This window comes from Carcharodon carcharias, chromosome 22, assembly GCF_017639515.1.
Source record: "Carcharodon carcharias isolate sCarCar2 chromosome 22, sCarCar2.pri, whole genome shotgun sequence".
In the NCBI taxonomy this organism is placed as follows: domain Eukaryota; kingdom Metazoa; phylum Chordata; class Chondrichthyes; order Lamniformes; family Lamnidae; genus Carcharodon; species Carcharodon carcharias.
This window is the reverse complement of record NC_054488.1, coordinates 24,270,703-24,837,883: the sequence shown is the minus strand read 5'-3', so window position 1 is coordinate 24,837,883 and position 567,181 is coordinate 24,270,703. Positions and strand designations below refer to the sequence as shown.

Genomic DNA, 567,181 nt, shown 5'->3' with positions numbered 1-567,181 from the left:
CATCATCTTATTTCAGAATACAAAAAAAGTTTCCCGTGGGATTTGGTTTATGCAACAATTAACATCAACTACGGTCATAACATAGTTCAGCACATAATGGGGACTGAACCGGAGATTTTCTGCCTTAAACAGCAGTTGTCAGCCTGCTCAGTGGGTATCACTCACCTTTGAAGGTCAGAAAGTCATGAGTTGAAGTCCGGAGCCTTGAGCACATGACAATGTCGTACAAAGGAAGTGCTGAACTGTTGGAGATGCTGTTTTTTGGGTGAGACATTGAGACAGGTAACGTCTTTCCTCCCTTGAATGCAAAAGATCCCATGGCACTATTTCGAAGAAAAGTAGGGGGCTTTTTTCCCCCCCAAACATACTAGTCAATATTTATCCCTTAACCAACACTGTTAAAACAAATTATCCACATCATTTATCTTCTTGTTGGGGGAGCTGTGTGAAAATTGGCTGCGATCTTTCCTACATCACAACGACCACACTTACAAAACTGCTTCATTGTTGTTACAGGTGCTATATAAATACAACATTTCTTTGTGTTTACTTCTCAGTCATAAAATTTGTGCTATGATCGTGATTGTCTATATTCATGGCCATGATCGGTTACAAGGGCACGTAACCCTATTCATCCCGAGCTCTGTACTGGCAGGGACACACATATCCATTAACTCTAACACATCTGCAAGTATTTGGTGAACGGGAGTCTCCAACAGCTAAGTATACTCACTTATTGCCCAGGTTCATGGAAGCCAATACCTAAGGAAAAGAAAGACCTTATATTTATATAACACTTTTTACTGAACATAGGATGTCCAAGAGCACTTTACAGCCATGAAATTATTCTTGAAATGCAGACAATGTTGCAATGTAGGAAACATGGCAGTCAATTTACACACAAACAGCAACAAGATAATGAACAGGTAATCTGTTTTAGTGATTGCTAGTTGAGGGATAAGTATTGGCCAGGACACTGGGTAGAGTTCCTCTGCTCTTCTTCCAATAATCACTTGGAACTTTTTACGTCCAGCTGACAGGGTAGATGTTTAGCATCTCATCCAAAAGATGGCATTTCTGACAGCGAAGTCCCTCAGTATTAGATAGGCTCAGGTACAACTCAGAGACCCTATAACCTGAGGTGAGAGAAGAGGTTTTTTTTAAAAAAAAGTCATGTTTGGCATTCTTCCTCCAACTGAAGGCCTCTGATGGGACCCAGGAGTGCCAGACACTAGGATGTATTCAAACAGTTCTCAGTCACACCTTAAAATTAGAGATCAGAAGTCATGTTAAAGCACGACTGGCTTCAAAATGACTTACTTACCTTCCCGCGTCCGTGACAGTAGTGCATCGCCTCCTGGAAGAGTCATGGGCCCTGGGTAAGGGGGAGGAGCCATATAGTTCATTGTACCCTCTGTGGGAGGGTATCCAGGATAAAATCCAACTAAGAAGAAAAATATATAAGTAATTTGGCATAAGACACAGACCTCAGGATTGCTCTCAGCTAGAGTACCAATAGAGGGAACTGGCCTCAGTGCTCCTGGGGCTACGGGTTACTACACCTGACCACCAGCTTGTGTGTGTATCAAATGACAGCAAGATCATGATCTGTCGTTATGACCACCTCACCCCACCCCTCCCCACCTGGGTTTAAGAACATAAGAACTAGAAGCAGGAGAAGGCAATTCAGCCCCTCGAGCCTGCCCCGCCATTCAATATGATCATGGCTGATCTCATAATACTGTGGTGTTCTACAATTCTGCTCACAAGATGACTGACTGGTTCATGAGGGGATTCAGCTTCTGGCAAACTGTAAGCCAACAAGGAAAAAAGAGATGGTGGGGGGGAAAATCAACAGAGACTAAGAATTTTCACTCCAATGGATACTTTACCCCAAAACTCCATGCTGAGTGCTAGTAGGCTATTAAAGTGTAATGTGCAAGCTCAAATTCATATTCAATGTCTGCACACAAGCCGAAGAGGAGTTAATTAGTACCAAGGGGAATCTGTGCTAATTTCCACCCTCCCTAGTTCAGGGGAGTGGAGGCCAGCTGTACTCATTGACCATATTAAAGCACGTGAGATACCAAGGATGGGGGAAAACTGTGCCACTAATAATGGAAGGCAACCCATTTCCAGATGCAACAGAACTCCCAATAAACTCTGTCTCAGGGATAGCAGGGCTTTGGTTGAGGGAGGAGGGGGAAAGGAGGTGTTCTGTCTCAGGCCCAGCCACTTGGCTAGTATTAATTTGATGGAGGTTGGCTGCTGTCGGACATCTTCCAGAAATAAAGGATTAGTAATCAAATTTCCTTGTATTTTTCCACAATATACAGGCTAGTAGAGGGTTGCCACAGTGGTAATCCTGGCATATCTTTTGCTCCAAATGTCCGAATCTCATCTATAAGAACTGCTTATGCAAAGAAATAAGTGCCAGTAATGACATCAGCCATGAGAGATTAAAGTATAACTTTAGTGGCTAGTACATTAACCACATTATAGTATAGAAAGGATATTTAGGAAGCTAAGTTTTTAATAAAATAATTCCTCTAAGGGGTCAAAGTACAGATTGGTCAGGAAATCTCGTTCGAGGGAAGTTATCTATTGAATAAACAATTAAAAAAGTGTTCATGTAAATAGATTGTTTTCAAAAGGGTTCAGGAATACAAAAGTCAAGATCTAATCTATGGCATATACCTGGAGGCAGGCAAAAGGCGGTATTATATAGAGTAGTATGATTTTCAATAGTTACTTGGAAAGCTCCACAGATAGAAAAAACAAAATCCACTCCGTGTACAGTTAGATTGATCACCTATGCTGTTTATGAAGACTGTTTCATATACTCCACTATCAAGTGCCTTGTGCAGCATAGCAAGATAGAAGGAACTTCAAAGGAAGTGGGAGAACCTGACATGGAGCGAGCAGAGACCCTCTGGCTAAAACGGGTAGATCATCAGTAAAATATTATCTGCCTAAAGAAGGAAGGCAAACTCACCTGGAGGTGGGGGTGGGTAAGCAAAGATTGCGGACATTGGTGCATTGTATGCTGGTGCTCCCATGGGTGGTGCTATTCCACACACACTGTTTGGCATGCAGGCGTAGCTGAATGCTCCAGCTGGGATTTCACCCCTAGAGGCTGAGGGAGAATAACAAGAGTTTAGTAAACATCTGATGTTCCAATTATATTCAAAAATCAACCTTCAGTCTAATGTGCGAGGTGATCAAACAGACATGTTAAAACAGGGAATCCTGTCCAGACCCCACAGCCACTTTCAACGCTTCAACAATAGAACATAGTGAAATGGCACAGCTACCATTTATCTGACCACAAGACAGTCACTTGGTGTTATATAGTGGCAGACCTGTACCCAGCAGTATTTTACCCAATGCCATATACAGTATCAGGCCTATACCCACCAAGACCATACTCCAATGTTGAGATCGTGAGTTACTCCATACTTCATTGACTGGGAGGCAGTAGAGCCCACTAGCCAAATGTTGGGTAAAATGAAATTAGGCAAGATTACTGTTGTCTAACCAGACATGGGGCCAGTTGGTCTTCAGAAGAGACATTAAACTCAGTTCAGCAAACCTGACCACATCACCCAAAGGGGATGTCAGTTACTGTCCTTGGCCCTCAGCACATGAACAGTTATTGGCACTGGACAGAGCAGAACATCCAGATCTATCATTAACTATGAACTAAAAGTTATAAATCCCTCTTTTTCCAGTACCCGCTCTCTATTGGACCATTAATTGACTTTGGACTCAAACTGTCCTGTACCAAATGTTTCCAAGGGATAATACTCAAGATGAACAAACTTGCATTTATAGAGCAACTTTTACAACCCCAAGGCGTATGAACATACAAAATAGAAGTGGGCCATTCAGTCCCTTGGGACTACTCCACCATTCAATAAGATCAAGGCTGATCGGTTTGTGTTTCGAATTCCACATTTCCATCTACCCCTGATAACCTTTGATTCCCCTGCCAAACAAGAATCTACCTCCGCCTTAAAAATAGTCAATGACTCTGCCTTCACCACCTTCAGAGGCAGAGAATTCCAGAGCCACAGAACCTTCAGAAAATATTTCTCCTCATCTGTCCTAAAAGGGCAACCCCTAATTTTAAAACAGTGCCCCCTAGTTCTGGACTCACCCACAAGAGGAAACATCCTTTCTAGGTCCTTGTCAAGACCATTCAGAATTTTATATACTTCAAGTCATCTCTGACTCTTCTAAACTCCATTGGAAACAAGTCCAGTCTGTCTAACCTTTCCTCGTAAGACAACTCACTCACTTCAGTTATCAATCTGGTAAACCTCCTTTGAACCACCTCCAATGCATTTACATCCTTCCTTAAATAAGGAGATCAAAACTGCACACAATATTCAAGATGTGGTTTCACCAATGCCCTGTATAACTGAAGCATAACATCCTTGCTTTTATGTTCAATTCCTCTTGTGATAAAGGATAGCATTTCATTAGCCTTCTTGATTACTTGTACCTGCATACTAACTTTTTGTGACTCATACACTAAGAACAGCTAGATCCCTCTGCACCTCAGAATTCTGCAGTCGTTCTCTGCTTAAGTAATACTTGGCTTTTTTAATTTCTTCCTGCCAAAGTGACAACTTCACATTTTCCCACATTATACTCCATCTTCCAGATTTTTGTCTGCTCATTCAACCTATCTATATCTGTGTCCAATCTCATTATGCCCTCTTCACAACCTACCTTCCTACCTATCTTTGTGTCATCAGCAAAGTTAGCTACCAACACTTCACTGTCCTCTAAGTCATTGTTACAAATTGTAAAAAGTTGAGGCCTCAGCACAGACCCCTGCAGGACTCCACTTGTCACATCCTGCCAATCAGAAAAAGACCCATTTATGCATACACTGTTTTCTGCCAGCCAATCTTCTATCCACGCTAATATGTTACCTCCTACACCATAAACTTTTATTTTCCATAATAGTCTTTGTATCACCGTATCAAATGCCTTCTGGAAATCCAAGTACAGTACATCTACAGGCTTTATCCACAGTACATGTTACTCCTTTAACGAACTCCAATAAATTGGTTAAACCCGATTTCACTTTCACAAAACCATGCAATTTTTCCAAGGGTAATCCTTTGATTACCTTGAGCTTTTCTAAGTACCCAGCTATAGCGTCCTTAATGATTGATTCTAACACCTTTCCTATGAAAGGCGTCAAGCTAGCAGGCCTATAGTTTCCTGTTTTGTGCCTTCCTCCCTTCTTGAATAGAGGGGTTATATTTCCTACTTTCCAGTCAGGAAGAACCTTTCCAGAAACTAGCGAATTTTGGAAAATTAACACCAACACATCTACTTCCTCATTAGCCACCTCTTTTAAGACCCTAGGATGAAGGCCATCAGGACCCAGAGATTTGTCAGCCCGCAGCTCCATCACTGCTCAGTACCACATTTTCCCCAACATTGATACCAGTGCCCCATGAACCAGTACCCACTTCTCCCACATCAGTCTTTGAGCCACACTTTCATTTCCCTAACATTATTTGCACTATGCCAATTTGCACATAATGGGGATTGAATGAGGTTCTGCTTCTTAATTTGGTGTCTACTGACTATACAGAAGCTCTTTCCTTGTCCTGCCAATGTTGTTGGTACCTACATGTACCACGACAAATGGATCCTCCCCCTTCTACTGTAAGCTCCTCTCCAGCCCTGAACAAATGTCCTGAACCTTGATAAAAGCAAAATACTGCAGATGCTGGAAATTTGAAACAAGAACAGAAAATGCTGGAAAAACTCAGCAGGTCTAACAGCATTTGTGGAGAGAAAAAACAAACAGAATTAACATTTCTAGTCTGTATGACTCTTCTTCAGAGCTAAAGAGAACTAAAATGTGATGAAAATTAAAGAAGTAAAACGTGATGAGACTTTCTTGTCACTTGCCATTTCAACACTCCAATCTACTCTCATGCCCACAAGTCTGTCCTTGGCCTGCTGCAATGTTCCAGTGAAGTCCAATACAAACTGGAGGAACAGCACCTCATCTTCCAATTAGGCATTTTACAGCCTTCCGGACTTAACATTGAGTTCAACAACTTCAGACCATGAACTCTCTCCTCCATCCTCAGCCTCTTTACCAAATATCCATCTTCATTTTTAAATTTTTATCCACTTATTTTTATTCATTGTTTTATCCCCACCTTTTATCCTATTTTCAATTTTTTTCCCACCACTGTCCCCTCCCCCCACCCCACCCCCACAAGGGCCATCTGTCACTTGTTCATATTGTTCTTTCCAGAATGCTCACCCTTGACCTGCTTTTATCACATACTGCTTTCTGACCTTAACGCCACCATCATCATCTCCTTTAGCCAGTATCATCATTAACACGCCTTTGTCCTTTTGTTCACGACACCTCTGGCAATCTCTCTTTTGCTTCCACCTATAACTGGCCTTCTATCCAGCTTCACCTGCTCCACCACCCTTAAACAATATAAATTTCATCACATTTTACTTCTCCTTAGCTCTGGCGGTCATACGAACTCGAAATGTTAACTGTTTTTCTCTCCACAGATGCTGTTAGACCTGCTGAGTTTTTCCAGCATTTTCTGTTCCCGAACTTTGATACTGGCCAGGCAACACAGCTGTATGGAATCTCAGTCTTTGCTGTAGAGAACAGTGTCACTCCCCCTCACTACATTCCTTGCTACCACTGCACTCTTTATTGCACCCCCTGCTTGAATAGCTTCATGGTGCCAGGGCCAGTCTGCAGTAATGCAGGAAACACACCAGCCATTTTGTTTAAGCAAACAATGATATGACAAGTGGCCAGATAATCTGCTTTTAGTGATGTTAGTTGACTGATAAATATTGCCCAAGGATCTAGTGGTTACACCCCTGCTCTGTCTTGAAATAGTATCACAATATCCTTTATAGCTACTCAAGGGGGGCAGACAGAGCCTCTGTTAATGTCTCATTTGAAAGACAGCACCTCTGACTGTGCAGCACTCCTTCAGTAATGTGCTAGAGTGTCGGCCTGAATTATATGCTGAGGTTTGTGGAGTTGGGCTTTAAGCCATGACCTCCTGACTTGGAGGCAAGAGAGCTACCCAATGAGCTACAACTGACACTGCGAGTAGATTTGTAAAGGGTAGTCCATCCTCATGGTTTGTCTCACAGAGCATCTGGACTGACAACTCTCCCAGCAGGAACCAGAATCCCGGCAAGAGTTAGCAGCTTCAGAGAAAAAAAAGGGGGCAGAATATAAAAAGAGGAAAAGCATAACGTGACTGCAGCCAGGACTGCCACGAGGGACAGAGCTGAAACCTGCAGGGTGAGTGAGTGAAGACCTACCCTGTGACGCCATCCGTAACATCAGTTGTCCAAATTCAATGGCTCCTCCACTGGTGAAGGCAAGTTTAAATGTTGCAGAACCTTCCCATCCTCCTGTGGAAGAGAAAGAGGGTCAGAATGCGGTGCAAAACCAGTAAGTCTTTCCATCAGGCTAAGTTCTAAGTCTTTATGATTGTTTACTCCCATCCAACCCCAAAAAAGTAGTAAATTAAGGGGCAGGAAACAAACCTGGCTTTGTCATCAAACCTGCTGACAAGGGTGGTGTTGTTGTTGTCTGGTGCACTGACCTCTACCTTGCAGAGGCTGAGTGTCAACTCGCAGACACTTGCTCCTACCTCCCCCTGAACCATGACCCCACCACTAAACATCAAGCCATTGTTTCCAGGACTGTTACTGACCTCATCTCCTCTGGAGATCTTCCTTCCACAGCTTCCAACCTCAGTCTCCCAACCTCGGACAGCCCGCTTCTACCTCCTATCCAAAATCCACAAACAGGACTGTCCTGGCAGACTGATTTTGTCAGCCTGTTCCTGCCCCACAGAACTCATTTCTTGCTATCTTGACTCCATTCTCTCCCCCCCTTGTCCAGTCTCTTCCCACCTACATCCACGATTCCTCTGACACCCTACATCATATCAACAATTTCCAGTTCCCTGGCACCAACCACCTCCTCTTCACCATGTAATCCCTCTACACCTCCATCCCCTACCAGGATGGTCTGAGGGCTCTCCGCTTCTTCCTCGAATAGAGGCCCGAACAATCCCCATCCACCACTACTCTTCTCCGTCTGGCTGAACTTGTTCTCGCACTGAACAATTTCTCCTTAATCTCATCTCACTTCCTCCAAATAAAAGGTGTGGCTATGGGTACCGGCATGGGCCTCAGTTATGCTTGTCTCTTTATGGGGTATGTGGAACATTCCTTGTTCCAGTCCTACTCCGGCCCACTCCCACAACTCTTTCTCCGGTATATCGATGACTGCTTCGGTGCTGCTTCATGCTCTTATCTGGACCTGGAAAAATTTATTAATTTTACTTCCAAAATCCACCCTCCATCATTTTCACGTGGTCCATCACTGACACTTCCCATCCCTTCCTTGACCTCTCTGTCTCCATTTCTGGTGATAGACTGTCCACCAATATTCATTACAAGCCTATCGACTCCCACAGCTACCTTGACTACAGTTCCTCACACCCCGCTTCCTGTAAGGACTCCATCACATTCTCTCAGTTCCTTCGCCTCCGTTGCATCTGTTCTGATGATGCCACTTTCCAAAACAGTTCCTCTGACATGTCTTCCTTCACCAAGGTTTTTAACCCACAGTGGTTGACAGGGCCCTCAACCGTGACAGGCCCATCTCCTGCGCATCCGCCATCACATCTTCCTCTCCCTCCCAGAACCATGATAGGGTCCCCCTTGTCCTCACTTATCACCCCACCAGCCTCCGCATTCAAAGGATCATCCTCCGCCATTTCCACCAACTCCAGCATGATGCCACCACCAAACACATCTTCCCTTCACCCCCCACCGGCGGCATTCCGCAGGGATCGTTCCCTCCGGGACACCCTGGTCCACTCCTCTATCATCCCCTACACCTCAACCCCATCCCACGGCACTTCCCTTGCAACCGCAGAAGGTGCAGCACCTGCCCCTTTACCCCTCCTCACCGTCCAAGGGCCAAAACACTCTTTTCAAGTGAAGCAGCATTTCACTTGCACGTCCCTCAATTTAGTCTACTGCATTCACTGCTCCCAACGCAGTTTCCTCTATATTGGAGAGACCACACACAGACTGGGTGACCGCTTTGCAGAACACATTTGGTCTGTCCGCAAGCATGACTCAGACTTCCCTGTCGCTTGCCATTTCAACACTCCATCCTGCTCTCATGCCCACATGTCCGTCCTTGGCCTGCTGCAATGTTCAAGTGAAGCTCAACACAAACTGGAAGAACAGCACCTCATCTTCCGACTAGGATTCCGGACTGAATATTGAAGTTCAACAACTTTAGGTCATGAACTCTCTCCTCCATCCCCACCCACTTTCCGATCCCCCGTTCTCCAATAATTTATATATATTTTTCTTTTCCCACCTATTTCCATTATTTTTAAATGTATTTCCATCCATTGTTTTATCTCTACCTTTTAGCCTATTTCAATCCCTTCCCCCCACCCCACCCCCACTAGGGCTATCTGTACCTTGCTCTTCCTGCTTTCTACCCTTAATGTCACCTATTAGCACATTTCTTAACTAATATCACCATCATCAACACCTCTTTGTCCTTTTATCTATGACATCTTGTGGCAACCTCCACCTATCACTGGCCCTCTATCCAGCTCTACTTGTCCACAAACCCACCACCCCCCCACCCCCCCCCCCCACCCCACCTCAAATGAGCTTATATTTCACCTCTTTTCTATTTTTCCTTAGTTCTGTTGAAGAGTCATACGGACTCGAAACGTTAACTGTATTCCTCTCCGCAGATGTGTCAGACCTGCTGAGTTTTTCCAGGTATTTTTGTTTTTGGTCTGCCATTATCTCAGATCTCCTCACCATATTGCCTGACCATATCACTCACTCCAATCCTGTCCCACACCCACACCTACATCCTATCACCATATCCTCACCCCACTCACTCTCCTAGCGTAACTAAAGCCAACCCACCTACCCTCTCAACAACAACTTCTCTCCTGTCCAACTGACCTGGACTCCATCTGATCAACATCTCTCCCTGCTAATTTACCCAGGATTACCTAGCCTAATGAAAATGCTCCAACCCTCCCACGCCCAGGCTCCACTAGGATTTGAAACCTTCAACACAGGGAACAATCAATTTTGGCAAGTCCTGTCAATGTGCTCTGCTTCTTTTCTCCACTATTAACTTTCTACTTAAAATACTTCCCTACACTGTCCCCTCACCAACAACAAACATAAGGAACTTTAACAAAAACAAAAATACCTGGAAAAACTCAGCAGGTCTGACAGCATCTATGGAGAGGAATAGAGTTAACTTTTCGAGTTGTATGACTCTTCACCAGAACTAAGGAAAAATAGAAGAGGTGAAGTATAAGCTGGTTTAAGGGGGGAGGGGGTGTGGGATAAGTAGAGCTGGATAGAGGGCCAATAATTAGGTGGAGATTGCCAAAAGATGTCATAGACAAAAGGACAAAGAGGTGTTGACGGTGGTGATATTAACTAAGAAATGTGCTAATGGTGACATTAAGGGTAGAAAGCAGGACAAGCAAGGTACAAAAAACCTCAGTGGGGGTGGAGTTGGGGGAAAGGATCGAAATAGGCTAAAGGGTAGATATAAAACAATGGATGGAAATACATTTAAAAATAATGGAAATAGGTGGGAAAAGATAGGTGGACCTCTATCCAGCTCTACCTGCACCCTCCCCCGCCCTCTCCTTTAAACCAGCTTATATTTAACCTCTTTTCTATTTTTCCTTAGTTCTGGTGAATAGTCATATGGACTCAAAACTCTATTCCTCTCCGCAGATGCTGTCAGACCTGCTGAGTTTTTCCAGGTATTTTTATTTTTGTTTCAGATTTCCCAGCAACCACAGTTTTTTGCTTTTATCGTAAGGAACTTGCAGACTTCTTTGTCATCAAGGGTGAGACCATCAGTTCATTTGCTTCTTGCCAATAAACCCCTCCCTGGCAATGCTTCCTTCTGCCCCAGATCAAAATTGCCAACTTTCTTCAGTTTCTTTCCTATTTTAGACTGCAATTCCTGTGGAAGCTTCAGGATACTTCATGGGCTTGATTTTACACACGCTTGTGGGCAGGTTTAAGGCAGGAAGGGTACATAAATCCAGCAGGCAGTCTGCCCTTTGCCCCCACAATTTTATCAGCAACATGGTGGTGTTTGGCAACCAGCCCACAAGTGGGCCAATTAAGACCCGTAAGTGGCTTCTTGCACAGGCTGTCAACAGGCTGTGGGGAATGGTTGGTCCCTCCTCAGTGTGCCCCCCTAAAAGGTGTTACAGCCCCCAGGTTCCCCTCCCCCATGGCCTCAAACTTCGACCTCAACCCCTCTTTCTAGGGCCTGCCAGCTTCGCACCTGGCAAGGCCACCCAAACACTCCACCCGGCAACGTGATAAGTTGCCCAGGTATGCCCTGTACACAAAACACAGGACACATCCAACCTGGCCAATTACTGCCCTATCAGTCTACTCTCGATCATCAGTACAGATGAAGGAGTCATCAAGAGTGCTATCAAGCAGCATTTGCTTAGCAATAACCTGCTCACTGACGCGGAGTTTGGGTTTCACCAGGGTCGCTCAGCTTCTGACCTCATTACAGCCTTGGTTCAAACACTGACAAAAGAGCTGAACTCCCAAGGCGAGGCGAGAGTGACTGCCCTTGACATCAAGGCAGCATTTGACCGAGCGTGGCATCAAGGAGCCCTGATGTCAATAGGAATTAGGGGAAAACTCCCCGCTGGTTGGAGTCATACCTAACACAAAGGAAGATGGTTGTGGTTGCTGGAGGTCAATCATCTCAGTTCCAGGACATCGATGCAGGAGTTCCTCAAGGTAGTGTCCTAGGCCCAACCATCTTCAGCTGTTTCATCAATGACCTTCCTTTCATCATAAGGTCAGAAGTGGGGATGTTTGCTGATGATTGCACAATATTCAGCACCATTCGCGACTCCTCAGATACTGAAGCAGTCCATGTCCAAATGCAGCAAGACCTGGACAATATCCAGGCTTGGGCTGACAAGTGGCAAGTAACATTCCCGCCACACGAGTGCCAGGCAATGACCATCTCCAACAAAAGAGAATCTAACCATCACCCCTTATTCAATGGCATTACCATTGCTGAATCCCCCACCATCAACATCCTGAGGGTTACCATTGACCAGAAACTGAACTGGACTAACCATACAAATACTATGGCTACAAGAGCAGGTCAGAAGCTAGGAATCCTGCAGTAAGTAACTCACCTCCTGACTCCCAAAGACTGTCCACAATCTACAAGGTACAAGTCAGGAATGTGATGAATACTCTCCACTTGCCTGGATGAGTACAGCTCCAAAAATATTCAAGGAGCTTAACACCATCCAGGACAAAACATGATTGCCATGCCTTCCACAGACATTCACTCCCTCCACCACTAACAAACAGCAGCAGCAGTGTATAGCATCTACAAGATGCATTGCAGAAACTCAACAAGTCTCCTTAAACAGTACCTTCCATACTCACAACCACTACCATCTAGGAGGACAAGGGCAGCAGATATATGGGAACACCACTACCTAGAAGTTCCCCTCCAAGCCACTCAACATCCTGACTTAGAACTACATCGCCATTCCTTCAATTGTCACTAGGTCAAAATCCTGGAACTCCCTCCCTAACAGCACTGTGGGTGTGCCTACACCTCAGGGACTGCAATGGTTCAAGAAGGCAGCTCACTATCACTTTCTCAAGGGCAATTAGGGATGGGCAATAAATGCTATCCTAGCCAGCAACACCCACATTCCATAAATGAACCAAAAAATGCATTTACATGATCCGGCACAGCTCGTCTCCTCATTGCTTGAGTGTAGTACTAAGCAATGGCCACTGCTCAGTGGCATTGCTGGTGCTGGGCAGCTGCCAGCCTCTGATTGGCCAGCAGCTCTGACGTGGAATTTCCTGTCCCTGTTGGGCAACAGTCCTTTCTCCAGCCAATTAATGGCCAATCGACATTAAATAACTGCAGGGCAGCCATACCTCAACTGGGTAGGCTCCTGCTGACATTTCAGCTTGGGGTCAGGAGCCACAATGCCCTGTAAAATCCAGCCCCTTCAGTCCCTGAGGCCTATCTTTGCAGGAAGTGCCTCCAGCCACTCTTAAACTGAAGGCTTCTGAGCATGAGAGACAGCTGGATTCACTGCAAGACATATGGTGGCTGACTGTTTGCAAGTCACAGGTTTTAGCAAGTGGTCATCCCCACAAACAGAGATCAGAATAGAAAGTGGGCAGCCATAACAGTTGGAAGAGACAGGCAATACTGGAATCTCCAGCAGAAGCGTCACTCAAATCCATATTCAGAACTGAGTGTGGCTGAGTGCAATAGCTTCTTTTGATGGGGTGCAAACCCAAGTCTAGGACTATGAGGCAAAGGACTACATGGGTGGGTACAACAAAGTGTAGGAATGCAGTAGTAATTGGGAATTTGATAGTCAAGGGAACTTACAGGCAGTTCTACTACCACCTATATGAGACCCTTATGGGAAGTTGCCTCCCTGGTGCCAGGGTAAGCGATGGTGTAGAACATTGTCGGGGAAGAGGAAGAGCCAGATGTCATGAACCAACAACACAGGAAAGAAGAGGACTGAGGTCCTGCAATCAGAGTTTAAGGAGCTAGGGAGGAAGTTCAAAGCAGGACCTCAAAATATATAACCTCTTGATTACCTCTAGTGCCATGCGCTATGGAGACTAGAAATAGGAGGTTAATGCATGGAGAGAGAGAGACACAGTAGGGAAGGGAAGGTTTCAGATTTTTGCAGCACTGGGACACGTTCACCAAGAAGTATTATTTAAAAGTAGAAAAAAGGTGCATAGATGACTAGGGGAGACAATTAGAGTCTGAAATAATATAGAATCAGATGGGACCATGGAAAATATCAAGAGATCTAAGTTAGGTTTGGAGTGAGCATGTGTAAATGCACAAGTATGATTAATAAGGTTTTTGAGCTGCAGGAACAAACAGCTACGTGGGAATGTGGTGTAGTGGCTCAAAGAAGGGGAGATTAGATGGACAATATTTCAGGTACAAAGTGTTCAGGAAGGAAAAAAGGAGGGGTAGCAGTTTTGATTAACAGAAGTGTTACTGTGCTTGAGAGAATGCCCTTGAGAGAACAAAAACACAATCTATTTGCAGTTAAGAAAAAATAGAAGAAGCTAATCAAGTAATAGCCACCAAATAGTGCAAAAACAATGCAGAAGCAGACTGCAAGAAAATTGCTCATTCTCCCTTTTTCTAATATTAATTATGTTAAGGGCGGAGAAGGGGAGGAATTTCTGAAGAGATTGTGTAGAATTTTCTTGATCAAATTTCCTGCCAAATGAGGAAGGACAACGCATTATTGGATTAGCCCTGAGGAATGAAGTGGGTCGAGTAAGTCAAGAAAGTGACAGTCCAGGAGCATCTCGGGAATAGGTGATCATAGGTTTAGATTAGTCGTGGGGAAGTTGAAGCAATTTTAGAATAAAAATACTAACTGGAGAAGAGCTAATTTCAGTGAATTGAGTAGTGAGCTGGCCTAGGTAAATTGGTGTCAAAGGCTGGCAGGCAGAAATCACATGGAGCAATGAATGGCCTCTAAAGAGGAGGTTGTTTGGGGACAGTCTAAAGCCAGAGTTCTTTGGATGACAAGGTTAGAGAGTTGAATGAAGCAAGAAAAGGGAATGTTTGGCAAATTTCAGCTTCATAATACAAGGGAGAATCAGGCTGAATGTAAAAAGTACAGAGAAGTGAAAAAAGAAATAAGTAAGGGCAAAGAGAGAGTATGAGAATAGATTGTCAGCTAACAAAGTGGAATCCAAAGGTCTTCTGCAGACATTAACAATAAAAGAGTTGCCAGAGGATTGGCAGGGCTGATTAGGGACCAAAATGGAGATCTATCAGCGGAGGCAGAAAGCATGACTCACATACTGAGGACTTTGCATCAGTGTTTACGAAGGAAGACAACTTTGCCAAAGCTACAGTAAGTGAGGATGTTGTCAGCATATTGGATAGATAAAGCAGGGATACAAAAAAAATGGCTGGCAGGACTTAAAGTGGAGAAGTCACCCCATTCAGATGTGATGCATCCAAGTTGCTGAGGAAACAAAGATAAAAATTGCAGGGGTGTTGAATACATTCTTCCAATTCTACATCCTTAAAAGGGAGCTGTGCCAGAAGACTGGAGAATTGCAAATGTTACACCCTTGTTCAGGAAGTGTGTAAGGATAAACCCAGTAGTTTAGAATGATAAACTACAGGGCACTCAGTGGTGGGGAAGTTTTTAGAAGCAATAATCTGGGGAGAAAATTATTATTTGGACAAGCATGGACTAACAGAGAGCCAGCATGGATTTGTGGAGGGAAAATTTTGTTTGGCTAATTTGACAGACTTCTCTGATGAGAAAAAAGTGTAAAGATATAATTGTTTTAGGAGTTCAGAGAAGGTTCACTCGACTCATTCCTGGGATGAAAGGCTTATCTTAAGAAGAAAGGTTGAACAGGTTAGGCCTGTACCCATTGGAGTTTAGAAGAATGAGAGGTGATCTAAATTTAAACAAACAAGATCAAGAGGGGAATAGATTGGGTGGATGCCAGTAGCATATTTTCTCTTGTGGAGGAAACTAGATCTCAGGGACAGAGGTCTCCCTTTTCAAAAAAAAGATGAGAATTTCTTTTCTCTCAGAGGGTCATTGGCGTGCAGAACATTCTTCCCCAAAAGGTAGTGGATATTGGGTCTTTGACTTAGATGGGTTTTTGTTAAACAAGGGAGTCAAGGTTATGGGGTGCAGTCAGGAAAGTGGAGCTGAGACCACAACCTTATTTATGGTGGAGCAGGCTCAGGGGGCCAAATGGCCTACTCCTGCTTCTAAGTCCTACATAAGAGAAAGTGGATGATGGAAACGTTGATGATGTTGCGTATATGGTTTTCCAAATGGCTGATTAGAAAAATTGATGCCCATGGGATAAAAAGTTAACTTAACAGTATGGCTGCAAAATTGACCTAGAGATAGAAAACAGTTGTGAATGGTTGTTTTTTCCCCCAAACTGGAGGGAGGTATGTGGAGTTCTGCTGTTTTCAAGGGGAATAGAAAAAAGAGGAATACTGCTGTTTTTGATATCCATAAATGGCTTGGACTTGGGCGGTACAGGGCGCACTTTTGAAATTTACAGATGACATTAAACTTGGAAGTGCAATAAGCATTGAAGGTAGCAATAGACTTCAAAAGGGCAGAGGATGATGGAATGCGCAGGCACACGGCTGATGAAATTCAATGCAGTAAAATGTGAAGTGATACATTTTTGTAGGAAGAATGAGAAGAGACAATACAAGCTAAATGATACAATGCTAAAAGATGTGCAAGAAGGGAGGGACATGCTTTGAAGATGGCAGGGCAGGTTAGCAAAGCAGTTAATAAAGCATACAGGATTCTGGACTTTGTAAATAGAGGCAGAGGGTACAAATACCAGAAGGTGATGCTAAAGCTAAATAAAACATTAGTGCAGCCTCAGCTGAGGTACCTGTTTTCAATCCTGGGCACCAAACTTTAATAAGGATGTGAAGGCGCTGGTGAAGGCACAGAAGAGATTTACGAGAATGGTTCCAGGTATGAGGGATTGACGTTATGTGAAGAGGCTGGAGAAGCTGGGATTGTTCTCCTTAGTGAGGAGAAGGCCAAGATGAAATTTGTTAGGGGTCTTTAAAATTAAAGAAAGATTTAGATAGAATAAATAAAGAGAAACTGTTTCCAATGGTTGAAATGTCAATAGCCAGAGGGAGCAGATTTAATGGTAATTAGCAAAGAGAGGAAAACATGAGGGAAAATACTTTATCCAGTGAATGGTTAGGATTTGGGAAGCACTGCCTGATAGGATGGTAGATACAAATTCAATCGCAGCTTGCAACAGGGAATTGGATAAATACTTGAAGGAGAAAAATTTTCAGGTATATGAAGAAAGAGAGGGGGAGTGGGACTAAATTAATTATTCTTCAAAAGAGACTCAATGGGGCAAAAAGCCTCCTCCTGTGCTGTATTTTTCTATGATTTTATCTCCCCTTAGGTTCTCTGAGCTCATCTTGTCCAGTAGATACACTTCCTGCCTGCTGGACACCAACCCCATTAAACTGCTGACAACCCAACTTCCCTTCCAAGTCGCCATGCTAAGTGACATGAGAACTGGTACCCTTTTCTTAGGACCCATCTCCTTTTCAAAACCACCATCACACAGCACCTTCCCACCTTCAAAAATGCTCTCAAATATACTGTCCCCCTTCTAATTCCCTGACCACCTCTTCTTCAACTCCATGTTTGAATCCCTCCAGCCATGTTTATTCCCCTGCCACAGCACCAGTACAGCCCTGACCAGGATTAAAAAAATGACATCCTCTAACAATGCTGTACTAATCCCCCTCATTCTTCTCGACCTTTCTGCAGTCTTCACCACAGTGGACCACAACATCTTTCTCCAACGTTTCTTCTCCCTTATCGAGGTAAGTGGAACTATCTGAAACTTGTTGTGTTCTTATTTGTCCAGTCATAGCAACAGAATCTCCTACATGGCTTCTCATCACACTATTACCTCCAAGTTTCCCAAGAATCTATCCTCCTCTTCCTTACCTTCATGTTCGCCCGTGGTAACATCATCTAAAGATAGGCAGTCAGGTTCCACATACATATTAATGATATCCAGCTCTCTCTCTCCACCAACTCTGCTGACTTCTCCATTGCCTCTATGTTGTCAGCTTGTTGGTCTAACATTGGAGGAGGTGCAATTACTTCCAGTTAACCCAAGACGAAATCCAATGAACGGTCAGTTGCTAACCCAGTGCAGGATCCAGTGCGAGGCAGTGCATTAATCTAGCTTTGGATTTAGTGAAACCAGTATGCTAATAGAGTGTAGAATCCAGTGTGCTAATCCATTACTGGATCGAGCAATAGTACAACACATTAACCCAGAATTGAACCTCATTATCACTCATTCCTGCCTCCACTTGTTGCATATAAAAGAGTTGAAGAATTTTAGTTTCTCTCATAATACACACAGGAGAACCACTGGAATGTCCTCTTTACTCCCACATACCATTTGGCTCAGCATTGATGGTTCCTTTGATGTAATTTGCCCCAAGCACTGGTTGTTTGATCTCACAGCCCTTCATCAGGTAAAATGGCATTGTGAAGGATTTCAGCGCCTCTCTGTTATCTTTTGCCACAAATACTACCTGCAAAGCACAGAAACAGGACAGCAATGTGGCACTGGATATAACAAGCACAAACAAATACATCCATTACCTGTACAGGCCTGTCACTACTGGGGGCAGGGTTACTGTTTCACGGTTATGTTTGTCACAATTGGGGTCACTCTACAACAATAGGGTACATACACTGGTGGGCACAGTCTAACATTGTGTAGAGTATTGGCGGGTCCAGACCTATCACTGCATATAACTGGTGTACAGTTCTGGTGGGCAACATACCCTATAATTTTTTTTTTAGTCATGCATGGGTGGCATTTAAGAATGCAGGCCTTTTGTTTTATTTTTGTTTGGCCACACAGGCATGGTAACTTAAGACTTATGTGTAGCCTGCACAGAAATTTAGGACTGCTGCGCAGTTTAGAGGGAACATTACACCCAGGTACAGGTCTGTCACTGAATACAGCATATCGTGCTGTTAAGCAGCCAGTTTCAAAGCAAGAGGAGACCATCATGCCATTAATCTTGGCTGGAGCTGAACCCTGGTACATGAAGTGAAAGATTTTTTTCTATTCTAATAGGTGATGACAGCTGGTGATGTACATGAAAATAAAAAGCCTATGTGTTTATTAAATGTAGGAATGAACACAAGCTTCTGTTCAGCAGTTCTCAGGTGTGGAAGGTGCAATGCTACTTACTTGGTATGGCATCAGGTAAACAGTTCCTTTTCTTGAGCCTTTGAAAGCCTCCAGCATGTTGTCCACATCACTGAATGACAGCTCTACATGGTCAAAAAACATCAGCAAGCTGCAAGCACAGGAAACAACAGTGTAATGTCACATTCAAATAGGGGCACCTGCCTCTTACAATGCCTTGTGACCCAGCAGATTCCACCTTTCCACCCTGGGTGGAATTGTCGTTAGTGAGGTTTAGGGGATAGTTGCACATGCGCATCTCCACTATCTCATTCAGGCTTAAAGCCTAGACAGTAAATGTCAGTGGGCTGTTCAACAGAAAGGCCTGATGTCCACACATGCACTTCGTGATGGTGGTTATTGGAGAACAACCAGGAAGGATTGAGGGAGCATTGATATTAAATGAGAGATTTGGGGCAGAGAGAACATGTCAAAAACGAAGTATAGGTTAGAAAGGTGGCTAAAGGAAAGGGATATGAGAAAATGGCCTGGTATATCCCCTACTCTACTAATACCATCAATCAGGGGCATCATGCAGTTCAATTAACAGTGCAAGAGGACATGCCAGGAACAGCACCAGGTATACCTAAAAATGAGGTGTCAAATTGGTGAAGCCAATACACAGGACTACTTGCATGCCAAACAGCTGAAGCAGTATGTAATAGACAAAGCTAAGCAATCCCACACCCAATGCATCAGATCTAAGCTCTGCAGTCCTGCTACATGCAGTTACGAATCGTGGTGGACAATTAAACTACTAACAATAGGAGGCAGCTCCACAAATACCACATGCACTGCCTTGCGTGTGCCACTTGTGAACTGAGAGAGATTCCACTCCCTCCCTCAAAGTTGGATTTATTATTGAGTAATTATTGAGATATGATCAGTTATTGCTAGATTTATTACTAGTTATTGTGAGTATTATCAGCCATTGTAACAGTCTATTATTGACAGCTATTCTGGGAGGAATATTACCAGCTGTTTCTATGATTAATGCCAGAGGTATTACAAATCAGTTATCACTGAGAATGTTAACAACTATTGCAGAGTATCATCACTTATTGCCACTATTTCCATTATTGTTCAATAAAATATTTTTTATATTGGTATTAAACTTATCATTAATTGCTTAGTGCTTTGTTAATTAGTGGGAACATTCCCAATAATCTACTGCTATGTTCAAAGCATATCATTTGAATTTTAATTACTAAATTCACAATTTGCAGCTTTGTGTTGTTTAATTTGAAATTTGGATCATTCCACTTTTTTGATAAAATAATATTTGCTTTCTACTTCCAGCTGATTTGCTGATTCCCTCTCTCCCAGGAGCTGTAAAACAAACTGAGACGTCTTCATTTATAAGTTTTGAGAAAAATAAAGATCTGAAGCAGTCCACCTTAAATAATGAGAAATAATTAATTGGTAAAGTGTTCTTCACATTTTAGCATAGACTTTGGAATCAAAAACGCATTTTCTAAACTTGTGGACAACATCAATTGAGGTGGATTATCAACACTGATAAGGACTGCAATAAATTGCAATATGACATTCAAACTTGCAGAATGGGCAAATGAATCTCAATATAAGTGTGAGGCATTATAATTTTGGTAATAAAAACAAGGAGGTCACATATTATTTAGAAAATAAAATCTAAATGGGGTAGAGGAGCAAACGGATCTAGGAGTACAGACACACAATCACTATAAGTTGTGACAGAGGTTAATAAAGCCATAACAAGAGGTAATATATTAGCAGGGATTAAGGATTGGTTAATGACAGAAAACAGAGAAGGAACAAACAGGTCATTTTCAGGTTGGAAGGATGCAACTAGTTGGGTACCACAAGGATCAGTGCTTGGAGTCTGCTATTTACAATGTTTATCAGTGCCTTAGGTTGAGGGTTCTCAGTGTAATGCATCCATGTTTGTTGCAACATGGGAAAGCAAGATGTGTGGAAGATGCAAAGAGGCTGCAAAAAGATATAGACAAGTTAAAATGAGTGAACAAGAATATGGCAGATGGAATGTAATGGAGAAATATGAAACATGAAGTTATCCACTTTGCAGCATGTACCAAATGATAATGTTACTATTTACGTATTAGGTGCAATTAATATAATAAACAGAAAAAAGATGGCTTGTAACAACAGTAAAGTCCTTAATATATTAGAGAACCAAACTGCATTAGAAAGCACAGGGGAGGTCTAAAAAACAAAGAGGAAACAAGAGAATAGATTAACAGGAACCAAAAATATTTTATAAACATTTAAACAGTAGAAGAGCAGTTAAAGTAGGGTGGGGCTGATTAAGAACCAAACAGGCTCTTCTTGTGGAGGCAGAGGGCATGGCTGAAACATTGAATGAGTTCTTTGCAGCTGTCTTCACTAAAGAGGATGCTGCCAATGTAGTAGTAAAAGAGGCAGTAACAATATTAGGTAGGTTAAAAATAAAGAGGTGGGCCTAGATTCTTAGATCACCTGGGAAAGGAGATTGCTCATTGTTCACCTCACTGACAGCTGCCCAGAAAGTTTTGCAGAGATTTTGAGAAGAGACATGCTCAAAACAAGACATCTGTGAGCAAGGTAAGCAACAGCAAGGCTCCTCAACCAGATTAAAGGATCCTCAACAAATCACGCAGAGTTTAAACTAGGAAGAATATGAATTAGATTTAAATCATTCAAAAAGTTAAATAATGATCAGAAAAGACAGATGGCATGAAGAAATGGCAATATAAAGAGATTAGGAGGGGGAGCAGATAGAAAAAGTAAAAAATTTAAATCTTTAAAGTCTCCAACAAAAATTAATTTCTGGGGGAAAGTGACGTCACACTTAAATAGATGCAATTTCAGGGCAGGAGGAGTTGTTTGGTATGCCATTAAAAAATTCACTTAGTCTTCAGTGAAACAGCTCAACCTTCTAATGACACCTTTATTGTGGAGCTAGTAGCAGTATCCCAAATTCACACCATCAGTGAGGACTGATATAGCACACCCCTGTGGGTGACTGTATCTCTTGCAAGAACTTCTGATTTCCACATTTAAATGTGTATATATCAATTTACTCCATAATAATGACGAGCACCATTAGTCTCACTGTTATTTTAAAACAAAATCCAGGACAAGTTACTGAAAAAATTGGCAGTACTTGGGTTAGGTTAGCTACCTAGTCTCGATGGGATGCATCCCAAGTTGCTGAGGGAAATAAAGGTGGAAATTGTGAAGGCTCTGGCTACAATCTTTCAATCCTCTTTAGATATGGAAGTGGTGTAACAGGACTGGCACTCAAATTCACATACCACATTACTCATTTGTGTGATAGGCAGGACGTCTTTTTGGCTTGATGGCAGCATCCTGCATATCATGCAAACTCACGTACGGGCCTAAGGCCATCACTTTCAAGCCTGAAATGTGCCCAGCCTACCTCAAGTTACCCTGGAAGGGCAAGGTATCTCAAAAATTTGAGCAACAGGTGAAGCTAGCTGTTCCACATTGCTACTTTGCAGTAGAAACACAAGCAGTATTCGCCACTATCAGGATTCTGCCGTCAAGCCAAAAGATGTTCTGCCTATCATACAAATGAGTAATGTGATATATGATTTTGATGGCAGTGCGAAGCTAGGTATGTAGGCCATATGTCCAAAAACTGGTGGATCATATCAAACAGCATGTGCCTTCCGCTGTTCGCAATGGGAAAGATAGAGACCATATACCGAGCAAGCCTGTGCTTGCAAACTCAAAGCAGTGTCCAACATTAGATGTGATTCCACGATTGCTCAACATTTGCTAAATAATTTTCAGTGTGCTAAGAATTATGTTGACAACCAATTTAGAATTGTCAGTCAGGCTCATTGTGTGGCACATCTGCATGTACTGGAAGCTACATATATTAATACACAGGGCCCTGTTCTTTGCAGACAGAAAGAACATGTACACGCATTGCACCAGCTTCAGCTAAACAAGTGATAGCCATTCACTGACTCATTCCTCAGGGCAATGCCTTGACCAATCAGGGTCAAGCTGCCTGGTTTAAATTTCAAACAATGCTTGGCAGTTAACTGTCAGTCACCATCACTGGTGCATTCCCCATGGCAACACCTCTACCAATCAGCACCCGTCTCACATCTGTATAAATTATTTTTTTTTTCTTATATTGGTATTCTGGCGACGTGTCCTGATGAATGCAAGATGATCAGCTTCGACATGTCTCCTTTTTCAGTAAGAACCTAGGCTTAAGTATACGAGGGCAAAGAGGAGGATGGTGACATATTTTAGGACAAAGCAGGCAAACGTTTGAAATGGGCAGATACATCGCCTATGGATTTTAATGCAGAGAAGTGTGAAGTGACATATTTTGGTACAAAAAAAAATCAGGAGATGCAGGAACAGAGGGGCCCGGAGTGCACACAAATCTTGAAGGTGGCAAAACCAAGTTGAGATAGCTGAGGTGATGGCATAGTGATATTGTCGCTGGACTAGTAATCCGGAAACACAGGTAATGCTCTGGGGATCAGGGTTCGAATCCCAGGTTGAATTTGAATTCAATAAAAATCTGGAAACTATGAAATTATTGTTGTAAAAACCTAATCTGTTTACCTGGTCTGGCCTACAGCAACGTAGTTGACTCTTTTTTTTTTAAAAGAAATGCCCTCGCAAGCCAAAATGCAATGGTTCAAGAAGGCAGCTCACCACCATCTTCTCAAGAGCAACTAGGGATGGGCAATAAATGCTGGCCCAGCCAGTGAAGCCCAGATCCTGTCAATGAATGAATAATAAATAAAAAGCAGATGGAGTCTTTGGCTGCCTTTATAAATAGAGGCACGGAGTGCTAAAGCGTTGAAGTTACTAAATCTTTATAAATCACTAGTTAGGCCTCAGCAGGAATATCATAATGAATTCTGGGGTGTCAATGTCTCAGAAAGGGTGCAGGGCATATTTACTAGAATGGTACCAGAGATGAGCGACTTCAGTAAAGGAAGAGAGACTGCAGAAGCTGGGATTGCTCTCCTTAGAGCAGAGAAAGCCAAGAGATTTGCTAGAGGTGCTCAAAAAGAAAATCTTGCATTTATATAGCACCTTTCATGACCTCAGGACATCCCAAAACACTTCACAAACATTGAAATACTGTTGAAATGTTAGTCACTGTTGCATTAAGGAAAAACAGCAGCTAATTTGGACACAACAAGCTCCCACAAATAGCAATGTACGAACATATGAATTAGGAGGAGTAGGCCATGCTCTGCCATTCAATAAATCATGGCTGATCTGATTGTAGCCTCGACTCCACATTCCCACCTACCTCTAATAACCTTTCACCCCCTTAATCAAGAATCTATCTAGTTTTGCTTAAAAATATTCAAAGACTGTTTCCACTGCCTTTTGAAGAGTTCCAAAAACTCATACCCTCATCTCTATCTTAAATGAGCAACCCCTTATTTTTAAAGTGACCCCTAGTTCTAGATTCTCCCATAAGAGGAAACATCCTCTCCATATCCACCCTGTCAAGAACTCTTAAGGATCTTAAAGGTTTCAATCAAATCACCTCTTACTCTTTGATAATAACCAGATAATCTGTACTTAGGGGTATTGATTGAGGGTAAATATTGGCCAGCACACCAGGTAGAACACCTTTTTTTTCAAACTGATATCATATGATCTTTTACATCCTCCTGAAAGAGCAGGACATCTATCCAAATCTCTCCAAAAGACAGCACCTCGGACAGTGCAGCACTCTCTCATTACTACACTGGAGCCTCAGCATGGATTTTGTGCTCAAGGCTCTGGAATGGGACTTGAACTCACAACCCTCTAACTCAGAGGCAAGAATGATACCAGCTGAGCCACAACTGACACTTAATAATGATGGGTTAGAACAACAAGGAGGCCATTCAACCCATCATGTCCTATGCTGGTCATGAAATCTCCTTAGCCTAATCCCCGCTTCCTGCACTAGGTCTGTAGCCTTCAAGACACACCTCTTCACGTAGACGTCCAAGTACTTCTTAAAACATGGCAAAAATTTCTGCCTCAACCACCCTTTCAGACAGTGAGTTCCAAGTCCCTATCATCCTCTGGGTGATTAAATGTTTCCACATCTCCCCTCCAATCCTTCTACCAACTACTTTAAAAAGTATAGATGATAGTTTTTGACCCCTCTAAGGTAAATAGATCATCCCTATTTACTCTAGGCCCTTTATAATTTTATATACCACAATTAAGTCATCCCTCAATATCCTTGGAACAGAGGATAACAGCCCCAGCCTACCCAAACTTTCATCATAGCCAAATTTTCCAGTACTAATAACATCTTCATAAATCTCCTCTGCACTCACTCCATTGCAAACACATCCTACCCGCAATGTGGTGACCAGAACTGTACGCGTTATTCAAGCTTTGATCGAAATAGTGTTGCATACAGTTCTAGCATCACCTCCCTTCTCTTATATTCGAATAAGAAGGCATATGGCAGCCTTCAACCACATCAACCCATCCTGTTACCTTCAGGGATTTGTGGACACACACTCCAAGGTCACTCTGTTCCTCCTAACTACTCCATATTCTCCTGTTTATTCTAGAGAAACTGTTTCCACTGCCAAGAGAACCAGAGGACACAGACCTAGGTTAGCCAACAATTGTTTTTGATTCAATAGTAACTTTCAAAAGGGGATTGAATAAATACTTGAAGAAAATTGCAAACGATGGGAAAGGAGTTGGGGGAGTGAACTAGCTGGCCTTTTTCAAAGAGCTGGCAAGGGCATGATGGGCCAAATGGCCTCCTTCTGTACTGCATTTCTACATTATAATTGGCAAATACAATAGTATTAATAAATATAATTGATAAAAACACAATTAATATGTGGAGTAATATAACCAATCTAATTAATAAATATTAATAAATCCCCAGCCAGGCCCAGTTGAGTGTCCGCAGCCTGAACCTGGCTCCCCTCTCCCCACAAGCCCCCGGTTACCTCTGGTTACCGGGCTCCCCCGGCCTGTTGATCGCCATCTCCCCACCGGACTGATAGAGAGAAGCGTCTGGAAAAGGATCGACAGCGACTGATGCTGCCCCGCCCCTTTTAAAGGGACAGACACCCGTCATCCACTGGTCCAGCTTCTTAAAGGGACATTCACTACCCCAGCTCACTAACACAGAAATATCCTTGGCCCACACCTCAAAAGGGCAATGACTGCTCAATGGCCTCAATTGAACTACAACCCCTGGATGAGGATGCTGCAAGTCCATAAAATGTCTGAGGGGTCAACACAAAGTTTTTACTTCCAGCATAATCATCAAGAGCTAAAATGCTGAGACAAAATCAAAATAGTGCAGATGCAGGAAATCTGAAATAAAAACATAAAAGGTCAGGCAGCATCAGTGGAGAAAGAAACGGGGTTAACATTTCAATGCTGATCTGGCGTCAGAACCTTTCTGAACATCTCCAGCACATTCTGCTTTTAGTTAAAAAAAACTTACCTGTTTTATATTATGTGCTTACTAAAAGGAGATATTGGTGATAGCAAAAGGAACACTTTCCAGTTCAGCTATACAGTGCCCTCATCAAACACTCCTGGGACCATGAGGCACAGCAACTGTTTACAGGATAAAGCTCCCTCTGTACCACCTCATGAAGTCCCCATTGAACACCCTGCTCAGCTCTGTCCAAAACGCATCAGCGAGACATTATCCCTGCTCCCACAAAAGTCATCATGGGGCCTTTCTGATTATTATTACCAATTTGATACCATGGTCTAAGAACCTGAAAGAATTGAAGTGTGGCCACCAAAAACATTCACTACAAACAAACAAACAAAAGTACAGTACAGGAACAGGCCCTTCGGCCCTCCAAGCCTGCGCAATCATATTGCCCGTCAACTAAAACATTTTGCACTTCCGGAGTCTGTATCCCTCTATTCCCATCCTATTCGTGTATTTGTCAAGCTGCCTCTTAAACACCACTATCATACCTGCTTCCACCACCTCCTCTGGCAGCGAATTCTAGACACTCACTACCCTCTGCGTAAAAAACTTGCCCCGCACATCTCCTCTATAGTTTTCTCCTCTCACCTTAAATCTATGTCCCCTAGTAATTGACTCTCCCACCCTGGGAAAAAGCTTCTATCTACTCTGTCCATGACATTCATAATTTTGTAAACTTCTATCAAGTCGCCCCTCAATCTCTGTCGCTCTAGTGAGAACAATCCAAGTTTCTCCAACCTCTCCTCATAGCTAATAACCTCCAGACCAGGCAGCATCTTGGTAAACCTCCTCTGCACCCTCTCCAACGCCTCCATATCGTTCTGGTAATGTGGCGACCAGAATTGCACGCAATATTCCAAGTGTGGCCTAACCAAGGTTCTATACAGCTGCAGCATGACTTCCCAGCTTTTATACTCAATATCCCTGCCGATGAAGGCAAGCATGCCGTATGCCTTCCTGACTACCTTATCTACCTGCATTGCCACTTTCCGTGACCTGTGGACCTGTACACCCAGATCCCTCTGCCCGTCAATGCACTTAAGGGTTCTGCCATTTACTGTACAATTCCTGCCTGTATTAGACCTTCCAAAATGCATTACCTTGCATTTGTCTGGATTAAACTCCATCTGCCATTTCTCCGCCCAAGTCTCCAAATGATCTATATCCCATTGTATCCTCTGACTATCTGCAACTCCTCCAACCTTAGTGTCATCTGCAAACTTACTAATTAGCCCAGTTACATTTTCCTCCAAATCAATTATGTATACTACAAACAGCAAAGGTCCCAGCACTGATCCCTGCGGAACTCCACTAGTCACAGCTCTCCATTCAGAAAAGCACCCTTCCACTACTACCCTCTGTCTTCTATGACTAAGCCAATTCTATATCCATCTTGCCTGCTCACCTCTGATTCCGTGCGAATTTACCTTCTGTACCAGTCTGCCATGAGGGACCTTGTCAAAGGCCTTACTGAAATCCATGTAGATAACATCCACTGCCCTTCCATCGTCAATCATCTTTGTCACTTCCTTGAAAAACTTGATCAAGTTAATGAGACATAACCTCCCCTTCACAAAACCATGCTGCCTCTCACTAATACGCCCATTTGCTTCCAAATGGTAGTAAATCCTGTCACAAAGAATCTTCTCCAATAATTTCCCTCCCACTAACATAAGGCTCACCAGCCTGTAATTTCCTGGATTATCCCTGCTACCCTTCTTAAACAATGGAACAACATTGACCATTCTCCAGTCCTCTGGGACCTCACCCGTAGCCAGTGAGGATACAAAGGTTTCTGTCAAGGCCCCAGCAATCTCCTCCCTTGCCTCCCTCAGTACTCTGGGGTAGATCCCATCTGGCCCTGGGGACTTATCCACCTTAATATTCTTCAAGATGCCTAACACCTCCTAGAATCTATAAAATGCCTACCTAGGTGCTTCAATCTTGCAGCAGCTCTCTTTACAGGATGACCCAAGGCTGCAAGAATTTCAGAACTGGGAACCACACACCCTTCTGCCCTCGATGTTTTATGTTTTATTTATTCTTGGGTGTCACTGACAAGGCCAGCAATTATTGCCCATCATTAGTTGTCCTGAGAAGTTACCATACTGCTTAATACAACTGATTGGTTTTCTATGCCAGTTCAGAGTCAACCTTTTTAGTGTGGAGACTAAGTCACATAAAGTTCGGAGCAGGTAAGAATGGTAGGCTACCTTCCCTGAAGGATATTACTGAATCAGTTTAGTTTTTTTTATGACTAAGGCTTCATGACCACTTTTACTGCCAACTCATTTAAACCTAAGTGCTAATTCTCAAACTGCCATGGTGAAATCTGAACTCACATTCAGTGGAAAACTAGCCCAAGCCACTGGATTACTAGTATATTTTCCAGGGACACGATAATTTGCCCTTCATTGAAAGGGAAAATTTCTCAGTCTTTTTGGTTCCTTCCTAGCACAGGCTGGTTTGGTGAAGTGGGAGCTAACTGAACACTTCCTGAAATTTTGTAGCAAGAAAACTGGAGAACGATTTGGATTTGAAGCACCATTTATACTTCATCCTTGTCAAGAGAATGTCTGAACAAGGGGTAAAACAGCTTTATATGATTGGACTAGTTATTAATGGGAAAACCTTTTCACATGTTCATACAAAGCCTTCCCCAGTACCTCAGCTGGCTGAACGGAAAATCAAACCATAAGCTCCCAAGTTCAATCTACAGCTTCTCCAAAGTGAGCTGATCTCCATTACGGTAATGATAGAAATATTTACAAATGGTCCATAACTGTCGGCGAGACAGGGGCATAAAATAAATAAGCCAGGAATTCCACTCTCAATCATTGGAAAAGTGATGAGTCAGATCTTCCTGTTAAGGTCCCCTTGGTCAAACAGCCTGTCGGCAACCATTGTCTGTCTAACAGAGGAACAGTGCCCAGTTAGTTGAAGAACAAAACAGAAAAACTTGCAAGACAAAATGGCCAAAGGCAAACAAACATTTCCAGACATTTACAGGTTTGGCAATCAGAGCTGAACTTATTTTTTTAATCTGTGGCTGCACAGAACAGCACCTTTACTGCAACAAATATTAATCCCAAATCAACGATCCCAAATCGCAACAAAAAGAGGTGGAAGGTTAAAAAACACACATTGGCCAGAATTTTTAGGATGGTGGGGTTTCCCTTCCATCTGAAGAGTCAGGGGATAACACATCCCCGCCGATACTGCCTGCCCTGCAGCCATTTAACACTCCAACAAGCGTTAATTAGCTGGAAGCAGGACTTCCGCCCCTCACTCAGGGGGAAGTGGCCAGAACTGGGGCTACAAGTCCCCAGAGTCTAAGTCCCGGGAGTCCAGGATCATGTAAACGTTCCTCCCCTGCCACCCCCCACCTCTCCATCCTGCCCAAAGCCTGTGCAGGGTTACTTTCTTCAGGCTTCCCCCGCTGCTCCAGAATTCCTCCTGCTAACCTAAAAATTGAGACTGGGCTCAAGGGCCTCAACTGGGGCAAGGGCAGGCCAACCTATCCCAATGTAAAATTTCGAAAAGGTCATTGTGGGAGTAGCCCATTGGGAAGGCTATCCTAAAAATTTTACGGCCAGCCCCGTCTACAAACCCACCAGCAGAGGAACGTAAAATCTGCCCATTGTACTAGTCCCTGCCAAGATGGAGACTGACATTCTGACACAGCCATCTTTGAAAGGCTGACTCACTGACATCAGATGGGTGTGTAATCATGATTTATTCGGTTATACACCAAATATTGCATTGTATCTCTATCATTCCAGTAATTTGGCTTTTTATGCATAAGCAGAGGAAAATTTATATTTATAAGCACCTTTTGCAAATTCAGGATGTCCAAAAGTGCTTTATAGCCAATTAAATACTTCTGAAATGTTGGGACTGTTGTAATGTAGGAAACATGGTAGTCAATTTGCACACATGCTCCCTCAAACAGTAACTAGATAAAGACAAGATAACACTTTTAAAATGATGGCAGCTGGTCCTCAGTGACAGAACACTGAGTAATTTCCCCTTTTGTAATATTTTGCTTCATTTAGGTTGCGTGAAGAAGTTGCCAATTGCACAGCTCCTAATAAGGCACCATTAGAAGGATATCACAGAGGGAGCACTGCACTCAGCACTGAACTTTGTTTTATTTTACAAGAGACAATTACATTTGTAGAGAGCACATGCTGCAGCAGGGGACAGTTTCACCTCACTGATGGGCTTTTGTGACTGGAAGGAAAACTCCTTGTTCAGTTTGGTTTCAGGGAAAGCATTGTTCAGATCCTCAAAGGTCATCTGGTCAAATGGGACCATGTTTTTGAATTTCACCAGCTGGAAAACAATGAGCAGAACAATGAGTAAACATACATGTTACAGCACACTAGTAAACAGGTGGTACAGATCTGCTTTCTTGGAATCTACACCCACTTTCTCCCTCAACCACGTATAACCTCCTTGTCGACCCTGGCAAATGCAAACTCGTATCCTTTTGTTCCGTAATCCTGGGCTCTGAGCTGTGTTCTCGTCATGCTTCTAACTATTATATACATCAGGTGGCGTCAGAAATGGGATCAGGATTGAAACATAGATACATACAGCACAGGAAGCCCATCCTGTCCATGCTGGTTGAAAAAATGATATCCAGCCTAAAGCCATTTTTCAATTCTTTGTGGCCGGTCCTGTAGGTTATGGCACCTGAAGTGCATATTGAGTATTTAAGTGTGATGAGGGTTTCTGCCTCTCCCACCCTTTCTGGTATTGATTTCTAGACCTCCACCACCCTTTAGGTGAAAACATTTCACATCAACTCCCCTCTAACCCTTCTACCAATTATTTCAAATCTATGCCCCTGGTTATTAACCTCTCGGCTAAAGGAAATACGACTTCCTATCCACTCTATCTTGGCGCCTCATAAATGTTATACCTCCCAATTAAATCTCCCCTCAGACTCCTCTGTTCCAAAGAGAACTTTCCTCATAGCTAAAATTCTACATTCCTGGCATTATCCTTGTTAATCTCCTTTGTACCTTCTCTAGCACAATCATATCCTTCCTGTAATATAGTGACCAGAACTGTGCACAGTACTCCAGCCGCAGTCTACTTAGTGCTTTATACAATTCTAGCATAATTCCTTACTCTTAATATTCTAGGTCATGGCTAATAAAGAAATGTATCCCATATACTGCCTTACCTATTTGTTCTGCTACCAGGGAGCGGTGGAGGAGCACTTCAAGATTTAGCTACCCTGTTCCCATTGGTGGAACCCCCCCCCCCCCCCCACTCCTTACGTTTCCACTCCCCCTCTGCCCTATCCACCTCACTGGTTGCCAGGGCCTGCCAGGCTGGCCCCAGCGAAACCCTGGATTCACCTTGTTCCAGGCTCCTCTTCTTCGAGCAACTCAATAAAGTACTAGCAGTGGCCTCTGCTCCTGGTAACAGTGCTGGGACAAGAGATTTGCCAACTATTTGATGGCCAGCAGCTCACAGAGGTGGGACTTCCTCTCTGATGGGGGCAGAAGTCTTGTCTCAAGGTAATTAAAGGCCTGACAGCCATTAAATGACTGCGGAGCAAGCTGACCAAGTACAAGCGGGTTCACCTCCTACTTTTACAGCAGGGGGATAGGGATCCTGTCCCTGCAAAAAATTCAGCCCCCTGTAACCAAGGGTGAACTGTCATTCCTGTCCTCCTTTAAGACATGTTGCAGTAATGGGGAAATGATGGTGTATTGGTAATATCACTAACCTAGTAATCTAGAGACCCAAGCTAATGCTCTGGGGAGTTGGGTTCAAATCCCACCATGGCAGCTGATGGAATTTAAATTTTATTAATAGGAAAGTCTGGAATTTTAAAAAAAGCTAATCTCAATAATAGTAACTATGAAACCGTTACCAATTGTTGGGAAAAACCCATCTGGTTCACTTATACCCTTTAGGGAAGAAAATCTGCCATCCTTACCTGGCCTGACCTACATGTGACCCCAGACCCACAGCAATGGGGTTGACTGTTAAATGTCCACTGAAATGGCCCAGCAAGTCACTCAGCCAAGGGCAATGAGGGATGGACAACAAATGTTGGCCTTAGCAGTGACACCCACATCCCATGAAAGAAAAAAAAAGCTATGATTTCATTCTTCCAAGTGTCTATCTGTACCCTCAGCTCAACTTCATATTCACTAGGCTCCTTCCATTGAAGTATATACCATTAATCATGGAACAACTCTTTTGTTGTCTATTTTTAACCATCATTTCCTCAATCTTCCATACTCCACTCCAGTATTCACAACTGAATACATGTTTAAGAATGAGATGCACTCAGGGACCCCCGCTACCTGCCTGGTCTTGCTTGTCTGACAGTCATCCATTCTCTCTATGACTGCACACCTTTAAGCTGTGGGTGACCATCTCTAGAAACCAACTACCCACATAGCTCTCAGCTTGAGCTCCTCTGGCTGATAGTTCCTGCACGTTTTCCCAGGACACAAGAAGTATCCCAGGGTTCCCACATGGAACAGGATGTGCATTCCACAAGACTGAGGTGCATTCCCAAGTCTCTATTTATTAGACTAACGAAACTTAACCGAAGTAAGCTGAAGAATTATTTTAAAAAGCTCACATGCTACTCATTAATCAACACCTTCTCTTGTGCTGACATCACTTTAGCTCTTTTTAATCTTACTAGCTGATGCTCACGCCCCCTGCAGGCTCGCTAATTGAGGCCTACTCCCAGGATCTTGCTTTTAACCCTTTCTGGCTGCTCTGTTCTGCCCCCAGTGCAGGTCAATGTTCCTTATCTCCAGGATCTCTGATTGGATTTGGCTGTGACTGTTACACAATTGTCCATTTAAACCTGGTTAAGTTCTCCTAGGGTGTCAGTGGCAAAGCCAGCACGTAATGGTGCCCTAAAGGCCAGAAGGGCAAAGATTTGATTTATGGGACATGCTGGATTGGCAGATCTCAGGAGGTAGAAATTTGCTTTCACAACCCAGGTCTAGGTAAGGGAGGCAAAATTACGCCATCCAGTGACCCCTGCTGGAAAATATACAAGTAACTGCCAAATGAGGACAATGTCAGATGCTGCTGTAAAGCTCCCACAATTTAGTAGTCAACTAGCACTCACTGAACAATGGCCACTCCCATAATTGTTAGCCAGCAACCTGTGCTGGTGGAACCTGCACCCCAGTTAAGGTGAGCAGCTAAGGGACTTATGCCTGAAGGACCCATAAGTACACACTCAATTGCATTACCTCCTTTTAATATTTGGAAATCCACTCCTTAGTGTTATACTGTCAGACTGTGCCCACTAGTATTGTACCTCAGTGTTACAGAGTGACAGACCTGTACCTAACTGTAATGTACTACAGTTATACAGTGACAGGCTTATACCCACCAGTACTATGCCCCTGTGTTATGCAGCAATAGACCTATACCCACCAGTACTATACCACTATGTTTTGCAGTGACAAAGTCCCCACCAGTACTGTGCCCCCAATGATGAGACCTTGAGTTATTCCATATTTCATTTTGATTGGGAGACACTAGGGGTCATTGGCCAAATGTTAGAGTAAAAACGAATTCAAAAGGTTCCATTACTGAAGGTCAATGTGAAATGAACCCTGAGCTGGTAATAAGCCAATCCTGAGGGTCCGCGAAATGGGCCACATCCAATATTCGGCCAAACCTGGACCAGTTGGTCGCAGACCAATATCGCACAACTGAAATATAAGAAGAAACATAGGAATGGGAGGCAGCCATTTAACTCCAGTCAACAAATTCGATCGCACTGCTGAAAGAAACCAGTTAATAACCTCAGCCCTCAGCACATGAATAGTTATGGGTAGCGGACAGATCAGGAACTCCAGATTCATCAGTTACCATGAACCAAAAGTTACAAATCCCTCCTTTTCCAGTACCCACTCTTTGTGATGGACCAATGATTGACTTTGGACCCAAACATTTTCTAGTGTTGCTTACCAAGTGATCCCAGGGGACAATGCTCTCAAGAAGAAGCTTAGATTTATACGGCAGCTTCCACGACCCCAGGATGTCTCAATACACTTTAAAGTCAATTAATGTAGTCACTTGTAGGAAAAACAGCAGCTACTTTGCCTACAGTCAGGTCCAACAAACAGCGATATGATAAATGACTGAATATCTTATTTTTAGTGATGTTGGTTGAGTGATAAATGTTGGCCAGAATGAAGAGGAGAACTTTTTCGAAATAGTGCCATAGGGTTACTTACAGCCATTTCAGGGGGCAGACAGTGCATCAGTTTAACAGCTCACCTGCAAGATGGAACCTCTGACAGCACACTACTCTCTCAGTGCTGCATTGGAGTGTCAGCCTGAATTATGTGCAAAGGTCTATGGAGTTGGACTTGGAGGCAAGAGAGCTATCCAATGAGTCGCGACTGACACTATAAGTGGAAGTGTAAAGGGTAGGGTAGTCCATCCTCATGGTTTGCCTCATTTAGCATCTGGATAGACAACTTTCCCAACAGCAACCAGAACCCCAGCAAGAATCAGCAGCTTTGAGAAATAGGGGTACAAAGAATAAAGGAGAAAAAAAAAGCATGGAGAGTGAGTGGGGTCAGGACTGTGGGGCCATGAGAGACAGAGCTGAAGCCTACAGGGCGAGTGAGTGAAGCCACACCTTGTGACACCGACCGTAACATCAGCTGTCCAAATTCAATGGCTCCTCCAATGGTGAAAGTAAGTCTAAATTTTGCAGAACCTTCCCATCCTCCTGTGGAAGAAAAAGAGGGTTAGAATGAAGTGGAAAAACAGGAATTCTTCAAAGCCACTCTGATTCCCTCAGTCTAAGTTCTAAGCCTTTAAGAATATTTACACCCTTAAAAAGGAAGCAAATTTAAGAGCAGGAAAGGCCCAATAAACTTGGCAATATTTCAGAGGTCTTCTCACCACATCTCTCATTTCCACCTACTCACCCTCCCACCATATCCCTCACCCACCCTCCAAATCCCTCACTCCTCAATCTCATTTAGCCACCTTCTCAGCTTATCCCTCACTCCCAGTTACACTCTCCCATATCCTTCATCTCCACCCTACCAGCGTATCCCAAATCCCCCTCTTACCCACCCTCTCATCAGTTCCTTCTATCCTGTTCAAATGCCTGGATACCACTGACACTATCTGGTCAATGTCTCCTTCTGCTAATTTATCCCTAATAGCCCAGTCTGATGAAAAGGCTCCACGAGATTATTCACCACAGGGACCAATCCTTTCAATATGATTACAAGCTACAATTTTAGCCTCGGAAAATAGCTTGGGCTGAATTTTCAGGCCCTCTGATGTCAGGAAATGGAGGTGGGGGAGACTGAAAATACTGGCGCTGGTGGAGACAACATTCCTGGCACCAACCATTTTGGGGGAGGCGGGAAGGCTGTCTGCCCCCACAAAGCTGGTAGGCAATTAGCCTCTTTAAGAGCCTTGATAAAGGTGCATTTAGGAGGCCAACTGGTATTTTCAAGTCAACCTCCAGTTTCTCCAATGCAACTGGGGGCAGATCAACTGCCTGTAAGCAGGTGCCATGAACAGGCCAAGGGCTAGAGCTCCTGGCAGGTCTACAGGTGGGGGCACACCCAAAGGTTGCCCTGTAGAGGGGCTCCCTACACTGCCACAGTGGTGGCCTGACTGCTTTTTGTCTTCTTTTCATTAAATCTTTTTTTAAAAATTCACTGAGAGGATGCTCTCATGTTGAGACACCCTCTCAGTTATTTACCTTGTACTGTAGCCAGGTGCGCCTCTGAAGCAGAAAGACCTTCGATTGGCCCTCAAATTTCAAGAGCCCACCCACTACCCTTAGTAGTCTTCATGCCAATCGCTACCCATGTGAAAATCTTAACTTTAAATCGTTTCCTGTCCAGAAGGGAGTTCTGACCCAAGAATAACCCTGGCTCTTTTTTCCTGCCTCCGTCCCCAGAAAATCTATGATCCCACCCTAGTCATTCCCCTGGTATGGCTCCATCTTCAATCCCCTAAGTCCAAGAGGTGTACAGAGGATAATGAGGCCAAGTAGCACTTGGGGAGGTCTGGCAGGTGGCTAAACCACTGGCCCATAATGTTAATTGTATATTAATTATACTTAATTGTATGCTGGTGGTGAGCATTAACTAGACATTCACTTTAGCCCCCCCTTTAAAGACAGGTAAAAATTGTGGCTGTGAATTAGGAGGTGTATATTTGTAATGTGGAACTCTCTAAATAAATAGAAAAGCGACTAAAGATTGGTTGTCCTTCACCAACTGGCTTTCTGGAATGGCTGGTTTGTCAACTGGCTGGAGTACATCAAGAGCTATCTGGCCTCATCCTCCTCATCAACTCTGCTTACAATACCTGCAGATAAAAGAAAACCCTCTGCTTCTTTTCTCCACTATTAATCATCTATTTAAACCACTCCCCTACAAGGTCCCCTGACCTTCAACATCATGAACATGAAGAACTTGTGGATTTATTTGTCAGTGAGGATGGTGGGCCATCAGTTCAGCTGTTTTCTGCCAGGCTTCCTCACAAGGCTTCCCTTTAACCCAGACACAAACTGCCAACTTTCTGCCTTTTTTTCGTCCCATCTTAAGTTGCAGGGTCAGGTGCACCTTTGACCTGCAATTCCTGCACCTGTGGGAACTTCAGGACAGTTCATATTTCCCAGAGGCCCAACTTTGCAGGAAATGCCTCCAGCTGCTCAAACTCATGCTGAGGGCTTCTAAGCTCAAGGGGCAGCTGGATTCACTGCAGGATATATGGTGGTTGACTATTTCCTGAATCACAGGTTTCAGGAAATGATCATGCCAGACTGATTTCAGATTAGAAAGTGGGTGGTCATCTGTAAGGCTTGGAAGAAGTAGGAATTGCAGGAATCCCTTGAGAGTGTAGCATTTTCAAATTAATATTCAACATTAAATACCATTGAGGGTGATGACACCTTGAAGGAGCCTGGCACCACGAGACAGAGAACTGCACAGGGTGTACTACAAAGTGTCAGAATGCAGCACTAATTGGGGATTTGATAATCAGGTGGAGGCGGAAGCAGTTCTGCTACCATTAGCATGGGTACCATGTGATATGTTGCCTCTCTGTGCCAGGGTAAGCAACACCATGCAGAGGGTGCAGAACATTCTGCAGGGGAAAGATGAAAAGTCAGAAGTCATGAACCATGTCAGAACCAACAACAGGAAGGAAGAGGGTTGAGTTTAAGAAGGAAATGAAAAAGCAGGACTTCAAAGTTCCTCACCCAATAAAGCAACTCTGATCAGCTGTTGATCATCACTCACTTCTGCCTCTATTTGTGGTAACACACGCAGGAGGACCACTGGGACATTCTTTTTACTCCCACATACCATTTGGCTCAGCATCAATGGTTCCTTTGATGTAGCTTGCCCTAAGCTTTGGCTATTTGATCTTACGCCCCTTCATCAGGAAAAATGGCATTACGAAGGATTTCAGTGCCTTTCTGCTATCTTTTGATACAAAGACTACCTGCAAAGCACAGGAACGGGAGAGGATTATGGCATAGAATATGAGAAACAAATGCATCCAGTTACATATGTACATTTCTATCGCTGCTGGGGGCAGGGTTACTTTAACACAGTATGTGTGTTAATCCTGGGGGTAACCAAGGGCTATAGTACAGGTGGGTATAGGTTCGTCATTGTATAACACTGGGGTACAGAACTGGTGGGTACAGGTAGGGGAACCATAAAAATAATGACATTTACTGAATAACACCCAAATGAAGAAATTGCCAACAAGATTCCACTTTTTGTAGCTTTTACTTTAACATGAACCAGAACCAACACAAATTACACATGAATTAACAGGCAAATGACGCTTAAAGTAAAACTTCACTTTAATTAATCAATACAACAAAAGATACATTTTACGCCACTACAAGCATTCACATCACTCCCCACAAAAATGTGGCACTACAGTTCCACAATATGCAGTTGTTTATTCACACAGGGTAGGTCAGGAGTCCTATCCGACAACTTTCACCCTCGTGTTTCATGGGTACAATTATCATCAGCAAGGCACACTTCTCTAAACCCTCTCTCTCTCAGGTTACGACAGTCCTAATGGTGTAGCATTCCAGAGTTCCCTCTCAATAACACCCCAGTTCAAAGTTTGGCAGCTTCTTGGAAAAAAACCCAGCTCTTTAGCATCTCTGAGCCATTCCATGTTTTAGACCTTAGCGAGCTTGCACAGTACCTCAGAAAGCTTCTGTCTCCGTTTCTGTCAAATAGAAAAGCTGACCTCTTCCTGTGTATGATTCACTTCTCCTAATTCTCTGTGTTCCTCTTTCTGTCTCCTTTCTCTTTGTATCTGCATCTGGGCCATTACCCTCTAGCTCCTCTGCTTATAGCTCTCCTAAGTGACTGGCCAGATAGCATCTGTATCTTAACTTTCTTCCCCTTGGTACTGCTTCCAGGTCAAGGGTTGCCAGGTTACACATGGACCAGTATTTCTTAATATCCAGGAAAATTACAAATTATCCTCTTGCAATTAATACAAACTCTTAATAGTTCTAATTCAAACATTCTTAAAAATAATTAGATTCCACAAACATTAAAAAAATTACAAATTTTCCTTTCTGTAATGTATCAGGGTCAAAGGTCATCAAACTGCAAAAATGTACAGAATGTCCCCACACCCCCCACCCCCCAACCAATTCTCGGGGTGAAAAACGTTATTGCTGAGGAATAAATTATCTAATATCAGAATCAAACACTCCCAAGTCAGGCACTGCTCAGGTTAGATACAGAATAACACTTTCATTTACAATTTATTCAAACATTCTCAGGGCACGTAAAGCATGGGTTAGTTAAAGAGTAAAGTTCCCTTTGCATTGTTCCATTAAACACTCACACTATAGAAGGTTTACTTTGCAGCTAATCCATGCTGTTAGAAGCCAGGAGAGTTTCATGCCATTAATCTAGTCTGGATCTGAACCCTGGTACATGGAGTGAAAGGTAAATTTCCATTCTAACTTTTATACTGATAAGTGGTGACTGCTGGGTGACGTATGTGAAAATAAGAAGCCTATATGTTTATTAAATGCAGGAACGAACATGAGCACTTTTCAGTATTTCTCAGATGTGGAAGGAGCAATGTTACTTACTTGGTATGGTATCAGGTAAACAGTTCCCTTCCTTGAGCCTTTGAAAGCCTCCAACGTGGCGTTCCCATGACTGAATGACAGCTCTACATGGTCGTAAAACATCAGCAAGCTGCGAGCACAGGAAACAGGGGTGCAATGTTACATCACACTCAAATAGGGGCACCTACCTCTTACACTGCCCTGTAACTGAGCGGATTCCCCCTGATCACCTTGAGTGGGATTGTCACTCATGAGGTTTAGAGGACAGCTTCACATGCACTTCTCCACTACCTCACTCAGGCCAACAGCCTAGATAGTGAAAGCCAGTGGGCTATTAGGTACCTGCTATCCATCCATGTACTTTCTGGCAGGAGTCACTGGAAAGCAACCAGGAATGATTGAAGGGGCAGAGATTTAAATATGATTTTTGGGGCAGAGAGTAGGAGAATCCTTCTTAAACAATGTTATGAAGCTGTGAACTATTATAGCACCCTGGCTGAGACCAGCACATACTTGAAAAAGTGCCTGGCACCTACTGGTGTGTATTACTCAATGTTACTCTGTGATGACTGTTGAGGGAATCTTGTGTTTTGATTTCTGACATATTTGCTGGTAATGAAGATTGAAGAAGCCTACCCCTTAGATATCTATCAGTGGCTGCAGATCAAAAGATACAGAGGTGGGATAGGGGGAGGAGCACAGGGAAACAGAGATAAAAACAAAAAACTGCAGATGCTGGAAATCCAAAACATCTTATTTCACCCCTTTCCTATTTTTACTTAGTTCTGTTGAAGGGTCATGAGGACTCGAAAAGTCAACTTGCTCTTCTCTGCCGATGCTGCCAGACCTGCTGAATTTTTCCAGGTATTTCTGTTTCTGTTTTTGACAGGGAAACAGATACTGTTTGAAATTGGGGTTATCATTTATCAAAGACTTAGCGAGACAACTATATATATATCAAGAGCGGAGAGTTCTACAGCAAATAACTCACCTCTTGACTCTCCAAAACCTGTCCACCGTCTACAAGGCACAAAACAGGGGCTTGATGGGATACTCTCCGCTTGCCTGGTTGAGTGAAGCTCCAAGAACACAACACCAACCAGGACAAAGCATCCTGCTTGATCAGCACCCCATCAACCATCTTAAGCATCCGCCACCAGGACACCATGACAGCAGTGAGTACTGTCTATAAGATGTTCTGCGGCAAATCATCAAGGCTCCTTCCACAGCACCTTCCAAACCCACGACTTCTACCACCTAGAAGAACAAGGGCAGCAGATGCATGGGAACACCACCACTTGTAAGTTCCCTTCCAAGTCACAAACCAACCCGACTTGGAAATATATCGCCGTTCCTTCATTGTCGCGGGATCAAATCATGGGACTCTCTCCCTAACAGCACTGTGGGTGTACTTACACCACATGCACTGCAGTGGTTGAAGGTGACTCACCACCACCTTCTCAACAGCAATTAGGAATGGGCCATAAATTCTGGTCTTGCCAGTGATGACCACATCCCAACTAGAAAAAATGTTGGGTGCGTCCATGCAAAAGCTAAGAGCTGGCAATATGCAGAGCAGGAAGGTTATGACATCAAATAGTTTTTAACTCCACACTCCAGTCTATGCTGAAAGCATGTGAAATGGCATGCGGGGCCTCCCAGCACCGTTATTTAAAGGGATCATGAACTACTTATAGGTTAGTTGCTCTTCTGGCTGTTGCAGTTTTTCTATACTTGGCAAAGTTTGAATTGTCTAGAGGAATGGTCCAGCTGGTACTGAAATTTCATGTATTTAAAAGCTTGTTTTGAAACAGGTTGCTTGCAGACATGGGTGCCTGGTTGGCCTTCCTCTAGGAATTCAGCATAACTGAATGAACGGAGAGACATACAGAGCAGGACAAGCCACTAAAAAAGGGAAGAGGAGGAGGAGAGAGCAAGGCTCTCAGTAGTGGGCCATATCCACAGAGGGTGTTTAAGGAGCAATTCTTTTACCTCAACTTCAGCATGGACCAATGCTCGAGACGGCTTCACGTCACAAAAGAAGTGATGACTGAAATTTGCCATCTGCTGCAGCCACAACTGCGACCTCAAAGCAGGGCAAGGGCAGCATTGACTGGGGATGTCAAGGTGACTGTGGCTCTTAACTTATATGTCTTGCTTCTTCCATGCTGCTGCTGGAGATATGGAATCAGAATGGTTACAATACAGGATGAGGCCATTCAGCTCAACATGTCCATACCGGCTCTGTGCATGAGCAACTTAGCTAGTCCCACTCCCCTTTCCTTCTCTTTTCTCATCACTCTGCAAATTTTCCATCTTTAGTTGCTTGTCAAATTTCCTCTTGAAAGCCACGAATGAATCTGCTACTTTCAGGCAATGCGTTCAAGATCCTAACCACTCAAGGAGCAAAGGGATTTGAGAGTACAGATACACAAATCACTAAGTTGTGACGGAAGTTAATAAGGCTGTAACAAAAGGGATTGGGGTAGTATATTAGCAGGGGTTGAGGATTGGTTAATGGATAGGAAACAGAGAAAGAATAAACAGACCATTTTCGGGGTGGGGTTAGTGACGCACCTGCTTGGGCCTCACCTATTCACAATTAATATACTGCACTATCCACAGTGCTGTCTTTTGATGAGACACTAAACTGAGGACATTCTCAGGTGGACGTAAAATATTCCACAGCACTATTTTGAAGAGGAGAATTATACCCACTGTTCTGACTAATACTTATCCCTCAATCAACATCACAAAAACAATTATCTAGTTATTATCACATTGCTGTTTGTCGGAACTTGCTATGTGCAAGTTGGTTGCTGCGTTTCCTAGAATACAACAGTGACTGCACTTTAAATGTACTTCATTGTCTGTGAAGCAGTTTGAGATGTCCAGTGGTCATGAAAAATGCTATATAAATGCAAGTCTTTCATTTTTGTTTCTGATTTAGATGATGACACCAAATATAAAATATCCAGGTTTGCTGCTAGGCGGGATAGTAAGCTGTGTGGAGGACACAGACGTTGCAAAAGAATATAGACAGGTTAAGCAAATGGGCAAATACATTAAGATGGAATACATTGAACAAATATGAAATATTAATTTATCCACTTTGGTTAGTAAAACAGAAATAAAATAAATATTTTTTTCAAACAGTGAGAGATTGGGAAACGTTGATATTCAGAGGGACCTGGGTGTCCTTGTACATGAATCACAGGGAGTTAACATACAGGTACCGCAAAGGACCAGGAAGACAAATGGTATGTTACAAAAGGGTTTGCATATTAGTATAAGTCGTACTGCAATTGTATTAGGCTTTGGTGAGAGCACAATTGGAATACTGTTTACAGTTGCAGTTTCTTTACCAAAGGGGGGATATATTTGTTTTAGAGAGTGTTCAACAAAGGTTTATGATACTGACTTCTGGGATGTGGCCATTGTTCTATCATGACCAAGTGAGTCGACTAAGTTTATATTCCCTAGAGTTTAGCAGAATGGAAAGGTGATCTCACTGTAACATATAACTTTCTTAAGGGGCTTGACAGGATAGATACTAGGAGGACAGTTCCCCTGGCTGAAGTGTTTAGAAATAGGGGCCATAATCTCAGAATAAAGGTCAGCTTTTTAGGACTGAGATGAGAGAAATTTATTCACTCATAGGGTTTTGAGCCTTCGGAATTTTCTACCAGAGAGAGGTGTGGATGCTCAGTTGTTAAGTATATCCATGTCAGAGACCACTAGATTTTTTTAGAATATAAGAAAATCAAGTGATATGAGGTTAGTGCAGGAAGGTGAAGGCAAGATGCAAGATCAGCCATGATCTAACTGAATGTCAGAGCAGGCTTGAACGGCTTAATGGTCTACCCACGTTTCTATTTATTTCTTATAAACCAAACACTTGGGTTTATTTCTAGAAGGATAGAATGGAAAAGTAGAGAAGTTATGCTAAACCTGTATTGAACTTGGTTAGAATACAGTTGGAATACTGTGACCAGCTTTTGTTCTCGTATTATAAAAAGCATACAAAATCATTGAAGAGGGTGCAAGAAAGATTTATTAGGATGATACTTTAAATGCAAACTTATATCCATCAGGAAAGGATGAACAGGTTGGATCTCTTTTTTCTTGAAATAAGAAGGATGAGTGGTGATCTAATAGAGGTCCTTGAAGTTGAGATATTTTGACAGGATAGACACAGTGTTTCCACTTATGGGGAAGGGCAAAACTAGGAATTACCAATAGAAGATAATCACCAAGAAATCAAATTGTGTAAAGATGTTTCTTCTGACTTCCCTAACATTGGTGAGAATGTGGAACTTCCTACCACTGGGAGTGGTTGAGGTGAATAGTGCAGATTCATTTAAAGAGAAGCAAGACAAACATTTGAGGGAGAAGAGAATAGAAAATTGTACTGATAAATAAGGAAGGATAAGAGGAGGCTAAGTGGAGCATAAAAGCCAGCATCAACTGATTGGGCAGAATGGCCTATTTCGGTGCTGCATATACCATGTAGTCATTATTAACAATATAATGAATATAAATAATGAATGTGAGTAAAATTCTGTAATTATAGATTGATATAATTAACAGAAAACGTAAGGTTCTCAATGCATTAGAGAACAAAACGGAATGTAGAAAATAGAGGAGGTCTTAAAAAAAAGGAATGAGAGGCTAAAAGAGTATAAGAATGGATTAATGTAAAAAGGTTAATGTAAAAGGGAACCCAAAAGTCTTTTATAAACATATAAATGGTAAAAATGTAGCTAAAGTAGGGTGGGCGTGATTAAGAACCAAAAAGGTTTTGTGGACAGAGGGTATGGTTGAGACACTAAATGAGGCATTGTTTTCACTAGCGAAGATGATGCTGCCAAAGTAGGAGGAAGCAGTAGTGATATTGGATTGAATAAAAATTAAAAGGAGAGTTTGGATTCATAGGCCACCGGGAAAGAAGATTGCTCACCTTGCTAACACTGCCCACGTTTTAGTGGGGTTTTGAGCAGAGACAAACTCTAATCCACAACAGGGCATTTGTGAGCAGGGCAAGCAACAGCAAGGCTGCTCAATCAATCAGATTGAAGAACCCTCACAAAGCCATGCAGAGTCTAAACTAGGAAGTATAAAGCCGGAACATAAATTAGATTTAAATCATGTACTAGAAGCAGAATAAAGATCAGGGAAGACAGATGTGATTGAGAGAAAGACAGAAAAGGTAAATATCATTTAAATCTTTTTTTAAAATCTTCAACAAATCTTCTGAAGGATTAGACTCCACACTTATAAAATTATATTTTGAGGGCTAGAGAGATTCTTTGTTACATCATTAAAAATTCACTCATTCCTGAATGCAACAGCCTTTTTAATTTCATCTTTAGGGGAAAACTGGCATTACCCAAGTTCACACCACTGCATGTCTTAAAATGCTGAGTCTATTAGTGAGGACTGATGAGCACACCCTGTGGCATCTCTTACAACAACAACTTCTAATTTCCACATTTAAATGTGAATGTGCTTCTGCCAGAGACTGCTGTCCAATTAACTCTTTAATAACAGTGAGCAATAAGCCCTCTACACTTTCTTTGTATTGGGCAGACTATTGGGTATGGAAGTAATAATTTAGTTCACTGATGACACAACTCGAAAACGTGGTAAACAGTTGGGGGGAAATGATAACAGGCATCAGGAGGACATAGCACAGAAGTGGCCAAAATGCAGTTTGCCAACCCATAGAGTGCAGCTCTTCCCCTGTGCTGCATAGCTGGCTAATAGCGCTTTGGAGGAGGTAACATCAAACTGAAGAGGAGCTTTAACACTTTGATTAAAAATCCCAGCTATTCCATTCACAACACAATACAGGCAGATTGAGATTGAAAGAAAGAGACACACTGTTAAACAGCGGATAGTACAACTTTTCCCAACTTATTTATATTTATTTAATGCAAAGCAAGTGAGCTGAATTGTGAAAGCAAACAAAGCCTTCATTTGAAGAAAATAGATAAAAGGGGAGACAGAAATAGATTTAGGATGAACATGAACATCTGGCCTCTGTAACCTGCCCTCAGGGTGAGCAGGAAAGAGTGAAGTGAAATGGATGGAAGGTTAAAAGTGAAGCAATGACAACAGAGCAAGGGGACATATCCTCAAAGCACTTGGAAGGGCTTTAAATTAATGTCCTGAGTCTGTGTAAAGGCTAAATGAGATATATGGTGGCCTTTTGAATTCAGTTTACTGAGGATCTGAGGGGTGGGGGGATTTGTCTCTGTCTCTCTATCCCTCTTTAGCCCGCTCTCTCTATTAATTAAAGACATGACAAATTAAAAACATGACAACTTGTTAAAAAGAAGCAAATGAGATAGGAATGGAGAGAACAAGAAAGAACAGGGGAGAGATAAGAACTGAGAGACAGGATACAAAGAGAGAGATAACAAGAAACACAGAGTGAGATATTACATAAAGGTGGACGCAACTGTGTCTCAAACTTTTAAGCCTCTAGTTTATAACTGATTTTTTTCTCTATTGAAATGTTATGAGGAGAATGCATAATTGAGAGCGTGTATCCTGAGCTCTTAATGTGCTACTCTGTTTAAGATGGGGGATGGGGGGGAAAGAGAGTGAGAAGGGAAAAGAGAGTGAGAGAGGGAGGGGGGGAAAGAGAGAGAGAGGGAGGGGGAAAGAGAGAGAGAGAGAGCGCGAGACGAACTGTGCTACAAGTGGAAGGTTCGCTGTTAATATTTAATGTACAAACAACACCAATCGTGGACTGAGCGGGTACGGGTGGCATGGGGGTGGGGAGGGTCAGTGGGCGGCAGTGAATGGGAGAGGGACAGAGGGGAGTCATCAATGTTTAAGGCAGTCTGTAGAATTTTTATAAGGAGCAGGGTCTGGTTGATTCTTGGAGGTAAAAGACCCGCAGGCAACTCTATCTCTATCTTCTCTCCATGTTTCTAGCTGTTTCTTCACATTTTCTGGACAGTTGGTTCACAAACATCCAGTTTGCATGATTACACTAAGTCAAAGTATAGCTCAGCATCTGTTCTCAGGGAGTTCTTGGATAGGGAGGTCTGTTCATGGGAGTAGGTATTTAGACAGCGGTCTGTTCATGGGGAGGGGAAATTAGACTTTGAGTACGAAATTAGATAGCTGGGGAGCAGGGGGGCTTTTACAGGCAAGGGAGGGGGATTAGAAGGGGTTTGTTCACAGGGAGTGAATGGTTGATACTTAAAATTTGGCCGGGTGTTTTGACCATATTGAAAATGGAAATTTTTCCTCTTGCTCCGCTGCCAGTCGCTTAACTTTTAACATTCCATCCATTCCACCTTACTCTTACCTGCTCACCCTGAGGGCAGATGACAGAGGCCAGATTGATAATTGGACCTTTTTGATTTTTCTATTTTTATTGCCCCTAACAATATCAAAGAAAGGAGGAACCCAATTTTTATTATAAAATTCCATTTTAAAATAAACACTTCTGGGTGCTTTCATTGCTGCTTGTTTCAAATTTAATGTCAAACAAAAAGATTCCAGATTCAGTTCCAAAGATTTTTTTTTTAAATCCATGGCAAAGAGAAGTTACCAGGGCACAAGGTATATTTTGAAATTCTCGAGTTTACAGGGCTCACTTCACCAACCATGTAACATTTGAGGATTGTGTAGCAAGTCCGAACAGAAATGACCAAAACAACATCCTTTGTTGCTAAATACACTTGTATCACAGACTCATGTGGCCCTATGTAGGACCAAAGGGGAACTATTAAAGAAATCTCACGATTTCCTATTCTCCTATTTACCAATTCGTTCCAACATTGTCGTGAGATTTCTTGTGTAGTTTCCCCAAGCGACTCTCAGTGGCCATTTTCTGAAGCCTGGAAGGTTAAGGAGGAAAAAAACTGTTAACCCCTTGTAAACTTCCTGAACGAAAATGACATTGTCAGAATCGTAAGAAACAAAATTATGAAGATGAAAACAGAAGTTTTAAGCCAGAATGGGAGGAAGATTTTACATTCACCGTTAAAGGTGGGAAACCTATATATCTTATCTGCAATGCTTCACTCACTCGCTATAAAGCCAGTAACTTGAAATGCCACTACGAAACAAATCACAAAACTTTTCAATTAACTATCCTCTAAAATCAGAATTACAGAAAAACAAGTTAACCATCTTAAAATCATCCCAAAATAGTCAGCAGACTTTCAATGTTCAATAAGGAAGCTGACACAACAACCAAAGCTAGCTTTGTTATGGCATGGAATTGTGCTCGTGCTAAACGCCCATACTCTAATGGAGAATTTGATAAGAAGAATATTGCTGAGGTTGTTGCAGTTTTAGATCCAAAGAACACAAAACTTCAGTGACTAATAACACAAATTCCAATTTCACACCATACTACGGAGAGGTGCATCTCCTAGATCAGTGCTGGTGTTGCAAGCAAGATGCAATTCATTAGCATTCAGCTTAGTTCTTGACAAATCCACAGATATACAAGACAACCCACAACTGGCGATATTTGTTTGTTATGTTTCCTCAGATGTATTTGTGAAAGAAGAAATGTTGGACTTAGTGGCGCTAAAAGAAACAACTCATGGTGTTGAAATAAGAGATACACTTGACAGAACGTTGAGAAATGCCAACGTATCACTGGATAAACTTGTCAGTGTTGCAACGGATGGAGCATCTTCAATGTTGGGGAAACATGTAGACCTAATGGCACTCTTGAAAAATGCTCCCAAATTTCCAGAGTTTCTCCCTATTCATTGCAGCATTTATCGTGAACATCTAGCAGCCAGATACTCCAAGTACGAAAATGTTGTGAAAACAGTCTTTGTCAATTTCATTCGCTCAAATGGGAAGACTCACTGACAGTTCAAAGATTTTACTGAAGAGCTGGATCTCAAAGACAAGTCTGACGATGTCTCTTTCTACTGCATTGTGAGGAGGTTGTCAACCAACAATATCTTGAATAGGTTTGTGGAACTGTTGGAGCCAATCATTGTTTTTGTTGAAGAAAAGACCCTATCCACAGCTGGAAGATAACGAATGGATGCAGGGTTTGATGTTTTTCACTGAAATTATGCAGCATCTACAAACACTCAACTTGACACTCCAGGTGAAGGATAAGGTTATTTCTGACCTTAGACAGTTTTCAGTTTCCAGAATAAAGTAAGGCTTCTGCAAAGAGATATACTTGTCAAGAAACTTAAACCACTTTCCCCATGTCAAAAGGAGGATAAACATGTTCCCTGATTTGAAGCAAAAGGTCACAAACTCGAAGAACATAGGGATAAATTACAAGGATTGTTTGATCATTTTCAAGCCAGGTTTGATGACTTGCAGAAGTTGAGATCCTGCTTCACCATTTTTTGTAAACCCATTCATGATTCAGTACAACATACTGCTGTGAATCGCTGTACTCCGTAAAATCGAAACACCTTGCAATCCTTGAAAATCAACACCTGACAGTGCTTCTTCATACAGCCTTGATAACACATCAGCCAGATTTTCAAAGACTTACAGTCAGGATGGAGACCTACAAGGCCTTACAACTAGGAGCAATTAGCCTGTGTAAAGTTTGTCCATGTCTTGCGGCTCTCGAATATGTGAACATTCTTGTGCGCTGCTCTTAAGTAAGTTTGCCCATCCCTGACACAAACTGATGAAACAGGCAGATGCATGGCAGGTGGATTTTAATGCAGAGAAGTGTGAAGAGATACAATTTGGTACGAAGAATCAGGAGAGGCGATACAAACTTGAAAGGGGAACAGAGAGGTCTGGGATGCACATACACAAATACTTGAAGGTGGAATAAAAATTGAGAAGGTTGCTAAGAGACTTATGGGATCTTTGGCTTTATAAACAGAGGCAGAGAGTACCAAGCAAGAAAGTTATACTAAATCTTTATAAAACACTAGTTAGGCCTCAGCTGGAGTCCTGTGATCAATTATGGGCACATCCCTTTTTAGGAAGGGAGTCATGGTCTTGGACAGAATATAATTAAGAGATTTACTAGAATTATACCAGGAATGAAGGTCTTCAGTTATGCAGAGAGACTGCAAAAGCTGGGACTGTTCTCCTTAGAGAATGTTAAGAGATTTGATCAAGGAATTAAAAAAGAAAATCTTTCATTCACAAAGCAACTTTCGCAACCTTTCCTACGTTAGCACAGTGATTACACTTCAAAAACTATTTTATTGACTTTAAAGAGCTATGAGATGTCTGGTGGTCATGAAGTGTGCTATATAAATGCAAATCTTTCTTTTTCCTTTCTCAGGGCATCCCAAAGTGCTTTACAACCAATGTGGGAATCACAGCAGCCAATTTACAGCCAGCAAACTCCCACAAACAGCAATGTGATAATGATAAGATAATATGCTTTTTAGTGATTTTGAATGAGGCTAAATATTAGCCAGGCTGCTGAGAAGTCACCCCCCTGATATTTTACGAACAAGTACCACAAGATCTTTTACAGCCACCTGAGAAAGCAGACTTGGTTTAACATCTCAACCAAAAGACAGCATCTCCAACAGAGCAGCACTGGTGTATCAGCCTCGATTTTTGTTCTGAAGTCTCTGGAGTGAGACTTGAACACACAACGTGCTAACTCAGAGATGAGAGTGATATCAAAGCTGACACTCAGTAATTATAGATGATAGTATAACTAAGGAGAAACTATTTCCACTGGCAGGCAGCTCAGTAGTCAGAGGACACAGGTGTAAGGTAATTAACAAAAAAGCTAAAGGTATCATGAGGAAAAGAGATTTTCTTTTCGACACAGCATGGTGATCTGGAATGTGGTGTCTGAGATGGTGGAGGAGGCAGATTCAATTGTGGCTTTCAAAAGGGAATTAGATAAACACTTGGAGGGAGAACATTGCAAGCGAATGGAAAAAGCACAGGGGAGTGGGGCTAACTGGACTCTTTAAAGAGCTGGCAGGGGTACTGTGGGCCGAACGGCCTCCTCTTATACTGTTATCATTCTATATTATAATTTATAAATACAGCTAGTATCATTCACATTAATAGATTAAACTAATACATGTAAGTATTATAATCAACATGATTAATAAATATTAGTAAATTCCCAGCCGGGCCCAGTTTCGTGTCTGCAGCCTGAGCCAAGCCTGAACCTGGCTCCCCTCTCCCCACAAGCCCCCGGTTACCTCTGGTTACCGGGCTCCCCACCGGATAGAGGGAAGCGTCTGGAAAAGGATCGACAGCGACTGATGCTGCCCCGCCCCTTTTAAAGGGACAGTCACCCTTCACCCGCTGGTCCAGCTTCCTAAAGGAACACTCACCACCTCGGCTCACTGAGACAACAGAGCATTGACTGCTCACATGGACCTCAGTAGGATCACAACCTCTGGATGAGGATGCTGCACGTGTATAAAATCTTTGAGGGGTCAAAACAAAGTTTTATACCTTCCAAGATCAGCATCAGGAGTTTAAATAGCTCAGCTGTTTTTACATATTGTGCTTTATCAATTAGTGATACAGTATTAGTGAAAACTTTCCAACCCAGTGTCCTCATCAAACACTCCTAGGGAGGTCTAGTGGCACAGTGATGGCATACCTGTCTCTGAACCAGAAAGTTTCAAGTTCCTCCCTTGGACTTGATGTCCAAAGAAGATGCATTTATAAAGCTGTCAAACAGGTTGAGTATCAACCAGCAAATTCTTCCAACATAGTCCAATGACAGGTAGTAAAGAGTGGGAAAGATTCTTGGTCAGCCATGTGGTGGAAAGGATGTTGGAGCTTCTACTATCACTATCCATAGATCCAGGTTATAACTGTATGTAAAAGTGCATTTTGCCACAGCAGCTTGAGCAAACAACTGACGACCAAATACCAGGAATGGGTCTGATGGTCACAGGGAGAGTTGGATACTGTGAATGTGGAGCACACTTGGTCAAACACACCTAGGGCAGATATAGCACAGTTTAGAGAGTAAAACTCCCTCATCACTGTCCCAATCGCACCAAGGACAGGCACTGGTTAGATATTGAGTAACATTTTCCTCCACACTGCTTCATCACGCACAAGGCAAGTACTGAACAGATTAGATACAAAGTAAAGCCCCCTCTACACTGCCCAAACACTCCCATCAGGTACAGCGTTTGTCAACATTTCCCCTACAATGTCACATTAAGGTGATAGTTCCAACCACAGAACATCCCATCTTCTCTCTGCTCCAACTACACCAGTGGGACATAATTCCTGACCCTATAACAGCCATACTGGGACCTTTCTAAGTATTACTGCCAATATACCATGGGCCAACAGCCAGCAAAATTGAAGCGTGGCCTCCAAACTCATCAGTAGAACTTATAACAGCCTACCCATGTTTCAAGTCTTGGGGCAGTTCCTTCTCCAGGCTGATCCAAGGCTGCAAGAATTTCAGTTCACTTTAAAGGGCAGAAGGGGGAACTACGCATACTACGTCCTTCCGCCCTCTCAACATTAGTTATGTTTTGGGAAGACAGTGGAATAATGGTAATGTCACTGGACTAGTAAACCAGAGTCCCAGGCTAATCCTCTGGGGCAGCTAGTGAAATTTAAATTCAATTAATAAATCTGGAATTGAAAGCTAGTCTCAGTAATGATGACCATGAAACTATCATTGTCATAAAAAGTTATCTGGTTCACTAATGTCCTTTAGGGTAGGAAATCTGCCATCCTTACCTAGTCTGGCCTACGTGCGGCTCCAGGCCCACAGCAATGTGGTTGACTCTTAACTGCCCTCTGAAAAGTCACACAGTTCAAGGGCAATTAAGGATGGGCAACAAATGTTGGCTTTTCCAACATCTAATTCCATTAAAGAACAAAGATGTTTGGGAAGTGGGCATTACTGGCACTGTCAGCACTTATTGCCAATCTCTAGCTGTCCCTAGAGGGCAGCATAGTGCTTTAAACAACTAGCTGGTTTCCTATACCCCTTCAGAGGTCAGTTAAGAATCAGTCACATTGATGAGGACACTGAACCAGTTGGGTTTTTAAAGCAATCCAACAGCTACATAGGCTGCATATGGACTCAAAAACGTTAACTGTTTCTCTCTCCACAGATGCTGCCAGACCTGAGTTTTTCCAGCATTTTCTGTTTTTATTTCAGATTTCCAGCTTTTAGCTCCATAATCACTTTTATTGACACCAGCTTTTAATTCCAGATATTTCAACCTGAATTCAGGATTTGAACTCATTCACTGGTTACTAACCTATATTACTGGACAGTACAATTTGCTCTTTTATTGAGTCAGAAAATTTCTCAGCCCTTTTGAGTTCCTTCCTAGCATGAGCTGGTTTGGTAAAGCGGGAGCTAACCAAACACTCCCCAGGATTTTGCAGCAAGGAAGCCAGTGAGTGATTTGGTCCTGGAGCATCATTTACACTTCATTCTAGTCAGAAGAATGCCTGAGGCAAAGGGGAAACAACCCTATATAATTAGATCATTTATAACAGGAGAAAAATTTTTTCAAATATTCATAAAAAACCTTCCCCAGTGCCTCAAGGGGCTGAAGCAACAGCAAGACAAACCATTAGATCCTAAGTTCAACCCCCATCTTCTGCAGAGTAAGGTAATCTCAGCCAAGGCAGTGATAGATATACCAATGGTCCCTCACATAGATGTGAGGGAAGGATTTTTTTTTAAATCAGGCAGTGATTCCACTCCACTGGAATAGATCATCAGCATCTACAGTCTAACAGAGGTAGCGTGAACTCTTGGTTGAGGAACAGGAGAGAAAAAAAACTTACTAAAAAATAAAATGGCCAACTGCAAACAAACATTTACATTTGGCAGGTGGTGCCAAAGATTTACATATGTGGCTGCACAGAACAGCTCCTTCACTGTAATAAATATCAACCCCTCGTCAAAGACCATCCCAGATTTCAACACAAAGAGATGCAAGAGTAAAATAGATATTGCAGCAGCCCCTGCTGGGGTGCAGACTGACAACCTAGTCACGTCTGAAGCACTTACCCCCACCGACATCAGCATGGGTGGGTCATCACAAGTATTGCACCGTATTTACGCCATTCCAGTAACTGGGTTTTCTTATCCACAACAAGAGGAATAATTCTATTTATATTACGCCTTCCACAGTTTCAGGATGGCCAAAAACGGTTTACAGTCAATTTATGCACATGCTCCCACAAACAGTAATTAGATAATGACCATTTAATCTGCCTTTATTTTTCAGTGATGTTGGTTGATCCCAGAACACAGAGTAGCAAAACTCAGAACTCTTTAGGTTGAAAGAGGGCCTGCCAGAGTACAAGGTACAAGCAGGAGAGAAAAGATGAAGCCAGAACATTATTTTAACTGAAACTGGATGAAAAAACTGATGTCAAATGGTAACAGATAGAAGGGGAATAAATCAACCAGGATGCCTGCTTCCATTGAGTGATTTCTGTAGTGATAATCAGGTGATCAACTGTGATGCCCCCATCACCAAATAGTTTGTTAACACCCTCTAGAATCTCACAGAATACCATCTGGATGAAATACTGGGGAACATACAGCCTCATGGATCTGTACTTTAGTATAGGTCAGCATCTTCAAGAGAGGATGAGAAGGAAAAAGTGAAGGAGATACACCTTCCCTTTATGCAATATTTTGTTTCATTTAGGTTGAATGGAGAAGTTGCCGGTTGTACAGCTCCTGGTAACACACCAAGGGACGGAGGTCAGAGGGAAGACTCATGCAAGACCGTTTTATTTTACAAGAGACAGTTACATTTGTAGAGAGCATAGGCTGGAGCAGGAGACAGTTACAGCTCACTGATGGGCTTGTGCGGCCAGAAGGGATACTTCTCCTTGTCCAGTTTGGTTTCAGGGAAAGCATCATTCAGATCCTCAATGGTCATCTGGTCAAATGGGACCATGCTTTTGAACTTGGCTAGCTGGAAAATGAGCAGAACAAATTAATAAATGTACATGTTACAGCACATTGGTAACCAGATGATATAGATCTGCCCTCCAGGAACTCACACCCATTTCTCCCACCCTAACCATTTAAAGCCACCTTGCAGACCCCACCGAATACACAGCCCCCTCCTCACTAGTACTGGGCTTTGAGCAGGTTCTTGTTGAGTCTACTTTTTACTCTTCCCAGGAGCATATATATTGGGTGGGGACAGGACTTGGTTGTGATGGTTACACACTTGTCCAGTGAAACCTGGTTAAGTTTTCCCAGGGAGTCAGTGGTAAAGCCAACATGTAATGGTGCCTTGACCAGAAGGAACCAAATTTCCCAATCACGGGGTGCTGAATTAACAGGATTCAGAAGGTAGAAATTTGCTTTCACAACCCAAGTCTAGATAAGGGAGGTAAAAGCATCCAGGGTTCATGGCATTTAGAGATTCCTGATGGGAAATACACATGTAACTGTCAAGTGATGACATGGTCAAATGCTGCAGTAAAGCCCCCAGACAGCAGGCTGGAACTCACTCATTGGCCACACCCATAATGTTAAAGAGAACAATTTGTGCCCAAGGGGTCCGTCTACAGGGCCCAGCTAGGGTCAGTGCCCACAGGACCAGCTGGTATCATATGCAGTTTTAATACCTCTTTCTCGTATTTGGAAATCCGCTCCTTTGAAGCCTGGGCGTAGGACTGAGCACTCTTGTCCTGTTGAATAAAAAGGAAACATTAATTGAATGTAGACGCATTGCATTCCAAGAGTCGATTTGACTGTACAACATGATAGACCTGTGTCAATTTCAAGAAAAAGGGCTTGTTACTCACAGCCTCTTGCTCCTGGGCATTGATCTTCTCCTTCTGTGTGTCAACAGGTTCTGGAATCTTCAACACTTCGTACTATTTGGGGGATGGAAAAAGGTGGAGAGAAGACAGAAATTATAAAATGCAAATATCAGTCACAATTCTTCCTGCAACCCACTCCCCATCCTATGAGAGGACCTGGATTACAATTACTCACTGCTCCACCGAGAAATCTGATACTGGTCTGTTTACTAAATTAGATACCAAGTAGTACTGTATGAAATTCTCAATCCTGTGAAATTCAGTGGACAAGCATTTAAACCACACAAAAGCAGGAATAAGCATAGACTCTAAAACACAGGAACAAGCCACTCAGCCCAACAGGTCCACATGCTGTTTATATTCTGCACAAACCTCCTCCTAACTTCCTTCATCTAATCCTTTCAACATACCCTTCTATTAATTTCTCTCTCATGCGTTTATCAAGCCCCTTCTCAATAAGTGCATTTGGATAGAGCAGTGGACCATTGGAGTGTGTTACTGGATGCTGTAGTGGGTACTGACACTCTCCAAGCCTTCAACAGGGAGCTGAGCAAGTTCCTCACTGGGCAGAGATCAGAACATATAGAAGGTGAGCGGATTAACAGTTTACAACTGCAGAGTCAGTGTTAACTGTTCAGGTTTTGAATGCCTGGGGGAATCAAAGAGGAATTTTCCAGATTTTTTTCCGACCATTTTTCAGGCCTAGGTTTTTATTTTTTTTTGTCTCTTCCAGATTACATGACTGCTGGGGTTGGGGGTTGGGTGGCAAGGTTGGGGTGTAGCAAAATTATTGTAGGTACGAGTGTGGGGTAATCTTGAACGACCAATGGGTCTTTACCTACATGTCATTTTGGTATGTTTGTAACATATTAGGAGACTACAGTTGGTTATCTGCAGCAAATATCTTGGTAACTGTCAATTAAGAATCACAACTGGGTAAATGCAGAGTCATTCACACCTCAAGGCAGCAGTTTCAATTTCCACTGGTGCAGAATTATCTGATCCCACCAGTGATAGACCGCCTCAGCTTCCAGGCTTGACAGGAGAAAACCCAGCTGGGGCGCCCATGTCTGATCATCATCCAGTAACTCTGGCTGGCCTGCAAGTATTTATGAACATCAGCAGAGTGTGGCTGTGATGCTCAATGTGGTCCAGGCTCAGGCGCAAGTGCCTGGTACCCATAGAACTGAACCTGTGCAAAGTACTCCTCCAATAAAGGCAAGTCTTTGCAGTTTTGTAATCACTGGGAGATGAGAGAATCCATCCGGAGAGGTGAGTTATCACCATTCAGTTACTGATTTGATTTGTACCTTCCTACAGAGACGGAGATACAAAACTCAACAAATCCCAGAGCAGACAATATTCCAGCACAGAAACAGGCTATTAGGCTGGTGTTTTTCTCCACGAGCTACCTAGTCTGATCCCAATATCTACCCCCCCCCTCCAAATTATGTCACATCCAGTCTAATCCCAGTCTCCTGCTTACTTTCCATTCCCTTTTATATCTCTGTCTAATGCTACTCACTCTCCATACCTTGTTAACATTATTCTTTTTTAAGCAACCAACTCCCTTTTAAAAGCATTCGAGTTGTTCAGGTTTAAAGAGAGCACACACAGCCATTCTTTGTGCTTTCCCTGCCTGTTTTGAATTCCCCACCCACCCAAACACATGTGGAGCTGTTCTGTCACCTTCTTTTCAAACTCATCCACCATACCAGCCTTCATAATCACTTTCCGGTAATAGCTCCAGTCAATGGCCGGAGGTTTCTCAGGAAGCGAAGTCAACCTGTGGGGAAACAGAAACAGCAAGCTGCAATCACTAACCAGGGTCCCCACACAGATACCCCTCTTACCCCATCTTTAGAGACCTGTCCACCAGGAGAGAATCTATTGCTTTTTGTGTGAATTTTATGCTCAAGGGATAACTAGCCTGAAACGTTAGCTCTGTGTCTCTTCCCAGATGCTGCCTAACCTACTATGGGTTGAGTATTTTCTATTCATATTTGAGCTTGGAATGGAGCACTTTCCATTTAGACACACTGTTAGGATTTAGCTCAGATACAGCAGGGGTTTGAAAAACAGTAAAGCGCCTTCTCGTTGTCTCATTGATCACCTGCCTTGCAAGAGTTTGAAGGGATAATGGAGGAGTTTTACTCAGTATCTAAAAAGGGCTGCACCTGTCCTTGGAGTAGACAATGAGCGGTGTAGAAAGCTTTGTTCAGTGTTTCCAGCAAAACAAGAGATCAGTATCAGTGTATTAATAAGAAATAAAAACTCAGCAGGTCTGGCAGCATCTGCGGAGGGAGAAACAGAGTTTACACTTCGAGTCCGTATAACTCTTCTTCAGGACCGAAGAGAGGTAGAAACGTGATGGATTTTATACTGTATAAGAGGGGGTGCAGCAGGTGGAACAAAATAGAAGGTCAGGTATAGGTGGGACCTCAGGAGAGAATTGACAAAGATTTCATGGACACAAGACAAAGGGAGTGTTAATGGTAGTGTTAAAGACTAAAGAAGGTACTGAGAGTGGCACAAAGGTAATATAGCAGAAGGTGTTAATTGCAAAACAAGGGTCAGCACTCTATGAAAGCAAAACATAAAAACAAGTGAAAGATGGCACTGTGGGTCAGGGGCAAATTGGATTTAAAAAAGGGGTCAAGTTGGAGGAGACAGCTCATAATCTGAAGTTGTTGAACTCTATGTTAAGTCCAGAAGGCTGTAGAGTGCCTAATCGGAAGATGGGATGCTGTTTCTCCAGTTTAGGTTGGGCTTTACTGGAACATCACAGCAGGCCAAGGTTAGACATGTGGGCACGAAAGCAAGGTGGTGAGTTGAAACAGCAAACGACAGGAAGGCCTGGGTCATGCTTTTGGACTGAGTGAAGGTGTTCCGCAAAGCGGTCACCCAATCTGTGTTTAGTCTCCCCAACGTAAAGGAGACCGCACTGGGAACAGCAAATACAGTAGACCAAATTGAAGGAGGTGCAAGTGAAGCGCTGCTTTGGGAATTACGATTGCATGGGAAGGGGTTGAGGAGTTGGGTGTGACGGAGGGGTGGACTAGGTGTTACGGAGGAAACGATCCCTACGGAATACTGATGGGACAGGGGACGAGGACAAGATGGTGGCATCATGCTGGAGTTAGCAGAAATGTCAGGAGATGGTCCTTTGAATGCAGAGACTGGGGGGATGAAAAGTGAGGACAAGCGGGACCCTATCATGGTTCTGGGAGGGAGAGGAATGGTTGAGAGCATAGGTACAGAAGATGGATCGAACCAGGTTGAGGGCCCTGTCAACCATGAAAAAATGTAAGACATGTCAGAAACATTTCTGGAAATTAGCATCATCAAACAGATGCGACGGAGGCAAAGGAACTGGGAGAAAGGGATGTAGTTCTTACAGGAAGCAGCATGTGAGCAGCTATGACAGTCAGTGGGCTTGTAATGAATATTGGTAGGCAGTCTATCAGCAGAAATGGAAACAGAGGTCAAGGAAGGGAAGGGAAAAGCACGGTTGGAGATGGGTCCCGTGAAGGTGAGAGAGGGGTGGAAATTGGAAGCAAAACCAATACATTTTTCCAGGTCCAGATGGGAGCATGAAGCTGCAGCGATACAGTCATCGATGTACCGGAAAAAGTTGTGGAAGGGGGCCTGAGTGAGACTGGAACAAAGGAACGTTCCACATACCCCAGAAAAAGACAGGCATAACTGGGGCCTATGAGGGTATCCATAGCCACACAAATTAAAGGAGAAATTGTCCATTGATAGAACAAGTTCAGCCAGGCAGAGGAGAGTGGTGGTGAATGGGGACTGTTTGGGCCTCTGTTCAAGGAAGAAGCGAAGAACCCTCAGGCCTTCCTGGCAGAGGATGGAGGTGTGGAGGGCCTGGTCATCCATAAGGAAAAGGTGGTGGTTCAGGCCAGGAAACTGGAAAATGTTGATATAATGTAGGACATCAGAGGAATCGCGAATGTAGGTGGGAAAAGACTGGAAAGGGGAAAGAGAATGGAATCAAGATGGGAAGAAATGAGTTCTGTAGGGCAGGAAGGATGTTGCTTTTATTTCAGTATTAGTAAGGTTTATTATCATTAGCAAAGTTAACGAATAATCAGAGAAATGGCAGGACTGCTCTGACCTCTAAGATGCACATCCTGCACTATGTGAGAACTCCAGGAAGCTTCCCATTCATGCAGGCAGTGTCGTCAGTTGCAGCAGCTTGAGCGCCGGATTTCGGAATTGGAGCAACTGGTGTCACTGTGGTGCATCAGTAAGGTTGAGAGCTTTAGGGGACAGGGTGAACAGCTTGCAGTCGTGGTCCACATTGGTGTGAGTGACATAGGCAGAAAGAGGGATGTGGTCCTGCGGTCAGAATTTAGAGAGCTAGGTAGAAAATTAGCAAGAGCTCAAAAGTAGTAATCGCCCAATTACTCCCAGTACCACACATGAGTATAAAAAGAGCAGGATAAAGCAGATGAATGCGTAGCTGGAAAGATGGTGCAGGAGGGAGGGCTTTAGATTCCTAGGACTTTGAAAACAGCTCAGGGGAAGATAGAACCTGTACAGGCTGGAGAGGTTGCACCTAACTAGAGCCAAGACTGAGTTCCTTGTGGGGTGTTTTTCTAAAGCTACTGTTAAACTAACTTGGCAAGGATGTGAAAACTAGGATGTAATATCAGAGATTATCAAGGTACACAGAATAATGGGAGAAACAGATAGCACTAGGATAAGGATTATTAAGTTAATAGGTGGGATCAGAGTGAGGGAGAACATATTAAAGTCTTAATCAGGGTTACTGTGCATGTATGTAAATGCATGGAGTGTGTAAATAAGATTGGCAAGTTACAAGGCACAGATTGCCACATGGAAATACGATGTTGTGGCTATAAAAGAGACCTGGCTCAAAGGGCAGGATTAGGTGTTAAATATTCCTGGGTGCAAGGTGATTCAAATATAGACTGGGATAGTAGTAGTGTCAAGAGCAGAGAGGGCCAAGTGCTCTTAGGGTATGTTCAGGAAAACTTTCTACAGCAGTAACTTTCCAGTCCAACAAGAAAGGAGGCACTGCTGACTTGGTTCTTGGGAATGAGGTTGGCCAGGTGGATCAAATGTCAGTAGGGGACCTTTAGGGGACGGCGATCATTGTATCATAAAGTTCAGGCTGACTATGGAAAAGGACAAACAACAGTCTAGAGTAAGAATAATTAACTGGAGGAAAGCCAACTTCAATGCAGTAAAAACAGGTCTGGGCCAAATAAATTGGAGTCAAAGGTTGGCAGGAATAATGGTAGCTGAACAATGGGTTACCTTCAAAGAGGAGAGAGGGAAAGGTATGGTAAACAAATCCAGAGCTCCCTTGATGATCAGAGAGACAGAAGTTAAGATAAAGAAGTGTGCTTGTGTCATGTCAGGTCCAAACTACAATCGAGAACTAAGCTGGATATAGAAGGTTCAGAGGGGAGATGATAAAGCAAATAAGAGAAGCAAAGAGGGAGTATGAAGAGGGGCTGGCAGCTAACATAAAAGGGAATCCCAAATCTTCTATGGGCACATAAATAGTAAAAGGTTAGTAGAAGGAGTAGGGCCAATTAGGGACCAAACGGGGATTTATACATTGAGGCAGAAGGCATAGCTGAGGTATTAAATGAATACTTTGCATCTGAGTTTACCAAGGAAGAAGATGCTACCCAGGCCATGGTGAAAGAGGAGCTTATTCAGACACTAGAAGGGTTTAAAATTGAGGTGGTGGTGGTATTGGATAGGCTGTCTGTACATAAACCGGCCAAGGCGCTTGGACCAGATAAGATGCATCTCACAATGCTGAGGAAAGTGGGAGTGGAATTTTCAGTCTTCCTTAGACTTGAGAGTGGTATCAAAAGACTGGGGAGTTGCAAATATTACACCCTTGTTCAAAAAAAGGGTGTAAAGATAAGCCTAGCAACTACAGGCCAGTCAGTTTAATTTCAGTGGTGGGAAAACTTTTAGAAACAATAATTCAGGACAAAATGAATAGTCACATAGACAAATGAAAATTAATTAAGGAAAGCCAAGATGGATTTCTCAAGGGAAAAATCAAGTTTAACTAACTTGCTTGAGTGTTTTGAGGAGGTAACAGAGAATGTTGATGAGGGCAATGCTATTGATGTGTACATGGACTTCCAAAGACATTTGATAGAGCCGCACAACAGGCTTCTGAGCAAAGTTAGAGCTCATGGAATAAAAGAGACATTAGCATGGATACGAAATTGGCTGAGTGAAAGGAAACAGGAAGCAGTGGCTAGTGGATGTTTTACAAGCTGGGAGAAGGTTTGTAGTGGAATCCTCCAGGGCCAGTGTTGGGACCCTTGCTTTCCCTGATATATAATGATCAAGACCTTTGTGTACAGTGCACAATTTCAAAATTTCCAGATGATACAAAACAAACCATTTTGGACTGTGAGGAAGAGAGTGTAGAACTTCAAAAGGACATGCACAAGTTGGTGGAATGGGAAGACAGGTGGCAAATGAAGTGTGAAGTGATTCATTTTGGCAGAAAGAACATGGAGAAACAATATAAGTGGTATAACTCAAAGGGGTGGAGGAGCAGTGGGACATGGATGTATGAAGGTGGCAGGATACGTTGAGGGCATGGTTAATAAAGCATACAGTATCCTAAGCTTTATTTATAGGGTCATAGAGTACAAGAGCAAGGGGTTATTTTGAATTTGTATAGGACACTAGTTTGTCCTCAGCTAGAGTATTGCATCCAGTTTTGGGCACCACACTTTAGGAAAGATGTGAAGGCATTGGAGAGAATGCAAAAAAGATTCACGAGAATGGTTCCAGAGATAAGGAATTATGAAGATAGACTGGAGAAGTTAGAACTGTTTTCCTTGGAGAAAACAAGGATGCAAAGAGATTTGATAGAGGTATTCAAAATTATGAAAGGCTGGACAGAGTAGAAAGAGAGAAACAGCTCCCACTTTTGAAAGGATCAAGAATGAGGAGGCACAGATTTAAAGTAATTGGCAAAAGAAACAAAAGCGATATGAGAAAAAACCTTTTCATGCAGAAACTGGTTAAGGTCTGGAATGCACCAGAGAGTATGATGAAGGCAGGTGCAACTGAAGCATTCAAAAGGGAATTAGAAGTTATCTGAAAAAAAAGTGTGTGCAGGGTTAAGGGGAGAAGGCAGCAGAATGGCACTAAGAGAAATGCTCATTTGGACAGCTAGTGCAGACATGATGGAGCGAATGGCCTCCTTTTATGCTGTAACAGTTCTCTGATCAATATATTCAAGTAGAAAATTCAGAAAAAACTTCCAATGAACAGTGAGAATGTAGAATTCACTACCAGAGAGTATAGTTGAGGCCAATACCATAAATACATTTAAGGGGAAGCTACATAAGCATAAGAGGGAGAAGGGAATAGAGGGCTGTGCTGATAAAGTTGATGAGGAAGGATAGGGAGAAGCTCAAGTGAAACATTAACACCAGTATGGACTGGCTGGGCTGAATGGTTTGTTTCCGTGCTATGTAGTCTACATATCCACCCTGTGCTGAAAATGCCCCGGGAGTGTTCGATGTTTGCGCTGGGTGCCTGAAATGGAAAATGTTCCAACCTCAACACTAATATTCTTCACTTTGATGAGCACAAGCAATGTTTGGGGAAAGTACAAAAGTATCTTTGTTGACAAAGATTTGGATGTGCCTGCTATGAATTTACATCAGACCACATTCTTGTATTGACAGTGTGCTTAGTAACTAAGTTCTTAGTATCTAGTTCTGTCGAAGGGTCATGAGGACTCGAAACGTCAACTCTTTTCTTCTCCGCCGATGCTGCCAGACCTGCTGAGTTTTTCCAGGTAATTCTGTTTTTGTTTTTGCTTAGTAACTAAGATTGGCGGGGGTGGGAGGATCAGAGACACTGACCTGCTAGATAGAGCATCACTTCGGGTTTTCAGTGCATTAAACATAGCTCTCTGGTTGGGTGGGATCCGCTCGCCAAACGCCAACCAGTCAACAGCTTTCATGGCAGCCCGCCGAGTGGACATCTTTGCAGTCTGGAAAAACAGATCAGAGAAACTGAGATCAGGAAAGTCAGAGCAACAGATCATAGTGTTGAAGGATCACCCACAATTGCACAAACACAAGCGCTGCTTTGCTAACAGCATGGCTTGCAGCTGCCTTTTGAGGTGACAGCATCTGGAGCATCGTCTGTTCAATTTCTTTGCCTCTCCCATGGACTTAATTGCGAAATTGCAATTATACAATTGGTGCACCAGAGCCAGCAATACTGGGAATGAGACCAACAACTGCAATGCAACTCACAAACATTTCAAAATATAGGCACCTGCATTCATCTTTAACATCTGTATCATTCTCAAATCACAGCTCACTCTTCTAATACCCTTACTTGAAAAGTAAAAAATTACAGGACTAAGGGGAAGAACAAGGGAGTGGAATAAATTAGATAGGCTACCAAAGAGCTGACATGGCTCCATGGGCTAAATGATTCTATGAATTGCTCAATCATAGCCCATCCTTTGATATCATAGCATGGTCTCTACTCCCCTACCCTGCAAGTTACTCCAAATAATCTTTGATATATAGTTAAGCCCTTCGATGACCTTTATTGATTCCCTTTATACTATCGATACTTTTAGATGAATATTTTAAAAATCACCATGGTACAAACTTCATTCCCTTTCCCATTGCCTTGGTTGTCCTTCATTTACCTCCCCACAGTCCTCCTCCCTACTAAACGTTGCGTTGCTTGCATGAGCACACCCAAGAGTCCCTGAACTCAGCATTTGGAAGCTTCACATTTTACAAAAAATATTCCGCTTTTCTATTCTTATGACCGAAATGAATAGCCTCACACTTCCCCACATTAAACTCCATCTATCACCTCGTTGCTCACTTACTTAACCTGTCTAAATCTCTTTGCACTTTCTACTTCCTTCAGTTTGTCAGCTTGTCAGTAAATTCGGATGCATTGCTCTGTCTCTTCATCTAAATCACAATACGTATTATAAATAGCTGAAGCTTTCCTCCTGCTCCCCCTTGACCCTATCCCTGGGCTAACAGATAGCCCCACTACCCCTTGACTCGGATTAATCTCTCCTTCTCCCTTTCCCCTTCCCCATTGACCCCCTCACCTGGCCCCACAGCGGCTCCTGAATCCACCAAGGGCAGCAAGATGGCGGTGCAGAAACGGAAATACATCAACCTCGACCCCGGAAACAGACCGCAAGTGCGGTGTTGACCCGGTATTTCCGGAAATGGCGGCCTAATGGCGGAGCTGCAAAACTCGGGCCCTCCGGGCGGTAACGGTGCCAGTGCTCCCGGGTCCGGCGACAAAACAGCCAACAAATGGGTTCGGCTGAACGTGGGCGGAACGTATTTTGTCAGCACTAAGCAAACCCTGTGTAGGGACCCTAAATCCTTCCTGTGCCGCCTGTGCCAGGAGGATCCGGACCTGGACTCGGATAAGGTAATGGTGGCCACCCGGTCTCCATGGTGACCAATTATTCCAATGTCTGTATGGTGATCAATCTTCCCTTCGGTGAGAAATTCCGTCTGAACAGGTGTCAGTTCGGATGGGAACCACCTAGGTACACCAAGTGGCTGCGAACCTGATGCAGTGGTAGGAAACAAGCTGTACCAATTCCTCTGGCATAATCCAGCCTGTTCCATCTGCCATCCAATAAACCCCCAACTCTGGTCACCTCGCCAACGACAATATGCTGTCCGTCAGCCACTTAAGCAGGTCGGGATTTTGTAGCTGCCACTCCTGATGGGAGAGAGCTCTGGCTGGAGGTGACCATGTTCCGGATCCTCCTCGGTTCCTGGTAAAAGACAGGCAATTCCTGCAAGGAGACATTGCTGTTCCCACTATGCACCCCTCCTACCCCAAACCAGGTTTACAAACGGGATCTGCGTGTCATTATTGAAAAAATACATAACCACTGCTCACACGCTACCATACTACATTCAAAACTTGGCTTTGGTTTGTGTGAGGTCTTTTCATGTTGTAGTTTCTGTATTTTGTTTTCTCTCCATGTTTTACAGGATGAAACTGGTGCCTATCTTATAGACAGAGACCCGAGTTACTTTGGCCCGATCCTTAACTATCTGCGACATGGCAAGCTGATCATTAACAAGGACTTGGCAGAGGAAGGTGAGAGCTGAAAACCCTAAAACATAACCCACCACACTGTCAGGGACTGGCATTAAAATATTGTCATGGGGGTTGACTGGGCATGGGAAATGAGAATAATCCAGATATTATTTTGTTTCCCAAGAATAGACTTTTCATTAAAAATTGTATCAGTACATTACATAACAGATCAAATTGGATATTACCGGAGGTGCAATATAGTTCAAGTTCTTTGCATACAGCATGTGGCATATAGAGGTGCCTCAAAACAATTGCAATTACGTATGATATTTACAATATCCATGACAAAGATATTACTATGGGGTTTTACATAGTTTCCAATCCCTCAGTATATAATAGCAGGTGGACCCAAGACAGTGTCCTTTCCCCATTGAACTTTGCGGCGGCAGCCCCAAGCTTTAGTGCATCCCTCAGCAAATAGTTCTGGACTTTGAAATTTGCTAGTTTGCAACAGTTGGTCATGCACAACCCTTTACAATAGAAGACCAAAAGATTTCAGACAGACCAAAGAGTGTCTTTCACTGAGTTGATGGTCCTCTAGCAGCAGTTGATGTTTATCTCGATGTGCATCCCTGAGAACAGCCCACAGAGCTGCTCAGGATAAACCTCAACATAAACCACTACATTCAAGGTGGAGGTGGGCGATGGTCTCTTCCCACTGCAGCTGCCTCAAGGGCAGCGTGCAGAGTGGTGAGATGCTGGGCGTGCAGGAAGGATCTGATGGGGAGGGCCTTTCTTATCACCAACCAAATTTGGTGCTTGTTTGAAAGCTGTGACGATGAGGCATTCTTACAAATGAGTTTTACTGCCTGCTCAGGGAACCATCTCCTTTTCATGCAGGGACTCGAGGACATTACATGCAGATAACTATCTGATGGACTTGTAGTGAAAGGCGCTTTTCTGCATAAACTTCTCCATGGGGGATAGGTGGTCCAACTGGCTGGAGTGTTCTGCGGCAATATATTCAGACCCATCCTTTGCAACACCAGGAACGGATAAAATCTCAGCAATAGTCTCCCTGTCTAGAGATTTGTATATTGTGGCCCTGTGGATACAGTCCATTTTCTATCTCCAGATGAAGTGGAAGACGGCTAGTATGATTGCCATGATGCCGGAGTTGGGTATGGGCTGGACTTGCTATATCCAGCAACACTGAGAGCGTCCTGCACCTTATAACCAAATTCCTATCTGGAGAGTGAGGCTCCACATGCCGAGTTTTTGTTTTTATCTTTGCTACATGCTCCTTCCCATTTTTGGTGCATGCCTGGCCCCTCCAAACCATATCCCAAGTACCTTCAGGTTGTCTGACCTGACAGTGAAGAGGATAAAGGATCGATTGGTCCAGCTGCCAAAGAGCATGACCTCGCTCTTGCCATAATTTACTTTGGCTCCTGAAGCCTGTCTGAACTGGTCACAGATGCTCATCAGTCTGCGCATCGACAGCGGATCTGAGCAAAAAACGATGATGTTGTCCATGTTCAGGGAGGCATTGACCTGTGTGCCTCCAGTGCCTGGGATTGTCACCCCTCTTATGACCACATTCTCCCTGATGGACTCAGAAAAAAGTTCGATACAGCACACTAACAAGCCCTCATTTCAGATGATTGGAATTCTTTCCGATTCCCGCCTGCTGATGTGAACATTTCAGGTGAATACTGTGTTAGACTTTGGCTCTGACATTGATTAGGACATTAGCCCTATGGTGGGCTTGCTTAATTTGGTAACAATTACTAAATTAGTACAATTAGAATCCTAGCCCAGCTGAATTTTTGGATCTTGCATTACTGTTTAGTGATTAAGAAAGTTCATTTATATATTGTCTTTCACAACCTAAGGACATCCCAAAGTACTTCATTGTAGAGAAATGTGACAGCTAGTTTGTGCACAGCAAGCTCCCACAAACAATAAGATAATGATCAAATAATTTAGTTTAGTGATTGTTGGTTATGAGATGAATATTGGTTGGGACTCGACCCACCTGAGGGGGTAGATGGGGCCTTGATTTAACATCCAAAAGACAGCACCGCAGATGGTGCAGCACTTTCTCAATACTATCCTGGAGTGTCAGCCTGGATTATGGGCCTTAAGTCTCTAAAGTGGAGCTTGAACCCATAATCTTCTGAAGCAGAGGAAAGAGTGTAAGTACTGAGCCACAGCTGATGCAGGATTTTGGTTTGTAGGATGCTGGAGCACATTCCAGCATCCTACAAACAGCAAATGGCCTGTAAATCTGGTGTAGGAGGAGGGAGGCATGTTGGACATTGAATGCATAACCTTAAATGTTAAGAGAAAAAGCAGATTATAATTAGTATGGGGCTGCCACACTGAAAATTGGTTGATTCAGTAGGCCAACGGGTTGCTTTTGATTCAATGATGCTGATACTGGATGCCTGAAATGAAAAGTGCTGCATCACCCAGCATGAACAATCTCATGTTGATCAACACTCAAAATATTTAGTAAGGTAGGATCTAGAGCAGTGAGTTGATTGTGAGGTTTGATTGATAAACCCAGTCCTGTAGGAGATTGGAATGCATCTTGAGGGGTTGTCAGTGAGGTCAAGACTTGATTGCAGAAGTAACAGAAAAAACATTTGCCCTAGAAATGTTATTCTAAATGTCATGGTCAGCTGTGCCTTAATGTGATATAAATTTAGCTGAAATATTTATCAAAATTGAAGAATCGTGTAAAAAAACCTCTATCCCAACACACATCAGTTGCTTATAACCAAGGCAAATGATCGATCTGGGGTGTCATTAGTGCCCATTGAAACCAGTAATATTTTGGATGTGTGGGACTTGATTTGGGTTTCTAAATCCCTAGTGTCAGTGGGGCTGACCATACGTTGCCTAGGCTGCTGCAGAGGATGATCTGAAACAGCTAAAATGACATTTGCATCAGATGTGGTACACAGGCACAGGTGAAGATTGCTGCTGCAGCAATCTGAAGTAAACATGGGGCTGAATTTTCATCTGGGTACAGAGACGTGTTTCATTCTGTGAATGACACACTTGGATTTCCTCCAAAAAAAATCAGATCTTTCTCTGCATTTCTGACCCCACGCCATTTTCCTCTGGCCTATTTGCAAGTTGGGAATGGCTAGTGTGCAAAATGCACTCCTGCCCCCGCTGAGATTGGGTTCTCCATTTTAAATGGGGCTCGAAAATCCGATTTTCTCCTGCATGCTATTTTTGTCTGGTGGTGCGGGGTTTTGGAAGATCATTAAAAACATGCCAGGTTTGAGAGTTTATGAAGAAAATGAAAAGCCTGCTGAGGTGTCAGGAACATTCTGAAAGGTAAGTGTGAAATGTTTGCACACTTTCGGATGTCACTAGATGCTGTATTGTAATATAGATGTGTGTTTAATGCAGTGACCCATCATGGGGATCTGTCTGACAAAGGTAAGCTGACCCTTACCTTGACCAGTATTTTGTAATTGTTCAGATGCATTACAGTACTTTTCCAAAGGAGAAAGTACCAAAATGTATTTAAAAATGTCCTCTGCTTTCAGCTTTTTGTACTCTGATTAATTGGACTGGCAGATCTGGCTGTCTTTTTTTAAACCCTGCTACTGAAGGTGGAAAAAATGGCCTGCACATGCTTCCCCTCCATTAATTGACAGGTACCGTCCTTTGAAATGGAAATAACTGTCTGTTCTGTCAGTGGAGCTGGAAGCTTGTGTTATGACAGTTGTTTCATTATGAATGCTTGGCTGGGTTTCAGTTTCAGCTCAGCAGGGGGGCTTATTGATCAAAGGACTATTTAAACTTTTATGAGCCTATATTAAAAGATTATGTATTTTTGTTTTCTTAACCTAACCTAATCAACACTCAAAGGATTACAACTTCCTTTTCCCTTGAGTTTTTTTGGACCAGTATCATTGATATTAAGTTTGAATTCAAGGTTTTCTTAGATTGTTAGAGGTTAATAGTTTTCCAGTAATTTAAAAATAATTCTCATTGCTATTACATGGCTCCTGAGAACTGGGCAAGTGACTATGGAGGATGCATGAGGGCCATAGAGTGGCATTGGGGGGGTGTAGAGGTGGCATTGGAGGGATAAACGATGTTAGGAGCTGGGCTGATGTGTTGAAGAACCTGGGCGGACCATCTAACTGGCCCACCTCCGCACCCACACTCTTCACACACTCAAATGTGGCTTTCAGAATGCCCAATGAACCTGACTCCTGTGTGAAAACCCCTCATAAAGTTACACGTGGGTTGGGTATGCATTTTGCAAGCTGTGAAAGTGAGCAGGTCAAATTTTCCCGAGCCCAGATGAAAAGTCGGCCTGTGAAGTCTGCCCAATACCTGAATTAGACAGCTGTGTCACTTAGTGTGAAAGCTGGTCAGTTATCCTGCTGATAAGACAAAGAAAGTTGAAGGCTGCACTTTGAGTATGCTAGATGGATTCCATCCACTCAAATAAAATTTATTGTACTCTTTTCCCTCATCCCCAAGCAAAACCTCGCCCAATAGTGAATTAGTCCACTTCCGACTGGTTGGTGAAGTAGTTCGACCTTAGGCGTGAGCCTAAGCATTTCAAAACTGGCATATAAGAATAGTCATGGTTCCACTGGAAACCACCACAGGCACAGAGTGAGATTGGTATTGTATCCAGAATGAAGTTGAATGTTGGGCCCGTGTGAGGTTGGGTATTGAGTATTTTTTGGACATTGGACATCTCTGCACTGTGCGTGCCATGGCAGAATTAGAGCTCGGGAAAACTGCCTTTTTGGTAGAATTTTATGCTTGAGGCAATGTTTGAACTGATGCCAAGTAGTTACTGAGCTTATGATCCTGTTGCTGGTGAAGTCAGGCCCTGGCTAAGTGTTATCTAATCTCTGCTCTATACTTCTAGGAGTGCTGGAGGAGGCGGAGTTTTATAACATTGCATTACTTGTTCGATTGGTCAAAGAACGCATTAGGGACCTGGAAAATAGGACCTCACAGGTGAGCGCTTGTCCGGCATTGACTGTTTGGTCATTTATTTCATCAAAAGCCAATTACTGAAAGCCTGGGTTTCTGACAACTCTCTGAAAACCAATCTGAGGTCAGTGGGATCAGAGAGAAAACTCACCATTGACTCTGGTCATACCAAGGACAAAGGAAGATGATTGTTGGAGGCCAACCATCTTAGTTCCAGGCCATCACTGTTACCTTTAGCTGCTTTCTTTTTACCATCCACACATAGCAACAAGGTGAATCATGGGGATGTTTGCTAATGATTGTACAGTGTTCAGTTTCATTCACAATTCTTCATGCCTACATGCAGCAAGACCTGAATAATATTCTAGCTTGGTGTGACGAGCAGCAACAACAACTTGTATTTATACAGCACCTTTAATGGAGTAATGTAGTAAAAAGTCCCGAGGTGCTTCAGAGAGTGTTATCAAACAAAATTTGACACTCAGCCCTATAATTAAGGCAGATGACCAAAAGCATTGACCAAAGGAGGAAAGAGAAGTAGCGGTTTAGTCCTTTTGTCTCTGACTGCCTTTTGCATTAATGAGAATTACAATGCTAGTGTATTTAACTGTGTGATGTCCTCTACAGGGTCCAGTTAAACACGTTTACCGTGTCCTGCAATGTCAGGAGGAGGAACTAACCCAGATGGTTTCTACAATGTCGGATGGTTGGAAATTTGAGCAGGTACCACCTTAATTATCAGTCATTGTTAACTAGGGATCTGCGGTATTGGCCGGGTAGCTGTTGAAACCATCAGCAAACTGCAACCACAGTTGCGACAGTACGTTAAGGGCAACCAAACTAATACTGGGAATTGGAATCATAGCAAATATTTAAACTGGGTGGAGCTGTTTGAGGCGTCAGGGTTCTAAGGGAAACAGCTTGACTTAAATAATGAAAATATGGAGATAAACCCTGACTAGTGGTCTCTGGCTTAAAACACAGAAGAGGGTGGATAGACAGAATGGAGTTGACAGATGGTGGGAATTATGTGCAACAGATTGTCCAGGAAGACAGTGGAGAGTGAACAATCAGCAAATTCAAATGGAAATGGGGTAGATTTTTTGGTGAAAAAGGCAGTTGGGGGTTATGTGAGGCAGAGTATAGCCTGGGTTTGTTTGAACGGTCAGTGAGGACTGCTCCTGTAGCTCCTACATCCCTGTGTTATGTAAGGTGGGAATTGGTTTTTATCCCTCTACATCCTGATATGTAGGATGGGAGTTGCCCAGGTCATTCTAGTCCCCTATAACCTGTGTTCATATAAACCCTTGAATAATGTTCTTCACTCAATTTATTGCTATGTGGATAGTATTGGGATGCATTTCTGCAATGTGATATTAACAGGCAGGTATGCTTATGAAAAATTCCTCCCAGCTATTTTAATTAAAGAGGATGTTTATTGGTATAGCAGATTTGGACACAAGTGCTCATCCACGCATAGCGACTACAGGGCGAATCATGCTGTGTGATATTAGCAGGTGAATAAATGCTGATATCATATAGTGTAATTTCACCAGTGTATTACAGTGTGTAGTTACAGATCCCATGGTGTATGGATGAGATCATTTATAGGCAGCATGTTGCTGAATGAGTGGCTTTGTGTTACACACCAGCTAGTTGGGAACTGCCAGTGGAATAAACTTTCCATCCACTGGAACCACAACTATTTTTATGTGCCAGTTTTGAAATGCTTTCTTTCGGATCTGTGCCCTCTGTGAAAGAGTTCCACTGGTCGCCGTGAGCAGGGAAACTGAATATGTTTCTGGTTTTCCTACAATAACCAGAAGATTCTTATCCTATTTTGTAGTGTGTAGGATCTTCACTTCTTGGTGGGATTTTTCTGGCATGTCTGCAACAAAATCATAGCTTCCCCATACCATCTGCTGTCACATTCGATGTGCGAGCAAGCAGTGTTTGTGAGCTACTTAGTTCGTACCATGGGTAAGCTTTAATGTTTCATCTGATGAGAGCACCGCTGACAGTGCAGCTCTCCCTCTACTGAAACGGGAGAGCTGGCCTGAATTTTGTGTTCAAGTCTCGAGGTCGCTATGTTTGGAGAGATCCTCCACTCAGATGGTTGCGGTATCTAATTACATTGTGGGAGAAAACTTCCATGCAGTGAAAGACTGTAATAAAAGTGTGCGTAATTGTACCTGGTGCCCCATTGTGCCAATTGCTGCTAATTTAAATTCTGTGTTGTCTCTCAGCTCATTAGCATTGGATCCTCCTATAACTATGGCAATGAAGATCAGGCTGAATTCCTTTGCGTTGTCTCCAGGGAACTGAATAACTCGACCAATGGAATTGTCATAGAGCCCAGTGAAAAAGCCAAGGTATCGCTCTGCCCTCCATTCACCTCTAATTCTCTCTCACCCGCTTGCTCTCGCCATCGCAAGACATGCCAACCTCATGCAGTCAAGTTGAGGCAGTTTGAGATATTCTTTGCGTTTTGTTGTTACTGGTTAGAATGTGGAACATACAAATGTGGAGATAGGTGGACCTCTGGAGAGAAGCGATCAGGGAATATTTTGACACAGTGGGGTTGAGATCTACCAAAACAGTTGGGTTTGTTTGACCTACCAACCTTTTCCTACTCCTAAAAAATTCTAATGAACTTGTCTCCTGATATTATTTTTGGAAACAGATTCTGCAAGAGCGAGGCTCGAGAATGTGACCTTACTGGATCGTAATTGCTATTTACATTCTGAACCTTGAAGAGGAATCTTCCACTTGCTGGGGGCACCAAACCTTTGCCATACTCTGACACTGGCCTCGATGCTTTCAGTTCACATGAGCCTCCTTGATCAGTGGGCTCATTTTACTGAAGAACTCAACCTCTCTGCCTTTCGCTTGAAGCCTATGAGAGGCTCACAGCTCTTCTCTCAAGAATTAAGTGTAAAAGCTGCCAAATCTCCCTGTGTTATGGTTTGTTGTTGTGTAATGTATATATATTCAACCAATGCATTTAATTGCCTTTAATGGACCTGCGATGTTGCTCATTCCTTGGTGACGAGGAAGCAGAGCCACGGTTGTTTTATTGAGTCTGCTTTGTGAGAATTCCTTTCTGTTCTTCCTATGGACCATTGTGTGCATGGATTTCACTCAGTGACTTTAAGGTGGGTTTTGAGGGGAGGGGAAGGATACAGTATTGTAATTATTGAGTAAACACTTAATTATGTGAAATTCCACAATTCTTGTTAATGTTTTTTTCTCTCTCTTGGGTCACTGTACTTTTGAGACAATGATGTGATGATTAAACCACTTAGTATTGCCACTGAAGTGTTATGCTGTATTTACAGAAATTTCAAACTGTGCCAGTTCAAAATGTGCAATACAGCCATACAAGTCCAGGTCTTGTACTTCCAAATTTGCATTTTGTTGGCGAGGTCATTTGGATCTCTATAATACAGATAAGTTACTGGGTTCAGTATTGCTGGGTACAGATTTGCCACTATGTAGCACTGGGTACAGTACTTTTGGGTACAACTATATTACCTGGATACAGTACTGGTGGGTATAGGTGTATCACTGTTACTGCTATAATACATTACTGCTGGGTACAGATCTATCACTGCAAAACACTGGGATGCAGTACTCATGGATACAGGCCTGTCACTGTATAACACTGGTTTACAGTACTGCTGGATACAGATCTGTGCCTGTGTAACATTGGGCTACAGTACTGCTTGGTACAGGTCAGTCACTGTATAAAAGCAAAACACTACAGATGCTGGAGATGTTCTGAAGTCATTTTGGACTTGAAACGTCAACTCTGTTTCTCTCTCTACAGATGCTGCCAGATCTGAGTTTTTCAAGCACTTTGTTTCTTTTTCAGTCACTGGTATAGGACTGCTGGGTACAAGTCTGTCACTTAATGACACCAGTGCCGAACTGGTGGTACAGGTCTATTACTGTACAATATCAATATAGTATTGCTGGGTACAGGTAAGTTACTGGGTTCAGTATTGCTGGGTACAGATTTGCCACTATGTAGCACTAGGTACAGTACTTTTGGTTACAACTGTATTACCTGGATACAGTACTGGTAGGTATAGGTCTATCACTGTATAACACAACCTTCTGCTGATTACCAGCTACCCCCCACCCCTTGACCAGCTGATTGGAAGAAGCACTGAGAGTAGTAAGGGCATAAAAAGTAATCAGGGTTGGGGGGGCTTTATTGTCCATCGCCAAGAGGGGCTCAGTAGCACGAGTACTGACCGAGCTGGCCGAGTCCTAGAGGACATAGCTGCTAGACTGGGTCTGCGGCAGATGATAAGGGAACCAACAAGAGGGAAAAACCTACTTGACCTCATTCACACCAATCTAACTGTCACAGCTGCATCTGTCCATGACAGCAGTGGTAGGAGTGACCTCTGCACAATTCTTCTGGAAACGAAGTCCCATCTTCACACTGAGGATACCCCCCAACATGTCATGTGCCACTACCACTCTCCACTTGCCTGGATAAGTGCAACTCCAACGACACTTAAAAAGCTTGACACCATCCAGGACAAAACAGCCCATTGATTGGCAGCCCATCCACACCACCTTAAACATTCACTCCTTCCACCACTGATGCACAGTGGCAGCAGTGTCTACCATCTACAAAATGCTCTGCACCAAAGTTCCTCTGACAGCACCTTCCAAACCCACAACCTCCATCACTTAGAAGGACAAGGGCAGCAGATGCATGGGAACACCACCACCTGTAAATTCCCTTCCAAGCCACATAGCATCCTGACTTGGAACTATATCGTTGTTACTTCATTGTTGCTGGGTCAAAATCCTGGAACTCCCTTATTAAGAGCACTGTGGGTTTACAGTCCCTACACTACATGGACTACAGCGGTTCAAGAAGGCAGCATACCACAGCCTTCTCAAGGGCAATTAAGGATGAGCAATAAATGCTGGCTGAGCCAGCAAAATCCTGGGTACAGCTCTGTCACTATAACACTGGGATACAGTACTGCTGGATACAGGTCTGTCACTGTATAACATAGGGACAGCACTGCTGGGTACCGATCCGTCACTATATAACATTGGGGGACAATACTGCTGGGTACAGGTCTGTCACTCTTGTTAAGATCCCAATTGATACTACTGGACAAGTCAGATCCCAGGGTGGAACCTGGCTTGATAGATGCTAAATTTTATTTTTTGTTTAGAAACATGGAGAGTGACTACTGAACAGAGTCACAGGAGTCAGCTGATGAACTTTTAACAAAAGAATAAAACATTTATTGAACAAAAGGTTAACTATATTACAATACTCCCTCACCCACAACTATACCTTTACAGATGTATACAAATTCATTAGGATAACACAAGTTGCAAAAGCTATCTTAAGCTCTAATGTTCACAGTAAGTACACAGCCCCTGTGAACCAAAATGAGATCTGTGGTCAGACACACCACACTAAAACCAACTAACAATAAGCCACCCCAAACAGCTGCTATGGATCTCTCATCAGCTCCCGCCAGATGCTTGACACACAATGAGTCAAACTTTTCACTGAACTCTGACTTTCACATGGGGGTTTCTAATCTCCATTCTCAAAGAACTCGCTTTGGAATCTTGTCCCAAACGATGCTTTCTCTCAGATGCCTTCCACAAGGGTCTACCTCCAGGGTTCTGATCTCTCCTTCCAATGTTCCTCTTTCCTGGATTGCCATGTGCAAACAAGCTTCACCTTCCACACACTCTTTCTCAGATACTCAGCTGTGTCAACAGACCACCACTGCTTCACGTGCCCATAGTAAAGAGTTATGGACCTTTGGCTGTCTCCTTGGATCTTCTGGCTTCTCGCGTGCCTATTTTACTTTAAATCTGCTTCCAGCAGCGCGCTCTTTCACTTGGAGCCTTCTCTGCTCCTTACTTTAAATTCACTGAACAGGATCTGTTTTTGATTCCTGTCCTTATTCCTTGACTTAGCTGTCATCTTGGGACCTTTTCCTGTCCCTGCCTGGCTCTTGAAACCTGCTTCTCTAGTTTGGGACTTGCTATTTGTCCCTTTTCATATCCTGCCTGTTCTGGCACCTTCTTCCAACCAAACCAAAACTGCTATTTTGTGTCTCTAGGCCCCCCCTGTTGCTAGGCAACAACATAGTTTTTCTGTAAAACCTTTCCCATCAAACCTTATTGGAATGCAGGTATACAACACCCCCCCCCCAAGAATTGCAGGCATCAGTTTAAAGTGAAACTAAAACTCAGATTCCCTTAAAACACAAATACAGCAATATAAATTAAACTTAAACCTATAGCTTATTCTTAACACCCACCAATACAAATACAACTTACTTAAACTATCTCTAGTTCCTAAAACTATAACACTGGAGGACAATATTGCTGGCTACAGAGCTGTCACTGTCTGACAATGGGATACAGTACTGGTGGATGCAGGTCTGTCACTGTATAACTCGGGTACAGTACCACTGGCTGCAGGTCTATCACTGTTTAACACTGGGGTGTGGGACTGGTGGGCAATGTTCCTGTAAGCTTCACGGCCGCACACCAAACCCAAAGTTTCTCGTGCAGGCTGACTACAAGTTGCCCCCTTCAAGTTACCACAAAGCTGCACAAAAAAATTGAAGGACCCATGCACTTGAAAAAATATTAGTGCATATGTTGTTCATGCAATCAGGTCTGTCAACTTATAGTATTGGGGTACAGTGTCATGCTGTCACTCTATTACACTTGGGCACAGAGATCTAACCATCTCCCCTTGACATTTAACAGCATTGTCATCGCTGAATCCCCCACCATCAATAGCCTGGAGATTATCATTGGCAAGAAACTAAACTGGATCAGCCATATAAATACTGTGGCTGCAACAGCAGGTCAGAGACTGGGAATTCTGCAGTAATTCACCTTCTGACTCTCAAAAGCTCATACACCATTCACAATGTACAAGTCAGGAGTGTGATAGAATGCTGTCTACTTGCATGGATGAGTGCAGCTCCAACAAAATTCAAGGAGTTCGACGCCATCCAGGACAAAGCAGCCCACATGATTGGCACCCCATCCACTACCTTCAACATTCATTCTCTCCACCACTGATACATCGTGCCAGAAGTGTGTACCATACACAAGATGCACCATGGCAATTTGCCAAGACTCCTTCGAAAGCACCTTCCAAACTTGCTACATCTACCACCTAGAAGAACAAGGGCAGCAGCCACATGGGAACACCACCACCTGCAAGTTCCCCTCCAAGTCACATAACATCCTGACTTGGAAATATTATCACCATTATTTCACGGTCTGTGTGTCAAAATTCCCTTCCTAACAGTGCTATGGGTGTACCTACACCATATGGACTGTAGCAGTTCAAGAAGGCAGCTCACCATCACATTCTCAAGGGCAATTAGGTATGGCCAATAAATGCTGGCCTTGAAGCACATCATTGACTGAAGACTGGACCTTGGGCTGTTCAGTGTGTTCTAGTGTTTGAGTTCTGTTTTAATCAGATAATTAAATGCCTCATTATTATTTGAAACCTTGACAGAATATGGAAGACTGGACCTTAGGCTGTTCAGTGTGCTCTAGTCTTTGAGTTGTTCTGTTTTTATCAGATAATTAAGTGCCTCATTCTTATTTGAAACCTTGACAGGATACAGAAGACGGGACCTTTGGCTGTTCAGTGTGCTCCAGTGTTTGAGTTGTTCTGTTTTCATCAGATAATTAAATGCCTCATTATTATTTGAAACCTCGACAGAATTTAGCCAAACACCATGGGAAAAGCCTTCCCCAACCTGTGGCTGAATCCACGTAAAGCTATGATAAGGTACAAACAATATACAACAGAAAGTGCACAAAAACTGGCTTCATCCTGGGGCATATTCCTTCCTGATCACTATCTTACTTGAAAAAGTGTTCGTATTTCGTTCTTCCTTCCCATCGTTTCAGATTGTGCTGAGCAGATTTCTCTCTCACTCAGTCCAAGCACAGTATGTAAATAAAAATTGGGCTAGGCACTAATGGGAACTGCCTGATTTTCCTCTGGTATCTCATCAGTGAGCATCAGCAGGTAATTTTTTGCCCACTCACAATACACATCCCTCTTCCAGTACTGACTCAGTATTAATTAACTGATGAAAAGGAATGGATAGAAACCAGGGAACTTTTGGCATGTGTCTTAGTGCTATTGAAAATGGTGCTTCTACCCAGTATGAGATGGCAGAACCTCTCTATTGTGTTCAAATAAGTAGATAAATCCTTTTTGCATTTAACAATCCAAGCCCGTGTCAACAAACAAATCATTTGATATCCAAAGTTTCTTTTAATTACATCACTTACATATATACATTTATAAAATTGTATAACTTTAATGTTGATGTGATCTTTAAAGGAGCATTTCAATCTCATTGTGTATTTTGGACCAATATTCTTCCTCTTTTTGGCTCATTTGCTCAGTCCAGGTGTCATGCTTGTACATCATCTCTTGGAATTGGGGCGCTGCCTATGGCTACTTCGGTGTGGAAGTCACTCCTCTTTCCCAAGCTCATCGGGGCGCTTTCTTCTCCTCCAGTTCCAGCAGTTGTTTTTCCCTGCGTTCCAAGATCACCTGCAATCTTTCATTGTATTTGTTCCGTTCTCTGGCACGAATATCTTCGATATCTGGGAAAAATCTGTGCCTGCTCAAAACATAAAACAATGGTAAAAACAGCAGGATGTGACATGTTATTTCAAAGATTTGTCCCTGGGAGATGCCTCATTGACCTGAGGACACGAAGGCACATGGTGTGTGATTCAAGTCACGTGTAGGCCCAGACTGCAGAGGAGCAGCTTCTATCCTTGACTCACATTTAAAAATACCAAACTGGCTTCAGTGCAAACAGCCCTTTTCATTTCTAGACTGAGCCCACAAATTACCAAGTTTAATGAAACATTACAAAAATTGCCATGATGAGATTTGAACTAACTTCCTTTGGTAATCATTAGTACCCAGCCATCATTATCTCTAACAAGTCACATTCAACAGCATTACTGTCAATGAATCCTCACCATCAATACCCTGGGAGGACACTATTGACTAGATGCTTAACTGGACCAGCCATATAAATGCAGTGGCAGAGTTTGGGAATTCTGTGATGAGTAACTCACCTCCAAACCTTGTCCACCAACAAGATGGCACAAGTCAGGAATGTGATGGAATACTCTCCGTGACAGAGTGTGGTTCGAACAACATTCAAGAAGCTCAACATCATCCAGGACAAAGCAGCCCACTTGATCAGCACCTGGGGTTGCCGACTGTGATTAAATGTATTCCTGGAGCTTCCACCACATGACTTGCCCCTACGCTCCAGTCATTATTCGGCCAACACATCCATCCTTGTGATGCGCTGCCTTCCTACGCCAGTTGGGAAGCAAAAAGACTCATTACTCAATTGGATGATGCTTGACTGTCAGCCAAACAGCTTTTTTTCCCCCATTTTGAATATTTTTATATCTGGTAAACAGACGTATTCAAAGAAAATTACAAAAAAACCCAATCTTTTTTATAGTCCTGATGATGTTTCTCCAGGATTTAGAAGTATTTAGATGAGCACTTGAAACGCCATAGCATACACAGCTGCAGGACAAGTGCTGGAAAATAGGATTAAATTGGATAGGTGCTTGGCGGACACGATGGGCCGGAGGACCTGTTTCTATGTTGTATAACTCTATGACTAGGATTGCACAGAGCTGTGTACTGGAGATTGGTCATCAATTCCAGGAGACTCCAGACCAATCCTGGAGAGTTGGCAACCCTAGTACCTCATCCACTAGCTTAAACATTCACTCCCTAGAATCATAGAAACTTACAGAATGGGCCAATTTTTGTATGATCTGCAAACTTTTTAATCATGATCCCTACATTAAAATCCAAATATGTAACTGATATATACCACAAAGAGCAAGGGTCCTGGCGCTGAACTCTGTGAAACTAAAGCTGAAAGCAGCCTCCATCACAAAAACACCAATCAAACATTCCATTTTCATTCCTATTTCTGAGCCAATTTTGGATCCAACTTTCCACTTTGCCTCAGATCCCTCTGGCTTTTATTTTTGTGATCAGTCTGCCACGAGGGGCCTTATCAAAAACCTTCTGGCAGTGGCCGCAATGTGTATCATCTACAAGATGCATTGCAGTAACTAACCATGGCTCCTTTGACAACACCTTCCAAACCCAGGACCTCTATTGCCTCAAAGGACAAAGGGCAGCAGATGCATGGAAACACCACCACCTGCAAATTCCCTCCAGGTCATTCGGAAATATATCACCGTTCCTTCGCTGTCACCAGGTCAAAATCCTGGAACTCCCTACCTAACAGCACTGTGGGTGTACCTACACCACAGGAACAGCAGCGATCAAGAAGGCAGCTCATCACCACCTTCTCAAGGGCAATTATGGATGGGCAATAAATGCTGCCCCAGCCAGCAATGCCCACTTCCCACGGATGAATCAAAAAAGCAAACCTTTCAATCAGGTCCTTTGACCAATTCTCCCCTGAAGGTTACAGGTCACAGTGGCCAACCTCAGCCCGGACGGTCGGGGCCAGCAGCGGGTCTCCCAGGCAACAGTCTCCATGGTAAATCCAACTCTCCATGGTAACTCCGGTCTCCATGGTAACCACCCATCATTTTGGATGGGCAAAGATGGCTGAAGGTCACCCGGTAACCCCGAGCTCGGTGTCCGCGCTCTGGGATGGAACTAAAGGTACAAAGTACTGTCTAACCTGTACAGAAACACCGCCACCATCCCCGCGCCGATCGCCCCGAACAGCAGCGGTTTCCCCCAGCGTTTACTGACTGACAACTGGCTCTGCTTCATGGCCGAGTCACACTTCCGGCCTTACCGGAAACGGCACTGCGCATGTGCAGCACCGAGCGGATTCATCAAAGACCAGCTCTGATTAAAATACTGCAGATAGAAAATTCTGGAAAAACTCAGCAGCGAGAAAGGGTTAATGCTCTTTCATCAGAACTAGGAAAAATTAAAAATTGCAAAATAATTTGAGCACGGAAGAGGCCATTCGGCCCCTCGTGTCTGTACTGGCCCTCTATTAGAGCAATTCACCGAGTAGTTCTCCCCTATAGTCCTGTAAATCTTTTCTCTTCAGATCACGATCTAATTCACTTTTGACAGCCACAACTGAATCTGCCTCCACCACACTCTCAATGCATTCCAGGTTTAATCCACTCGCTCAGTGAAAAAAGATTTTCCTATGTCGACATTTAACTTAAATTGGTGTCTCCTGGTTTGTGACTCTTCCACCAGGTCTACTCTGTACAAAACCCTTGTGATTTTGAATAACTCTATCAAATCTCCGATCAACCTTCTCCAAGGAGAACAGCCCCAGCTTCTTAAATATTTTTATGTAACTGGAGTTCCTCATCAATAGAACCGTTCTCATTAAACTTTCTGCACCCTCTCTAATGTCTTCACATCCTTTAGAAAGTGTGGTGCCCAGAACTGCACGTAATACTCCAATTGAGGCTGATCCAGTGTTTTATACAGGTTTTATCAGAACTTCCTTTCTTTGTGCTCTATGCCCCTATTTATAAGCCTTTGGTCCCATAAGATTTATTAGCCACTTCCTCAACCTGCCCTATACCTTCAATGATTTGTGCACATGTGCCCCAGGTTCCTCTACTCCTGCACCCTTTTTATTTTATATTGATTCTCCTGGTTCTTCGTACCAAAATTAATCATGTCACACTTCATTGCATTAAGTTTCATCTGCCACTTGTCCACCCCTTCCACCAGCCTATCTTTGTCCTCCTAAAGTTTATCAATCTCCTCCTCAGGGTCCACAATATTTCCAAGTTTTTTGTCATTTGCAAATATTGGAATTGTGTCCTGTACACCCAAGTCTAGGTCACTAACGTATATCAAAATAGCAGAGTTCCTGACACTGATGCCTAGGGAATCCGACTATATACCTTCCTCCAGTCCTAAAAGCAACCATTCACAATTACTCTCTATTTCCTGTCAGTCGGCCAACGTTGTACTCATGCTGGTACTGTCACTTTTATTTCATGGACTTTTATTTCACTGAAAAGCCTTTATCAGATGCCTTTTGAAAGCCTATGTATACCACATCAACCACATTACTTTCATCAACTGTTAACTCATCAAAGAACTCAAGCAAGTTGGTTTAACACAATTTGCCCTTAACAAATCCATGCTAGCTTTTCTGAATTAATCCATATTTGTCATACTGACTGTTAATCTTGTCCTGAATTAAAGTTTTTAAATGCTTTCCCACCACCAAAGTTAAACTGACTGGCCTGTAGATACTGGGTTTATCCTTACACCATTTTTTTGAACAAGAGTGTAACATCTGCAGTTCTCCAATCCTCTAGCATTATCCCTCTACCAAAGGAGGATTGGAAGATTATGGCCAGTGCCTTCACAATTTCCACCATTAATTCCCTTGGCATCCTCGGATACACCTCATCCAGTTCTGATGACTTATCAACTTTAAGTACAGCCAGCTTATCCAGTACAACCTCTTTATCAATTTTTAGCCCATCTAGTGTTTCACCTACCTCCTCTTTCACAATGACTTGAGCAGCATCCTTTTCCTTGATAAAGACAAATGCCAAAGTACTTATTTAGTACCTCAGTTTTGCCCCCTGCTTCCATGCATGAATTCCATTTTAGTCCCTAATCAGTCCCACTCCTTTTATTAACCTTTTACTATCCAGATGTCAATAGAGGACTTTAGGATTCTATTTGTTGCCAGTGTTTTCTCATTCTCTCTTTGCTTCTCTATTTTGTCACTGCCCCTCTGAACATTCTATATTCAGCCAGGTTTTCAATGGTATTATCCGCTGACATCTTTTTCTGCTTCATCTTACTCTCCATCTCCTTCAGCATCCAGGGAACTCTGGATTTGTTTGCCCTACCTTTCCCCCTCATGGGAATGTACCTTGACTGGACCCAAACTATCTTCTCTTTAAAGACAGACCATTGTTCCATATAGTTTTGCCTGCCAATCTTTGATTTCAATTTACCTGGGCTAGGTCTGTTCTCATGCTTTTGAAGTTGAGCCTCTTGATTGCCCTTTGTTCTTTTCCATAACCAACCAAAACTTAATGATAATATGATCACTGGGAAGGCAATGGCGTAGTGGTATTGTCACGGGACTAGTAATTCAGAGACCCAGGGTAATGTTCTAGGGACCTGCATTTGAATCCCGCCACGGCAGATGGTGGAATTTGAATTCAGTAAAAAGCCGGAATTAAAAGTCTAATGATGACCACGAAACCATTGTCAATTGTCATAAAAACTCATCTGGTTCACTAATGGCCTTTAGGCAAGGAAATCTGTTGTCCTTACCTGCTCTGGCCTACATGTGACCCCAGACCCACAGCAATGTGGTTGACTCTTAAATGCCCTCTGATCAAGGGCAATAAATGCTGGCCTAGCCACTGATGCCCACATTCCATGAATTATTTTTTTAAATGATCACTGTGCTCTAAATGTTCCCCTACTGAGACTTCGAACCAGTTGACTATCCTCAGAATCACAATGCCTGTTACCTCATTGGACTGGAAGCATACTGATGTAGAAAACTCTCCTGAACACATATTCCAACTCTACGCTTTACACAATTACGGTATTGTATATTAGGACAATTGACGATTGAGTATAACCACTCTATTATTCTTTCATCCCTCTGCAATTTCCTTGAAAGTTTGTTCCTCTATACTTTTCCTGCTAGTTGGTGGCCTATAGAATATACCCAGTGGTGTAATAGGTTTTAAGCAAGTGAAAACGGGAGGGTGGGAAGAAGAACAAAAGGAAAGTCCTATGAAAGGATGGAGGGTAGGAGATATTAAGTAACAAATGGATTCATGGTGCAAGGCCAAAGGGAGTAGCAATGGGACAAATAAAGAAACGAAAAAAATTTGTTTGGGGAGATGTGAATGGGAAAAGTAGGAACACCAACAGCTGCCATTCCAAAAAAAAGGGGCAGAGGTTATTTGAAATTGTTGAAGTCAATGCTGCGTATGGAAAGCTGTAAAGTGCCTCATTGAAAGATGAGTTCCTAATCCTTGAGCTTCCATTGAATTTTATTAGAACAGTGTAGGAGGCCAAGGACAGGGAGGTCAAAGGTGAAGAATTAAAATAACAGGTGACTGGAATCACAGGGACACCAAATTGGGAGGTATTATCAATACCAAGGAAGACTGTGACAAAATAGAAGAAGACATTAATAAATTTGCAGAATTGGTATGTAATTGGCAAATTAGTTTCAATATAGGTAAGTGTGTGATGGTGCAATTTGGTAGAGGAAGTAGGTCAGATATTCCTTGGAAAATAAGAGTTAGGTACAGATACACAAATCACTAAAAGGAATGGCACAGGTTAATAAGGTCATAAAAAAGCAAACAGAACGCTGGGGTTAATTTCTAGAGGGAGAGAATCAAAAAGCAGAGGAGTTGGTGCTAAAATTGTATCGAACCTTTGTTAGACAACACTTGGAGAATTGAGAACACTTCTGGTCTCCACATTATAAAAAGGACATTGAGGCACTTGAGAAAATGCAAAAAGTTCTACAAGAATGATACAAAAACTGAGAGCTTACAACAATCAGGAAATATTGAGCAGGTTCGGTTTTCTTCTCCAGAAAAAGAGGAAACTTGGGGGGTAAACTGATAAGAGGCCTTTAAAATTATGAAAAGGTTTAGTAGGGTAGATGCTCCCACTTGCAGGTGAGACCAGAACTAGGGTCCATGAATATAAAAAATTAGTCTTTCACAGGATGTGGGTATACCTGGCTAGTTAAAGAGCAAGAGTGCGAAATATTAGATACAATAAGAATGAGAGAGGAAGCACTGGAGGGACTGGAATTCTTGAAGGTGGATAAGTCACCAGGGCCAGATGGATTGTATCCCAGATTGTTAAAGGAAGCCAGGGAGGAAATAGTGGATGCTCTGAGGATCATTTTCCAATCCTCACTAGATACAGGTGAGGTACCAGAGGATTGGAGGTCTGCGAGCGTTGTACCAATATTTAAAAAAGGTGTGAGGGATAGACCAGAAATATATGGGCCAGTCAGTCTGGCTTTGGTGGTGGGAAAAGTATTGGAACCAATTCTGAGGGACAGGATAAACTGTTACTTAGAAGTTCAGCATGGTTTTGTTAGGGGAAGATTTTGTCTCACTAACATAATCTAATTTTTTGAGGAAGTAACAAGGAGGATTGATCAGAGTAGTGCAATGGATGCTATCTACATGGAATTTAGTAAGGCATTTGACAAGATTCCACATGGCGTTCTGGTCAGAAAAATTAGATCCCATGGGATACAGGGGAAGGTGACGAGTTGGATCCAAAATTGGCCCAGTGACAAGATACAAAGGGTAATGATTGATTGATGTTTTTGCGAGTGGAAAGCGGTTTCCAGTGACATTTTACAGGGCTCAGAATTGGGGCCCTTGCTGATGATTATTAATGATTTGGAATTAAATGTGGCTGGCATAATTGGGAAATTTGCAGATGACACAAAAATTGGCCGTGTAGTTGTTAGTGAAGAGGATAGCTGTTGTCTCCAGAATTATATCAATGGTTTAGTTGAGTGGGTGTAAAAGTGGGAAATGGAATTCAATCCAGAGAAGTGTGAGGTAATGCATTTGGGGAGGGCAAACAAAGCAAGGGAATACTCAATAAATGGGAGGATATTGAAAGAGGTTGAGGAAGTGAGAGACCTTGGAGGCATGTCCACAGGCTCCTGAAGGTGGCAGGGCAGGTGGATAAGGTGGTAAAGGAAGCATATGGAATGCTTTCCTTTACTGAACAAGGTATAGAATACAAAAGCAGGAATATAATGCTGGAATTGTATAAAACACTGGTTAGGCCACAGCTGGAATTTTGTTTACAGTTCTGGTCACCACATCACAGGAAAGACATATTTGCCCTAGAGAGAGTACAAAGGAGATCTACAAGAACGTTGCCAGTGCTTGAAAATTGCAGCTATGAGGAAAAATTGGATAAGCTAGGGTTGTTTTCCTTAAGACAGAGGAGGCTGACGGGCGACCTAATTGAGGTGTACAAGTTTATGAGGGGCCTAGATAAGGTAGACGGGAAAGCCTGTTTCCCCTAGCTGAGCGGTCAGTTACCAGGGCCAAATATTTAAGGTGATTGGTAGAAGGATTAGAGGGGTCATGAGAAAAAATCTTTTCAGCCAGAGGGTGGTGGGTATCTGGAATTCACTGCCTGAATTGGTGGTTGACGCTGAAACGCTCAACTCATTTAAAAGGTACCTGGATATGCACCTGAAGTGCTGTAACCTGCAAGGCTACGGACCAGGTGCTGGAAAGTGAGATTTAAAATGAGTGGCTGGCTTCTTTTTTCTCTTTTTATGGCTGGCACAGATACAATGAGCTGAATGGCCTTTTTCTGTGCCATAACTTTTCTACAATTCTATTTATTGCCAATACCTAATTGCCCTTGAGAAGGTGGTGGTGAGCCGCCTTCTTGAACTGATGCAGTCTATGTGGTGTAGGTACTGTACACCCATAGTGAAGTCAGGAAGGGAGTTCCAGGATTTTGGCCCAGTGACAGTGAAGGAACGGCAAAATAGTTCCAAATCAGGATGGTATGTGGCTTGGAGGGGAACTTACAGATGGTGGTGTTCCCATGCATCTCCTGCCCTTGTCCTTCTAGATGGTAGAGGGCGCAGGTTTGGAGGTTGCTGTTGAAGGAACCATGGTGAGTTTCTGCAGTGCATCTTGTAGATGCTATACACCTGTCTCTGTGCATCGGTGGTAGATGGAGCACCAATTGAGCAGGCTACTTTATTCTGGATGGTGTCGAGCATCTTGAGTGTTGCTGGAGCTGCACTCATCCAGACAAGCACATAGTTCTCCATCACATTCCTGACTTGTGCCTTGTAGATGGTGGACAGGCTTTGGGGAGTCAGGAGGTGAGTTACTCACCACAGAATTCCCAGTCTTTGACCTGCTCTTTTTGCCACAGTATCTATATAGCTAGTCCAGTTGAGTTTCTGGTCAATGGTAATCCCCAGGATGTTGATAACGGGGGATTGAGCAACGTAATGCCATTGAATGTCAAGGGGAGATAGTTAGATTTTCTCTTTAGTTGGAGATGGTCATTGCCTGGTACATGTGTGACGCGAATGTTACTTGCCACTTATCAGCCTAAGCCTGAATGTTGTGCAGGTCTTGCTGCATTTGGACATGGACTGCTCCAGTATCTGATGAGTCACGAATGGTGCTGAACATTGTGCAATCATCAACGAACATTGCCACTACTGACCTTGTGATGGAGGGAATGTCATTGATGAAGCAGTTAAAGATGGTTGGGCTAGGACACTACCCTGAGGAGCTCCTGCAGCGGTATCCCGGGACTGAGCTTCCAACAACAGCAACCATCTTCCTTTCTTTTAGGTATGACCCCAACTATTGAAGAGTTTTTCCGTGATTCCCATTGACTGCAGCTTTGCTAGGGCTCCTTGATGCCACACTCAGTCAAATGCTACCTTGATTTCAAGGGCAGTCACTCTCACCTCAATCCTTGAGTTCAGCTCTTTTGTCCATGTTTGGACCAAGTAATGAGGTCAGGAGTTGAGTGACCCTGGCAGAACACAAACCGAGTGTCAGTGAGCAGGTACAGCTGAGTAAATGTCCTGATGACACCTTCCATCATTTTGCTGATGACCGAGAGTAGACTGATTGGCTGGGTTGGATTTGTCCTGCTTTTTGTGGACAAGATATATCTGGGCAAATTTCCACATTGCCGGGTAGATGCCAGTGTTGTAGCTGTACTGGAAGAGCTTGGCTAGGGGGCGCTGCTAGTTCTAGAGCACAAATCTACAGTACTATTGCTGGAATAATGTCAGGGCTCATAGTCTTTGTGATACTGCAATACTGGATACTCAGTACCTTCATGGATATCTTTTGATGTCACGTAGAGTGGATCAGATTGGCTGAAGACTGGCATCTGTGATGCCTGGACTGCAGGAGGAGGCTGCGATAGATCATCTACTTGGCACTTCTAGCTGAAGGTGGTAGAAAATGCTTCAGGGAATAGGGAAATTCCTGAGAAATAGAAAATTCATAAGAAACCTCTTTACTCAGAGATTGATAAGAATGTGGAACTTGCTACCACACACAGTAGCTGAGGTGAATAGCATAGATGTATTTTGAGGGAAAGCTAGATAAGCACATTAGGGAGAAAGGAATAGGAGGATATGCTGATAGGGTGAGATGAAGTAGGGTGGGAGGAGGCTAAAATTGAGCATGACCACTGGCACAGACAGCAGGATAGACCAGTTGGGCCGTGTTACAAGTTCTGGTGCTTCACAGGGTTGTAATCAGACAAAAATCGAATTTGAGTGAGAGGGGAGACATCAGCACAGATCAAAGAGGTACATTTAATGAGAAAATGGAGGGATTTTGGGATAGAATTTCAGGGTTTAGGGCTAGGCAGCCACCTATGGTGGGACTAAGGAACTGGAGAATGGACAAGAGGTCAGTGTTGGAGGAACACAGTGATCCCAGTAGAAGTTAGAGAAATTGGGAGGGGCGAGTGCACGAAGTGTTTGAACAAAGGATGAGAAGTTTAGATCAGTGACAGGTGAAGTGGAGTGTGGCATGAGCCTATCTTATTCTCCTCTCTGCAAACAGCAGAATGAATAAATGCTCTTACCAAATCGAGACACAGGCTTCAAACAGCAAATTACTTTTATATTGCACCTTTAACATAATTAAACATCCCAAAAATGCTTCATAGACGTGTATCCAAAAGAAAAAAATGACTTAGTTTTCACAACTGTGCTCAAACACCCCGACGTGCAAAGGAGGAAGTCCATCAGGATACCAAAATGAAGTTGTTCAAAGTTGTTTTGACTTGTTAATTTTTGGAGCAGGCTGATTGAATCAGAGAAGGATCTGGGTGAGCTGCTAACCAAGAGCGATTGAAGTTATAGTGCTGACATTAAGCAATCTATGCTCATCAGTGCGGATGTCCTGTCCCAATGCAGTGAATGCACCGACCGCGTGGCCTAATGGATAAGGCGTCCGACTTCGGATCGGAAGATTGAGGGTTCGAGTCCCTTCGTGGTCGCATTTTACAAAAATATGTAATTGTTTCCTAACCTGGTAAATAATTGTCCTTTTAAATGTATTAATGCGGTGGCCGCTCTCCGGATTTCCCCAGTTGGGAATTTTAAAGGTATTTATTTAATTTCATTTAAAATTGACTAATTGCATTTTAAACTCGGAATGTCACAGCCCGAACCCGACGCACTTCAACTCCGGGTCGAGGTTCCACTCCCTCCCCTGCGGCAGAATGGCACCAGCCGCGCAACAAACACGGGAATTTAAGGCTTTAATTCGGTGAAAAGAGCCGAATTTTCTTCTCTTCTGTTTCCGATATTCAAACTGATCGATTGATATTCAGCATGTTAAAGGGTGTTGCCCCCGCGGCCCCAGGACTGAGACACAGAGGCTTCCTCCCCAGGACCGGAACACTGCGTTCCTCCTAGGACTGGAACACAGGGGCTTCCCTCCTAGGACTGTAACATCGTGTTCTCCCTCCCCCAGGTCTAGGGTACAGGAGATTACCCCAGGACCGGGACACTGCGTTCCTCCTAGGACTGGAACACAAGGGCTTCCCTCCCAGGACTGGAACATCGTGTTCTCCCTCCCCCAGGTCTAGGGTACAGGAGATTACCCCAGGACCGGGACACTGCGTTCCTCCTAGGACTGGAACACAGGGGCTTCCCTCCCAGGACTGGAACATCGTGTTCTCCCTCCCCCAGGTCTAGGGTACAGGAGATTACGCCAGGACCGGGACACTGCGTTCCTCCTAGGACTGGAACACAGGGGCTTCTCTCCCGGGACTGGAACATCGTGTTCTCCCTCCCCCAGCTCTAGGACACAAGGGATTCTGGAATATTCATGGTATGAATCCCAGAAGCACCAACTCGTGGCTAACAGGCCCACGGGCACCTGTAGCAATCGTCTAGTATAAATCTAGAGGGCAGGATATTCAGCTTGACCCTGTCCTCCTCACCTACCAGTTTCCAATCAAGCAATGCAAAGGTTCCGGACTGTTCAATTGTACTGGACCCTGATTTACCACATCTTCCCAAATTTGATCCCTTGCCCTCATTAGTTTAAAACCCTCTCTACTTCCCTAGTCGCAAGAACACCAGTCCCAGCCTGGTTCAGGTGTAGACCGTCCCAACGGTATAGATCCCACTTTCCCCAGTATTAGTGCTAGTGCCCCACGAACCAGAACCCACTTCTCCCACACCAGCCTTTGAGCCACACATTCATCTCTCGAATCTGATTTGTCCTATGCTAATTTGCATGTGGCTCAGGTAATAATCCAGAGACTATGACCTTTGAGGTTCTGCTAGGTGATGCCGAGGTCCTCATACTGACCGTGCAGAGTCTCCTTTGTCCTGCCACATCATTAGTAGCTACATGGACCACGATGACCGGGTCCTCGCCCTCCCATGCCAAGTGACTCGGTATTGTCTTCAGCAGTGCCAAGCACTTTCTCGAACACTGAATTTTTCCACTCAGGGTTAAGGCACAGGTTAATACTTAAAGAGGGAACTATGTGATTGAGAGTTTAAAGAGGTCAGTGCTTCACCAGAATTTCATTGATATTATACAAAAGCAGAACAAGATGGCTTACTGGAATTTTACAATAATTTTATTAATTTGTTTTGTACAAGATGACAGAGATGGAGAGTGCGCCGACCCCCCAGGGTTCACAGTTGTTGTTCCAAGACCATCTTTTCAGTCAAATCCCACTCGTCTGTCTCGTTTGATGGCAGATTGGATCCTCTTCTGCCGTAGCCGTTCCCGTTGCATGCTCTCCACCCTGGAATCAGTACAACTCATCAGTAAAAGCTCAGTATTTTCCCTTGAGACCTGCAACCCCCCCCCGCCACCAACCTCCTTCATCCAGCCAAGTTACGTCCCACAACCCTACTCACTCACCATTGAGGGCACTCAGCTCTTGGTGGGGATGGTTCCATGAACTAATTTTATGTGTTTAAACTGGACAGTGAGTCATAGAAGAACATTCAACCTCATCTTTCACCTGACATTCTGTCCAGCACTGGACAGCAGGAAGCTGATTAATACATCACCTCCCTCAATCCCTCCATCGGCACTGTGGCCAAAAGGCAACACAGTTCAAGGTCTGCAGTGTTAGTGCAAATTGTACCATCAAGGCACCTGGCACTCAGCTACCAATGGGCACAGAGTGGTGAGAAGGGGGAACCCAAAAAATCCTAATGAGTTTGCTTTCTGAGTTCATGTCTTTGAAATGGTAATTTTTTTGGCAAGAACTTGCATTTATATAGCACCTTTCATAACCTCAGGATGCTCCAAAGCACTTTCCAACCAACAAAATGTTTTTTGGAATGTAGGAAGCTGTTGTAATGCAGGCCACACAGCAACCAATTTGTGCATACCAAACTCCCACAAACAGTAATATGATAATGGCCAAATAATCTGTTCTAGCAATGTTGATTGAGACCTAAACATTGGGGAGAAATGCACTGCTCTTCTTCAAAATAGAGCCATGGGATCTTTTGCATTCACCTGAAAGGGCAGAAAAGACCTTTTTTTAATGTGTCCTCCAACGGTGTGACACTCCCTCAGTACTGGAGTGCCAGTTTGGATTTTGTGCCCTACTCCTAATTTGGAACTTGAACCCAGATCTTTTGCCTCAGAGATAAGTGATACCAACTGAGTCATAGATAACACTCGGAACATCACCACCAGAAGCATCATCCTCAAGAGGGCCGCAAGCAACTATTTGTTCCTCCTTTTTTTAAAACATCACCTCATTCTCCGATTCTCAGCCTCCTCTTTGGATGACTGCTTGGGTTTCTGACTCGCTGCTGCCACAATGTCCCGAATCTTCTGTAGACAATTAGCAAGGTTTCTCATCTGGTATCTGCTGGCCTCTGAAGTGACAATCAGCTGCCCAGCCCGATTGATTCTGTTCTGATGCTGATGGGAGAGGAGGAAAGTAAATTATGAGGCACTGAAAGCAAATCCTCAATGATACCACTTTAGGGAGCAAATTTCTCCCCTGATGGGGTACAGTCATAGAATGAGACCTGTGATGCCTGTGCCAGCTCTTTGAAAGAGTCATCCAATAAGTCTCACTCTTCCCCACTCTTTCTCCATAGCCCTGCATATTTTCCTTTAAGTATTTATCCAATTTCCTTTTGAAAGTTATCACTGAATCTGCTTCCACTGCCCTCTCAAACAGTGCATCCCAGATCATAACAAAAAGCTGCATTAAAAGATTCTCCTCCTCCTCCTCCCAGTGAAGCTAGAGCTTCCAAGCGATTAAAAAGCAACACAAAAATAAAGCCTCATGATAAATGTCAAGTTCATAATGCATGAGAAACCAAGCTGATCAGAAAGGAGTGCAGAAGAGAACTGAAAAAGAAAATAAGACTAGATCACTAGCTAGAATAAAAGGGAACTCAAAAGTATTTTATAAACACAAATAATAAACGAGTATTCAAAAGAAGGGTGGACCAGTTAGAACCAAAAATGATTCTTCTTGTGAAGGCAGTGGACATGGCTGAAGTCATAAATGAGAGTTTGCGTTAGCTTCACTAGAGAAGAGGATACTTTTAAGGAAGAGGCAGTAATGATATTGGATATGATAAAAAAATATATAAAGAGGAGGTACCTAAAAATAGAAAAGTTATTCAGTCCAGATGGGAAAATACAAGTGGAAATTGTGCAGACCCTGACCCCAATCTTCCAATTCTCAGATATGGAGGTGGTGACAGAGGACTGCAAATGTTACACAGCTGTTCAAAAAACAGGAGAGGAATAAATCTGCCAACCAGAGGTCAATCAGCTCAACATTGGTGGTGGGAAGACTTGTGAGACACAATAATCCAGGACAATACTAAGTAGAAAATTATGGGCTAATAAATGAGAGCTAGCACGGATTTGTTAAAGGCAAATAATGTTTGAATAACTTGATTGAGTTCTTTGATGAAGTGGTGGGGAGGATTGATGAAAATAGTGTAGCTGATTTATTTGTGAACCATCAAAAGGCATTTGATAAAGTATCACATAATAAACTTGTTAGCAAAATTAAAGCCCATTGAATTAAAGAGACAGTGGCAGCGTTAATACAAAATTGGCTAAAGGTAGAAAGTGGAGAGTAGTGGTGAACAGTTGTTTTTCAGACTGGAGGTATGTGTGCAGGGAGAAATGCACCCTCACAATCAATAACTTGAGGAGGAGGATGAAGGAAAGGGTGGGTGGGAGAGCGGCTAATGAACAAGAAAGTTATTTTCTGACCACTCTAACCATCTGCCGACCCGGAGCAGAATAGCTTACCTTGGCGGTGATTGCACTCCGCACATCCTCAGGAAGCCAGTCTGCAGTCGCCACGTGGAACCTCACCTCCGCTTTAGTGTTCACTGTTCCAACAAAACACAAGACATAACCAGGGGAGTATTAAACATTCAACTATACCCACTCCATCCAGATATACACTAAATGCCCATTAAACCCAGAAGCCCACTCAGGAGCACTGCCATGCCCTTCCCAGGGGCTATTCTTCAGGCGAGTGCTGGCAGGTTATATGTCAGGTAGGAGAGGGCACCTCATTTGAGCCTGGTTCAGTCCCGCTGCTGAAACAATACAGCAGGTTTCATCTGCTGGTGAGCTGACTCACAAAAGGACTCATTGCCCTGGGTGTAGAGAGAGGTGAAAATCAGCCAGGGTTCCAGCTCCTGATCACAATCCAGTGAAACCCCCCAACTCCTGGGGAGGAACCAGTCAGGTTATCAGATCAGAACAGGGTTGAACTCAACATGTTGCCACTTACGTTAAATAGGTGGTGGATCCCCTTGAGCTAGATTAACACAGTATTGAGGCATTGGGGTGAGGTATGGGTGAGTTGTACCCAGCAAGAGCAGGAAAATTTGAAGATATTCAGCAACCAGTTTCCTCACCCTTGTTGACGTTTTGACCCCCGGGGCCACTGCTCCGACAGTATGTCACCGTGAGACGATCTGAGAACCAAACAAAATACCAGCAGTCAGGGTCCATGCTGCAAACCAACAGTCACTGCTCACTGTAACATCTTAAATATAAACTGGGGACTGACACCCATAACCATGTCAGCGACTTCAAGCATCAAGGTGAAATGTGTTGAGCATTGTCAGACCAGCTCCCACTAAGCATGGGTGCAGGAGGTGAAAAATGTCACAGGTACAATGGTAGGCAGTGGGGTGGTAAGGGTGCTGTACTGGGGATAAGAATAAGGGACATCAACGGGGCTGTGTAGAGGTTGAGCGGGTGAGAGTGGATGTGTGCCTAAATCGGGAAATTAGGCCTGGGGTTGATCGTGATGCCCCTTAATGGTGAATAGTCTGCCTGTGCTCAGCGTTTGGATCCACACAATAGGACAAGTGCTTTAGGTGATATAGTGGAACCCCCTGAGAACACCCATCTGTCCCCAAGATCTCCCTGTCCCATGCGCCCCCCCCCCCCCCCACCTCAGGGCCTCTTATTCCCACCCCCTCCACCCCCTACCTGGGACAATCATTCCTCCCTGCCAGGACAATCATCCCTCCATCTCAGTCCCTCGCCAAGAAAGCCACCTCCCATCCCTTACCCAGGAATACCCATCCCTCTCACTCACCCTGGGAACCTCCTGTCCCTTTCTTCCCCCAGGGAAACCCTGCGCCTTGCCCCAGGAACCAACCCCCACTCCCAGGGAACTAGCGTGCCCCACCCCCTGTCCTGGGAACCAGCACCCCCTCTCATCCCGGGAACTCCCAGCCCCCTGCGTCCCTCGCCCTTGGGAACAGTCCACTCTTCCCCCCCACCTCCTGGGAACCCTAGTGTGTAGTAGCTTCGTCAGGAGAGGATGGGGAACAGATCCTGAAATGGGTGATATTCAGAGAGTTAATGTCACTTGCCAGATTTTGGGATAAAATCTCAGCCACATCACCCATGGCTCAGTTGGTAGCACACCAGTCTCTGAATCACAAAGGTTTGGGTTCAAATCCCACTCCAGGGCTGTTGGAAATGCTGTCTTTTGGATGAGACATTAAACCGATGACGGATGGAAAAGATTCCACGGTACTATTTCACAGAAGAGCAGGGAACTCCCCAGCATACCGACTAATATTTACCTCTTAATCAACATCACAAAATCAGATTATCAGGTCACTATCACATTGTAGTTTGTGGGAGTTTGCTGGGTGCAAATTACTTGCCACATTTTCTACATTACAATTATACTTCATTGGCTGCAAAGCGTTTTGCAACGTCCAGTGACCACGAAATATGCTTTATAAATGCAGGTCTTTCTTTTATAACTTAAATAAAACAATATCGGGAAAAGTGCAAGGCGAGAAATTTGAAGAATTTCTTTAACACAGAGTTGTTAGGACCAGGAACAGTGGTGGAAGGGGAATGCGCAGAATTGTATCTAATAGGGAAGTGGACGAAAATTTGAAAGAAACTGGAGAAAGGGCAACAAAATAGGACTGAAGAGATAGATTGCTCTTTAGAAGGGCCAGCTCAGGCACAATGGACCAAATGGCCTCCCTGATGATTAGCGATAGTATCATTTTTGTTTTTACAAATAGTCTCCACAGAAGCATAATAGTGAAAAGTACAACCACAGTCAGCAGATTCAAGGTTGGGAAGAGGGGACATCCGATCAATAAAGCAGTCCAGATACAGCAAGACCTGGACAACATTCAGGCTTGGGCTGATAAGTGGCAAGTAACATTCACACCACACAAGCGCCAGGCAGCAACCATCTCTAACAAGGGAAAATCTAACCATTTCCCTTTGACATTCAAAGTCATTATCATTGCTGACTTACCATTACCACTATCAACATCCTGGGGGTTACCATTGGCCAGAAACTGAACTGGACTAGCCATATAAATACTGTAGCTACGAGTGCAGGTCAGATGCTGAGAATTCTGCAGCAAGTAACTCACCTCCTGACTCCCCAAAGCCTGCCCATCATCGACAAGGCACAAATCAGGAATGTGAAGGATTACTCTCCACTTGCCTTGATGAGCTTAGCTCCAATAATGCTCAAGAAGCTCAGCATTATCCAGGACAAAGCAGCCTGCTTGACTGACACCCCATTCACCACTTTCAACATTCACTGCCTCCACCACCGACACACAATGGCAGCAGTGTGTACCATCTACAGGATGCACTGCAGAAACTCACCAAGGCTCCTTCGTAAGTGCCTTCCAAATCCATGACCTCTACCCCCAGAAGGACCAGGGTAGCAGACGCATGGAAACACCACTGCCTGCAAGTTTCCTTTCAAGCCACATAACATCGTGGCTTGGAAATATATCACCGTTCCTGCACTGTCACTGGGTCAAAATCCTGGAACTCCCTCCCTAACTGTGGGTGTACCTATACCACATGGACTGCAGCAGTTCAAGGCGGCGGCTCACCACCAGCTTCTCAAGGACAATTAGGGATGGGCAATCTAAGTGCTGGCCCAGCCAATGATACCCACATCCCATAAAAAAAATTTAAAACTTGTTCCCCGGCACACAAGGTAACCCCCACTCAACATCACGAGAATGTCAGTGTCAACATGAACATCCAGTAATTGGCAGGCCCATCTGATGACAGAATATATACTATAAAAGAGTACACTCAACACTTAAAGCGAATGTGAAGGTTGCTGCAAGTAGCCTCAGAATCCCTTGGTTCAGAAGACTGACAGAACAAAAGTCAGCCAGAGTTTCCACGACTCATCACTACCTATTGTCCCATCCCTCACATTCCCAGTGCCTGAGCATGGGACTGGCAGATGAACAGCCTGAATTTGGCTGCAATGCCACACACACCGCCAAACACCCAACCAAACCTACAGTACTGACTAACAAGACCTCACGTGAAAAACAGCAACTTGTATGAAGCAAGAATTAAAGACTTGCATTTACATAGCTGCTTTCACAATCTCAGGGCATCCCAAAGCACTTCACAATCAATGAAGTACTCTTTAAGGGTTGAAATACAGCAACCAATTTTTACACAGCCAAATCCCATAAATAGCAATGTGATATGGGCCAAATAATATATTTTATTAATTTTGGTCAAGAATACAAAGGATAATTTCCCTGCTCTTTGTCAAATAGTGCCATGGGATTTTTTATACATTCACTCGAGGGCAGATGGGGCCCTCAGTTAACATTTCATCCAAAACACAGCACCTGTAGCAATGCAGCACTCCCTCAGTACAGCACTAGAGTATCAGCCTTGATTTTTGTGCTCAAGTCTCTGGGGCGGGGTCTGAATCCACAACCTTCTGACTCAAAGACGAGAGTGTCACCCACTGAGCTAAGTTGGTTCAGAGAGCAGCAAATGCCCATGGAACTCACAGTGGTTGGAAAGATGAGGGGGAAAAATACCCAAAACAAGCATAGGTTGAAATGAAACATTAGAGGTGAATTGTACGACTGTGTTGCAGGGTTGCAATGCCCTGCCTGTGTGAGCCTCCACAGCAAGTGAAGAGGATAACACTGAATGAAGCAGTCATTCAGTTCAGCTGCACAGACCCTCCTGCCTGTCCTCATTGCAACATCTCACCGATTCTGCAAAGATTCTAAAGGTGTCATCGTCCCCATTCTAGCTGTGCACTCACTCCAGGAGCTGATCACTTTGTATTTCAGTCAAAAATTTATCTTTTAATAGTTTGAACTGGTGTCCCTTTCCCATCTCCTATAATTTGATGGAATGTTCTGGATTGCCTTTTCCATTCTGTTTCATAATCTTATAAAATTCTAAGATTCCTCTCACACATTATTACTTCAGGGTTGAAAGTTCCAACTATTCACAAATGAAACTTACAAATTCACACACATGACAAATTCACATACCTACGGGTATATCTGTGCTGTAGGAATTGTGTAACGCTCCGTCCTGTGAAGGTAAAACAAAATGCTTTACATAGAGTTATGTGACACAGAGTAACTTGACTTGCAGCATCAGCAGTTACATTACAACACAGGGCACTGTTTTCAGTCTCATTTTAATAAGCTAAACTTGACAGAAAAGTGTTTGTTCACTGCTACATTGACCATCCAACCTCCTGTTCTGTCGTATGATTGTACGTCACAAGATGCTTTACAGAGCAGCGTAAAGCAAAAGGAGATATTGGGTCGGCTGATTAAAAGAGGCTGATTTTAAGAAGTGCCTTAATGGAAGAAAGTGACATAGAGGGGTGGAAGGAGAGAATTCAGAGACTGGGGTCTCAGCAACTGAAGGCCCAGCCACCAATGGTAAAGGAATTTCAAATGGGAGGTGCACAAAGCACCAAAATTAGAGGAGCATGGATATCTCAGAGGGTTGTGGGGCTGGAGGAGATTAGAGGAATAGAGAGGGGAAAGGCGATGAAGGGTTTTGAAAACAAGGATGAGAATTTTAAAATCAGCACCAGGAGCCAATGGGGGAGGGTTTCAGCTGGAGGGGGGAGGGGAGGGTGTCCAATCCCACCTGACCCTGTTGGCGGCCTCCGCTCCCACTGTAATCCGCTCTGCTGTTCGGATAAAGCACCTCCAGGCTGTAGGCACTGCGGTATTGACGTTGTAGGAGCCGGGAGCGCAGAAGAGCGACTGGAATCCACAGCAACTCGACCCCGGCACGGTACATGGTGCCCGCTCCGGCAGGCCTGTCCTTCTTAACATGGCGCCCGCACCGGCAGGCCTGTCCTTCTCAACATGGCGCCGGTACAGGCCGACATGTCCTTCTCAACATGGCGCCCTATCGACTGTTTCCATTGGCTATCGGGGCTGTCAACTTCACCCTCTGGCTGGAACACAAGCGCCGGGTGAACTATCTATAGTCTCCCTCAGGGTCAATCACTAAATATTGAACATTATCAATATTTCAGCTACTTATTGTTTGTCAAATTTTGTTTGCTTACACTCCTGTGAAACAGCTTTTGACTTTTTTACTACATGTAGACTATAATTAATTTTACCGACAGAAGTGCCAATAATTAAAAAAGATACTAAACTGGCTCTTCAATTTACTCTAATTTTTTCTAAAATGTCTTTTATTCTCCTTATTTATAGGAACATAGGTTAGTGGAGCGCGCGGACAAGTGGGAGACAATATGTCTATCAAAACTCTAACTCAGTCTTGAATATATCCAATGGCCCAGCCGACATTCGCTGCTCTTTGGGGAAGACAGACTTCTCCAACAGAGGACATTTCAAACCCTGATCTCTGCACGGACCCCCAGATGCCACCTGAGCAGAACATCTCCAATGGGGAGGTTCAGGACAGTTTCCTCAGCCCATCCAAAGTGAGGCGATTTGTGAACACTATGGATATGCAGGAGCAGACCAAAAGTCTGGAACTCTCAGAGACAACAGGTTTGGTAAGAGACTAAATGCTTTAAAATGGGTGTAAAGATTGTATCCATAAATGTGCGTAGCATTAAATCTATTACGCGATGTGTTGCGACCTTGGACTACCTTGCCAAGGTCAAAGCCGACCAGTTGTTTCTGCAGGAGTGTGCGATACTGCACCTCAGCTCCTACAGGCAATGCTCACGATGGTGGGCCCATGGGCCATCGATCTGCTCGGGCGGAAATGACTCTCGTTCCTCTGGCCTGGGTATTCTGCTGCAGGGAGGCAGCTTCACCGTCTCCGAGATTAAGGAGGTGGTGGGCGGGTGCCTCCTCGTAGCAGACGTAATGTACAAGAACGCTCCACTCCGGGTAATTAACGTGTACGCCCCGTCACAAGGGGCTGAGCGGCTGGAGGTTTTTCAGCAGCTCCCACTGCGGCTGGTGACCTCCAGGCCGGTCATTCTGGGCGGTGACTTCAACTGCATCATCGATGCGGCTGGACAATTCGGCATGGCCGACAACAGATTGGACGCTACGTCCAGATCCCTGATGGAAAGTTAAGGAAGCCAAGCTACACGACGTCTTCAGCAACCCTGCAGATGGAGCGCAGCGTAGATACACCTGGTCGCGGCCTGACGGGTCCATCCGTTCCAGGATAGATTTCCTGTTTGTGTCCCGGGCATTCGCAGTCAGATCCACCGATGTCAAGCCGGTATTTTTCTCTGACCACTGCCTCCTACTGGCTGACTGCCACTTAGAGAAGGACCAGAGGGTGGGCAGGGGGGCATGAAAGCTAAACGTGCAACTGCTGACCCCAGAGAACATTGAGGAGCTCAAGAGGGATTACAAAGGTTGGAGAACCATGAAACCCCACTTTGAGTCACTGACACACTGGTGGGAAGCGATCAAGGGAAACATCAAGAGGTTTTTCATCCTCAAAGGCACCCAGAAAGCTAGAAAGGAACAGAGGGAAATGTCCCGACTCCAGAAAAACATGCAGAATCTGCTCCGGTTGCAGTCGATGGGGGTCGATGTCAAGGAGGAACTCCAAGAGGTGAAGAGCCAGCAAGCCTCGCTCTTTGCCTCGGAGGCCTCCAAGATCATCTTCCATTCCAGAGTCCGCTCCGTGGAGCAGGATGAGACGTGCTCATGTTTCTTCTTCCAAAAGGTACACAGAGAGAGCTCTGTGATCAGCAGCCTGAAGGAAGAAGACAGCTCAGTAAAGTCTTCGCAGTCCGCCATTTTGAAGATCAGCAAATCCTTTTATGCCGGATTGTATGACGTGAAGCCCGCAGACAGCACGGCCTCCCAGTCCTTCCTGTCCTCTATCACGGAGGTCTTAGACGACAGTACACAGGAGAGCCTGGACAAACCGCTAACTCCTGACGAACTGACTAAAGCCCTTGAGTCCTTCGAGAAGAGTAAAACTCCCGGAAGCGACGGCTTGCCGGCGGAGTTGTATTCGGCTCTGTGGGACTGGATCGGCCCAGACCTGCTAGAAGTGTACGAGAGTATGCTCCTGGCCGGAAGTATGTCAGAATCCATGAGGAAAGGCATTATCACCCTCATCAACAAGCACAAGGGGGAAAGGGAGGAAATTAGAAATTGGCGACACATTTCACTGTTGAATGTGGACTATAAGATTCTGTCCAAGGTCATCGCCAATCGGGTCAAATCCGCTCTGGAATTGGTGATCCACCCTAACCAGACCTGCACTGTGCCGGGCAGGAAGATCTCTGACAGCCTCGTGCTGCTCAGGGATACGATTGCCTATGTACAGGACAGGGGTGTGGATACCTGCCTCATCAGCCTGGATCAGGAGAAGGCCTTTGACAGGCCTTTGCACACCTACATGGTGGATGTGCTCTCCAAAATGGGGTTTGGGGAGGGAATTAGCAATTGGATCCAACTGCTCTACACTAACATCAGTAGTGCAGTCTCAATCAATGGGTGGGATGCAGATAGCTTTCCTATTAAATCTGGAGTCAGGCAGGGCTGCCCTCTCTCCCCTATCCTTTTCGTGTGTTGCATAGAACCCTTTGCTGAGTCCATCAGGAAGGATCTGGGCATAAGAGGAGTGACGATCCCAGGCAGTGGAGGCACTCAGATCAAAGCCTTCCAGTACATGGATGATGTCGCCGTCTTCTGCTCGGATCCCCTGTCGGTGCGCAGACTGATCCACATCTGCAACCAGTTCGAACTGGCCTTGGGAGCCAAGGTAAATCGTGAGAAGAGCAAGGCCATGTTCTTTGGGAACTGGGCTGACCAATCCTTTGTCCCCTTCACTCTCAGGGCTGACGGCCTGAAGGTGCTGGGGATATGGGTTGGAGGGACCAGGGCATGTGTTAGAAACTGGAAGGAGTGAGTGTCTATGGTGAAAAGAAAACTGGGCATGTGGGAGCGGCGCTCCCTCTCCATTGCGGGCAAGAACCTGGTCATGAGGTGTGAGGCACTCTCGCTGTTGCTGTACGTGGCGCAGGTCTGGCCCATTCCAGACTCCAGTGCGATGGCGATCACCCGAGCCATCTTCCGCTTTATCTGGAGGTCGAAAATGGATCGTGTCCGCAGGGACGCGATGTACAAGCCTCTAGATAAAGGGGGAAAAACGTGCCCAACATCGCCCTCATACTGATGGCCACCTTTGTGTGTGGCTGCATCAAGCTGTGCGTAGACCCTTAAGACGCAAACACTAAGTGTCACTACATGCTGAGGTTCTACCTGTCCCCGGTGTTGCGAAGGATGGGTCTGGCCACGCTGTTGCGGAACGCTCCAAGTAGTTGGACCATGCCATACCACATGTCCCTTGTGGAAAAATTTATGCAGAGAAACACCTTTGACCACAAGTCGATCAGGCAGTGGTCGGCATGTAACGTCTTAGAGGCCCTGAGGGAAAAGGAGAGGGTGAATCCTGTGGGATGGTTCCCCGAGCAGACTGACAAAGTCCGCCAAGCACCAAAACATAGCTTGGATGGTGGTGAGCAAGGCCCGTCAGATCCTTCCAATACACCAGGGGTCTCACTCCCTCTGCACGTTGCCCTCGAGGTGGCTGTGGTGAGGACGAGACTGTTGTTCACCTCCTTGTGGATTGTGCCTTTGCAAAGAAGGTCAGGAGAGAGATGCAGTGGTTTCTGTTGAGGTTCATCCCGAGCAGTTCTGTGACACAGGACTCTGTGCTCTACGGGCTGTTCCCATGGACACACACCGAGACAAACATCAACTACAGCTGGAGGATCATCAACTCGGTGAAAGACGCTCTTTAGTCTGCCTGAAACTTGTTGGTCTTCCAGCATAAAGAGTTGTCCCCGACCAAGTGTTGCAGACTGGCACATTCCAAAGTCCAGGACTACGTGCTGAGGGGCGCACTAAAGCTTAGGGCAGCTGCCACAAAGGTGCAATGGGGAAGGGTCGCTGTCTAAGACCTTTCTGCCATAGTGCACCAAGGGGCTGGGAACTGTTGAAAGCCCCTCGGGCTGTACAGCTCAAAATGAATGTATGCACTGAATACCAAGTGTATTATAATTGTATTGAAGCATCTCAGAGTGTAACATGATGTATGTTGATAACTCCAATCCCATTGTCTGATTGTCTGTAATGACCATATTGAAATGATTGTAATATTCATTGATTGTATTGAAGCACCTCGTGATCCATGTGTAAAAGTTGAATCTGATAGTACTTATGTGATGTTGATTTTGAAATGGTTTGGAATGTTCTTCCAGATATTTTATGAATAAAGTATATTTTTCATAAAGATGTGAAGACTTGCTTGTGTAGCTGCAGAAATGTTGTGGCAGTCGGCAACAACCAGGATTTTGAAATAGCAGTTAGAAGTTAATTGGGAATAGATTTTTCCAGGGGTGGATACAGAAGGATGTAGGGTTGGAGTGTGGAAGAGGGATGTGGGTGGAGAGAGTGAAACAATGGAGTGATTAGAGATGGCCTTATTTGTGATTGATATAATAGAAATAGCGAGACTACGTGAGATGGCAAGATGAAGGGGGAGTTTCCACGGAGGGAGAGATTTTTGGCAGATAAGGGGGCAGTGAACTCAGAGGAAAGGGAACATGATGAGTTGAAATGAAGGTTGAAATCATTGAGGATGAACAGGTTGTTCAGTGCAGAGACTGAGGGAGAAAAGCAGTGAAGTTATTTTGGTGAAAAGATTTTTTATCATACTTTGGGAGGGCAGTAGAAAAACGAGGATTTTAAATGAGGTAACAGGACTGGAACAAGGTAGATACTCAAAGGAGGAGAAAAGGCCAGAGAAATAGGGGGTCAGACCCAAGGTCTGGGACAGCAGAGTGCACAGGGTGTAAAACAACGGGGCCAGTTAACGCCAGTGATGGCACAGGGATAGATCCAGTCACCTTGTCATCGATCACCAATGCTATTTTGTTATCAGGTGCATGTGTGGTTCCTTCGAGGGCATTGGCCCCGTTGTTTTACACCCTGTGCACGCTGCTGATGAGTAAGAATGCAATAGAAGGATATGCCTACAGGGTTAGAGGAAGAGGCTCATGTGGAGCATAAACACCAGGATAAACCAGTTGGGCTGAATGGCCTGTTTCTGTCCCACAAAATGCTATGTAATTGTATATCTCTGGCCCAATGTTGCAATTTTCATTCCCCGATCTGGAAGAGATTTGTTTCAATTTATGAAAAAGTCAGGTTCAGGATTCTGAGTGTTAATCCAAATATTGGGCATTTCTGAAAATGAACTGGAACCACTGATACAATGGGACTTGGTGTCTCAATGAGCTGTCCCAAGACTTTATAACCCACTGTTAAAGACAGGAAGAGAAAGAACCACTGAATCTGTTCCCTTCCCTAGTGTCCGTAATCAGAAAGGTTTTGAAATGAAGTAGGTGTGTTCCTTAACCCCTCCTGTTCCTTTATTAGTTACTGACACTCTCATTCTGCAGGAAGTGCTCCAGTAACAACTGTCTTCAATGTGGTCATTCTTCCAGCATAAGCCTTGAAAATATTCATCAGAAGGCATCCATCCTATCCCAGCTCAAACCAATCACAGCCAGGTCTCTGACTCCTCTTCAGAACTGGAGAGAGGTAGGAATATGATGGGTTTCATGCTGTTGAAAAAGTGGGGATGGACAGGTGGAACAAAATAGGAGGTCAGGGATAGGTTGGAGGTCAGGAGAGATTAAATGATACTATTGAAGACTAATGCAGATGTTAATAGTGGAATAAAGGTAGCACTGTCCGAAAGAACATTTTTAGCAAGCCAAGGACAGAAATGAGAGCATGAGAACAAGATGGTGAATTGAAATTGCAAGCAACAGAAAGGTCGGGATCATGCTTGCAGGCTGAGTAAAGGTGTTCAACAAAGTGGTCACCTAGTCTGCGCTTAGTCTTCCCAATGTAGAGGAGTCTGCATTATGAGCAGCAAATACAGTGGACCAAACTGAAAGAAGTGCAGGTGAATTGCTGCTTCAACTGGAAGGAGTGTTTGGGGCCTTGGACGGTGAGGAGGGAGGAAGTAAAGGGGCAGGTGTTACACCTCCTGTAATTGCATGGGAAGGTGCCGTGGCAAGGGGTTGAGGCATTGGGAGTTGATAGAGGAGTGGACAGGATGTCACAGAGGGAATGGTCCCTATGGAATGGTGGGGAGTTGGTGGGGGGTGGTGGGGGGTGAAGAGTGAGAGGAAGATGTGTTTGGTGGTGGCATTATGCTGGAGTTGGCAGAAATGGCGGAGGATGATCCTTTAAATTCAGAGGCTGGCGGGGTGGAAAGTGAGGACAAGGGGAACCCTATCATGGTTCTGGGAGGGAGGGGAAGGTGTGAGGGCAGAGGCGCGGAAAATGGGCTGGACACGGATGAGGGTCCTGTCAACCACAGTGTGGTGGAGGGGCAGGTTGAGTCCTCTGCTGAGGAAAAAGGAAGAAATGTCAGAAGCATCATTTTGAAAGGTGGCATCATCAGAACAGATACAAAGAGAGAAACTGGGAGAATGGGATGGATCCTTACAGGAAGCAGGGCGTCAGGAGAGGTAGTCGAGGTAGCTGTGGGTGTCGGTGGGCTTATAATGAACATTAGTAGACGATTTATTACCAGATAAGTGTCAGAGATGGACCATATGAAGGCAAGAGAGGGTGGAAATCGGAAGCAAAATTAATTTTTCTAGGTTCAGACGAGAGCACAAAGCGGCACTGATAGAGTCATTGATGTACCGGAATAAGAGTTGAGGGAGGGGGCCTGATGAGGACTGGTATAAGCAATGTTCCACATACCCCAGAAAGAGACAGGCATAACTGGGGCCCATGCGGATACCCATAGCCACACCTTTTATTTGGAGGAAGTAAGACAAGTTTAAGTTGAAATTGTTCAGTGAGAGAACATGTTCAGCTAGACGGAGGAGAGTGGTGGTGGATGGGGATTGTCCGGGCGTCTGTTCGAGGAAGAAGCGGAGAGCCCTCAGACCATCCTGGTGGGGGATGGAGGTGAATAGGGAATGGATGTCCATGGTGAAGGTGGTGGTTAGGGCCAGGGAACTGGAAGTTGTTGAAATGACATAGAATGTAGGTTGGAAGAGACTAGATAAAGGGAGAGAAAAGAGAGTCAAGATAGGGGAAGAAATAAGTTCTGTGAGGCAGGGACAGCCTGAAACGATGGATCTACCAGGATAGTTCTGTTTGTGGATTTTGGGTAGGAGGTAGAAGCGGGCTGTTCGAGGCTGGGAGACGATGAGGTTGGAAATTGTGGAGGGAAGATCTCCAGAAGAGATGAGGTCAGTGACAGTTCTGGAAACAATGGTTTGATGTTCAGTGGTGGGGTCATGGGCCAGGGGGAGGAAGAAATGTCTGAAAGTTGGCACTCAGCCTCTGCGAGGTAGAGGTCAGTACGCCAGAAACAACAGCAGCACCCTTGTCGGCAGGTTTGATAAAGTCGGGGTTGGGCCCGAGAGAACGGAGTGCAGCAAGTTCAGAAGGAGACAAGTTGGAATGGGTGAGAGGAGCAGAGAAATTGAGACAGCCGACGTCATGCCCAGTTCAATCTCAGCCCTGTCCAGTCCAATCCACACAGGAGGACATGTGGTATCAGGGGGCCCCCAGCTGGTCTTTATTTCCTGCCTGCCCATCTCCCCAGCCATCCTGCCCCCTGCCTCTCCCCCAGGGAGAAGTCAATACTGATTATATACTCTGTGGGACAGAGTAAGAATTCAAAGTTGTTCATGTGGAACAGAAGGAAGACGATAGTCTTTCGAGCGTGTGAACTTCTGCACTCATCAAGGTGAAAATGTTGTCAAATCCAGGGACATTTCTCAGTGTCCAGCAGAAGAGGGGGAGAGGATCAGGTTAGAACAGGTTAGGGTGAAGCTGTGATGCATCCCAAATTCAAATAGCTCATTTGAAGAATGGGACATGGATAAGGCACCAAAGTGACGACTGGTTCCTGTGGATATTAAGAGAACTGAGGTGCTGCATTCAACCCTTGGCCCTGTTCAACACAGAATTTGACCCAGAAATAAACTAGTCAGAGCACCAAGTAGTAACAGCAACATCACCTTTTAATGTCAGAATCATACAAGGAACAAGAGGTTTAGTACTTATTTTGAAATTATACTTTTTAAACAAAAAGGAAGATAAATAATTTTGGCACTTTTCTGTAACGTGTGATAACCTCTGAATCTATGTCACAGAGAGGATGCAGTATCAGTGTCAGGGATCCCTCACACACTGAACCATCCCAATCTTCGTCCTTATGTACAGTCTTGTTCGGATTGGGTTCCACATCACCATCCTTGGTAACCCCACTGAAATGGCAATTTTATACAGTGCTATTCAGCACAGTGTGCTTCGCCTCCAAGCTCAGTCTAATCGTCAGCCCCTACTGCCCCACAGTGGAAACCGCAAAATGTAGACTGTATGAGAGAGTGGGCCCTGGGGCCTCTAACCATCCATTTTTGTAACACGCAACTTGGCCATCGGAGACCCACTGAACATGCTTTTCATGTCCCTTAACCTAGGTACAAGATGATTCCATGATCTCCTCAGATACTCTATAGCGCTGTAGGATCATCCACTGAGGCCAGAAATACCTTTCCAAGTCTTGTGTAGATCAAGCTGAGGGAGGTGAGCCCAGGGAATGGGATAATCCTGCTGGAAAGACGTTTGCTCAGTGTCTGCAGAGTGAAACCCGAAAGAACGACCAGCAGAGCAGCGTATTGGGACAGTACCCCCTCCCCTTGGGGTAATTGGACAGCTTTTCCAGAGGCAAAGGGAACTGCCATCCCAGGAATAATGGGACTGCACCCCCCCCCCAACCCACTGGATAATGTGATAGACAAGTTCTCCAGGCACAGGGGAAAGGGGACAGCCTTCCACCCCTGGGTAATGGGATGGGACATCCAGCCCCCATGGGCTATGGCACAACACCCTCCCACCCCAGGGGATTTCACTGACAATAATGGGAGGTTGTGGAGATGTAAGTGGCCAGGTAACAGCAGCCCCATGTTTGTCTGTACTCCCACCCTTGAGCAGATCTGAGACCTCACAAGGCTGCCTGCTCCCCCCAATCATCCGTGGGGCTGAAACCACTCCGTCCCAAAATACATTATCGATTCCAACCTGTCTCCAGCACAACACGTGAATAATGCACCAAGGGGACAGTCCTAAAGAGAAGGCCCGGCCAGGCTAGGCTCCATTTTCAGTAAAAGTCTGAAGAGGCCTCTCAAATTGCACAACAATGCCTATATAGGAAGACAGTGGTAAATTACACATAATACTGCCAAATATAAGGTAATGCACATGGAGTGTAATACAAGCACCATAAACATACTGAAAATGGAACCGAATTAGCCCAGGAGCTGAGATCAACTGTGGACTTGTCAATGTAGATGGGGAGAAGCCAGCACGGGAAAGGGATCAGGAGCAGATCCCTGGCTGATTTGCCTCCCTCCTCAATAGCCTCACTATCTGGGCTCACCCATTGGGTGTGGCTGGAGAATGGCTGGAGTGCAGTGAGAGATTTCAGGTGAGATGGGGAGACCGTAGAGTCACAGGAGGCCATGAAACTCAATCAGACACCAACAAATAGTGAAGGCAGAGATAACACACGCCAGACCAAATCCTCATGCATCAGAGAAGGCAGGAACCAGGTTAAAAGCCAAATTACTGCCTCTCTCTCCCGCCCCAGACACAGAATTATATTTGTGAAAGCAATTACATTATTGCATAGTGTCCCCTCACATCCCCGCCATTCCTCCCACCCCTACCAACCCCGTCAACAGTCAACTTAGCAGACCCAGAGAGGCCTGGTCTGACAATTAAAGTCAACCAGGTCAAACAAGAAAACTTGTAAACACACTAACACCATCCCCCACCCCGAACCCAAGTGGACAGTTGGTAACAGAGAGTGCAGTGGACAGTACTGAATGGCAATGCTCCTCTCAGAGGGAAGTTTAGTCTTTTGTTGGGGCCAGCTTGCCAGAACTACTAACCCCCCATATCTAATACCATGTAACAGTCGCAATATGTTAAGCGTTCTTGTGATTTTAAAACCCTCCAGCCTTGTTAGGATGGTGGTTGTACTGCCAGAGCCGGTTTCCGAAATGTTGTTTATAATACTGAACTTAACAAGAACAAAAAATAGGAAACTACCTGGGTGTCAAAAGCAGACATTTTGCATTGTGAAGAGTGGTGACAGTAAAGTTCCCATAATTTGGAATAAGCAGCAGATCAGGGTCAATCCTGGAGAAACGCTGGATCAGAGAGCATTTAGGAAAACACAGGTGCATCTGTGATTCAGGTCTTGGCCATAGATTGGTGCGACAGGACAACAGGGGTCCTTCATGACAGGAAAGCGAAGATAGTGGGCATCATCCTCTATTGGAGAATACTAAACACCTTTAAAAATAAACATAATGCATTGCATTTTGCCTCTGTAGCAAGGCTGGGGAAATCCTACATCCTGTATTGTATAATAGTTATGTGCGTAAGAAGTCTGAAAACAGACCCGTGTGGATATTTCTGTCAAAGAGCTGCATTCTGATTGGCACAGTAAAGAGAGAGAATCCTGCAAGAGTGACTCCCATGGGATGGCACAGGTGGATCCAAGATGGCGCCTGTGGCAGCTTTCATACAACCTTCCTGTTTCTCTGTTGATGGATCACTTGGAGGCCTTGGTCTTGGACTTGCTGGCACTGATGTCAGCCTTGGTCTTCTGAATGCGGGAGAAGATTTCCTTGAAGAGGGCCTTGTACTCGGGTTGGGAGTGGCCCAGCCTCTTGTCCGCCGCCTCCACCTGCTGGCTCAGGCTCAGGCTTTTCTCTGGAGCCTTCACTTCCGCCTCCAAACACTCGAGCAGGAAGTCGCGGCAGGAACTGTCGCGCGAGATGGGCCGCGATGTCTGTACCGCTGCGTGGCGCAGGCCTTCCTCGTGCCGCCGGCACTTGCCCAGCAGCTCCTCGTACTTCTCCAGCAGTGCGTGGTACTGTTCATCCACCTCCCGCAGGATAGACATGCCCCTCTTCCGCACGTTGTTGGCATGCAGCGTGTAGTTGCCCTCATGCCGGCTGACGTCGTCCCGTGTGATGATGGCACTGAGCGCTGTGTCACTGCAGCTCTTGCGCACGCGGGCCTGGCCTGAGCTGGCGGCCGGTGGGCTGGTGCCAGCCGGGGCCCCGTCGTCGGACTCCGGGGCATTGTTGAGCGGCTCGAGCAGGGCCTCCGACAGGTTGTCCTCGCCGCTGATCAGGTACTTCTTCACCTGCTTCATCTGCTGCAGCTCTCGCAGCTCGGCCTCCAGCTCCCGCACCCGTAGCTTGCAGCTCTCCATCTGGCAGAGCCGCCTCTCCAGCTCAGAGTACTCGCCCAGCACAGCCGCACACTCCCGCTCTGCCGCCTCCTTGCGCTGCTTCTCCTGGCTGATCTGCAGTCTTAGGGCATTGGCCGTCAGCCGCAGCCGCTCATTCTCCTTCTCCAGGCGCTTATGCTCGGGCTCAGCGAGCGTCCCAGTCCCAGGGAAAGCATCATCCTGAGAACCGTACCTGTGTAATAAAGATATGACATTAGCAGAATAGAATTACAGAATCTCACAGCACAGAAAAAGGCCATTCAGCCCATTGTGCCTGTGAGATCTGCTTTATTCTTCCCCCACCCCCACTCCCAAATGTCTCCCAATAGTCATCTTCAAGTACGTGTTCAATTGTCTTTTGGATGTCCCTTTGTGGAAACTACTTCCATCACCTATTCAGTAAGTGTGCTCCAGCTCATAACAACCTGTGTTAAAAAAAATTCATACAGCCATAGAATAGTAAAGAAGAACATAAGATATGAGAGCAGCTGTGACCATTTGGCCCCTCAAGCCTGCTCCGCCATTCAATATGATCATAGCTGATCTTTTACCTCAAATCTACTTTCCTGCACTATCCCCATATCCCTTAATTCCCTTTAGTGTCCAAAAATCTATTGATCTCAGCCATGAATACATTCATCTATTGAGCTTCTCCAACCTACTCAAGTAGAGGATTCGCAACCCTTTGAGTGAACACGTTTCTCCTCATCTCAATCCTAAATGATCAACCCCTTATCATGAGATTCTGCTCCCTTGTTTTAGATTCCTCAGCCAAGGCTTTTGTGTCTACCTGGAGAAGCAGCTGTAGAATCTTGTATGTTTCAATGAGATCACCTCTCAATCTTCTAAACTCTGGAGAATATAAACCCAATTTACTTACCCTCCCGAGTAAGGGCAACCCTCTCGTCCTAGGAACCAATCTGGTGAACATTCACCTCCAATGCAAGTATATTCTTTCTTAATTATGGAGACCAAAACTGCACACACTACTCCAGAGTGTGGTCTCACAAAGGCCTGTGTAATTGTAGCAAGCCTTCTTTATCCTTGTGATCCTATCCTTCCAATCCCCTTGCAATAAAGGCCAATTATGCCATCTGCCTTCCTAATTTTTTGCTGTATCCGTATGCTAACTTTTTATGTTCCTTGTATGTGTACACCCAAATCCTTCTGAATATCAACAATTAGAAGTTTCACACCTTTAAAAAAAAAAAATTCTGCTTTTCTGTTCTTACTAACCACACATTTCCCACATTAAACCCCCACTCACTTACCCCATTATCTTATCACCTTGCAGCCTCAGTGTCCTCCTCACAGCTTACATTCCCACCTAACTTTGTATCATCAGCAAACTTAGATACATTAGTCTCTGTCTCTTCATCTAAGTCATGAATGTAGATTGTAAATAGTTGAGGCCCCAGCACTGATCTTGTGGTACTCCACTAGTTACAGCCTGCCAACTTGAAAATGTCCCTACTCTCTGCTCCCTGTCTGGTAACCAGTCCTCTATCCATGTTAATATATTACCCCCAACTCTATGAGCCCTTTTCTTGTCTATTAACCTTTTGTGTGACACATTATTGAATGCCCTTTGGAAATCCAAGTATAATCACACTCCTCACTCTTATTAATTCCTAGGTTACCGTCTAGTTCTGGTATGTAATTTATGTTTTCTACTGTGAAGACAGACAAAATCTTTATTCAAGTCTCTGCAATTTCCTCAATCCCCATGATAACTTTTCCTGTCTATGCCTCAAGGTTTTGCCACTGAGGACTTGAGCACAAAAATAAAGGCTGAAACTCCAGTGCAGGACTCGAGGAATGCTACTTTCAGGTGAGTGGTTAAACCGAGGCTCCGTCTACCCTCTCACATAGACATAGAAGATCCCTGGCACTATTTCGAAGACCACCACAGGAGTTATCCCTTAATTATTTCTTAATCAACATCACAAAAACAAATTATCTGGTCATTATCACATTGCAGTTTGTGGGAACTTGCTGTGTGCAGATTGCCACGTTTCCTACACTACAATAGTGACTACCCTTCAAAAGTACTTCATTGGGTGTAAAGCACTTTGAGACTTCGGGTGGTTGTGAAAGGCACTGTATAAATGCAAGTGTTTCTAATTTTTTTCCCCTATATCCAAGTCCAGATAATTTTTATATAATAAAAGCAATGGCCCCAATGCCAAACTGCGTCCTTCTCTCCAGTCAGAAAAACATCCGTTCACCATTAATCTCTGTCTGCTATCAATTCACCAATAATGAATCAGAGTTACCACCATCCACTTAATATCACGTGCTCTTATTTTCCAAATAAGTCTGATGTGGCACTTTACACAATACTTTCATCAACCCTCTCTTATTACATCAAACAATTCAATCAGGTTAGTCAGACGCGATTTGCTATCAACAAATCCAGGCTGCTGTCTCTTATTGGGCCATGCTTCTCCAGCTATTAATTATTAAAGAAGTTATGTTGTCCTTGACAATGATTTCTAGTAGTTTTCCCACCACTGACATTAGAATCACAGGCCTGTAGTTACCAGGTGTTTATCCTCTCCTGTTCTTTTTTAAACTGGGGTGTAACATTAACAATCCTCCAGTCCTCTGGCACTACTCCCATTTCAAAGAAAGATTGAAAAATAGTGGTCAGAGCTTCTGTTATCTCCACCTGAGCTTCCCTCAGTAATCTAGGATACATCCCAGCTGGACCAGACGACCTGTTAACTTTGAGTGATGCCAGCCTTCTTAGGATCTCCTTTCAATCTATTTTTATCCTATCCAATCATGTACCCATTTCATTCTCTTCTCACGCACAGTACTCATTCAGTACCTCAGTCACCCCCTCTACCTTCACAAGCAGATTTCTTTTAATGTCTCTGATCGCCCCCACCATTCTCTTAACTATCCTTTTGCTTTTTATATGTTTATGAAAGATTTAGGGGTTTCCAATTTTTGTTGCTCATTAATTTTTTCTCATTCTTTCCTCGACTTTCTTGTATTTTTTTGCCAGTTTTCCCTTGCACCCTCCATATTCTGCCTGATTTTCTACTGTATCCCGTATCAGATGTTTGTGATAAACCTCTTCTTTCTATTTTATTATAATCTCAATTTTCTTTAGCATTTGGGGAGCTTCAGCTTTGAAAGCTCCATCTTTCCCCCTATGGGAATATAACTGAAAGGCAGTCAAAGGGCAGATCCAAACTTACTTTATCTTTGCCTGTCCCCTCTTTGTTTCCAGCCTCCACCACCGATTTGCACCCCCACTTTTACCCGCTCACGCTGGGTCTTTGTGGTCCCTCTGCTACCTTATTTTCCAAATAAGTCTGATGTGGCACTTTACACAATACTTTCATCAACCCTCTCTTATTACATCAAACAATTCAATCAGGTTAGTCAGACACGATTTGCTATCAACAAATCCAGGCTGCTGTCTCTTATTGGGCCATGCTTCTCCAGCTATTAATTATTAAAGAAGTTATGTTGTCCTTGACAATGATTTCTAGTAGTTTTCCCACCACTGACATTAGAATCACAGGCCTGTAGTTACCAGGTGTTTATCCTCTCCTGTTTTTTTTAAACTGGGGTGTAACATTAACAATCCTCCAGCCCTCTGGCACTACTCTCATATCAAAGAAAGATTGAAAAATAGTGGTCAGAGCTTCTGTTATCACCCAACAAGGCACTCTTTCAATAATGAGTCTCAACAGTGTGTGTCAACAGCAATTGAACTGCATGGGCACTAAGGTCCTGCTCAGTTCTCTCCTCAATATTCACAAGGGTACAACTTTCTGCCTGTGGGGGGAGGCAAAGAGAGAGTCACCTGACTATGACCAGGAGCAGAAACCCTGACTGTTGTTTCACCTCCCAGTGACAGTGAGGCAAGTTGTAGAATCCTCTACTGGCCAATAACACAGGCTGAGGCTTGTGATGGGGCCCTCGTACACCAGGTGGGTCAATGGACCCCACCGTTGGGGCTGGAGGAGACTTCTGGCCAACAACGGGTTACTTAATGAGCTCCGTTCAAATAGACACTCTGTTCCAATAGGGGGCTCACAGGTCAGGTTTGGTTTGAACTTCACAACAAATAGTGAACAGTAAACCCATCCACCCGCGTTGATTTAGTTCTGCTCAACTGCGCAGGGTTAGCCAGACTGGATTGGATTTATAAATGATGACGTAATTCATAATTCAACCCTCAGACTCAGGTACCAACATCTACAAACAGTCGTCATGAAGCTATTAATGTATATAATATTTTGGAAAATATTTTTCTTTTAAAATAGAAGTTTAGTCTGTGGTTGTTTCTTAATTAGATTAAAGTCATAAAGTCAGCATTTTGAATTCGTAAGGTGAAAATGCTTTGCCTGGTGTTTGGTTAAGTCTATGGGTTGCTTTTGCCTTAATGGAGATTAGTTTGGGAATTTATTAAAAGTTGTGATAGTAATACTTTGTAGCCATGTGTATACATATTTTTAACCTGTGTAAATTAATAAAACGTTTCAGTTCGTTTAATGTAAAACCTCGGTTACTGATGGTCTGATTCCTGAATTTAGAATCGTATATCAAACATAACACTCACCTATCACTGGCCCTCCATCCAGCTCTACTTGTCCCACCCCCTCACCACCACCACCCCCCCAACCTTAAACCAGCTTATATTTCACCTCTCTTCTATTTTTCCTTAGTTCTGTTGAAGAGTCATATGGACTTGAAATGTTAACTGTGTTCCTCTCCACAGATGCTATCAGACCTGCTGAGTTTTTCCAGGTATTTTTATTTTTGTTTTGGATTTCCAGCGTCTGCAGTTTTTTGCTTTTATAACATTTAAAATTATAGGTTATGACAGTTGTTTAAAGTTGCCCTCTGGGATTTTTCAATAACTCCGTTTTACCAACTGCATCAGTCATAACACAGTGTCGCATGATCCAGCATCACATTATCAATTGCCACAAAATGACCATAATTTATCAAACCATTGTTGGAAGCCCTCATCACAAACAGAGGCCCAAGACCATCCTTTATCTCCATCTTCCCAAAACTCTTTCCGTTTCTAGGACTCAGTTTCCAGTCCCTCCATTATGCACCTTTTGACATCATCCAGATTAACTCAAGGCTCAATTCTGATTTCTTCTCTTCTCCCCTTTGCCCTCTACCTGTGTTCACTGACCCTAACTTTAATACCAGCTGCCCTATAGTACAACACCCAGCTGCTCCTCTGTCCCGTGTGAGCTCGGGCAGGGAGTGTCACTGGGCTATTTGACAAGAATAGAAATCACCTTAGGAGATTCATTCTATCTTTACCTATATGTCATCCACCTGCAGCTTTCAGCTGTGGAGCCGGAGAGAGGGTGTGGTAATTAAGGTTTTATTTAGTGTGTAATATACCTTTAAGAATAATACTTGTTAAGGAAGATTACATGATCTTTAGTACCGAATAGGAGAGTAGCAAGGGCTACCTCTGTAGTTAATGGTGCAGAGATAGAGTTTGAAGTGAGAGCACACGTGTAGTTGCTCCTGAGTACCTTTGTAAATAAACTAAAAGTTTCCACCTGAGAAGTGTTTGCTGATCAACTCTATCAATACTACCAACTCGGCCACCACTCACAACAGAGGGTGTAATCAGCAGCACAAAACTTGGCTGGCTTTCTCCCCCCCACTAATCCTAGGGCATTGACCCCAATCTGCTATCTACCCCTGCACAGCCCAAGAGCCCACCTGGGATCTTACGGCCTATGAGGATTAGTCGCAGCCTCTACTTCTGCGGAACATTACCTGGGCATGGCGCACAGTTCCTTCAGACAGGGAAATGTGTGGATAGTTTTCCGGCGTTCCCGCTTATCCCTACGAACTCGCAGCTGATCCATGTTTCTCATTTCCTGCACCTGGCTTTGAAGCACATCCACTTGATTCTGCAAACCTTCAATTGTTTCTGTCAATCTGCAGCCAATCACAGGGGCAAAGTTGCAGTTATTCAGCCGATAAAAAATTACCACGGACATATACAGGTTAGATACAGAGTAAAGCTTCCTCTACACTATCCCCATCAAACACTCCTGGGGCATGTGCAGCACGGGGTTAAAAACAGAATAAAGCTCCCTCTACACTGTCCCCATCAAACACTTGCAGGGCAAATACAACACACAGTGGAAAGAGAGTAAAGCTCTGCTATCCAGACTTGTTGATGTGCCACATCCCCAGCCTGAGAACAGTGCCACTCCCCTGACTGCACCTCTGTACATTTTCCATTTCTGACATCAACCTTATTTCAGTTGATTGAGTGGTTGGTTTACATACTCACACCCACTAGAAACTGGTTTGGAGACTTATTTCATGTAGGATCCTACAATGAGCAGATAACAGACTTGCAGGCTGCTGAGTGCAGTAATAGAACTGAGGAGATGTTTGTGGTACCTAGAATAATAGCCTCTTAAAGCATGGAAAGAGAATTCAGCCCATCACGTCTGCTGGTTCTTTTAAAGAGCTATCCAATTAGTGCCACCACCCTGCTCTTTCTCCATAGCCCTGTAATTAATTATCAAATATTTATCCAATTCCCTTTTGAAAGTTACTATTGAATCTGCTTCTGCCACTATCTCAGGTAGTGCATTCCAGATCATCATAACTCACTATGCAAAAAAAAAATTCCCCTTGGTTTCTTTCATCAATTATCTTAAATCCGTGTGCTCTGGTTACCAACCCTGCTGCCACTGGAAACAGTTTTTCCTTACTCTATTAAAACCTTCCATAATTCAGAACACCTTCATTAAATCTCCCCTTAACCTCTCTGCTCGAAGAACAATCCCAGCTTCTCCAGTCTCGCTACGATAACTGAAGTCTTTCCTCCCTGATGCTATTCTAGTAAATCTCCTCTGCACCCTCGTCAAGTCATTGACATCCTTCCTGAATTGTGGTGCTCAGGATTGAACACAATTCTCCAGCTGAGGCCTAACCAGTGGTTCACAAAAGCCCAGCATATCTTGCTTGCTTTTGTACACTTATGTCTCCAATTACAAAGCTCACACTTACTTTCTCTAATACTCTTCTCGATTTATCCATTAAAGATCATAAGCCACCAGGTCTCCATGTTCCTGCATCCCCTTTGAAATTGTACCACTGAGTTTATAATGCCTCTCCTCTCCTCGTGACTAGGATTGAAACTCTGTCTGCGGAGGGCACAATTCTTCCCAAGAAATCACCTATCGATGGGGGCTAGGGGCTTGTGAACCCAGGTTCAAACCCAGCCCCACACTAAGGAGATGCCTGCTGGTTGGTCAGGTTCTGCCAGGCGCAGCCCTGTGCCTGAGAAGGAGTGGGCTTGCAGTGCCCCGGGATACTCACCGTTCTATCTTCTGCTGTGATGCTTTGCTGTCTAGTACCAGTCTCTGGTTGTGAAGCTCCAGGTCACGTGCCGTCACATCCAACTGCTCGTACACCTTGGCGTGCTGCTCATTCATCTGCCGTAACATCTCCAGTTGTTTGCTGAGGTACTGGGAGACAAGGATACAAGCTAAACTGAATGACAGAATTGGCTCGAGGGGCCAAATAGCCTATTCCTGTTCCTATGTTTTAGAGAATCCCCAGTCGGGTCTGATCACAACCGGGAGCAGAAAACCTGGCTGACTTCACCCGTCTGACTGGCACAGGGGTACTCTGCCAGGCTGAGTCAGCACTGGCCAGTGACTGATTGACTCAATGCCCCTCATCCAGCTGTCCTCCTTTACTTTTCATATATTATAATGTTGTTGAAATATCTCAGAGAAACAACGCCTTGCTTAGGTAACATTTCCTCATGGTGGCTCCCCACAGGCTGTCTGCAGTCACATGTAGAACGATGAGGTCTCTTATCTCCACGAGTCTCATGAAAACATAGTCACACAGCACAGCACAGAGAGGCCATTCAGCCCACTGCACCCACACCAGCTCTTTGAAAAGGATATCAAATTAGTCCCACTTTTTACTGATAATTCTAGTAAATTATTCCTCTTCAAGCACTTATCCAATTCCCAATTTGAAAGTCACCACTGAATCTGCTTCCACTGTCCTTTCAGGCAGCATATTCCAGATCACAACAACTCAGTGTAAGAAAAAACTTATCTCCCGTCTTGAACTTTAACCAAATGCCGTAAACTGTGTCCTCTAGTTACTGACCCTCCTGCCAGTGGAGTCAGTTTTTCCTCAACTACCTGATCAAAACCCCCTCATAAATCTGAACACCCAAATTAAATCTCCACTTAACCTTCTATATTGTAACAGGAACAACCCCAGCTTCTCCATGTGCCTGAAGTTCCTCATCTCTGGTTCAATTCTAGTAAATCTCCTCTGCACCCTGCCTAAGGTCTGGACATCCTTCCTAAAGTGTGGTGCCCAGAACTGGACACAGTGCTCTGGCTGAAATCTAACAAGTGATTTATAAAAGGTTTAGCATAACCAGAGTATAACAGAAATAGAGCCAGCCTGCGGATAAGGCGAGATTGCTGACCTGGCTGTCACTGCACTATGACAAGTTGGAAAGATAGCAGCTGAAGAGATTAGGGAGAGAGAAGACAGTGAATCAACAGGTGAACAGTTTGAAATTTGCAATGGCTCTTCGGACCCTCAGGAGGTCAAGGTGGTGATGAGTGAGCCACCCACCCACACACACACACAAATGCCCACAGACACTCCCACACCCACAGAAAAGTCTCAGGAGCCAATCCATTTCGAGCTAGCTGGACTGAGCCATGGGTCCACTGCCCCTGCTGGAAAATGTGTGCTTCCTCACCATGATGAAAAGCCCATTAAACGATGGTGAGAAAGCAGGACTTGCTAGCACAGGGAGTGGTTGAAATGAATAGTATAGATGCATTTAAGGGGAAAGTAGACAATCATATGACAGAGATGGGAATAGAGAGTTACTATGCTAGATTTAGATGAGAAAAAAATGGGAGGAGGCTTAGGTAGAACATAAACACCGGCAAAGACAGGCTGGATTGAGTAGACTGTTTCTTTGCCGTTTGTCCTACGTAAAGCATTCACTGTGTTGGCTCATTCATTGTGAGTGGCCTTCCAGGGGAGGTACTGGAGGACAACCAGCAGCTGTGGAACCAAACCCTTCCTGAGTGAGGAGATGGGGAATGCTGAGCAACTCAACCTTTTATCTATTAATAAATCTTCCTGGCAGTTAGTGTCAAAATCAAGTGAATGGCTTGGGAAATGGAATTGGGACCCATGCGGCCTATGACTGACAGGCAGGCACTATTGAGAAATTGATTTGCAGTTAGGGAGTGTGAGGGAGGGGGAGGGGGGGAGAGAGAGAGAGAGAGAGAGAGAGAGCGCTGCTGGAGGGAAACTGTCTACAGAGTAAACCTGACGACAGAATATCATTACTCGAACTGTAAGACAGATCCTTGATTTGTTGTTAACAATTGAGCCACAGAACTCATAGGGACCAGGATTCTGGCAGCGTGATGCAGGGAGACAGCCAGCTGGCACTGAGCCGCTATTTGAAGCATTCCCTCAGCCTCTCACACTTTCCTTCTGTGCCCCTGTACTCCAGCAAATTCTCTGTGCTAAAAGCACAAACCCCAGCAATGTCTCAATGATAACAGACTCACAATTTGCTCACTCCTGTGATTTCTGTGTCATCACAGAGTCATAAAATCTTTACAGTGCAGGAGGCAGCCATTCGGCCCATCGAGTTCGCACTGGCTCTCTGAAAGAGCTCTCCATCTAGTCTCACTCCCCTGCCTTATCCTCATAACCTTTCACATTCTTTTCAGATAACAATCTAATTCCCTTTTGAAAACCTTGATCAAACTTGCCTCCAACACCCTCTCAGGAAGTTAGTTCCAGATTCCAACCAGACTCTGGGTGAAAAATTTTAATTTCAATGAAGGGAGGTACAAACACAGAGTGAAGAGAGTGGAAGGCCTAGGCTCTTTATTACTGACTATCCCCTAGGTGGTAACTATGAGCCAGGTCTTGCAGGAGTAGGGAACTCGCAGCATGTATCAGTAGTTGGGCTTAACTCCCTTCAGCTAGAAATCTGTTTAACCTGCTGGGAGTATGAGTTGATAACAATGTGGGGAGGTCATTGGGGTGTCTAGGATTTAGTTAATAACAAAACCAACAGATTATCTCCTTAGCCATTGAGATTTAAGGGCAGTGGCCAAAGCTAAGATGCCGTTTGCGCAAAACAGTCATTTCTGGAGATTTACAAATCACAATGTGTTTCTAAGTCCTTGAACCTGATGGCCAATTTGTGCATTAATAACGCCAGGCACCATTAACATGCTGTGAAAGGGGCTATATAAATATAAGTTGGTGTGGCTACCTTTCAAGGAAGATCCAACCCATTATGTACAGTGGAACAATGAGCAGCAGCTACTGTTTTAATGATAAAAACAAAAAAACTGTGGATGCTGGGAATCCAAAACAAAAACAAAAACAGAATTACCTGGAAAAACTCAGCAGGTCTGGCAGCATCGGCGGAGAAGAAAAGAGTTGACGTTTCGAGTCCTCAGTGACCCTTCGACAGAACTTGAGTTTGAGTCCAAGAAAGATTTGAAATATAAGCTGGTTTAAGGTGTGTGTGGGGGGCGGAGAGAGAGAGAGAGAGAGAGAGAGAGAAGTGGAGTGGGGGTGTGGTTGTAGGGACAAACAAGCAGTGATAGAAGCAGATCATCAAAAGATGTCAACAACAATAGTACAAAAGAACACATAGGTGTTAAAGTTAAAGTTGGTGATATTATCTAAACGAATGTGCTAATTAAGAATGGATGGTAGGGCACTCAAGGTATAGCTCTAGTGGGGGTGGGGAGAGCATAAAAGATGTGTAAAAAAAAAAAAAATTTTTTTTGTCTGTCCTTGGCTTGCTGCATTGTTCCAGTGAAGCCCAACGCAAACTGGAGGAACAACACCTCATCTTCCGACTAGGCACTTTACAGCCATCCGGACTGAATATTGAATTCAACAACTTTAGGTCATGAGCTCCCTCCCCCATCCCCACCCCCTTTCTGTTTCCCCCTTCCTTTTCTTTTTTTTCCAATAAATTATATAGATTTTCCTTTTCCCACCTATTTCCATTATATAAAAAAAATTTTTTTTTTTACACATCTTTTATGCTCTCCCCACCCCCACTAGAGCTATACCTTGAGTGCCCTACCATCCATTCTTAATTAGCACATTCGTTTAGATAATATCACCAACTTTAACTTTAACACCTATGTGTTCTTTTGTACTATTGTTGTTGACATCTTTTGATGATCTGCTTCTATCACTGCTTGTTTGTCCCTACAACCACACCCCCACTCCACCTCTCTCTCTCTCTCTCTCCACCCCCCCCACACACACACCTTAAACCAGCTTATATTTCAACTCTTTCTTGGACTCGAACTCAAGTTCTGTCGAAGGGTCATGAGGACTCGAAACGTCAACTCTTTTCTTCTCCGCCGATGCTGCCAGACCTGCTGAGTTTTTCCAGGTAATTCTGTTTTGTTACTGTTTTAATGAGTTTGCTCTGGCGTCACTTGTTGCCCAAGTGTCAGTGTTAAACACTCCCAGGGCAGGTACAGAACAGGTTAGAGTCAGAGTAAAGCAGGCTCATGGGAACACCATCACCTCCAAGTTCCCCTCCAAGTCGCACACCATGCTGAATTGGAGCTGTATCACTGGTCCTTCACTGTCACTGGGTCAGGATCCTGCAACTCCCTCTCTAACAGCACTGTACAAACATCTTCATCACCTTGTCTGCACAGTTCAAGATCAGCAGTTTAAGATCTATATTCATGGCCCAGACTTGGGTGTGCAGGGCATACTCTCAAATTTTGTAGATGATACAAAACTTGGTAGTACTGTAAACTGTAAGAAGGAGAGTGATAGACTTCAAGAGGAAATAGGTTGCTGGAATGGACAGACACGTGGCAGATGCAAGTTAATGCACAGAGTTTGAAATGATATATATTGGAAGGAAGAACAAGGAAACACAATATGAAATAAAGAATGCAATTTTAAAGTGGTACAGGAGATAAACGTGCAAAAATCATTGATGGTGTCAGGGTAGGTTGAGAAAATGGTGATTAAAGCATACAGGATCTTGGGCTTTATAAATAGAGGCATAGAATACAAAAGCAAGGAAATTATGATGAACCTTTATAAAACACTGGCTCAGCCTCAATTGCAGTATTGTGTCCAGTTCTGGGCACTGCACTTTTGGAAGGACGTGGAGGCACAGGAGATGGTGCAGAACTGATTTATAGGATTGTTCCACAGGTGGGGTCTTCAGTTATGTGGATAGATCGGAGAAGCTGGGGCTGCTCTCTTCAGGGAAGAGAAGGTTGAGAGGAAATTTGAAAGCAGTGTTCAAAATCATGAGGGGTCTAGACAGAATAGAAAGGGAGAAACTGCTCCCACTGGTTGAAGGATTGAGAACTAGAGAGCACCAATTTAAGGTGATTGCAAAAGAAACAATGATGGGTTTTTTTAAAACATAGTGAGTGGTCAGGATCTGGAATATACTGCTTAACTGTGGTGGAAGCAGATTCAATCAAGACTTTCAGAAAGAAATTAGACAATTATCTGAAGAGAAAATTTTGCAGGCTTCAGGGAAAGTCAGGGGAGTGGACGAAGTAGCTCTTCCAGAGATCCAGCTCAAACATGATGGGCTGAATGGCTTCCTTCTATGCTGTAATCATTCTATGGTTCTAGGTAGCTCACTAGCACCTTCTCTAGAGCAACAACAGCTGGAAACAAATGCTGGTTTTGCCAGCAACACCCACCTCCCAAGAATGAATTAAAATGAGATTTGCATGTATCTACATGAAATAGAACAGAGGTAGAGAGAACCAGGTAGTTATTAGGGTTACCAACCCTCCAGGATTGGCCTGGAGTCTCCAGGAATTGAAGATCAATCTCCAGGACACTCCTGTGTGCATCCCAGGGGAAAAATCACAGGCACATTGTAAAAGATTGGGATTTTTTAAAGTTTTCTGCAAACATTTCTCTTTACCAGTTACAAAAATATTGAAAATGGGGAAATAAAGGCTTTTTGGCATCATCCAATTGGGTAATGATTCTTTTTGCTTTCCAATTGGTGTAGGAAGGTAGTATGTCACAAGATTGGATGTGTTGGCCGCCTAATGGCTGGAGTGTGGGGTTAGTCATATGATGAAACCTCCAGGAATACATTTTATCACAATTGGCAACCCTAGTAGTTCCAGGCCTGTTACAATACTTCTCGCTTTCCGCAGACACTGAAAAGTGTTTGTGCAGCAGTAACTTGGTAAGAGACAGTCAGTATGGATTGAGAAAGGGAAGATAACTGCCTGACCAATCTCCTTGAGGATTTTTACGTCTATTAGAGCTCCACCAAATAGAGTTTGGAATGCCATAAAACCTTAGACAAAATTCCACATGGAATAATTCCAGTTTAATATCCACACAAACACACGGAGCTGGGGAAAAAGTTGGTCTAAAAAATTGGAAATCGTGAGTACTCATGTGAGTACAGTCAGTCTGAGGAGAGTATAATCCAGCAGAGATTCAGAGAGAGGCTGAGTGGAGTCCCATTGTGGGGGCAATGAGACTGGAGGAGGGGCTGAATGGAGGCCAATTTTTAAAGCATTCTTACATGGGACATGGGTGTTGCTGGCTAGGTCAGAATTTTTATTGCCCACCTGTAATTGCCCTTGAGAAGATGGTGGCGAGTTGCCTTCTTGAAATGCTGCAGTACATGTGGCGTAGGGAGGAAGTTCCAGGATTTTGACCCAGCGAAAGTAAAGGAACTGGCAATATAATTTCAACTCAGGATAGTGTGTGGCTTGGAGGGGAACTTGCAGGTGGTCTTGTTTTGGTGGGGGCGGGGGGTGCAGAAGACTGGAGGATGGGCCGGGGGGGGGGGGGGGGGGGGGGGGGGGGGGGGCGCTGCGCAGTGGTGGTGGTGGTGGTGGTGGTCAGGTAGGCTGGAGTAGCTGAGGACAATCCCAGAAAGTCAGCCTTTGGAACCCTGGTCTTTATCATCTAGATTAATAATTGATGGACACAGAGACAAAAGGAAAGGTGACAAAATGAAGATAAGGAGGGCAGTAAAGATATAAAAGAAAGAAATCAGTTACCCACCTGGCCAGACAAGCGGCACGTGGAAAGCATGCCAGATCAGCAGGGAAATGTAAACAAACAGTAAGCGCTGTTCTCCAGGAGGGAGGATCAGACTACCTCAGACTAGAACAGACAATAACAAAAACAGAATTACCTGGAAAAACTCAGCAGGTCTGGCAGCATCGGCGGAGAAGAAAAGAGTTGACGTTTCGAGTCCCCATAACCCTTCGACAGAACTTGAGTTCGAGTCCAAGAAAGAGTTGAAATATAAGCTGGTTTAAGGGGGGTGTGTGTGTGGGTGTGTGTGTGTGTGTGTGTGTGTGTGTGTGTGGGGGGGGGGGGGGGGGGGGGGGGCGGGTTGGTGGAGTGGTGCCCCACACACACCTTAAACCAGCTTATATTTCAACTCTTTCTTGGACTCGAACTCAAGTTCTGTCGAAGGGTCATGAGGACTCGAAACGTCAACTCTTTTCTTCTCCGCCGATGCTGCCAGACCTGCTGAGATCTTCCAGGTAATTCTGTTTTTGTTTTGGATTTCCAGCATCCGCAGTTTTTTTGTTTTTATCTATAGAATAGACAATAAATGAACAAGAAAATACCAGCATGCTGGGAGGTCAAACAGCATGTTGAAACTTCACACTATTTGTGAGAGAGAGCATATTTAGAATACTGTACCCTCTACTGGTCACAACAGACACAAGGTGTGAAGAGAATGAGCAACAGCAAAGAACGGAGAAGCTGAAAATCCATATTCTGAAGGGAAATGGTTAAAAGGGTGTGCTCAAAATATTAAATATTAATGAGGATGCAGGAGGCACTATGACTGTAGGGGAAGAAGGGCCTTGCATTTATATAGCATCTTTAACAACCTCAGGATGTCCGAAAGCACTTTACAGCTGAAATGTAGTCACTGTTGTGAAAGGCAGCAGCCAAATTTCACACAGCAAGGTCCCAGAGAAAGCAAGGTGATGATACCCATATAATTTTTTGGGTGATGTTGTTTGAGGGATAAAAATGGTCAGGACACCGGGGTCCTCTACTCAAAGTGAGTAGAGTCATGGGATCTTCTGTGGCCACATTAGAGTGTGGACAGGCATTATTTTGAAAAGCAGGCCTGGGAGCTTTCCCTGGTACCTGGGTGATGTATACTGTATTCGTTGTTCAATATGTTGGAGCACACCTTCATTCAGTCCATGGTGTGACCCTGACCTCCCTGTTCTCAGTCTCCCACAATGTTTCAGTGAAGCTCCATGTAAGTTTGAGGAACACTGCTTCATCTTCTGATTAGACATTTTACTGTATAGCCTTCCAGACCCAACACTGAGTTCAGCAATTTCAGATCATAACCCCTAGCCACCTCTACTTATTGTTTTTTTGCTTTCAGACAGCAGCTGTTGATAGTGATGTGGTTTTTTTCCCCATTTGTCCCTCTTCTAGACTCATCTTTTGTTTCTTTAATTGCCCATTACCATATCTTTTTGCCTTGTACCATCATCTCTTTTGTTTTTTAATCTCTGCTGCCTTCCACCCAATAACAAATTTCCCTGTTTCTTTCCCACTCCCTGCCCCCCATTCCCTGCCTCTATTTTTCCTTAAAACCTGCCATATCTAAAACTTTTCCCAGTTCTGATGAAAGGTCATCGACCTGAAACATTAATTGTTTCTCTCTCCACAGATGCTGCTTCAGCTGCCAAGAAACTGTTTCCACTGGCAGAAGGGTCACACATTTAAGATATCTGGCAAAAGATGAAGGGGCGACATGAGGAGAATTGTTTTTATGCAGTGAGTTATGATGTTAACAGACAGGGGTAATGAGGGTAAAGTGGTTATGTACATGGAATTACAAAGGACATTTGATAAAGTGCCACATAACAGACTTGTCAGCAAAGTTAAAGCTTAAGGAATAAAATGAGCAGTAGCAGCATGGATGCAAAGTGGCCAAGTGACAGGAAACAAGGAGTAGTGGTGAACAGCTGTTCCTTGGACTGGAAAAAGATGTACAATGGGGTTTCCCTGGGATCAGCATTAGGACCACTGTTTTTCTTGATCTGTATCAATAAACCTAGACTTGGGTGTGCAGGGCACAATTTCAGAATTTGCAAACGACACAAAATTTGGAAGTATTGTGAACAGCGAGGAGGATAGTCATGGACTTCAAGAGGAAATACACAGGTTGCTGGAATGGGTGGTCATGTGGCAGATTAAATTTAATTCGGAGAAAGTGAACAGATACATTTTGTGAGTAAGAACAAGGAGAGGCAATATAAAACAAAAGATACAATTCTAAAAGGGTGGTTGCAGAAGCAGAGGGATCTGGGGATATATGTGCATAAATCATTGATGGTGACAGGGCAGCTTGAGAAAGTGATTAATAAGACATACAGGATGCTGGGCTTTATAAATAGATGCATAGAGTACAAAAGCAAAGAGGTCATGGTGAACCTTCATAAAACTGGTTCAGCCTCAATTGCAATACTGTGTCCAATTTTCCACACCACACTTTAGGAAGGTGGTAAAGGCATGGGAGATGGCACAGCAAAGATTTACAAAAACAGTTCTGGAGATGAGGAATCTCGGGTGTGAGGATAGATTAGAAAAGATGAACTCTTCTCCTTAGAGAAGAGAAGGTTGAGAGGAGATTTGATAGCATTCAAAATCATGAGGGTTCTGAACAGAGTAAATAGAGGGAAAACGTTCCCACTGGTGGAAGGGTTGAGAAGCAGGGGGCACCGATTCAAGGTGAATGGCCAAAGCAGCAGCAGCAACGAGGAAAGATTTTTTTTAAAAAACGCAGTGACTGCTGATCCAACTGTGGCTTTCAAGTGGGTATTCGATAATTACCCAAAGAGAAAACATTTGCAGGGCTACAGGGAAAAGGAACTGGAGTGGGACCAGCTGAGTTGCTCTGCAGAGAGTCAGCATGGGCATAACGGGCTGAATGGCTTCCTTCTGTGCTGTAAACGTATGACCTGGAAGGGATGGTGGAAGCAGGTTTAATAGTAACTTTCAAAAGGAAATTGGACAACAACTTGGAGAAGAAAATATGCAGGGTCCAGTTGAAAGAGCAGGGGAGTGGAATTAATTAAGTAGCTTTTTGAAAGAGCTGGCACAGACATGATGGGATGAATGGCCTCATTCTGTGCTATAAGATTCTGTGATTCTGTAAAACGTTTAAGCAAGAAAATGCAGACACTGAAAATATGAAGCCAGCTCATGAAATGGTGTAAATACACACCCCGCCTGGCAGCACTCAAACAGGGGAGAAACAGGTTAACATCGTGGGGTACAGACCCTCTCCCAATAACAGCATTAACCAGTCAAAGGGGTCTATGTGCAAAACCATCATCTGCCTTTCCCTTCTTTTAGAAGAGCCCACTATGTATTTCCAGTGCTTTCAGCTTGTTTAAGTCAAGGTGACTGTGCAATAGAGAAAGCATCATGGAAGATCAACTCTTCTTCCCGATCTCCCTCCACCCTGAGCAATGGTAACCCTCCACAGGGGGCTTTGTGCAAGCGACCTCACTGTGTTATTGGCCTATTCAAATAGAGCATAGGTGAGGCCTGTTCTCATCCCGCACCTACAGGCATTTCCAGCAGAAATGTGATTGGAAGTTAGAAATCCTAAATTGTTCTGATCTCTCTTCCTGCAGCCCCAGCCACTGATCCACCATCCTGGAATGCTGAGGCTAACTACAGGCCATTTCAACTGGGATCAGATCAGATACGTTAACTCAGCACAGACAATAGATGGAACACAACAGCTTGTCTCAATGGCCAATGATTCTGTGACTTGCTGTGCTGTAAATGGGTCTTACCTCAATCTCTTGGACCTGCTCCTGGTTGGTTGCGTACATCTGCTGCAGCGAGTCTTCCAATTCTTTGTTACGTTCAAGAAGGGTTTTCCCCAACTCTGCTGCAAGATGCAGGTCTACAAAAAATATAATATAAATAGATACAGCACAAAGAAAGAAAGACTTGCATTTATATAGCATCTTTCACAACCTCGAGGCACCCAGAAGCCTTTGACAGTCCATGAAGTACTTTTGAAGATTGTTGTAATATATGAAACATGACAGCCAATTAACTCTCACACACTGCAATATAATAATGACCTGATAATCTGTTTTAATGATGTGGTTGAGGAATTAATATTGGCCAGGACCCCCAAAAAGAACTCCCATGTCCGCTCTCCTTTAAATAGTGCAATGGGATCTTTAAGTCTACCTAAAAGACAGAAGGAGGCTTGGTTTCAAGTATTATTTGAAAGATGACACCTCCGACAGTGCAGCATTCCTTCAGTACTAGATGATGGGCTCAAGTCTTTGGAGTGGGGCTTGAACCCACGATCTCCTGACTCATATGTAAGAGTAATACCTTTAAGGAAAGGGTTAATTCTTTAACTGTTAGACTTTAACTGTTAAGCATTCGGCTACATAGTTTCCGTATCCTAACCCCACAGATATCTCAGCTGTCCTCCTTGGGGTTAATTCGTCTAAGGACATATCTACACAAGGCATGTGATACTTCGCCATCGGGAATCTTGGGCTCCCTGTCTCCAGTTGAATAAATTGACAACTTTTGCTAAAAGTGAAATTCGTTGTGTGAAAAACAGGGTGAACTAATCCTTTGATAAGATATGAATTCACATTGGAAAAAAAGTATATAAAGAGGGGTGTTAGAATAGAATTGGCCAAGGCTTGGCACTCGAGCTCAAGAACCTCAGGTGTGAATTCTCCAGAATATACACAGAATTATTGGTCGTAATAGTTATCATTGTTGCCAATTTCCTATGAGAACCAACAAATACCTTTGAACTTTATCGTGTTGAGGAATTACTTACAAATATATAAGTATGAACAACCATACCCTCAGATACACTGAGCATGAAGACCAGCTCGATGAAGTACTGCTAAACAGAGTACCTACTTAAATTGGGGCATTCAGTGCTGTGAGGAAGAGGTGATATTCTGGTCTTTGAAAGAATAAGGAGTGGTCCAAGAAAGGGAACAAGAGACATTGAGGCCCGAGAGCTGAAGTCCAGAGACATTACTAGGTGAGTTTTGAGGTTGGTAAGTTTTAAGGTTTTATTTTCGCTGAACTGGTGCAGCAGTTTTAACTAGTACCGGGGAGATACAAGTGGTGGTAGTGTGTTATAGTTCACTCAGGGAGTTGCAGTTGCTATGGAAACATGCACTTTTACATGCATATTGTAGTCTGGACCTATGGATAGTGATGGTAGAGGCTCCAACATTCTTTCCATCACATGTCTGACCAGGAATCTCTCCTACTTCTTCCTGCCATTGGCACGTTGGAAGGATTTGCACATTGATACCGAACCTGCTTGGCCACATTATGAACGCACCTTCATTGGCCATCAAGTTCTGGGTGGGACTGAAATGCAGAGCTACTGCCTGAGAGGCAGGGCGCTACCCACTGCACCACAAGACCTCCCCTTGGAGATATAAGTATTATGTTAGTTATAGCTCAGCTAGTTAAACTACTTGATACAACTATAAATAATCAGTGAGTGATATTTCGAAACTTGAAACCCGAATTAGTTAAATGAAATACAACAGAGATGGCAGGGCAGATGATGTGTTGCAGCTGTAGCATGTGGGAGGTGGTGGACACCAGTTGTGATCCAAATCAGCAGTAAGTGTCTGCAGCTTGAGGAACTAAGTTCAGAGTTGATGAGCTGGTACCTGACCTTCGGACACTGTGATACATTGTCGGGCGGGAGGGAGGGAGGGAGTTGGGGGGGGAGAGTTACCCAGACGTGTTGGTCCAGTGGCAGTCACACCCTTTAGCCTAGGTACTCAGGTTTGGCTTGCAGTCAGGAACAGGAGGGTCTGACTATAAATGAGGCAAGTATGGGAATCCAAAAAGTCACAATGGAGGAGCTGCAGTCCTTGCAATTGCCCCATAGGTTTGAGGTTCTTGCAGCTTATGTGGACGAGGGTAGGGATTGCAGGGAAATGAGCAAACTGACCACAAATGTCCCCCCCCACCCCCCCCCCCCCCCCATTCAAGTGGGGGGAATAAAAAGAAGGCTGTGTTGCCTACCCAATGCCAGGGTTAAGGACATCTCCTTAGGGCTGGAGGGGAACTTGGAATGAAGGGGAAGGATCCAATTGTAGAGGTTCACATGGGTACCAACGACATGCGGAGAACAAGGAAAGAGGTTGTGCTGAAGGAGTATGAGCAGCTAGGGGCTAAATTAAAAAGGTAACAATCTCAGGATAATGACCTGAGCCATGAGCAAATTGGCATAGGATAAATAGGATCATTGATTTAAACTCATGGCTTAGAAGATCTTTGTTGAAGAAATGGGTTTTGATTCATGGGCCACTGACATCAGTACTGGGGAAACAGGGAGCTCTACCTTTGGGATGGCCTTCACTTGAATGCTGCTGAGATCATTATCCTGGTGAATTAGAAACATAAGAAAATAGGAGCAGGAGTAGGTCGTTCAGCCCTTTGAGCCTGCTCCACCATTCAGTATGATCATGGCTGACCCTCTATCTCGAAGCCATACTCCTGTTCTCTCCCCACACCCCTTGATGCCTTTAAAGTATAGAAATCTATTTCCTTCTTAAATATATTCAGTAACTTGACCTTCACAGCCCTCTGCAATGGAGAATTCCATGGGTTCACCACCCTATGAGCGAAGAAGTTTCTCCTCATCTCAGTCCAAAATGGCTTGTCCAGTATCCTGAGATTGTGGCGCCTTGTTCTAGACCCCCCTCAGCCACAGGAAACATCATCCCTGCATCCAGTCTGTCCAGCCCTGTCAGAATTTTATGCGTTTCAATGAGATCCCCTCTCATTCTTCTAAACTCCAATGAATACAGGCCTAGCTGGCCCAACCTCTGTCATTCCAGGAATCAGTCTGGTGAACCTTCACTAAACTCTTTCTATAGTAAGTAAGATATAAGAATTGTATAACTAGGGCTGTAGAGAGGGCTGTGTCCAGTTCTGGCTAAACTGCATCTCGACTCCTGGGTCCAATTCTGGTCACGAGGGAGAAATTCAAACTCTGTAGGAAGTCCTGAGAGGAGCCCTTGAGATTGAGAGTAATGAGGGAAGGATAGAGGGATATAAGGTTGTTAAGGGTTTAGACAAAGTGAATCCAAAGTATTACTTCAGACTGGGTGGAATAAAAGGTTCAAACTGCTGTAAATTAAGGACTGATATCAGGAAATTCTTCTCCACACAGAGTGAAATAAACTTGCAGAGGAGTGAAGACAAACTCCTTGGAATCATTGAAGAAACTATTGGATGCTGTAATTGGGGGACTCTTCCCTGGATGGTTAAGATTCAGATGAGCTGAATGACCTCCCTCATCCACAATTATCTTGTGATTACACAATGGAATGGAGTCACAAATGTCAAAGAAGTCCAGTGTTTTATCCTGGTCTCGGCTGAGTTAGCTCACATTAGTCAGACCTACAATTACGATTCTAACATTGGCCTCAGCATTGGGAAGTGAGCAAAAAGACCCACACAGCCAGGGTTCCTGCTCACAATCTAGAGATCCTGCTGGAGTCTGCAGTTCTGTGGAGGCCAGTGAGAGGAAAGTTGGTGCCAGTGTGCCCTCCTCGTTGAACTAGCACATTGACATTCACTTTTTGAACAAAGGTATGTAGAATGGGCACTCAGGTAGCAGAGAGTTATGATATTAATTCCAGGTTGTGGGCACCAGTGGTAAGATCTATTACTAGTCGCCCTGAGAAGACAGTAACGGACCTTCTTCTCAAATCACAAGTGGCTTGACCCAACCAGGGCTACTTCAGAAAGCGCTTAAGAGTCAGTGTTGCAGTGGGACTTGGAGACACATATATAAAAAAAAAACTGGGTGAGGGCAGCAAGTTTCTGACACTACTAGTGGACCAGTTGGGTTTTATGTCAATCCGAAAGCTTCATGGTCACTTAACTGACAACAGATTCTTAATCCAAGTTTAAACTGCCAAACTGGCAGGATTGGGAGTGAGTTCACAACCTTTGTATTACTAATCCAGTAACATGGTCTGTGCATCTTCTTCCCTGTGTAATTGATATTTTAGTGTGGTGATACCAATGCACTGTTGAGCAATTTGCCAACACACAGATTCCAGACCCAATCATATCGGAGTTAGTGAGTGCTTGAAGGCGAGACCAAGACTACATTTAACAGTAGGTCAAAAAGAAAGGTGGATTAAGTGTTTAGAAACAGGGTGGGCATATGTAATTGGGATACTGCACATGTGGAAGATAATGGACTGGTTGGGCCAAATGACCTGTTTCTGTGCTGTATAGTACTTCTACTGGCAAATCAGTGTGTGAAATACCTACTTTTGATTGAAAACCTCAAAAGGCGATCTGCACCAGCCAGTACTACAGTCCAGTGTTATAGTGACAAACCTGTGCCCACTAGTAAATTGTACCCAAGTTTATAGTGACAAACCTGTATACACTGGTCATTGTACCCAAGTGTTAATCAGTGACAGACCCTGTACCTGCTAGTACCGTACCCCAATGTTATACAGTGACAGGCCTGTACCCATCAGTACTGTACCCCAGTGTTATACAGTGACAGAAAATGCTGGAAACATTCAGCAGGTCTGGCAGCATCTGTGGATAGAGAAACGGAGTTAACATTTCGAGTGCGTATGACTCTTCTTCAGAGCTGAAGAGAGGTAGAAATGTGATGGGATTTAAACTGTTGAAGAGAGGGGGTGGAGCAGGTGGAAAAAAATAGGTCAGGGATAGGTGGCACCTCAGGAGAGATTTGAGAAAGGTGTCATGGACACAAGACAAAGGGAGTGGTAATGATAGTGTTAAGGACTAAGGCGGGTGTTAATAGTGGCATAAAAGTCAGGTAGCAGAATGTGTTAATAGCAAAACAAGGGTCAGCGCTCTCTGAAAGCAAAACATAAGAACAAGTGACAGACTGGCTCTGTGGGGGAGGGGGTTGGGAAAAAAATTTTAAAAATGGAGGATAGAGTTCTTGGTCTAAAGTTGTTGAACTCGAAAAGGCTGTAAAGGGTCTAATCAGAAGATGAGGTGCCAGTGTTAAGTTTGTGTTGGGCTTCAATGAAACATTGTAGCAGGCCAAGGACAGAAATGTGGGCATGAGAGCAAGATGGTGAATTGAAATGGCAAGCGACAAGATGGGCAGAGTCATGCTTACAGACTGAGCGAAGGTGTTCCACAAAGTGATCACCCAGTCTGCATTTAGTCTCCCCAGTGTAGAAAAGACGGCACTGGGAGCAGCGAATGCAATAGACTAAATTGAATTGCTGCTTCACTTGGAAGGGGTGTTTGGGGCCTTGGACAGTGAGGAGGGAGGAGGTAAAGGGACAGGTGCTACACCTCCTCCGGTTGCATGGGAAGGTGCCATTAAAAGGGGATGAAGCGTCGGGGGTGATGGAGGAGTGGACCAGGGTGTCACAGAGGGAATGGTCCCTATGGAATGCTTATGGGGGGGGGGGTGGGGCGGTGAGGGGAAAATGTGTTTGGTGGTGGCATCATGCTGAGTTGGCAGAAATGGTGGAGGATGACCCTTTGAATACAGAGGCTGGTGGAGTGGAAAGTGAGGACAAGGGGAACCTTATCATGGTTCTGGGACGGAGGGGAAGGGGTGAGGGCAGAGGTGCAGGAAGAGGGTCAGACACAGTTGAGGGCCCTGTCAACCATAGTGGGGTTGGGGGGGGGGGGGGGGGGGGGGGGGGGGGGGGGGGGGAGGCACGCAGGGGAGCCTTGGTTCAGGAAAAAGGAAAACATGTCCGGAGTGCCCTTTTGGCAGGCAACATCATCGGAACAGATGCAACGGAGATGGAGAAACTGGGAGAATGAGATGGAGTCCTTACAGGAAGCATGGTGTGATGGTGTGAGGAGGTGTAGTCGAGGTAGCTGTGGGAGTTGGTGGGATTATAATAAACTTTGGTAGACAGTTTATCACCAGAAACGGGGAGACACAAAATTTATTAAGCTTTCTTCCAATTTCCACCCCTCTCACCTTCACATGGTCCATCTCTGACACTTCCCTTCCCTTTGTTGACTTCCCTGTCTCCATTTCTGGTGGTAGACTGTCTACCAATATTCATTACAAGCCCACTGACTCACACAGTTACCTCCATTGCACCTTTTCACAGCCTGCTTCCTACAAGGACTTCATCCCAGTTTCTCCATCTCTGTTGCATTGATGTTGCTAGCTTCCAAAAAGGCACTTCAGACAAGTCTTCCTTTTTCCTGAGCTGAGGTACCTACCCACACCCCTCCCTCCCCACCTTCCCACCCCTCCCAGAACTATGGTAGGCTCCCCCTTGTCCTCACTTTTCACCCCCACCAGCCTCAGAATTCAAAGGAACATCCTCCGACATTTCTGCCAACTCCAATCATGGGGTGGCTAGGCCAGCATTTATTGCCCATCCCGAATTGCTCTTGTTCAGAGGGCATTTAAGAGTCATCTACATTGCTGTGAGTCTGGAGTCACATGTGGGCCAGACCAGGTAAGGACAACAGATTTCCTTCATAAAGGGAAGATGGGTTTTTACAACAATCGACAATTTTAATTCTAGATTTTTATTGAATTCAAATTCCACCATCTGCCTTGGCAGGATTCAAACCCAGGCCCCCAGAGTATTACTCTGAGTCTCTGGAATACTAGTCCAGCAATAATACAACTACGCCATCGCCTCCCTCATACACATCTTCCCCTCCCCTCCAGTCAGCATTGCATAGAGACTGTTCATGACACCCTGCTCCACTCCTCTATCATCCTCAACACCTCATCCACTTCCCATGGCTTTGCAGTATGTGCAACTCTTGTCCCTTGACCTCACCGTCCAAGGCCCCAGACACTCTTTCCAGGTGAAGCAGTGATTCACTTGCACCTCCTTCAATTTGGTCTACTGTATTCACTGCTCACAATGCAGTCTCCTCTACACTGGGGAGACTAAACACAGACTGGGTGACCACTTCGCGGAACATCTTTGCTCGGTCCACAAGCACGACCCCGACATTCCTGTCGCTTGCAATTTCAATTTACCATCTTTCTCTCATGCCCACATCTCTATCCTTGGCCTGCTACAATGTTCCAGTGAAGCCCAACGCAAACTTAACAACGGCACCTCATCTTCCGATTAGGCACTTTGCAGCCTTCTGGACTTAACATTGAATTCAACAGCTTCTGACTATGAACTCTGTCCTCCATCTTGATTTTATTTCTCCCAATCCCCTCCCCCACAGAGCCAGTCTGCAACGTGTTCTTATGTTTTGCTTTCAGGGAGCATTGACCCTTGTTCTGCTATTAACACATTCGCTATCTGACCTTTATGCCACTATTAACACCTGCCTTAGTCTTTAACACCATCATTACCACTCCCTTTGTCTTGTGTCCATGACACCTTTGTCAAATCTCTCCTGAGCTCCCAGTTATCCCTGACCTATTTTGATCCACCTGCTCTACCCCCTCTACTCAACAGTATAAAACCCATCACATTTCTACCTCTCTTCAGCTCTGAAAGTGTCATACACATTCAAAACATTAACTCTGTTTCTGTCTCCACAGATGCTACCAGACCTGAGTTTTTCCAGCATTTTCTGTTTTTATTTCGGATTTCCAGCATCCACAGTATTTTGCTTTTATTAGACAGTGACAGGCTTGTACCCAGCAGTACTGTACCCAGTGTTATACAGTGACAGATCTGTACCCACAAGTACTGTACCCCAATATTAGACAGTGTCAGATGTGTACCCATGAATACTGTAGGCCAGTTTTTAAAAATACTTAAAATGCTCTGTTCAGACACAACACCCCAGTATTATACAATGACAGACCTGTACCCGCCAGTACTGTACCCATTATACAGTGACAAACCTGTAGCCACAAGTACTGTACCCGTGTTATACAGTGACAGACCTGTACCCACCAGTACTGTACGCCAATGTTAGGCAGTGACAGATGTGTACTCATGAATAACGTAGGCCAGTTTTGTTAAATATTTAAAATGCTCTGACCAGACAAATTCCAAGTTTGGAATGACCAAGTGTCAAGTTGTATTGATGGCTGTCACAGCTTAAGTGGACACAACATGAATATTTCAGTCACAATCCCCCCTCCTCACAGATATCCTATGACTCTTGAAAAAGCTCCTTGTATGTTGAGGAGCTGCTGAAATGTAAATAAAGCTCTCGTGCTCTGTATAAATCTGCCCTGACATGAATAACTAGATTGTGAAGGTCAAGTATGCTTGATCTACTTAAAGAGCTTGCTGTCATATGATTGAACCTAGTGCTAGGTGAGTGCTGCAGGCCATCAGGGTCACATTAGTTCCCTGTACATATGTTGACTGTCCTTAAACATGGCTGTTTTTTAAAAAAAAATTCTCAAGCAGCAAAATTTCCAACACACAGGAGGACAGTTCCATTCTCTTCCCATGTACCAGAATACAGACTGGAGTACCAAAGTAAGCTGCCAAGCAGAACACAGCTTCCCCAAATGACAGGATACTCACTGAACAATTCTCTTTCACAGCAAAGCAAAAAAAAAACCCTTGGAGAATTTAAATTGATTAATTAGAATATTCATGTACTAACCCACTAGCTGCAAATACCCAATGCAAAGAAAGAAACATAATCTCAACCCATAAACAACCATTCCTGACTAGCAACTCAGCTATTGAGAAATTGGGTTTCAGCTCCAGGTGGGCAAGTGGAACAGGCTAGATGGGTGAGTTGTCTACTTCTGTTCCTATCGTTTCCCCATTGCAAACTAACTGATACTCACAGCTTTAATGTGACCCTTGATTCGGTCCCAAGGGGACCCAGGTAAAGCTAAATCTGCATGTTACATTAGCAGGACGACTGCGTGGATTTACTGACAGGAATTGTCCACCTATTATAAGAAAAAATGGCAGAAAATCACCGTCTTCCCCTTTGACAAAATATTTAATTTTATTTTTTGTCTGTTCTCTATCCTCTCCTTTAATATTTACATCAATCTCCTCCTCTGGCATGTCGCATTTTCTTGAGTCACTCCCGTCTCCTGTTTACTACACATCTTGTCAGTTTTCTCTTCTTCACTTGCTCTCTCTGTATACTCAAGTCTCTCTCTCTCTCTCTCTCCCTCTCACATTTCTCCTTCTCCTCTCCCCTTTTCTCTCCAGCAGTCCTCCATCTTACACTTACTGTCTGGATGTTTAATCCCTATATTTCACACTACATTAGCAATGTGCAGTTCCAGAAACAAACACCTCAATATGCAGGGCAGCTTCAGAGACTTTTGTTTAAGAACCTGAGAATTGATTTGCAGAAAAAGGTGAAACTGGTTACAGTTTGAAATTCTCTCTCTCCTCCTCTCCCTTGCTCTCTTTGTCTCTTCTTTTATTTCCCTTTCATCCATCTTTAGTTTTACCTCATCCTTACATCTCACACTATATTTTCCTATTTATGTTCTGATGCCCTGCACTTCAATTAGTTGCCCCAATCTTTCCACACCAACTCCCCATCTTTACCATTTCCTCCCTTCCCTCATCCTTCCTAATCCTCCTCTCTACCATTCCTCCTCCATCTCTCTCTCTCCTTCCCTCCCCTACTCACCTTGTTCCAAGTCCTGCTGATCATACCAAGGCTCATCCTCTTCAGTCTCGAAATCGTCCATGCTGTGGTTGTTACTGATCATTGGGAGGCGACTGCAGTAGGCACTGGGTGTCCTTGATGAAGATATTGCTTCTTTGCTGTGGTCCTGCTTAGAGATGTAGAGCACTGCACCCGCTGTCCCTATTGGAAAGGATGTTCTGGTCCCACTCCTGTTCCTGACCTTCTTCTGGATGCAGGCGCTGCGCTCAGCAGCTCCAGACCAGCGCTCCGACGTGGCAGCAGCAGCTATCGACTCAGGGCTGCATCTCAGTGACTCATTTCCATCCTCCACAGTCCAAAAAAAAATCCTTCCAACTCGGAAACAAGAACTCACCAGAGCCTCCAGTCCCGGCCTCCCAGCTCCTCACTGCCATCTAGCAAAGTCAGCCGCAACTTGCAACGCCCGCAATACTTAACCCTCCCATCAACACCAACCTCTTGCACCGAAATATGCAGAACATTTCCAACATTGCACAGGTCCAACCCCGCCCAGTGCTCGAAGAGAGGGGAAATAAAAAACTTTGTCACCTTTTAAATCAGTCCACAGCTTACATTTATATGGCGCCTTTAATGTAATAAAATGCCCCAAAGTGCTTTACAGCATTATATAACAAAATATGACACTGAGCCACAAAAGGAGATTTTAGGTCAGATGACCAAAAGCTTTGTCAAAGAGATATGTTTTAAGGAGTATCTTAAAGGAGGAAAGCAAGGCAGAGAGGGTTTACCAACAGCATTCTGGAGCTTAGATCATGGCCACCAATGGTGGAGCAATTAAAATTGGGGATGGACAAGAGGTGGAAATTAGTGGAACACACATCTCAGAGGGTTGTAGGATTGGAGGAAATTAGAGAGATAGGGAGGAGCAAGGCCATGGAGGGTATTAAAAACATAGATGAGAATTTAAAATCAAGACGTTGCTTGACCAGCATTCAATGTAGGTCAGGGAGCACAGGGTGATAGGTAAATGGGGCTTGGTGCAAGTTAAGACACAGGCAACAGAGTTTTGGATTTCCTCAGGTTTACAGAAGGTAGATCTGGGAGACCAGCTAGCGCTTTATTCCAAAACGCCGGCTGGTGAAAAATAGAACTGGATGTAAACTTTACAGTTATAGAATTATTCATTACAAGCAGTCACCTCTTAACCCAACAATCACCATTTTAACCTGTGTCTATTTATAGGTGTTCAAGTGAAAGCTTAGCTAATACCCAGCACCTTCATATGATTAAACACAATTAATATACAATTAACAGCCAAGAGTGTATTGAAATAGTCAAGTCTAGAGGTAACAAAGGCATGGATGAGGTTTCCAGCAGCACATGAGCTGAGGTGGGGCAGAGTTGGGGGATGTTATGGAGGCAGAAATAGGCAATCGTAATGACGGTATGGATACGTGGTCAGGAATTCATCTCACAATCAAGGTTGTGCAATATCTGCTTCAGGCTCAAGACAGTTTCCAGGGAGAGGGTCAGTGGTATGGAGCCGAGTTTCTGAGACGATGGCTTCATTATTCCCAATATTTGATTGGAGGAAACTTCTGCTCATTCATTTTGGAAGCCAGCAAGATATCTGATAATTTAGACATAGTGGAGGGATTGAGAGCTGTGGTGGTTAGATAGAGTGGGGTGTTGTCAGTGGCGAGTGGAGACTGACATTGTGTTTTTGGGTGATGTCATCAATGTCTTCATATAAACTCCCCCACTCATATTTACAGCCACTCTCTTGATTTTGACATTTCACATAACTTTGCTATTCCTATATCACTTACAGAAAAGGCCATCTCTGATCACCTGTTTATATCCCTCTCTACCCACATCTCTCTGCCAAACCCACTTCTTTCCCTATCCATTCCTGGAAATAGCTCTCTCCCAAGTCACATATAATGGTCCTTTCAAACTTACAGCTTGTAGCAGCCTTTGACTCCTCTTTCATCACAACCTGTCTGCTACTCCCGACCTACTTAATCATGCCCTTACTTTTACACCTTAGTCCCTATTAAAACCATGATTCTCTCTCTCACACTAGTTGCTCCCCAGGGTATCACCTTCACCTCCGCTCCTTTAAGTCCAAAAGATGCAGAATTGCACATATGGTGGGCAACTAGTTTAATAACGTGTTATCCCAGAGTGCAAAGACAACTCTGATTTCTCCACTATGAACCATCTTTTTAAATCTTCTCCCTGCCCCTTCCATCCTCAACTTCAACAAGTGCGAGCACTTCTTTGTCACTAAGGCCTATCAGTCACCTCTGCCCTCTCCCCTGCTTCCCCCAGCTCACCACCTCACTCTGAATGGGCTCTAAGCTCTGGAATTCCCTCCCTACACATCTCTAACTCTGTTTTCTACTTTGAAATGCTCCTTAAAACCGACCTCTTTGACCGAACTCTTGGTCATCTGCCCTAATGCCTCATGTGGCTTGGCATCAAATTTTGTCTGATAACAATTCTAATATTTTGACAATTTTAATAAAAATAATTTTAAGATGTGCCTTGGGATGTTTTATTGTACCAATGGTGCTATATAAATACAGGTTGTTGTTGTGGGAAACAGAGCAGGTATAATAGCAATGCACATAGATTGGCAGGATACTAATGGTATTTCCCAATGACCAATACTCAGGTTGGAGGTTTTCACTACGTTCATGAATTACGTAGATAAAAGAATAGACAGGAATAGAGAATATTTATTTGTTGATGACATTAATTTAGGAAGTGCAGTAAAGATATGAGAGCAGAAAGTTGCAAAAGGACATTGATAGATAAGATGAGCGGCCAAAACAATGGCAGATGGAGTTTAATGTGGGAAAATGTGAGGTTATCCACTAAAGATGTTTTCTAAATGGTGAGAAGTTAGGAACAATGGATGAACCAAGGAATTTAGGATCCAAGCACAAGAATCACTAAAAGCAAGGTAAAAAAAATTGAGGGCTAATAGAATGTTCATCTCAAAGGAGCTGGAATGCAAAGAGGTGGAAGTTACATTACAGTTGTACAGAGCTCTGGTTAGATCCCAGCTGGGTATCACACCTCATAAGGATATACTAGTCTTGGAGTGCAGCACAATTTCATCACAAAGTCACTGGGACTAAATGATAAAATTATTGGCTTGTATTTTCTTGAATATAGATTAAGGGGTGATCTGAGGTGTTTAAAACAATTAAGTAACGTAGTAGGATAAAGAGAGAGCAACAGTTTTCTTTGGGGTGGATTCCAGAACAAGGGAAGATAACTTTTAAATTAGAACAAGACTATTCAGGGATGATGTCAGGAAGCACTTCTTCACACAAAGAGTAGTGGAAATCTGGAACTCTCTTCCCTAAAAAAGCTGTTGAAGCTAGGTCAATGGAAAAAATGAGATTAATACATTTTTGTTAGGCAAGGATATTGAGGATTATGGAACCAAGGTGGGTAAATGGAGTAGGAATACAGGCACAGGCTTGAATGGTTCATCTCCTGTTAATGTTTCTATATTCCCCCTTTCCACTCTTCCTCGGTTTCCCCACCTCTTGCTTTCTTTCTCTGCTTGCACTATCCATCTCTCTTCCCCCCCTTTAGTTTTTCTTCCCTCTATCTCTTGGATTACCCTCTCTTTTGCCTTGGTTTCCCTCACACCCACTTTGTCAGCCTGTTCACTCTCTCCTCCTCAATCTCTCTCACCCTTCCTCTTTCCTTCATTTTCTCTTGTTTTCTCCCCCTCATTCCCTCTCGCTGTCTCCCTCATTCCCTCTCGCTCTCTCTCCCTCATTCCCTCTCGCTCTCTCTCCCTCATTCCATCTCGCTCTCTCTCCCTCATTCCCTCTTGCTCTCTCTCCCTCATTCCCTCTCGCTCTCTCTCCCTCATTCCCTCTCGCTCTCTCTCCCTCATTCCCTCTCGCTCTCTCTCCCTCATTCCCTCGCTCTCTCTCCCTCATTCCCTCTCGATCTCTCTCCCTCATTCCCTCTCGCTCTCTCTCCCTCATTCCCTCTCGCACTCTCTCCCTCATTCCCTCTCGCTCTCTCCCCCTCATTCACTCTCGCTCTCTCCCCCTCATTCACTCTCGCTCTCTCCCCCTCATTCCCTCGAGAACTCTCCCCCTCATTCCCTCGAGCTCTCTCCCATTTACTCTGCCTTGCTCTCCCCTCCTCACTCTATCCTCCTCATTCCCCCATTCTCTCTCTCTCCCCCCTCCCATTCTCTCTCTCCCCCTCCCATTTTCTCTCTCCCCTCCCATTCTCTCTCCCCCCTCCCATTCTCTCTCTCTCTCCCTCCCTCCCCATTCTCTCTCTCCCTCCCTCCCCATTCTCTCTCTCTCCCTCCCCCATTCTCTCTCTCCCTCCCCCCATTCTCTCTCTCCCTCCCCCCATTCTCTCTCTCTCTCCCCCCATTCTCTCTCTCTCCCTCCCCCATTCTCTCTCTCCCTCCCCCATTCTCTCTCTCCCTCCCCCATTCTCTCTCTCCCCCTCCCCCCCCCATTCTCTCTCTCCCTCCCCCATTCTCTCTCTCTCTCCCCCATTCTCTCTCTCTCCCTCCCCCATTCTCTCTCTCCCTCCCCCATTCTCTCTCTCCCCCTCCCCCCCCCATTCTCTCTCGCCCTCCCCCTCCCCCCATTCTCTCTCTCCCTCCCTCCCCATTCTCTCTCTCTCTGTCCCTCCCAGTTGCTGTGGGCGGGCCGCGCTCTCTCTCTCTCTCCCTCCCGCTCCCGGTGTTAGTCTGACGGAGGCGGAAGGATGGGGAACACCGACTCTAAGCTGCACTTCAGGAAGGCGGTGATCCAGCTCACCACCAAGACCCAGGTAGGCCGGGGGGAGGAGGGGGAGAGCGAAAGGCCCGACACCCGTCACCTGGGGCCGCTTCCATCTGGGAATCCGAGGCCCCGGCCGGCTGGCGTGGGAGCCGCTGGAGGCAGAGAGGGAGGAGGCGGCCCAGGTGCATGGCCATATTACCCCCAAGCCCAACATCTCCCCCTCCCCCCTCTCCCCCTCCCCTCTCTCTCCCCCTCCCCTCTCCCCTCTCCCCCCTCCCCTCTCTCTCCCCTCTCCCCCCTCCCCTCTCTCTCCCCCCTCCCCCCTCCCCCCTCCCCTCTCTCTCCCCCTCTCCCCCCTCCCCTCTCTCTCCCCTCTCCCCCCTCCCCTCTCTCTCCCTCCCCTCTCCCCCCTCCCCTCTCTCTCCCCTCTCCCCCTCCCCTCTCTCCCCCCTCCCCCCTCCCCTCTCTCTCCCCCTCCCCCCTCCCCTCTCTCTCCCCTCTCCCCCCTCCCCTCTCTCTCCCCCTCCCCTCTCTCTCCTCCCCCCTCCCCTCTCTCTCCCCCCTCCCCCCTCCCCTCTCTCTCCCCCCTCCCCCCTCCCCTCACTCTCCCCCTCCCCTCGCTCTCTCCCTCTCTCTCCCCCCTCCCCTCTCTCTCCCCTCTCCCCCCTCCCCTCTCTCTCCCCCCTCCCCCCTCCCCCCTCCCCTCTCTCTCCCCCCTCCCCCCTCCCCTCTCTCTCCCCCCTCCCCCCTCCCCTCTCTCTCCCCCCTCCCCCCTCCCCTCTCTCTCCCCCTCTCCCCCCTCCCCTCTCTCTCCCCTCTCCCCCCTCCCCTCTCTCTCCCCCTCCCCTCTCTCTCCTCCCCCCTCCCCTCTCTCTCCCCCCTCCCCCCTCCCCTCTCTCTCCCCCCTCCCCCCTCCCCTCTCTCTCCCCTCTCCCCCCTCCCCTCTCTCTCCCCCTCCCCCTCTCTCTCCTCCCCCCTCCCCTCTCTCTCCCCCCTCCCCCCTCCCCTCTCTCTCCCCCCTCCCCCCTCCCCTCTCTCTCCCCCTCCCCCCTCCCCTCTCTCTCCCCCTCCCCTCTCTCTCCCCTCTCCCCCCTCCCCTCTCTCTCCCCCTCCCCTCTCTCTCCTCCCCCCTCCCCTCTCTCTCCTCCCCCCTCCCCTCTCTCTCCTCCCCCCTCTCTTCCCTCTCCTCCCCCCTCCCCCCTCTCTCTCCCCCCCTCTCCCCCCTCCTCCCCCTCTCTGTCCCCCCTCCTCCCCTCTCTCTCCCCCCTCCCCCTCCCCTCTCTCTCCCCCCTCCCCCTCCCCTCTCTCTCTCCTCCCCCTCCCCTCTCTCTCCTCCCCCCTCCCCTCTCTCTCCCCCCTCCCCTCTCTCTCCCCCCTCCCCTCTCTCTCCCCCCTCCCCTCTCTCTCCCCCCTCCCCCTCCCCTCTCTCTCCCCCCTCCCCCTCCCCTCTCTCTCCTCCCTCCCCCTCCCCTCTCTCTCCCCCCTCCCCTCTCTCTCCCCCCTCCCCTCTCTCTCCCCCCTCCCCTCTCTCTCCCCCCTCCCCTCTCTCTCCCCCCTCCCCTCTCTCTCCCCCCTCCCCTCTCTCTCCCCCCTCCCCTCTCTCTCCCCCCTCCCCTCTCTCTCCCCCCTCCCCCCTCCCCTCTCTCTCCTCCCTCCCCCCTCCCCTCTCTCTCCCCCCTCCCCTCTCTCTCTCCCCCCTCCCCCCTCCCCTCTCTCTCCTCCCTCCCCTCTCTCTCCTCCCCCCTCCCCTCTCTCTCCCCCCCCCCTCCCCTCTCTCTCCCCTCTCCCCCCTCCCCCCTCTCTCCCCCCTCCCCCCTCTCTCCCCCCTCCCCCCTCCCCTCTCTCTCCCCCTCCCCCTCCCCTCTCTCTCCCCCCTCCGCCCTCCCCTCTCTCTCCCCCTCCCCCCTCCCCTCTCTCTCCCCCCTCCCCTCTCTCTCCCCCCTCCCCCTCCCCTCTCTCTCCCCCCTCCCCCCTCCCCTCTCTCTCCCCCCTCCCCCCTCCCCTCTCTCTCCCCCCTCCCCCCTCCCCTCTCTCTCCCCCCTCCCCCCTCCCCTCTCTCTCCCCCCTCCCCTCTCTCTCCCCCCTCCCCCCTCCCTCTCTCTCCCCCCTCCCCTCTCTCTCCCCCCTCCCCCCTCCCCTCTCTCTCCCCCCTCCCCCCTCCCCTCTCTCTCCCCCCTCCCCTCTCTCTCCCCCCTCCCCCCTCTCTCCCCCCTCCCCCCTCCCCTCTCCCCCCCTCCCCTCTCCCCCCCTCCCCTCTCTCTCCCCCCTCCCCCCTCCCCTCTCCCCTCTCCCCCCCTCCCCTCTCTCTCCCCCCTCCTCTCTCTCTCCCCCCTCCCCCCTCCCCTCTCTCTCCCCCCTCCTCTCTCTCTCCCCCTCCCCCCTCCCCTCTCTCTCCCCCTCCCCCCTCCCCTCTCTCTCCCCCCTCCCCCCTCCCCTCTCCCCTCTCCCCCCCCTCCCCTCTCTCCTCTCTCTCCCCCCCTCCCCTCTCTCCTCTCTCTCCCCCTCTCCCCCCTCCTCTCTCTCTCCCCCCTCCCCCCTCCCCTCTCTCTCCCCTCTCCCCCTCCCCTCTCTCTCCCCCCCTCCCCCTCCTCTCTCCCCCCTCCCCCCTCTCTCCCTCCTCCCCCCTCCCCTCTCTCTCCCCCCTCCCCCTCCCCCCTCCCCCCTCCCGTCTCTCTCCCCCCCCCTCCCCGTCTCTCTCCCCCCCCCCGTCCCGTCTCTCTCCCCCCCACTCCCGGCTCTCTCCCCCCACTCCCGGCTCTCTCCCCCCACTCCCGGCTCTCTCCCCCCACTCCCGGCTCTCTCCCCCCCTCCCCGCTCTCTCCCCCCACTCCCGGCTCTCTCCCCCCACTCCCCGCTCTCCTCCCCCTCTCCCCCCCTCCCTCTCTCTCCCCCCCTCCCCTCTCTCTCCTCCCCCCTCCCCTCTCTCTCCCCCCCTCCCCTCTCTCTCCCCCCCTCCCCTCTCTCTCCCCCCTCCCCTCTCTCCCCCCTCCCCCCTCCCTCTCTCTCCCCTCTCCCCCCTCCCCTCTCTCTCCCCCCTCCCCTCTCTCTCCCCCCTCCCCTCTCTCTCCCCTCTCCCCCCTCCCCTCTCTCTCCCCCCCTCCCCCCCTCCCCTCTCTCTCCCCCCTCCCCCCCCTCCCCTCTCTCTCCCCCCTCCCCTCTCTCTCCCCCCTCCCCTCTCTCTCCCCCCTCCCCTTTCTCTCCCTCCCCCCTCCCCTTTCTCTCCCTCCCCCCTCCCCTTTCTCTCCCCCTCCCCTCTCTCTCCTCCCCTCTCTCTCCCTCCCCTCACTCTCCCCTCCCCCCTCCCCTCTCTCTCCTCCCCCCTCCCCTCCCTCCTCCCCCTCCCCCCTCTCTCTCCCTCCCTCCCCCCTCCCCTCTCTCTCCCTCCCTCCCCCTCCCCTCTCTCTCCCCTCCCCCTCCCCTCTCTCTCCCCCCCTCCCCTCTCTCTCCTCCCCTCCCCTTCTCCCTCCCCCCCTCCGCTCTCTCTCCCTCCCCTCTCTCTCCCCCTCCCCTCTCTCTCCCCCTCCCTCTCTCTCCCTCCCCCCTCCCCTCCCCTCTCCTCTCCCTCCTCCCCCTCCCCTCTCTCTCCCTCCCCCCTCCCTCTCTCTCTCTCCTCCCTCCCCCTCCCTCTCTCCTCTCCCCCCTCCCCTCCCCTCTCTCCCCTCCTCCTCCCCCCTCCCCCTCTCTCTCCCTCTCTCCCCCTCCCTCCTCCCCTCTCTCCCCCTCCCTCTCCCTCCCCCTCTCTCCCTCCTCTCTCCTCTCCCCCCTCCCTCTCTCCCTCCTCCCCTCTCCCTCCCCCTCCCTCTCTCTCCCTCCCCTCCTCTCCTCCCCTCCTCCTCCCCTCTCTCTCCCTCCCCCCTCCCCTCCTCTCTCTCCCCCCCCTCCCTCCTCTCTCTCTCCCCTCCTCCTCCCTCCCCTTCTCTCTCCCCTCCCCCTCCCCTCTCTCTCCCCCTCCGCTCTCCCCTCTCTCTCCCCCCTCCCCCCCCTCCGCTCTCTCGCCCCCCCTCCCCCCTCCCTCTCTCTCCGCCTCTCTCCCCCCTCCCTCTCTCTCCTCCCTCCCCCCTCCCCTCCCCTCTCTCTCCCCCCTCCCCCTCTCTCCTCCTCCCCCTCCCCTCTCTCTCCCCCTCTCTCCCCTCCCCCTCCCCTCTCTCTCTCCCCCTCCCCCTCCCCTCTCTCTCCCCCTCCCCCCTCCCCTCTCTCTCCTCCCCCCTCCCCTCTCTCCCCCCCTCCCCCCTCCCTCTCTCCCCCCTCCCCCCTCCCCTCTCTCTCCCCCCTCCCCCTCTCCCCTCTCTCTCCCCCTCCCCCCTCCCCTCTCTCTCCCCCCCTCCCCCCTCCCCTCTCTCTCCCCCTCCCCCCTCCCCTCTCTCTCCCCCCTCCCCCCTCCCCTCTCTCTCCCCCCTCCCCCCTCCCTCTCTCTCCCCCCTCCCCCTCCCTCTCCCCCCTCCCCCCTCCCCTCTCTCTCCCCCCTCCCCCCTCCCCTCTCTCTCCCCCCTCCCCCCTCCCCTCTCTCTCCCCCCTCCCCTCCCCCTCGCTCTCCCTCCCCTCCCCCTCCCCCTCTCTCTCTCCCCCCCTCCCCCCTCCCCTCTCTCTCCCCCTCCCCCCTCCCCTCTCTCTCTCCCCCCTCCCCTCTCTCTCCCCCCCCCTCCCCCCTCCCTCTCTCTCCCCCCTCCCCCTCCTCTCTCTCCCCCCTCCCCTCTCTCTCCCTCCCTCTCCCCCTCCCCTCTCTCTCCCCCCCCTCCCCCTCTCTCTCCCCCCCTCTCCCCCCTCACCCTCTCCCCCCTCCTCTCCCCCCTCCCCTCTCTCTCCCTCCCCTCCCCCTCTCCTCTCCCCCCCTCCCCTCTCTCTCCCCCTCCCCTCTCTCTCCCCCCTCCCCTCTCTCCTCCCCCCTCCCCCCTCCCCTCTCCTCCCCCCTCCTCCTCTCTCTCCCCCCTCCCCCCTCCCTCTCTCTCCTCCCCCCTCCCCCCTCCCCTCTCTCTCCCCCCCTCCCCCCTCCCCCCCTCTCTCTCCCCCCTCCCCCCTCTCTCCCCCCCTCCCCCCTCTCTCCCCCCTCCCCCCTCCCCTCTCTTCCCTCCCCCCCCCTCCCCTCTCTCTCCCCCCCCTCCCTCCCCCCTCTCTCCCCCTCCCCCTCCCCTCTCTCTCCCCCCCTCCCCCCTCCCTCTCTCTCCCCCCTCCCCCCCCCTCTCTCTCCTCCCCCTCCCCCCTCCCTCTCCCCCCCTCCCCTCTCTCTCCCCCCTCCCCCCTCCCCTCTCTCTCCCCCCTCCCCTCCCCCCTCCCCTCTCTCTCCCCCCTCCCCCCTCCCCTCTCTCTCCCCCCTCCCCCCTCCCCTCTCTCCCCCCCTCCCCCCTCCCCTCTCTCTCCCCCCTCCCCCCTCCCTCTCTCCCCCTCCCCCCTCCCCTCTCTCTCCCCCCTCCCCCCTCCCCTCCTCTCTCCCCCCCTCCCCCCTCCCCTCTCTCTCCCCCCTCCCCCTCTCTCCCCCCTCCCCCCTCTCTCCCCCTCCCCCCTCTCTCCCCTCATCCCCCCCTCCCCTCTACCCCCCCTCCACCACCTCCGCAACTCCCTTCTCTCTCACCCCCTCCCCCCTCGCCCTCTCCCCTCTCCCCCGCCCTCCCCTCATTCTCACCCCCCTCGCCCCTCTTCTCCCCCTCCTCTCTCTCTCCCCCCTCCCCCCTCCCTCTCTCTCCCCCCTCCCTCTCCTCGCTCCCCGCCTCCCCCCTCCCCTCTCTCTCCCTCTCTCTCCACCCCTCCCCCCTCCCTCTCTCTCCCCCCTCCCCCCTACCCCTCTCCCCTCTTCCCCCCTCCCCTCTCTCCTCTCTCTCCCCTCTCCCCCCCTCCTCTCTCTCTCACCCCCCTCCCCCCTCCCCTCTCTCTCTCCCCTCTCCCCCCCTCCCCTCTCTCTCCCCCCCTCCCCTCTCTCTCCCCCCTCCCCTCTCTCTCCCCCCTCCCTCTCCCTCCCCCTCCCCTCTCCCCCCCTCCCCTCTCCCCCCTCCCCTCTCCCCCCTCCCCTCTCTCTCCCCCTCCCCCCTCTCTCCCTCCTCCCCCCCTCTCTCCCTCCTCCCCCCTCCCCTCTCTCTCCCCCCCCTCCCCCCTCCCCTCTCTCTTTCCCCCCCCCCCCCCCCCTCCCCCTCCCTCTCTCTCTCCCCCCCCCCTCCCGTCTCTCTCCCCCCCCCCCTCCCGTCTCTCTTCCCCCCCCCTCCCGTCTCTCCCCCCTCCCCCCTCCCGTCTCTCTCCCCCCACCCTCCCTCTCTCTCCCCCCCTCCCGTCTCTCTCTCCCCCCCCTCCCTCTCTCTCCCCCCCTCCCCCTCTCTCCCCCCCTCCCCTCTCTCTCCCCCCCCTCCCCTCTCTCTCTCTCCCCCCCTCCCCTCTCTCTCACCCCCCCTCCCCTCTCTCTCCCCCCCTCCCCTCTCTCTCCCCCCCTCCCCCCTCCCCCCTCCCGTCTCTCTCCCCCCTCCCCTCTCTCTCCCCCTCCCTCTCCTCCCCCTCCCTCTCTCTCCCCCCTCCTCTCTCTCCCCCCCTCCCTCTCTCTCCCCCCTCCCCTCTCTCTCCCCCCTCCCCCCTCCCCTCTCTCTCCCGCTCTCCTCTCTCTCCCCCCTCCCCCCGCTCTCCTCTCTCTCCCCCCTCCCCCCTCTCTCCTCTCTCTCCCCCCTCCCCCCGCTCTCCTCTCTCTCCCCCCTCCCCCCGCTCTCCTCTCTCTCCCCCCTCCCCCCGCTCTCCTCTCTCTCCCCCCCCTCCCCCCCCTCCCCCCTCTCTCCCTCCTCCCCTCTCTCTCTCCCCTCTCCCCTCTCTCTCTCCCCCCTCCCCTCTCTCTCCCTCCCCCTCCCCCTCTCTCTCCCTCCCCTCTCTCTCCCTCCCCTCTCTCTCCCTCCCCCCTCCCCTCTCTCTCCCTCCCTCCCCCCTCCCCTCTCTCTCCCTCCCTCCCCCCCTCCCCTCTCTCTCCCTCCCTCCCCCCTCCCCTCTCTCTCTCCCTCCCTCCCCCCTCCCCTCTCTCTCCCCCTCCCCCCTCCCCTCTCTCCCCCCCACCCCCCTCCCCTCTCTCCCCCCCTCCCCCCTCCCCTCTCTCCCCCACCCTCCCCTCTCTCTCCCTCCCTCCCCTCTCTCTCCCTCCCCTCTCTCTCCCTCCCCCTCCTCTCTCTCCCTCCCCCTCCTCTCTCTCCCTCCCCCTCCCCTCTCTCCCCCTCCCCTCTCTCCCCCTCCCCTCTCTCTCCCCTCCTCTCTCTCCCCCCCTCCCCTCCTCTCTCTCTCCCCCCCCTCCCCTCTCTCTCCCCCTCCCCCTCCCCTCTCTCTCCCCCCTCCCCTCTCTCTCCTCCCTCCCCCCCTCTCTCATCCTCCCTCCCCTCTCTCTCCTCCCTCCCCTCTCTCTCCTCCCCCCTCCCCTCTCTCTCCCACCCACTCCCCTCTCTCTCCCCCCCCCTCCCCTCTCTCTCCCACCCACTCCCCTCTCTCTCCCCCCTCCCCACTCCCCTCTCTCTCCCCCCTCCCCCCTCCCCTCTCTCTCCCCCCTCCCCCCTCCCCCCTCTCTCACCCCCTCCCCCCTCTCCCCCCCCTCCCCCCTCTCTCTCTCCCCCCTCCCCTCTCTCCCTCCCACCCTCCCCTCTCTCTCTCCCGCCCTCCCCTCTCTCTCTCTCCCCCAATCCCCTCTCTCTCTCCCCCCTCCCCTCACTCTCTCCCCCCTCCCCTCACTTTCTCCCCTCTCCCCTCTCTCTCTCCCCCCTCCCTTCCCCCCTCTCTCTCCCCCCTCCCCTCCCCTCTCTCTCTCCCCCTCCCCTCCCCTCTCTCTCCCCCCTCCCCCTCCCTCTCTCTCCCCCCTCCCCCCCTCTCCCCCCTCCCCCCCTCCCCCTCCCCCCTCCCCTCTCCCCCCCTCCCTCTCCCCCCCTCCCCTCTCTCTCCCCCCTCCCCCCTCCCCTCTCCCCTCTCCCCCCCTCCCCTCTCTCTCTCCCCCTCCTCTCTCTCTCCCCCCCTCCCCCTCCCCTCTCTCTCCCCCCTCCCCCCTCCCCTCTCCTCCCCCCTCCCCCCCCTCCCCTCTCCCCCCCTCCCCCCTCCCCTCTCTCCCCCCCTCCCTCTCTCCTCTCTCTCCCCTCTCCCCCCCCTCTCTCCTCTCTCTCCCCTCCCCCCTCCCTCTCTCTCCCCTCTCCCCCCTCCCCTCTCTCTCCCTCTCCCCCTCCCCTCTCCTCTCCCCCTCCCCTCTCTCTCCCCCCTCCCCTCTCCCTCCCCCCTCCCCTCTCCCTCCCCCCTCCCCTCTCCCCCCTCCTCTCCTCTCCCCCCTCCCCCCTCTCTCCCTCCTGCCCCCCTCTCTCCCCTCCTCCCCCCTCCCCTCTCTCTCCCCCCTCCCCCCTCCCCTCTCTCTTCCCCCCTCCCCCCTCCCGTCTCTCTCCCCCCCCCTCCCGTCTCTCTCCCCCCCCCTCCCGTCTCTCTCCCCCCCCCCTCCCGTCTCTCTCCCCTCCCCCCCCCTCCCGTCTCTCTCCCCCCCCCTCCCGTCTCTCTCCCCCCCCCTCCCGTCTCTCTCCCCCCCCCTCCCGTCTCTCTCCCCCCCCCTCCCGTCTCTCTCCCCCCCCCCTCCCGTCTCTCTCCCCCCCCCCTCGCCCGTCTCTCTCCCCCCCCCCTCCCGTCTCTCTCCCCCCCCCCTCCCGTCTCTCTCCCCCCCCCCTCCCGTCTCTCTCCCCCCCCCTCCCCGTCTCTCTCCCCCCCCCTCCCGTCTCTCTCCCCCCCCCCTCCCGTCTCTCTCTCCCCCCCCTCCCGTCTCTCTCCCCCCCCCTCCCCGTCTCTCTCCCCCCCCTCCCGTCTCTCTCCCCCCCCCCGTCTCTCTCCCCCCCCTCCCCTCTCTCTCCCCCCTCCCCTATCTCTCCCCCCTCCCTCTCTCTCCCCCCTCCCCTCTCTCTCTCCCCCCTCCCCTCTCTCTCCCCCCCTCCCCTCTCTCTCCCCCCCTCCCCTCTCTCTCCCCCCCTCCCCTCTCTCTCCCCCCCTCCCCTCTCTCTCCCTCTCCCCCTCCCCTCTCTCTCCCTCCCCTCCCCTCTCTCCCCCTCCCCCTCCCTCTCTCTCCCCTCTCCCCCTCCCCTCTCTCTCCCCCCTCCCCTCTCTCTCCCCCCTCCCCCCCCTCCCCTCTCTCTCCCCCCTCCCCCCCCTCCCTCTCTCTCCCCCCTCCCCCCCCTCCCCTCTCTCTCCCCCCTCCCCCCCTCCCCTCTCTCTCCCCCCTCCCCTCTCTCTCCCCCCTCCCCTCTCTCTCCCTCCCCCCTCCCCTCTCTCTCCCTCCCCCTCCCTCCCCTCTCTATCCCCCACCCTACAGTCTCTCTCCCTCCCACTCCCTCACCTCTCTCTCCCTCCCCTCTCTCTCCCTCCCCGTCCCTCCCCTCTCTCTCCCTCCCCCTCCCTCCCCTCTCTCTCCCTCCCTCCCTCTCCCCTCCCCTCTCTCCTCCCTCCCTCCCCCCTCCCCTCTCTCTCCCTCCCTCCCCCCTCCCCTCTCTCTCCCCCTCCCCCCTCCCCTCTCTCTCCCCCTCCCCCCTCCCCTCTCTCCCCCTCCCTCCTCCCCTCTCTCCCCCTCCCTCCTCCCCTCTCTCCCCCTCCCTCCCCCCTCCCCTCTCTCTCCCCCTCCCTCCCCTCTCTCTCCCTCCCCCCTCTCTCCCTCCCCCACCTCTCTCTCCCTATTCCCCTTTCCTCTCTCTCCCTATTCCCCCCTCCTCTCTCTCCCTATTCCCCCCTCCTCTCTCTCCCCCTCCCCTCTCTCCCCCTCCCCTCTCTCCCCTCCTCTCTCTCCCATCCTCTCTCTCCCATCCCCTCTCTCTCCCCTCCTCTCTCTCCCATCCTCCCCTCCTCTCTCTCCCCCCCTCCCCTCCTCTCTCTCTCCCCCCCTCCCCTCCTCTCTCTCCCCCCCTCCCCTCCTCTCTCTCCCCCCCTCCCCTCCTCTCTCTCCCCCCCCTCCCCCTCCTCTCTCTCCCCCCCTCCCCGTTCCTCTCTCTCCCCCCCTCCCCTTCCCTCTCTCTCCCCCCCTCCCCTTCCCTCTCTCTCCCCCCCTCCCCTTCCCTCTCTCTCCCCCCCTCCCCTCCTCTCTCTCCCCCCCTCCCCTCCTCTACTCCCCCCTCTTCCTCTACTCCCCCCTCATTCCCCCCTCATTTCTCCTCCTCGCCCACCTATGCACCCCCCTCTCCCGCCTATGCACCCCCCTCTCCCGCCTATGCACCCCCCCTTCGCCTGCCTATGCACCCCCCTTCGCCTGCCTATGCACCCCCCTTCGCCTGCCTATGCACCCCCCTTCGCCTGCCTATGCACCCCCCTCGCCTGCCTATGCACCCCCCTCGCCTGCCTATGCACCCCCCTCGCCTGCCTATGCACCCCCCCATGCCCACCTATGCACCCCCTTCCTCTCTCTCTCCCCCCCCACTCCCCACTCCCCACCCCCCACCCCCCACCCCCCACTTAAGATTCACTGTTTCCCTCCAGCACCATATCTTGGGTAAGGTCTTTGGACAATTTGGTGACAGTCCTGTTCCCCAGGTATTCAAATAGGGGACTGAATGAGACTCCTTTCGTTTTCCCCCCAAGGCACTCACTTACCACTCAATTGAGGAACATGGATGGCTGCCCCCACTCCCTGTTACCCCAACCTCATGGGAACTGGCATCCCTGCTTTTTATACCCCTTCCCTATTTCTGCTTCAATTCCCCCTTCATTGTTTTGGTAGAGTGTGTCAAAGTGAACAGAGCAAGTGTTAGCCTTGGTAATGGGGCTATTATCATCTCTGAGTCAGAAACCTCTGAGGTTTGTGTTTTAATTCTGAAATATCAGCTCCCAGAATTGAGTCTAGCAGTCCACTGCAGTACTGAGGGAGTGCTGCACTGTCAGTGGATACATCTTGCAGTTGAGATGTTAAACTGAGGCCCAGTCTGCCCCCTCAGGTGGAGATAAGAGATCCCATGACACAATTCAAAGACAAGCAGGGAAGTTATTCCCCATGTCTTTAACAAGACTTAACCTTGAACAAACATCACAAGGTTATTAACATCAGGTTATTGTCACATTGCTGTTTGAATCTTGCTGTGCAAATTGGCTGCTGCGTTTTCAACAATATATCATTGGGTAAACTTCAAAAGCATGACATTGGCTGTCAGGTGTCTTAGGACGTGTGCTTTCTTCTAACGTTAGCCTGCTTTTCTCTCTCTCTCATTTTGAGCTTGTGTTTTACAATCCGTGTTCAGATTGGTGGTATTGCAGGTTCCTTTTGAACCCCATCAAATCCCCAGTTTAGTGATAATGCAGCAGCTGTTGGAGGATGCTGTGTACCTATGAAGCGTAGGCCAATGCCAGTTTTATAATCCTTTCAGATGTGTTGTGCAGTCTGTTTGCTGCTACAATGTAAACTGTGTCGATATGCATACACACTGTGTAAATAATTGGTATTGAACAAGGTTGTAACTGGGGTAACACTTTAAGTCATGGCTGCAGGAAATTTTCACACTGTGGCCACTTGAATTGTGAAAAGCATTCAACAGCACAGTATAGATCCTGATCCACCAAACTTGGGTCATGACTGGAGCGAGCTTTCTGTGTTACAGAGCACTGGAGTACAGCTGGATACAGGTCTGCTACTGTATAACACTTGGGTACAGTACTAGGCTGTATAACATGGGTATAGTACTAGTGGTTACAGGTCTGTCACTATAACATTGGGGTACAGCACTGGTGGCTGCAGGTCTGTCACTGCAACACTGGGATATGATACTTGTGTGTACAGTACTGGTGAATCCAGGTCTGTGTGACACTGGGGTACAGTACTGGTGGGTACAGCTCTGTCACTGTTTAACTCTGGGAACGGTACTGGTGGGTACAGGGCTGTCCCTGTATAATACAGGTACAGTACAGGTCTGTCATTGTGTAATTATGGGGTATGGTACTGGTGGGTATGGTAGTTGTGGGTTCTGGTCTGATTATACACTGGGGTATGAGGCATTACCAGAAAGGTAATGGCAATAGGTACCTTGAGGTAAAATCTTGGATTTGGGTTCCAGTAACAGAGAAGTGGAGGCGGTGATAGATACAGATAGTTCTAAGGAAATGAAAGTAAACTGTCTTGGTTATGGACTGGGTTTGTGGTCAAATGCTAATCTTGGGGTTAGATAAGGGATGTCAAAGTTGCAAACGATTTGATTCAGCCTCAGACAATGACACAAGTGAGGGTAAAGATTGGCTGGATTGGGAATGAAATTTCTGGCAGGAACCAAAGACACTGTCTTGGTTCTTCTGAATATTTGCTTGGAAGAAATATCTGCTCATCCGGTACTGATGTTGGACAAGCAGTGTGGCAAATCAGAAGCAGTGGATAGGTTGAGAGAGTTGGTGAGGTAGAACTAACTGGGTGTCATAGCATACACGTGCAATCTGACATGTTTTTGGAAAATGTTGAAGGGCAGCATGTAGATGAGATGGCCAAAGATAAATCCTTGGCAAACACCAGAGGAAACCATGCGGGAGCAGGAAGAGAAGCCATTGCAAGTGATATTCTGGTTACGATTAGATAGGTAAGAATGGAACTAGGTGAGAGCAGTCACACCCAGCTAGATGGCAGTGGAGAAGCCTTGGAGGAGGATGGTGTGGTCAACCATGTCAAAGGCTGCAGACTAGTCAAGAAGGACAAGGGGGGATCATTGACCTTTGTCACAGTTGCATTTGTGACTTTGAGAGCTGCTTCGATACCATGGCAGGGGTCCTGATTGGAAGGATTCAAAGATAGAGTTATGGGAGAGATGGACACGGAATTTTGAGGTGACAGCACGTTGAAGGACTTGAGATGGGGCAGTTTTCAAGGATGGTGGGGTTAAGGGTGGGTTTTTTGATAAGGGTTGATAATAGAAGAGAAAGAGGCAATACTTGAGGAGACAGAGAGCTATTAATAATTTCAGCTAACATGGGGACTGGAATGAAAGTTGGCTGGTCAGCAGTTTAGTGGGAATAGGTTTGATGGAGCAGAAGGTGGGTCTCGTGGACACAATGACCTTGGAGAGGGCATGACGGGAGTTAGGAGAGAAATTAGAGAAAGGCACAAGTTCAGGGCTAGGGCAGGGGGAGCATAGGAGGAAGATTGGGCCGTGAGCCAGTGCAAGGGGTAACTGATTGGATGATCCCAATCTTAGTGACAGAGAAGGCCATAAATTCCTCATTGGTGTTGGAGGTGAGGGTGAAGGGACAGGCAGGTAAGTGGAATTTACAAAGACAGTTTGCTGTAGAGACAAGGAGTGGGATTTTGTTTTGCTGTAAAACAATGAAGGCATCAAACTGAAATGTTCCTTGATTAGTAATGCTCAGCACAGAGATTGCTAATGTGATCTCTGTTGTTTTCTTTGGTTCACGACACTGCTACAGCCTAGAAACCAATGTCAGTCTCTACAGATGAGAAGGAGCCTTTAGCGTAAAATATTTTAAAAAAATTATTATATAATTAAAGAGATAGGAACCTGAATGAATTTTTCTTTTCTGGGTGAAGCGCTTTGGGATGTTTTATTAGATTAAATGCACTTTATAAATACATGTTGTTGTTGAATCACTTGTTTCTTTGAACATTGTGGAGAGAGTATGTTTCCAATGCCCCTCCCTTGACTGGGAGTAACCTGAATGTGGTAATTTAACTCCAGAGGTTTTACTGAAATGAACAGGCCCCACCAGCCTCTCATTCACCTGATTAAACCAAATGGGTAATAAAGGATATTTGTATAATTAGTTAAACTATTGAGATTATGTATTCATTAACAAACCCTAGTGAGGAGACAAGATTAGAGAGGGAAAGAAAGTAAGCAAGGTGAATTGGGAGTTAATTATTGTCACCTCAAATAAAGCTGCTCTTAATTTAACCCCTTCTATTCCATGCCAGAATTAAAAGCAGGGAGCTAAAGCTCAAGACATAAATGTTTAACTTCTATCACAACTACTTTATCCCTCAACAACTGTTAACTCAACTGGGCTCAGACAAAGGTCATGGACCTGAAACATTAACTTTTCATAGCACATACAAGACAGGAACAGGCCATTTGGCTCAATCAGTTTATACTGGTGTTAATGCTGCTCTTGAGCCTCCTCTCAGCTTTTGCCAACTAAATCTACCATTGTATCCATCTATTCCCTTCTCGCTCAAATGCTCGTCCTACCAAATGTACCAATATCACTCACCTCAACCACACTGTGTTGGAGCGAGTTCAACATTCTCACCAGTTTCTGGCTAAAGAACTCTCTCCTGCATTTCCTATTGGGTTTTTTGGTGATTGTCTTCTATTGATGACCTCTAGTTATGCTCTTCCCCGCAGAGGTAATATTTGTTCTCTAATTGACGTTTGCTCTCTATTAACTCTAGCAGACTTCTGTCTTGTGAGATGATGGTTTGCGCCACAGTGGTCAATCCGGTGTTAAGCATCATCTGGTATGGCTCAGGAGACCCACTCCCCTCCCTGACTTGACGACAATCAGGAAACCCTCTAACATGATGACAGTCTCTGGTGCATTTGCTGAAGAAGTTGATAGTGGGCTGCGAAGGTGCATTATCTGCTCCTTGCTCTCTCTTGATTTCCTGAATGTTTCCAGCATTTTCTACTTTGAGAACCATTGAATCCTGCTCATATTTGGGGAGGCATTTTAACACTTTTAGACAGGTTCGGGAAGAAGCTTAGCTCAGGTTATAAAAATCCAGTATATCATCAGTGGAAGGGAAGATCTAGAATTGGTGGCATTTAGGGGCTGGGAAATTATTTAGAATTCAGCCCAACAGCTCCATGCATCAGCCTCTTCCCAGCTCAATTGCACCTAAACTCATCGGCATAACATTCTGAATTAGGGTGGAAGATTTCAACTCTTGAGATTGTAGGAAGGGAATGTGTGTGGGATATTTGGAGATTGAGGAACAAGAGGGGATTATTCCCAGGAGCAATGACCACAATCGATTGGATAATTTTGAGAGACGGGAAAGGTTGTGACTGAAACAGTTCAGAGGGGAGATCTGAGAGAGTGATGGACCAGCAATTGACAAACATTTCCTTCTACCCTGTGTTAACAGTTTTTAGAAGAAATATTTTTGTCTGAGGTTTTGTCTTTCATGTGGTTCCTTTATCCTGTGGTATAGAGTTTAAATTTCACTTTCACAAATCATAGCAATAGAACCATTGACCTATACAACCCGATAAACACATTTGGCCTATTGTACCTATTCCAGCTCTTTGTTAGAGTAATCCCACTGTCTCCACATAACCCTGTATCAATCCCACTGTCTCCGCATAACCCTGTATCAATCCCACTGTCTCCGCATAACCCTGTGTCAATCCCACTGTCTCCGCATAACCCTGTGTCAATCCCACTGTCTCCGCATAACCCTGTGTCAATCTCACTGTGTCCTCATAACTCTGTGTCAATCCCACTGTGTCCTCATAACCCTGTGTCAATCCCACTGTCTCCGCATAACCCTGTGTCAATCCCACTGTCTCCGCATAACCCTGTGTCAATCCCACTGTCTCCGCATAACCCTGTGTCAAAGCCACTGTCTGTGCATAACCCTGTGTCAAAGCCATTGTCTGTGCATAACCCTGTGTCAAAGCCACTGTCTCCGCATAACCCTGTGTCAATCCCACTGTCTGCGCATAACCCTGTGTCAATCCCACTGTCTGCGCATAACCCTGTGTCAAAGCCACTGTCTCCGCATAACCCTGTGTCAAAGCCACTGTCTCCGCATAACCCTGTGTCAAAGCCACTGTCTCCGCATAACCCTGTGTCAAAGCCACTGTCTCCGCATAACCCTGTGTCAAAGCCACTGTCTCCGCATAACCCTGTGTCAAAGCCACTGTCTCCGCATAACCCTGTGTCAAAGCCACTGTCTCCGCATAACCCTGTGTCAAAGCCACTGTCTCCGCATAACCCTGTGTCAAAGCCACTGTCTCCGCATAACCCTGTGTCAAAGCCACTGTCTCCGCATAACCCTGTGTCAAAGCCACTGTCTCCGCATAACCCTGTGTCAAAGCCACTGTCTCCGCATAACCCTGTGTCAAAGCCACTGTCTCCGCATAACCCTGTGTTAAACCCACTGCCCCACTCTATCCCCATAGCTCTGTATCAATCCCAAACTAATCTCGTTGCCCTACACTCTCCCCAAACCATTGCATCAATCCCAAAATAATCTCAATTGCTATAATTTTGATCTTGGAATAGAAGTATCTCCGGCAAGGCTTGCTCATTCATTCCTAGTTACCTTGAAAGATGGTGGCGAGCTTTTCCTTGAACTGCTGTAGTCAGGTGTTAGGTTGGGAATTTTGGTACATTAACCTAGCAATGATAATGAAGTGAGATCAATATCTGTGGAAGTCAGGATGCTGTGTGATTTGGAGGTGATTGTGTTCAAGTCATTGCTGCCATTATCCATATTAGAGTGGGGGAGGGGGTGAGGGCAGGTATTGGGGTGGTTGGGAGGGTGGAGGTGGTTGACATGCAGTGATGTGCTGCTGTAGTAACTTTGGTGAGAAGCTGTGCTGCATCCTGTAGGTAGTGCACAATGCAACTACAATCTACCTTCATCACTAGTACATGATGAGCCTGGTATAAAGGGTGCCAATTAAAGTTTTGTCCTGGATATTGTTGAGCTGCTGGAACATTGTTGCAGCTGCATCCATTCAGACAAGTGGAGAATATTCCACTACATGGCTTCTAGGCTGTGCATAGGATTTGAGGGGTCAGGAGCTGAGCTACGTGTCACACATTACCCAGTTTCAGCCCTTGCTCTTCTAGCCAGAGTTTGAATGTAACTGGGCCATCTTAGCTTCTCAATGAAGGCGGACCCCTGGAAGTTAATGGTGGGAGTCTTCGTGATGGTGGTTCCCTTTAAGATTAGTGGGAGATTGTTGTGATTTCCCTCATTCAGGATGATCACTAAGAACATAAGAAATAAGAGCAGGAGCTCTGCCATTTAGTAAGACCATTGCTTATCTTCTGTCTCGACTGACCTTGTGTCTCAACTCCATTTTCCCACCTGCTCCCCATTTCCTTTGATTCCCCGAGACCCCAAAAATCTGTCTTTCTCAGCCTTGAATATACTAAATGATGGAGCATCCACCATTGTCTGGGGCAGAGAATTCCAAGGATTCTGAGGGAAGAAATTCCTCCTCCTCGCTGTCCTAGATGATCAACCCTTTATCCTGAGACTGTTCCCCCATGTCCTAGATTCCCCAGCTACAGGAAACAACCACTTAGTGTCCACCCTTCAAGCCCCTTCAGAATCTTATATGCTTTAATGCTAGTTATGTGCTATGGTTGTTACCTGCCACTTGTCAGCCCAAGTCTGAATGTTATCCAGCTTCTGTTGTAAACTGCAATGCACTGCTTTATCATCAGAGGAATTTTTTTTACCCAGTGAGTGGTTAACGATCAGAACTCTCTGCCTACCATGGTGGTTGAAGTGGAGAATGTTAATGAGCACAAAAGGAGGTTAGATGATAACTTAAGGGAAATAAATTTATTGGGCTACGGGGTAATGAGACTGTCTACAGAGAGCCAGCATGGACACGATGGGCTAAATGGCCTCCTTTGATGACTATGATTTATGAGTGGAACTGAACACTGAGCAATCATCATTGAACTGCCCCTATCCTGACCTTATGATGGAGGAAAGGTCAGTGATAAAGCAGCTGACGCTTGTTAAAGTAGGAACAATTCTCTGAGGAGTTTTAGCAGTTCAATGCTAAGGAAAGGAAAACCAGCCAGGGTCAAGGTTGCCAACCCTCCCAGAATGGCCAGGAGACTCCCAGAATCGCCTCCAATCCCCTGACAGCTATTAAAAGCAGTCTGGGAGATTTTAAAATGATAGGATTACCATTATTTGATTGACTCCCGTCCCAGCAGTCACGAGTCCATTTCACTGAATGGCATTTCGGAGGCAGGCTAGGCACAGCACTCCACACAGGTGCAGCCTGCACGATGACATGGCACATTATGTCGTGGCCTCGCACTTGCACTGAGCTCGTGGAAGTTGCTGTTTGCTACCCTGTCTGCTTTTTTTCCTGCCGGCGCTGAGTTGAGTTCGGTGTGAGCTTGCAGGGGAATCAGTGAGACCATGGCCCCAGGGATGCGGTGCATGAGTCTGTTAATGTAACCACCAGGAGTGAGCAGGCCAGGGTTGCTGCCGGCTGGATAGCAGAACCCGCGGTGGCTGTTTGTCAGCGTAGTGCCTGGTGTCTAGCGTCCAGAGCTTTGGATGTTGCCCTCCCTGAATGGGCTCACCCGCTTGTGCCATGCTGCTGGGATTCTGTGACATCACTTCTGCTGATATCTGTCAGACTTGCTGAGTTTTTCCAGCTATTTTTGCTTTTGTTTCAGATTTCCAGCATCCGCAGTATTTTGCTTTTATCTCCTGGAATGTGCCCAGCTGAGATGGCAACCCTAGCCAGGGTTCCTGCTACTGACCTGTCCAGTGATTACTGTGAGAAGGGCTGTGTGGGGCTCAGCTATGATACCTCCCCAGGTCAAATAGTTGTATGACACATGATCAGAAATTCTACGAATGCCATTAACTCATGTGCTAAATTATGACTGATTGGAGAATCTAGACTTCACAGTGCGAGGCCCAGCTGTGTGGAATAAGTAACCATGTCTCCTCCTGGAATGTGCTCCAGTGAGAGTCAGTGCCTTCAGCAGCAGGGGCAAGAAAAGGGAGGCAATCTGCAACAGGCAGGACTGCCACTGTCACTCTGTATATCAGAATCAGTTCCTGCTGTACTCTGAAATTGTATCAATGTGCTGCGCAACGCACAGTAGAATCAAATTCTCTCTGCTGTGTCCCAGCTGTTGTTTGGACTGATTGTGCAGTTCTGTGTCACAGACACTTAAGCAGAGAGCTTGGTGCTCTATATTTAATATCTATCTTGCTTCCATGACGCAAGGGAATATTGTATTGTCTTGCCTCATGCTAGTACACATAAAAGGGCATGACTCACCCTAGGGCTTTCAAATTACAAATGGAAGCATAATCTTCCTCACTTGTCTGATCCATTATTCCACTGATGCTCTGTCCTGAGGTTTCATTTGTGTTAAGTTCCTGTGTACTGGGTGAATGCAGTTTCTCAGTGTACTGGGGCTGTCCCCCAGTGTGGGCCCAGGTCTGCACTTTGGAACAATTGGTCATTATTCACTAAATGGCCTGACTCGAAAGAGTTACTTACAGGGTATCGCAGCTGAGCCTAATCCTGTCATCAATCCACATCCACAAGACCAGAGACAGAGAGATCAGGAGTGTGTTGTTCTCCTCTTCCCCCCGCCCCAAACACTGAAACCAATGACAGTACTTCTGTTGTCAAGTGACTAATTGAGTAGGGTTGTACAATGTGATGCATTGATTTATATTTTGAATTCACCCCTTGTGTGCCAGCTGATTGGAAGCTGCTGGCTGTGCAAGTATAGCAGAGGAGGGAAGGTCAGCAGTGAGAAAGCTGTGTTTCTGTCCAATACGGCCAACCTAAGAACTCAGCCACTCCACAGTCAGAGCACAAGAGGAGCTCACTTCGATAGCAGTCACCACCTTATGAGTTGGTGTTTCATGCTTTCTTAAGATGTACTGTCTGGATTACCCGCTACCCCTGTGTTCAATGATCTATACTGGTTCCTAATCCGACAACACCTCAGTTTTAAATTTCTCATGCACGTGTTCAAAACCCTCATGACCTCATCCCTCCTTATCTCTTTAATCTTGTCAAGCTGTGCAACCCCTGAGATCTCGGTGCTCCTCTAATTTTGGCCTCTTGAGTATCAGCAATGTTAATCACTCCACCATTGAGGGTGCCCTTCCTAAATTTTTCCATCTCTGTTTCCTTAAAAGATATTCTTTAAAACCTTCCTCTTTGACCAAACGTGGTCACCTGCTGTAATATTTCCTCATGTGGCTCTGTCAATTTTAACTGATTACACTTTATGAAGCACCTTGGGATATTTTACTATATTAAAGGCATTATGTAATATAACATGTTATTTTAAGCAAGAAGCATGAAATTACTGATTTAATCTCTGAGCACACTAGATATCAACCTTTTCATAGAATGGCTACATCACAGAAGGAGGCCAGTTGGTCTGCTGTATTTTTGATGGCTCTCTGCAAGAGCAATTCGCCTAGTCCTATTTGCCTGCTTTTCCCCCGTAGCCCTGCAATTTTTAAAACCTTTTGATAATTATCCACTTCTCTGTTGAAGGCTTTGATTGAATCTGCTTCCATCACACTCAGGCCGTGCATTCCAGATCCTAGCCACTCGCTGCCATAAAAAAATTTCCTAATTTTCCATTGCTTCTTTTGCCAATGGCCTTAAATCAGTGCCCTCTGTTTCTCGACCCTTCTGCCAATGGGAACAGTTTCTCTGCCATCCTGTCCAGACTTCTCTTTTGAACACCTCTATTAAGCCTCCTCTCAATCTTCTCTTCTCCAGCCCCGGCTTTTCCAATTTATCCATGTGATCTTCATCCCTGGAACTGTTCTTGTGAATCATTTCTGCACCCTCCCTTAGTGTGGTGCTCAGAATTGGACACAGTACTCCAACTGAGGCCAAAACAGCGTTTTATACAGGTTTACCTTAACATCATTTGTGGTTTTAAAATCGCATAGGCAGAAAGAGATGAGCCTGTCTTTCGAATGAGATATTAAACTGTGGAGTCACCTGCCCTCTTAGGTGAACATAAAAGATCCCATGATACTATTTTGAAGAAGAGTAGGGTTCTGCTGGGTATCCTGGCCAATACTTATCCCTCAAACAACATTGTTAAAGTAGATTACCTGGTAATTATTGTTGTATCTTGTCTGCCATCTTTCCTACATTACAGCTGTGACTATACTTCAGAAATACTTAATGGCCGTAAGGAAATTTAGGACATCCTGCGATTATGAAAGGTGCTATAGAAAAGAGGGAATTTTATATCAGTTAGCTTAACAAGTCTTTCTTTCATCATTCAGTAGCATCTTAAATCAAATGTTTCAGAGGGGCATGGGTTCTGCCTGGTTTTACAACACAGTTAAGGCTGTGAATTTTTCATTCGTACTGATACTGCCCCTGCCGCGACAGGGCCATAAAATTCTGCCCCAAGTGTTCTGTAATCTGTGGTGTTACAGATTCAGGAAGGTGAACACTGAAACCGAACCCCTCCTCCCCTTAATGTCACTGCAATGTCGTGTTGGGTGTCAGCACTTAAAACCCCACCCTATCCCATACTATTACTGAAATACTGTGTTGGGTGTTTGTACTAAGAAGCTTCTCAGTATTACTGATAGGATGACCTAAAATTTTCCTGGGAAGATAATGGGAGTTCACAATATATGCTGTTATTAAAGTGTAAATTGGCCAATAAGTACAGGGGATGAAGGGATACAGTGTGAGTTGTCAATATTTACAGTAGAGTAAGAGAGCAAGCATGTCAGACATATAAGGAAACTATAATTGAATTGGGGACAAGAACTCACTAAAATGAACATAAGCAAGATAACAATAAGAGGAAAATAATGGCAATAAAGAGGGACAAATCCCTCGGACCAGAAGAATTCCATCCCAGGGTTTCCTCTTAGGAAGTGGGTGAGAACATTGCATATGTCCTAACTATAATCTTCCAGAATTCTGTTGATTCAGGAACTGTTTCTTTAGATTGGAAAATTAGACATGTCACTCCACAATTTACAAAGTTGAGAGGGAAACCAGGGAATTTTAAAACATTTAGCTTAACAACTCTTGTCACGAAATTACTAGAGTCTGTAATTAAAGATACTGTGAATGGACAGCCTTAAATTTCCAGCGATCAGAGAGAGCCAGCATGGATTTGTAAAGGAAAAACAGAATTACCTGGAAAAACTCAGCAGGTCTGGCAGCATCAGACCTGCTGAGTTTTTCCAGGTAATTCTGTTTTTGTTTTGGATTTCCAGCATCCGCAGTTTTTTTGTTTTTATCTATGGATTTGTAAAGGGTAGATTGTGCTGGACAAATCTGATTGAATCTTTTGAAAAGGTGACTGAAGTCCAAAGAGCCATAGGGACTCGAAACGTTAACTCTGTTTTTCTCTCCACAGATGCTGCCAGACCTACTGAGTTTTTCCAGCATTTTCTGTTTTTTATTTTGACTAAAGTAGCAGACAGGGAATATCTATAGATGTTTTTTAACATGTATTTCCAAATGGCATGTAGTAAAATCCCTTATAAGAGACTATTAGCTAGAGTTGAAGCTCGTGGGATTGAAGACAAATTATTGATCTGGTTAGGACATGGGCTGAGTGAAAGGAGACAAAGAGTAAGACAGGTTCTCCAGTTGGCAGGATGTAACTAGTGGAGGTGTGCAGGGATCTATTTCGAGACCTCAACTATTCATTATATTTATTAACAGCTAAGATAATGTGATAGAAAGCCACATTAAACAAATTTGCTGATGATGCAAAGATAGGCAGCGTTGTAAGCAGCGTAGATACAGTTAGGAATGCGTAAATTGTAACAAAGAGTTAGGAAGAAATTTAAGGGAATGGGCAGAACTATGGAAAAAGAATTTCAATGTGAGCGTATGTGAGGTAATCTACTTCAGTTCTAAAAGGGGTACAACAGAGTCCTTCCTAAGCAGTTTAAAGCTAGAAAAAGTGATTTTGGAGTCCAGGTGCACTGATCATTAAGATGCGATGAACAGGTACAGAGAATAATCAAAAAAGCTAATAAAGTATCTAGAGGAAAAGAATATGGAGAAGTTGAAATCATGCTTCATTTATACTAAGCCTCAGATAGCTACATTTGGAGTACGGTGAGCAGTTCTGGGCACCATATCACAGTATCTTTACAGTACAGAAGAAGCCCATTTGGCCCATCGATTCTGCTGGCTTTCTGAAAGAACATTCCACCTAGTCCCATTCCCCTGCCTTATCCCCGTAACCCTTGCACATTCTCACTTTTCAGGTAGCAATCCAATTCCCTTTTGAATACCTTGATTGAACCTACCTCCACCACCCTTTCCGGAAGTTTGTTCCAGACTCCAACCACCCTCTGGGTGAAAAGTTATTTCCTCACATCACATTTACTCCTTTTTCCAATTATTTTGAACCTGTGCCCTTTAGTTCTTGATGTTCTCTTGAGTTTCTCACTATTTACCCTGTCCATACCCCTTAGGACCTTGAATACCTCTATCAAGCCTTCTTTCAGCCTTTTCTCCAAGGAAAACAGTACCAGCCTCTCCTATCTATCCTCATAACTTTGGTTCTTCTTTCTGGGAGACATTCTTGTGAATCTCTGTACTCTTTCCAATGCTTTCACATCCTTGCTCAAGTATGGCGCCCAGAACTGGACATGGTACTGCAGATGAGGCCTAACTAGTGTCTTATACAAGTTCAACATGACCCTCCTTACTCTTGTACTCAATGTCCCTATTAATAAAGCCTAAGATACCAAATGCTTTATTAACTGGTCTCTCAACATGCCCTGCCATCTTCAATGACTTATGTATGTATACATTGAGGTCCCTCTGCCTCCTTTAGAGGCTGTCCCTTTATTTTATACTGCCTCACCATATTTTTCCTGCTAAAATGAATCACCTCACACTTCTCTGCATTGAACTTCATCTGCCACTTGTCTGCCCAACCACCAGCATGTCTATGTCCTTTTGAAGTTCAAGACTAACCCCATCACACTTGACAACATTTCCAATCTTTGTATCATCTGCAAATTTTGAAATCATGTCTTGCACATCACTGTCTAGGTCATCAACACATATCAAAAAGAGCAAGGCCCCAACAGTGACCCCTAAGGAACTTCACTACAAACCTTCCTCCAGTCTGAAAACAACCATTCATCACTACTCTCTGTTTCCTGTCACTCAGCCAATTTCTTATCCAAGTGCTTACTTTCCCTTTTATTCCAGAAACTAGAATTTTGCTCACAAGTCTGTTGTGTGGCACTGTATTAAATGCCTTTTGAAAATACATATTCACCACATCAATAGTGTTTTCTTTATCAACATTCTCTGTTACCTCCTCAAAAAACTCCAGCAAGTTAGTTAAACATGATTTGTCCTTGATGAATCCATGCTGGCTTTCCTTAATTATCCTGCACTTGTCTAGGTGATTATTGATTTTATCCTGTACTATAGTTTCCAGAAGTTTCCCTGCCACTGAGGTCACACTGACTGGCCTGTAGTTGTCAGCTTTATCCTTGCACCCCTTTTTGAACAAGTGTGTACCATTTGCAGTTCTCCAGTCCTCTGGCATCTTCCCTTGTGTTGAAGGAAGACTGGCAGATCATCAACTAGTGCCTCTGCAAGTTCCACTTTCACTTCCCTCAGTACCCTTGGATGCATCTCATCTGGTCCTGGCACCTTATCTATTTTAAGTAAAGATAGCCTTTCCAATACCTCCTTCCTCTCAATTGTAAGTTCTTCTAGTGTACAAGTTACCTCCTCCCTCACCTCGACCTGGGTAGCAAGTTCTTCCTTTGTAACGACAAATGCAAAGTACTCATTCAACACCTGCGCTATTTCTCCAGCCTCCAATTGCCAGTCTCCTTTTTTTTGTCCCTAATCGGCCCTACCCTTTCTTTTACCACCCTTTTCTTATTTATGTGCTTATAGAAGACCTTGGGATTCCCTTTTATGTTTGATGCTAGCCTCTTTTCATTCTCTCTCCTTGCTTTTCTTATTAGTTTCTTCACTTCCCTCTGGTCCTTCTATATTCATTCTGATTCTCCATTGTGTTTTCTACCTGTCATCTGTCTTACACGCACTTCTTCCTTTTCATCTTTGCCTCTACCTCTTTTGTCATCCAGGGCTCTCTGGATTTATTTGTCCTACCTTTCCCCTTCAAGGGAATATACCTTGACACTGCCTGCAATATTTTTTCTTTAAAGGTGGCCCATTGTTCAGCCACCATCTTTTCTGCCAACATTTGATTCCAACTCACTCAACTCAGATGCTTTCTCATTCCATCGAAGTTGGTTTTCTCCCAATTAATTATTCCTGCTCTGGATTGTTCTCTGTCCTTTTCCATGATTAACCTAAACCTTATGATACAATTGTCATTGTCCTGTAGAGCTCTCCCACTGATATTTGACCCACTTTGGCCAACTCATTTCCCAGCACCAGGTCCAAAAGTGCATATCCTGTCATTGGACTGGAAACATACTGCTGTAGAAAATTATCTTGAACACATTCCAGGAACTTTCGCCCCTCTTGTCCTTTTGTAGTATTCCTATCCCAGTCTATATTTAGATAATTGAAGCCCCCATTACGATTACTCTAAACTCTTGCACCTCTCCATAATTTCTTTGCAAATTTGTTTCTCCACGTTCGTTACCTCTAGCCCGAGAGATTCTGTCCTTGATCCCTCTGGAACATCCTCTCTCTCTTGTACTGTAATGTCATCTTTAAACAATATTGCCACACCCTCCCCTTTCTTCCTTTCCTGTCTCTCCTAACTACCTTGTACTCAGGAATATTTAACGCCCAGTCCTGCCCTTCTTTGAGCTAGATCTCTGTTATAGCAATAATATCATAATTCCATTTGTCAACCTGTTCCTGCAGTTCACCGATCTTATTAATCACACTCAGTGCACTCATATGCACATTCAGCCTGATTTAGGCTTTTTTTACTTTCCCGCTTATCCTGACCCCATTTAATGACTTATTGTTGTCTACTCTAATTCTATCAAACTCTCCAGTAATGCCACTATCAGCACCTCCTTTAGCCCTTACCACAGCCATTAACACCCCCTTTGTCCTTATGTTCATGACATCTTTGTCAATCTCTCCTTAGCCCCCACCTATCGCTGGCCTGCTATCCAGCTTCACCTGCTCCACCCCTCTTAAACAGTATAAATTTCAACACATTTTTACTTCTCTTTAGCTCTGAAGAAGAGTCATGCAAACTCTAAAAGTTAACTCTGTTTTTCTCTCCACAGATGCTGTTATACCTGCTGAGTTTTCCCAGCATTTTCTGTTTTTGTTTCAGATTTCCAGCATCCACAGTATTTTGCTTTTACCTCCAAGCATTCTATCTACCTTGACGCTATTGCCTGATATATCCTCCTTATCAGTTGGTACTTCACAACTTCCCACTGCCAGTTTTTCTCCTCTGCACTCTGAATTTCCCCCTGAGTTCCCATCCCCCTGCCAATCTAGTTTAAACCCTTTTCAACAGCACTAGCAAACCTCCCCGTAAGGACACTAGTCCCAGTCCTGTTAAGGTGTAACCTATTCAACTTTTACAGGTCCTGCCTGCCCCAGAACCGATCCCAAAGCCTCAGAAATCTAAAGCCCTCCCTCCTACTCCATTTCTTCAGCCACATGTTGAACTGTTCAATCTTCCTATCCTTATGTTCACTAACATGTGGCACTGGGGTTACTGCTCTTAAGGTCCTGTCTTTTAATTCCCTTCCTAACTCCCTAAAATTTGCTTTCAGGACCTCATCCCTTTTCCTACCTATGTCATTGGTCCCAGTGTGGACCACGACCTCTGGCTGTTCACCCTCCCCCAGAAGAATGTCCTACAGCTGCTCTGTGACATCCTTGACCCTGACACCAAGGAGGCAACATACCATCCTGGAGCCACGTCTACGGCCGTGGAAATACCTGTCCGCTCCCCGAACTATGAAATCCCTTACCACTATAGCCGTTCCACTCTCCCTCCTCCCATCCTGTGCCACTGAGCCACCTGTGGTGCCATGGGCTTGGCTCTTGCTACTGTCCTCTAAGGAATCATCTCGCTCACAATTATCCAAAATGGAAAAGTGGTTAGACAGCAAGATAGTCTCAGGGGATTCCTGCACTACCTGCCTGTTACTCTTAGATACTCTGCCGGTCACCCATTCCTTATCTGCCTGTGTACTTCTTAGGTGTGATGTGACCACCTCTCTAAATGCGCCATCCATGTAATCCTCAGCCTTGTGGATGCACCACAGTGACTCTAGCCGCCACACAAGCTCCGCACTCGGAACTCAAGTTTCTGCAGCTGGTGACACTTCCTGCAGATGTCGTCATCAAGGGCACTTTGTACCTGCATGACTTCCTACATCCAGCAAGATGCACATTCTACATGGCTGAGCCGCACCGACAGACCTTATACTTTATATAAAGTGTTTACTATGTTATTTACTAATTCATTTTCATTATTATCTTAATTTAGAATAATTCCTATGTATACTACAATTTACTGTGTTTATCTCAGTCTTGCCCTTTCTCATGCTCTTTTAACACTCTGGCTCTGCTCTCAGCCTCACCCCTTCTCGCGCTTCTTTAACTCCCGGCTGCACTCTCGGTCTCACCCCTTCTTGTGCTGTTTTAATTCTCTGGCTCTGCTCTCAATCTCGCCCATTCTCTCACTCTTTCAACTCTCCGGCTCTGCTCTCGGTCTCGCCCCTTTTCGCACTCTTTTAACTCCCCGGCTCCGCTCTCTTAGCAAACAGCAATTGATGGTAGATCAGTTGTTAATTTTAAATGAAAGGTTGATAGATTTTTGTTAACCAAAGATGTCTGAAACATCCTCTAGCCCTAAAACACTCCGAGATCTCTGCGTTTATCCAATTCTGGCCTCTTGAGCATTGCTGATTTCCTTTGCTCCGTCATTGCCAACTGTGCCTTCTGTGTAGGCCATACATTTTGGAATTCCCTCCCTAAACCTCCCCTCTTCTATACCTTCCTATTATCTCTACGACATTCCTTAGAACTTATCTCTTTGACCAAATTTTTAGTTACCTGTTCTAATACCTCCTCTTTCTGCTTGGCATCAATTTTAATTGTGTTATGTTCTTGTGAAGTGACTTGTGATGTTTTATCTTTTGAAGACATAGCTAAAGTTGTCGCATTATATTGGGTTGAGCATTGTTAGGTTATTTGGGGAATTCCAAGTCTTGTTTGCTTAGTGTTTAAGGAAATAATTTTAGATTTGAACTGTCTTGGAAGTGTGGTTTGTGAATGAATTATACATTGTGCAAGCCAATAGCTTTATCATATTAGTTTTAGAGATGTCTCTGAAGAAATGATGCTTGCTGCAGTCAAATTCCTCAATTTTGTGGAGAATGCAATTGGCTTTGAAACTAAGTCATATCCTAACTTGCATTAAGCCTGTTCACCTGTGCTTATTGACCTACACTGACTTCTCATCCTTGTTTTCAAATCCCTCCATGACCTCTGTCTTACCTATCTCTGTACCTTCTCCAGTTTTCCCTGTGCTTTTTCAATTCTGAACTCTGGCACATCCCTGATTTTCACTTTTGGTGGTCGTGCCTTCAGCTGCCTTGGCTCTAAACTCTGGAATCTCTCCCCTAACCTTCACTGTTTTCCCACATTCCTCTCTTTTTTTAAAAGCTGCTCCTTAAAATCTACCTCTTTGACCATGTCCTAATATGAGCCTCAATGTTAGATTTTGTTTGATTATGCCCCTGCCTTGTGAAGTTTTACTCTTGAAAGGTGCAATAGAAAAGCAAGTTGTTGTTGACTAGTTCAGCTTGTTTACATGTTTTTTTTAACCCGTAGTTCTTATATTTTGCAGCCAGTGGAGGCCACTGATGATGCATTCTGGGATCAGTTCTGGGCGGACACTGCTACATCCATCCAGGATGTGTTCACCTTGGTGCCAGCGGCTGAGATCCGAGCAGTCAGGGAGGAGTCGCCCTCCAACTTAGCCACCCTGTGCTACAAGGTACGGAGACCATCTGTCCTTTCCTGTGAACTTTGAGCTCAATAATTTAAGGAATGTTTGTCACGGGGATTGGAATATTTCTCTTTTCTAAGCCCCAGTGTTGGCATCTGAGGTGACGTATACCATGGGTTAAATACAGAGTAATCCTCCTTCTACACTCTCCCATCAAACACTCCCAGGACGGGTGGGTTAGATCGAGAGTAAAGCTCCTTATGCGCTGTCCCATCAAACACTCCCACGGTAGGTCCAGCATGGATTAGATACTAAGGTCCCTCTATAGTGTCCCAATGCTGATATACATAGGGAAAAAGAATTATGTTGTTTCTGCAAGAAACCTAACCAAATCCTAAGGCACTAGAGTCAGTGATTCTGTAGCACCCATCCTGGATTTGGAGAGACCGCAATCTGAGTATAGTGAAATACGTATTTGAACTATTGTTAAAAATAAGTTCTTTATTTAGAAAGATTGTGTATCTTAAATCGATTAAAAGGAGTTGCTGTATTCAGTTCCACGTGATAAGAGTCAACTGACACTGGCTGGTCACATCAGGGCTTTCACTGAGCAAAGCAGGCAGCCCGCTGCTAATTGGAGAAAGGTGTTAATTAGTAGGTAACTGAAACCTGGCGCATCTTATGACATTCCGAATGAGAATGATATGAATGCCAATCTTCAAATACATTGATTGGCAGTTCATTACTGTCCATTTCTATCGCTGAACCTGGGAGTATTTAGAGGTGATCAATTAAGAACAACATGACACCGAATTAAAACGTATTTACTGAACTGCTTTTTTCCTTTTAATGGACTGATATCAGCTTGCTCAATACACATAGTGAAAGCTCAGACTAGCCCATTAACTGAGTTTAAAATTATCATCCTGCATTGACCTTCATTATTTTCAGAAGAAAAATAATTAGAGAGTGCACTGGCTGTAGAAGAGCAGGTTTGATCTGAGTCGGGCCAAATATGCACCCACAATGTTTAGCACATCATGCTCCACCTTCCCATCGAGCTCAACCCCCATCTCACAACATTGCCTGCTACCCAACCATGTCGACTCCCTCCCCCAGTCTCCCTGTGATCCAGCAGTGTGTTTTTATAACTTCACCCCTTCCCCAGTGCTGTGTGTGCATTGGTGACTGAATGTGCTTCCCAGCATAAATGGAAATGTCACAGGAGTCATTGGAAGCAGTGCAATCATAAACTGAACAGGGTGCGGGATTGTTGCAGCTTTTTGACAAATGTTGTTTGACTCATTCTCTAATAGCTCACGTCAATGTGGTAATTTGGCCCAGCTGTTATTGTTATTGTGTCTAAGTTATGGGTTCACTCCGTTATGTAATCTAGAACATTGCTCTAATGCAGCACCAAGCGAATGTTGCTGTATTGGACGTACCATTCTTTGGATCAGATGTTAATATGTCTGCTTGTTAAGGTGAGTGTTGGAGATCCTTTGCCACATTGGAACTGTTGAGAATTGTCCCGATGTCCTGGCTAACATTCTGCCCTCAATGAAAGCCACTTAAAAACATATGACCTAGTCATTGATGTTTGTGACACCCAACTGCATCTACAACACTTTGGGGCATCGGGAGAGATTGATAAGTCGTGATATAAATGCAAGTCCCATCTTTTTGTGAAAAGAGGAGAAAGACAATTTCCCACAAGCCATCTTACAGTTATTCACCTCCCTGTCAGTCTAGCAGATTTTTTTGGGGGGAGTGGGACAAAGCCTTGAGTGAGAGTTACAACATGCACAGCCACTGGCACAAATCATCTTCTATATATCTCAAGTCAATCCGACAACCTAAGGAAGGTGCCCCGACTTCCTCTTCTGTGTCTGGTTACTTTCAATCTGTGCAAGGGGCACCACATGTCAGCTCAAAATCTGAGTACTTTCTGCTGATTTGCATTGGCCCCATCCCAGTTCCCCTCCATTGTGGCCGACACTGGGAAGGCTACTTTAATGCTACTAACTTCTGTTCATCACTCGTAGAATTGAACAGTATAGAAGGAGACCATCCTGCCCATCATGCTCTTGCCTGTTTTTTGAAAGCTATCCATTTAGTCCCCCTCACCTGCTCTTTTCCCACTTGGCCCTGCAAATTTTTCCCCTTCAAGTATTTATTCAATTCCCTTTTGAAGTTTACTAGTGACGCTGCTTCCACCGCTCTCAGGCAGCGCATTCCAAATCATACCTTGCTGGAGTGAGAAAAAAGTTTCCTCATCTTCTCCCCCTGTACCCTTGCCAATTTCTTTAAATCTGTGTCCTCTGGTTGCTGACTGTTCTGCCAGTAAGAGCAGTTTCTCCTTATTTACTCTATCAAAACCCTTCATGATTTTTAACCCTCTATTAATTCTCCCCTTAGTTTTCTCTACTCTCAAGGAGAATGATCCCAGTTTCACTAGTCTCTCCATGTAAAAGTTTCCTATCTCTTGTCATGTCTGGTAATTCTCCTCTGCACCCTGACTACTCTTACTGTTTTGTGCTCTTATTTCTTTGCTGCCCTTGTTATTTTCTGTATTTGTGGCTGCCTCTCTCCATGGTGACCATTGTGTGGTTTGGGGAAACCTCAGTGTTTCTGAAGAGGAAGTATCTCTTGGGAGTGTTTCCTTCCTTAGCACTGTTGCTGGCCACAGTTTCCGCAGATATAGACATTGCAGTTCTCAGAGAACTACTCAGGCTAAACAATATTATCTAGTTTCCTTTAAATAAACCAGTGATGAGCTGGGGAGTGGGTTAGTTCTTTTATAAAGTTTGTAATTCAGAGACCTGCACTTATTACCCACAGAGCATGTCAGTTTAAGTTTGGTTTAAAAAGAAAATCTTTAAATATAAAACTCTTCTCAGTAAAAGTGACTGCGAAGCTGTCAGATTGTTGTAAAATCCCAGTTGTTTGATGGATTTCCTTCAGGGAAGGAAACCTGATGTTCTAGTCCTCTTTGGCCTATATGTGACCCCTGTCCAATACCAGAATGCCATCTGAAGTAGACTAGCAAGTTACTCAATGTATTAAATAGCCACTGGCACTTCAAGGGGGAGGCCCATCATCACCTTCTTAGGACAATTAAGGATGGACATTAAATGCTGGCTTTGCCAGCAACACCTGCATGCCAAGAATGGTTCCACAAGTACTGTACCCCAGTATTATACAGTGACAGACCTGTGCCCACCAGTACTGTAGCCCAGTGTTATATAGGAATCGACTTGGATCCACAAGTACTGTAGCCCAGTTTGTGTGTCATTTATGGTTATATTAATAATTGAAATTTTGTTGCCCATGCAGGCAGTTGAGAAGTTGGTCCAAGGAGCAGAGTCAGGCTGTGCGAGCGACAAGGAGAAGCAGATTATTATAAACTGTACTCAGCTGCTGACCCGCATCCTGCCGTATATTTTTGAGGATCCGGATTGGAGAGGCTTCTTTTGGTCAACAGTCCCAGGAGCAGGACGTGGTGGGGTATGTCTATATTAGGCCCTTTTCTCAGGCTGCTGTATAATCAGAGTCTGTCATCTGATAACAGACTGGGTTGATGCTGTCATTTGGGCCTTTGCTGAATTTTTATTACCAACAACAACTTCCATTGTACATACGCAATAAATACTCCAAGGAACTTCACAGAGTATGAGAGTATGGACATTGAAGCACAGGGGGAGAGATTGGGAAGAGGTGAATGAAAGTTTGTTTATGAAGAAAAGTTTTTGCCTGGGTTTTCCAGGTGGAGAGTGGTAGTGAGGGAGCTGCAAGGTCTGGGACCAATGTGGGTGATGATCCTATCCGCACTGATGAGGCAGAAGCTTGACAACCATTGTGAACTGGATTGATCCCCGTCTCCATAGTGACTGGAACCCCTGCTCCCTGTCCATAGTGACCGGAATCCCTGCTCCCTGTCCATAGTGACCGGAATCCCTGCTCCCTGTCCATAATGACCGGAACCCCTGCTCCCTGTCCATAATGACCGGAACCCCTGCTCCCTGTCCATAGTGACCGGAATCCCTGCTCCCTGTCCATAATGACTGGAACCCCTGCTCCCTGTCCATAGTGACCGGAATCCCTGCTCCCTGTCCATAATGATCGGAACCCCTGCTCCCTCTCCATAGTGACCGGAACCCCTGCTCCCTGTCCATAATGACCGGAACCCCTGCTCCCTGTCCATAGTGACCGGAATCCCTGCTCCCTGTCCATAATGACTGGAACCCCTGCTCCCTGTCCATAGTGACCGGAATCCCTGCTCCCTGTCCATAATGATCGGAACCCCTGCTCCCTCTCCATAGTGACCGGAACCCCTGCTCCCTGTCCATAGTGACCGGAACCCCTGCTCCCTGTCCATAGTGACCGGAACCCCTGCTCCCTGTCCATAGTGACCGGAGCCCCTGCTCCCTGTCCATAGTGACCGGAACCCCTGCTCCCTGTCCATAGTGACCGGAGCCCCTGCTCCCTGTCCATAGTGACCGGAGCCCCTGCTCCCTGTCCATAGTGACCGGAACCCCTGCTCCCTGTCCATAGTGACCGGAACCCCTGCTCCCTGTCCATAGTGACCGGAACCCCTGCTCCCTGTCCATAGTGACCGGAACCCCTGCTCCCTGTCCATAGTGACCGGAACCCCTGCTCCCTGTCCATAGTGACCGGAACCCCTGCTCCCTGTCCATAGTGACCGGAACCCCTGCTCCCGGTCCATAGTGACCGGAACCCCTGCTCCCGGTCCATAGTGACCGGAACCCCTGCTCCCTGTCCATAGTGACCGGAACCCCTGCTCCCTGTCCATAGTGACCGGAACCCCTGCTCCCTGTCCATAGTGACCGGAACCCCTGCTCCCTGTCCATAGTGACCGGAACCCCTGCTCCCTGTCCATAGTGACCGGAACCCCTGCTCCCTGTCCATAGTGACCGGAACCCCTGCTCCCGGTCCATAGTGACCGGAACCCCTGCTCCCGGTCCATAGTGACCCACGTTGATCCACCCTGTACCATCCCTCTGTCCTTAGTGAACCAGATCAATCGGCACCCCACCCCCCCATTTGTCCAGAGTGACCCAGATCGATCCCCACCCCAGTCCATAGTGACATGAGCCTTGGTAGAGTAGCAGTGTGGGTTTCAGACTATTGGCCTGATCAGTGGACTGGATTTTCCCAGTTGGGCTGCAATTCCGTTGCCCTCCGTTTTGAGTTGGGATTGTGGAAGCGGCCATGGCGGAACACCAGGATCGATTTTCCTAGAGGTGGCCAATTAACGATGGCAAATGGACCAGGGAATTAGGAGGCCCAATAGGAGGGCCAGTAGCTATCTCTGGCTGGCAGCCTGACCAGGAGAGGTGAGCATTGCTGAGGCAGACAGGAGACCACGAGGGCAGCTCAGCATCGAGGTGCTTTCAGATGCCTTCTAGTTCTAGATCGAAGAGGCTGACAGCAGGTGGAGCCATGGAGGGGGAATCCTCACTTAGGAGTCCTATACAAGGGCGCTGCATCTAGCGAGCTAGAAGGCTCTGCATGTGGAGGGTGGCTCCAACTACAGGAAGATTCCATCTCCATCAAAAAATGGTCCCTAATAGGCCCCTGAAGTGATGTAATTAGTTGCCCAACACGCTGGAGCGGGCTGCTGACTTTCTTTCTCAACTGTTCCTAACAGCAGGATTGCATCAGGCAACCACCCTGATGTGCCTTTCCCCTATTTTCCCAGCCCACAACCCCCCCACCCCCACTCCCCGGCTCAATCCTCTAACCCAATCTCTAATATTTAACATTGTGTTCTGGTTGCCTTCATCAGAGAAAATAGTTTCTTTGTATCTGCCCTATTGAATTGCTTTATCATTTTAAACACCTCGGTCTGATCACCTCTAAACCTCGTAAACTCAAGAAGATATTTTTCTTTTCAATGACCTCAATAACCTTCTAATTCTCTGAAAGTATTGAGTGACAGCACAAAACAGAGGCATTTCAAAGTGGTGAAGTGATTTGTATTAGTCAACATTTGACAGAATTTTAGTTTGCTTGCCCCAGGGCCCTGACCATACCTCATCCAGAGGCACAGTTCACGTTCAGGATGCGGACTGTGATCAGACCGGATTGATCAGGCTGCCTAGAAATGGTGGTGTTGCTAAAAACTTGAATAATGGTTCTCCATGGCCTGGTGGGTGAAGGCACGCCCTTGTCCGTGGATTTTTAGGGATGCAGTCTGAACGCCCACAGACAAGTGAGGCCTCACATTCAGTTCAGTCAGGTTATTAAGCCATAAAAAAGTAGACAAAGGACTGGGGTTCACTTGTAGAGGAATATAATTCAGAAGCAAAGAAATTATGTTAAACTTGTATCGACCACATTTTGGAAAACACTGCCCAGTTCTGGTCTCGATATTATGAAAAGGATATGGAGGCTTTGGAGAAAGTGAAAAAGGGATTGCAACGATGATGCAACAACTGAGAGGTTATACCTGTCAGGAAAGATTTAACAGGCTGGAGCTTTTCTCTAGAAAAGCAAAGACTGAGGAGTGACCTGATAGAAAGGATTTAATAGGCTTGAGAAGATGTTTCCGCTTGTGGAGTTCAAAACCAGAAGGTCATAAGTATAAAATAGTCACTAATAAATCCAACAGGGAATTCAGGAGAAACTAATTTACCCAGAGAGTGATGAGAATGTGGAACTCTCTATCCCAGGGAGTGGGTGAGGCGAATAGTTTAGACACATTTAGGGGGAAGCTGGATAAGATTTTGAGAGAGAAACGAGTAGAAAGACATGCTGATAGGTTTAGATAAAGTAGGGTGGGAGGAGGCTCTTGTGGTGCATAAACACCAGCACAGAATAGTTGGACCTTAAAACCTAGTTCTGCTGAGTTAGATGAGCCTGTTTGTGGTGTCTGATTGAGGTTGGTGCTCTAGGAATTGGAGACAACACCCATTATTCTTGCTTCTGGTTGCTGTCCGGTGATCTCAGCTGAACGATGTCATTTGAGGACAAGATTGGGCTGTGTTGTAATTCACCTAGTGGCGAACAGCCCATTGACAATGTTTGTTGAGGCTCTCACAATGGCCACAATAGGCATGTGAGCTGTGGCAAACCATTACTATAAGTGGTTATATTCTTATTCACTGGTAACTGTTGATCAGATTGAGAGGCATAAAATGTTGTTGAAAAATTGAAAGATGCCAGATTTTCACTGGACCATCAAAAATGCAACAAGAATGATAAGGGGGTTTGCGTTTTCTTCAGCCAGAGAGCTTCACCAAAAATCAGAAATGTGATTGGGCACTTCCCATTGTTTGTGACTCATTTAAAGGATGATAGAACGACTTGCATTTATGTAGCACCTTGCATGAGCTTAACACTTTGTAAGTACTAGCTGAACTATGTGGCGATATTCCCCTTTTCTTTGCAACCATATATAAACAATCTCTGTATTTGCATGTTGGTTCTCTTAACATTAACCACAGTGTAAGAATGTGTGTGTGCGTTTTAACTTGATCCCTGCTACATTGATACCAAGGATGTTGACTGGATGTTATAAGGATTAATTTGTAGCGTAGCAGTGCCTGCTTTGAACATTGCACTGATCTTCTGGGCATATATAGATTATATTGAGATTCTTGAAGACACCAGGGCCGACTGGGAATCACTTTTTTAAAAAAAAGCTGAAAAATTTGGGGTAAGATAGCACCTAAAGATAAAAGATTTCATTTGAACCTCTACAGCCAGAGATTTTAGTGGTGAAACCAGCAGCTGCCCACGTGTGTCTGTGTGTGTGTCTCTCTGTCTATCTGTGTGATTGTGATTCAGTACGAGGCCCACTTCCCACAGGGTGTGTATCATTAATACTCAGCCAACTCAGGAGCAGAATTAGTTTGAATTACAGTTGCATTTCACAAGCAATGAATGAAATTGAGTCAGTAAGGCGTGCATATAATTAACTCAAAATTAAGCTCTAGAATTCCTTGCCCAAACCTCTCTGCCTTTCCATCTCTCTCTCCTCCTTTATGATGCTTGTTACCTACCCCTGACTAAGCTTTTGGCCACCTATCCTAATAGAATCAAAGCACAGGACAAATGGAGACTCTCCAGCCCATTGAATCTGCACTGGCTCTTTCAAAGAGCAATCAAGTTAGTCCCACTCACCCGCTCTTACCCCATAGCCCTGGTGTTTTTTCCTCCAAATATTTATCCAATTTCCTTTTGAGCACTATTATTGAATCAGTTTCCACCTCCCTATCAGGAAATGCATTCCAAATTCTAACTACTTGTTGCAAAAAAAAAAGTTTCTCCTCATGTTGCCTCTGGCTCTCATACAATCTGTGCCCTCTGGTCTTTGACCCTTCCACTACTGGGAACAATTTTCCTTTATTGAAACCCTTTATGATTTTAAATACCTCTATTAAATGTCCTCTTGGCCTTCTCTGCTAAGTAAAACAACCCAAGCTCTCTAGTCTTTCCATATAACTGTAATCCCTTATTCCTGGAACCATTCTACTACATCTCTTTCGTACCCTCTCCAGTGCCTTCATATCCTTCTGAAAGTGTGTGTGCAGAATTGGACACAGCTGAGGCTGAACTGACTTTTTAATAAAGATTCAGCAGAACTTCCTGGTTTTTGAACGCCATGCCTCTATTTATAAAGCTCAGAATCCTTTATGCTTTATCAACTGCTTTGTTAGCCTGCCCTGCCACCTTCAAAGATTTGTGCACAAAGACCTCCAGCCTCTCTTTTCTTGCACCACCTTTCAAATTGTATCATTTATTGTCTCTCCTCATTCTTCCTACCAAAATGCATCCCACTTTCCTGTGTTGAATTTCATCTGCCATGTGTCTGTCAATTCCACAAGCCTGTCCATGTCCTTTTACTGCAATTCTCACTTTTACTACACTTTCCTTGCCCAAACCTCTCTGCCTTTCCATCTCTCTCTCCTCCTTTATGATGCTTGTTACCTACCCCTGACTAAGCTTTTGGCCACCTATCCTAATAGAATCAAAGCACAGGACAAATGGAGACTCTCCAGCCCATTGAATCTGCACTGGCTCTTTCAAAGAGCAATCAAGTTAGTGTGATCTGCAAATTTCAAACTTGTACCCTTTACCCCTAAGTCCAAATTTTTAATGCATATCAAAAACACCAATGGTCTTTAGACCTAACCTTTGGGAACTCCTCTGTATATCAGTATGAAAAGTAGCCTTTCACCAGAACTCTTTGTTTTTTATTCCTTCTTAGACTATTTAGTATTCATGCTGCTACAGCCCCTTTTAAGCCCAGGGCTTCAATTTTGAAACAAGTCTATTAGGTGGTACTTTATTAAATGTCTTTTGAAAGTCCATATACCCAACACTAATAAAATTTCGACAGCCTCTTAATTTACTGGAGCTTTGGTAAAGTCCTCTTTTATGGTAAACACAGTTGCAAAGTACGCATTTAATGTCACAGCCTTGCTTTCCAACTCCACCAATGATCTCCATTTTGCTCACCAATTAGTCCCACTGCTCTTTTACAGTAAGTGCTTTGGATTCCCTTTTGTATTTGCTACCAATCTATTCTAGGACAGCCTGTTTTCCCCTCTTATTTCCTTTTTCATTTCTCTGTACTTTTTATGATGAGCCTGATTCTCCCTTATATTATTGAGCTGAATTCTGTCGTATGACCCTTTTCTGTTTCACCCAACTCTCCAACCTTGTCATCCAGGGACCCCTGGGTTTGACTGCCCTCCCTTTCCTTCTAATATCACCTCATGTGGCTCAGTGTCGGGTTTTGTTCAGTAATACTGCTGTGGCAGCACATTGGGATTTTTTGGCATGTTAAAGATGCTTTCAATAAAAGTTGTTTCAGGAATAAAAACTATACGCCCTTACTACGGACAGTGTTTTGCACTCTTGCACTTTTATACCCTGTGAAAAGCCTGTCTCTGGCGCCATTGGCCTCCAAGGCTACAAGCCCTCCTGTAGTGCGTAGCAGACATTTAGCCTTGCATTTCTATTTGTAAGCTGCATTTAATGTCTGTTAGTGCAATGGCTGGGTCATTGACTCCACATTGCTGGGGCTGTTGAATGTCATTAAGGCTGACTGAAACTCCCAACTGAAGCTTTGCACTAACTTCATGCTGGAGATCCACCTGTGAAGAGTGACCTTAAACTCGCTGGTGACTTCAAAGCATTTGCTCATGTGTAGTTTGTCTGTGGTTGAATCTGCTCCAGTGAGAACTGACTTGATTACAGAACTGCACATTTGAAAGAGGCAACAGAGACTGAAGGTCTCGCTACCTGTTACACAGTCTTCCTGCAGCCAACAATATAGATAACATATCTTATCAATCACATTGAAATAATATTTCCCTAACAGATAGTCCATGTTATTAGCTCTCAATTGCATGTGGGCACAAAGCCATTTGGAGTTGTTCATTAACCAAGGAAAAACCCAACCCACAAGAACCACACATCCTGTATGGTTTGAGGACACAGCTGGAGTGTGTCTGACCTCTTACACTGCCAGCTTATTGGCTTAAAATTCATACCAAGAACAATTCCAAGGGTTTTCTGTTACATGTTTTCAGCTTTACGATTGAAAGACACTTGTCAAATGAGTCAATCAGATTTTCCACAGTTTTGAATGTTTGACTGCAGATCTATTTACAGTTACTTTGGTAGGAGATTAAGAAAAGCTGGCAAGAATGATCACAGCATTTTCCTGTTTGGAGAGTGTGGAGACTGGAGGCTCAGAGCTTCAACCTACAGGACGAGATGTGTCCAGTTGGTATGAGCAGCTTACCAGTAATTGCAGTGGATCTGCTATCTACCTTAGACAGCATGTTACAGAGAAATGTGGATATTGTGTTTTCCTCTAATTGAATAGTAGAAAAAAAGACTTGCATTTATATAGCGCTTTTCATGACCACTGGACCTGTCAAAGTGACTTGCAGCAATGAAGTTTTTTTTCAATGAAAACAAAATGCTGGAAATAGTCAGCAGGTCAGGCAACATCTGTAAAAAGAGAAAAAGAGAAAGAGTTAACATTTCCAGTCTGTGACCTTTCGTCAGAAATGTTAACTCTTTTTCTCCCTGCAGATGCTGCCTGACCTGAGTATTTCTAACATTTTCCATTTTTACTTCAGATTCCCAGCATATGCAGTAGTTTGCTAAAGTAGTTTTTTGGAGTGTGGTCATTATTGTAACATAAAGGAAACACAACAACCAATTTGTGCACATTAAACTTTCACAAACAGCAATGTGATAATGAACAGATAATCTGTTTTTGTGATGTTGATTGAGGGATAAATATTGGCCATGGCAATATTTTCATCTTTGATCCAGTGCAGTGGGATCTTTTATGGCCATTTCATAGGGCAGACCAAAAAGTGCAGTACTCCCTCAGTATTGCACTGAAGCATCACACTTAATTTTTGTGCTCAAATCCTGGAGTGAGATTTGAACCTGGAATCTTGTTACTCAGAGAGGAGAATACTACAACCTGAGCTGTGATAAAATAGTCAGTTTTTCTGCGGCATGGCTAATTCAAGCAACAGACAGGTAGTAGAGATAGATGAATAAGAAGGGATTGAAGCCTGCAAATTGAAGCAGTCCATATCCATGTGCATCAAGACCTGGACAATATCCAGGCTTGGGCTGACAAGTGGCAAGTAACATTTGCGCCACACAAGTGTCAGGCAATGACTGTCTCCAACAAGAGAGAATCCAACCATCGTCCCTTGATGTTCAATGGCATTACCATCACTGAATCCCCCACCATCAACATCCTGGGAGTTACCATTGACCAGAAACTGAACTGGACTAGCCGTATCAATACTGTGGCTACAAAAGCAGGTCAGAGGCTAGGAATCATGCAACGAGTAACTCACCTCCTGACTCTCCAAAGCCTGTCCACCATCTGCAAGGCACAAGTCAGGAGTGTGATGGAATACTCCCCATTTGCCTACAACACTGAAGAAGCTGGATACCATCCAAGACAAAGCAGCCCGCTTGATTAGCACCACACCCACAAACATTCACTCCCTCCACCACTGACACACAGTAGCAGCAGTGTGTACCATCTACGAGATGCACTGCAGGAATTCACCAAGGCTCCTTAGACAGTACCTTCCAAACTCATGACCACTACCACCTAGAATGACAAGGGCAGCAGACTCATGGAAGACCTAGAAGTTCCCTTCCAAGTCACTCACTATCCTGACTTGGAAATATATCACCTTTCCTTCACTGTCGCTAGGTCAAAATCCTGGAACTCCCACCCTAACAGCACTGTGGGTGTACCTACACCACATGGACTGCAGCGGTTCAAGAAAGCAGCTCACCACCACCTTCTCAAGGGCAACTAGGGATGGGCAATAAATGATGGCCCAGCCAGCAAAGCCCACATTCAGTGAATGAATAAAAAAAGAAGCCTCCCCAGCCCGGCTTGTCCCCAACTGAGCAGATTTTTAAAATTAATTCCCAAAATGCGGACATTGATAGTAAAGCTGGCATTTAATGACTATCTCTAGTTGCCCTGATTCAAGTGATGGCTTGCTAGGCCCTTTCAGAGGGCAGTTAAGCGTCAATCGCTTTGGTGTGGGACTGGAGTCAAAGACAGATCCAAGACAGTACAGCAGGTTTCCTTCTCTAAACAAATCTGTGGAGCAGTCAGAGATTATGACCCAAGAACAATCTCAAAGACTCAGTCCAGGTGTCTCCTTCTAAACACAAAGAGACTCGCTGAGGATCTCCCCCTAAGCATGATGAGACTCAGTCTCAGGACCTTCCTCTGAACATGGCGAGACTCAGTCTCAGGATCTCCCCCTGTGCACAGCGAGACTCGGTCTCAGGATCTCCCCCTGTGCACAGCGAGACTCAGTCTCAGGATCTCCTCCTGAACACGGCGAGACTCAGTCTCAGGATCTCCTCCTGTGCACAGCGAGACTCAGTCTCAGGATCTCCCCCTGTGCACAGCGAGACTCAGTCTCAGGATCTCCCCCTGTGCACAGCGAGACTCAGTCTCAGAATCTCCCCCTGTGCACAGCGAGACTCAGTTTCAGGATCTCCCTCTAAACACTTGTCATTGGTTGGTATGTATTGTTGAGGAATTCATGTGGCTGTTGGCTTCTTTGCCCTTGATGGGGATGGGGAAGGTTTGTGATGCAGCCTGTAATAAATGTTTTTCTCCTCTCTCTCTCTCTCGTGTTCAGGCTGATGAAGGAGATGATGAGACTGCCCGGCCTCTCGCTGAATCTCTCTTACTGGCCATCGCTGACCTGCTCTTCTGTCCTGACTTCACCGTCCAGAGTCACAGGAAGACCGGACCGGTATGTCTCTCCTGGCAGCTTCCTGCTGTTTAATAGTTGGGGTTGTTTTCTGTTTTTCAGGGCGAGGAACATTTGTGCTGGGGAATGCAGCATTCTTCGTTTTAGGCTCCTATTGTGAGCATCAAAAGCACCGCATGGGCAGGTAGAGCACAGTTTACATACTGAATAAAGCTCCCTCTAGTGTGCTATCAAAGACCAGCCTGATTTCCTAGCCTGTGTATGAGTTACTCCTGTACTGGCTGAGATCAGTAAATTCTGAACAATTCAGTGAGGCTTCTAGGGCTTTCTAGTCCAGCCACTGGTATTTGTACCTGTTATACAGTGGCAGACCTGTACCCACTAATACTGTACTCCAGTGTTATACAGTGACCGACCTGCACCCACCACTATTGTACCCCATTGATAGTTAGCGATAGGCTTCTCTATCTGGGTTGGTGAAGCCATATAGGGGACTACCACTGTTGTTGAGGTCAGTTAATTCAGCACAGAGCTGTGATGAATCCTGGATTGTTGTATTCCAAATGTCTTTATTGATGCACTGGACAGTTCACTGATCAGCTGGGACACTGGTGAGCTTGTGGTTAAAAAAAACAAGTTCACACAAGACATGATATGTTAGTGATGCTGTTTATGTACAGAATAAGTGGAATAGAAAACTCAGATGATTTGGGTACCGTGCAAATGAGCACTGAAGGCAGGCAATTGCAATGCAAAGTGTTGTTGAATTAAAAGAGCATGTGTGTGATGGGTATGCAAAGCATTTCCTGCAGCTCTTTCCTCTGTTTATTTTGGGTGCAGCCCTGAGTCTCTCTAAACTACTGAGTATGCTGCTTGGTGCTGCTTATGTGACTCTAAAACCTCTATGTTACTTAAAAAAAACACACCTGGTACCTGCATTTGCTCAAAACTCACACTCTGGACTTCGCTGGTGGGCTCATTTCCCCAAATGTTGGTCTGAAGGCGGTAACTCTTGTTGGAAGTCGTCTTGAAGGTTCATGACATGATCTCCAACCTCCAACGCCCCTGTCCCCCTCCACTCACTAACCATCAGCTTCCCAATACATCCACCCCCCTGGTTCCCCACCTTGCTATGTCAATTGGAAAGTGAAAAGGCTCTTTGTTCCCGATTGAATGATTCTGGACTGTCAGTCAAACTCCTTCCTTCCTCCTTTTTCCCTTGCAAATTCCCCCATGCTTACCATGGCTTTCCAAATGATGGTCCTTTATCCTTTTTCCTAAGCAGAATTCAACCTGTCTTTTTCTTTAAAAAAAAACTACTTTGTCTTTCTGTTTCCCCACCCCTGCTGGAAGCCTATTCTGCAATTCTATCATGCTCTTATTAAAAAATCTCTTGCCTAAATTTCCTGTTCTTTTGACCCCTTTAACTTAAATGGTGAATATCTCAAGACCTTCCTTTATCCTTCTCTTTCTCATTAAGTGATGTCCAAGAATGAATTATCTTTTCTAATAACTTTGCCCTCGACAACTCAGAAATGAGCTTTGTAATCTCTGGATTCACCCAATCATTCTGCAGCTTTCTTGTAATGCAAAGATCAAAGTTGATTGCAATATGCCAGAGACAACTTCAACGTCACAGCCTTAGGCTTATGGGTCACATCCTTAACTTTATATACCAGTATTTCATTTGCTTTCATTACCAAGGAATGCTGATCCAATTATTTTAATCACTTGTCTATCAAAAGCTAGGAATCTTTTTCCTTGTTTCAGGCATGTCATCATTTAATCTGTTTTACAAGCTTTTCACTTCTTTCTCATGAATTTCTCATGATTTACTTTCACTTGCTGTGCTGAACCGTGCCACCTCTTTGTCCATTGACATAACCTGTCAAGTTCCTTTTAAATCGTTAGTATAATTGAACATTGTACTCAACTTATTATTATTCAAAATGTAGATGTCTTGGACTGTATCCTGTCCTCTGAGTCATTTATATGTAAATTATGAACAGCACAGCTCAAACACTGACATCTGTGGAATTCCACTGGCAACATGTTTCCAGTGTGATAAGCCCCCACAGCTCGCCCTGTACTTTTTACCTTTCAACCACACATCAATCCAGCCTAATACATTATCATAGGCAAATATCTTGTGAATTACTGTTTCATTGGATGTCTTTTCTTAAGAGAGTGGTTGGAATGTGGAGCTTGCTACCACAACAAATGGTCAAGGCAAATAGCTTTGATGGTCCTGAAAAGAAACTAGGTGAGTACATGACAGAAAAAGGAATAGGAAGATACACTGATAGGCTGAGGTGAGATATATAGATTTAGAGGAGACTAGAATAGGCACCAGTATAGGCCGTGTGGGTCGAATAGCCCACTTCTGTGCTGTATCCTGTATGTGATTTTAATTCTATCTTTGAAATTTTTCTAACTTCTACTAAACAAATATCATTTTTCTAACTTCTGATAAACAAACTTGTGCAAAGAAAATGGAAAAACAAAAAAATGTTTTTAAATATGCCTAAGATTTCTTTTCTCCTGGGTAGATTACAGCAGTGCCCTAGTGATTAATCTTTAATCCGCAGAAACTGCAGGGTAACCCTGGAGGGTTGGTAATCCTAGCTGAAGGCCTGCAGGAAAATCACAAATGCGGTCTATATGGGCAAACTGAGACCTTATCAATGGGCCAGAGTAAAATGGCATCCAGTGCCCGCAGCATTTTTGTTTGCTGCTGGCTGTGCTGGGATGTGCTGTCATGTTCTGAGATGTTCTTTGGTGCGCCTCCTGCCTCCTTTATTTCACAAGCTGACTTTAGAATGTAATGAATAATCATCCAGGTTATGACAGGAGCAGCAACAAAATTTTGCAAAAACAAGAACTGCTGGAAATACTCAGATCGGGCATCATTTGTGGAGACAGTTAACATCGTCATTCACAGGATATGGGCATCACTGGCATGCTAACATTTGTTGCCCAGCCCTAATTGCCCTTGAAACTGAGTGGTTTGCTAGGCCATTTCAGAGACAACTAAGAGGCAACCACATTGCTGTGGGTCTGGAGTCACACGTAGGCCAGACCAGTCAAGGACAGCAGATTTTCTTCCCTAAAGGACATTAGTGAACCAAGTGAATTTTTACAACAATCAGTGATAGTTTGATTGTCACCATTACTGAGATGAGCTTTATGTTCTGGATTTATGAACTGAATTCAAATTCCACCAGCTGCCATGGTGGGGTTTGAACTTTAGTCTGGATCTCTAGATTACCAGCCCATTACCACTATGCCACTGCCTCCCCTGGAGTATTCCTGACCTGCCCAACAGGTTATAGGGCAATGGAATCTACTGCCGAGGATTGATGATTGTAATCTCTCAATGCCAATGTATTGTCAGAGACAGCTTTACTCCAAAAAGACCCAGTTAGCTGCTCTGCACCCTCCACCCCACCCTGCTGCTCCCAGCCACCAGTTGGTCAGTAGATGATTGGCAAAGAAAGAAAAGAAACAACTTGCATTTGTATATCATCTTTCACAAAAGTTGATGCCCCTGAGCACTTTTTAGAAAATTATGTATTTGAAATGTAGTCACTTGTAATGTAGGAAATGTGGCAGCCAATTTTGCACCGCCAGCTCCCACAAACAGCAGTTAGATAAGCGATCAGTTAATGTGTTTCTTCAGTAGTGTTGGTTGAAGGACGGACATTGGCTGTGAAACAGAAGAGAGCTCCACTGCTCTTTGAAATGTGCAATGGGATCATTTATAGCTGAGATGGGCTTCACTTTAATGATGCATCTAGTTAATGGCATCTCTGACAGCACAGCACTCCCTCAGGTATTGCATGGAAGTGTCAGCCTGGAGTATGGGTTTGGGACTCTGGAATGGGTCTTGAAGCCATAACCTTGTGACTGAGCAGAGAGCGCGACTACTGAGTCATGGCTGACTAGTCCAGGGTTGAGTTCTTGTTACGTGGACACAGGCATTAGAATTTCTTGAAATAAAATCAGAAAATGCTGGAAATACTCAGCAGTTCAGGCAGCATCTGTGGAGTGTTAACGTTCATGTTTCAGGTTGACGTCCTTTCATCAGAACTGGAAAAAGTTAGAGATATAGTAGGTTTTGAGCAAAGGATGGGTGGGACAAGGACAAAGGAAGGTCTGTGATAGGGTGAAAGATGGGAGAGATTGAATGACAGAAGAATTAGTCTTCCAGGACCAAGAGAGAACTGTGAAGGGGCAAGAAAGGAAACAAAAGCTCTGCCTGGTGCTGCTGTCTGAAGGCAAAAAATAAAAGCAAAACTAAAAAATGAGGAGAGAGGAGGTAAAAGAGCAGGTGTTACATCTCCTGCATTTGCATTGTAAAGTGCCATGGGAAGAAGGGTGATTGAGGAGCGAACCAGGGTATCACGGAGGGAGGGAGCGGTCCCTTCAGAATGCAGAAAGGGGAGGGGAAGATGTGTTTGGTGATGGCATGACCCTAGAAGTGCCAGAGATGATGGAAGATGATTCGTTGAACATGGAAGCAGGTAGGGTGGAAGGTGAGGAGAAGGGGAATCCTATCGTTGCTCTAGAAGGAGGGAAAGGGATGAGAGCAGAAGTACAGGAAATATGGCAGACATAGTAGGAAGCCCTATCAATCATGGTGGGGCAATCCTTGGTTGAGCCCTCTCACTTTCCCCGAACCATCTCTTCCTCCCTGATCCCCCAAGGGGGCGCTGCCCAGTCGGAAAGACGGCTCTCGGAGAGCGCTCTCCTGTCGGAAAGACGTCTCTCTGGGAGCGCTCTCCTGTCGGAAAGGCGTCTCTCTGGGAGCGCTCTCCTGTCGGAAAGGCGTCTCTCGGGGAGCGCTCTCCTGTCGGAAAGGCGTCTCTCGGGGAGCGCTCTCCTGTCGGGAAGGCGTCTCTCGGGGAGCGCTCTCCTGTCGGAAAGGCGTCTCTCGGGGAGCGCTCTCCTGTCGGGAAGGCGTCTCTCGGGGAGCGCTCTCCTGTCGGAAAGGCGTCTCTCGGGGAGCGCTCTCCTGTCGGGAAGGCGTCTCTCGGGGAGCGCTCTCCTGTCGGAAAGACGTCTCTCGGGGAGCGCTCTCCTGTCGGGAAGACGGCTCTCGGGGAGCGCTCCCCTGTCGGAAAGACGGCTCTCGGGGAGCGCTCCCCTGTCGGAAAGACGGCTCTCGGGGAGCGCTCCCCTGTCGGAAAGACGGCTCTCGGGGAGCGCTCCCCTGTCGGAAAGACGGCTCTCGGGGAGCGCAGCCCCGTCGGAAAGACGGCTCTCGGGGAGCGCAGCCCCGTCGGAAAGACGGCTCTCGGGCAGCGCAGCCCCGTCGGAAAGACGGCTCTCGGGCAGCGCAGCCCCGTCGGAAGGACGGCTCTCGGGGAGCGCAGCCCCCGTCGGAAGGACGGCTCTCGGGGAGCGCTCCCCCGTCGGAAGGACGGCTCTCGGGGAGCGCTCCCCCGTCGGAAGGACGGCTCTCGGGGAGCGCTCCCCCGTCGGAAGGACGGCTCTCGGGGAGCGCTCCCCCGTCGGAAGGACGGCTCTCGGGGAGCGCTCCCCCGTCGGAAGGACGGCTCTCGGGGAGCGCTCCCCCCGTCGGAAGGACGGCTCTCGGGGAGCGCTCCCCCGTCGGAAGGACGGCTCTCGGGGAGCGCAGCCCCCGTCGGAAGGACGGCTCTCGGGGAGCGCTCCCCCGTCGGAAGGACGGCTCTCGGGGAGCGCAGCCCCCGTCGGAAAGACGGCTCTCGGGGAGCGCAGCCCCCGTCAGAAAGACGGCTCTCGGGGAGCGCAGCCCCCGTCGGAAAGACGGCTCTCGGGGAGCGCTCTCCTGTCGGAACGACGGTTGTCGGGGAATGTTGCAGAATATTGGATGCGTCGGAACATATGAATCAAGAGCAGGAGCAGGCGATTTGCTCCCTCAAGTATGCTTCGCATTTAATAAGATTGTGGCTGAACTGATTGTGGCCTCAGCTCCACAAACTGCCTGCTCCTGATATCCTTTATCAAATGAGCACTAAATGCAGGCAATTGCAATGCAAAGTGTGTAAAGTAGGCAGTGTCTGATAGGCATGCAAAACGTTTCCTGCAGCTCTTTCCTGTTGTTAGTCAAGAATCTTATCACCCTCTGCCTTAAAAATATTCAATGACCCTGCCTCCACTGTTCTCTGGGGGAGAGAGTTCCAATGATTCATGACACTCAGAGAAAAATTTTCTCCTCACCTCCATCTTAAATGGGAGACCCCTTATTTTTAAACTGTGTCCCCTAGTTCTAGTCTCTCTCACAAAGAAAAACATTCTTTCAGCATCCACCTTATCAACTCCCCTCAGGATCTTTTATGTTTCAATAAGATTCATTCTTCTGAACTCTAATGGATACAGGCCCAGCCTGTTCCGCTTTTCTTCATAAGATAACCCCCCCACTCCACCATTCCATGAATCAGTCGAGTGAACCTTTGAACTGTTTCTAATGCATTTATATCCTTTCTTAAATAAGGAGACCAAAACTGTACAGTATTCCAGATGTGTTCTCATCAACTGGAGCAGATGTTCCCTACTTTTACATTCCATTCCCCTTACAATAAACGCCAACATTCCATTTGCCTCCAGTCACTTGCTGACCTGCATACTAACTTTGTGTGATTGATATACCAGGGCACCCAGGTCCCTCTGTACCTCAGAGAGTTGCAACCTCTCTCCATTTAAACAATATGCTGCTTTTCTATTCTTCCTGCCAAATTGGACAAGTTCACATTTTCTCTCATTATACTCCATCTGCCAAATTTTTGCCTATTCACTTTACCTATTGTCCTCTTCACAATTCACTTTACTGATAGCCCCGCCTGTTTGATAGATTGAATGAAATAAGTGATGACTGTGACTGTTTTGCTTGGATTGAATCTCAGGGTTGAGACCAAGACATCCCTTTTATTTATTCCTTTAATAGGACAGATCACCAGTTTGGCACTGAGGGCGTGGTAGTAGATGAGCAACCCAAATTCAATCCTGATCATGGCAAGTTGTCAAACTGAATCAAATAAATCTGAATAGGAGGCTTGTTGAAAGGTTTATGGCGTTAAAGGGCATGCAGCTCCAAAGTGAGAAAGCTGATTAAAGAGCAGGAAGCAGAAAGTTCTGGTTAATGAATGCTTTTGGACTGGAAGGATATAAACAATGTCCCTGGGGACACTGTTAAGTCATTGCTCTTCTCAGTGTAGATCAATGGGTTTTGGAAGCACAGGATTAAAAGTTGCAGATGACACAAAAACAAGACTCACAGTTAATAAAAAGGACTTTGTGCATCCAGAGTGTTAATGTACAGGGGTTGGTTGGGTAGATGTCAGGTGAAATTTTAGGCAAAGGTTTGTGAGTTCGTAAGTTTTAAGCTGAGGAAATGTGCAGTAATTGGGCAGGAAGTAGAGGAACTGAGGGATTCAAATTTACAAATCTTTAAAGTGGGTCAGCAAGTTAATAAAACTGTGAAACAAAACTGGGGACCCTAGCTTTTACACATAGAGGCATTGTGTGAAAAATCAAGAGATGATGTTAAGCCTGCACAAATCATTGAATCAGTCCCAGTTAGAATATTAGACCCGATTTTAGATTCCTTGCATTAGGAAGGAGAGGGTTCAGGAGGGAATCATTGGGATGATCCTTGGGATGAGAGGCTTTAATTGTAAGGAGAGACTGGGGGAAACTCTTTTCATTCAATGGGAAAGTCTAATAGACTTGAGATGTTACAGATTATGAGGGGCTTTGATAAGGTAAATAGGGCAAAACTATTTTGTCTGGTTAGTGAGTTGGAAACAAAGGGCATCAATTAAAACATCACCAAAGGGACGAAGAGAATGGTTTGAATAATTTTATCTTTTGTAGAAGTTTATGATGTGGCATACCTGAGTAGAAACAGCGGAGAAAGTAGAATCCAAAAATAACTTTTAAAGGGATAGGAATTTTCAGGCAAAATGTTTGAAATGTCTGAGCAAAGGCTGGGGGTTGGTGCTAAGTGGAGAGCCCTTTAGGAGAGGACCCAATGACCACATCCTTACCAGTAAGGTTATAAGACTGATTATTCAATGTCCGGGTTGGATTTGTCCTGCTTTTTGTGTACAGGATATACCTGGGCAATTTTCCACATTGTTGGGTAGATGCCGGTGTTGTAGCTATACTGGAACAGCTAGGGGTGTGGCAAGTTCTGGAGCACGAGTCTTCAGTACACGGGGAGGTGCCAGAGGACTGGAGAACAGCTAATGTGGTTCTGCTATTCAAGAAGGGTTGTAGAGATAAGCCAGGGAACTACAGGCCAGTGAGTCTCACGTCAATGGTAGGGAAACTATTGGAGAAAGTTCTGAAGGAGAGTAACTATCTCCACTTGGAAAGGCAAGGTTTGATCAGGGATAGTCAGCATGGCTTTGTCAGAGGGAGGTCATGCCTAACAAATTTGATTGAATTTTTTGAGGAGGGGACCAGCGGTGTAGTTGAGGGTAGTGCAGTTGATGTAGTTTATATAGATTTCAGCAAAGTCTTTGACAAGGTCCTACATGGGAGACTTATAAAGAAGGCAAATGCCCATAGGATACAGGGTAATTTGATCAGGTGGATTCAAAATTGGCTTAGTTGTAGGAGGCAGAGGGTGATGACAGAAGGATGCTTTAGTGACTGGAAACCAGTGTCCAGTGGCATACCACAGAGATCTGTGTTGGGTTCCCTATTATTTGTCATTTATATAAACAACATAGATGACTATGTGGGGGTTTGGATTAGTAAGTTTGTGGATGACACAAAGATTGGCTGGGTGGTTAAGAGTGAGGTTGAGTGTCTTGGGTTACAGGAAGATATAGACGGGATGGTCAAATGGGCAGGTAAGTGGCAGATGGAATTTAATCCTGAAAAGTGTGAGGTAATACACTTTGGAAGGAGTAATTTGACAAGGAAGTATTTAATGAAAGGCATGGCACTAGGAAGTTGTGAGGAACAAAGGGACCTTGTTGTGTGTGTCCATAGATCTCTGAAGGCAGAGGGGCACGTTAGTGGGGTGGTGAAAAAGGCAAATGGGGCACTTGCCTTTATCAGTCGAGGCATACATTACAAAAGTAGGGAGGTCATGTTGGAGTTGTATAGAACCTTAGTGAGGCCACAGCTGGAGTACTGTGTGCAGTTCTGGTCGCCACATTATAGGAAGGATGTGATTGCACTGGAGGGGGTGCAGAGGAGATTCACCAGGATGTTGCCTGGGATGAAACATTTAAGTTATGAAGAGAGGTTGGATAGACTTGGGTTATTTTCGTTGGAGCATAGAAGACTGAGGGGCAACCTGATCGAGGTGTACAAGATTATGAGGGGCATGGACAGGGTGGATAAGGAGCAGCTGTTCCCCTTAGTTGAAGGGTCAGTCATAAGGGTACATACGTTCAAAGTGAGGGGCAGGAGGTTTAGGAGGGATGTGAGGAAAAGCTTTTTTACCCAGAGGGTGGTGACGGTCTGGAATGCACTGCCTGGGAGGGTGGTGGAGGCGGATTGCCTCACATCCTTTAAAAAGTACCTGGATGAGCACTTGGCACATCATAACATTCAAGGCTATGGGCCAAGTGCTAGTAAATGGGATTAGGTAGGCAGGTCAGGTGCCTCTCACATGTCAGTGCAGACTCGATGGGCCGAAGGGCCTCTTCTGCATTGTGATTCTGTGATACTATTGTTGGAATATTGTCAGTCTTTGCAGTGTCCAGTGCCTTCAGCCATTTCTTGATACCACGTGGCGTGAATTGAATCGGCTGAAACCTGGCATCTGTGATGCTGGGGACCTCCAGAGGAGGCCGAGATGGATCAAAAGCTCGGCACTTCTGGCTGCAGATTGTTGCAAATGCCCCAGCCTTATCTTTTGCACTGATGTGCTGGGATGCCTGATCATTGAGGATGGGGATATTTGTGGACCTTCCTCCTCCAGTGAGTTGTTTAATTGTCCACCACCAATCATGATTGAATGTGGCAGGACTGCAGAGCTTAGGTCTGATCAGTTGGCCGTGGAATCGCTTAGCCCTGTCTATTACTTGTTGCTAATGCTGTTTGACATGCAAGTAGTCCTATGTTGTAGCTTCACCAGGTTCACCCCTGGCTTGATGGTTATCAGAGAGTGGGGGACATGCCGGGCCATGAGGTTACAGATTGTGGTCAAGTACAATTCTGCTGCTGCTGGTGGCTCACAGTGCCTCATTCTTTTAAGTATGCCTGGTGCTGCTCCTGGCATGCCTACCTGCACTCTTCATTGAACCAGGGTTGATCCCCTGGCTTGATGGTTATCAGAGAGTGGGGGGTTATGGGCCATGAGGTTACAGATTGTGGTCAAGTACAATTCTGCTGCTGCTGGTGGCCCACAGCGCCTCATGGATGCCCAGTCTTAAGTTGCTAGATTGCTAGAAAACTATCCCATTTAGCATGGTGGTAGTGCCACACAACATGATGGAGGGTATCCTCAATATGAAGGCAGGACTTTGTCTCCACAACGACTGTGCGGTGGTCATTCTTACTGATACTGTCATGGACAAATGCATCTGTAGCAGGCAGGTTGGTGAGCTGAAATGTTTTTCCCTCATGTTGGTTCCCTTACCACCTGCCACAGACCCAGTCTATTAGCCGTGTCCTTTAGGACTTGGCCAGCTGGGTCAGTAGTGATGCTACCGAGCCACTCTTGGTGATGGACATTGAAGTCTCCCACCCAGAGTACATCCTGCAGCCTTGCCATCCTCCATGCTTCCTCCAAGTGGTGTTCAAAATGGAGGAGTACTGATTCATCAGCTGAGGCAGGTGGGTGGGTACGTAGTAATCAGCAGGAGATATCCTTGCCCATGTTTGACCTGGTGCCATGAGACTTCAAGGGGTCCGGAGTCGATGTTGAGGACTAACAGAGCAACTCCTTCCCATCTGTATACCACTGCCGCCACCTCTGCTGGGTCTGTCCTGCCGGTGGGATAGGACACACCCAGGGATGGTGATGGTGATGTCTGGGATTAAATACAGTATTTGGAAGACTGAGGCCATTGTTATCTGTCCCCACTCCAAAGCCCATACCCTAGCTGTCAACTCCATCCCTCTCCCTGACAACAGTCTGAGATTAAGCCAGTCTGTTTGCAATCTTGGTGCCACATTTGATCCTGAGATGAGTTTCGGACAACATGTTCGCACCATCACTAAGACCTATTTCCACTTCTGTAACAATGCCTGGCTTCACCCTGTGTCAGCTGCTGCTGAAACCCTCATTCAAGCCTTTCTTACCTTAGACTTGACTATTCCAATGCACTCCTACCTGGTCTCACATATTCTCCCCTCTGTAAACTTGAGCTCACACCTGCTGCCCATGTCCGAACTCACACCAAGTCTCAGTTGTCTATCACCCCTGTGCTTGTTGACCTACTTTGTCTCCCGGTCAAGCAATGTCTTGATTTTAAAATTCTTATCCTTGTTTTCAAATCCTTCCATGGTCTTGTTCCCCGCCCCCCCCATCTCTAATCTCCTCCAGGCCCACAACTGTCCAAGCTTTCTTTGCTCTTTTAAATCTGGCCTCTTGAGCATCCCGATTCTAATCGCTCCACCATTAGTGGCTACGTCTTCCGTTGCCTAGGCCCCTAAGCCACAATGCATCAACCTACATTTTCTATGTACTAATTTCCATTTGCCACTTGTCCCCTAGCCTACCTATGTCCTGTTGTAATCAATTGGTATCAGCCCCACTGATTGCCACACCACCAAGTTTGGTATTCTCATCAAATTTTGAAATTTTGCTCAATATTCCAATATCTAAATCATTTATATGTTTCAAATAAAGCTGTTACATAGATACATAGAAAATAGGAGCAGGGGTAGGCCATTCGGCCCTTCGAGCCTGCTCCGCCATTCATTATGAACATGGCTGATCATCCAACTCAATAGCCTGCTCCCGCTTTCTCCCCGTACCCTTTGATCCCTTTCGCCCCAAGAGCTATATCTAACTCCTTCTTGAAAACATACAATGTTTTGGTCTCAACTACTTTCTGTGGTAACGAATTCCACAGGCTCACCATTCTCTGGGTGAAGAAATTTTTCCTCGTCTCAGTCCTAAATGGTCTACCCAGTATCCTAGACTGTGACCCCTGGTTCTGGACTCCCCCACCATCGGGAACATCCTTCCTGCAACTACCCTGTCTAGCCCTGTTAGAATTTTGTAGGTTTCTATAAGATCCCCCCTCATTCTTCTGAACTCCAGTGAATATAATCCTAACCGACTCAATCTCTTTATATGTCAGTCCCACCATCCCAGGAATCAGTCTGATAAACCTTCGCTGCACTCCCTCTACAGCAAGAATATCCTTCCTCAGATAAGGAGACCAAAACTGCACCCAATATTCCAGACGTGGTCTCACCAAGGCTCTATATAATTGCAGCAAGACATCCCTGCTCCTGTACTTGAATCCTCTGGCTATGAAGGCCAACATACCTTTTGCCTTCTTCACCGCTTGCTGCACTGCATGATTACCTTCAGCGACTGGTGTACAGGGACACCCAGGTCTCGTTGCACATTCCCCTCTTTCAATTTATAGCCTTTCAGATAATAATCTGCCTTCATGTTTTTGCTACCAAAGTGGATAACCTCACATTTTTCCACATTATACTGCACCTGCCATGCGTTTGTCACTCACTCAGCTTGTCCAAATCACACTGAAGCATCTCTGCATGCTCCTCGCAGCTCACCCTCCCACCCAGCTTTGTGTCATCTGCAAATTTGGAGATATTACATTCAGTTCCCTCATCTAAATCATTAATATATATATTGTGAATAGTTGGGGTCCCAGCACCGATCCCTGCGGTACCCCTCTAGTCACTGCCTGCCATTCGGAAAAAGACCCGTTTATTCCTAATCTTTGTTTCTTGTCTGCCAACCAGTTTTCTATCCATCTCAATGCAGTACCCCCAATCCCATGTGCTTTAATTTTACACGCTAATCTCTTATGTGGGACTTTGTTGAAAGCCTTCTGAAAGTCCAAATAAATCACATCCACTGGCTCCCCCTCATCAACTCTACTAGTTACATCCTCGAAAAATTCCAGTAGATATGTCAAGCATGATTTCCCTTTCATAAATCTTTGCTGACTCTGTCCGATTCTGCTACTGTTTTCCAAGTGCTCAGCTATTAAACCTTTTATAATGGACTCTAGAATTTTACCCACCACCGGCGTCAAGCTGACTGGCCTATGATTCCCTGTTTTCTCTCTATCTCCCTTTTTAAATAGTGGGGTTACATTAGCTACCCCCAATCTGTAGGAACTGTCTATAGAATCTTGGAAGATGACCACCAATGCAACCACTATTTCTAGGACCACTTCCTTAAGTATTCTGGGATGTAGATTATCAGGCCCTGGGGATTTATCGACCTTCAATCCCATCAATTTCCCCAACACCATTTCCCTACTAATACTGATTTCTTTCAGTTCCTTGCTCCCACTGAACCCTGTGTTCCCCAACATTTCTGGTATGTTATTTGTGTCTTCCTTTGTGAAGACAGAACCAAAGTATGTATTTAGTTGGTCAGCCATTTCTTTGTTCCCCATTATAAATTCCCCTGTTTCTGACTGTAAGGGACCTAAATTTGTCTTCACCAATCTTTTTCTCTTCACATATGTATAAAAACTGTTAGTTTTTATGTTCTCCACAAGCTCACTCTCCTACTCTATTTCCCCCTTCTTAATCAATCCCTTGGTCCTCCTTTGCTGAATTCTAAAGTGCTTCCAATCCCCAGGTCTGTTGTTTTTTCTGGCCAATTTGTATGCCTCTTCCTTGGATATAATACTATCTCTAATTTCCCTTGTAAGGCATGATTTGGCCAACCTTCCTGTTTTACTTTTGCACCAGGCAGGAATAAATAATTGTTGCAGTTCACCCATGTGCTCTTTGATTGTTTGCCATTGCCTATTCACCATCATCCCTTTAAGTAATATTTCCCAATCCATCATAGCCAACTCGCGCCTCATACCATCGTAGTTTCCTTTATTAAGATTCAGGACCATAGTCTCAGAATCAACTACGTCACTCTCCATCTTGGTGAAGAATTCTATCATATTATGGTCGCTCATCCCCAAGGGGCCTCGCACAACTAGATTGCCAATTATTCCCTTCTCATTACACAATACCCTGTCCAGGATGGCCTGTTCACTTGTATTGGTCCAGAAAACCCTTATACACTCCAGGAATTCCTTCTCTACGGTATTGTTACCAATTTGATTTGCCCAATCTATATACAGATTAAAGTCACCCATAATTACAGATGTTCCTTTATTGCATGCATCTCTAATTTCCTGTTTAATACCATTCCCAACATCACCACTACAGTTTGGGGATCTATATACAACCCCCACTAATGTTTTTTGCCCCTTAGTGTTTCTCAGCTCTACCCATACAGACTCCACATCGTCGGAGCTAATATCTTTCCTCACTATTGTGTTAATTTCCTCTTTAACCAGCAATGCAACTGCACCACCTTTTCCTTTTTGTTCGTCCTTCCTAAACACTGAATACCCCTGGATGTTCAGTTCCCATTCCTGTTCAACCTGCAGCCATGTCTCCTTAATCCAGACTATATCATACCTGTTTACATCTATTTGCGCGGTTAATTGATCCACTTTATTGTGAATGCTCCTCGCCTTAAGGCACAAAGCCATAAGGCTTGTCTTTTTAACATTTCTTGTACCGTTCCCACTATTTTTCACTGAGGCCCTGTTTGATTCTTGCCCTTGATTTCTCAGTCTATCACGTTTCTTATTCCCCTTTCTGTCTTTTGTTCTTGTCCTTGATTCCCCTTCCTCTGACTCCTTGCATAGGTTCCCACCCCCCTGCCATTTTAGTTTAAACCCTCCCCAACTACTCTCGCAAATATTCCCCCTCGGACATCAGTCCCAGTCTGCCCAGGTGTAACCCATCCAGTTTGTACTGGTCCCACCTCCCCCAGAACCGGTCCCAATATCCCAGGAATCTGAAACCCTCTCCCTCACACCATCTCTTCAGCCACGTATTCATGCGATATATCCTGCTATTTCTACACTGACTAGCACTGGCACTGATAGTAATCCTGATATCACTACCTTTGAGGTCCTACTTTTCAACTTACTTCCTAACTCCCAATATTCTGCGTTTAGAGCCTCATCCCTTTTTTTTTACCTATGTCGTTTGTACCAATGTGTACCACGACCACTGGCTGTTCACCCTCCCCTTTCAAAATGTCCTGTAGCTGCTAATTGTGTAACGAGAAAGAATAATTGGCAATCTAGTTGTGCGAGGCCCCTTGGTGATGAGCGACCATAATATAATAGAATTCTTTACCAAGATGGAGAGTGACATAGTTGATTCTGAGACTAGGGTCCTGAATCTTAATAAAGGAAAGTACGATAGTATGAGGCGCGAGTTGTCTATGATGGATTGGGAAACGTTACTTAAAGGGATGACGGTGGATAGACAATGGCAAACATTCAAAGAGCACATCCTTGACCCCTTACAATTGAATCCCCTATAACTATTGCGTTCCCACACTTTTTACTCCTCCCCTGTGCAGCAGAGCCAACTATGGTGCAACAAATTTGGCTGTTGCTGCTTTCCCCTGAGAGGCCATTCCCCCCAACAGTATCCAAAGCGGTATGTCTCTTTTGCAGGGGAATAGCCACAGGAGATTCCTGCACTGCCTGCCTAGTCCTCTTGCTCTGCCTGGTGGTCACCCATTCCCTTCCTACCTGTGGACTCTTAGAGCGGCGGTCACACCACAGGCTATGTGTGCTATCCACGATACTCTCCGCCTCGTGGATGTTCTACAATGTCCCCAGCTGCCGCTCCAGCTCTGAAACCCGGGCTTCCAGGAGCTGCAGCTGGAGACACGTGCTGGCCCCGGGCACTGGAAATGTTATCCTGTTGTCCTAGCATCAACCCTAGGGGAACTTAACTGTCGACCGTCCTCCAGTCACAGCTTTTTTGTTCTTAAGTCAACATTTCATCCAAGTTGACATGAGCCTGAATTTTATTAACCAGCCTTTTAAGTAGTCAAACTCTTTCTTAAAATCCATATAGACAACATCCACTGCATTCCCTTCATCAGCCTTCTCTGTTATTTCATCAAAAATTTCAGTTAGATTAGTCAAGAGCGATTTGCCTTTTACAAATCTGTGCTGGCTCCCTGTAATTAACTGGAACCTCTCCAAATGCTTGTGGATTTTGTTTCCTGGGATTATTGTCTCTTAAACCCTAACCACCACTGAAGTTACACTGACCGGTCTTAATTACTAGGAACGTCCTTGCACCCTTTGTTGAATAAGGGTGTCACATTTGACACTCTCCAATCCTCTGGTAACTTCCCCTATCTGGGGAAGATTGAAAGATCATGGCATCTATCTCCATCCCCACTTCCTACAGCGATCTGGATGCAAGCCATCTGGACCAAGTGACTTATCCAAGCGTAGCCAGCCTTCCCAGTGCATCCTGCCTATTAATTTTCACCCATCCATTACTTCTATGATCTGTGCCTCTGACCAACATTTTGTTGGCATCCTCTTCCTTAATAAACATCTTAGAGGTCGAGTTGAGAGAGAGTGTTGGGGAGCTTGTGCTTGCCATATTGTAGGGCTTTGTTGAGAGTCAGCTCGCTGCAGCATCGTGACCCTGTGTTTGTTTCTCCTCTTGCCAACGCACTGACTCCTGGTGGATGGAGTCACTCACATCAGCTGACCACTGGTCTTTCATCATATGTGAGTCTATTAATGGTGGCAGACTACTTGCCCACTGAGACTCCTAGCTCTCCCAGCACCCACACACGCAGTCCTCTGAGAATGAACTGTACTTCCTATTTTGCTGTCATCTGTAAATCTTGATACCAAGTGTATTTGATGAGACAGTGTAGAGGAATTTACTCTGTATCTAGCCTGTGCTGCTGGCGTTTGATGCTGGCACTGGGTGCCTGTTTTGCAATGTGCCCCATTAAATGCTGGCCGAGCCAGCGACGCCACATCCCATGAACGAATTTTGAAAAATTCCTAGCACTGATGTTACCTCACTGACTGCTGAATACAAGTACATTTCTGATTAATGATGATGGAGGGAGGGGGAGTGGAGTTTGGTGGATTTCATGTAGGATTTCACTCCTGACTCACTGATCTTATTCACCTCTTTTCAGGAGACTGCTGAGGACCTTCACTGTATCGACAGCTGTGAATACATCTGGGAGGCTGGGGTGGGTTTTGCCCACTCTCCACCGCACAACTACATTCATGACCTGAATAGGTGAGGGCATAGCTGCAGTGCTGCTTGATGTACAGGTGTAGGATTGGTTTGATTGTGGCCCATCATCCACGTGTTCTTGGAATCTCCTCCAGGCAGTGCCCAGAGCGGGTAGTGGCCGGTCAGAACAGGCAATGACCAGACTTGACTGGGGCTGGCAGAGAACGGACATGACTAAGGAGGACAGTGTTCAGAGATGAAATCAGCTGTTGGCCACACCCCATTTTCTTGCTCTGGCTGGGGTCAGCTAACTTGGTATTTTTGGTAATGCAAAGGTCATTTCAATAAAACGAAACTTGTGCAGAGCAGAGTCTGTGATGAGTCTTTATTTTTTGTCATCTATTTTGGGATGTGGGTGTTGTTAACAAATCAACTTTTATTGACCATCTGCTTGTACTGAGAGGTTGCAGATGGGCCATGTTCTTGAACCATTGGGGGTAGTTTGATAAACTGAGTGCTAAGCCATTTCACAGGGCCGTTAAGAGTCAAGCACATTGTTGCTGGAGTTACATATAGAACCAGCATGGGTAAAAATGGCAGGTTTCCTTCCCTAATGATTCAGATCGGTTTTTACAACAATTTAAAAGCTTCATACTCACTTTTACTAATTCAGGTTTCCATTTCAAGATTTGCCTTTGAAACTGGATTTAAATTCTTAAACTCCCATAGTGGAATTTGAAATCACACTCTCTGGATTATCAGTTAGTATTTGCTACAATTTGAAAGATTCATTATATAACAAAAAGCATCCACTGTCTTCTCCATTCCGGTCTCCTGACTACAAAAGCTGACTGAATATTGGAGAGAGTGATTTACAAGGATGTTGCCAAGATTGGGAGGATGCATCTATTGGGAAGGATTGAGGAGACAGTAGTTCTTTGGAAAAGAGAAGACCTGGTGGAGGCCAGAGCCTACAAGAGGGGGGAGGGAATAGGGGACAGGGTGGGAAGAAATAAGCAAAATGGGAATTATGGGGTATAAATACCAGCACGGACCTGTGGGCTGAATGGCCTCTTGCCGTGCTGTAAATTAAGTGCTCGGATCAGAGGTTTGAGCCAATTAAACACTGATGGAGTGAAGGGTGAGTTGGATTTGCTGCAGTTTTAAAGTTTGGCATTTCTCTCCCTCCCTCACCCAGCGTTTCTCTTGTTCCCACAGGACGGAGCTCCTGAAGCTGCTGCTGACATGTTTCTCCGAGGCTGTATACCTCCCACCCACCTCGGAGGGGAACGTTCTCAATCCCTGGGTCCAATTCTTCTGCTCAACAGAAAACAGGTGGGGCGCAGGCAGGAAAAACGAGATTCCAAGCATTGTGAGAATGGCGTGATATTCCTGGATATTATGGGTTTTTGTGGTACAGTTCCACTGTCCCCGCTCCCTGTCCCTTCTCTGAAGTCTCTATTTTTGGAATTGCGAGACACGACTATGTTTAGGAGCAGGTGTGATGGACTGTTATGACCTGCACACCCCGCTACCCTTCCTGCCCAAAATGAGGAGGTGGTAATCAACAAGGGTTTAATCCATTAGGATATTTTGAGCTGTTAGCCATGGCTGTCTTGTCTATACGAGACTTAAGCCCATAATCCAGGCTGACACATCAGTGCGGTACCGAGAGACGGCTGTACTGTTGGAGATGCCATCAGTCAGATGAGGAATGGGCAATAAATACTGGCCTTGCCAGTGATGTTCATATCTCATGAACTCCAGCCACTGGAGAATTTTCTCCTGAGCCCCTACTGACCTCTGATGTCAGGGCTGCTTGGTGCCATACTTGGTCAAATTCTGCCTTGCTGTTGAAGGCAGCTACCCTCAACTCTCCTCTGATATTTAGCTGCTGTGTCCTTGTCTGGTTCAAAGCTGTGAAGAGGTCTGTGAATTGCTGAGCAGGTTATTGGTGAGATAGAATCCACTCTATGTGGATTCTACCTGTCCTTCCTTCCCGAATGTTGTATTAGTTCTCAATTAGAAATTCACTGTTTGTACAATTAGTTGCTTTGTAAGCTCTCTCACTCACTCGTAGTTGACTGCTGTGTTTCAGGCATGCGCTGCCGCTGTTTACGTCACTGTTGAACATTGTGTGTGCGTATGACCCTGTGGGATACGGCATCCCATACAACCACCTCCTCTTCTCCGACTACCGGGAGCCCCTGGTGGAGGTGGCTGCCCAGGTCCTCATTGCCACCCTGGACCACGATGCATCCACCAGCCTGAGCCCTTCTGTGGATGGGACCACAACGAGCACTGCCATGGACGACACAGAGGTGAGGCCGCAAGACACAAGCCCCTGCTAAAATCAACCTCTTCACTGCTGACTTGGTGCTTTCAACATGCACAGAGTATTAGGCTTCATATCAAACTATCCTAGCTAGTGACTGCTGTTTCTGTCACAGGGACCAGAGCAGGATTCTGCGCCAACCTGCCACCTCCCCAAACCCCTTGCCCATCTCAAAAGCACATATTGTGTTGGAGAAGATTCCATCAATATGAGTTATTTTCTTGCAGCTCACCTGAGTGGCCAGTGTTTTACCTTGAGCCTCAACTGTGAGTCTCAGCAGGTACCTGACATGTGGAGGGGCAAAGTACAGATCGGGCATGGTCTAATAGAATGCTGGAGTAAGCTTGAAGGGATGAATGGTCTACTTTTGTTTCTATACTGGTTGAAAGATTTTAGGTTTCCTCCCCCCTAACCCAGGAACGTGGAAGTGAGTTGTGCGCTGGTTGGGGTCAAGTCCAGTCAGTTTCCCTCGGGAACCATCTACAATATCATGAATCAGCACCATGTTGGTCAGTACTAACTCACAGGCCTTCAGGAGAGGAAGATTAACTTTAACACGTTGGAAATAATGTTAAATATCCCCAAGTACAGGGTTCAGGTTCCAAACTTTGTTGTTTGTCACTTACAGCCTCCTGGTCCTGAGAATCTGTTTGTCAACTACTTGTCTAGAATACATAGAGAAGAGGTAAGTCCCTTAAATCTTTTACAGCAACATTTTGTTTAAATTCTGGGGAATGCTTATTGCAAGTTATGAGATGAGACTGAAGCTCAGTTAAAGTAACACTGGGAGAGAAGGATAAACCAACTAACAACATGCGAGTTAGACTAGAACCAGCTGTGGATAAAATTCAAGCTAAAATCCATGAGCATTTGGAAGTGTGCAGTTTTGGTTGCCCATAATAACAACAAAAGGATTGCAATCAGGCAGAAATTGGCACCAAGCCAAAGAAGGAGGTACTACAACAGGTGACTAAAAACTGGACCAAAGAGGTAGGTGTTAAAGAGGGCCTTAAAGGAGGAGAGGGGGAAGCAAAGAGGTTTATGGAGGGAGTTCCAGAGCTTAGGGCCTATACGGCTAAAGACAAATGCCAGTGTTGCAGTGAAGGAAGTCAAGAATGTGTAAGAAGCCAGAATTGGAGGCAAGCCGAGCCCGCAGAGGGTTGTGGGGCTAGAGGAGGTAGCAGAGATATGAATCAAGGATTTTGAGGGATTTGAGCTTAAGGATTAGAACTTTAAATCAGACATTGAGATATCAAAAACCTATATAGGTCAGTGAGTTCAGAAATGAGTTAAAGAACAGGACAGGGGAGAGAGGCAAACTAACTCCTTTATTTTTCTCGCTGGCTGTCCATAAGCAGAGGTGTTTTAATTTTTGAAATAGGCTGTGGCATGTTTGCCCAAACCCTTTTCAAATTTGTGAAGTCAATTTTAAAATGACTCACAGCAAACTGTCTTTAGGGTTATATCAGCAGTATTGTTTATTCATACATGCAAACCTGGGGAATGGTCGTTCCAACTACATAAACACAAGCACACAAGAAGGAGATGGAAAAGAAAAGAGGTTTATAACCAGGAATAACTTAAAACAGAAAAAAAAAACGAAGGTAAGAATACCAATTCACATGAATGTCAGAGTTCAGTGAGGGTTCCTTCACATAGGAGTTAAGATTGAGGCGGGCTAAGCTAGCTGAAAGCAGGAGCTGCAGCATTCCTTTAAAGTTGGTGATGACACAGAAGATGAGGTTGGTATCCAGAGATAAAAGCAAAATACTGCGGATGCTGGAAATCTGAAACAAAAACAAAAATAGCTGGAAAAACTCAGCAGTCTGACAGCATCTGTGGAGAGGAAGACAGAGTTAACGTTTTGAGTCTGTATGACTCTTCATCAGAACTGAAGAGAAATAGAAATGAGGTGAAATATAAGCTGTTTAAGGGGGGTGGGATAGGTGGAACTGGATAGAGGGCCAGTGATAGGTGGAGGCAAAGGAGAAATTGCCAAAGATGTCATAGACAACAGGACAAAGGGGTGTTGACGGTGGTGATATTAGCTAAAGGATGTGCTAATGGTGACATTAAGGGTAGAAAGCAGGACGAGCAAGTGACAGATAGCTCTAGTGGGGGTGGGGTGGGTGGAAGGGATCAAAATAGGCTGGAAGGTGGAGATAAAACAACGGATGGAAATAAATTTTAAAATAATAATAGAAATAGGTGGGAAAAGAAAAATATATTAAAAAATATATCATAATTATTAGAAAAAAGGGGATCGGAAAAGGGATGGGATGGAGGAGAGAGTTCACGATTTGAAGTTGTTGAACTCAATGTTAAGTCCGGAAGTGCCTAATCGGAAGATGAGGTGCTGTTCCTCCAGTTTGCATTGAGCTTCACTGGAACGTTGCACCAGGCAAAGGACGGACATGTGGGCATGAGAGCAGGGTGGTGTGTTGAAATGGTAAGCAACAGGTAGGTCGAGAACCTGGCTTCAAGGAGTTTTAGACTTGAGGCAGGCTTAGTTTTCAGCCTGGAATCCGGCTTTGGTGTTGACAGGCTAGATGCTTGCGGACAGACCGAAGGTGTTCCGCAAAGCGGTCACCTAGTCTGCGTTTGGTCTCTCCAATGCAGAGGAGACTGCATTGGGAACAGCGAATGCCGTTGACTAAACTGAGGGAAGTGCAATTGAAATGCTGCTTCACTTGAAAGGAGTATTTGGGCCCTTGAACAGTGAGGAGGGGGGAAGTAAAGGGGCAGGTGTTGCACTTTCTGTGGTTGCATGGGAAGGTGCCGTGGGAGGGGGTTGAGCTGCAGGGGGTGATGGAGGAGTGGACCAGGGTGTCCCGGAGGGAACGGTCCCTATGGAATGCTGATAGGAGGTGAAGGGAAGATGTATTTGGTGGTGGCGTTATGCTGGAGTTGGTGGAAATGGCAGAGGATGATCCTTTGAATGCGGAGGCTGTTGGGGTGATAATTGAGGACAAGGGGGACTCTATCATGGTTCTGGGAGGGAGAGGAAGGTGTGAGGGCGAATGCACGGGAGATGGGACGGTCAATGTTGAGGGCCCTGTCAACCACCGTGGGTGGAAAACCTTGGTTAAGGAAGAAGGAAGACATGTCAGAAGAACTGATTTTGAAAGTGGCATCATCAGAACAGATACGACGGAGGTGAAGGAACTGAGAGAATGGGATGGAGTCCTTACAGGAAGCAGGTATCCAGAGACTTGCTCCGCTTTACAGGCAATGGCAGGAATCTTCTTGAGAACTGGGCTTCAAGGAGTTTTAGACTTGAGGCAGGCTTAGTTGTCAGTCTGGAATCCGGCTTTGGTGTTGACAGGCTGGATATTAACAGCAGACTGCCCTGGCAGTCCAGGAATGTAACAGTAAAACTTTGCAAAGGCTGTAGGAGCTTAGGTCGTGTACTGTTTCCCAGTGATGACTCAGTTTCAGGTAAACAACAGTTTCTTTGTCTCTGGTCAAAATCCATTGTTCATCTTGGGAGATAAATGGTGGCTATTAGTGCCTCTGCAGGTATAACGAGTTTTGATGGCTCTCCTTTTGTTATAAGTCCAGGCTGGGGAGACAAACTGCTGCTCCCTTGTTTTGTTGATTGTAATGGGTACACACAGTGATAGGTGTGAAATTCCACAAGGATAAGGGTTGATCTTTGTCCTGTAGTTAATGTCGGAAGTTTCCGTAATTGTAGCCAACTTGCAAATCATGTGACCTGTAGCAGCCATGTTTTTGGTCCAACAAAGTCTATTTTTTAAATAAGCAGAAAGTAAGGTTTTATTTAAACAGTTAATTATCTATTTTGTTACTTAAGGGCATGACAGGAATAGAACCTGATGCCTATTATAAAGCACATTAATGTTATAGTTAATGTACAGTAAAGATTACCAGATGATGACAGAGATGGGAAGCTAAAGTAATGGCTCTATTTTTGAGGAGAGACTTGAGATGGTGGGAATGTTTCCAGTGGAGCAGAAATAGATAAGAGCAAATTTAATGAAGTTTTTTTATAATTCTGAAGGGTTTTCACAATGACTGGGGACAGAATATTGCCTCTGTTTGGGGAGTTAATAGAAACTAGGAGCAGGAGTAGGCCGTTCGGCCCTTCGAGCCTGCTCCGCCATGCATTATGACATTATGATCTTGGCTGATCATCCAACTCAATAGCTTGCTCCTGCTTTCTCCCCCATACCCTTTGATCCCTTTTGCCCCAAGAGCTATATCTAACTCCTTCTTGAAATCATATAGTGTTTTGGTCTCAACTACTTTCTGTGGTAACGAATTCCACAGGCTCACTACTCTCTGAGTGAAGAAATTTCTCCTCGTCTCAGTCCTAAATGGTCTACCCCATATCCTCAGACTGTGACCCCTGGTTCTGGACTCCCCCGTCATCGGGAACATCCTTCCTGCATCTACCCCGTCTAGTCCTGTTAGAATTTTATAGGTTTCTATGAGATCCTTCTTCATTCTTCTGAACTCCAGCAAATATAATCCTAATCGACTCAATCTCTCCTCATATGTCAATCCCACCATCCCAGAAATCAGTCTGGTAAACCTTCACTGCACTCCCTCTATAGCAAGTACATCCTTCCTCAGATAAGGAGACCAAAACTGCAGACATTATTCCAGGTGTGGTCTCACCAAGGCCCTGTACAATTGCAGCAAGATATCCTTATTCCTGTACTCGAATCCTCTGACTATGAAGGCCAACATACCATTTGCCTTCTTTACCGTCTGCTGTACCTGCATGCTTAACTTCAGCAACTGGTGTACAAGGACACCCAGGTCTCGTTGCACATTCCCCTCTCTCAATTTATAGCCATTCAGATAATAATCTGCCTTCATGTTTTTGCTACCAAAGTGGATAATCTCACATTTATCCACATTATACTGCATCTGCCATGCATTTGTCCACTCACTCAGCTTGTCCAAATAACACAGAAGCATCTCTGCATCCTCCTCACAGCTCACCCTCCCACCCAGCTTTGTGTCATCTGCAAATTTGGAGATATTACATTTAATTCCCTCATCTAAATCATTAATATATATTGTGAATAACTGGGGTCCCAGCACCGATCCCTGCAGTACCCCACCAGTCACTGCCTGCCGTTCGGACAAAGACCCGTTTATTCTGACTCTTTGTTTCCTGTCTTCCAACCAGTTTTCTATCCATCTCAATACACTACCCCCAATCCCATGCGCTTTAATTTTACACGCTAATCTCTTATGTGGGACTTTGTTGAAAGCCTTCTGAAAGTCCAAATAAATCACATCCACTGGCTCCCCCTCATCAACTCTACTAGTTACATACTTGAAAAATTCCAGTAGATTTGTCAAGTATGATTTCCCTTTCATAAATCCATGATGACTCTGTCTGATGTTGCCACTGTTTTCCAAGTGCTCAGCTATTAAATCTTTTACAATGGACTCTAGAGTTTTACCCACGTCTGACGTCAAGCTGACTGGTCTATAATTCCCTGTTTTCTCTCTGCCTCCCTTTTTAAATAGTGGGGTTACATTAGCTACCGTCCAATCTGTTGGAACTGTTCCAGAGTCTATAGCATCTCGGAAGATGACCACCAATGCAACCACTATTTCTAGAGACACTTCCTTAAGTACTCTGGGATATAGATTATCAAACCCCGGGGATTTATCGGCCTTCAATCCCGTCAGTTTCCCCAATACCATTTCCCTACTAATATTGATTTCTTCCTCGCTCTCACTGAACCCTGTGTTCCCCAACATTTCTGGTATGTTATTTGTGTCCTCCTTTGTGAAGACAGAACCAAAGTATATATTTAGTTGGTCAGCCATTTGTTTGTTCCCCATTATAAATTCCCTTGTTTCAGACTGAAAGGGATCTACATTTGCCTTCACCAGTCTTTTTTTCTTCACATACCGATAGAAACTTTTACACTCAGTTTTTATGTTCCCTGCAAGCTTACTCTCATACTCTATTTCCCCCTTCTTAATCAATCCCTTGGTCCTCCTTTGCTGAATTCTAAACTGCTCCAAATCCTTAGGTATGTTGTTTTTTCTGGCTAATTTGTATGCCTCTTCCTTGGATATAATACTATCTCTAATTTCTCTTGTAAGCCATAGTTTGGCCACCTTTCCTGTTTTACTTTTGCGTCAGGCAGGAATAAACAATTGTTGCAGTTCACCCATGTGCTCTTTGAATGTTTGCCATTGCCTATCCACCATCATCCCTTTAAGTAACTTTTCCCAATCCATCATAGCCAACTCGCGTCTCATACCATCGTAGTCGATGAGGAAGGTGAGTTCACCATTACACACAAACAAGAAGACACCTTTTTGTACCTGTGTTCGGCACATGACCATTTATTTGTTTTCAAAAAGGCTTTGCTCAAGATCAAATTCGGATAGGAGAAAGATGTCAGTCACGCTACAGTTCAAATGACATATCTCCTAGTTGTAATAGAACACCGTCATTTGCTATAAGGATGCTGGAGCGTAGTTACCTCTTATTTTGTACACCGGAGAAGGAAGTGAGAGCAAACAGTGCTCATGTCAGTGTGGGTGATAGCACCCTGGGCTCAGTGCTGCATACCAGTATGGGTGATATCGCACAGAGGACAATGCTGGATACCATAGACGATATCACACAGGGGTTAGTGTTGGACACCAGTATGGGTGATATTGCACAGGGCTCATTGCTGGACACCAGTACAGGTACTATCGCATAGGGAACTGTGCTGGATACCATTATGGATGATATTGCACAGGGGCTGTGCTGGACACCAGAACCAGGAATGGGGACCAAGAAAAGCATGAATGTGGAACTACGCAGATTATGAACACCACTGTTCAATTTGCTTTATACTGGAGCTGTCTGGTTTGAATAAGATGGTGTAATAAAAACAGAAAATGGTGGAAAAACTCAGCAGGTCTGGCAGCATTTATGGAGAGAGAAGCAGAGTTGATGTTTTGAGTCCATATGACATCTTCAGAGCTAAAAAGGGTATATGCTGTAATGTTGCAATAAATTGTGCTGTGGCAGGGAGGCTATCTTAAAACTACTCTGACCAACTCAGTGTGTATTTCAGAAAAATTAACGTGATTTCTTTTTATCATTGGTTGCCTAGGATTTCCAGTTCATTCTGAAGGGACTGGCTCGTCTGCTAAATAACCCACTGCTCCAGACCTACCTACCCAACTCTACCAAGAAAATTCAGTTCCATCAGGAGCTGCTGGTTCTCTTCTGGAAACTCTGTGACTTCAACAAGGTGAGAATGCTGTAACTGTACCTGCTGCACACACCGGAATAGACCGGGACTGAAATATACGGTGAGGAGAAATACATGAAGAGAGATTGGATTCATAGCAGCCAGGCTTGATATGTTGTGGCATGTCCTTTACCGGATGTAACTTAGTGAATCAGTTAAAGCTTTATGACAAACCGAGCAGATTTCATGATCATTTTTTTCTGGTTCTAATTCACAAATTACCAAATTTATTCATCTCAGAATTTGGACTGCTGCATCAGAAGTGGCAATCAATGTTTAACTGTTCAAATACAGTAAGTCTTCAGTATAAGTCATTTTGCTTTTAACATTGTTTACTCATTAGGACCTTTTTTTCCAATTTCTGTCATCTGCATCTGGCCACACCTCCCCTGCGCTGCATTCTGGGCCAGCTGCCGCCATGTTTATTTTATTCATTCACGGGATGCGGGCTTCACTGGCTGGGCCAGCATTTATTGCCCATCCCTAGTTGCCCTTGAGAAGGAGGTGGTGAACTTCCTTCTTCAACCACTGCAGCTCATGTGGTGTAGGTAGACCCACAGTGCTGTTAGGGAGGGATCTCCAGGATTTTGACCCAGCTACAGTGAAGGAACGGTGATCTATTTCCAAGTCAGAATGGTGGGTGATTTGGAGGGGAACTTCCAGGTGGTGGTGTTCCCATCTATCTGCTGCCCTTGTCCTTCTAGGTGGCAGGGGTCGTGGGTTTGGAAGGTGCTGTCTAAGGAGCCTTTCTGAAGTGTAGCTTGGAGATGATAGACACTGCTGCTAATCTGCATCGGTGGTAGGGGGAGTGAATGTTCATTGAAGGGGAAAGAGTGGGACAGGAGCGAGGGAGTGTGGGACAGGAGCGAGGGAGGGTGGGAGAGACGGGGACGGGAAGGAGAGAGGGAGGGATGGGGATGAGAAGGAGAGATACAGAGGGAGAGACGGGGCCAGCGTGGAGAAGGAAAGAGAGGGAGAGACGGGGACAGGGTGAAGAAGGAGAGAGAGGGAGAGACGGGGACGTGGTGGAAAAGGAGAGAGAAGCTGGGAAAGGAGAGAGAGAGAGACAGTGTGAGAAAGGAGAGAGACACAAGTTGGGGAAGGAGAGAGAGAGACAGGGTGAGAGAGGAGAGAGAGAGACAGGGTGAGAGAGGAGAGAGAGAGACAGGGTGAGAGAGGAGAGAGAGAGACAGGGTGAGAGAGGAGAGAGAGAGAGACAGGGTGAGAGAGGAGAGAGAGAGAGACAGGGTGAGAGAGGAGAGAGAGAGAGAGACAGGGTGAGAGAGGAGAGAGAGAGAGAGACAGGGTGAGAGAGGAGAGAGAGAGAGAGACAGGGTGAGAGAGGAGAGAGAGAGAGACAGGGTGAGAGAGGAGAGAGAGAGAAAGGGTGAGAGAGGAGAGAGAGAGAGAAAGGGTGAGAGAGGAGAGAGAGAGAGACAGGGTGAGAGAGGAGAGAGAGAGACAGGGTGAGAGAGGAGAGAGAGAGACAGGTTGAGAGAGGAGAGAGAGAGACAGGTTGAGAGAGGAGAGAGAGAGACAGGGTGAGAGAGGAGAGAGACAGGGTGAGAGAGGAGAGAGAGAGACAGGGTGAGAGAGGAGAGAGAGAGACAGGGTGAGAGAGGAGAGAGAGAGACAGGGTGAGAGAGGAGAGAGAGAGACAGGGTGAGAGAGGAGAGAGAGAGACAGGGTGAGAGAGGAGAGAGAGAGACAAGGTGAGAGAGGAGAGAGAGAGACAGGGTGAGAGAGGAGAGAGAGAGACAGGGTGAGAGAGGAGAGAGAGAGACAGGGTGAGAGAGGAGAGAGAGAGACAGGGTGAGAGAGGAGAGAGAGAGAGACAGGGTGAGAGAGGAGAGAGAGAGAGACAGGGTGAGAGAGGAGAGAGAGAGAGACAGGGTGAGAGAGGAGAGAGAGAGAGACAGGGTGAGAGAGGAGAGAGAGAGAGACAGGGTGAGAGAGGAGAGAGAGAGAGACAGGGTGAGAGAGGAGAGAGAGAGAGACAGGGTGAGAGAGGAGAGAGAGAGAGACAGGGTGAGAGAGGAGAGAGAGAGAGACAGGGTGAGAGAGGAGAGAGAGAGAGACAGGGTGAGAGAGGAGAGAGAGAGAGACAGGGTGAGAGAGGAGAGAGAGAGAGACAGGGTGAGAGAGGAGAGAGAGAGAGACAGGGTGAGAGAGGAGAGAGAGAGAGACAGGGTGAGAGAGGAGAGAGAGAGAGACAGGGTGAGAGAGGAGAGAGAGAGAGACAGGGTGAGAGAGGAGAGAGAGAGAGACAGGGTGAGAGAGGAGAGAGAGAGAGACAGGGTGAGAGAGGAGAGAGAGAGAGACAGGGTGAGAGAGGAGAGAGAGAGAGACAGGGTGAGAGAGGAGAGAGAGAGAGACAGGGTGAGAGAGGAGAGAGAGAGAGACAGGGTGAGAGAGGAGAGAGAGAGAGACAGGGTGAGAGAGGAGAGAGAGAGAGACAGGGTGAGAGAGGAGAGAGAGAGAGACAGGGTGAGAGAGGAGAGAGAGAGAGACAGGGTGAGAGAGGAGAGAGAGAGAGACAGGGTGAGAGAGGAGAGAGAGAGAGACAGGGTGAGAGAGGAGAGAGAGAGAGACAGGGTGAGAGAGGAGAGAGAGAGACAGGGTGAGAGAGGAGAGAGAGAGACAGGGTGAGAGAGGAGAGAGAGAGACAGGGTGAGAGAGGAGAGAGAGAGACAGGGTGAGAGAGGAGAGAGAGAGACAGGGTGAGAGAGGAGAGAGAGAGACAGGGTGAGAGAGGAGAGAGAGAGACAGGGTGAGAGAGGAGAGAGAGAGACAGGGTGAGAGAGGAGAGAGAGAGACAGGGTGAGAGAGAGAGACAGGGTGAGAGAGAGAGACAGGGTGAGAGAGGAGAGAGAGAGACAGGGTGGGAAAGGAGAGAGAGTGACACAGGGTGGGAAAGGAGAGAGAGTGACACAGAGTGGGAACGGAGAGAGAGTGACACAGAGTGGGAAAGGAGAGAGAGTGACGCAGGGTGGGAAAGGAGAGAGAGTGACACAGAGTGGGAAAGGAGAGAGAGTGACGCAGAGTGGGAACGGAGAGAGAGTGACACAGAGTGGGAAAGGAGAGAGAGTGACACAGAGTGGGAAAGGAGAGAGAGTGACGCAGAGTGGGAAAGGAGAGAGAGTGACGCAGAGTGGGAAAGGAGAGAGAGTGGCACAGAGTGGGAAAGGAGAGAGAGTGACAGGGTGGGAAAGGAGAGAGAGTGACAGGGTGGGAAAGGAGAGAGAGTGACAGTGGGAAAGGAGAGAGAGTGACACAGAGTGGGAACGGAGAGAGAGAGAGGGACAGGGTGGGAAAAGAGATAGAGAGAGACAGGGTGGGAAAGGAGAGGGAGAGAGAGAGCCACACACACACAAAGGAGAGAGAGAGACGTTGGTTAGGAAAGGAGTGAGATACACACGGTGGGTTAGATGAGAGTGAGAGAGAGAGAGTGTTGGAAAGGAGCAAGAGAGAGACACGGTGGGGAAGGATTGAGATACACAGGGTGGGGGAGGAGAGAGAGAGAGACAGGGTGGGAAAGGAGAGAGAGAGACGGTGACAGAGAAGAGAGAGAGACAGGGTGAGAGAGGAGAGAGAGAGACAGGGTGAGAGAGGAGAGAGAGAGACAGGTTGAGAGAGGAGAGAGAGAGACAGGGTGAGAGGAGAGAGAGAGACAGGGTGAGAGAAGAGAGAGAGAGACAGGGGTTGAGAGAGGAGAGAGAGAGACAGGGTGAGAGAGGAGAGAGAGAGACAGGGTGAGAGAGGAGAGAGAGAGACAGGGTGAGAGAGGAGAGAGAGAGACAGGGTGAGAGAGGAGAGAGAGAGACAGGGTGAGAGAGGAGAGAGAGAGACAGGGTGAGAGAGGAGAGAGAGAGACAGGGTGAGAGAGGAGAGAGAGAGACAGGGTGAGAGAGGAGAGAGAGAGACAGGGTGAGAGAGGAGAGAGAGAGACAGGGTGAGAGAGGAGAGAGAGAGACAGGGTGAGAGAGGAGAGAGAGAGACAGGGTGAGAGAGGAGAGAGAGAGACAGGGTGAGAGAGGAGAGAGAGAGACAGGGTGAGAGAGGAGAGAGAGAGACAGGGTGAGAGAGGAGAGAGAGAGACAGGGTGAGAGAGGAGAGAGAGAGACAGGGTGAGAGAGGAGAGAGAGAGACAGGGTGAGAGAGGAGAGAGAGAGACAGGGTGAGAGAGGAGAGAGAGAGACAGGGTGAGAGAGGAGAGAGAGAGACAGGGTGAGAGAGGAGAGAGAGACAGGGTGAGAGAGGAGAGAGAGAGACAGGGTGAGAGAGGAGAGAGAGAGACAGGGTGAGAGAGGAGAGAGAGAGACAGGGTGAGAGAGGAGAGGGAGAGACAGGGTGAGAGAGGAGAGAGAGAGACAGGGTGAGAGAGGAGAGAGAGAGACAGGGTGAGAGAGGAGAGAGAGAGACAGGGTGAGAGAGGAGAGAAAGAGACAGGGTGAGAGAGGAGAGAGAGAGACAGGGGTTGAGAGAGGAGAGAGAGAGACAGGGTGAGAGAGGAGAGAGAGAGACAGGGTGAGAGAGGAGAGAGAGAGACAGGGTGAGAGAGGAGAGAGAGAGACAGGGTGAGAGAGGAGAGAGAGAGACAGGGTGAGAGAGGAGAGAGAGAGACAGGCTGAGAGAGGAGAGAGACAGGGTGAGAGAGGAGAGTGAGAGACAGGGTGAGAGAGGAGAGTGAGAGAGACAGGGTGAGAGAGGAGAGTGAGAGAGACAGGGTGAGAGAGGAGAGTGAGAGAGACAGGGTGAGAGAGGAGAGTGAGAGAGACAGGGTGAGAGAGGAGAGAGAGAGACAGGGTGAGAGAGGAGAGAGAGAGACAGGGTGAGAGAGGAGAGAGAGAGACAGGGTGAGAGAGGAGAGAGAGTGACAGGGTGGGAAAGGAGAGAGAGTGACAGGGTGGGAAAGGAGAGAGAGTGACAGGGTGGGAAAGGAGAGAGAGTGACAGTGGGAAAGGCGAGAGAGTGGCACAGAGTGGGAACGGAGAGAGAGAGAGGGACAGGGTGGGAAAAGAGATAGAGAGAGACAGGGTGGGAAAGGAGAGGGAGAGAGAGAGCCACACACACACAAAGGAGAGAGAGAGACATTGGTTAGGAAAGGAGATACACACGGTGGGTTAGATGAGAGTGAGAGAGAGAGAGTGTTGGAAAGGAGCAAGAGAGAGACACGGTGGGGAAGGATTGAGATACACAGGGTGGGGGAGGAGAGAGAGAGAGACAGGGTGGGAAAGGAGAGAGAGACAGGGTGGGAAAGGAGAGAGAGAGACGGTGAGAGAGGAGAGAGAGAGACAGGGTGAGAGAGGAGAGAGAGAGACAGGGTGAGAGAGGAGAGAGAGAGACAGGGTGAGAGAGGAGAGAGAGAGACAGGGTGAGAGAGGAGAGAGAGAGACAGGGTGAGAGGAGAGAGAGAGACAGGGTGAGAGAAGAGAGAGAGAGACAGGGGTTGAGAGAGGAGAGAGAGAGACAGGGTGAGAGAGGAGAGAGAGAGACAGGGTGAGAGAGGAGAGAGAGAGACAGGGTGAGAGAGGAGAGAGAGACAGGGTGAAAGAGGAGAGAGAGAGACAGGGTGAGAGAGGAGAGAGAGAGACAGGGTGAGAGAGGAGAGAGAGAGACAGGGTGAGAGAGGAGAGAGAGAGACAGGGTGAGAGAGGAGAGAGAGAGACAGGGTGAGAGAGGAGAGAGAGAGACAGGGTGAGAGAGGAGAGGGAGAGACAGGGTGAGAGAGGAGAGAGAGAGACAGGGTGAGAGAGGAGAGAGAGAGACAGGGTGAGAGAGGAGAGAGAGAGACAGGGTGAGAGAGGAGAGAAAGAGACAGGGTGAGAGAGGAGAGAGAGAGACAGGGGTTGAGAGAGGAGAGAGAGAGACAGGGTGAGAGAGGAGAGAGAGAGATAGGGGTTGAGAGAGGAGAGAGAGACAGGTTGAGAGGAGAGAGAGAGACAGGGTGAGAGAGGAGAGAGAGAGACAGGGTGAGAGAGGAGAGAGAGAGACAGGTTGAGAGAGGAGAGAGAGAGACAGGGTGAGAGAGGAGAGAGAGAGACAGGTTGAGAGAGGAGAGAGAGAGACAGGGTGAGAGAGGAGAGAGAGAGACAGGGTGAGAGAGGAGAGAGAGAGACAGGTTGAGAGAGGAGAGAGAGAGACAGGGTGAGAGAGGAGAGAGAGAGACAGGGTGAGAGAGGAGAGAGAGAGACAGGCTGAGAGAGGAGAGAGAGAGACAGGGTGAGAGAGGAGAGAGAGAGACAGGGTGAGAGAGGAGAGTGAGAGAGACAGGGTGAGAGAGGAGAGAGAGAGACAGGGTGAGAGAGGAGAGAGAGAGACAGGGTGAGAGAGGAGAGAGAGAGACAGGGTGAGAGAGGAGAGAGAGAGACAGGGTGGGAAAGGAGAGTGAGAGACAGGGTGGGAAAGGAGAGAGAGAGACAGGGTGGGAAAGGAGAGAGAGAGACAGGGTGGGAAAGGAGAGAGAGAGACAGGGTGGGAAAGGAGAGAGAGAGACAGGGTGGGAAAGGAGAGAGAGAGACAGGGTGGGAAAGGAGAGAGAGAGACAGGGTGGGAAAGGAGAGAGAGAGACAGGGTGGGAAAGGAGAGAGGTAGACAGGGTGGGAAAGGAGAGAGAGAGACAGGGTGGGAAAGGAGAGAGAGAGACAGGGTGGGAAAGGAGAGAGAGAGACAGGGTGGGAAAGGAGAGAGAGAGACAGGGTGGGAAAGGAGAGAGAGAGACAGGGTGGGAAAGGAGAGAGAGAGACAGGGTGGGAAAGGAGAGAGAGAGACAGGGTGGGAAAGGAGAGACAGTGACAGGGTGGGAAAGGAGAGACAGTGACAGGGTGGGAAAGGAGAGAGAGAGACAGGGTGGGAAAGGAGAGAGAGAGACAGGGTGGGAAAGGAGAGAGAGTGACACAGAGTGGGAAAGGAGAGAGAGAGACAGGGTGGGAAAGGAGAGAGAGAGACAGGGTGGGAAAGGAGAGAGAGAGACAGGGTGGGAAAGGAGAGAGAGAGACAGGGTGGGAAAGGAGAGAGAGAGACAGGGTGGGAAAGGAGAGAGAGAGACAGGGTGGGAAAGGAGAGAGAGAGACAGGGTGGGAAAGGAGAGAGAGAGACAGGGTGGGAAAGGAGAGAGAGAGACAGGGTGGGAAAGGAGAGAGAGAGACAGGGTGGGAAAGGAGAGACAGTGACAGGGTGGGAAAGGAGAGAGAGTGACACAGAGTGGGAAAGGAGAGAGAGTGACGCCGAGTGGGAAAGGAGAGAGAGTGACGCCGAGTGGGAAAGGAGAGAGAGTGACGCCGAGTGGGAAAGGAGAGAGAGTGACGCCGAGTGGGAAAGGAGAGAGAGTGACGCCGAGTGGGAAAGGAGAGAGAGTGACACAGAGTGGGAAAGGAGAGAGAGTGACACAGAGTGGGAAAGGAGAGAGAGTGACGCAGAGTGGGAAAGGAGAGAGAGTGACGCAGAGTGGGAAAGGAGAGAGAGTGACGCAGAGTGGGAAAGGAGAGAGAGTGACACAGAGTGGGAAAGGAGAGAGAGTGACGCAGGGTGGGAAAGGAGAGAGAGTGACGCAGAGTGGGAAAGGAGAGAGAGTGGCGCAGAGTGGGAAAGGAGAGAGAGTGACACAGAGTGGGAAAGGAGAGAGAGTGACACAGAGTGGGAACGGAGAGAGAGAGAGGGACAGGGTGGGAAAAGAGATAGAGAGCGACAGGGTGGGAAAGGAGAGGGAGAGAGAGAGCCACACACACACAAAGGAGAGAGAGAGACAGGGTGAGAGAGGAGAGAGAGAGAGACAGGGTGAGAGAGGAGAGAGAGAGACAGGGTGAGAGAGGAGAGAGAGAGACAGGGTGAGAGAGGAGAGAGAGTGACAGGGTGAGAGAGGAGAGAGAGAGACAGGGTGAGAGAGGAGAGAGAGAGACAGGGTGAGAGAGGAGAGAGAGTGACACAGAGTGGGAAAGGAGAGAGAGTGACACAGAGTGGGAAGGAGAGAGTGACAGAGTGGGAAAGGAGAGAGAGTGACACAGAGTGGGAAAGGAGAGAGAGTGACACAGAGTGGGAAAGGAGAGAGAGTGACACAGAGTGGGAAAGGAGAGAGAGTGACACAGAGTGGGAAAGGAGAGAGAGTGACGCCGAGTGGGAAAGGAGAGAGAGAGAGAGACAGGGTGGGAAAGGAGAGGGAGAGAGAGAGCCACACACACACAAAGGAGAGAGAGAGACATTGGTTAGGAAATGAGTGAGATACACACGGTGGGTTAGATGAGAGTGAGAGAGTGAGTGTTGGAAAGGAGCAAGAGAGAGACACGGTGGGGAAGGATTGAGATACACAGGGTGGGGGAGGAGAGAGAGAGAGACAGGGTGGGAAAGGAGAGAGAGACAGGGTGGGAAAGGAGAGAGAGAGACGGTGAGAGAGGAGAGAGAGAGACAGGGTGAGAGAGGAGAGAGAGAGACAGGGTGAGAGAGGAGAGGGAGAGACAGGGTGAGAGGAGAGAGAGAGACAGGGTGAGAGAAGAGAGAGAGAGACAGGGGTTGAGAGAGGAGAGAGAGACAGGCTGAGAGAGGAGAGAGAGAGACAGGGTGAGAGAGGAGAGAGAGAGACAGGGTGAGAGAGGAGAGAGAGAGACAGGGTGAGAGAGGAGAGAGAGAGACAGGGTGAGAGAGGAGAGAGAGAGACAGGGTGAGAGAGGAGAGAGAGAGACAGGGTGAGAGAGGAGAGAGAGAGACAGGGTGAGAGAGGAGAGAGAGAGACAGGGTGAGAGAGGAGAGAGAGAGACAGGGTGAGAGAGGAGAGAGAGAGACAGGGTGAGAGAGGAGAGAAAGAGACAGGGTGAGAGAGGAGGGAGAGAGACGGGGTTGAGAGAGGAGAGAGAGAGACAGGGTGAGAGAGGAGAGAGAGAGACATGGGTTGAGAGAGGAGAGAGAGAGACAGGTTGAGAGAGGAGAGAGAGAGACAGGGTGAGAGAGGAGAGAGAGAGACAGGGTGAGAGAGGAGAGAGAGAGACAGGGTGAGAGAGGAGAGAGAGAGACAGGGTGAGAGAGGAGAGAGAGAGACAGGGTGAGAGAGGAGAGAGAGAGACAGGGTGAGAGAGGAGAGAGAGAGACAGGGTGGGAAAGGAGAGAGAGAGACAGGGTGGGAAAGGAGAGAGAGAGACAGGGTGGGAAAGGAGAGAGAGAGACAGGGTGGGAAAGGAGAGAGAGAGACAGGGTGGGAAAGGAGAGAGAGAGACAGGGTGGGAAAGGAGAGAGAGAGACAGGGTGGGAAAGGAGAGACAGTGACAGGGTGGGAAAGGAGAGACAGTGACAGGGTGGGAAAGGAGAGAGAGAGACAGGGTGGGAAAGGAGAGAGAGAGACAGGGTGGGAAAGGAGAGAGAGTGACACAGAGTGGGAAAGGAGAGAGAGAGACAGGGTGGGAAAGGAGAGAGAGAGACAGGGTGGGAAAGGAGAGAGAGAGACAGGGTGGGAAAGGAGAGAGAGAGACAGGGTGGGAAAGGAGAGAGAGAGACAGGGTGGGAAAGGAGAGAGAGAGACAGGGTGGGAAAGGAGAGAGAGAGACAGGGTGGGAAAGGAGAGAGAGAGACAGGGTGGGAAAGGAGAGAGAGAGACAGGGTGGGAAAGGAGAGAGAGAGACAGGGTGGGAAAGGAGAGAGAGAGACAGGGTGGGAAAGGAGAGAGAGAGACAGGGTGGGAAAGGAGAGACAGTGACAGGGTGGGAAAGGAGAGACAGTGACAGGGTGGGAAAGGAGAGAGAGAGACAGAGTGGGAAAGGAGAGAGAGTGACACAGAGTGGGAAAGGAGAGAGAGTGACGCCGAGTGGGAAAGGAGAGAGAGTGACGCCGAGTGGGAAAGGAGAGAGAGTGACGCCGAGTGGGAAAGGAGAGAGAGTGACGCCGAGTGGGAAAGGAGAGAGAGTGACGCCGAGTGGGAAAGGAGAGAGAGTGACACAGAGTGGGAAAGGAGAGAGAGTGACGCCGAGTGGGAAAGGAGAGAGAGTGACACAGAGTGGGAAAGGAGAGAGAGTGACACAGAGTGGGAAAGGAGAGAGAGTGACACAGAGTGGGAAATGAGAGAGAGTGACACAGAGTGGGAAAGGAGAGAGAGTGACACAGAGTGGGAAAGGAGAGAGAGTGACACAGAGTGGGAAAGGAGAGAGAGTGACGCCGAGTGGGAAAGGAGAGAGAGTGACACAGAGTGGGAAATGAGAGAGAGTGACACAGAGTGGGAAAGGAGAGAGAGTGACACAGAGTGGGAAAGGAGAGAGAGTGACAGAGTGGGAAAGGAGAGAGAGTGACACAGAGTGGGAAAGGAGAGAGAGTGACACAGAGTGGGAAAGGAGAGAGAGTGACACAGAGTGGGAAAGGAGAGAGAGTGACGCAGAGTGGGAAAGGAGAGAGAGTGACGCCGAGTGGGAAAGGAGAGAGAGTGACGCCGAGTGGGAAAGGAGAGAGAGTGACGCAGGGTGGGAACGGAGAGAGAGAGAGGGACAGGGTGGGAAAAGAGATAGAGAGCGACAGGGTGGGAAAGGAGAGGGAGAGAGAGAGCCACACACACACAAAGGAGAGAGAGAGACAGGGTGAGAGAGGAGAGAGAGAGAGACAGGGTGAGAGAGGAGAGAGAGTGACAGGGTGAGAGAGGAGAGAGAGAGACAGGGTGAGAGAGGAGAGAGAGAGACAGGGTGAGAGAGGAGAGAGAGTGACACAGAGTGGGAAAGGAGATAGAGTGACACAGAGTGGGAAAGGAGAGAGAGTGACACAGAGTGGGAAAGGAGAGAGAGTGACACAGAGTGGGAAAGGAGAGAGAGTGACACAGAGTGGGAAAGGAGAGAGAGTGACACAGAGTGGGAAAGGAGAGAGAGTGACGCCGAGTGGGAAAGGAGAGAGAGAGAGAGACAGGGTGGGAAAGGAGAGGGAGAGAGAGAGCCACACACACACAAAGGAGAGAGAGAGACATTGGTTAGGAAATGAGTGAGATACACACGGTGGGTTAGATGAGAGTGAGAGAGAGAGAGTGTTGGAAAGGAGCAAGAGAGAGACACGGTGGGGAAGGATTGAGATACACAGGGTGGGGGAGGAGAGAGAGAGAGACAGGGTGGGAAAGGAGAGAGAGACAGGGTGGGAAAGGAGAGAGAGAGACGGTGAGAGAGGAGAGAGAGAGACAGGGTGAGAGAGGAGAGAGAGAGACAGGGTGAGAGAGGAGAGGGAGAGACAGGGTGAGAGGAGAGAGAGAGACAGGGTGAGAGAAGAGAGAGAGAGACAGGGGTTGAGAGAGGAGAGAGAGACAGGCTGAGAGAGGAGAGAGAGAGACAGGGTGAGAGAGGAGAGAGAGAGACAGGGTGAGAGAGGAGAGAGAGAGACAGGGTGAGAGAGGAGAGAGAGAGACAGGGTGAGAGAGGAGAGAGAGAGACAGGGTGAGAGAGGAGAGAGAGAGACAGGGTGAGAGAGGAGAGAGAGAGACAGGGTGAGAGAGGAGAGAGAGAGACAGGGTGAGAGAGGAGAGAGAGAGACAGGGTGAGAGAGGAGAGAGAGAGACAGGGTGAGAGAGGAGAGAGAGAGACAGGGTGAGAGAGGAGAGAAAGAGACAGGGTGAGAGAGGAGGGAGAGAGACGGGGTTGAGAGAGGAGAGAGAGAGACAGGGTGAGAGAGGAGAGAGAGAGACATGGGTTGAGAGAGGAGAGAGAGAGACAGGTTGAGAGAGGAGAGAGAGAGACAGGTTGAGAGAGGAGAGAGAGAGACAGGGTGAGAGAGGAGAGAGAGAGACAGGGTGAGAGAGGAGAGAGAGAGACAGGGTGAGAGAGGAGAGAGAGAGACAGGGTGAGAGAGGAGAGAGAGAGACAGGGTGAGAGAGGAGAGAGAGAGACAGGGTGAGAGAGGAGAGAGAGAGACAGGGTGAGAGAGGAGAGAGAGGAGACAGGGTGAGAGAGGAGAGAGAGAGACAGGGTGAGAGAGGAGAGAGAGAGACAGGGTGAGAGAGGAGAGAGAGAGACAGGGTGAGAGAGGAGAGAGAGAGACAGGGTGAGAGAGGAGAGAGAGAGACAGGGTGAGAGAGGAGAGAGAGAGACAGGGTGAGAGAGGAGAGTGAGAGACAGGGTGAGAGAGGAGAGTGAGAGACAGGGTGAGAGAGGAGAGTGAGAGACAGGGTGAGAGAGGAGAGTGAGAGACAGGGTGAGAGAGGAGAGTGAGAGACAGGGTGAGAGAGGAGAGTGAGAGACAGGGTGAGAGAGGAGAGTGAGAGACAGGGTGAGAGAGGAGAGTGAGAGAGACAGGGTGAGAGAGGAGAGAGAGAGACAGGGTGAGAGAGGAGAGAGAGAGACAGGGTGAGAGAGGAGATAGAGAGACAGGGTGAGAGAGGAGATAGAGAGACAGGGTGAGAGAGGAGAGAGAGAGACAGGGTGAGAGAGGAGATAGAGAGATAGGGTGAGAGAGGAGAGAGATTTGACAGGGTGGGAAAGGAGAGAGAGTGACAGGGTGGGAAAGGAGAGAGTGGCAGTGGGAAAGGCGAGAGAGTGGCACAGAGTGGGAATGGCGAGAGAGTGGCACAGAGTGGGAAAGGCGAGAGAGTGACACAGAGTGGGAAAGGCGAGAGAGTGACACAGAGTGGGAAAGGCGAGAGAGTGGCACAGAGTGGGAATGGCGAGAGAGTGGCACAGAGTGGGAAAGGAGAGAGAGAGACAGAGTGGGAAAGGCGAGAGAGTGGCACAGAGTGGGAAAGGCGAGAGAGTGGCACAGAGTGGGAAAGGCGAGAGAGTGGCACAGAGTGGGAAAGGCGAGAGAGTGACACAGAGTGGGAACGGCGAGAGAGTGGCGCAGAGTGGGAAAGGAGAGAGAGTGGCACAGAGTGGGAAAGGAGAGAGAGTGACGCCGAGTGGGAAAGGAGAGAGAGTGGCAGTGGGAAAGGCGAGAGAGTGGCAGTGGGAAAGGCGAGAGAGTGGCACAGAGTGGGAAAGGCGAGAGAGTGGCACAGAGTGGGAAAGGCGAGAGAGTGACACAGAGTGGGAAAGGCGAGAGAGTGACACAGAGTGGGAAAGGAGAGAGAGTGGCAGTGGGAAAGGCGAGAGAGTGGCACAGAGTGGGAAAGGCGAGAGAGTGGCACAGAGTGGGAAAGGCGAGAGAGTGACACAGAGTGGGAACGGCGAGAGAGTGGCGCAGAGTGGGAAAGGAGAGAGAGTGGCACAGAGTGGGAAAGGAGAGAGAGTGACGCCGAGTGGGAAAGGAGAGAGAGTGGAACAGAGTGGGAAAGGAGAGAGAGTGACACAGAGTGGGAAAGGAGAGAGAGTGACGCCGAGTGGGAAAGGAGAGAGAGTGGCACAGAGTGGGAAAGGCGAGAGAGTGGCACAGAGTGGGAAAGGCGAGAGAGTGACGCCGAGTGGGAAAGGAGAGAGAGTGACGCCGAGTGGGAAAGGAGAGAGAGTGACGGCGAGTGGGAAAGGAGAGAGAGTGACGGCGAGTGGGAAAGGAGAGAGAGTGACGGCGAGTGGGAAAGGAGAGAGAGTGACGCCGAGTGGGAAAGGAGAGAGAGTGACGCCGAGTGGGAAAGGAGAGAGAGTGACGCCGAGTGGGAAAGGAGAGAGAGTGACGCCGAGTGGGAAAGGAGAGAGAGTGACGCCGAGTGGGAAAGGAGAGAGAGTGACGCCGAGTGGGAAAGGAGTGAGAGTGACGCCGAGTGGGAAAGGAGTGAGAGTGACGCCGAGTGGGAAAGGAGAGAGAGTGACGCCGAGTGGGAAAGGAGAGAGAGTGACACAGAGTGGGAAAGGAGAGAGAGTGACGCAGGGTGGGAAAGGAGAGAGAGTGACGCCGAGTGGGAAAGGAGAGAGAGTGACGCCGAGTGGGAAAGGAGAGAGAGTGACGCCGAGTGGGAAAGGAGAGAGAGTGACGCCGAGTGGGAAAGGAGAGAGAGTGACGCCGAGTGGGAAAGGAGAGAGAGTGACGCCGAGTGGGAAAGGAGAGAGAGTGACGCCGAGTGGGAAAGGAGAGAGAGTGACGCCGAGTGGGAAAGGAGAGAGAGTGACGCCGAGTGGGAAAGGAGAGAGAGTGACGCCGAGTGGGAAAGGAGAGAGAGTGACGCCGAGTGGGAAAGGAGAGAGAGTGACGCCGAGTGGGAAAGGAGAGAGAGTGACGCCGAGTGGGAAAGGAGAGAGAGTGACGCCGAGTGGGAAAGGAGAGAGAGTGACACAGGGTGGGAAAGGAGAGAGAGTGACGCCGAGTGGGAAAGGAGAGAGAGTGACGCCGAGTGGGAAAGGAGTGAGAGTGACGCCGAGTGGGAAAGGAGAGAGAGTGACGCCGAGTGGGAAAGGAGAGAGAGTGACACAGAGTGGGAAAGGAGAGAGAGTGACGCAGGGTGGGAAAGGAGAGAGAGTGACGCCGAGTGGGAAAGGAGAGAGAGTGACGCCGAGTGGGAAAGGAGAGAGAGTGACGCTGAGTGGGAAAGGAGAGAGAGTGACGCCGAGTGGGAAAGGAGAGAGAGTGACGCCGAGTGGGAAAGGAGAGAGAGTGACGCCGAGTGGGAAAGGAGAGAGAGTGACGCCGAGTGGGAAAGGAGAGAGAGTGACGCCGAGTGGGAAAGGAGAGAGAGTGACGCCGAGTGGGAAAGGAGAGAGTGTGACGCAGGGTGGGAAAGGAGAGAGAGTGACGCCGAGTGGGAAAGGAGAGAGAGTGACGCCGAGTGGGAAAGGAGAGAGAGTGACGCCGAGTGGGAAAGGAGAGAGAGTGACGCCGAGTGGGAAAGGAGAGAGAGTGACGCCGAGTGGGAAAGGAGAGAGAGTGACGCAGGGTGGGAAAGGAGAGAGAGTGACGCCGAGTGGGAAAGGAGAGAGAGTGACGCCGAGTGGGAAAGGAGAGAGAGTGACGCCGAGTGGGAAAGGAGAGAGAGTGACGCCGAGTGGGAAAGGAGAGAGAGTGACGCCGAGTGGGAAAGGAGAGAGAGTGACGCCGAGTGGGAAAGGAGAGAGAGTGACGCCGAGTGGGAAAGGAGAGAGAGTGACGCCGAGTGGGAAAGGAGAGAGAGTGACGCCGAGTGGGAAAGGAGAGAGAGTGACGCCGAGTGGGAAATGAGAGAGTGTGACGCCGAGTGGGAAAGGAGAGAGCGTGACGCAGGGTGGGAAAGGAGAGAGAGTGACGCCGAGTGGGAAAGGAGAGAGTGTGACGCAGGGTGGGAAAGGAGAGAGAGTGACGCCGAGTGGGAAAGGAGAGTGACGCCGAGTGGGAAAGGAGAGAGAGTGACGCCGAGTGGGAAAGGAGAGAGAGTGACGCCGAGTGGGAAAGGAGAGAGAGTGACGCCGAGTGGGAAAGGAGAGAGAGTGACGCCGAGTGGGAAAGGAGAGAGAGTGACGCCGAGTGGGAAAGGAGAGAGAGTGACGCCGAGTGGGAAAGGAGAGAGTGTGACGCAGGGTGGGAAAGGAGAGAGAGTGACGCCGAGTGGGAAAGGAGAGAGTGTGACGCAGGGTGGGAATGGAGAGAGAGTGACGCCGAGTGGGAAAGGAGAGAGAGTGACGCCGAGTGGGAAAGGAGAGAGAGTGACGCCGAGTGGGAAAGGAGAGAGAGTGACGCCGAGTGGGAAAGGAGAGAGAGTGACGCCGAGTGGGAGAGAGAGAGAAAGGAGAGAGAGTGACGCCGAGTGGGAAAGGAGAGAGAGTGACGCCGAGTGGGAAAGGAGAGAGAGTGACGCCGAGTGGGAAAGGAGAGAGAGTGACGGCGAGTGGGAAAGGAGAGAGAGTGACGGCGAGTGGGAAAGGAGAGAGAGTGACGGCGAGTGGGAAAGGAGAGAGAGTGACGGCGAGTGGAAAGGAGAGAGAGTGACGGCGAGTGGGAAAGGAGAGAGAGTGACGGGAGTGGGAAAGGAGAGAGAGTGACGCCGGTGGGAAAGGAGAGAGAGTGACGCCGAGTGGGAAGGAGAGAGAGTGACGCCGAGTGGGAAAGGAGAGAGAGTGACGCCGAGTGGAAGGGAGAGAGAGTGACGCCGAGTGGGAAAGGAGAGAGAGTGACGCCGAGTGGAAAGGAGAGAGAGTGACGACGAGTGGGAAAGGATGAGAGTGACGCCGAGTGGGAAAGGAGAGAGAGTGACGCCGAGTGGGAAAAGGAGAGAGAGTGACGCGAGTGGGAAAGGAGAGAGAGTGACGCCGAGTGGGAAAGGAGAGAGAGTGACGCCGAGTGGAAAGGAGAGAGAGTGACGCCGAGTGGGAAAGGAGAGAGAGTGACGCCGAGTGGGAAAGGAGAGAGAGTGACGCCGAGTGGGAAAGGAGAGAGAGTGACGCCGAGTGGGAAAGGAGAGAGAGTGACGCCGAGTGGGAAAGGAGAGAGAGTGACGCCGAGTGGGAAAGGAGAGAGAGTGACGCCGAGTGGGAAAGGAGAGAGAGTGACGCCGAGTGGGAAAGGAGAGAGAGTGACGCCGAGTGGGAAAGGAGAGAGAGTGACGCCGAGTGGGAAAGGAGAGAGAGTGACGCCGAGTGGGAAAGGAGAGAGAGTGACGCCGAGTGGGAAAGGAGAGAGAGTGACGCCGAGTGGGAAAGGAGAGAGAGTGACGCCGAGTGGGAAAGGAGAGAGAGTGACGCCGAGTGGGAAAGGAGAGAGAGTGACGCCGAGTGGGAAAGGAGAGAGAGTGACGCCGAGTGGGAAAGGAGAGAGAGTGACGCCGAGTGGGAAAGGAGAGAGAGTGACGGCCGAGTGGGAAAGGAGAGAGAGTGACGCCGAGTGGGAAAGGAGAGAGAGTGACGCCGAGTGGGAAAGGAGAGAGAGTGACGCCGAGTGGGAAAGGAGAGAGAGTGAACGCCGAGTGGGAAAGGAGAGAGAGTGACGCCGAGTGGGAAAGGAGAGAGAGTGACGCGAGTGGGAAAGGAGAGAGAGTGACGCGAGTGGGAAAGGAGAGAGAGTGACGGCGAGTGGGAAAGGAGAGAGAGTGACCGAGCGAGTGGGAAAGGAGAGAGAGTGACGCCGAGTGGGAAAGGAGAGAGAGTGACGGGCCGAGTGGGAAAGGAGAGAGAGTGACGCCGAGTGGGAAAGGAGAGAGAGTGACGCCGAGTGGGAAAGGAGAGAGAGTGACGCCGAGTGGAATGGAGAGAGAGTGACGCGAGTGGGAAAGGAGAGAGAGTGACGCCGAGTGGGAAAGGAGAGAGCGTGACGCCGAGTGGGAAAGGAGAGAGAGTGACGCCGAGTGGAAAGGAGAGAGAGTGACGCCGAGTGGGAAAGGAGAGAGAGTGACGCCGAGTGGAAAGGAGAGAGAGTGACGCCGAGTGGGAAAGGAGAGAGAGTGACGCCGAGTGGGAAAGGAGAGAGAGTGACGCCGAGTGGGAAAGGAGAGAGAGGTGACGCCGAGTGGGAGGGAAGGAGGAGAGAGTGACGCCACGTGGGAAAGGAGAGAGGAGAGAACGCCGAGTGGGAAAGGAGAGAGAGTGACGCCGAGTGGGGAAAGGAGAGAGAGTACACCGAGTGGGAAAGGAGAGAGAGTGACGCCGGTGGGAAAGGAGAGAGAGTGACGCCGAGTGGGAAAGGAGAGAGAGTGACGCCGAGTGGGAAAGGAGAGAGAGTGACGCCGAGTGGGAAAGGAGAGAGAGTGACGCCGGTGGGAAAGGAGAGAGAGTGACGCCGAGTGGGAAAGGAGAGAGAGTGACGCCGAGTGGGAAAGGAGAGAGAGTGACGCCGAGTGGGAAAGGAGAGAGAGTGACGCCGAGTGGGAAAGGAGAGAGAGTGACGCCGAGTGGGAAAGGAGAGAGAGTGACGCCGAGTGGGAAAGGAGAGAGAGTGACGCCGAGTGGGAAAGGAGAGAGAGTGACGCCGAGTGGAAAGGAGAGAGAGTGACGCCGAGTGGAAAGGAGAGAGAGTGACGCCGAGTGGAAAGAGAGAGAGTGACGGCCGAGTGGGAAAGGAGAGAGAGTGACGCCGAGTGGGAAAGGAGAGAGAGTGACGCCGAGTGGGAAAGGAGAGAGAGTGACGCCGAGTGGGAAAGGAGAGAGAGTGACGCCAGAGTGGGAAAGGAGAGAGAGTGACGCCAGAGTGGGAAAGGAGAGAGAGTGACAGCAGAGTGGGAAAGGAGAGAGAGTGACAGCAGAGTGGGAAAGGAGAGAGAGTGACGCAGAGTGGGAAAGGAGAGAGAGTGACAGCAGAGTGGGAAAGGAGAGAGAGTGACGCCAGAGTGGGGAAAGGAGAGAGAGTGACACAGAGTGGGAAAGGAGAGAGAGTGACAGCAGCGTGGGAAAGGAGAGAGAGTGACAGCAGAGTGGGAATAGGATGAGAGAGTGACAGCAGAGTGGGAAAGGAGAGAGAGTGACAGGCAGAGTGGGAAAGGAGAGAGAGTGACGCCGAGTGGGAAAGGAGAGAGAGTGACGCCGAGTGGGAAAGGAGAGAGAGTGACGCCGAGTGGGAAAGGAGAGAGAGTGACGCCGAGTGGGAAAGGAGAGAGAGTGACGCCGAGTGGGAAAGGAGAGAGAGTGACGCCGAGTGGGAAAGGAGAGAGAGTGACGCCGAGTGGGAAAGGAGAGAGAGTGACGCCGAGTGGGAAAGGAGAGAGAGTGACGCCGAGTGGGAAAGGAGAGAGAGTGACGCCGAGTGGGAAAGGAGAGAGAGTGACGCCGAGTGGGAAAGGAGAGAGAGTGACGCCGAGTGGGAAAGGAGAGAGAGTGACGCCGAGTGGGAAAGGAGAGAGAGTGACGCCGAGTGGAAAGGAGAGAGAGTGACGCCGAGTGGGAAAGGAGAGAGAGTGACGCCGAGTGGGAAAGGAGAGAGAGTGACGCCGAGTGGGAAAGGAGAGAGAGTGACGCCGAGTGGGAAAGGAGAGAGAGTGACGCCGAGTGGGAAAGGAGAGAGAGTGACGCCGAGTGGGAAAGGAGAGAGAGTGACGCCGAGTGGGAAAGGAGAGAGAGTGACGCCGAGTGGGAAAGGAGAGAGAGTGACGCCGAGTGGGAAAGGAGAGAGAGTGACGCCGAGTGGGAAAGGAGAGAGAGTGACGCCGAGTGGGAAAGGAGAGAGAGTGACGCCGAGTGGGAAAGGAGAGAGAGTGACGCCGAGTGGGAAAGGAGAGAGAGTGACGCCGAGTGGGAAAGGAGAGAGAGTGACGCCGAGTGGGAAAGGAGAGAGAGTGACGCCGAGTGGGAAAGGAGAGAGAGTGACGCCGAGTGGGAAAGGAGAGAGAGTGACGCCGAGTGGGAAAGGAGAGAGAGTGACGCCGAGTGGGAAAGGAGAGAGAGTGACGCCGAGTGGGAAAGGAGAGAGAGTGACGCCGAGTGGGAAAGGAGAGAGAGTGACGCCGAGTGGGAAAGGAGAGAGAGTGACGCCGAGTGGGAAAGGAGAGAGAGTGACGCCGAGTGGGAAAGGAGAGAGAGTGACGCAGAGTGGGAAAGGAGAGAGAGTGACGCCGGAGTGGGAAAGGAGAGAGAGTGACGCCGAGTGGGAAAGGAGAGAGAGTGACGCCGAGTGGGAAAGGAGAGAGAGTGACGCCGAGTGGGAAAGGAGAGAGAGTGACGCCGAGTGGGAAAGGAGAGAGAGTGACGCCGAGTGGAAAGGAGAGAGAGTGACGCCGAGTGGGAAGGAGAGAGAGTGACGCCGAGTGGGAAAGGAGAGAGAGTGACGCCGAGTGGGAAAGGAGAGAGAGTGACGCCGAGTGGGAAAGGAGAGAGAGTGACGCCGAGTGGGAAAGGAGAGAGAGTGACGCCGAGTGGGAAAGGAGAGAGAGTGACGCCGAGTGGGAAAGGAGAGAGAGTGACGCCGAGTGGGAAAGGAGAGAGAGTGACGCCGAGTGGGAAAGGAGAGAGAGTGACGCCGAGTGGGAAAGGAGAGAGAGTGACGCCGAGTGGGAAAGGAGAGAGAGTACGCCGAGTGGGAAAGGAGAGAGAGTGACGCCGAGTGGGAAAGGAGAGAGAGTGACGCCGAGTGGGAAAGGAGAGAGAGTGACGCCGAGTGGGAAAGGAGAGAGAGTGACGGCGAGTGGGAAAGGAGAGAGAGTGACGCCGAGTGGGAAAGGAGAGAGAGTGACGCCGAGTGGGAAAGGAGAGAGAGTGACGCAGGTGGGAAAGGAGAGAGAGTGACGCAGAGTGGGAAAGAGAGGAGAGAGTGACGCCGGAGTGGGAAAGGAGAGAGAGTGAGAGGAGCGCCAGGTGGGAAAGGAGAGAGAGTGACGCAGAGTGGGAAAGGAAGAGAGAGTGACGCCGAGTGGGAAAGGAGAGAGAGTGACGCCAGAGTGGGAAAGAGGAGAGAGTGACTCAGAGGTGGGAAAGGAGAGAGAGTGACGCCAGAGTGGGAAGGAGAGAGAGTGACGCCGAGTGGAAAGGAGAGAGAGTGACGCCGAGTGGGAAAGGAGAGAGAGTGACGCCGAGTGGGAAAGGAGAGAGAGTGACGCCGAGTGGGAAAGGAGAGAGAGTGACGCCGAGTGGGAAAGGAGAGAGAGTGACGCCGAGTGGGAAAGGAGAGAGAGTGACGCAGAGTGGGAAAGGAGAGAGAGTGACGCCAGAGTGGGAAAGGAGAGAGAGTGACGCCGAGTGGGAAAGGAGAGAGAGTGACACAGAGTGGGAAAGGAGAGAGAGTGACACAGAGTGGGAAAGGAGAGAGAGTGACACAGAGTGGGAAAGGAGAGAGAGTGACACAGAGTGGGAAAGGAGAGAGAGTGACACAGAGTGGGAAAGGAGAGAGAGTGACACCGAGTGGGAAAGGAGAGAGAGTGACACAGAGTGGGAAAGGAGAGAGAGTGACGCCTGAGGTGGGAAAGGAGAGAGAGTGAGACACAGAGTGGGAAAGGAGAGAGAGTGACACAGGGTGGGAAAGGAGAGAGAGATTGCGACACAGGATCGGAAAGGAGAGTGACGCAGAGTGGGAAAGGAGAGAGAGTGACGCAGAGTGGGAAAGGAGAGAGAGTGACGCAGGGTGGGAAAGGAGAGAGAGTGACGCAGGGTGGGAAAGGAGAGAGAGTGACGCAGGGTGGGAAAGGAGAGAGAGTGACGCAGGGTGGGAAAGGAGAGAGAGTGACGCAGGGGGGGAAAGGGAGAGAGAGTGACGCCAGGGTGGGAAAGGAGAGAGAGTGACGCAGGGTGGGAAAGGAGAGAGAGTGACGCAGGGTGGGAAAGGAGAGAGAGTGACGCAGGGTGGGAAAGGAGAGAGAGTGACGCAGGGTGGGCAAAGGAGAGAGAGTGACGCAGGGTGGGAAAGGAGAGAGAGTGACGCAGGTGGGAAAGGAGAGAGAGTGACGCAGGGTGGGAAAGGAGAGAGAGTGACGCAGGGTGGGAAAGGAGAGAGAGTGACGCAGGGTGGGAAAGGAGAGAGAGTGACGCAGGGTGGGAAAGGAGAGAGAGTGACGCAGGGTGGGAAAGGAGAGGAGAGTGACGCAGGGTGGGAAAGGAGAGAGAGTGACGCAGGGTGGGAAAGGAGAGAGAGTGACGCAGGGTGGGAAAGGAGAGAGAGTGACGCAGGGTGGGAAAGGAGAGAGAGTGACGCAGGGGTGGGAAAGGAGAGAGAGTGACGCAGGGTGGGAAAGGAGAGAGAGTGACGCAGGGTGGGAAAGGAGAGAGAGTGACGCAGGGTGGGAAAGGAGAGAGAGTGACGCAGGGTGGGAAAGGAGAGAGAGTGACGCAGGGTGGGAAAGGAGAGAGAGTGACGCAGGGTGGGAAAGGAGAGAGAGTGACGCAGGGGTGGGAAAGGAGAGAGAGTGACGCAGGGTGGGAAAGGAGAGAGAGTGACGCAGGGTGGGAAAGGAGAGAGAGTGACGCAGGGTGGGAAAGGAGAGAGAGTGACGCAGGGTGGGAAAGGAGAGAGAGTGACGCAGGGTGGGAAAGGAGAGAGAGTGACGCAGGGTGGGAAAGGAGAGAGAGTGACGCAGGGTGGGAAAGGAGAGAGAGTGACGCAGGGTGGGAAAGGAGAGAGAGTGACGCAGGGTGGGAAAGGAGAGAGAGTGACGCAGGGTGGGAAAGGAGAGAGAGTGACGCAGGGTGGGAAAGGAGAGAGAGTGACGCAGGGTGGGAAAGGAGAGAGAGTGACGCAGGGTGGGAAAGGAGAGAGAGTGACGCAGGGTGGGAAAGGAGAGAGAGTGACGCAGGGTGGGAAAGGAGAGAGAGTGACGCAGGGCGGGAAAGGAGAGAGAGTGACGCAGGGCGGGAAAGGAGAGAGAGTGACGCAGGGCGGGAAAGGAGAGAGAGTGACGCAGGGCGGGAAAGGAGAGAGAGTGACGCAGGGCGGGAAAGGAGAGAGAGTGACGCAGGGCGGGAAAGGAGAGAGAGTGACGCAGGGCGGGAAAGGAGAGAGAGTGACGCAGGGCGGGAAAGGAGAGAGAGTGACGCAGGGCGGGAAAGGAGAGAGAGTGACGCAGGGCGGGAAAGGAGAGAGAGTGACGCAGGGCGGGAAAGGAGAGAGAGTGACGCAGGGCGGGAAAGGAGAGAGAGTGACGCAGGGCGGGAAAGGAGAGAGAGTGACGCAGGGCGGGAAAGGAGAGAGAGTGACGCAGGGCGGGAAAGGAGAGAGAGTGACGCAGGGCGGGAAAGGAGAGAGAGTGACGCAGGGCGGGAAAGGAGAGAGAGTGACGCAGGGCGGGAAAGGAGAGAGAGTGACGCAGGGCGGGAAAGGAGAGAGAGTGACGCAGGGCGGGAAAGGAGAGAGAGTGACGCAGGGCGGGAAAGGAGAGAGAGTGACGCAGGGCGGGAAAGGAGAGAGAGTGACGCAGGGCGGGAAAGGAGAGAGAGTGACGCAGGGCGGGAAAGGAGAGAGAGTGACGCAGGGCGGGAAAGGAGAGAGAGTGACGCAGGGCGGGAAAGGAGAGAGAGTGACGCAGGGCGGGAAAGGAGAGAGAGTGACGCAGGGCGGGAAAGGAGAGAGAGTGACGCAGGGCGGGAAAGGAGAGAGAGTGACGCAGGGCGGGAAAGGAGAGAGAGTGACGCAGGGCGGGAAAGGAGAGAGAGTGACGCAGGGCGGGAAAGGAGAGAGAGTGACGCAGGGCGGGAAAGGAGAGAGAGTGACGCAGGGCGGGAAAGGAGAGAGAGTGACGCAGGGCGGGAAAGGAGAGAGAGTGACGCAGGGCGGGAAAGGAGAGAGAGTGACGCAGGGCGGGAAAGGAGAGAGAGTGACGCAGGGCGGGAAAGGAGAGAGAGTGACGCAGGGCGGGAAAGGAGAGAGAGTGACGCAGGGCGGGAAAGGAGAGAGAGTGACGCAGGGCGGGAAAGGAGAGAGAGTGACGCAGGGCGGGAAAGGAGAGAGAGTGACGCAGGGCGGGAAAGGAGAGAGAGTGACGCAGGGCGGGAAAGGAGAGAGAGTGACGCAGGGCGGGAAAGGAGAGAGAGTGACGCAGGGCGGGAAAGGAGAGAGAGTGACGCAGGGCGGGAAAGGAGAGAGAGTGACGCAGGGCGGGAAAGGAGAGAGAGTGACGCAGGGCGGGAAAGGAGAGAGAGTGACGCAGGGCGGGAAAGGAGAGAGAGTGACGCAGGGCGGGAAAGGAGAGAGAGTGACGCAGGGCGGGAAAGGAGAGAGAGTGACGCAGGGCGGGAAAGGAGAGAGAGTGACGCAGGGCGGGAAAGGAGAGAGAGTGACGCAGGGCGGGAAAGGAGAGAGAGTGACGCAGGGCGGGAAAGGAGAGAGAGTGACGCAGGGCGGGAAAGGAGAGAGAGTGACGCAGGGCGGGAAAGGAGAGAGAGTGACGCAGGGCGGGAAAGGAGAGAGAGTGACGCAGGGCGGGAAAGGAGAGAGAGTGACGCAGGGCGGGAAAGGAGAGAGAGTGACGCAGGGCGGGAAAGGAGAGAGAGTGACGCAGGGCGGGAAAGGAGAGAGAGTGACGCAGGGCGGGAAAGGAGAGAGAGTGACGCAGGGCGGGAAAGGAGAGAGAGTGACGCAGGGCGGGAAAGGAGAGAGAGTGACGCAGGGCGGGAAAGGAGAGAGAGTGACGCAGGGCGGGAAAGGAGAGAGAGTGACGCAGGGCGGGAAAGGAGAGAGAGTGACGCAGGGCGGGAAAGGAGAGAGAGTGACGCAGGGCGGGAAAGGAGAGAGAGTGACGCAGGGCGGGAAAGGAGAGAGAGTGACGCAGGGCGGGAAAGGAGAGAGAGTGACGCAGGGCGGGAAAGGAGAGAGAGTGACGCAGGGCGGGAAAGGAGAGAGAGTGACGCAGGGCGGGAAAGGAGAGAGAGTGACGCAGGGCGGGAAAGGAGAGAGAGTGACGCAGGGCGGGCAAGGAGAGAGAGTGACGCAGGGCGGGCAAGGAGAGAGAGTGACGCAGGGCGGGCAAGGAGAGAGAGTGACGCAGGGCGGGCAAGGAGAGAGAGTGACGCAGGGCGGGCAAGGAGAGAGAGTGACGCAGGGCGGGCAAGGAGAGAGAGTGACGCAGGGCGGGCAAGGAGAGAGAGTGACGCAGGGCGGGCAAGGAGAGAGAGTGACGCAGGGCGGGCAAGGAGAGAGAGTGACGCAGGGCGGGCAAGGAGAGAGAGTGACGCAGGGCGGGCAAGGAGAGAGAGTGACGCAGGGCGGGCAAGGAGAGAGAGTGACGCAGGGCGGGCAAGGAGAGAGAGTGACGCAGGGCGGGCAAGGAGAGTGAGTGACGCAGGGCGGGCAAGGAGAGAGAGTGACGCAGGGCGGGAAAGGAGAGAGAGTGACGCAGGGCGGGCAAGGAGAGAGAGTGACGCAGGGCGGGAAAGGAGAGAGAGTGACGCAGGGCGGGAAAGGAGAGAGAGTGACGCAGGGCGGGAAAGGAGAGAGAGTGACGCAGGGCGGGAAAGGAGAGAGAGTGACGCAGGGCGGGAAAGGAGAGAGAGTGACGCAGGGCGGGAAAGGAGAGAGAGTGACGCAGGGCGGTAAAGGAGAGAGAGTGACGCAGAGCGGTAAAGGAGAGAGAGTGACGCAGAGCGGGAAAGGAGAGAGAGAGACAGGGCGGGAAAGGAGAGAGAGAGACAGGGCGGGAAAGGAGAGAGAGAGACAGGGTGGGAAAGGAGAGAGAGAGACAGGGTGGGAAAGGAGAGAGAGAGACAGGGTGGGAAAGGAGAGAGAGAGACAGGGTGGGAAAGGAGAGAGAGAGACAGGGTGGGAAAGGAGAGAGAGAGACAGGGTGGGAAAGGAGAGAGAGAGACAGGGTGGGAAAGGAGAGAGAGAGAGACAGGGTGGGAAAGGAGAGAGAGAGAGACAGGGTGGGAAAGGAGAGAGAGAGAGACAGGGTGGGAAAGGAGAGAGAGAGAGACAGGGTGGGAAAGGAGAGAGAGAGAGACAGGGTGGGAAAGGAGAGAGAGAGAGACAGGGTGGGAAAGGAGAGAGAGAGAGACAGGGTGGGAAAGGAGAGAGAGAGAGACAGGGTGGGAAAGGAGAGAGAGAGAGACAGGGTGGGAAAGGAGAGAGAGGGAGACAGGGTGGGAAAGGAGAGAGAGAGAGACAGGGTGGGAAAGGAGAGAGAGAGAGACAGGGTGGGAAAGGAGAGAGAGAGAGACAGGGTGGGAAAGGAGAGAGAGAGAGACAGGGTGGGAAAGGAGAGAGAGAGAGACAGGGTGGGAAAGGAGAGAGAGAGAGACAGGGTGGGAAAGGAGAGAGAGAGAGACAGGGTGGGAAAGGAGAGAGAGAGAGACAGGGTGGGAAAGGAGAGAGAGAGAGAGACAGGGTGGGAAAGGAGAGAGAGAGAGACAGGGTGGGAAAGGAGAGAGAGAGAGACAGGGTGGGAAAGGAGAGAGAGAGAGACAGGGTGGGAAAGGAGAGAGAGAGAGACAGGGTGGGAAAGGAGAGAGAGAGAGACAGGGTGGGAAAGGAGAGAGAGAGAGACAGGGTGGGAAAGGAGAGAGAGAGAGACAGGGTGGGAGTGGAGAGAGAGGGACAGGGTGGGATTGGAGAGAGAGGGACAGGGTGGGAAGGGGGAGATAGAGACAGGGTGGGAACGGAGAGAGAGTGACACAGAATGGGAAAGGAGAGTGACACAGAGTGGGAAAGGATAGAGAGAGAGAGACACACACAGAGTGGGAAAGGAGAGAGAGTGACACAGTGGGAAAGGAGAGAGAGTGACACAGAATGGGAAAGGAGAGACAGTGACACAGAGTGGGAAAGGAGACAGAGTGACAGAGTGGGAAAAGAGAGAGATTGACAGAGTGGGAAAGGAGAGAGAGTGACAGAGTGGGAAAGGAGAGAGAGTGACACAGAGTGGGAAAGGAGAGAGAGACAGGGTGGGAAAGGAGAGAGAGCGAGAACAGAGAGAGAGAGCGAGCGAGAACAGAGGAGAGAGAGCGAGCGAGAACAGAGGAGAGAGAGCGAGCGAGAACAGAGGAGAGAGAGCGAGCGAGAACAGAGGAGAGAGAGCGAGCGAGAAGAGAGGAGAGAGAGCGAGCGAGAAGAGAGGAGAGAGAGCGAGCGAGAAGAGAGGAGAGAGAGCGAGCGAGAAGAGAGGAGAGAGAGCGAGCGAGAAGAGAGGAGAGAGAGCGAGCGAGAAGAGAGGAGAGAGAGCGAGCGAGAAGAGAGGAGAGAGAGCGAGCGAGAAGAGAGGAGAGAGAGCGAGCGAGAAGAGAGGAGAGAGAGCGAGCGAGAAGAGAGGAGAGAGAGCGAGCGAGAAGAGAGGAGAGAGAGCGAGCGAGAAGAGAGGAGAGAGAGCGAGCGAGAAGAGAGGAGAGAGAGCGAGCGAGAAGAGAGGAGAGAGAGCGAGCGAGAACACAGGAGATAGAGAGAGCGAGCGAGCGAGAACAGAGGAGAGCGAGCGAGCGAGAACAGGAGAGAGAGAGCGAGCGAGAACAGAGGAGAGAGCGAGCGAGAACAGAGGAGAGAGAGCGAGCGAGCGAGAACAGAGGAGAGAGAGCGAGCGAGAACAGAGGAGAGAGAGCGAGCGAGAACAGAGGAGAGAGAGCGAGCGAGAACAGAGGAGAGAGAGCGAGCGAGAACAGAGGAGAGAGAGCGAGCGAGAACAGAGGAGAGAGAGCGAGCGAGAACAGAGGAGAGAGAGCGAGCGAGAACAGAGGAGAGAGAGCGAGCGAGAACAGAGGAGAGAGAGCGAGCGAGAACAGAGGAGAGAGAGCGAGCGAGAACAGAGGAGAGAGAGAGAGCGAGCGAGAACAGAGGAGAGAGAGAGAGCGAGCGAGAACAGAGGAGAGAGAGAGAGCGAGCGAGAACAGAGGAGAGAGAGAGCGAGCGAGGACAGAGGAGAGAGAGCGAGCGAGGACAGAGGAGAGAGAGAGAGAGCGAGCGAGGACAGAGGAGAGAGAGCGAGCGAGGACAGAGGAGAGAGAGCGAGCGAGAACAGAGGAGAGAGCGAGCGAGAACAGAGGAGAGAGAGAGAACGAGCGAGAACAGAGGAGAGAGAGAGCGAGAACAGAGGAGAGAGAGAGCGAGAACAGAGAGAGAGAGCGAGCGAGAACAGAGAGAGAGCGAGCGAGTTCAGAGAGAGAGCGAGCGAGAACAGAGAGAGAGCGAGCGAGAACAGAGAGAGAGAGAGCGAGCGAGAACAGAGGAGAGAGAGCGAGCGAGAACAGAGGAGAGAGAGCGAGCGAGAACAGAGGAGAGAGAGCGAGCGAGAACAGAGGAGAAAGCGAGCGAGAACAGAGGAGAGAGAGCGAGCGAGAACAGAGGAGAGAGAGCGAGCGAGAACAGAGGAGAGAGAGCGAGCGAGAACAGAGGAGAGAGAGCGAGCGAGAACAGAGGAGAGAGAGCGAGCGAGAACAGAGGAGAGAGAGCGAGCGAGAACAGAGGAGAGAGAGAGCGCGCGAGAACAGAGGAGAGAGAGAGAGCGAGCGAGAACAGAGGAGAGAGAGAGAGCGAGCGAGAACAGAGGAGAGAGTGAGAGCGAGCGAGAACAGAGGAGAGAGTGAGAGCGAGCGAGAACAGAGGAGAGAGTGAGAGCGAGCGAGAACAGAGGAGAGAGTGAGAGCGAGCGAGAACAGAGGAGAGAGAGAGCGAGCGAGAACAGAGGAGAGAGAGAGAGCGAGCGAGAACAGAGGAGAGAGAGAGAGCGAGCGAGAAGAGGAGAGAGAGAGAGCGAGCGAGAACAGAGGAGAGAGAGAGAGCGAGCGAGAACAGAGGAGAGAGAGAGAGCGAGCGAGAACAGAGAGAGAGAGAGCGAGCGAGAACAGAGAGAGAGCGAGCGAGAACAGAGAGAGAGCGAGCGAGAACAGAGAGAGAGCGAGCGAGAACAGAGAGAGAGCGAGCGAGAACAGAGGAGAGAGAGCGAGCGAGAACAGAGGAGAGAGAGAGCGAGCGAGAACAGAGGAGAGAGAGAGCGAGCGAGAACAGAGGAGAGAGAGAGCGAGCGAGAACAGAGGAGAGAGAGAGCGAGCGAGAACAGAGGAGAGAGAGAGAGCGAGCGAGAACAGAGGAGAGAGAGAGAGCGAGCGAGAACAGAGGAGAGAGAGAGAGCGAGCGAGAACAGAGGAGAGAGAGAGAGCGAGCGAGAACAGAGGAGAGAGAGAGAGCGAGCGAGTACAGAGAGAGAGAGAGCGAGCGAGAACAGAGAGAGAGAGAGCGAGCGAGAACAGAGAGAGAGCGAGCGAGAACAGAGAGAGAGCGAGCGAGAACAGAGAGAGAGCGAGCGAGAACAGAGAGAGAGCGAGCGAGAACAGAGGAGAGAGAGCGAGCGAGAACAGAGGAGAGAGAGAGAGCGAGCGAGAACAGAGGAAAGAGAGAGCGAGCGAGAACAGAGAGAGAGAGAGCGAGCGAGAACGGAGGAGAGAGAGCGAGCGAGAACGGAGGAGAGAGAGCGAGCGAGAACAGAGGAGAGAGAGAGCGAGCGAGAACAGAGAGAGAGAGAGCAAGAACAGAGGAGAGAGAGCGAGCGAGAACAGAGGAGAGAGAGAGAGCGAGCGAGAACAGAGAAGAGAGCGAGCGAGAACAGAGGAGAGAGAGAGAGCGAGCGAGAACAGAGGAGAGAGAGCGAGCGAGAACAGAGGAGAGAGAGCGAGCGAGAACAGAGGAGAGAGAGCGAGCGAGAACAGAGGAGAGAGAGCGAGCGAGAACAGAGGAGAGAGAGCGAGCGAGCGAGAAGAGAGGAGAGCGAGCGAGCGAGAAGAGAGGAGAGCGAGCGAGCGAGAAGAGAGGAGAGCGAGCGAGAAGAGAGGAGAGAGAGCGAGCGAGAAGAGAGGAGAGAGAGCGAGCGAGAAGAGAGGAGAGAGAGCGAGCGAGAAGAGAGGAGAGAGAGCGAGCGAGAAGAGAGGAGAGAGAGCGAGTGAGAAGAGAGGAGAGAGAGCAAGCGAGAAGAGAGGAGAGAGAGCGAGCGAGAACACAGGAGATAGAGAGAGAGAGCGAGCGAGAACAGAGGAGAGAGAGCGAGCGAGAACAGAGAGAGAGAGCGAGCGAGAACAGAGGAGAGAGAGCGAGCGAGAACAGAGGAGAGAGAGCGAGCGAGCGAGAACAGAGGAGAGAGAGAGAGCGAGGACAGAGGAGAGAGAGAGCGAGCGAGGACAGAGGAGAGAGAGAGCGAGCGAGGACAGAGGAGAGAGAGAGCGAGCGAGAACAGAGGAGAGAGCGAGCGAGAACAGGAGAGAGCGAGCGAGAACAGAGGAGAGAGAGCGAGCGAGCGAGAACAGAGAGAGAGCGAGCGAGAACAGAGGAGAGAGAGCGAGCGAGAACAGAGGAGAGAGAGCGAGCAAGAACAGAGGAGAGAGAGCGAGCGAGAACAGAGGAGAGAGAGAGCGAGCGAGAACAGAGAGAGAGCGAGCGAGAACAGAGGAGAGAGAGAGAGCGAGAACAGAGGAGAGAGCGAGCGAGAACAGAGAAGAGAGAGCGAGCGAGAACAGAGGAGAGAGAGAGAGCGAGCGAGAACAGAGGAGAGAGAGAGAGCGAGAACAGAGGAGAGAGAGAGCGAGCGAGAAGAGAGGAGAGAGAGAGAGCGAGAACAGAGGAGAGAGAGCGAGAACAGAGGAGAGCGAGCGAGAACAGAGGAGAGAGCGAGCGAGAACAGAGGAGCGAGAGAGAGCGAGCGAGAACAGAGGAGCGAGAGAGAGCGAGCGAGAACAGAGTGAGAGCGAGCGAGAACAGAGAGAGTGAGAGCGAGCGAGAACAGAGGAGAGAGAGCGAGCGAGCGAGAACAGAGGAGAGAGAGCGAGCGAGCGAGAACGGAGGAGAGAGAGAGAGCGAGCGAGAACGGAGGAGAGATAGAGAGCGAGCGAGAACGGAGGAGAGAGAGAGAGCGAGCGAGAACTGAGGAGAGAGAGAGCGAGCGAGAACGGAGGCGAGAGAGAGAGCGAGCGAGAACGGAGGCGAGAGAGCGAGCGAGAACGGAGGAGAGAGAGCGAGCGAGAACGGAGGAGAGAGAGCGAGCGAGAACGGAGGAGAGAGAGCGAGCGAGAACAGAGGAGAGAGCGAGCGAGAACAGAGGAGAGAGAGCGAGCGAGAACAGAGGAGAGAGAGCGAGCGAGAACAGAGGAGAGAGAGCGAGCGAGAACAGAGGAGAGAGAGCGAGCGAGAACAGAGAGAGAGCGAGCGAGAACAGAGAGAGAGCGAGCGAGAACAGAGAGAGAGCGAGCGAGAACAGAGAGCGAGCGAGAACAGAGAGCGAGCGAGAACAGAGAGAGAGCGAGAACAGAGAGAGAGCGAGAACAGAGGAGAGAGAGAGAGCGAGCGAGAACAGAGGAGAGAGAGAGCGAGCGAGAAGAGAGGCGAGAGAGCGAGCGAGAAGAGAGGCGAGAGAGCGAGCGAGAAGAGAGAGAGAGCGAGCGAGAAGAGAGGAGAGAGAGCGAGCGAGAACAGAGAGCGAGCGAGAACAGAGAGAGAGCGAGCGAGAACAGAGAGAGAGCGAGCGAGAACAGAGAGAGAGCGAGCGAGAAGAGGAGAGCGAGCGAGAACAGAGGGGAGAGAGCGAGCGAGAACAGAGGAGAGAGCGAGCGAGAACAGAGGAGAGAGAGCGAGCGAGAACAGAGGAGAGAGAGCGAGCGAGAGCAGAGGAGAGACAGCGAGCGAGAACAGAGGAGAGAGAGCGAGCGAGAACAGAGGAGAGAGAGCGAGCGAGAACAGAGAGAGAGCGAGCGAGAACAGAGGAGAGAGAGCGAGCGAGAACAGAGGAGAGAGAGAGCGAGCGAGAACAGAGGAGAGAGAGCGAGCGAGAACAGAGGAGAGAGAGCAAGCGAGAACAGAGAGAGAGCGAGCGAGAACAGAGGAGAGAGAGCGAGCGAGAACAGAGGAGAGAGAGAGCGAGCGAGAACAGAGGAGAGAGAGCGAGCGAGAAGAGAGGCGAGAGAGCGAGCGAGAAGAGAGGAGAGAGAGCGAGCGAGAAGAGAGGAGAGAGAGCGAGCGAGAACAGAGAGCGAGCGAGAACAGAGAGAGAGCGAGCGAGAACAGAGAGAGAGCGAGCGAGAAGAGGAGAGCGAGCGAGAACAGAGGAGAGAGAGCGAGCGAGAACAGAGGGGAGAGAGCGAGCGAGAACAGAGGAGAGAGAGCGAGCGAGAACAGAGGAGAGAGAGCGAGCGAGAACAGAGGAGAGAGAGCGAGCGAGAACAGAGGAGAGAGAGCGAGCGAGAACAGAGGAGAGAGAGCGAGCGAGAACAGAGGAGAGAGAGCGAGCGAGAACAGAGGAGAGAGAGCGAGCGAGAACAGAGGAGACTGAGCGAGCGAGAACAGAGGAGAGAGAGCGAGCGAGAACAGAGGAGAGAGAGCGAGCGAGAACAGAGGAGAGAGAGCGAGCGAGAAGAGGAGAGAGAGCGAGCGAGAACAGAGAGAGAGCGAGCGAGAACAGAGGAGCGAGAGAGAGCGAGCGAGAACAGAGGAGCGAGAGAGAGCGAGCGAGAACAGAGGAGAGAGAGCGAACGAGAACAGAGGAGAGAGAGCGAGCGAGAACAGAGGAGAGAGAGCGAGCGAGAACAGAGGAGAGAGAGCGAGCGAGAACAGAGGAGAGAGAGAGAGAGCGAGCGAGAACAGAGGAGAGAGAGAGAGCGAGCGAGAACGGAGGAGAGAGAGAGCGAGCGAGAACGGAGGAGAGAGAGAGCGAGCGAGAACGGAGGAGAGAGAGCGAGCGAGAACGGAGGAGAGAGAGCGAGCGAGAACGGAGGAGAGAGAGCGAGCGAGAACAGAGAGAGAGAGCGAGCGAGAACAGAGAGAGAGAGCGAGCGAGAACAGAGAGAGAGAGCGAGCGAGAACAGAGAGAGAGAGCGAGCGAGAACAGAGAGAGAGAGCGAGCGAGAACAGAGAGAGAGAGCGAGCGAGAACAGAGAGAGAGAGAGCGAGAACAGAGGAGAGAGAGCGAGCAAGAACAGAGGAGAGAGAGAGAGCGAGCGAGAACAGAGAAGAGAGAGCGAGCGAGAACAGAGAAGAGAGAGCGAGCGAGAACAGAGGAGAGAGAGAGAGCGAGCGATAACAGGAGAGAGAGAGAGTGAGCGAGAACAGAGGAGAGAGCGAGCGAGAAGAGAGGAGAGAGAGCGAGCGAGAAGAGAGGAGAGAGAGCGAGCGAGAAGAGAGGAGAGAGAGCGAGCGAGAAGAGAGGAGAGAGAGAGAACGAGCGAGAACAGAGGAGAGAGAGAGCGAGAACAGAGGAGAGAGAGAGCGAGAACAGAGAGAGAGAGCGAGCGAGAACAGAGAGAGAGCGAGCGAGTTCAGAGAGAGAGCGAGCGAGAACAGAGAGAGAGCGAGCGAGAACAGAGAGAGAGAGAGCGAGCGAGAACAGAGGAGAGAGAGCGAGCGAGAACAGAGGAGAGAGAGCGAGCGAGAACAGAGAGAGAGCGAGCGAGAACAGAGAGAGAGCGAGCGAGAACAGAGAGCGAGCGAGAACAGAGAGCGAGCGAGAACAGAGAGCGAGCGAGAACAGAGAGAGAGCGAGAACAGAGAGAGAGCGAGAACAGAGGAGAGAGAGAGAGCGAGCGAGAACAGAGGAGAGAGAGAGCGAGCGAGAAGAGAGGCGAGAGAGCGAGCGAGAAGAGAGGCGAGAGAGCGAGCGAGAAGAGAGAGAGAGCGAGCGAGAAGAGAGGAGAGAGAGCGAGCGAGAACAGAGAGCGAGCGAGAACAGAGAGAGAGCGAGCGAGAACAGAGAGAGAGCGAGCGAGAACAAGAGAGAGCGAGCGAGAAGAGGAGAGCGAGCGAGAACAGAGGGGAGAGAGCGAGCGAGAACAGAGGAAGAGCGAGCGAGAACAGAGGAGAGAGAGCGAGCGAGAACAGAGGAGAGAGAGCGAGCGAGAGCAGAGGAGAGACAGCGAGCGAGAACAGAGGAGAGAGAGCGAGCGAGAACAGAGGAGAGAGAGCGAGCGAGAACAGAGAGAGAGCGAGCGAGAACAGAGGAGAGAGAGCGAGCGAGAACAGAGGAGAGAGAGAGCGAGCGAGAACAGAGGAGAGAGAGCGAGCGAGAACAGAGGAGAGAGAGCAAGCGAGAACAGAGAGAGAGCGAGCGAGAACAGAGGAGAGAGAGCGAGCGAGAACAGAGGAGAGAGAGAGCGAGCGAGAACAGAGGAGAGAGAGCGAGCGAGAACAGAGGAGAGAGAGCGAGCGAGAACAGAGGGGAGAGAGCGAGCGAGAAGAGAGGAGAGAGAGCGAGCGAGAACAGAGAGCGAGCGAGAACAGAGAGAGAGAGCGAGCGAGAACAGAGAGAGAGAGAGAGCGAGCGAGAACAGAGGAGAGAGTGCGAGCGAGAACAGAGGGAGAGAGCGAGCGAGAACAGAGGAGAGAGAGCGAGCGAGAACAGAGGAGAGAGAGCGAGCGAGAACAGAGGAGAGAGAGCGAGCGAGAACAGAGGAGAGAGAGCGAGCGAGAACAGAGGAGAGAGAGCGAGCGAGAACAGAGGAGAGAGAGCGAGCGAGAACAGAGGAGAGAGAGCGAGCGAGAACAGAGGAGACTGAGCGAGCGAGAACAGAGGAGAGAGAGCGAGCGAGAACAGAGGAGAGAGAGCGAGCGAGAACAGAGGAGAGAGCGAGCGAGAAGAGGAGAGAGAGCGAGCGAGAACAGAGGAGAGAGCGAGCGAGAACAGAGGAGAGAGTGAGCGAGCGAGAACAGAGGAGAGAGAGAGAGCGAGCGAGAACAGAGGAGAGAGAGAGCGAGCGAGAACAGAGGAGAGAGAGCGAGCGAGAACAGAGGAGAGAGTGAGCGAGCGAGAACAGAGGAGAGAGAGCGAGCGAGAACAGAGGAGAGAGAGAGAGCGAGCGAGAACAGAGGAGAGAGAGAGAGCGAGCGAGAACAGAGGAGAGAGAGAGAGCGAGCGAGAACGGAGGAGAGAGAGAGCGAGCGAGAACGGAGAGAGAGAGAGCGAGCGAGAACGAGGAGAGAGAGAGCGAGCGAGAACGGAGGAGAGAGAGCGAGCGAGAACAGAGGAGAGAGAGCGAGCGAGAACAGAGAGAGAGAGCGAGCGAGAACAGAGAGAGAGAGCGAGCGAGAACAGAGAGAGAGAGCGAGCGAGAACAGAGAGAGAGCGAGCGAGAACAGAGAGAGAGAGCGAGCGAGAACAGAGAGAGAGAGAGCGAGAACAGAGGAGAGAGAGCGAGCGAGAACAGAGGAGAGAGAGAGCGAGCGAGAACAGAGGAGAGAGAGCGAGCGAGAACAGAGGAGAGAGAGCGAGCGAGAAGAGAGGAGAGAGAGCGAGCGAGAGAGAGAGAGAGCGAGCGAGAAGAGAGGAGAGAGCGAGCGAGAACAGAGGAGAGAGAGCGAGCGAGAAGAGAGGAGAGAGAGCGAGCGAGAAGAGAGGAGAGAGAGCGAGCCAGAGAGGAGAGAGAGCGAGCGAGAACAGAGAGAGAGAGAGCGAGCGAGAACAGAGAGAGAGAGAGCGAGCGAGAACAGAGGAGAGAGAGAGAGCGAGCGAGAACAGAGGAGAGAGAGAGCGAGCGAGAAGAGGAGAAGAGAGAGCGAGCGAGAACAGAGAGAGAGAGAGCGAGCGAGAACAGAGAAGAGAGAGAGAGCGAGAAGAGAGGAGAGAGAGAGCGAGCGAGAAGAGAGGAGAGAGAGCGAGCGAGAAGAGAGGAGAGAGAGCGAGCGAGAAGAGAGGAGAGAGAGCGAGCGAGAAGAGAGGATAGAGAGCGAGCGAGAAGAGAGCATAGAGAGCGAGCGAGAAGAGAGGAGAGAGAGCGAGCGAGAAGAGAGGAGAGAGCGAGCGAGAAGAGAGGAGAGAGCGAGCGAGAAGAGAGGAGAGAGAGCGAGCGAGAAGAGAGGAGAGAGAGCGAGCGAGAAGAGAGGAGAGAGAGCGAGCGAGAAGAGAGGAGAGAGAGCGAGCGAGAAGAGAGGAGAGAGAGCGAGCGAGCGAGAACAGAGGAGAGAGCGAGCGAGAAGAGAGGAGAGAGGGCGAGCGAGAAGAGAGGAGAGAGGGCGAGCGAGAAGAGAGGAGAGAGAGCGAGCGAGAAGAGAGGAGAGAGAGCGAGCGAGAACGAGAGGAGAGAGAGCGAGCGAGAAGAGAGGAGAGAGAGCGAGCGAGAGAGAGGAGAGAGAGCGAGCGAGAGAGGAGAGAGAGCGAGCGAGAAGAGAGGAGAGAGAGCGAGCGAGAAGAGAGGAGAGAGAGCGAGCGACCGAGAACAGAGGAGAGAGAGAGAGCGAGCGAGAACAGAGGAGAGAGAGCGAGCGAGAACAGAGGAGAGAGAGCGAGCGAGAACAGAGGAGAGAGAGAGAGCGAGCGAGAACAGAGGAGAGAGAGCGAGCGAGAACAGAGGAGAGAGAGAGCGAGAACAGAGAGCGAGCGAGAACAGAGAGAGAGCGAGCGAGAACAGAGAGAGAGCGAGCGAGAACAGGAGAGAGAGCGAGCGAGAACAGAGAAGAGAGAGCGAGCGAGAACAGAGGAGAGAGAGCGAGCGAGCGAGAACAGAGGAGAGAGAGAGCGAGCGAGAACAGAGGAGAGAGAGAGCGAGCGAGAACAGAGGAGAGAGAGCGAGCGAGAACAGAGGAGAGAGAGCGAGCGAGAACAGAGGGGAGAGAGAGAGCGAGCGAGAACAGAGGAGAGAGAGAGAGCGAGAACAGAGGAGAGAGAGAGAGCGAGCGAGAACAGAGGAGCGAGAGAGAGCGAGCGAGAACAGAGGAGAGAGAGAGAGCGAGCGAGAACAGAGGAGAGAGAGAGCGAGCGAGAACAGAGAGAGAGAGAGAGAGAGCGAGAACAGAGGAGAGAGAGCGAGCGAGAAGAGAGGAGAGAGAGCGAGCGAGAAGAGAGGAGAGAGAGCGAGCGAGAAGAGAGGAGAGAGAGCGAGCGAGAAGAGAGGAGAGAGAGCGAGCGAGAAGAGAGGAGAGAGAGCGAGCGAGAAGAGAGAGAGAGAGCGAGCGACCGAGAACAGAGGAGAGAGAGCGAGCGAGAACAGAGGAGAGAGAGCGAGCGAGAACAGAGGAGAGAGAGCGAGCGAGAACAGAGGAGAGAGAGCGAGCGAGAAGAGAGAGAGAGCGAGCGAGAACAGAGAGAGAGCGAGAACAGAGAGAGAGCGAGCGAGAACAGGAGAGAGAGCGAGCGAGAACAGAGAAGAGAGAGCGAGCGAGAACAGAGGAGAGAGCGAGCGAGCGAGAACAGAGGAGAGAGAGAGCGAGCGAGAACAGAGGAGAGAGAGCGAGCGAGAACAGAGGGGAGAGAGAGAGCGAGCGAGAACAGAGAGAGAGAGCGAGCGAGAACAGAGGAGAGAGAGAGCGAGCGAGAACAGAGGAGAGAGAGAGCGAGCGAGAACAGAGGAGAGAGAGAGAGCGAGCGAGAACAGAGGAGAGAGAGAGAGCGAGCGAGAACAGAGGAGAGAGAGAGCGAGCGAGAACAGAGAGAGAGAGAGCGAGCGAGAACAGAGGAGAGAGAGCGAGCGAGAACAGAGGAGAGAGAGCGAGCGAGAACAGAGGAGAGAGAGCGAGCGAGAACAGAGGAGAGAGAGAGAGCGAGAACAGAGGAGAGAGAGAGCGAGAACAGAGGAGAGAGAGAGCGAGAACAGAGAGAGAGCGAGCGAGAACAGAGAGAGAGAGCGAGCGAGAACAGAGAGAGAGAGCGAGCGAGAACAGAGAGAGAGAACGAGTGAGAACAGAGAGAGCGAGCGAGAACAGAGGAGAGAGAGCGAGCGAGAACAGAGGAGAGAGAGCGAGCGAGAACAGAGGAGAGAGAGCGAGCGAGAAGAGAGGAGAGAGAGCGAGCGAGAAGAGAGGAGAGAGAGCGAGCGAGAGAGGAGAGAGAGCGAGCGAGAAGAGAGGAGAGAGAGCGAGCGAGAAGAGAGGAGAGAGAGCGAGCGAGAAGAGAGGAGAGAGAGCGAGCGAGAAGAGAGGAGAGAGAGCGAGAAGAGAGGAGAGAGAGCGAGCGAGAAGAGAGGAGAGAGAGCGAGCGAGAACAGAGGAGATAGAGAGAGCGAGCGAGAACAGAGGAGAGAGAGCGAGCGAGAACAGAGGAGAGAGAGAGAGCGAGCGAGAACAGAGGAGAGAGAGAGCAAGGGAGAAGAGGAGAGAGAGAGAGCGAGCGAGAACAGAGAGAGAGAGAGCGAGCGAGAACAGAGAAGAGAGAGCGAGCGAGAACAGAGGAGAGAGAGAGCGAGCGAGAAGAGAGGAGAGAGAGAGCGAGCGAGAAGAGAGGAGAGAGCGAGCGAGAAGAGAGGAGAGAGCGAGCGAGAAGAGAGGAGAGAGAGAGAGCGAGCGAGAACAGAGAAGAGAGAGCGAGCGAGAACAGAGGAGAGAGAGCGAGCGAGAACAGAGGAGAGAGCGAGCGAGAAGAGAGGAGAGAGCGAGCGAGAAGAGAGGAGAGAGCGAGCGAGATGAGAGGAGAGAGCGAGCGAGAAGAGAGGAGAGAGAGCGAGCGAGAAGAGAGGAGAGAGAGCGAGCGAGAAGAGAGGAGAGAGAGCGAGCGAGAAGAGAGGAGAGAGAGCGAGCGAGAAGAGAGGAGAGAGAGCGAGCGAGAAGAGAGGAGAGAGAGCGCGCGAGAAGAGAGGAGAGAGAGCGAGCGAGAAGAGAGGAGAGAGAGCGAGCGACCGAGAACAGAGGAGAGAGAGCGAGCGAGCGAGAACAGAGGAGAGAGAGCGAGCGAGCGAGAACAGAGGAGAGAGAGCGAGCGAGAACAGAGGAGAGAGAGCGAGCGAGAACAGAGGAGAGAGAGCGAGCGAGAACAGAGGAGAGAGAGCGAGCGAGAACAGAGGAGAGAGAGCGAGCGAGAACAGAGGAGAGAGAGAGAGCGAGCGAGAACTGAGAGAGAGAGAGCGAGCGAGAACAGAGGAGAGAGAGAGCGAGCGAGGACAGAGAGAGAGAGCAAGCGAGGACAGAGGAGAGAGAGAGAGAGCGAGCGAGAACAGAGGAGAGCGAGCGAGAACAGAGGAGAGAGAGCGAGCGAGAACAGAGGAGAGAGAGAGAGCAAGCGAGAACAGAGAGCGAGCGAGAACAGAGAGAGAGCGAGCGAGAACAGAGGAGAGAGAGCGAGCGAGAACAGAGGAGAGAGAGCGAGCGAGAACAGAGGAGAGAGAGCGAGCGAGAACAGAGGAGAGAGAGCGAGCGAGAACAGAGGAGAGAGAGCGAGCGAGAACAGAGGAGAGAGAGAGCGAGCGAGAACAGAGAGCGAGCGAGAACAGAGAGCGAGCGAGAACAGAGAGCGAGCGAGAACAGAGAGCGAGCGAGAACAGAGCGAGCGAGAACAGAGAGCGAGCGAGAACAGAGGAGAGAGAGCCAGCGAGAACAGAGGAGAGAGAGCCAGCGAGAACAGAGGAGAGAGAGCCAGCGAGAACAGAGGAGAGAGAGCCAGCGAGAACAGAGGAGAGAGAGCGAGCGAGAACAGAGGAGAGAGAGAGAGCGAGCGAGAACAGAGAGAGAGAGCGAGCGAGAACAGAGGAGAGAGAGAGCGAGCGAGAACAGAGAGAGAGAGAGCGAGCGAGAACAGAGGAGAGAGAGAGAGCGAGCGAGAACAGAGGAGAGAGAGAGAGCGAGCGAGAACAGAGGAGAGAGAGCGAGCGAGAACAGAGGAGAGAGAGAGAGCGAGCGAGAACAGAGGAGAGAGAGAGAGCGAGGGAGAACAGAGGAGAGAGAGCGAGCGAGAACAGAGGAGAGAGAGCGAGCGAGAACAGAGGAGAGAGAGAGAGCGAGCGAGAACAGAGGAGAGAGAGAGAGCGAGCGAGAACAGAGGAGAGAGAGAGAGCGAGCGAGAACAGAGGAGAGAGAGCGAGCGAGAACAGAGGAGAGAGAGAGAGCGAGCGAGAACAGAGGAGAGAGAGAGAGCGAGCGAGAACAGAGGAGAGAGAGAGAGCGAGCGAGAACAGAGGAGAGAGAGAGAGCGAGCGAGAACAGAGGAGAGAGAGAGAGCGAGCGAGAACAGAGGAGAGAGAGAGCGAGCGAGAACAGAGGAGAGAGAGCGAGCGAGAACAGAGGAGAGAGAGAGAGCGAGCGAGAACAGAGGAGAGAGAGCGAGCGAGAACAGAGGAGAGAGAGCGAGCGAGAAGAGGAGAGAGAGAGAGCGAGCGAGAACAGAGGAGAGAGAGAGAGCGAGCGAGAACAGAGGAGAGAGAGAGAGCGAGCGAGAACAGAGAAGAGAGAGCGAGCGAGAACAGAGGAGAGAGAGCGAGCGAGAACAGAGGAGAGAGTGAGAGCGAGAACAGAGGAGAGAGCGAGCGAGAACAGAGGAGAGAGAGCGAGCGAGAACAGAGGAGAGAGAGCGAGCGAGAACAGAGGAGAGAGAGAGAGCGAGAACAGAGGAGAGAGAGAGCGAGCGAGAACAGAGGAGAGAGCGAGCGAGAACAGAGGAGAGAGAGAGAGCGAGCGAGAACAGAGAGAGAGAGCGAGCGAGGACAGAGGAGAGAGAGCGAGCGAGGACAGAGGAAAGAGAGAGAGCGAGCGAGGACAGAGGAGAGAGAGCGAGCGAGAACAGAGGAGAGAGAGCGAGCGAGAACAGAGGAGAGAGAGCGAGCGAGAACAGAGGAGAGAGAGCGAGCGAGAACAGAGGAGAGAGAGCGAGCGAGAACAGAGGAGAGAGAGCGAGCGAGAACAGAGGAGAGAGAGCGAGCGAGAACAGAGGAGAGAGAGCGAGCGAGAACAGAGGAGAGAGAGCGAGCGAGAACAGAGGAGAGAGAGCGAGCGAGAACAGAGGAGAGAGAGCGAGCGAGAACAGAGGAGCGAGAGAGAGCGAGCGAGAACAGAGGAGAGAGAGCGAGCGAGAACAGAGGAGAGAGAGCGAGCGAGAACAGAGGAGAGAGAGCGAGCGAGAACAGAGGAGAGAGAGCGAGCGAGAACAGAGGAGAGAGAGCGAGCGAGAACAGAGAGAGAGAGCGAGCGAGAACAGAGGAGAGAGAGAGAGAGCGAGCGAGAACAGAGGAGAGAGAGAGAGCGAGCGAGAACAGAGAGAGAGAGAGAGAGCGAGAACGGAGGAGAGAGAGAGAGCGAGAACGGAGGAGAGAGAGCGAGCGAGAACGGAGGAGAGAGAGCGAGCGAGAACAGAGAGAGAGCGAGCGAGAACAGAGAGAGAGAGCGAGCGAGAACAGAGAGAGAGAGCGAGCGAGAACAGAGAGAGAGAGAGAGCGAGCGAGAACAGAGAGAGAGAGCGAGCGAGCGAGAACAGAGAAGAGAGAGAGAGCGAGCGAGAACTGAGAGAGAGAGAGCGAGCGAGAACAGAGGAGAGAGAGAGAGCTAGCGCTAACAGGAGAGAGAGCAAGCGAGGACAGAGGAGAGAGAGAGAGAGCGAGCGAGAACAGAGGAGAGCGAGCGAGAACAGAGGAGAGAGAGCGAGCGAGAACAGAGGAGAGAGAGAGAGCAAGCGAGAACAGAGAGCGAGCGAGAACAGAGAGAGAGAGCGAGCGAGAACAGAGGAGAGAGAGCGAGCGAGAACAGAGGAGAGAGAGCGAGCGAGAACAGAGGAGAGAGAGCGAGCGAGAACAGAGGAGAGAGAGCGAGCGAGAACAGAGGAGAGAGAGAGCGAGCGAGAACAGAGAGCGAGCGAGAACAGAGAGCGAGCGAGAACAGAGAGCGAGCGAGAACAGAGAGCGAGCGAGAACAGAGAGCGAGCGAGAACAGAGAGCGAGCGAGAACAGAGCGAGCGAGAACAGAGAGCGAGCGAGAACAGAGAGCGAGCGAGAACAGAGGAGAGAGAGCGAGCGAGAACAGAGGAGAGAGAGCGAGCGAGAACAGAGGAGAGAGAGCGAGCGAGAACAGAGGAGAGAGAGCGAGCGAGAACAGAGGAGAGAGAGCGAGCGAGAACAGAGGAGAGAGAGCGAGCGAGAACAGAGGAGAGAGAGAGAGCGAGCGAGAACAGAGAGAGAGAGCGAGCGAGAACAGAGGAGAGAGAGAGCGAGCGAGAACAGAGGAGAGAGCGAGCGAGAAGAGAGGAGAGAGAGCGAGCGAGAAGAGAGGAGAGAGAGCGAGCGAGAAGAGAGGAGAGAGAGCGAGCGAGAAGAGAGGAGAGAGAGCGAGCGAGAAGAGAGGAGAGAGAGCGAGCGAGAAGAGAGGAGAGAGAGCGAGCGAGAAGAGAGGAGAGCGAGCGAGAACAGAGGAGAGAGAGCGAGCGAGAACAGAGGAGAGAGAGCGAGCGAGAAGAGAGGAGAGAGAGCGAGCGAGAACAGAGAGAGAGAGCGAGCGAGAAGAGAGGAGAGAGAGCGAGCGAGAAGAGAGGAGAGAGAGCGAGCGAGAAGAGAGGAGAGAGAGCGAGCGAGAAGAGAGGAGAGAGAGCGAGCGAGAAGAGAGGAGAGAGAGCGAGCGAGAAGAGAGGAGAGAGAGAGAGCGAGCGAGAACAGAGGAGAGAGAGAGAGCGAGCGAGAACAGAGGAGAGAGAGCGAGCGAGAACAGAGAGAGAGCGAGCGAGAACAGAGAGAGAGCGAGAACAGAGAGAGAGAGCGAGCGAGAACAGGAGAGAGAGCGAGCGAGAACAGGAGAGAGAGCGAGCGAGAACAGAGAAGAGAGAGCGAGCGAGAACAGAGGAGAGAGAGCGAGCGAGCGAGAACAGAGGAGAGAGAGCGAGCGAGCGAGAACAGAGGAGAGAGAGAGCGAGCGAGAACAGAGGAGAGAGAGCGAGCGAGAACAGAGGGGAGAGAGAGAGCGAGCGAGAACAGAGGAGAGAGCGAGCGAGAACAGAGGAGAGAGAGAGAGCGAGCGAGAACAGAGGAGCGAGAGAGAGCGAGCGAGAACAGAGGAGAGAGAGAGAGCGAGCGAGAACAGAGGAGAGAGAGAGCGAGCGAGAACAGAGGAGAGAGAGCGAGCGAGAACAGAGGAGAGAGAGCGAGCGAGAACAGAGGAGAGAGAGAGCGAGAACAGAGGAGAGAGAGAGCGAGAACAGAGCGAGCGAGAACAGAGAGAGAGCGAGCGAGAACAGAGAGAGAGAGCGAGCGAGAACAGAGAGAGAGAACGAGCGAGAACAGAGAGAGCGAGCGAGAACAGAGGAGAGAGAGCGAGCGAGAACAGAGGAGAGAGAGCGAGTGAGAAGAGAGGAGAGAGAGCGAGCGAGAGAGGAGAGAGAGCGAGCGAGAAGAGAGGAGAGAGAGCGAGCGAGAAGAGAGGAGAGAGAGCGAGCGAGAAGAGAGGAGAGAGAGCGAGCGAGAAGAGAGGAGAGAGAGCGAGCGAGAACAGAGGAGAGAGAGCGAGCGAGAACAGAGGAGAGAGAGAGAGCGAGCGAGAACAGAGGAGAGAGAGAGCAAGGGAGAAGAGGAGAGAGAGAGAGCGAGCGAGAACAGAGGAGAGAGAGCGAGCGAGAACAGAGAAGAGAGAGCGAGCGAGAACAGAGGAGAGAGAGAGCGAGCGAGAACAGAGGAGAGAGCGAGCGAGAAGAGAGAGAGAGCGAGCGAGAAGAGAGAGAGAGCGAGCGAGAACAGAGGAGAGAGAGAGCGAGCGAGAACAGAGGAGAGAGAGAGCGAGCGAGAACAGAGGAGAGAGAGCGAGCGAGAAGAGAGGAGAGAGCGCGAGCGAGAACAGAGGAGAGAGCGAGCGAGAACAGAGAGAGAGAGCGAGCGAGAAGAGAGGAGAGAGCGAGCGAGAACAGAGGAGAGAGAGCGAGCGAGAAGAGAGGAGAGAGAGCGAGCGAGAAGAGAGGAGAGAGAGCGAGCGAGAAGAGAGGAGAGAGAGCGAGCGAGAACAGGAGAGAGCGAGCGACGAGAACAGAGGAGAGAGAGCGAGCGAGAACAGAGGAGAGAGAGCGAGCGAGAACAGAGGGAGAGCGAGCGAGAACAAGGAGAGAGAGCGAGCGAGAACAGAGGAGAGAGAGCGAGCGAGAACAGAGGAGAGAGAGCGAGCGAGAACAGAGGAGAGAGAGCGAGCGAGAACAGAGGAGAGAGAGCGAGCGAGAACAGAGGAGAGAGAGCGAGCGAGAGCGAGAGGAGAGAGAGCGAGCGAGAACAGAGGAGAGAGAGAGCGAGCGAGAACAGAGGAGAGAGAGCGAGCGAGAACAGAGGAGAGAGAGAGAGCGAGCGAGAGACGAGAGAAGCGAGCGAGAACAGAGGCGAGCGAGAGAGAGCGAGCGAGAACAGAGAGAGCGAGCGAGAACAGAGAGAGAGAGCGAGCGAGAACAGAGAGAGAGCGAGCGAGAACAGAGGAGAGAGAGCGAGCGAGAACAGAGGAGAGAGAGCGAGCGAGAACAGAGGAGAGAGAGCGAGCGAGAACAGAGGAGAGAGAGAGCGAGGGAGAACAGAGGAGAGAGAGAGCGAGAACAGAGGAGAGAGAGCGAGCGAGAACGAGGAGAGAGAGCGAGCGAGAACAGGAGAGAGAGCGAGCGAGAACAGGAGGAGAGAGAGCGAGCGAGAACGAGGAGAGAGAGCGAGCGAGAACAGAGGAGAGAGAGAGAGCGAGCGAGAACAGAGAGAGAGAGAGCGAGCGAGAACAGAGAGAGAGAGCGAGCGAGAACAGGAGAGAGAGCGAGCGAGAACAGAGGAGAGAGAGCGAGCGAGAACAGAGGAGAGAGAGCGAGCGAGAACAGAGAGAGGGAGAGCGAGCGAGAACAGAGGAGAGAGAGAGAGCGAGCGAGAACAGAGGAGAGAGAGCGAGCGAGAACAGAGGAGAGAGAGAGCGAGCGAGAACAGAGGAGAGAGAGCGAGCGAGAACAGAGGAGAGAGAGAGAGCGAGCGAGAACAGGAGGAGAGAGAGCGAGCGAGAACAGAGGAGAGAGAGCGAGCGAGAACAGAGGAGAGAGAGCGAGCGAGAACAGAGAGAGAGAGAGCGAGCGAGAACAGAGGAGAGAGAGAGCGAGCGAGAACAGAGGAGAGAGAGCGAGCGAGAACAGAGGAGAGAGCGAGCGACCGAGAACAGAGGAGAGAGAGCGAGCGAGAACAGAGGAGAGAGAGAGCGAGCGAGAACAGAGGAGAGAGAGAGCGAGCGAGAACAGGAGGAGAGAGAGCGAGCGAGAACAGAGGAGAGAGAGAGCGAGCGAGAACAGAGGAGAGAGAGAGCGAGCGAGAACAGAGGAGAGAGAGAGCGAGCGAGAACGAGGAGAGAGAGAGCGAGCGAGAACAGAGGAGAGAGAGCGAGCGAGAACAGAGAGAGAGAGCGAGCGAGAACAGAGAGAGAGCGAGCGAGAACAGAGGGAGAGAGAGCGAGCGAGAACAGAGAGGAGAGAGAGCGAGCGAGAACAGAGGAGAGAGAGCGAGCGAGAACAGAGAGAGAGCGAGCGAGAACAGAGGAGAGAGAGCGAGCGAGAACAGAGGAGAGAGAGCGAGCGAGAACAGAGGGAGAGAGAGCGAGCGAGAACAGAGAGAGAGAGCGAGCGAGAACAGAGGAGAGAGAGCGAGCGAGAACAGAGGAGAGAGAGCGAGCGAGAAGAGAGGAGAGAGAGCGAGCGAGAACAGAGGAGAGAGAGCGAGCGAGAACAGAGGAGAGAGAGCGAGCGAGAACGAGAGAGAGAGCGAGCGAGAACAGAGGAGAGAGTGAGAGCGAGAACAGAGGAGAGAGAGCGAGCGAGAACAGAGGAGAGAGAGAGAGAGCGAGCGAGAACAGAGGAGAGAGAGCGAGCGAGAACAGAGGAGAGAGAGCGAGCGAGAACAGAGGAGAGAGAGCGAGCGAGAACAGAGGAGAGAGAGAGCGAGCGAGAACAGAGGAGAGAGAGAGAGCGAGCGAGAACAGAGGAGAGAGAGAGCGAGCGAGAACAGAGGAGAGAGAGAGCGAGCGAGAACAGAGGAGAGAGAGCGAGCGAGAACAGAGGAGAGAGAGAGCGAGCGAGAACAGAGGAGAGAGAGCGAGCGAGAACGAGAGGAGAGAGAGCGAGCGAGAACAGAGGAGAGAGAGCGAGCGAGAACAGAGGAGAGAGAGCGAGCGAGAACAGAGGAGAGAGAGAGCGAGCGAGAACAGAGGAGAGAGAGCGAGCGAGCGAGAACAGAGGAGAGAGAGCGAGCGAGAACAGAGAGAGAGAGCGAGCGAGAACAGAGGAAGAGAGCGAGCGAGAACAGAGGAGAGAGAGCGAGCGAGAACAGAGGAGAGCAGCGGGGAGAGAGAGAGCGAGCGAGAGACAGAGGTGAGAGAGAGAGCGAGCGAGAACAGAGAGAGAGAGAGCGAGCGAGAACAGAGGAGAGAGAGAGAGCGAGCGAGAACAGAGGAGAGAGAGAGCGAGCGAGAACAGGAGGAGAGAGAGCGAGCGAGAACAGAGGAGAGAGAGAGCGAGCGAGAACAGAGAGGAGAGAGAGCGAGCGAGAACAGGAGGAGAGAGAGCGAGCGAGAACAGAGGAGAGAGAGCGAGCGAGAACAGAGGAGAGAGAGCGAGCGAGAACAGAGAGAGAGAGCGAGCGAGAACAGAGAGAGAAGCGAGCGAGAACAGAGAGAGAGAGCGAGCGAGAACAGAGAGAGAGAGAGCGAGCGAGAACAGAGGAGAGAGAGAGTGAGCGAGAACAGAGGAGAGAGAGAGAGCGAGCGAGAACAGAGGAGAGAGAGAGCGAGCGAGAACAGGAGAGAGAGAGAGCGAGCGAGAACAGAGGAGAGAGAGCGAGCGAGAACAGAGGGAGGAGAGAGCGAGCGAGCGAGAACAGAGGAGAGAGAGAGAGCGAGCGAGAACAGAGGAGAGAGAGCGAGCGAGAACAGAGAGAGAGAGCGAGAACAGAGGAGAGAGAGCGAGCGAGAACAGAGGAGAGAGCGAGCGAGAACAGAGGAGAGAGAGCGTGCGAGAACAGAGGAGAGAGAGTGAGCGAGAACAGAGGAGAGAGAGAGAGCGAGCGAGAACAGAGGAGAGAGAGAGCGAGCGAGAACAGAGGAGAGAGAGAGCGAGCGAGAACAGAGAGAGAGAGAGCGAGCGAGAACAGAGAGAGAGAGCGAGCGAGAACAGAGGAGAGAGAGCGAGCGAGAACAGAGGAGAGAGAGAGCGAGCGAGAACAGAGGAGAGAGCGAGCGAGAACAGAGGAGAGAGAGCGAGCGAGAACAGAGGAGAGAGAGCGAGCGAGAACAGAGGAGAGAGAGCGAGCGAGAACAGAGGAGAGAGAGCGAGCGAGAACAGAGGAGAGAGAGCGAGCGAGAACAGAGGAGAGAGAGCGAGCGAGAACAGAGAGAGAGAGAGCGAGCGAGAACAGAGGAGAGAGAGCGAGCGAGAACAGAGGAGAGAGAGCGAGCGAGAAACAGAGAGAGAGCGAGCGAGAAGAGAGAGAGAGACGAGCGAGAAGAGAAGGAGAGAGCGAGCGAGAAGAGAGGAGAGAGAGCGAGCGAGAAGAGAGGAGAGAGAGCGAGCGAGAAGAGAGGAGAGAGAGCGAGCGAGAACAGAGGAGAGAGAGCGAGCGAGAACAGAGAGGAGAGAGCGAGCGAGAACAGAGAGAGAGAGAGAGCGAGCGAGAACAGAGGAGAGAGAGCGAGCGAGAACAGAGGAGAGAGAGCGAGCGAGAACAGAGAGAGGAGCGAGCGAGAAGAGAGGAGAGAGAGCGAGCGAGAACAGAGAGAGAGAGAGCGAGCGAGAACAGAGAGGAGAGAGAGCGAGCGAGAACAGAGGAGAGAGAGAGCGAGCGAGAACAGAGGAGAGAGAGCGAGCGAGACAGAGGAGAGAGAGCGAGCGAGAACAGAGGAGAGAGAGCGAGCGAGAACAGAGGAGAGAGAGCGAGCGAGAACAGAGGAGAGAGAGAGCGAGCGTGAACAGAGGAGAGAGAGCGAGCGAGAACAGAGGAGAGAGAGCGAGCGAGAACAGAGGAGAGAGAGCGAGCGAGAACAGAGAGAGAGAGAGGCGAGCGAGAACAGAGGAGAGAGCGAGCGAGAACAGAGGAGAGAGAGCGAGCGAGAAACAGAGGATAGTGCGAGCGAGAACAGAGAGAGAGCGAGCGAGAACAGAGAGAGAGCGAGCGAGAACAGAGAGAGAGCGAGCGAGAACAGAGGAGAGAGAGCGAGCGAGAACAGAGGAGAGAGAGCGAGCGAGAACAGAGGAGAGAGAGCAGCGAGAACAGAGGGAGAGCGAGCGAGAACAGAGAGAGAGAGCGAGCGAGCGAGAACAGAGGAGAGAGAGAGCGAGAGAGACAGAGGAGAGAGAGAGCGAGCGAGAACAGAGGAGAGAGAGCGAGCGAGAACAGAGGAGAGAGGAGAGAGCGAGCGAGAACAGAGGAGAGTGAGAGCGAGCGAGAACAGAGGAGAGAGAGAGCGAGCGAGAACAGAGGAGAGAGAGAGAGCGAGCGAGAACAGAGGAGAGAGAGCGAGCGAGAACAGAGGAGAGAGAGAGAGCGAGCGAGAACAGAGGAGAGAGAGCGAGCGAGAACAGAGGAGAGAGAGAGAGCGAGCGAGAACAGAGGAGAGAGAGCGAGCGAGAACAGAGGAGAGAGAGCGAGCGAGAACAGAGGAGAGAGAGCGAGCGAGAACAGAGGAGAGAGAGCGAGCGAGAACAGAGGAGAGAGAGCGAGCGAGAACAGAGGAGAGAGAGCGAGCGAGAAGCAGAGGAGAGAGAGCGAGCGAGAACGAGAGGAGAGAGAGCGAGCGAGAAGAGAGAGAGAGAGCGAGCGAGAAGAGAGAGAGAGAGCGAGCGAGAAGAGAGAGAGAGAGAGCGAGCGAGAACAGAGCGAGCGAGAGAGAGAGAGCGAGCGAGCGAGAACAGAGAGAGAGAGCGAGCGAGAACAGAGGAGAGAGAGCGAGCGAGAACAGAGGAGAGAGAGCGAGCGAGAACAGAGGAGAGAGAGCGAGCGAGAACAGAGGAGAGAGAGCGAGCGAGAACAGAGGAGAGAGAGCGAGCGAGAACAGAGAGAGAGCGAGCGAGAACAGAGGAGAGAGCGAGCGAGAACAGAGGAGAGCGAGCGAGAACAGAGGAGAGCGAGCGAGAACAGAGGGGAGAGTGAGAGCGAGCGAGAACAGAGGAGAGAGAGCGAGCGAGAACAGAGAGAGCGAGCGAGAACAGAGGAGAGAGAGAGCGAGAACAGAGGAGAGAGAGCGAGCGAGCGAGAACAGAGGAGAGCGAGCGAGAACAGAGGAGAGAGAGAGAGCGAGCGAGAACAGAGGAGAGAGAGAGAGCGAGCGAGAACAGAGGAGAGAGAGAGAGCGAGCGAGAACAGAGGAGAGAGAGAGAGCGAGCGAGAACAGAGGAGAGAGAGCGAGCGAGAACAGAGGAGAGAGCGAGCGAGAACAGAGGAGAGAGAGCGAGCGAGAACAGAGGAGAGAGAGAGAGCGAGCGAGAACAGAGGAGAGAGCGAGAGCGAGCGAGAACAGAGAGAGAGAGAGCGAGCGAGAACAGAGAGAGAGCGAGCGAGAGCAGAGAGAGAGAGCGAGCGAGAGCAGAGAGAGTGCGAGCGAGAACAGAGGAGAGAGAGCGAGCGAGCGAGAACAGAGGAGAGAGAGAGAGCGAGCGAGAACAGGAGAGAGAGCGAGCGAGAACAGAGGAGAGAGAGCGAGCGAGAACAGAGGAGAGAGAGCGAGCGAGAACAGAGAGAGAGAGAGAGCGAGCGAGAACAGAGGAGAGAGAGCGAGCGAGAACAGAGGAGAGAGAGAGCGAGCGAGAACAGAGGAGAGAGAGCGAGCGAGAACAGAGAAGAGAGAGCGAGCGAGAACAGAGGAGAGAGAGAGCGAGCGTGAACAGAGAGAGAGAGAGCGAGCGAGAACAGAGGAGAGAGAGTGAGCGAGAACAGAGGAGAGAGAGAGCGAGCGAGAACAGAGGAGAGAGAGAGCGAGCGAGAACAGAGGAGAGAGAGCGAGCGAGAGAACAGAGGAGAGAGAGAGCGAGCGAGAACAGAGGAGAGAGAGCGAGCGAGAACAGAGGAGAGAGAGCGAGCGAGAACAGAGAGAGAGAGCGAGCGAGAACAGAGGAGAGAGAGCGAGCGAGAACAGAGGAGAGAGAGAGCGAGCGAGAACAGAGAGAGAGCGAGAACAGAGAGAGAGAGCGAGAACAGAGAGCGAGCGAGAACAGAGAGCGAGCGAGAACAGAGCGAGCGAGAACAGAGCGAGCGAGAACAGAGGAGAGAGAGCGAGCGAGAACAGAGGAGAGAGAGCGAGCGAGAACAGAGGAGAGAGAGCGAGCGAGAACAGAGGAGAGAGAGCGAGCGAGAACAGAGGAGAGAGAGCGAGCGAGAACAGAGGAGAGAGAGCGAGCGAGAACAGAGGAGAGAGAGCGAGCGAGAACAGAGAGAGAGCGAGCGAGAACAGAGGAGAGAGAGAGAGAGCGAGAACAGAGGAGAGAGAGAGAGCGAGCGAGAACAGAGGAGAGAGAGAGCGAGCGAGAACAGAGAGAGAGAGAGCGAGCGAGAACAGAGAGAGAGCGAGCGAGAACAGAGAGAGAGAGAGAGCGAGCGAGAACAGAGAGAGAGAGAGAGCGAGCGAGAACAGAGAGAGAGAGAGCGAGCGAGAACAGAGGAGAGAGAGAGCGAGCGAGAACAGAGGAGAGAGAGCGAGCGAGAACAGAGGAGAGAGAGCGAGCGAGAACAGAGGAGAGAGCGAGGAGAGAGAGAGAGCGAGCGAGAACAGAGGAGAGAGAGCGAGCGAGAACAGAGGAGAGAGAGCGAGCGAGAACAGAGAGAGCGAGCGAGAACAGAGGAGAGAGAGAGAGCGAGAACAGAGAAGAGAGAGCGAGCGAGCGAGAACAGAGAGAGAGCGAGCGAGAACAGAGGAGAGAGAGCGAGCGAGAACAGAGAGAGAGAGAGCGAGCGAGAACAGAGGAGAGAGAGCGAGCGAGAACAGAGAGAGAGCGAGCGAGAACAGAGGAGAGAGAGCGAGCGAGAACAGAGGAGAGAGAGCGAGCGAGAACAGAGGAGAGAGAGAGAGCGAGCGAGAACAGAGGAGAGAGAGAGCGAGAACAGAGAAGAGAGAGCGAGCGAGAACAGAGGAGAGAGTGAGAGCGAGAACAGAGGAGAGAGAGAGAGCGAGCGAGAACAGAGGAGAGAGAGCGAGCGAGAACAGAGAGAGAGAGAGCGAGCGAGAACAGAGAGAGAGAGAGCGAGCGAAATCAGAGGAGAAAGAGAGAGCGAGCGAGAACAGAGAGAGAGAGAGCGAGCGAGAACAGAGGAGAGAGAGAGAGCGAGGGAGAGCAGAGGAGAGAGAGCGAGCGAGAACAGAGGAGAGCGAGCGAGAACAGAGCAGAGAGAGAGAGAGCGAGAACAGAGGAGACGGAGCGAGCGAGCGAGAACAGAGGAGAGAGAGCGAGCGAGAACAGAGGAGAGAGCGAGCGAGCGAGAACAGAGGAGAGAGAGCGAGCGAGAACAGAGGAGAGAGAGCGAGCGAGAACAGAGGAGAGAGAGCGAGCGAGAACAGAGGAGAGAGAGCGAGCGAGAACAGAGAGAGAGCGAGCGAGAACAGAGGAGAGAGAGCGAGCGAGAACAGAGGAGTGAGAGAGCGAGCGAGAACAGAGGAGAGAGCGAGCGAGAACAGAGGAGAGAGAGAGAGCGAGAACAGAGGAGAGAGAGAGAGCGAGGGAGAGCAGAGGAGAGAGAGAGCGAGAACAGAGGAGAGAGAGCGAGCGAGAACAGAGGAGAGAGAGCGAGCGAGAACAGAGGAGAGAGAGCGCGAGCGAGAACAGAGGAGAGCGAGCGAGCGAGAACAGAGGAGAGAGAGCGAGCGAGAACAGAGGAGAGAGAGCGAGCGAGAACAGAGGAGAGCGAGCGAGAACAGAGGAGAGAGAGCGAGCGAGAACAGAGGAGAGCGAGCGAGAACAGAGGAGAGCGAGCGAGAACAGAGAGAGCGAGCGAGAACAGAGAGAGAGCGAGCGAGAACAGAGGAGAGAGAGCGAGCGAGAACACAGGAGAGAGAGAGCGAGCGAGAACAGAGGAGAGAGAGCGAGCGAGAACAGAGGAGAGAGAGCGAGCGAGAACAGAGGAGAGAGCGAGCGAGAACAGAGGAGAGAGAGAGCGAGAACAGAGGAGAGAGAGAGCGAGCGAGAACAGAGGAGAGAGAGCGAGCGAGAACAGAGGAGAGAGAGCGAGCGAGAACAGAGGAGAGCGAGCGAGAACAGAGGAGAGCGAGCGAGAACAGAGGAGAGCGAGCGAGAACAGAGAGAGAGCGAGCGAGAACAGAGAGAGAGAGCGAGCGAGAACAGAGAGAGAGCGAGCGAGAACAGAGGAGAGAGAGCGAGCGAGAACAGAGGAGAGAGAGAGAGCGAGCGAGAACAGAGGAGAGAGAGAGCGAGCGAGAACAGAGGAGAGAGAGCGAGCGAGAACAGAGGAGAGAGCGAGCGAGCGAGAACAGAGGAGAGAGAGAGAGCGAGCGAGAACAGAGGAGAGAGAGAGCGAGCGAGAACAGAGAGAGAGAGCGAGCGAGAACAGAGGAGAGAGAGCGAGCGAGAACAGAGGAGAGAGAGCGAGCGAGAACAGAGGAGAGAGAGCGAGCGAGAACAGAGGAGAGAGATCGAGCGAGAACAGAGAGAGAGAGAGCGAGCGAGAACAGAGAGAGAGAGAGCGAGCGAGAACAGAGGAGAGAGAGCGAGCGAGAACAGAGGAGAGAGAGCGAGCGAGAACAGAGGAGAGAGAGCGAGCGAGAACAGAGGAGAGAGAGAGCGAGCGAGAACAGAGGAGAGAGAGAGCGAGCGAGAACAGAGGAGAGAGAGAGCGAGCGAGAACAGAGGAGAGAGAGAGAGCGAGCGAGAACAAGAGAGAGAGAGAGCGAGCGAGAACAAGAGAGAGAGAGAGCGAGCGAGAACAGAGAGAGAGAGAGCGAGCGAGAACAGAGAGAGAGCGAGCGAGAACAGAGGAGAGAGAGCGAGCGAGAACAGAGGAGAGAGAGCGAGCGAGAACAGAGGAGAGAGAGAGAGCGAGCGAGAACAGAGGAGAGAGAGAGCGAGCGAGAACAGAGGAGAGAGAGCGAGCGAGAACAGAGGAGAGAGAGAGATCGAGCGAGAACAGAGAGAGAGAGCGAGCGAGAACAGAGAGAGAGAGAGCGAGCGAGAACAGAGAGAGAGAGCGAGCGAGAACAGAGAGAGAGAGCGAGCGAGAACAGAGAGAGAGAGCGAGCGAGAACAGAGAGAGAGAGCGAGCGAGAACAGAGGAGAGAGAGCGAGCGAGAACAGAGAGAGAGAGCGAGCGAGAACAGAGAGAGAGAGAGCGAGCGAGAACAGAGAGAGAGAGAGCGAGCGAGAACAGAGAGAGAGAGAGCGAGCGAGAACAGAGAGAGAGAGCGAGCGAGAACAGAGAGAGAGAGCGAGCGAGAACAGAGAGAGAGAGCGAGCGAGAACAGAGGAGAGAGAGCGAGCGAGAACAGAGGAGAGAGAGCGAGCGAGAACAGAGGAGAGCGAGCGAGAACAGAGGAGAGAGAGCGAGCGAGAACAGAGGAGAGAGAGCGAGCGAGAACAGAGGAGAGAGAGCGAGCGAGAACAGAGGAGAGAGAGCGAGCGAGAACAGAGGAGAGAGAGCGAGCGAGAACAGAGGAGAGAGAGCGAGCGAGAACAGAGGAGAGAGAGCGAGCGAGAACAGAGGAGAGAGAGCGAGCGAGAACAGAGGAGAGAGAGCGAGCGAGAACAGAGGAGAGAGAGCGAGCGAGAACAGAGGAGAGAGAGCGAGCGAGAACAGAGGAGAGAGAGCGAGCGAGAACAGAGGAGAGAGAGCGAGCGAGAACAGAGGAGAGTGAGCGAGCGAGAACAGAGAGAGAGAGCGAGCGAGAACAGAGGAGAGAGAGCGAGCGAGAACAGAGGAGAGTGAGCGAGCGAGAACAGAGGAGAGAGAGCGAGTGTGAACAGAGGAGAGAGAGCGAGCGAGAACAGAGGAGAGAGAGCGAGCGAGAACAGAGGAGAGAGAGCGAGCGAGAACAGAGGAGAGAGAGAGAGAACAGAGGAGAGCGAGCGAGAACAGAGGAGAGAGAGAGCGAGCGAGAACAGAGAGAGAGAGAGCGAGCGAGAACAGAGGAGAGAGAGAGCGAGCGAGAACAGAGGAGAGAGAGAGAGCGAGCGAGAACAGAGGAGAGAGAGAGCGAGCGAGAACAGAGGAGAGAGAGCGAGGAGAACAGAGGAGAGAGCGAGCGAGAAAAGAGGAGAGAGTGTGAGAAGCAGAGGAGGAGAGCGAGCGAGAACAGAGGAGAGAGTGAGAGCGAGCGTGAACAGAGGAGAGCGAGCGAGCGAGAACAGAGAGAGAGCGAGCGAGCGAGAACAGAGTAGAGAGAGACGCAAGCGAGAACAGAGGAGAGAGAGAGCGAGCAAGAACAGAGAGGAGAGAGCGAAGCGAGAACAGAGGAGAGAGAGCGAGCGAGATACAGAGGAGAGAGAGCGAGCGAGAAGCAGAGGAGAGCGAGCGAGAACAGAGAGAGAGCGAGCGAGAAGCAGAGGCAGCGAGAGCGAGCGAGAACAGGAGAGAGAGAGAGGCGAGCGAGAACAGAGGAGAGAGTGAGTGCGAGCGAGAACAGAGGAGAGAGAGAGCGAGCGAGATAGAGAGAGAGAGAGCGAGTAAGATAGAGAGAGAGAACGAGCGAGACAGAGAGAGAGAGCGAGCAAGACAGAGAGAGAGAGAGCGAGCGAGACAGAGAGAGAGCGAGCGAGAACAGAGGAGAGAGAGCGAGCGAGAACAGAGGAGAGAGAGCGAGCGAGAACAGAGAGAGAGAGCGAGCGAGAACAGAGAGAGAGCGAGCGAGAACAGAGAGAGAGAGAGCGAGCGAGAACAGAGAGAGAGCGAGCGAGAACAGAGGAGAGAGAGAGAGCGAGCGAGAACAGAGGAGAGAGAGAGAGCGAGCGAGAACAGAGGAGAGTGAGCGAGAACAGAGAGAGAGCGAGCGAGCGAGAACAGAGGAGAGAGCGAGCGAGCGAGAACAGAGGAGAGAGAGCGAGCGAGAACAGAGGAGAGAGAGAGCGAGCGAGAACAGGAGAGAGAGAGAGCGAGCGAGAACAAGAGAGAGAGAGAGCGAGCGAGAACAGAGAGAGAGAGAGCGAGCGAGAACAGAGAGAGAGCGAGCGAGAACAGAGAGAGAGAGCGAGCGAGAACAGAGGAGAGAGAGAGAGCGAGCGAGAACAGAGGAGAGAGAGCGAGCGAGAACAGAGGAGAGAGAGCGAGCGAGAACAGAGGAGAGAGAGAGCGAGCGAGAACAGAGAGAGAGAGAGCGAGCGAGAACAGAGAGAGAGAGAGCGAGCGAGAACAGAGGAGAGAGAGCGAGCGAGAACAGAGGAGAGAGAGCGAGCGAGAACAGAGGAGAGAGAGAGAGCGAGCGAGAACAGAGAGAGAGAGAGAGCGAGCGAGAACAGAGGAGAGAGAGAGCGATCGAGAACAGAGGAGAGAGAGCGAGCGAGAACAGGAGAGAGAGCGAGCGAGAACAGAGAGAGAGAGAGCGAGCGAGAACAGAGAGAGAGAGAGCGAGCGAGAACAGAGAGAGAGAGAGCGAGCGAGAACAGAGGAGAGAGAGCGAGCGAGCGAGAACAGAGGAGAGAGAGAGCGAGCGAGAACAGAGGAGAGAGAGAGAGCGAGCGAGAACAGAGGAGAGAGAGAGCGAGCGAGAACAGAGGAGAGAGAGAGCGAGCGAGAACAGAGGAGAGAGAGAGAGCGAGCGAGAACAGAGGAGAGAGAGAGCGAGCGAGAACAGAGGAGAGAGAGCGAGCGAGAACAGAGGAGAGAGAGCGAGCGAGAACAGAGGAGAGAGAGAGAGCGAGCGAGAACAGAGGAGAGAGAGCGAGCGAGAACAGAGGAGAGAGAGAGAGCGAGCGAGAACAGAGGAGAGAGAGAGCGAGCGAGAACAGAGGAGAGAGAGAGAGCGAGCGAGAACAGAGGAGAGAGAGAGAGCGAGCGAGAACAGAGAGAGCGAGCGAGAACAGAGGAGAGAGAGAGAGCGAGCGAGAACAGAGGAGAGAGAGCGAGCGAGAACAGAGGAGAGAGAGAGAGCGAGCGAGAACAGAGGAGAGAGAGAGAGCGAGCGAGAACAGAGGAGAGAGAGCGAGCGAGAACAGAGGAGAGAGAGCGAGCGAGAACAGAGAGAGAGAGCGAGCGAGAACAGAGGAGAGAGAGAGAGCGAGCGAGAACAGAGGAGAGAGAGCGAGCGAGAACAGAGGAGAGAGAGAGCGAGCGAGAACAGAGAGAGAGAGCGAGCGAGAACAGAGAGAGAGCGAGCGAGAACAGAGAGAGAGAGAGCGAGCGAGAACAGAGAGAGAGAGAGCGAGCGAGAACAGAGAGAGAGAGCGAGCGAGAACAGAGAGAGGGCGAGCGAGAACAGAGGAGAGAGAGCGAGCGAGAACAGAGAGAGCGAGCGAGAACAGAGAGAGAGAGGGAGAGAGAGAGAGCGAGCGAGAACAGAGAGAGAGAGAGCGAGCGAGAACAGAGAGAGAGAGAGCGAGCGAGAACAGAGAGAGAGAGCGAGCGAGAACAGAGAGAGAGAGAGCGAGCGAGAACAGAGGAGAGAGAGAGCGAGCGAGAACAGAGGAGAGAGAGCGAGCGAGAACAGAGGAGAGAGAGCGAGCGAGAACAGAGAGAGAGCGAGCGAGAACAGAGGAGAGAGAGCGAGCGAGAACAGAGGAGAGCGAGCGAGAACAGAGAGAGAGCGAGAACAGATGAGCGAGTGAGAGCGAGCGAGAACAGAGGAGAGAGAGCGAGCGAGAACAGAGGAGAGCGAGCGAGAACAGAGGAGAGCGAGCGAGAACAGAGGAGAGAGAGCGAGCGAGCGAGAACAGAGGAGAGAGAGCGAGCGAGCGAGAACAGAGAGAGAGCGAGCGAGAACAGAGGAGAGAGAGAGAGCGAGCGAGAACAGAGGAGAGAGAGAGAGCGAGCGAGAACAGAGGAGAGAGAGAGCGAGCGAGAACAGAGGAGAGAGAGCGAGCGAGAACAGAGGAGAGAGAGCGAGCGAGAACAGAGGAGAGAGAGCGAGCGAGAACAGAGGAGAGAGAGAGAGCGAGCGAGAACAGAGGAGAGAGAGAGAGCGAGCGAGAACAGAGAGAGAGAGAGCGAGCGAGAACAGAGGAGAGCGAGCGAGAACAGAGGAGAGAGAGCGAGCGAGAACAGAGGAGAGAGAGCGAGCGAGCGAGAACAGAGGAGAGAGAGCGAGCGAGCGAGAACAGAGAGAGAGAGAGCGAGCGAGAACAGAGTAGAGAGAGAGAGCGAGCGAGAACAGAGGAGAGAGAGCGAGCGAGAACAGAGGAGAGAGAGCGAGCGAGAACAGAGGAGAGAGAGAGCGAGCGAGAACAGAGGAGAGAGAGAGAGCGAGCGAGAACAGAGGAGAGAGAGAGAGCGAGCGAGAACAGAGGAGAGAGAGAGAGCGAGCGAGAACAGAGAGCGAGCGAGAACAGAGAGAGCGAGCGAGCGAGAACAGAGGAGAGAGAGAGAGCGAGCGAGAACAGAGGGAGAGAGAGAGCGAGCGAGAACAGAGGAGAGAGAGAGCGAGCGAGAACAGAGAGAGAGAGCGAGCGAGAACAGAGGAGAGAGAGAGCGAGCGAGAACAGAGGAGAGAGAGCGAGCGAGCGAGAACAGAGGAGAGAGAGAGCGAGCGAGAACAGAGAGAGAGAGCGAGCGAGAACAGAGGAGAGAGAGCGAGCGAGAACAGAGGAGAGAGAGCGAGCGAGAACAGAGGAGAGAGAGCGAGCGAGAACAGAGGAGAGAGAGAGAGCGAGCGAGAACAGAGGAGAGAGAGAGAGCGAGCGAGAACAGAGGAGAGAGAGAGCGAGCGAGAACAGAGAGAGAGCGAGCGAGAACAGAGAGAGAGAGAGCGAGCGAGAACAGAGAGAGAGAGAGCGAGCGAGAACAGAGGAGAGAGAGAGCGAGCGAGAACAGAGGAGAGAGAGCGAGCGAGAACAGAGGAGAGAGAGAGCGAGCGAGAACAGAGGAGAGAGAGAGCGAGCGAGAACAGAGGAGAGAGAGAGCGAGCGAGAACAGAGGAGAGAGAGCGAGCGAGAACAGAGGAGAGAGAGCGAGCGAGAACAGAGGAGAGCGAGCGAGAACAGAGGAGAGAGAGAGCGAGAACAGAGGAGACGGAGCGAGCGAGCGAGAACAGAGAGAGAGCGAGCGAGAACAGAGGAGAGAGAGAGAGCGAGAACAGAGGAGAGAGCGAGAGAGCGAGAACAGAGGAGAGAGAGAGCGAGAACAGAGGAGAGAGAGCGAGCGAGAACAGAGAGAGAGCGAGCGAGAACAGAGGAGAGAGAGCGAGCGAGAACAGAGGAGAGAGAGCGAGCGAGAACAGAGGAGAGAGAGAGAGCGAGCGAGAACAGAGGAGAGAGAGAGAGCGAGCGAGAACAGAGGAGAGAGAGCGAGCGAGAACAGAGGAGAGAGAGCGAGCGAGAACAGAGAGAGCGAGCGAGAACAGAGGAGAGAGAGCGAGCGAGAACAGAGAGAGAGAGCGAGCGAGAACAGAGGAGAGAGAGCGAGCGAGAACAGAGGAGAGAGAGAGAGCGAGCGAGAACAGAGGAGAGAGAGCGAGCGAGAACAGAGGAAAGAGAGCGAGCGAGAACAGAGAGAGCGAGCGAGAACAGAGAGAGCGAGCGAGAACAGAGAGAGAGAGCGAGCGAGAACAGAGAGAGCGAGCGAGAACAGAGAAGAGAGAGCGAGCGAGAACAGAGGAGAGAGAGCGAGCGAGAACAGAGGAGAGAGCGAGCGAGAACAGAGGAGAGAGAGCGAGCGAGAACAGAGGAGAGAGAGAGAGAGCGAGCGAGAACAGAGGAGAGAGAGAGAGCGAGCGAGAACAGAGAGAGAGAGAGCGAGCGAGAACAGAGGAGAGAGAGCGAGCGAGAACAGAGGAGAGAGAGCGAGCGAGCGAGAACAGAGGAGAGAGAGAGCGAGCGAGAACAGAGGAGAGAGAGCGAGCGAGCGAGAACAGAGGAGAGAGAGCGAGCGAGCGAGAACAGAGAGAGAGAGAGCGAGCGAGAACAGAGGAGAGAGAGAGAGCGAGCGAGAACAGAGAGAGAGAGAGCGAGCGAGAACAGAGGAGAGAGAGCGAGCGAGAACAGAGGAGAGAGAGAGAGCGAGCGAGAACAGAGGAGAGAGAGCGAGCGAGAACAGAGGAGAGAGAGCGAGCGAGAACAGAGGAGAGAGAGCGAGCGAGAACAGAGGAGAGAGAGAGCGAGCGAGAACAGAGGAGAGAGAGCGAGCGAGAACAGAGGAGAGAGAGCGAGCGAGAACAGAGGAGAGAGCGAGCGAGAACAGAGGAGAGAGAGCGAGCGAGAACAGAGGAGAGAGAGAGCGAGCGAGAACAGAGGAGAGAGAGAGCGAGCGAGAACAGAGAGAGAGAGAGCGAGCGAGAACAGAGGAGAGAGAGAGCGAGCGAGAACAGAGAGAGAGAGAGCGAGCGAGAACAGAGGAGAGAGAGCGAGCGAGAACAGAGGAGAGAGCGAGAGCGAGCGAGAACAGAGAGAGAGAGAGCGAGCGAGAACAGAGGAGAGAGAGCGAGAACAGGAGAGAGAGCGAGCGAGCGAGAACAGAGGAGAGAGAGCGAGCGAGCGAGAACAGAGGAGAGAGAGCGAGCGAGAACAGCCGAGAGAGAGAGAGCGAGCGAGAACAGAGGAGAGAGAGAGCGAGCGAGAACAGAGGAGAGAGAGCGAGCGAGAACAGAGGAGAGAGAGCGAGCGAGAACAGAGGAGAGAGAGCGAGCGAGAACAGAGGAGAGAGAGCGAGCGAGAACAGAGGAGAGAGAGAGAGCGAGCGAGAACAGAGGAGAGAGAGAGAGCGAGCGAGAACAGAGGAGAGAGAGCGAGCGAGAACAGAGAGAGAGCGAGCGAGAACAGAGGAGAGAGAGAGCGAGCGAGAACAGAGGAGAGAGAGAGGGAGCGAGAACAGAGGAGAGAGAGAGCGAGCGAGAACAGAGAGAGAGAGAGCGAGCGAGAACAGAGGAGAGAGAGAGCGAGGGAGAACAGAGGAGAGAGAGCGAGCGAGCGAGAACAGAGGAGAGAGCGAGCGAGAACAGAGGAGAGCGAGCGAGAACAGAGGAGAGCGAGCGAGAACAGAGGAGAGCGAGCGAGAACAGAGTAGAGAGAGAGCGAGAACAGAGGAGAGAGAGAGCGAGCGAGAACAGAGGAGAGAGAGCGAGCGAGAACAGAGGAGAGAGAGCGAGCGAGAACAGAGAGCGAGCGAGAACAGAGGAGAGCGAGCGAGAACAGAGGAGAGCGAGCGAGAACAGAGAGAGAGCGAGCGAGAACAGAGAGAGAGCGAGCGAGAACAGAGAGAGAGCGAGCGAGAACAGAGGAGAGAGAGCGAGCGAGAACAGAGGAGAGAGAGAGAGCGAGCGAGAACAGAGGAGAGAGAGAGCGAGCGAGAACAGAGGAGAGAGAGCGAGCGAGAACAGAGGAGAGCGAGCGAGAACAGAGGAGAGAGAGAGCGAGAACAGAGAGAGAGAGCGAGCGAGAACAGAGGAGAGAGAGCGAGCGAAAACAGAGGAGAGAGAGCGAGCGAGAACAGAGGAGAGAGCGAGCGAGAACAGAGGAGAGCGAGCGAGAACAGAGGAGAGCGAGAACAGAGGAGAGAGAGCGAGCGAGAACAGAGAGAGAGAGCGAGCGAGAACAGAGAGAGAGAGCGAGCGAGAACAGAGGAGAGAGAGCGAGCGAGAACAGAGGAGAGAGAGAGCGAGCGAGAACAGAGGAGAGAGAGCGAGCGAGAACAGAGGAGAGAGAGCGAGCGAGAACAGAGGAGAGAGAGCGAGCGAGCGAGAACAGAGGAGAGAGAGAGAGCGAGCGAGAACAGAGGAGAGAGAGAGCGAGCGAGAACAGAGGAGAGAGAGAGCGAGCGAGAACAGAGGAGAGAGAGCGAGCGAGAACAGGAGAGAGAGCGAGCGAGAACAGAGGAGAGAGAGAGCGAGCGAGAACAGAGAGAGAGAGAGCGAGCGAGAACAGAGAGAGAGAGAGCGAGCGAGAACAGAGGAGAGAGAGCGAGCGAGAACAGAGGAGAGAGAGAGAGCGAGCGAGAACAGAGGAGAGAGAGAGCGAGCGAGAACAGAGGAGAGAGAGAGCGAGCGAGAACAGAGAGAGAGAGAGCGAGCGAGAACAGAGAGAGAGAGCGAGCGAGAACAGAGAGAGAGAGAGCGAGCGAGAACAGAGAGAGAGAGAGCGAGCGAGAACAGAGAGAGAGAGCGAGCGAGAACAGAGGAGAGAGAGCGAGCGAGAACAGAGGAGAGAGAGAGAGCGAGCGAGAACAGAGGAGAGAGAGCGAGCGAGAACAGAGAGAGAGCGAGCGAGAACAGAGGAGAGAGAGAGAGCGAGCGAGAACAGAGGAGAGAGAGCGAGCGAGAACAGAGGAGAGAGCGAGCGAGCGAGAACAGAGAGCGAGCGAGAACAGAGAGAGAGCGAGCGAGAGCAGAGAGAGAGAGCGAGCGAGAGCAGAGAGAGAGAGCGAGCGAGAGCAGAGAGAGAGAGCGAGCGAGAACAGAGAGAGAGAGCGAGCGAGAACAGAGAGAGAGAGCGAGCGAGAACAGAGAGAGAGAGAGCGAGCGAGAACAGAGAGAGAGAGCGAGCGAGAACAGAGAGAGAGAGCGAGCGAGAACAGAGAGAGAGAGAGCGAGCGAGAACAGAGAGACAGAGCGAGCGAGAACAGAGAGAGAGAGAGCGAGCGAGAACAGAGAGAGAGAGCGAGCGAGAACAGAGAGAGAGAGCGAGCGAGAACAGAGAGAGAGAGCGAGCGAGAACAGAGGAGAGAGAGCGAGCGAGAACAGAGGAGAGAGAGCGAGCGAGAACAGAGGAGAGAGAGCGAGCGAGAACAGAGGAGAGAGAGCGAGCGAGAACAGAGGAGAGAGAGCGAGCGAGAAGAGAGGAGAGAGAGCGAGCGAGAACAGAGGAGAGAGAGCGAGCGAGAACAGAGGAGAGAGAGCGAGCGAGAACAGAGGAGAGAGAGCGAGCGAGAACAGAGAGAGAGCGAGCGAGAACAGAGAGAGAGCGAGCGAGAACAGAGGAGAGAGAGCGAGCGAGAACAGAGGAGAGAGAGCGAGCGAGAACAGAGGAGAGAGAGCGAGCGAGAACAGAGGAGAGAGAGCGAGCGAGAACAGAGGAGAGAGAGCGAGCGAGAACAGAGGAGAGAGAGCGAGCGAGAACAGAGGAGAGAGAGCGAGAACAGAGGAGAGAGAGCGAGCGAGAACAGAGGAGAGAGAGCGAGCGAGAACAGAGGAGAGAGAGCGAGAACAGAGAGAGAGCGAGCGAGAACAGAGGAGAGAGAGCGAGCGAGAACAGAGGAGTGAGAGCGAGCGAGAACAGAGAGAGAGAGAGCGAGCGAGATCAGAGGAGAGAGAGAGCGAGCGAGAACAGAGGAGAGAGAGAGAGCGAGCGAGAACAGAGGAGAGAGAGAGCGAGCGAGAACAGAGGAGAGAGAGCGAGCGAGAACAGAGGAGAGAGAGCGAGAACAGAGGAGAGAGAGCGAGAACAGAGGAGAGCGAGCGAGAACAGAGGAGAGAGAGAGAGCGAGCGAGAACAGAGGAGAGAGAGCGAGCGAGAACAGAGGAGAGAGAGAGCGAGCGAGAACAGAGGAGAGAGAGAGAGCGAGCGAGAACAGAGGAGAGAGAGAGCGAGCGAGAACAGAGGAGAGAGAGCGAGCGAGAACAGAGGAGAGAGAGCGAGCGAGAACAGAGAGAGAGCGAGCGAGAACAGAGAGAGAGCGAGCGAGAAGAAAGGAGAGAGAGCGAGCGAGAACAGAGGAGACAGAGAGAGCGAGCGAGAACAGAGGAGAGAGAGAGAGCGAGCGAGAACAGAGGAGAGAGAGATAGCGAGCGAGAACAGAGGAGAGAGAGCGAGCGAGAACAGAGAGAGAGCGAGCGAGCGAGAACAGAGAGAGAGAGAGCGAGCGAGATCAGAGGAGAGAGAGAGGGAGCGAGATCAGAGGAGAGAGAGAGAGCGAGCGAGAACAGAGGAGAGAGAGAGAGCGAGCGAGAACAGAGGAGAGAGAGAGCGAGCGAGAACAGAGAGCGAGCGAGCGAGAACAGAGAGAGAGAGCGAGCGAGAGCAGAGAGAGAGAGCGAGCGAGAGCAGAGAGAGAGAGCGAGCGAGAACAGAGGAGAGAGAGCGAGCGAGAACAGAGGAGAGAGAGAGCGAGCGAGAACAGAGGAGAGAGTGAGAGCGAGCGAGAACAGAGAGAGAGAGCGAGCGAGAACAGAGAGAGAGAGAGCGAGCGAGAACAGAGGAGAGAGAGAGCGAGCGAGAACAGAGAGAGAGAGAGCGAGCGAGAACAGAGAGAGAGAGCGAGCGAGAACAGAGAGAGAGCGAGCGAGAACAGAGGAGAGAGAGAGCGAGCTAGAACAGAGAGAGAGAGAGAGAGCGAGAACAGAGGAGAGAGAGCGAGCGAGAACAGAGGAGAGAGAGCGAGCGAGAACAGAGGAGAGAGAGCGAGCGAGAACAGAGGAGAGCGAGCGAGAACAGAGGAGAGAGAGAGCGAGCGAGAACAGAGAAGAGAGAGAGCGAGCGAGAACAGAGGAGAGAGAGCGAGCGAGAACAGAGGAGAGAGAGCGAGCGAGAACAGAGGAGAGAGAGAGAGCGAGCGAGAACAGAGAAGAGAGAGAGAGCGAGCGAGAACAGAGGAGAGAGAGAGCGAGCGAGAACAGAGGAGAGAGAGAGCGAGCGAGAACAGAGAGAGAGCGAGCGAGAACAGAGAGAGAGCGAGCGAGAACAGAGAGAGAGAGAGCGAGCGAGAACAGAGAGAGAGAGCGAGCGAGAACAGAGAGAGAGAGAGCGAGCGAGAACAGAGAGAGAGAGAGCGAGCGAGAACAGAGAGAGAGAGAGCGAGCGAGAACAGAGAGAGAGAGCGAGCGAGAACAGAGAGAGAGAGAGCGAGCGAGAACAGAGAGAGAGAGAGCGAGCGAGAACAGAGAGAGAGAGCGAGCGAGAACAGAGAGAGAGAGAGCGAGCGAGAACAGAGAGAGAGAGAGCGAGCGAGAACAGAGAGAGAGAGCGAGCGAGAAGAGAGAGAGAGAGAGAGAGCGAGCGAGAACAGAGAGAGAGAGAGCGAGCGAGAACAGAGAGAGAGAGCGAGCGAGAACAGAGGAGAGAGAGCGAGCGAGAACAGAGGAGAGAGAGCGAGCGAGAACAGAGGAGAGAGAGCGAGCGAGAACAGAGGAGAGAGAGCGAGCGAGAACAGAGGAGAGAGAGCGAGCGAGAACAGAGGAGAGAGAGCGAGCGAGAACAGAGGAGAGAGAGCGAGCGAGAACAGAGGAGAGAGAGCGAGCGAGAACAGAGGAGAGAGAGCGAGCGAGAACAGAGGAGAGAGAGCGAGCGAGAACAGAGGAGAGAGAGCGAGAACAGAGGAGAGCGAGCGAGAACAGAGGAGAGAGAGAGAGCGAGCGAGAACAGAGGAGAGAGAGCGAGCGAGAACAGAGGAGAGCGAGCGAGAACAGAGAGAGAGCGAGCGAGAACAGAGGAGAGAGAGCGAGCGAGCGAGAACAGAGGAGAGAGAGAGCGAGCGAGAACAGAGGAGAGAGAGAGAGCGAGCGAGAACAGAGGAGAGAGAGCGAGCGAGAACAGAGGAGAGAGAGAGAGCGAGCGAGAACAGAGAGAGAGAGAGCGAGCGAGAACAGAGGAGAGCGAGCGAGAACAGAGAGAGAGCGAGCGAGAACAGGAGAGAGAGCGAGCGAGAACAGAGGAGAGAGAGAGCGAGCGAGAACAGAGGAGAGAGAGCGAGCGAGAACAGAGGAGAGAGAGCGAGCGAGAACAGAGGAGAGAGAGCGAGCGAGAACAGAGGAGAGAGAGCGAGCGAGAACAGAGGAGAGAGAGCGAGCGAGCGAGAACAGAGGAGAGAGCGAGCGAGAACAGAGGAGAGAGAGCGAGCGAGAACAGAGGAGAGAGAGCGAGCGAGAACAGAGGAGAGAGAGCGAGCGAGCGAGAACAGAGGAGAGAGAGCGAGCGAGAACAGAGGAGAGAGAGAGCGAGCGAGAACAGAGGAGAGAGAGAGAGCGAGCGAGAACAGAGGAGAGAGAGCGAGCGAGAACAGAGGAGAGAGAGCGAGCGAGAACAGAGGAGAGAGAGCGAGCGAGAACAGAGGAGAGAGAGCGAGCGAGAACAGAGGAGAGAGATAGGGCGAGAACAGAGGAGAGAGATAGGGCGAGAACACAGGAGAGAGAGCGAGCGAGAGAGAGAGAGAGCGAGCGAGATCAGAGGAGAGAGAGAGAGCGAGCGAGAACAGAGGAGAGAGAGCGAGCGAGAACAGAGGAGAGAGAGAGCGAGCGAGAACAGAGGAGAGAGAGAGAGCGAGCGAGAACAGAGGAGAGAGAGAGAGCGAGCGAGAACAGAGGAGAGAGAGAGAGCGAGCGAGAACAGAGAGCGAGCGAGAACAGAGGAGAGAGAGAGAGCGAGCGAGAACAGAGGAGAGAGAGAGAGCGAGCGAGAACAGAGGAGAGAGAGAGAGCGAGCGAGAACAGAGGAGAGAGAGAGAGCGAGCGAGAACAGAGGAGAGAGAGCGAGCGAGAACAGAGGAGAGAGAGCGAGCGAGAACAGAGAGAGAGAGCGAGCGAGAACAGAGGAGAGAGAGAGAGCGAGCGAGAACAGAGGAGAGAGAGCGAGCGAGAACAGAGGAGAGAGAGAGAGCGAGCGAGAACAGAGAGAGAGCGAGCGAGAACAGAGAGAGAGCGAAAACAGAGAGAGAGAGCGAGCGAGAACAGAGAGAGAGAGAGCGAGCGAGAACAGAGAGAGAGAGAGCGAGCGAGAACAGAGAGAGAGAGAGCGAGCGAGAACAGAGAGAGAGAGCGAGCGAGAACAGAGAGAGCGAGCGAGAACAGAGAGAGCGAGCGAGAACAGAGAGAGCGAGCGAGAACAGAGAGAGAGAGAGCGAGCGAGAACAGAGAGAGAGAGAGCGAGCGAGAACAGAGAGAGAGAGCGAGCGAGAACAGAGAGAGAGAGAGCGAGCGAGAACAGAGAGAGAGAGAGCGAGCGAGAACAGAGGAGAGAGAGCGAGCGAGAACAGAGGAGAGAGAGCGAGCGAGAACAGAGAGAGAGAGCGAGCGAGAACAGAGGAGAGAGAGCGAGCGAGAACAGAGGAGAGCGAGCGAGAACAGAGAGAGAGCGAGAACAGAGGAGAGAGAGAGAGCGAGCGAGAACAGAGGAGAGAGAGAGAGCGAGAACAGAGGAGAGCGAGCGAGAACAGAGGAGAGCGAGCGAGAACAGAGGAGAGAGAGCGAGCGAGCGAGAACAGAGGAGAGAGAGCGAGCGAGCGAGCAGAGAGAGAGCGAGCGAGAACAGAGGAGAGAGAGAGAGCGAGCGAGAACAGAGGAGAGAGAGAGAGCGAGCGAGAACAGAGGAGAGAGAGAGCGAGCGAGAACAGAGGAGAGAGAGCGAGCGAGAACAGAGGAGAGAGAGCGAGCGAGAACAGAGGAGAGAGAGCGAGCGAGAACAGAGGAGAGAGAGAGCGAGCGAGAACAGAGGAGAGAGAGAGAGCGAGCGAGAACAGAGAGAGAGAGAGCGAGCGAGAACAGAGGAGAGCGAGCGAGAACAGAGAGAGAGAGAGCGAGCGAGAACAGAGGAGAGAGAGCGAGCGAGCGAGAACAGAGGAGAGAGAGCGAGCGAGCGAGAACAGAGGAGAGAGAGAGCGAGCGAGAACAGAGGAGAGAGAGCGAGCGAGAACAGAGGAGAGAGAGCGAGCGAGAACAGAGGAGAGAGAGCGAGCGAGAACAGAGGAGAGAGAGCGAGCGAGAACAGAGAGAGAGAGAGCGAGCGAGAACAGAGGAGAGAGAGAGAGCGAGCGAGAACAGAGAGAGAGAGAGCGAGCGAGAACAGAGAGAGAGAGAGCGAGCGAGAACAGAGAGAGAGCGAGCGAGAACAGAGGAGAGAGAGAGAGCGAGCGAGAACAGAGAGAGAGAGAGAGCGAGCGAGAACAGAGGAGAGAGAGAGCGAGCGAGAACAGAGAGAGAGAGAGCGAGCGAGAACAGAGAGAGAGAGAGCGAGCGAGAACAGAGGAGAGAGAGCGAGCGAGCGAGAACAGAGGAGAGAGAGCGAGCGAGCGAGAACAGAGGAGAGAGAGAGCGAGCGAGAACAGAGGAGAGAGAGCGAGCGAGAACAGAGGAGAGAGAGCGAGCGAGAACAGAGGAGAGAGAGCGAGCGAGAACAGAGGAGAGAGAGAGAGCGAGCGAGAACAGAGGAGAGAGAGAGAGCGAGCGAGAACAGAGGAGAGAGAGCGAGCGAGAACAGAGAGAGAGCGAGCGAGAACAGAGAAGAGAGAGAGCGAGCGAGAACAGAGAGAGAGAGAGCGAGCGAGAACAGAGGAGAGAGAGAGCGAGGGAGAACAGAGGAGAGAGAGAGCGAGCGAGAACAGTGGAGAGAGAGCGAGCGAGAACAGAGGAGAGAGAGAGCGAGCGAGAACAGAGGAGAGAGAGAGCGAGCGAGAACAGAGGAGAGAGAGCGAGCGAGAACAGAGGAGAGAGAGCGAGCGAGAACAGAGAGAGCGAGCGAGAACAGAGGAGAGAGAGCGAGCGAGAACAGAGGAGAGAGCGAGCGAGCGAGAACAGAGAGAGAGCGAGCGAGAACAGAGGAGAGAGAGCGAGCGAGAACAGAGGAGAGAGCGAGCGAGCGAGAACAGAGGAGAGATAGGGCGAGAACAGAGGAGAGAGACCGAGCGAGAACAGAGAGAGAGCGAGCGAGAACAGAGGAGAGAGAGCGAGCGAGAACAGAGGAGAGAGAGCGAGCGAGAACAGAGGAGAGCGAGCGAGAACAGAGGAGAGAGAGAGCGAGAACAGAGGAGAGAGAGAGCGAGCGAGAACAGAGAGAGAGAGCGAGCGAGAACAGAGAGAGAGAGCGAGCGAGAACAGAGGAGAGAGAGCGAGCGAGAACAGAGGAGAGAGAGCGAGCGAGAACAGAGGAGAGAGAGCGAGCGAGAACAGAGGAGAGAGAGAGAGCGAGCGAGAACAGAGGAGAGAGAGCGAGCGAGAACAGAGAGAGAGAGCGAGCGAGAACAGAGAGAGAGCGAGCGAGAACAGAGAGAGCGAGCGAGAACAGAGAGAGCGAGCGAGAACAGAGAGAGCGAGCGAGAACAGAGGAGAGAGAGCGAGCGAGAACAGAGGAGAGAGAGCGAGCGAGAACAGAGGAGAGAGCGAGCGAGAACAGAGGAGAGAGAGCGAGCGAGAACAGAGGAGAGAGAGCGAGCGAGAACAGAGGAGAGAGAGCGAGCGAGCGAGAACAGAGGAGAGAGAGAGCGAGCGAGAACAGAGGAGAGAGAGCGAGCGAGAACAGAGGAGAGAGAGAGCGAGCGAGAACAGAGGAGAGAGAGAGCGAGCGAGAACAGAGGAGAGAGAGAGCGAGCGAGAACAGAGGAGAGAGAGAGCGAGCGAGAACAGAGGAGAGAGAGAGAGCGAGCGAGAACAGAGGAGAGAGAGAGAGCGAGCGAGAACAGAGAGAGAGAGAGCGAGCGAGAACAGAGGAGAGAGAGCGAGCGAGAACAGAGGAGAGAGAGAGAGCGAGCGAGAACAGAGGAGAGAGAGCGAGCGAGAACAGAGGAGAGAGAGCGAGCGAGAACAGAGGAGAGAGAGCGAGCGAGAACAGAGGAGAGAGAGCGAGCGAGAACAGAGGAGAGAGAGCGAGCGAGAACAGAGGAGAGAGAGCGAGCGAGAACAGAGAGAGAGAGCGAGCGAGAACAGAGGAGAGAGAGCGAGCGAGAGACAGAGGAGAGAGAGAGAGCGAGCGAGAACAGAGAGAGAGAGAGAGCGAGCGAGAACAGAGAGAGAGAGAGCGAGCGAGAACAGAGAGAGAGAGAGCGAGCGAGAACAGAGAGAGAGAGCGAGCGAGAACAGAGGAGAGAGAGCGAGCGAGAACAGAGGAGAGAGAGCGAGCGAGAACAGGAGAGAGAGAGCGAGCGAGAACAGAGGAGAGCGAGCGAGAACAGAGAGAGAGAGAGCGAGCGAGAACAGAGGAGAGAGAGCGAGCGAGCGAGAACAGAGGAGAGAGAGCGAGCGAGCGAGAACAGAGGAGAGAGAGAGCGAGCGAGAACAGAGGAGAGAGAGAGCGAGCGAGAACAGAGGAGAGAGAGCGAGCGAGAACAGAGGAGAGAGAGCGAGCGAGAACAGAGGAGAGAGAGCGAGCGAGAACAGAGGAGAGAGAGAGAGCGAGCGAGAACAGAGGAGAGAGAGAGAGCGAGCGAGAACAGAGGAGAGAGAGAGAGCGAGCGAGAACAGAGAGAGAGAGAGCGAGCGAGAACAGAGAGAGAGCGAGCGAGAACAGAGGAGAGAGAGAGAGCGAGCGAGAACAGAGAGAGAGAGAGCGAGCGAGAACAGAGGAGAGAGAGAGCGAGCGAGAACAGAGAGAGAGAGAGCGAGCGAGAACAGAGGAGAGAGAGAGCGAGCGAGAACAGAGGAGAGAGAGCGAGCGAGCGAGAACAGAGGAGAGAGAGCGAGCGAGCGAGAACAGAGGAGAGAGAGAGCGAGCGAGAACAGAGGAGAGAGCGAGCGAGAACAGAGGAGAGAGAGCGAGCGAGAACAGAGGAGAGAGAGTGAGCGAGAACAGAGGAGAGAGAGAGAGCGAGCGAGAACAGAGGAGAGAGAGAGCGAGCGAGAACAGAGGAGAGAGTGAGAGCGAGCGAGAACAGAGAGAGAGCGAGCGAGATCAGAGTAGAGAGAGAGAGCGAGCGAGAACAGAGAGAGAGAGAGCGAGCGAGAACAGAGGAGAGAGAGAGCGAGCGAGAACAGAGGAGAGAGAGAGCGAGCGAGAACAGAGGAGAGAGAGAGCGAGCGAGAACAGAGGAGAGAGAGCGAGCGAGAACAGAGGAGAGAGAGAGCGAGCGAGAACAGAGGAGAGAGAGCGAGCGAGAACAGAGGAGAGAGAGCGAGCGAGAACAGAGAGAGAGCGAGCGAGAACAGAGGAGAGAGAGCGAGCGAGAACAGAGAAGAGAGAGCGAGCGAGCGAGAACAGAGAGAGAGCGAGCGAGAACAGAGGAGAGAGAGCGAGCGAGAACAGAGGAGAGAGAGAGCGAGCGAGAACAGAGGAGAGAGAGCGAGCGAGAACAGAGGAGAGAGAGCGAGCGAGAACAGAGAGAGAGCGAGCGAGAACAGAGGAGAGAGAGCGAGCGAGAACAGAGGAGAGAGAGCGAGCGAGAACAGAGGAGAGAGAGCGAGCGAGAACAGAGGAGAGAGAGCGAGCGAGAACAGAGGAGAGAGAGAGCGAGCGAGAACAGAGGTGAGAGAGCGAGCGAGAACAGAGAGAGAGAGAGCGAGCGAGAAGAGGAGAGCGAGCGAGAACAGGAGAGAGAGCGAGCGAGAACAGAGGAGAGAGAGCGAGCGAGCGAGAACAGAGGAGAGAGAGAGCGAGCGAGAACAGAGGAGAGAGAGCGAGCGAGAACAGAGGAGAGAGAGCGAGCGAGAACAGAGGAGAGAGAGCGAGCGAGAACAGAGGAGAGAGAGCGAGCGAGAACAGAGGAGAGAGAGCGAGCGAGAACAGAGGAGAGAGAGAGCGAGCGAGAACAGAGGAGAGAGAGAGAGCGAGCGAGAACAGAGGAGAGAGAGAGCGAGCGAGAACAGAGGAGAGAGAGAGCGAGCGAGAACAGAGAGAGAGCGAGCGAGAACAGAGGAGAGAGAGAGAGCGAGCGAGAACAGGAGAGAGAGAGAGAGCGAGCGAGAACAGAGGAGAGAGAGAGCGAGAACAGAGGAGAGAGAGCGAGCGAGAACAGAGGAGAGAGAGCGAGCGAGAACAGAGGAGAGAGAGAGAGCGAGCGAGAACAGAGGAGAGAGAGAGAGCGAGCGAGAACAGAGAGAGAGAGAGCGAGCGAACAGAGAGAGAGAGAGAGAGCGAGCGAGAACAGAGGAGAGAGAGCGAGCGAGAACAGAGAGAGAGAGAGCGAGCGAGAACAGAGGAGAGAGAGAGCGAGCGAGAACAGAGGAGAGAGAGAGCGAGCGAGAACAGAGGAGAGAGAGCGAGCGAGAACAGAGGAGAGAGAGCGAGCGAGAACAGAGGAGAGAGAGAGCGAGCGAGAACAGAGGAGAGAGAGCGAGCGAGAACAGAGGAGAGAGAGCGAGCGAGAACAGAGGAGAGCGAGCGAGAACAGAGGAGAGAGATAGGGCGAGAACAGAGGAGAGAGAGCGAGCGAGAACAGAGAGAGAGCGAGCAAGAACAGAGAGAGAGAGCGAGCGAGAACAGAGGAGAGAGAGAGCGAGCGAGAACAGAGGAGAGAGAGAGAGCGAGAACAGAGGAGAGAGAGCGAGCGAGAACAGAGAGAGAGCGAGCGAGAACAGAGGAGAGAGAGCGAGCGAGAACAGAGGAGAGAGAGCGAGCGAGAACAGAGGAGAGAGAGAGCGAGCGAGAACAGAGGAGAGAGAGAGCGAGCGAGAACAGAGGAGAGAGAGAGCGAGCGAGAACAGAGGAGAGAGAGCGAGCGAGAACAGAGAGAGAGAGCGAGCGAGAACAGAGGAGAGAGAGCGAGCGAGAACAGAGGAGAGAGAGCGAGCGAGAACAGAGGAGAGAGAGCGAGCGAGAACAGAGGAGAGAGAGAGCGAGCGAGAACAGAGAGAGAGAGGGCGAGCGAGAACAGAGAGAGAGCGAGCGAGAACAGAGAGAGAGCGAGCGAGAACAGAGAGAGCGAGCGAGAACAGAGAGAGCGAGCGAGAACAGAGAGAGCGAGCGAGTACAGAGAGAGAGAGCGAGCGAGAACAGAGGAGAGAGAGCGAGCGAGAACAGAGAGAGAGAGCGAGCGAGAACAGAGGAGAGAGAGCGAGCGAGAACAGAGGAGAGAGAGCGAGCGAGAACAGAGGAGAGAGAGCGAGCGAGCGAGAACAGAGGAGAGAGAGAGCGAGCGAGAACAGAGGAGAGAGAGCGAGCGAGAACAGAGGAGAGAGAGCGAGCGAGCGAGAACAGGAGAGAGAGAGCGAGCGAGAACAGAGGAGAGAGAGCGAGCGAGCGAGAACAGAGGAGAGAGAGCGAGCGAGCGAGAACAGAGGAGAGAGAGAGAGCGAGCGAGAACAGAGGAGAGAGAGAGAGCGAGCGAGAACAGAGAGAGAGAGAGCGAGCGAGAACAGAGGAGAGAGAGCGAGCGAGAACAGAGGAGAGAGAGAGAGCGAGCGAGAACAGAGGAGAGAGAGCGAGCGAGAACAGAGGAGAGAGAGCGAGCGAGAACAGAGGAGAGAGAGCGAGCGAGAACAGAGGAGAGAGAGCGAGCGAGAACAGAGGAGAGAGAGCGAGCGAGAACAGAGGAGAGAGAGCGAGCGAGAACAGAGGAGAGAGCGAGCGAGAACAGAGGAGAGAGAGCGAGCGAGAACAGAGGAGAGAGAGAGAGCGAGCGAGAACAGAGAGAGAGAGGGCGAGCGAGAACAGAGAGAGAGAGAGCGAGCGAGAACAGAGAGAGAGAGAGCGAGCGAGAACAGGAGAGAGAGCGAGCGAGAACAGAGGAGAGAGAGCGAGCGAGAACAGAGGAGAGAGAGAGCGAGCGAGAACAGAGAGAGAGCGAGCGAGCGAGAACAGAGAGAGAGCGAGCGAGCGAGAACAGAGAGAGAGAGAGCGAGCGAGAACAGAGAGAGAGAGAGCGAGCGTGAACAGAGGAGAGAGAGCGAGCGAGCGAGAAGAGGGGTGAGAGAGAGCGAGCGAGAACAGAGGGGAGAGAGAGAGCGAGCGAGAACAGAGGAGAGAGAGCGAGCGAGAACAGAGGAGAGAGAGCGAGCGAGTACAGAGGAGAGAGAGCGAGCGAGAACAGAGGAGAGAGAGAGCGAGCGAGAACAGAGGAGAGAGAGAGAGCGAGCGAGAACAGAGGAGAGAGAGAGCGAGCGAGAACAGAGAGAGAGAGAGCGAGCGAGAACAGAGAAGAGAGAGCGAGCGAGAACAGAGGAGAGAGAGAGAGCGAGCGAGAACAGAGAGAGAGAGAGAGAGCGAGCGAGAACAGAGGAGAGAGAGAGCGAGGGAGAGCAGAAGAGAGAGAGCGAGGGAGAACAGAGGAGAGAGAGCGAGCGAGCGAGAACAGAGGAGAGAGCGAGCGAGCGAGAACAGAGGAGAGAGAGAGCGAGCGAGAACAGAGGAGAGAGAGCGAGCGAGAACAGAGGAGAGAGAGCGAGCGAGAACAGAGGAGAGAGAGCGAGCGAGAACAGAGGAGAGAGAGAGAGCGAGCGAGAACAGAGGAGAGAGAGAGAGCGAGCGAGAACAGAGGAGAGAGAGAGCGATCGAGAACAGAGAGAGAGCGATCGAGAACAGAGAGAGAGCGAGCGAGAACAGAGAGAGAGAGAGCGAGCGAGAACAGAGGAGAGAGAGCGAGCGAGAACAGAGGAGAGAGAGAGCGAGCGAGAACAGAGGAGAGAGAGAGCGAGCGAGAACAGAGGAGAGAGAGAGCGAGCGAGAACAGAGGAGAGAGAGCGAGCGAGAACAGAGGAGAGAGAGCGAGCGAGAACAGAGGAGAGAGAGCGAGCGAGAACAGAGGAGAGCGAGCGAGAACAGAGGAGAGCGAGCGAGAACAGAGAAGAGAGAGCGAGCGAGCGAGAACAGAGAGCGAGCGAGCGAGCGAGAACAGAGGAGAGAGAGCGAGCGAGAACAGAGGAGAGAGAGAGCGAGAACAGAGGAGAGAGAGAGCGAGAACAGAGAGCGAGCGAGAACAGAGAGAGAGCGAGCGAGAACAGAGAGAGAGAGCGAGCGAGAACAGAGGAGAGAGAACGAGCGAGAACAGAGAGAGAGAGCGAGCGAGAACAGAGGAGAGAGAGAGCGAGCGAGAACAGAGGAGAGAGAGAGCGAGCGAGAACAGAGGAGAGAGAGCGAGCGAGAACAGAGAGAGAGCGAGCGAGAACAGAGGAGAGAGAGAGAGCGAGAACAGAGGAGAGAGAGCGAGCGAGAACAGAGGAGAGAGAGCGAGCGAGAACAGAGGAGAGAGAGAGCGAGCGAGAACAGAGGAGAGAGAGCGAGCGAGAAGAGAGGAGAGAGAGCGAGCGAGAACAGAGAGAGAGAGCGAGCGAGAACAGAGAGAGAGCGAGCGAGAACAGAGAGAGAGAGCGAGCGAGAACAGAGAGAGAGCGAGCGAGAACAGAGAGAGAGAGCGAGCGAGAACAGAGGAGAGAGAGCGAGCGAGAACAGAGGAGAGAGAGCGAGCGAGAACAGAGAGAGAGAGCGAGCGAGAACAGAGGAGAGAGAGCGAGCGAGAACAGAGGAGAGAGAGCGAGCGAGAACAGAGGAGAGAGAGCGAGCGAGAACAGAGGAGAGAGAGCGAGCGAGAACAGAGGAGAGAGAGCGAGCGAGCGAGAACAGAGGAGAGAGAGCGAGCGAGAACAGAGGAGAGAGAGCGAGCGAGAACAGAGGAGAGAGAGCGAGCGAGCGAGAACAGAGAGAGAGCGAGCGAGCGAGAACAGAGGAGAGAGAGCGAGCGAGCGAGAACAGAGGAGAGAGAGAGCGAGCGAGAACAGAGGAGAGAGAGAGCGAGCGAGAACAGAGGAGAGAGAGAGCGAGCGAGAACAGAGAGAGAGAGAGCGAGCGAGAACAGAGAGAGAGAGAGCGAGCGAGAACAGAGGAGAGAGAGCGAGCGAGAACAGAGGAGAGAGAGAGCGAGCGAGAACAGAGGAGAGAGAGAGAGCGAGCGAGAACAGAGAGAGAGAGAGCGAGCGAGAACAGAGGAGAGCGAGCGAGAACAGAGAGAGAGAGAGCGAGCGAGAACAGAGGAGAGAGAGCGAGCGAGCGAGAACAGAGGAGAGAGAGAGAGCGAGCGAGAACAGAGGAGAGAGAGCGAGCGAGAACAGAGGAGAGAGAGCGAGCGAGAACAGAGGAGAGAGAGCGAGCGAGAACAGAGAGAGAGAGCGAGCGAGAACAGAGGAGAGAGAGCGAGCGAGAACAGAGGAGAGAGAGCGAGCGAGAACAGAGGAGAGAGAGAGCGAGCGAGAACAGAGGAGAGAGAGAGAGCGAGCGAGAACAGAGAGAGAGAGCGAGCGAGAACAGAGAGAGAGAGCGAGCGAGAACAGAGGAGAGAGAGCGAGCGAGAACAGAGGAGAGAGAGAGAGCGAGCGAGAACAGAGGAGAGAGAGCGAGCGAGAACAGAGGAGAGAGAGAGCGAGCGAGAACAGAGGAGAGAGAGCGAGCGAGAACAGAGGAGAGAGAGCGAGCGAGAACAGAGGAGAGAGAGCGAGCGAGAACAGAGGAGAGAGAGCGAGCGAGAACAGAGGAGAGCGAGCGAGAACAGAGGAGAGCGAGCGAGAACAGAGGAGAGCGAGCGAGAACAGAGGAGAGAGAGAGCGAGAACAGAGGAGAGAGAGCGAGCGAGCGAGAACAGAGGAGAGAGAGCGAGCGAGAACAGAGGAGAGAGAGCGAGCGAGAACAGAGGAGAGAGAGCGAGCGAGAACAGAGAGCGAGCGAGAACAGAGGAGAGCGAGCGAGAACAGAGAGAGAGCGAGCGAGAACAGAGAGAGAGCGAGCGAGAACAGAGAGAGAGCGAGCGAGAACAGAGGAGAGAGAGCGAGCGAGAACAGAGAGAGAGAGAGCGAGCGAGAACAGAGGAGAGAGAGAGCGAGCGAGAACAGAGGAGAGAGAGCGAGCGAGAACAGAGGAGAGCGAGCGAGAACAGAGGAGAGAGAGAGCGAGAACAGAGGAGAGAGAGCGAGCGAGAACAGAGGAGAGAGAGCGAGCGAGAACAGAGGAGAGAGAGCGAGCGAGAACAGAGGAGAGCGAGCGAGAACAGAGAGAGAGAGCGAGAACAGAGGAGAGCGAGCGAGAACAGAGAGAGAGCGAGCGAGAACAGAGAGAGAGCGAGCGAGAACAGAGAGAGAGCGAGCGAGAACAGAGGAGAGAGAGCGAGCGAGAACAGAGGAGAGAGAGAGAGCGAGCGAGAACAGAGGAGAGAGAGAGCGAGCGAGAACAGAGGAGAGAGAGAGAGCGAGAACAGAGGAGAGAGAGAGCGAGCGAGAACAGAGGAGAGAGAGAGAGCGAGCGAGAACAGAGGAGAGAGAGAGCGAGCGAGAACAGAGGAGAGAGAGAGCGAGCGAGAACAGAGGAGAGAGAGCGAGCGAGAACAGAGGAGAGAGAGCGAGCGAGCGAGAACAGAGGAGAGAGAGAGAGCGAGCGAGAACAGAGGAGAGAGAGCGAGCGAGAACAGAGGAGAGAGAGCGAGCGAGAACAGAGGAGAGAGAGAGAGCGAGCGAGAACAGAGAGAGAGAGAGCGAGCGAGAACAGAGGAGAGAGAGAGCGAGCGAGAACAGAGAGAGAGAGAGCGAGCGAGACAGAGAGAGAGCGAGACAGAGAGAGAGAGAGCGAGCGAGAACAGAGAGAGAGAGAGCGAGCGAGAACAGAGAGAGAGCGAGCGAGAACAGAGGAGAGAGAGCGAGCGAGAACAGAGGAGAGAGAGAGAGCGAGCGAGAACAGAGGAGAGAGAGCGAGCGAGAACAGAGAGAGAGAGCGAGAACAGAGGAGAGAGAGAGAGCGAGCGAGAACAGAGAGAGAGAGAGCGAGCGAGAACAGAGGAGAGAGAGAGCGAGCGAGAACAGAGAGAGAGAGAGAGCGAGCGAGAACAGAGAGAGAGAGCGAGCGAGATCAGAGTAGAGAGAGAGAGCGAGCGAGAACAGAGGAGAGAGAGCGAGCGAGAACAGAGAGAGAGAGAGCGAGCGAGAACAGAGAGAGTGAGAGCGAGCGAGAACAGAGAGAGAGAGAGCGAGCGAGAACAGAGAGAGAGAGAGCGAGCGAGAACAGAGAGAGCGAGAGCGAGCGAGAACAGAGAGAGAGAGCGAGCGAGAACAGAGAGAGAGAGAGCGAGCGAGAACAGAGAGAGAGAGAGCGAGCGAGAACAGAGAGAGAGAGAGCGAGCGAGAACAGAGAGAGAGAGCGAGCGAGAACAGAGAGAGAGAGCGAGCGAGAACAGAGAGAGAGAGCGAGCGAGAACAGAGGAGAGAGAGCGAGCGAGAACAGAGGAGAGAGAGCGAGCGAGAACAGAGGAGAGAGAGCGAGCGAGAACAGAGGAGAGAGAGCGAGCGAGAACAGAGGAGAGAGAGCGAGCGAGAACAGAGGAGAGAGAGCGAGCGAGAACAGAGGAGAGAGAGCGAGCGAGAACAGAGGAGAGCGAGCGAGCGAGAACAGAGAGCGAGCGAGAACAGAGAGAGAGAGCGAGCGAGAACAGAGAGAGAGCGAGCGAGAACAGAGAGAGAGCGAGCGAGAACAGAGAGAGAGAGCGAGCGAGAACAGAGGAGAGAGAGCGAGCGAGAACAGGAGAGCGAGCGAGAACAGAGGAGAGAGAGCGAGCGAGAACAGAGGAGAGAGAGCGAGCGAGAACAGAGGAGAGAGAGCGAGCGAGAACAGAGGAGAGAGAGCGAGAACAGAGGAGAGAGAGCGAGCGAGAACAGAGGAGAGAGAGCGAGCGAGAACAGAGGAGAGAGAGAGCGAGAACAGAGGAGAGCGAGCGAGAACAGAGGAGAGAGAGAGAGCGAGCGAGAACAGAGGAGAGAGAGAGCGAGAACAGAGAAGAGAGAGCGAGCGAGAACAGAGGAGAGAGAGAGCGAGCGAGAACAGAGGAGAGAGAGAGAGCGAGCGAGAACAGAGGAGAGAGAGAGCGAGCGAGAACAGAGGAGAGAGAGCGAGCGAGAACAGAGGAGAGAGAGCGAGCGAGAACAGAGGAGAGAGAGCGAGCGAGAACAGAGGAGAGAGAGCGAGCGAGAACAGAGGAGAGAGAGAGAGCGAGAACAGAGGAGAGAGCGAGAACAGAGGAGAGCGAGCGAGAACAGAGGAGAGAGAGAGAGCGAGCGAGAACAGAGGAGAGAGAGCGAGCGAGAACAGAGGAGAGAGAGAGCGAGCGAGAACAGAGAGAGAGAGAGAGCGAGCGAGAACAGAGGAGAGAGAGAGAGCGAGCGAGAACAGAGGAGAGAGAGCGAGCGAGAACAGAGGAGAGAGAGCGAGCGAGAACAGAGGAGAGCGAGCGAGAACAGAGGAGAGAGAGAGCGAGAACAGAGGAGAGAGAGCGAGCGAGAACAGAGAGAGAGAGCGAGCGAGAACAGAGGAGAGAGAGAGCGAGCGAGAACAGAGGAGAGAGAGAGCGAGCGAGAACAGAGGAGAGAGAGCGAGCGAGAACAGAGGAGAGAGAGCGAGCGAGCGAGAACAGAGAGAGAGAGAGCGAGCGAGAACAGAGGAGAGAGAGAGCGAGCGAGAACAGAGGAGAGAGAGAGCGAGCGAGAACAGAGGAGAGAGAGAGCGAGCGAGAACAGAGGAGAGAGAGAGCGAGCGAGAACAGAGAGAGAGAGAGCGAGCGAGAACAGAGAGAGAGAGCGAGCGAGAACAGAGAGAGAGAGAGCGAGCGAGAACAGAGAGAGAGCGAGCGAGAACAGAGGAGAGAGAGAGCGAGCGAGAACAGAGGAGAGAGAGAGAGCGAGCGAGAACAGAGGAGAGAGAGAGCGAGCGAGAACAGAGAGAGAGCGAGCGAGAACAGAGGAGAGAGAGCGAGCGAGCGAGAACAGAGGAGAGAGAGCGAGCGAGCGAGAACAGAGGAGAGAGAGAGCGAGCGAGAACAGAGAGAGAGAGAGCGAGCGAGAACAGAGAGAGAGCGAGCGAGAACAGAGAGAGAGCGAGCGAGAACAGAGGAGAGAGAGCGAGCGAGAACAGAGGAGAGAGAGAGAGCGAGAACAGAGGAGAGAGAGCGAGCGAGAACAGAGAGAGAGAGCGAGCGAGAACAGAGGAGAGAGAGCGAGCGAGAACAGAGGAGCGAGAGAGAGCGAGCGAGAACAGAGGAGAGAGAGAGCGAGCGAGAACAGAGAGAGAGAGAGAGAGAGCGAGAACAGAGGAGAGAGAGCGAGCGAGAACAGAGGAGAGAGAGCGAGCGAGAACAGAGGAGAGAGAGTGAGCGAGAACAGAGAGAGAGAGAGCGAGCGAGAACAGAGGAGAGAGAGAGCGAGCGAGAACAGAGGAGAGAGAGAGAGCGAGCGAGAACAGAGAGAGAGAGCGAGCGAGAACAGAGAGAGAGCGAGCGAGAACAGAGAGAGAGAGAGCGAGCGAGAACAGAGAGAGAGAGAGCGAGCGAGAACAGAGAGAGAGAGAGCGAGCGAGAACAGAGAGAGAGAGAGCGAGCGAGAACAGAGAGAGAGAGAGCGAGCGAGAACAGAGAGAGAGAGCTAGGGAGAACAGAGAGAGAGAGAGAGCGAACGAGAACAGAGAGAGAGAGAGCGAGCGAGAACAGAGAGACAGAGCGAGCGAGAACAGAGAGAGAGAGAGCGAGCGGGAACAGAGATAGTGCGAGCGAGCGAGAACAGAGAGAGAGAGCAAGCGAGAACAGAGAGAGAGAGAGCGAGCGAGAACAGAGAGAGACAGAGCGAGCGAGAACAGAGAGAGAGAGCGAGCGAGAACAGAGGAGAGAGAGCGAGCGAGGAACAGAGGAGAGAGAGCGAGCGAGAACAGAGGAGAGAGAGCGAGCGAGAACAGAGGAGAGAGAGCGAGCGAGAACAGAGGAGAGAGAGCGAGCGAGAACAGAGGAGAGAGAGCGAGCGAGAACAGAGGAGAGAGAGCGAGCGAGAACAGAGGAGAGAGAGCGAGCGAGAACAGAGGAGAGAGAGCGAGCGAGAACAGAGGAGAGAGAGCGAGCGAGAACAGAGGAGAGAGAGCGAGCGAGAACAGAGGAGAGAGAGCCAGTGAGAACAGAGGAGAGAGAGCGAGAACAGAGGAGAGCGAGCGAGAACAGAGGAGAGAGTGAGAGCGAGCGAGAACAGAGGAGAGAGAGCGAGCGAGAACAGAGGAGAGCGAGCGTGAACAAAGAGCGAGCGAGCGAGAACAGAGGAGAGAGAGCGAGCGAGCGAGAACAGAGGAGAGAGAGAGCGCAAGCGAGAACAGAGGAGAGAGAGAGAGCGAGCGAGAACAGAGGAGAGAGAGCGAGCGAGAACAGAGGAGAGAGAGAGAGTGAGCGAGAACAGAGAGAGAGAGAGCGAGCGAGAACAGAGGAGAGCGAGCGAGAACAGAGAGAGAGCGAGCGAGAACAGAGGAGAGAGAGCGAGCGAGAACAGAGGAGAGAGAGAGCGAGCGAGAACAGAGGAGAGAGTGAGTGCGAGCGAGAACAGAGGAGAGAGAGAGCGAGCGAGAACAGAGGAGAGAGAGCGAGCGAGAACAGAGGAGAGAGAGCGAGCGAGCGAGAACAGAGAAGAGAGAGCGAGCGAGCGAGAACAGAGGAGAGAGCGAGCGAGAACAGAGAGAGAGAGCGATCGAGAACAGAGGAGAGAGAGCGAGCGTGAACAGAGGAGGGAGAGCGAGCGAGCGAGAAGAGGGGTGAGAGAGAGCGAGCGAGAACAGAGGGGAGAGAGAGAGCGAGCGAGAACAGAGGGGAGAGAGAGAGCGAGCGAGAACAGAGGAGAGAGAGCGAGCGAGAACAGAGGAGAGAGAGCGAGCGAGAACAGAGGAGAGAGAGCGAGCGAGAACAGAGGAGAGAGAGCGAGCGAGAACAGAGGAGAGAGAGCGAGCGAGAACAGAGGAGAGAGAGCGAGCGAGAACAGAGGAGAGAGAGAGAGCGAGCGAGAACAGAGGAGAGAGAGAGAGCGAGCGAGAACAGAGGAGAGAGAGCGAGCGAGAACAGAGGAGAGAGAGAGAGCGAGCGAGAACAGAGGAGAGAGAGAGAGCGAGCGAGAACAGAGGAGAGAGAGAGAGCGAGCGAGAACAGAGGAGAGAGAGAGAGCGAGCGAGAACAGAGAGAGCGAGCGAGAACAGAGGACAGAGAGAGAGCGAGCGAGAACAGAGGAGAGAGAGAGAGCGAGCGAGAACAGAGGAGAGAGAGAGAGCGAGCGAGAACAGAGGAGAGAGAGAGAGCGAGCGAGAACAGAGGAGAGAGAGCGAGCGAGAACAGAGGAGAGAGAGCGAGCGAGAATAGAGAGAGAGAGCGAGCGAGAACAGAGGAGAGAGAGAGATCGAGCGAGAACAGAGAAGAGAGAGAACGAGCGAGAACAGAGGAGAGAGAGAGAGCGAGCGAGAACAGGAGAGAGAGCGAGTGAGAACAGAGAGCAAGCGAGCGAGAACAGAGAGAGAGCGAGCGAGCGAGAACAGAGAGAGAGCGAGCGAGCGAGAACAGAGAGAGAGAGAGCGAGCGAGAACAGAGAGAGAGAGAGCGAGCGAGAACAGAGAGAGAGAGCGAGCGAGAACATAGAGAGCGAGCGAGAACAGAGAGAGAGAGGGAGAACAGAGAGAGAGCGAGCGAGAACAGAGAGAGAGAGAGCGAGCCAGAACAGAGAGACAGAGCGAGCCAGAACAGAGAGAGAGAGAGCGAGCCAGAACAGAGAGAGAGAGAGCGAGCGAGAACAGAGGAGAGAGTGCGGGCGAGAACAGAGGAGAGAGAGCGAGCGAGAACAGAGAGAGAGCGAGCGAGAACAGAGGAGAGAGAGCGAGCGAGAACAGAGGAGAGCGAGCGAGAACAGAGAGCGAGCGAGAACAGAGGAGAGAGTGAGAGCGAGCGAGAACAGAGGAGAGCGAGCGAGCGAGAACAGAGGAGAGCGAGCGAGAACAGAGGAGAGCGAGCGAGAACAGAGGAGAGAGAGCGAGCGAGCGAGAACAGAGGAGAGAGAGCGAGCGAGCGAGAGCAGAGAGAGCGCGAGCGAGAACAGAGGAGAGAGAGAGAGCGAGCGAGAACAGAGGAGAGAGAGAGAGCGAGCGAGAACAGAGGAGAGAGAAAGAGCGAGCGAGAACAGAGGAGAGAGAGCGAGCGAAAACAGAGGAGAGAGTGCGAGCGAGAACAGAGGAGAGAGAGCGAGCGAGAACAGAGGAGAGAGAGAGAGCGAGCGAGAACAGAGGAGAGAGCGAGAGCGAGCGAGAACAGGAGAGAGAGAGAGCGAGTGAGAACAGAGGAGAGCGAGGGAGAACAGGAGAGAGAGCGATCGAGCGAGAACAGAGGAGAGAGAGCGAGCGAGCGAGAACAGAGGAGAGAGAGCGAGCGAGCGAGAACAGAGGAGAGAGAGAGCGAGCGAGAACAGAGGAGAGAGAGCGAGCGAGAACAGAGGAGAGAGAGCGAGCGAGAACAGAGGAGAGAGAGCGAGCGAGAACAGAGCAGAGAGAGTGAGCGAGAACAGAGGAGAGAGAGAGAGCGAGCGAGAACAGAGGAGAGAGAGAGAGCGAGCGAGAACAGAGGAGAGAGAGAGAGCGAGCGAGAACAGGACAGAGTGAGAGCGAGCGAGATCAGAGAGAGAGCGAGCGAGATCAGAGGAGAGAGAGAGAGCGAGCGAGAACAGAGAGAGAGAGAGAGCGAGCGAGAACAGAGGAGAGAGAGAGCGAGGGAGAGCAGAAGAGAGAGAGAGCGAGGGAGAGCAGAGGAGAGAGAGAGCGAGGGAGAACAGAGGAGAGAGAGCGAGCGAGCGAGAACAGAGGAGAGAGAGCGAGCGAGAACAGAGAGAGAGCGAGCGAGAACAGAGAGAGAGCGAGCGAGAACAGAGGAGAGAGAGCGAGCGAGAACACAGGAGAGAGAGAGAGCGAGCGAGAACAGAGGAGAGAGAGAGCGAGCGAGAACAGAGGAGAGAGAGCGAGCGAGAACAGTGGAGAGAGAGCGAGCGAGCGAGAACAGAGGAGAGAGAGAGAGCGAGCGAGAACAGAGGAGAGAGAGAGCCAGCGAGAACAGAGGAGAGAGAGAGCGAGCGAGAACAGAGGAGAGAGAGCGAGCGAGAACAGAGGAGAGAGAGCGAGCGAGCGAGAACAGAGGGAGAGAGAGAGCGAGCGAGAACAGAGAGAGAGAGAGCGAGCGAGAACAGAGGAGAGAGAGCGAGCGAGAACAGAGGAGAGAGAGAGAGCGAGCGAGAACAGAGGAGAGAGAGAGAGCGAGCGAGAACAGAGGAGAGAGAGAGCAAGCGAGAACAGGAGAGAGAGAGAGAGCGAGCGAGAACAGGAGATAGAGCGAGCGAGAACAGGAGAGAGAGAGAGCGAGCGAGAACAGAGAGAGAGAGAGCGAGCGAGAACAGAGAGAGAGCGAGCGAGAACAGAGGAGAGAGAGCGAGCGAGAACAGAGGAGAGAGAGAGAGCGAGCGAGAACAGAGGAGAGAGAGCGAGCGAGAACAGAGAGAGAGCGAGCGAGAACAGAGGAGAGAGAGAGAGCGAGCGAGAACAAAGAGAGAGAGAGCGAGCGAGAACAGAGGAGAGAGAGAGCGAGCGAGAACAGAGGAGAGAGAGAGAGCGAGCGAGAACAGGAGAGCGAGCGAGCGAGAACAGAGAGAGAGCGAGCGAGCGTGAACAGAGAGAGAGAGCGAGCGAGAACAGAGAGAGAGAGAGCGAGCGAGAACAGAGAGAGAGAGCGAGGGAGAACAGAGAGAGAGAGAGCGAGCGAGAACAGAGAGAGAGAGAGCGAGCGAGAACAGAGAGAGAGAGAGCGAGCGAGAACAGAGAGACAGAGCGAGCGAGAACAGAGAGAGAGAGAGCGAGCGAGAACAGAGAGAGAGAGAGCGAGCGAGAACAGAGAGAGAGAGAGCGAGCGAGAACAGAGAGAGAGAGCGAGCGAGAACAGAGAGAGAGAGCGAGCGAGAACAGAGAGAGAGAGCGAGCGAGAACAGAGGAGAGAGAGCGAGCGAGAACAGAGGAGAGAGAGCGAGCGAGAACAGAGGAGAGAGAGCGAGCGAGAACAGAGGAGAGAGAGCGAGCGAGAACAGAGGAGAGAGAGCGAGCGAGAACAGAGGAGAGAGAGCGAGCGAGAACAGAGGAGAGAGAGCGAGCGAGAACAGAGGAGAGAGAGCGAGCGAGAACAGAGGAGAGAGAGCGAGCGAGAACAGAGAGAGAGCGAGCGAGAACAGAGAGAGAGCGAGCGAGAACAGAGAGAGAGCGAGCGAGAACAGAGGAGAGAGAGCGAGCGAGAACAGAGGAGAGAGAGCGAGCGAAAACAGAGGAGAGAGAGCGAGCGAGAACAGAGGAGAGAGAGCGAGCGAGAACAGAGGAGAGAGAGCGAGCGAGAACAGAGGAGAGAGAGCGAGCGAGAACACAGGAGAGAGAGCGAGAACAGAGGGGAGAGAGCGAGCGAGAACAGAGGAGAGAGAGCGAGCGAGAACAGAGGAGAGAGTGCGAGAACAGAGGAGAGCGAGCGAGAACAGAGGAGAGAGTGAGAGCGAGCGTGAACAGAGGAGAGCGAGCGAGCGAGAACAGAGAGAGAGCGAGCGAGCGAGAACAGAGGAGAGAGAGAGCGCAAGCGAGAACAGAGGAGAGAGAGAGAGCGAGCAAGAACAGAGGAGAGAGAGAGCGAACGAGAACAGAGGAGAGAGAGCGAGCGAGAACAGAGGAGAGAGAGCGAGCGAGAACAGAGGAGAGAGAGCGAGCGAGAACAGAGGAGAGAGTGCGAGAACAGAGGAGAGAGTGCGAGAACAGAGGAGAGCGAGCGAGAACAGAGGAGAGAGTGAGAGCGAGCGTGAACAGAGAGAGAGCGAGCGAGCGAGAACAGAGGAGAGAGAGAGCGCAAGCGAGAACAGAGGAGAGAGAGAGAGCGAGCAAGAACAGAGGAGAGAGAGAGCGAACGAGAACAGAGGAGAGAGAGCGAGCGAGAACAGAGGAGAGAGAGCGAGCGAGAACAGAGGAGAGCGAGCGAGAACAGAGAGAGAGCGAGCGAGAACAGAGCAGAGAGAGCGAGCGAGAACACAGGAGAGAGAGAGAGCGAGCGAGAACAGAGGAGAGAGTGAGTGCGAGCGAGAACAGAGGAGAGAGAGAGCGAGCGAGAACAGAGGAGAGAGAGCGAGCGAGAACAGAGGAGAGAGAGCGAGCGAGCGAGAACAGGAGAGAGAGAGAGAGCGAGCGAGAACAGAGGAGAGAGAGAGCGAGCGAGAACAGAGGAGAGAGAGAGCGATCGAGAACAGAGGAGAGAGAGAGCGATCGAGAACAGAGGAGAGAGAGAGCGAGCGAGAACAGGAGAGAGAGAGAGCGAGCGAGACCAGGAGAGAGAGCGAGCGAGAACAGGAGAGAGAGAGAGCGAGCGAGAACAGAGAGAGAGCGAGCGAGAACAGAGGAGAGAGAGAGAGCGAGCGAGAACAGAGGAGAGAGAGAGAGCGAGCGAGAACAGAGGAGAGAGAGAGAGCGAGCGAGAACAGAGAGAGAGAGCGAGCGAGAACAGAGGAGAGAGAGCGAGCGAGCGAGAACAGAGGAGAGAGAGAGAGCGAGCGAGAACAGAGGAGAGAGAGAGCGATCGAGAACAGGAGAGAGAGAGAGCGAGCGAGAACAGGAGAGAGAGCGAGCGAGAACAGGAGAGAGAGCGAGCGAGAACAGAGGAGAGAGAGAGAGCGAGCGAGAACAGAGGAGAGAGAGAGAGCGAGAACAGAGGAGAGAGAGCGAGCGAGAACAGAGAGAGAGAGCGAGCGAGAACAGAGGAGAGAGAGCGAGCGAGAACAGAGGAGAGAGAGAGAGCGAGCGAGAACAGAGGAGAGAGAGAGAGCGAGCGAGAACAGAGAAGAGAGAGAGAGCGAGCGAGAACAGAGGAGAGAGAGCGAGCGAGAACAGAGGAGAGAGAGAGAGCGAGAACAGAGGAGAGAGAGAGAGCGAGCGAGAACAGAGAGAGAGAGAGCGAGCGATAACAGAGGAGAGAGAGAGCGAGCGAGAACAGAGGAGAGAGAGAGAGCGAGCGAGAACAGGAGAGAGAGCGAGCGAGAACAGAGAGCGAGCGAGCGAGAACAGAGAGAGAGCGAGCGAGCGAGAACAGAGAGAGAGAGAGCGAGCGAGAACAGAGAGAGAGAGAGCGAGCGAGAACAGAGAGAGAGAGAGCGAGCGAGAACAGAGAGAGAGAGAGCGAGCGAGAACAGAGAGAGAGAGCTAGGGAGAACAGAGAGAGAGAGAGAGCGAACGAGAACAGAGAGAGAGAGAGCGAGCGAGAACAGAGAGACAGAGCGAGCGAGAACAGAGAGAGAGAGAGCGAGCGGGAACAGAGATAGTGCGAGCGAGCGAGAACAGAGAGAGAGAGCAAGCGAGAACAGAGAGAGAGAGAGCGAGCGAGAACAGAGAGAGACAGAGCGAGCGAGAACAGAGAGAGAGAGCGAGCGAGAACAGAGGAGAGAGAGCGAGCGAGAACAGAGGAGAGAGAGCGAGCGAGAACAGAGGAGAGAGAGCGAGCGAGAACAGAGGAGAGAGAGCGAGCGAGAACAGAGGAGAGAGAGCGAGCGAGAACAGAGGAGAGAGAGCGAGCGAGAACAGAGGAGAGAGAGCGAGCGAGAACAGAGGAGAGAGAGCGAGCGAGAACAGAGGAGAGAGAGCGAGCGAGAACAGAGGAGAGAGAGCGAGCGAGAACAGAGGAGAGAGAGCCAGTGAGAACAGAGGAGAGAGAGCGAGAACAGAGGAGAGCGAGCGAGAACAGAGGAGAGAGTGAGAGCGAGCGAGAACAGAGGAGAGAGAGCGAGCGAGAACAGAGGAGAGCGAGCGTGAACAAAGAGCGAGCGAGCGAGAACAGAGGAGAGAGAGCGAGCGAGCGAGAACAGAGGAGAGAGAGAGCGCAAGCGAGAACAGAGGAGAGAGAGAGAGCGAGCGAGAACAGAGGAGAGAGAGCGAGCGAGAACAGAGGAGAGAGAGAGAGTGAGCGAGAACAGAGAGAGAGAGAGCGAGCGAGAACAGAGGAGAGCGAGCGAGAACAGAGAGAGAGCGAGCGAGAACAGAGGAGAGAGAGCGAGCGAGAACAGAGGAGAGAGAGAGCGAGCGAGAACAGAGGAGAGAGTGAGTGCGAGCGAGAACAGAGGAGAGAGAGAGCGAGCGAGAACAGAGGAGAGAGAGCGAGCGAGAACAGAGGAGAGAGAGCGAGCGAGCGAGAACAGAGAAGAGAGAGCGAGCGAGCGAGAACAGAGGAGAGAGCGAGCGAGAACAGAGAGAGAGAGCGATCGAGAACAGAGGAGAGAGAGCGAGCGTGAACAGAGGAGGGAGAGCGAGCGAGCGAGAAGAGGGGTGAGAGAGAGCGAGCGAGAACAGAGGGGAGAGAGAGAGCGAGCGAGAACAGAGGGGAGAGAGAGAGCGAGCGAGAACAGAGGAGAGAGAGCGAGCGAGAACAGAGGAGAGAGAGCGAGCGAGAACAGAGGAGAGAGAGCGAGCGAGAACAGAGGAGAGAGAGCGAGCGAGAACAGAGGAGAGAGAGCGAGCGAGAACAGAGGAGAGAGAGCGAGCGAGAACAGAGGAGAGAGAGCGAGCGAGCGAGAACAGAGGAGAGAGTGCGAGCGAGCGAGAACAGAGGAGAGAGAGCGAGCGAGAAGAGAGGAGATAGAGAGAGCGAGCGAGAACAGAGGAGAGAGAGAGAGCGAGCGAGAACAGAGGAGAGAGAGAGAGCGAGCGAGAACAGAGGAGAGAGAGAGAGCGAGCGAGAACAGAGAGAGCGAGCGAGAACAGAGGACAGAGAGAGAGCGAGCGAGAACAGAGGAGAGAGAGAGAGCGAGCGAGAACAGAGGAGAGAGAGAGAGCGAGCGAGAACAGAGGAGAGAGAGAGAGCGAGCGAGAACAGAGGAGAGAGAGCGAGCGAGAACAGAGGAGAGAGAGCGAGCGAGAATAGAGAGAGAGAGCGAGCGAGAACAGAGGAGAGAGAGAGATCGAGCGAGAACAGAGAAGAGAGAGAACGAGCGAGAACAGAGGAGAGAGAGAGAGCGAGCGAGAACAGGAGAGAGAGCGAGTGAGAACAGAGAGCAAGCGAGCGAGAACAGAGAGAGAGCGAGCGAGCGAGAACAGAGAGAGAGCGAGCGAGCGAGAACAGAGAGAGAGAGAGCGAGCGAGAACAGAGAGAGAGAGAGCGAGCGAGAACAGAGAGAGAGAGCGAGCGAGAACATAGAGAGCGAGCGAGAACAGAGAGAGAGAGGGAGAACAGAGAGAGAGCGAGCGAGAACAGAGAGAGAGAGAGCGAGCGAGAACAGAGAGAGAGAGAGCGAGCCAGAACAGAGAGACAGAGCGAGCCAGAACAGAGAGAGAGAGAGCGAGCCAGAACAGAGAGAGAGAGAGCGAGCGAGAACAGAGGAGAGAGTGCGGGCGAGAACAGAGGAGAGAGAGCGAGCGAGAACAGAGAGAGAGCGAGCGAGAACAGAGGAGAGAGAGCGAGCGAGAACAGAGGAGAGCGAGCGAGAACAGAGAGCGAGCGAGAACAGAGGAGAGAGTGAGAGCGAGCGAGAACAGAGGAGAGCGAGCGAGCGAGAACAGAGGAGAGCGAGCGAGAACAGAGGAGAGCGAGCGAGAACAGAGGAGAGAGAGCGAGCGAGCGAGAACAGAGGAGAGAGAGCGAGCGAGCGAGAGCAGAGAGAGCGCGAGCGAGAACAGAGGAGAGAGAGAGAGCGAGCGAGAACAGAGGAGAGAGAGAGAGCGAGCGAGAACAGAGGAGAGAGAAAGAGCGAGCGAGAACAGAGGAGAGAGAGCGAGCGAAAACAGAGGAGAGAGTGCGAGCGAGAACAGAGGAGAGAGAGCGAGCGAGAACAGAGGAGAGAGAGAGAGCGAGCGAGAACAGGAGAGAGAGAGAGCGAGTGAGAACAGAGGAGAGCGAGGGAGAACAGGAGAGAGAGCGATCGAGCGAGAACAGAGGAGAGAGAGCGAGCGAGCGAGAACAGAGGAGAGAGAGCGAGCGAGCGAGAACAGAGGAGAGAGAGAGCGAGCGAGAACAGAGGAGAGAGAGCGAGCGAGAACAGAGGAGAGAGAGCGAGCGAGAACAGAGGAGAGAGAGCGAGCGAGAACAGAGCAGAGAGAGTGAGCGAGAACAGAGGAGAGAGAGAGAGCGAGCGAGAACAGAGGAGAGAGAGAGAGCGAGCGAGAACAGAGGAGAGAGAGAGAGCGAGCGAGAACAGGACAGAGTGAGAGCGAGCGAGATCAGAGAGAGAGCGAGCGAGATCAGAGGAGAGAGAGAGAGCGAGCGAGAACAGAGAGAGAGAGAGAGCGAGCGAGAACAGAGGAGAGAGAGAGCGAGGGAGAGCAGAAGAGAGAGAGAGCGAGGGAGAGCAGAGGAGAGAGAGAGCGAGGGAGAACAGAGGAGAGAGAGCGAGCGAGCGAGAACAGAGGAGAGAGAGCGAGCGAGCGAGAACAGAGGAGAGAGAGAGCGAGCGAGAACAGAGGAGAGAGAGCGAGCGAGAACAGAGGAGAGAGAGCGAGCGAGAACAGAGCAGAGAGAGTGAGCGAGAACAGAGGAGAGAGAGAGAGCGAGCGAGAACAGAGGAGAGAGAGAGAGCGAGCGAGAACAGAGGACAGTGAGAGCGAGCGAGAACAGAGAGAGAGCGAGCGAGATCAGAGAAGAGAGAGAGCGAGCGAGAACAGAGAGAGAGAGAGCGAGCGAGAACAGAGGAGAGAGAGAGCGAGGGAGAGCAGAGGAGAGAGAGAGCGAGGGAGAGCAGAGGAGAGAGAGAGCGAGGGAGAGCAGAGGAGAGAGAGAGCGAGGGAGAGCAGAGGAGAGAGAGAGCGAGCGAGAACAGAGGAGAGAGAGCGAGCGAGAACAGAGGAGAGAGAGCGAGCGAGAACAGAGGAGAGCGAGCGAGAACAGAGGAGAGAGAGAGAGCGAGAACAGAGAAGAGAGAGCGAGCGAGCGAGAACAGAGAGAGAGCGAGCGAGAACAGAGGAGAGAGAGAGAGCGAGAACAGAGGAGAGAGCGAGAGAGCGAGAACAGAGGAGAGAGATAGGGCGAGAACAGAGGAGAGAGAGCGAACGAGAACAGAGAGAGAGCGAGCGAGAACAGAGGAGAGAGAGCGAGCGAGAACAGAGGAGAGAGAGCGAGCGAGAACAGAGGAGAGAGAGAGAGCGAGCGAGAACAGAGGAGAGAGAGAGCGAGGGAGAGCAGAGGAGAGAGAGAGCGAGGGAGAACAGAGGAGAGAGAGCGAGCGAGAACAGAGAGAGAGCGAGCGAGAACAGAGGAGAGAGAGCGAGCGAGAACAGAGGAGAGAGAGCGAGCGAGAACAGAGGAGAGAGAGCGAGCGAGAACAGAGGAGAGAGAGCGAGCGAGAACAGAGGAGAGAGAGAGAGCGAGCGAGAACAGAGGAGAGAGAGCGAGCGAGAACAGGAGAGAGAGCGAGCGAGAACAGAGAGAGAGCGAGCGAGAACAGAGAGAGCGAGCGAGAACAGAGAGAGAGCGAGCGAGAACAGAGAGAGCGAGCGAGAACAGAGGAGAGAGAGCGAGCGAGAACAGAGGAGAGAGAGCGAGCGAGAACAGAGGAGAGAGCGAGCGAGAACAGAGGAGAGAGAGCGAGCGAGAACAGAGGAGAGAGAGCGAGCGAGAACAGAGGAGAGAGAGCGAGCGAGCGAGAACAGAGGAGAGAGAGAGCGAGCGAGAACAGAGGAGAGAGAGCGAGCGAGAACAGAGGAGAGAGAGCGAGCGAGCGAGAACAGAGGAGAGAGCGCGAGCGAGCGAGAACAGAGGAGAGAGAGCGAGCGAGCGAGAACAGAGGAGAGAGAGCGAGCGAGCGAGAACAGAGGAGAGAGCGCGAGCGAGCGAGAACAGAGGAGAGAGTGAGAGCGAGCGAGAACAGAGAGAGTGAGAGCGAGCGAGAACAGAGGAGAGAGAGCGAGCGAGAACAGAGGAGAGAGAGAGAGCGAGCGAGAACAGAGGAGAGAGAGCGAGCGAGAACAGAGGAGAGAGAGCGAGCGAGAACAGAGGAGAGAGAGCGAGCGAGAACAGAGGAGAGAGAGCGAGCGAGAACAGAGGAGAGAGAGCGAGCGAGAACAGAGGAGAGAGAGCGAGCGAGAAGAGAGGAGAGCGAGCGAGAACAGAGGAGAGAGAGTGAGCGAGAACAGAGGAGAGAGAGAGAGCGAGCGAGAACAGAGGAGAGAGTGAGAGCGAGCGAGAACAGAGAGAGAGAGAGCGAGCGATAACAGAGAGAGAGAGAGCGAGCGAGAACAGGAGAGAGAGCGAGCGAGAACAGAGGAGAGAGAGCGAGCGAGAACAGAGGAGAGAGCGAGAGCGAGCGAGAACAGGAGAGAGAGAGCGAGTGAGAACAGAGGAGAGCGAGGGAGAACAGGAGAGAGAGCGATCGAGCGAGAACAGAGGAGAGAGAGCGAGCGAGCGAGAACAGAGGAGAGAGAGCGAGCGAGCGAGAACAGAGGAGAGAGCGAGCGAGCGAGAACAGAGGAGAGAGAGAGCGAGCGAGAACAGAGGAGAGAGAGCGAGCGAGAACAGAGGAGAGAGAGCGAGCGAGAACAGAGCAGAGAGAGTGAGCGAGAACAGAGGAGAGAGAGAGAGCGAGCGAGAACAGAGGAGAGAGAGAGAGCGAGCGAGAACAGAGGAGAGAGAGAGAGCGAGCGAGAACAGGACAGAGTGAGAGCGAGCGAGATCAGAGAGAGAGCGAGCGAGATCAGAGGAGAGAGAGAGAGCGAGCGAGAACAGAGAGAGAGAGAGAGAGCGAGCGAGAACAGAGGAGAGAGAGAGCGAGGGAGAGCAGAAGAGAGAGAGAGCGAGGGAGAGCAGAGGAGAGAGAGAGCGAGGGAGAACAGAGGAGAGAGAGCGAGCGAGCAAGAACAGAGGAGAGAGCGAGCGAGCGAGAACAGAGGAGAGAGAGAGCGAGCGAGAACAGAGGAGAGAGAGCGAGCGAGAACAGAGGAGAGAGAGCGAGCGAGAACAGAGCAGAGAGAGTGAGCGAGAACAGAGGAGAGAGAGAGAGCGAGCGAGAACAGAGGAGAGAGAGAGAGCGAGCGAGAACAGAGGACAGTGAGAGCGAGCGAGAACAGAGAGAGAGCGAGCGAGATCAGAGAAGAGAGAGAGAGCGAGCGAGAACAGAGAGAGAGAGAGCGAGCGAGAACAGAGGAGAGAGAGAGCGAGGGAGAGCAGAGGAGAGAGAGAGCGAGGGAGAGCAGAGGAGAGAGAGAGCGAGGGAGAGCAGAGGAGAGAGAGAGCGAGGGAGAGCAGAGGAGAGAGAGAGCGAGCGAGAACAGAGGAGAGAGAGCGAGCGAGAACAGAGGAGAGAGAGCGAGCGAGAACAGAGGAGAGCGAGCGAGAACAGAGGAGAGAGAGAGAGCGAGAACAGAGAAGAGAGAGCGAGCGAGCGAGAACAGAGAGAGAGCGAGCGAGAACAGAGGAGAGAGAGAGAGCGAGAACAGAGGAGAGAGCGAGAGAGCGAGAACAGAGGAGAGAGATAGGGCGAGGACAGAGGAGAGAGAGCGAGCGAGAACAGAGAGAGAGCGAGCGAGAACAGAGGAGAGAGAGCGAGCGAGAACAGAGGAGAGAGAGCGAGCGAGAACAGAGGAGAGAGAGAGAGCGAGCGAGAACAGAGGAGAGAGAGAGCGAGGGAGAGCAGAGGAGAGAGAGAGCGAGGGAGAACAGAGGAGAGAGAGCGAGCGAGAACAGAGAGAGAGCGAGCGAGAACAGAGGAGAGAGAGCGAGCGAGAACAGAGGAGAGAGAGCGAGCGAGAACAGAGGAGAGAGAGCGAGCGAGAACAGAGGAGAGAGAGAGAGCGAGCGAGAACAGAGGAGAGAGAGCGAGCGAGAACAGAGGAGAGAGAGCGAGCGAGAACAGGAGAGAGAGCGAGCGAGAACAGAGAGAGAGCGAGCGAGAACAGAGAGAGAGCGAGCGAGAACAGAGAGAGCGAGCGAGAACAGAGAGAGAGCGAGCGAGAACAGAGGAGAGAGAGCGAGCGAGAACAGAGGAGAGAGAGCGAGCGAGAACAGAGGAGAGAGCGAGCGAGAACAGAGGAGAGAGAGCGAGCGAGAACAGAGGAGAGAGAGCGAGCGAGAACAGAGGAGAGAGAGCGAGCGAGAACAGAGGAGAGAGAGCGAGCGAGAACAGAGGAGAGAGAGCGAGCGAGCGAGAACAGAGGAGAGAGAGAGCGAGCGAGAACAGAGGAGAGAGAGCGAGCGAGAACAGAGGAGAGAGAGCGAGCGAGCGAGAACAGAGAGAGCGCGAGCGAGCGAGAACAGAGGAGAGAGAGCGAGCGAGCGAGAACAGAGGAGAGAGCGAGCGAGCGAGAACAGAGGAGAGAGAGAGAGCGAGCGAGAACAGAGGAGAGAGTGAGAGCGAGCGAGAACAGAGAGAGTGAGAGCGAGCGAGAACAGAGAGAGAGAGAGCGAGCGAGAACAGAGGAGAGAGAGCGAGCGAGAACAGAGGAGAGAGAGAGAGCGAGCGAGAACAGAGGAGAGAGCGAGAGCGAGCGAGAACAGGAGAGAGAGAGAGCGAGTGAGAACAGAGGAGAGCGTGGGAGAACAGGAGAGAGAGCGATCGAGCGAGAACAGAGGAGAGAGAGCGATCGAGCGAGAACAGAGGAGAGAGAGCGAGCGAGCGAGAACAGAGGAGAGAGAGCGAGCGAGAACAGAGGAGAGAGAGCGAGCGAGAACAGAGGAGAGAGAGCGAGCGAGAACAGAGGAGAGCGAGCGAGAACAGAGGAGAGAGAGCGAGCGAGAACAGAGGAGTGAGAGAGCGAGCGAGAACAGAGGAGAGAGAGAGCGAGCGAGAACAGAGGAGACAGTGAGAGCGAGCGAGAACAGAGAGAGAGAGCGAGCGAGATCAGAGAGAGAGCGAGCGAGAACAGAGGAGAGAGAGCGAGCGAGAACAGAGGAGAGAGAGAGAGCGAGGGAGAGCAGAGGAGAGAGAGAGCGAGCGAGAGCAGAGGAGAGAGAGAGCGAGCGAGAACAGAGGAGAGAGAGCGAGCGAGAACAGAGGAGAGAGAGCGAGCGAGAACAGAGGAGAGAGAGCGAGCGAGAACAGAGGAGAGAGAGCGAGCGAGAACAGAGGAGAGCGAGCGAGAACAGAGGAGAGCGAGCGAGAACAGAGGAGAGCGAGCGAGAACAGAGTAGAGAGAGAGCGAGAACAGAGGAGAGAGAGCGAGCGAGCGAGAACAGAGGAGAGCGAGCGAGCGAGAACAGAGGAGAGAGAGCGAGCGAGAACAGAGGAGAGAGAGCGAGCGAGAACAGAGAGCGAGCGAGAACAGAGGAGAGCGAGCGAGAACAGAGGAGAGCGAGCGAGAACAGAGAGAGAGCGAGCGAGAACAGAGAGAGAGCGAGCGAGAACAGAGAGAGAGCGAGCGAGAACAGAGGAGAGAGTGCGAGCGAGAACACAGGAGAGAGAGAGAGCGAGGGAGAACAGAGGAGAGAGAGAGCGAGCGAGAACAGAGGAGAGAGAGCGAGCGAGAGCAGAGGAGAGCGAGCGAGAACAGAGGAGAGAGAGAGCGAGAACAGAGGAGAGAGAGCGAGCGAGAACAGAGGAGAGAGAGCGAGCGAGAACAGAGGAGAGAGAGCGAGCGAGAACAGAGGAGAGCGAGCGAGAACAGAGGAGAGCGAGCGAGAACAGAGGAGAGCGAGCGAGAACAGAGAGAGAGCGAGCGAGAACAGAGAGAGAGCGAGCGAGAACAGAGAGAGAGCGAGCGAGAACAGAGGAGAGAGAGCGAGCGAGAACACAGGAGAGAGAGAGAGCGAGCGAGAACAGAGGAGAGAGAGAGCGAGCGAGAACAGAGGAGAGAGAGCGAGCGAGAACAGTGGAGAGAGAGCGAGCGAGCGAGAACAGAGGAGAGAGAGAGAGCGAGCGAGAACAGAGGAGAGAGAGAGCCAGCGAGAACAGTGGAGAGAGAGAGCGAGCGAGAACAGAGGAGAGAGAGCGAGCGAGAACAGAGGAGAGAGAGCGAGCGAGCGAGAACAGAGGGGAGAGAGAGAGCGAGCGAGAACAGAGAGAGAGAGAGCGAGCGAGAACAGAGGAGAGAGAGCGAGCGAGAACAGAGGAGAGAGAGAGAGCGAGCGAGAACAGAGGAGAGAGAGAGAGCGAGCGAGAACAGAGGAGAGAGAGAGCAAGCGAGAACAGGAGAGAGAGAGAGAGCGAGCGAGAACAGGAGATAGAGCGAGCGAGAACAGGAGAGAGAGAGAGCGAGCGAGAACAGAGAGAGAGAGAGCGAGCGAGAACAGAGAGAGAGCGAGCGAGAACAGAGGAGAGAGAGCGAGCGAGAACAGAGGAGAGAGAGAGAGCGAGCGAGAACAGAGGAGAGAGAGCGAGCGAGAACAGAGAGAGAGCGAGCGAGAACAGAGGAGAGAGAGAGAGCGAGCGAGAACAAAGAGAGAGAGAGCGAGCGAGAACAGAGGAGAGAGAGAGCGAGCGAGAACAGAGGAGAGAGAGAGAGCGAGCGAGAACAGGAGAGCGAGCGAGCGAGAACAGAGAGAGAGCGAGCGAGCGTGAACAGAGAGAGAGAGCGAGCGAGAACAGAGAGAGAGAGAGCGAGCGAGAACAGAGAGAGAGAGCGAGGGAGAACAGAGAGAGAGAGAGCGAGCGAGAACAGAGAGAGAGAGAGCGAGCGAGAACAGAGAGAGAGAGAGCGAGCGAGAACAGAGAGACAGAGCGAGCGAGAACAGAGAGAGAGAGAGCGAGCGAGAACAGAGAGAGAGAGAGCGAGCGAGAACAGAGAGAGAGAGAGCGAGCGAGAACAGAGAGAGAGAGCGAGCGAGAACAGAGAGAGAGAGCGAGCGAGAACAGAGAGAGAGAGCGAGCGAGAACAGAGGAGAGAGAGCGAGCGAGAACAGAGGAGAGAGAGCGAGCGAGAACAGAGGAGAGAGAGCGAGCGAGAACAGAGGAGAGAGAGCGAGCGAGAACAGAGGAGAGAGAGCGAGCGAGAACAGAGGAGAGAGAGCGAGCGAGAACAGAGGAGAGAGAGCGAGCGAGAACAGAGGAGAGAGAGCGAGCGAGAACAGAGGAGAGAGAGCGAGCGAGAACAGAGAGAGAGCGAGCGAGAACAGAGAGAGAGCGAGCGAGAACAGAGGAGAGAGAGCGAGCGAGAACAGAGGAGAGAGAGCGAGCGAAAACAGAGGAGAGAGAGCGAGCGAGAACAGAGGAGAGAGAGCGAGCGAGAACAGAGGAGAGAGAGCGAGCGAGAACAGAGGAGAGAGAGCGAGCGACAACCCCGGAGAGAGAGCGAGAACAGAGGTGAGAGAGCGAGCGAGAACAGAGGAGAGAGAGCGAGCGAGAACAGAGGAGAGAGTGCGAGAACAGAGGAGAGCGAGCGAGAACAGAGGAGAGAGTGAGAGCGAGCGTGAACAGAGGAGAGCGAGCGAGCGAGAACAGAGAGAGAGCGAGCGAGCGAGAACAGAGGAGAGAGAGAGCGCAAGCGAGAACAGAGGAGAGAGAGAGAGCGAGCGAGAACAGAGGAGAGAGAGAGCGAACGAGAACAGAGGAGAGAGAGCGAGCGAGAACAGAGGAGAGAGAGCGAGCGAGAACAGAGGAGAGAGAGCGAGCGAGAACAGAGGAGAGAGTGCGAGAACAGAGGAGAGAGTGCGAGAACAGAGGAGAGCGAGCGAGAACAGAGGAGAGAGTGAGAGCGAGCGTGAACAGAGGAGAGCGAGCGAGCGAGAACAGAGGAGAGAGAGAGCGCAAGCGAGAACAGAGGAGAGAGAGAGAGCGAGCAAGAACAGAGGAGAGAGAGAGAGCGAACGAGAACAGAGGAGAGAGAGCGAGCGAGAACAGAGGAGAGAGAGCGAGCGAGAACAGAGGAGAGCGAGCGAGAACAGAGAGAGAGCGAGCGAGAACAGAGCAGAGAGAGCGAGCGAGAACACAGGAGAGAGAGAGAGCGAGCGAGAACAGAGGAGAGAGTGAGTGCGAGCGAGAACAGAGGAGAGAGAGAGCGAGCGAGAACAGAGGAGAGAGAGCGAGCGAGCGAGAACAGGAGAGAGAGAGAGAGCGAGCGAGAACAGAGGAGAGAGAGAGCGAGCGAGAACAGAGGAGAGAGAGAGCGATCGAGAACAGAGGAGAGAGAGAGCGATCGAGAACAGAGGAGAGAGAGAGCGAGCGAGAACAGGAGAGAGAGAGAGCGAGCGAGACCAGGAGAGAGAGCGAGCGAGAACAGGAGAGAGAGAGAGCGAGCGAGAACAGAGAGAGAGCGAGCGAGAACAGAGGAGAGAGAGAGAGCGAGCGAGAACAGAGGAGAGAGAGAGAGCGAGCGAGAACAGAGGAGAGAGAGAGAGCGAGCGAGAACAGAGAGAGAGAGCGAGCGAGAACAGAGGAGAGAGAGCGAGCGAGCGAGAACAGAGGAGAGAGAGAGAGCGAGCGAGAACAGAGGAGAGAGAGAGCGATCGAGAACAGGAGAGAGAGAGAGCGAGCGAGAACAGGAGAGAGAGCGAGCGAGAACAGGAGAGAGAGCGAGCGAGAACAGAGGAGAGAGAGACAGCGAGCGAGAACAGAGGAGAGAGAGAGAGCGAGAACAGAGGAGAGAGAGCGAGCGAGAACAGAGAGAGAGAGAGCGAGCGAGAACAGAGGAGAGAGAGCGAGCGAGAACAGAGGAGAGAGAGAGAGCGAGCGAGAACAGAGGAGAGAGAGAGAGCGAGCGAGAACAGAGAAGAGAGAGAGAGCGAGCGAGAACAGAGGAGAGAGAGCGAGCGAGAACAGAGGAGAGAGAGCGAGCGAGAACAGAGGAGAGAGAGAGAGCGAGCGAGAACAGAGAAGAGAGAGAGAGCGAGCGAGAACAGAGGAGAGAGAGAGCGAGCGAGAACAGAGGAGAGAGAGAGAGCGAGCGAGAACAGGAGAGAGAGCGAGCGAGAACAGAGAGCGAGCGAGCGAGAACAGAGAGAGAGCGAGCGAGCGAGAACAGAGAGAGAGAGAGCGAGCGAGAACAGAGAGAGAGAGAGCGAGCGAGAACAGAGAGAGAGAGAGCGAGCGAGAACAGAGAGAGAGAGAGCGAGCGAGAACAGAGAGAGAGAGCTAGGGAGAACAGAGAGAGAGAGAGAGCGAACGAGAACAGAGAGAGAGAGAGCGAGCGAGAACAGAGAGACAGAGCGAGCGAGAACAGAGAGAGAGAGAGCGAGCGGGAACAGAGATAGTGCGAGCGAGCGAGAACAGAGAGAGAGAGCAAGCGAGAACAGAGAGAGAGAGAGCGAGCGAGAACAGAGAGAGACAGAGCGAGCGAGAACAGAGAGAGAGAGCGAGCGAGAACAGAGGAGAGAGAGCGAGCGAGAACAGAGGAGAGAGAGCGAGCGAGAACAGAGGAGAGAGAGCGAGCGAGAACAGAGGAGAGAGAGCGAGCGAGAACAGAGGAGAGAGAGCGAGCGAGAACAGAGGAGAGAGAGCGAGCGAGAACAGAGGAGAGAGAGCGAGCGAGAACAGAGGAGAGAGAGCGAGCGAGAACAGAGGAGAGAGAGCGAGCGAGAACAGAGGAGAGAGAGCGAGCGAGAACAGAGGAGAGAGAGCGAGCGAGAACAGAGGAGAGAGAGCCAGTGAGAACAGAGGAGAGAGAGCGAGAACAGAGGAGAGCGAGCGAGAACAGAGGAGAGAGTGAGAGCGAGCGAGAACAGAGGAGAGAGAGCGAGCGAGAACAGAGGAGAGCGAGCGTGAACAAAGAGCGAGCGAGCGAGAACAGAGGAGAGAGAGCGAGCGAGCGAGAACAGAGGAGAGAGAGAGCGCAAGCGAGAACAGAGGAGAGAGAGAGAGCGAGCGAGAACAGAGGAGAGAGAGCGAGCGAGAACAGAGGAGAGAGAGAGAGTGAGCGAGAACAGAGAGAGAGAGAGCGAGCGAGAACAGAGGAGAGCAAGCGAGAACAGAGAGAGAGCGAGCGAGAACAGAGGAGAGAGAGCGAGCGAGAACAGAGGAGAGAGAGAGCGAGCGAGAACAGAGGAGAGAGTGAGTGCGAGCGAGAACAGAGGAGAGAGAGAGCGAGCGAGAACAGAGGAGAGAGAGCGAGCGAGAACAGAGGAGAGAGAGCGAGCGAGCGAGAACAGAGAAGAGAGAGCGAGCGAGCGAGAACAGAGGAGAGAGCGAGCGAGAACAGAGAGAGAGAGCGATCGAGAACAGAGGAGAGAGAGCGAGCGTGAACAGAGGAGGGAGAGCGAGCGAGCGAGAAGAGGGGTGAGAGAGAGCGAGCGAGAACAGAGGGGAGAGAGAGAGCGAGCGAGAACAGAGGGGAGAGAGAGAGCGAGCGAGAACAGAGGGGAGAGAGAGCGAGCGAGAACAGAGGAGAGAGAGAGAGCGAGCATGAACAGAGGAGAGAGAGAGAGCGAGCGAGAACAGAGAAGAGAGAGCGAGCGAGAACAGAGGAGAGAGAGAGAGCGAGCGAGAACAGAGGAGAGAGAGAGAGCGAGCGAGAACAGAGGAGAGAGAGAGCGAGCGAGAACAGAGGAGAGAGAGAGCGAGCGAGAACAGAGGAGAGAGAGAGAGCGAGCGAGAACAGAGAGAGAGAAAGCGAGCGAGAACAGAGAGAGCGAGCGAGAACAGAGGACAGAGAGAGAGCGAGCGAGAACAGAGGAGAGAGAGAGAGCGAGCGAGAACAGAGGAGAGAGAGAGAGCGAGCGAGAACAGAGGAGAGAGAGAGAGCGAGCGAGAACAGAGGAGAGAGAGCGAGCGAGAACAGAGAGAGAGCGAGCGAGAACAGAGAGAGAGCGAGCGAGAACAGAGGAGAGAGAGAGATCGAGCGAGAACAGAGAAGAGAGAGCGAGCGAGAACAGAGGAGAGAGAGAACGAGCGAGAACAGAGGAGAGAGAGAGAGCGAGCGAGAACAGGAGAGAGAGCGAGTGAGAACAGAGAGCAAGCGAGCGAGAACAGAGAGAGAGCGAGCGAGCGAGAACAGAGAGAGAGAGAGCGAGCGAGAACAGAGAGAGAGAGAGCGAGCGAGAACAGAGAGAGAGAGCGAGCGAGAACAGAGAGAGAGAGCGAGCGAGAACAGAGAGAGAGAGCGAGGGAGAACAGAGAGAGAGCGAGCGAGAACAGAGAGAGAGAGAGCGAGCGAGAACAGAGAGAGAGAGAGCGAGCGAGAACAGAGAGACAGAGCGAGCCAGAACAGAGAGAGAGAGAGCGAGCCAGAACAGAGAGAGAGAGAGCAAGCGAGAACAGAGGAGAGAGAGAGCGAGCGAGAACAGAGAGAGAGAGAGCGAGCGAGAACAGAGAGAGAGAGCGAGCGAGAACAGAAAGAGAGAGCGAGCGAGAACAGAGGAGAGAGAGCGAGCGTGAACAGAGGAGAGAGAGCGAGCGAGAACAGAGGAGAGAGAGCGAGCGAGAACAGAGGAGAGAGAGAGAGCGAGCGAGAACAGAGGAGAGAGAGCGAGCGAGAACAGAGGAGAGAGGGAGCGAGCGAGAACAGAGGAGAGAGAGCGATCGAGAACAGAGGAGAGAGAGCGAGCGAGAACAGAGGAGAGAGAGCGAGCGAGCGAGAAGAGGGGAGAGAGAGAGCGAGCGAGAACAGAGGCGAGAGAGCGAGCGAGAAGAGAGGAGAGAGAGCGAGCGAGAAGAGAGGAGAGAGAGCGAGCGAGAAGAGAAGAGAGAGAGCGAGCGAGAAGAGAGGAGAGAGAGCGAGCGAGAAGAGGAGAGAGAGCGAGTGAGAACAGAGAGAGAGAGAGCGAACGAGAAAAGAGAGAGAGAGCGAGCGAGAACAGAGAGAGAGAGCGAGCGAGAACAGAGAGAGAGAGAGCGAGCGAGAACAGAGAGAGAGCGAGCGAGAAGAGGAGAGAGAGCGAGCGAGAACAAAGGAGAGAGAGCGAGCGAGAACAGAGGAGAGCAAGCGAGAACAGAGGAGAGAGAGCGAGCGAGAACAGAGGAGCGAGAGAGAGCGAGCGAGAACAGAGGAGAGAGAGCGAGCGAGAACAGAGGAGAGAGAGCGAGCGAGAACAGAGCAGAGAGAGTGAGCGAGAACAGAGGAGAGAGAGAGAGCGAGCGAGAACAGAGGAGAGAGAGAGAGCGAGCGAGAACAGAGGAGAGAGAGAGAGCGAGCGAGAACAGAGGACAGAGTGAGAGCGAGCGAGAACAGAGAGAGAGCGAGCGAGATCAGAGGAGAGAGAGAGAGCGAGCGAGAACAGAGAGAGAGAGAGCGAGCGAGAACAGAGGAGATAGAGAGCGAGGGAGAGCAGAGGAGAGAGAGAGCGAGGGAGAACAGAGGAGAGAGAGCGAGCGAGCGAGAACAGAGGAGAGAGAGCGAGCGAGCGAGAACAGAGGAGAGAGAGAGCGAGCGAGAACAGGAGAGAGAGCGAGCGAGAACAGAGGAGAGAGAGCGAGCGAGAACAGAGCAGAGAGAGTGAGCGAGAACAGAGGAGAGAGAGAGCGAGCGAGAACAGAGGACAGAGTGACAGCGAGCGAGAACAGAGAGAGAGCGAGCGAGATCAGAGGAGAGAGAGAGAGTGAGCGAGAACAGAGAGAGAGAGAGCGAGCGAGAACAGAGGAGAAAGAGAGCGAGGGAGAGCAGAGGAGAGAGAGAGCGAGGGAGAGCAGAGGAGAGAGAGAGCGAGCGAGAACAGAGGAGAGAGAGCGAGGGAGAACAGAGGAGAGCGAGCGAGAACAGAGGAGAGAGAGAGAGCGAGAACAGAGAAGAGAGAGCGAGCGAGCGAGAACAGAGAGAGAGCGAGCGAGAACAGAGGAGAGAGAGAGAGCGAGAACAGGAGAGAGCGAGAGAGCGAGAACAGAGGAGAGAGCGAGAGAGCGAGAACAGAGGAGAGAGATAGGGCGAGAACAGAGGAGAGAGAGCGAGCGAGAACAGAGAGAGTGCGAGCGAGAACAGAGGAGAGAGAGCGAGCGAGAACAGAGGAGAGAGAGCGAGCGAGAACAGAGGAGAGAGAGCGAGCGAGAACAGAGGAGAGAGAGAGAGCGAGCGAGAACAGAGGAGAGAGAGAGAGCGAGCGAGAACAGAGAAGAGAGAGCGAGCGAGAACAGGAGAGAGAGCGAGCGAGAACAGAGAGAGAGCGAGCGAGAACAGAGAGAGAGCGAGCGAGAACAGAGGAGAGAGAGCGAGCGAGAACAGAGGAGAGAGAGCGAGCGAGAACAGAGGAGAGAGAGCGAGCGAGAACAGAGGAGAGAGCGAGCGAGAACAGAGGAGAGAGAGCGAGCGAGAACAGAGGAGAGAGAGCGAGCGAGAACAGAGGAGAGAGAGCGAGCGAGAACAGAGGAGAGAGAGCGAGCGAGAACAGAGGAGAGAGAGCGAGCGAGAACAGAGGAGAGAGAGCGAGCGAGCGAGAACAGAGGAGAGAGAGCGAGCGAGCGAGAACAGAGGAGAGAGAGCGAGCGAGAACAGAGGAGAGAGAGCGAGCGAGAACAGAGGAGAGAGAGCGAGCGAGAACAGAGGAGAGAGAGCGAGCGAGAACAGAGGAGAGAGAGCGAGCGAGAACAGAGGAGAGAGAGAGCGAGCGTGAACAGAGGAGAGAGAGAGAGCGAGCGAGAACAGCGGAGAGAGAGAGAGCGAGCGAGAACAGCGGAGAGAGAGAGAGCGAGCGAGAACAGCGGAGAGAGAGAGAGCGAGCGAGAACAGAGGAGAGAGAGTGAGCGAGCGAGAACAGAGGAGAGAGAGCGAGATCAGAGGAGAGAGAGAGAGTGAGCGAGAACAGAGAGAGAAAGAGCGAGCGAGAACAGAGGAGAGAGAGAGCGAGGGAGAGCAGAGGAGAGAGAGAGCGAGGGAGAGCAGAGGAGAGAGAGAGCGAGCGGGAACAGAGGAGAGAGAGCGAGCGAGAACAGAGGAGAGCGAGCGAGAACAGAGGAGAGAGAGAGAGCGAGAACAGAGAAGAGAGAGCGAGCGAGCGAGAACAGAGAGCGAGCGAGAACAGAGGAGAGAGAGAGAGCGAGAACAGAGGAGAGAGCGAGAGAGCGAGAACAGAGGAGAGAGCGAGAGAGCGAGAACAGAGGAGAGAGATAGGTAGAGAACAGAGGAGAGAGAGCGAGCGAGAACAGAGAGAGTGCGAGCGAGAACAGAGGAGAGAGAGCGAGCGAGAACAGAGGAGAGAGAGCGAGCGAGAACAGAGGAGAGAGAGCGAGCGAGAACAGAGGAGAGAGAGAGAGCGAGCGAGAACAGAGGAGAGAGAGAGAGCGAGCGAGAACAGAGAAGAGAGAGCGAGCGAGAACAGGAGAGAGAGCGAGCGAGAACAGAGAGAGAGCGAGCGAGAACAGAGAGAGAGCGAGCGAGAACAGAGAGAGAGCGAGCGAGAACAGAGGAGAGAGAGCGAGCGAGAACAGAGGAGAGAGAGCGAGCGAGAACAGAGGAGAGAGAGCGAGCGAGAACAGAGGAGAGAGCGAGCGAGAACAGAGGAGAGAGCGAGCGAGAACAGAGGAGAGAGAGCGAGCGAGAACAGAGGAGAGAGCGAGCGAGAACAGAGGAGAGAGAGCGAGCGAGAACAGAGGAGAGAGAGCGAGCGAGAACAGAGGAGAGAGAGCGAGAACAGAGGGGAGAGAGCGAGCGAGAACAGAGGAGAGAGAGCGAGCGAGAACAGAGGAGAGAGAGCGAGCGAGAACAGAGGAGAGAGCGAGCGAGAACAGAGGAGAGAGAGCGAGCGAGAACAGAGGAGAGAGAGCGAGCGAGAACAGAGGAGAGAGAGCGAGCGAGAACAGAGGAGAGAGAGCGAGCGAGAACAGAGGAGAGAGAGCGAGCGAGAACAGAGGAGAGAGAGCGAGCGAGAACAGAGGAGAGAGAGCGAGCGAGCGAGAACAGAGGAGAGAGAGCGAGCGAGCGAGAACAGAGGAGAGAGAGCGAGCGAGAACAGAGGAGAGAGAGCGAGCGAGAACAGAGGAGAGAGAGCGAGCGAGAACAGAGGAGAGAGAGAGCGAGCGTGAACAGAGGAGAGAGAGAGAGCGAGCGAGAACAGCGGAGAGAGAGAGAGCGAGCGAGAACAGCGGAGAGAGAGAGAGCGAGCGAGAACAGCGGAGAGAGAGAGCGAGCGAGAACAGAGGAGAGAGAGTGAGCGAGCGAGAACAGAGGAGAGCGAGCGAGATCAGAGGAGAGAGAGAGAGTGAGCGAGAACAGAGAGAGAAAGAGCGAACGAGAACAGAGGAGAGAGAGAGCGAGGGAGAGCAGAGGAGAGAGAGAGCGAGGGAGAGCAGAGGAGAGAGAGAGCGAGCGGGAACAGAGGAGAGAGAGCGAGCGAGAACAGAGGAGAGCGAGCGAGAACAGAGGAGAGAGAGAGAGCGAGAACAGAGAAGAGAGAGCGAGCGAGCGAGAACAGAGAGAGAGCGAGCGAGAACAGAGGAGAGAGAGAGAGCGAGAACAGAGGAGAGAGCGAGAGAGCGAGAACAGAGGAGAGAGCGAGAGAGCGAGAACAGAGGAGAGAGAGCGAGCGAGAACAGAGGAGAGAGAGCGAGCGAGTGAGAAGAGGGGAGAGAGAGAGCGAGCGAGAACAGAGGCGAGAGAGCGAGCGAGAAGAGAGGAGAGAGAGCGAGCGAGAAGAGAGGAGAGAGAGCGAGCGAGAAGAGAGGAGAGAGAGCGAGCGAGAAGAGGAGAGAGAGCGAGTGAGAACAGAGAGAGAGAGAGCGAACGAGAACAGAGAGAGAGAGCGAGCGAGAACAGAGAGAGAGAGAGCGAGCGAGAACAGAGAGAGAGCGAGCGAGCGAGAAGAGGAGAGAGAGCGAGCGAGAACAAAGGAGAGAGAGCGAGCGAGAACAGAGGAGAGCAAGCGAGAACAGAGGAGAGAGAGCGAGCGAGAACAGAGGAGAGAGAGAGAGCGAGCGAGAACAGAGGAGAGAGAGCGAGCGAGAACAGAGGAGAGAGAGCGAGCGAGAACAGAGCAGAGAGAGTGAGCGAGAACAGAGGAGAGAGAGAGAGCGAGCGAGAACAGAGGAGAGAGAGAGAGCGAGCGAGAACAGAGGAGAGAGAGAGAGCGAGCGAGAACAGAGGACAGAGTGAGAGCGGGCGAGAACAGAGAGAGAGCGAGCGAGATCAGAGGAGAGAGAGAGAGAGAGCGAGAACAGAGAGAGAGAGAGCGAGCGAGAACAGAGGAGATAGAGAGCGAGGGAGAGCAGAGGAGAGAGAGAGCGAGGGAGAACAGAGGAGAGAGAGCGAGCGAGCGAGAACAGAGGAGAGAGAGCGAGCGAGCGAGAACAGAGGAGAGAGAGAGCGAGCGAGAACAGGAGAGAGAGCGAGCGAGAACAGAGGAGAGAGAGCGAGCGAGAACAGAGCAGAGAGAGTGAGCGAGAACAGAGGAGAGAGAGAGCGAGCGAGAACATAGGACAGAGTGACATGGCGAGCGAGACAGAGAGAGAGCGAGCGAGATCAGAGGAGAGAGAGAGTGAGCGAGAACAGAGAGAGAAAGAGCGAGCGAGAACAGAGGAGAAAGAGAGCGAGGGAGAGCAGAGGAGAGAGAGAGCGAGGGAGAGCAGAGGAGAGAGAGAGCGAGCGAGAACAGAGGAGAGAGAGCGAGGGAGAACAGAGGAGAGCGAGCAAGAACAGAGGAGAGAGAGAGAGCGAGAACAGAGAAGAGAGAGAGAGCGAGAACAGAGAAGAGAGAGAGAGCGAGCGAGAACAGAGAGAGAGCGAGCGAGAACAGAGGAGAGAGCGAGAGCGAGAACAGAGGAGAGAGCGAGAGAGCGAGAACAGAGGAGAGAGCGAGAGAGCGAGAACAGAGGAGAGAGATAGGGCGAGAACAGAGGAGAGAGAGCGAGCGAGAACAGAGGAGAGAGAGCGAGCGAGAACAGAGGAGAGAGAGTGCGAGCGAGAACAGAGGAGAGAGAGCGAGCGAGAACAGAGGAGAGAGAGCGAGCGATAACAGAGGAGAGAGAGCGAGCGAGAACAGAGGAGAGAGAGAGAGCGAGCGAGACAGAGAGAGAGAGAGAGCGAGCGAGAACAGAGAAGAGAGAGCGAGCGAGAACAGGAGAGAGAGCGAGCGAGAACAGAGAGAGAGCGAGCGAGAACAGAGAGAGAGCGAGCGAGAACAGAGGAGAGAGAGCGAGCGAGAACAGAGGAGAGAGAGCGAGCGAGAACAGAGGAGAGAGAGCGAGCGAGAACAGAGGAGAGAGAGCGAGCGAGAACAGAGGAGAGAGAGCGAGCGAGAACAGAGGAGAGAGCGAGCGAGAACAGAGGAGAGAGAGCGAGCGAGAACAGAGGAGAGAGAGCGAGCGAGAACAGAGGAGAGAGAGCGAGCGAGCGAGAACAGAGGAGAGAGAGCGAGCGAGAACAGAGGAGAGAGAGCGAGCGAGAACAGAGGAGAGAGAGCGAGCGAGAACAGAGGAGAGAGAGCGAGCGAGAACAGAGGAGAGAGAGAGCGAGCGTGAACAGAGGAGAGAGAGAGAGCGAGCGAGAACAGCGGAGAGAGAGAGAGCGAGCGAGAACAGCGGAGAGAGAGAGAGCGAGCGAGAACAGCGGAGAGAGAGAGAGCGAGCGAGAACAGAGGAGAGAGAGTGAGCGAGCGAGAACAGAGGAGAGCGAGCGAGATCAGAGGAGAGAGAGAGAGTGAGCGAGAACAGAGAGAGAAAGAGCGAGCGAGAACAGAGGAGAGAGAGAGCGAGGGAGGAGCAGAGGAGAGAGAGAGCGAGGGAGAGCAGAGGAGAGAGAGAGCGAGCGAGAACAGAGGAGAGAGAGCGAGCGAGAACAGGAGAGCGAGCGAGAACAGAGGAGAGAGAGAGCGAGAACAGAGGAGACAGAGCGAGCGAGCGAGAACAGAGAGAGAGCGAGCGAGAACAGAGGAGAGAGAGAGCGAGAACAGAGGAGAGAGCGAGAGAGCGAGAACAGAGGAGAGAGCGAGAGCGAGAACAGAGGAGAGAGATAGGTAGAGAACAGAGGAGAGAGAGCGAGCGAGAACAGAGAGAGTGCGAGCGAGAACAGAGGAGAGAGAGCGAGCGAGAACAGAGGAGAGAGAGCGAGCGAGCGAGAACAGAGGAGAGAGAGCGAGCGAGAACAGAGGAGAGAGAGAGAGCGAGCGAGAACAGAGGAGAGAGAGAGAGCGAGCGAGAACAGAGAAGAGAGAGCGAGCGAGAACAGGAGAGAGAGCGAGCGAGAACAGAGAGAGAGCGAGCGAGAACAGAGAGAGAGCGAGCGAGAACAGAGAGAGAGCGAGCGAGAACAGAGGAGAGAGAGCGAGCGAGAACAGAGGAGAGAGAGCGAGCGAGAACAGAGGAGAGAGAGCGAGCGAGAACAGAGGAGAGAGCGAGCGAGAACAGAGGTGAGAGCGAGCGAGAACAGAGGAGAGAGAGCGAGCGAGAACAGAGGAGAGAGCGAGCGAGAACAGAGGAGAGAGAGCGAGCGAGAACAGAGGAGAGAGAGCGAGAGAGAACAGAGGAGAGAGAGCGAGCGAGAAAAGAGAGGAGAGAGAGCGAGCGAGAAGAGAGGAGAGAGCGAGCGAGAACAGAGAGTGAGAGCGAGCGAGAACAGGGGAGAGAGAGCGAGCGAGAACAGAGGAGAGAGAGCGAGCGAGAACAGAGGAGAGAGAGCGAGCGAGAACAGAGGAGAGAGAGCGAGCGAGAACAGAGGAGAGAGAGCGAGCGAGCGAGAACAGAGGAGAGCGAGCGAGCGAGAACAGAGGAGAGAGAGCGAGCGAGAACAGAGGAGAGAGAGCGAGCGAGAACAGAGGAGAGAGAGCGAGCGAGAACAGAGGAGAGAGAGAGCGAGCGGAACAGAGGAGAGAGAGAGAGCGAGCGAGAACAGCGGAGAGAGAGAGAGCGAGCGAGAACAGCGGAGAGAGAGAGAGCGAGCGAGAACAGCGGAGAGAGAGTGAGCGAGCGAGAACAGAGGAGAGAGAGTGAGCGAGCGAGAACAGAGGAGAGCGAGCGAGATCAGAGGAGAGAGAGAGAGGAGCGAGAACAGAGGAGAGAGAGAGCGAGGGAGAGCAGAGGAGAGAGAGAGCGAGGGAGAGCAGAGGAGAGAGAGAGCGAGCGGGAACAGAGGAGAGAGAGCGAGCGAGAACAGAGGAGAGCGAGCGAGACAGAGGAGAGAGAGCGAGCGAGAACAGAGAGAGAGTGCGAGCGAGAACAGAGGAGAGAGAGCGAGCGAGAACAGAGGAGAGAGAGCGAGCGAGAACAGAGGAGAGAGAGCGAGCGAGAACAGAGAGAGAGAGAGAGCGAGCGAGAACAGAGGAGAGAGAGAGAGCGAGCGAGAACAGAGAGAGAGAGAGCGACGAGAGAGCGAGCGAGACAGAGAGAGAGCGAGCGAGACAGAGAGAGAGCGAGCGAGACAGAGAGAGAGCGAGCGAGAACAGAGGAGAGAGAGCGAGCGAGAACAGAGGAGAGAGAGCGAGCGAGAACAGAGGAGAGAGAGCGAGCGAGAACAGAGGAGAGAGAGCGAGCGAGAACAGAGAGAGAGAGCGAGCGAGAACAGAGGAGAGAGCGAGCGAGAACAGAGAGAGAGAGCGAGCGAGAACAGAGGAGAGAGAGCGAGCGAGAACAGAGGAGAGAGAGAGCGAGAACAGAGGAGAGAGAGCGAGCGAGAACAGAGGAGAGAGTGAGAGCGAGAACAGAGGAGAGAGAGCGAGCGAGAACAGAGGAGAGAGAGAGAGCGAGAACAGAGGAGAGAGAGCGAGCGAGAACAGAGGAGAGAGAGCGAGCGAGAACAGAGGAGAGAGTGCGAGCGAGAACAGAGGAGAGAGAGCGAGCGAGAACAGAGGAGAGAGAGCGAGCGAGAACAGAGGAGAGAGAGCGAGCGAGAACAGAGGAGAGAGAGAGCGAGCGAGAACAGAGGAGAGAGAGAGAGCGAGCGAGAACAGAGAAGAGAGAGCGAGCGAGAACAGAGAGAGAGCGAGCGAGAACAGAGAGAGAGCGAGCGAGAACAGAGAGAGAGAGCGAGCGAGAACAGAGAGAGAGAGCGAGCGAGAACAGGAGAGAGAGCGAGCGAGAACAGGAGAGCGAGCGAGAAGAGAGGAGAGAGAGCGAGCGAGAACAGAGGGAGAGAGAGCGAGCGAGAACAGAGGAGAGAGCGAGCGAGAACAGAGGGAGAGAGAGCGAGCCGAGAACAGAGGAGAGAGAGCGAGCGAGAACAGAGGAGAGAGAGCGAGCGAGCGAGAACAGAGGAGAGAGAGCGAGCGAGAACAGAGGAGAGAGAGCGAGCGAGAACAGAGGAGAGAGAGCGAGCGAGAACAGAGGAGAGAGAGCGAGCGAGAACAGAGGAGAGAGAGAGCGAGCGTGAACAGAGGAGAGAGAGAGAGCGAGCGAGAACAGCGGAGAGAGAGAGAGCGAGCGAGAACAGCGGAGAGAGAGAGAGCGAGCGAGAACAGCGGAGAGAGAGAGAGCGAGCGAGAACAGAGGAGAGAGAGTGAGCGAGCGAGAACAGAGGAGAGCGAGCGAGATCAGAGGAGAGAGAGAGAGTGAGCGAGAACAGAGAGAGAAAGAGCGAGCGAGAACAGAGGAGAGAGAGAGCGAGGGAGAGCAGAGGAGAGAGAGAGCGAGGGAGAGCAGAGGAGAGAGAGAGCGAGCGGGAACAGAGGAGAGAGAGCGAGCGAGAACAGAGGAGAGCGAGCGAGAACAGAGGAGAGAGAGAGAGCGAGAACAGAGAAGAGAGAGCGAGCGAGCGAGAACAGAGAGAGAGCGAGCGAGAACAGAGGAGAGAGAGAGCGAGAACAGAGGAGAGAGCGAGAGAGCGAGAACAGAGGAGAGAGCGAGAGAGCGAGAACAGAGGAGAGAGATAGGTAGAGAACAGAGGAGAGAGAGCGAGCGAGAACAGAGAGAGTGCGAGCGAGAACAGAGGAGAGAGAGCGAGCGAGAACAGAGGAGAGAGAGCGAGCGAGAACAGAGGAGAGAGAGCGAGCGAGAACAGAGGAGAGAGAGAGAGCGAGCGAGAACAGAGGAGAGAGAGAGAGCGAGCGAGAACAGAGAAGAGAGAGCGAGCGAGAACAGAGAGAGAGCGAGCGAGAACAGAGAGAGAGCGAGCGAGAACAGAGAGAGAGCGAGCGAGAACAGAGAGAGAGCGAGCGAGAACAGAGGAGAGAGAGCGAGCGAGAACAGAGGAGAGAGAGCGAGCGAGAACAGAGGAGAGAGAGCGAGCGAGAACAGAGGAGAGAGCGAGCGAGAACAGAGGAGAGAGCGAGCGAGAACAGAGGAGAGAGAGCGAGCGAGAACAGAGGAGAGAGCGAGCGAGAACAGAGGAGAGAGAGCGAGCGAGAACAGAGGAGAGAGAGCGAGCGAGAACAGAGGAGAGAGAGCGAGAACAGAGGGGAGAGAGCGAGCGAGAACAGAGGAGAGAGAGCGAGCGAGAACAGAGGAGAGAGCGAGCGAGAACAGAGGAGAGAGAGCGAGCGAGAACAGAGGAGAGAGAGCGAGCGAGAACAGAGGAGAGAGAGCGAGCGAGAACAGAGGAGAGAGAGCGAGCGAGAACCGAGGAGAGAGAGCGAGCGAGAACAGAGGAGAGAGAGCGAGCGAGCGAGAACAGAGGAGAGAGAGCGAGCGAGAACAGAGGAGAGAGAGCGAGCGAGAACAGAGGAGAGAGAGCGAGCGAGAACAGAGGAGAGAGAGCGAGCGAGAACAGAGGAGAGAGAGAGCGAGCGTGAACAGAGGAGAGAGAGAGAGCGAGCGAGAACAGCGGAGAGAGAGAGAGCGAGCGAGAACAGCGGAGAGAGAGAGAGCGAGCGAGAACAGCGGAGAGAGAGTGAGCGAGCGAGAACAGAGGAGAGAGAGTGAGCGAGCGAGAACAGAGGAGAGCGAGCGAGATCAGAGGAGAGAGAGAGAGTGAGCGAGAACAGAGAGAGAGAGAGCGAGGGAGAGCAGAGGAGAGAGAGAGCGAGGGAGAGCAGAGGAGAGAGAGAGCGAGCGGGAACAGAGGAGAGAGAGCGAGCGAGAACAGAGGAGAGCGAGCGAGAACAGAGGAGAGAGAGCGAGCGAGAACAGAGAGAGTGCGAGCGAGAACAGAGGAGAGAGAGCGAGCGAGAACAGAGGAGAGAGAGCGAGCGAGAACAGAGGAGAGAGAGCGAGCGAGAACAGAGGAGAGAGAGAGAGCGAGCGAGAACAGAGGAGAGAGAGAGAGCGAGCGAGAACAGAGAAGAGAGAGCGAGCGAGAACAGGAGAGAGAGCGAGCGAGAACAGAGAGAGAGCGAGCGAGAACAGAGAGAGAGCGAGCGAGAACAGAGAGAGAGCGAGCGAGAACAGAGGAGAGAGAGCGAGCGAGAACAGAGGAGAGAGAGCGAGCGAGAACAGAGGAGAGAGAGCGAGCGAGAACAGAGGAGAGAGCGAGCGAGAACAGAGGAGAGAGCGAGCGAGAACAGAGGAGAGAGAGCGAGCGAGAACAGAGGAGAGAGCGAGCGAGAACAGAGGAGAGAGAGCGAGCGAGAACAGAGGAGAGAGAGCGAGCGAGAACAGAGGAGAGAGAGCGAGAACAGAGGGGAGAGAGCGAGCGAGAACAGAGGAGAGAGAGCGAGCGAGAACAGAGGAGAGAGCGAGCGAGAACAGAGGAGAGAGAGCGAGCGAGAACAGAGGAGAGAGCGAGCGAGAACAGAGGAGAGAGAGCGAGCGAGAACAGAGGAGAGAGAGCGAGCGAGAACAGAGGAGAGAGAGCGAGCGAGAACAGAGGAGAGAGAGCGTGCGAGAACAGAGGAGAGAGAGCGAGCGAGAACAGAGGAGAGAGAGCGAGCGAGCGAGAACAGAGGAGAGAGAGCGAGCGAGCGAGAACAGAGGAGAGAGAGCGAGCGAGAACAGAGGAGAGAGAGAGAGCGAGAACAGAGGAGAGAGAGCGAGCGAGAACAGAGGAGAGAGAGCGAGCGAGAACAGAGGAGAGAGAGAGCGAGCGTGAACAGAGGAGAGAGAGAGAGCGAGCGAGAACAGCGGAGAGAGAGAGAGCGAGCGAGAACAGCGGAGAGAGAGAGAGCGAGCGAGAACAGCGGAGAGAGAGTGAGCGAGCGAGAACAGAGGAGAGAGAGTGAGCGAGCGAGAACAGAGGAGAGCGAGCGAGATCAGAGGAGAGAGAGAGAGTGAGCGAGAACAGAGGGAGAGAGAGCGAGGGAGAGCAGAGGAGAGAGAGAGCGAGGGAGAGCAGAGGAGAGAGAGAGCGAGCGGGAACAGAGGAGAGAGAGCGAGCGAGAACAGAGGAGAGCGAGCGAGAACAGAGGAGAGAGAGAGAGCGAGAACAGAGAAGAGAGAGCGAGCGAGCGAGAACAGAGAGAGAGCGAGCGAGAACAGAGGAGAGAGAGAGAGCGAGAACAGAGGAGAGAGCGAGAGAGCGAGAACAGAGGAGAGAGCGAGAGAGCGAGAACAGAGGAGAGAGATAGGTAGAGAACAGAGGAGAGAGAGCGAGCGAGAACAGAGAGAGTGCGAGCGAGAACAGAGGAGAGAGAGCGAGCGAGAACAGAGGAGAGAGAGCGAGCGAGAACAGAGGAGAGAGAGCGAGCGAGAACAGAGGAGAGAGAGAGAGCGAGCGAGAACAGAGGAGAGAGAGCGAGCGAGAACAGAGAAGAGAGAGCGAGCGAGAACAGGAGAGAGAGCGAGCGAGAACAGAGAGAGAGCGAGCGAGAACAGAGAGAGAGCGAGCGAGAACAGAGAGAGAGCGAGCGAGAACAGAGGAGAGAGAGCGAGCGAGAACAGAGGAGAGAGAGCGAGCGAGAACAGAGGAGAGAGAGCGAGCGAGAACAGAGGAGAGAGCGAGCGAGAACAGAGGAGAGAGCGAGCGAGAACAGAGGAGAGAGAGCGAGCGAGAACAGAGGAGAGAGCGAGCGAGAACAGAGGAGAGAGAGCGAGCGAGAACAGAGGAGAGAGAGCGAGCGAGAACAGAGGAGAGAGAGCGAGCGAGAACAGAGGAGAGAGAGCGAGCGAGAACAGAGGAGAGAGAGCGAGCGAGAACAGAGGAGAGAGAGCGAGCGAGAACAGAGAGAGAGCGAGCGAGAACAGAGGAGAGAGAGCGAGCGAGAACAGAGGAGAGAGAGCGAGCGAGAACAGAGGAGAGAGAGAGCGAGCGAGAACAGAGGAGAGAGAGCGAGCGAGCGAGAACAGAGGAGAGAGAGAGCGAGCGAGAACAGAGAAGAGAGAGCGAGCGAGAACAGAGGAGAGAGAGCGAGCGAGAACAGAGGAGAGAGAGCGAGCGAGAACAGAGGAGAGAGAGAGCGAGCGAGAACAGAGGAGAGAGAGAGAGCGAGCGAGAACAGAGGAGAGAGAGCGAGCGAGAACAGAGGAGAGAGAGAGCGAGCGAGAACAGCGGAGAGAGAGAGAGCGAGCGAGAACAGCGGAGAGAGAGAGAGCGAGCGAGAACAGGAGAGAGAGAGAGAGCGAGCGAGAACAGAGGAGAGAGCGAGAGCGAGCGAGAACAGGAGAGAGAGAGAGCGAGTGAGAACAGAGGAGAGCGAGGGAGAACAGGAGAGAGCGATCGAGCGAGAACAGAGAGAGAGCGAGCGAGAACAGAGGAGAGCGAGGGAGAACAGGAGAGAGAGCGATCGAGCGAGAACTGAGGAGAGAGAGCGAGCGAGAACAGAGGAGAGAGAGCGAGCAAGCGAGAACAGAGGAGAGAGAGCGAGCGAGAACAGAGGAGAGAGAGCGAGCGAGAACAGAGAAGGGAGAGCGAGCGAGAACAGAGGAGAGAGAGCGAGCGAGAACAGAGGAGTGAGAGAGCGAGCGAGAACAGAGGAGAGAGCGAGCGAGAACAGAGGAGACTGAGAGCGAGCGAGAACAGAGAGAGAGAGCGAGCGAGATCAGAGAGAGAGAGAGCGAGCGAGAACAGAGGAGAGAGAGAGAGCGAGCGAGAACAGAGGAGAGAGAGAGAGCGAGGGAGAGCAGAGGAGAGAGAGAGCGAGCGAGAACAGAGGAGAGAGAGCGAGCGAGAACAGAGGAGAGAGAGCGAGCGAGAACAGAGGAGAGCGAGCGAGAACAGAGGAGAGCGAGCGAGAACAGAGTAGAGCGAGCGAGAACAGAGGAGAGAGAGCGAGCGAGCGAGAACAGAGGAGAGAGAGCGAGCGAGAACAGAGGAGAGAGAGCGAGCGAGAACAGAGGAGAGCGAGCGAGAACAGAGGAGAGCGAGCGAGAACAGAGGAGAGCGAGCGAGAACAGAGGAGAGCGAGCGAGAACAGAGGAGAGCGAGCGAGAACAGAGTAGAGAGAGCGAGAACAGAGGAGAGAGAGCGAGCGAGCGAGAACAGAGGAGAGAGAGCGAGCGAGAACAGAGGAGAGAGAGCGAGCGAGAACAGAGGAGAGCGAGCGAGAACAGAGGAGAGCGAGCGAGAACAGAGGAGAGCGAGCGAGAACAGAGGAGAGCGAGCGAGAACAGAGGAGAGCGAGCGAGAACAGAGGAGAGCGAGCGAGAACAGAGGAGAGCGAGCGACAACAGAGAGAGCGAGCGAGAACAGAGGAGAGAGTGCGAGCGAGAACACAGGAGAGAGAGAGAGCGAGGGAGATCAGAGGAGAGAGAGAGCGAGCGAGAACAGAGGAGAGAGAGCGAGCGAGAGCAGAGGAGAGAGAGAGAGCGAGAACAGAGGAGAGAGAGCGAGCGAGCGAGAACAGAGGAGAGAGAGCGAGCGAGAACAGAGGAGAGAGAGCGAGCGAGAACAGAGGAGAGAGAGCGAGCGAGAACAGAGGAGAGAGAGCGAGCGAGAACAGAGGAGAGCGAGCGAGAACAGAGGAGAGCGAGCGAGAACAGAGAGAGAGCGAGCGAGAACAGAGAGAGAGCGAGCGAGAACACAGGAGAGAGAGCGAGCGAGAACACAGGAGAGAGAGAGAGCGAGCGAGAACAGAGGAGAGAGAGAGCGAGCGAGAACAGAGGAGAGAGAGCGAGCGAGAACAGTGGAGAGAGAGCGAGCGAGCGAGAACAGAGGAGAGCGAGCGAGCGAGAACAGAGGAGAGAGAGAGAGCGAGCGAGAACAGAGGAGAGAGAGAGCGATCGTGAACAGAGGAGAGAGAGCGAGCGAGAACAGAGGAGAGAGAGCGAGCGAGCGAGAACAGAGGGGAGAGAGAGAGCGAGCGAGAACAGAGGGGAGAGAGAGAGCGAGCGAGAACAGAGAGAGAGAGAGCGAGCGAGAACAGAGGAGAGAGAGAGCGAGCGAGAACAGAGGAGAGAGAGAGCGAGCGAGAACAGGAGAGAGAGAGAGCGAGCGAGAACAGGAGAGAGAGAGAGCGAGAACAGGAGAGAGAGCGAGCGAGAACAGGAGAGAGAGAGCGAGCGAGAACAGAGAGAGAGAGAGCGAGCGAGAACAGAGAGAGAGAGAGCGAGCGAGAACAGAGAGAGAGAGAGCGAGCGAGAACAGAGAGAGAGAGAGCGAGCGAGAACAGAGGAGAGAGAGCGAGCGAGAACAGAGGAGAGAGAGAGAGCGAGCGAGAACAGAGGAGAGAGAGCGAGCGAGAACAGAGAGAGACAGAGCGAGCGAGAACAGAGAGAGCGAGCGAGCGAGAACAGAGGAGAGAGAGAGAGCGAGCGAGAACAGGAGAGCGAGCGAGCGAGAACAGAGAGAGAGCGAGCGAGCGTGAACAGAGAGAGAGCGAGCGAGAACAGAGAGAGAGAGAGCGAGCGAGAACAGAGAGAGAGAGCGAGGGAGAACAGAGAGAGAGAGAGCGAGCGAGAACAGAGAGAGAGAGAGCGAGCGAGAACAAAGAGAGAGAGAGCGAGCGAGAACAGAGAGAGAGAGCGAGCGAGAACAGAGAGAGAGAGAGCGAGCGAGAACAGAGAGAGAGAGAGCGAGCGAGAACAGAGAGAGAGAGCGAGCGAGAACAGAGAGAGAGAGCGAGCGAGAACAGAGGAGAGAGAGCGAGCGAGAACAGAGGAGAGAGAGCGAGCGAGAACAGAGGAGAGAGAGCGAGCGAGAACAGAGGAGAGAGAGCGAGCGAGAACAGAGGAGAGAGAGCGAGCGAGAACAGAGGAGAGAGAGCGAGCGAGAACAGAGAGAGAGAGCGAGCGAGAACAGAGGAGAGAGAGCGAGCGAGAACAGAGGAGAGAGAGCGAGAACAGAGGGGAGAGAGCGAGAACAGGGGGGAGAGAGCGAGCGAGAACAGAGGAGAGAGAGCGAGTGAGAACAGAGGAGAGAGTGCGAGAACAGAGGAGAGCGAGCGAGAACAGAGGAGAGAGTGAGAGCGAGCGAGAACAGAGAGAGAGAGAGCGAGCGTGAACAGAGGAGAGCGAGCGAGCGAGAACAGAGAGAGAGCGAGCGAGCGAGAACAGAGGAGAGAGAGAGCGCAAGCGAGAACAGAGGAGAGAGAGAGAGCGAGCAAGAACAGAGGAGAGAGAGAGAGCGAACGAGAACAGAGGAGAGAGAGCGAGCGAGAACAGAGGAGAGAGAGCGAGCGAGAACAGAGGAGAGCGAGCGAGAACAGAGAGAGAGCGAGCGAGAACAGAGCAGAGAGCGCGAGCGAGAACACAGGAGAGAGAGAGAGCGAGCGAGAACAGAGGAGTGAGTGCGAGCGAGAACAGAGGAGAGAGAGAGCGAGCGAGAACAGAGGAGAGAGAGAGCGAGCGAGAACAGAGGAGAGAGAGAGCGAGCGAGAACAGAGGAGAGAGAGCGAGCGAGAACAGAGGAGAGAGAGCGAGCGAGAACAGAGAGCGAGCGAGAACAGAGAGAGAGCGAGCGAGAACAGAGCAGAGAGAGCGAGCGAGAACACAGGAGAGAGAGAGAGCGAGCGAGAACAGAGGAGAGAGTGAGTGCGAGCGAGAACAGAGGAGAGCAAGCGAGAACAGAGAGAGAGCGAGCGAGAACAGAGGAGAGAGAGCGAGCGAGCGAGAACAGAGAGAGAGAGAGCGAGCGAGAACAGAGGAGAGAGAGAGCGAGCGAGAACAGAGGAGAGAGAGAGCGAGCGAGAACAGAGGAGAGAGAGAGCGAGCGAGAACAGAGGAGAGAGAGAGCGAGCGAGAACAGGAGAGAGAGAGAGCGAGCGAGAACAGGAGAGAGAGCGAGCGAGAACAGGAGAGAGAGAGAGCGAGCGAGAACAGAGAGAGAGAGCGAGCGAGAACAGAGGAGAGAGAGAGAGCGAGCGAGAACAGAGGAGAGAGAGCGAGCGAGAACAGAGGAGAGAGAGAGAGCGAGCGAGAACAGAGAGAGAGAGTGAGCGAGAACAGAGGAGAGAGAGCGAGCGAGAACAGAGGAGAGAGAGCGAGCGAGCGAGAACAGAGGAGAGAGAGAGCGAGCGAGAACAGAGGAGAGAGAGAGCGAGCGAGAACAGAGGAGAGAGAGAGCGAGCGAGAACAGAGGAGAGAGAGAGCGATCGAGAACAGAGGAGAGAGAGAGCGAGCGAGAACAGAGGAGAGAGAGCGAGCGAGAACAGAGGAGAGAGAGCGAGCGAGAACAGAGGAGAGCGAGCGAGAACAGAGGAGAGAGCGAGCGAGAACAGAGGAGAGAGAGCGAGAACAGAGGGGAGAGAGCGAGCGAGAACAGAGGAGAGAGAGCGAGCGAGAAGAGAGGAGAGAGAGCGAGCGAGAAGAGGAGAGAGAGCGAGCGAGAACAGAGAGAGAGAGAGCGAGCGAGAACAGAGAGAGAGAGCGAGCGAGAACAGAGAGAGAGAGCGAGCGAGAACAGAGAGAGAGAGCGAGCGAGAACAGAGAGAGAGCGAGCGAGAACAGAGAGAGAGCGAGCGAGCGAGAAGAGGAGAGAGAGCGAGCGAGAACAAAGGAGAGAGAGCGAGCGAGAACAGAGGAGCGCAAGCGAGAACAGAGGAGAGAGAGCGAGCGAGAACAGAGGAGAGAGAGCGAGCGGGAACAGAGAGCGAGCGGGAACAGAGAGCGAGCGAGAACAGAGAGCGAGCGAGAACAGAGGAGAGAGAGAGAGAGCGAGCGAGAACAGATGAGAGAGAGAGAGCGAGCGAGAACACTGGAGAGAGAGCGAGCGAGAACACAGGAGAGAGAGAGAGCGAGCGAGAACAGGAGAGAGAGCGAGCGAGCGAGAACAGAGGAGAGAGAGAGAGCGAGCGAGAACAGAGGAGAGAGAGAGAGCGAGCGAGAACAGAGGAGAGAGGGAGCGAGCGAGAACAGAGAGAGAGGGAGCGAGCGAGAACAGAGAGAGAGAGAGCGAGCGAGAACAGAGGAGAGAGAGCGAGCGAGAACAGAGGAGAGAGAGCGAGCGAGAACAGAGGAGAGAGAGCGAGCGAGAACAGAGGAGAGAGAGCGAGCGAGAACAGAGGAGAGAGAGCGAGCGAGAACAGAGGAGAGAGAGCGAGCGAGAACAGAGGAGAGAGAGCGAGCGAGAACAGAGGAGAGAGAGCGAGCGAGAACAGAGGAGAGAGAGCGAGCGAGAACAGAGGAGAGAGAGCGAGCGAGAACAGAGGAGAGAGAGCGAGCGAGAACAGAGGAGAGAGAGCGAGCGAGAACAGAGGAGAGAGAGAGAGCGAGCGAGAACAGAGGAGAGAGTGAGAGCGAGCGAGAACAGAGGAGAGAGTGAGAGCGAGCGAGAACAGAGGAGAGAGTGAGCGAGCGAGAACAGAGGAGAGAGTGAGCGAGCGAGAACAGAGGAGAGAGAGAGAGCGAGCGAGAACAGAGGAGAGAGAGAGAGTGAGCGAGAACAGAGGAGAGAGATCGAGCGAGAACAGAGGAGAGAGAGCGAGCGAGAACAGAGAGCGAGCGAGAACAGAGGAGAGAGAGCGAGCGAGCGAGAACAGAGGAGAGAGAGACAGCGAGCGAGAACAGAGGAGAGAGAGACAGCGAGCGAGAACACAGGAGAGAGAGCGAGCGAGAACAGAGGAGAGAGTGAGTGCGAGCGAGAACAGAGGAGAGAGAGAGAGCGAGCGAGAACAGAGGAGAGCGCGCGAGAACAGAGGAGAGAGTTCGAGCGAGCGAGAACAGAGAGAGAGAGCGAGCGTGAACAGAGGAGAGAGAGAGAGCGAGCGAGAACAGAGGAGAGAGAGAGAGCGAGCGAGAACAGAGGAGAGAGAGCGAGCGAGAACAGAGGAGAGAGAGCGAGCGAGAACAGAGGAGAGCGAGCGAGAACAGAGGAGAGAGAGAGCGAGAACAGAGGAGAGAGAGCGAGCGCGAACAGAGGAGAGAGAGAGCGAGCGAGAACAGAGGAGAGAGAGAGCGAGCGAGAACAGAGGAGAGAGTGAGAGTGAGCGAGAACAGAGGAGAGAGAGAGAGCGAGCGAGAACAGAGGAGAGAGTGAGAGCGAGCGAGAACAGAGGAGAGAGTGAGAGCGAGCGAGAACAGAGAGAGAGAGAGCGAGCGAGAACAGAGGAGAGAGAGCGAGCGAGAACAGAGAGAGAGCGAGCGAGAACAGAGGAGAGAGAGCGAGCGAGAACAGAGGAGAGAGCGAGAGCGAGCGAGAACAGGAGAGAGAGAGCGAGTGAGAACAGAGGAGAGCGAGTGAGAACAGAGGAGAGCGAGTGAGAACAGAGGAGAGCGAGGGAGAACAGGAGAGAGAGCGATCGAGCGAGAACAGAGAAGAGAGAGCGATCGAGCGAGAACAGAGGAGAGAGAGCGAGCGAGCGAGAACAGAGGAGAGAGAGCGAGCGAGCGAGAACAGAGGAGAGAGAGCGAGCGAGAACAGAGGAGAGAGAGTGAGCGAGAACAGAGGAGAGAGAGAGAGCGAGAACAGAGGAGAGAGAGAGAGCGAGCGAGAACAGAGGAGAGAGTGAGAGCGAGTGAGAACAGAGAGAGAGAGAGCGAGCGAGATCAGAGGAGAAAGAGAGAGCGAGCGAGAACAGAGAGAGAGAGAGCGAGCGAGAACAGAGGAGAGAGAGAGAGCGAGCGAGAACAGAGGAGAGAGAGAGCGAGGGAGAGCAGAGGAGAGAGAGAGCGAGGGAGAGCAGAGGAGAGAGAGAGCGAGCGAGAACAGAGGAGAGAGAGTGAGCGAGAACAGAGGAGAGAGAGCGAGCGAGAACAGAGGAGAGAGAGAGCGAGAACAGAGGAGAGAGAGAGAGCGTGAACAGAGGAGAGAGAGCGAGCGAGCGAGAACAGAGGAGAGCGAGCGAGCGAGAACAGAGGAGAGCGAGCGAGCGAGAACAGAGAGGGAGAGAGCGAGAACAGAGGAGAGAGCGAGAGAGCGAGAACAGAGGAGAGAGATAGGGCGAGAACAGGAGAGAGAGCGAGCGAGAACAGAGAGAGAGCGAGCGAGAACAGAGGAGAGAGAGCGAGCGAGAACAGAGGAGAGAGAGCGAGCGAGAAGAGGAGAGAGAGAGAGCGAGCGAGAACAGAGGAGAGAGAGAGAGCGAGCGAGAACAGAGGAGAGAGAGAGAGCGAGCGAGAACAGAGGAGAGCGAGCGAGAACAGGAGAGAGAGCGAGCGAGAACAGGAGAGAGAGCGAGCGAGAAGAGGAGAGAGAGCGAGCGAGAACAGAGGAGAGAGAGCGAGCGAGAACAGAGGAGAGAGAGCGAGCGAGAACAGAGGAGAGTGAGCGAGAACAGAGGAGAGAGAGAGAGTGAGCGAGAACAGAGGAGAGAGAGAGAGCGAGCGAGAACAGAGGAGAGAGAGCGAGCGAGAACAGAGGAGAGAGTGAGAGCGAGCGAGAACAGAGGAGAGAGAGAGCGAGCGAGAGCAGAGGAGAGAGAGAGCGAGCGAGAACAGAGGAGAGAGAGCGAGCGAGAACAGAGGAGAGCGAGCGAGAACAGAGGAGAGAGAGCGAGAACAGAGGAGAGAGAGCGAGCGAGCGAGAACAGAGGAGAGAGAGCGAGCGAGAGCAGAGGAGAGAGAGCGAGCGAGAACAGGAGAGCGAGCGAGAACAGAGGAGAGAGAGCGAGAACAAAGAGAGAGCGAGAACAGAGGAGAGAGAGCGAGCGAGAACACAGGAGAGAGAGAGAGCGAGGGAGAGCAGAGGAGAGAGAGAGCGAGCGAGAACAGAGAGAGAGCGAGCGAGAACAGAGAGCGAGCGAGAACAGAGGAGAGAGAGAGCGAGAACAGAGGAGAGAGAGAGCGAGAACATAGGAGAGAGAGCGAGCGAGCGAGAACAGAGGAGAGAGCGAGCGAGAACAGAGGAGAGAGAGCGAGCGAGAACAGAGGAGAGCGAGCGAGAAGAGAGGAGAGCGAGCGAGAACAGAGAGCGAGCGAGAACAGAGAGAGAGCGAGCGAGAACAGAGAGAGAGCGAGCGAGAACAGAGAGAGAGCGAGCGAGAACAGAGAGAGAGCGAGCGAGAACACAGGAGAGAGAGAGAGCGAGCGAGAACAGAGGAGAGAGTGAGTGCGAGCGAGAACAGAGGAGAGAGTGAGTGCGAGCGAGAACAGAGGAGAGAGAGAGCGAGCGAGAACAGAGGAGAGAGAGCGAGGGAGAGCAGAGGAGAGAGAGCGAGTGAGCGAGAACAGAGGAGAGAGCGAGCGAGAACCTAGGAGAGAGAGAGAGCGAGCGAGAACAGAGGAGAGAGTGAGTGTGAGCGAGAACAGAGGAGAGAGAGAGCGAGCGAGAACACAGTAGAGAGAGCGAGCGAGAGCAGTGTAGAGAGAGCGAGCGAGCGAGAACAGAGGAGAGAGAGAGAGCGAGCGAGAACAGAGGAGAGAGAGAGAGCGAGCGAGAACAGAGGAGAGAGAGAGCGAGCGAGATCAGAGGAGAGAGAGCGAGCGAGAACAGAGGAGAGAGAGCGAGCGAGCGAGAACAGAGGGGAGAGAGAGAGCGAGCGAGAACAGAGGGGAGAGAGAGAGCGAGCGAGAACAGAGGGGAGAGAGAGAGCGAGCGAGAACAGAGGAGAGAGAGAGAGCGTGCGAGAACAGAGGAGAGAGAGAGCGAGCGAGAACAGGAGAGAGAGAGAGCGAGCGAGAACAGAGGAGAGAGTGAGTGCGAGCGAGAACAGAGGAGAGAGAGAGCGAGCGAGAACACAGTAGAGAGAGCGAGCGAGAGCAGAGGAGAGAGAGCGAGCGAGCGAGAACAGAGGAGAGAGAGCGAGCGAGAACAGAGGAGAGAGAGCGAGCGAGAACAGAGGAGAGAGAGCGAGCGAGAACAGAGGAGAGAGAGCGAGCGAGAACAGAGGAGAGAGAGCGAGCGAGAACAGGAGAGCGAGCGAGAACAGAGGAGAGAGAGCGAGAACAAAGAGAGAGCGAGAACAGAGGAGAGAGAGCGAGCGAGAACAGAGGAGAGAGAGACAGCGAGCGAGAACACAGGAGAGAGAGCGAGCGAGAACAGAGGAGAGAGTGAGTGCGAGCGAGAACAGAGGAGAGAGAGAGAGCGAGCGAGAACAGAGGAGAGCGCGCGAGAACAGAGGAGAGAGTTCGAGCGAGCGAGAACAGAGAGAGAGAGCGAGCGTGAACAGAGGAGAGAGAGAGAGCGAGCGAGAACAGAGGAGAGAGAGCGAGCGAGAACAGAGGAGAGAGAGCGAGCGAGAACAGAGGAGAGCGAGCGAGAACAGAGGAGAGAGAGAGCGAGAACAGAGGAGAGAGAGCGAGCGAGAACAGAGGAGAGAGAGAGCGAGCGAGAACAGAGGAGAGAGAGAGCGAGCGAGAACAGAGGAGAGAGTGAGAGTGAGCGAGAACAGAGGAGAGAGAGAGAGCGAGCGAGAACAGAGGAGAGAGTGAGAGCGAGCGAGAACAGAGGAGAGAGTGAGAGCGAGCGAGAACAGAGAGAGAGAGAGCGAGCGAGAACAGAGGAGAGAGAGCGAGCGAGAACAGAGGAGAGAGAGCGAGCGAGAACAGAGGAGAGAGAGCGAGCGAGAACAGAGGAGAGAGCGAGAGCGAGCGAGAACAGGAGAGAGAGAGCGAGTGAGAACAGAGGAGAGCGAGTGAGAACAGAGGAGAGCGAGTGAGAACAGAGGAGAGCGAGGGAGAACAGGAGAGAGAGCGATCGAGCGAGAACAGAGGAGAGAGAGCGATCGAGCGAGAACAGAGGAGAGAGAGCGAGCGAGCGAGAACAGAGGAGAGAGAGCGAGCGAGCGAGAACAGAGGAGAGAGAGCGAGCGAGAACAGAGGAGAGAGAGTGAGCGAGAACAGAGGAGAGAGAGCGAGCGAGAACAGAGGAGAGAGAGAGAGCGAGCGAGAACAGAGGAGAGAGTGAGAGCGAGCGAGAACAGAGAGAGAGAGAGCGAGCGAGATCAGAGGAGAAAGAGAGAGCGAGCGAGAACAGAGAGAGAGAGAGCGAGCGAGAACAGAGGAGAGAGAGAGAGCGAGCGAGAACAGAGGAGAGAGAGAGCGAGGGAGAGCAGAGGAGAGAGAGAGCGAGGGAGAGCAGAGGAGAGAGAGAGCGAGCGAGAACAGAGGAGAGAGAGTGAGCGAGAACAGAGGAGAGAGAGCGAGCGAGAACAGAGGAGAGAGAGAGCGAGAACAGAGGAGAGAGAGCGTGAACAGAGGAGAGAGAGCGAGCGAGCGAGAACAGAGGAGAGCGAGCGAGCGAGAACAGAGGAGAGCGAGCGAGCGAGAACAGAGAGGGAGAGAGCGAGAACAGAGGAGAGAGCGAGAGAGCGAGAACAGAGGAGAGAGATAGGGCGAGAACAGGAGAGAGAGCGAGCGAGAACAGAGAGAGAGCGAGCGAGAACAGAGGAGAGAGAGCGAGCGAGAACAGAGGAGAGAGAGCGAGCGAGAAGAGGAGAGAGAGAGAGCGAGCGAGAAGAGGAGAGAGAGAGAGCGAGCGAGAACAGAGGAGAGAGAGAGAGCGAGCGAGAACAGAGGAGAGAGAGAGAGCGAGCGAGAACAGAGGAGAGCGAGCGAGAACAGGAGAGAGAGCGAGCGAGAACAGGAGAGAGAGCGAGCGAGAAGAGGAGAGAGAGCGAGCGAGAACAGAGGAGAGAGAGCGAGCGAGAACAGAGGAGAGAGAGCGAGCGAGAACAGAGGAGAGAGAGTGAGCGAGAACAGAGGAGAGAGAGAGAGTGAGCGAGAACAGAGGAGAGAGAGAGAGCGAGCGAGAACAGAGGAGAGAGAGCGAGCGAGAACAGAGGAGAGAGTGAGAGCGAGCGAGAACAGAGGAGAGAGAGAGCGAGCGAGAGCAGAGGAGAGAGAGAGCGAGCGAGAACAGAGGAGAGAGAGCGAGCGAGAACAGAGGAGAGCGAGCGAGAACAGAGGAGAGAGAGCGAGAACAGAGGAGAGAGAGCGAGCGAGCGAGAACAGAGGAGAGAGAGCGAGAACAGAGGAGAGAGAGCGAGCGAGAACAGGAGAGCGAGCGAGAACAGAGGAGAGAGAGCGAGAACAAAGAGAGAGCGAGAACAGAGGAGAGAGAGCGAGCGAGAACACAGGAGAGAGAGAGAGCGAGGGAGAGCAGAGGAGAGAGAGAGCGAGCGAGAACAGAGAGAGAGCGAGCGAGAACAGAGAGCGAGCGAGAACAGAGGAGAGAGAGAGCGAGAACAGAGGAGAGAGAGAGCGAGAACATAGGAGAGAGAGCGAGCGAGCGAGAACAGAGGAGAGAGCGAGCGAGAACAGAGGAGAGAGAGCGAGCGAGAACAGAGGAGAGCGAGCGAGAAGAGAGGAGAGCGAGCGAGAACAGAGAGCGAGCGAGAACAGAGAGAGAGCGAGCGAGAACAGAGAGAGAGCGAGCGAGAACAGAGAGAGAGCGAGCGAGAACAGAGAGAGAGCGAGCGAGAACACAGGAGAGAGAGAGAGCGAGCGAGAACAGAGGAGAGAGTGAGTGCGAGCGAGAACAGAGGAGAGAGTGAGTGCGAGCGAGAACAGAGGAGAGAGAGCGAGGGAGAACAGAGGAGAGAGAGCGAGGGAGAGCAGAGGAGAGAGAGCGAGTGAGCGAGAACAGAGGAGAGAGAGAGCGAGCGAGAACCTAGGAGAGAGAGAGAGCGAGCGAGAACAGAGGAGAGAGTGAGTGCGAGCGAGAACAGAGGAGAGAGAGAGCGAGCGAGAACACAGTAGAGAGAGCGAGCGAGAGCAGTGTAGAGAGAGCGAGCGAGCGAGAACAGAGGAGAGAGAGAGAGCGAGCGAGAACAGAGGAGAGAGAGAGAGCGAGCGAGAACAGAGGAGAGAGAGAGCGAGCGAGAACAGAGGAGAGAGAGCGAGCGAGAACAGAGGAGAGAGAGCGAGCGAGCGAGAACAGAGGGGAGAGAGAGAGCGAGCGAGAACAGAGGGGAGAGAGAGAGCGAGCGAGAACAGAGGGGAGAGAGAGAGCGAGCGAGAACAGAGGAGAGAGAGAGAGCGTGCGAGAACAGAGGAGAGAGAGAGCGAGCGAGAACAGGAGAGAGAGAGAGCGAGCGAGAACAGAGGAGAGAGTGAGTGCGAGCGAGAACAGAGGAGAGAGAGAGCGAGCGAGAACACAGTAGAGAGAGCGAGCGAGAGCAGAGGAGAGAGAGCGAGCGAGCGAGAACAGAGGAGAGAGAGCGAGCGAGAACAGAGGAGAGAGAGCGAGCGAGAACAGAGGAGAGAGAGCGAGCGAGAACAGAGGAGAGCGAGCGAGAACAGAGGAGAGAGAGCGAGCGAGAACAGGAGAGCGAGCGAGAACAGAGGAGAGAGAGCGAGAACAAAGAGAGAGCGAGAACAGAGGAGAGAGAGCGAGCGAGAACACAGGAGAGAGAGAGAGCGAGGGAGAGCAGAGGAGAGAGAGAGCGAGCGAGAACAGAGGAGAGAGAGCGAGCGAGAACAGAGAGCGAGCGAGAACAGAGGAGAGAGAGAGCGAGAACAGAGGAGAGAGAGAGCGAGAACATAGGAGAGAGAGCGAGCGAGCGAGAACAGAGGAGAGAGCGAGCGAGAACAGAGGAGAGAGAGCGAGCGAGAACAGAGGAGAGCGAGCGAGAACAGAGGAGAGCGAGCGAGAACAGAGGAGAGCGAGCGAGAACAGAGAGCGAGCGAGAACAGAGAGAGAGCGAGCGAGAACAGAGAGAGAGCGAGCGAGAACAGAGAGAGAGCGAGCGAGAACACAGGAGAGAGAGAGAGCGAGCGAGAACAGAGGAGAGAGTGAGTGCGAGCGAGAACAGAGGAGAGAGTGAGTGCGAGCGAGAACAGAGGAGAGAGAGAGCGAGCGAGAACAGAGGAGAGAGAGCGAGGGAGAGCAGAGGAGAGAGAGCGAGTGAGCGAGAACAGAGGAGAGAGAGAGCGAGCGAGAACCTAGGAGAGAGAGAGAGCGAGCGAGAACAGAGGAGAGAGTGAGTGCGAGCGAGAACAGAGGAGAGAGAGAGCGAGCGAGAACACAGTAGAGAGAGCGAGCGAGAGCAGTGTAGAGAGAGCGAGCGAGCGAGAACAGAGGAGAGAGAGAGAGCGAGCGAGAACAGAGGAGAGAGAGAGCGAGCGAGAACAGAGGAGAGAGAGAGCGATCGAGAACAGAGGAGAGAGAGCGAGCGAGAACAGAGGAGAGAGAGCGAGCGAGCGAGAACAGAGGGGAGAGAGAGAGCGAGCGAGAACAGAGGGGAGAGAGAGAGCGAGCGAGAACAGAGGGGAGAGAGAGAGCGAGCGAGAACAGAGGAGAGAGAGAGAGCGTGCGAGAACAGAGGAGAGAGAGAGCGAGCGAGAACAGGAGAGAGAGAGAGCGAGCGAGAACAGAGGAGAGAGTGAGTGCGAGCGAGAACAGAGGAGAGAGAGAGCGAGCGAGAACACAGTAGAGAGAGCGAGCGAGAGCAGAGGAGAGAGAGCGAGCGAGCGAGAACAGAGGAGAGAGAGAGAGAGCGAGCGAGAACAGAGGAGAGAGAGAGAGCGAGCGAGAACAGAGGAGAGAGCGAGCGAGAACAGAGGAGAGAGAGAGCGATCGAGAACAGAGGAGAGAGAGCGAGCGAGAACAGAGGAGAGAGAGCGAGCGAGCGAGAACAGAGGGGAGAGAGAGAGCGAGCGAGAACAGAGGGGAGAGAGAGCGAGCGAGAACAGAGGGGAGAGAGAGCGAGCGAGAACAGAGGGGAGAGAGAGAGCGAGCGAGAACAGAGGAGAGAGAGAGCGTGCGAGAACAGAGGAGAGAGAGAGCGAGCGAGAACAGAGGAGAGAGAGAGCGAGCGAGAACAGGAGAGAGAGAGAGCGAGCGAGAACAGAGGAGAGAGTGAGTGCGAGCGAGAACAGAGGAGAGAGAGAGCGAGCGAGAACACAGTAGAGAGAGCGAGCGAGAGCAGAGGAGAGAGAGCGAGCGAGCGAGAACAGAGGAGAGAGAGAGAGCGAGCGAGAACAGAGGAGAGAGCGAGCGAGAACAGAGGAGAGAGAGAGCGATCGAGAACAGAGGAGAGAGAGCGAGCGAGAACAGAGGGGAGAGAGCGAGCGAGCGAGAACAGAGGGGAGAGAGAGAGCGAGCGAGAACAGAGGGGAGAGAGAGAGCGAGCGAGAACAGAGGGGAGAGAGAGAGCGAGCGAGAACAGAGGAGAGAGAGAGAGCGTGCGAGAACAGAGAAGAGAGAGAGAGCGAGCGAGAACAGAGGAGAGAGAGAGCGAGCGAGAACAGGAGAGAGAGAGCGAGCGAGAACAAGAGAGAGAGAGCGAGCGAGAACAGGAGAGAGAGAGCGAGCGAGAACAGAGAGAGAGCGAGCGAGAACAGAGGAGAGAGAGAGCGAGCGAGAACAGAGGAGAGAGAGCGAGCGAGAACAGAGGAGAGAGACAGAGCGAGCGAAAACAGAGAGAGAGCGAGCGAAAACAGAGGAGAGAGAGAGAGCGAGCGAGAACAGAGGAGAGAGAGAGAGCGAGCGAGAACAGAGGAGAGAGAGCGAGCGAGAACAGAGGAGAGAGAGAGCGAGCGAGAACAGAGGAGAGAGCGAGCGAGAACAGGAGAGAGAGCGAGCGAGAACAGAGAGCGAGCGAGCGAGAACAGAGAGAGAGCGAGCGAGCGAGAACAGAGAGAGAGAGAGCGAGCGAGAACAGAGAGAGAGAGAGCGAGCGAGAAGAGAGGAGAGAGAGCGAGCGAGAACAGAGGAGAGAGAGCGAGCGAGAACAGAGAGAGAGAGCGAGCGAGAACAGAGAGAGAGCGAGCGAGAACAGAGAGAGAGAGAGAGCGAGAACAGAGAGAGAGCGAGCGAGAACAGAGAGAGCGAACGAGAACAGAGAGAGAGAGAGCGAGCGAGAACAGAGAGAGAGCGAGCGAGAAGAGGAGAGAGAGCGAGCGAGAACAGAGAGAGAGCGAGCGAGAACAGAGAGAGAGAGAGCGAGCGAGAACAGAGGAGAGAGAGAGCGAGCGAGAACAGAGGAGAGAGTGAGAGCGAGCGAGAACAGAGGAGAGAGAGCGAGCGAGAACAGAGGAGAGAGAGAGAGCGAGAACAGAGAGAGCGAGAGAGCGAGAACAGAGGAGAGAGATAGGGCGAGAACAGAGGAGAGAGAGCAAGCGAGAACAGAGGAGAGAGAGCGAGCGAGAACAGAGGAGAGAGCGAGCGAGAACAGAGGAGAGAGAGCGAGCGAGAACAGGAGAGAGAGAGAGCGAGCGAGAACAGGAGAGAGAGAGAGCGAGCGAGAACAGAGGAGAGAGAGAGAGCGAGCGAGAACAGAGGAGAGAGTGAGAGCGAGAAGAGAGGAGAGAGAGCGAGCGAGAACAGAGGAGAGAGAGCGAGCGAGAACAGGAGAGAGAGCGAGCGAGAACAGGAGAGAGAGCGAGCGAGAACAGAGGAGAGAGAGCGAGCGAGAACAGAGGAGAGAGAGAGAGCGAGCGAGAACAGAGGAGAGAGAGAGAGCGAGCGAGAACAGAGGAGAGAGAGCGAGCGAGAACAGAGGAGAGAGAGAGCGAGCGTGAACAGAGGAGAGAGAGCGAGCGAGAACAGAGAAGAGATAGAGAGCGAGCGAGAACAGAGGAGAGAGAGCGAGCGAGAACAGAGGAGAGAGAGAGAGCGAGCGAGAACAGAGGAGAGAGAGTGAGCGAGCGAGAACAGAGGAGAGAGAGCGAGCGAGAACAGAGGAGAGAGAGAGAGCGAGCGAGAACAGAGGAGAGAGAGCGAGCGAGAACAGAGAGAGAGAGAGCGAGCGAGAACAGAGGAGAGAGAGAGAGCGAGCGAGAACAGAGGAGAGAGAGCGAGCGAGAACAGAGGTGAGAGAGAGAGCGAGCGAGAACAGAGGAGAGAGAGAGAGCGTGCGAGAACAGAGGAGAGAGAGAGAGCGTGCGAGAACAGAGGAGAGAGAGAGAGCGAGCGAGAACAGAGGAGAGAGAGCGAGCGAGAACAGGAGAGAGAGAGAGCGAGCGAGAACAGAGGAGAGAGTGAGAGCGAGCGAGAACAGAGGAGAGAGAGAGCGAGCGAGAACACAGTAGAGAGAGCGAGCGAGAGCAGAGGAGAGAGAGCGAGCGAGCGAGAACAGAGGAGAGAGAGCGAGCGAGAACAGAGAGAGAGAGAGCGAGCGAGAACAGAGGAGAGAGAGCGATCGAGAACAGAGGAGAGAGAGCGAGCGAGAACAGAGGAGAGAGAGAGAGCGAGCGAGAACAGAGGAGAGAGAGCGAGCGAGAAGAGGAGAGCGAGCGAGAACAGAGAGAGAGCGAGCGAGAACAGAGGAGAGAGAGCGAGCGAGAACACAGGAGAGAGAGAGCGAGCGAGAACAGAGGAGAGAGTGAGAGCGAGCGAGAACAGAGGAGAGAGAGAGAGCGAGCGAGAACAGAGGAGAGAGAGAGAGCGAGCGAGAACAGAGGAGAGAGAGAGAGCGAGCGAGAACAGAGAGAGAGAGAGCGAGCGAGAACAGAGAGAGAGAGAGCGAGCGAGAACAGAGGAGAGAGAGAGAGCGAGCGAGAACAGAGGAGAGAGAGCGAGCGAGAACAGAGGAGAGAGAGAGAGCGAGCGAGAACAGAGGAGAGAGAGAGAGCGAGAACAGAGGAGAGAGAGCGAGCGAGAACAGAGGAGAGAGAGCGAGCGAGAATAGAGGAGAGAGAGAGAGCGAGCGAGAACAGAGGAGAGAGAGCGAGCGAGAACAGAGAGAGAGCGAGCGAGAACAGAGGAGAGAGAGAGCGAGCGAGAACAGAGGAGAGAGTGAGAGCGAGCGAGAACAGAGGAGAGAGAGCGAGCGAGAACAGAGGAGAGAGAGAGAGCGAGAACAGAGGAGGGAGCGAGAGAGCGAGAACAGAGGAGAGAGATAGGGCGAGAACAGAGGAGAGAGAGCGAGCGAGAACAGAGAGAGCGAGCGAGAACAGAGGAGAGAGAGCGAGCGAGAACAGAGGAGAGAGAGCGAGCGAGTACAGAGGAGAGAGAGAGCGAGCGAGAACAGAGGAGAGAGAGAGAGCGAGCGAGAACAGAGGAGAGAGAGCGAGCGAGCGAGAACAGAGGAGAGAGAGCGAGCGAGAACAGGAGAGAGAGCGAGCGAGAACAGAGAGAGAGCGAGCGAGAACAGAGAGAGAGCGAGCGAGAACAGATGAGAGAGAGCGAGCGAGTACAGAGGAGAGAGAGAGCGAGCGAGAACAGAGGAGAGAGAGAGAGCGAGCGAGAACAGAGGAGAGAGAGCGAGCGAGCGAGAACAGAGGAGAGAGAGCGAGCGAGAACAGGAGAGAGAGCGAGCGAGAACAGAGAGAGAGCGAGCGAGAACAGAGAGAGAGCGAGCGAGAACAGAGGAGAGAGAGCGAGCGAGAACAGAGGAGAGAGAGCGAGCGAGAACAGGAGAGAGAGCGAGCGAGAACAGAGGAGAGAGAGCGAGCGAGAACAGAGGAGAGAGAGCGATCGAGCGAGAACAGAGGAGAGAGAGCGATCGAGCGAGAACAGAGGAGAGAGAGTGAGCGAGAACAGAGGAGAGAGAGAGAGCGAGCGAGAACAGAGGAGAGAGAGCGAGCGAGAACAGAGGAGAGAGAGAGCGAGCGTGAACAGAGGAGAGAGAGAGCGAGCGAGAACAGAGAGAGAGAGAGCGAGCGAGAACAGAGGAGAGAGAGTGCGCGAGCGAGAACAGAGGAGAGAGTGCGAGCGAGAACAGAGGAGAGAGTGCGGGCGAGAACAGAGGAGAGAGAGCGAGCGAGAACAGAGGAGAGAGAGCGAGCGAGAACAGGAGAGAGAGCGAGCGAGAACAGAGGAGAGAGAGCGAGCGAGAACACAGGAGAGAGAGAGCGAGCGAGAACAGAGGAGAGAATGAGAGCGAGCGAGAACAGAGGAGAGAGAGAGAGCGAGCGAGAACAGAGGAGAGAGAGAGAGCGAGCGAGAACAGAGAGAGAGAGAGCGAGCGAGAACAGAGAGAGAGAGAGCGAGCGAGAGCAGAGGAGAGAGAGAGAGCGAGCGAGAACAGAGGAGAGAGAGCGAGCGAGAACAGAGGAGAGAGAGAGAGCGAGCGAGAACAGAGGAGAGAGAGAGAGCGAGAACAGAGGAGAGAGAGCGAGCGAGAACAGAGGAGAGAGAGCGAGCGAGAACAGAGGAGAGAGAGCGAGCGAGAACAGAGGAGAGAGAGCGAGCGAGAACAGAGGAGAGAGAGCGAGCGAGAACAGAGGAGAGAGAGCGAGCGAGAACAGAGGAGAGAGTGAGAGCGAGCGAGAACAGAGGAGAGAGAGCGAGCGAGAACAGAGGAGAGAGAGAGAGCGAGAACAGAGGAGGGAGCGAGAGAGCGAGAACAGAGGAGAGAGATAGGGCGAGAACAGAGGAGAGAGAGCGAGCGAGAACAGAGAGAGCGAGCGAGAACAGAGGAGAGAGAGCGAGCGAGAACAGAGGAGAGAGAGCGAGCGAGTACAGAGGAGAGAGAGAGCGAGCGAGAACAGAGGAGAGAGAGAGAGCGAGCGAGAACAGAGGAGAGAGAGCGAGCGAGCGAGAACAGAGGAGAGAGAGCGAGCGAGAACAGGAGAGAGAGCGAGCGAGAACAGAGAGAGAGCGAGCGAGAACAGAGAGAGAGCGAGCGAGAACAGAGGAGAGAGAGCGAGCGAGAACAGAGGAGAGCGATCGAGAACAGAGAGAGAGAGAGCGAGCGAGAACAGAGAGAGAGAGCGAGCGAGAACAGAGAGAGAGAGCGAGCGAGAACAGAGAGAGAGAGCGAGCGAGAACAGAGGAGAGAGAGCGAGCGAGAACAGAGGAGAGAGAGCGAGCGAGAACAGAGGAGAGCGAGCGAGAACAGAGAGCGAGCGAGAACAGAGGAGAGAGTGAGAGCGAGCGAGAACAGAGAGCGAGCGAGCGAGAACAGAGGAGAGCGAGCGAGCGAGAACAGAGGAGAGCGAGCGAGAACAGAGGAGAGCGAGCGAGAACAGAGGAGAGAGAGCGAGCGAGAACAGAGGAGAGAGAGAGAGCGAGCGAGAACAGGAGAGAGAGCGAGCGAGAACAGAGGAGAGAGAGCGAGCGAGAACAGAGGAGAGAGAGAGAGCGAGCGAGAACAGAGGAGACAGAGAGAGCGAGCGAGAAAAGAGGAGAGAGAGCGAGCGAGAACAGAGGAGACAGAGAGAGCGAGCGAGAACAGAGGAGAGCGAGCGAGCGAGAACAGAGGAGAGCGAGCGAGAACAGAGGAGAGCGAGCGAGAACAGAGGAGAGGGAGCGAGAACAGAGGAGAGCGAGCGAGAACAGAGGAGAGAGCGAGCGAGCGAGAACAGAGGAGAGAGAGAGAGCGAGCGAGAACAGAGGAGAGAGAGCGAGCGAGAACAGAGGAGAGAGAGTGAGCGAGAACAGAGGAGAGAGAGCGAGCGAGAACAGAGGAGAGAGAGCGAGCGAGAACAGAGGAGAGAGAGCGAGCGAGCGAGAACAGAGAGGAGAGAGAGAGCGAGAACAGAGGAGAGAGAGAGCGAGCGTGAACAGAGGAGAGAGAGAGAGAGCGAGCGAGAACAGAGGAGAGAGAGAGAGCGAGTGAGAACAGAGGAGAGAGAGAGAGCGAGCGAGAACAGAGGAGAGAGAGCGAGCGAGAACAGAGGAGAGAGAGAGCGAGCGAGAACAGAGGAGAGAGCGAGCGAGAACAGGAGAGAGAGCGAGCGAGAACAGAGAGCGAGCGAGCGAGAACAGAGAGAGAGAGAGCGAGCGAGAACAGAGAGAGAGAGAGCGAGCGAGAACAGAGGAGAGAGAGCGAGCGAGAACAGAGGAGAGAGAGAGAGCGAGCGAGAACAGAGGAGAGAGAGCGAGCGAGAACAGAGAGAGAGCGAGCGAGCCAGAACAGAGGAGAGAGAGAGAGCGAGCGAGAACAGAGGAGAGAGAGCGAGCGAGAACAGAGGAGAGAGAGCGAGCGAGAACAGAGAGAGAGAGCGAGCGAGAACAGAGAGAGAGCGAGCGAGAACAGAGAAAGAGAGCGAACGAGAACAGAGAGAGAGAGAGCGAGCGAGAACAGAGAGAGAGCGAGCGAGCGAGAAGAGGAGAGAGAGCGAGCGAGAACAGAGAGAGAGCGAGTGAGAACAGAGGAGAGAGAGAGAGCGAGCGAGAACAGAGGAGAGAGAGAGAGCGAGCGAGAACAGAGGAGAGAGAGAGCGAGCGAGAACAGAGGAGAGAATGAGAGCGAGCGGGAACAGAGGAGAGAGAGCGAGCGAGAACAGAGGAGAGAGAGAGAGCGAGAACAGAGGAGAGAGCGAGAGAGCGAGAACAGAGGAGAGAGATAGGGCGAGAACAGAGGAGAGAGAGCGAGCGAGAACAGAGGAGAGAGAGCGAGCGAGAACAGAGGAGAGAGCGAGCGAGAACAGAGGAGAGCGAGCGAGAACAGAGGAGAGAGAGAGAGCGAGCGAGAACAGAGGGGAGAGAGAGAGCGAGCGAGAACAGAGGAGAGAGTGAGAGCGAGAAGAGAGGAGAGAGAGCGAGCGAGAACAGAGGAGAGAGAGCGAGCGAGAACAGGAGAGAGAGCGAGGGAGAACAGAGGAGAGAGAGCGAGGGAGAACAGAGGAGAGAGAGCGAGCGAGAACAGAGGAGAGAGAGCGAGCGAGAACAGAGGAGAATGAGCGAGCGAGCGAGAACAGAGGAGAGAGAGAGAGCGAGCGAGAACAGAGGAGAGAGAGCGAGCGAGAACAGAGAGAGAGCGAGCGAGAACAGAGGAGAGAGAGCGAGCGAGAACAGAGGAGAGAGAGCGAGCGAGAACAGAGGAGAGAGAGAGCGAGCGTGAACAGAGGAGAGAGAGCGAGCGAGAACAGAGAAGAGATAGAGAGCGAGCGAGAACAGAGAAGAGAGAGCGAGCGAGAACAGAGGAGAGAGAGAGAGCGAGCGAGAACAGAGGAGAGAGAGCGAGCGAGAACAGAGGAGAGAGAGAGAGCGAGCGAGAACAGAGGAGAGAGAGCGAGCGAAAACAGAGGAGAGAGAGCGAGCGAGAACAGAGGAGAGAGAGCGAGCGAGAACAGAGGAGAGAGAGCGAGCGAGAACAGAGGAGAGAGCGAGCGAGAACAGAGGAGAGAGAGCGAGCGAGAACAGAGGAGAGAGAGCGAGCGAGAACAGAGGAGAGAGAGCGAGCGAGAACAGAGGAGAGAGAGAGAGCGAGCGAGAACAGAGGAGAGAGAGAGAGCGAGCGAGAACAGAGGAGAGAGAGAGAGCGAGCGAGAACAGAGAGAGAGCGAGCGAGAACAGAGAGAGAGCGAGCGAGAACAGAGGAGAGAGTGAGAGCGAGCGAGAACAGAGGAGAGCGAGCGAGAACAGAGGAGAGAGAGAGCGAGAACAGAGGAGAGAGCGAGAGAGCGAGAACAGAGGAGAGAGATAGGGCGAGAACAGAGGAGAGAGAGCGAGCGAGAACAGAGAGAGCGAGCGAGAACAGAGGAGAGAGAGCGAGCGAGAACAGAGGAGAGAGAGCGAGCGAGAACAGAGGAGAGGGAGAGAGCGAGCGAGAACAGAGGAGAGAGAGAGAGCGAGCGAGAACAGAGGAGAGAGAGCGAGCGAGCGAGAACAGAGGAGAGAGAGCGAGCGAGAACAGGAGAGAGAGCGAGCGAGAACAGAGAGAGAGCGAGCGAGAACAGAGAGAGAGCGAGCGAGAACAGAGAGAGAGCGAGCGAGAACAGAGGAGAGAGAGCGAGCGAGAACAGAGGAGAGAGAGCGAGCGAGAACAGGAGAGAGAGCGAGCGAGAAGAGGAGAGAGAGCGAGCGAGAACAGAGGAGAGAGAGCGAGCGAGAACAGAGGAGAGAGAGCGAGCGAGAACAGAGGAGAGAGAGCGAGCGAGAACAGAGGAGAGAGAGCGAGCGAGAACAGAGGAGAGAGAGCGAGCGAGCGAGAACAGAGGAGAGAGAGCGAGCGAGCGAGAACAGAGGAGAGAGAGCGAGCGAGCGAGAACAGAGGAGAGAGAGAGAGCGAGCGAGAACAGAGGAGAGAGAGCGAGCTAGAACAGAGGAGAGAGAGAGCGAGCGTGAACAGAGGAGAGAGAGAGAGCGAGCGAGAACAGAGGAGAGAGAGAGAGCGAGCGAGAACAGAGGAGAGAGAGTGAGCGAGCGAGAACAGAGGAGAGAGAGAGAGCGAGCGAGAACAGGAGAGAGAGAGCGAGCGAGAACAGAGGAGAGAGAGCGAACGAGAACAGAGGAGAGAGAGAGAGCGAGCGAGAACAGAGGAGAGAGAGAGAGCAAGCGAGAAAAGAGGAGAGAGAGAGAGCGAGCTAGAACAGGAGAGAGAGCGAGCGAGCTAGAACAGAGGAGAGAGAGCGAGCGAGAACAGAGCGAGCGAGAGCAGAGAGAGCGAGCGAGCGAGAGCAGAGAGAGAGTGCGAGCGAGAACAGAGGAGAGAGTGCGAGCGAGAACAGAGGAGAGAGTGCCAGCGAGAACAGAGAAGAGAGTGCGAGCGAGAACAGAGGAGAGAGTGCGGGCGAGAACAGAGGAGAGAGAGCGAGCGAGAACAGAGAGAGAGCGAGCGAGAACAGAGGAGAGAGAGCGAGCGAGAACAGAGGAGAGAGAGCGAGCGAGAACAGAGAGCGAGCGAGAACAGAGAGCGAGCGAGAACAGAGAGCGAGCGAGAACAGAGGAGAGAGTGAGAGCGAGCGAGAACAGAGGAGAGCGAGCGAGCGAGAACAGAGGAGAGCGAGCGAGCGAGAACAGAGGAGAGCGAGCGAGCGAGAACAGAGGAGAGCGAGCGAGAACAGAGGAGAGCGAGCGAGAACAGAGGAGAGAGAGCGAGCGAGCGAGAACAGAGGAGAGAGAGCGAGCGAGAACAGGAGAGAGAGCGAGCGAGAACAGAGAGAGAGAGCGAGCGAGAACAGAGAGAGAGCGAGCGAGAACAGAGGAGAGAGAGCGAGCGAGAACAGGAGAGAGAGCGAGCGAGAACAGAGGAGAGAGAGCGAGCGAGAACAGAGGAGAGAGAGCCAGCGAGAACAGAGGAGAGAGAGAGAGCGAGCGAGAACAGAGGAGAGAGAGAGAGCGAGCGAGAACAGAGAAGAGAGAGAGAGCGAGCGAGAACAGAGGAGAGAGAGCGAGCGAGAACAGAGGAGAGAGAGAGCGAGCGTGAACAGAGGAGAGAGAGAGAGCGAGCGAGAACAGAGGAGAGAGAGAGAGCGAGCGAGAACAGAGGAGAGAGAGAGAGCGAGCGAGAACTGAGGAGAGAGAGTGAGCGAGCGAGAACAGAGGAGAGAGAGTGAGCGAGCGAGAACAGAGGAGAGAGAGAGAGCGAGCGAGAACAGAGGAGAGAGAGAGCGAGCGTGAACAGAGGAGAGAGAGAGAGCGAGCGAGAACAGAGGAGAGAGAGAGAGCGAGCGAGAACAGAGGAGAGAGAGTGAGCGAGCGAGAACAGAGGAGAGAGAGAGAGCGAGCGAGAACAGGAGAGAGAGAGCGAGCGAGGACAGAGGAGAGAGAGCGAGCGAGAACAGAGGAGAGAGAGAGAGCAAGCGAGAAAAGAGGAGAGAGAGAGCGAGCTAGAACAGGAGAGAGAGCGAGCGAGCTAGAACAGAGGAGAGAGAGCGAGCGAGAACAGAGCGAGCGAGAGCAGAGAGAGCGAGCGAGCGAGAGCAGAGAGAGAGTGCGAGCGAGAACAGAGGAGAGAGTGCGAGCGAGAACAGAGGAGAGAGTGCCAGCGAGAACAGAGGAGAGAGTGCCAGCGAGAACAGAGGAGAGAGTGCGGGCGAGAACAGAGGAGAGAGAGCGAGCGAGAACAGAGAGAGAGCGAGCGAGAACAGAGGAGAGAGAGCGAGCGAGAACAGAGGAGAGAGAGCGAGCGAGAACAGAGGAGAGCGAGTGAGAACAGAGAGCGAGCGAGAACAGAGGAGAGAGTGAGAGCGAGCGAGAACAGAGGAGAGCGAGCGAGCGAGAACAGAGGAGAGCGAGCGAGCGAGAACAGAGGAGAGCGAGCGAGAACAGAGGAGAGCGAGCGAGAACAGAGGAGAGAGAGCGAGCGAGAACAGAGGAGAGAGAGAGCGAGCGAGAACAGAGGAGAGAGAGCGAGCGAGAACAGAGGAGAGAGAGCGAGCGAGAACAGGAGAGAGAGCGAGCGAGAACAGAGGAGAGAGTTCGAGCGAGAACAGAGGAGAGAGAGCGAGCGAGAACAGAGGAGAGAGAGCGAGCGAGAACAGAGGAGAGAGAGCGAGCGAGAACAGAGGAGAGCGAGCGAGCGAGAACAGAGGAGAGAGAGAGAGCGAGCGAGAACAGAGGAGAGAGAGAGAGCGAGCGAGAACAGAGGAGAGAGAGCGAGCGAGAACAGAGGAGAGAGAGAGCGAGCGTGAATAGAGGAGAGAGAGAGAGCGAGCGAGAACAGAGGAGAGAGAGAGCGAGCGAGAACAGAGGAGAGAGTGTGAGCGAGCGAGAACAGAGGAGAGAGAGTGAGCGAGCGAGAACAGAGGAGAGAGAGAGAGCGAGCGAGAACAGGAGAGAGAGAGCGAGCGAGGACAGAGGAGAGAGAGCGAGCGAGAACAGAGGAGAGAGAGAGAGCGAGCGAGAACAGAGGAGAGAGAGAGAGCAAGCGAGAAAAGAGGAGAGAGAGAGAGCGAGCTAGAACAGGAGAGAGAGCGAGCGAGCTAGAACAGAGGAGAGAGAGCGAGCGAGAACAGAGCGAGCGAGAGCAGAGAGAGCGAGCGAGCGAGAGCAGAGAGAGAGTGCGAGCGAGAACAGAGGAGAGAGTGCGAGCGAGAACAGAGGAGAGAGTGCCAGCGAGAACAGAGGAGAGAGTGCGAGCGAGAACAGAGGAGAGAGTGCGGGCGAGAACAGAGGAGAGAGAGCGAGCGAGAACAGAGAGAGAGCGAGCGAGAACAGAGGAGAGAGAGCGAGCGAGAACAGAGGAGAGAGAGCGAGCGAGAACAGAGGAGAGCGAGCGAGAACAGAGAGCGAGCGAGAACAGAGGAGAGAGTGAGAGCGAGCGAGAACAGAGGAGAGCGAGCGAGCGAGAACAGAGGAGAGCGAGCGAGAACAGAGGAGAGCGAGCGAGAACAGAGGAGAGAGAGCGAGCGAGCGAGAACAGAGGAGAGAGAGAGAGCGAGCGAGAACAGAGGAGAGAGAGCGAGCGAGAACAGAGAGAGAGAGAGCGAGCGAGAACAGAGGAGAGCGAGCGAGAACAGAGAGCGAGCGAGAACAGAGGAGAGAGTGAGAGCGAGCGAGAACAGAGGAGAGAGTGAGAGCGAGCGAGAACAGAGGAGAGAGTGAGAGCGAGCGAGAACAGAGGAGAGCGAGCGAGCGAGAACAGAGGAGAGCGAGCGAGCGAGAACAGAGGAGAGCGAGCGAGAACAGAGGAGAGAGAGCGAGAACAGAGGAGAGAGAGCGAGCGAGCGAGAACAGAGGAGAGAGAGAGAGCGAGCGAGAACAGAGGAGAGAGAGCGAGCGAGAACAGAGGAGAGAGAGCGAGCGAGAACAGAGGAGAGAGTGAGAGCGAGCGAGAACAGAGAGAGAGAGAGCGAGCGAGAACAGAGGAGAGAGAGCGAGCGAGAACAGAGGAGAGAGAGCGAGCGAGAACAGAGGAGAGAGAGCGAGCGAGAACAGAGGAGAGAGAGCGAGCGAGAACAGAGGAGAGAGAGCGAGCGAGAACAGAGGAGAGAGAGAGAGCGAGCGAGAACAGAGGAGAGAGCGAGAGCGAGCGAGAACAGGAGAGAGAGAGAGTGAGTGAGAACAGAGGAGAGAGAGCGAGCGAGAACAGAGGAGAGAGAGCGAGCGAGAACAGAGGAGAGAGAGCGAGCGAGAACAGAGAGAGAGGTGCGAGCGAGACAGAGGAGAGAGTGAGCGAGAACAGAGGAGAGAGAGAGAGGCGAGCGAGAACAGAGGAGAGAGAGAGAGCGAGCGAGAACAGAGGACAGAGTGAGAGCGAGCGAGAACAGAGAGAGAGCGAGCGAGATCAGAGGAGAGAGAGAGAGCGAGCGAGAACAGGAGAGAGAGAGAGCGAGCGAGAACAGAGGAGAGAGAGAGAGCGAGGGAGAGCAGAGGAGAGAGAGAGCGAGGGAGAGCAGAGGAGAGAGCGAGCGAGAACAGAGGAGAGAGAGCGAGCGAGAACAGAGGAGAGCGAGCGAGAACAGAGAAGAGAGAGAGAGCGAGAACAGAGAAGAGAGAGCGAGCGAGCGAGAACAGAGAGAGAGCGAGCGAGAACAGAGGAGAGAGAGAGAGCGAGAACAGAGGAGAGAGCGAGAGAGCGAGAACAGAGGAGAGAGATAGGGCGAGAACAGAGGAGAGAGAGCGAGCGAGAACAGAGAGAGAGCGAGCGAGAACAGAGGAGAGAGAGCGAGCGAGAACAGAGGAGAGAGAGTGAGCGAGAACAGAGGAGAGAGAGCGAGCGAGAACAGAGAGAGAGAGAGAGCGAGTGAGAACAGAGGAGAGAGAGAGAGCGAGCGAGAACAGAGGAGAGAGAGCGAGCGAGAACAGGAGAGAGAGCGAGCGAGAACAGAGAGAGAGCGAGCGAGAACAGAGAGAGCGAGCGAGAACAGAGAGAGAGCGAGAACAGAGAGAGAGCGAGCGAGAACAGAGAGAGAGCGAGCGAGAACAGAGAGAGAGAGCGAGCGAGAACAGAGGAGAGAGAGCGAGCGAGAACAGAGGAGAGAGAGCGAGCGAGAACAGAGGAGAGAGCGAGCGAAACAGAGGAGAGAGAGCGAGCGAGAACAGAGGAGAGAGAGCGAGCGAGAACAGAGGAGAGAGCGAGCGAGAACAGAGGAGAGAGAGCGAGCGAGAACAGAGGAGAGAGAGCGAGCGAGAACAGAGGAGAGAGAGCGAGCGAGAACAGAGGAGAGAGAGCGAGCGTGAACAGAGGAGAGAGAGCGAGCGAGAACAGAGAGAGAGCGAGCGAGAACAGAGGAGAGAGCGAGCGAGAACAGAGGAGAGAGAGCGAGCGAGAACAGAGGAGAGAGAGAGCGAGAACAGAGGAGAGAGAGCGAGAACAGAGGGAGAGAGAGCGAGAACAGAGGGAGAGAGAGAGGCGAGAACAGAGGAGAGAGAGCGAGCGAGAACAGAGGAGAGAGCGAGCGAGAACAGAGGAGAGAGCGAGCGAGAACAGAGGAGAGAGTGAGAGCGAGCGAGAACAGAGGAGAGAGAGAGAGCGAGCGAGAACAGAGGAGAGAGAGAGAGCGAGCGAGAACAGAGCGAGCGAGAGCAGAGAGAGCGAGCGAGCGAGAGCAGAGAGAGAGTGCGAGCGAGAACAGAGGAGAGAGTGCGAGCGAGAACAGAGGAGAGAGTGCCAGCGAGAACAGAGGAGAGAGTGCCAGCGAGAACAGAGGAGAGAGTGCGGGCGAGAACAGAGGAGAGAGAGCGAGCGAGAACAGAGGAGAGAGAGCGAGCGAGCGAGAACAGAGGAGAGAGAGAGAGCGAGCGAGAACAGAGGAGAGAGAGCGAGCGAGAACAGAGGAGAGAGAGCGAGCGAGAACAGAGGAGAGAGTTCGAGCGAGAACAGAGGAGAGAGAGCGAGCGAGAACAGAGGAGAGAGAGCGAGCGAGAACAGAGGAGAGCGAGCGAGCGAGAACAGAGGAGAGAGAGAGAGCGAGCGAGAACAGAGGAGAGAGAGACAGCGAGCGAGAACAGAGGAGAGAGAGCGAGCGAGAACAGAGGAGAGAGAGAGCGAGCGTGAATAGAGGAGAGAGAGAGAGCGAGCGAGAACAGAGGAGAGAGAGAGAGCGAGCGAGAACAGAGGAGAGAGAGTGAGCGAGCGAGAACAGAGGAGAGAGAGAGAGCGAGCGAGAACAGGAGAGAGAGAGCGAGCGAGGACAGAGGAGAGAGAGCGAGCGAGAACAGAGGAGAGAGAGAGAGCGAGCGAGAACAGAGGAGAGAGAGAGAGCAAGCGAGAAAAGAGGAGAGAGAGAGAGCGAGCTAGAACAGGAGAGAGAGCGAGCGAGCTAGAACAGAGGAGAGAGAGCGAGCGAGAACAGAGCGAGCGAGAGCAGAGAGAGCGAGCGAGCGAGAGCAGAGAGAGAGTGCGAGCGAGAACAGAGGAGAGAGTGCGAGCGAGAACAGAGGAGAGAGTGCCAGCGAGAACAGAGGAGAGAGTGCGAGCGAGAACAGAGGAGAGAGTGCGGGCGAGAACAGAGGAGAGAGAGCGAGCGAGAACAGAGAGAGAGCGAGCGAGAACAGAGGAGAGAGAGCAAGCGAGAACAGAGGAGAGAGAGCGAGCGAGAACAGAGGAGAGCGAGCGAGAACAGAGAGCGAGCGAGAACAGAGGAGAGAGTGAGAGCGAGCGAGAACAGAGGAGAGCGAGCGAGCGAGAACAGAGGAGAGCGAGCGAGCGAGAACAGAGGAGAGCGAGCGAGAACAGAGGAGAGCGAGCGAGAACAGAGGAGAGCGAGCGAGCGAGCGAGAACAGAGGAGAGAGAGCGAGCGAGAACAGAGGAGAGAGAGCGAGCGAGAACAGAGGAGAGAGAGCGAGCGAGAACAGAGAGAGAGAGCGAGCGAGAACAGAGGAGAGAGAGCGAGCGAGAACAGAGGAGAGCGAGCGAGAACAGAGAGCGAGCGAGAACAGAGGAGAGAGCGAGCGAGCGAGAACAGAGGAGAGAGAGAGAGCGAGAACAGAGGAGAGAGAGAGCGAGCGAGAACAGAGGAGAGAGTGAGAGCGAGCGAGAACAGAGGAGAGAGAGAGAGCGAGCGAGAACAGAGGAGAGAGAGAGATCGAGCGAGAACAGAGGAGAGAGAGCGAGCGAGAACAGAGGAGAGAGAGAGCGAGCGAGAACAGAGGAGAGAGAGAGAGCGAGCGAGAACAGAGGAGAGAGAGAGAGCGAGCGAGAACAGAGGAGAGAGAGCGAGCGAGAACAGAGGAGAGAGAGTGAGCGAGCGAGAACAGAGGAGAGAGAGAGAGCGAGCGAGAACAGAGGAGAGAGAGAGCGAGCGAGAACAGAGGAGAGAGAGAGCGAGCGAGAACAGAGGAGAGAGTGAGAGCGAGCGAGAACAGAGAGAGAGAGAGCGAGCGAGATCAGAGGAGAGAGAGAGAGCGAGCGAGAACAGAGGAGAGAGAGAGAGCGAGCGAGAACAGAGGAGAGAGAGCGAGCGAGACAGAGGAGAGAGAGCGAGCGAGAACAGAGGAGAGAGAGAGAGCGAGCGAGAACAGAGGAGAGAGAGAGAGCGAGCGAGAACAGGAGAGAGAGCGAGCGAGCGAGAACAGAGGAGAGAGGGAGACAGGAGAGAGAGCAATCGAGCGAGAACAGAGGAGAGAGAGAGCGAGCGAGAACAGAGGAGAGAGAGCGAGCGAGCGAGAACAGAGGAGAGAGAGCGAGCGAGAACAGAGGAGAGAGAGCGAGCGAGAACAGAGGAGAGAGAGAGCGAGCGAGAACAGAGGAGAGAGAGCGAGCGAGAACAGAGGAGAGAGTGAGAGCGAGCGAGAACAGAGGAGAGAGAGAGAGCGAGCGAGATCAGAGGACAGAGTGAGAGCGAGCGAGAACAGGAGAGAGAGAGCGAGCGAGATCAGAGGAGAGAGAGAGAGCGAGCGAGAAGCAGGAGGAGAGAGAGAGCGAGCGAGAGCAGAGGAGAGAGAGCGAGAAGAGGAGAGGAGAGCGAGCGAGACAGAGGAGAGCGAGGGAGAAGCAGAGGAGAGAGAGAGCGAGAACAGAGAGAGAGAGCGAGCGAGCGAGAACAGAGGAGAGCGAGCGAGAACAGAGGAGAGAGAGAGAGCGAGAACAGAGGAGAGAGAGAGCGAGCGAGAACAGAGAGAGAGCGAGCGAGAACAGAGGAGAGAGAGAGAGCGAGAACAGAGGAGAGAGCGAGAGAGCGAGAACAGAGGAGAGAGAGCGAGCGAGAACAGAGGAGAGAGAGCGAGCGAGAACAGAGAGAGAGCGAGCGAGAACAGAGGAGAGAGAGCGAGCGAGAACAGAGGAGAGAGAGTGAGCGAGAACAGAGGAGAGAGAGCGAGCGAGAACAGAGGAGAGAGAGAGAGCGAGTGAGAACAGAGGAGAGAGAGAGAGCGAGCGAGAACAGAGGAGAGAGAGCGAGCGAGAACAGGAGAGAGAGCGAGCGAGAACAGAGAGAGAGCGAGCGAGAACAGAGAGAGAGCGAGCGAGAACAGAGAGAGAGCGAGCGAGAACAGAGAGAGAGAGAGAGCGAGCGAGAACAGAGAGAGAGAGCGAGCGAGAACAGAGAGAGAGCGAGCGAGAACAGAGGAGAGAGAGCGAGCGAGAACAGAGGAGAGAGAGCGAGCGAGAACAGAGGAGAGAGAGCGAGCGAGAACAGAGGAGAGAGAGCGAGCGAGAACAGAGGAGAGAGCGAGCGAGAACAGAGGAGAGAGAGCGAGCGAGAACAGAGGAGAGAGAGCGAGCGAGAACAGAGGAGAGAGAGCGAGCGAGAACAGAGGAGAGAGAGCGAGCGAGAACAGAGGAGAGAGAGCGAGCGAGAACAGAGGAGAGAGAACGAGCGAGAACAGAGGAGAGAGAGCGAGCGAGAACAGAGGAGAGAGAGCGAGCGAGAACAGAGGAGAGAGAGCGAGCGAGAACAGAGGAGAGAGAGCGAGAACAGAGGAGAGAGGAGAGCGAGCGAGAACAGAGGAGAGAGAGCGAGCGAGAACAGAGGAGAGAGAGCGAGAACAGAGGAGAGCGAGCGAGAACAGAGGAGAGAGAGAGCGAGCGAGAACAGAGGAGAGAGAGAGAGCGAGCGAGAACAGAGGAGAGAGAGCGAGCGAGAACAGAGAGAGAGAGAGCGAGCGAGAACAGAGGAGAGCGAGCGAGACAGAGAGCGAGCGAGAACAGAGCAGAGAGAGCGAGCGAGAACACAGGAGAGAGAGAGAGCGAGCGAGAACAGAGGAGAGAGTGAGTGCGAGCGAGAACAGAGGAGAGAGAGAGCGAGCGAGAACAGAGGAGAGAGAGAGCGAGCGAGAACAGAGGAGAGAGAGAGCGAGCGAGAACAGAGGAGAGAGAGAGCGATCGAGGACAGAGGAGAGAGAGAGCGAGCGAGAACAGGAGAGAGAGAGAGCGAGCGAGAACAGGAGAGAGAGCGAGCGAGAACAGGAGAGAGAGAGAGCGAGGGAGAACAGAGAGAGAGAGCGAGCGAGAACAGAGGAGAGAGAGAGAGCGAGCGAGAACAGAGAGAGAGCGAGCGAGAACAGAGAGAGAGAGAGCGAGCGAGAACAGAGGAGAGAGAGCGAGCGAGAACAGAGGAGAGAGAGAGAGCGAGCGAGAACAGAGGAGAGAGAGAGCGAGCGAGAACAGAGAAGAGAGAGAGAGCGAGCGAGAACAGAGGAGAGAGAGAGCGAGCGAGAACAGAGGAGAGAGAGAGCGAGCGAGAACAGAGGAGAGAGAGCGAGCGAGAACAGAGGAGAGAGAGCGAGCGAGCGAGAACAGAGGAGAGAGAGCGAGCGAGCGAGAACAGAGGAGAGAGAGAGCGAGCGAGAACAGAGGAGAGAGAGAGCGATCGAGAACAGAGGAGAGAGAGCGAGCGAGAACAGAGGAGAGAGAGCGAGCGAGCGAGAAGAGGGGAGAGAGAGAGCGAGCGAGAACAGAGGGGAGAGAGAGCGAGCGAGAACAGAGGAGAGTGAGAGAGCGAGCATGAACAGAGGAGAGAGAGAGAGCGAGCGAGAACAGAGGAGAGAGAGCGAGCGAGAACAGAGGAGAGAGAGAGAGCGAGCGAGAACAGAGGAGAGAGAGAGAGCGAGCGAGAACAGAGAGAGAGAGAGCGAGCGAGAACAGAGGAGAGAGAGAAAGCGAGCGAGAACAGAGAGAGAGCGAGCGAGAACAGAGGAGAGAGAGAGAGCGAGCGAGAACAGAGGAGAGAGAGAGAGCGAGCGAGAACAGAGGAGAGAGAGAGAGCGAGCGAGAACAGAGGAGAGAGAGACAGCGAGCGAGAACAGAGGAGAGAGAGAGCGAGCGAGAACAGAGGAGAGCGAGCGAGCGAGAACAGAGAGAGAGAGAGCGAGCGAGAACAGAGGAGAGATCGAGATCGAGCGAGAACAGAGAGAGCGAGCGAGAACAGAGGAGAGAGAGAACGAGCGAGAACAGAGGAGAGAGAGAGAGCGAGCGAGAACAGGAGAGAGAGCGAGTGAGAACAGAGAGTAAGCGAGCGAGAACAGAGAGAGCGAGCGAGCGAGAACAGAGAGAGAGAGAGCGAGCGAGAACAGAGAGAGAGAGAGCGAGCGAGAACAGAGAGAGAGAGCGAGCGAGAACAGAGAGAGAGCGAGCGAGAACAGAGAGAGAGCGAGCGAGAACAGAGAGAGAGCGAGCGAGAACAGAGAGAGAGAGAGCGAGCGAGAACAGAGAGAGAGAGAGCGAGCGAGAACAGAGAGAGAGAGAGCGAGCGAGAACAGAGAGAGAGAGAGCGAGCGAGAACAGAGAGAGAGAGAGCGAGCGAGAACAGAGAGAGAGAGAGCGAGCGAGAACAGAGAGACAGAGCGAGCCAGAACAGAGAGAGAGAGAGAGAGCAAGCGAGAACAGAGTGAGAGAGAGCGAGCGAGAACAGAGAGAGAGCGAGCGAGAACAGAGAGAGAGAGCGAGCGAGAACAGAGAGAGAGAGCGAGCGAGAACAGAGGAGAGAGAGCGAGCGAGAACAGAGGAGAGAGAGCGAGCGAGAACAGAGGAGAGAGAGCGAGCGAGAACAGAGGAGAGAGAGCGAGAACAGAGGAGAGAGTGCGGGCGAGAACAGAGGAGAGAGCGAGCGAGCGAGAACAGAGGAGAGAGAGAGCGAGCGAGAACAGAGGAGAGAGAGCGAGCGAGAACAGAGGAGAGAGAGCGAGCGAGAACAGAGGAGAGCGAGCGAGAACAGAGGAGAGAGAGCGAGCGAGAACAGAGGAGAGAGAGCGAGCGAGAACAGAGGAGAGAGAGCGAGAACAGAGGGGAGAGAGCGAGCGAGAACAGAGGGGAGAGAGCGAGCGAGAACAGAGGAGAGAGAGCGAGTGAGAACAGAGGAGAGAGAGCGAGAACAGAGGAGAGCGAGCGAGAACAGAGGAGAGAGTGAGAGCGAGCGAGAACAGAGGAGAGAGAGAGCGAGGGAGAGCAGAGGAGAGAGAGCGAGCGAGAACAGAGGAGAGCGAGCGAGAACAGAGGAGAGCGAGCGAGAACAGAGAGAGAGAGCGAGCGAGAGCAGAGAGAGAGAGCGAGCGAGAGCAGAGAGAGAGCGAGCGAGAACAGAGGAGAGAGTGCGAGCGAGAACAGAGGAGAGAGCGAGAGCGAGAACAGAGGAGAGAGCGAGCGAGCGAGAACAGAGAGAGAGAGAGCGAGCGAGAACAGAGAGAGAGAGAGCGAGCGAGAACAGAGGAGAGAGAGAGCGAGCGAGATCAGAGGAGAGAGAGAGAGCGAGCGAGAACAGAGGAGAGAGAGCGAGCGAGGAACAGAGGAGAGAGAGCGAGCGAGAACAGAGAGAGAGAGAGAGCGAGCGAGAACAGAGAGAGAGAGAGCGAGCGAGAACAAGGAGAGAGAGTGAGCGAGCGAGAACAGGAGAGAGAGCGAGCGAGCGAGAACAGAGGAGAGAGAGAGCGAGCGAGAACAGAGGGAGAGCGAGGAGACAGAGAGAGCGAGCGAGCGAGAACAGAGGAGAGAGAGCGAGCGAGAACAGAGGAGAGAGAGAGCGAGCGAGAACAGAGGAGAGAGAGCGAGCGAGAACAGAGGAGAGAGAGCGAGCGAGAACAGAGGAGAGAGAGCGAGCGAGAACAGAGGAGAGAGAGCGAGAACAGAGGGGAGAGAGCGAGCGAGAACAGAGGAGAGAGAGCGAGTGAGAACAGAGGAGAGAGAGCGAGAACAGAGGAGAGCGAGCGAGAACAGAGGAGAGAGTGAGAGCGAGCGAGAACAGAGGAGAGAGAGAGAGCGAGCGAGAACAGAGGAGAGAGAGCGAGCGAGAACAGAGGAGAGCGAGCGAGAACAGAGGAGAGCGAGCCGAGAACAGAGAGAGAGCGAGCGAGACAGAGCAGAGAGAGCGAGCGAGAACACAGGAGAGAGAGAGAGCGAGCGAGAAACAGAGGAGAGTGGAGAGAGTGAGTGCCGAGCGAGAACAGAGGAGAGAGAGAGCGAGCGAGAACAGAGGAGAGAGGAGCGAGAGAACAGAGGAGAGAGAGAGCGAGCGAGGAAGAGGAGAGAGAGAGCGAGCCGAGAACAGAGGAGAGAGAGAGCGATCGAGGACAGAGGAGAGAGAGAGCGAGCGAGAACAGAGAGAGAGAGAGCGAGCGAGAACAGAGGAGAGAGAGCGAGCGAGAACAGAGGAGAGAGAGCGAGCGAGAACAGAGGAGAGCGAGCGAGAACAGAGGAGAGCGAGCGAGAACAGAGAGAGCGAGCGAGAACAGAGGAGAGAGAGCGAGAACAGAGGAGAGAGAGCGAGCGAGCGAGAACAGAGAGAGAGAGAGAGAGAGAGCGAGCGAGAACAGAGGAGAGAGAGCGAGCGAGAACAGAGGAGAGAGAGCGAGCGAGAACAGAGGAGAGAGAGAGAGCGAGCGAGAACAGAGGAGAGAGAGCGAGCGAGAACAGAGGAGAGAGAGCGAGCGAGAACAGAGGAGAGAGAGCGAGCGAGAACAGAGGAGAGAGAGCGAGCGAGAACAGAGGAGAGAGAGCGAGCGAGAACAGAGGAGAGAGAGAGAGCCGAGCGAGAACAGAGAGAGAGAGAGCGTGCGAGCGAGAACAGGAGAGAGAGAGCGAGGCGAGAACAAGGAGAGAGAGGAGCGAGCGAGAGAGAGAGAGAGAGCGAGCGAGAACAGAGGAGAGAGAGCGAGCGAGCGAGAACAGAGGAGAGAGAGAGAGCGAGCGAGAACAGAGGAGAGAGAGAAGCGAGCGAGAACAGAGGAGAGAGAGCGAGCGAGAACAGAGGAGAGAGAGAGAGCGAGCGTGAACAGAGGAGAGAGAGCGAGCGAGAACAGAGGAGAGAGAGAGAGCGAGCGAGAACAGAGGAGAGAGAGAGAGCGAGCGAGAACAGAGAGAGAGAGAGCGAGCGAGAACAGAGGAGAGAGAGAGCGAGCGAGAACAGAGGAGAGAGCGAGCGAGAACAGAGGAGAGAGTGAGTGCGAGCGAGAACAGAGGAGAGAGAGAGAGCGAGCGAGAACAGAGGAGAGAGAGAGAGCGAGCGAGAACAGAGGAGAGAGAGAGCGAGCGAGAACAGAGGAGAGAGCGAGCGAGAACAGAGGAGAGAGAGCGAGCGAGAACAGAGGAGAGCGAGCGAGAACAGAGGAGAGCGAGCGAGAACAGAGAAGAGAGAGCGAGCGAGCGAGAACAGAGAGCGAGCGAGCGAGAACAGAGGAGAGAGAGAGAGCGAGAACAGAGGAGAGAGTGAGAGAGCGAGAACAGAGGAGAGAGAGAGCGAGCGAGAACAGAGGAGAGAGAGCGAGCGAGAACAGAGAGAGAGCGAGCGAGAACAGAGGAGAGAGAGCGAGCGAGAACAGAGGAGAGAGAGCGAGCGAGAACAGAGGAGAGAGAGCGAGCGAGAACAGAGGAGAGAGAGAGAGCGAGCGAGAACAGAGGAGAGAGAGAGAGCGAGCGAGAACAGAGGAGAGAGAGCGAGCGAGAACAGAGAGAGAGAGCGAGCGAGAACAGAGAGAGAGCGAGCGAGAACAGAGAGAGCGAGCGAGAACAGAGAGAGAGCGAGCGAGAACAGAGAGAGAGAGGGCGAGCGAGAACAGAGAGAGGGCGAGCGAGAACAGAGAGAGAGAGGGCGAGCGAGAACAGAGAGAGGGCGAGCGAGAACAGAGGAAAGAGAGCGAGCGAGAACAGAGAGCGAGCGAGAACAGAGTGAGAGAGAGCGAGCGAGAACAGAGGAGAGAAGCGAGCGAGAACAGAGGAGAGAGAGCGAGCGAGAACAGAGGAGAGAGAGCGAGCGAGAACAGAGTGAGAGAGAGCGAGCGAGAGAACAGAGGAGAGAGAGCGAGCGAGAACAGAGGAGAGGAACGAGCGAGACAGAGGAGAAGCGAGCGAGAACAGAGGAGAGAGAGCGAGGCGAGAACAGAGGAGAGAGAGCGAGCGAGAACAAGGAGAGAGCGAGCCGAGAACAGAGGAGAGAGAGCGAGCGAGAACAGAGGAGAGAGAGCGAGCGAGAACAGAGGAGAGAGAGCGAGAACAGAGGAGCGAGCGAGAACAGAGGAGAGAGAGGGAGAGCGAGCGAGAACAGAGGAGAGAGAGCGACGAGAACAGAGGAGAGAGAGCGAGAACAGAGGGAGAGCGAGCGAGAACAGGAGGAGATAGAGAAGATCGAGCGAGAACAGAGGAGAGAGAGCGAGCGAGAAGCAGAGAGAGAGAGCGAGCGAGAACAGGAGGAGTGCGAGCGAGAACAGAGAGAGTGAGAGCGAGCGAGAACAGAGGAGAGAGAGAGCGAGGGAGACAGAGGAGAGGAGAGCGAGCGAGAACGAGGAGAGCGAGCGAGAACATAGAGAGTAGCGAGCGAGAACAGAGAGAGAGAGAGCGAGGAGAACAGAGGAGAGAGAGCGAGCGAGAACAGAGGAGAGAGAGAGAGCGAGCGAGAACAGAGAGAGAGAGCGAGCGAGAACAGAGGAGAGAGAGCGAGCGAGACAGAGGAGAGAGAGCGAGCGAGAACAGAGTGAGAGAAGAGCGAGCGAGAACAGAGAGAGAGGCGAGCGAGAACAGAGGAGAGAGAGAGCGAGCGAGAACAGAGGAGAGAGAGCGAGCGAGAACAGAGGAAGAGAGAGAGCGAGTGAGAACGAGAGGAGAGCGAGCGAGAACAGAGGAGAGAGAGCGAGCGAGCGAGAACAGAGGGAGAGAGAGAGCGAGCGAGCGAGAACATAGGAGAGAGAGCGAGCGAGCGAGAACAGAGGAGAGAGAGAGAGCGATCGAGAACAGAGGAGAGAGAGCGAGCGAGAACAGAGGAGAGAGAGAGAGCGAGCGAGAACAGAGGGAGAGAGAGCGAGCGAGAACAGAGGGAGAGAGAGCGAGCGAGAACAGAGGAGAGTTGAGAGAGCGAGCGAGAAGCAGAGGAGAGAGAGAGGAGCGAGCGAGAACAGAGGAAGTGAGCGAGCAGAACAGAGAGAGAGGCGAGCGTGAACAGAGGAGAGAGAGAGAGCGAGCGAGAACAGAGAGAGAGAGAGCGAGCGAGAACAGAGGAGAGAGAGAGAGCGAGCGAGAACAGAGAGAGAGCGAGCGAGAACAGAGGAGAGAGAGAGCGAGCGAGAACAGAGGAGAGAGAGAGCGAGCGAGAACAGAGGAGAGAGAGAGAGCGAGGACAGAGGAGAGAGAGAGAGCGAGCGAGAACAGAGGAGAGAGAGAGCGAGCGAGAACAGAGAGAGAGAGCGAGCGAGAACAGAGAGAGAGAGAGCGAGCGAGAACAGAGGAGAGAGAGAGCGAGCGAGAACAGAGAGAGCGAGCGAGAACAGAGGAGAGAGAGAGCGAGCGAGAACAGAGGAGAGAGAGAGAGCGAGCGAGAACAGGAGAGAGAGCGAGCGAGAACAGAGAGAGAGCGAGCGAGAACAGAGAGAGAGAGCGAGCGAGAACAGAGAGAGAGAGAGCGAGCGAGAACAGAGAGAGAGGGCGAGCGAGAACAGAGAGAGAGAGCGAGCGAGAACAGAGAGAGAGAGCGAGCGAGAACAGAGAGAGAAGATCGAGCGAGAACAGAGAGAGAGAGCGAGCGAGAACAGAGGAGAGAGAGAGGCGAGCGAGAACAGAGGAGAGAGAGCGAGCGAGACAGAGAGAGAGAGAGCGAGAACAGAGGAGAGAGAGCGAGCGAGAACAGAGAGAGAGCGAGCGAGAACTGAGGAGAGAGAGCGAGCGAGAACAGAGGAGAGAGAGCGAGCGAGAACAGGAGAGAGAGCGAGCGAGAACAGAGGAGAGAGCGAGCGAGAACAGAGAGAGAGGAGCGAGCGAGAACAGAGGGAGAGAGCGAGCGAGAACCAGGAGAGAGAGAGAGCGAGCGAGAACAGAGGAGAGAGAGGCGAGCGAGAAGAGAGAGAGAGAGCGAGCGAGAACAGAGGAGAGAGTGCGAGCGAGAACAGAGGAGAGAGAGCGAGCGAGCGAGAAACAGAGAGAGGAGAGAGAGCGAGCGAGAACAGAGGAGAGAGAGCGAGGCGAGAACAGAGGAGAGAGAGGGGGGGGGGGAGGGAGATCGAGCGAGAACAGAGGAGAGCGAGCGAGAACAGAGGAGAGAGAGCGAGCGAGAACAGAGGGGAGAGAGCGAGCGAGAACAGAGGAGAGAGAGGAGCGAGAACAAGGGAGAGAGAGCGAGAACAGAGGGGAGAGAGCGAGCGAGAACAGAGGAGAGAGAGCGAGTGAGAACAGAGGAGAGAGAGTCGAGAACAGAGGAGAGCGAGCGAGAACAGAGGAGAGAGTGAGAGCGAGCGAGAACAGAGGAGAGAGAGAGAGCGAGCGAGAACAGAGGAGAGAGAGCGAGCGAGAACAGAGAGCGAGCGAGAACAGAGAGAGCGAGCGAGATCAGAGCAGAAAGAGAGAGCGAGCGAGAACAGAGAGAGAGAGCGAGCGAGAACACAGGAGAGAGAGAGAGCGAGCGAGAACAGAGGAGAGAGTGAGTGCGAGCGAGAACAGAGGAGAGAGAGAGCGAGCGAGAACAGAGAGAGATGAGAGCGAGCGAGAGACAGGTGAGAGAGAGAGCGAGCGAGAACAGAGGAGAGAGAGAGCGATCGAGGACAGAGGAGAGAGAGAGCGAGCGAGAACAGAGAGAGAGAGATCGAGCGAGAACAGGAGAGAGAGCGAGCGTGAACAGGAGAGAGAGAGAGCGAGGGAGAACAGAGAGGAGAGAGCGAGCGAGAACAGAGGAGAGAGAGAGAGCGAGCGAGAACAGAGAGAGAGCGAGCGAGAACAGAGTGAGAGAGGGCGAGCGAGACAGAGGAGAGAGAGCGAGCGAGAACAGAGGAGAGGAAGAGCGAGCGAGAACAAGGGAGAGAGAGAGCGAGCGAGAACAGAGGGGAGAGAGCGAGCGAGCGAGAACAGAGGGGAGAGAGCGAGCGAGCGAGAACAGAGGGGAGAGAGCGAGCGAGCGAGAACAGGAGAGAGCGAGCGAGCGAGAACAGGAGAGAGAGCGAGCGAGCGAGAACAGAGGAGAGAGAGCGAGCGAGCGAGAACAGAGGAGAGAGAGCGAGCGAGAACAGAGAGAGAGAGAGGCGAGCGAGAGCAGAGGAGAGAGAGCGAGCGAGAACAGAGGAGAGAGGAGCGAGCGAGCGAGAAGAGGTGAGAGAGAGCGAGCGAGAACAGAGGGGAGAGAGAGCGAGCGAGAACAGAGAGAGTGAGAGAGCGAGCATGAACAGAGGAGAGAGAGAGAGCGAGGGAACAGAGAGAGAGAGCGAGCGAGAACAGAGGAGAGAGAGAGAGCGGAGCGAGAACAGAGGAGAGAGAGAGAGAGCGAGCGAGAACAGAGAGAGAGAGCGAGCGAGAACAGAGGAGAGAGAGAAAGCAGCGAGAACAGAGAGAGAGCGAGCGAGACTGAGAGAGAGAGAGAGCGAGCGAGAACAGAGAGAGAGAGTGAGCGAGCGAGAACAGAGGAGAGAGAGAGAGCGAGCGAGAACAGAGGAGAGAGAGAGAGCGAGCGAGAACAGAGGAGAGAGAGAGCGAGCGAGAACCAGAGGAGAGCGAGCGAGCGAGAACAGAGGAGAGAGAGAGCGAGCGAGAACAGAGGAGAGAGAGCGAGAACAGAGGAGAAGAGAAGCTAGCGAGAACAGAGGAGAGAGAGAGAGCGAGCGAGAACAGAGGAGAGAGAGAGAGCGAGCGAGAACAGAGAGAGAGCGAGCGAGAACAGGAGAGAGAGCGAGCGAGAACAGAGAGAGAGAGCGAGCGAGAACAGAGAGAGAGAGCGAGCGAGAGCAGAGAGAGAGAGCGAGCGAGAACAGAGAGAGAGAGCGAGCGAGAGCAGAGAGAGAGAGCGAGCGAGAGCAGAGAGAGAGCGAGCGAGAACAGGAGAGAGAGCGAGCGAGAACAGAGAGAGAGAGAGCGAGCGAGAACAGAGAGAGAGAGAGCGAGCGAGAACAGAGAGAGAGAGAGCGAGCGAGAACAGAGAGAGAGAGCGAGCCAGAACAGAGAAGAGAGACAGAGCGTGCGAGAGAGCAAGAGAGAGAGAGAGAGCGAGCGAGAACAGAGAGAGAGAGCGAGCGAGAACAGAGAGAGAGAGCGAGCGAGAACAGAGGAGAGAGCGAGCGAGAACAGAGGAGAGAGAGCGAGCGAGAACAGAGGAGAGAGAGCGAGCGAGAACAGAGGAGAGAGAGCGAGAACAGAGGAGAGAGAGAGAGCGAGAACAGAGGAGAGAGAGAGAGCGAGAACAGAGGAGAGAGAGCGAGAACAGAGAGAGCGAGCGAGCGAGAACAGAGGAGAGCGAGCGAGCGAGAACAGAGGAGAGAGAGAGAGCGAGCGAGAACAGAGGAGAGAGAGAGAGCGAGAGAGAACGAGGAGAGAGAGAGCGAGCGAGAACAGAGAGAGAGCGAGCGAGAACAGAGAGAGAGCGAGCGAGAACAGAGGAGAGAGAGCGAGCGAGCGAGGAGAGAGAGAACAGAGGAGAGAGAGAGAGCGAGCGAGAACAGAGGAGAGAGAGAGCGAGCGAGAACAGAGGAGAGAGAGAGAGCGAGCGAGAACAGAGAGAGAGAGCGAGCGAGAACAGAGAGAGAGAGAGCGAGCGAGAACAGAGGAGAGAGAGCGAGAGACAGATGGAGAGCAGCGAGAACAGAGAGAGAGAGAGCGAGCGAGAACAGGATGGAGAGAGCGAGCGACGAGACAGAGGAGAGAGAGCGAGCGAGAACAGAGGAGAGCGAGAGCGAGAGAGCGAGCGAGCGAGAACAGAGGAGAGAGAGCGAGAACAGAGGGAGATGAGCGTGCGACGAAACAGAGGAGAGAGTGCGACGAGAACAGAGGAGAGAGAGCGAGCGAGAACAGAGGAGAGAGAGCGAGCGAGAAACAGAGGAGAGAGAGCGGGCAGAACAGAGGAGAGAGAGAGCGAGCGAGAACAGAGGGGAGAGAGCGAGCGAGAACAGAGGAGAGAGAGCGAGCGAGAACAGAGGAGAGAGAGCGAGAACAGAGGAGAGCGAGCGAGAACAGAGGAGAGAGAGAGAGCGAGCGAGAACAGAGGAGAGAGAGAGCGAGGGAGAGCAGAGGAGAGAGAGCGAGCGAGAACAGAGGAGAGCGAGCGAGAACAGAGGAGAGCGAGCGAGAACAGAGAGAGAGAGCGAGAACAGAGAGAGAGCGAGCGAGCGAGAACAGAGGAGAGCGAGACGAGAGCGAGCGAGACAGAGGAGAGAGAGCGGCGAGCGAGAACAGGAGAGAGAGAGAGCGAGCGGGAGAACAGAGGAGAGAGAGCGAGCGAGAACAGAGGAGAGAGAGCGAGCGAGAACAGAGGAGAGAGTGAGAGCGAGCGAGAACAGAGAGAGAGAGAGAGCGAGCGAGAACAGAGGAGAGCGAGCGAGAACAGAGAGAGCGAGGGAGAACAGAGGAGAGAGAGAGAGCGAGCGAGAACAGAGGAGAGAGTGAGAGCGAGCGAGAACAGAGAGAGAGTGAGAGCGAGCGAGAACAGAGGAGAGAGTGAGAGCGAGCGAGACAGAGGAGAGCGAGCGAGCGAGACAGAGGAGAGCGAGCGAGCGAGAACAGAGAAGAGCGAGCGAGAACAGAGGAGAGCGAGCGTGAACAGAGGAAGAGAGCGAGAACAGAGGAGAGAGAGCGAGCGAGCGAGAACAGAGGAGAGAGGAGCGAGCGAGAACAGAGGAGAGAGAGCGAGCGAGAACAGAGGAGAGAGAGCGAGCGAGAACAGAGAGAGAGAGAGCGAGCGAGACAGAGAGAGAGAACAGAGGAGAGGAGAGCGAGCGAGAACAGAGGAGAGAGAGCGAGCGAGAACAGAGGAGAGAGAGCGAGCGAGAACAGAGGAGAGAGAGCGAGCGAGAACAGAGGAGAGAGAGCGAGCGAGAACAGAGGAGAGAGAGCGAGCGAGAACAGAGGAGAGAGAGCGAGCGAGAACAGAGGAGAGAGAGCGAGCGAGAACAGAGGAGAGAGAGAGAGCGAGCGAGAACAGAGGAGAGAGCGAGAGCGAGCGAGAACAGGAGAGAGAGAGAGTGAGTGAGAACAGAGGAGAGCGAGGGAGAACAGGAGAGAGAGCAATCGAGCGAGAACAGAGGAGAGAGAGCGAGAGCGAGCGAGAACAGAGGAGAGAGAGAGAGCGAGCGAGAACAGAGGAGAGAGAGAGAGCGAGCGAGAACAGAGGAGAGAGAGCGAGCGAGAACAGAGGAGAGAGAGCGAGCGAGAACAGAGGAGAGAGAGCGAGCGAGAACAGAGGAGAGAGGGAGCGAGAACAGAGGAGAGAGAGAGCGAGCGAGAACAGAGGAGAGAGAGAGAGCGAGCGAGAACAGAGGACAGAGTGAGAGCGAGCGAGAACAGAGGAGAGAGCGAGCGAGAACAGAGGAGAGAGAGAGCGAGCGAGAACAGAGGAGAGAGAGAGCGAGCGAGAACAGAGGAGAGAGAGAGAGCGAGGAGAGCAGAGGAGAGAGAGAGCGAGGGAGAGCAGAGGAGAGAGCGAGCGAGAACAGAGGAGAGAGAGCGAGCGAGAACAGAGGAGAGCGAGCGAGAACAGAGGAGAGAGAGAGAGCGAGAACAGAGAGAGAGGAGCGAGCGAGAACAGAGAGAGAGCGAGCGAGAACAGAGGAGAGAGAAGAGCGAGAACAGAGGAGAGAGCGAGAGAGCGAGAACAGAGGAGAGAGATAGGGCGAGAACAGAGGAGAGAGACCGAGCGAGAACAGAGAGAGAGCGAGCGAGAACAGAGAGAGAGAGCGAGCGAGAACAGAGGAGAGAGAGCGAGCGAGAACAGAGGAGAGAGAGCGAGCGAGAACAGAGGAGAGAGAGAGAGCGAGTACAGAGGAGAGAGAGAGAGCGAGTGAGAACAGAGGAGAGAGAGAGAGCGAGCGAGAACAGAGGAGAGAGAGCGAGCGAGAACAGGAGAGAGAGCGAGCGAGAACAGAGAGAGAGCGAGCGAGAACAGAGAGAGCGAGCGAGAACAGAGAGAGAGCGAGCGAGAACAGAGAGAGAGCGAGCGAGAACAGAGAGAGAGCGAGCGAGAACAGAGGAGAGAGAGCGAGCGAGAACAGAGGAGAGAGAGCGAGCGAGAACAGAGGAGAGAGAGCGAGCGAGAACAGAGGAGAGAGAGCGAGCGAGAACAGAGGAGAGAGAGCGAGCGAGAACAGAGGAGAGAGAGCGAGCGAGAACAGAGGAGAGAGAGCGAGCGAGAACAGAGGAGAGCGAGCGAGAACAGAGGAGAGAGAGCGAGCGAGAACAGAGGAGAGAGAGCGAGCGAGACAGAGGAGAGAGAGCGAGAACAGAGGGAGAGAGCGAGCGAGAACAGAGGAGAGAGAGCGAGTGAGAACAGAGGAGAGAGAGCGAGAACAGAGGAGAGCGAGCGAGAACAGAGGAGAGAGTGAGAGCGAGCGAGAACAGAGGAGAGAGAGAGAGCGAGCGAGAACAGAGGAGAGAGAGCGAGCGAGAACAGAGGAGAGCGAGCGAGAACAGAGGAGAGCGAGCGAGAACAGAGAGAGAGCGAGCGAGAACAGAGCAGAGAGAGCGAGCGAGAACACAGGAGAGAGAGAGAGCGAGCGAGAACAGAGGAGAGAGTGAGTGCGAGCGAGAACAGAGGAGAGAGAGAGCGAGCGAGAACAGAGGAGAGAGAGAGCGAGCGAGAACAGAGGAGAGAGAGAGCGAGCGAGAACAGAGGAGAGAGAGAGCGATCGAGGACAGAGGAGAGAGAGATCGAGCGAGAACAGGAGAGAGAGAGAGCGAGCGAGAACAGGAGAGAGAGCGAGCGAGAACAGGAGAGAGAGAGAGCGAGCGAGAACAGAGAGAGAGAGCGAGCGAGAACAGAGAGAGAGAGCGAGCGAGAACAGAGGAGAGAGAGAGAGCGAGCGAGAACAGAGAGAGAGCGAGCGAGAACAGAGAGAGAGAGAGCGAGCGAGAACAGAGAGAGAGCGAGCGAGAACAGAGAGAGAGAGAGCGAGCGAGAACAGAGGAGAGAGAGAGAGCGAGCGAGAACAGAGAAGAGAGAGAGAGCGAGCGAGAACAGAGGAGAGAGAGAGCGAGCGAGAACAGAGGAGAGAGAGCGAGCGAGAACAGGAGAGAGAGCGAGCGAGAACAGAGAGCGAGCGAGTGAGAACAGAGAGAGAGCGAGCGAGCGAGAACAGAGAGAGAGCGAGCGAGAACAGAGAGAGAGAGAGCGAGCGAGAACAGAGAGAGAGAGCTAGGGAGAACAGAGAGAGAGAGCTAGGGAGAACAGAGAGAGAGAGCGAGCGAGAACAGAGAGAGCGAGCGAGAACAGAGAGAGAGAGCGAGCGAGAACAGAGAGAGAGAGCGAGCGAGAACAGAGAGACAGAGCGAGCGAGAACAGAGAGAGAGAGAGCGAGCGAGAACAGAGAGAGAGAGAGCGAGCGAGAACAGAGAGAGAGAGAGCGAGCGTGAACAGAGAGAGAGAGCGAGCGAGAACAGAGGAGAGAGAGCGAGCGAGAACAGAGGAGAGAGAGCGAGCGAGAACAGAGGAGAGCGAGCGAGCGAGAACAGAGGAGAGAGAGCGAGCGAGCGAGAACAGAGGAGAGAGAGAGCGCAAGCGAGAACAGAGGAGAGAGAGAGAGTGAGCGAGAACAGAGGAGAGAGAGCGAGCGAGAACAGAGGAGAGAGAGCGAGCGAGAACACAGGAGAGAGAGAGCGAGCGAGAACAGAGGAGAGAGTGAGTGCGAGCGAGAACAGAGGAGAGAGAGAGCGAGCGAGAATAGAGGAGAGAGAGCGAGCGAGAACAGAGGAGAGAGAGCGAGCGAGCGAGAACAGAGGAGAGAGAGCGAGCGAGCGAGAACAGAGGAGAGAGAGAGCGAGCGAGAACAGAGGAGAGAGAGAGCGATCGAGAACAGAGGAGAGAGAGCGAGCGAGAACAGAGGAGAGAGAGCGAGCGAGAACAGAGGAGAGAGAGCGAGCGAGAACAGAGGAGAGAGAGCGAGCGAGAACAGAGGAGAGAGAGCGAGCGAGAACAGAGGAGAGAGAGCGAGCGAGACAGAGGAGAGAGAGAGAGCGAGCGAGAACAGAGGAGAGAGAGAGAGCGAGCGAGAACAGAGGAGAGAGAGAGAGCGAGCGAGAACAGAGAGAGAGAAAGCGAGCGAGAACAGAGAGAGAGCGAGCGAGAACAGAGGAGAGAGAGCGAGCGAGAACAGAGGAGAGAGAGAGAGCGAGCGAGAACAGAGGAGAGAGAGAGAGCGAGCGAGAACAGAGGAGAGAGAGAGAGCGAGCGAGAACAGAGGAGAGAGAGAGCGAGCGAGAGCAGAGGAGAGCGAGCGAGCGAGAACAGAGAGAGAGAGAGCGAGCGAGAACAGAGGAGAGAGTGAGTGCGAGCGAGAACAGAGGAGAGAGAGAGCGAGCGAGAATAGAGGAGAGAGAGTGAGCGAGAACAGAGGAGAGAGAGAGAGCGAGCGAGAACAGGAGAGAGAGCGAGTGAGAACAGAGAGTAAGCGAGCGAGAACAGAGAGAGCGAGCGAGCGAGAACAGAGAGAGAGAGAGAGCGAGCGAGAACAGAGAGAGAGAGAGCGAGCGAGAACAGAGAGAGAGAGCGAGCGAGAACAGAGAGAGAGAGCGAGCGAGAACAGAGAGAGAGAGAGCGAGAACAGAGAGAGAGAGAGCGAGCGAGAACAGAGAGAGAGAGAGCGAGCGAGAACAGAGAGAGAGAGAGCGAGCGAGAACAGAGAGAGAGAGAGCGAGCGAGAACAGAGAGACAGAGCGAGCCAGAACAGAGAGAGAGAGAGAGCGAGCGAGAACAGAGTGAGAGAGAGCGAGCGAGAACAGAGAGAGAGAGCGAGCGAGAACAGAGAGAGAGAGCGAGCGAGAACACAGGAGAGAGAGCGAGCGAGAACAGAGGAGAGAGAGCGAGCGAGAACAGAGGAGAGAGAGCGAGCGAGAACAGAGGAGAGAGAGCGAGCGAGAACAGAGGAGAGAGAGCGAGCGAGCGAGAACAGAGGAGAGAGAGAGCGAGCGAGAACAGAGGAGAGAGAGCGAGCGAGAACAGAGGAGAGAGAGCGAGCGAGAACAGAGGAGAGCGAGCAAGAACAGAGGAGAGAGAGCGAGCGAGAACAGAGGAGAGAGAGCGAGCGAGAACAGAGGAGAGAGAGCGAGAACAGAGGGGAGAGAGCGAGCGAGAACAGAGGGGAGAGAGCGAGCGAGAACAGAGGAGAGAGAGCGAGTGAGAACAGAGGAGAGCGAGCGAGAACAGAGGAGAGAGAGCGAGAACAGAGGAGAGAGAGCGAGCGAGCGAGAACAGAGGAGAGAGAGCGAGCGAGAACAGAGGAGAGAGAGCGAGCGAGAACAGAGGAGAGAGAGCGAGCGAGAACAGACGAGAGAGTGAGAGCGAGCGAGAACAGAGAGAGAGAGAGCGAGCGAGAACAGAGGAGAGAGAGCGAGCGAGAACAGAGGAGAGAGAGCGAGCGAGAACAGAGGAGAGAGAGCGAGCGAGAACAGAGGAGAGAGAGCGAGCGAGAACAGAGGAGAGAGAGCGAGCGAGAACAGAGGAGAGAGAGCGAGCGAGAACAGAGGAGAGCGAGCGAGAACAGAGGAGAGAGAGCGAGCGAGAACAGAGGAGAGAGAGCGAGCGAGAACAGAGGAGAGAGAGCGAGAGCGAGCGAGAACAGGAGAGAGAGAGAGTGAGTGAGAACAGAGGAGAGCGAGGGAGAACAGGAGAGAGAGCGATCGAGCGAGAACAGAGGAGAGAGAGCGAGCGAGCGAGAACAGAGGAGAGAGAGCGAGCGAGCGAGAACAGAGGAGAGAGAGAGAGCGAGCGAGAACAGAGGAGAGAGAGCGAGCGAGAACAGAGGAGAGAGAGCGAGCGAGAACAGAGGAGAGAGAGCGAGCGAGAACAGAGGAGAGAGAGTGAGCGAGAACAGAGGAGAGAGAGAGAGCGAGCGAGAACAGAGGAGAGAGAGAGAGCGAGCGAGAACAGAGGACAGAGTGAGAGCGAGCGAGAACAGAGAGAGAGCGAGCGAGATCAGAGGAGAGAGAGAGAGCGAGCGAGAACAGGAGAGAGAGAGCGAGCGAGAACAGAGGAGAGAGAGAGAGCGAGGGAGAGCAGAGGAGAGAGAGAGCGAGGGAGAGCAGAGGAGAGAGCGAGGGAGAGCAGAGGAGAGAGCGAGCGAGAACAGAGGAGAGAGAGCGAGCGAGAACAGAGGAGAGCGAGCGAGAACAGAGGAGAGAGAGAGAGCGAGAACAGAGAAGAGAGAGCGAGCGAGCGAGAACAGAGAGAGAGCGAGCGAGAACAGAGGAGAGAGAGAGAGCGAGCGAGAACAGAGGAGAGAGCGAGAGAGCGAGAACAGAGGAGAGAGAGCGAGCGAGAACAGAGGAGAGAGAGCGAGCGAGAACAGAGGAGAGAGCGAGCGAGAACAGAGGAGAGAGAGAGCGAGCGAGAACAGAGGAGAGAGAGAGCGAGCGAGAACAGAGGAGAGAGAGAGCGAGCGAGAACAGAGAGAGAGAGAGCGAGCGAGAACAGAGGAGAGAGAGAGAGCGAGCGAGAACAGGAGAGAGAGAGAGCGAGCGAGAACAGAGGAGAGAGAGCGAGAGAGAGAGCAGAGGAGAGAGAGAGCGAGGCGAGAGCAGAGGAGAGAGCGAGCGGAGAGCAGAGGAGAGAGCGAGGGAGAGCAGAGGAGAGAGAGCGAGCGAGAACAGAGGAGAGCGAGCGAGAACAGAGGAGAGAGAGAGCGAGAACAGAGGAGACGGAGCGAGCGAGCGAGAACAGAGGAGAGAGAGCGAGCGAGAACAGAGGAGAGAGAGAGAGCGAGAACAGAGGAGAGAGCGAGAGAGCGAGAACAGAGGAGAGAGATAGGGCGAGAACAGAGGAGAGAGACCGAGCGAGAACAGAGAGAGAGCGAGCGAGAACAGAGGAGAGAGAGCGAGCGAGAACAGAGGAGAGAGAGCGAGCGAGAACAGAGGAGAGAGAGCGAGCGAGAACAGAGGAGAGAGAGAGAGCGAGCGAGAACAGAGGAGAGAGAGCGAGCGAGAACAGGAGAGAGAGCGAGCGAGAACAGGGAGAGAGCGAGCGAGAACAGAGAGAGAGCGAGCGAGAACAGAGAGAGAGCGAGCGAGAACAGAGAGAAGAGCGAGCGAGAACAGAGGAGAGAGCGAGCGAGAACAGAGGAGAGAGAGCGAGCGAGAACAGAGAGAGAGAGGGCGAGGGAGAACAGAGAGAGAGAGCGAGCGAGAACAGAGGAGAGAGAGAGAGCGAGCGAGAACAGAGAGAGAGCGAGCGAGAACAGAGAGAGAGAGAGCGAGCGAGAACAGAGGAGAGAGAGCGAGCGAGAACAGAGGAGAGAGAGCGAGCGAGAACAGAGGAGAGAGAGAGCGAGCGAGAACAGAGGAGAGAGAGAGCGAGCGAGAACAGAGGAGAGAGAGCGAGCGAGAACAGAGGAGAGAGAGCGAGCGAGAACAGAGAGCGAGCGAGTGAGAACAGAGAGAGCGAGCGAGCGAGAACAGAGAGAGAGCGAGCGAGAACAGAGAGAGAGAGAGCGAGCGAGAACAGAGAGAGAGAGCTAGGGAGAACAGAGAGAGAGAGCGAGCGAGAACAGAGAGAGAGAGCGAGAACAGAGAGAGAGCGAGCGAGAACAGAGAGAGAGAGCGAGCGAGAACAAAGAGACAGAGCGAGCGAGAACAGAGGAGAGAGAGAGCGAGCGAGAACAGCGGAGAGAGAGAGAGCGAGCGAGAACAGCGGAGAGAGAGAGAGCGAGCGAGAACAGAGGAGAGAGAGCGAGCGAGAACAGGAGAGAGAGAGAGAGCGAGCGAGAACAGAGAGAGAGCGAGCGAGAACAGAGAGAGCGAGCGAGAACAGAGAGAGAGCGAGCGAGAACAGAGAGAGAGCGAGCGAGAACAGAGAGAGAGCGAGCGAGAACAGAGAGAGAGCGAGCGAGAACAGAGGAGAGAGAGCGAGCGAGAACAGAGGAGAGAGAGCGAGCGAGAACAGAGGAGAGAGAGCGAGCGAGAACAGAGGAGAGAGCGAGCGAGAACAGAGGAGAGAGAGAGAGCGAGCGAGAACAGAGAGAGAGCGAGCGAGAACAGAGAGAGAGAGAGCGAGCGAGAACAGAGGAGAGAGAGCGAGCGAGAACAGAGGAGAGAGAGAGAGCGAGCGAGAACAGAGGAGAGAGAGAGAGCGAGCGAGAACAGAGAAGAGAGAGAGAGCGAGCGAGAACAGAGGAGAGAGAGAGCGAGCGAGAACAGAGGAGAGAGAGCGAGCGAGAACAGGAGAGAGAGCGAGCGAGAACAGAGAGCGAGCGAGTGAGAACAGAGAGAGAGAGAGCGAGCGAGAACAGAGAGAGAGAGCTAGGGAGAACAGAGAGAGAGAGAGAGCGAGAACAGAGAGAGAGAGCGAGCGAGAACAGAGAGAGAGCGAGCGAGAACAGAGAGAGAGAGCGAGCGAGAACAAAGAGACAGAGCGAGCGAGAACAGAGAGAGAGAGAGCGAGCGAGAACAGAGAGAGAGAGAGCGAGCGAGAACAGAGAGAGAGAGAGCGAGCGAGAACAGAGAGAGAGAGAGCGAGCGAGAACAGAGAGAGAGAGAGCGAGCGAGAACAGAGAGAGAGCGAGCGAGAACAGAGAGAGTGCGAGCGAGAACAGAGGAGAGAGAGCGAGCGAGAACAGAGGAGAGAGAGCGAGCGAGAACAGAGGAGAGAGAGAGCGAGCGAGAACAGAGGAGAGAGAGAGAGCGAGCGAGAACAGAGAGACAGAGAGCGAGCGAGAACAGAGAGAGAGAGAGCGAGCGAGAACAGAGAGACAGAGCGAGCCAGAACAGAGAGAGAGAGAGCGAGCGAGAACAGAGTGAGAGAGAGCGAGCGAGAACAGAGAGAGAGCGAGCGAGAACAGAGAGAGAGAGCGAGCGAGAACAGAGGAGAGAGAGCGAGCGAGAACAGAGGAGAGAGAGCGAGCGAGAACAGAGGAGAGAGAGCGAGCGAGAACAGAGGAGAGAGAGCGAGCGAGAACAGAGGAGAGAGAGCGAGCGAGAACAGAGGAGAGAGAGAGAGCGAGAACAGAGGAGAGAGTGAGAGAGCGAGAACAGAGGAGAGAGATAGGGCGAGAACAGAGGAGAGAGAGAGAGCGAGCGAGAACAGAGGAGAGAGAGCGAGCGAGAACAGAGGAGAGAGAGCGAGCGAGAACAGAGGAGAGAGAGCGAGCGAGAACAGAGGAGAGAGAGCGAGCGAGAACAGAGGAGAGAGAGCGAGAACAGAGGGGAGAGAGCGAGCGAGAACAGAGGGGAGAGAGCGAGCGAGAACAGAGGAGAGAGAGCGAGCGAGAACAGAGGAGAGAGAGCGAGAACAGAGGAGAGCGAGCGAGAACAGAGGAGAGAGTGAGAGCGAGCGAGAACAGAGGAGAGAGAGAGAGCGAGCGTGAACAGAGGACAGCGAGCGAACGAGAACAGAGGAGAGAGAGCGAGCGAGCGAGAACAGAGAGAGAGAGAGCGCAAGCGAGAACAGAGGAGAGAGAGAGAGCGAGCAAGAACAGAGGAGAGAGAGAGCGAACGAGAACAGAGGAGAGAGAGCGAGCGAGAACAGAGGAGAGAGAGCGAGCGAGAACAGAGGAGAGCGAGCGAGAACAGAGAGAGAGTGAGCGAGAACAGAGCAGAGAGAGCGAGCGAGAACACAGGAGAGAGAGAGAGAGCGAGCGAGAACAGAGGAGAGAGTGAGTGCGAGCGAGAACAGAGGAGAGAGAGAGCGAGCGAGAACAGAGGAGAGAGACAGCGAGCGAGAATAGAGGAGAGAGAGTGAGCGAGCGAGAACAGAGGAGAGAGAGAGAGCGAGCGAGAACAGAGGAGAGAGAGAGAGCGAGCGAGAACAGGAGAGAGAGAGCGAGCGAGAACAGAGGAGAGAGAGCGAGCGAGAACAGAGGAGAGAGAGAGAGCGAGCGAGAACAGAGGAGAGAGAGAGAGCAAGCGAGAAAAGAGGAGAGAGAGAGAGCGAGCTAGAACAGGAGAGAGAGCGAGCGAGCTAGAACAGAGGAGAGAGAGCGAGCGAGAACAGAGCGAGCGAGAGCAGAGAGAGCGAGCGAGCGAGAGCAGAGAGAGAGTGCGAGCGAGAACAGAGGAGAGAGTGCGAGCGAGAACAGAGGAGAGAGTGCCAGCGAGAACAGAGGAGAGAGTGCGAGCGAGAACAGAGGAGAGAGTGCGGGCGAGAACAGAGGAGAGAGAGCGAGCGAGAACAGAGAGAGAGCGAGCGAGAACAGAGGAGAGAGAGCGAGCGAGAACAGAGGAGAGAGAGCGAGCGAGAACAGAGGAGAGCGAGCGAGAACAGAGAGCGAGCGAGAACAGAGGAGAGAGTGAGAGCGAGCGAGAACAGAGAGAGTGAGAGCGAGCGAGAACAGAGGAGAGCGAGCGAGCGAGAACAGAGAGCGAGCGAGCGAGAACAGAGGAGAGAGAGCGAGCGAGAACAGAGGAGAGAGAGCGAGCGAGCGAGAACAGAGGAGAGAGAGAGAGCGAGCGAGAACAGAGGAGAGAGAGAGAGCGAGCGAGAACAGAGGAGAGAGAGCGAGCGAGAACAGAGGAGAGAGAGAGCGAGCGTGAACAGAGGAGAGAGAGAGAGCGAGCGAGAACAGAGGAGAGAGAGCGAGCGAGAACAGAGGAGAGAGAGAGAGCGAGCGAGAACAGAGAGAGAGTGAGCGAGCGAGAACAGAGGAGAGAGAGAGAGCGAGCGATAACAGGAGAGAGAGAGCGAGCGAGAACAGAGGAGAGAGAGCGAGCGAGAACAGAGGAGAGAGAGCGAGCGAGAACAGAGGAGAGAGAGAGAGCGAGCGAGAACAGAGGAGAGAGAGAGAGCGAGCGAGAAAAGAGGAGAGAGAGAGAGCGAGCTAGAACAGGAGAGAGAGCGAGCGAGCTAGAACAGAGGAGAGAGAGCGAGCGAGAACAGAGGAGAGCGAGCGAGAACAGAGGAGAGAGAGCGAGCGAGCGAGAACAGCGGAGAGAGAGCGAGCGAGAACAGAGGAGAAAGAGCGAGCGAGAACAGAGGAGAGAGAGCGAGCGAGAACAGAGGAGAGAGTGAGAGCGAGCGAGAACAGAGAGAGAGAGAGCGAGCGAGAACAGAGGAGAGCGAGCGAGAACAGAGAGCGAGCGAGAACAGAGGAGAGAGTGAGAGCGAGCGAGAACAGAGGAGAGAGTGAGAGCGAGCGAGAACAGAGGAGAGAGAGCGAGCGAGAACAGAGGAGAGCGAGCGAGCGAGAACAGAGGAGAGCGAGCGAGCGAGAACAGAGGAGAGCGAGCGAGAACAGAGGAGAGCGAGCGAGAACAGAGGAGAGCGAGCGAGAACAGAGGAGAGAGAGCGAGCGAGCGAGAACAGGAGAGAGAGAGAGCGAGCGAGAACAGAGGAGAGAGAGCGAGCGAGAACAGAGGAGAGAGAGCGAGCGAGAACAGAGGAGAGAGTGAGAGCGAGCGAGAACAGAGAGAGAGAGAGCGAGCGAGAACAGAGGAGAGAGAGCGAGCGAGAACAGAGGAGAGAGAGCGAGCGAGAACAGAGGAGAGAGAGCGAGCGAGAACAGAGGAGAGAGAGCGAGCGAGAACAGAGGAGAGAGAGCGAGCGAGCGAGAACAGAGGAGAGAGAGCGAGCGAGCGAGAACAGAGGAGAGAGAGCGAGCGAGCGAGAACAGAGGAGAGAGAGAGCGCAAGCGAGAACAGAGGAGAGAGAGAGCGCGAGCGAGAACAGAGGAGAGAGAGAGAGTGAGCGAGAACAGAGGAGAGAGAGCGAGCGAGAACAGAGGAGAGAGAGCGAGCGAGAACACAGGAGAGAGAGAGCGAGCGAGAACAGAGGAGAGAGTGAGTGCGAGCGAGAACAGAGGAGAGAGAGAGCGAGCGAGAACAGAGAGAGAGCGAGCGAGAAGAGAGGAGAGAGAGCGAGCGAGCGAGAACAGAGGAGAGAGAGCGAGCGAGCGAGAACAGAGGAGAGAGAGAGCGAGCGAGAACAGAGGAGAGAGAGAGCGATCGAGAACAGAGGAGAGAGAGCGAGCGAGAACAGAGGAGAGAGAGCGAGCGAGCGAGAAGAGGGGAGAGAGAGAGCGAGCGAGAACAGAGGGGAGAGAGAGCGAGCGAGAACAGAGGAGAGAGAGAGAGCGAGCATGAACAGAGGAGAGAGAGAGCGAGCGAGAACAGAGGAGAGAGAGCGAGCGAGAACAGAGGAGAGAGAGAGAGCGAGCGAGAACAGAGGAGAGAGAGAGAGCGAGCGAGAACAGAGGAGAGAGAGAGAGCGAGCGAGAACAGAGGAGAGAGAGAAAGCGAGCGAGAACAGAGAGAGAGCGAGCGAGAACAGAGGAGAGAGAGAGAGCGAGCGAGAACAGAGGAGAGAGAGAGAGCGAGCGAGAACAGAGGAGAGAGAGAGAGCGAGCGAGAACAGAGGAGAGAGAGAGCGAGCGAGAACAGAGGAGAGAGAGAGCGAGCGAGAACAGAGGAGAGAGAGCGAGCGAGAACAGAGAGAGAGAGAGCGAGCGAGAACAGAGGAGAGAGAGAGATCGAGCGAGAACAGAGAGAGCGAGCGAGAACAGAGGAGAGAGAACGAGCGAGAACAGAGGAGAGAGAGAGAGCGAGCGAGAACAGGAGAGAGAGCGAGTGAGAACAGAGAGTAAGCGAGCGAGAACAGAGAGAGCGAGCGAGCGAGAACAGAGAGAGAGAGCGAGCGAGAACAGAGAGAGAGAGCGAGCGAGAACAGAGAGAGAGAGCGAGCGAGAACAGAGAGAGAGAGAGCGAGCGAGAACAGAGAGAGAGAGAGCGAGCGAGAACAGAGAGAGAGAGCGAGGGAGAACAGAGAGAGAGCGAGCGAGAACAGAGAGAGAGCGAGCGAGAACAGAGAGAGAGAGAGCGAGCGAGAACAGAGAGACAGAGCGAGCCAGAACAGAGAGAGAGAGCGAGCGAGAACAGAGTGAGAGAGAGCGAGCGAGAACAGAGAGAGAGAGAGCGAGCGAGAACAGAGAGAGAGAGCGAGCGAGAACAGAGAGAGAGAGCGAGCGAGAACAGAGGAGAGAGAGCGAGCGAGAACAGAGGAGAGAGAGCGAGCGAGAACAGAGGAGAGAGAGCGAGCGAGAACAGAGGAGAGAGAGCGAGCGAGAACAGAGGAGAGAGAGCGAGCGAGAACAGAGGAGAGAGAGCGAGCGAGAACAGAGGAGAGAGAGCGAGCGAGAACAGAGGAGAGAGAGCGAGCGAGAACAGAGGAGAGAGAGCGAGAACAGAGGGGAGAGAGCGAGCGAGAACAGAGGAGAGAGAGCGAGTGAGAACAGAGGAGAGAAAGCGAGAACAGAGGAGAGCGAGCGAGAACAGAGGAGAGAGTGAGAGCGAGCGAGAACAGAGGAGAGAGAGAGAGCGAGCGTGAACAGAGGACAGCGAGCGAGCGAGAACAGAGGAGAGAGAGCGAGCGAGCGAGAACAGAGAGAGAGAGAGCGCCAGCGGGAACAGAGGAGAGAGAGAGAGCGAGCAAGAACAGAGGAGAGAGAGAGAGCGAACGAGAACAGAGGAGAGAGAGCGAGCGAGAACAGAGGAGAGAGAGCGAGCGAGAACAGAGGAGAGCGAGCGAGAACAGAGAGAGAGCGAGCGAGAACAGAGCAGAGAGAGCGAGCGAGAACACAGGAGAGAGAGAGAGCGAGCGAGAACAGAGGAGAGAGTGAGTGCGAGCGAGAACAGAGGAGAGAGCGAGCGAGAACAGAGGAGAGAGAGCGAGCGAGAACAGAGGAGAGAGAGCGAGCGAGCGAGAACAGAGGAGAGAGAGCGAGCGAGCGAGAACAGAGGAGAGAGAGAGCGAGCGAGAACAGAGGAGAGAGAGAGCGAGCGAGAACAGAGGAGAGAGAGAGCGATCGAGGACAGAGGAGAGAGAGAGCGAGCGAGAACAGGAGAAAGAGAGAGCGAGCGATAACAGGAGAGAGAGCGAGCGAGAACAGGAGAGAGAGAGAGCGAGCGAGAACAGAGAGAGAGAGAGCGAGCGAGAAGAGGAGAGAGAGAGAGCGAGCGAGAACAGAGGAGAGAGAGCGAGCGAGAACAGAGGAGAGAGAGAGAGCGAGCGAGAACAGAGAGAGAGAGAGCGAGCGAGAACAGAGGAGAGAGAGCGAGCGAGAACAGAGGAGAGAGAGCGAGCGAGAACAGAGGAGAGAGAGCGAGCGAGAACAGAGAAGAGAGAGAGAGCGAGCGAGAACAGAGGAGAGAGAGAGCGAGCGAGAACAGAGGAGAGAGAGCGAGCGAGAACAGGAGAGAGAGCGAGCGAGAACAGAGAGCGAGCGAGCGAGAACAGAGAGAGAGCGAGCGAGCGAGAACAGAGAGAGAGCGAGCGAGAACAGAGAGAGAGAGAGCGAGCGAGAACAGAGAGAGAGAGCTAGGGAGAACAGAGAGAGAGAGCGAGCGAGAACAGAGAGAGAGAGCGAGCGAGAACAGAGAGAGAGAGAGCGAGCGAGAACAGAGAGAGAGAGCGAGCGAGAACAGAGAGAGAGAGAGCGAGCGAGAACAGAGAGAGAGAGAGCGAGCGAGAACAGAGAGAGCGAGCGAGAACAGAGAGAGAGAGAGCGAGCGAGAACAGAGAGAGAGAGAGCGAGCGAGAACAGAGAGAGAGAGCGAGCGAGAACAGAGAGAGAGAGCGAGCGAGAACAGAGAAGAGAGAGCGAGCGAGAACAGAGGAGAGAGAGCGAGCGAGAACAGAGGAGCGAGAGCGAGCGAGAACAGGAGAGAGAGCGAGCGAGAACAGAGAGCGAGCGAGTGAGAACAGAGAGAGAGCGAGCGAGCGAGAACAGAGAGAGAGCGAGCGAGAACAGAGAGAGAGAGAGCGAGAACAGAGAGAGAGCTAGGGAGAACAGAGAGAGAGAGCGAGCGAGAACAGAGAGAGAGAGCGAGCGAGAACAGAGAGAGAGAGCGAGCGAGAACAGAGAGACAGAGCGAGCGAGAACAGAGAGAGAGAGAGCGAGCGAGAACAGAGAGAGAGAGAGCGAGCGAGAACAGAGAGAGAGAGAGCGAGCGAGAACAGAGAGAGAGAGAGAGCGAGCGAGAACAGAGGAGAGAGAGCGAGCGAGAACAGAGGAGAGAGAGCGAGCGAGAACAGAGGAGAGAGAGCGAGCGAGCGAGAACAGAGGAGAGAGAGCGAGCGAGCGAGAACAGAGGAGAGAGAGCGAGCGAGCGAGAACAGAGGAGAGAGAGAGCGCAAGCGAGAACAGAGGAGAGAGAGAGCGCGAGCGAGAACAGAGGAGAGAGAGAGAGTGAGCGAGAACAGAGGAGAGAGAGCGAGCGAGAACAGAGGAGAGAGAGCGAGCGAGAACACAGGAGAGAGAGAGCGAGCGAGAACAGAGGAGAGAGTGAGTGCGAGCGAGAACAGAGGAGAGAGAGAGCGAGCGAGAACAGAGAGAGAGCGAGCGAGAAGAGAGGAGAGAGAGCGAGCGAGCGAGAACAGAGGAGAGAGAGCGAGCGAGCGAGAACAGAGGAGAGAGAGAGCGAGCGAGAACAGAGGAGAGAGAGAGCGATCGAGAACAGAGGAGAGAGAGCGAGCGAGAACAGAGGAGAGAGAGCGAGCGAGCGAGAAGAGGGGAGAGAGAGAGCGAGCGAGAACAGAGGGGAGAGAGAGCGAGCGAGAACAGAGGAGAGAGAGAGAGCGAGCATGAACAGAGGAGAGAGAGAGCGAGCGAGAACAGAGGAGAGAGAGCGAGCGAGAACAGAGGAGAGAGAGAGAGCGAGCGAGAACAGAGGAGAGAGAGAGAGCGAGCGAGAACAGAGGAGAGAGAGAGAGCGAGCGAGAACAGAGGAGAGAGAGAGAGCGAGCGAGAACAGAGAGAGAGCGAGCGAGAACAGAGGAGAGAGAGAGAGCGAGCGAGAACAGAGGAGAGAGAGAGAGCGAGCGAGAACAGAGGAGAGAGAGAGAGCGAGCGAGAACAGAGGAGAGAGAGAGCGAGCGAGAACAGAGGAGAGAGAGAGCGAGCGAGAACAGAGGAGAGAGAGCGAGCGAGAACAGAGAGAGAGAGAGAGCGAGCGAGAACAGAGGAGAGAGAGAGATCGAGCGAGAACAGAGAGAGCGAGCGAGAACAGAGGAGAGAGAGTGAGCGAGAACAGAGGAGAGAGAGAGAGCGAGCGAGAACAGAGGAGAGAGAGAGAGCGAGCGAGAACAGAGGACAGAGTGAGAGCGAGCGAGAACAGAGAGAGAGCGAGCGAGATCAGAGGAGAGAGAGAGAGCGAGCGAGAACAGGAGAGAGAGAGAGCGAGCGAGAACAGAGGAGAGAGAGAGAGCGAGGGAGAGCAGAGGAGAGAGAGAGCCAGGGAGAGCAGAGGAGAGAGCGAGGGAGAGCAGAGGAGAGAGCGAGCGAGAACAGAGGAGAGAGAGCGAGCGAGAACAGAGGAGAGCGAGCGAGAACAGAGGAGAGAGAGAGAGCGAGAACAGAGAAGAGAGAGCGAGCGAGCGAGAACAGAGAGAGAGCGAGCGAGAACAGAGGAGAGAGAGAGAGCGAGCGAGAACAGAGGAGAGAGAGCGAGCGAGAACAGAGGAGAGAGAGCGAGCGAGAACAGAGGAGAGAGAGCGAGCGAGAACAGAGGAGAGAGAGTGAGCGAGAACAGAGGAGAGAGAGAGAGCGAGCGAGAACAGAGGAGAGAGAGAGAGCGAGCGAGAACAGAGGACAGAGTGAGAGCGAGCGAGAACAGAGAGAGAGCGAGCGAGATCAGAGGAGAGAGAGAGAGCGAGCGAGAACAGGAGAGAGAGAGAGCGAGCGAGAACAGAGGAGAGAGCGAGGGAGAGCAGAGGAGAGAGAGAGCGAGGGAGAGCAGAGGAGAGAGCGAGGGAGAGCAGAGGAGAGAGCGAGCGAGAACAGAGGAGAGAGAGCGAGCGAGAACAGAGGAGAGCGAGCGAGAACAGAGGAGAGAGAGAGAGCGAGAACAGAGAAGAGAGAGCGAGCGAGCGAGAACAGAGAGAGAGCGAGCGAGAACAGAGGAGAGAGAGAGAGCGAGAACAGAGGAGAGAGCGAGAGAGCGAGAACAGAGGAGAGAGATAGGGCGAGAACAGAGGAGAGAGAGCGAGCGAGAACAGAGAGAGAGCGAGCGAGAACAGAGGAGAGAGAGCGAGCGAGAACAGAGGAGAGAGAGTGAGCGAGAACAGAGGAGAGAGAGCGAGCGAGAACAGAGGAGAGAGAGAGAGCGAGTGAGAACAGAGGAGAGAGAGAGAGCGAGCGAGAACAGAGGAGAGAGAGCGAGCGAGAACAGGAGAGAGAGCGAGCGAGAACAGGGAGAGAGCGAGCGAGAACAGAGAGAGAGCGAGCGAGAACAGAGAGAGAGCGAGCGAGAACAGAGAGAGAGCGAGCGAGAACAGAGAGAGAGAGAGCGAGAACAGAGGAGAGAGAGCGAGCGAGAACAGAGGAGAGAGAGCGAGCGAGAACAGAGGAGAGAGCGAGCGAGAACAGAGGAGAGAGAGAGAGCGAGCGAGAACAGAGAGAGAGCGAGCGAGAACAGAGAGAGAGAGAGCGAGCGAGAACAGAGGAGAGAGAGCGAGCGAGAACAGAGGAGAGAGAGCGAGCGAGAACAGAGGAGAGAGAGAGCGAGCGAGAACAGAGAAGAGAGAGAGAGCGAGCGAGAACAGAGGAGAGAGAGAGCGAGCGAGAACAGAGGAGAGAGAGCGAGCGAGAACAGGAGAGAGAGCGAGCGAGAACAGAGAGCGAGCGAGTGAGAACAGAGAGAGCGAGCGAGCGAGAACAGAGAGAGAGCGAGCGAGAACAGAGAGAGAGAGAGCGAGCGAGAACAGAGAGAGAGAGCTAGGGAGAACAGAGAGAGAGAGCGAGCGAGAACAGAGAGAGCGAGCGAGAACAGAGAGAGAGCGAGCGAGAACAGAGAGAGAGAGCGAGCGAGAACAAAGAGACAGAGCGAGCGAGAACAGAGGAGAGAGAGAGCGAGCGAGAACAGAGGAGAGAGAGAGAGCGAGTGAGAACAGAGGAGAGAGAGAGAGCGAGCGAGAACAGAGGAGAGAGAGCGAGCGAGAACAGGAGAGAGAGCGAGCGAGAACAGAGAGAGAGCGAGCGAGAACAGAGAGAGCGAGCGAGAACAGAGAGAGAGCGAGCGAGAACAGAGAGAGAGCGAGCGAGAACAGAGAGAGAGCGAGCGAGAACAGAGAGAGAGCGAGCGAGAACAGAGGAGAGAGAGCGAGCGAGAACAGAGGAGAGAGAGCGAGCGAGAACAGAGGAGAGAGAGCGAGCGAGAACAGAGGAGAGAGCGAGCGAGAACAGAGGAGAGAGAGAGAGCGAGCGAGAACAGAGAGAGAGCGAGCGAGAACAGAGAGAGAGAGAGCGAGCGAGAACAGAGGAGAGAGAGCGAGCGAGAACAGAGGAGAGAGAGAGAGCGAGCGAGAACAGAGGAGAGAGAGAGAGCGAGCGAGAACAGAGAAGAGAGAGAGAGCGAGCGAGAACAGAGGAGAGAGAGAGCGAGCGAGAACAGAGGAGAGAGAGCGAGCGAGAACAGGAGAGAGAGCGAGCGAGAACAGAGAGCGAGCGAGTGAGAACAGAGAGAGAGAGAGCGAGCGAGAACAGAGAGAGAGAGCTAGGGAGAACAGAGAGAGAGAGAGAGCGAGAACAGAGAGAGAGAGCGAGCGAGAACAGAGAGAGAGCGAGCGAGAACAGAGAGAGAGAGCGAGCGAGAACAGAGAGACAGAGCGAGCGAGAACAGAGAGAGAGAGAGCGAGCGAGAACAGAGAGAGAGAGAGCGAGCGAGAACAGAGAGAGAGAGAGCGAGCGAGAACAGAGAGAGAGAGAGCGAGCGAGAACAGAGAGAGAGAGAGCGAGCGAGAACAGAGAGAGAGCGAGCGAGAACAGAGAGAGTGCGAGCGAGAACAGAGGAGAGAGAGCGAGCGAGAACAGAGGAGAGAGAGCGAGCGAGAACAGAGGAGAGAGAGAGCGAGCGAGAACAGAGGAGAGAGAGAGAGCGAGCGAGAACAGAGAGACAGAGAGCGAGCGAGAACAGAGAGAGAGAGAGCGAGCGAGAACAGAGAGACAGAGCGAGCCAGAACAGAGAGAGAGAGAGCGAGCGAGAACAGAGTGAGAGAGAGCGAGCGAGAACAGAGAGAGAGCGAGCGAGAACAGAGAGAGAGAGCGAGCGAGAACAGAGGAGAGAGAGCGAGCGAGAACAGAGGAGAGAGAGCGAGCGAGAACAGAGGAGAGAGAGCGAGCGAGAACAGAGGAGAGAGAGCGAGCGAGAACAGAGGAGAGTGAGCGAGCGAGAACAGAGGAGAGAGAGAGAGCGAGAACAGATGAGAGAGCGAGAGAGCGAGAACAGATGAGAGAGCGAGAGAGCGAGAACAGAGGAGAGAGGTAGGGCGAGAACAGAGGAGAGAGAGCGAGCGAGAACAGAGGAGAGAGAGCGAGCGAGAACAGAGGAGAGAGAGCGAGCGAGAACAGAGGAGAGAGAGCGAGCGAGAACAGAGGAGAGAGAGCGAGAACAGAGGGGAGAGAGCGAGCGAGAACAGAGGGGAGAGAGCGAGCGAGAACAGAGGAGAGAGAGCGAGCGAGAACAGAGGAGAGAGAGCGAGAACAGAGGAGAGCGAGCGAGAACAGAGGAGAGAGTGAGAGCGAGCGAGAACAGAGGAGAGAGAGAGAGCGAGCGTGAACAGAGGACAGCGAGCGAACGAGAACAGAGGAGAGAGAGCGAGCGAGCGAGAACAGAGAGAGAGAGAGCGCAAGCGAGAACAGAGGAGAGAGAGAGAGCGAGCAAGAACAGAGGAGAGAGAGAGCGAACGAGAACAGAGGAGAGAGAGCGAGCGAGAACAGAGGAGAGAGAGCGAGCGAGAACAGAGGAGAGCGAGCGAGAACAGAGAGAGAGTGAGCGAGAACAGAGCAGAGAGAGCGAGCGAGAACACAGGAGAGAGAGAGAGAGCGAGCGAGAACAGAGGAGAGAGAGAGTGCGAGCGAGAACAGAGGAGAGAGAGAGCGAGCGAGAACAGAGGAGAGAGACAGCGAGCGAGAACAGAGGAGAGAGAGTGAGCGAGCGAGAACAGAGGAGAGAGAGAGAGCGAGCGAGAACAGAGGAGAGAGAGAGAGCGAGCGAGAACAGGAGAGAGAGAGCGAGCGAGAACAGAGGAGAGAGAGCGAGCGAGAACAGAGGAGAGAGAGAGAGCGAGCGAGAACAGAGGAGAGAGAGAGAGCAAGCGAGAAAAGAGGAGAGAGAGAGAGCGAGCTAGAACAGGAGAGAGAGCGAGCGAGCTAGAACAGAGGAGAGAGAGCGAGCGAGAACAGAGCGAGCGAGAGCAGAGAGAGCGAGCGAGCGAGAGCAGAGAGAGAGTGCGAGCGAGAACAGAGGAGAGAGTGCGAGCGAGAACAGAGGAGAGAGTGCCAGCGAGAACAGAGGAGAGAGTGCGAGCGAGAACAGAGGAGAGAGTGCGGGCGAGAACAGAGGAGAGAGAGCGAGCGAGAACAGAGAGAGAGCGAGCGAGAACAGAGGAGAGAGAGCGAGCGAGAACAGAGGAGAGAGAGCGAGCGAGAACAGAGGAGAGCGAGCGAGAACAGAGAGCGAGCGAGAACAGAGGAGAGAGTGAGAGCGAGCGAGAACAGAGGAGAGCGAGCGAGCGAGAACAGAGGAGAGCGAGCGAGCGAGAACAGAGGAGAGAGCGAGCGAGAACAGAGGAGAGAGAGCGAGCGAGAACAGAGGAGAGAGAGCGAGCGAGCGAGAACAGAGGAGAGAGAGAGAGCGAGCGAGAACAGAGGAGAGAGAGAGCGAGCGAGAACAGAGGAGAGAGAGCGAGCGAGAACAGAGGAGAGAGAGAGCGAGCGTGAACAGAGGAGAGAGAGAGAGCGAGCGAGAACAGAGGAGAGAGAGCGAGCGAGAACAGAGGAGAGAGAGAGAGCGAGCGAGAACAGAGAGAGAGTGAGCGAGCGAGAACAGAGGAGAGAGAGAGAGCGAGCGAGAACAGGAGAGAGAGAGCGAGCGAGAACAGAGGAGAGAGAGCGAGCGAGAACAGAGGAGAGAGAGCGAGCGAGAACAGAGGAGAGAGAGAGAGCGAGCGAGAACAGAGGAGAGAGAGAGAGCAAGCGAGAAAAGAGGAGAGAGAGAGAGCGAGCTAGAACAGGAGAGAGAGCGAGCGAGCTAGAACAGAGGAGAGAGAGCGAGCGAGAACAGAGGAGAGCGAGCGAGAACAGAGGAGAGAGAGCGAGCGAGCGAGAACAGCGGAGAGAGAGAGAGCGAGCGAGAACAGAGGAGAAAGAGCGAGCGAGAACAGAGGAGAGAGAGCGAGCGAGAACAGAGGAGAGAGTGAGAGCGAGCGAGAACAGAGAGAGAGAGAGCGAGCGAGAACAGAGGAGAGCGAGCGAGAACAGAGAGCGAGCGAGAACAGAGGAGAGAGTGAGAGCGAGCGAGAACAGAGGAGAGAGTGAGAGCGAGCGAGAACAGAGGAGAGAGAGCGAGCGAGAACAGAGGAGAGCGAGCGAGCGAGAACAGAGGAGAGCGAGCGAGCGAGAACAGAGGAGAGCGAGCGAGAACAGAGGAGAGCGAGCGAGAACAGAGGAGAGCGAGCGAGAACAGAGGAGAGAGAGCGAGCGAGCGAGAACAGGAGAGAGAGAGAGCGAGCGAGAACAGAGGAGAGAGAGCGAGCGAGAACAGAGGAGAGAGAGCGAGCGAGAACAGAGGAGAGAGTGAGAGCGAGCGAGAACAGAGAGAGAGAGAGCGAGCGAGAACAGAGGAGAGAGAGCGAGCGAGAACAGAGGAGAGAGAGCGAGCGAGAACAGAGGAGAGAGAGCGAGCGAGAACAGAGGAGAGAGAGCGAGCGAGAACAGAGGAGAGAGAGCGAGCGAGAACAGAGGAGAGAGAGCGAGCGAGAACAGAGGAGAGAGAGAGAGCGAGCGAGAACAGAGGAGAGAGCGAGAGCGAGCGAGAACAGGAGAGAGAGAGAGTGAGTGAGAACAGAGGAGAGCGAGGGAGAACAGGAGAGAGAGCGATCGAGCGAGAACAGAGGAGAGAGAGCGAGCGAGCGAGAACAGAGGAGAGAGAGCGAGCGAGCGAGAACAGAGGAGAGAGAGAGCGAGCGAGAACAGAGGAGAGAGAGCGAGCGAGAACAGAGGAGAGAGAGCGAGCGAGAACAGAGGAGAGAGAGCGAGCGAGAACAGAGGAGAGAGAGCGAGCGAGAACAGAGGAGAGAGAGCGAGCGAGAACAGAGGACAGAGTGAGAGCGAGCGAGAACAGAGAGAGAGCGAGCGAGATCAGAGGAGAGAGAGAGAGCGAGCGAGAACAGAGGAGAGAGAGAGAGCGAGCGAGAACAGAGGAGAGAGAGAGCGAGGGAGAGCAGAGGAGAGAGAGAGCGAGGGAGAGCAGAGGAGAGAGCGAGCGAGAACAGAGGAGAGAGCGAGCGAGAACAGAGGAGAGAGCGAGCGAGAACAGAGGAGAGAGCGAGCGAGAACAGAGGAGAGAGAGAGAGCGAGAACAGAGAAGAGAGAGCGAGCGAGCGAGAACAGAGAGAGAGCGAGCGAGAACAGAGGAGAGAGAGAGAGCGAGAACAGAGGAGAGAGCGAGAGAGCGAGAACAGAGGAGAGAGATAGGGCGAGAACAGAGGAGAGAGAGCGAGCGAGAACAGAGAGAGAGCGAGCGAGAACAGAGGAGAGAGAGCGAGCGAGAACAGAGGAGAGAGAGTGAGCGAGAACAGAGGAGAGAGAGCGAGCGAGAACAGAGGAGAGAGAGAGCGAGTGAGAACAGAGGAGAAAGAGAGAGCGAGCGAGAACAGAGGAGAGAGAGCGAGCGAGAACAGGAGAGAGAGCGAGCGAGAACAGAGAGAGAGCGAGCGAGAACAGAGAGAGAGCGAGCGAGAACAGAGAGAGAGCGAGCGAGAACAGAGAGAGAGCGAGCGAGAACAGAGAGAGAGCGAGCGAGAACAGAGGAGAGAGAGCGAGCGAGAACAGAGGAGAGAGAGCGAGCGAGAACAGAGGAGAGAGAGCGAGCGAGAACAGAGGAGAGAGAGCGAGCGAGAACAGAGGAGAGAGAGCGAGCGAGAACAGAGGAGAGAGAGCGAGCGAGAACAGAGGAGAGAGAGCGAGCGAGAACAGAGGAGAGAGAGCGAGCGAGAACAGAGGAGAGAGAGCGAGCGAGAACAGAGGAGAGAGAGCGAGCGAGAACAGAGGAGAGAGAGCGAGCGAGAACAGAGGAGAGAGAGCGAGCGAGAACAGAGGAGAGAGAGCGAGCGAGAACAGAGGAGAGAGAGCGAGAACAGAGGGGAGAGAGCGAGCGAGAACAGAGGGGAGAGAGCGAGCGAGAACAGAGGAGAGAGAGCGAGAACAGAGGAGAGCGAGCGAGAACAGAGGAGAGAGTGAGAGCGAGCGAGAACAGAGGAGAGAGAGCGAGCGAGAACAGAGGAGAGAGAGCGAGCGAGAACAGAGGAGAGCGAGCGAGAACAGAGGAGAGCGAGCGAGAACAGAGAGAGAGCGAGCGAGAACAGAGCAGAGAGAGCGAGCGAGAACACAGGAGAGAGAGAGAGCGAGCGAGAACAGAGGAGAGAGTGAGTGCGAGCGAGAACAGAGGAGAGAGAGAGCGAGCGAGAACAGAGGAGAGAGAGAGCGAGCGAGAACAGAGGAGAGAGAGAGCGATCGAGGACAGAGGAGAGAGAGAGCGAGCGAGAACAGGAGAGAGAGAGAGCGAGCGAGAACAGGAGAGAGAGCGAGCGAGAACAGAGAGAGAGAGAGCGAGCGAGAACAGAGGAGAGAGAGAGAGCGAGCGAGAACAGAGGAGAGAGAGCGAGCGAGAACAGAGGAGAGAGAGAGAGCGAGCGAGAACAGAGAGAGAGAGAGCGAGCGAGAACAGAGAGAGAGAGAGCGAGCGAGAACAGAGGAGAGAGAGCGAGCGAGAACAGAGGAGAGAGAGAGAGCGAGCGAGAACAGAGGAGAGAGAGAGAGCGAGCGAGAACAGAGAAGAGAGAGAGAGCGAGCGAGAACAGAGGAGAGAGAGAGCGAGCGAGAACAGAGGAGAGAGAGCGAGCGAGAACAGGAGAGAGAGCGAGCGAGAACAGAGAGCGAGCGAGTGAGAACAGAGAGAGAGCGAGCGAGCGAGAACAGAGAGAGAGCGAGCGAGAACAGAGAGAGAGAGAGCGAGCGAGAACAGAGAGAGAGCTAGGGAGAACAGAGAGAGAGAGCGAGCGAGAACAGAGAGAGAGAGCGAGCGAGAACAGAGAGAGAGAGCGAGCGAGAACAGAGAGACAGAGCGAGCGAGAACAGAGAGAGAGAGAGCGAGCGAGAACAGAGAGAGAGAGAGCGAGCGAGAACAGAGAGAGAGAGAGCGAGCGAGAACAGAGAGAGAGAGAGAGCGAGCGAGAACAGAGGAGAGAGAGCGAGCGAGAACAGAGGAGAGAGAGCGAGCGAGAACAGAGGAGAGAGAGCGAGCGAGCGAGAACAGAGGAGAGAGAGCGAGCGAGCGAGAACAGAGGAGAGAGAGCGAGCGAGCGAGAACAGAGGAGAGAGAGAGCGCAAGCGAGAACAGAGGAGAGAGAGAGCGCGAGCGAGAACAGAGGAGAGAGAGAGAGTGAGCGAGAACAGAGGAGAGAGAGCGAGCGAGAACAGAGGAGAGAGAGCGAGCGAGAACACAGGAGAGAGAGAGCGAGCGAGAACAGAGGAGAGAGTGAGTGCGAGCGAGAACAGAGGAGAGAGAGAGCGAGCGAGAACAGAGAGAGAGCGAGCGAGAAGAGAGGAGAGAGAGCGAGCGAGCGAGAACAGAGGAGAGAGAGCGAGCGAGCGAGAACAGAGGAGAGAGAGAGCGAGCGAGAACAGAGGAGAGAGAGAGCGATCGAGAACAGAGGAGAGAGAGCGAGCGAGAACAGAGGAGAGAGAGCGAGCGAGCGAGAAGAGGGGAGAGAGAGAGCGAGCGAGAACAGAGGGGAGAGAGAGCGAGCGAGAACAGAGGAGAGAGAGAGAGCGAGCATGAACAGAGGAGAGAGAGAGCGAGCGAGAACAGAGGAGAGAGAGCGAGCGAGAACAGAGGAGAGAGAGAGAGCGAGCGAGAACAGAGGAGAGAGAGAGAGCGAGCGAGAACAGAGGAGAGAGAGAGAGCGAGCGAGAACAGAGGAGAGAGAGAAAGCGAGCGAGAACAGAGAGAGAGCGAGCGAGAACAGAGGAGAGAGAGAGAGCGAGCGAGAACAGAGGAGAGAGAGAGAGCGAGCGAGAACAGAGGAGAGAGAGAGAGCGAGCGAGAACAGAGGAGAGAGAGAGCGAGCGAGAACAGAGGAGAGAGAGAGCGAGCGAGAACAGAGGAGAGAGAGCGAGCGAGAACAGAGAGAGAGAGAGAGCGAGCGAGAACAGAGGAGAGAGAGAGATCGAGCGAGAACAGAGAGAGCGAGCGAGAACAGAGGAGAGAGAGAACGAGCGAGAACAGAGGAGAGAGAGAGAGCGAGCGAGAACAGGAGAGAGAGCGAGTGAGAACAGAGAGTAAGCGAGCGAGAACAGAGAGAGCGAGCGAGCGAGAACAGAGAGAGAGAGCGAGCGAGAACAGAGAGAGAGAGCGAGCGAGAACAGAGAGAGAGAGCGAGCGAGAACAGAGAGAGAGAGAGCGAGCGAGAACAGAGAGAGAGAGAGCGAGCGAGAACAGAGAGAGAGAGCGAGGGAGAACAGAGAGAGAGCGAGCGAGAACAGAGAGAGAGCGAGCGAGAACAGAGAGAGAGAGAGCGAGCGAGAACAGAGAGACAGAGCGAGCCAGAACAGAGAGAGAGAGCGAGCGAGAACAGAGTGAGAGAGAGCGAGCGAGAACAGAGAGAGAGAGAGCGAGCGAGAACAGAGAGAGAGAGCGAGCGAGAACAGAGAGAGAGAGCGAGCGAGAACAGAGGAGAGAGAGCGAGCGAGAACAGAGGAGAGAGAGCGAGCGAGAACAGAGGAGAGAGAGCGAGCGAGAACAGAGGAGAGAGAGCGAGCGAGAACAGAGGAGAGAGAGCGAGCGAGAACAGAGGAGAGAGAGCGAGCGAGAACAGAGGAGAGAGAGCGAGCGAGAACAGAGGAGAGAGAGCGAGAACAGAGGGGAGAGAGCGAGCGAGAACAGAGGAGAGAGAGCGAGTGAGAACAGAGGAGAGAAAGCGAGAACAGAGGAGAGCGAGCGAGAACAGAGGAGAGAGTGAGAGCGAGCGAGAACAGAGGAGAGAGAGAGAGCGAGCGTGAACAGAGGACAGCGAGCGAGCGAGAACAGAGGAGAGAGAGCGAGCGAGCGAGAACAGAGAGAGAGAGAGCGCCAGCGGGAACAGAGGAGAGAGAGAGAGCGAGCAAGAACAGAGGAGAGAGAGAGAGCGAACGAGAACAGAGGAGAGAGAGCGAGCGAGAACAGAGGAGAGAGAGCGAGCGAGAACAGAGGAGAGCGAGCGAGAACAGAGAGAGAGCGAGCGAGAACAGAGCAGAGAGAGCGAGCGAGAACACAGGAGAGAGAGAGAGCGAGCGAGAAGAGGAGAGAGTGAGTGCGAGCGAGAACAGAGGAGAGAGCGAGCGAGAACAGAGGAGAGAGAGCGAGCGAGAACAGAGGAGAGAGAGCGAGCGAGCGAGAACAGAGGAGAGAGAGCGAGCGAGCGAGAACAGAGGAGAGAGAGAGCGAGCGAGAACAGAGGAGAGAGAGAGCGAGCGAGAACAGAGGAGAGAGAGAGCGATCGAGGACAGAGGAGAGAGAGAGCGAGCGAGAACAGGAGAAAGAGAGAGCGAGCGAGAACAGGAGAGAGAGCGAGCGAGAACAGGAGAGAGAGAGAGCGAGCGAGAACAGAGAGAGAGAGAGCGAGCGAGAAGAGGAGAGAGAGAGAGCGAGCGAGAACAGAGGAGAGAGAGCGAGCGAGAACAGAGGAGAGAGAGAGAGCGAGCGAGAACAGAGAGAGAGAGAGCGAGCGAGAACAGAGGAGAGAGAGCGAGCGAGAACAGAGGAGAGAGAGCGAGCGAGAACAGAGGAGAGAGAGCGAGCGAGAACAGAGAAGAGAGAGAGAGCGAGCGAGAACAGAGGAGAGAGAGAGCGAGCGAGAACAGAGGAGAGAGAGCGAGCGAGAACAGGAGAGAGAGCGAGCGAGAACAGAGAGCGAGCGAGCGAGAACAGAGAGAGAGCGAGCGAGCGAGAACAGAGAGAGAGCGAGCGAGAACAGAGAGAGAGAGAGCGAGCGAGAACAGAGAGAGAGAGCTAGGGAGAACAGAGAGAGAGAGCGAGCGAGAACAGAGAGAGAGAGCGAGCGAGAACAGAGAGAGAGAGAGCGAGCGAGAACAGAGAGACAGAGCGAGCGAGAACAGAGAGAGAGAGAGCGAGCGAGAACAGAGAGAGAGAGAGCGAGCGAGAACAGAGAGAGCGAGCGAGAACAGAGAGAGAGAGAGCGAGCGAGAACAGAGAGAGAGAGAGCGAGCGAGAACAGAGAGAGAGAGCGAGCGAGAACAGAGAGAGAGAGCGAGCGAGAACAGAGGAGAGAGAGCGAGCGAGAACAGAGGAGAGAGAGCGAGCGAGAACAGAGGAGAGAGAGAGAGCGAGCGAGAACAGAGGAGAGAGAGCGAGCGAGAACAGAGGAGAGAGAGCGTGCGAGTACAGAGGAGAGAGAGCGTGCGAGTACAGAGGAGAGAGAGCGTGCGAGAACAGAGGAGAGTGAGCGAGAACAGAGGAGAGAGAGTGAGCGAGAACAGAGGAGAGAGAGCGAGCGAGAACAGAGGAGAGAGAGCGAGCGAGAACAGAGGAGAGAGAGCCAGTGAGAACAGAAGAGAGAGAGCGAGAACAGAGGAGAGCGAGCGAGAACAGAGGAGAGAGTGAGAGCGAGCGAGAACAGAGGAGAGAGAGCGAGCGAGAACAGAGGAGAGAGAGCGAGCGAGAACAGAGGAGAGCGAGCGTGAACAGAGGAGAGCGAGCGAGCGAGAACAGAGGAGAGCGAGCGAGCGAGAACAGAGGAGAGAGAGAGCGCAAGCGAGAACAGAGGAGAGAGAGAGCGCAAGCGAGAACAGAGGAGAGAGAGAGAGTGAGCGAGAACAGAGGAGAGAGAGAGAGCGAGCGAGAACAGAGGAGAGAGAGAGAGCGAGCGAGAACAGAGGAGAGAGAGAGAGCGAGCGAGAACAGAGGAGAGCGAGCGAGAACAGAGAGAGAGCGAGCGAGAACAGAGGAGAGAGAGCGAGCGAGAACACAGGAGAGAGAGAGCGAGCGAGAACAGAGGAGAGAGTGAGTGCGAGCGAGAACAGAGGAGAGAGAGAGCGAGCGAGAACAGAGGAGAGAGAGCGAGCGAGAACAGAGGAGAGAGAGCGAGCGAGCGAGAACAGAGGAGAGAGAGCGAGCGAGCGAGAACAGAGGAGAGAGAGAGCGAGCGAGAACAGAGGAGAGAGAGCGATCGAGAACAGAGGAGAGAGAGCGAGCGAGAACAGAGGAGAGAGAGCGAGCGAGCGAGAAGAGGGGAGAGAGAGAGCGAGCGAGAACAGAGGGGAGAGAGAGATCGAGCGAGAACAGAGGGGAGAGAGAGCGAGCGAGAACAGAGGAGAGAGAGAGAGCGAGCATGAACAGAGGAGAAAGAGAGAGCGAGCGAGAACAGAGAGAGAGCGAGCGAGAACAGAGGAGAGAGAGCGAGCGAGAACAGAGGAGAGAGAGCGAGCGAGAACAGAGGAGAGAGAGAGAGCGAGCGAGAACAGAGGAGAGAGAGAGAGCGAGCGAGAACAGAGGAGAGAGAGAGAGCGAGCGAGTACAGAGAGAGAGAGCGAGCGAGAACAGAGGACAGAGAGAGAGCGAGCGAGAACAGAGGAGAGAGAGAGAGCGAGCGAGAACAGAGGAGAGAGAGAGAGCGAGCGAGAACGGAGGAGAGAGAGAGAGCGAGCGAGAACAGAGGAGAGAGAGAGAGCGAGCGAGAACAGAGGAGAGAGAGAGCGAGCGAGAACAGAGGAGAGAGAGCGAGCGAGAACAGAGAGAGAGAGAGCGAGCGAGAACAGAGGAGAGAGAGAGATCGAGCGAGAACAGAGAGAGCGAGCGAGAACAGAGGAGAGAGAGAATGAGCGAGAACAGAGGAGAGAGAGAGAGCGAGCGAGAACAGGAGAGAGAGCGAGTGAGAACAGAGAGCAAGCGAGCGAGAACAGAGAGAGCGAGCGAGCGAGAACAGAGAGAGAGAGAGCGAGCGAGAACAGAGAGAGAGAGAGCGAGCGAGAACAGAGAGAGCGAGCGAGAACAGAGAGAGAGAGCGAGCGAGAACAGAGAGAGAGAGCGAGGGAGAACAGAGAGAGAGCGAGCGAGAACAGAGAGAGAGAGCGAGCGAGAACAGAGAGAGAGAGAGCGAGCGAGAACAGAGAGACAGAGCGAGCCAGAACAGAGAGAGAGAGAGCGAGCGAGAACAGAGAGAGAGAGCGAGCGAGAACAGAGAGAGAGCGAGCGAGAACAGAGAGAGAGAGCGAGCGAGAACAGAAAGAGAGAGCGAGCGAGAACAGAGGAGAGCGAGCGAGAACAGAGGAGAGAGAGCGAGCGAGAACAGAGGAGAGAGAGCGAGCGAGAACAGAGGAGAGAGAGCGAGCGAGAACAGAGGAGAGAGAGCGAGCGAGAACAGAGGAGAGAGAGAGCGATCGAGAACAGAGGAGAGAGAGCGAGCGAGAACAGAGAGAGAGCGAGCGAGCGAGAAGAGGGGAGAGAGAGAGCGAGCGAGAAGAGGGGAGAGAGAGAGCGAGCGAGAACAGAGGGGAGAGAGCGAGCGAGAACAGAGGGGAGAGAGCGAGCGAGAAGAGAGGAGAGAGAGCGAGCGAGAAGAGAGGAGAGAGAGCGAGCGAGAAGAGAGGAGAGAGCGAGCGAGAAGAGAGGAGAGAGAGCGAGCGAGAAGAGAGGAGAGAGAGCGAGCGAGAACAGAGGGGAGAGAGCGAGCGAGAACAGAGGAGAGAGAGAGCGATCGAGAACAGAGGAGTGAGAGCGAGCGAGAACAGAGAGAGAGCGAGCGAGCGAGAAGAGGGGAGAGAGAGAGCGAGCGAGAACAGAGGGGAGAGAGCGAGCGAGAACAGAGGGGAGAGAGCGAGCGAGAAGAGAGGAGAGAGAGCGAGCGAGAAGAGAGGAGAGAGAGCGAGCGAGAAGAGAGGAGAGAGCGAGCGAGAAGAGAGGAGAGAGAGCGAGCGAGAAGAGAGGAGAGAGAGCGAGCGAGAAGAGAGGAGAGAGAGCGAGCGAGAAAGAGGAGAGAGAGCGAGTGAGAACAGAGAGAGAGAGAGCGAGCGAGAACAGAGAGTGAGAGCGAGCGAGAACAGGGAGAGAGCGAGCGAGAACAGAGAGAGCGAGCGAGAACAGAGAGTGAGAGCGAGCGAGAACAGGGAGAGAGCGAGCGAGAACAGAGAGAGAGAGAGAGCGAGCGAGAACAGAGGAGAGAGAGCGAGCGAGAACAGAGGAGAGAGAGAGAGCGAGCGAGAACAGAGGAGAGAGTGAGCGAGCGAGAACAGAGGAGAGAGAGCGAGCGAGAACAGAGGAGAGAGAGAGAGCGAGCGAGAACAGAGAGAGAGAGAGAGCGAGCGAGAACAGAGGAGAGAAAGAGAGCGAGCGAGAACAGAGGAGAGAGAGAGAGCGAGCGAGAACAGAGAGACAGAGAGCGAGCGAGAACAGAGAGAGAGAGCGAGCGAGAACAGAGAGAGAGAGAGCGAGCGAGAACAGAGGAGAGAGAGAGCGCGAGCGAGAACAGAGGAGAGAGAGAGAGCGAGCGAGAACAGAGGAGAGAGAGAGAGCGAGCGAGAACAGAGGAGAGAGAGAGCGAGCGAGAACAGAGGAGAGAGAGCGAGCGAGAACAGAGGAGAGAGAGCGAGCGAGAACAGAGGAGAGAGAGAGAGAGAGCGAGCGAGAACAGAGGAGAGAGAGAGAGCGAGCGAGAACAGAGGAGAGAGAGAGAGCGAGCGAGAACAGAGGAGAGAGAGAGAGTGAGAACAGAGGAGAGAGAGAGAGCGAGCGAGAACAGAGGAGAGAGAGAGCGAGCGAGAACAGAGGAGAGAGAGCGAGCGCGAACAGAGGAGAGAGAGAGCGAGCGCGAACAGAGGAGAAAGCGAGCGAGAACAGAGGAGAGAGAGAGAGCAAGAACAGAGGAGAGAGAGAGATTGAGAACAGAGGAGAGAGAGAGAGTGAGCGAGAACAGAGGAGAGAGAGAGAGAGAGCGAGCGAGAACAGAGGAGAGAGAGCGAGCGAGAACAGAGGAGAGAGAGAGCCAGCGAGAACAGAGGAGAGAGAGAGCCAGCGAGAATAGAGGAGAGAGAGAGAGAGAGCGAGCGAGAACAGAGGAGAGAGAGAGAGCGAGCGAGAACAGAGTAGAGAGAGCGAGCGAGAACAGAGGAGAGAGAGAGAGCGAGCGAGAACAGAGGAGAGAGAGCGAGCGAGCGAGAACAGAGGAGAGAGAGCGAGTGAGAACAGAGGAGAGAGAGCGAGCGAGAACAGAGAGAGAGAGCGAGCGAGAACAGAGGAGAGAGAGAGAGAGAGCGAGCGAGAACAGAGGAGAGATAACGAGCGAGAACAGAGAGAGAGAGAGCGAGCGAGAACAGAGGAGAGAGAGCGAGCGAGCGAGAACAGAGGAGAGAGAGCGAGCGAGAACAGAGGAGAGAGAACGAGCGAGAACAGAGAGAGAGCGAGCGAGAACAGAGGAGAGAGAGCGAGCGAGCGAGAACAGAGAGAGAGCGAGCGAGAACAGAGGAGAGAGAGCGAGCGAGAACAGAGAGAGAGAGAGCGAGCGAGAACAGAGGAGAGAGAGAGAGAGAGAGCGAGCGAGAACAGAGGAGAGAGAGAGAGAGCGAGAACAGAGGAGAGAGAGAGAGAGAGCGAGCGAGTACAGAGAAGAGAGAGAGAGAGAGCGAGCGAGAACAGAGGAGAGAGAGAGAGAGCGAGCGAGAATAGAGGAGAGAGAGAGAGCGAGCGAGAACAGAGGAGAGAGCGAGAGCGAGCTAGAACAGAGGAGAGAGAGCGAGCGAGAACAGAGGAGAGAGAGAGAGCGAGCGAGAACAGAGGAGAGAGAGAGCGCGAGCGAGAACAGAGGAGAGAGAGAGCGAGCGAGAACACAGGAGAGAGAGAGCGAGCGAGAACACAGGAGAGAGAGCAAGCGAGCGAGAACACAGGAGAGAGAGCGAGCGAGAACAGCGGAGAGAGAGCGAGCGAGAACAGAGAGAGAGCGAGCGAGAACAGAGAGAGAGCGAACGAGAACAGAGGAGAGAGAGCGAGCGAGAACAGAGAGAGAGAGAGAGCGAGCGAGAACAGAGGAGAGAGAGAGAGAGAGAGCGAGCGAGAACAGAGGAGAGAGAGAGAGCGAGCGAGAACAGAGGAGAGAGAGAGAGCGAGCGAGAACAGGAGAGAGAGAGCGAGCGAGAACAGAGAGAGAGAGAGCGAGCGAGAACAGAGGAGAGAGAGCGAGCGCGAACAGAGGAGAGAGAGAGAGCGAGCGAGAACAGAGGAGAAAGCGAGCGAGAACAGAGGAGAGAGAGAGAGCGAGCGAGAACAGAGGAGAGAGAGAGCGAGCGAGAACAGAGGAGAGAGAGAGAGCGAGCGAGAACAGAGGAGAGAGAGAGAGCGAGCGAGAACAGAGGAGAGAGAGAGAGCGAGCGAGAACAGAGGAGAGAGAGAGCGAGCGAGAACAGAGGAGAGAGAGCGAGCGAGAACAGAGAGAGAGAGAGAGCGAGCGAGAACAGAGGAGAGAGAGAGATCGAGCGAGAACAGAGAGAGCGAGCGAGAACAGAGGAGAGAGAGAACGAGCGAGAACAGAGGAGAGAGAGAGAGCGAGCGAGAACAGGAGAGAGAGCGAGCGAGAACAGAGAGTAAGCGAGCGAGAACAGAGAGAGCGAGCGAGCGAGAACAGAGAGAGAGAGCGAGCGAGAACAGAGAGAGAGAGCGAGCGAGAACAGAGAGAGAGAGCGAGCGAGAACAGAGAGAGAGAGAGCGAGCGAGAACAGAGAGAGAGAGAGCGAGCGAGAACAGAGAGAGAGAGCGAGGGAGAACAGAGAGAGAGAGAGCGAGAACAGAGAGAGAGCGAGCGAGAACAGAGAGAGAGAGAGCGAGCGAGAACAGAGAGACAGAGCGAGCCAGAACAGAGAGAGAGAGCGAGCGAGAACAGAGTGAGAGAGAGCGAGCGAGAACAGAGAGAGAGAGAGCGAGCGAGAACAGAGAGAGAGAGCGAGCGAGAACAGAGAGAGAGAGCGAGCGAGAACAGAGAGAGAGAGCGAGCGAGAACAGAGGAGAGAGAGCGAGCGAGAACAGAGGAGAGAGAGCGAGCGAGAACAGAGGAGAGAGAGCGAGCGAGAACAGAGGAGAGAGAGCGAGCGAGAACAGAGGAGAGAGAGCGAGCGAGAACAGAGGAGAGAGAGCGAGCGAGAACAGAGGAGAGAGAGCGAGCGAGAACAGAGGAGAGAGAGCGAGCGAGAACAGAGGAGAGAGAGCGAGAACAGAGGGGAGAGAGCGAGCGAGAACAGAGGAGAGAGAGCGAGTGAGAACAGAGGAGAGAGAGCGAGAACAGAGGAGAGCGAGCGAGAACAGAGGAGAGAGTGAGAGCGAGCGAGAACAGAGGAGAGAGAGAGAGCGAGCGTGAACAGAGGACAGCGAGCGAGCGAGAACAGAGGAGAGAGAGCGAGCGAGCGAGAACAGAGAGAGAGAGAGCGCCAGCGGGAACAGAGGAGAGAGAGAGAGCGAGCAAGAACAGAGGAGAGAGAGAGAGCGAACGAGAACAGAGGAGAGAGAGCGAGCGAGAACAGAGGAGAGAGAGCGAGCGAGAACAGAGGAGAGCGAGCGAGAACAGAGAGAGAGCGAGCGAGAACAGAGCAGAGAGAGCGAGCGAGAACACAGGAGAGAGAGAGAGCGAGCGAGAACAGAGGAGAGAGTGAGTGCGAGCGAGAACAGAGGAGAGAGAGAGCGAGAACAGAGGAGAGAGAGCGAGCGAGAACAGAGGAGAGAGAGCGAGCGAGCGAGAACAGAGGAGAGAGAGCGAGCGAGCGAGAACAGAGGAGAGAGAGAGCGAGCGAGAACAGAGGAGAGAGAGAGCGAGCGAGAACAGAGGAGAGAGAGAGCGATCGAGGACAGAGGAGAGAGAGAGCGAGCGAGAACAGGAGAAAGAGAGAGCGAGCGAGAACAGGAGAGAGAGCAAGCGAGAACAGGAGAGAGAGAGAGCGAGCGAGAACAGAGAGAGAGAGAGCGAGCGAGAAGAGGAGAGAGAGAGAGCGAGCGAGAACAGAGGAGAGAGAGCGAGCGAGAACAGAGGAGAGAGAGAGAGCGAGCGAGAACAGAGAGAGAGAGCGAGCGAGAACAGAGGAGAGAGAGCGAGCGAGAACAGAGGAGAGAGAGCGAGCGAGAACAGAGGAGAGAGAGCGAGCGAGAACAGAGAAGAGAGAGAGAGCGAGCGAGAACAGAGGAGAGAGAGAGCGAGCGAGAACAGAGGAGAGAGAGCGAGCGAGAACAGGAGAGAGAGCGAGCGAGAACAGAGAGCGAGCGAGCGAGAACAGAGAGAGAGCGAGCGAGCGAGAACAGAGAGAGAGCGAGCGAGAACAGAGAGAGAGAGAGCGAGCGAGAACAGAGAGAGAGAGCTAGGGAGAACAGAGAGAGAGAGCGAGCGAGAACAGAGAGAGAGAGCGAGCGAGAACAGAGAGAGAGAGAGCGAGCGAGAACAGAGAGACAGAGCGAGCGAGAACAGAGAGAGAGAGAGCGAGCGAGAACAGAGAGAGAGAGAGCGAGCGAGAACAGAGAGAGCGAGCGAGAACAGAGAGAGAGAGAGCGAGCGAGAACAGAGAGAGAGAGAGCGAGCGAGAACAGAGAGAGAGAGCGAGCGAGAACAGAGAGAGAGAGCGAGCGAGAACAGAGAAGAGAGAGCGAGCGAGAACAGAGGAGAGAGAGCGAGCGAGAACAGAGGAGAGAGAGCGAGCGAGAACAGAGGAGAGAGAGCGAGCGAGAACAGAGGAGAGAGAGCGAGCGAGAACAGAGGAGAGAGAGCGAGCGAGTACAGAGGAGAGAGAGCGAGCGAGAACAGAGGAGAGCGAGCGAGAACAGAGGAGAGAGAGCGAGCGAGAACAGAGGAGAGAGAGCGAGCGAGAACAGAGGAGAGAGAGCGAGCGAGAACAGAGGAGAGAGAGCCAGTGAGAACAGAAGAGAGAGAGCGAGAACAGAGGAGAGCGAGCGAGAACAGAGGAGAGAGTGAGAGCGAGCGAGAACAGAGGAGAGAGAGCGAGCGAGAACAGAGGAGAGAGAGCGAGCGAGAACAGAGGAGAGCGAGCGTGAACAGAGGAGAGCGAGCGAGCGAGAACAGAGGAGAGCGAGCGAGCGAGAACAGAGGAGAGAGAGAGCGCAAGCGAGAACAGAGGAGAGAGAGAGCGCAAGCGAGAACAGAGGAGAGAGAGAGAGTGAGCGAGAACAGAGGAGAGAGAGAGAGCGAGCGAGAACAGAGGAGAGAGAGAGAGCGAGCGAGAACAGAGGAGAGAGAGAGAGCGAGCGAGAACAGAGGAGAGAGAGAGAGCGAGCGAGAACAGAGGAGAGAGAGCGAGCGAGAACAGAGGAGAGCGAGCGAGAACAGAGAGAGAGCGAGCGAGAACAGAGGAGAGAGAGCGAGCGAGAACACAGGAGAGAGAGAGCGAGCGAGAACAGAGGAGAGAGTGAGTGCGAGCGAGAACAGAGGAGAGAGAGAGCGAGCGAGAACAGAGGAGAGAGAGCGAGCGAGAACAGAGGAGAGAGAGCGAGCGAGCGAGAACAGAGGAGAGAGAGCGAGCGAGCGAGATCAGAGGAGAGAGAGAGCGAGCGAGAACAGAGGAGAGAGAGCGATCGAGAACAGAGGAGAGAGAGCGAGCGAGAACAGAGGAGAGAGAGCGAGCGAGCGAGAAGAGGGGAGAGAGAGAGCGAGCGAGAACAGAGGGGAGAGAGAGATCGAGCGAGAACAGAGGGGAGAGAGAGCGAGCGAGAACAGAGGAGAGAGAGAGAGCGAGCATGAACAGAGGAGAAAGAGAGAGCGAGCGAGAACAGAGGAGAGAGAGCGAGCGAGAACAGAGGAGAGAGAGCGAGCGAGAACAGAGAGAGAGAGAGCGAGCGAGAACAGAGGAGAGAGAGAGAGCGAGCGAGAACAGAGGAGAGAGAGAGAGCGAGCGAGAACAGAGGAGAGAGAGAGAGCGAGCGAGTACAGAGAGAGAGAGCGAGCGAGAACAGAGGACAGAGAGAGAGCGAGCGAGAACAGAGGAGAGAGAGAGAGCGAGCGAGAACAGAGGAGAGAGAGAGAGCGAGCGAGAACGGAGGAGAGAGAGAGAGCGAGCGAGAACAGAGGAGAGAGAGAGAGCGAGCGAGAACAGAGGAGAGAGAGAGCGAGCGAGAACAGAGGAGAGAGAGCGAGCGAGAACAGAGAGAGAGAGAGCGAGCGAGAACAGAGGAGAGAGAGAGATCGAGCGAGAACAGAGAGAGCGAGCGAGAACAGAGGAGAGAGAGAATGAGCGAGAACAGAGGAGAGAGAGAGAGCGAGCGAGAACAGGAGAGAGAGCGAGTGAGAACAGAGAGCAAGCGAGCGAGAACAGAGAGAGCGAGCGAGCGAGAACAGAGAGAGAGAGAGCGAGCGAGAACAGAGAGAGAGAGAGCGAGCGAGAACAGAGAGAGCGAGCGAGAACAGAGAGAGAGAGCGAGCGAGAACAGAGAGAGAGAGCGAGGGAGAACAGAGAGAGAGCGAGCGAGAACAGAGAGAGAGAGCGAGCGAGAACAGAGAGAGAGAGAGCGAGCGAGAACAGAGAGACAGAGCGAGCCAGAACAGAGAGAGAGAGAGCGAGCGAGAACAGAGAGAGAGAGCGAGCGAGAACAGAGAGAGAGAGAGCGAGCGAGAACAGAGAGAGAGAGCGAGCGAGAACAGAAAGAGAGAGCGAGCGAGAACAGAGGAGAGCGAGCGAGAACAGAGGAGAGAGAGCGAGCGAGAACAGAGGAGAGAGAGCGAGCGAGAACAGAGGAGAGAGAGCGAGCGAGAACAGAGGAGAGAGAGCGAGCGAGAACAGAGGAGAGCGAGCGAGAACAGAGGAGAGAGAGCGAGCGAGAACAGAGGAGAGAGAGCGAGCGAGAACAGAGGAGAGAGAGCGAGCGAGAACAGAGGAGAGAGAGCGAGCGAGAACAGAGGAGAGAGAGAGCGATCGAGAACAGAGGAGAGAGAGCGAGCGAGAACAGAGAGAGAGCGAGCGAGCGAGAAGAGGGGAGAGAGAGAGCGAGCGAGAACAGAGGGGAGAGAGCGAGCGAGAACAGAGGGGAGAGAGCGAGCGAGAAGAGAGGAGAGAGAGCGAGCGAGAAGAGAGGAGAGAGAGCGAGCGAGAAGAGAGGAGAGAGCGAGCGAGAAGAGAGGAGAGAGAGCGAGCGAGAAGAGAGGAGAGAGAGCGAGCGAGAACAGAGGGGAGAGAGCGAGCGAGAACAGAGGAGAGAGAGAGCGATCGAGAACAGAGGAGAGAGAGCGAGCGAGAACAGAGAGAGAGCGAGCGAGCGAGAAGAGGGGAGAGAGAGAGCGAGCGAGAACAGAGGGGAGAGAGCGAGCGAGAACAGAGGGGAGAGAGCGAGCGAGAAGAGAGGAGAGAGAGCGAGCGAGAAGAGAGGAGAGAGAGCGAGCGAGAAGAGAGGAGAGAGCGAGCGAGAAGAGAGGAGAGAGAGCGAGCGAGAAGAGAGGAGAGAGAGCGAGCGAGAAGAGAGGAGAGAGAGCGAGCGAGAAGAGGAGAGAGAGCGAGTGAGAACAGAGAGAGAGAGAGCGAGCGAGAACAGAGAGTGAGAGCGAGCGAGAACAGGGAGAGAGCGAGCGAGAACAGAGAGAGAGAGAGCGAGCGAGAACAGAGAGTGAGAGCGAGCGAGAACAGGGAGAGAGCGAGCGAGAACAGAGAGAGAGAGAGCGAGCGAGAACAGAGGAGAGAGAGCGAGCGAGAACAGAGGAGAGAGAGAGAGCGAGCGAGAACAGAGGAGAGAGTGAGCGAGCGAGAACAGAGGAGAGAGAGCGAGCGAGAACAGAGGAGAGAGAGCGAGCGAGAACAGAGGAGAGAGAGAGAGCGAGCGAGAACAGAGAGAGAGAGTGAGCGAGCGAGAACAGAGGGGAGAGAGCGAGCGAGAACAGAGGGGAGAGAGCGAGCGAGAACAGAGGAGAGAGAGCGAGCGAGAACAGAGGAGAGAGAGCGAGCGAGAACAGAGGAGAGAGAGAGCGATCGAGAACAGAGGAGAGAGAGCGAGCGAGAACAGAGAGAGAGCGAGCGAGCGAGAAGAGGGGAGAGAGAGAGCGAGCGAGAACAGAGGGGAGAGAGCGAGCGAGAACAGAGGGGAGAGAGCGAGCGAGAAGAGAGGAGAGAGAGCGAGCGAGAAGAGAGGAGAGAGAGCGAGCGAGAAGAGAGGAGAGAGCGAGCGAGAAGAGAGGAGAGAGAGCGAGCGAGAAGAGAGGAGAGAGAGCGAGCGAGAACAGAGGGGAGAGAGCGAGCGAGAACAGAGGAGAGAGAGAGCGATCGAGAACAGAGGAGAGAGAGCGAGCGAGAACAGAGAGAGAGCGAGCGAGCGAGAAGAGGGGAGAGAGAGAGCGAGCGAGAACAGAGGGGAGAGAGCGAGCGAGAACAGAGGGGAGAGAGCGAGCGAGAAGAGAGGAGAGAGAGCGAGCGAGAAGAGAGGAGAGAGAGCGAGCGAGAAGAGAGGAGAGAGCGAGCGAGAAGAGAGGAGAGAGAGCGAGCGAGAAGAGAGGAGAGAGAGCGAGCGAGAAGAGAGGAGAGAGAGCGAGCGAGAAGAGGAGAGAGAGCGAGTGAGAACAGAGAGAGAGAGAGCGAGCGAGAACAGAGAGTGAGAGCGAGCGAGAACAGGGAGAGAGCGAGCGAGAACAGAGAGAGAGAGAGCGAGCGAGAACAGAGAGTGAGAGCGAGCGAGAACAGGGAGAGAGCGAGCGAGAACAGAGAGAGAGAGAGCGAGCGAGAACAGAGGAGAGAGAGCGAGCGAGAACAGAGGAGAGAGAGAGAGCGAGCGAGAACAGAGGAGAGAGTGAGCGAGCGAGAACAGAGGAGAGAGAGCGAGCGAGAACAGAGGAGAGAGAGCGAGCGAGAACAGAGGAGAGAGAGAGAGCGAGCGAGAACAGAGAGAGAGAGAGAGCGAGCGAGAACAGAGGAGAGAAAGAGAGCGAGCGAGAACAGAGGAGAGAGAGAGAGCGAGCGAGAACAGAGAGACAGAGAGCGAGCGAGAACAGAGAGAGAGAGCGAGCGAGAACAGAGAGAGAGAGAGCGAGCGAGAACAGAGGAGACAGAGAGAGCGAGCGAGAACAGAGGAGAGAGAGAGAGCGAGCGAGAACAGAGGAGAGAGAGAGAGCGAGCGAGAACAGAGGAGAGAGAGAGCGAGGGAGAGCAGAGGAGAGAGAGCGAGCGAGAACAGAGGAGAGAGAGCGAGCGAGAACAGAGGAGAGAGAGAGAGAGAGCGAGCGAGAACAGAGGAGAGAGAGAGAGCGAGCGAGAACAGAGGAGAGAGAGAGAGCGAGCGAGAACAGAGAGAGAGAGAGTGAGAACAGAGGAGAGAGAGAGAGCGAGCGAGAACAGAGGAGAGAGAGAGCGAGCGAGAACAGAGGAGAGAGAGCGAGCGCGAACAGAGGAGAGAGAGAGCGAGCGCGAACAGAGGAGAAAGCGAGCGAGAACAGAGGAGAGAGAGAGAGCAAGAACAGAGGAGAGAGAGAGATTGAGAACAGAGGAGAGAGAGAGAGTGAGCGAGAACAGAGGAGAGAGAGAGAGAGAGCGAGCGAGAACAGAGGAGAGAGAGCGAGCGAGAACAGAGGAGAGAGAGAGCCAGCGAGAACAGAGGAGAGAGAGAGCCAGCGAGAATAGAGGAGAGAGAGAGAGAGAGCGAGCGAGAACAGAGGAGAGAGAGAGAGCGAGCGAGAACAGAGTAGAGAGAGAGAGCGAGAACAGAGGAGAGAGAGAGAGCGAGCGAGAACAGAGGAGAGAGAGCGAGCGAGCGAGAACAGAGGAGAGAGAGCGAGTGAGAACAGAGGAGAGAGAGCGAGCGAGAACAGAGAGAGAGAGAGCGAGCGAGAACAGAGGAGAGAGAGAGAGAGAGCGAGCGAGAACAGAGGAGAGATAACGAGCGAGAACAGAGAGAGAGAGAGCGAGCGAGAACAGAGGAGAGAGAGCGAGCGAGCGAGAACAGAGGAGAGAGAGCGAGCGAGAACAGAGGAGAGAGAACGAGCGAGAACAGAGAGAGAGAGAGCGAGCGAGAACAGAGGAGAGAGAGCGAGCGAGCGAGAACAGAGAGAGAGCGAGCGAGAACAGAGGAGAGAGAGCGAGCGAGAACAGAGAGAGAGAGAGCGAGCGAGAACAGAGGAGAGAGAGAGAGAGAGAGCGAGCGAGAACAGAGGAGAGAGAGAGAGAGCGAGAACAGAGGAGAGAGAGAGAGAGAGCGAGCGAGTACAGAGAAGAGAGAGAGAGAGAGCGAGCGAGAACAGAGGAGAGAGAGAGAGAGCGAGCGAGAATAGAGGAGAGAGAGAGAGCGAGCGAGAACAGAGGAGAGAGCGAGAGCGAGCTAGAACAGAGGAGAGAGAGCGAGCGAGAACAGAGGAGAGAGAGAGAGCGAGCGAGAACAGAGGAGAGAGAGAGAGCGAGCGAGAACAGAGGAGAGAGAGAGCGAGCGAGAACACAGGAGAGAGAGAGCGAGCGAGAACACAGGAGAGAGAGCAAGCGAGCGAGAACACAGGAGAGAGAGCGAGCGAGAACAGAGGAGAGAGAGCGAGCGAGAACAGCGGAGAGAGAGCGAGCGAGAACAGAGAGAGAGCGAGCGAGAACAGAGAGAGAGCGAACGAGAACAGAGGAGAGAGAGCGAGCGAGAACAGAGAGAGAGAGAGAGCGAGCGAGAACAGAGGAGAGAGAGAGAGAGAGAGAGCGAGCGAGAACAGAGGAGAGAGAGAGAGCGAGCGAGAACAGAGGAGAGAGAGAGAGCGAGCGAGAACAGGAGAGAGCGAGCGAGAACAGAGAGAGAGAGAGCGAGCGAGAACAGAGGAGAGAGAGCGAGCGCGAACAGAGGAGAGAGAGAGAGCGAGCGAGAACAGAGGAGAAAGCGAGCGAGAACAGAGGAGAGAGAGAGAGCGAGCGAGAACAGAGGAGAGAGAGAGAGCGAGAACAGAGGAGAGAGAGAGAGCGAGAACAGAGGAGAGAGAGAGAGCGAGAACAGAGGAGAGAGAGCGAGAACAGAGGAGAGAGAGCGAGAACAGAGGAGAGAGAGCGAGAACAGAGGAGAGAGAGCGAGAACAGAGGAGAGAGAGAGAGAACAGAGGAGAGAGAGAGAGAGCGACAACAGAGAGAGAGAGAGCGAGCGAGAACAGAGGAGAGAGAGTGAGAACAGAGGAGAGAGAGAGAGAGCGAGAACAGAGGAGAGAGAGAGAGAGAGCCAGAACAGAGGAGAGAGAGAGAGAGCGAGAACAGAGGAGAGAGAGAGAGAGCGAGAACAGAGGAGAGAGAGAGAGAGCGAGAACAGAGGAGAGAGAGAGAGAGCGAGAACAGAGGAGAGAGAGAGAGAGCGAGAACAGAGGAGAGAGAGAGAGAGCGAGAACAGAGGAGAGAGAGAGAGAGCGAGAACAGAGGAGAGAGAGAGAGAGCGAGAACAGAGGAGAGAGAGAGAGCGAGAACAGAGGAGAGAGAGAGAGCGAGAACAGAAGAGAGAGAGAGAGCGAGAACAAAGAAGAGAGAGAGAGAGCGAGAACAGAGGAGAGAGAGAGAGAGCGAGAACAGAGGAGAGAGAGAGAGAGCGAGAACAGAGAGAGAGAGAGCGAGCGAGAACAGAGGAGAGAGAGAGAGAGAGCGAGCGAGAACAGAGGAGAGAGAGAGAGAGCGAGCGAGAACAGAGGAGAGAGAGAGCGAGCGAGAACAGTGGAGAGAGAGAGAGCGAGCGAGAACAGAGGAGAGAGAGCGAGCGAGAACAGAGGAGAGAGAGCGAGTGAGCGAGAACAGAGGAGAGAGAGCGAGCGAGCGAGAACAGAGGAGAGAGAGCGAGAGCGAGCGAGAACAGAGGAGAGAGAGAGAGAGCGAGCGAGAACAGAGGAGAGAGAGAGAGCGAGCGAGAACAGAGGAGAGAGAGAGAGAGCGAGCGAGAACAGAGGAGAGAGAGAGCGAGCGAGAACAGAGGAGAGAGAGAGAGAGAGAGCGAGAACAGAGGAGAGAGAGAGAGCGAGCGAGAACAGAGGAGAGAGAGAGCGAGCGAGAACAGAGGAGAGAGAGAGAGCGAGAACAGAGGAGAGAGAGAGAGAGCGAGAACAGAGGAGAGAGAGAGAGCGAGAACAGAGGAGAGAGAGAGAGCGAGCGAGAACAGAGGAGAGAGAGCGAGCGAGAACAGAGGAGAGAGAGAGCGAGCGAGAACAGAGGAGAGAGAGAGAGCGAGCGAGAACAGAGGAGAGAGAGAGAGCGAGCGAGAACAGAGGAGAGAGAGAGAGAGAGCGAGCGAGAACAGAGGAGAGAGAGAGACCGAGCGAGAACAGAGGAGAGAGAGAGCGAGCGAGAACAGAGGAGAGAGAGAGAGAGCGAGAACAGAGGAGAGAGAGAGAGAGCGAGAACAGAGGAGAGAGAGAGAGAGAGCCAGAACAGAGGAGAGAGAGAGAGAGCGAGAACAGAGGAGAGAGAGAGAGAGCGAGAACAGAGGAGAGAGAGAGAGAGCGAGAACAGAGGAGAGAGAGAGAGAGCGAGAACAGAGGAGAGAGAGAGAGAGCGAGAACAGAGGAGAGAGAGAGAGAGCGAGAACAGAGGAGAGAGAGAGAGAGCGAGAACAGAGGAGAGAGAGAGAGAGCGAGAACAGAGGAGAGAGAGAGAGCGAGAACAGAGGAGAGAGAGAGAGCGAGAACAAAGAAGAGAGAGAGAGAGAGCGAGAACAGAGGAGAGAGAGAGAGAGCGAGAACAGAGAGAGAGAGAGCGAGCGAGAACAGAGGAGAGAGAGAGAGAGAGCGAGCGAGAACAGAGGAGAGAGAGAGAGAGCGAGCGAGAACAGAGGAGAGAGAGAGAGCGAGCGAGAACAGAGGAGAGAGAGAGCGAGCGAGAACAGAGGAGAGAGAGAGAGCGAGCGAGAACAGAGGAGAGAGAGCGAGCGAGAACAGAGGAGAGAGAGCGAGCGAGCGAGAACAGAGGAGAGAGAGCGAGCGAGCGAGAACAGAGGAGAGAGAGCGAGCGAGCGAGAACAGAGGAGAGAGAGCGAGAGCGAGCGAGAACAGAGGAGAGAGAGAGAGAGCGAGCGAGAACAGAGGAGAGAGAGAGCGAGCGATAACAGAGAGAGAGAGAGAGAGCGAGCGAGAACAGAGGAGAGAGAGAGAGAGCGAGCGAGAACAGAGGAGAGAGAGAGCGAGCGAGAACAGAGGAGAGAGAGAGCGAGCGAGAACAGAGGAGAGAGAGAGAGCGAGCGAGAACAGAGGAGAGAGAGAGCGAGCGAGAACAGAGGAGAGAGAGCGAGCGAGAACAGAGGAGAGAGAGAGCGAGCGAGAACAGAGAGAGGGAGAGCGAGCGAGAACAGAGGAGAGAGAGCGAGCGAGAACAGAGGAGAGAGAGCGAGCGAGAACAGAGGAGAGAGAGAGCGAGCGAGAACAGAGGAGAGAGAGCGAGCGAGAACAGAGGAGAGAGAGAGAGCGAGCGAGAACAGAGGAGAGAGAGAGAGAGAGCGAGCGAGAACAGAGGAGAGAGAGAGACCGAGCGAGAACAGAGGAGAGAGAGAGCGAGCGAGAACAGAGGAGAGAGAGAGAGAGCGAGAACAGAGGAGAGAGAGAGAGAGCGAGAACAGAGGAGAGAGAGAGAGAGCGAGAACAGAGGAGAGAGAGAGAGAGCGAGAACAGAGGAGAGAGAGAGCGAGAACAGAGGAGAGAGAGAGAGAGCGAGAACAGAGGAGAGAGAGAGAGAGCGAGAACAGAGGAGAGAGAGAGAGAGCGAGAACAGAGGAGAGAGAGAGAGAGAGCGAGAACAGAGGAGCGAGAGAGAGAGAGCGAGAACAGAGGAGAGAGAGAGCGAGAACAGAGAGAGAGAGAGCGAGAACAGAGGAGAGAGAGAGAGCGAGAACAGAGGAGAGAGAGAGAGCGAGAACAGAGGAGAAAGAGAGAGAGCGAGAACAGAGAGAGAGAGCGAGAACAGAGGAGAGAGAGAGAGAGCGAGAACAGAGGAGAGAGAGAGAGCGAGAACAGAGGAGAGAGAGAGAGAGATCGAGAACAGAGGAGAGAGAGAGAGCGAGAACAGAGGAGAGAGAGAGAGAGATCGCGAACAGAGGAGAGAGAGAGAGAGCGAGAACAGAGGAGAGAGAGAGAGCGAGAACAGAGGAGAGAGAGAGAGCGAGAACAGAGGAGAGAGAGAGAGAGCGAGAACAGAGGAGAGAGAGAGAGAGCGAGAACAGAGGAGAGAGAGAGAGCGAGAACAGAGGAGAGAGAGCGAGAACAGAGGAGAGAGAGAGAGAGCGAGAACAGAGGAGAGAGAGAGAGAGCGAGAACAGGGGAGAGAGAGAGAGCGAGAACAGAGGAGAGAGAGAGAGCGAGAACAGAGGAGAGAGAGAGAGAGCGAGAACAGAGGAGAGAGAGAGAGCGAGAACAGAGGAGAGAGAGAGAGAGCGAGAACAGAGGAGAGAGAGAGAGAGCGAGAACAGAGGAGAGAGAGAGAGAGCTAGAACAGAGGAGAGAGAGAGAGAGCGAGAACAGAGGAGAGAGAGAGAGAGCGAGAACAGAGGAGAGAGAGAGAGAGCGAGAACAGAGGAGAGAGAGAGAGAGCGAGAACAGAGGAGAGAGAGAGAGCGAGAACAGAGGAGAGAGAGAGAGAGCGAGAACAGAGGAGAGAGAGAGAGAGCGAGAACAGGGGAGAGAGAGAGAGAGCGAGAACAGAGGAGAGAGAGAGAGAGAGCGAGAACAGAGGAGAGAGAGAGCGAGAACAGAGGAGAGAGAGAGAGAGCGAGAACAGAGAGAGAGAGAGCGAGAACAGAGGAGAGAGAGAGAGCGAGAACAGAGGAGAGAGAGAGAGAGCGAGAACAGAGGAGAGAGAGAGAGCGAGAACAGAGGAGAGAGAGAGAGAGCGAGAACAGAGGAGAGAGAGAGAGAGCGAGAACAGAGGAGAGAGAGAGAGCGAGAACAGAGGAGAGAGAGAGAGCGAGAACAGAGGAGAGAGAGAGAGAGATCGAGAACAGAGGAGAGAGAGAGATCGAGAACAGAGGAGAGAGAGAGAGCGAGAACAGAGGAGAGAGAGAGAGAGATCGAGAACAGAGGAGAGAGAGAGAGAGCGAGAACAGAGGAGAGAGAGAGAGAGCGAGAACAGAGGAGAGAGAGAGAGAGCGAGAACAGAGGAGAGAGAGAGAGAGCGAGAACAGAGGAGAGAGAGAGAGAGCGAGAACAGAGGAGAGAGAGAGAGAGCGAGAACAGAGGAGAGAGAGAGAGCGAGAACAGAGGAGAGAGAGAGAGCGAGAACAGAGGAGAGAGAGAGAGCGAGAACAGAGGAGAGAGAGAGAGAGCGAGAACAGGGGAGAGAGAGAGAGAGAGCGAGAACAGAGGAGAGAGAGAGAGCGAGAACAGAGGAGAGAGAGAGAGAGCGAGAACAGAGGAGAGAGAGAGAGAGCGAGAACAGAGGAGAGAGAGAGAGAGCGAGAACAGAGGAGAGAGAGAGAGAGCGAGAACAGAGGAGAGAGAGAGAGAGCGAGAGCAGGGGAGAGAGAGAGAGAGCGAGACCAGGGGAGAGAGAGAGAGCGAGACCAGGGGAGAGAGAGGGAGAGCGAGACCAGGGGAGAGAGAGGGAGAGCGAGACCAGGGGAGAGAGAGGGAGAGCGAGAACAGGGGAGAGAGAGAGAGAGCGAGACCAGGGGAGAGAGAGGGAGAGCGAGACCAGGGGAGAGAGAGAGAGCGAGAACAGAGGAGAGAGAGAGAGAGCGAGACCAGGGGAGAGAGAGAGAGCGAGACCAGGGGAGAGAGAGAGAGAGCGAGAACAGAGGAGAGAGAGAGAGCGAGAACAGAGGAGAGAGAGAGAGAGCGAGAACAGAGGAGAGAGAGAGCGAGAACAGAGGAGAGAGAGAGAGAGCGAGAACAGAGGAGAGAGAGAGCGAGCGTGAACAGAGGAGAGAGAGAGAGAGCGAGCGAGAACAGAGGAGAGAGAGAGAGCGAGTGAGAACAGAGGAGAGAGAGAGAGCGAGCGAGAGCAGAGGAGAGAGAGCGAGCGAGAACAGAGGAGAGAGAGAGAGCGAGCGAGAACGGAGGAGAGAGAGAGAGAGCGAGAACAGAGGAGAGAGAGAGAGAGCGAGAACAGAGGAGAGAGAGAGAGAGCGAGAACAGAGGAGAGAGAGAGAGAGCGAGAACAGAGGAGAGAGAGAGCGAGCGTGAACAGAGGAGAGAGAGAGAGAGCGAGCGAGAACAGAGGAGAGAGAGAGAGAGCGAGCGAGAACAGAGGAGAGAGAGAGAGCGAGAACAGAGGAGAGCGAGCGAGAACAGAGGAGAGAGAGCGAGAACAGAGGAGAGAGAGCGAGAGCGAGAACAGAGAGAGAGAGCGAGCGAGAACAGAGGAGAGAGAGAGAGAGCGAGAACAGAGGAGAGAGAGAGAGAGCGGGAACAGAGGAGAGAGAGAGAGCGAGAACAGAGAAGAGAGAGAGAGAGCGAGAACAGAGGAGAGAGAGAGAGAGAGCGAGAACAGAGGAGAGAGAGAGAGCGAGAACAGAGGAGAGAGAGAGAGAGCGAGAACAGAGGAGAGAGAGAGAGAGCGAGAACAGAGGAGAGAGAGAGAGCGAGAACAGTGGAGAGAGAGAGAGAGCGAGACCAGGGGAGAGAGAGAGAGAGCGAGAACAGGGGAGAGAGAGAGAGAGCGAGAACAGAGGAGAGAGAGAGAGAGCGAGAACAGAGGAGAGAGAGAGAGCGAGAACAGAGGAGAGAGAGAGAGAGCGAGAACAGAGGAGAGAGAGAGAGAGCGAGAACAGAGGAGAGAGAGAGAGAGCGAGAACAGAGGAGAGAGAGAGAGAGCGAGAACAGAGGAGAGAGAGAGAGCGAGCGAGAACAGGAGAGAGAGCGAGCGACAACAGAGGAGAGAGAGCGAGCGAGAACAGAGTAGAGAAAGAGAGCGAGCGAGAACAGAGGAGAGAGAGAGAGCGAGCGAGAACAGAGGAGAGAGAGAGAGCGAGCGAGAACAGAGAGAGAGAGAGCGAGCGAGAACAGAGGAGAGAGAGAGAGCGAGCGAGAATAGAGGAGAGAGAGAGAGCGAGCGAGAACAGAGGAGAGAGAGAGAGCGAGCGAGAACAGAGGAGAGAGAGAGAGCGAGCGAGAACAGAGGAGAGAGAGAGAGCGAGCGAGAACAGAGGAGAGAGAGCGAGCGAGAACAGAGGAGAGAGAGCGAGCGAGAACAGAGAGAGGGAGAGCGAGCGAGAACAGAGGAGAGAGAGAGAGAGAGCGAGCGAGAACAGAGGAGAGGGAGCGAGCGAGAACAGAGAGAGAGAGAGCGAGCGAGAACAGAGGAGAGAGAGAGAGCGAGCGAGCGAGAACAGAGGAGAGAGAGCGAGCGAGAACAGAGAGAGAGAGCGAGCGAGAACAGAGAGAGAGAGCGAGCGAGAACAGAGGAGAGAGAGAGAGAGCGAGCGAGAACAGAGGAGAGAGAGCGAGCGAGAACAGAGAGAGAGAGCGAGCGAGAACAGAGGAGAGAGAGAGAGCGAGCGAGAACAGAGGAGAGAGAGAGAGCGAGCGAGAACAGAGGAGAGAGAGAGAGCGAGCGAGAATAGAGGAGAGAGAGAGAGAGCGAGCGAGAACAGAGGAGAGAGAGAGAGCGAGCGAGAACAGAGGAGAGAGAGAGAGCGAGCGAGAACAGAGGAGAGAGAGAGAGCGAGCGAGAACAGAGGAGAGAGAGAGAGCGAGCGAGAACAGAGGAGAGAGAGAGAGCGAGCGAGAACAGAGGAGAGAGAGAGAGCGAGCGAGAACAGAGGAGAGAGAGAGAGCGAGCGAGAACAGAGGAGAGAGAGAGAGCGAGCGCGAACAGAGGAGAGAGAGAGAGAGCGAGAACAGAGGAGAGAGAGAGAGCGAGCGAGAACAGAGGAGAGAGAGAGAGCGAGCGAGAACAGAGGAGAGAGAGAGAGCGAGCGAGAACAGAGGAGAGAGAGAGAGCGAGCGAGAACAGAGGAGAGAGAGAGAGCGAGCGCGAACAGAGGAGAGAGAGAGAGCGAGCGAGAACAGAGGAGAAAGCGATCGAGAACAGAGGAGAGAAGCGAGCGAGAACAGAGGAGAGAGAGAGAGCGAGAACAGAGGAGAGAGAGAGAGCGAGAACAGAGGAGAGCGAGCGAGAACAGAGGAGAGAGAGCGAGAACAGAGGAGAGAGAGAGAGCGAGCGAGAACAGAGAGAGAGAGAGCGAGCGAGAACAGAGGAGAGAGAGAGAGAGCGAGAACAGAGGAGAGAGAGAGAGAGCGGGAACAGAGGAGAGAGAGAGAGCGAGAACAGAGAAGAGAGAGAGAGAGCGAGAACAGAGGAGAGAGAGAGAGCGAGAACAGAGGAGAGAGAGAGAGCGAGAACAGAGGAGAGCGAGCGAGAACAGAGGAGAGAGAGCGAGAACAGAGGAGAGAGAGCGAGAGCGAGAACAGAGAGAGAGAGCGAGCGAGAACAGAGGAGAGAGAGAGAGAGCGAGAACAGAGGAGAGAGAGAGAGAGCGGGAACAGAGGAGAGAGAGAGAGCGAGAACAGAGAAGAGAGAGAGAGAGCGAGAACAGAGGAGAGAGAGAGAGAGAGCGAGAACAGAGGAGAGAGAGAGAGAGCGAGAACAGAGGAGAGAGAGAGAGCGAGAACAGAGGAGAGAGAGAGAGAGCGAGAACAGTGGAGAGAGAGAGAGCGAGAACAGAGGAGAGAGAGAGAGAGCGAGAACAGAGGAGAGAGAGAGAGAGCGAGAACAGAGGAGAGAGAGAGAGAGCGAGAACAGAGGAGAGAGAGAGAGAGCGAGAACAGAGGAGAGAGAGAGAGCGAGCGAGAACAGAGGAGAGAGAGAGAGCGAGCGAGAACAGAGGAGAGAGAGAGAGAGCGAGAACAGAGGAGAGAGAGAGAGCGAGCGAGAACAGAGGAGAGAGAGAGAGCGAGCGAGAACAGAGGAGAGAGAGAGAGCGAGCGAGAACAGAGGAGAGAGAGAGAGCGAGCGAGAACAGAGGAGAGAGAGAGAGAGCGAGAACAGAGGAGAGAGAGAGAGCGAGCGAGAACAGAGGAGAGAGAGAGAGCGAGCGAGAACAGAGGAGAGAGAGAGAGCGAGCGCGAACAGAGGAGAGAGAGAGAGCGAGCGAGAACAGAGGAGAAAGCGAGCGAGAACAGAGGAGAAAGCGAGCGAGAACAGAGGAGAGAGAGAGAGCGAGAACAGAGGAGAGAGAGAGAGCGAGAACAGAGGAGAGCGAGCGAGAACAGAGCAGAGAGAGCGAGAACAGAGGAGAGAGAGCGAGAGCGAGAACAGAGAGAGAGAGCGAGCGAGAACAGAGGAGAGAGAGAGAGAGCGAGAACAGAGGAGAGAGAGAGAGAGCGGGAACAGAGGAGAGAGAGAGAGCGAGAACAGAGAAGAGAGAGAGAGAGCGAGAACAGAGGAGAGAGAGAGAGAGAGCGAGAACAGAGGAGAGAGAGAGAGAGCGAGAACAGAGGAGAGAGAGAGAGCGAGAACAGAGGAGAGAGAGAGAGAGCGAGAACAATGGAGAGAGAGAGAGCGAGAACAGAGGAGAGAGAGAGAGAGCGAGAACAGAGGAGAGAGAGAGAGAGCGAGAACAGAGGAGAGAGAGAGAGAGCGAGAACAGAGGAGAGAGAGAGAGAGCGAGAACAGAGGAGAGAGAGAGAGAGCGAGAACAGAGGAGAGAGAGAGAGAGCGAGAACAGAGGAGAGAGAGAGAGAGCGAGAACAGAGGAGAGAGAGAGAGAGCGAGAACAGAGGAGAGAGAGAGAGAGCGAGAACAGAGGAGAGAGAGAGAGAGCGAGAACAGAGGAGAGAGAGAGAGAGAGCGAGAACAGAGGAGAGAGAGAGAGAGCGAGAACAGAGGAGAGAGAGAGAGAGCGAGAACAGAGGAGAGAGAGAGAGAGCGAGAACAGAGGAGAGAGAGCGAGAACAGAGGAGAGAGAGCGAGAACAGAGGAGAGAGAGCGAGCCAGAACAGAGGAGAGAGAGAGCGAGCCAGAACAGAGGAGAGAGAGCGAGCCAGAACAGAGGAGAGAGAGCGAGCCAGAACAGAGGAGAGAGAGAGAGAGCGAGCGAGAACAGAGGAGAGAGAGAGAGAGCGAGCGAGAACAGAGGAGAGAGAGCGAGCGAGAACAGAGGAGAGAGAGCGAGCGAGAACAGAGGAGAGCGCGAGCGAGAACAGAGGAGAGAGCGAGCGAGAACAGAGGAGAGAGCGAGCGTGAACAGAGAAGAGAGCGAGCGAGAACAGAGGAGAGAGCGAGCGAGAACAGAGGAGAGAGAGCGAGCGAGAACAGAGGAGAGAGAGCGAGAACAGAGGAGAGAGAGCGAGGGAGAACAGAGGAGAGAGAGAGCGAGCGAGAACAGAGGAGAGAGAGAGCGAGCGAGAACAGAGGAGAGAGAGAGCGAGCGAGAACAGAGGAGAGAGAGAGCGCGAGAACAGAGGAGAGAGAGAGCGCGAGAACAGAGGAGAGAGAGAGCGCGAGAACAGAGGAGAGAGAGAGCGCGAGAACAGAGGAGAGCGAGCGAGCGAGAACAGAGGAGAGAGAGCGAGCGAGAACAGAGGAGAGAGAGCGAGCGAGAACAGAGGAGAGAGAGCGAGCGAGAACAGAGGAGAGAGAGAGCGAGAACAGAGGAGAGAGAGAGCGAGAACAGAGGAGAGAGAGAGCGAGAACAGAGGAGAGAGAGAGCGAGAACAGAGGAGAGAGAGAGCGAGAACAGAGGAGAGAGAGCGAGAACACGGAGAGAGAGCGAGAACAGAGGAGAGAGAGAGCGAGAACAGAGGAGAGAGAGAGCGAGAACAGAGGAGAAAGCGAGCGAGAACAGAGAGAGAGAGAGAGAGCGAGAACAGAGGAGAGAGAGAGAACGAGCGAGATCGGAGGAGAGAGAGAGAAAGCGAGCGAGAACAGAGAGAGAGAGAGAGAGAGCGAGCGAGAACAGAGGAGAGTGAGAGAATGGGACGAATAATTGTGTATGGGCAAGGTAGAGATGTATGAATTTGAACGGTGGGTAGTGAGCGAATGACAATAGGGAGCGAGAGAGTGACCAGGGCAAGAGAGTAGGAGACAGAATGGGAAAGGAGAATGTCAGGTTGGGAAAGGCGAGTGAGCGTGGGCCATGGTGGGAAAGGCAGAAGGGGGTGGCTGGCAAAGGTGAGAGGGGGAGGGGCAGGGTGGGCAATGTGAGGGGGAGGGGCAGGGTGGGCAATGTGAGGGGGAGGGGCAGGGTGGGCAATGTGAGGTGGAGGGACAGGGTGGGCAATGTGAGGGGGAGGGGCAGGGTGGGCAATGTGAGGGGCAGGGTGGGCAATGTGAGGGGCAGGGGGGCAATGTGAGGGGCAGGGTGGGCAATGTGAGGGGGAGGGGCAGGGTGGGCAATGTGAGGGGCAGGGTGGGCAATGTGACGAGCAGGGTGGGCAATGTGAGGGGCAGGGGGGCAATGTGAGGGGCAGGGTGGGCAATGTGAGGGGGAGGGGCAGGGTGGGCAATGTGAGGGGGCAGGGGGGGCAATGTGAGGGGGAGGGGCAGGGTGGGCAATGTGAGGGGCAGGGTGGGCAATGTGAGGGGGAGGGGCAGGGTGGGCAATGTGAGGGGCAGGGTGGGCAATGTGAGGGGGAGGGGCAGGGTGGGCAATGTGAGGGGCAGGGTGGGCAATGTGAGGGGGAGGGGCAGGGTGGGCAATGTGAGGGGGAGGGGCAGGGTGGGCAATGTGAGGGGGAGGGGCAGGGTGGGCAATGTGAGGGGGAGGGGCAGGGTGGGCAATGTGAGGGGCAGGGTGGGCAATGTGAGGGGCAGGGTGGGCAATGTGAGGGGGAGGGGCAGGGTGGGCAATGTGAGGGGGAGGGGGCAGGGTGGGCAATGTGAGGGGCAGGGTGGGCAATGTGAGGGGCAGGGTGGGCAATGTGAGGGGGAGGGGCAGGGTGGGCAATGTGAGGGGGAGGGGCAGGGTGGGCAATGTGAGGGGGAGGGGCAGGGTGGGCAATGTGAGGGGGAGGGGCAGGGTGGGCAATGTGAGGGGGAGGGGCAGGGTGGGCAATGTGATGGGGAGGGGCAGTGTGGGAAAGATGAGGGGGGAGGGGCAGGGTGGGAAAGGAAAACAAGCAAAAAGTTGAGCTGAGTTTCAGGAGTTCTGTGTGTGAGACACAAGCTGTGCTACTCGGGGATCATTTGGGTGATTTAGTGTTATCTAATTTCAGTGTGTATAGTATTCCTGTTAAATTCAATGAGTAATTTTATTTTGCAAGGTGTTTCAGTTGGGAATGCACAGTGCTGCACATGTTGGGTACAGTATTTCAATTTGTTCATTAGTTTTTCTGGGCGAGAAATTTCCAAAGGAACCTAGCTCTGGCTTTAACATTGATTCCTCTGAGAACCCATGATTCACATAAAATTATCTCACATAAAGTCACAATTTTCAGGAACGCAACCACAACTTTAAGTGAGGACTTACTGTAGATGTTTGGAATTACATGAAGAGCAATTTTCAAGGGCCTGGTTAAGAAAAAAGGGATAAGAATAAGGGAACACTCATTTAAAACTGAGATGCAAAATAATTTCTTCTCTGAGGGTAGTAAATGACTGGAATTCTCTACCCTAGAGAGTTGTGGAGGCTAGATCACTGAAAGTATTTAAAGAGGAGGTAGATTTTTGAAAATTGGGGAGTTGAGGGCTATGAGGAGTTGGCATAAAAGGGGAGTTGAGGCTTGGGGCAGATCAGCCATGATCTTATTGAATGGCGGGACAGGTTTGAGGAGCCGAATGGCCTACTGCTGCTCCTATTTCTTACGTTCTTATGGTGACAAGGCTGGAAAATGGCGCTGCATAAAATCATGCCCCTGAGTTAGACTACCGTTCACCACAGGAGACCTGGGGGGGGTATGTTTACACAAATCTTTGAATGTGGCAGGACATGTTAAAAAAGCAATTCATAAATGCCAGAATCATGTATACTTTGTAACTAAAGGCATAGAGTACAAAAGCTAGGAAGTTACGCTGAACCCTGTATAAAACACCAGTTCAGCCCCAGCTGAAGTATTGGGTTCAATTCCAGAGCCATACATGAGGAAGGACATAAATGCTATGAAGAGAATACTGGAGCAATTTACTAGAGTATGAGGGTTTAATGTGTGGATAGACTGGAGAAGCTGGGGTTGTACTCCTTTGAGCAGAGAAAGCTAAGAAGAGATTTGATAAAATCGTGAAGGGTTGCGAGAGATATAATGAAGAGATTTTAAACAGATCCAGGCAAGTCAACACAATACCCTGGACAGTAGAATTCAAAGTGGCTTTTTGCAGCTTTGGCTTCTGTAGACAGCAGACTTAATGCACAAATATTGGAGACTTCTCACACTTCTTTTGGTTCTTACAATGCTTTCCCAACACATAGCTTCATTCTCCTTTATACATGTTTCTCCCTTTTAATGTTGTTCTCGTATGTGTTTGGAATGTTACCTTTCTCATAATATAAATCTTTTCATGGTGCTAATATTGTCAGTTGCCTTTGGGAAAAATAAATACACTGCTTGGCCTAGCTCCTCTGGCTAGGTGTAAACATCCTACCATCTCTTTGAAATTCAACCTGCCCTGATTTATCTAGAAATGCAAATTCTCCTTACCTTACGTTCTAAGACTTCAGCCATGTTTATGTATTTAGCATTTCAAACCTAGCTTCTTTTGATGATTCAAAGCCTCCAAACCAACTGTCTCCGATTCAATTAAATCACCCCCTCCTCCCATCACACACTATCCAAACCCCACTACTAACCTACTTTTACAATAAATTACAATAATATTATGAGAACTATTATACTTTAGTGACACTGCAACACATGGTTAGGATTTGGAATGCACTACCGATAAGGCGGTGATGCAGATTCAACAGTAACCTTCAAAAAAATTTGGATGAACAGTTGACTGAGATAAAATGTTCGGAAATGACGACAGGGCAGGGATGTGGGACTCACTGGGATTGAACTTCAAAAGATTTGGTACAGACTTAATGTCCTGACTGTCCCCCTCCTGCACTGTGCTCTTCTTTGATTGTGGGAAGGGGTCAAATGCTGTTCTCTTGCTTAAGAAAGTTCTTTGACTTTACATTTAATTACTTCCTGGCTTTTTCGTTTGCAGAAATTTCTCTTCTATGCGCTGAAGAGCAGTGATGTTCTGGATATCCTGGTGCCCATCCTGTATTATCTGAATGACGCCAGAGCAGACCAGTGTAAGCTATCCTCTGACCCACACTCTGCATAACTTGATTACTTTCCTTGACCCATTGAGTAGCTGAGGTAAAAGGTCAAGGCTGACAATGAGGGTACAGTAAAAAATGAAGAAGTGTATCTGGAAGTCTCACAGAAGATTGTGTGAGGGTAGGAGGGAGGGAGGAAGGAAGTGTTTAGTTATGATACTCCAGCCATCACGAGTATGGTGCAGGCTTGCTAGACTAGCTCGTCTTTTCCTGACTGTTAATTTTGTTTATTCGTATATAAGTCATATTGGGGTACAGTAGCATAGTGATTATTACTGGACTAATGATCCAGAGGCCTGAGTTCAACTCCTATCATGGCAGCTGGGGATTTTACCAAATGACTCCAAACCCCTAACTGCCCTCGGAAATGCTCACCACTATCCTTTCAAAAGCAGTTTGCCAGGATGTCCATATCCCATGAATTTTTAAAAAATCATGTTATTGGACACCAAGCTTGGATTTGAACAATATGGGTTGAGGGAGGCATGTGACTTGACATAACACTGATTGGCATGGGTTCCATGCTGGTGCATTGCCAGCTGTAATTGTGCCAAATCTGGGCTCAGAAATCTGCAAGCTTTATCTTGGTGTTGGAGCTAGGAAGCAGCACACTAGCATCAAATGGCATTAAGAGCTTGGGGGCATTGACATATGGAGTAGACGGTGATGGGAGTCTTGATTGCAGTGTTGGAGGTGGGATTGTGTTCACAGAGGGGTACATCAATCTTTAGAAGATCAAGAAATGGAGGTTTGGAGCAGCAGTGACCATTGTAAGATCACTGAAGCAGGGAGAGATGAGAAAGGTGCTAAGAGTAAATGGTAAAGAGTTAAGGGCGGAAGGAACAATTAAGGCAATGACCACAGCCTGTTGCGCATAAAGGACAGACACAATTTAGTTTGACACTTAACTCCATGACCCTTGTATAGGAATTAATGTATCAGCTCCGATACATCACCAGAACATGCACACTGTAGAAGCTGGCTTTATGCCATACTTTTATTTTGTTTCTTGTTGTTCTCACAATGCTGTATCCCATTGTTATACAACAACAGAACTGTAGCCACCAGTACTGTACTCATGTTATACAACAACAGGACTGTAGCCACCAGTACTGTACCTGTGTTATACAGCAACAGACCTGTAGCCACCAGTACTGTACCCAGTGTTATACAGCAACAGACCTGTAGCCACCAGTACTGTACCCGTGTTATACAGCAACAGAAATGTAGCCACCAGTACTGTACCCAGTGTTATACAACAACAGAACTGTAACCAGTACTGTACCCGTGTTATACAACAACAGAACTGTGGCCACCAGTACTGTACCCAGTGTTATACAACAACAGAACTGTAACCACCAGTACTGTACCCGTGTTATACAACAACAGAACTGTAGCCACCAGTACTGTACCCAGTGTTATACAACAACAAACCTGTAACCACCAGTACTGTACCCGTGTTATACAGCAACAGAACTGTAGCCACCAGTACTGTACCCAGTGTTATACAGCAACAGACCTGTAGCCACCAGTACTGTACCCGTGTTATACAACAACAGAACTGTAGCCACCAGTACTGTACCCGTGTTACACAGCAACGGAACTGTAGCCACCAGTACTGTACCCGTGTTAAATAGTAACAGACCTGTATCCACCAGTACTGCACCCATGTTAGACAGTGACAGACCTCTAGCCACCAGTACTGCACCTATTTTATATAGTGACAGAGCTGTAGCCACCAGTACTGTATTTGTGTTATATAGCGACAGACCTGTATCAACCAGTACTGCACCCATGTTAGACAGTGACAGATCTCTAACCACCAGTACTGCACCCATTTTATATAGTGACAGACCTGTATCCACCAGTACTGTACCCATGTTATACAACAACAGAACTGTAGCCACCAGTACTGTACCCAGTGTTATACAACAACAGAGCTGTAGCCACCAGTACTGCACCCATTTTATATAGTGACAGACCTGTATCCACCACTTCTGTACTCATGTTATACAACAACAGAACTGTAGCCACCAGTACTGTACCCGTGTTATACAACAACAGAACTGTAGCCACCAGTACTGTACGCAGTGTTATACAACAACAGAACTGTAGCCACCAGTACTGCACCGATTTTATATAGTGACAGACCTGTATCCCCCAGTACTGTACCCGTGTTATACAACAACAGAACTGTAGCCACCAGTACTGCACCCATGTTAGACAGTGACAGACCTGTAGCCACCAGTACTGTACTTGTTATATAGTGACAGACCCGTATCACCAGTACTGCACCAGTGTTATGTAGTGACAGACCTGTAATCACCAGTGTTGTACCTGTGTTATACAGTGACAGACCTGTATCCACCATTACTGTACCTGTATTATGTAGTGACAGACCTGTATCTACCAGTATTGTACCCGTTATACAGTGACAGATCTATAGCCTCCAGTACTGTACTTGTGTTATATAGTGACAGACCTGTATCCACCAGTACTGTACCCGTGTTAGACACTGACAGACCTCTAGCCACCAGTACTGTATCTCCGTGTTATACAGTGACAGACCTGTACCTACCAATGCTATATCCCATTGTCATTCAATAACAGGCCTGTACCTACCAATGCTATATCCCATTGTTATTCAATGACAGACCTGTATCTACCAGTATTGTACCCGTGTTATACAGTGACAGATCTCTAGCCACCAGTACACTATCTGTGTTATATAGTGACAGACCTGTATCCACCAGTACTGTACCCGTGTTAGACACTGACAGACCTCTAGCCACCAGTACTGTATGTCAGTGTTATACAGTGACAGACCTGTACCTACCAATGCTGTATCCCATTGTTATTCAATGACAGACCTTTATCCATCGGTACTGTGCCCGTGTTATAGTGACAGACTTGTATCCACCAGTACTGTACCCGTGTTGTACAGTGATGGACCTGTATCCACCAGTACTGTGCCGCATTGTTATAAAGTTCAATATTCTCTCTCCAGAGACAACTTAGGTTTTGACAGAATCTATAATGTTGAAATGATGCTGCTGCCAAAATTTGCCTAACGCAACATTACAATCATAAGTGCAAAAACTGAAAATGTAGCAAATAGTCACCAAGCTTGGCATCATCTGTGGAGAAACAGAACGTTTCAGGCTGATGATCTTTCATTAGATGAAATGTTAACTCTGGGGTGGATTTTAGCATGGTGGTGTAGTGGGGCGGTGGTGATGGATTATCTGCCCCTGCACCCCCCACCCGACCTAAATGTTGGTGGACACCTTGCCATTGTAAAATCTGGCAGCAGCAAAATGCTGGCAGGTTTGAGAGCATGGCGGTGGGTGGGCTTAATTAGTACAGAGTGGGACTTCCACTCCTCAGGGACAGGAAGTCCTACCCGAGAGATCAGCCAGCCTGATTGGCCGGAGCTCTCTAGTCCCAGCAGCACCAGATGACAGTGGTGGCCACTGCTGGAACTACAAGCAGTTCCAAGGAAGAAGTGAAGATGTCTCCCGGACTTCAGGTAAGCCCTGTGATTCTGGTTGGGTATGGCTGGGAGACACCAACAAGGGGTTGTTGGGGAGGGTTAGAGGGACCGTCAGGAGAGCCAAAGGGGGTGGTACCATCCTGGGGAGTGATGGGCACCCTGATGGGCAGACAGGACCCCCCACAAAAGAGGTACTCCCCTCCCACTTCCTGCCTGCCAGCATCCTGTGCAGTGAAAGCTGCAGGGCTGTACACCATGACCCCACTTTTCCCCCGCAGACCGAAAAATTACGGCAGAGGTGGAATGAGGCCCTCTAGTGGCAGTTAATTGTCCAATTAAGGGCCTCAATAGGCATAAAAGCAGGCTGGTTGCCATACCCAGCCCCCCCCCCCCTCCCCACCCTCCCCACCCCTGTAATATTTGGGACAGGTCGGGTGGTGAGCAGGAAGGTGGCGGGCTGGTAACTTTATTTTACGTCCCCCCAGCCTTCAGATGTGCCATTGGGGGGCTGTACAATTTACCCCTCTGTTTCTGTCTCCACAGATGTTGCCTGACCTACTGAGTATTTCCTGCATTTTTTGTTTTTATTTCAGATGTGCAGCAGCTGCAGTATTTTGCGTTTCCACCACAGTCACAGGCACTGGTTTGGATGAGTCAGTGCTCCAAGAATTCTGTGGTAATTGAAGACTAAATTCTGCGGCAAGTAAACGTTGATTGTGGAACAGGTCTGACCAGTTCTTGCTGCACATTGTGTATCAATGGCCCAGCAATACTGTGAAAAGAAACAACAGACATGTTTAGATTTACAAAAAACAGCCCACTTCATAGAGTGCACTTTAAATATCCAGTACCTGATGATAATGATGTGAGACAGAAGGAGCAGAGCAGCAACTGGAGCAACCAGTGATAGAACCGGGAGAAGGGATTTAAGCCGTTAGTGGAAAGACAAAGGGCAGGAACTGGAGCAGCCAGTGGAGGAACAGGGAGCAGACAACTGGTAGTCATAAGCAAAGAAAGAAAGTCTTGCATTATATAGTGCTTTTCATGACCACCAGACATCTCAAAGCATTTTATATTCACAAAGTACTTTTGAAGCGTAATCACTGTTATAATGACAGAAATGCAACAGTCAGTTTGTGCACAGCAAGCTCCCACCAACAGCAATGTGATACTGACCAGATAATCTGTCTTTGTGATGTTGATTGAGGGATAAATATTGGCCAGCTCACCGGGGATAACTCTCCTGATCTTCTTCGAAATAGTACCATGGGATCATTTACATCCACCCAAGAGGGCAGCTAAATTATGGTTTAACATCTTATTTGAAAGATGGTAGTGCAGCACTCCTCAATACTGCACTGGATTGTCAGTCAGGACTTTTATGCTCAGGTCCCAGAGTGAGACTTGAACCCAGAACCTACTATCTCAGGTGAGAGTGCTGGTGAGAGTGCTGGTTCAAGTTTGTTAGGGTTCAGGATTGCCAGGGTCAAGATTCACTACTTGTGGGATCAAGAAATGGCTGAGCACACTAAATATAAAAAAGGCTGTGAGACCTGACAATATTCAAGCTGTAGTACTGAAGACATGCTCTAGATCTAGCTGCGACTCAAGCCAAGCTGTTCCAATACAGTTACCACACTAGTACCTACCTACCTGACAAAATGGAAAATTACCCACAAAAAGCAGGTTAAATCCAATCTAGCCAATTATCACCTCATCAACCTACTCACAAAATTCAAAGTAATGGAACAGGTTGCCGACAGTGCTATCAAGTGGCACTTACCCAGCAATACCTCGCTAACTGAAGTTCAGTTTGAGTTGGGCCAGGGCCATTCTGTTCCAGACCTCGCAACAGTTTTGATCCAAACATGAGCAATAAAACTGAATTCCAGAGGTGGGGCGAGTGTGAAATCAAGGAGCCCTAACAATATTAAAGTCAATGGGAATCGAGAGGAAAACTTTTCACAGGCTGGAGGTATACCTAATGCAGGGGAAGATGATTGTGGTTGTTGTTGGGCAATTGTCTCAGGCCAAGGACATGGCTGCAGGAGTTCCTCAGGGTAGTGTCCTAGGCCCAACCATTTTTAGCTGCTTCATCAGCTCCCTCCATCATAAGATCAGAAGTGGGGATGTTCGCTGGTGATTGCATGATGCTCAGTCCCATTTGTAATTCCTCAGATATAGAAGTCCATGCCTGCATTCAGCAAGACCTGGACAGCATTTAGGCTTGGCTGATAAGTGGCAAGTAACATTCATGCCACAAAAGTGCCAGGCAATAAACATTCACTACCTCTGCCACAGTGGCAGAAGTGTGAAGCATTAGAAGATACACTGCAGCAACTTACCAAGACTCGTTCTCAAGCACCTCCCAAACCCGTGACTTCTACCACCTAGAAGGACAAGGGCAGCAGATACAGGGGGAACACCACCACCTGCAAGTTTCCCTCCAAGCTACACACCATCCTGACTTGGAAATATATCACCGTTCCTTCACTGTCGCTGGGTCAAAATCCTGGAACTCCCATCCTAACAGCACTGTGGGTGCATCTACATCACATGGACTGCAGTGGTTCACGAAGACAACTCACCACCACCTTCTCAAGGGCAGTTAGGGATGGACAATAAATGTTGGCCTAGCCAGCAATGCTCACATCCCAAGAATAAATTTAAAAAGGAGTGAAGTCTCACAAGGATCAGGAGTGATGGATCTACAGGTTTAGGAGTGTCAGGTGGGAGTGTGAGCCAGGGACCAAGTAGCTGCCTGGCCTGTCACCAATTCATCTGTCTCTCTGATGCCTTATTCAACATTCATTGGCCTGCAGCCGTGAAATTTCTCACCAGCCAGTCACTTGCTTCCTGTGAGAGGGATGTTGACAAAAACAGGAAACCGTAAATGCTTTAAATCTCAAAGACAAGGAATGTTGGAAGCACACAGCAAATCTGTTAACTTGAGGGACAGAAGACAGGTCATTGTATCAGGTTAGGTTGTTCTGTCTGTGTAGGGTGTACAATATGGCATGAGAATGTTACTACACTTCTGAGCGGAATGTATTGAGTCTATTTTGGTGACCTGTTGTGATTGTGAGAGTGGATTTTGTATAAATCAAATGTTAACAACCTCAAGTAAGTTCATCATCAATGACCGAATATCAACCCAGTGAGCGGGTGAAGCATACAGAAAGGAAGGCACTGGATTTGATCTCTACTCTGTTCTGATCTCAGTGGGGCAGCAGGAGTAGCATTGCCATTCATTTTGCAGCTCCAAAAGGGTTCCTGCTCCTGATCCTTGTCCAGTGATCCTGTTGGAAAGTGTTAGAGTGTGGCAGGATTGGGCTTGACTATTCTGTTTTTGTTTTGGGCTTGACTATGTTCCCTGCAGTGGTCCAATGTTCTGCCTATGCTCACACATGGAGGAAGCACTGGGGAGCGGAGGGGATGGGGGGAGGGGATCCATTCCCTCGTGAGGAGTGGAGGCTTTGGTGGGGGATGTAGGCATAGAATTGACAGGAGGACAGGTGAACACAAAATAACACAAACGTGATAATTGTTTTTCCTTTTGCCTTGTAGCTCGAGTGGGTTTGATGCACATTGGGGTCTTCATCCTCTTGCTTCTCAGTGGAGAGCGCAACTTTGGCGTCCGACTGAACAAACCATACTCAGTCCGTGTGCCTATGGATATCCCAGTCTTCACTGGAACACACGCTGACCTTCTTATCATAGTATGTGTCAAAGGTGTGGTGATGTAATGGTTATGATACTGGACTAGTAATCCAGAGAATGAAAGTTTAAATCCCACCTAGAAAGTTTGAGAATTTTAATTCAGTTTTTAAAAATCTTGAAGTGAAAAGAAGGGAACATTTCTATAGCACTTTCCACAACCTCAGCATGTCCAGAGCGTTTTACAGTCAATAAAGCACTTTTGAAGTTAATTATTTCAAGCTCTTGTAACACAGGTAAATCTATAAACCATTTGTACACAGCAAAGTCCCACAAATAGCAATGTCATTATCATCAAATAATCTGTTTGTTAGCTGAAACATAAACATTAGCTAGGACACACAATCATGGAAATTTATGGCACAGAAGGAGGCCATTTGGGCCATTATGTCTGTGCTATCCAAAAAAGAGCTATCCAGCCAAATCCCTCTTTCCACCTTGGTCTGTAGCCCTGTGGGATACAGCACTTCAAGGATGTATTCAAGTATTTTTTAAATGCGGTGAGGATTTCTGCCTCGACCACCCTTCCAGGAAGTGGCTTCCAGACTTCCACCACCCTCCAGGTGAAAAGATTGCTCCTCAACTCCCTCTCTAACCCCTCTGTGCCCCTGGTTATTGATTTCTCTGCTAAAGGAAATAGGTCCTTTCTATTCACTCTGTTTAGGTTCCCTCACACCTCCCGTAATTTTTTAATTCTATTAACTTCAATTAAATCTTCCCTCAGCCTCCTCTGCACCAAAGAAAGCAACCCCTGCCTGTTCAATCTTCCCTCATTGCTAAGCTTCTCTAATCCTGGCAATCCTAATTCTCATAAATCTCCTCTGTACCCTCTCCAACGTGATCACATTCCTCCTATTGTGCAGTAATCAGAACTGTACACAGCATTCTAACTACAGTTCTGGTATAATGCCCCTGGTCTCATTTTCTATGTCTCTGCTAATATAAAAAATATATGCCACCTTAACCACCTTATCTACTTGTTCAGCCACCTTCAGGGATCTGTGGACATGCATTCCAAGGAGCCTCTATTCCTCTACATTTCTCGGTGTCCTACCATTCATTGTGTATTCCTTGCTTTATTTGCACTTTGCAAATGTATGACCTCATATGCCAGACCTCCATATTGAATTCCATTTGCCACTTTCTGCCAACCTGACCAGTTCATCGATATCTTGCATCTACAGCAATCCACAGCTTTCTTCCTCACTATCAAGCACACTGCCAATTTTCATTTTATCTGCAAACTTTTTAATCGTGCCCCATACACTTAAATCTATATATCCCACAAACAGCAGGGGATGGAGTTCTGAGCCCTATAGAACCCAACAGAAACAGCCTTCCAGTCACCCAAACACCCGTTGACTTCTTGTTACTGAACCAGTTTTGGATCCAGTTTGCCACTTTGATTTCCTAGGCTTTTAATTTTCTGACCAATCTACCTGCCATTTGGGACCTTGTTAAAAGCCTTGCTAAAATCCATGTAGACAACAGCAAACATGCTGCCCTCATCAGCCTACCTTGGTACCTCCCCAAAAAATTCAGTTAAGTTAGTCAGACATGACCTTTCCTTAACAAATCCACACTGATTGTCTTTGACCATCCTTTGCCTTTCCAAATAACAGTTTATAGCAGGCTTGTCCAACATTTTCATGTGGTGGGGGCGGGGTCACATTTCAAAATTTTTCTCACTCAAGGGGCTGATGAGCAAATTTCAGAATGATAAACATTGGCACAACAATAAACGTGAATTGCAAAATAAAACTGAGGCATGAAAAGAAACACCTTGCTGAGCATAAAATAGTGAGTAATAATAGGGTGAATGTGTATGTGTGTGTGTGGCTCACTCCCAGTCTCGGGGTGCTCGCTCACTCCCAGTCTCGGGGTGCTCGCTCACTCCCAGTCTCGGGGTGCTCGCTCACTCCCAGTCTCGGGGTGCTCGCTCACTCCCAGTCTCGGGATGCTCGCTCACTCCCAGTCTCGGGGTGCTCGCTCACTCCCAGTCTCGGGGTGCTCGCTCACTCCCAGTCTCGGGATGCTCGCTCACTCCGAGTCTCGGGATGCTCGCTCACTCCCAGTCTCGGGGTGCTCGCTCCCTCCGAGTCTCGGGGTGCTCACTCAATCACTCTCACCTACCGTGAGAGTGGATGAGAGTGCATGATGGTGTGTGTGGGTGAGGGTGAATGGGGAACCCTGGTACTGGGAGTGAGACAGACTCATGGACATACTCTGCGTCTGCACACGTACTCCCTCCAGACCCTCGCTCTCCTCTCTCACACACCCCCACACTCTCTTACACCTCCCACACTGACATACATGCCCCCACACTCATCCCCCACATACACTCACACGCCCTCCACGCACGGTCTCACCGTCCCCCTCATGCACACTCTCACCCCTCCCCCATGCACACTCTCTCCCCTCCCCATGGACACTGTCACCATCCCCACCACGAGCACACCCACCTCCTCCCTCGCGCACTCTTGCCCCCTCCCGCGCGCGGGTGCGCTTTCGCCCCCTCCCATGCGCGCGCGCTCTCGCCCCCTCCCAAGTGCGCGCACTCACCCCCTCCCGTCCAAACGTGTACACTCACCCTCTCCCGCGCCCCCCCACCCCCGCCCACCACGCACACTCAACCCCCCCCACACTCTGGCTCTTGCCCTGCTCCTGCTCTGGGCCATCTCACACCTGCAGCAACTCCACAAACCGTTTCCGCGCTCTCCTGGGCCTGTATTCACCGCTGCTGGTGTTCACTTCTAGTAAGCCTATAAGCTCAGGAGAGAAGCGGCCTGTGATTGGAGGAGCAGCTCCATGTAGAATCTTCCATTCAAACTTAACCGGCATTTTGAAAACTAGCTCCAGGGACTGCATAGAGGGACTTCGGGCCCACAGGCTGTACATTGGACAGGCCTGGTTTATAGTGCCCCTCAATTTTTTTCCCCCAGTAGCTTGCCCACTACCATGGTTAGACTAACTGGCCTGTAATTTACTTGGTGTTACGATCCCCCTAGAGACCGATAACTTTTAAAAGGAGATGCAAATACCCCAGCGACCAATGAAAAGAATTGCCCAAGAGGATTTCACGTTTTAAGACTTTTACTGCAACAGGAAAAATAAAATCAGCATCAACTAAACATTACGTAGTTGGCAACTAATACACTACAGAAAAGGTACTTTTCCCATTAATAACACATCCAAAAATCCCATGCTATGTGTATGAATACGTTACAGCACAATCTCAGCGATATGTAGCTTTGTAGATAAGTCCCAAAGTCCTCCTGGCTATTCAGCAGGTTCTCTTCTCCCTGCGAGACCAGGACAAATCTTCTCCTGTGAAGTGCTTTGCGATGTTTCATTATGTTAGAGGTGTGATCTAGTTATAAGTTGTTATTGTTAACTGGCTGGGATACAGTTCATATGTGCCTGGTGATTTATCCACTTGTAAAGCCGTTAAACACCTTTATATTTCCTCTCTCACTATGTTCATCTTATCCAATATTTCAACCTTCTCCTCCTTGACGATGATGTCTGCATCATCCCCCTCTTTGTGAAGGCAGGGACAAAATATTCATTAAGAACCATGCCCATGTCTTCCGCCTCCACACCCAAGTTATCTTTTTGGTCTCTGATAGGCCCTACCCTTTCCTTAGTTATCCTCGTGCTCTTTATGAATTTCCACCATTGGGTTTTCCTTTATATTACTTGCCAATATATTTTCTCTTTGCTTTCCCAATTTCCTTTTTAATTTCAACCCTGCAGTTATTATATTCTTGGCTTTTTCACATAATCACACAATTGTTACAGTGCAGAAGGAGGCCATTCAGCCCATTGTGTCTGCACTGGCTCTCTGAATGAGCAGTTCACTTACAGCCATTCTCTCGCCTTCTCCCTGTAACCCTGCACATTCTTCCTTTTCAGATAAGTCTAATTCTCTTTTGAATGCTTCAGCTAATCTGCCACCACCACACTCTCAGGCAGTGCATTCCAGACCTTAACCACTTGCTGCATGAAAATGCTTTTCCTCGTATCGCTTTTGCTTTTACCAGTTTAAACCTGTACCCTCTCATTCTTGATCCTTTCATGAGTGGGAACAGTTTCTCCCTATCTACTCTGTCCAGACCCCTCATGATTTTGAATACCTCCATCAAATCTCTCAACCATCTTTTATCCAAGGAAAACAGTCATAACTTCTCTAATCTACCTTCATAACTGAAGTTCCTCGCTCCAAACCATTCTCATGAATCTTTTCTGCATTCTCTCCAATGCCTTCACATCTTTCACAGTGCACTGCCCAGAACTGGATGCAATACTCCAGCTGAGACCAAACTAATGTCTTATAAAAATTCAACATAACTTCCTTGCCCTCGTACTCTATGCCCCTATTAATAAAGCTGAGGATATTGTATGTTTTATTAACCACGCTCTCACTTATGCACATATACGCCCATGTCCTTCTGCTCCTGCAATACCTTTAGAATTAAGCCCTTTATTTTACATTGTCTCTCCATGTTCTTACTACCAAAATGAATCACTTCATATTTCTCTACATTGAACAACTTCTGCCACCTGTCCATCCATTCCACCAACTTGTATATGACCTTTTGAAGTTCTATACTTTCCTTTTCACAATTTACAATGCTTTCAAGTTTCATATCATCCGCAAACTTTGAAATTGTGCCCTGTACACCAAGGTCTCAGTCATTAATGTACATCAGGAAAAGCAAGGGTCCCATCACTGACCCCTGGGAAACCCCATGACAAAACTTCCTCCAACCCGTAAAACATCAGTTAACCACTATTCTGATACAGAATTGGCTGAGTGACAATTTACTGCTGTCCCTTTTATTCCATGAGCTATAATTTTGCTCATAAGCCTGTTGTGTGGCACAATTAAGTGGCTTTTGGAAGTCCATGTACATCACATCACCTACATTGCCCTCATCAACCCTTGCTGTTACCTCTTCAAAACTCCAGCAAGTTCATTAAACATGATTGTCCCTTAAGAAATCCATGCTGGCTTTTTAAAATTAACCCGCATTTGTCCATTTTGTCTTATGCCATTATTTATACTTCTGGACATCCAGGGGGACCTAGATTTGGGTGTTCCACTGTTTTTCTTTCCAGGAACATATTTGTTCAGAGCTTTCTTTATATCCTCCTTTGAATACCTCCCACTGTTCCGAAATTGGTTTACCTTCAAGGAACCATTTCCAGTCCACTTTCATCAAATAACATCTCTTAGTAAAATTGGCCTTTCCCCAATTGAAACCTTTACTTTTGGTTACTTTTTATCTTTTCCCTTAACTATGCTAAATCTAATATGATTGCTACAACTCAAAAGCTCTCCAGTTGATACCGCTTCCACCTTCCCAATTGAATTCCTTAAAAGCAAGTGCAGAAATGCCCCTTGTTTTATTGGGCTTGCTACATACCAGGTAAAAAAGTTCTTCTTTACATATTTAGATTTACGTACATAGGATATACAGCACAGAAACAGGCCATTTGGACCACCTGGTCCACACTGGTGTTTATGCTCCCCTTGAGCCTCCTCCCATTTTCCACATCTAAATCTACCATCGTAACCCTCTATTCTCTTCTTATTCAATTGCTTTTCTAGCTTCCTCTTAAATACATCTTTTCTTTTCATTTCACCCACTCCCTGTGATAACGAGTTCCACATTCTCACCACTCTTAGGATAAAGAAGTTTCTCCTAAATTCCCTATTGTATTTCTTGGTGATTATATTGATGGCCTCTAATTATGTTGTTCTCCACAAGAGGAAACATCCTCTCTGTATCAACTCTTATCAAAGCCTTTCATAATCTTAAAGATCTCTATTAGGTCACCCCTGAGCCTTTTTTTTACCCCAAGAGAAAAGAGAACTACCTGTTTATCCTCCTGAATTAACTTTAAGAATCTGCACCCTGATTGCCCTTTACGCGGATTCTATGTCAGTTACCATTAGGGAGGTTGAAGATTCACTTACTAGAATAACATCCTTCAGTACAGCTGTGATTGTTTCTTTAATCAATGTTGTAATCCTCTCCTTTTTATCCTCCTATCTGTTTCAATGTCCTGTAACCAGGGATTTTGAGCTGCCATTCCTGTCCTTCTTTAAGCCATGTTTCAGTATTAGCTTTAATATCATTCTGCTGTCTACCTGTGCCCTCAGCTCTCTGCCCCTGCCTTATTCACTAGAACAAAGAAAAGTACAGCGCAGGAATAGACCCTTTGGCCCTCCAAGCCTGCGCCGATCAACTAAAACTAAAACATTTGCACTTCCAGGGTCCGTATCCCTCTATTCCCATCCTATTCATGTATTTGTCAAGCTGTCTCTTAAACACCACTATCGTACCTGCTTCCACCACCTCCTCTGACAGCGAATTCCAGACACTCACTACCCTCTGCGTAAAAAAACTTGCCCCGCACATCTCCTCTATTGTTTTCTCCTCATCTTAAATCTATGTCCCCTAGTAACTGACTCTTTCACCCTGGGAAAAAGCTTCTGATTATCTACTCTGTCCATGCCCCTCATAATTTTGTAAACTTTTTAAAACATTTTTTCATTTTAATTTAAAAAATTTTTGTAAACATTTGACTCTTTATTTTTAAATATGTACCTTTTAGCACTGCCAAGCTCCCTTGTTTATTTTCTCACTTTCTTTCCTTTGCCTGCTCTGCCTTCTATCCTTGATTAATAATTAAATGCTTTCCATTTCCAACTTATTTCTCTCCCTGCTGAATCAGTGCTCAGGTTCTCATCCTCAAGGGCACGAGAAAACGTCCCTACCACAAGATTGGTCCTGATAAGGTGATACAGGTCCCACCGTTCCCACCCGCGCACCCCCCCCCCCACTATTGAACAGCAATGAGAATGATGAGGACAGGTGACCGTAGATGTAGTTGGAAAGGGTGGGGGGCAAGTGGGTTTTGTGAGTGCAGGAGAACAGCAGCTAACAGTTTGTGACTAACAATGAAACCAAGGGAGAGGGGAGGAGTAGAAGGGATGCAATGTGGAACTGGAAGAGGTTGAGAACTTGGAGGTTCAAGACTTTCATGGTGAGGATTTTGCCTTTGTCAGGGAGTGTATGAAGAGAGGAATAGAGCGGGTCGCAGTGGGTGAAGGGGTAGAAAGTTTGTTTGCCTGGCATTTTGACTGATGTTTCTTTTGTGACAGGTGTTTCACAAGATTATTACAAGTGGGCACCAGCGTCTACAGCCCCTGTTTGACTGTCTGCTGACGATCGTTGTTAATGGTATGTCTTGAGGGAACACTAATGTTTTTGGTTGGTCGCCCATTGTTGTATGAAATTTACATGCAGATGTTTGCTATCTTACCAGCTGTGGCTCAGTGGTAGCACTCTCTCCTCTGAGTCAGTAGGCTGTGGGTTCAATCCCCAATCCAGCGACACTACAGTGTAGTACTGAGGGAGTGCTGCACCATCAGAGGTGTCATCTTTTAGATGAGATGTTCAATGGAGGCTTTATCCACCATCTCAAGTGGACATAAATGACCCCATGACACTGTTTTGAAGAAAAGGGAGTTATCCCGTGTCCTGACCAATATTTACTCTTCAAACAACATCAGTGAGACAGATTATCTGGTCATTATCATACTGCAGTTTGTGGAATCTTGCTGTGCACAAATTGACTGCTGCATGTTTCCTACATTGCAACAATGATTACACTTCAAAAGTACTTCATTGGTTGTAAATTGCTTTAGGACATCTTGTGGTTATTAAAGACGGTATATCAATGCAAGTTCTTTCTTAAGTGCAGATGTTTTCTTTGAACCTGATAAGCTTCGTGTTCTCTCTTACTATCTCTTAACTTATTGATCTGGGCTATAGCTGGAGAGAAACAAAATGCCCCTAATGTATTCTGCAATTGTAGGGGAAAATTTTACAAATTATGTCATTTTGTAGCATCTTGGAAACTGGGGCACAGAGTTCAGTGTTGTCCACACATTGTCCTCTGCATTAAAGTGAATAGATGGAAAATTGGAAAACACATTTCCAGGAAACGCTTATGTCCTTTAGCTTGGCTCATTCATTAAATCTACCCCTTAATAAGTCAGGAAGGTTGGGATGACATGCAGCTTCACAGAATGTACAGTAGGTGGTGCCGATTGAACAGAAAGTGGAGTCAGATTGAGCTGGAGACCAGGAAATGAGATCTAGCTCGAGGGGTCCGTACCACCTGAAATAAAGTGAACAGTAAAAGTAGCACAAAATGTCTGAATCCTACATACCCATGACACTACCGCACCCAGTCAACATCAATTTAGTTGAATTATTTAATCACCATTGATCAGAGTAAGGGACTCCAGCTGAGTTTTGTTTCCTTTCCTTCACTAACTATGGACACTGAAGCTGCTTGTACCACGCCAGTGGCTGCCCCCAGCTGAGATCAACTGATTGATTGCAGATTGGACATGGAACCAGGAACATGTGCTGTCTCTGGACTTTGTGGATGGTGCATTAATCTACTGATCACTGCACATTGTCCATTGCCTGGAACAGCTCATGTTTGTTGCGCTTGAGAGGGAGAAAGTAATAATAAGGATAAAATAAATGACATCTGAGACAGCTTTTAATTAAAATTGTACAGAGTGGAGCAGGGACCTAGGAACTAAATTCCTAAATTTAAAAAAGATTACTATTACCCCTTGTTACAGGATTGATGCATTTATCACATTGAGCACACATTGGGGTTCAATCTGGACCTTGTGCAATTGTGTAAAATGGACGATGATGAGTTCAAACCTAACTTTCCATTGACTTTCACTTTTGTTTATTTCAGTGGAAATGAAAAACGGGACCACTGATTTACTATTGCTCACTTTAAAATATCGCAAAAGGTCAAGATCAACCCTGTTGTTTCTCGATCTTACCCCTTACTGCAAAGAGCCTTTTGCTGAATTGCTTACATTTCATTCCCATCACTGAATTTCCAATTTACCAATTTTGCTTTTCTTTAAACTATTGAGAAACTTAAATGATGGGCAAGGCCAATAATGCAGGACGTCAGTGAGGTCGAGGAATGAGCAGCAGAGCGGCAAGTAGCAGTAGCATCAAGCTTGAGTTGGAAAAAACTTGAAGGCTGTAGAAGAAGGGGCAGGTTTGAGTTGGACAGGATTTAATCAAACTTCATTTAATCACCTTGAGTTGCATTTTGAGCCTCCACCAGGGCCAGGGATGGAGTGGGTGGGAGGGCATTGAAGATTGAATGCCAGTCGGCATGCTGGTTCTCCAGCTCCATCTCACCCTGGGGCCATTATTCCAGAAACAGGTTGGGGACGTGGCAGGACTACTTGCCTTCATGTGACAGTGGGGTTAGCAGCTGGTTAAAGGCCTCTTAAGGCCAAATGAAGGAAGCCGACCGTGATTTTCCAGTTGGCCTCCAGGTTCAAAGAGGCAGTGGTCAGCTTAGCTGCCTGGAGTTGGCCCCATGGCAGCAGACCAACCTTGCCAGCACTGTAGGCAAGCTTAGAGTCAGAGTCCTGCCCGCCCATCCACAGCAGTGACCCGACTGCAAAGACCTTTTTTTAAATTTATGTTTTCAAGAAGTTGGAGATTAGGGCACCTTGTTTTGAAGATCCCGCTCTCTCACTTTTCTGCCATGGCATTCTGCTGCTGCTCTCCAGCTGGAAGGCATTTGATTGGTCCTCCAGCTTCAAGAGCCTGCCTACCATCCTTAATTGGATGGCGAGCCTGCTCCCTGGCCATTCATTGGCTCCAGGGAAAATCACACCGAGTAATGTGTCCCACACATTTCAGGCATCTGACCCCCATTGGAGCCTGACAGTGATGTTCAGAAGCCCACCAGAAAATCCAACCCCATGAGATGACAAATGGGAAGAATGTGTTTCAATTTGAACTGCACTGCTTGAAGACAACTGTTTGAAGTCCATATATGAGAGGGAAGTGTTCTCTAGAGAGAAAAGCTGAAATTGATTAATGATAATTGAATAATTCAATTGAATTGATGTTGTCATCGGCTTGAATGGATGGAACACAGTTATTTTGGATAGAATGCAGTCAATTTGATTGTTTAAAGTTTAAAATGATTTAGGTATAGCAGTGTACAGCAGTGTGCTTTTACGGACTAATAATCCAGAGGAGAAGTTCAGTCTACCCATGGGCAACAGAATTTGTAATCAGTTTTTAAAAACCTGGAAATAAAAGGCTGTTGTCAGTAAAAGTGCTCGTAAAGCTGTCGGATTGTTGTAAAAACATAACTGGTTCTTGCGGGAAGGAAACCTGCCATCCTTACCTGGTTTGGACTGTATGTGACTCCAGTCTCACACCAAACATGGTTTACTCTTAACTGCCCTCTGAAATGGCCTGACAAGCCACTAAATTGTATCAAACAGCTACCAGCAGCTGGCTTGGAATGGTTTGCATGAATTCATTGAGCACACTCTGTTTCTCATCCCAGTTTCCCCCTATCTGAAGAGCTTGTCTATGGTTGCCGCAAACAAGCTACTGCACCTACTGGAAGCCTTCTCTACAACATGGTTCCTCTTCACAGCATCCCAGAACCACCATCTAGTCTTCTTCCTCCTTGAGGTCTTCAATAACATCATCCAGTACCAGTTTGATGGTAAGTATCTCCTGGTCATTGTCTGGAAATTGTATTGTAAATTAATCTGATTGTCAAAAGGGGCCTTAAAGGAAACCAAATGAACAGGGGCAGGATAAGGAGACAGCATAGATGGCCTGTACCTGTAATCCTATACTGGCTGTCACACAGAGACACAGCAAACTGATTGTTGTTGGAAATGAAAATAAATTCATGCCGGCATAGTGGGAGGAAATCTTGTGTGGTTGATGTAATGTTGCTCCACGGTGCAAGTGGAGCTTTATTCTGTACCTGCATTGGGAGTGTTTGGGATAGTGTAAAGGGAGATTTATTCTTTATCAAACCCGTTCTATACCTGTTCAGGGAATGTTTGATGGGACAGTGTAGGGGGAAATTTACTCTGTATCTGACCCATTCTCTACCTGCACTGGAAGTGTGTGATGGAATACAGATTGTTTTTGGGAGGATGAGTGCTGAAGTCAAGTGGGTGTTGGGATTTGTATTCTGAAACCAGTCTCAAATGTTGTGCATATTTTAGTGCACAACCTGACTAGGACAATGGACAATGTTATGGATGCTCAGTGAGGTGGAATAACTTTTAAAAATAATTGCGACAAAGAAAGCTATGTCAAGATAAGATGGCTATTTCCACCCTGTATTAGATTTGTGTATGTGCCAACTGAGACCACTTGTTCTTTTTACAGGGAATTCAAACTTGGTCTACGCCATCATTCGGAAACGCAATGTATTCCACCAACTGGCCAATCTCCCGACAGACCCTGCTGCCATCCAGAAAGCCCTGCAAAAGAAGAAGAAGTCGACTGAGCCCATCTCACGGACTAACTCACAGGAGGGAATGTCCATGGAAGGATCCCGGCCTGCAGCCCCTGCAGAGCCCGGCACATTGAAGACCAGTCTTATTGCAACACCAGGTACAGTCTCATTGCAACACCAGGTACAGCCTCATTGCAACACCAGGTACAGCATCAACACAACACCAGTCCAGTCACAGCACCGGGTACAATGAGGATACAATACAAGCCTAGTTGCAACACTGTGTACAGTCTCTGTACAACACCAGCCCAATCGCAACACTGCATGTAGTATCGATACAACACCAGTCCAGTTACAACACCAGCGCAGTTGCAACACTGCATACAGTCTCGATACAACACCAGCCCAGTTGCAACACTGGGTACAGTCTCGATACAACACCAGCCCAATCGCAACACCAGCCCAGTTGTATCACTGGGTACGGTATCGATTCAACACCAGCCCAGCCACAACATCCGGGTCCAGTATCGATGCAACACCAGCCTCTTCGCAACTGTCAGACTGTTCCCCCCCTCCCTCATCCAGATAGATCACTATTGGACTGTACTGCAGGACTGGTCAGTTTCATACTGCTCCCCTTATCCCCAAGTGATCAGTTTCAGACCGTGTCACTTTGGACTGTCCCATTTCTATCCATGACCTCCCCTACCACTTCCCCTCCCCATTCCCACACCCTGTCTACTGGTCAGTATTTAACTGTGCTCCCTTCCCCAAGTTGGTCGGTATTGGATGGCTATTACTGAGCTTGCCTCTCATCACTTTATGTTTAGGTATTGATAAACTGACAGAGAAATCACAGGTTTCAGAGGATGGGACGCTGAGCCGGGTGGATCAGGGTCAGGATCAGGCTGCCGCCCCCACTGAGGACCACCCAGTTACGTTAGCCAGTGACACAGAGTCTTCAAGTGGGGTAAGTGGGTTTCCAACAGCTGAAACTATTCCTTCCCCAGTTCTCCTGAGAAGGCTGGGGTCAGTTCCATGGCAACTGGTGTATCTTGTCATAAAGGTTATTCTTCATGCCTCACTATCAGCCAGGCCAGGAAATATCAAGATAATCCCATGGAAAATTGGAAGGACTCTGGCTTGCTGTCATTACTTTATTCTCAGGATTTGAGTGGCACTGGCAAGGCTAGCATTTATTGTCCATCGCTAGTTTCTCTGAGAAGCTGATGGTGAGCCTTGAACCGCTGACAGGGATTTGAAACAACTGAATGGTTTACCAGGTGACTTCAGAGAGTATATCCATTATACAACTGTAGTCCTGTTGCTGAAAAGCGTAACTACATCACCAGAGAGTGGGAGAGGGTTTCAGAGTCAGGAGTGATCCTGTCGGCACCTCACACGAATGCTCACGCTCGCTCTCCAGTGACCCCTACTGGGTGAAGGTAGGGCTCAGTCTTGGTGTGATGCCCTCTGCAGTTTAATAACTTGTCATAAGTTTTCACCCTGGAGTCGCTGGATCTTAAGTTCTCTGTCAGGAGATCCCAGGGAGTAGTTGAGGTTATCAAGAGTTCTGCACTTTTTCTTTTGTTCACTAGCTTCTGCTTTATGTGTGAATAAGCTTTCTGCAACATTGCTGCATTCCTCTCAATGGTTGACCGATGCTGTTTTGAGCTGTGTTAAGATTTGCAGAGTGTTGCCAACACAAGAAAAATGTTTATTAATCACTAATCTAGATAAACATAGACATGAAAAGTGGTCACTGAAGGTGAGGCAAATGGGGAGAGATGGCATGTGGAATCTGTGGAATCATTCTCTGAATCAGTAGTTTCAGGAACGGGATGGGAGGAGAGATTGAACACAGCAAGAGTATCGTAAAGTCTGTGTGTCTTGTTGTCAGGTCCGTATGTTGTGGAGAGATTCAATTATGAAATAATGCGTATCTCTTTCCACCACCAGGGGGATGCGATTGCTGCCTCTTCCTGCAGAACATTCTGGGTAAGATAAGACTGACTTGTGTAAACTGTAGATTGTTTTCTTTGCGTACTCCTTTCAGTCGGCTTTTATTTTGTTGGGACACAGTGTTAGTCTGATATACTTACTCCCCTGTGGCCTGAAGGCCCCAGTTCAGTGACTAAAATACAAGCCAATCTGTGGCATTGTTGTTATGTTACTGGACTAATCGAGGCCTGGACTAATGCTCTAGAGGTATGAGTTCAAATCCCACCATAGCATGGAGATTTAACTTAAATTAATTGATAAGTCAGGAATAAAATGCCAGTCCCGTAATGATCATGGAACCACTGGATTGTCATAAACCCCTTCTGGCTCATTATTGTCCTATATATGACTCATGACCTACAGCAATGTGGTGGACTCTTAACTGCACTTTGAAATGGCCTATCAAGCCAATCTTTTGTAGGTGGCTTACCACCACTGTCTCAAGAGCATTAAGGGATGGACAATAAGTGCTGGCCTTGCCAGTGCCACCTGCATCCCAAGAATTAATAAAAAAGATTATAAACTGATGGGTATAAAATGGGCAAAGCTGTTTGACTGACCACACTGCCTGCAGTGGTAGGAATAACAGCAGCAGTGCTACCAATTAATAGTAATAGTCAGTGTTACCATCACACTTTGTGTACATTCTGACCACAGGACATTTCAAAAGTTTGAATATGATGCGGATAATGCACGCGATTCCAATTTTTAATCATTTCAAACCCTTGGAATGTTTTAAGATTTGCTTGAAGAGATTATATTAAATCTTTGCAAATAATTCCTTAATTATCCTATTACCCCAAGACTATAGAAACAGGAGTCAACCAATAGACCAAATGAGACTGACCATTTTCATAGAGCAACCCCATTAACCTCTTCTCACTCTATCCCCCTTCTCACCATATCTTCCAGTCCATTCTGGCAATCCCTTCTCTCTCCAGAAACACATCTTTTTAATCTTTGACCATTTTACTATCCTCCCCGATAACCTATTTTGTAGCTGAGTGACATTTTGGATGAAAAAGTTCTCTGACTTCCCTACACCTGTATTTTAACCCTGTTCCCTGAGTTCTGAACCCTATACCACAGACAGTAATTTACTGATTTGATTTATAAGTTCCCTGAGTTGCAAACCATTTACCACAGGTAGTTTGTTTGTATTGAATTTGTTTGTTCCTTTTCTGATCTTGAACTTCAACTAATGTACCCCAACCTTTCCAACTAAGCATCTCTAACCCTTTCCTCACAAATTAACTTGCTGGCCAGTTGTGGTGCCTTTTGTTACCTCATTGCTTACCCCCATTATCAATCTGGAAAAGCAATGTTGAATATTGCACCTTTAAGAGTTGGATGTTGTGCACATGGCCTCCCCACCTTAGCCTGAGCCTTCAGTTGTCCACCCAGTCACTCATGAGTAACTGCTCTTTTCAACTGGCCATTCCATTGTATGTGATTTTCTCTGCAGTAATAAAGAAAGAAGAAATGAATTTATTAAGTGTAGTCACTGTTGTAAGTTGTAAATGCAGCAGTCAGTTTGCGCACAGCAAGCTCCCACAAACAACAATGTGGTAAATGACCAGGTAGTCTATTTTAGTGATGTTGGTTGAGGGATAAATGCTGACCAGGACACCAGAGAGCACTTTCATGCTCTTCTTCAAGTCGTGCCGTGAAACCCTTTGGGTCCACCTGAGAGGGCAGATGGGACCTCTGACGGTGCAGAACTCCCTCACTACTGCACTGAAGTGCCAGTTTGGATTAAGTGCTAAGTAACTGGTGGAAAATTGGAACAAGATCAGGCACAGCTGTGGTTCCCAAAATGTTGAATTACCAGTGGTCATGGAAAGTGGCACTTGGGCTAGGATTGGGTGAATTATTTACCAGCTTGAATCTGGGTATTTGATAGTCTAGGTGGAGGAAGGGACATATAATATATTTCTTGAGTGGACTGTTTCAGGCCTGGGAACTCACTGGTGAGGCGTGTCTGACTATTCAGATACTCTCAACCTAAATATGGGAACTCTTCAAGCTGTGATATACAGTGTCTCATTATCTTATGTAATATATTACACAGATGACAATGTGTTGTCTCAAGAATGTTCCAATCAAATAATCCAGACAGCTAGCAAATACTTTATAACCACCCCAATGTGATTCTCCCCTTTCGGACCTATAGTTATGGTGAGGGTTGGCAGGGGCTGAGGAGAAGAGAGAGAAAAGAAAGAGCATGCAATTATATAGCACCTTTCATGACCTAAGAATGTCCCAAAGCACTTTACGATCAATGAACTATGTTTGAAGTGCAGTCAATGTTGAAATGTAGGAAACATGATAGCTAATTTGCACAAAGCAAGCTCCCAATGTGATGGTGACCAGATAATCTGTTTTGGTGATGTGATTGAGGGATAAATATTGACCAAGACACCGCAGATAGCTTTCCTGCTCTTTTCTGAAATAGTACCATGGGATCCTTTATATCCACTGAAGAGGGCAGACAGGAAGTTGGTTTAGCATTTCATCTAAAAAGCGGCACCTCCAGCAGAGCAGCACGCCCCCTCAGTGTTGTACTGGAGTGTCAGCCTTTGCGATTGCAAAATTTAGGATATGAGCCATGACAGCATCCTAGTTGTAGTACTGAAGACTTGTGCTGTAGAACTAGCTGCGCCTCTAGCCAAGCTATTCCAGTACACTACGACACTGATATCTAGCTGACAATGAGGAGAATTGCCCAGATATTTCCTGTCCACAAAAAGCAGGACAAATCCAATCTGGCCAATTACTGCATCATAGTCTACTCTCAATCATCAGCAAGGTGATAGAAGGTGTCAGTGGCAGTGCTATCAATTGGTACTTACTCAGCAATAACTTGCTCACCGATGCTCAGTTTGGGTTCTGCCAGAATCAGTTGGTTCCAGACCTCGCTATAGCCTTGGTCCAAACATGGATCAAAGAGCTGACTTCCAGCTGATAAGGCAGAAGTCAGGAGTGTGATGAAATACTCTCCATTTGCCTAGATGATTGCAGCTGTAACAACCCTCGAAGCTCGACATCATCTGGACAGAGCAGCCCACTTTTTCAGCATCCCATCCACCATTTAAACATTCACTCCTTCCACTACTGACACACTGTGACTGCGGTGTGTACCATCTATAAGATGCACTGCATCATCTCGTCAAGGATCCTTCAATAACACCTCCCAAACCCACACCTCTACCACCTCGAAGGACAAGGGCAGCGGGTGCATGGGAACACCACCAGCTGCAAGTTCCCCACCATCCTGACTTGGAAGTATATCACCATTTCTTCACTGTCGCTGGGTCAAAATTGGGAATGCCCTTCCTGTATTTACACTACACATATTGCAACAGTTCAAAAAGGTGGCTAACCACTACCTGCTCAAGGGCAATTAGAGATGGGCAATAAATACTGGCTTAGCCAGCGATGCTCACGTCCCGTGAATGAACGAATAAAAACAAGTCCTGGGTATTTAGTATATAATATGTAGGTCTTTAGCACATGCTTGCATCAATTTCCAACACTCCTCATTGTTGCCACAGCTTCTAGCCCTTGTAGAGAAAACACTCCCTATATTGATTGTCAGTTAGTGGCAAAGATCATGCTGAACCTGTTTTTTATCTTGTTGATGTGACAAGCCCTGATGAGAGCTACTAGCTCCCTGTGTGGCTTTTTTCTGACTCATGATGAGGCCTAACTAGTAGTGAGGATTCTGCCTCCAATGCCCTTATCATGATCCTGGCTGGTCTGTGGCAGTGTTTATATTCTATATGAGCCTTCTCTCACCCCATCAGCGTATTTTTCTAATCTTTAATTTCCATATGTTATTTATCTAGCTTCCCCTTAAATGCAACTATGCTATTCACCTCATCTACTCCCTGCTGTGTTGAGTTCATATTTTAACCATTCTCTGGGTAAAGAAGTTTCTCCTGAATTCACACTTGGATTTTTTAGTGAATATTTTATATTTAAGGCCCCCAGTCTAGTCTGGCTTGACTGTATATCTCATACATCATGACCATACTACCTTATTCAGGACAGGATTTATATGCCACACTGTTCAGTTACCTCCAGTGCCAAATGTGATGAAGCAATTTAAAGAAAGTTAACAAAATGCTATAATGAGCTAGTGTTCATTAGTGTGTTGACTGTAAACCAATATCATAATATATTACTGTAAGAGGTCAGTGGGACTAATCCACCAATGTGTAGAGTGTTGAACTGAGAAACTGAGCAGCCAGTCCAAAACACAATCCAAAACCAACTAGAATGGGGGAGGAAAATGTGACAGCTTTCCAAAAGACATTTGTGTAATTGGGTCCAGATTAGAACTGCACAAAATGGAGAATGGGGCTCAATCGCTAATTAATCAAGAGGAAATGGATTGGCAGGAACATAGAATGGAAATCTGACACCGCAGTACATTTCACTGAGGATACTGATGAGGGTGTGGTGTACTTTCTGCCAGCTGATTTACGGCTGCCTGGGATTTGGACAGTTAAACAGCTTTCTCATTGTAAATTTTTCTACAAGTTTCCATTGAGATATCTCATAAAGATATCACTCTTGTACGAAATGATGGAAATGGTAGGATTATTAACATGAGTCCACATCTTTGTGATAGAAAGATTGATGATGGGGTTTGACTGTCTCACAATTTACTGGTTACTGTTAAAACATGCTCTCTGTACTATGCGTATACTTGGAGGACTTTCAACACCAACCCTGCACTCCAAAATCTGGAAGTAGATTTTACATGAAGAGTACAAACTACTTTTTTAGCTCAGTGGATACAAAGGATTAAATTATGCAGATAGGTTGCAGAAATTTAGCTTGTATTCCCTCGAGTTTAAAATATTTGACTTCAATGTGTTTGAAATGTTGAAAGGATTCAACTGGGTAGATGGAAATAAACTATTTCCTCTGGGCAAGTTCAGAACAAGGGAGCATTGTTAATTGTAAAAATTAAGGTTAAGGATATAGAAGTGATGGGCACTCATTTGAACAATTATTTGAGCACATACAAAGAGATACTTATTGACACTGGTCGATTGTAGAGTTAGGAGCTATACATTTCTAATGTTTCACTTTGTGAATAAGTTTAAAACTGAATAAAGATTGACTTTCTGATCTCCTCCTTCACTAATTGGCTGTCAGAAGTTTAACATTGCGTAACCTTAAAACCAGAGTGAAGTGTTTCGGGGCAATGTCAGAAAGCACTTCCTCACAGCTGATGGTAGAAATCTGGAATCCTCTCCCACAAAAGACTGGATATTTGAGGTCAGTTAGAGCTTTCAGGTCTGACCGACAGATTTATGTTGGGTGAGAGTATCAGGATTAAGCAGCAGAGACAAATAACAAGTCGAGATACAGATCAGTTATGATCTAATTGTTATGATCTAATTGAATGGTGGCAGAACAGCTTCAAGGGGTTGAATATGTTTGATGGTGGAATGCTTCATACTCTTTGTTTTAATGACCATTCATTATCGGAAGTCCTCTGGGTGTGTGCACAGTACAGAGGGCATATTTTAAAACCCAGTACCAGTTAATTGTGAGACAGTCAACCATTGGCCATCTCCATCACCAATCTCACATCACAAAGGTATGGACTCATGTTAATAATCCTGCCATTTCCTTCATATCATACAAGAGTGATATCTTTACGAGATATCACAATGAAAACCTGTAGAAAGATTTACAATAAGAGCTGTTTAATTGCCTGAATCCCAGGTAGCCGTAAATCAGCTGGCATAAAGTATTCTGCACCCTTAGTGAAATATGGTGTCAGGTTTCCATACTGGGGTAACGTTAGAGAATTTACAGTCCCAGTATGGAGCCCTATCATCCAGGAATACATACCAAGAAATCGGGGCACCACAGGAAGCAATGTTAGTAAACTATCTGGCTTTGTTCACTGGAACTGTGAACACATCAATCTGTATAATTAGAGATCCACTGCTTCTAAACTTGCTTCAGGTCTGGATGTATCACTTTAAGCTGCAAACAAACTGGGGTACAGTACTGATGGATACAGGTGCATCATTGTCTCACAGTGGAGTACAGTGCAATCGTATCAGACTAGACAATGTCCCACTCAGTCTCTGTGCTGTCTGAAAGATATCCATTGCAGTCAGTATGCTATGTGGCTCACCCCAGGACCTGCCTTGTTTTTACAACTCAGCTGCACACCAGGCACAGCTAGCTCAAGATGAGCAAATCGAGGTGACAGGAGGAAGAGAGTGGAGTCAATTTTAGATGCTCATATTTCATTGGTTCAATTACTGACTGAAATATTCTGGAACTCCAACCCAATTTTAACGTGAATAAAGTCCATAAACCAGTGAAAATCTGGCCTTTCAGGAAACATCCTTATATGTGAATCATTTTATTGTAGGGATGTTTGTATTCTATTCTGGACTCGTCTGCTGTATAACTTGATCCATTTTTTACTCCTGTACAGGAGGCAATTCCACGAAACCCAGAGAGAAGAAGGAAACCGTCCAGTCTCTCATCAGCAAGTCAGTGGACACCAAGCCCTGATTGGGTGAGTAGGCAATGGACACCGAACCCTGATTGGGTGAATAGGTAATGGACACCGAGCCCTGATTAGGTGAGTAGGCAATGGACACCGAGCCCTGATTGGGTGAGTAGGCAATGGACACAGAGCCCTGATTGGGTGAGTAGGTAATGGACACAGAGGCCTGATTGGGTGAGTAGGTAATGGACACCCAGCCCTGATTGGGTGAGTAGTCAGTTGACACTGAGCCCTGATTGGGTGAGTAGGCGGTGGAGACCGAGCCCTGAATGGGTGAGTAAGCAATGGAGACCAAGCTCTGATTGGTTGAGTAGGTAGTGGACACTGAGCCCTGATTGGGTGAGTAGGCAGTGGACACTAAACCCTGATTGGGTGAGTAGTCAGTAGACACTCTGCTTTTACAGAACTGCTGGTGGACTATTTCATCATGAGGGAATATCATGGAGAAGCTGTCAGCATGTCCTCTCCCAATGTCCACCCAACCATGTTCTTGGTGAGTCACTGGATAGCAGTCAAGAGAACGGCGAGATGGGGATGAGGAAGGTCCCTCTCAGTAGTCATGGGGTGATGACCAGTTGTAGCATTTCTTATTGCTTTCCCTGCTGTAATCCTCCATTTTAGCATAGGGCACAGATTGAATTTGTGACTTTTTTGCTCTGTGTGGCTCAGTACAACTCAAGTTCATTCAGTGAATGTTTGCAGTGTGAACATTGATTCTGCTACATTTGACTCTTCTCCATCCTACATCATATGAATCATGGTTTACAATGGCAGCATCTATGGTGCTTCCAGCATCTTTCCTGGTCCCATAATCAGTGGAGCTGAATTGAAGGAAAAGATGGAAGGGGGAGGAAGGTGGAAAAGACTGTGTGCGACACAATAAAAGAAAATTTATCCAATGAGGAACTGAGTCTCTCAGACCTGGAATGTTTCAGGTGACCTCAAAATTCAGCCAGCATTTCTGCTCCTGCCCTCCATCCAGTGACTTCAGCATCCGTGTCAGCATCAGAATTGTCTGCGGTGCTCCCACAGGCATACCCTGCTGACTGCCACCACCTAAGCTCAGACATGAAGACTGACGACCAGAGGAACCTACCAAGATTGTGCTGTCATCTGGAACTGTACTGCAGCAGGAGTCTGAGCCTGCAGGAGAGGGGAGGAACAACCGGGAACAAGAGACAAAAGACCAGAGACCAAATGGAAATGTGGCTGGCTTTAATCTTTCTTGTTTAGGCTTAGAGTTTGCATGAGGCTAGCTTCTTTGTTATTTTCTTGAAAGGCTAGCAAGTGATATTTTTCCTAACCGAATACGGTTTGTTAATAATTTATGTGCTTCTTGTGGCACCGGGGTTGTTTATCTATTTGTTGCATCTACGTGACTTTAACAAGAATGCTGCATCATCAGTTGGAAGAGCAGAACTTTCAGAGATGGTAAAGACCACTTGACCTAACAGGCCCATTTTATATTCAGTGTTCGCCCCCACCTATCCATTTCACCCCCACCTACCCACCTCACCATATCCTTTGCCCCCACCTACCCGCCTCACCATATCCTTAACCTTACCTACCCGCCTCACCATATCCTTAACCTTACCTACCCACCTCACCATATCCTTAACCTCACCTATCCACCTCACCATATCCTTAACCTCACCTACCCTCCTCACCATATCCTTAACCTCACCTACCCACCTCACCATATCCTTAACCTCACCTACCCACCTCACCATATCCATTGCCTCCATCTACCCATCTCACCATATCTCTCACCCCCATCTACCCACCTCACCATATCCCTCGCCCCCACCTACCCACCTCACCATATCCCTCGCCCCCACCTACCCACCTCACCTTTTCCCTCGACCCCACCTACCCACCTCACCTTTTTTCTTCGACCCCACCTAACCACCTCACCTTTTCCCTCGCCCCCACCTACCCACCTCACCATATCCCTCGCCCCCACCTACCCACCTCTCTATATCCCTCGCCCCCACCTACCCACCTCACCATATCCCTCGCCCCCACCTACCCACCTCACCATATCTCTTGCCCCCACCTACCCACCTCACCTTTTCCCTCGCCCCCACCTACCCACCTCATCATACCCCTCGCCCCCACCTGCCCACCTCACCATATTCTTCACCCCCACCTACTCAACTCACTGTATCCCTCACCTCCACCTACCCAACACAACATATTCATCATCCCCATCTCACTATCTCCTTCACCCCTTCACTTCCCCACTGGCTTATTATATCCCTCATTTCCTCCCACCATATTTTCCAGCCCCTTCTCACCAGATCCCTCAATCCCTCTTTGTCCAGAAACCTATTTAAATGCCCCTTGACCCCATTTATACACATCACTTTGTTGTCTTTCCCTGATAATATATTCCCCAACTCAATTACTCATTGGGTGTAAAGCCCCTGACTCCCCAGTACAACAAAATACTGCAGATGCTGGAAATCTGAACTAAAAACAGAAAGTGCTGGAAATACTCAGCAGGTTAGGCAGCATCTGTGGAGAGAGAAGCAGAGTTAACGTTTCGGGTTGATCACCTTTCAGCATAACTGGAAAGTGTTGGAGATTTAACTTCTGCTGAACGGTCCATGCAGCACAAGATGGTAGTGCTGATCCCAGTTGCTGTCAGATGGCCCAGAATGTATCACATTCTCACATACTGCTTGGTCACTTTACTAATTCTACAGAGCAACAACATTTTTGCAATATTATAAAGACTGAAATGATTTGATATTGGCTAGAGGTTGTTAGTTTTAATATTCAGCATTGGGGTGGCACAGCAGCTTTACCTGGACTTTACTTCTGGGATCTTGTTTGAGCCCAGCATAGGGTGATGGGTTGGCTCTATGGACTCTCCAGGTCTATGAAAAATGAGTCAGAGGGGTATCAGCCCAGTCCTCAGTGACCTCAAATCTGCATCACGTAATATAGTGCTGATTAACAGTCTCATTCAAGGAGGCTGCAGAGTGATAGACTGAGAGAGGAAATAGGAAAAAGTTGTGCTGGTGTGAGGCTGGTCTTCCAACTTAGTACCCAATGGAAATCTCTGGCTAACCATGGGTGAAATTATAGCCACACTGTTTTAACCACATGGATTAATGTTAGGAGAAACCACTTTACATGCACTCTCACAGTGCAGGTAAAAGAATTTCACACCTGGATATATTTACTTAAACATCTACCACCAGTCAGTGATCAAGGATCAGTCAGTGATCAAGGAAGCAAAGCAGCCACAATGATTAAAAAGACTAAGACATTCTGAGTTTTAGCCCTGTGTATTGGAAAAATATTAAAAAGGTTAAGTAGTTAAGTTCACATGCATAGGCTGTGCAAATGAGGGCATTGAGATCACATGATGACAATGTCTTTTTTATTTAACCAAAGTGCAAATACAATTCACATCTGGATTCTCAATTTTGCACATCTGGATTGTCAGTTATCCTCATCCATTGGTCTACACTAGGATCTGAGGCAGGTGATTGGGAAAGAGTAGAGGGAGTTTCAGTGTAACAGAGACTAAACTTTAGTTTGAATTAGGGCAGCTTTGTGCTGAGGGGCCTTACCCACCACCAGCAAATTAATACTTTCCAATATAGGCTGGGTTGGAGCAAAGATACCAGAGGTGAAGGGACAGCGTGTGACCCCATGAAATGCTGAGCCACGAGCTGTTACTTTCTAACCAGTCTCGGTGAGCTTTGACCTTGTTGCTGATGTTTTGTTGACTGTCCTATCTCCGGAGTTTAACCCTTTGAAGTTTGCTGTGTTCTTTAATTGTCTGTGCATGTCTGCCCTTGCATGGTACTAACCCTGCCCTCACTGTGTGTGAAATTTAACCTGCAGGTAATATCATGGAAATCCAAACTCCCCCTTCAAACAATCATGCGCCTGTTGCAGGTTCTGGTCCCACAAGTGGAGAAGATCTGCATTGACAAGTAAGCATGTGCACTAACAATAGTTGGCTGCAGGATGGGCATCTCTGGGCTTTTCACACTCCTCGGAGATATAACTAGAAAGTCACTGCTTGATGGGAGTTAGCAGCGTGAATGTCCCTTATTGTTAATCCGTAATAAAACAATTCTAAATTTTAGTCTCGTCAAAATTCATTTTAACTTACCATTCGATTTGATGTTACCGTGGTGCTGGCTCTTATTGTGGTGACTCTTTCACTAGTAACAGACCTGCCAATCAGCTTGATAAAATGCTAGAAAACTAGCAGCCAGGGTGTTCAATAGTCAGCAATAATTGATTGCATTAGAGGCAAGAGAGAACCAGATTACATAGTGGCGTATCAGATAGCTCGATGGCTGAGGCAGCATGACACCGAGCCTTGAAACTGGCTGGCCCCAGATTTGATTCTTGGTCGATGTTACAGAAGCTCATTCCTGGTCAGACAGTGATCTGGCTGCTAGGACTGGCCTCTATCCCCAGTGAATGTCTCAAACGGAGGGGATTTGAAATGGGCGGTCTTGTTCCTGCTCACTATCTGACACTTCCGCATCTCCCCACCTCCCCTCCCCCGCACCCTCACTGCTGCAGTTAAGCATTTGTACATGGGTGCTGGGAGAGGGCTAGACAGGTGTGACAACCCACCCCCAGTTTTCAAAGAGTCAAGCTCCATCCTTGTCGTTTCCTGTGCACTGGCTGGATTCACTGTGGAGGAGATAAGGTGAGGTATCGATAGCTTCAGGACAAGGAGAGCGAGAATTAAAGACAGTGGAATATGGGTTAACATGTCCTGGGAAAAGATAATTTCATCAAGAAAAAGGTTTCTCATTGTATTATTAAAGGCACTGAGACTCTTAAAAGGAGGCTATGTGGAAAAGGAGACAATCAGCCCTCCTCCTTTAAAAGGGCGTTTAAACTAATTCCAGACTAGTGAAATATGTGGGATATTTTTGTTTAAATTGAGCATGGATTTTCTTATTAGCAAATGGGGGAGTTGAGATTTGCGCGCATCTAGTTTCATACAATCAATTCAGCATAGAGTAGAAACTTATTACTGATAATCCAGTTCCCTCACCTTATCACTCAGTAACCTACCTCCCAGAACCCTGTGTTACTGCACCTGTATTTCCTTTGACCCTCACTCTGTTACTCGTAACCCCTCCACACAGTGCTCTGTGTCACTGACTGTATCTCTAGCAGTATTATCAGTTTATTCACACTGTTAATGATTAGTAACTTTAAGGGTACTGCAGTGATGCTCTGCATTCTTGTGCTAGGAAGAGAGAAAGCTCTTCACCGAATTGTGTTGAAAATTGCGTGTGTCGTTATCGGGTGCGGCCAGGTTCTGGGGTCGGCTATGATATCCTTGAGAGATAAATAGCCTGCCAATATCCTTGTGTGGAAAACGGGAACAGGAGGAGACCATTCAGCTCCTTGAACCAATTCCTCCATTCATGGTTGGTCTGCATTTTGACTCCATTTGCCTGTCTTTTCTTTATAACTCTTGATACCTTTGCCTAACAAAATTATCCATCTCAGTTTTGATATTTGTGATTGATGGAGAAATGTCACCACCCAGGGAGCTGTGCCCTGTTATTAGGAAGAAACAATGTGGGTGTGGGGAGAAATAGCACTGCTATAAAAATCTGCAAACTGTTTCTAAAACGTGACCTGTTCCTGTTTGACTGCAGAGGTTTGACCGATGAGTCGGAGATCCTGAAGTTCCTGCAGCATGGCACACTGGTGGGCTTACTCCCTGTGCCACATCCGATCCTCATTCGCAAATACCAGGCCAACTCTGGCACTGCCATGTGGTTCCGCACGTACATGTGGGGAGTTATTTACCTGAGGTGAGCAGCTCCTTACCATCCTTACCATGGTGTGTTGTGTTCTCAAGTAATATGTGGAACTCTCAGACTGTGTCCACCTGGACAGTGATTGCAACCCAGTTTCTACATCCTGTCCTCCTGGAATTTGTATTTACTCTTTACATAGAAAATATGGAACAGAAACAGGCCATTCGACCCAGGCAGTCCATGCCAGTGTTTATGCTCCAGTTGATCCTCCTCCCACTTTTCCTCATCTAAATCTACCATTGGAATTACCTACAATGTACCCTTCTCCCTCAATTGCTTGTCTAGCTTTTCCTTAAATGCACCTATACTTTTTGCTTAAACCTGTCCCCGTGATAACGATTTCCACATTCTAACCACTGGGTAAAGAAGTTTCTTTTGCATTCCTTATTGGAGTACTTGGCGACTGTCTAATATTGATGGCCTCTAGCTATGCTCTTCCCCCTCAAAAGGCAACATTCTCTCTTGTATTCACTTTATCTAAACCTTTCATAATTTTAAACACTTCTGTTAGGTCACTCCTCAGCCTCCTTTTTTCAAAAGAAGAGACCCAGCCTGTCAATCCTTTCCTGGTATGTATACCCACACGTTTCTGGTATCATCCTTAATCTTCTCTGGGCCCTTCCCAGTGTCTCTATATCCTTTTAATAAAGTGGCAACCAAAATTGCACCAAGATTTGATACAGGTTTAGCATCACTTCCCTACTTTTTAATTCTATCCTTATAGAAATAAAGCCTAGTGCTCGGTTTATGATTTTTTTATGGCCTTGCTAACTTGTTGCACAATTTTTAGAGAGTCGTGTATTTGCACTCCAAGATTCCATTGTTCCTTTAACCCACCAAAACTTGCACCTTCCAAATAGCAAGTGATCTCCCTATTTTACTTACCAAAATGTACCATCTCACATTTATCTCTGTCGATTTCTTTTGCCGATTATTTTCCCATTCTGCAAGTTTATTCATGTCCTTCTGTATTTTGTTGCACTTCTCCTCAGTATTGACTATTCCTCCTCCTCTTTCCCCCACCACCACCCCCCCCCCCCCCTCCCCCCCCACCCCAAATCAACCTTTACTTTAGCAGTGTGGTCCTTGTTGTCATGTCAGAAATATGGCAGTTAATTTGAACACAAGAAGACCCCATAAACAGCGTTGAGATAAATGACCATATAATCTGTTTTAGCGATGTTGTTTGAGGGATAAATATTGACCAGGACATAGAGGAGAACTGCCTTAATATTGCAGTGGGGTCTCTTATGTCCACCTTAGAGGGTGGATGGGGGTGCCTCATCTGGCAGTTTGGTCATGAAAGATCAGCCTGGAATGTTCTTGACCCCTGAAACTCGCCTGCTAAGATTTACAGGTAGGCCTGTAAATGTGAAGGGTGACCACATATTTTTCCAGTGAAGGGCTGCACTCACACGCAAGAGTGGGTTACACTCATTCTGTCCTTTCTGTTTGTTTCCGCAGGAATGTTGACCCACCCATCTGGTATGACACAGACGTGAAGCTCTTTGAAATTCAACGGGTTTAAGGAGCCAAACTGAAACGAGAAAACGCTTTGGCCAAATTTCTTTCCATTTTAATTCTCAATCTGACAGCTGGTTTCTGCACCTCTTTATCTAAACTAATCTTACCCGCTCTTCACGCCCACTGCTGCCACAAGAAGTGTGCCTGATAGGATTGTGGGTAGTGCCCATCACTGACCGAGCCAGAAACACCCCCTGTCCCAGTCACTGACTAAATGACTGAGTTAGCCTGAGCCAGAACTGCTCCCTGGTCCCTTGTCCCTTCACTGTTCTGTGTTTGGAGCTTTAGTCTGGGACAGACTGTCTTATCACTACTTTTACTAAATGAAAGGCAACAGTTTCCCCTCAACCCCTTTGCTGGTTCAGTTGGTAAGGCATCGTCTTTACCAGCCCTACAAGCAACAGTTACTATTGCACCTGAGTTAGGGTGATGAGAAATTCCACCCAGACCCCTGGCCCCAGTGACACTCCACTCCTCCACTCCCCTCCCCTCCACTGGAAAGTGGATGTGTGAATGTTGGGTGAGCACAGGGAGCAGCTGCAATGCCTTCCGTAGTCAAAACAACTGTTGACAAAGGAAGCCATAGCTTTTGATGATGATAGGTGTGTGTGTGTGTGTGTGTAACACATTTGTGCAACATCACTCTTACCTGTTATTTTAAGGGAAGGGTTGAACTGTTTAAAACAGGATGGATCTGTTGTCTGCCAGTCACTGTATGCTCACCGGACTACCCTTACCCATGGTTACTGGATGGCCATGAGGGCGAGGTGAATGTTGGAACCTGGTAGCCATGGAATGGGGAGTGTGGGATTGTATCCCAGCACAGGGACAGTGTCCGAGGGAGAGGGGAGTGTGGGATTGTACCCCAGCACAGGCAGTGTCTGAGGGAGAGGGGACTGTGGGATTGTACCCTAGCACAGGCAGTGCTCGAGGGAGAGGGGAGTGTGGGTTTGTACCACAGCACAGGGACAGTGTCCGAGGGAGAGGGGAGTGTGGGATTGTACCCCAGCACAGGGACAGTGTCCGAGGGAGAGGGGAGTGTGGGATTGTACCCCAGCACAGGCAGTGTCTGAGGGAGAGGGGACTGTGGGATTGTACCCTAGCACAGGCAGTGCTCGAGGGAGAGGGGAGTGTGGGTTTGTACCACAGCACAGGGACAGTGTCCGAGGGAGAGGGGAGTGTGGGATTGTACCCCAGCACAGGGACAGTGTCCGAGGGAGAGGGGAGTGTGGGATTGTACCCCAGCACAGGCAGTGTCTGAGGGAGCGGGGAGTGTGGGATTGTACCCCAGCACAGGCAGTGCTCGAGGGAGTGGGGAGTGTGGGATTGTACCCCAGCACAGGCAGTGCTCGAGGGAGTGGGGAGTGTGGGTTTGTACCCCAGCACAGGGAGAGTGTCCGAGGGAGAGGGGAGTGTGGGATTGTACCCCAGCACAGGCAGTGTCCGAGGGAGAGTGGAGTGTGGGATTGTACCACAGCACAGGCAGTGTCGAGGAAGAGGGGAGTGTGGGATTGTACCACAGCACAGGGACAGTGTCCGAGGGAGAGGGGAGTGTGGGATTGTACCGTAGCACAGGGGCAGTGTCTGAGGGAGAGGGGAGTGTGGGATTGTACCACAGCACAGGGACAGTGTCCGAGGGAGAGGGGAGTGTGGGATTGTACCACAGCACAGGGACAGTGTCCGAGGGAGAGGGGAGTGTGGGATTGTACCACAGCACAGGGACAGTGTCCGAGGGAGAGGGGAGTGTGGGATTGTACCGTAGCACAGGGGCAGTGTCTGAGGGAGAGGGGAGTGTGGGAACCTGGTAGCCATGGGATGGGGAGTGTGGGATTGTACCCCAGCACAGGGCGTACTGTCTGAGGGAGAGGGGAGCAACAATAGGAAAGCAATCTCACTCTGGCCAGAATTTTTATGTTAGTCAGTATTTGATCTCACTTTGTCCTAGTTTTTCTTTTTTCCCAATGTCTAAACTACTCTTCACGCCTCTCACTGGAAGCTGCGACATTGAAAAATATTATGTAAACCGCACGTTAAACTGGTTGAGTTGTCTCAGTTTAGTCCATGTTGTAGTTACATTATTATTGTTTACATGCTAAATGTCTCCACTTATACCACTAGTTAATGTAGATGTTAAGTATAGAATGTTTGCTACTAAAGTTCAGTAAACTGTTTGTACTACAGGCTGTCACTGGGTTGCATTAGTTTAATGGCAATACACTACAGAATTTAAAAATGAACCCTCCAGACTTTAACAGAGTGAGGCCCTTTAATAGACCTCCTCAAGCTGAACCCATCACTGATGAAGCTACTGCACTAACCTGCTCTCGCTACCTCTCAGATGAATGCCCAGAAGCTTTGCTCCAGCTCACTTCAACCCTGTTTGCACCCTGCAATCTGCCAACTCTGCACCCCCCCATCCCACCCCATTGTCCCTCTTCCTTCAGTCCTCTCACTCAGTGCCAGATCTTCTAAATGTCTATGTCCACACTTGTTATATACCCTCCCCCTTGATGCTTCTTTAGTTTACCTTTTGATAAAGCATTTGGCCACCTCTCCTGTTACTGCTTGTCCTATTCTCTGCTCTTCAAATGTTGGTTTATTATATTTATCAACTGTACACAAACACAAGTTGTTGGGTGTTTTTCACGGCTCAAGAGGATGTTAATCATAAATTGATGCTGCATGAAAGAGGTAATTCAGCCTATTTGTGCTGTGCCAGTTCTTTGAAAGAGCTATCCAATTAGTCCCACCCTCCCTGCTCTGTCTGTGTAGCTCTGCAAATTTCCTCTTTTCAGTTCCCTTTTGAAAGTAATTATTAAAATGCTTCCAACAACCTTTCAGGAAGTACACCCCAAATCATAACTTGTCAAATGTCTCACCTCCCCCCCTTTTTTGCGAATTATCAACAATTAGTACAAATAGGTTCACCATTGCCAAGAACCTAGTGATAGCACTGCCCTTTGAGTTGTGGTATTCTGTCACTCCGCATATGACATAAACACTAACTGTAATGTTAAAAAACAGAGATACTTAAGGAATCTAATTATAAAAAACTCGAAAAGATTGAATTCTGACTCTGAATGTACCGTAAGTTGATTATTTTTTTCCAATATCCTTAGAGTTCTGTTTAACAGATCTTTGGATTATCATAAATTTGTTGTTTTCAGTATGTTAGTTAGGATTGCTCTGTATAGTTCGGTGGGCGAATACACTACCCAGCTTTTAAACTATTGAGCCGTACACATTAGGAAAGTCCTAAGTTTCACCAACTAGTTTGGGCTGTTAACTGAAAGCAAATGGGGCAGTGATCCTAGGCTAGAGAGGTGGGGAGTTACTGCTGATTCATGGGCCATACATGTGAAGTATAACCCCAGTACCTTTGAGCTATACCTACCCTGGCAGTGTTTGATGGGACAGTGTAGAAGGAGCTTTTCTCCACATCTAACCCATGCTGTACCTGTCCTTGGGAGTGCTTGATACTGTCACTGGCTGCCTGGAATGGATAATGCTCCGTCCACCAACACTAACATCCCTCACTTAATGAACAGAAGTTTTAAATATTTTTAAAGCGTTATTACTTGGGGACAGTTAGTACCCTGTTTCCTGTATTGTACAGGGGCCTTTGTCACATACTTTCCTCTGTGTGTGGTGTTTGACTCCATTGTGTTACCTGACTCTACCTGATGTTAACAGATATGTAATAGCACTTTAGAAAGTACTTCACTGTTGTAACTTAAGGAATCTTAAAGGGGAAGGATTCTCTTCAAGTTACCTTTTTGAATTTACTTAGCTGTAAGGACCTTTAAGGACCCAGTATCTATCTGTCTAGTTTATTTTGCCAAGTTACGCAATTCTTATTTATATTGTCATATTGTCTCTTAAGTGATGATATCTGTACTCTTTATGTGTATTGTTTGCACACTGTTCTCATTATTTAAGCAAATAAATTCTTCAAAGAGCGTGGTAGAACCAAAGGCTGCAGGTTTTGTTCCCCTGGGGGTGATTGCACTCAATTAAATTTGGTTATTAACACTGCCACTTGACTTCTTCAAAGGAGATCCTCTATGTTATATTGAGGTGAACAGGTATTTCCAGCCTTGGCCTGTGCTGTCACAGTATGCCCCTGGCCTAGGGAGGGAAGTCTCCTGCTTACAGCTCCCATTCAGTGACTCCCTGCAGAAGTCTGTTGGCTGTGGACGTCTATTGGGACCTGTGTAATCCTACCCAAAGCTGCCAGCACATTTAGGGGAAGATGGGGAGACTCAGGCATACTGTTCCAAATATTGTTGGTGTTTGCCCCATTCAAAGTATGAAATAATTGGGTGTAGAATTGGGCATATGTCAGATGTCTGTAGGCGTAGGGTGGAGCATCTGTCAGATCGCTGTAGGTTTAGGGTCGAACATATGTCTGATCTCTTGGTGGTAAGGTCGAAAGAATGTCAGAGGTTGAAGTGGAACAATATGTGGTTGGGACCTCCTCTTGGGTCAAACACAACACTGAGCAGACAAACAGTCTGGCTCAGCTTCAGACAGTTGTCAGTAAAAGCAATGGTCAGTAGCTAAAACAGAGCTCATGACAGGAACGGAAAACAATGGCTTTGGTGTTCCCAAGGCTTTGGTGAGAGAGACGTTATTGGTTTTAATGGGGAAAGGGGAATCTTAGGTCTAGGAGAGGCTGTAATTTAGCAGATCAGCAGCTGCAGAAACATCATAATGAATGAAGTGCCAAAAGCTAGAAAGATAGGAATTTGAAGATGCAGTGGTGTGGTAAGCGATTTGAGGGAAAGCTTTATCCAGTAGTGCCCACAGAAGAAGCAGGTTTTGTAGGGGAAAATGGGGTTTGTAGGAAAGGATACAAGGAAGTGGTCAGAGATGGCCTTATCTGTGACAATCACAATGGGAGTAGCGAGGCCGTGTGAGATAGTGATGTTGCGAAGGGTAGCCGTGAATATGAATAGGAGAGTTTATATGGGGAGAGAGATTTAAGGAGGAAAGAAGGGCAGAGAACTTAAAAAAGAGAGCAAGAGGAGTTGAGATGGAAATTGAATCGCCAAGGATGAGACTTTGCTCAGTGCAGAGGGTGAGGGAGGGAAGAGATATCTCAATTAGAAATTTGGTATCATATTTGGGAGGGCAAACATTTTAAGTGAAGAGTAGAACAAGATGAGATGCTCAAAGGAGAAGGTAGTCGAGTGAGCAAACTATGATTTGATGATAAATGGTTGCATCACCACTGCGATGGTTTGAGAGGAGAAAGTGGTGGAAGACATAGCCAGATGGGAAAGCTTCAATAAGAGCAAAAGTGTCATTGGCCTTCAGCCATGTCTCCGTCATGGCTACGATGTCAACATGAACATCCATAACAAGCTCACGGATGGCAAGGGCCTTGTTCACAAGTGAGTACGTTTTGGAGGGAGATGCACTGTGGGCGTTGCTAGCTAACCTACTAGCCCAATGTGTCAGCGCTCTGAGATTGATACTGAATGCATTATCTATCAGATCTCTGTGTCAGGTCGAGCATCTGTCAGATCTTTCAGTATAATATCAAACATTTGTCAGATCCCTGATTGTAGCGTCCAACACCTGTCAGATCTTTCCATATAGAGTCAGACTTTGGAAGCTGCTGGGTGGAACATGTCAGATCTCTGGATGCATGGAGCAACATCTGTCTGAACTCTGGGACTAGGGTCGGCCATCCATCAGATCTGTTTGCAGAAGTTTATATTTCATCCTCTGGGGGTAGAATCAAAAATCTGACAGGTCTGAGTGTAGAATCAAGCCTCTGTTGGATATGTGGGTGTAGGGAGGATCATATTCAGATATTGGGATGAAGGGTCCATCATCTGTCAGATCTGTAAGGGTAGAATTGACACACTAAGATATCTAGTAGATTTGGATATCTGTCAGATTTTTCAGTATAGAGTCTTTCTGACAATCATTCAGATCTTTGCTGTAGGTTTCAATATCTGCCAGATTTCTGGGTGTAGTGCTAATGTTTCTCATACTTTGCATGTATTCAGCAACAGTTTGTCAGATTTCTGTCTGTAGGTTCGAACATCTATCAGATTCTTGGGTCTAGGATTGATCCTTTCTCAGATGTTTGGTTGTAGGCTTTCTGGGTGTGTGCCTTCATGGTGCTGGCTGTTGAGATCCAGACTCCTGCTGGTGATGTTCCGTATCCTGAGTTTCTGCTCCCTACTGCTCTGCTGAGGAAGATCTCCAACAAGATCCTTGAGCAAGAGAGCAACAGGCACAGGCTGACATCCTTCTGCCTCCTGTAACCCCCCTGAAATCCAATCATTGTTTGGCACTGACACAAGGAGGGAAAATACAGCATACTTTGACAAAAAGAATGAGTTTAGAAAATAATATTTATTAGAAATATTAACAGAAACTTTAGAATCAAAGAAATAAAATGACCCTAGTTTACAAGCCTACCCTCCCTCAATTAGCATCACCATGCATGACTGTACAAGCCCTTTAAAGTGCAGCTTGGTAGCAATATCAATTCTGATGATATGGAGGTTGGAGGAAATGTTTGCTGTGTTGGATTGCTGAGTATTTCCCTGTTCCCCAGTTTACAGTCCTGCAAGATAATGGAGATGAACAAGGGAGCAGATCACAACTCCATGACCTGGAGCTGAAGGATAATCCCCTGCTTTCTTAGAAATAGAAGTGGATATCTGGTCTAAGTAGATCAGAAAATCCCAAGCTTTGATCCTGGTCAACTGATATCAGTTGGAACAGTTGTTATGAACTTTAATCAGATTCAGCGTACCCTGGTTTCTGCTGCAGTGACTCCCACTGAAAGATGTGTGCATGCACTATTGGGTGAGGGAAAGTTTTGACCACGTATCCTTATTAGCAAATAGCTGGTTGACATTCTCTGTCTAGAATCATGTGTGAACAATGGGAACCTGGGTGAGGCAGTAGAAGGCACGGAACAAAGGCCTGGTATGCATCAGGATCTTTAGAAATTAAGGAAGGATGTTTCTGACTCCTTGTACTTGCTGATTTCCATTGGCTCCTGATCTAGTAATGTCTTGATTTTAAAATTCTCATCCTCGTGCTCAAATCTCTCCATGGCCTCAGCCCTCTCTATCTCTGCCTCCTCTCAGCATGAAGAACAACAACTCGCATTTATATAGTGCCTTTAATACTAAAGTATTCAAAGACGCTTCACAGGAGCACTATCAAACAAAATTTGAAATTGAGTCACATAATGCAATACTAGGGCATATGGCCAAAAGGTGGGTTTTAGGGAGAGAGGTGGAGGAGAGAGAAAGGCAGGCAGAGAGGTTTAGGGAGGAAATTCCAGAGCTTGGGGCCTGCACAAGTGAAAGGCACAGCTGCCAATTGTGGAGTCTTCAAAATTGGGGATGTTTAAGATGCCAGAATTGAGGAATGCAGAGATCTTAGAGGGTTGCAGGGCTGGAGGATCTTACAGAGATTTGGAAGGACGAGGCCATAGAGGGATTTGAAAACAAGGATGAGAAATTTAAAATCAAGGCATTGTTTAACAGGGAGCTAGTGTCAGTCAGCGCAATGGGTAAATTGGGCTTGGTGTGAGTAAGGACACAGGCAGCACAGCTTTGCATGATCTCAAGTTTACAGAAGGTAGAATGTGGGAGGCCAACCAGGATTGCATAGGAATAGTTGAGTTTAGAGGTAACAATGGCATGAATGGGAGTTTTAGCAGCAGATGAGCTGGGGTGGGATGAAGCTGGGTGATGTCACAGAGATGGAAATAGGCAGTGTTGGTGATGGTGCAGATGTGTGGTTGTAGCTCAAGTACAACAGGGTCAAATACAACACCAAGTTTCCAAATGATCTGGTCATTTTTATTTCTTCGTTTTACGGGATGTGGGCTTCACTAGCTAGGCCAGTATTTATCGCCCAACGCTAATTGTCCTTCAGAAGGTATTGGTGAGCTGCTGCCTTGAACTGCTGTAGTCCCTGTGTTGTAGGTACATCCACAGTGCTGTTAGGAAGGGAGTTCCAGGATTTTGACCCAGCGACTGTGAAGGAATGGCGATATATTTCCAAGTCAGGATGGTGAGTGGCTTGGAGGGGATCTTCTAGGTGGTGTTGTTCCCATTTATCTGCTACCCTTGTCCTTGTCCTTCTAGATGGTAGTGGTCGTGGTTTTGGAAGGTGCTGCCTAAGGAGTCTTGGTGAGTTTCTATGGTGCATCTTTTAGATGGTACACACTGCTGCCACTGTTTGTCGAGAGTGAGTAAATGTTTGTTGAAGGGGGTGCCAATCAAGCGGGCTGCTTTGTCCTGGATGGTGTCAAGCTTCTTGAGTGTTGTTGGAGCTGTATTCATCCAGGCAAGTAGAAAGTATTCCATCACACTCCTGACTTGTTCCTTGTGGACAGATTTTGGGGAGTCAGGAGTTTAGTTACTCACTGCAAGATTCCTAGCCTCTGACCTGCTCTTGTAGCCACAGTATTTATATGGCTAGTCCAGTTCAGTTTCTGGTTAATGGTAACCCCCAGGATGTTAATAGTGGGGGATTCCGCAATGGTAAAGTCATTGAAAGTCAAGGGGCGATGGTTAGATATTCTCTTTTGAAGATGGTCATTGCTTGGCACTTGTGTGGTGTGAATGTTACTTGCCACTTGTCAGCCCAAGCCTGGATATTGTCCAGGTCTTGCTGCATTCGGACATGGACTGCTTCAGTATCTGAGGAGTCGCGAATGGTGTTGAACATTATGTAGTCGTCAACGAACATTCCCACTTCTGACCTTATGATGGAGGAAGGTCATTGATGAAGCAGCTGAAGATGGTTGGGCCTAGGACACTACCCTGAGGAACTCCTGCAATGATGTCCTGGAACTGAGATGACTGACCTCCAACAACCACAACCATCTTCCTCTGTGCTAGGTATGACCCCATCAGTGGAGAGTTTTCCCTTGATTCCCACCGACTCCAGTTTTGCTAGGGTTGCTTGATGCCACACTTGGTCAAATGCTGCCTTGATGTCAAGGGTAGTCACTCTCACCTCACTTGTGTAATTCAGCTCTTTTGTCCATGTTTGAACCAAGGCTGTAATGAGGTCAGAAACTGAGTGACCCTGGTGAAACCCAAACTGAGTGTCAGTGAGCAGGCTATTGCTAAATCAGTTGGCACATGATAGCATCGTTGATGACCCCTTCCATCAGCCTCGGGCAATCACCAGGGTGAATGATAGAGTAGTTGTTTAGAGAACAGAGTTTGTGGCAGGGTCCAAATACAATGTATTCAGTCTTTCCAATATTTAGTTGGAGTAAATTTCTGCTTATCCAGTACTGGATGACAAGTGGAATCTAATTGTGTGTTTTCAGGTGATGTCGCTGAGGGGCAGCGTGGAGATGGGAAATGAGAGGGGCTCAGGGATAGATATTTGGGATCTCCGGAGGTAATGGTGCAGGAGCAGGCGATTCTCTGGTTCTGAATGGATAGATAAGAATGGAACGAGGTGAGTGCGGTCCCACCAGCTGGATCTCTCCAACTCTCTCTCCTCTAAGACACTTCTTAAAACCTAGCTCTTTGACCACATTTTTGGTCACCTGTACTAATAGCTCCTGATGTTGCGCAGTGTCAAATTTTGTTATATAATATTTCTGTGAAGTGCATTGGAATACTTTACAACATTAAAGGTGCTTTAGAAATGCAAGCTGGATTTGTGTGAGACTATCCATGGTTTAAAAAATTGCTGAAATCAAACCTATTTTGTTAGCTTATTTATTACAACTAGTATTCTTATTGGGGAGAGGGTGGGAAATTGGAGTTGAGGCCGAAATGAGATCAGCCATGATCATATTGAATGGCAGGGCAGGCTCACGGAGCTGAATTGCCTATTCCTGCTCCTAGTCCTTATGTTCTTATGTATTAATCAGCAAATAATCACCCTTAAAGTTATTGACTGAAGATTTTGATATATAGTATATTTTTTAAAATGGTGATTTCAATTTCCCAGTGCTCATTGGACCCTTCAGTTTTAATGAAGAGAAACCAGCTGATAACTGGTCTGGTCCCTTGTTGTGGAAAGTTCACACCTCTCTGAAATAAATACTGGCTCAAAAATAATTTTGATTTTACTAACTGACTCTGTGCATTTGCACTGACACCTGTGAGGGGTGATGTTGTAAATGTTGAGTTCTCCCCCTCAAAATCTTAAACCACCAGGGCGAAAGCAATTGATTTCTAAATGGTCAGGCATCAGGATCCATGGACAGATTCCTCTAGGTCACTGACAACCACATTAAGGATTGCCTCAGCTCGGTTCTGCACTCAGAAGTGCAAAGTATTCAAAAAAGTCATTTCAGAAGTTTGTGAACAGTTTTTTTAAATCCCTTCCAATGAAGCTGTTCCCTCCTGTAGTCCAATCAAGGAATGCTTTTCCTGGCCTCAAATCATCCCAAAGTGAAGTATGGTCATTACTGTAATAGGAAACACAGTAGCTAATTTGCACACTGCAAGCTCCCACAAACAATAAGGTGATACTTAACCAGGTAATCTTATTTTGGTGACATTTATTGAGGGATAAATACAGGACACTGGGGAGAACTTCCTTGCTGTTTTCGAAAAGTGCCACTGGATCTATTAAATCCACCTGAGATGGCAGACGGAGCCTCCATTTAATGTCTCACCTGAAAGACTGCACCTCTGACAGTGCAACACTCCCTCAGTACTGCACTGGAATGTTGGACTAGAATTTTGTATTCAAGTCCTGGAATGAAACTTGAACACAGGCCTTTTGACTTGGAAGTGAAATTGGTGCCAACTGAGCCATGGTTTAAAGCCATGTATCGGGCACCACTTGTCCCTTGTACAGTACCTAATGCACTGGGTATTCAGTGGAGCTCCCTTGCTTTGTCTGGTTATTACTACAATTGACATTTGAAAGAATTAAGTGGCTGTCACCACATCAGAATCACCCTCTGATCACCGACGCAATTTGCCAACTATCCACTCAGTCAGGACCAGAGCTGCCAATGGTTAGTGTTCCAGTCATGTACACTAGAGCTGCTGTGGTTTTACATTGACAATCTATATCAATCACACAATGTCATCAGTACACTTTCATCCCGCGCACATCCTGGCAATGAAATTCTCTCCATCACCTGGAGCTTTGACTCTTCGTGTACAGCAGTTCAGGTTCAGAACAAATGATCGGTTGCTGGCCCAGGGTTCGTGGAGAAAACTTTCAATGATGGGATGTCCTTGACCAGTTCATTGGTATGTATTGTTTCTGAAAATCTTTGATTGCTGCAACCTCCTGGCTAATTTCTTTCACATCTCTCCCTTATGTCAGTCTATGTCTGTCTCCGCCTTGAGCTAATCTCTGTCTCCCTTATGCCAGTGTCTCCCTCTGTCTCTCTTGTTGGAGCCACATGCAGTTCCTTGTTATTTCACCTGGTGCACATAAACGTGAAATGCTCAATCACACATTACAGTCAATTGTCTAATTGCAACTTGAGGTTTATGTTGCAGAATTGTGTGGAATACAACCTTTGTTTTACATTGGTTCCCTCTTCATCTGTTAGAATTTCCACACTGGCTCTCTGACCCCTTCACCACTTCAACAGTGAATCTGTGTCAACTCAAAAAACATTGGATTTCCAACAAGTAAAATGATGGCTGAGTTCCCTACAACCTTTTTCATTACACTAAATAATGACAGCTCATCTCCAAAAGCATTCAACCAATAGTCAATGCTTCGAATCAGGCAGTGATTTACTCTTCAGTAATTAAGAAGAATCAGGCAGCGATTTACTCTTCAGTGATGGAGTGAAGAATCAGGCAGTGAATTACTCTTCAGTAATGGAGTGAAGAATCAGGCAGTGAGTTACTCTTCAGTAACAGAGTGAGGAATCAGGCAGTGAGTTACTCTTCAGTAACAGAGTGAGGAATCAGGCAGTGAGTTACTCTTCAGTAATGGAGTGAGGAATCAGGCAGTGAGTTACTCTTCAGTAACGGAGTGAAGAATCAGGCAGTGAGTTACTCTTCAGTAACGGAGTGAAGAATCAGGCAGTGATTTACTCTTTAACGGAGTAAAGAATCAGGCAGTGAGTTTCTCGTCAGTAATGGAGCGAAGAATCAGGCAGTGATTTATTCTTCGGTAACAGAGCGAAGAATCAGGTAGCGATTTATTCTTTGGTAACAGAGCGAAGAATCAGGCAGTGATTTACACTTCAGTAAGAGGGAGTCAAGAATCAGGTGATTTACTCTTCACTAACAAATTGAGGGATCAGGCAGTGAGGTGGATTTCCAGGAGATTGCCAGCTGCATGCATTCTGTAAAAAACTCCTAATGGCAGCCCAAGATTCAGAATGGCAAACCAGACTGAAAACCCATAGAACCGTTTCTCAAGACCATTTTCAAACTGGGGATGAGCTCCAAATGCAGGTATAATCCAGAGCTGGAAAGGAGCAAGGTTCAGTCAGTTACCCTCTAGGATGACATCTGCCATTAGGCACAAATCAAGAGTCAATTATTACTCATATTACTCAATTATTACTGAAAAACATTTAACATAGTACAAGTAGTAGAAAAACACTGACATATGCACAAATAAACCAAACAATTACAGCACGCATAGTGCTAGGCATCTCTGCTCCTGGGCAGGGTACCCAAGTCTGATCTCCGAGACAGTATGAGCAGGGAGCGTTTGATGGGGACAGTGTCAAGGGAGATTTACTCTGTATCTAACCTGTGCCATACCTACCCTGGGAATGTTTGGTGCAACAGGATAGAGAGCACTTTAGTCTGTATTTAACCGATGCCATAATTGTTCTGGGAACTTCACTCTTGTGTGTAACCACTGTTTTGTACCTGATCTGGGAATGTTTGATGGCTCGCTTTGAGGGAGGGGTGGGTGGGTTTACTCTATGTTTCATTGGTGTTGTGCATTTCTAGAATGGTTCCTTCAGATTTGAAACATTTTTTAAAAATTCAAAACATTCAACAAAAGTACATTCCATTGAAAACAAAAAAGTCAGCAAGATCCGAACATAGCTTACTAAGGAGGGAGAGAGAAAAAAAACAGGAAATTACAGGCTAGTTAGCCTGACATCAGACATCGGGCAAGTGCTGGAATCTACTGTTAAGGAAGTGTTAATAATGCAAAGCATAGTATGCTCAGACAAAATCAACATGGTTTTACGAAAGGGAAATTGTGTTTGACAATTTTATAGTTTTCTGAGGATGTAACTAGTAGGGTAGATAAAGGAGAACCAGTAGATATAATATACCTGGATTTCCAAAAGATGTCCATAAGGTGCACACAAAAGGTTAATACACAAGATAAGGGCCCATGGAGTTGGATGCAATATAAAAGTATGGATAGCAGATTGGTTAACGGACAGGAAGCAGAGAATAGGGATAAATGGGGCATTATCAAGTTGGCAGGTTGTAACCAATGAAATGCTGCAATGATCAGTGCTGGAGCCTCAACTATTTACAATCTATATTCATGTTTTAGCTGGAAAGACAAAGAGTAATGTATCTAAGTTTGCCGATGATACAAAGAGGCTGCAAAGAGATATAAGCAGTTTAAGTGAATGGGCAATAAGGTGTCAGGTGGACTATAATATGGGGAAGTGTGGGGCTATTCACTTTGGTAGTAAGCATAGAAATGCAGAATATTTTTTAAAAAGGCATGAAACTTAAATGTTGATTTTCGAAGGGACTTGAGTGTACTTATACAAGGAACACGGAAAGTTAGTATTTCGTACAGCAATTAGAGAGACAAATGGCATGTTGGCTTTTATTGCAAGGGGATTGGAGCACAAGAATAAAGTTTCCCTTGGTGGAGAATTCTAGAACCAGGGGACATAGATTCAAGATAAGTGGCAGAAGGTGTAGGGGGGACATGAGGAAGAACTTTTTTTAACGCAGAGGGTAGTGGGTGTCTGGAATTCACTGCCCAAGTTAGTGGTAGAGGCAGAAACTCTAAACTCTTTTACAACGTACCTGGATCTGCACCTTAAGTGCTGTAAGCTGCTGGGCTATGGGCCGGTGCAGGAAGGTGGGATTAGAAAGGGCACCTGGGTGTCCTCAGGCTGGCATAGACAAGATGGGCCAAATAGCCTCCTTCTGTGCTGTAACTTTTCTATGGTTCTAAGTCTTGCTACAATTATACAGGACTTTGCTGTGACCACACCCGAAATACTGTGTGCAGTTTTGATCTCCATATTTATCAAAAGATACACTTGGATTGGAAGAAGTACAGCGAAGGATTACCAGATTGATCCCTGGAATGAGAGGGTTGTCCTATGATGAGAAGCTGAGTAAATTGGCTCTGTATTTTCTGGAGTTTAGAAGAATGAGAGGTAATCTCATTGATAAATACAAGCTTCTGAAGGGACTTAACAGGGTACACACACAGTCTCAAACACAGGGGCATATTCTCAGGAAAAGGGGCAAATTATTTAGGAATGGGTTGAGAAGAAATTTCTTTATTCAAAGGGTTGTAAATCTTTTGAATTCTCCACTCCAGAAGGTTGTGGATGCTCCATCACTGACTATATTTAAGGTTCAAACGGACAGCTGTTTGGTCTCTCAGGGAGTCAAGGGATATGGGGAGCAGGCGGCAAATTTGAGTTGAAGCCAAAAATCAGCCATGATCATATTAAATGGCAGGACAAGCTTGACAGATATGTGGTCTACTCTTGCTCTTATTTCTTATGTTCTTATGTTAACTGCTTTGAGATTGTTTGATGGGCCAGGGTAGAGGGACATTTATTGTGCGTCTAACCCATGCTGTAACAAAGTTAGTTGGGACACTGTTGAGGAATGTCAACAGGGAATGAACCACTTTGCATAGTGCCAACATCCAGCACTTTTGGGCTAAATGGAAGAAAACAAGCAATAGGATTATCAACTCAATAGACAGAGAATGAATGGAGCAATGCAAGAGGTCAAACACATAGTGAAAGTCATGAGTGCTTGAGATATAGTTTTTTTAGGGTTTTACAAATAGGGGCATGGAGTGCAATAGTAAAGAGCTAATTTTGTTCAAAAACATTGATTAGGCATTCCATTATAGTGAAAGTACTGTGAAGATTCACCAGTTCCCACTGGAGCAGAGAAAGGTAAGAGGAGGTTTAATTGAGGTTTTAACATTATGAATGGTTTGTACAGAGCCAACAGGGACTTGTTGGGGAGTCAGTGATAAAGGGTCATGAATATAGAATAGTTACGAAGAGCAAGGAAGATACAAAGAAATCTCCTTAGAGGGTTGTAGGAGGGAGGGTTTTGCTACAGGGAGTAGTTAAGGCTGAGACCATTGCATCTTTTTGGGACAATAAATAAATATTTGAAGCAGAGGGAGACACAGGTCTGTGGGGAGAGAAGGGCATTGGAATTATCTTCAGTTTACTGTGGTGAAGAGCCAGCACAGTCATGGTGGGTTGAATGGATTTGTTCCAAGCTTTAAATTTCTATAATCATGGAGATGTCAGACCAAACTGCCTTCACTATTCACTGAGTGGTTGAGCTTATTCTGTGGCACTTACAGTTTTGTTAATTCTTAAAAGGATTAGGATAGATCTGGAAATAGCTTGGATTTCACATCCTTGGGGCGTCCCAAAGTGCTTCCAGAATGTACACAGCATGATCCCACAAAGACCAAGTCATTTTAACTTGTCATATCTGGATCCAATTGACCAGCTGTATTATTTCTACCTGATTTTACTTCAATGGAATCTAATGGGAAATAACTCAAGTGGCTGATTTGATTTCAACATTTCCCAAATGAATGAGTTAGGTAAAAATGATAAATTACCTGTTAATCAGTTTTAGTGATGTTGGTTGAGGGATAAATATTGGCCAGTACACCAGAGAGAACACCTCTGCTCTTCTTTGAAATATTGCCAAGGGATCATTTACATCCACCTGAGAGGGCATGTGGGGCCTCGGTTTAACATTTCAACTTTCAACACTGTAGCACTCCCTCAGACAATTCAGCCTGGATTATGGGCTCAAATTTCTGGACTCGGTTTGAACCCGTAACTCTCTAACTCAGAGTCAAGAGTGCTATGAATGTGCAGCATGTTGCAAGGCGTGAATTATATCTCATGGACAGTGTGTTAAACTGGAACAATTCTAATGCCACTCCTTATACTTAAGAAATTGCCACTTGGGCTGTTAATGCAATCGAAATAAACAGAGTAGATTCATCAGAATGATACCAGGGCTTAAAGGGTGACATTATGAGAACAAGTTGCATAAACTATTCTCTTGAGTGTAGAAGATTAAGGGGTGATCTAATCAAGGTAGTTAAATGTTAAAAGGATATAGTAGTGGAGGTACAGAAAAACTATTTTCTCTGGTGGAAGAATCTAGAACAGTGGGGCTTAGCCTTAAATAGAGCTAGACCAATCAGGTGTGGAATCAGAAAGCATTTCTTTACACAAAGTGTAGTGGAAATTTAGAAACCTTACCCCCCTCCCCAAAATAGCTGTTGATGCTGGGAGTCAATTGGAGACTTCAAACTTGAGATTGATAGATTTTTGTTGGATAAGGATATCAAGGAGATTGGGTTAAAAGTGGGTAAATGGAATTGGGATACAGTCAGTCATAGAATCATAGAATGGTTACAACACAGGAGGAGGCCATTCGGTCCATTGTTTCTGTGCATGCTTTTCCACAAATGGAGGTACAGACTCGAGAGGCTCAGTGGCCTCCTCCTATTCCTATGTTCGTACCTGATGCATCTGCCAGCCATAACGTTTGGGGAAGTGGGGGTGGGTGAGCCACCAGAATCTGTGGAACTATCAGCTAGCCCAGGAAAAGAGGGGTAAGGAGGAAAATTGTAACAAAAAAAGCCAAAGGTAACTTACTATTAGGTTGGACATGATCATAAACATAGAGATCTCTTTCAGGAGCTTCCGTTTCCAGTTGAATTTGCTGTTCGTTTGTAGCGACAGTTGGGAAGTTCTCAAGTCCAGTTCGGATGAACAGTTGATCACTCCATTAGCATTACTTGGCTCATCTTGTCCATCAGTAATTGTGTTTAACGTTGCTGCTGCAGTGGGCTCATGAACATCATTGCCTACCTCTAAGGGCAGTGCCTCCTGCTGAGGGTCAGTGGTGAGGTCCTTCTCACTCATCTCCCCAGATCTTAAACAAAGCTCTTCTGCAACATGTTGTCTATGCAAACCCTCAATAATGAAGAGGTTCTGCAGTATGTGTTCGATGATTATGAGCATTGAGTAGGTGAGATTGAGAATATCCACAGGCTGCCTGAGATGGGTGGACACAATGGCCACGATAGAGAAATACGAGATGCACAATGGGCCAAGCGCAGCTACCTGCAACAGAACCACATCTAGACTGCGAGTTGGGTTCTCCTTGGTGTCAACATGTCTCTCCCCCAACTTGTGGATGGCTGTACCAGCTAGAGAGCAGAGAGACATGACTGAGAGCAAGATGATGTGGAAAACATAGAACTGCACAAAGGGTTTGGGCTGTGAAGGATCAGTTGAAATCTCTATCTGATACAGGATGAAGATACACAATCCAATAATTATCACCACTAACCCCAGCAGTGGTCCCAAAACAAGGCCAAAACCTCTGAACTTGTAACTTGCATGAGTTATATGGTGGTCAATGGTTCTTCCGATGTTTGTCCACATGATGTAGAGCATGGTAGAGGAGATGAGGCAGTACTCTATGTTAAAAGGGTACATGATAACAACACACTTGCGAAAAATAGTGCACAGCTCACTCTGACAGCTGTAGGCTGTAATGTTGATGTAATCTATAAAAACAAATCAAATTTGATGAGTTGAATAACAGGAAATATCTCCATTATTTTCATTGTATCCACCCTCTGCTGGGAGTACTTTGAATTACATAGTATTTACAGCACACAATAATTCCAACTGCCCTGTGCCATTACTTATATTTCACACAAGCCTCCTCCCACTTCATTTTACCTTATCAACATATCTTTTTGCCTCTTATATGTATATCTACTTTCCCTCAACTGCATCTCTTATTTGTTTCAATTGCTCCTTGTGGCAGTGAGTTCCACGTTCTAACCACACTCTGAGTAAAGAAGTTTCTCCTGAATTCCTTATTGGATTTATAGTGATTTCATTTTATATTTAAGGGCACCCCCTTTCCCCTTCATCTGTTTTGTCATTTAATCTCTCCTGCCTTTCACCCTATCACCGACCTTCCCTATCGTGCTTTGCATGACCCACCACCTACCTCCCTTTCCCTGCCTGTATACTTGCATAAAACCTATTACATCTCTAATTTTTCCCATTTCTGATGAAAGGTCATCGACCTGAAACATTAACTGTTTCGGTCTCCAGTGGTACCAAACCTGCTGAGTATTTCCAGCATTTTCTGTTTCTATTATATTTATTCCCCTTGAATTCCTTCACAAGTGGAAACATCTTCTCTACAAACCCTACCAAATCCCTTTATAATTTTAAAGACCTCCATTAGGTCCATAAGATGCATGTAAAAGTGTATGTTGCCAGAGCAATATGGACGTCTTATGGGGGCCAGTTGGCTCAGTTGGCTGGATGGCCAGTGTGGGTCATATTGGCGCCAACAGCACAGAGTTTGGTCCCCGTTCCAGCTGGGGTGGATTTGGGATCTGCCTCCTTTCCCTACCTGTGGTGCAGGTCATGGTGCTGTGGGTCGGATCTGTTCAGGCAGAGAACTCAAGAAGAAGATCCACTACTGACCCCTCATGACTTTCAATGAAATCTCCCCTCAGCCTCCCTTGTTCGAAAGATAACAACCCCAGCCTCAGAGCTAAAATCCTCCAATCCCGGCAAAATCCTCATAAATCTCCACTGTGCCCTCTCCAGTGCAATCGCGTCTTTCTTATAGTGTGATGACCAGGACAGCACACAGTATTTCAGCTGTGGCCTAACTAGTGTTTTATACAGTTCCAGCATAATCTCCTTGCTCTGAAACTCTGTGGCCGGGATTTTCCGCTCCCATTTGCAGCAGGCAGGTGGCGAGATCAAAGAATTTCGCGAGAAGGCCCTAGCTGCATTTCCTGACAACATAAATCCAGAACGCGATTGTCCCCTCCTCTCGTCAATGGTGGGCCGCGTTTCCCGCTGTCGAACACGGGAATTTAGTGTAATAAATTAGCATCTAATTATTGAGGCCACACACTTGAACCTTTCCCCCATGTCAAATTTAAATCCCACGTTGGCATGATTTCATGAAGCCGTGATTTACAACTGCCTTTAAAAGGCGTGAGCCTGGTAGCCTCAACTTCAAGGTAATCTCAGCAGTGAATCCACACAGCTTTGCCCAGCGCTCACGATGACGTCAGCAGCTCCGATTCGGGGGGGCACAGTCAAGTCTCTGCAGTGGCTTATTCATGGCTGGCTTGTGCCAGAGCAAGGGTGACAATGCAAAGGGGAAGGGTGAGGGGCAGCCTTGGGACAAGGGTGACGGTGCCAGTGGCAGCACCAACTGAAGTTTGAGCACAAACACATGCAGGGGTCGGGTGGGAAGAAAACGGCCAGGCTATTGGCAAAACATGTCAAAGATGAGCACTCCACTGCAGTTGAGTGTGTTTAACTTGAGATCATTTGACATGCTTGGAGTCAGCCTAGTCAAGCAATTGTGTCTACACAAGCAGCATTAATTCCTAACAATGCCAGTGATTGCTCCTCTACTGTTATCCTCTCACGCGCAGACTTCAAACTCAAATGAGTGCTTTGGTGCCTCAGAACCATTGCCCAGTTGGGCAAGCTTGAGGATCCTCATGGGAAAGGTGGCCATTGATCACTGACTGAGGGGTGTGCTCCTAGTACTTTGCATTATGTTTCATTGACATTGAAAACTCACCCTCATGGTACAAGCAAACCGTGAAGCCTTGAAGTCCAGGTTAGTACAATGACTGCACCTGAGATGAGAGTTCAGGATGCAGTCGAGTGGCTGAAGCTGCCACCACTTGGTCATGTGGTGTGGGGCGGTGCTGGGTGTGGGCATGGTGAGCCATCATGCATGTTAAATACTGGGCATCCATGTGGTGGCCTGGACTCTCTGGCATGTGTTAAGGAGCCTTGAGAGGCAGCTGCAGGCGATGACTTGACCAAGAGTGGTCCTTAGGAAACAATTGCTGACCCTTGCATCTCTCTCTTTGACACTGCAGTGAGAAGACCATCAGGAAGATGGAGTCTGGTGATCTCACTGTCTGCCTCATTGCTTCCAGGCAGGAGAGAAAAAGGAGAAGAATGCGATGGAGGTGCCTGGCTTGCCAAAGGGAGGACCTGAAGACCAAGGAATGGTACGGCCTTCTCCACACGCAGAGGATGAACCCCACAGAGCCGTTGTTTGTAGGTGCACCGCTAGATCCAGGGTCTATAGATGTTGCATGTGCTACATGCAGATGAGCGAGCATCAGTTGCTGATGCCTGTGCATGTCAAGAGAACTGGTCATGTACATATGCCACCTTCTGCAGAATTTGGCACCACAGGGACTCGGAGGGCATCCACTGCCATTGGCGAAGTTACCGCTGTGCTCAATTTCTGTGGCAGTGGCTCCTTCTAGGGCTCCACTGGGGACCTTTGCAGGACCTCCCGAGCCTCCACCCACAAATGCATCCAGGAGGTCACGGATGCCTTTTTAGCCAAACCACACACCTTTGTCAATTTCAACAGGGATCAGGCAAGCCACAAAACAAGAGCACTGGGATTTTCTCAGATTTCTGGATTTCCACAGGTTCAGGGTGCCATCGACTGCACTCATGTGGCTCTTAAATCTCCCTGGCAACAATCAATCCAGTATGTGAACCACAAAGGCTACCACTCTCTCAATATTTAGCTGGTCTGTGACTATAACAAATGGATTGTGCAGAAGTACCACGGCTCGTACATCCTCAGCAGGTTTCAGATCCCTGACATCTTCCAGGGACAACACAGGCTGCAGGGCTGGCTCCTTAGGGACAAGGGCTACGTGCAAAGGACATGGCTGATGACACCTGTGTGGCGGCCTTGGACTCCTGGTGAGAGAAGGTACAACAAGGCTCATGCTGCAACTGGAATTTGGTTTGAGCACACCATTGACCAATGAGGTTCCAGTTCCTGGACAGATCTGGTGAAGCACTGCAGTAAACTCTCCAGAGGGTGTCATGCATCATGGTGGCTTGCTGCGTGCTACAACCTGGCAATGGGAGGAGGACCTGGATGATGAGGAGATGCAAGAGCTGCATGTCTCCTCTGATGAGGAGGAAGTCGAAGGGGATGAGGGTGATGAGGCCCAGGAAGGTGAGGGTGCAGGCGATGAGGCCATTGCAGTGGTCAGACGAGCCAGGTGTAGTGGTGAGGCCCTCAATTGCCGCAAAATTCCAGGAGGATGATGACGAGATGCAGTGAGGACAGTCTGGAGATCTTCACATTGCATCTGGGAACGTCTGACACCTGTCTGGCTGAGGGCAGCGCATGTACGCTCTGTGAAGAAGCTCATATCATCGAAATGCTACTGAGGTATATCGGACACATGGACTTTAAGACAACTTATCCTTTGGCAAGCTGCATCACTTGTTCCCTTCAGCACCACACCTTCACCTGTCAGGAATGTTGAGATGAGGAGCAGGGGTGAGTGGGAGCCATAGACAAGGAGACATTCTTGGGAGTGTATTTATAATGGTCAACGTTAAGTGATTAACACCCATGCCCATGTTGTGCAATGAAATCTTCTTGACCTTTCTAACCCTGCTGCTACATCTTGGTGCTCCCCTGACATCCACAGTGGAGCTGGTGGCAGCCTGCTGACTGTTACACCCTGTTGTTTGTGACGACCTTGATGGGCATCCTCTGGAGGGCCGAGACCTGGAGGACCCTGGTCTGCTTTCGGGTCCTGTTGTGTGGCAGTGCCACTCTCCATGGCCTGCAGAGCTAGAGCTGCTGGGGGTCACAGGAAGTGGCCTGGACACTCCTGGAGTCACTGGGTGGATGGCACCAGGGTGTGCATCTGCTGATCCTCCTCCCTATGGGTGCTTGAGGGCCCCTGGCTGATTCCTTGAGAGGCAGGGGCAGCTGGAGTGAGCTTGAGATGCCCCGCCTCAGGTTGACACTGATGGATACCAGCAAGTGCCTCAGCGATGAAGTGCAGCTCCTGCAGCAGTGCAGGACTGATGTCTTGGACCAAGGTCTCCATGGCGGCCACCCTCCTACCAGTGTTGAATCTCGGTCTGTTGGCATTCCAGCGTTACAATCTCAGACTGAAGGCGGACCGACTCCTCCATCATACCTTGCAATCTGGGGAGTGCAGCGGACGTCCCTTTCTGATGTTCCCAAGCTTGCCTTTGCAGCTCCAGCAACTGAGGTATGGGTTGAGAGTGATGAGAAGAGTAACTTACCCTGGTGGAACGGAGATCATTCATCCTCTTTCTGCACTGGGTGCTGACCACTGCTGTTACCACCTCTCATGCTGGATTGGTAACCTTGCTTGCTGGTCTTTGCCCAGAGCGGGAGAGCAGGGGTAGAGGATTTTGCGGTGCTCTGCCCAAGAGGCACTCGAGGGAGACGTTATTAAATTTGGAGGCAGCATGTTTCCCCCTCCGTTGGTAGCCATGACTTTCTAGCAGCTTCCTATGCCTTAGAGAGAGCTAGCTCTGTGCAGGGGCGCCCTTTAAATATGCTGCCTGGATTACTGAAGGCCTGAGGTTACCATGGGGATGGGGGGTGGTGAATCAGAGACCGCCACGCCTGCGATACAACATGAAACACATGCCTCTGCATTTTTTAAACAAAGTGCCACACAATACAGCAGAAAAAGACGTCTTTGCTGTCGGGTCAAATGCCCCTTTTCCCACCCAATATCAGACTTTGCCAATTCTGAGACAATTTCACCCCATGCTTCAGTTGATAAAGGCAAGTATCCCATATGCCTCTTGACCACCTTATCTACGTGTCCAGCCACCTTCAGGGATCTGTGGACACGCATTCCAAGCTCCTCTGTTGCTCTATACTTCACAGAGAATAGTCTGGTAATTCTTCCCTGCCTTTGTTGCTATGAAGCTGGGATGAAAATGCTCAATGAAAGTAACTCTTTACCATTTTCCCTCAAGTCTCCCAGTAGATAAATATTAGGCCCTCACTTTGCACCTTCCTGTCCATGTAAAGTAACTGACTGGATGAAAAATCATTGTCTTGTTTTGCAAAAAATAACCCTGGAAAAACAGAAAGTAAGGAACTGAAGTATTATGGGATATTTGATGCCCATACATGAAGATACCTGAAAGGCGTGTGCTGTTCCCATTGTGTGCAGTCTGCTCCTCAACCTCCAATTCCACATGAATCGAATCATCAGTCACTGCATTCATCCATAGTACCAGGTCTGTAGCTATGGTAAGCATCAGCCCACATCTACAACAGGGGTAAAGAGGTAGAGTTTGGAGGTGAATATATTCAAGAATTCCCCAGGCAACTGAAGGGATGTTGAGTACGCTCAGATCTAACTGCATTCCCAATGTAACCAAGCAACGCATTCAGGGCTGGTTTGCACTATCAGCTTTTATGAAGATGTCATAGAGTTGTTCGGGCACAGAAGGAAGCCATTCAGCCTACCCTGGCCATCCTTTTGTGAGTATCATCCCATGTAATCGCAGGAGGTGCAACACCTGCCCCTTTACCTCCTCCCTCCTCACTGTCGAAGGGCCCAAACACCCCTTTAAGGTGAAGCAGTGCTTCACTTGCACCTCCTTCAATTTGGTCTGCTGTTTTCACTGCTCCCAATGCAGCCTCCTCTACATTGGGGAGACCAAATGCAGGCTGGGTGACTGCTTTGCGGAACAACTTCGGTCTGTCCGCAAGCATGACCCAGACCTCCCTGTCGCTTGCCATTTCAACACACCATTCTGCCTACATGTCCGTCCTTGGCCTGCTGCAATGTTCCAGTGAACCCCAATGCAAACAGGAGGAACAGCACCTCATCTTCCAATTAGGCACTTACCAGCCTTCCGGACTTAACATTGAGTTCAACAACTTCAGACCATGAACACTCTCCTCGATCTTCACCCCTTTTAAAAAATTTATTTTATTTATTTTTAAAATTTACTTACATCCCCACTTCTGATCTTATCATGGAGGGAAGGTAATTGATGACGCAGCTGAAGATGGTTGGGCCTAGGACACTACCCTGAGGAAATCCTGCAGTGATGTCCTGGAGCTAAGATGACTGACCTCCAACAACCACAACCAAGCTCATTTGTGCAAGGCATGAATCCAACCAGTGGAGTATTCCCCTTGATTCTCATTGACTTCAGTTTTGCTAGGACCCTTTGATGCCAAGGGCAGTCACTCTCATCTCACCTCTGGAATTCAGCTTTTTTTATCCATGTTTGGATCAAGCCTGTAGTGAAGTCTAGAGCTGAGTTGTCACTGCAGAACCCAAACTATGCATCATTGAGCAGGTGATTGCTGATAAATGCCACCTGATAGCCCTATCAACGACACCTTCCATCGTATTTGCTGATAAATGAAAGTGGACTGATTTGACACTAATTTTCCAGATTGGATTTGTCCTGGTTTTTGCGGACAAGATATACTTGGGCAATTTTCCACATTGTCACGTAGATGCCAATATTGTAACTGTACTGGAATAGTTTGACTAAGGCCACGACCTGTTCTGGAGCACAAGTCTTCAGTAGTATTGCTGGAATGTTGTCAGGACCCATAGCCTTTGATGCACCAGTGGCTTCAGCCGTTTCTTGATATCACGTGCAATGAGTCAAATTGGCTGAAGACTGGCACCTGTGATGCTGGAAGAGGCTGAGGTGAATCATGCACTTGTCACTTCTGGCTGAAGGTGGTTGCAAATGCTTTAGCCTTGTGTTTTGTACTGAAATGCTGGGCTCCCCCATTATTGAGGATGAGGATATTTGTGGAGCCTCCTCCTCTAGTTAGTTGTTTAACTGTCCACCATTATTCACAACTGGATGCGGCAGGACTGCAGAGCTTTGATTTGATCCATTGGTTGTGGGATCGCTTAGCTGTCTCCATCGTATGCTGCTTTCCCTGTATGGCACACATGCGATCCTGTGTTGGAGCTTCACCAGGCTGATACCTCAATTTTAGGTATTCCTGGTGCTGCTCCTAGCAAACTCTTAAGCACTCATTTTACCAGGATTGATCCCTTGGCTTGTTGGTAAGGGTAGAATGAAGGATATGCTAAACCCTGACATTGCAGATTGTGGTTGAATACAATTCTACTGGTGCTAATGATCCACAAACTCATGGATACCCAGTGTTGAACTGTTAGATCTGTCCTAAATCTATCCCATTTATCATGGTGGTGGTGCCACATAATATGATTGAAGGTGTGCTCAATGTGAAAACATGATTTTGTCCCTACAATAACTGTGCAGTGGTTACTCCTATCAATACCATCATGGACAGATGCATCTGTGACAGGTAGATTGGTGAGGACAAGGTCAAGTAGGTTTTTCTCTCTTCTTGGTTCCCTCACTACCTGCCGCAGACCCAGTCTGGCAGATATGTCCTTCAAGACTTGGCCAGCTTGGTCAGTATTGGTACTAGTGAGCCATTCCTGGTGAGGGGCATTGAAGTCCTTCACCCAGAGTACACTCTGTGCCCTTGCTACCCTGAGTGCTTCTTTCAAGTGGTGTTCAATATGGAGGAGCACTGATTCATCAGCTGAGGGATGGTGCTTGGTTGTAATCAGTAGAAGAGTTCCTTTCCCATGTTTGATCTGATGCCATGAGACCTCACGGGGTCTGGAGTCAATGTTGAGAACTCCCAGGGCCACTCCCTCCTGACTGTATACCACTGTGCCACCATCTCTGGTGGGTCTGTCCTGCCAGTAGGATAGAACGTCCTCTGAGATGGTGATGGTGGAGCCTGGGACATTGACTGTAAGATATGAATTGCAGAATGTTATGGTGTAAAATGAGGCCATTCGGCCCATCCTGTCTGCACGGCTCTCCAAATGAGCATTATGACTTAGTGCCATTCTCCTGCCTTTTCCCCATACCCCTGCACATTGTTTCTATTCAAATAATCATTTAATGCCCTCTTGAATGCCTCGATTGAATCTGCCTTCACCACACTTCCAGGCAGTGCATTCCAGACTCAAAACGCTTGCTGTGTGAAAAAGCTTTATCTCACATCACATTTGCTACTTTTGCAAATCATTTTAAATCTGTGCCTGCTCGTTCTTGATCCTTTTACGAGCAGGAACAGTTTCTCCCTATCTACTTTATCCAGCCCCCTAATGATTTTGAACACCTCTATCAAATCTCCTCTTAGCCTTCTCCTCTCCAAGGAGTACAGCCCCAACCTCTTCAATCTGTCTGCATAACTGAAGTTTCTCATCTCTAGAACTACTCTTGTAAACCTCTTCTGCACTCTCTCCAATGTGTTCACATCCTTCCTATAGTGTGGCGCCCAAAACTGTGCACAATAATCCTGCTGAGGAGTATGGTATCCCAGGATACTGTATGCTTTATTAACTGCTCTCTCCACCTGTCCTGCCATCTTCAATGATCTATGCACATATACACACAGGCCTTTCTGCTCCTGTACCCCCTTCAAAGATTTACCCCTTGTTTTGTATTGTCTGTCCATGTTCTTTCTACCAAACTGTATCACCTCACACTCCTCCACATTGAACTTTATCTGGCACGTATCTGTCCACTCCACCAACTTATCCATGTCCTTTTGAAATTCTAGACTGTCATCCTCTCAATTTACAATGTTTCCAAGTTTTGTATCATCTGCAAACTTTGAAATTGTCCCCTGCACGCCAAGATCTAGATCATTAATATATATCAGGAAAAGCAAGGGTCCCAACACCGACCCCTGGGGAACTCCAATACAAACCTCCTCCAGCCTGAAAAATATCCAATGACCTTTACTCCCTATTTCCTATTACTGCGCCAATTTTATATCCACGTTGCTACTGTCCCTTTTATTCCATGAGCCATAACTTTTCTCACAAGTCTGTTGTGTGGCACTGTATCAAATGCCTTTTGAAAGTCCATGTGCACCAGATCAACAGCATTACCCTCATCAACCCTCTCTGTTAGATCTTCAAAAAACTCCAAGTTGTAATTGCTGGGATTATCCTTACAACCTTTTTTTGAACAAGGGTGTAAATTTTGCAATTCTCCAGTCCTCTGGCACCTCCCCTGAGTCTAGGGAAGACTGAAAGATTATGGTCAGTGCCCCTGCTGTTTCGTCTTTTGCTTCCTTCAATATCCTTGGATACACCTTGGACCACTCGGCATCAACCTAAGAAATGGAAATGACAGCGGCAAACTCTGTCCTGTCAATCCTGCAAAGTACTCCTTAGTGACATCTGGGGGCTAGTGCCAAAATTGGGAGAGCTGTCTCACAGACTGGTCAAGCAACAGCCTGACATCGTCATCCTCAGGGAATCATTCCTTATGGTCAACGTCCCCGACACCACCATTACCATCCCTGGGTATGTCCTGTCTCACTGGCAGGACAGACCCAGCAGAGGTGGTGGTACAGTGGTATACAGTTAGGAGGGAGTTGCCCTGGGAGTCCTCAACATCGACTCCAGACCCCATGAAGTCTCAGGTCAAACATGGGCAAGGAAACCTCCTGCTGATTACTATGTATTGCCCTCCCTCAGCTGATGAATTAGTGCTCCTACATGTTGAACACCACTTGGAGGAAGCATTAAAGGTGGCAAGGATGCAGAATGTACTCTGGGTGGGGAACTTCAAGTCTGACCACGACTGACCAAGCTGGCCGAGTCCTAAAGGACATAGATGCTAGACTGGGTCTGTGGCAGGTGGTGAGGGAACCAACAAGAGGGAAAAACATACTTGACCTCATCCTCACCAACCTGCCTGCCACAGATGCATCTATCCATGACAGTATCAGCAGGAGTGACCACCACACAGTCGTTGTGGAGACGAAGTCCCGTCTTCATATTGAGGATACCCTTCATCGTGTTGTGTCGTGTTTACCACCATGCTAAATGAGATAAATTTTGAACAGATCTAGCAACTCAAGACTGGGCATCCATGAGACGCTGTGGGCCATCAGCAGCAACACAACTGTACTCGAACACAATCTGTAACCTCATGGCCCAGCATATTTCCCACTCTACCATTACCATCAAGACAAGGTTCAACCCTGGTTCATTGAAGAGTGCAGGAGGGTATGCCAGGAGCAGCACCAGGCATACCTAAAAATGAGGTGTCGACCTGATGAAGCTATAACACAGGACTAATTGCATGCCAAACAGCATAAGCAGCAAGTGATAGACAGAACTAAGCGGTCCCACAACCAACGGATCAGATCTAAGCTCTGCAGTTCTGCCACATCCAGTCATGAATGATGGTGGACAGTTAAACAACTGACTGGAGGAGGAGGCTCCACAAATATCCCCATCCTCAATGATGAGGGAGCCCAGCACATCAGTGCAAAAGAAAAGGCTGAAGCATTTGCTACAATTTTCAGCCAGAAGTGCCAAGTGGATGATCCACCTTAGCCTCCTCCAACATCACAGATGCCAGTCTTTAGCCAATACAATTCACTCCACATGATATCAAGAAACAACTGAAGGCACTGGATAGTGCAAAGGCTCTGGACCTTGACAATATTTTGGCAATAGTACTGAAGACTTGTGCTCCAGAACTTGCCGCACCCCTAGCTAAGCTTTTCCAGTACAGTTACAACACTGGCATCTACTTGGCTATGTGGAAAATTGCCCAGGTATGTCCTGTACACAAAAAGCAGGACAAGTCTAACCCAGCCAATTACCGCCCCATCGGTCTACTCTCAAAAATCAGTAAAGTAATGGAAGGGGTCATCAACAATGCTATCAAGCAGCACTTGCTTAGCAATAACCTACTCACTGACGCCCAGTTTGGGTTCCGCCAGGGCCAGTCAGCTCCTGACCTCATTACAGCCATGGTTCAAACATGGACAAAAGAGCTAAACCCCTGAGGTAAGGTAAGAGTGACGGCCTTTGACATCAAGGTTTGACTGAGTGTGGCATCAAGGAGCCCTAGCAAAACTGGAGTCAATGGGAATCAGGGGGTAAACTCTCCGCTGGTTGGATTCATACCTAGCACAAAGGAAGATGGTTGTGGTTGTTGGAGGACAGTCAGCTCAGCTCCAAGACATCATTGCAGGGGTTTCTCAAGGTAGTGTCCTGGGCCCAGCCATATTCAGCTGCTTCATCAATGACCTTCCTTCCACCATAATGTCAGAAGTGTGGATGTTCGCTGATGTTTGCACAATGTTCAGCACAATTCGCGGCTCCTCAGATACTGAAGCAGTCCATGTCCGAATGCAGCAAGACCTGTACAAATGTCCAGGCTTGGACTGACAAGTGGCAAGTAACATCTGCACCACACAGTGCCAGACAATGATCATCTCCAACAAGAGAGAATCTAACCATCGCCCCTTGATGTTCAATGGCATTACCATCACTAAAGCCCCAACTATCAACATCCTGGGGGTTACCATTGACTAGAAACTGAACTGGACTAGCCATATAAATACTACGGCTACAAGAGCAGGTCAGAGGCTAAGAATCGTGCGACAAGTAACTTACCTCCTGACTCCCCAAAGCCTGTCCACCATCTACAAGGCACAAGTCAGGAGTGTGATGGAATACTCCCCACTCGCCTGGATGAGCGCAGCTCCCACAACATTCAAGAAGCTCAACACCATCTCGGACAAAGCAGCCCACTTGATTGGCACCATATCCTCAAACATTCACTCACTCCACCAACGAAGCACAGTAGCAGCAGTGTGTACCATCTACAAGATGCACTGCAGGAATTCACCAAGGCTCCTTAGACAGCCCCTTCCAAACCCATAACCACTACCATCTAGAAGGACAAGGGCAGCAGATAAATGGGAATGCTACCACCTGGAAGTACTGCTCCAAGTCACGCACCTTCCTGACTTGGAAATATATCGCCGTTCCTTCTCTGTCACTGGGTCAAAATCCTGGAAATCCCTTCCTAACAGCACTGTGGATGTACCTACACCAAATGGACTGCATCAGTTCAAGAAGGCAGCTCACCATCACCTTCTCAAGGGCAACTTGGGATGGGCAATAAATGCTGGCCCAGCCAGCGAAGCCCACATCCCGTGAATTAATTTAAAAAAAAAATCTGGACCTAGTGCCTTGTCAACTTTATGTACCGACAGTTTACCAAACACTTCCTCCTTATCAATTTTGAAATCTTCTAGTGACAGAGTTTCCTCCTGTGTATTTATGACCCTGATAGCATCTGCTTACTTGGTAAAGACAAAGTATTCATTTAATACTTCAGCCTTGCCCCCTGCCTCCATGTGTAAATCCTCTTTTTGGTGCCTAATTGGTCCTACTCCTTCTTTTACCACCCTCTTACTATTTGTGTGCTGATAGAAAACTTTGGTATTCCCCTTTATGTTGGCTACCAGTCTCATAACTCCTCTTTGCTTCTCTTATTTGCTTTTTCACCTCCCCTTTAAACCTTCTGTATTCCGCTTGGTACTGAATTGTATTTTCTACCTGACAATTGTCATAAGTGCACTTTTTCTTCTTTGTCTTAATTTCTATCTTTTTTTTCATCCAGGGGCCTTTGGATTCATTTGCCATGCCTTTCCCTTTTGAGGGAATATACCTTGACTATGCCTGAACCATTTCTTCTTTGAAGGTAGCCCATTGTTCAGCTACAGTTTTTCCTGCCAACCTTTGGTTCCGGTCTATCCAGCCCAGCTCTGTTCTTGCCCCATTGAACAAAGAACAAAGAAAAGTACAGCACAGGAACAGGCCCTTCGGCCCTCCAAGCCTACGCTGATCATATTGCCTGTCAAACTAAAACATTTTGCACTTCTGGGGTCCATATCCCTCTATTCCCATCCTATTCATGTATTTGTCAAGCTGCCTCTTAAACACCACTATCGTACCTGCTTCCACCACCTTCTCTGGCAGCGAATTCCAGACACTTACTACCCTCTGTGTAAAAAACTTGCCCCGCACATCTCCTCTAAAGTTTTCTCCTCTCACCTTAAATCTATGTCCCCTAGTAATTGACTCTTCCACCCTGGGAAAAAGCTTCTGACTATCTACTCTGTCCATGCCACACATAATTTTGTAAACTTCTATCAAGTTACCCCTCAATCTCCGTTGCTCTAGTGAGAACAATCCGAGTTTCTCCAACCTCTCCTCATAGCTAATAACCTCCAGACCAGACAGCATCCTGGTAAACCTCTTCTGCACCCTTTCCAATGCCTCCATATCCTTCTGCTAATGTGGCGACCAGAATTGTAAGCAATATTCCAAGTGTGGCCTAACCAAGATTCTATACAGCTGCAGCATGACTTCCCAGCTTTTTATACTCAATACCCCTGCCACCGAAGGCAAGCATGCCATATGCCTTCCTGACTACCTTATCCACCTGCGTTGCCACTTTCAGTGACATGTACACCCAGATCCCTCTGCCCGTCGATGCACTTAAGGGTTCTGCCATTTACTGTATAATTCCTACCTGTATTAGACCTTCCAAAGTCCATCTGCCATTTCTCCACCCAAGTCTCCAACCGATCTATATCCCGTTGTATCCTTTGACAATCCTCTTCACTATCTGCAACTCCTCCAATCTTAGTGTCGTCTGCAAACTTACCTATTAGCCCAGTTACATTTTCCTCCAAATCATTTATGTATACTACAAACAGCAAAGGTCCCAGCACTGATCCCTGCGGAACACCACTAGTCACAGCTCTCCATTCAGAAAAGCACCCTTCCACTGCTATCCTCTGTCTTTTATGACCAAGCCAATTTTGTATCCATCTTGCCAGCTCACCTCTGATCCCATGCAACTTTACCTTCTGTACCAGTCTGCTATGAGGGGCCTTGTCAAAGGCCTTACTGAAATCCATGTAGATAACATCCACTGCCCTTCCAGCGTCGAACATCTTTGTCACTTCCTCGAAAAACTCAGTCAAGTTAGTGAGACACGACCCCCCCTTCACGAAACCATGCTGCCTCTCACTAATACCCCCATTTGCTTCCAAATGATAGTAAATCCTGTCACGAAGAATCAGTGAGGATACAAATATTTCTGTCAAGGCCCCAGCAATCTCCTCACTTGCCTCCCTCAGTACTCTGGAGTAGATCCCATCTGGCCCTGGGGACTTATCCACCTTAATATTCTTCAATACGCCTAACACCTCTTTTTTGATCTCAACATGATCCAGGCTATCTACACATTCTTCCCTAGACAAATCACTAAGTCCTTCTCCTTGGTGAATACTGATGAGAAATACTCATTTAGTATCTCTCCCATTTCTTCTGGCTCCACACACAGATTCCCACCTCTATCCCTGAGTGGGCCTACCCTTTCCCTGGCTACCCTCTTGCTTTTTAATTATGTATAAAAGGCCTTGGGATTTTCCTTAATCTTGGTTGCCAATGACTTTTCATGACTCCTTTTAGCCCTCCTGACTCCTTGCTTAAGCTTCTTCCAACTTTCTTTATATTCTCCACAGGCTTCATCTGTTCCCAGCCTTCTAGCCCTTATGAATGCTTCCCTTTTCTTTTTGACTAATCTCACAATATCCAAGGTTCCTGAAACTTGCCATACTTATCCTTCATCCCTGTTGGCTCTCTCCCAATTAATTATTCTTACTCTGGATTGCACATTGTTCTTTTTGACCGTCATCCTAAACCTTATGATACAATGATCACTGCCTCCTAAATGTTCTCCCACTGATACTTGATCTACTTGGCCCCCTAATTTCCAAGAACCAGGTCCAACAGTGCCTCTCTTCTTGTTGGACTGGACACATACTGCTGAAGAAAATTCTCCTGAACACAATCTAGGAATGCTTGTCCCTCACTGCCCTTTACACTACCACTGTCCCAGTCTATATTCGGGTAATTAAAGTCTTCCATTATATTATTATAAGAATAATTATAATGTCTGCATCTCTCTAATTTCCCTCCAGATGTATTCCTTTATATCCTTCCCACTAGTTGGCAGTCTATAGACTACACTGAGCAATGTAATTGCACCCTTTTTGTCCCTTAGCTCTAGCCAAATTGATCCTGTCCTTGAACCCTCTGGGACATCCTCTTTCTCCAGCACTGCAATGCTCTCCTTAACCAATACTTGCCACCCTTTCTGCTTTTCTTTCTTTCCTCTGTTTTCTGAATACTTTGTACCCAGGAATATTTAACACCTAGTCCTGTCCTTCCTTGAGCCACCACATCATATTTCCACATGGCAATCTGCACTTGTAACACCCCAATCTTATTTACTATACTCCATGAATTCACAAACATGTACAGTAACCCTGATTTAGACTTCATGACTTTCTCCCTTACTCTGACTCCACCTATTAACTTACTATTCTCTGCATTAGTGCTATCTGCCTCTCCCAATATTTTGTGCACCCTGGCGTTCCTCACTAATATTTTCTCTTGGTTCCCACACCCCTAACGAGTTAGTTTAAAGCTCTCCTCAACAGCACCAGCAAAACGCCCCACAAGGAACTCAGTCCTGGCTCTGTTCAGATGCAATCCGTCCGGCTTGTACAGGTGCCATCTTCCCCAGAGCTTGTCCCAGGAATCTAAAGCCCTTCCTCCTGCACCATCTTTCCAGCCACACATTCATCTGCCTTATCCTCCTAATTTCTGTACTCACTTGTGAGTCGCACTGGGAGTAATCCGGAGATTATTACATTTGAGGTTCTGCTTGCTAATTTTTGACCTAACTCTCTAAATTCTGATTACAGGAACACATCCCCCTTCCTACCTAGATCATTGGCACCATTGTGGACCACGACCTCTGGCTGATCGCCCTCCGCCAGAAGAATTTCCTGCAGCTGCTCAGTGACATCATTGACCCTGGCACCAAGGAGACAACATACCATTCTGGAGTCAAGTCTGTTGGCTGCAGAAACACCTGTCTGTCCCCCTAACTAAAGAATCTTCTATCATTATTGCTCTTCCTTTCTTCTTCCCTCCTGAAGCTGAGCCGCTCATGGTGCCACAAAGTTGGCTCTGACTGCACTCCTCTGAGGAATTAATGCCCTCACTAGTATCCAAAATAGAAAACTGATTTGTGAGCGGGACCTGAGAGCACTCCTGTACTACCTGCCCAATTCTCTTGGACTGCCTGGCAGTCACCCATTCATTTTCTGCCTCCGGGCTCCTAAGCTGCGGTGTGACCACCTCTCTGAGCATGCTATCCATGTAGCTCTCAGCCTCGCGGATGTGCCACACTGACTCCAGTTGCCATTTGAGCTCTGAAACCCAGTGCTCAAGGTTTTGCAGCTGGCAGGACTTTCTGCACATGTGGTCATCTAGGACACCGGTAGCATCCATGACTTGCCACATATTGCAGGCCACACATTCCACTCAACCAAGCTGCCCTGCCATGTCTTAACTTTATTTTACTTTGGTTTATTTATCTTACTTTATTATTACTGGCCCTGATTTTCCCTTATTCCTGGTGTTTCTCACTTAAATCCAAGTGTAGCTACTTTAAAAAAAAACACTCTTTCTAATTTACAGCAATTTAAAGACAGTCCCTAATAGCAGTTTCTTACCAACCAATGAGCTTAGTTTTCCTGTGATGTCACTATTTGCTTTTTCTCACTCTCCTTTCAAACTCAGCACGAGCCGGTTCTGAGCAGCTGACTGGGACCAGCTGATTGGGACCGCCACCTCTCTGGCTGCCAGGTAAGTGGAGACCTTCAAACCTTGGTCCTGATTTATTTCTCTCGCCCTGGGTTGCTTCATCACAGGTCCCGCCACCTCTCCGACTCCCAGGTAAGTGACATAGACCTCAAGCCTCAGTCCCGATTTGTATTCTCTCGCTCTGGGTTACTTCTTTGCAGGCCCTGCCGCCTCTTCGACTCCCAGGTAAGTGTAGGCCTCAAGTCTCAGTCCATGTTTGTATTCTCTTGTTGCAGATTGCTTCCTCACAGGTCCGTTGCCTCTCTGGCTCCCAGGTAAGTGGGATTTGGTGAGTATAAATATGCAAGGGTGTTGTTTGACTGGTCTCTTCCAATTTTGACACATGTCCCCAGATGTTAATAAGGAGGACTTTGCAAGGTCAACTGTGTAGGGTGTCCCTTGTAGAGTCATGAGGACTCGAAACGTCAACTCTTTTCTTCTCCGCCGATGCTGCCAGACCTGTTGAGTTTTTCCAGGTAATTCTGTTTTTGTTCAGGGTGTCCCTTTGTTGTTTCTGGTGCTTAGATCGATGTCAGGTGGTTGTCCAATTTTATTCTTTTTCAACTTTGCTGTCGCGGTTTGATACAACTGAGTGGCTTGTTAGTCCATTTCTGAGGGGCAGTTAAAAGTCAACCACTGTGCTCTGGATCTGGGTTCACTTGTAGGGCAGACTGGGTAACAACAGTAGATTTCATTCCCTAAAGGGCATTAGTGAACCAGATGGGTTTTTACAACAATCTGGTAGTTTCGGTAGCTGCCGTGGTGGAATTTGAGCTCATGCCTCCGGTGCTTTAGCTCTCTGGATTGCTGATCCAGTAACATTATCAGTATGCTACCATTCCCATATACCAGATAAGAACTGTGGGAGACTCTCGTTAAAGGTAGAGTCAAAAGAATTAGTAAGAGCTTTATTCATTCACTGCCTCTGAGGCAGAGGACGTTAAGGGACCTGTTTGCTGAGAGGAAGTGGACATCATGCTTCATTGACCTGAACAAAATGTAAGGCAGCGGGCATGGATGGTAATCCGGAATTCTGAAGAGTTCCTCTTGCAGAGGGGGATGTGCAAACAGTAGTGGAGACATTTGGAAACCAGCTATTTTCAGTGTTTGAGGGATTTAAAGTGAGAGGGGGGTAGGTTGAAGATTAAACACAACAGATTTAGGATGAAGAGCATGATAAACCTTCTAACACTGAGGGTTGTGAGGCTGTGGAATACCCTATGAAAGTTAGTGATTGAAACTGAGACCATGTTAACATTTAACAGTAGATTAGATAGGTGGTTGAGATCCTGTGTGCTTGTTCTGTCCAATTTGATATTGTTATTGTAGGATGTGAGGCTGCCATACAGGATTCTGTCTTCAGGGAGTGTCTGAAGGGATCAGACTTCCCATTGTCCTTCAATATCTCTGTAATCTTCTCCAATCCTCCAAGATCTCTGCGTTCCTTTAGTTCTGGCCTCCTGTACATCCTGATTTCCTTTGCCCCACCGGTGATGGATGTGTCTTTTATTGTATAGGTTTTAAACTCTTGAACTGACATCCTTAATCTCTCTGCCTCTCTAATTCTCTTCTCTTTAGGTTACATAGAGTATACAGCACAGAAACAGTCTATCCAGCCCATGCTGGGATTTATGTTCCTTTTGAGCCTCCTCCCACCTTTTCTCAGCTATATTTATCATCGTAACCCTCTATTCTCCCTCATATGCTAGTCTAACTTCCCCTTAAATGCACCTATACTATTTGCTTCAACCACTCCCTGTGACAGAGAGTTCCACATTCTCAGCATTCTTTGGGTAAAGAGTTTCTTAATTATCTTATGTTGATGGCCACTGGTTATGCTCTTCACCACAAGAGGAAATGTTCTTTCTATTAAAACCATTCATAATTTAGAAGACCTTTATTAGGCTATCCTTCAGTTGCTCCTTAAATAACTATACCTTTTATCACAAGCTTTTTGTCATCTGTACTAATGGATCAATCTTAGGCTTGGGAATATAGAGTTAATTGTCCAATTGGATGATCCTAATGTGAAGCCTCATGGCCTCGTTTCTTGGGGGGCACGGGACGGTGTTGTAATGGGAAAATTGCTCATGCATTGCCTATGGTTTACTGACAATTAACTTTAATCCCTTTCACTTTGGATACCCATGAGGGGCCCATGATGGATGCTTAGTTTTAGTCAAAAAGGAACTGCAGTGGTGAGGCACTGAGGAAATAGTTCCTGTAGCTGGTAGGTGCTGAGGAGAGAGAATTCAGCTCTTGGGAAGTTAGTGGTGCATTGCACCAACCATTCAGTGACCTCTAGGAATGAGATTGCTAATTCAATGTCAATTAATAACAAGTTGTGCTCAGTTGTCCACTGTAACTGGCTGAATCTGCTCAAGATCATTGTATATGACACCCTTGCAGTCAACAGACAGAGGGGGACCCTCCATTCCATTGCTCTAGACCCCAGGAGTGAAAGGGCTGTGCTTCAATCCATTGGAACATCATGTTTCTCATCTGAATTATCAAGCATAGAAATTGATGAGCAGTTCCTACCTGGTGATATTACGGCGCGTGTGGAAGCAATCTTTCGAGTGAAACCACAATAAGTAGGTCTAGAAATATTAAAAGATAAGTAGAAATTATTCTCTACTAAGCTTCAGTCATTGTTCTTAAATATGCTACATTCTTCCTCAGTTGCTGATGTTCTGCCTTAATCTTTATGTGGCTTTTTGTAATCAGAATGAAGGAAGTTTTAATTTCCTTCCATCTGTGTGCAGATTGGAATGCAGAAGCAATGGAGATAAATCCAGTTTTCCTGTGACTACCCTGGAAAATGTGGCTTACCTTTCTCACCTCTGATTTAGCAATGTCTCTATGCTGGGTTACATGAGTTCAGCTATTGAGGTTTGTTGTTGTAGTTCCTAGTGTTCTGGCTTAGAGGAAAGCAGATAATGTTTCCCAGTCCTGATTCCTGTCTGACCTCCCACTGGAATGTGTACATATGGAGATTGGCTGAGGATAACATCAGATCGCTATGGTAACCACCAAGTCCTGATTTCAGAATTTGCAGATGGCACCAAATTAGAGGGATACAGAGGAGCATCACAGCAAAATAAAGGAAGACATTAATAAACTTGCAAAATGGGCATGTAATTGGCTAATCAACTTCAACATAGATAAATGTGAAGTAGTATATTTTGGTAGGAAGAATAGAAGGAGACTACTTACAAAGTAAGTGGCTAAACATGGTAGATGAATAGAGGAACCTGGGGGTATAGAAGCATATATCACTAAAAGCAGCAATGCAGGTTTATAAGAACATGAAAGAAACCTTAATTTATTGAGGGATAGAGTTGAAAACCAGAGAAGTTCTGTTAAGCTATGTATAGGACCTTGATTAGGTCACACTCGGGAGCACTGTGAAGAGTTCAGGTCTCTACATTATAAAATGGACATAGAGGCACTGGGGAAGGTACAAAAAAATTACTAGAATGATAGCAGAACTGAGAGGTTATACACAACGAGAAAGATTGAACAGGCTGGGGCTGTTCACATTAGCAAAGAGAAGGCTGAGGGGTGACCTGATAGAGATCTTTAAAATTAAGATGGGTTTAGTAAGGTAGAGAAGATGTTTCCACCTGTGGGAGAGACCAGAAATGGGGGCTATAAATAGACTATAGTTACTAATAAATCGTTACTGCCATAGGGAGTGGTCGACATGAAAAGCATTTAAGGTGAAGGTAAAGAAGCACATAAGGGAGAAAGGAATGGAAGGATATGTTGATGGGGCTGGATGATGGTGGAGGAGATGTGTGCAGAATATCAACAGTGGAATGGGTTAGTTGGGCTGAATTGCCTGTTTCCGTGTTGCAAATACTATTATGCTCCTGGATCAGGCCCCCAAATTCTGGTACAATCCCGGAAGAGACCCCAAAGTTTAATTACGATCCAGTTTTGTTGAAGTAGACTTTAACAGCTACTCACTAAGAGAATAAAGCCACACGATTTCACAGTTTTAAACAAACAAGAAATTTATGAAAAAAAAGTCAGTAAAACAAACAGCCAACACTAACTATCTTATACTCTGAAATCTAGAATTGACATGTGGCAAACATTAATTAACAAGAAAACTCTGGTCGAACACACCACAAACTGCATATTAAATGACAGACACAACCAAGACAGATCCCAGGAGTTTCTCAGCAACTCACCCAGGTGTCAGTCATCCCTGAGTCACAATTTTTTTAAAGACTTGGTGGGTGGGGGGTGGGGGGCGTGGGTTGGAATTTTCCATGTCCGCTGGCATCGGGTGTGCTCAGTGATGTGAGCAAACAACATGGCGATAAGGCCAAAAATTGGTTCCATGACATCGTGAAACCAGTTTGCAATTCTCTGCTCTGCCTGTCAATGACAGGCCGCCTTTCCCACTGTCGGATGGCAGGAACCCCATTGTAATACATCTGCGTATAAGTCTATCCCACTGGAATCATCCCCCCATGCTGGGTCATCCGAGCATGTGTTTCACAGCAGCATATATAAGGTGGAGACAACATGCTGTGAGGAGATTAGCATAGATCCTCACAATGCATCTGTGAACGTTTGACTCCAGTCTGGTTTATAGCAGCGTGCATATCCTCTGCTATAAGGCTCCTGTCATGGAGATGCAATGGAGGCTGTAATCACTTGATTCCAGGAGGAAGATGATGACATGCAGTGAGGACACTCCATAGATCTTAACGTTGCCTCTGTGAATATCTGACTCTTGTCTGGCTGAGGGCAGTATGCTTGCAGTCTGTGATCAGGGTTGTATCATGGAGACGCAGCTGTGAAACTTTAAATGCAGCTGATCCTGTCAGCCTTCAGCACCTGACTCCTTTAGGAGTACAGCGTCACTGGTCACAGATGCTGATGAGATGCAGGTCAGCCCCACCTTAAAGTGCTGAAAACACACACAGAGAATGAGAGATCTCTGTGACTCCTGCCCACGACATTCTGGCAGCAATAACAAGCACCATTGAGGTGCAGGCACCTGTGTCCAGGGAGTGTAAGGCCAGACCATCACTTTGATCTGAAGGCTTCACAAAGTACAGGGAAGAGGCCCTGGACTGAGGTAGCCCCCTGAGTGCTGAAGACCTGGGAAGTCCCTGCCACTGCCTGCTGTGGATCAGAGCATGCAATGTTCTCACCAGATTGTGACACCAAGGCTACTCTAAAGCTAGGTCCCACCGAGGTCTGTGTGTCAGCGTTGGTGGATAGTGTGGGTGAGCGCTGTGCTGGGTCTTCAGTGAGGGTGCCTTCAGATTCCTCTTCAAGGGTTTCTTCGGGGCTTGATTGGAGGCCCTGGCTCGTGGACTCTTGTCGGCTGTTTCCCAAATGTGTCTGCAAAAGCAAGGAGAGATAATTAGTGCATGGCAATGGTCTGTGAAACAGGACACATTGCTCATGGCATGGTTGTTTGATGGATGTTGCACTGTTGGTTCCTCACTTGGTAGCGCACCACCGACCTCACCGTCAGCACAGGAATTGTCCAGATCCTCGCCGGCCAGCTAGATGGCTCTAATTTCAAAGTTCGTGAGGACCTTGATTTCAGGCATTCCTCCACAAGTCTATGACCTCTCCACCTTGTTGTGTTGCAGCTTGTCCTGCAGGAATAGAGATGGAGAGAGTGTAAGCAGGACGCCTGCCAGGCCAAATGATAAGTATGCCTGGTATGTGTGGGTGGCAAGTGGCCCCACAGACTGGATGAGGACAATGAAGGTGTGTGTGAGAGAGTGAATGGTGATGTCCCTTGAACTGGCAGTGAGTGAGATCCCTGTGGATGTGTGATTCATTTGTGAGTTGAGAGTGATGAAAAAAGTGACTTACCCTGGTGGAACAGAGAAGATCACTCATCCTTTTGCAGCACTGCCCTTTTTTGTAGGGTGTTGGCACTGACCACTACTGCCACCGCCTCTCATGCTGGATTAGTGATGTTGCTGCCCATCTGGTGGCCAGAATGGAGGTACAGACATCATGGTAGGCCTCTACTGTGTCCAAACGGTGCTTGAGGGACACGTCATTAAACTCAGGGGCTGCAGTCTTCTTGCCTTTCGGGTCCGAGTTTACTTTGCAGCAGCCGTGGACTGGAAGCATTGAGATGTGCACATGGCTGCACTTTAAATATGGCACCCGGCATGATGAAGCGGTGAGGTGATGGCGTGGCGGGTGAAAGAGAGCCCGCCCACCATCGAAATGACATGTTTCCCAGGAATGCATAATTAATGAGGCATGATTGGGACAATACAGCGTGAAAAGCTGTCATTGCGGCCAACGGGTAAAATGCCCTTTTTTCCCCCTGCTACTGCACTTCTTGCAAATCTGGGAGGATTCTGCCCCCTGCCTTCCATTGAAGGGATTTTAACTCCTTTCCTTCAAAGAGCTAGTCTGATCCCTAGATGATAGCAACTCTACACTCCGAGTTCCACAGGTACAGTCTTAACCCAAAAGGCACACTATTCCAGATCTCACCCAAATCTGTTCACAAGTCCAGCATTCTTGGTCTTCTTTTCCAGCTGAGCTGACCTCCTACCGAGATCTTGCACCCCCACCCCACCCACCGTGTTGGTCAGGCTACATTCCAATGTCTAAACACAGGCATGCTTCTGACAACACAGGCTGCTAGGCTTCCTGGTGCCCAACTCTGAGCAGTGCTGATCTACTAATGGGGGCCCAGCCCCTCAGCAGCATAACTAACGGCAGCACTGCAACAACATGGAGCCTACCTCCCAAAGAGCCGGTGTTCACTCTGCCCCTTGAACTCATCTGTGTGACCTGTTGATATCTCCCAAAAGGGTTCTGCCCCTGTTCCTAGGCAGAATTGAATATTTCAACCCTTGGTACGTCCTGTACCTTGAATTTTACAATCTCCAATCAACCAGTCACCTTCCGCAGGTGCTACCGTACAACAGCACAAAGGTTTCTAAAAAATCTCCCCAAAATGATTCCCTCGCAATATTTTAATATTTTGTAATCAATATCCTGTTGACACTCACTAGTTGGGGTCACATCTTAGCAGTGGCCTGCTGGACAATATTGTGGGACATCGTGAGTGCTAAACTTCAACATGAGGCAGCAACTTCCAAAGAGGAGATGGTGGGAAAAGGGTAGTTTAGAGTTTTTCCATTTGATACAGCATAAAATTTTTTTGACATATTCACACACGCATTGGGTCAAAATGTCTCAGTTGGTGAATTGTTACCACACTTGTCTTGTGCATAAATACAGGAAAAATTACTGTCACCATAATCAACTGGAATCTTGGAGCAGTGTGCTGTTCAGGGGAGTGAATTTGTATGATTCTCACATCTGCCAACCATTCTAATCAATCAATCCATTAACCAAAAAACCAACAAATCCAAGCAACCAAAAAAACCAACCAATCCAGTCAACCAATCCATTAACCAAAAAAACCAACCAATCTATTCAATCAATCCATTAACCAAAAACCAATCAATCCAATCTATCAAACCATTAACCAAAAATCAACCAATCCAAACTATCAATCCATTAACCAAAAATCAACCAATCCAATCTATCAATCCATTAACCAAAAACCAACCAATCTATTAACAAAAAGCCCACCAATCCAATCTATCAATCCATTAACCAAACACCAACCATTCTAATCAATCTATCCATTAAGCAAAAACCAACAAATCCAAACAACCAACCATTAACCAAAAATCAACCAATCCAGTCAATCAACCAATTAACCAAAAACCCACCAATCCAATCAATCTACCCATTATCCAAAAAACAAGCAACCATTACCCAAAAAAACAACCATTCCAATCAACCAATCCATTAACCAAAAACCAACCATTCTAATCAATCAATCCATTAATCAAAAACCAACCAATCCAATCAAATAATCCATTAACCAAAAACCAACCATTCTAATCAATCAATCCATTAACCAAAAACCAACCAATCCAATCAAATAATCCATTAACTAAAAATCAACCATTCTAATCAATCAATCCATTAACCAAAAACCAACCAATCCAATCAAATAATCCATTAATTAAAAACCAACCAATCTAATCAACCAATCCATGAACCAAAAGCCAACCAATCCAATCTATCAATCCATTAACCAAAAACCAAATAATCCATTAATTAAAAACCAACCATTCTAATCAATCAATCCATTAAATCAAAAACCAACCAATCCAATTAATCCATTAACTAAAAGCCAACCAATCCAAACTATCAATACATTAACCAAAAACCAGCCATTCTAATCTATCAATCCATTAACCAAAAACCAACCATTCTAATCAATCCATCCATTAAGCAAAAGCCAACCAAAAACCAACCAATCCAGTCAATCAATCCATTAACCAAAAACATGCCAATCCAGTCAATCAATCCATTAACCAAAAACACGCCAATCCAATCAATCAACCCATTATCCAAAAAACAATCAATCCATTAACCAAAAAACCCCATTCCAATCAACTAGTTCATTAACCAAAAACCAACCATTCTAATCAATGAATCCATTAACCAAAAACCAACCAATCCAATCAAACAATCCATTAACTAAACACCAACCAATCCAATTAATCCATTAACTAAAAGCCAACCAATCCAATCTATCAATCCATTAATCAAAAACCAACCAATCCAATCTATCAATCCATTAACCAGAAACCAACCAATCCAATCATTCGATCCATTAACCAGAAACCAACCAATCCAATCATTCGATCCATTAACCAAAAACCAACCAATCCAATCTATCAATCCATTAACCAAAAACCACCCAATCCAATCTACCGATCCATTAAACCAAAAAACAATCAATCTAATCAATCTAGCCATTAAATCAAAAACCAACCAATCCTATCAATCAAACCATTATCCAAAAACAATCGATCCATTAACCAAAACCAACCAATGTAATCAATCAATCCATTAAGCAAAAACCAACCAATCCATACAACCAATCCATTAACCAAAAAACCAACCAATCCAATCAACTAATCCATCAACCAAAAACCAACCAATTCAATCAACCAATCCATTAACTAAAAGCCAACCAATTCAATCAATTAATCAAAAACCAACCATTCTAATCTATCAATCCATTAACTAAAAGCCAACCAATCCAGTCAATCAATCTATTAACCAAAAACCCACCAATCCAATCAGTCAACCCAATAGCCAAAAAACAACCAATCCATTAACCAAAAAACAACCAATTTAATCAACCAATCCATTAACTAAAAGCCAACCAATTTAGTCAATTAATCAAAAACCAACCATTCTAATCTATCAATCCATTAACTAAAAGCCAACCAATCCAGTCAATCTATTAACCAAAAACCCACCAATCCGATCAATCAACCCATTATCCAAAAAACAAGCAATCCATTAACCAAAAAAACAACCAATCCAATCTATCAATCCATTAGCCAAAAATGAACCATTCTAATCTAGCAATCCATTAACTAAAAACCAACCATTCCAATCAATCAACCTATTATCCAAAAAACAACCAATCCATTAACCAAAAAAACAAACATTCCAATCAATCAATCCATTAAATCAAAACCAACCAATCCAATTAATCAATCCATTAACTAAAAGCCAACCATTCCAAACTATCAATCCATTAACCAAAAACCAACCATTCTAATCTATCAATCCATTAACTAAAAGCCAACCAATCCAGTCAATCAATCTATTAACCAAAAACCCACCAATCCAATCAATCAACCCAATATCCAAAAAACAAGCAATCCATTAACCAAACAAACAACCATTCCAATCAACCAATCCATTAACCAAAAACCAACCAATCCAGTTGAACAATCCATTAACTAAAAGCCAACCAATCCAACCTATCAACCCATTCACCAAACACCAACCATTCTAATCTTATCAATCCATTAACCAGAAACCAACCAATCCAATTTATCGACCCATTAACCAAAATCCAACTAATCCAATCTATAAATCCATTAACCAAAAACCAACAATTCCAATCAACCAATCCATTAACCAAAAACCAACCAATCCAATCTATCATTCCATTAATGAAAAACCAACCAATTGAATCTATCAACCATTAACCAAAAACCAACCTATCCAATCTATCAATCAATTAAACCAAAAACCAACCTATCCAAAGCCAGACAAAGCTGCCCGCTTAATCGGCACACCATCCAGCACCTTAAACATTCACTCTCTCCACCTCTGGCGCACCATGGCAACAGTGTGTACCATCTACAAAATGCACTTCAACTCGTCAAGCCTCCTTTGACAGCACCTTACAGACCTCTCGAAGAAGGGCAGCAGATGCATGGGAACAGCATGGCCTGAAAGTTCCTCTCCAAGCCACACACCATCCTGATTTGGAATTATCTTGCTGTCCGTTGACCGGAGCTCCCTTCCTAACAGCACTGTGGGTGTGCCTACACCACATAGGCTGTAGTGGTTTAAGAAGGCGGATTATCACCACATTCTCAAGGGCAAGTAAGGATGTGCAACAAATGTTGCCTTTGCCAGTGCCGCTTATATCCCAGGAAAGAATATTAAAAAAAAATTTAATCCATCTAACCAAACACTGACATTTCCTATCAGTTCATCCAATCAAACACTAACCATCATCAATTCAATCACTAAACAATGCATTTGCTTTATACAAAGTAGTGTCGCAGTTTCTAATTAAAATGTATGTGCATGATTACAAAAGTATCCTTTGACAAATGAGAAAAGGATTTGACTCTGCATGGTTAACATATCACAGGAAAGTTATTCTGTGAGCTGTAAGCAATGGTTGAATTCTCCAACACTCAATTGAAATGATAAGAGGCTTACCTGTGCACTGATGAAGATCGCTTCCACAATGGAATAAACTGCCTTCACAGTTCCGCCACCGTTGCTGTATTGAAAGAAGTATCCGGTCTTGAAAACATCAAGCACGACACTACAGATTCCAAACAGCAACACTGCCCCTGAAATCAGAGCAAAAACACAACTGATTTCTGTAGTGTCAGCAGGGAGAATAGCCAGACATACCATAACTGTGGCTACATCAATGAAGCCCCAACAACAATATTAGGAAGAAAGAAACTTTTATTTATAATGTGACTTTCACACCCTCAGGACATTCCAAAGACTTTACAGCCAAGGAATTATTTTTTAAAGTGTAGTTACAGTAGGAAACACAGCAGCTGTTTGCACACAACTAGATTGTAAAAACAGCAATAATGAGCAGTTAATCTGGTTTAGTGATGTTGATTGATAAATATTAGCCAGGACACTGGGGAAAACTCATCCTGCTCTTCTTGGAATCGTGCCATGGGATCTTTTGCGTTAACTTGCTTCCTGCGTCCTAACTCGCAGTAAGTCCTGTTCACCCACCTCACCAAATCTAAGACCGCCTACTTCCACCTTGGTGACTTTCACTGACTCCACCCTCGCTGCAGCTCAGCTGCTGCTGGAACCCTCATCCAAGCCCTTGTTACCTGTAGACTTGACTATTCCAATACATTCATGTGCTTCTTCTATCTTGCATCCTACATAAACTTGAGCTCATCCAAAACCATGTAGAGTCAAATCCTTGGCACAGTGCAGTAATTCCCAATCTCCTATCACCCCTGTGCTCCCGGTCAAGCAATGTCTTCATGTTAAAATTCTGATCCTTGTTTTCAAATCCCTCCAATGGCTGGGTTCCTGCAAGGACCCACCAAGGTCTCTGCGCTCCTCCAATTCTCGCCTCTTGCATATCCCATATTTTAATTGTTTCATCATTGTCAGCTGTGCCTCCAGCTGCCTGGGTCCTAAACTCTGGAATTCACTCCCTAAAATTCTGCCTGTATATCTCCCTATCCTTGAAATCTAAATTTTGATCACCCATCCTAACATCATCGTCTACGTTTTTAAGGTTAAATTTTGTTTGATAATGTTCCTTTGAAGCACCTTGGGATGTTAAATTACATTAAAGGAGCTATATAAATGCAGGTTTTGTTTTGTTCTGCAAGTTCAAATCTGGCCTTGGTTTAACATCGCTTTTAAAAGATAGAGTGCTGGTTAGCTCAGTTGGCTAGACAGCTAGTGCGTGGTCCAGAATAATGCCAGCAGCATTGGTTCAGTTCCAGTTCTGGCTGAGGTAGACTTGGAACCTACCACCTCACCCTGCCCCTGGGTGTAGAAGGCAATGTCAAACCACCGCGGACAAAAACTACCAAACTGCTCAGGATGAAGCGACAGCAGGCAAGGACTTGCCTCCAGACAGAGCACATATAAATGTATTAATTAAAAGACAGCCTCTGACAGTGCAGCACTCCCTTGGTATTACAATGGAGTATCAGTCTAAATTCAGTGCTCATGCCTCTGAAGTGGGTCGTGAACTCATAATCTTCTTACTCGGAATGGAGAATGCTGCAACTGAGTCATGGGTGGCACTAACCAATCTTTTTGTGTGTGTCTGAGACTCCAGTTACCGGTGCAAGTTAAGAGGTAGTCTTGTTAATTATGAACGGGGTTAAGATTTTCCAAATTAATCCCACAGGGTGCCAGAGATTTGAAAGCAGGATTCGCTCAGCATCTCAGCTTGGAGACAATGCGTGGCATGGGAGATCAAATGATTAACCACCCAGCAAGGATTCTAGCCCAGATTTTTGAGACTCTGCGGAGCTTACAAAATAGTGAGTGGGACCCAGATGTGTAAGTCTCACTCCCAATTCTGACATCCCATTTTTGCCAGTTGAGGAAAGGGGATGGGATGTGATTCACGTGAGGAAACCAGAACTCAGCAGGGCCATTTGAACTTGGTTGCAAATTTTATGGAGTAGGCATAGACTTTTGAAGGGTGGATAATGTCTGTATAACTGTCATGATGTGAAGTTACTTAAATCCCCAAATGAAAATGAAAAAATCTCTTCTAACAGTTTCAATACCTGTTTGTTTACATTTCCCTAAGGGCCCTTTATGAATTCTCAGCTGATTTCCAAAAGCTACAATTATCTCAGCGGGGGATTCTTAGTTCACAGTTTGATTGACAGCTCAATGAGGCTATTAAATGATTAGCTGTTTTTTGATGCGGGGGTATGAATAGAAGTTTCTTTGCTTTTATGACAGATTAACCCCTTGATATTTAAAAGATTTGAATGGGCTTTCATGAATGGCTTGACTTTTTAAAGTCAAGGCTGTATTGCATTTTTAGAACTTTATTTCATCTCAACATGGCTCCTGAGGTCAGCACATGGGGGATACTGGGTGAGTTGGCATGGATGGTATAAGGGCCAAGGATAGTGGGTGGATTGTTGGGGGGGGGGGATGGTAGTGAAGGGTAGGGGTAAAATGTAACCAGACAACTAGGACAAAATCCCAGAGAACTGAGGTGGCTTTTAACTAAATCACCTTGGATCTCGGCTGCCCCTGTGGTAACTTCCGATCTATTTCCCGGGCTGGCGCAAGCCTGACTCTATGTACACAAACAAACACTCCCTCCCCTACTTCCCCATCAGAGCGAAGATCCCACCCCGACCCATTCAGGGGTCTTTCTACCAAAGCAGGTGCGGTGAGCTGGAAAATTTCCCTGACTCGAACTATCCGTAACAGTAGTGAAAATCTGGCTCAGAGCCTCACTTGAACAAAAACAAATTCAATTTGGGAGGTGACAGATTGGAGTGACAGAGCATTGTTAAACCTGACCAGGAATGAATGGAAGGCAGTCTACTGACAGACTGCCATCACAAGAAACAAAAGAAAGATTTGCATTTATATAGTGTCTTTCACAACGACCAGACATCTCAAAAAGCGTTATAGCCAATAAAGTGCATTTCGAAGTGTAGTCACTATTGTAATGTAGGAAATGTTAAAGCCAATTTTGCACACAGCAAACTCCCACAAACTGCAATGACCAGATGATTTGATTTTTGGGATTGAAGGATAAATATTGGTCAGGACACCCAGAAGAACTCAAAATAAAAACAGAAAATTCTGGATATATCCAGCAGGTCAGATGGCATCTGTGGAGAGAAACAGGATTAACGTTTCAGGTCATAATGATCCTTCATCAAGGTGATGAAAGGTGGTCAATCTGCAAAATTATAAATACACTTAAAAAGAAAGGTTTATTTCAGTTTCTTTGAACCCTTTCATTTATTAATTATAAAAATATTGGTGATTGGAAGAATGGTTGTTTGACTGTCAGACAAGACGTATCCAATCAGGTAAAGGAGATGCTGTTCACTTTTCAGTTGATGTTGGGGTCGGTTGGTGTTGTGGACATGGATATTGTCAGGTCACAAATAGTGGGGTGGGGTGATTGGAGGGTCAAACGATGAAAGTTTCAGTAATACATCAAGGCTGAGTTGGTGATCCTGTGTTCTCCATGCATGTAATCACATGCCAAGGCTTGGGCAAATCTACGGTGGTAGGTTTTCACTGCCTGGGCATTAAGCATTAGCTTGAAAGAGCAGAGAATGGGGAATTTGATGCAATAATCCCAACCTTCCTCACTGAGCTTGCTGGGGATTCCCCTTTACTCACTTCAGGACAAGGAACTATTGACAGCTTCTGTCACCAGTTTATACATTCCTCACTGGGTATTCCTTCCGATCCCTCTATTCCTTGCTATTCCTCCAGACCTTTCCTTCCTCCACTGAGGCCCACCTCCCCCTCAACAGAAGGTACCCTAAAAAATCCTGGACCAAACCTGATCTGCGTATTTAAACTGCTAAAGCTTTACAGGCAAATCTCTTCACTCACCCCTTAGCCAGATGGCACCAGCATGAAGGTCTTGGTGAGGGACGGAGTGGGCAGCAGATTGGTGAAACATCATCCAGCCCATGTCCAAGGCACTGAGGACCATTAGAAGGATCAGGACATGGGTTCCTGGTACAGAAGCTTGATTGAAGATGGCACTCAGGATGAAAGCAGCTCCTAGAAACACAACATTCATGGCCAGGAGCCCGGACAGGAGCTTGCTGCTTTTCTCAGGTGCTACTGGACTCTGGCGATCTCTCTTGCTTTCTTGCCCACTCTTGAAGTTCTCCAAAATGAGCTTTTTAGGCAAGTTTGCTTGAATCCCAGCGACATCTGTTCTTGCTTCCTCTTTTTCTGCCATTTTCTGAGCTCCCTGAGTCAGACTCTGCTGCTGTTTCTAGAAGAGTGACAAAAGGCAAAGGCCAGGTAGGATGAAGCACCTTAATCACCTGTAATATACTGAGGGAAACAGAGACTGATTACAGTAGCAGGGGTTTCTTCTATCAGACACGTGTGGAGATTGAATCATTTCTTTGCTTCAGTTCCCGCAGCATTTGATTGCTGAGCTGTGTTGAGTCACAAGGACCTAGGAACAGGAGGAGGCCATTCAGCCCATCGAGCCTGTTTCCCCCATGGCTGATCAATTCAATTTATCCTCCTCTAAGAATATAAGAGATAGGAGCAGGGGGAGGCCATTTGGCACCTTTGCTCCTTGATATCCTAACCCAACAAAAATTTAGCAATTTCATTCTTGAAAGCACCAATTGTCCCCCAGCATCCACAGCTCTTTAGGGGAAGGGAGTTCCAGATTTCCACTACCCTTTGTGTGAAGAAGCACTTCCAAACATCAACACCACTGGCTTAACTCTAATTTTAAGATTCCTCTCCCTTGTCCTGGACTCCCCCTACCAAAGGAAATAGTTTCGCTTTCTCCGCCCTACAGAATCACTTCTGACATTTTAAACACCTTGATCAGGCCACTCCGCAATTTTGTAACTCAAGGAAATACAAGCCAAGCCTGTGCAATCTGTTCTGAGCCAACAGGCAGTGCCTCTGGCCAGGGCTTCCACTCCTGATCATAGGGGTGGCCGTTACTGGAATGGGGGAAGTAGGAGGGAGAGAGCAGGGAAGAGGCTAGAAGAGAAAGCAAGAGGGAGAACGAGGGAGGCAGGAGGGAGAATAAGGAAGGGCAGGAATGAGATAAAAGGAGAGAGAGCAGGAAGGAGAGAATAGGAGATGGAATAGCAGAGATAGAATAAGAACTTGAATAAGCTATCGAGCTCCTCGAACTGCCCCACTATTCAATTAAATCATGGCTGATCTGTGTCTTAACCCCGTTTCTCCACCTTTGCTCCATATCCCTTGACAGTCTTCCATAACATCTGTCAACCCCCATCATGAAAATTTCAATTGAGCCCTGAAGCTATAATGAGAATTATGGAATTTACGCTGTGAAACCGTGTCCAATGTTAATCATGTCAATACCCTTCATCCAACAATCTTAAAACCCAGCTAATCACTGCGTCCTGGCACACCTTCTCCGGTGCTGCTTTCTAACCTGCACTGAGGACCAAGGAACTTTATATTGTCGGTAGTTGAATTGGGGTTGTATCTCTGTACAAGCCTGATGAATTGGAGATCCCAACCATTGGCAAGAGGAGCAGAAAATTTAAAATCCTCAACTCTTAAAGCTCCGCCACGATGATTGAATCTCTTCCAATGTCACTGACTGGAGACCGATCTGATCAAACAAATATAAATATAGATCAAAAGTACACTGACAGCCTTTACTCCTGATAATCGCAAAGCCTGTTAAAATCTGCACTCAGATCATTAAACTAGGCATTATGTAACTTCTAATCAAGGCATATGAAGGGACTAGACATTTCTCCACTTATTGGAAAGTAAAATTCATTTGTCCTAATAGATCCAAATCACAGTTCCTACCTGTTTTAAGCAGATCGTAATGTAGCTTCCACAGAGGATATAACCTGGGTGTGTCTCATGAGAATGCACCTTAACTCTGCAGACAAAGGAGTGTCATTCAGAGTCATTCAGCTAATGGAATATCAATTACCTGTTGCAACATGAAAACTCTGGATCAACAAACCTCCCTCTTATTGTTTCTCAGCACCAAAGTGCCAATCTGAGCTGGATTAAGAATTTCCAGAATGCTGAGACCCTCCTCACATTGTCACTGTGATCCCACCGTACTCCCTCCATTTCATTAAAGCAATGTAGTAAAATGCATAAATTAATAGGCTTGTCGAGTGATTATGCACTGTTAGAATAGTAAAGCAATCATATCACACACAATGTGCTGCACTTAGTTAAATTGATCCAGTGATAGTATGCAGATTTTCTGCGTTGTGCTGTGTTTTATGATTGGCTCATATTTGGCCTTGGTCCCTGGACACAAGTGCCATAGACCCCTGTTAATCCCCTGCCTAGTGCCAACATTTAAACACTGAGTAACTGAGCTAAATGGTTATACTGAAAGGCCTGTTCCCCCATTCAATTAGATCAGAGCTGATCTGTATCTTAACTCCATCCACCTGCCTTTGCTCCAAGTCCTTTTATAATGTTAGCAAAAAATCTATCAATTGAGCTAGCATGTACTGTTTTTATGTGGGAGAGAATCCCAAACTTCTACCAGCCTTGATGTGAAGAAGTGTTTCCTAACTTCCTCCTGAAGTCTGGCTCTTATTTTAAAGTTATGCCTGGGTTCTCATACCAATGGAAATAATTATCTCTATCTATCCTGTTAATTCCTTTCGAAATCCTAAAACCCTCAATCAAAACACCTCGTATCTTCTATAAACCGGGAAGTACAAGCCTAGTTTGTGTAACCTCTCCTTGAAGTCCTGGTAACTTTCTATGTTACTCTGTGCTGACACCCAGCAGTGCCGAGTGGATGATCCACCTGGTCCTCCTCCTGACTATCATCACAGATGCCAGTCTTCAGCTAATTCGATTCACTCCACATGATATCAGAAATGGCTAAAGGCACCGGATACAGTCGCAGCTATGAACCCTGACAATGTCCTGGTTGAGCTGCTGAAAGCTTGTGCTCCAGAACCAGCCGCACCCTTAGCCAAGCTGTACCAGTCCAGCAACAACACCAGCATCCACCTGACAATGTGGAAATTTGCCCATCTATGGACAAATCCAATCCAGCCAATTACCATCCCATCAGTCTGTTAGATCACATGTTCGTGGTCTAGACGGGGTTCTTTGGGGTGTGCCTATTCTGCCAAAGTAAGCTGCTCGAGAATGCAGTTTGTTAAAACCATGGGTGGAACTTTACAGCCCCATCATGGTGGGGGTGGGGCTGTAAATTGCGATGAAGCATTCAAAAGTCTATTGACTTCGGCAGGACCAGAAAATCTCACCAGCGGGAGGGGCTGTGAAATTCCACCCCATTATTCTTATTTACAGCTACTTTGTAAATATTGGGATCTCTTCACAAGGTTGGAACTTCTCCTCCCTCCAGATCTCTGTTACTCAATCATGTAATGTTACATCATCATTCCATCAGCAAGATGTATGCTTCTAATGTTAACCCTTTACTCTACATCTGTCCCTAAGTCCTTATCCCTATCACATTTACATCCTCCTACATCTCCCCCTGAAGTCACAATCTTTACAGAGTTAGTCTCTGAGGTTCCATGACCAATCTTCCTGATCTCGTCCTGATCTCTTTCTGAGGTTGAGAATATTCTGTACTCTCCCTTCTGTCAATGTGAGCGTTCTCCTCCTGGGGGCTGTAGGACCTTGTCTTACTTCTTCTTCTTTCTCTTCAGGATCTGAATAGAAAGCCCAAGCTTCTATTAACTTTCTTTCCAAGGATATTAAGGTGCTGCGGTTTCTTCTTATGGTATTCCGGTCTGTCTCAATCCTGTATGATCTTGGTTTGAAGTTCTTTCGATGATTTTGCCTTCTCCCTGTTGGTCTCGTGCCCATGCTCTCTTCCCTGGGCTTCAGCACTGCTAATTCATACGTGCCCGTGGTTAAAGTTATGAACCTGTTTGTTTCTCTGTTCCTTCCCATGCTGCTTTACCTTCTTGTGGTCATTCTTGGCTTTAAGTTTCTGAGTCAGAGATGGAATTTGTGTTCTCAATTTCCTTCCCATTAATAACTCATTCGGCCCCTCGAGCCTGCTCCGCCATTCAATAAGATCATGGCTGATCTTCTTGCCTTTCGATTTCCATGTTCCCATCTAACTCCAATAACCTTTGATCACCTTGCCTATCAAGAATCTATCTACCTCTGCCTTAAAAATATTAAATGATCTCCACCTCCACCACCTTCTGAAGCAGAGAATTCCAAAGTCGCACAACCCTCTGAGAAAAAATTTCTCCTCATTTGTCCTAAAAGGGCGACCCCCTAATTTCAAAACAGTGTCCCCTAGTTCTGGACTCACCCACAAGAGGAAACATCCTTTCGATGTCCACCTTGTCAAGGCCGTTCAGGATCTTGTATACTTCAATCAAATCACCCCTCACTCTCCTAAATTCTAGTGGAAACAAGCCCAGTCTATCCAACCTTTCCTCATAAGACAACCCACTCATTCCAGGTATCAATCTAGTAAACCTCCTTTGAATTACCTCGAAAGCATTTACATCCTTCCTTAAATAAGGAGACCAAAACTGCACACAGTATTCAAAGTGCTGTCTCACCAATGCCCTATATAACTGAAGCATAACATCCTTACTTTTATGTTCAATTCCTCTCTTAATAAAGGATAGTATTCCACTAGTCTTCTTAATTACTTGTTGTACCTGCATTTTGTGACTCATGTACTAGAACACCAAGATCCCCCTGCACCTCAGAATTATGCAGCTGTTCTCCACTCTGCTTTTTTGTTCTTCCTGCCAAAGTGAACAATTTCACATTTTCCCACATTCCTCACCATTTGCCAGATCTTTGTCCACTCACTCAACCTATCTATATCCATCTGCAACCTCCTCATGTCCTCTTCACAACATACGACCTACCTTTGTGTCACCTGCAAACTTAGCTACCATGTCTTCACTCCCCTCATCTAAGTCATTGACGTAAACTGTAAACAGTTGAGGCCCCACTCGTCATATCCTGCCAATCAGAAAAAGACCCATTTGTGCATTCTCTCTGTTTCTGCCAGTCAGCCAATCTTCTATTCATGCTAATATGTTACCCACTACACTATGTGTTTTTATTTTCTGTAATAATCTTTGATGTGACACCTTATCAAATGCCTTCTGGAAATCCAAGTACAGTATGTCTACAGGCTCTCCTTTATCCACTGCGCATGTTATTCCTTCAAAAAACTCCAATAAATTGGTTAAACATGATTTTCCTTTCACAAAACCATGCTGACTCTTCCGTATTGCCTTGAGCTCTTCTAAGTGCCCAGCTATAACCTCCTTAATGATTGATTCTAATAACTTCCCCATAACAGATGTCATGTTAACTGGCCTATAGTTTCCTGTTTTCCGCCTTCCTCCCTTCTTAAATAGAGGGGTTTTCACCATTTAGCTAATACTGGTGTTTATCTTTTACCTGCGTTGAAATCCATTTGCCACAATTTCACCCATTCACTTAATCAATCAATGCCCCTTTGTAATTTTATGTTCCCACTTACACAACTTTATATATCGCCAATTTTGTGTCATTGGAAAACTTGGATAAATGACTCTACTGTGTAATTACCCAAGTTGTTAATAAATATAGTGAATGTTTGAGGTCCCAGCACATACCCACACGGGACATCATTAGACCACTTCCTTCCAAATTAAGTACATAGCAATTTTGTCCATTCTCTGTCCTCTACTGCCTAGCTAATTAGGCTAACCAGGTCAATAATTTACCTTCAATCCCATGATTTTAAAGTTAGCTAACAGCCTTTTATGTGGAATCTTATTGAATGCCTTCTGGAAGCCCACATAAACTACATCCATAGACATTACCTTGTTACTACTTTAGTTACTGTCTCAAAAAATTCAGCTAGTTTTATTAGACATGAAAAATACATGTTCGCTCTCTCTTCAGCCCAAACTATCTGGAATGATAGACTCAGAATGATACTGCATAGAGGACACCAGCTCATCATTCCTTTGCGGGCTCTTTGAAAGAGCTATCCAATTAACCACTCTCTTGCTATTTCCTCAAGGCCCTGCAATTTTTTCCCCTCTAAGTATTTATCCAATTTCCTTTTGAAAGTTACTGTTGAATCTGTTTCTACTACCCTTTCAGACAGCACTTTCCAGATCACAAAACTCACTGTGAAAGAAAAATAATCTTTGGATTTCCTCTGGTTCTATTATCAATTACTTACATCTATCTCTATCAGTGAAGGCAATTTCTCCTTTATTTACTTTCTCGAACCCCATCAAAACACCTCAATTAAATCTCCTCTTGACCTCCTCTGTCTAAGGAAAACAATGCACCTTTTCCAGTCTGTCTAAGCAGTCTAGGGCTAGGATTTTCTGTGCCTGCCGGCGTCAGCTGTGTTTGGTGGCGTGAGCAGACAAGATGGCGCAATTGGCTTCACGATGGTGTGAAACCAGTTCGCGATTGTCCGCTCAGCCCGCTGATGGTGGGCCGCATTTCCCGCCATTGGACATCAGGAACCTCATTGTAATACATCAGCATATCATTATTAGGCCTAAAAACAAAAAACTGCGGATGCTGGAAATCCAAAACAAAAACAGAATTACCTGGAAAAACTCAGCAGGTGCCAGACCTGCTAAGTTTTTCCAGGTAATTCTGTCATTATTAGGCCTGCCTGCTGGAATCATCCCCCCTGCCTCCCCTCTGGATCATCTGCCCACGTCGACAGGCAAACACGCCGACATGTTTCACAACAGCACATAAGTTATGTGCACCTGGTGGGCTGCACTTTGCTCGGGACTTCAAGGTTTGTTTGCGTACTTTGCTTTGGTCAGCACTCGCAATCATCAGTGCCAGGCTTCACAGGTAGAACCACATCACTTTTAGTGGGGCTCATAGGTAGGTCTCTACCTACCAGATCAGCCATCTTTGGGTGGCTTTTCAACAGCTGCAGGGCTAGGGCTTGCTTGGCAAAGTGGGGGGGAAGGGAAGAGGTTGCAGGACGATGGCTGTACAGGAAGGAGGGTAACCCAGGGTGTGTGGGGGCACATATTGATCTGTGCAAGATCATGATGGTGAGGACTGAGGAGTTAGTCTCCAGAGAGATGAGGTCAGATGGACATGTGAGGGTATGTGTGAGAGAATGGGTGGTGATGTCCCTTGAGCTGGCAGTGAGTGAGACGCTAGTGAATGTGTGTTGGGCTTGAGTGTGTGAGTTTAGAGTGATGAGATGGTTGCCATACCCTGGCTGCACGGACGAGATCATTCATCCTCTATCTGCATTGGATGGCCAACCTCCTCTGTGAAGCATTGATCACTGCTGCCACCACCTCCCAATGTTGCCAGGGTTAGAAAAGTGTAGCTACGTTGGGGGGGGGGGGGGGTGGTGGTGGTGGTGGGGGTTGGATAAGTTGCGGTTGTTTTCTTTAGAGCAAAGAAGGCTGAGAAGTGACTTGACTGAGGTGTACAAAATTATGAGGGGAATAGATAGAGTGGACAGGATAAAATTGTTCCCCTTGGTGGGGAATTCTAGAACAAGGGGATATAGATTCAAGATAAGTGGCAGAAGGTGTAGGGGGAGGTGAGAAAGACCTTTTTTACGCAGAGCGTAGTGAGTGTCTGGAATTCGCTGCTCAAGTTGGTGGTAGAGGCAGAAACTCTAAACCATTTTAAAAAGTACTTGGATCTGCATCTTAAGTGCTGTAAGCTCAGGGCTATGGCAGGAAGGTGGGACTAGAAAGGGCACCTGGGTGTCCTCAGGCTGGCATGGACAAAATGGGCCAAATGGCCTCCTTCTGTGCTGTAACTTCTCTATGATTCTATGGTTCTAAGCCTGGTTGGTCACGCCGCTCCCCATTCTGTGGCCAGAACAAGGGTAGGGGATATTGCAGCAGACCTTCACGGCGTCCAGATGGCATTCGAGTGATGTGTTAAACCTGGGGACTGCAGTCTTTTTGCCTTTCGTGAATATCTTCCCTGCAGTAGTCATGGGCTGGAAGTGCTGTCTCTTTGCAAGAAATGTCCAATTTGTCTCACTCCCTAGCTTTTCCCCATAACCCTGCAAATTAGTCCTCTTCAAATATATGTCCAAATGTCTTTTAAAAGTTCCAATGGAATCTGATTCTATTAGTAGCATTTAGGTACCTCAAAATATTTCAATTACACATGTTGTTTCTCCCAAAGTATATCACTACTCAATGTATTTACATTAAACTGCCGTTTATCTGCCCATTTCACCAGTCTGTCCTCCTGCAGTCTGCAGCTATCCTGTTCATTATTTGCTATGTTGCCAAGTTTTGTATCATTTGCAAACTTCAGAATTGCACTCCCTATACCCAAACCCAGGTCATTTCTATACAACAAAAAAGGCAACGGTCCCACTACCGACCCCTGGGGAACTCCACTAATGCAAATACTAATGGTCCCAATACCGACGCTACCATATACTTCTCTTTGGTCAGAAAAACATGAGTTCCTCACTACTCTCTGTCTCTTATCCTTTAGCCAATTACAGACCCAAGTTACTACAACCCTTTTAATTCCATGTGCTTCTATTTTCTGAATAAGTCTGTTGTGTGGTACTCTATCAAATGTCTTTTGGAATTCCATATTTAGAACATCTAATACAATACTTTCATCAACCCTCGCTGTTACTTCATCAAATAACTAAATCAGACATGAGCCAAATTTTTCTGTTTTATCTCGAACGCCCTATTTTTCCTCTTTATGGGAATATACTTGATTTTTACTTGAACAATCTCCCTCTTGAAGGCCTGTCATTGCTCATTTACTGTTTACCTAGCCAATCATTGGCCGGAATTTTTCAACCCTACCATGGCGGGTTCCCCTGCAGCAGGGCTGGCGACCCATTGAAATCTCCATTCACATCGGCGGGATCAGAACATCCCGCTGGCGTGAAGGGCTGGAAAATTTTGGCCACTGTTTCCAATCCACCTGAGCTAGATCCCTTCTCATATTCCTGAGATTGTCTCTCATCGGGTATTTCACTTTTGATTTTCTTTACTCCTTTCCATAATTACCTTAAACCTAATTATATTATGATCATTATTACCAAAATGTTCTCCCACAGCAGTGCACTCCACTTACACTAATTCATTCCCCAGAATTGAGCACTGCTTCATTCCTCATTGGACTCGAAGCATACTGATTAAGAAAATCTTACTGTACACATTTTAGAAATTCTTCACCTTGCTTATCTCTTACTCTTTTCTCCCAGCCTATATTAGGGTAATTGTAGTCATCCCCAATTCCTGCTCTATTGTTTTATATTTTTATATTTCTCTGAAATTTGTCAAGGGATTTGCTCCTCTATCTTTTTCTCACTGTTTGGTGTCTATAGTATGCACTCGGCAATGCAACAGCTCCATTGCTGTTCCTTAACTCCCCAAAACAAATAAATTCAGGCCTTGCACCCTCAAGTGTTGTCCCTCTGCAGAATCTTTGTTCGGTGCTGCCATTTATCCCTGTCCTTTTTCCTTTCTCTATCCATCCTGGATGTATTGTAGTCAAGAGTGCTAATTCCTGTGTTTAAACCAGGTTCTCCCAGCTTAACCCCATGTGGCAACCTGCATCTGTAGCTCATCATTCTTATTTGTAACACTCCTTGTATTAACAGACAAGCATTCCAACACCATGCTAGACTGATCTAGTTAAAGGGTGTAGCAGGCTTAAAGCACCGAATGGCCTTCTCCTGCTCCTATGTTCCTATGTTCATCTTGTCTGTCAGACCTACTTTCTGCTCTCTTGACACAATTCCCACTAAACTGCTGATTATCCAATTTTTCTAACATTTCTAGCTGAGATTATCAAAATTCTTATCATTATCTGCAATCTATTTGACCTTGAAGTGAATTTCTGACTCCCATATTCTCTCCAACACAAAGACCACCTACTTCCACATCTGTAGTATCATCCATCTGTCTCTGCCTCAGCTCATCTGCTGTTGAAACCTCATTTGTGTTTTTGTCACCTCCAGACTCAGCTATTCAAATGCTCTCCTAGATGACCTTCCATTTTCCAACCTCTTTAAACCTGAGCAGGTGTAGTGCTGGTTAGATATAGAGTAAAGCTTCCTCCACACTGTCCCAACAAACACTCCCAAGACAGATACAGCACAGGGTTAGATATAGAGTAAAGCTCCCTCTGCACTGTCTCATCAAACACTCCCATGGCAGGTACAGCACAGGGTTAGATATAGAGTAAAGCTCCCTCTGCACTGTCTCATCAAACACTCCCATGGCAGGTACAGCACAGGGTTAGATATAGAGTAAAGCTCCCTCTGCACTGTCTCATCAAACACTCCCATGGCAGGTACAGCACAGGGTTAGATATAGAGTAAAGCTCCCTCTGCACTGTCTCATCAAACACTCCCATGGCAGGTACAGCACAGGGTTAGATATAGAGTAAAGCTCCCTCTGCACTGTCTCATCAAACACTCCCATGGCAGGTACAGCACGGGCTTAGATATAGAGTAAAGCTCCCTCTGCACTGTCTCATCAAACACTCCCATGGCAGGTACAGCACAGGGTTAGATACAGAGTAAAGCTCCCTCTGCGCTGCCCCATTAAAGAATCCTAAGGCATAGCAACTCTCACCCCCAGTCAACCTGCAGGATTCATGTCCTCTTGAATTCTTTTTCTCAAAGTTCTTTTCAGCTTTCTTTTACGGTAAATGTTGGCTATCAATCTCATGTTAGTATTTAGCCTTAGATGGAGTTCACTTTCTGCTTTGAGCTCCTTTCACAGCAACCTAATAAATGCATGAGATAAATTTAAAAAGAAAAATGGCAAACATTGATAAATGTGTGTGGCCTTGGGGGTTGGTTTGCGCAGTTTGAAAACAATTAGTTGGAGTTTTTGTTTTACAAATTAATTTTTGATATCTGTGCCCAACTGAAAGCAGGGACCATAAAATCATTTAATTTATCTCCTGATGCCAGCACAGCAAATAGCTGTATGGATCAATATTGAGCATAGTCTTACAGATAGTTTACACACAGTGCAAACTGAGTCCTAAATCTATGTGACTAAACTTTGACCCTAATCATTAATGCTTCTGCAGTTGAAAAGAAAGACTTGCATTTATAATAGAGCTTTTTACATCCACCGGATGTTTCAAAGTGTTTTACAGCCAATGTGTTCACTATTGTAATCTTTAAAAACATGGCAGCCAATTTGCACACACAAAACTCCACAACAGCAGCGTGATAATGACCAGATAATCTGTTTTTTGTGGTGTTGATTGAATGGTAAATATTGGCCAGGACGCCAGAGATAACTGCCACTGATCTTTCTCAAAATAGTGCCATAGGATCTTTTGCATTCACCCAAGTGGGGAGATGGAGCCTCGGTTTAATGTCTCATCCAAACAGCAGTATTGCTGACAGTGCAATGTGCATTTAGTACTACACTGGAGTGTCAGCTTTAATTTTTGTGCTCAAACACTGAGGATGTGGCTTGAACCTAGAACCTGTGATTTAGAGGTGCTAGCAACTGATCCACAGTTAACACACATTGTTTTGAGTCTAGTTGATGTGAACTATCAGTAAAACACCTTGAGTGCCAGTTTAGTGGCAGCTATTTTTCTTTATTGAAAAACTTGAAGTTTGTGTTCCATTTATTTTGGCTCACGTAGAAAGCTGCCGAATTTCACTGTGTCAGCCATGGCTCATTTGGTATAACATTCTCATCTCTGAGTTACAAGATTGTATGTTCAAATTCACTGTAGAGCTTGTGCAGTGCTGTGGGAGTGTTGCACTGTCGAGGTGCCATCTTTCAAATGAAATGTTAAATCACAGCTCCATCTGTCCTTTCAGGCAGATGCGCACCATTTAAAGAATTATGCTGTGCACAATTTGGGGGCTATGTTCCCAACATTACTACAATGTTTACCCTTCAAAAAGTCCTTCATTGGCTGTAAATTGCTTTGCAACATCTCAAAGGTGTGATATAAATGCAAATCTTTCTTTTGTTGAGTTATAACTCACCTCATTTTGCTGGTATACAGCAGCCAGTCAGCCAAAGCATGGGCTCATTGTTACAAACTCTATGTCACCAGGTGCTGGGGATAATGGTTAACTCCTGATCATAAGGGATACAGGGTACATTTACAGTAGAAACCCAGGACTTGAGAAAATATCTGATGCAGTTCTGGAATTTCTAATGCTTGCTCACACCTTGGTCTACATGGGATCAGCCAGTGATGTACCGCACTGATGAGGCATGTTTATAAACCCAGACCCTGACACATCTAACAGCCCACAATCATTACAAGATAGCATTTTAAAGAATGGTTTTATTCCACAAAAAGAAATTTCCTGTTGCAACTAAAAGCACTTTGCATTATTTTACAGATCATCCTTATAGCATTGAAGTTAATTTCTTTAGAATTTCCCATCTAAATTTTTCACCTGTGCTCTGTATTGCAGTTGGTGATGAGTGTACACTGTGCACTGTTTAAACTGTTTAAGCTATAAGGTCATTAATAGAAAAGGACACATAAAGGATCAACAATGAGCACTTTCAAAACAAAAACAGAATTACCTGGAAAAACTCAGCAGGTCTGGCAGCATTGGCGGAGAAGAAAAGAGTTGACGTTTCGAGTCCTCATGACCCTTCGACAGAACTGAAGGGTCATGAGGACTCGAAACGTCAACTCTTTTCTTCTCCGCCGATGCTGCCAGACCTGCTGAGTTTTTCCAGGTAATTCTGTTTTTGTTTTGGATTTCCAGCATCCGCAGTTTTTTTGTTTTTATTAATGAGCACTTTCAGTCTGATGTCTTCCCCTTTATCTTTGACTAAAATTGGCACTGTAGGGCAGGGTTTATTTCCAGGGAAATTGTGGAATGGAATTGTGCAACTTTTTGCTCTGTGCTGCTGGGATTCGTTGAGGGGTATGGGTGGGGTGGGGTGGGATGGAAGGATGACAGCTGAGGAAGCCTGACACATTGGATTTGCTGTTACCAGATAAACTGGTCCTTTCCAACAGGAGAGACTGGAATAATTTGTTATTACTCTTGTCAGCGTTTCCCCTGACAGTCCGGACCCCTTTCTCAGGTTTGGCCACACAGTTACTGGTGCCATCTGTTATCTGGTACATGTGACCATTCTGCACCTGTGACTCTTAATAGTGGCGACTGATGCACTGCTAAACCAAGGTAGGGTGGGCAGGGAGGGGGGAAAGTCACTGTCAGGATTGGCCTGGAGTCTCCAGAAATTGAAGATCCATCCCCAGGACACTGCTGTGTGCAACCCTGGAAAAAAATCATTGGGACATTGAAAAGAATTTTCTTTGAACATTTCTCTTCACCAGATATAAAAATATTCAAGATGGAAAAAGGGCTGTTTGGCCGACAGTCAAGCATCATTCAACTGGGTAATAAGTCTTTTTGCTTTCCAATTGATGTAGGAAGGCAGTGTGTCACAGGATGGATGTGTTGGAGGACAAATGGCTGGAGCAGAGGTGGGGGGCAAGTCATGTGATGAAACCTCCAGGAATACATTTAATCACAGTTGGCAACCTTAATCCTGCCCTCGCCTGACACCCATACTTACACACACGCTGTTGAGGAGCAGGAGTCCTGGCTGATGTCTTAACCCTTCCCTACCCCTCTAGCTGAGTTACATTGCCTCGCTGGCCTTGGCAACTGACTGTAAACCAAGTCAGGGTCCGTCTTGGTGCAGTCTCAGTGGGGAGATATGTCTTGGAGAAACATCCTGCATCAAGATTTTGCCAATCTGTTGTGTTGGTGTGATCAAAGTGTCCTGTTTCTCAATGAGTTTCACTGTGAGCTGAAACTGATCTTTGCTGAATCTCTTCTATCAGTTTTAAGACGTGAGTTAAACTTCCAGGAGGCAGGCGGCTGAATGCATCCTGTAGAATATTCCCATTGGAAGGCCAACATTGACTATTGCCGCCCACATATGGAAACTGTAAAACTTTTCTTCAAGGCCGTTAGCAAAATGGGGTCAAGCCCCAAAGGCTAGCATGATCCAGAACTAAGGAAAGAAAGTCAGAATTTTAAAACTTCTGTTAACTTCATGCAAAAGAAGTCAAGAATAACTCCTGAGTTAAGCCCATTTTTAAATCTGTTTTCCAACCCACTAACATGTACCCTGTACCACAGTGAGCAACACTCAAGTTAATGGATTTTCTTAAAGAGGGAGAGGTAACAGTTCTCCCTTTAGTGTATCTTTCTCTCGCTCAGGGGCTCAACAATAACAACTTGCATTTATATAGCACCTTTAACGTCATGAAATATCCCAAGTTATCAGACACAAGCTGACACTGAGTCACATAAGGAGACATTAGAACAGATGCCCTAAGCTTGGCTTGGCCAAAGAGGTAGATTTGAAGGAGGGTCTTAAAGGAAGAGAGGGAAGTAGAGGCAGAGAGGTTTAAGGAGGGAATTGCACAGCTTAGGACCCTACTGGTTGAGAGAGTGGCTACCCATGGTGGGGTGAAGGAAGTGGAGAATGGAGAAGACGCTAAGGGTAGAAATTTCTGCTCGGTATGTGGGTGTGCACCCGACACACTTGAGCGTGAAATGGCGTGCGATGACGTTGGGTGAGTGTCCTGATGTCATCACGCACTTGCACAACGTTTCAGTCGGCGGGCACGCACGAGGGTCAGCAGTGTGCCAGCTGCCTGTTAAGGCCATTTACAAGGCAATTGATGCCGATTTTTCACTGACTGTCCAACGTTACAGTTGGCAGGCGGGCGACTCGGCCAGACAGCCTTTGCATTTTTTGGGGAAACTTCATCCAAGGACGGGTTGTGGTTTCCGCGGTTAATTGAAAAAAAGATTAAGATGTTTTGAAAACAGTTTCATCATCTTAAGTTTTCAAGTGAGTGAATCTGATGTGTGGACATTTTTTTCTGCAGTTTCAAATCTTTACTGATTGGTTTTAAATTCTTCAGCTCCCTGAGGCAGCTCTCTCTGCTTTCAGGAAGGTTTCATTGCGCTCTCCCCCACACTGACTTCAGCACTCACCCTCACCCCACCGCCTCCCCCCCCAGCCCCGGCCGTTAATTGGCCAGCCAGCCTGAAATCGTGGTTGGGGACTGTTGGCGGGTGGCGGTCCATTCCCCAACCGAACCCGGCCATGCCGATCGCAGCCGCCTGCCAACCCAGAAACTGTACCAAGACTGCAGAGACCTTGGAGGACTATAGGAATGGAGGAGGTTACAGAGACAGGTAGGGACGAGACCAGGGAGGATGAGGGCTATAAATTTGAGCTTTTGGCACACCGGAAACCAATGTAGGTCAATGAAGTTGGGATAATTAAGACGTTTAATGAGTTTTAAGGTACAAAAGGCAGAGTTTTGGATGGACTGATGTTTATGAAGGCTGGAAACGGAAGGCTGGCCAGGAGAGTCGAGCCTGGATGCAACAAAAGCTTAGATAAAGGTTTCAGCAGCAGATAAGCTGAGGTCGGGGCAGAGACTGGCGACGTTACAGAGGTGGAAGTAAACCATCTTGGTGGTGGATGGGTATTGGGGTCAGAGGCTGATCTCAGGGCCAGTTAGGATGCTGAGGTTACTAACAGTCCAGTTCAGCCTCAAGACAGTGGCTGGAAGGTAGGTGAAGTTGATGTCTAGGGAACAGTGTTTGTGCTGGATTAGAGCTTCCCAATGCTGACTGAATGGTTGACTGTTTCTGAAATACCCTTATTACTTCTCATTTATGCATTGCTTGCAGCAAGTTTCTGTATGAATTTGGGTTCAGGATATTATTCTGTTGATCTATTTCAGTAAAATATATCTGCAGCTTTCTGAGGTAAACGTTTCAATGTGAGTTAATTGGCCTTCACACCTCAGCCACATAGAAAATTGAGTCACATTATTGGCAGTGATTCCCTTGAAATAGACACTATCTTGCACACTTATCGGGGTTACCATTGACCAGAAGCTAGCCTGATAAATACTGCTACAAGAGCAGGTCAAAGGCTAGGAATCCTGTGGCAAATAACTTACCTCTTGACTCCCCAAAGCCTATTCGCTATGTATAAGACATAAGGAGTGTGATGGAGTACTCTCCATTTACCTGCAGTGTAGCTCCAACAGCACTCAAGGCACCATCCAGGACAAAGCAGTCCACTTGATTGGCACCACATCCACAAACATTCACTCCCTCCACCACCGATGCACAGTGGCAGCATCTGCAAGATACACTGCAGGAACTCACTTTGGCTCCTTTGACAGCGCCTTCCAAACCAATGACCATTACCATCTAGAAGGACAAGGGCAGCAGACACATGGGAAACCACCACCTGGAAGTTCCACTCCAAGTCACTCATCATCCTGACTTGAAAACATATCGCCGTTCCTTCACTGTCGCTGGGTCAAAATCCTGGAACTCCCTCCCTAATAGCACTATGGGTGTACCTACATCACATAGAACACAGTGATTCAAGAAGACAGCTCACACCACCTTCTCAAGGGTAATTAGGGATGGGCAATAAATGCTGGACTAGCCAATGATGCCCACATCCCATGAATGAATTAAAAAAACACACCTTCCACGTACAGTCAGATGTGAAAGCTGCGTTGATGCTCCATGTGATTCCATTCCAGCCTTAGAGAAGAAGATTAACCCTTCCAAATAACCTGAAGTGTCTGATCAGTTAATTGGATTGTTCTACCCCTCACTCCTCTTACCAAGGCTGCAATGTGCCCACTCTGTGGTTGATTTGCTGCACAGAGTGGTATTTATAGTACTGACATGTCGACTAAAGGTTCAAAGGGTGACCGGTACTAATGGTGCAATCTTTCTCTGATCGGATACTCGGTTGTTAGTTACAATACATTGTAGATCCACACACTCCGGAGAAGCGCAGCTCACAATGACTTTGGGTAAAAGGGAAGGGTGACCCCTCTAATTTAATAAACCATCATTGCTATAACAGCGAATGGAAGTATTTAAAATTAAATATATAAATAGGGATATCTGGTACGGAGTCCAGAACAAGGGGGCATGACCTTAAAAATTAGAGCTAAGCTATTCTGGGATGATGTCAGGAAGCACTTATTCACACAAAGAGCAGTAGAAATCTGGAACTCTCCTCTAAGAAAGCTTTTGAGGCTGGGGGTCAATGGAAAATTTCAAAAGCAAAGTTGTTGGGTAAGGGTAATAAGGGATATGAAGCAAAGGCAGGTAAAAGGAGTTGAGACACAGATTAGCCATGATCTAGCTAAATGGTGGAACAGGTGCAAGGGGCTGAATGGCCTTCTCCTGATTCTCTGTCCCTATAAATCCATGTTGAATAGGAAGAGGCAACACTGATCCCTGAAAAAGGCTGAAAGATTTGTTCAGGCTAATGTGCTTTAGCTAAACCCCCACCAGAATAGATTAGCTGGTCATTTATTTCATTGACTATTTATGAGACCTTGCTGTGCACAAATTATCAGCCACAGACACTTTTATAACATTGACCACACCTTAGAAAACAAATTCAATGGCTCTCTCGAGGATGTGAAAGGCTCATGGTCTCAAACTTACAATAACATTAGACAAGAGTAAAAATGAGGCGATCTTTCTTAGAATCCTTCGCTTGCAGCTAAGCCTATTGGGTGGGGTAGAGAGCTGATCTTCATGGATATTGTATTTATGCTCCAGATTGCTTGAAACAGTTTCGTGATCATTGGTGACTCTGTTTTGGGTGGAGTTGGTTTGGGAAATGATCCCATGGAAGTAGTGTTTCATGGTATCACCGGGAAGGTAGTGGGAGCTGTTCATATTGATGAAAACCTCACTGAAGGAGTTCCTGACACCTGGCTGACCCTCCTCCACAAATGGTTGTCTATGCAAACCTTCAGCGATGAAGGCACTTTGTAGAATGTGTTGAGCGATTGTAAGGAGGGACAAGAGAAGGTTCAGGACATTCAGCAGTTCAAGAGATTGGACAGCCACAATAGCTACAACACTAAAGTATGATATGAGAAACTGGCCCAAAGCTGCCCCTAGCAGAAGGCCCACGTCTAGACACCTGATTGGATTCTTGCCACTGTTCCTGCTCCTTTTCTCAAACCTGTAGACAAAAGAACCAAGCAAGGAACTAATGGACATCAGGGTGAGAGCCACAATGTTAAAGATTTAATAGGCAGTTAGAGCACGTGTCTTTCTTCCTTCATCCATCGCATTCACTTCATAGATAATGAAGATTACCAGGCCTATGAGGACCACAGCAACCCCAAGGGTTGGACCTACGATGATGCCATGGAAATGGAATTTGAGCTTTCATGTTGTTTGAGTTCATCTATCAATCTGCCTACATTCTTCCACATCACGTACAACATTGCAGAGGCTAGCTGACTGCACTCGATGTTGAATTGGTACAGGTAATAATAACCAGACTGGAAGATATGGCAGACATTTGTGGAGCACAGACATCCATCATTCATATCACCTAAACAACAAACAAGAAATTGCTTTTAGCACATAGTTACTAGGGTCATGCTGAAGCCAATCGACTGAGCTCCAGGGCATTTTAGTGATATTTGCGAAGATGAGCAGCTTTCTAAGTATATAACATTGGTGTAGAGTACTAGTGGGGACAGGTCTGTCACTGTCTAACACTGAGGTGCAGTACTGGTGAGTATAGGTCTGTCACCGTATAACAATGGGGTACAGCACTCGGTGCAGGTCTGTCACTGTATAACACTGGGGTACACTACTGGTTGGCATAGGTCTGTCACTGTATAACACTAGGGTACAGTACTTGTTGATACAGGAATGTCATTGTATAACAGTGGGGTACAGTACTGTGGGGTGCAAGTTTGTCACTGCATAACATTGGGATACAGTATTGGTCAATACAGGTCTGTCACTATAACACTGGGGTACAATACAGGTGGGTACAGGTTTATCACTAACGCAGTGTACAGTACTGCTGGGTTCAGATCTGACACTGTGTTATATTGGGGTACAGTACTTGTCTGTCACTGAAGATCAGATAACTCTAAGGGACTTCTTCAATCATGCGCCATGTTAAATAATGTTTACTTTTGGTGTTAGTACTGGGTGTTTTTGGTGTTTACTCTGAAGACTGAGGAGGCAACAGTTCAGCTAGAACATAGATCTTCATGAACTTCAAGAAATCAGTTGAAGCCTCTGAGTCAAGTTGACAACATCAGATAACATCAGCTCTCCCAGTGATCTCAATAAACAGATTTATCTAACATTATTGCGACAGACAGATCTGATTACAGCTTCTCTGTTCCATGTCATCTACCTTTCATGCCCAGTCAGTGATGACTCTTTCTGAGGTCAGCTGGTCCAACTCTCCTCTGACATCAGCTGCATGTGTGAATATATTGGGCCAAGAGACTAATGTTCCTGGGACCCACTGAGCTCTTTATCTAACCCATGCTGTACCTGCCCTGGGAGTGATTGATATGACAGTGTAGAGGGTGCTTTACACTGTACCTAACAGTTCTAACCCATGCTCTACCTGCTCTTGGAGTGATAATGGTGAGACTGGGTATGTGAAATGGAATGTGCTTTTCCCCCAAGGCAACTCTGAATGAGCAATAAAAACCCCAATGAACAGAAGAGAGATGAGACACTGTTCCACTGTGTGATTGGATATTTACCTGTGAAGACACAGGTTGTCTGGGGGTTTCTCACCTTCTGTCCCAGTCTGATGGATGGATTCATCTGTTACAGCTAACATCTAGATCATTAAGTTACACACCAAGGAAATGGCCAACCCACATCTGTGTACAACATGGTCCTAAAGAATCAGTCTGTGAATCACAACAAAATATGGGCCAAGAACAAACTGTACACTTTAATCAAGATTCATGAAAAGTGGTCAGAATATTAAATTAATAATGTGGATTTATAATTATGAATGTAATGTAGAGAAATATCTCACTGGGCTTCAACTTAAAGAGAATAATGGAAATTTAAGCAAAGTTAGTATCAGTGAGGAAAACTTTGGTCAAAATTCTGAGTTTTAAAGAGGATTTAAAGGAGCAGATCAGTTAGACAGAGGAAGAGGTTTGGGGAATGTATTCTGTGCCTTGACCTCTAGGCTTCTGAAGCTACCACTTTTCATTTTGCATTCATCAGGACAATCACAAGAATGATAATGTCAGGGGAAGCAATAACTTTATGAGAAGAGAATGCTGATTGGTTGGCAAGTGAGATCCGATTGGTAGGGCTTTGCCATGGAGAATGCACCAGTTAGTGGTGACTGACAGTTAACTGCCAAGCATTGTTTGAAATTTTAAACCAGGCAGCTTGACTCTGATTGGCCAAGGCATTGCCCTGAGGAATGAACCAGCGACTGGCTATCACTTAATTTGTTTAGCTGAAACAGGCACAATGTGTACATGTTCTTTCTGTCTGCAAAGAACAGGGCCCTGTGTATTTATATATGTAGCTTCCAGTACATGCAAGTGCCACACACTGCAAGCCCGACTAACAATTTTAAATTGGTTTAAAACTCAAAACACAGTGTCCAACATTAGATGTGATTCCACAATTGGAAAACATTTACTAAATAATCCTCAGTTTGTTTAAAAATTACACTGACAACCAATTGCACTTATTCCTTGTCCTAATGATTCACTTGGCCTCCTTACTGTTCAAATGGGCAATGAGAATCTTGCTTTGTTCAGTTCTTTATTGACAGTTTCTCTAGGTCTAACCAACAGCTCTACCTCTTCTTTGAGATGCCTCTACTCTTTAACCTTCTTGACCAATAGAGATTGTCAACCTCAGTGGTTCTGATGAAAGGTGATATTCTTGAAACATTAACTCTGTTGCTCTCTCCACAGATTCTCCCTGACCTGTGGAGTATTTCCAGCATTTTTCATTTTAATTTCAGATTTCCAGAAGCTGCAGTATTTTGTTTTCGCATTGCTGACTTCAGTATCACCTCTGACCTCATATGAAACTCCTGTAATGCCTTCGTTGCCAATTCTTTCCCAAAGAAGTTGTTCCTTTGTGCCAAACACCTGTTTTCTCCTTAACAATTCTTAACTCTCTAAGAAGTTCCAATCTATCCAAACTTTATGTCACTTGATTTAAAATGCTTTTCTTATCATTTTCCACCTTGGTGATGTCCTGTACCATGGTTCTTGATCCTGCACTTACTTGACCCATCATACAGCTGACCTGGGATAGACACAAAGACTGAGTTTTCTGGATACCCAGACCAATTAAGGACTTGCCTTATTAATTCCATAAACCACTTGTGCTGCTGATGAAATATCATTCATATACAATGTTATTTCTCTACCATCTTTATTTTTTGTTACATAGAAAGTGACAGAGGCCATTCAGCCCCTCAAATCTGTTCCTCCTTTCAATTAGATCATGGCTGATCTGCACCTCAACTCCATTTATCCACCTTTGCACCATATCCCTTTATACCCTTGTCCAACAAAAATCTAACCACCTTGGTCTTGAAAGCTCCAATTGACCCCCAGCATCCACAGCCTTTTTAGAGAGAGAATTCCAGATTTCCACTCCCCTTTGTGTGGGGCAATACTTTCTACTTTCCCTCCTGACTAGCCTACCTCTAATTTTAAGATTATGTCCCCTCATTTTGGATTCCCCATCAGAGGAAAATCTTTGGTGAATCTCCATGTTCAGGAAGGCAAGGGATTCCAAAATTAGAGAACAAAGCTTTTGAAGCACCCAGGTCAGCCTGGCAAAGCTGCCTCCACTCTATCCAAAGATCCAAGCACTGGTTGCCCCTTAGCTGATTGGCATCATCTTCCTCAGAAGCTGAGGGAGCAACCAAGCTTAAAGAAAACGAACAAGCTCACCTTGTGATGTCCTGTTGTACCTGAATGTAGTCTTTGGAATGGACCCATAGAAAATATGACTGGATTAGGGAACAAAAAAAAGACTTGCATTTACAAAGCACCTCTCATGACCTCAGGACTTTCCAAAGCACTTTGAAACCAATGAAGTACCTTTGAAATGCAGTCACTGCTGTAATGTAGGAAATACAGTAACCAATTTTTGCACATCAAAGATCCCAGAAACAACAATGAGATAATAACCAGATAATTTGTTTATCTGATAATTGAGGGATAAATATTGGCCAGGAAACCAGAGATAACTCCCCTGCTCTTCTTCAAAATATCCATGGGTCATTTGACATCCACCTGAGAGAGGCAGACAGGGCCTCAATTTAACATCTCAGACAGCACTTGCAACAGTACATTGAAATATCAGCCTAGGTTTTTTGTGCACAACTCCTAGAGTGAGACTTGAACTCACAATCTCCTAACTCAGAAGCAAGAGCAAGACCAACTGAGCCATGGTTCACATTACAATGTACTTTATTATTATCCAGAAACACAAGGAAGACTGAAATGGTAATTTCATCACTGCTGCACTCCCAAGGCTCCCCTCGAAAGGAGTGTCAGCACATTGCCAACGATCCCAGTTCACACAGTCTCCAAGCATGACTCCTGCTGGAGGAGTGAGCTCACCACAGAGTAAATCAAGCATCGTTCACATGTCTGCAACTCACTTACCTGCATGAAAATAAATACGATTTGTATACTAGGGAATAGAAACTTAATCGGATGCTCGCAGCCTTTAAATCCAGTAACATAGACAATCCTAAAGACATCAAGCAGCAAACTGCAAGCTCCAAACAGCAGTAGCACTCCTGTCAATCAGAACACAGATCAGGATCAATGACTGAGACAAAAGCAAAACACTGAAGATGCTGACAGTCTGAAATAAAAACAAAAAAACGCTGGAAATGTACAGCAGGTCTGGCAGCACCTGTGGAGAGGGAAACAGTTAACATTTCAGGTCGATGACCTTTAATGGCTTGACGCTGTAACCTGTTTCGCATGGTGGATGGGTTCCAGCACCCGGAGGCAAGTCCACCATTGTGAATGAGGGGAGGGTCAGACAAGGAAACACTATTCAAGGGAAAGACGAGCCCTGGAGTTTGACAATTTCTCTGTGAACTAAATGACTTCTAGAATTGAGTGAAGGGCCTTAAGAGAGGAAAAGGCCAACAGTGTCCTGAGCACAATTGCCACCACTGCTCCTATCCTACCTGGGCCTATCACTGGGCCTACCTCCACCCTGACGATACCTGGGACTGGCAAGGGTGGATAGTAGAGAAATCAGGCCAGTAGCAGGAACACCTAGGCTTGGATATCCTGATCCCTGGGGCATGGGGCGGTGTGGGTAAGTGTGATGTTTGGCCTCTAACCCCAACTTCCTTCATGCATTTATTTTTTAATTTAGGGCTGCAAAAAATTCATTCCAGGGACCTTCCAGTTGAGGTGCTACCCATGTAACATGACAAAGGAAGATCCCAAGGGAAGGAGATCTGAGAGGCCATGACCCAACCCTATGGATGGAAAAGGTCTTCATAATGAACACCATCTCTAGGACTTTCCCGCTTGCTCCTCAACGCTGGACAAACTTCATTGACCTCTCCAGGACAGCTGAGGTAATAGGAAGCAGTTAGACCATGACCAGTGCATCAGTTAGAGCCACTCATCCATCACTGCATCAAACACCATTCACAATTTAACCCCCTAAGTGTGGGAGTGGGAGGAAGCAGGAGGTGTTTCATAAACAGCACTTTGTGCATGAATTGTGGAAGGGAATTAAGTGGATAGATAGCATGGAGTGTATATGTGGCTACTATTCCTTTCTGCTATTTTATGTAACTGTATTAATGGGATGAAATATGTTTGAATATTTTTAGTAACTAGCAGATTATGAAGAATTTATTATAGGGTATAGACATTATAGTTTCATACCTCTCAGCCACACTGGTCCAACCTGGGAGTCCTTGTAAAGAATAGTGTGCTTCTTTCGAGCAGTGTAGAAAACATAGAATAGCATCCATCTGACAGTTAAGATCATCACAACAATGAGAATATCAGGACCTCATACTGACCCACTGCCACATCGTTGAAAGCCCCTCCACAGATTAGAGCTGTACCCAAGGAAACAGCATTGACAGCCAGCAGGTCAGATAGCAGCCTGCTTCCTCGGGTTTGGGCCTTGATGGGCTGTGTTTGTGCTGATGCTGGAAAATTACCAAGTCTCCACTCATTCTCCAGTTGCGATATTGCAGCCTCATTCGTGAGGCTGCTGCTATTGATTGTTTCTTCGGCCGTTCTGAGGTGTTTCTGAATTGTCAATGAACATAAAGAATTTTCAGCACCAGGAAAATGGTTGACAAACCTCGACCCTTTATCACTGTCATGAAGCTATTAGTATATATATTATTGAAAAATATTTTCTTTTAAAATAGAGGTTTAGTCTGTGGATATGTCTTAATTGGATTAAAGTCAGCTAGTCTGGGTGCTTTGGTGTGTACTAGTTTTGATATGTGGGAGAGATAAAGTGCGTTTGCATTTTTTGATTACAGCATTCATGAAGTAGGGTGAAAATTGACACCTGTCTAGCAGATATCAAGCAATATGTTCATATTACTAATAAAATTGGTACTATGAAAGCGGTTTCATTGTTAGAGAGATTTAGTTCAGAGGTTGGTGATACAATGAGAATTTACATTCAATGAGTGGTGTTAGGTATAACTTCAGCAGTGTTGTGTGTGCAGAACAAATGCAATGTGAGATCAACAGCAGCTGCAAGCCTCCAACTGTCTCCACAGGAACCAAAGTGAAAAGAACCTCATTTTGAATTTGTAAGGTGAAAATGCTTTGCCTGGTGTTTGGTTAAGTCTATGGGTTGCTGTAGGTTTAATGGAGATTAGTTTGGGAATTTGTTAAAAGTTATGATAATAGTCATTTGTAGCCATGTATCTGTGTTTAATGTGTTGTAACTTAATAAAGTGTTTCATCTAGTTTAATATAAAACCTCTCGAGAACTGGTGGTCTTATTTCTGAATTTAGAGTTGCATCTCAAATATAACACTTAAAATTATACATTATGACAGTTGTTTAAAGTTTCCCCCTGGGATTTTTAAATAACTCAGATATACCAACTGCATTGGTCATAACAATTGGGGGCTCTTGCCAGGATTAAATTATATTTCTAATTCCTTGATTGGTTTGGAATTGGTGAATCTTAAAGCTTACAGATACAAGAGGCACTTTGAATTCAGGAGTTGGTGAGGTATTTTAGAAGTGTGAGACTGCAAGATGGATTTGGCAATTGCTAAGACTTGTCTGGGAACAGAAGAGATAACTCAGATTGGGTTGGAGAAAGTAACCACACTGAGTTGGCAAATAAGTTAACATTGGGGTTTCCTGAGGGTGATAGGAAATCAGATATATTCTGAGTGTAGCAGAGCATCTACAGTTGGAAGTGAAAGCTGGCACAAGTGAGTTACAGCTGTAGGTAGTGAGACTTCAGTTGCAAATGATAAAGCTTGAATTAGAAGCAAAGAGAAATGGCTTTTAAAATGGAATTAGAAGTTGCAAGGATGGAGAAGGAGGAAAGAGAGAGAGAGAGAATTCCAACTGAAAATGTTGGCAGTTAGAGAAGAGATGTCAGTAGGTGAAGAAGGATTTATCTCTAGAGTAGAACACAGTGAAGAGATGTTTAAATTTGTACAAGCTCTTCCAAAGTTTGAGGAAAAATATATTGAAGCGTTCTTTATTTCATTTGAGAAGCTAGCTGAATAGATGAAATGGCCATAGGAAAACTGAACCTTATTATTACAGCTTAAGTTCATAGGTAGGGTGTATGAGGTATATGCTTCCCTTTTGGAACAAATATCAGTGAATTATGATGTGGTCAAAAAAGCTATTTTGAGTGAATATGAGTTTGTTCCTGAAGCATACGGGCAGGAATTTAGGAATATGAGAAAACAGCCTGGGCAAACTCATATTGAGTTTGAAAGAGTAAAACAAAGTAATTTTGACCAGTGGATATGGGCATTAAAAATAGACACAACCTATGTAGCTCTTAGGGAAGTCATTCTTTTGGAAGAATTTAAAGATTCAATCCCTTTGATAGTGAGAACTCATGTGGAGGAACAGATGGTTGATTCTGTAAGGCGAGCAGCAAAGGTAACTGATGATTATGAGTTCGTTCATACAGCTAAGCCTTTTTGTCATCACCCTTTCACATTGGAAAAGGATAATAAGTGGGAAGCTGAAAAGAATGTAGGTAGCAGAGAAGAGAAGGAATAGCTGGAAGTTCCCAGGAAGTTTTTTTCTCAGAATAAAAAGGAGGGTGCTGAAGATAGAAGTGACATTCAAAAATTTAGGTGTTTTCATTGTAATTAAGTGCGGCACATGAAGTCAGTGTGTTGGAGATTGCAAGAAAATTCTGTAGGAATTGTAGGGGCACAGAAAAGCTCTGGAAGTAAAAGTACTGTGAGTTCTGAGGTTCAGGCACAGGACAAGCAGCGGTTTGTGTGCAGGTGAAAGAGAGAGAATCAGTGAAAGGTGAAGAAGTGCGAATGTGTTCACAATTTACTCGAGAATTCTGAGGAGCAGGTTGCAGAAATGTTTAAAGACTTTGTATGTGAAGGGAAAGTCTTTCCATGTGTACAGGGTGGCGTAGGTAAAGATGTTAAAATTGTAAGAGACACAGGGGTTGGTTAATCCTTAATGTTGTGGGATAGTGATATTTGTTGTTCAAAAGGAGTATTGCAGGAGAAGGTAATAATAAGTGGGGTTCATGGAAATGCTAAATCTATTCCATTGTTAAAGGTAAATTTATAGAGCAAATGGAAGACTGGTGAAGTTATAGTTGGAGTGGTGGAAAAATTGCCCTTTGCAGGGGCTCAATTTATTTTGGGTAATGGTATGGCTGGATCACAAATATGGGTAATGCCTATGGTAGTTGAGCAGCCTGTAGAAGTGTTTTGAACAGAGGTGTTACAGAAGTATCATCCTGGATTGTTTCCTGATTGGATTATAACAAAATCAAAGGCTATAGAGGGAAGAACAAGACAAATAAGATAAGCAGACAGTTCAAAGGCAAGAAGATGTCGAAATCCAATTAGCTAGCACTGTGTTTGATAAAAACAAAAACAGAATTACCTGGAAAAACTCAGCAGGTCTGGCAGCATCGGCAGAGAAGAAAAGAGTTGACGTTTCGAGTCTTCATGACCCTTCGACAGAACTTGTTTTGGATTTCCAGCATCCGCAGTTTTTTTGTTTTTATCACTGTGTTTGATAACATTGTTTAGGAGAAAGGAATCCAGGACAATTCAGCTGAAATGTTTAACTCAAAGAGTTTAGTGGAGTTACAGTAAAATGATTTGCAATTAAAACAGTTATATCAGAAAACTTATTCAGAAGCCGAAGCAAAATGTATTTCAGTATGTTATTATCTTCAAGGGAATATATTAATGAGAAAGTGGTGGTGGGATCATGTCTCAGCAAATGAAAGCTGGAGGCAGGTGCATCAGATTATTATCCCATTAGGGTGTGGAAATGAGATTTTGAGAATTGCTTATGAAATTCCAATGGTTGGGGGGTGTTGGGGGTGGGGGGGGTGGGGGGGGGTGGTTACATTTAGGAAATAGGAAAACACAAAAAGATAGAGTTTTTTTTTGGCCAGGGTTGCATAGGGATATAGTCAAATTCTGTAGAGCCTGTTATACATGTCAAATAACTGGAAAACCACAAGCAGTGATTAAACCAGCGCCTTTAATCCCAAAACCAGCATTTGAAGAACCTTTTACCAGGGTCAAGATTGATTGTGTAGGACCCCTCCCTAAGACTAAAAGTGGAAATCAGTATCTATTGACTCTAATGGATGTGTCTACCAGGTTTCCTGAAGTGATACCTTTAAGAAATATTACAACTAAGAAGATTGTGGAGGGGTTAATTACATTTTTTACAAGATATGGTTTACTTAAGGAAATACAATCAAATCAGGGGTCAAATTTCATGTCACAGCTGTTTAAGGAAGTACTGAACAGTTTGGGGATTAAACAGTTTAAATCAACAGCTTATCATCCTGAGTCACAAGGATCTTTGGAAAGGTGGCATCAAACATTAAAAACTATGATAAGAGCTTACTGGGCACAGGATTGGGATACAGGAATTCATTTTTGTTATTTTCTATTAGAAATGCTCCTAATGCATCAACTGGTTTTAGCCCTTTTGAACTAGTTTATGATCATGAGGTAAGAGGGCCACTGAAATTGATTCATGAGAAATTGGTAGAGTCAAATTTCAGAAACTATCCTCTAGTATTACGTATCAAATTTCAGGGAAAGATTGAACAGAGAATGTGAGCTGGCAAGGGAACATTTAAAGATATCACAGCAAGTCATGAAAGTGAAAGCAGACAAGAAGGCTAAAATTCACAGTTTTGTTTCTGGAGAGAAAGTATCAGTTTTGTTACCAGTACTAGGTGATTCATTAAATGCAAGATTTAGAGGGCTTTGCAGGATTAAAAAGAAATTGAGTGAAGTAAATTATTTAATAAATACTCCAGCTGGCAGAAAGAAGCAGAGGGTGTGTCATGTAAATATGCTTAAAAATACTTTGACAGGGAAGAGGAACAAAAAGAGGTATTAGTATTGGTGAATGATGAGAAAGAGGTAGAAGTGCCGGACTCTGAAATTGATTTTCCTCTAATCAAATTGGATAATGAAGGGGTGCTTGAAAATTCAAATAAAATATTGAGTTACCTTCCAAGCAAGTGTCAAAAGTGATTTGGAAAAGCTATTGCAGTCACACAAATCTATTTGTGGAAATAAATTGGGAAAGACATTTAGCTTTACATGATGTCTGTATAGAAATATCAGCTTCAGTGAGGCAACAACCTTATAGATTAAATCCGGCAAAGTTATCACAAGTACAAAAATAAATTGATTTCATGCTTCAAAATGATATTACTGAGTCTAGTTGCAGTAACTGGAGTTCGCCTATTGTACTGGTACCAAAACCGGATTGGACTCAAAGACTGTATGTGGACTATTGAAAGGTGAATGCGGTGATAAAAGTGGATTCATATCCCACACTACGGTTGGAGGATTGCATTGAGAAAGTGGGACAATCGAAATTTATTGCAAAATTGACTTGCTAAAACCTTATTGGCAGGTACCATTGTCGGAGAGAGCAAAGGAGATATCAGCTTTTGTAATGCCAAGTGGACTATATCAGTTTAAAGTCATGTCATTTAGTATGAAGAATGCAATTGCGACATTTCAAAGACTGACAAACAAAGTAATTGCAGGTATAAGCAATTGTGCTGTTTATATTAATGATCCAATCATTTTCAGTTCGGCTTGGGAGGAGCATTTACAACACCTGGAAGAATTATTTACTCAATTACAAGAAGCTAATTTGGGGATGAACTTGGCTAAAAGTGAATTTGCAAAAGCATAAGTTACGTGTCTAGGCCATACCGTTGGACATGATAAGGTGGCTCTGAGAGATGTGAAAGTCAAGGCTATCGTGGATTTCCCAGTGTCTACAACAAAACGAGAAGTTTTGAGATTTCTGGGCATGAGTGGGTTTTACTGGAAATTTGTACCAAATTTTAGCCAAGTGGTTGCTCCACTGACTGAACTATTAAAAAAGAACAAGAAGTTTCAATGGACACTAGAGTGTCAGAAGGCAATTGATAGTTTGAAAACTGTATTAACATTGAACTGCCAGTGTTGGCAGTGTCCAATTATGCCAAACAATTCAAGTTGGCCGTTGACACAAGCAGTATAGGTATTGGGGCTGTACTTTTACAACATGACACTGGAATTGAAAAACTGATAGCGTATTTTTCATGGAAGCTGAATGCATAACAGAGAAGATATTCAATGATCGAAAAAGAGACTTTGAGTTTGGTATTAGCATTGCAGCATTTTGAAATTTATGATGCAAACTATTCAGCAGAAACAATTGTGTATACCATTATCTTTTGAGGTTTTTGGCCAAATTTCGTGACAAAAGTGCAAGGCTTTTCAGATGGAGTCTATTACTACAACCATTTAATTTATGTATTATACATATTGCTGGAAGAGAAAATCTGTTCACAGATGCATTATTAAGAGTTTGAAGCTTAAAGAAAAATGGGACATTTTAAAAAAAATCTGGACACTGAACTGGAGTAATTTCTGCTAATACCAAGGATTGTATATATATATATATATATTGTTATGTTAAAGCATGCATCTGGTAATGTAATAGTGTAATAAGTATAGGAGATAGTGTGAGATGGGTGATTAAAATGAAGCTGTCTTTTAGAATTATGACTTCATTTTTCGATAAGGAGGGGGATGTTATGAAGATATTAATGTATATAATGTTATTGGAAAATATTTTTCTTTTAAAATAGAGGTTTAGTCTGTGGGTGTGATTAATTAGATTAAAGCCATCTAGTCTGAGTGCTTAGATGTGTACTAGTTTTGATATGTGGGAAAGATAGAGTGCGTTTGCATTTTTTGAATAGAGCATTCAAGAAGTGGGGTGAAAACTGACACTTATCTAGCATATACCAAGCGATATGTTTATATTACTAGTAAACTGGTACTATGAAAGGGGTTTTATCGTTAGAGAGGTTTAGTTCAGAAGTTGGTGATACAATGAGAATTTACATTTAATGAGCAGTGCTAGGTATAAATTCAGCAGTGTTGTGTGTGCAGAGCAGAGGCAATGTGAGATCAACAGCAGCTGCAAGCCTCCAACTATCTCCACAGGAACCAGAGTAAAAAGAACCTCATTTTGAATTTGTAAGGTGAAAATGCTTTGCCTGGTGTTTGGTTAAGTCTATGGGTTGCTGTAGGCTTAATTGAGATTAGTTTGGGAATTTGTTAAAAGTTATGATAGTAGTAATTTGTAGTCATGTATCTGTGTTTAATGTGTTGTAACTTAATAAAATGTTTTATCTAGTTTAATATAAAACCTCTCAAGAACTGGTGGCCTGATTTCTGAATTTAGAGTTGCATCTCAAACATAACATTTAAAATTATAGGTTATGACAGTTGTTTAAAGTTTCCCCCTGGGATTTTTAAATAACTCAGCTTTACTAACTGCATCAGTCATAACAATCACAGATCAGCAGTAACCCTCACAAAGGGAAATTCACAGTGTGCTTTGGATAACATATAGTGAACCCATCCTTTATAAACTATATCCGCCAATTTATTCCCACCTTATCCCTCAATTCATTCCCACCTTATCCCTCAATTCATTCCTACCCTATCCCCCGAGATATTCCCACCATATCTCTCAGTCCATTCTTAATCATCTTGTTGCAACAAAATTCTAACCTGAAATCATTACTTTGACCATTCGAACTGATCAGCTGAATGACTTACCCAGGGGAGTCCAGGAGATGAGCAATTGTTTTCTTTGTGTCATAGACCCTGCTGGGTCCGAATCAGCAGAGTATTTATACCAGGCAGGGGCATGAGTGTGTGGAGATTAGCACAGGTTTATCTACAAAGCCTGTCAATCAGAGCGACAACCCAATAAACATCACACAAACATCAACCATTTGATGGGACCTAAAGCACTAGAGCCATGTGAAGTTTGGAAATGTTGCAACACTGAAGAGTGATTTATAATTACAATATCTTATCGCCCATTTCACAATTAGAGCTCTTGATGGACTCTATACTCAAGATGAGAGATGACAATGCAATTGAACAGTGCTATTTGCTCTTCAAATGTTCAAAGAAGTAACTGTGACTGGGAGATTTTTAACAAATAGTCGTTGTTATTTGCCATTTTCTGTTCAGCTGTTGTAACATGGTCTGCACTGATGGAGTTATTATAATGTAAATAAACACATTTACTGTGGTATCTTAAATCACCAACAAATGGAGTTAAAGTTCTTTTATGTCAAAATCAAGTACTACCAGGATGGGTACGGCATGTGTTAGAAACAGAATATTACCCTATCAAACACTCCCAGGGCATGTATGGTGTAAGTTAGGTACAGAGTAAAACTCCCTCTACACTGTCCCCATCAAACACTCCCAGGGCAGGTTCAGCATGGGGTTAGACACAGAATAAAGCCCCCTCTACACTGTCCCCACCAAACACTCCCAGATCCTGGCCAAGGTGTTAATTGTGAGTAGAATCCCATACTTTGTATGGATTCTGGATAATGGATTCTGGGCACTGTAAGTAACAATAACATGCACTTCTGTATAGTCCTTAGCTCTCCAGAACATTTGAAAGTGCTTCACATGGGTGTAACCAGACAAAATAGGATTGTGGGCATTGTGTTTGCGACCCACTAAATGCCAATATGCTCATAATAAGGAAACGTCTGACCGAATTGTAACACTCATGTATTTAATGTAAACAGTCGAAGCATTTAAAACATGAATTAACAGCAATGATCCAGTTTCCAGGGTGAATCGTCTCTGAGGGTTGGTGCACTAGGACCTGCTGCATGCTTTACTGGCTGTCTCCAGTGTCAGTCCCTCTGGGCCCGTCTCCTTGCTCAGATCTGCACTGAGCAGCAGACTGTAGTGACAGTTCCTGGACCCTCTGCCGCTCAGCCTGCTCTCTCTCTGGCTCTGTTTGCTAATAGACTCCCGATGCCTCCCAGGGATTTGCAGTCAACGCCATGAGCGACAAGTATCACAAGGCAGCTCGGGATGGTTACTTGGACCTGCTGAAAGAGGCCACCAAGAAGGAGCTGAACTCCCCTGATGAGGATGGCATGACTCCTACTCTCTGGGCGGTTTACCATGGCAATCTGGAGGCACTCCGGCTGATTGTGAGCAGAGGGTAGGTCATCCCGCGGGAGAACTCTTACATTCGCTGATCATTCCAGGGTTGTCCGTGTCGCATCCTTTATCTCCCACTGACTCAAATAATCCTACTACACAGGAGACAGTTCGGCCCATTGTGCTCGTGCTGGCCCCCAATTAGTCTTACTCTCCCTGTTCTTTCCTCTATTCCAGCAGTAACCACATTTGTAAAGCTGTTAGCGAGTTTTTATTTTTCCTTCCCCTGTATATTTTTCCTTTTCATCCATTTGAAGTATTGGTGACCCCTGTGGATGGCATTCTCACCTCTGACTCACAAAGCTCTGCGTTCAAGTCCCACTCCAGAAATTCCAGCACAAAAGTCAGACCATACTGAGAGAGTGTTGCACTGCCAGAGGTGCTGAATTTCAGATGAGATATTAAACCAAGGCCCACCCTGCCTGTTCAGGTGCATGTGGAAGATCCATGGCACTACTTCAAAGAATAACAGAGGAGTTACCCAGTGTTCTGGCCAATATTTACCCGTCAATAAACATCATAAAAACAGATCATCTGGTCATTATAACATTGCTGTTTATGGGAGCTTGCTGTGCACAATTTGGCTGTCATGTTTCCTACATTACAAGAGTGACTTCAAAAAGGAGAGCTAAATGCACAATGTTGTTATCCACACACAGGGCTGGAAAGCATTTTGATAGTGTTTGTGAAAAGCATTATATAAATGCAAGTATTTCTTTTTATTTATCCAATTCCCCTTTGAAAGTTACTCTTACCCTTTCAGGCAGTGCATTCCAGATCACAACAAAACTATTCTCCATCTCCCCTCTGGCTCTTTTGGCAATCTTCTTAAACCTATATCCTCTGGTTCCTGCCCTTCCTGCCAGTGGGAACAGTTCCTCTGATTTATTCTGTTGAAACCCTGCATGATTTTGAACACCTCTATGAAATCTCCCTTTCACCTCTCTACTTAAAGGAGAACAATCGCAGTTTCTTCAGTCTCTCTATGTAACTGAATCTCCCGTCCCTTCTAGTGGAGAAGCTTCCTGAAACATTTTGTTGAACATATATTCAAATTTAATGAGCTGTTTTCAAACCCATTCAAACATGTCATTGCTAATACTGCCTAATAATACATCTGCTGCCTTTAGCTCTTTTTGATGTCACTCTTGTAATCTAGGAAACAGCAGCCAAATTTTGCACAGCAAGCTCCTACAAACAGTGATGTCAATTTGTCTTGTAGAGAGGGTGAGGATAGAGTTGGTTGCAGCTGTGATGCCATCTGTGCTCCAATAACTCACCTGGATGTGGCCATCAAGGGCAAGGGCCTGGAGGGTGGCTGGCACCTGTGAGACCCATACCTCCACAACAGCCAGTGCCTTTGGGAGGGAAGGTGGCAAACAGGAAGAGAGGGGGCAATTGGAAGGGTCAGGAGAGGAGGAGAGATGAGTGGAGAGAAGGGGAAAGGAGCAGCTAAGCTGCCTTTGCATCAGCTCTTGATTTGTGTTGTAAAGTGGATCCCGAGCCGTGTCTCTCTCATGTTATCTCCTCGGGATTTGATTGGTAGATATGGAGCCTGACTGTGTATGAGGGAGATCCTTAGCTAACCTGAGCATCTCTGTCACGTGGAAACAGAGACAGTTTGGAAAAGAAACAGCTACAGAAAGAGCAGCTCTGACCAGGAGCTGATTTCTCCTGTCCCTGGTCCCACTAGTACCTGAGACAGGTCATAGTGCTGATGTGGGCCATTTCACTCATCTCAGACTGAGCATTGAACCTGTGAACCGTGTGTTGTGTTCGGGATCCCAGACTATTCTACACTTCGCTTTCTCCCAGCATGAGTGACAGTCAGTGTCTCCTGATGCAGAGAGGCCCACGCTAAAAAATTAATGATTGTGACATAATCTTTGTAAGTTTACTGAGCGAGAACCAACAGCTAATTACTGAGGAACAGTAGCCAGTGTGTAAATATTATATAATTCAGCTAGAATGGGGTCAGTAGCACTAAGATAACACTGGGCAAGATTGTACTCAAATACCCTGGCAATCATCAGTTATATCCTGTAGTAATCCTTATATGTTCCATAAATCCTCCAGACAGTAATAATGGTATCCCTGAGGGATCTGAGCTGGGGCCTCAGCTTTCCATTATATAAATGGCTTGAAGATAGAGGGTCCTTTATCTAATTTTACTGATGACACTGAGTTAGGTGGCACAGTTAATAGTTTAGACAGGAGCAGAAAGTTGCAAAGACATTGAGAGATTAACTGAGTGGGAAAGCCCATGGGAGATGGAGTTCAATGTGGGGAAGAGTGAGGTCATCCCATTTATACCCAAGAAAGAGAGTACCAGGAATTATGCAGCAGCATTGAGAGAATTAGAGATCCAAGTACAGAAGTCACTATAAGCTAATGGACAGCTACAGAAAATAATTAAAATGCTAATGGAATGTCAAACTTTATCTCAAGAGGGCTGGATTACAAAGGCGTAGAGGTTAGGTGGAGTACTGTGTACTGTGCTCTTGGTAACACACTTTAGGAAAGATATATTAACTGCAGTGCAGATTCACTGGATCATACTGATGCCACCCTCATGCCCCTCCCCCTGGTAAAATTCCCATGGGAGCTGGTGTTATGTGCCCACTTACACCCAAGCCCACTGGTGGGGAGTGTATAATTCAAGCCCCTAACTTCACTCCTGAAAGATTTAGCTCCAATTTTTAGACTATGCCCCCTTGTCCTCAACTCCCCTATAAACAGAGATGGTTTCTCCCAATCTACTTTACTTCTTCCTGTTAATATCTTGAAACTTTTGATCAAATCACTCTTTAACTTTATAAATTCCAGGGAATACAACCTTAGTTTGTTTAATCTCTCCATGTAGCTGAACCTTGGTGTTTCTTCATTCTTGTGTGGGATGTGGGCACCTCTGCCAGCATTTGTTTGTTGCTTATCTGTAATTGCCCCTGAACTGAGTGTCTTGCTCAGCCACATTGCTGTGGCTCTGGAGTCATATGTAGGCCAGACCAGATAAGGATGGCAGATTTCCTTCTCTAAAAGGGATTAGCAAACCAGGTGGGCTTTTACAGCAATCAACAATGTTTCATTAGACTAGCTTTTAATTTCAGATTTTATTAATTGAATTTATATTCACCAGCTGCCATGGTGGGATTTGAACCCATGCCCCCAGAGCATTAAATCTGGATTACTAGTCCAGCAACATTACCATTACACCATCATCTCCCCATAAATCCAGCTATCTTTATGGTATATCTATGATGCACTCCCCCCAAGGCCAATATATCCTCCCTAAGGTGAGGTGCCCAGAGTTGCTCACACTATCCCACATGTGGTCTAAACAGGAGTTTGTATAAATGAACCATGACTTTTTCCGCCTTGTATTCTAGTCCTCTAGATATAAAGGCCAGCATTACTCTACCAATAAAGCCAAGGACACCATATGCTTTTTAACAGTGTTTTAAGCTTGTCTTGCCACCTCCAGCAACTTCCTGTTCCTGCGCACTCTTTAAGATTTAGTTTATATTGCCTCTCCTCATTCTTTCTATCAAAATGAGGACGCACTCTCATTCACCCACCCGCCAACACCCCGCCACTGCATCACACCGGGCACCATGCTTAAAGTCCAGCCGCAAGCAACATCTCAGTGCTTCCAGAGCACCACTGCTGCATGGAAGACATGGCCCTGAAACTGCAGCTCCCAGGTTCAGCGATGCGTCTCTCGAGCAACTTTTGGATGCCTTGGAGCCCGGCTGGGATGTCCTCCACCTCCTCTCTGACCGCAGGATGGGCAGCAACAACACTAACCCAGCTTCGCAGATGGTGGTATCGGTGGTCAGCGCCAACACCCTTCAAAAGAGGACAGCCACCCAGTGCTGCAAGTGGATGAATGATCTCCTCTGTTCCATCAGGGTAAGTCACTCATCTCATCACTCAACTCACACACTCACAAACCCATCACACATCCACAGGGCCCGCACTCATTGCCGGTTCAAGGAACATCACCATTCACACACACCACTATTGTCCTCAGCCCATCCATGTGACCACTTACCAACCACACAGACCAGGCATACTTGTCATCTGGTCTGGCAGGAATCCTGCTTACACTTTCTCCGTCTCTATCCATGCAGAACAAGCTGGTGCAGAACAAGAGAGAGAGGTCACAGACCGGTGGTAGAATGACCAAAATCAAGGTCCTCACGGATTTTGAAAACAGAGTCATCCATCTGGCCGGTGAGGATCTGGACCGGTCCTGTGCTGACGGTGAGGTTGGCAGTGCTCTACCAAGTGAGGATCGAGCAGTGCAACATCCGTCAGACAACCATTATGTGAGTGATGTATCCTCTTTCACAGGCCACAGCCATGCACTATCTCCCATGGCTTTCGCAGGCACATCTCCCAAACAGCCGATGGAGTCCATGACCCAGGGCCTCCAATCAAGCCCTGAAGAAACCTCTGAAGGGGAATCTGGAGGCACCCACCCTGAAGTCCCATCACAGTTCTCACCCTCACCCTTCACCAGCGCAGGGGTACACACCTCAGCGGGATCACAATTTGGTGGCGGCAGGGGCTTCCCAGGTGTCCATCAGTTGGAGGATTGCTGGAGGCCAGAACGTTGCTGAGTCTGAGTCAGATGACGAGCCCCTGGACTCGGTCATGTCTCAGTTGCTGGAGCTGCAAAGGCAAGCTCTGGAACATCAGGAAGGGATGTCCGCTGCACTCCACAGATTGCAAGGCACAATGGAGGAGTCCGTCTGCCTTTAGGCTGAGTGATAGCGCTGGAATGCCAATGTACCGAGGTCAACACTGGTAGGGTGGTGATTGCCATGTAGACCTTGATCCAGGACCTTGATCATGCACTTCTGCGCGGCCTCAACTCCATTGCTGATGCCATAGTTGGTCTCCAACAGTGTGTACACGAGAGGGGTGCCGGGCAGCTTGATCTCACTCCAGTTACCCCTGCTCCTCAAGGAGTCAGCCTGGGGTCCCCGGGCACCCATAGGGAGGCGGATCAGCAGTTTCACACCCTGGGCCATCAACCCAGGTGACTCCCAAGTGTGTCCGGCATATCCCACTCCCCTCTTCCTGTGACCTCAGCAGCTCCAGCTCCACAGGCTGAGGAGGGTGTCGCTGCCACACAGCAGGACCCCGAAACCAGGCCTCCAACCCTCAGCCCCTTAGAGGACGCCTGCCAAAGTCAGATCATCACAGACAGGGCGTTGCAGTCAGCAGGCTGCCTCCACCTCTGCTGTGGATGACCGGGGAGCAACAAGACATAGCGGCAGGGTTAGGACAGTTAAGGAGAATTAGTTGCACAGCCTGGGTATGGGCGTTAATCGCTTGTACATACTGTTCACTATTGTCAATAAACTCCCAAGAATGTCTCCCTGTCTAATGCTCCTTATTCTGATGAGCAGTGTTCTTGCCACTCAGATGTGAAACCTTTCTGCACAAGATAAAGGCAGGTGTCTCAGTCCGGGGTCTCTTCCCTGTGTCTGTGCAGCTTTCAGTCCAAGTTGATGGTCCTGCCTCATACTCCCTGGAAACATTATTGATGCCTGCACCTTGGTGGTACTGGTCATTGCTGCCAGAATGTAGTGGGCAGGCAGCACAGAGTTCTCTCATTCTCTCTGTGTGCTCTCAGCACCTTAATGCTTATGTATCAGATGCTTCTAAAGTTTCATGGCTACATCTCCATGATATGATCCTGATCACGGAGCCAATGTAAGCTGCCTTTGGCCAGACACGAGTCAGACATTCTCAAAAGCTGTGTTAAGATTTATGGAATGTCCTCAATGCATATTGTCATCATCCTCCTGCAATCTAGCGACTATTAGGGCCTCCACTGCGTTTCCATGACAGGAGCATTACCACAGAGAGTACTCGTGCTGCCATAAGCCAGACTGGAGTCAAACGTTCACAAATGCGATGTGAGGAACTATGGGATCACCTCACTGCTAATCGTCATCATCCTCCACAAATCTAGCAGCTGTGAGGCCCTCCCAAGCATGGCAGCCTCGTCTAGCCAGTGTGAGGGCCTCATTTCCATCATCATCGCCTCTGCAGGCCTCCTCAGCCTCACTCCCTTCCGTATCCTCCCGATCGGAGGAGGTGTGCACCTCCTCCTCAGCCAGCTCCTCTCCCCTTTGGAGAGCCAGGTTGTAAAGGGCGCAGCAGACGATGACGATGTGTGACACCCTCTGTGGACTGTACTGCAGGGCTCCACCAGACTGGTCCAGGCAACGAAGCCTCATCTTCAGCATCCTGATGTTCTGCTCCACCAAGTTGCGAGTTGCAGCATGAGCCTCATTATAGCGTCGCTCTGCTGCAGTCTGAGGCCGTTACACGGGTGTCATCAGCCACGGCCTCTGTGGGTAGCCCTTGTCCCCGAGGAGCCAACCCTGCAGCCTTTGTGGGCCCTGAAAGACTCCAGGGATCTGAGACCGACTGAGGATGTAGGTGTCGTGCACACTCCCTGGAAACTGTGCGCACACCTGCAGGATGCGTTTCTGGTGGTCACGCAGCAGCTGCACATTCAACGAATGGAAGCCTTTGTGGTTGATGTAGTTTACCGTGTGTTGCGATGGAGATCTGAACGACACATGAGTGTAGTTAATGGCACCCTGCACCTGTGGGAAACCCGAGATCAGGGCAAATCCAATCACTCTTGCTTCCTGGCTGTTCTGGTCCCAGGCGAAATGCCGTGTACATTCGTGAAGATAACATCCGTGACCTCATGGATGCATTTGGGGGTGGAGGCTGAGAGATCCCAGAGGTCACCTGTGGAGCCCTGAAAGGAGCCACTAGCATAGAAATTGACAGCTGGGTCACTTACACAGCCGCTGGCAGTGGATGCCCTCCATGTCCACATGGCGCCAAATCCTGCAGCAGGTGGCAGATGTGAGTGACCAGTTCCCTAGACATGCGCAGTCTTCAGTGACACTGGTTTTCGGTCATCTGCAGGAATGACAGGTGGCGTCTATAGACCCTGGGTGTCGCCAGGCACCGGCCTGCAAAGGCTCTCTGTGGCTCTTGGGTGGCGTGTATTGGACCCCCAGCTGACCCTTCTTCCTGAGGTTGCTGCTCCTGCCTCTGTGCGGTCAGGAACCTCAGTCGCTCTCTCCTCCATCGTCTTCAAGATCTGTAGGCCATCAGGCACACAGCTAGTTCACCAGGCTCCATGATCCTGATGTACTCCTCCTGCAGGATGAAAGAGAGAGACACTTGGTTAGCATGGATGTATTAAGAGCCTCTCCTGGTTAAGTGTGTTGGCCCCTTCATGCTTCCTGGTGAGTGCTGGCCACCACTTGGATGGTCAGAGATTAGTGTGCTGCGTGGTTGCCCTGTTGGCTTAAACCATGGGGGAGACTGGTCCAAACCGGGATGCTGATATTGCAAGAGGCTGTGAGCACCTCCAGCAGTGACTGTTCCATGTTCAGCTTTAGTGAGGAGGTTGTACAATGTGTGCAGCCCAACTGCTCTGCAGTCCAGTAAAGTGCTCATGAATTTGCAGTCTGTGCTGGGGGTGTGGTGGTGGCAGGAACTCTGCAGAACTTGGTGGCACTTTGATGCCTCTGTGTTGCTTGAGTGGGCAGGTAAGCTTGGAGCCCGACCCCAATCATATCCATGTGGCTGCCCCTGAACTGTCTCAGTTGCAGAGCAATGGTCACTTTCTACAGGTTTCCCGAATGTGTGGCCACTTCCCTCGCTCACCCTACACCCCCACCCCAAACGCTTGTGTGCTATATTCATCACCAGCCGCCTCCAAGGCAGGGCTGCACTTGCCCCCTGATCCCCTCCACTCCCCCCACCCCCCGCTGCAGGTTGGGCAGGGTGGCACTTAACCCTGACCCCCCCGGCCCCCCTGAAACCTGCAAAGCAGCAAGCGACCCTGGTGAGCTCCGCAGAACGTGGCTGTGCACTCACCTCCAGTTCACCCACAGTGCAGGCCGCCAAGTGCAGGTCGCCTCAGTGCTGTTGTGAAACACGTTGGCCTGCTTCCCCGCCGACATGGACGGACGGTCCAGCGGGGGTGCAAGAGCCTGGCCAGATGGCCTGATAGTGATAGACTGATGTATTACAATGAGGTTCCGGATGACCGATGGTGGGAAACATGGCCTGCCGTTGGTGGGCTGAGCGGACAATCGTGACCTGCCTTTCCACTGTCATGAAACCGATTGTGCCATATTGTCCACTTACGCCATCTATCATGCCTGCCACCAGTGGGCACGGAAAATTCTGACCATTGTGGGGGAGGGACAGTTTTTTTTAACCCCTTTAAGTAAGTTTTGTTCTGAAGTTGTTGAAAAACAGATGTAAATCATCATTGTGCAATAGTAAAAAACAGATGAAAGTGAATCAGTAGGCAGTTTTATATGTGTCCAGAAATTTATTTCCATGGAGTGATGTATCTTTACCTTGTCGAAGTGAAGTGCTCTCCAAGTAGCCACTAGGACAGTGAGTGTTGATTGGATATTTGACCATAGAGGCACTACAGCTGAGGTGGATCACAGGCTATTGTCCATCTCACTCTGCCACACAAAATCAAGATGTACCTCACTGTGATTTGTGGTTTATACATCACAGGAGGAAGTAGCAAAGCAGAGAAACCAGCAGGCCCCAGTATTACATGTGCTGATCTGAGATCACGTACCTGCCGGAGGTCAATTGCCTCACTTTCCTAAGGATCAGCAAATCAAAGCCCACCTGAATGTCAACTATGGGCCAGTTTTCAATGGGTTGGCAGTGATCGAGTCCATCACTGAGGGTTGCCTCTGTAAAATCTCCCATCTCCGACTCTGCTTCAGTAAATCTTGCTCCTGAAGCCCTCATCCACGTTTTTGTCCCATGACTTTTGCCCTTGCTGTGCTCAAAATGGCTGCCACGATTCCTATGCTACAACATGACACTTGGCAGTAAAGTGCTTTAGGATGCCCTGAGCTTGTGACAGGCACCATATAAATGCAAGTCTTTCTTTCCATTATTGTATCATTTTGTGTGATGAAATCTTCCAGAATAGGTCCACTTAGAGTTGGGGATCACACCTCTGTCCCTATTCTCTTCTTTGCTGCTGTGACCTGTGTTTTTTTGAATAAGAGGAGCAGTTGTTTGCTATGACAGAGGCAGGGATTGCAGTGTGTTACTGGGGAGGTGAGGGTTATTTCACCTTATGTTGAGCCCTTGCTGCCCACCATCCCCTCTCCCTGTCAAGAAATCTGCTCCATCAAATTATGCGCATCCTTGGGGTGATCCCGTCCCCCACTCCCATTCAATAAGCTGCCCTTGGCATGCTCCCAGCTGGCTAATAGATGCTCATTTTGAGATGGATAGGTTAACAAAACAAATCCCAGCCTGACCAGCTGCTCTGCTTAGCATCTTAATTAAGCTAAAGATCTACAGCTTGTCTGATCCCACTTGCTATCTCATTAGAGTCAGGGCTATAATTCATGTTGAAGGGAATCCTCTTCAGTCCAGGTGCTGGAGACATTCAGCCACTTTCCATCGTACAGTAATTGAATGAGAACCAATCTCCAGCTGCCCAGTGTTGTCAATTTGCTGTGACAGTTTAATTGGTAGCATCACACTCTGACCTTTATCCATTGCTGACAGGGATTGGCCAAGCTTTTCAAGGATACTGGAAATAAACGATCAAAAACATTGCACATCGTTCCACCATTGGCAGTCATGCCTTCAGCTGCCTGGGCCCTAAGCTCTGGAATTTCCTCCCTAAATTTCTCCAACTCTCTCTCCTCCTTTTAAATGCTTCTTAAAGTCACCTCTTTCAAGTCCCACTCCTCTGCGCTTTCCCCATAGTCCTGTAGATTTATCCTTTTCAAGTATTTATCTAATTTCTGTTTGAAAGCTTATATTGAATCTGCTTCCAACACCCTTTCAGGCAGCATTTCCAGACCGTAACAACAGTGTAAAACAAAATCTCCTTATCTTCCCCTCTGATATTTTTGCCAATTATCTTAAATGTATCCTCCTGACCCTCCTACCTGTGAAAACAGTTTATCCTTATACACTCTCTCAGAACCCTTCATAATTTTGAACACCTCTATTAAATCCCCCATGACCTTCCCTGCTCTAAGGTGAAGAATCTAACTTCTCCTGTCTCTCCACATAACTGAAGTCCCTCATCCCTGGTACCATGCTGGTAAATCCCCTCTGCAAGTTAATTGGTCATTTACAGAGGCTGACTGGAGTTCTCTCTCTCTCCCTCTCTCTCTCTCCCCCCCCCCCCCCCCCACCCCATGATGCTGATCCAGCTGCTGTGGCCTTTTTAAAATTTAACAGTTGCAGAGAGGGTGTCTCAAGATGATGGCATCTTCTCTCTCTTCCCTGAAATGACCTCCTTCTCCAGTTGGCCCTCCACCTACCAGAGCACACCCACTGTCCTTAATTGGATGGTAAGTAAGTCATCTGGCCACTAATTGGCCAACTTGGAGAAAATTGCAGCTGAGTGGCTGTTCCCCAAATAGTGCAGAATCCTGACCCCCCATTTGACCATAATGCCTGTGTCGCTACCCAAAATTCCAAACCCTGACCCAAACTATAGTTTTATAAACATATGAGATTGGAGGAAGACGGGGAGGAGGAGTGAGAGAAAGAGAGAGAGAGAGAGTGAGTGAGTGAAGAAGGGAGTGAGGAAGAGAGGAAGGGAGGGAAAGAGGAAGGGAGGGAAAGAGGAAGGGAGGGAGAGAGTGAGAGAGAGCGAATGAGAGAGGAAGGGAGAGAGAGAGTATAGGAGAGAGGGCTAGAAGGAGGGAGAGGGTGAAGGAGTGCCAGGTTTGAGGTTCTGAGAAAGGAATTGTTAAAGTTGGTGAAGGTGTGATGCGTCTCATGGCAATGTGAGCACTGGGGATGGTTGGTCATGTTTTGGGCGCTGAGTATTTTGGCTGTATTGCAGTCTTTGGGTCTCAGGCTCTCTAACACTATCCACTTGATTTATGAGAGTGCAGGGAGGAGCACAAAGAGTTTGTGGGATATTGAGAGCTTAGGAGGTACAAGGGGGGAAAGTCAGAGGCACATTTAACATATAAAGGAGAGGGGAGTGTGGTTACGACAGAGAGATGGAAGGGGAGAGACAAAGAAAAAAAGAAAGACTTGCATTTCTATATCACCTTTCACAATCTCAAGATGTCACAAAGTGCTTTACAGCTAATTAAGTATTTTGAAGAGTAGCCACTGTTGTAATATAGAAAATGTGGCAGCCAATTTGCACCAGCAAGATCCCACAAATGGTTAAGTGTTAACAACCAGATGATTTATTTGAGTGTTGTTGGTTGAGGGATAAACTCCCCTGCTCTTCTTCACATATTGCTGTGGGATCTCTGACATCCACCTAAGAGGGCAGACAGGGCCTCAGTTTAACGTCTCACTTGAAAGACGGGCAAGACGTTTAGGAGAGAATCAGGCAGAGAAGGAGGAAGAGATAGATGGAGGAAGAGACTGAGTGACAATGAGAGAGAGAGAGAGATGGAGAGAAGGAGCGACAGACAGAGTTGGAGAGAGGCAGAAGAATAGGGAAAAGGTAAGTTGGAGAGAGAGAGAGAAAAAGAGAAGATGCAGAGAGAGAGGGAGTGAGAGGGAGAAGCTGGTGACCAGAAATAAACGAAGAGTTGGACAGCTGGGTTTATCTTGTATCCTAATTTGCTGAGTGATGTGGAGAAGGAGCCAGGATACTTGGCACAAGTGTAAATTCAGTGAAGGGCTCCACTTACACTAGGGTTAAGAGGAAGGCAGGGTGTTGAGATGAGTTTCTGTGAGTAGGGATGTCTAATCTTTTGGAATCAGGATATACATCAAGGGCAGTGAGTGAGTTGCACATGATTACGTAATTATGAGAGTCCCAAACATAAAACATGATAATCCTCTACAGAGTGAGATCCCGTAGACCTTGGGGAAGATTAGATCCTCCCAATCCTCTCCACCCTGCATGACCTGATTTCTTCCCTCTTCTTCTCTTGTTATTCTTTCTGTCTTCCCACCCCTCATCTCTGATCTTCCTCCTCTGCTTCATTCTCTCTCTGAGCTATCTTCTTGCTAATGTGGTTCTGCTATTTAAGAAGGGTTGTAGAGATAAGCCAGGGAACTACAGGCCAGTCTCACGTCAGTAGTAGGGAAACTATTGGAGAAAATTCTGAAGGAGAGAATCTATCTCCACTTGGAGAGGCAAGGTTTGATCAGGGATAGTCAGCATGGCTTTGTCAGAGGGAGGTCATGCCTAACAAATTTGATTGAATTTTTAGAGGAGGTGACCAGGTGTGTTGATGAGGGTAGTGCAGTTGATGTAGTTTATATGGATTTAGCAAAGCCTTTGACAAGGTCCCACATGGGAGACTTATAAAGAAGGCAAATGCACATGGGATACAGGGTAATTTGATATGGTGGATTCAAAATTGGCTTAGTTGTAGGAGGCAGAGGGTGATGACAGAAGGATGCTTTAGTGACTGGAAGCCAGTGTCCAGTGGCATACCACAGTGATCTGTGCTCGATCCCCTATTATTTGTCATTCATATAAACGACATAGATGACTATGTGGGGGGTAGAATTAGTAAGTTTGTGGATGACTGGCTGGGTGGTTAAGAGTGAGGTTGAGTGTCTTGGGCTACAGGAAGATATAGACGGGATGGTCAAATGGGCAGATAAGGGGCAGATGGAATTTAACCCTGAAAAGCGTGAGGTGATACACTTTGGAAGGAGTAATTTGACAAGAAAGTATTCAATGAACGGCATGACACTAGGAAGTTCTGAGAAACAAAGGGACCTTGGCGTGTGTGTCCATAGATCTCTGAAGGCAGAGGGGCATGTTAGTGGGGTGGTGAAAAAGGCATATGGGACACTTGCCTTTATCAATTGAGGCATAGATTACAAAAGTAGGAAAGTCATATTGGAGTTGTAAAGATAAAAACGAAAAACTGCGGATGCTGGAAATCCAAAACAAAAACAGAATTACCTGGAAAAACTCAGCAGGTCTGGCAGCATCGGCGGAGAAGAAAAGAGTTGAAGTTTCGAGCCCTCATGACCCTTCAGCAGAACTGAAGTTGTAAAGACCTTGGTGAGGCCACAGCTGGAGTACTGTGTGCAGTTCTGGTTGCCACATTATAGGAAGGATGTGATTGCACTGGAGGGGGTGCAGAGGAGACTCACCAGGATGTTGCCTGGGATGAAACATTTAATTTGTGAAGAGAGGTTGGATAGACTTGGGTTGTTTTCGTTGGAGCAGGGAAGACTGAGGGGCGACCTGATTGAGGTGTACAAGATTATGAGGGGCATGGACAGGGTGGATAGGGAGCAACTGTTCCCCTTAGTTGAAGGGTCAGTCATGAGGGGACATAAATTCAAGGTGAGGAAAAGCTTTTTTACCCAGAGGGTGGTGACGGTCTGGAATGCGCTGCCTGGGAGGGTGATGGAGGCGGGTTGCCTCACATCCTTTAAAAAGTACCTGGATGAGCACTTAGCACATCATAACATTCAAGGCTATGGGCCAAGTGGTGGTAAATGGGATTAGGTAGGTAGGTCAGGTGTTTCTCACGTGTCTGTGCAGACTTGATGGGCCGAAGGGCCTCTTCTGCACTGTGTGATTCTGCGATTCTGTGATTCTGCTATCTCTCTTTCTCTGTCATCTCTTTCCCTCTTTCTTTGTCTTTATCTTTCTATGTTCTGTCTCTTCCTGTCATCACTTTCTGTCTCTTTTTCTCCTGATTCACACTCCCTGTTTTAGAACACAGTCCACCTAGAAAAAGATTCCATCATCTTCCAGAGGCTATTATCTGGATACATGGCCTGTGGGAGACATCAGTCAGGGATGTGGGGACGAGAGGATGGAGATCCAACAGGGGAAATCTGATAGCAGGGGAGATCTGACTGGGTTCATGTGGAGTCCTGATAGAGGTCACAGAGTGCAAGAGAAAGAAAGGAAGAAAACACTTGCATTTATATCTCAAAATACTTTACAGCCAATGAAGTACTTTTTGAAGTGTAGTCACTGTTTGTAATGTTGAAAACATGGCAGTCATTTTATGCAGACAGCACCATCACCATCCCTAGGTATATCCTGTCCTAATGACAGGACAGGCCCAGCAGAGGTGGTGGCAGTGATGTACAGTCAGGAGGGAGTTGCCCTGGGATTCCTCAGCATCGACTGTGGACTCCATGAGGTCTCATGGAATCAGGTGAAACATGAACAAGGAAAGCTCCTGCTGATTTCCACGTACCTCCACCCCTCCCTCAGCTGATGAATCAGTGCTCCTCCATGTTGAACATCACTTGGAGGAAGCACTGAGGGTGGCAAGGGTGCAGAATATTCTCTGGGTGGGGAACTTCAATGTGCATCATCAAGAGTGGCTCAGTAACACCAGTACTGACCAAGCTGTCCAAGTCCCAAAGGACACAGCTGCTAGACCAGGTCTGCGGCAGGTGGTGAGGGAACCAACAAGAGGGAAAAACATACTTGACCTCATCCTCACCAATCTGCCTGCTGCAGATGCATCTGTCCATGACAGTATCAGTAGGAGTGACCATTTCACAGACCTTGTGGAGATGAGAATACCCCCCATTTTGTTGTGTGGCACTACTATCGTGCGAAATGGGATAGACTTCAAACAGATGTAGCAACTCAAAACTGGGCATCCATGAGTTAGGGGGGGCCATCAGCAGCAGCAGAATTGTACTCAACCACAATCTGTAACTTCAAGGCCCCATTTCCATCAAACTGGGGGATCAACCCAGCTTCAATGAAGAGTGCAGGAGGGCATGCCAGGAGCAGCACCAGGCATACCTAAAAATGAGGTGTCAACCTGGTGAAGTCACAACACAGGACTACTTGCATGCCAGAAAGCAAAAGCAGTAAGTGTTAGACAGAGCTAAGCAATCCCACAACCAAAGGATCAGATCTAAGCTCTGCAGTTCTGCCACATCCAGTCATGAATGGTGGTGGACAATTAAACAACCCACTGGAGGAAGAGGCTCCAGAAATATCCCCATCCTCAATGATGGGGGAGCCCAGCACATCAGTGTAAAAGATAAGGCTGAAGCATTTGGTACAATCTTCAGCCAGAAGTGCCGAGTGGATAATCTATCTTGGCCTCCTCCTAAAGTACCCAGCATCACAGATGCTGGTCTTCAGCCAATTCGATTCATTCCAATTAATAGCAAGAAATGGCTGAAGGCACTGGATACTGCAAAGGCTATGGGCCCTGACAATATTCCAGCAATAGTACTGAAGACTTGTGCTCCAGAACTAGCCACACCCCCAGCCAAATTGTTCCAGTTCAGCTACAACACTGGCATCTACCTGGCAATGTGGGACATTGCCCAGGTATGTCCTGTACACAAAAAGCAGGACAAATCCAACCCAACCAATGACCACTGCATCAGTCTACTCTCCATCATCAGCATAGTAGTGGAAGAGGTCATCAACAGTGCTATCAAGAGGCGCTTACTCAGCAATAACCTGCTCATTGACACTCAGTTTGGGTTCTGCCAGGGCCACTCAGCCCCTGACCTCATTATAGTCTTGGTTCAAACATGGACAAAAGAGCCGAACTCCCGAGGTGAGGGGAGATTGACTGCCCTTGACATCAAGGCAGCACTTGACTGAGTGTGACATCAAGGAGCCCTAGCAAAACTGAAGTAATTGGGAATTATGGGGAAAATTCTCCGCTGGTTGGAATCATACCTAGCACAAAGGAAGATGGTTGTGGTTGTCGGAGGCCAGTCATCTCAGTCCCAGAACATCACTGCAGGAGTTCCTCAAGGAGTGACCTAGGCCCAACCATCTTCAGTTGCTTCATTAATGACCTTCCTTCCATCATATATTCAGAAGTGGGGATGTTCGCTGATGATTGCACAATGTTCAGCACCATTCGCAACTCCCTAGATACTGAAGCAGTCTGTGCCCATGTGCAGCAAGATCTGGACAACATTCAGGCTTGGACTGACAAGTGGCAATTAACATTTGCGCCGCAAAAGTGCCAGGCAATGGCCATCTCCAAAAAGAGAGAATTTATCCATCTCCCCTTGACATTCAATGACATTACCATTGCTGAATCCCCCACTATCAATATCCTGGAGGTTACCATTGACCAGAAACTGAACTGGACCAGCCCTATAATCACTGTGGCTACAAGAGCAGGTCAGAGGTTGGGGATTCTGCAGCGAGTAACTCACCTCCTGACTTCCCAAAGCCTGTCCACCACCTACAAGGTACAAATCAGGAATGTGATGGAATACTCTCCACATGCCTGGATGAGTGCAGCTCCTACAACACTCAAGAGGCTTGACACCATCCAGGACAAAGCAGCTGGCTTGATTGGCACTGCATCTGCCACCTTCAACATTCATTCCCTCTGCCACCAACGCACAGAGGCAGCAGTGAGTACCATCTACAAGATGCAAGTGCAGCAACTCACCAAGGCTTCTTTGACAGCACCTTCCAAACCCACGACCTCCACTACCTAGAAGGACAAGGACAGTTGATGCATGGGAACATCAGCACCTGCAAGTACTCCTCCAGTCCACTCACCACCCTGACTTGGAAATATATCACTGTTCTTTCACTGTTGCTGGGTCAAAATCCCAGAACTCCCTTCCTAACAACACTGTGAGTGTAGCTGTACCACATGGACTGCAGCTCACCTCCACCTTCTCAAGGGCAATTAGGAATGGCTGGCCTAGCCAGCGATGCTCATATCCTGTGAAAGAATTTTAAAAATGTGCAGCAAGCTCCACAAACAGCAATGTGATAATGATCAGATAATCCATTTTTATGAAGTTGATTGAGGATTAAATATTTACCAGGACACTGGGGAGATCTCCCTTGTTCTTCTTCAAAATAGTGTAATGGATCTCTCACATCCACTTGAGAGGGTTTAATGTCTGATCCAAAAAGCGACACCTCTGACAGTGCAGCACTCCCTCAGTATTGCAGTATCTTGAGACGTTTTAGCAGTGGGGGGGGAGGGGCAGTCCCGAGGTCTGGGATAAGATGTGGGGAGTTTGGTCTTTCGCTGCTGAGGAGGGAGTGGCAGATTGTTGAGAGCAGGACCTGGCAGGGCTGCTAGGAGTTTGGAACCATGCAGGGGAGCAAGGCCGTTTGGTCTTCACCAGGACTGGCTAGTGCTGCCCAGTGCTCACAACACCTGAATCTTCAGGTTCAGCCCATATGCACGTTCTTGTGTAGTTAAGTGTTGTCAGACCTGCATAACAACTTGTATTTATATAGCACCTTTAACGCAGCCAAATATCTAAAGGTGCTTATAGGAGCTGAATCTAGCAAAATTTGACATCAAATCAAAGGATATTAGAACAGGTGAACAAAAGCTTGGTCAAAGAGGTTGTTTTTCTGGAGTGTGTGAAAGGAAGAAAGGAGGTGAGGGTTAGGGCCTAGGCAGCTGAAGGTGCAGCCACCAGTTGTGTCGCAATTATGTACAAGAGATGTTCAAGAGACCAGGATTAGATGATCGCAGAATCTCGGAGAGTTGTGAGTCTGGAGGAGATTACATATATAGGGAGAAGGCCATGGAGGAATTTGAACATAAGAATGAGAATTTTTAAATGTAGGCTTTGCTGGACTGGGAGCCAGTGTAGATCAGTGAACTTGCAGGTGAACGGAACTTGGTGTAAGTTAGGATATGGGCGGCATTGCATAAGCTGGGAGGTATTACTTTGGGGAAGTTTGGGAATTTGCCATCACAAATCTTGGAGTTTCTTGGTCACAGTGGTTAAGTAAGGTCAGCCCAGAGTGACCAGGAACCCAATGAACCTCCAGTAACTGTTCGGAAATACTCCATTGCAGACATTGATCCGGTTGGCCACTGCAGAGCAGAGGACCAACCTGAATTGGTTTTGACTATTTAGGCCGATTGCTTCCTTCTCACTGTGAATGGACATCATCCTGGTGTCTGAGCCAGCTAGTAACAACCGCTCAAACAGACAGCTACAGAAGCAGAAAAAATAGCTATTATTGTTATTCCAATTTCCTAGCGATAGGCTAGTGAAGCTAATTAAACCCTTCATATTTCTCATCAGGCACAGTTTGTGAGTTTAAACCTGGACACTTTGCAAACTGGAAGATTTATTATATAATTACTGGATGATTAACCTCTTGAGAAACCAAAATGATCCGGAAACATTCTATAGAGCGGTAGACGTTTGGCCAATCAAAAGGTGACTCATTGACGGCTTTGTCGGAAGGTCCAATGAAAGAGAATGGTTTATTATGTTTGTTGTTGAAAGGATTTGGACATTTCTCTGTGTCATTTCCTGCATTTACAGCTGAATCTCAACAAGGCCAAAGACATCATTTCCAGCTCTTTTCTTATTGAGTCTCTCTCCCCGGTCACATTCTCAGGATGTACCAGGCTGTATGACACCTTGTTCAATGACCTGCCTCCGCATCTCTCTTTATTTATCACTGAAACCCTTTTCCATGCTCCTGTGAACTCTGATGCTCCCATCCTCCACAAACTTTGACTTGTCCAAATCCCAGTCAACCATCCCCTGTGCCACACTCAGTCCTGTTCATCCTTCACTTCCATCATTGGCTCCTTCATCTCCAATGCTCTTGATTTAACCTGCTTTATCCTTGCTTCCAAATTCTTCCACTTTTTCTCTGAAACATTCTCCAGCTCATCCTCCAAACTCACTGGTTGCCTAGCTCTTTCTTCCATGTCCCTCCCCACTCCCTGAGCACCCCCCCCCACCCCCCCTGCCCCCCCTCCCCCCCCACCCCCCCCCCAACCACCCCCCCGCCCCCTCCCCCCGCCCATTGCTGCATGACCCTTCAGCTGCCATGACTCACTTCCCCACAAATGTTGTCTTTCAATTGATGACGATACTCTGGATATTCCAGGATGGGTGAAGGACTGCGAGTCTGCAAATCACTCACCAGCATCTGGTATCCTGAAGTTTGCTCATTTCTGGTGGTGGGGAGGGGGAGGGAAGAGGGAGGGGGAGGAAGAGGATGGACCCTTCACTTGCTGCTTCCCCATCAAGGAGCCACGACTGACTTGTTCCTGAGCTACAGTGGGCACTATCTGCCTTAATAAGGTGTGAACCCCAGTCAGCTGAGTTCTGTCCTGGGTACTGCTGGCATCTCAAACCTCCTGATCCAAAGTGGGGTGGGTTGGAGGTTGGGTGTGTTGTGGAAGGGGTGGAGAAGAGGTGGGGAAGGATGTGGGTTGGAGGATAAGGTAGTTGGGGGAGGGTCTGGGGGAGAAGGTTGATTTCCTTTTGCCTGGGATGGAACAGGATCTATATCTGTGGGGGGCCCTTGTCCACTGCACATCTGCTGGTGAAGGACGATCCCTGGATGATCAGGCCCATCAATACTCAATAGCCTTCTCTCTAGGATAATATCCAAATCATTGTCAGCTTTTAGAAGATCCCACATCCCTTTCGAAGAAGGGCAGGGGGGTTCTCCCTGGCATCCTGACCAATATTTATATCTCAACCAACCTCCGTGAAACAGAGTAACAGGCCACTATCACCTGCTGTTTGTGGGATCTTACTGTGCACACATTGCCTGCCATGTTTACTACTTTACACAATGACTACACTTCAAAAGTACTTAATTGGCTGTAAAATGTTTGGGGATGTCCTGAGGTTGAGATAGGCACAATGCAAATGCATGAATTTCATCCTTTGGGGATGGAATTCCATCATCCTGCAATCGGCGAGGGAAGAGAATGGGGGGGTGGATAAGACGCTGTAATGGTCCCAGTCTGAGGATGGGCAGAAGCTGGAACGTGCAGACTGGAGGGAGGTCCCATGCACCTTCAGGATTCTCACCCACTCTCCCTCACATAGCCAGTTGGACACACTGTCCAAGGCGACATGTACATTGGACCAGGGCTCAGGATTCACTGCCAGGATTCATTGTGTAGATTTTTGTTTTTTTATCCAGGATATTAAACATTGCTGGGGTGGAAAATACAGAGGCAAATTGGACTGATATGATACCCACCTGCCCAGGCCTCTCTGCCCTTTGCTCAGGCGATTGCGAATGCTGAGCAGATAACTTTGTTACCCAGAGAAAGTTAATAAATAACAGGGTGAAAGTGATTTACCATAAAATAAATTTTATTTTAAGAAGGAGACGTTTTGCTAGTCGGTTTTGAGTCAATGAGGATGATTTGTTGCTCAATGTGAGCTGGTCAGAGTCATTCTTCAACACAAGTGTCCTTTGGGAACAGATTAATGTCAGTAATTCAATCGCACAGTTTTATTTATTGCTTAGTCAGCAGTGTATAAAACAGGCCAGATCTCAGTTAACCTGATTGATTGAAAGGTCACACATATAATAAACTGTTACTCACCAAACACAATTAGCAACCTTCTGCAAACACAGGAGATGACATCTTTGTAGAGTCTGAATGCAGGGAGAGAGAGCACAAAGAGAGCTTCTAGCTTAAACCTCCAGATCCGAGACTCAATGGCAGCACCGTGGAAACTAATGTAACATTATTATTTGATCAATTTCCTTCCAATTGAGACTCTCATTGCATTACAGTTCCACATGCACTGAGTACAGTTCCACATACACGGAGTACAGTTCCATAAGTGACTCTATCTAGAGTTTAGTTCCACTGATAGTGATGCTAACTGGGGTTTAGTTCCACACTGTTGTGGAGCAATACACTGTTGAAGGGATAGCACTGAAGGAGTGCTGCACTGTCAGAGGGAGACACTGAGGGAGAACTGCAATGTTGGAGGTGCAGTACAGAGCGCGCACTGCGCGTCAGAGAATCAGTACTGTGGGAGCACTGAACTATCAGAGGGTCAGATTGCAGCATCAGTTCTGAGGGAGCACTGCATTCTCAGAGGTCAATGCTGAGGGAGTGCTGCATTGTCGGAGGAGCAGTACTGAGGGAACGCTGCTCTATCGGAGGGTCAGAACTAAGGGAACGTGCACTGTAAGAGGGGAAGTACTGAGGGAATGTTGCACTCTGAGGGTCAGGACTGAGGGAGCACTGCACTGTTGGAGGGGCAGTACTGAGGGAACTCCGCAGTATGGGAGGGTCAGTAGTGATGGAGTGTCGCACTACCAAAGGTAGAGTATTGAGAGAGCACCACATTGTTGGAGGGTCAGTACTGATGAGTACTTCACTGAGGAAGGGGCGGTACTGAGGGAGCACTGACCTGTCAAGGGAGAGTGCTGAGAGAATTCTGCACTGTCGGAGGTGCCATCTTTCAAATGAGACATTAAATGGAGGCACCGACTGCTATCTCAGGCAGTACTTCAAAGGTTTTTAATTGGCTGTAAAATGCTTTGGGATGTCCTGAGGTCATGAAAGACGCTGTATAAATAAACAAATCTTTTCTTAAACAGAATCTAATTTAGTAGCGTGGCCACAGTTTAAGCTGCGGTGAGGTTAATGATGAGAGTAACAGTGGAAAACTGGCATGGTGGTATTGCTAGTCCATTATGGGTTAGGTACCCAATTTGTTACTAACCCCACGTCAGTCTTGGCAACACTCAACATGTCACGATAGGTTCTCCAGTGTGAGGGAGACTCTCAAAGTATAGCCATCCTGAACCCTCCACTAACCAGACCTGCACACATTTCACTGACGAACATACCCCACTACCCCCAATGATACAGGGATCATTGAGAGTGATGTTTAGCTTGCTGCCCAGTTTGATGCTGTTGTGAATCCGTCTAGATTACAACAGTGACTGCACTTCAAAAGTTGGCTGTAAAGCAACTTGGATGTCTTGGGGATGTGAAATACAATACTTTTTCATTTTTTAAAATTCATTTATGGGATGTGGGCTTCGCTGGCTGGGCCAGCATTTATTGCCCATCCCTAATTGCCCTTGAGAAGGTGGTGGTGAGCTGCTTCCTGAACCACTGCAGTCCCTATGGTGTAGGTACACCCACTGTGCTGTTAGGGAGGGAGTACATCATGTAGAAGGTACACACTGTTGCCACTGTTTGTTGGTGGTGGAGGGAGTGAATGTTTGTGGATGGGGTGCCAATCAAATGGGCTGCTTTGTCCTGTTGCTGTCAAACTTCTGAGTGTTGTGGGAGCTACACTCATCCAGGAAAATGGAGAGTATTCCATCACACTCCTGACTTGTGCCTTGTAGATGGTGGATAGGCTTTGGGGAGTCAGGAGGTGAGTTAATTGTCACATGATTCCTAGCCTCTGACCTACTCTTATAAACATAGTACTTATATGGGTAGCCCAGTTCAGTTTCTGGTCAATGGTAACTCCCAGGATGTTGATAGTGGGGGATTCAGTGATGGTAATGCCATTGAACATCAAGGGGCGATAGTTGGATTCTCTCTTGTCGGATATGGTCATTGCCTGACACTTGTGTGGTGTGAATGTTACTTGCCACTTGCCAGTCCAAGCCTGGATATTGTCCAGGTCTTGCTGCATTTGGACTTGGACTACTTCGGTATCGGAGGAGTCGTGAATAGTGCTGAACATTGTGCAATTATCAGCGAACATCCCCACTCCTGAACTTATGATGGAAGGAAGGTCATTGATGAAGCAGCTGAAGATGGTTGGGCCTAGGACACTACCCTGAGAAACTCCTGCAGTGATGTCCTGGAGCTGAGAAGACTGACCTCCAGCAATCACGACTATCTTCCTTTGTGCTAGGTATGACTCCAACCAGCAGACAGCTTTCCCCCTAATTCCCATTGACTCCTGTTTTGCTAGGGCTCCTTGAAGCCACAATCGGTCAAATGCTGCCTTGTTGTCAAAGGCAGTCACTCTCACCTCACCTCGGGAGTTCAACTCTTTTGTCCACATTGGAACCAAGGCAGTAATGAGGTCAAAAGCTGAGTGACCTTGGCGGAACCCAAACGGAGTATCAGTGGGCATGTTATCGATAAGCCAGTGCTGCTTGATAGCACTGTTGATGACCCCTTCCATCACTTTCCTGATGATCGAGAGTAGACTGAATGGGCAGTAATTGGCAGGGTTGGCTTTTTGTGAATAGGACATACCTGGGCAATTTTGCACATAGCCGGGTAGATGCCAGTGTTGTAGCTGTACTGGAACAGCTTGGCTAGGGGCGGAATATTGTCAGGGCCCATAGCTTTTGCAGTATCTAGTGCCTTCAGCCGTTTCTTGATATCACGTGGAGTGAATTGAATTGGTTGAAGACTGGCATCTGTGGTGCTGGAGACCTCCGGAGGAGGCAGAGATGGGTCATTCACTCAGCATTTCTGGCCGAATATTGTTGCGAATACTTCAGCTTTATCTTTTGTACTGATGTGCTGGGCTCCTCCGTCATAGAGGATGGGGATATTTGTGGAGCTTCCTGCTCCAGTGAGTTGTTTAATTGCCTATCACCATTCATGACTGGATGTGGCAGGACTGCAGAGCTTAGACCTCATCCGTTGGTTGTGGAATTGCTTATCCCTGTCTATCACTTGCTGCTTATGCTGTTTGGCACACAAGTAGTCCTGTGTTGTGGCTTCACCACGTTGACACCTCATTTTGGGTATACCTGGTGCTGCTCTTGGCATACCCTGCTGCACTCTTCATTGAACCAGGGTTGATCCCTTGGCTTGATGGTAATGGGTAGAGTGGGGGATATGCTGGGCCATGTGGTTACAGATTGTAGTTGAGTACAATTCTGCTGCTGCTGATGGCCCACAGTAACTCATGGATGCCCAGTCTTGAGTTGCGAGATCTGTTTGAAATTGATCCCGATTAACATGGTGGTAGTGCCACGTAACACGATGGAGAGTATCCTCAATGAGATGAGGGGACTTTGTCTCCGTAAGGACTGTGCAGTGTTCACATGGACAGATGCATCTGGGGCAGGCAGGTTGGTGAGGATGAGGTCAAGGATCTTGTTAGTCCCCTCACCACCTTCTGCAGACCCAGTCTAGCAGCTACGTCCTTTAGGACTTGGCCAACTCGGCCTGTGTTGGTGCTTCCAAGCCGCTCTTGGTGATGGACATTGATGTCCCCAACCAGAGTACATTCTGTGCTACTGCCACCCTCAGTGCTTCTGCCAAGTGGTGCACTCCCAATTTTAGCCCCAGATGTTAGTAAGGGGGACTTTGCAGGGCCGACAGGGCTGGGTTTGCCGTGGTCATTTCCAGTGCTAGGTTGATGCTGGCTGGTCCATCCGGATTCATTTCTTTTTCTTGGCTTTTTAACAGTTTGATACAACTGAGTGGTTTGCTAGGCCATTTCACAGTCAACTACATGGATTGCAATCTACATTGCCAATTCTATCCCTGGACAACATGTTGAAAACCTACTCCATTGTTTCTGCTCAAGTATTTGGTCTCCTCAGCATGCTGTTACACTGCACTGAAACTCACGTCAGTGTTGTCTGGTGTCCCAAGTGTCAGTCTCACACAGTTAGTCATAAGTTGAGCCTACCCCTTATTCCAGGGATGTCCCATTTCCAATAGTCTTCTGGCCAATGATCTTTGCCAGTTCAGACCCTTCCATGTTAAATTTGTAGGTGCTTCATGAGACCCACATCTGGGGAAACCTGGCACAATGTCAATGTGTCTTCAGTCAATGTCAATTGCCAACACTCCAGCTGGTTACCCAGCATCAAAAATATCTTGCATGGATAATTTGGGTGCCAACATATTTTGACCTTACTATGATTATAGAATCATAGAATAAAACAGCATAGAAGAAGGTCATTCAGCCCATCGTGCCTTGCCGGAAAGTAACCAAGGATTCGCCCTTGGCTTATCCTGCTAACCTGTTGAAAGGTTGGACGGGAGCAAAACTTGTGTCGGCAGCTGTACTGAGTCATGTTTATCGGGGAATAGATTCAGTTGCATTTGCAGCTGGGGATCAGATTCCCTGTAGAGTCACTGACTCTCTGAAACTGTACTTCGATTGCTTATATTAAATTTCAAGTGATGATCATTTGTTTGCTGTTGTTCCCTAGGGTAATACCTGCACCAGGCAATCATTGAGCTCACTAATCCCCTGACCAATAGAAAGAGGCAAGCGGCCAATCCATCTCCCTGCTTTCAGTGGTTGCTGAGAATGTTTTGCGGAGAAGTTTGTACAATATGAAAACTCTGTGTATCCAAACTCAACAGGATTTAACAACCGAATGACAAAAATAGCAAACTTTCAGTCAATTGTGCTGTAGAATTTTGCATTCCTTCCAATTTTAATGAGCTGTTACCTGACTCCTTAGCTCTTTGATGATACAAGAGGATTATTACAACCTAGTGCTCGGGTTCTTGGAGATAAACACAAGATAAGGACAACCAGAGTTAGCACTCATTACGGACTGCCTAACAATGACTCCGATCTCTGATAGGCACTGCCCTGCTTTGTACCAGAGCCATGATGGGCTTTTTCTTTTGCTGGTTGACTTCCTCCCAATATGTAGGCTAAATAATTAATGCAGAAAAAGGGTTACTGCACAACATGAATCATTCATTTGCTAAAGGTTCCCAAGGTACTTGAGGAGGCCGGGAGGGTTTTCAACTATCGACATTAAACCCCCAACGTCCATATTGCAGGACATCGCCTCGACTGAAAAGAATTAGCAGAAAAGATTTGGTAAATCTGAAGGTAAAGAAAGAAGAATTGCATTTCTAAAGCACCTCTCCCAACCTCAGGATATTCCAAATGAAATGTGGTCACTGTTGTAATGTGGGAAACCCAGCAGCCGATTTGTGCACAGCAGGATCCCACAAACACTATGTTAAGTGATCAGATAATCTATTTTGCTCCTGTTGTCTATCTGCCAACTCCATCCCTCTCCCTGGCAACAGTCTGAGATTAAGCCAGTCTGTTTGCAACCTTGGTGTCCCATTTGACCCTGAGATGAGCTTTCAACGTCATCTTCACGCCATCCCTAAGATCGCCTATTCCACCTCTATAATGTTGCTTAAATTCACCCCTGTCTCAGCTCACCTACTGCTGAATCCCTTATTCAGCCTTTGTTACCTCTAGAATTGACTATTCAATGCACTTCTGTCTGGTCTCCCACATTCTACCCTCTGTAAACTTGAGGTCATCCAAAACTCTGCTGCCCATGTCTTAACTCACAGCAAGTTCCACTCACCTATCACCTTCTTGCTCGCTGACCTACATTGGCTCCCAGTCAAGTAACTTCTAGATTATAAAATTCTCATCCTTGTTTTCAAATCCCTCCATGGCTTCGCCCCTCCCTATCTCTGTAAACTCCTCCAACCCTGCAACCCTCTGCGCTTCTCCAATTCTGACCTCTCGGATTTTAATTACTCCACCACTGGTGACCATGCATTCAGTTGTCTGGGCCCTAAGCTCTGGAATTCCCTCTGTACACCTCCCCACCTCTCTACCTCACTTTCCTCCTTTAAGACACTCTTTAAAACCTACCCCTTTGACCAAGTTTTGGTTGTCTGACCTAATATTTCCTTATGTGACTCATTGTCATATTTTGTGTTATAGTGCTTTGGGTTACCCGTTATACAATCACCATTACACACCCTCTATTATACACTCGCCTGTTACACATCTGCCCGTTCTACACCTGCCCACTATATATCTGCTAATACATGCACGTTTGTTACACTCCCACGTATTACATACCAGCTTATTATACAGCAGCCTTTTGCACACCTGCCCATTATATTCCCACATGTTATACACCTCTACATTACACATGCACCCATTACTCAACCGTCTGTTACACGCCCATCTGATATACATACCCACCTGTTACACACTAAACTGTTATATTCCCACTTGTTAGTTACCCGCCTATTAGTCACCCGCCCGTTACACTCGCATCCATTACACACCCACCTGTTAGACATCTGCCCCTCACACTGCTGCCCATTACACTTCCTAATTACATACCCTCCCTTTACACGGCTGCTTGTTACACACCCACCCATTACAAACCCACCCAGTACATGCCTCTCCTTTCTAAACCTGCCTGCCATATACCCGCCTGTTACACATCCACCTGTTATATACCCACCTGCATACACCTGCCTGTTAGCCACCCACATATTCCACTCCTGTCCATTACATTAGGAGCCTGTCCCTTATTCACCTGCCCATTACACACCCACCCATTATACGCCTGCTTGTTACACACTCGACCATTATATATCTGCCTGTTACACATCCCCCTGTTACACACCTGCCCAGCACACACCCATTTGTTACACACCTATGACATGAAAATTGGTGGGCGGTGGGGGGGGTAAATAATGAGGAGGATAGCTTTAGATTACAGGAGGATTTAAACAGGCTGGTCAGATGGGCTGATCAGTGGCAAATAGAATTTAATCCGGATAAGTGTGAGGTGATGCACTTGGGCAGGACAAACAAGGTACGGGAATATACGATGAATGGTAGGACCCTAGGAAGTACTGAGGATCAGAGGGACCTTGGTGTGCATGCCCACTGGTCCCTTAAGGTAGTGGGACAGTTAGATAAGGTGGTTAAGAAGGCATATGGGATACTTGCCTTTATTAGCCGAGGCATAGAATATAAGAGCACGGAGGTTATGCTGGAACTGTATGAAATGCTGGTTAGGCCACAGCTAGCGTATTGCGTGCAGTTCTGGAATCCGCATTATAGGAAGGATGTGATTGCACTGGAGAGAGAGTGCAGAGGAGATTTACCAGGATGTTGCCTGGACTGGAGAGTTTTATTGATGAGGAGAGATTGGATAGACTGGGGTTATTTTCTCTGGAGCAGAGGAGATTGATGGGGGACATGATTGAGGTGTATAAGATTATGAGGGGCATAGATAGGGTATAAAGGAAAGAACTTTTCCCCTTGGTGGAGGGATCAATAACCAGGGGGTATAGATTTAAGGTAAGGGGCAGGAGGTTTAGAGGGGATGTGAGGAAGAATTTTTTCACCCAGGGGTGGTGGGAATCTGGAACTCACTGCCTGAAAGGGTGGTAGAGGCAGAAACCCTCATAACATTTAAGAAGTATTTGGATGTGCACTTGCGATGCCATGGCATTCAAGGCTATGGGCCTAGTGCTGGAAAATGCGATTAGAATAGTTAGGTACTTGTTTGACCGCAGACTTGATGGGCCGAGGGCCTTTTTGCTGTGCTGTAGACCTCTATGACTCTATGACCCACCCATTATGTACCTGCCATCTATATACCCTTGTCCGTTACACATCTGTTCCTTATAAACCCGCCTACTATACACCTGTCTGATATACAGCAGCTCGATACACACCTGCCATTATACTCCCTCCCACTAGGCACCTACTGTTATACACCTGTTAGTCAAAAGGCCATTACACTCCCGTCCATTACACACTCGATTGTAAGATGCCTGCCTATTAAACCCCACCTGTTACACATCCACCCATTATACACCAACGTGTCACATATCCATCTGCTATACACCCGCCTCACAGCTGCCCATTACACATCCTCCTGTTATATACCCATCTATTATACAACCATCTGTTACAGACTTGCCAGTTACACACCTGCCAAATATGCACCTACCTATTACACAACTGCCTGTTACACCTACCCAATACACACCCACCTGTTACACACTCACCTGTTATAGTCCCACTTGTTAGTGACCCGCCCATTGTACATCTGCTCGTTACATGCTTGGCTGTTATACTATCACTTGATACACACCCACCTGTTACATGCTTGCCTGGCACAAACCCACCTGTTAAGCATCTGCCGGCTAGTCACCTGCCTGTTACACACCTGCCTGTTGTACACCTGCCTGTTACATACCTGCTATTTATATACCTGCTTGTTACACACCTGCCTGTTACATAACCACCTGTTACACATATACCTGGTACATACCCCCGTTACACATCTGCCTGTAAAGTACTCACCCATTACACACCCACCCATACACCCACCCATTACACACTTGCTGTTACGTAACCAGCAATTAAAAATTCACCTGTTATGCACCCACCATTACACACCAGCCTATTACACACCGCCCGTTATACACATGCGTGTTATACGCCCTCCCATCCTTTATACCCTGTCTGTTATGCACCTGCCTGCTTTACATCCGCCCTTTGCAGCCCTGCCCTTTAAAGACCCGCCTAGTATAAACCTGCTCGTTACACACCCAGCCTTTATACACCCGCTATTATACACCCGCCTGTTACACACCTGCCCTTTACACATCTGTTGTTGCATACTCGTTCATTACACACCTGTCTGTTGTACATCCACCCATTATACTCTCACCTGTTACAGACTTGCCCATTACACACTCATCTGGTATACACCCGCCTGTTACGTACCCACCCATAATATAACTTACTGTTACACACCTTACTGTTATGCACTCACTTGTGACACACCCATCCATTAAACAACTATCCATTACATGCCCTCCTGTTACACACCCACCCATTATACACCTGCCATTTATATATCTGCCCATTACACATCCACCTGTTGCACACCTGCCCTTTTGACACCCATTTGTTACATATCTGCCTGTTACATAATCACCCATTACATAACCACCTGTTACACACCTGCCCCTTATATTCCCGTTTGTTACATAGCCAATTGTTATTCATCTGCCTGTTACACACCTGCTCATTTATACCTGTCTGGTACATACCCACTGTTACTCACCACCCATGACACACCTGTCCATTACACACCCACCCATTACAATGCTACCAATTATGCACCTGCCTGTTACACACCCACCTGTTACACACACCCACCCGTTACGCACCCACCTGTTACACACCCATCTGTTATACACCCATTTGTTAAACAACTCAACTTGCATATACCTGTAAAAACTTCCCCTCCTTGTGTCCCACTATTCAATCACTCCACTGTCTTACACATCCCAACCATAACAAACCTGCTCATTTCATGCCATACTCCTTATATGCCGCATCCCGTTATACCTTCCTCCACATTATACTCCCCTTCCCATCATGTGCCCCGCTCCTTGTTTGCCTGCCCTATTATCCCCCCCCACCAATTATCTGTCTGGCTCTTAAATACTTTGCCTCATTATTCTGCCACTTATCCATCCCTTGCTTCCCCTCCCCCTTTCACATTCTGCCTCCTCCCCAATTTCCAACCCCTTTCAGTTCAGGTGGAGTTCACCTAAAATGAAATATTCTTTCGATCGAGTGAGAATGGAAACTGTGGAGGAGGAAATTTACATTTTACGCAAATCACAGAAAGCTAATGGAATGATGCAAAGCGTAATCAAAAAAGGCTAATGGAATTTTGGCCTTAATTTAAAGGGAAGGGGAATACAAAGAGAGAGGAAGTTATGCTTCAGTTGTTCAGAGTCTTGGTCAGACCCCATCAGTAATATTGCATTCAGTTCTGGGCACTGCCCCTCAGGAAGGAGATATTGGCCTTGGAGGGGCTGTAGTGTAGATTGATAGCGGGTCTTGATGAGTACAGGACTTAACATGTATTCCCAATGATTAAGGGACAAATTAATTGAGGAGCTTAAGAAGCTTGGTTGGTGCCAGAACAAGGAAGTAAAAATTAGAACTGGGCCATTCAGGGGTGGTGTCAGGAAGCACTTCTTCACACAAACAGTAGTGGAAATCTGGAATTCTCTCATAGAAGAGCTGTCGAGGCTGAGGATCAATGGAAAATTTCAAAACAGACATTGATACATTTTAATTAGAAAAGGTGCCAAATGGAGCTGAGGTACAGATCAGCCATGATTGAATGGTGGAATATGCTTGGTCAAAGGCTCATAACAGTTTGGAAAATGAATCCATGTTCAGTGAGTAAACCCCAGTTTGGGAGTGAACTCCAGTTCATGAGCGAACCCCAATTTGGTGAATAAAACCTAATTCAGCGAGTGAACCCTGGTTTTGAAGTGAACCCCAATTCAGTGAGTGAACCCTAATTCAGTGAGTGAACCTCAGTTCAGTGAGTGAACCCCAGATTTGGACTGAAGCCAAATTCAGTGAGTGAATCCCAGTTCAGTGAGCGAATCCCAGTTCAGTGAGTGAATCCCAGTTCAGTGAGTGAACCCCAATTCAGTGAGTGAACCCCAAATCAGTGAGTGAACCCCATTTCAGAAAGTGAACCCCAGTTTTGGAGTGAAGCCCAGTTCAATGAGTGAACCCAGGTTCAGTGAGTGAACCCCAGCTTTGGATTGGAGCCCAGTTCAGCAAGTGAACCCTAACTCAGTAAGTAAACCCCAATTTTGGAGTGAAGCCCAACTCAGTGAGCGGACCACATTTCAGAGAGTGAACCCCAGTTTTGGAGTGAATCCCAGTTCAGTGAGTGAATCCCAGTTCAATGAGTGAACCCCAGCGCAGTGATTGAACCCCAGTTTTGGAGTGAACCCCAGTTCAGTGAATAAAGCCTAATTCAGTGAGTGAACCCCAGTTTGCTGTGTTGATTGAGGTGCAATGTCAGTTGCTGATTTCTTTGTCTTCTGACTTTTCAGCGGTGACCCTGATAAATGTGACATTTGGGGAAACACGCCTCTTCATCTGGCCGCTGCAAATGGACACCTCAATCTCCTTTCCTTCCTGGTGTCGTTCGGGGCAAACATCTGGTGCCTGGACAATGACTATCACACTCCCCTGGACATGGCGGCCATGAAGAATCACATGGAATGTATTCGCTATCTGGACTCCATTGCTGCAAAGCAGACCACACTGAACCCCAAACTGGTCAGCAAGCTGAAGCAGCAGGCCTTCAGAGAGGCTGAGAAAAGTATCAAAGAGTGTGCAAAGCTGCAGAAGAGGCACCACGAGAGAATGGAGAAGAGATACAAGAAGGAGATGATGGATACCTCCGACACCATGAGTTTCTCCAGCTACTCGAGCAGCACCCTGAGCCGTCGGCTGCAGCACATGTCCATCATGGCCTCAGTGCCTTATTCACAGGCCACTCTCAATGCAACTGCCAAGGGCAAGACCAAGATCCAGAAGAAGCTGGAAAAGAAGAAGCAAACAGAGGGAACGTTCAAAATATATGAGGACAGGAGGAAGAGTGTCCGCTCCCTGTCTGGCCTCCAGCTCAGCAATGAAGTGATGTTTGTGAAACAGGGGACCCATGCCAGCCCCAAGGACAGGATGAGATGTAATATCCGGGATATGTTTGCCACTGATGAGGACACAGTGTCACACGCCATCAGCGAGCCCGGCTTACATATGGACACAGCCAATTCGGAGATCAGTACCGACTCGGGGCACGAGTCACTCTTCAATCGGCCCGGCCTGGGGACCATGGTCTTCCGCAGGAACTACGTGAGCGGGGGCCTCTTTGGGATTGGACGCGATGGCGGAGAGGCGATGGGGAATGGTGAGTTGAAGAGTCCAGGGGTCAGGCTGAGGAGCCGGCTCCTGCGCTCGGCTAGTGTGGATGACAGCATCGGCAGCGCACGCAGTTTACAGGAGAGGGACGACGACGAGCTGCCTTGGGAGGACGTGGAGTTGGGCCTAGATGATGACCTTGAGCCTGAGACCAGCCCCCTGGAAACTTTCCTGGCCTCTTTGAGCATGTTTGAGTTTGTGCCAATCTTCAAGAAGGAGAAGATTGACCTCGAAGCCCTGATGCTTTGCTCAGACGAGGATCTGAAAAGCATAAACATCCCATTGGGACCCAGGAAAAAAATCATGGAGGGCATTCAGAGGAGGCAGCAGGTTCTAGAGGAGCCTGATAAACTGGATGACACGAGTCTGTAAGTGCCATTGGAAGGGGCAGTTTTACTGGTTTTCACAGAGACAGAGAGAGAGAGCAGCTCTTTAAGGGGCTCAAACAAGCCAGCTGTAACTGACAGATTTTGCAACAAGCAAGGACAATAAGATAATCGTTTAAAGGTATGTAAGGTAAGCAGGACATTCACAATTCCACCCTTCAGTATTATCTTTGTAAGTAACTGGGAGAGCCGTGGCAGCGAGGCAAGGTGCATAACTGGAGGGTTCAACAATGAGCCTGCTCATTGGGAAATCACTGGTTCCCCTTTATCCCCATTGTTGGATAGTTCACGTAGTTCCTGTGGAAGACCATGGTAATGTTATGTTAATGTAAAATTCTTCCATTCGTCAAATGTCTTCATTAAATTATTTCCATGCTTCCCAATGATCTCGTGGGTATGGGCAGCCTTGGGTGCAATACCACATC

At 49.6% G+C, this 567,181-nt stretch overlaps 7 protein-coding genes, 1 non-coding gene and 1 pseudogene across 9 annotated transcripts; 4 read left to right on the top strand and 5 right to left on the bottom strand.

Annotated features, from left to right (window-relative positions):
- Positions 1–54,218: 54,218 nt before the first annotated feature.
- atp5pd (ATP synthase peripheral stalk subunit d) lies at positions 54,219–64,519 on the bottom strand. The gene is made up of 6 exons (XM_041216955.1): positions 64,417–64,519; positions 63,188–63,318; positions 56,973–57,069; positions 55,266–55,337; positions 55,086–55,148; positions 54,219–54,421 (listed from the first exon to the last, which is right to left on the bottom strand). The coding sequence occupies exons 2-6, from the start codon at positions 63,307–63,309 to the stop codon at positions 54,290–54,292; spliced, it is 486 nt and encodes a 161-aa protein (XP_041072889.1). The 5' UTR covers positions 63,310–63,318; positions 64,417–64,519; the 3' UTR covers positions 54,219–54,289.
- LOC121293729 (BTB/POZ domain-containing protein KCTD2-like) lies at positions 64,518–73,677 on the top strand. Its single transcript, XM_041216953.1, has 6 exons — positions 64,518–64,751; positions 65,330–65,438; positions 70,297–70,388; positions 70,992–71,087; positions 72,611–72,736; positions 73,048–73,677. Exons 1-6 carry the CDS (start codon positions 64,551–64,553, stop codon positions 73,075–73,077), a joined length of 654 nt encoding a protein of 217 aa, XP_041072887.1. The 5' UTR covers positions 64,518–64,550; the 3' UTR covers positions 73,078–73,677.
- Positions 73,678–89,411: 15,734 nt separating this feature from the next.
- On the top strand, positions 89,412–89,484 carry trnar-ucg. Its single transcript has one exon. It is a non-coding gene; the product is annotated as a tRNA-Arg (tRNA).
- A 1,584-nt stretch (positions 89,485–91,068) lies between these two features.
- mrpl58 (mitochondrial ribosomal protein L58) lies at positions 91,069–99,139 on the bottom strand. Its single transcript, XM_041216650.1, has 6 exons — positions 98,919–99,139; positions 98,303–98,345; positions 94,382–94,441; positions 93,762–93,844; positions 92,230–92,399; positions 91,069–91,257 (listed from the first exon to the last, which is right to left on the bottom strand). Exons 1-6 carry the CDS (start codon positions 99,072–99,074, stop codon positions 91,173–91,175), a joined length of 597 nt encoding a protein of 198 aa, XP_041072584.1. The 5' UTR covers positions 99,075–99,139; the 3' UTR covers positions 91,069–91,172.
- Positions 99,140–107,286: 8,147 nt separating this feature from the next.
- On the bottom strand, positions 107,287–138,598 carry cdr2l (cerebellar degeneration-related protein 2-like). Its single transcript, XM_041216612.1, has 5 exons — positions 138,249–138,598; positions 128,483–128,595; positions 117,933–118,081; positions 116,367–116,531; positions 107,287–110,784 (listed from the first exon to the last, which is right to left on the bottom strand). Exons 1-5 carry the CDS (start codon positions 138,328–138,330, stop codon positions 109,905–109,907), a joined length of 1,389 nt encoding a protein of 462 aa, XP_041072546.1. The 5' UTR covers positions 138,331–138,598; the 3' UTR covers positions 107,287–109,904.
- Positions 138,599–142,915: 4,317 nt separating this feature from the next.
- LOC121293566 (protein HID1) lies at positions 142,916–455,940 on the top strand. 2 transcript variants are annotated; one of them, XM_041216610.1, is made up of 20 exons: positions 142,916–143,060; positions 171,485–171,634; positions 174,923–175,093; positions 184,777–184,893; positions 202,010–202,116; positions 203,272–203,388; positions 204,152–204,374; positions 205,017–205,073; positions 211,495–211,635; positions 417,402–417,492; positions 424,580–424,731; positions 431,904–431,982; positions 435,167–435,331; positions 436,015–436,242; positions 436,915–437,054; positions 438,044–438,082; positions 444,561–444,644; positions 448,497–448,588; positions 450,293–450,451; positions 451,922–455,940. In XM_041216610.1, exons 1-20 carry the CDS (start codon positions 142,995–142,997, stop codon positions 451,983–451,985), a joined length of 2,442 nt encoding a protein of 813 aa, XP_041072544.1. In that variant the 5' UTR covers positions 142,916–142,994; the 3' UTR covers positions 451,986–455,940. The 2 variants fall into 2 exon arrangements, with proteins under 2 accessions (XP_041072544.1, XP_041072545.1); XM_041216611.1 differs by lacking the exons at positions 448,497–448,588; positions 451,922–455,940 and having other exon boundaries at positions 450,293–450,439.
- A 5,046-nt stretch (positions 455,941–460,986) lies between these two features.
- LOC121293778 (proton channel OTOP3-like) lies at positions 460,987–503,401 on the bottom strand. The gene is made up of 7 exons (XM_041217095.1): positions 503,339–503,401; positions 501,395–501,788; positions 497,495–497,631; positions 489,182–489,240; positions 475,196–475,326; positions 468,813–469,732; positions 460,987–464,389 (listed from the first exon to the last, which is right to left on the bottom strand). Exons 2-7 carry the CDS (start codon positions 501,750–501,752, stop codon positions 464,219–464,221), a joined length of 1,776 nt encoding a protein of 591 aa, XP_041073029.1. The 5' UTR covers positions 501,753–501,788; positions 503,339–503,401; the 3' UTR covers positions 460,987–464,218.
- An 11,927-nt stretch (positions 503,402–515,328) lies between these two features.
- On the bottom strand, positions 515,329–532,672 carry LOC121293651 (annotated as a pseudogene).
- A 1,288-nt stretch (positions 532,673–533,960) lies between these two features.
- On the top strand, positions 533,961–566,790 carry LOC121293931 (Usher syndrome type-1G protein homolog). Its single transcript, XM_041217406.1, has 2 exons — positions 533,961–534,124; positions 565,497–566,790. Exons 1-2 carry the CDS (start codon positions 533,961–533,963, stop codon positions 566,740–566,742), a joined length of 1,410 nt encoding a protein of 469 aa, XP_041073340.1. The 3' UTR covers positions 566,743–566,790.
- The last annotated feature ends 391 nt before the right edge of the window (positions 566,791–567,181 follow it).

Coding starts and splice junctions, on each gene's coding strand:
- LOC121293566 (XM_041216610.1), top strand. CDS start 142,995: ATGGGGAACACCGACTCTAAGCTGCACTTCAGGAAGGCGGTGATCCAG. Junction 204,375..205,016: donor CTGCCATGGACGACACAGAG/GTGAGGCCGCAA, acceptor TGTCACTTACAG/CCTCCTGGTCCTGAGAATCT. Junction 436,243..436,914: donor CAGTCTTATTGCAACACCAG/GTACAGTCTCAT, acceptor CTTTATGTTTAG/GTATTGATAAACTGACAGAG.
- LOC121293729 (XM_041216953.1), top strand. CDS start 64,551: ATGGCGGAGCTGCAAAACTCGGGCCCTCCGGGCGGTAACGGTGCCAGT. Junction 71,088..72,610: donor ATGGTTGGAAATTTGAGCAG/GTACCACCTTAA, acceptor GTTGTCTCTCAG/CTCATTAGCATTGGATCCTC. Junction 72,737..73,047: donor AGCCCAGTGAAAAAGCCAAG/GTATCGCTCTGC, acceptor TTTTGGAAACAG/ATTCTGCAAGAGCGAGGCTC.
- LOC121293931 (XM_041217406.1), top strand. CDS start 533,961: ATGAGCGACAAGTATCACAAGGCAGCTCGGGATGGTTACTTGGACCTG. Junction 534,125..565,496: donor CGGCTGATTGTGAGCAGAGG/GTAGGTCATCCC, acceptor CTGACTTTTCAG/CGGTGACCCTGATAAATGTG.
- mrpl58 (XM_041216650.1), bottom strand. CDS start 99,074: ATGTACCGTGCCGGGGTCGAGTTGCTGTGGATTCCAGTCGCTCTTCTG. Junction 98,346..98,918: donor GAGGCCGCCAACAGGGTCAG/GTGGGATTGGAC, acceptor TTACCTTCACAG/GACGGAGCGTTACACAATTC. Junction 92,400..93,761: donor GGAGTGCAATCACCGCCAAG/GTAAGCTATTCT, acceptor CTCTCCCATCAG/CATCAGAACAGAATCAATCG.
- atp5pd (XM_041216955.1), bottom strand. CDS start 63,309: ATGTCCACTCGGCGGGCTGCCATGAAAGCTGTTGACTGGTTGGCGTTT. Junction 57,070..63,187: donor AGTGATGCTCTATCTAGCAG/GTCAGTGTCTCT, acceptor GTTTCCCCACAG/GTTGACTTCGCTTCCTGAGA. Junction 55,149..55,265: donor ATGCCCAGGAGCAAGAGGCT/GTGAGTAACAAG, acceptor TTTATTCAACAG/GACAAGAGTGCTCAGTCCTA.
- cdr2l (XM_041216612.1), bottom strand. CDS start 138,330: ATGATCAGTAACAACCACAGCATGGACGATTTCGAGACTGAAGAGGAT. Junction 116,532..117,932: donor TCACAGCAGAAGATAGAACG/GTGAGTATCCCG, acceptor GATTGGCTGCAG/ATTGACAGAAACAATTGAAG. Junction 110,785..116,366: donor GAACTGTGCGCCATGCCCAG/GTAATGTTCCGC, acceptor TTTATTACACAG/GTACGGTTCTCAGGATGATG.
- LOC121293778 (XM_041217095.1), bottom strand. CDS start 501,752: ATGGCAGAAAAAGAGGAAGCAAGAACAGATGTCGCTGGGATTCAAGCA. Junction 497,632..501,394: donor TGGTGCCATCTGGCTAAGGG/GTGAGTGAAGAG, acceptor CTCTGATTTCAG/GGGCAGTGTTGCTGTTTGGA. Junction 489,241..497,494: donor CGATCTTCATCAGTGCACAG/GTAAGCCTCTTA, acceptor TAATATTTCTAG/ACCTACTTATTGTGGTTTCA.